This window comes from Chamaea fasciata, unplaced genomic scaffold, assembly GCF_029207755.1.
Source record: "Chamaea fasciata isolate MVZ Bird 193981 ecotype frontalis unplaced genomic scaffold, bChaFas1.0.hap1 SCAF_11, whole genome shotgun sequence".
Classification (NCBI taxonomy): domain Eukaryota; kingdom Metazoa; phylum Chordata; class Aves; order Passeriformes; family Sylviidae; genus Chamaea; species Chamaea fasciata.
The window spans coordinates 16,825,442-17,388,500 of record NW_027094096.1 but is presented as its reverse complement, the minus strand read 5'-3'; the positions used below and the strand labels follow the sequence as shown (position 1 = coordinate 17,388,500).

The 563,059-nt window shown below is 48.4% G+C and overlaps 23 protein-coding genes and 2 non-coding genes across 65 annotated transcripts in view; 11 read left to right on the top strand and 14 right to left on the bottom strand.

Moving 5' to 3' along the window:
- The first annotated feature begins 61,523 nt into the window (after positions 1-61,523).
- On the top strand, positions 61,524-65,748 carry NMUR1 (neuromedin U receptor 1). The gene is made up of 3 exons (XM_066193867.1): positions 61,524-61,757; positions 62,226-63,122; positions 64,368-65,748. Exons 2-3 carry the CDS (start codon positions 62,228-62,230, stop codon positions 64,769-64,771), a joined length of 1,299 nt encoding a protein of 432 aa, XP_066049964.1. The 5' UTR covers positions 61,524-61,757; positions 62,226-62,227; the 3' UTR covers positions 64,772-65,748.
- A 16,536-nt stretch (positions 65,749-82,284) lies between these two features.
- On the top strand, positions 82,285-89,788 carry NCL (nucleolin). Its single transcript, XM_066193430.1, has 15 exons — positions 82,285-82,510; positions 83,136-83,243; positions 83,823-84,108; positions 84,439-84,594; positions 84,977-85,144; positions 85,355-85,438; positions 85,697-85,832; positions 86,076-86,212; positions 86,540-86,666; positions 86,884-87,017; positions 87,367-87,490; positions 87,595-87,746; positions 88,258-88,384; positions 88,828-89,051; positions 89,309-89,788. The coding sequence occupies exons 1-15, from the start codon at positions 82,493-82,495 to the stop codon at positions 89,386-89,388; spliced, it is 2,061 nt and encodes a 686-aa protein (XP_066049527.1). The 5' UTR covers positions 82,285-82,492; the 3' UTR covers positions 89,389-89,788.
- Positions 85,549-85,618, top strand: LOC136295580 (small nucleolar RNA SNORD82). The gene has a single exon (XR_010722704.1). It is a non-coding gene; the product is annotated as a small nucleolar RNA SNORD82 (small nucleolar RNA).
- LOC136295582 (small nucleolar RNA SNORD20) lies at positions 87,878-87,954 on the top strand. The gene has a single exon (XR_010722706.1). It is a non-coding gene; the product is annotated as a small nucleolar RNA SNORD20 (small nucleolar RNA).
- A 1,958-nt stretch (positions 89,789-91,746) lies between the features above and the next one.
- On the bottom strand, positions 91,747-101,907 carry B3GNT7 (UDP-GlcNAc:betaGal beta-1,3-N-acetylglucosaminyltransferase 7). Of its 2 annotated transcripts, none has more exons than XM_066193429.1 (3): positions 101,851-101,907; positions 99,676-99,840; positions 91,747-95,205 (listed from the first exon to the last, which is right to left on the bottom strand). In XM_066193429.1, exons 2-3 carry the CDS (start codon positions 99,684-99,686, stop codon positions 94,005-94,007), a joined length of 1,212 nt encoding a protein of 403 aa, XP_066049526.1. In that variant the 5' UTR covers positions 99,687-99,840; positions 101,851-101,907; the 3' UTR covers positions 91,747-94,004. The 2 variants fall into 2 exon arrangements, with proteins under 2 accessions (XP_066049526.1, XP_066049525.1); XM_066193428.1 differs by lacking the exon at positions 101,851-101,907 and adding an exon at positions 100,237-100,359.
- Positions 101,908-120,149: 18,242 nt separating this feature from the next.
- On the bottom strand, positions 120,150-178,409 carry ARMC9 (armadillo repeat containing 9). Its single transcript, XM_066193427.1, is given in 27 exon segments — positions 120,150-120,885; positions 124,204-124,254; positions 124,257-124,375; positions 128,992-129,121; positions 132,165-132,289; positions 137,335-137,450; positions 138,506-138,610; positions 142,651-142,712; positions 144,026-144,116; positions 145,170-145,244; positions 147,271-147,347; positions 148,154-148,293; positions 149,799-149,922; positions 150,789-150,879; positions 152,151-152,243; positions 153,183-153,294; positions 154,023-154,057; positions 159,095-159,130; positions 165,553-165,651; positions 167,527-167,684; positions 172,692-172,716; positions 173,305-173,397; positions 175,307-175,462; positions 176,489-176,659; positions 177,186-177,305; positions 177,894-177,981; positions 178,340-178,409. Coding segments are annotated over 26 exon segments (2,478 nt in total). The 5' UTR covers positions 177,945-177,981; positions 178,340-178,409; the 3' UTR covers positions 120,150-120,862.
- Positions 178,410-185,291: 6,882 nt separating this feature from the next.
- On the bottom strand, positions 185,292-252,212 carry PSMD1 (proteasome 26S subunit, non-ATPase 1). The gene is made up of 25 exons (XM_066193425.1): positions 252,127-252,212; positions 249,998-250,041; positions 248,875-248,948; positions 248,460-248,629; positions 247,418-247,623; positions 246,030-246,173; positions 245,061-245,287; positions 243,621-243,684; positions 241,800-241,928; positions 240,695-240,783; positions 240,002-240,080; positions 239,302-239,475; positions 238,231-238,342; positions 237,420-237,616; positions 236,701-236,796; positions 236,165-236,229; positions 207,317-207,431; positions 205,344-205,460; positions 197,721-197,823; positions 193,603-193,772; positions 192,369-192,461; positions 191,263-191,355; positions 188,268-188,414; positions 186,328-186,482; positions 185,292-185,511 (listed from the first exon to the last, which is right to left on the bottom strand). Exons 1-24 carry the CDS (start codon positions 252,140-252,142, stop codon positions 186,336-186,338), a joined length of 2,871 nt encoding a protein of 956 aa, XP_066049522.1. The 5' UTR covers positions 252,143-252,212; the 3' UTR covers positions 185,292-185,511; positions 186,328-186,335.
- Positions 215,259-226,715, top strand: HTR2B (5-hydroxytryptamine receptor 2B). Of its 2 annotated transcripts, XM_066193424.1 has the most exons (4): positions 215,259-215,337; positions 216,250-216,654; positions 223,383-223,583; positions 225,614-226,715. In XM_066193424.1, exons 2-4 carry the CDS (start codon positions 216,345-216,347, stop codon positions 226,492-226,494), a joined length of 1,392 nt encoding a protein of 463 aa, XP_066049521.1. In that variant the 5' UTR covers positions 215,259-215,337; positions 216,250-216,344; the 3' UTR covers positions 226,495-226,715. The 2 variants fall into 2 exon arrangements, with proteins under 2 accessions (XP_066049521.1, XP_066049520.1); XM_066193423.1 differs by lacking the exon at positions 215,259-215,337 and having other exon boundaries at positions 215,562-216,654.
- A 1,455-nt stretch (positions 252,213-253,667) lies between the features above and the next one.
- Positions 253,668-259,646, bottom strand: CUNH2orf72 (chromosome unknown C2orf72 homolog). The gene is made up of 3 exons (XM_066193866.1): positions 259,076-259,646; positions 256,522-256,638; positions 253,668-255,269 (listed from the first exon to the last, which is right to left on the bottom strand). The coding sequence occupies exons 1-3, from the start codon at positions 259,644-259,646 to the stop codon at positions 255,178-255,180; spliced, it is 780 nt and encodes a 259-aa protein (XP_066049963.1). The 3' UTR covers positions 253,668-255,177.
- Positions 259,647-268,407: 8,761 nt separating this feature from the next.
- RPL35A (ribosomal protein L35a) lies at positions 268,408-272,155 on the bottom strand. The gene is made up of 5 exons (XM_066193422.1): positions 272,093-272,155; positions 271,720-271,762; positions 270,314-270,466; positions 269,317-269,461; positions 268,408-268,466 (listed from the first exon to the last, which is right to left on the bottom strand). Exons 2-5 carry the CDS (start codon positions 271,728-271,730, stop codon positions 268,443-268,445), a joined length of 333 nt encoding a protein of 110 aa, XP_066049519.1. The 5' UTR covers positions 271,731-271,762; positions 272,093-272,155; the 3' UTR covers positions 268,408-268,442.
- A 483-nt stretch (positions 272,156-272,638) lies between these two features.
- IQCG (IQ motif containing G) lies at positions 272,639-295,265 on the top strand. Its single transcript, XM_066193864.1, has 11 exons — positions 272,639-272,677; positions 274,393-274,427; positions 276,266-276,413; positions 279,912-280,138; positions 281,199-281,327; positions 283,224-283,305; positions 289,332-289,493; positions 290,091-290,165; positions 291,674-291,805; positions 293,000-293,101; positions 293,586-295,265. The coding sequence occupies exons 3-11, from the start codon at positions 276,288-276,290 to the stop codon at positions 293,715-293,717; spliced, it is 1,167 nt and encodes a 388-aa protein (XP_066049961.1). The 5' UTR covers positions 272,639-272,677; positions 274,393-274,427; positions 276,266-276,287; the 3' UTR covers positions 293,718-295,265.
- Positions 295,266-296,457: 1,192 nt separating this feature from the next.
- Positions 296,458-358,761, bottom strand: LRCH3 (leucine rich repeats and calponin homology domain containing 3). 17 transcript variants are annotated; one of them, XM_066193421.1, is made up of 23 exons: positions 358,539-358,761; positions 334,131-334,275; positions 332,900-333,026; positions 332,255-332,360; positions 331,952-332,088; positions 330,878-330,987; positions 326,658-326,751; positions 325,692-325,812; positions 323,066-323,214; positions 321,642-321,718; positions 318,866-318,961; positions 318,399-318,450; positions 318,122-318,259; positions 316,840-316,887; positions 315,679-315,732; positions 312,600-312,680; positions 311,200-311,271; positions 310,316-310,364; positions 309,705-309,818; positions 309,009-309,127; positions 307,365-307,502; positions 305,229-305,306; positions 302,004-302,947 (listed from the first exon to the last, which is right to left on the bottom strand). In XM_066193421.1, exons 1-23 carry the CDS (start codon positions 358,747-358,749, stop codon positions 302,747-302,749), a joined length of 2,517 nt encoding a protein of 838 aa, XP_066049518.1. In that variant the 5' UTR covers positions 358,750-358,761; the 3' UTR covers positions 302,004-302,746. The 17 variants fall into 17 exon arrangements, with proteins under 17 accessions (XP_066049505.1, XP_066049518.1, XP_066049501.1 ...); XM_066193408.1 differs by lacking the exons at positions 302,004-302,947; positions 312,600-312,680 and adding an exon at positions 296,458-299,965; XM_066193404.1 differs by lacking the exon at positions 312,600-312,680.
- Positions 358,762-359,795: 1,034 nt separating this feature from the next.
- FYTTD1 (forty-two-three domain containing 1) lies at positions 359,796-373,982 on the bottom strand. The gene is made up of 9 exons (XM_066193403.1): positions 373,835-373,982; positions 370,697-370,828; positions 367,533-367,678; positions 366,684-366,796; positions 365,634-365,730; positions 364,682-364,743; positions 363,760-363,834; positions 362,816-362,942; positions 359,796-361,746 (listed from the first exon to the last, which is right to left on the bottom strand). Exons 1-9 carry the CDS (start codon positions 373,980-373,982, stop codon positions 361,651-361,653), a joined length of 996 nt encoding a protein of 331 aa, XP_066049500.1. The 3' UTR covers positions 359,796-361,650.
- A 4,593-nt stretch (positions 373,983-378,575) lies between these two features.
- Positions 378,576-404,635, top strand: RUBCN (rubicon autophagy regulator). 9 transcript variants are annotated; one of them, XR_010722594.1, is made up of 24 exons: positions 378,792-379,488; positions 384,811-384,964; positions 386,765-386,848; positions 387,796-387,955; positions 388,132-388,238; positions 388,805-388,945; positions 389,115-389,313; positions 389,551-390,099; positions 390,651-390,695; positions 392,565-392,660; positions 392,834-392,949; positions 393,450-393,651; positions 394,007-394,108; positions 394,892-394,966; positions 397,635-397,695; positions 398,206-398,338; positions 398,697-398,842; positions 399,161-399,225; positions 399,764-400,002; positions 400,402-400,463; positions 400,650-400,803; positions 401,181-401,274; positions 402,049-402,408; positions 403,000-404,635. XR_010722594.1 is itself a non-coding variant. In XM_066193399.1 (23 exons), the coding sequence occupies exons 1-23, from the start codon at positions 378,609-378,611 to the stop codon at positions 402,210-402,212; spliced, it is 3,144 nt and encodes a 1,047-aa protein (XP_066049496.1). In that variant the 5' UTR covers positions 378,576-378,608; the 3' UTR covers positions 402,213-404,635. The 9 variants fall into 9 exon arrangements, 8 of the variants coding, with proteins under 8 accessions (XP_066049496.1, XP_066049495.1, XP_066049497.1 ...); XM_066193399.1 differs by lacking the exon at positions 378,792-379,488 and adding an exon at positions 378,576-378,646 and having other exon boundaries at positions 389,157-389,313; positions 402,049-404,635; XM_066193398.1 differs by lacking the exon at positions 378,792-379,488 and adding an exon at positions 378,576-378,646 and having other exon boundaries at positions 402,049-404,635.
- Positions 404,636-405,048: 413 nt separating this feature from the next.
- On the bottom strand, positions 405,049-408,663 carry LOC136295100 (deoxyribodipyrimidine photo-lyase-like). The gene is made up of 10 exons (XM_066193401.1): positions 408,579-408,663; positions 408,138-408,408; positions 407,812-407,957; positions 407,488-407,670; positions 407,170-407,328; positions 406,633-406,831; positions 406,391-406,543; positions 406,041-406,162; positions 405,781-405,940; positions 405,049-405,615 (listed from the first exon to the last, which is right to left on the bottom strand). The coding sequence occupies exons 2-10, from the start codon at positions 408,367-408,369 to the stop codon at positions 405,464-405,466; spliced, it is 1,506 nt and encodes a 501-aa protein (XP_066049498.1). The 5' UTR covers positions 408,370-408,408; positions 408,579-408,663; the 3' UTR covers positions 405,049-405,463.
- Positions 408,664-408,878: 215 nt separating this feature from the next.
- LOC136295098 (uncharacterized) lies at positions 408,879-416,036 on the top strand. Of its 3 annotated transcripts, XM_066193390.1 has the most exons (6): positions 408,879-409,050; positions 410,203-410,967; positions 413,588-413,959; positions 414,172-414,291; positions 414,516-414,601; positions 414,826-416,032. In XM_066193390.1, the coding sequence occupies exons 1-6, from the start codon at positions 408,984-408,986 to the stop codon at positions 414,898-414,900; spliced, it is 1,485 nt and encodes a 494-aa protein (XP_066049487.1). In that variant the 5' UTR covers positions 408,879-408,983; the 3' UTR covers positions 414,901-416,032. The 3 variants fall into 3 exon arrangements, with proteins under 3 accessions (XP_066049487.1, XP_066049488.1, XP_066049486.1); XM_066193389.1 differs by lacking the exon at positions 408,879-409,050 and having other exon boundaries at positions 410,052-410,967; positions 414,826-416,033; XM_066193391.1 differs by lacking the exons at positions 408,879-409,050; positions 414,172-414,291 and having other exon boundaries at positions 410,034-410,967; positions 414,826-416,036.
- A 3,234-nt stretch (positions 416,037-419,270) lies between these two features.
- On the top strand, positions 419,271-432,203 carry LOC136295094 (mucin-4-like). Its single transcript, XM_066193387.1, has 12 exons — positions 419,271-419,437; positions 421,326-426,362; positions 426,995-427,134; positions 427,424-427,588; positions 427,862-428,017; positions 428,487-428,617; positions 429,461-429,549; positions 429,959-430,142; positions 430,557-430,705; positions 430,916-431,035; positions 431,342-431,383; positions 431,506-432,203. Exons 1-12 carry the CDS (start codon positions 419,377-419,379, stop codon positions 431,520-431,522), a joined length of 6,291 nt encoding a protein of 2,096 aa, XP_066049484.1. The 5' UTR covers positions 419,271-419,376; the 3' UTR covers positions 431,523-432,203.
- Positions 432,166-444,674, bottom strand: MUC4 (mucin 4, cell surface associated). Its single transcript, XM_066193388.1, has 27 exons — positions 442,652-444,674; positions 442,197-442,336; positions 441,814-441,978; positions 441,577-441,732; positions 441,314-441,444; positions 440,986-441,074; positions 440,499-440,675; positions 440,261-440,404; positions 440,044-440,163; positions 439,639-439,841; positions 438,856-438,934; positions 438,445-438,615; positions 438,154-438,255; positions 437,749-437,985; positions 437,228-437,362; positions 436,960-437,138; positions 436,673-436,832; positions 436,495-436,593; positions 435,742-435,924; positions 435,577-435,650; positions 435,204-435,268; positions 434,714-434,913; positions 434,339-434,507; positions 434,080-434,253; positions 433,513-433,550; positions 433,333-433,430; positions 432,166-433,115 (listed from the first exon to the last, which is right to left on the bottom strand). Exons 1-27 carry the CDS (start codon positions 444,606-444,608, stop codon positions 433,059-433,061), a joined length of 5,502 nt encoding a protein of 1,833 aa, XP_066049485.1. The 5' UTR covers positions 444,609-444,674; the 3' UTR covers positions 432,166-433,058.
- A 4,253-nt stretch (positions 444,675-448,927) lies between these two features.
- Positions 448,928-474,551, bottom strand: TNK2 (tyrosine kinase non receptor 2). Of its 9 annotated transcripts, XM_066193373.1 has the most exons (17): positions 464,014-464,197; positions 463,591-463,882; positions 459,866-460,043; positions 459,651-459,721; positions 458,231-458,443; positions 457,988-458,140; positions 457,512-457,789; positions 457,309-457,435; positions 457,071-457,217; positions 456,623-456,717; positions 453,660-453,854; positions 452,160-452,251; positions 451,608-451,652; positions 450,076-451,391; positions 449,531-449,626; positions 449,321-449,448; positions 449,128-449,215 (listed from the first exon to the last, which is right to left on the bottom strand). In XM_066193373.1, exons 2-17 carry the CDS (start codon positions 463,765-463,767, stop codon positions 449,209-449,211), a joined length of 3,318 nt encoding a protein of 1,105 aa, XP_066049470.1. In that variant the 5' UTR covers positions 463,768-463,882; positions 464,014-464,197; the 3' UTR covers positions 449,128-449,208. The 9 variants fall into 9 exon arrangements, with proteins under 9 accessions (XP_066049471.1, XP_066049473.1, XP_066049470.1 ...); XM_066193374.1 differs by lacking the exon at positions 449,321-449,448 and having other exon boundaries at positions 448,928-449,215; XM_066193382.1 differs by lacking the exons at positions 463,591-463,882; positions 464,014-464,197 and adding an exon at positions 474,536-474,551.
- TFRC (transferrin receptor) lies at positions 471,524-487,836 on the bottom strand. Of its 4 annotated transcripts, none has more exons than XM_066193383.1 (19): positions 487,768-487,836; positions 486,179-486,249; positions 484,012-484,225; positions 483,202-483,421; positions 482,863-483,006; positions 482,052-482,145; positions 481,554-481,676; positions 480,260-480,355; positions 479,964-480,103; positions 479,409-479,578; positions 478,980-479,099; positions 478,308-478,393; positions 478,128-478,191; positions 477,734-477,801; positions 477,291-477,358; positions 476,836-476,917; positions 475,687-475,911; positions 475,085-475,225; positions 471,524-474,809 (listed from the first exon to the last, which is right to left on the bottom strand). In XM_066193383.1, the coding sequence occupies exons 2-19, from the start codon at positions 486,209-486,211 to the stop codon at positions 474,567-474,569; spliced, it is 2,331 nt and encodes a 776-aa protein (XP_066049480.1). In that variant the 5' UTR covers positions 486,212-486,249; positions 487,768-487,836; the 3' UTR covers positions 471,524-474,566. The 4 variants fall into 4 exon arrangements, with proteins under 4 accessions (XP_066049480.1, XP_066049482.1, XP_066049481.1 ...); XM_066193385.1 differs by lacking the exon at positions 487,768-487,836 and adding an exon at positions 487,310-487,371; XM_066193384.1 differs by lacking the exon at positions 487,768-487,836 and adding an exon at positions 487,123-487,225.
- A 14,165-nt stretch (positions 487,837-502,001) lies between these two features.
- On the top strand, positions 502,002-504,819 carry SLC51A (solute carrier family 51 member A). Its single transcript, XM_066193372.1, has 9 exons — positions 502,002-502,280; positions 502,485-502,579; positions 502,953-503,107; positions 503,228-503,301; positions 503,375-503,533; positions 503,665-503,776; positions 503,878-504,024; positions 504,221-504,326; positions 504,435-504,819. Exons 1-9 carry the CDS (start codon positions 502,246-502,248, stop codon positions 504,569-504,571), a joined length of 1,020 nt encoding a protein of 339 aa, XP_066049469.1. The 5' UTR covers positions 502,002-502,245; the 3' UTR covers positions 504,572-504,819.
- A 1,022-nt stretch (positions 504,820-505,841) lies between these two features.
- On the bottom strand, positions 505,842-525,950 carry PCYT1A (phosphate cytidylyltransferase 1A, choline). Its single transcript, XM_066193371.1, has 9 exons — positions 525,868-525,950; positions 519,034-519,174; positions 516,195-516,294; positions 513,949-514,065; positions 511,861-512,012; positions 510,983-511,061; positions 510,143-510,285; positions 508,933-509,121; positions 505,842-508,356 (listed from the first exon to the last, which is right to left on the bottom strand). The coding sequence occupies exons 2-9, from the start codon at positions 519,148-519,150 to the stop codon at positions 508,150-508,152; spliced, it is 1,104 nt and encodes a 367-aa protein (XP_066049468.1). The 5' UTR covers positions 519,151-519,174; positions 525,868-525,950; the 3' UTR covers positions 505,842-508,149.
- A 2,532-nt stretch (positions 525,951-528,482) lies between these two features.
- On the bottom strand, positions 528,483-533,729 carry DYNLT2B (dynein light chain Tctex-type 2B). The gene is made up of 5 exons (XM_066193863.1): positions 533,574-533,729; positions 532,978-533,111; positions 531,314-531,383; positions 529,630-529,693; positions 528,483-528,946 (listed from the first exon to the last, which is right to left on the bottom strand). Exons 1-5 carry the CDS (start codon positions 533,639-533,641, stop codon positions 528,899-528,901), a joined length of 384 nt encoding a protein of 127 aa, XP_066049960.1. The 5' UTR covers positions 533,642-533,729; the 3' UTR covers positions 528,483-528,898.
- Positions 533,730-538,299: 4,570 nt separating this feature from the next.
- On the top strand, positions 538,300-543,494 carry PDCD1 (programmed cell death 1). 2 transcript variants are annotated; one of them, XM_066193862.1, is made up of 5 exons: positions 538,300-538,503; positions 540,478-540,810; positions 541,110-541,262; positions 541,813-541,847; positions 542,657-543,494. In XM_066193862.1, exons 1-5 carry the CDS (start codon positions 538,395-538,397, stop codon positions 542,873-542,875), a joined length of 849 nt encoding a protein of 282 aa, XP_066049959.1. In that variant the 5' UTR covers positions 538,300-538,394; the 3' UTR covers positions 542,876-543,494. The 2 variants fall into 2 exon arrangements, with proteins under 2 accessions (XP_066049959.1, XP_066049958.1); XM_066193861.1 differs by lacking the exon at positions 538,300-538,503 and having other exon boundaries at positions 539,416-540,810; positions 541,813-541,907.
- A 13,354-nt stretch (positions 543,495-556,848) lies between these two features.
- The window catches only part of MASP1 (MBL associated serine protease 1), a 23,045-nt gene continuing 16,834 nt past the window's right edge, over positions 556,849-563,059 (bottom strand). Inside the window, exons 9-11 of the mRNA XM_066193370.1 lie at positions 562,967-563,059; positions 561,882-561,956; positions 556,849-559,415 (exon numbers count right to left, since the gene is read on the bottom strand). The exon at positions 562,967-563,059 is cut by the window's right edge and continues 45 nt beyond it. Of these exons, the coding sequence (XP_066049467.1) occupies positions 558,520-559,415; positions 561,882-561,956; positions 562,967-563,059 (1,064 nt within the window). The 3' untranslated portion in view covers positions 556,849-558,519. The remainder of the gene's footprint in view (positions 559,416-561,881; positions 561,957-562,966) is intronic.

Genomic DNA, 563,059 nt, shown 5'->3' with positions numbered 1-563,059 from the left:
CGTTATATACGGACCGTGCCCCTCGCACTGCGCACCCGGGCACCGGGGCCACATCTGTCCTCCCTCACGCCGCGGGGTAACGGCCACCGACGCAGGGAGTGAGGGGGATCTGCCGCACTCAAGATGGCGCTGAGAGCCCTTCGCGGGGCAACCACACGGTGTTACCATTCCCTGGAAGCCGCTCCACCGCCCACAACGGCCCCGGGGGCAAGAGAGCGCTGCGCGTGAACGACCCCAGGTGCGGAAAGCGCGAAGCAAGGGGTGAAGGGTAGGAAAAACGCCCTTCCAGACGAAGTAGCGCTTACTGCCACACTCAACATGGCCGCCGGACCGCAGCAGAACTTGTCCTCGGAGGGCGGGATATAGGGATCGAGCGATGTGGATTGGTCGGCAGTGCCAGGCGAACGCTGTGCTGACGCTTTGCGACGTTTTATTGGCTGAGCCGTCTGTCTGTCTACGGCCAAGTGGTTTTGAAAACCCGGAGGCGGCTCGGGGCGGAACTATGGAGCGGAATTGGGGCCGGTTGGCATGGGGGGGCTGCTGCGGGCGGGGGACGCTGCTCCTGGCTACTGGGAGCCGCGCTGACCGGGCGTTGTTCCCTCTACGGCTTCAGGAGAGTTGCGGAGAAGCCATAGTCGTCCCCACACCGCCTGGCACCAGGCGTCGCGATATGAGGCGTCATGGCGCCGGCGTCCCTTGCCCCATCCCCACACGCTCTGGGTGGCTGGACACAGAGACAGGGCCCCGTTTTCAGGACAAAATATCCCTCCCACTCAGCGCAGTAGCACAGCAAACGGGCAGGTCTGTGCCTGGGCGCACCATGCAGAGCTTTTCTCCTCAGCCTCTGTGTCTTGCCCCTCGTGGGAGCAGCACTGGGGAGATGGCGGTGTGGGGATGGGGATTAGGGCCGCAGGGCTGCCGCCGGAGCGGGAAGCACCGGGGCAACCGAGACCTCACGGCGGCCGCTGACCCTTGGACTGGCCTCGTGCTAGGGCCAGTCACCCCCTGCCCTGGCCGTCCCCTGGCCCCGGGGGCTGCCACCCCATGAGCTCGTTGGATCACAGGCTCTGTCAACACAGCGATGTCCCGCTCACGACAGTCGGGCACTTCTGGGGCTTTGTCAAGGAGGGACCTTTTGGGACGATGGATTTCCCGCGTTGGGACCTTTTGGGGATGAAGGATTTCTGACGTCGGATGTCCCGCTCTGACCTGGTGGCAGGACTGGGCGGGAGCAGGGCGAGAACTTCTCCATGCACTCAGGGAACGAGAGGGCCGTGGAAACCGGGATTTCTGGTCGCTGCTGGCTACGCCTCTCGCTTGGAGTGTTCGAGACAAGGGCAGCTGCTATTCCCGGAGACAGGACTCAGTGGGTTTGGGGCAGGTTGCTCGCAGTGCTGGAGGCAGGAGCGCCCTCTGCCACAGCCCAGCCGGGAGCGGGCTGCCGACGAGTCTCGAAATGTGTCCGAAAGAGGAAAGAAAAAAACCAAACCAAAACAAAACAACCCAAAAACCCCCAAAACAACAACAACAACAACAAAACCACCCAAGCCCAGCCCCCCTCAAAAAATCACTTCTGCTATAACTTGTCTTTCATGCGTGCCTTCTCCTCAAACTAGGGATGTTCCTTTGGGCTTGGGGTTCCCACGTTTCAGGGAGAGTTAAAAAAAGAACATGAGATGGATATTTCAGGAAGAAAATTCGGAATCTAGGAATCCTCAAGAGATGGTCACACCAGGATCTCACAGAGGACAGGGGGCGGGAGGGTGGTGGTGGGAGGGTTGGAGATAAAAAAAAAGCAACCAAGCCTGCAGTGGAAGCAAAACTGCCTTAAACCACTCCGCGACGGAAATCCATGAGTAGCCCTTGCAGCCGTCCCTCCGTGCAGCGGGATAACCGGCTGCCGAGTGCCTGTGCGCGTACGGCAGGGAAAAGCAGGCTCCGCTCGGCGCTTTATGCCTCAGCAGTCCAAAAAGAAACAACAGAAACTGTTGCCTGTAAAAGGCAGCTGCTTCTTTACCTCTTCTCCACTCCTCCCGACTGCCGGGGCTGGGGAGCGGCTCCTCAGGGAGCAGAGAGAGAAGGAGGGTGGAAGGGGACTTTGCAAAAGTGCCCGAGCATCGGGGACAGAAGTTTCCAGGGCTGAGCTCTCTGCCTGGGACCTCGCTCCGTCTGCGGCAGGCGATTGCTTTGGCAAAGGAGCCGGGGTGCCGGAGGAGGAGGTAGGACTTTTCCCTCCTCACCGGCCGTTTCCCTAGCTCAGCAAGTAGCAGCCTCTCTAATCCCCGGCGAAGATCATGCTGCTCGGGCGATTATTTCATCGCGGCAAGCTGCTCCTCGGAGGATATTCTCATTACGCTCTTCGGAGAGGCAAGGGAGGGGCGACTGTCACTCAGCTGCTCTGGAAAAACAGAGGGATGAGCCTGCAGCATCCCCGGGCTCCGGCGCACGAGACGTGGTAGTGTTTCTAGGTCAGGCTGGTGATGCAGGACGTGAAGCCGGCAGAGATGACATCCTGGCTGTGTCACCTTCTGTTCCTCGATGGGCAAGGGTTGCACACGGGGGCCAGGGCTTGGTGGAGGTTTTCTCTGGAGGATCAATGCTTGGGGGGGGGGCCGCGGGGGAGGGCGGGTTGGAGGGCAATGGGGAGGTGGGAAGGAGTTTCATGTGTGCTCACAGGATGGAGGGGAAGTGTGTAGAGAACTGAAGTTGGCTCATGGGTCCAAAACGTGTCTTTGAGAGACTGTGGGGCCAAGACTGAGACCTGGCTGCAGGAGCCAGAGACTGCTTTCGAGAGCACCGCCTGCCCCAGCCCAGGGAAGGGCTGATGAGGCCACTCTCCTCCCCATGTCCCGGGCTGCTGCTCCTCTGTCCATCCCCATGAACCATGTAAACAGGCAGGAGCGAGGCCCTGTGGCACAGTTTAATTAAGGGATGGAGACACTGACTTCGCCTTTCCCCAGAGGATTGCAAAAGGCCCAGGCGGGCCCCACACTGCAGCTCACGGCCATCCCTGCTCCAACACGCGCTCTGCCCCCCCACGTTACAACACAGGGCTCTGACTCACCAGCCGTTCCCAGCCCGCTGCTTCCCAAGCCTGTAGACATTGCAGGGATCCCTCAGATGGATGTAGGGAGTCTGTCTCCTCTGCACTCCACTGGATGGAGCTGGGTGTGGTAGGCAGGACATGGCACAGTCCTTGGGCCTCTGCCTAGAGCCCCAGAGTGAGGACAGTGTTCTGGAGGAGTTATCCCCTGTGACTGAAGGGTGTGGGAAAAGGAGTGTGACCTCTCCAGATCCTCTGACCCCAGTAGGCCATGGTCCTTTGATGCTCACTGGCTTCTCTGTGGCTCTGGCAAGCCATGGCCCTATCTGGGTGAGATGTGGTCCCAAGGCAGTCCCTTTTCTGCTGCATGTAGGTGCTGTCAGGAGCCAGGGTCAGGTGGAAGGGAGCAATATACCCCAGCACTGCTGCTAATCCTGCTCCTAGCTACAGGCAGAGTGGGGACATGATGCGGGGACAAGGGAAGCCTCCAGTTTGGGATGCTGGATGTTCCAGGGAGCCCACAACATCAGGAGTGGATCCAGCATCTCCTCCTGGCTGCCAAGGGCCAGCACTGCTGATGCCATGACCCAGGTGCCCATACTCACATCCCTGTCCTTCCTTGCCTGTGTGTTGGAACAATCTCAGCTCATCCCTGAGAGATGGCTGGAGCCACATGGCAAGGTTTAAAGGCAGGAAAGTGGATTATTGCCTTTCTTTCAAGGGAAGGGTGAGGAGGCCATTGGGGCAACAGGCTCCTGAGGCCAGGGGAAGAGACCTGTATTCTAGGGTGTGGGCTCTGTGAAACTGGAAAACAGTTGTTTCTCTCTTATTAATGTTTTCTGGTTTTCCCCTGGTTTGAAGGCTGGCTGTGACTACAAGCTGTAGATCAGACCCAGAGTAAGGGGTCTGGTGTTTACACACCCACATCCTGCCCCAGGCCTGGGCCTTCAGCCAGAGACAGGGTTTTGCTCCTCAAGGCTCCCATCCCACTGCTCAAATGATGCATGGAAGAAATTTAAAAGGAGAGAGGAAGGTGGGAGGGAAGAGGCGAGTCCAGATTTTCTTCCCTCCCTCCCTCCCTCCCTCCCTCCCTCCCTCCCTCCCTCCCTCCCTCCCTCCCTCCCTCCCTCCCTCCCTCCCTCCCTCCCTCCCTCTTCTCAGCACTTTGCAAACATGGTATCTTTGCAATGTCTGCTGGAGGAGGGAAAACACCTCCTGCACGTGCCCAAAGCTGGATGTGTGTTTGGGCAGGGATTGCCCCAAGCACATGACCTTGATTGTGCCCTATTCTGTGTCCCCCTTCCTCATGCTGGCCCCAGCAGGACACCACCCAGAGCCACCCCACAGGAGTTCCTACCCAACTAGGGCCACCTGTCTGCCCCAAGCTGGCCCTGAAGTGTCAATGGCTGTCATACTGCAAGGACAACTGTGGAGAGCCTCCACTCCTTCGTCTCATCCCTCTTTGGTGCCTTGGCACACCTGGGAGAAGACGGACACAAAACGCGCACGCACACACTCGCAAAACCAATCCCAAATCTGGATCAGTATCAGAGAGAATTAATTACTGGCTCATGCATATTCAGATGAGAAACTCAGCTGAACCTGGCGGCGCCTTGGGCGGCCCTGCAAAGGAGAATTCCTCTGGAGAGATATAAATCACTGCTCCCCTCTATCGCTTTCCCCATGGAGTGCTACCTCCTGGGGAAGAACTGAACCTTGATTTCCTTTTTTCCCCTCCTTCTTCTTCGTTTTCAATCTGCGCGGGGCCCCTGTAATTACAATGGGCTGCTTTAGGGCTTGAGTTATTTATTGGGTAACAGGGACACACCTACCCGGCTCCATCCGCCTGCCTGCTCGCGTGTCGGGGCTTGTCCTGCCTACCCAGCAGCACCTGCCGTGCCATGCCGTGCCGTGCCGTGCCGTGCCGTGCTGCTTTAGCTCCAGACAGCATGGGCAGCAGCAGCAAATGGGGAGCACAGCCTTACCTGATCCACTGAAGGCACATCCATGGTGGTGAAACCCCTGCGAGCAGGGGTGAGAGTCACTCTCTCACTTATTGCAAAACACTTTCTTGCACATAGGTTAGGGATGCCACTGGAGCTCACACCACTTGTGAAATCCTTGGCCCCATTTTATAGGTGGGTAAAGTGAGGCATGGAGCAGGGAGGTGATTTCCTCAGGGTCATTCCCAGAGATCGGAAGAAGAACTCACCCTTCCAACCAATGTGTGTCTGGGAAAGAAGGTGCCGGCCCAAGTGCTCAGCTCAAGACTGCAACTGGTAGGACCTGCTCCCTGTGTCTCTGCTTTGCTTCCCAGTGGGAATCCTCTGCCCAACCCCAGCTCTGCATCCCCCTACCCAACCCCTCTCCCCCCACAGGCAGGCCTGTGCACTCAGAGGAGATGAGCACTCGGGGCTGGAGACCACATGGCTGGAGGGAATTAAATAATTGATGGACCAGAAGTCTCAAGCAGATACCAAATCTCCAGGGGCAGCATTCAAGAGGCAAAGCAGAGCCCTGGACAAGACCCTTCTCTCTGATATGATGCCAACATATCTCATTCCTGCCTGGGGCTTCTGGTGGGCTGGAGATGTGGGATGCCGGGAATAGGAGTGCTCCTCCACTCGTCTCCCAGCTTGCCCTCTGAGCTGCTGGGGCTCTGGAGGGACTGGACACCTTCCAGCCCTGCAGGGAGGAGCCAGGAAAAGGAGGGCGCTGCTTCCAGGCTGAAACCCTCCTGCTTTGGGTGGTTATCACTGAACAGCACCTTTGGAAAGAGTGGGCTGAGCAGGGAAGAAGAAAGAAGTCTACGAAAGCAAGGTGGGTGCTTGGCTCTTCCCTGTACAAGAACGTGGGGCCAACAGAAAGCAGCAAGCTCCACTCCAGTGAAAGGGATCCATTCTCCTGCCACAGCTGAGCTGTGAGAGCATGGAAAATGGCTTAAAAATTTATAGGCAAAAAAGCAACTGGATAAATTCAGCAGAGAAATTGGAAGAAGTTAAATCCACTGGTCCCACTCCCAGTTCTGGAGGTGCCTCAGTTCCAAAGCCTCAGTGGCTGGAAGAGCATCATTGCCTAACAGTCCCTCTCCTGCTTCCTGCTCTCAGCATCATGGCAGGGGTGCTGGTCACCCACTGCTGGCCCAGCCACAATGGACATCAGCAGGTCACAAGCTGAAAGGACCCCCCATGCAAAGGCCATGGATCCCAGGCATCAGCCTTGCAGAGTTGCAGTGCCGAGAGGAACAGGTTTTCCCACCCAAAGCACTGATCAAAGCTGTGATGGGATTTGCCAGGGTGCAGCGTGAAGCATCTCTCTGCATTAGGCATATCTGTCGATATTTAATCCACCAATAAAAGCAGTGCATGACCAAATTGAATATTTAATTTAATATATGCTAACCAGGAGCCGGTTGGCATTGCACCCAATGGAAAATGTTTGCTGCCCTCTCTTTCTCTTTTTAGCAGATTTTTCATGAAAAGTTGTTGATTTTTTTTCTTGAGATTTATTCATATCTTTTTTTTTTCCTTTAGGTAATAACAATATGATTCAAAAATGACAATTTTAATTTACCAACTCAGGATTTTAATGAACAAGCTGTTTGAATAACCATTTGGACAACTATTGAAAAAAAAAAAAAAGGGGGAGAGAAGAATGCATTTGAAATCCCCAAAATAGCTCCCCCCTCCACCAACTTCAGTAATTTGCAGAAGAGCAGTTCCTTCATTTTTTTCCCCCAGCATACTAGATGAAACATTTGAGAGTGTTTGAAGCTGGCAAGAACTGCATTTCTAGCTACTGATGTCATGAAAATATAAATTGGCAGATTTTTCACGCTGGGTCAACGTGTAGCGATAAGCACAATGCCATACCTTTAGGAGCAGTATTTGTTGGTAAACAGATGGGGAGCAGCCTGTAATGCCCATAGTCAATAATACACAGTCAACGTGCAGTGCCGGGGTGGCTGTCAGAGCAATAAAACAAGGATCTTCCTGGTGGAGCCTGGGCCATCCTGGGCTGTCACTGTTGAGCCTTTTGTGGGGAAAATACAGAATGTGGAGAATCACAATGAATAATTTAGAGAGCGTCCTTGTTGAACATTCTTCAACTGCCCATTGACTCATTTCTGCTGCTCCCGTTTCAAGCAACTGGAGGAATCCTTCCTATTTTCCATGCCAAATATAGCAGTTTTTCCAGAAATGCTCAAACACACAAGCCAGGAAGTTTCCCTTCTCTGGGTGAGTCACTGGAAGTTCAGGCTGCATTTTCATGATTGCTTCAAGCCGATCGAAATCTGTGCCGCTGCCAAAGGAGCCGTCCAGCTCTGCCGGTGTGCGGCCTCTCTCACTGCTTGTGCAACGAAAGGGAATTAGGGAATGGACTCCGCCTTTCTTCCTTTTTTCTTTTTTTTCTTTTTTTTTTTTTTTAATTTTCAACCAGTTTATTTGGACAACTTGTCTCATGGCTGTGCAGGCTTTAGGGGAACTCATCTGGTCTGGAGATGTGTTATAAGGGTGCTGCTTACATCAGTGGCTAAAAGCAAAGGCGATATGGGGGAAATGCCATCCCCGTGGGGTCACAGTGTCACTCAGCTCAGCTGCAGAGCTTATGAGGTCTGTGTTCACACTCCTAGCCCCAGGACAGGAACACAGGGAAGATCCCTGCCAAGAGATTTTCTTGAGTGACATTTCTGAGATTCTGGACAAGGACTGGGGACACTGCGACCAATCTGGATCTCAGGACTGTCTCAGGACATCAGTTGTTAAGGATGCTCAAGAATCCTACTTCAGTGGAGACACCTGTGATAGCCAGGATATTGCAGAGAAGAGTTATTTTAGCAGGATCGTTCTCTTCCTACTTCTTTCCTTTACACCTTTCCACATCCTGCATCTACTGTCCACAGTAGCTTTGGTTTCCAAAGAAAAGGAGCACTTCTCCCATTTTTGCTACTTATTGCTTTGTAATTGCTGCAAACCCATGGGACCAATTTTAAACTAATTTGGTAGTGATGTAAAGGGGAGATCCTAGATCTTCTTGCAATGTCCTGGAAACAAGTGGCTCAGCATATGGAGGACACTCACTAGCACCCACCCAAGAGACCTGCCACTGCAGATGAACTGTCTTCTATTAGTCACCAGAGAATCCACACCAAGCACCATGTCTGAAGCATGGCTTTGAAACTGCAATGCCCCCAGTGCTCCCTATGGGTGCACCTCAGCTTTTCCCAACTTCACGGGGTGCCCTCCTGCTCCTTCCTTACAGGGTGTGGGACAAGCATTGCTCTTGCAACACCGTGCCCTGGGGTTTTGGGGTTGCAATCCATTTCATGGGGCTCCTGTGAGGGTAAACAAGCCTGATTTGTGTTTCCAGTGCTCTCGGGAACTGCAGCTTTTGCGGCTGGGGGATTCCCATGGCTCCGCGGCTGCTTTTAAGGAAGAGTAACTGAGGCCAGGAAGCGTTTTGCCAGGTGGTGTGGGTTTGCTACAAAGGAACTTGCATCTCTGGTGGGATATTTTTGGAGATCAGCAAAGCAGAACAGGTTGAAAATCCCTGCTCTAGAAACCAGCATTATTTTTTTCTTCCTCACAATGTTTGTTTTGTTGTTTTTCAGAGATGGTGCTCACCTCTTTACAGAGAAGCCTTGCTGACAGGCAATTCCTCTGCCTGCTTTGGAAAGGCATCTCTGCTTCCCTCTGGTCTCTCCCTCCCTCCTCTGATGGAGCCTCATGGCCGGAGTTTGCTCTCACTGGCCCTGATCCAGGCAGGCACTTACACAGGTCACTGCTCCAACTCGAAAGCCAGTGGATCACTCCAAGGCTGCCCTGGGGACTAACAGGTTTTCCTGATCTATCTCCTGAAGAAGCTGGGGAAGGGAGGGAGTGTTCAAGCTAGGCCAGAGCTGGCTCTGGTGCGTGTCTCTGGGTGAGCTTTGGAAGTGCTGGGGTAGTTACTGCCTATCTTATGTGGCACTGCTGTCCCCAGGCACTGGCACTGCAGGGTAGCATAGCCACCAGAGTGGGACATGGCAGCTCCTGGGCAGTCCAGGCTGGGAGGGTGCCCACAGACAGCAGCAGAAAACTGGGAAGAACCAGTGTTGGATGTCACAGCTCCATCATGGACTGCTGGCTGCCACTGAGGAAAGTTCTTACTTCTAAGGGCTTTGCTTCCTATCTCCAGTATTTGCCATCTGCCAGGGAAGACAGGAGTCAGGACTTACCCTTGCTATGAAAGCCTCCAGGCAAGACATGCCACCACCCCTGCTTGCCCTCCACCTCTCCAGGGTCCTGAGGGGATATGATAAGGAACAGCCACCATTAAACTGTGACTCCCTTGGGTCCCTACAGCTACTGCCCCACCTTGCCTGTATCTCCTGACACAGAGCCAGGTGGGCTTTGGGACATTGACAGTCCCTCCCCATATCCAGGTGACTCAGGGTCTGAGGACAGAGTTTGAGGAGGACATCCCACAGTGCTCCCTTCTCCATTGCTCACCTGCAGCAGCTCAGCTGAAGCACTTTGGCCGCCCTGGTGCAATGGGGACCCCAGCTTCTTCTGCTCCACAATGAGGGCCTGGGTGACATGCATGAAGCACTCAGACTGGACACCCAAAATCCACAGCTGAAAGCCATCACAGTCTGGGCAGTGGGTGCTGCAGGATGCAGCAGACATGAGGCAGCCAAGCCCCTGTGGATCTGCTGTTTATCTCCACTCACCTGCCCTTGGTCAGGCTCTGGAAGTGTAAGCCACCCTGGCCTTCCCCAGCGATGCCATGTCCATGCTGACTGGGACAATGGGGTCCCCACCAGTGCTTTCTGCACCCCACACATCCTGCAGCAAGCATGCCCTGGCTGAGATCTTCTCCTTTAGCACAGCCAGGACTCTACTCCCATTCCCCAGCTGAACTGCACGGGCTTTGCCCCAGGATGTGAATTTGGGTGCTGGAATTTATCCGCGGCTGTTTTGGCTGTGGCTGAACTCCACCTCCAGGCAATGACATGTTGTTTCCATAGTAGCTAATGGACTGGAGAGGGAAGGGGGAAACACATAGCCGCGCTAAAAAGGGACTCGTGAGTAATGTGGTTTCTCCCAGTGCAGAGTAGGAACAACTTTCTAGCACTCGAGGAGCCCCTCCTTCGCCCCTCCTTCGCCCGGCGCCTGTGAAGTGTCAAGAGGAGAGCGTGTGTGTGTGCAGAGCTGTGGACGGGGCAGGAGGACAAGGGGTTTTGTGTGGAGGCTTGGGGGGCTTGGGGGGCCACGTGGCGGCTGTGCAGGGGCAGCCTGTGTGAGGAGAGGGAACACATGGCAAGCATGAGAGTCTGTGGGGAGGGTGCAGCACAAATGCTGGGGACACATATGGGAGGCACGTGTCTGTGGGGGTGTCCACACCCTTTTGTGTGCAGAGGGCAGTTCCCGGAGGAAGGCAGGAGCAGCCTGGGGCAGCCTGGCATTGTGGTGATCTGCTGGAGCTGAGGCTGTCACAGGCAGCAGTGTGGCTGGGGTGAGCCAGGCCGTGAGTGTCTCAGGGCTCTGCTCACCCATGGGATAAAGGGTGACAAGGACAAAATCTGGACGATGCAAAGGACTCTTTGTCTTTGCTGCACCCCTTATGCAGACACTGGTGGGTCTTGGTGCAGAGCAGGGGGTCATTTCTGGCTCTGCTACCAACCCACTCACAGCCTTCCTACCATCCCTGAGTCCAATACCTCTCCAGGAGCAGGGAGAACTGGATTTTCCTCTGTGCCACAGCCCTGGGCTTCCCCCTGGCCAGTCAGGCACAGAAACGTGGGGCCTCCACCCCTTGCCGGGAACAGCTCCATGTGCAAACTGAGGGCAGATCCTGGGGACATCCTTGTGCCCATCTGTGGCTGGCAGCCCTGGCCGGATCCCTGCACCCTGGCTGCTGTTACAGCATTTTTCTTCCACTTGCACGTTCCCCAGCTTGTTCGGTTGTGTAGCTCCCGCCGTGTCCGGCTCTTTGTGTTGTTTGCTGTTAAGTAAATCACTGGCAGCTCCCCAGAGCACTGGGTAATGGCAGGATAATTCCCAGCAAGACCCTGGTAATTCACTTGAAGGAAAGCAGAGCAGAGGAAAACAGCACTATTAGCCATTATCCTGGCCTCTCAAAGGCCTCCTCGCCTGCAGAAACGCCGCATGGTGCGGGCAGGCATGCCTGCCACAGCACCCAGACACTGTGGGCCATGGGAGGGCCAGGAGCAGCAGAGGAGGCCAGGATTCAGCTTTCTCTTGCCATCCTGGACTAGCAGATGAAATGTGGTTGAGTGCCTCCACCTGCCATGGGCACAAGCAGGTTGATGTCAGTCCTGGGTGAGGCATCCTGAGGACAGGAGTCAGGAGATGCAGAAGTGCCCATTGGATGATGCAGACCACAGGATGCTCCAGCTTTAGGTCTCCCGCCAAGAGCACGGGATGCATGGCTTAGCTAAGGTCTCAAGCTGCAGGAGTGACCCTTCAGCCAGGAGATGCCAGGCACCTGGCCTTCTGCCCTGGTAGCCAGAATATGGAGAAGGACAGTCACAATACCATGGCTTCCATGGCTCCTGGCAGCTCCTCTGGAGCTGGGGGAGTTTGCAACCTGCATCAGCAAAAATCATGCTCCCTCCAGATGGCCTCAGCACCTTTCATACCCCCCTGTTGTTGCAAGCCCCCAAACCTGTCTGGGGCTCAGTGGAAACCAAGAGCATGGTTTCTGCTGGAGCCTTGCCAGTCAGTAGCTCAAGCACCAACCCTGCCCCACTCTGTACCTGCAGGATCCACATCCATGTGACATGTTCACCAGGGCTCTCCAAAAAAGCTCCAGCAGTGCTTCTGAGTTGCACAGACAGGTGTGTGGCGCAGTGGGGGCAGACCCTCCAAAGAGCCTGGAGGAGGCCTTGAGGTGACAGGCTCCCTGTTGAAGCCACTTGCTTCCTTCCAGCTCTGCAAAGGGGCCCTGAGCTCCTCTGCAAACCTACCCCTGAAGTGGCTGTTGGTATTTCTGAGAGAGGCCTCTGTTTGCAGAACTGCTGAACTTCCCCCCTGAGCCTCCCAGCAGCAGGAGGGTGCCTGGAGCTGCTGGCTGCCCCCTGCCTGGCTCCCCACAGCAGCAGCCAGGAGGGCGAGGTGAGCTCCCGCCCCACCCGAGCCCACGCTCAGAGCCCTTGGCATGCGCACACAGGCGGGCACCCACACACCGAGGAATGCACACAAAGGTGCACCAGGCTTTTATACATGGATGCAGGTTTTCTGATGCTTCTCATTGGCTGGCTCAAGAGCAAAGTCCCGGCTTTGCCGGCAGCAATAAAGGCTTCCAGGCCAGGCTAGTAGTAAAAGTAATAAACTTTAAGGGGAAAAGCTTTTCTGACTGTTTCCGCAGTGGTAGTTGCCGCTATTGCCTGACACAGGCTTTTCCTCTGTTCACTTTATGCACATTTGGTGCTCATTAAGTGTGTGGGGCTGCAGCTCCAAGCACATGGGGCAGCTCTGCTCCCAAGCACTACAGACTGACCCACCCCCACCTTGCTCTCCTGATCCCATCCAGGTTGCCCTGCCTGGCAGCCAAGTGGGATCTGGGAGACCTCCCCCAAAGTGCTATGGCTTTGGTTTCATTTCCATGTGCTCCCCAGGAGTGGCAAGTCCATGGAGTCATGTTTGGATAGTCTACATCTACCCATGTTTCCCAGCAATGCCCCTTGCTCTGTGCATGTACAGCAGGAAATGAATGACCACAGAAACAAAGAGGGTTTCAGGGAGATTGGGAGCAGCCTGGCCCTCTGGAGGAAGTTGGTTGCACCATTTGGGCTGTCTCCTGAAGAGGTCCCAGAAGAGGCATTAGGGTTGTTCTCAAATGTTTTGAGTCAAAGGAAGGAATAACAGTCCTAACTTTGGCTTTCAGGCTCTACCACAGCCTTGGACCACAGAGCACCCACAGACAAGGAGAGCTTAAACTCATCTCTGTAAAGATATCAAAAATCCATCCTGTTAAAAGTCAAGGGCTTGCATCCATTTCAAAGATTCAACAATCATTTCCGGAACAGCCTCATGGGCAAAACATTCACCCTCATCAGCCCCTGCAACCTCCAACCCAGAGATGCTGTTTGGAAAGCATGGGACATACTTGGAATAAGTCACTGGAGATAAATTTGGCAAAACTGTGTGCTGTCTCCTCAGAGCAAAAGTCTTCATGCCCAGGATGCTGTGCTGCTGGGGCAGCCAGAAATGGTGGTGGGAAATGGAGGAGATCCTAGAGATGTGGCCATGCCCAGAAGGGCAAGATGAAGTCTTCCAGCTGGAGCAAAGCTGTATGAGGTATGCATCAAGGTGACAACAGAAGATGAGATTTTACTACCCCTAAGACACCCATCCATTACTGGGATCCCTTCTATCATCAAGCAGGAGGGAGAACCACCTTCAGTCCACAGTTCATCCTCCCACCTTTTACTCATCTCATCAGGTTAGTGACGTTACACCAAGTAACAAGGAAAAGGAGGTTCTCTGTGTCGAGAGGTACCTCTCAGTTAATAAGATATCTCAAGACAACCTCTTGGGTCGTGTCTGAGAGGACAGTGATATAGCTGCCATAAGGCACCAGAACAGCACCAATCTAATGGGACTTCCCTGGTGCACCATGATCAGCCTCTGGCTGGGGTTGAGGATTTTGATTGGGAACAAGTTCTCCAAGTTGTAACCTCCAAGGAAGGCTCTGTTTGGTCTTTTGGGTTGTTGACAGTTCCAGACACGTGTCAAAGATTTATGTATCAGAGAGGCTCCCAGGCCTATGGTGACTCTGGGCTGGGGTTAGCCACACTTTGGCTCTCTGCCCTTTTCTGCTTTACACTATGTATCAAGGGATCCCTTGAAGGCAGAGAGGAGGGCAGGCTGGATGAGCTGTCTCCCCAACCTTGATATCAGGGAGTCAATTTGATCACCTCTGGGTCTTGGTGAAGCAGGTGGAGGTGCAGTGCTTTGGAGAGGATCAGACCAGAAAAAATGGCCACCCCTCACATGTGGCTTCCTTTACACTGAAGGCCATTGTATTTTGCCCACTTACTGCTTCAATGGATGCCAAAGCAAACACCTCTTCTGGGAGGGAACCAAGTCTTGATCTGAAGATAAACCCATAGAGTCTCTCATTAGCTGGTTGGTTCTGGTGATTAATCATGCTTCTTGTGGAGGATGCCTGATCATTTCTCATGTGGGTTTACCCTGGCTTTGGAATTTGGCCTTTGGTTTGTTGCCTGTATGAAAGCATTTAGCATTGAAATAGAGGTAATTAAGCTCCTGAGAGAGTTTTAATTTAAAAATTTTTAACTCCTAGTTAAGGGTTTTGTCAGCACAAAGAAAAGGGTCATAGGACCTCAGATGAAGACGATGGTGGACAATTTTGTTAATGGAGCAATAAAATGATAAATCTCTCAAGGTGCAAAGGTGCTAGATTAAAATGGGTGTAGAAGGAGCAATAAGGATGTTTTAGCATTGCCTATTCTCATAGGATGTTAACAAAGTCAGACTGTATGAGCACCACCTTCCTTAAGACACTTGTGATATCAAGCACCGATAACGATACGCAAAGTGGCCCTAATGCTTCGACTAATGCGGAACTGATAGGAGTGTGAAGTTAGGCAGCAGAGCTAAGTATCCTAGGTATGTGCTGTGGGATACCTGCTTGGAGTATGTTGAGATGAATATGTACGTTTGGATTGCTTTAGGGGATCAAAGGGCGTGTCTGAGGGTTTTGTTTCCCAGGGTGAGGTCTCCAACACCTGTGGTGGATCTTTCCTCTGCCAAGCCAGAGAGATTGGGAACGTGATGAGAAAAGGCTGGAGGTTTAACTTTGTTAGAACGCACCCCTCATGTCAGCAGCAGGCTGAGGAGTTTGTCTTGTTGCTTTCTCCTCTGTAAATATTCGGTGTTGTCTACAACAACTGAAATTAGTTTTCCCGTGGCCTTAGGAAAGCACTCATACACCTCCTAATCTCTTTTTCATTTAGATAACCAGACTAGGCATGTGTGTTCTCATTCTCTCCCATGCTTGGGCTTCCTTGCAGTGATTCTTTTCTGCCTCTTCTCCCATGTTTCATCTCCATTAAAAACAAAACAAGACAAGACAAAACAAAACAAAACAAAACAAAACTTAACTGAACTGAAAATCATAGGCAGGACTTGCATCAGCCATGTCATTACTCTCCATTCAAACATCCAAAACCTGTGCTATTCCTTGCACTCCCGTATCACAGTAGGAGCTCTGGTTGAGTTGTTTGCTCTGACCATTTCCATCTTCCCGCTTGGTAACTGAAGTCCACAGTTTTCTCCTTCCTCCTTGCATTTTACTTGCTAAGATGTTTTGTTTGAATGGGTTGAGTTCACCAAAGTAACAAACCACTGAGCAGGACTGTGATGTCCTTATCTCACTACCGGTCCTTCTGCCATGCGCCGGCATTATCAGCTGTGAGAAGGATTCAGGAGCATCCACCTTTCTGTGGGGAAGATTGCTGTGTTTCAGCAGAAGTCATCTATTCCTGAGGCTCACCTGTAGCGTACTCCTGTAGGAAATACTTTATTCTATTGTATCTCGGAGTTCTCAGTCAAAATATTCAGAAGAACAATGTTGTGGTCATGCAGTGACCTTTGTGCACCAAACCCAAACATCATTGCCACAAAAACCGGGCAATTCATTATTTATGTTCTGTTAGCTCCGTGTTGGTTAACGCTCAGATTCTCTTCCACAATTTTGCATGATGCTAGGTTAACAGGTCTGATTTATCCAGTGATCTCATTTGCCTTTTTTAGAAATTCTGGCAAAACATTAGCATTTCTCTGATCTTCTTGCAAATAAGGATTAGTAGGGCAGGACACCTCTGCCAGCTCTCCAAGGACTCTTCTGGGCTTGTGAGTTTACTCCTGTATGTGCTCTAATATCTCTAAGCCCTAAGATTCCAGTGGTCTATATGATATCTCATCTGATACAAGTATATCCCCTTCTGGAACTACTTACTGAGCACACCAGCTTTTATATATCACTGTCAGTTTTACCATCTCCATGATGTTAGGTGGAGACTCTATCAATGCTGTCACTTCTTCTCCATCTACCTACGCTTCTCTTCTGTTGTCCTCACCCCAGCCCGGTATGGACTTTTTTGTTTGGTTTCTTTTTTTTTTTTTTTTTTTGGGGGGGGGGGGTTGGGTTTTTTTTAGCATTTGTAATCAATATACTGAATTTCCATTTTATTGGCTGATTTTTAGTCTGTCCTCCTTCCCTTCCAGTTGTCATCTGTAGCTCTTTGGTTTCCAATTTGCCACTGAATCAGAATGGGCTTGTAGCCAAACCCATTTCCTCTCTGTTTGCACTGTGACCTGCCACCTATGAAAAACTCTTTCTGAAGAGCTCACAATATTTTCTCACATGTTTTCTAAATTATTCCTTCCAATCTGAATTCCTCTTCTACTTTCACCTTTGGAAAAATTAACCCTATGGAGCACCACAGTTAAATGAACCAGAACAGTGGTTTTTTTGCCCAGAACAAGCAGAATCAGGTCAACCAATCAGGACAACCCTTGCCTTCCAGCCCAGCAATTAATTCATCTGTATCTGTCATAAGGAGGTCCAAAGTCACGTTATTTTGTGTCCTGTGTGGTTCCTTTCATGTCAGATTACTACCTACCGTTTCAGCAACCTTCATTCTTTGTTTTTTTAACTAACGGATGTGCCAGACCTTCAGGATGATCTTCACCCTGGTGTAATTTCTCTGAACAATCCAGTAGGTTGTTCACCATTCTGCTGTGTGTTAACATCAACAAAGACTTACCAGACAACTTTAAAATTCCACCTGTCCTCACAATTACATCCTTTCTTCCAGGAAGAAACCACAGCATGTCCTATAGCTCTTGGGCTTTTTAAGCATCTCTGCTTAGTTTTTAGCTCTCAGCCCCAGACTTTAATTCTCCTATAAAGTATAATCTTTCTTCTCCAAGTGCCTGTGGCATGACTTGTCTGAGTGCCCGAAGGGTCTCAAATCTATGAGGTCCCCAGGGTGTCTCAGTGCTGGACAAGACGCCCTGGGCACCTTGTGGCACAGGGAGCAGGAAGTGTGTGTGGTGTTTAACACCCACCTGGCCAGACTGTGGGGCAAGAAAAGGGACAAAGAAAAGGTGTCATTTCCAGGAGAAATCACTCAGCTGGCAAAGCACGTGTGGGAACCTCATAGCCCTGCAGCCAAGGGGCCAAGGTGATGGGCTCTCACCTGGAGCAACAGGCAGTCAGCTGGGGTGATAAAGACTAGGGAGAGGAAAAGCCCAGAGCATCTCCTGGCAGCTCAGGGAGACCAGGGGAGCACAGAGAGGAGTGAAGCAGCATCCTCCACTCTTTCCTTGTGTGCAGGCAGTTGGGAAGTTGTTGTGATTTAGATTCCAGCCTCATTAGGCTTGGTGAGCCTTGGCTTGTCAGGAAAGGCTGGCAGCCCAGGGCTGAGGGTTGTCTTCTGCAAACAGAGATGGCAGTTTGGGGCTCCAGAGCCCACATGTGGGACAGTCTGCTTGTCCTTCTATGAGATCCTTCTGCTTTGGGGTCTAACAGCCCTCCAGTGTGTGTCCCCAAGGATTTTTGCAAAGTTCCTGTACGGAAAAATTTTCTGCCAGCAGTAGTGAAAGGAAAAACGCAATGAATATTTTCTGTGTCCCAGCCCTTGGAGGGGGACAGGAGGATGAAGAGGATCACAGAGGTGAGAGGGGTCTTGTTTGGGGGGACACATAACCTGCATTCGAGTGTGCCACTCCCTCGCTGTGACACCAATCCTTGTCCTCCCAAGTGCTGCCTTCTGTAAAGTGACTTTTCCCATAGTGTCCTCTCTCACCCCAGTGCTGTCCTCAGGAGACCTTTCTCTCTCCTGAGCAATGCTGGTAACTCCTGGCCTTCAGGCTGCCAGCCAAAGGCTAGCCAGGCTGCCTGGGCATTCAGGTGAGGGTGGCTTAGTATGAAGCTTTCTCTCTCCCTGCCCAAGCACTTCATTGCTGAGGAAGGTGAGAAACACAATGCAGAGCCAGCAAAGCCAGGCTGGAAACAACTGCATCCATAAAAGCTGGTAGCCAGGTGTACCAGCTCCCCCCGGGGCAGCCCTGCACGGGCACCAGGCTGTGGCATTAGAGGAGAGATCAAGCTGCTGGTAATCAGCTCAGGGCTCAGACCATCAGGATCAGGACAGAGTCTGAGGGCACTGTGCCAGCTCCTCATCTGCTTGTTTTAGTTCCTTCCCCAGTGTTTCCTTCCCGTAGGCTGCAGGGACTGATGGCATCAGACAGCACCAGGAGCAGCTCTGAGGGACTGCCAGAGGGTACCATGCCATGATGCCAATCCATCCCACTACAATCTGCAGCTAATTTTTGATCTGACGATGAGCTTAGGGGACTTCCCAGTGCTGACACACTCTACAATTGCAGGAGCATCTGAATTACTGCACCGATCATTCCTCTGCACGAACACAGCCTCTGTCCCTGCAGCAGAAGGAGGTGGTTTATAGCCTAGATCCTGTGTCACTGGCCTCCCCTAAATCCACCTCCTTTGTGTATCCCAGCTTCCCAGAGAGGTTCAGCTGTAGGCAGTTATTTTTATGGTCTATTTCTTGGTCCTTTGCTCATGCAGTGAAAATGAGCAACTCAGAAGCCAGATGGGACAGGTATTCCTGGGTAGGAGGAACGACTCTCTTTTAGGAACAAAACAAAACACAAAACAATTCATATTAGCTTTTAATTTTTCTTGCTCCGGGAAAGGAACCAGGACAGCCCAGAGGTCTGTCTCCACCACTACCCCCTGGTTGCCAGCCTGGATGTTTCTCAGATGTGCAGAGAGCAGTGCAGGAGCAGCAACCACAGGATGGACGATGGTATTCTCATCTCTGACCACTGTCAGCACAGGGATGTCTGAGCTTTTGCATCTAACACACTTCCATGGATTTTTTTTTCTTGCAGTGGGGAGTCCTGCAGGCAGTCCTTGAGTGACCCACACCACTGATTTTGCTTCTCCACCTTCAGTCTTCATTTGCTGCCCCAATTGCTTTTCTCTTGGAGGCAGCAGGAACTGTCACCCCTCCTCACCTTTTCCCTGACACCTGGGATAGTAGTTTAACCTTCTATCATCTCCCCTTGGTGTCTCTTCACCATGTGGACATCACAGCTGTTCCCTCCACAGAACATCCTTGAAGTGCCACTCTGAGCCTCCTCCAGCTCTCGAGGATCCTTAGGAAATATGAAGGCTGAAGTGGCAGGGGCAGGACCTGCCAAGGGCAGGGATGCAAGCTGCAAACTACCTTGTCCTTCATGGGACAGGGATGCAGGGAAGCAAGGATGCAAGCTGGCAGCCACCTCACCGTTTACGGGGCAGGGATGCAGGGATGAAGGGATGCAGGGATGCAGGGATGCAGGGATGCAGGGATGCACACCACCTCACCCTCTGCGGGGCAGTGGCAGGGCTCCGGTTTCGGGAGACAGTGGGGTTTGCTCTAGGCTTTGAGAACCGACTCCCCTGTCCCTTGTCCCCTGTCCCCTGTCCCCTGTCCCCTGTCGCCCCCGCCCCATGCCGCTGGTCGCAAGCGTGGAGCAGGGCGCCCTCTGCCGCGAGAGAGCGGCACTGCCGGGAGCGGGCGGGCGGGGAGGGGGCGAGGCGGCCAGCCGGGAACCTCTCGGCAGCCCCGTTTCGACAGCAAGGCAGAACCCCCCCTTCCCTCCACTTGGAAAGTCTGGATCCCACTTCTCATGCTCACCCCCAGCCCCCCATTCCCAAACGCGGATGCTGTGACAAGCCCCTCCAACTGGTGTCCTACTCCATGTAGGGTGCAGCACCCTGCTGTGGAGCGGGAGCTTTCCCTCCAGGGGAAGGAGGAGAAACGTGTTCGTGCTCCCCAGCTTTTCCTCAAAGGCTCTTTTCAAGCAGCGGCTCCCAAGTGAGAAGTGCTTTGCGGCGTGTCTGGGCTCGTAGGTTTGGCTGCCGAGGACTTTTCCAAGTGCTTTTTGTCTTTGTGGCTCCTTCCCCTGCACCCCGCTGCCTCCCGACTCACCTGCAGTCCCTGTCTCTTTCTGCTCCTTTCTCAGATGAAATCGTGCCTCCTTCCAAGCATTCCCAAGCCGCTTTATGCACCCTGTTTTGGCAAACTGGCTCCAGCAAAGCTGGCAGTGGTGAGCTGAAACATCACAGCATCCAGCTGGCTGCTCTCCTCTGCTGCCGGAGGGTCCGGCATGTCCCTTGTGTGTCCCTGATGCCTTTTTTGAACCTGAACGTGGCCATGGATTTGTACTCAGGCCCCAAGCTCCAAACCGGGCTCGAAGAAACATCCCCTGCGGCTGCCTCCGCTTCCCCAGGGGAACGTCTGGCAGAGCCCGACACCAGCCATGGGCTGATTTATGCCGCCGCCTGAAATAAAGCGTTGCCCGTCCTGCTCTTCACGCTGGGTGAGCCGAGCCCGTTCAAAAACCAGTTTCAGGATGAAACTTCTGTGATCCCTTGGTGTGAACCAGGCCTAGGCAGACAGGTACGGGGGAATGCTGCACCCCTGGGCAGGGCATGGGAGAGGTGTTCACAGCGCGGGCACAACAAGGATGGGGACAGCTGTGGGGGCAGACAGATGCCCTGATTGTGCAAGGGACCATGGCCCTGTGACTGGCTTAGAAGAAGGGGAGCAAAGGGGTTTTTAGTAAGTCCTCACCACCTGGGCAGATCTGGGATCACCACTCCAGGGGTGCAGCACCCCATGGCACCTGGTGGGAAGCAGCACAGAGCAGCAACTCTCCTGTGTTCATGCCACACACTGGGTGCTTGGAGCGGGCACCCATCTGCCCCAAACCGCAGCCAGGACTTGTATGTCTGCTCTCTTTGTGCTCACAGCCCCAGAGCGATGCCCACAGCCCCCCGCAGCAATCGCCTGCCCTTTCCCCCACACCCCACCCCAGCTCCAAAACGCCCTTTGGGGAAGGAGGCGGTGGTCTTTGTGTCCCTTTAAGACGCGACGATGCTTTGCCAACGCCAGCTGCTCCCCAGCCACACACGCTCCCCTACAATGCCCTTTTCATGCGCAGCGGCCGTCTGAGCAGTGAAATGCCCCTTCAGAGCCACGCCGTGCCCGTGCCAGCTGTGACTCTCGCAATGCGGGTGCTCTCTCAGCATGGCACAGCGTCCTTGCCAGCCGCGGCGAGAGCGATGCCAGCGAATGCCCCCGGACCGCTGGAGCTCTCCCTCGGGGCAAACGCGGCATCGGCAAAAGTCGCCGGGCAGCGCAGCTGTCTCGGCCCTCCCGGCATCCCCCAGGGATACGGGTGCTGGTCTCTTTTCCCTGGCACTGAATGCCCTCTCCTACTCCAGGTCACCCGGCAGCGCTGCAGTCATAAATCCTGGCCACCTGCCCTCAAGGGCCAGCACAAATGCTGCCTCGTTAGGTTTAGCTAATAAAGCAATAACAACACGAGAAAAAAAACGAGCTAATCCCTGAGTGCTGGCGCTGGGCTTTGAGGTGCCATATTGCACCAGGGAGAAGCGGCGAGGCAGCCGGGCTGGGCAGGCTGCGAGCCGGGCAGCGGGGAGCCCACAGCCATATGGAACCAACCTTGGATCTGCTGGGAATTACAGCAGTGATATTTCCAGTGTCCCAGGCCTGGCTGGTTTATTTGCAGCCTCCAAAGAGGCAAGGCAGCACCTCCCTGAGAGCAGGGAAGGGGAAGAAATGGGTTCAGGAAGAGAAGCAGCATCACAGAGGATGCTTGTGGGGTTGGAGGAGTGGGTATGAGCCCCACCCTCCCCGTCTCATGGACCTGCTGCTGTGGGCAGAAGGGTGTAAAACCCAGAGCCAGGCATCTCTAAGAGCACCTCTCTAACGTAGAGTGTGCTTGTCCTTAATGCCTCACTACCTAACTTTTCCCCATTAGAACCCCTCCCTAGCCCAAATGCCAGAGCACTTCCAGCCTGACACACCCCACCCCAGCACTCTTCCCAGCCACAGTCCCTCCAGTGCAGTGTGGTGGCATCATGCCAAGTGCCACAGTGAGTGGATTGTCCCATGGAACACACAACTGCCTTGCTTCCCAAGGGATTCTTGCAGTGGTGGGGAGCAGGTTCCATGGGTGATGCTGCTGTCACACCACTGTGCCTTGCTGCCCTGACCATTGCTCCCCTGGACAGCTGGGCTGAAGTCCAAGTTGCACCCCACTGGAACAGGATCAGGTTCCCAGAGAAACCCCAGCTGACCAGGGATGGGTTCTCCAGGTGCATTGGTTGCTTGGACATTTTGGGAGGAAGGTCCCATCCTTAGTATCCTCTCCAAAGTCTTCCAGATGTGATCAGCCCTGGGACTGCACCCATCCAGGCTGGGACTTCTGCACTGAATGACACCTGACATGAAGCCATGTCCTCATTGTGTGCCCCTGCCTTCCTCTCTGTCACCATTATGTCACCCTGGGGAAGTATGATGGGGTCCACACCCATTTTTGCTGAGTGCTGTGCTCATGTCAAGGCTAGGAAACAGAACATCCTTAATGTGCTGGTCAAGGCGGAGTTGCATGGGTTTGTGAAAAGGACTGGGGTGTCCCAGCAAAGAAAAGAGAGGCCAGTCCTGGATAGGAACACTCCATGGTACAATGTGACAGTGGGTGCTGGGACTCACTGGACAGTCTTTGGTGCCATGAGCACCAGTGGATGTGGGCACAGAAAGCCAAAAGGAGGCTGGTGTGTCGTGACTGCCTAACAGGATGTTTGATGAGCTGGAGCCCAGGGCTCTCCATCTCTCACGGGCATATTTCCCGAGGAGAAGTGCGTGCTCACCACTTTCTCCTGAGCTGCAGCCCAGGTTGGTTATGAATAATGTATCAGATAACAGGCGATCGATGTGTCTCACCCGGGTGGACTCCTCTCCTCCAGCCTTCCCCCAGTGCCTCTCTCATTCTGCATGGCTGGACCCGTGCCCCTTGTCACTCATTTGCTGGTGGCATCACGCACGGACAGCTGGGACTCAGCCCAGCGGATGAGTGGAGTCAGAGGCGCCAGCAGTGATAGCCAGGCACAGGACCAGTTCTGTGGATCATTTCATATCGCATTTCCAGGGAAAAATTTGGCAGGTACAGGATTTTCCACCCCACAAGGGGCTCCCTTGTGCTGCTCAACAGCAGCAATCAGTAACTCTCCCATGCACACCAGCAGGGATGGAAGTCTCATATTCAGTGACCTCAGCTGAAGGGAATATGGACCTGGGGATGCACAATCAGTTCAGGAGAAAGAGAAGGCAGGGTCTGCCCATGAGAAGCTGCATGTGATCTGTGGGTGGGAAAGCAGTTTCTTGCCACTGCCAGGCCATTTGCTGTAGGGACAAAAGAGTGATTTTTATTGCATGCACTCCTTGAATGCTGTGTTACTTGCCAGAGCCCTCCAGCTGAGTGGAAATGGGGCATAACCCTTCTCAAAAGCCCCCTGAGAGGATGCCACTGAGGCCTAATGGAATTTGAAGCTAAGGGAGCCGAGCCAGGAGCAGGAGTAAGGGCTGAGACAACCTTGAGCAAAGGGGGATTGGCAGAGGTGGATGCAGATAAGGAATGGCTGCTCTTGGTGGGGTGTGTCTGAGCACACATGCCTGGTGTTTTCAAATCCAGACTGATTTATCCTGCCTCCAGGACTTTGGCCAAATAACATTTTGGCAGGAATTTCTTGGTAAGACATAGAGACAGCTCTGGCCTTGGCAAGGCCAACACTGAACCTTTCAGAGAGACCAGGACCAAGAAAGTCTCTGATCTTCTCTTAGACTTCAGTGGGGTGCAGGTACAAGGGCTCCAAGTATTCTCCTCCTCTCCTGCAGCAGCCCATTTGTGGAGCTCCTGCAACACCTCTCGGGTAGCTCCCAGCCAGTGAGGAGACCAGCTGGATGCTCCCAAAGCCTTAGACTGCTGCACTTCAGCTGGTTCCCACTGCATTTCCAGGTCGCTTTGGGGCAGTGTCACCTCTGTGTATCATCCACACAGCCTTCACTGAATCACAGACTCACCTGGATGCAGCCAGATCCCCCACCCCTTTTGTCTTCTCCAGGAGCTCAGCATCTGGCTCAGCATCTCAAGTTTTCTGCTCCTGAAATGTTTTGGGATCACACCATTACCAGCAGGGCCAAGACTTGATCTCTTGGCGACGCTGGAGATTAGCTCCAAAGCCTTGAATTGGCAACAGAAAGAGAGTCAGAGGCTGTTCGGAACTCTTTCCAACTGGGCCAGGCACACAGTCGGCAGAGGATGAAATCCCTCCCCAGGGATGCCACTGTGATCACAGAACAATTATGAACAGACAAACCTCACAAGCTCCAAGGGTGAGAGCCAGTTCTCGAGACATCACAGCCACATAAGCTGACCATGCCAGTGACCAGAGACCACGGAGCCAAGTTTGGGCAGCCACAGTGACCTGTCACTCCTGAGCACTTCCCGTGTAAAAAATGTTGCATGAGGACATTTCCTCCATCCAGATGCCCAATGACAATCCCATAACCCCACTGATTCAGTGCAAGGATCAGAACCCATTGCCTCACTCCTTCCCAGGGCCTCTCCCACCTCATCCCATCATGCCTGCACAATTTAACCTACTGCCTTCTCTTCCCAGCTGATGCTGCTTTGCTCTATCTTCCTGAGAGCCTTGGCTCCCTCCTTCTCCTTCTCCTTCTCCTGTCTTGGGGAAAAGTAGTTCCCAAGGTGCTCAGAGCAGTGAGGCCAGAAAACCAGGGCACTTCTCCAGCTCACCTAATTGTTGGTTACTGTCCCTCTCCCTCGGTGCCTAATTAAGTGGAGCAGGAGGAAAGCCCGGGAGAAGCTGCTGAAGGCACAGGAACACGTGTGCACATTACGGAGACGCTGGTGAGTGTCCTCATCCACACTGCTTCAAAAACAACAGGAGGAGAGTGATGCCAGGGAACAAGCAGGAGCAGTGACTGGACCTCATGTCTAGACCTGGATGCACACCTGCAATGTGACAAATGTTTCACACATGCTTGTTGCTAAGTGATCTGCAAGACAGTTGTCAGGTTTAGAGCGGAGTAGAGAGCTCATCCCAGAGGGGCTGCACTAGGGATGAACAGGACCAGGGCTGGTGGCCAGGCTCTTTCCTGGCCCCCAGCTCTTGCTTATCTCCCACCACAAACTTCAAACCACCCCCTTTCTATTGAATTTTTGTCATGGCTTCTGGAACCGAGTCCCAGGAGTGCATGGGACGTGAAAGACCATCTTGAAACTGATTTCCTGGCTGCCTCAGGCTTGTAATCCCCTAGAACAGTGGGTGGAGTTGGATGCTGGTCCAGGGTCTGACTGAAAATCCCTGAGCAGGCCTGACTCTTTCTCACATACTTTAGGGAGGATTTCAGAAGAGCTATTTCAGCTTTGAATATTTGCTTCAAATTTATTGCAAGCCAGGGCTGCCTGAAAAAGCACCTGGCTGCAGCGTGTTGAAGGGGAGGAATCCCACTCCATCAGTGCAACATCTGCGAAGCTGCAGTCCCTGGGAAGACATCACTGCAGGCAGAGAAGAGCTGAGCTGGTACTATAGAGAAGCCTGTCCCAAACATGCCAGCCCAGCTCCTTGCTGCATCACCACATTCCCATGGTCCAACAGCTCTGGTTTAGCTCCTGCTCTCAGCTGGGGACAAGCAGCCACACGGCAGGATTCACCCGTGGTGCCCCCACGGAGGCAGGACACATGTGTGTGTGGCACTGTGTGTAGGCAGAGCCTTGCCTGACACATGCCCAAGCCCACGAGGGCAGCGAAGGCAGGACCCTGAGCACTGGCAGCACGTGGTGCTGGGATGCTGGAGCCATGTCTGCCTCATGCTTTGCTGTAGCCTTTGGCTCTCCTCCTGCCGCCTGCCAGTGCATTTCTCCTGATGACAAACAGTCCCTCGATGTCACCAAGGATCATGATGCTGTTACACTTGCTGAAAGAAGCAATAAGGGCTGGGATGGGGTCAGGATGTTCTGGCTCCACATTTCCCTCTGGCAGCCAGCCTGGCCCTGCAGGGCTGCTCCGATGGGCGGTGAGGCAAATTCGCCAGGACCCTGTTTAATAAAACAGGGGGCTACACAGGAAAACTGGAACAAACACTAGCGGGAGCATTTGCTTTGCCAGGATGCTCCAGCCAGCTCCAGGCAAAAAGTTTGAGCAGCCAAACTTTCCTGTCTCAATATTTGTGTTTGTTTTGTGTTTAGGGTGTTGCTTGGGCTGTAGTGAGAGATTTATCTCCAGGAGAGAAAAGGCAGCTGGATTTGGTGGCATATGTCTCCTTTGGGATCCAGCCCATTTTGGGCCATGCATGGCTAAGGGTGAACTTAATGTGCATGGCCTGAGTTGAGCGGTGACTTCCAACAGCCTTGGGAAGATTTAACCAGCAAGGTGAGCCCTGGGGATGGACAGGGCATCCCAAAGCAACATGCCATCCTTCCCTGCCTGCATCCCTACCCAAGCAGAGCCCAGGACCCTTCAAACACCCAGTACCCGCCACGCCTTGTCCCACTTATGCCAGTGCTGGCAGCCTGGAGACCTGTGTAGCCTGGACAAGTTCTCAGATGCACTTCTGAGCAGGTCTGGTTCCACACGTGGGCACTGTGATAGGGCTGCATGGGTTTAAATACACAGAGATCTCGTTAAAGTCTGGGTTTTAACAAGTCGTGAGCACAATGCTGTGTGATCATTAGCACTGTCTGTTGAGGAGCCCCAAACACTGCTAACCCAGACTGTTCAGCTCTGGGGTTAATTCCAAAGCCAGCCTGATCACAATCCCCTCTATGGTTTTACCTACCTGCAAAGGAACAGCAGAAATCCAGAGTCAGGTCAGGTTCCGTATAAGAAAAGAAAAGAGAAATCAAAAAACTGTGCCTGGATACAGTCTGTGCATGATGCAGCCTTATTTTTTTTTTTCTATATACCCACTGATCTTCAAGATGGACTTGCCACAGCTGGGTCTGCCCCTCTATGAACAGCCTCAGGAGCCAGCTTGCCCTTGGTGTGGGTCCCTCCCAGTGTGCAGATGAGCCCTTTGGAAACCAGTACTGGGATTGGAGGGCAAGAGCAGTGCTGAGGCCTCCTGGATCCCAGCTTTGAATAAGAACTTTTTTTTGTAGGTGCGCAGTCTTGACACAGGTGCCAGCCTGATTTCTGTGCCTCAGTTTTTCCTTCCCTGACTGCCAGAGGATACCAGCTGCCCAGGCAGAGTCAGAAAATTCCAACAGAAGCTGTCTGTAGAGGGGAAGAGGCCACAGCATCCAACTCCATATCCATTGGCATTGCCAGGGGAAATTCTTCCTGAGGACATGAGACGGCAGCCACACAGCACGGTATTGAGAGTGGAGTCACCGAGTTAATTTGGCTTTCCAATTAACAACAAGGGAGGTCATTACTGAACTGCTCATGGCTCTCTGTCCTGACACCTTGCTGCCCAGGGCCTGGAGCTTGGCAGTGGAGCAAAGTGGATGGGCCGGGGGCCCTGGTGAGGCATTTGCCCCCTGCCCTGTGAACAAAGCCCAGTGCAAGCAGAAATTCACAGCAAATGAGGGGATTTGGATTAGTGTTCCCAGAGGCACTCACCCTCTTGCCTGTGCCAGGACCCCTCACTTCCCCACTGAGTCCTCCCCTTCCTACAGCCATCCCCAGATCATCCAGGACCTTGGAGCTGCCCTGCCCTGCATGTACCTGCACAATTCCCAGCTGCACACGGAGACTGCTTGCTGTCCTACCCCTGTAGCTTTGCTCCTGACAGAAGGTGTACCCAGCACTGCGGGGTGATGCTTCACATGCAAACCCCAGAAATTATTAAGAGAAAACTGGTCAGGAACACTTTGGACTCAGGAGTGGGACAACAAAGTGCCAAGGCTGAACCATGATGAGATTGGAAATTTTTCCCATCAGGGTAGGATTTACCAAGGTTTTTTCTCTCTGTAGCTGGGTGAATCACATGTTCACAGCCTGTGAAGGCAAGATAACCCTGGGCCAAATATGCAGCTACTGCAAAGGTGTGACACACTACTGTGGGCATCCCTGGCCATACCAGGGCTGTCCTGACACCGTAAATGTGTTCCATCAGAGTCACTGGGTGCCAGAATATCCCCCTCCTGCCAGTGCTCTTTAAAGCAGCTTTGGTGGGGCTGGAAACACCTTCCAACAAGTGGGACAGGGTGAAGAAAGTTGTTCTTTCACCCATCACCCCATGGGGTGCACCCAACAGCAGCTCCCTCTGCCGTGCCAGGGCTGGTGTCAGCAAACGCAGGTTCTCCGCCGGCCTCGGGGTCTGGCAACTCGCGGGGGCCCTGCCTGTCTGCACCCCGAGCAGGAACGGGGATGGGGACAGGGGCCCGCATCCCGGACAAAAGAGCTGGATTATTCGGTACAAGCATACCCCCTGCCGACGAGCTGGAAAAACACAGCTCTCCGGACAACACGCCCTCCCCCCGGAAAAAAAATCCAAGCAAACGCAAACCAGCTACAACCATGGGATAGAACTGGGGGGGAAGGGGGGGAGGGCGCCGGGGCGGCCCCGAGGCGAAGGCCGGCGGTTGGATAGGGGCCGGGTACCGGCAGGAATTAGAGCCCGGAGTCGCCCACTACACGCGTGAAACACCCGCCCACCCCGTCTCGCCAGGCCCGGCATTTACAAGTTTTTTCCTCAAGAGGTTTGCGGTTTCCAGCCTTTCCCGCCCGGCCTCTCCGCGCAGCACCCGGGACCCCTCTGAGCCCCCACAGCCCCGCAGGCGGGAGGAGCCGGGGCATCCCCGGGGCTGTTTTGTCCCATGTTTGCGGCTAGATTGCACTTTTCTCCCCGTTGTTTGCTCTTCTTTTTCTCCTTTTTCTGTTTAATTCTTCTCGCCCCGCTGCGCGGCTCCCCCCGCAGCGCTGCCCGCCCCGCCAATCGGGGCCCTGCGGGGCTGGGGGGCTCCGGCAGCGGCTTTAAAAGCGGAGCCCTTTGTGCGCTGGAGCCGCGCACCGGCAGCTGCCGGGGCTGGACCGGGATGTGCCGTGCCGGGATGTGCCGTGCCGGGATGTGCCGTGCCGTGCCGCCGGCAGCCGCCGCCGCCGCCGCCGGGAGGAGCCCTGGACCACGCTGCACCGGCAGCCCCGGGACCCGAGCATCCCCCTCGGCAGGTATTTAATCCTCCATCCCTGCACCCCAATAAACGTGCCCGGCTCGCCCCTCTCGCCGTTTTGCCGGATCTGGGTTGGTCGGCATTTTTTTTTTTTTTTTTTTTTTTTTTTTTTTTTTTTTTTTTTTTCCCTTCCCTCTGCCAGTCTTCCTTCTTCCCTCCCTCGCACCCGCTGGTTTGGGATGGTGGGGCTGAAGGTGTTGTGCTGGTGGCACTGAAGCAGGCTGAGGTGACAGGGCTGCTGGAGCCGGGTGCTGCCCACTGGTGGATATATCGGGGCTCGTTGGGGACAGCTCAGTGTCACTGCTGCTGAGGGTGGGGTGAGCACAGAGCGGCTCCGTGGAGTCTGTTCCTGTACGGTCTCTCGAGGGGGTGGGATCAGCACTACGGTTTGCGGCTGCTCCACCCTGGGTGCTCTATGGCACCTCCAGACTCTCTTCGCAGTGCTTATGGGCAGACCTTTCCCAAACCCCTTGAAATTTGGCCCTAAAGAGTCTTACAGCTCAGCTACCAGCTTTAGGGGGACGCCAAACTGGCCTGGGATGTCTCTACAGCTGCCTTGTCACCAAGTAGTACCAGGAGCAGTGGCCCCAGGCAGCAACTGCAACCCTGCTCTGTCCCCAGCCAGCCCTGCTGAGGTGGGACCTGCCTGCATCCCTCCAGCCCCCAGCTCAGCCCTGCCCCACCTCTGCATTTTGGCCAAAGCTCTGCTGCAATCCCAAAGCTGTGCCGTGTCCTTGGAAGGAGAAAGGTTCTCTCCTGGGGTAAGCAGTGGTGGCTGGAGCCAGCTAACAGCACCACAGGCACTGGATCTGGGCTGTCATTTTCTGTCCTTGTCCCCGACTCCCTGGCCCCTGGGCTGGGCTGGGAGGGAATACGCTGGAGGCTCAGGCTGGAGCTGGGAGACTGGGGAGTGGGTTCAGGTATGTGGTGGTTGGCTGTCCCACCAGGGCTTGCTCTTTGCTCCTGGTGGGTTTGCAGGAGTGCTGAGGAAACATCAGGCTTGACTGGGAAGAACGAGGGGCCTCGACCTTTGCCCCGTGGGAAGTCACCCAGTGAACCGTTGGTGAACTTGGATGCCATGGCGGCACTTCTGTGCCAAAGCCACCAGCCCTGTGTGAGCAGAGGATGGAGGAAACATCGGTCACAGCCACCCACGCAGCCACCATTCCTCACCCCCTGTTGTTAGAGGGGTGCTACTCCCCTGATTTCTGCCTGGAGCGTGACTGAGCAGCCACGCAGCGCAAGGCGCTCTGGCTGGGCTTGAAGTCCCCCGTGGCACTTGGGATGGGGACAAGCCCTGGCTGGGGACCAATGGCGGGCAGTTGCCAGCCCCCACTTGCAAGGGAGAGAGCCGTTGGTGCAGTTGTTTGCATGAGCAAGAGCGAGAGCTGGGGCTGACCGCAGGAACCTGCGGCTGCCGCAGGGGGCCCGGCTGCTACAGGGGTCCCATTGGCCCCAGGGAACAGCTGAGGGGCTGTTATGCAAATTTAGAGGAGCCAGGAAACCAGTCGGAGTGCAGAGGAGTCTGAATTTCTCCTCTCTCTTCTGAGTCACCAGGGCTGACTTCCCTGGCTCCAAGATGCTGTGGTGGTGCCTGATGAGAGCCTTGGCTGGGATCCTTCCAACACGGCATTGCTCTGGCACCTGGGCACTGGCTGGTCCTGGTCCCCGTATCTGGACAGGGCTGGGCACTGAGTGTCCCCCTGCTCCCAAGCTTGCCCTCCAGGAATGGCACAGCCTCATGGTCTCCACACAGATTCTGCAACCTCTGTCAGCACAGCCAGGACCTACAGCTGATCTGGGAAGGGGCTGGGAGCAATGTGCAGCGGTGACTGGTGGGGCTGGTGGTGGGACACAGTAGGTGCAGTTCTGGGAAAGGACCAATACTGGCTGTTCTAAGCTCAATCTCTGTTCCCAGGGTCCTTCCATGTATGGCTTCATAACAGCCTCCAGGGACAGTGGGACTGCTGCAGGGCCCAGATGGAAGGGACTCACCTTTGCCCTGGAAAAGCAGCACTGTGGCTGCAAGCATGAAATGTCTAAGGATGTGGCCCTGGTATGGTCTCCTGAAAGTCATCCTGGTATCTTCCTTTTGGCACATGCCTGGGGTACTGGGGGTTAGCAGTGGGTTTGGGGACACTGCCATCGCTCAGGAGGGCAGGGGCTGGTTCCCTCTGCTCTGCCCCCTGACAGTCCTCTTGCACACTGCCCTTTGTCACAGCCCTCTTTGCAGCAGCAGAGGATGATGTCCTTGCCTGCCCAGGTGTGCCAGAGAAAACACCACAGCCCCACACATCCCTCAGGTACCATCACAGCCACACTCTGCCCTGCTCTTTGCACCCTGGTGACCCAAGCAATGGCCACAGGCAGTGACTGTCCCCTGGGAATCAGGTTCCATGGACCCTCTGATTTCATGCGCCAGTGGCCAGGCTGGAGGCAGCAGCCTCCTGTCAGATACAAAAGGAGGAATATGTGTGCGTGTGAGCAAGAGAGGCCAGTACCCATGGCAAAGCACACCCAAGCTTCTGCCACTTCCTCACTCCACAGGAGGGACATGGGGAGTGACAGCTGAGTGACAGCCACCACCAAGCACAGCAGTGTGGCCAGCACAGCAGCATGCCTCCTTCCTGCAGACCAAGACACAGGGGAGTGGGATGTCACCTGCCTAACACAGAGGAGCAGAGCCCAGTCCTCAGAGCAGTCTCTGGAATGGTGGGAGGGGACAAGCCCGGCCTGGCATAGGGAAGAAAATTAGTCACAGCAGCTGAAGGTCCCCATCACCACACACTCTGCCCCAGTGCCTGCTGGAAGTGCCTTGATTTGCTCTGGCACAAGGGAACCACCAGGGGGTAATGCCCTTGTGCCAGGAAGATGGGAATCCCAGCAGGATGGGATGTGCACAGCCCCCAGGCTGTTCTCTGCAGGAGAAATGCCCTGTAATGATCCTGAAAGCACATTTGGGTGACAGAGGCCAGGTGCCTGTGACACCGACTGGCAAAACGTTGCTCCAGTGGGACACAGTGACTGTGTTTGCTCCTCCAGTATGGTGCAAAGGCTGATTCCCTCTGCTGCTCTCTGGGCCCTGGATCCTGCTGCCACCATTTGTCCCTGTGCCCTCCTTCCTAGCTGCCTTCCAATGCTGCAGGGAGGCATAGCACAGCTGAAAATACACCTACTGCGTCCCCCCTTCCTGCCTGTTTGCTTCCTCCCCTCCTGGCTTTGCCTTTCAGCACAGCTTCCCATGAAAACAAAGGTCATGCTGTCACGCTTTGCCTATACATACACACACAAACACACACACACACACATGTGGCTGTTGTCCTTCTAATAAATTTTGACCACATTTCCATCCCTGTGGACAGAGGGGTGGCAACCTGCAAATATGCTGAGGTCAATGGGGCTGGCAAAAATGTGCAGCTGGGGGAGGGAGAGTGAGGCTTTCCCTTCCTTTAGCACAGAGGTGGGCTGCTCCACAGCTCAGCCCCTTATTAGACAGGGGAGAAGCCACATGTGGTGCACTCAGCACACCCCACCTGCAGGAAGGGCTTTGATCTGGGTTCACACCTAAGCTGTGCTGCTGTGGGAGCTCCCTGGGGACCCAGGCCATGACTGCCAGACCCCTCACCTGGGATGGGCCCTGACAGACTAATTCCACAGCTGTGGGGCTCCGAGTGCTGTGCCTATGCCACAGGCTGGCCCCTGAACCCCTGTCAGCCACAGCCTGCACTCCACACACCCCAGAGAAGCCAAGTTTCACCAACCCAGAGGCAGCAAGGTGACATCAAATGTGCTCATCCCACAGCTCCTCCACTCCATTTTCCCTCCAAAAAAGCCACAACTGCCCAAAACTCCCAGCAGAATCCACCCATCAGTATTTAGGTTGAGAACACAGGGGTTGCAGTGACTTATCTGAACAGTTTTCAAGAAACTTCCCCTCTGGCCTTGGTGTTATCGCTGTGTTTCCATGCTCTCTCAGCACTGGGGTGCCTGGGGTGATGGGGGCTCCAGCCTGTACTGCTGGAGCTGCCCATGGGCAGGGGACAATGAGTGGGAACCTCACAATGCCCCGTGGGACACTCTTCCTTCACTTTGCTCGGTCTAAAATACAGTTAAATTATTAAAATACACTTCAGGAAGAGCTTCAGGTTGAGCAGGCCAAGGACAAAACCCTCCCTGACTCTATGACAGTGGTGAGTCGGGGGACTCAAAGCACCTTCACTGTCTGGTGAAGGCGTGACTCCCGGACACGGCTTGGGACAAGTGTCCCATTCTGTCCCCAGGATACAGGCAGTGCTCTGGGGGGAGCACAGAGGCACTCGATGGGGGTCAAGCTCACCTTCCTGGGATGTGACTTCTCTGGGGCAGTGGCGTCCACTCCTGGGCAAGCAAGGGCTGAGGGCACGGGGAGTCGGCCCCCCAAACACGCCACTGCCCAGGGCAGGCACGCTGCCCGCAGCAGCCACCCAGCACGAGCCAGCCATCCCTCCGCCCTTCCCGACTGTCACTCGGGCTCCAAATGGGGTTTTATTGCATCCTGTTTTGCAACGGCAGCAGGGACGGGCCGGTGGCAGGGCTCTGGCAGGTCGTGTCCCCCCAGCGCCGGCAGCCGGGCTGAGCCGGGGCGGGGGGCAGCTCTCTCTGCCCGCCCCCAGCTTTGGCCGCCGGCCGTTAACGCTGCCTTTTTTATGCTCTGTATCACCAGGACGTGGTTTATTCCCAGGAAGGAAGCCAGGCAAAAGCACGCTATTAAAATGCTCCGGTGGCCTTTGCAACGGGAAGCCCTCGGGCTTTGCCAAGCAGATGCCTCAAATTAGGGTAGGGGGATGCAAGGAACGGCCTTTGAGCGCCAGGAGGCTGCCCCAGTGCCCCACATCGCCTCCCCCCTGACTCACACACCCCGGAGGGGTCCCCTGGGCTGAGCAGAGGGGAGCGCAGTGCCCCCCCGTAGCGTGGAGGAGGCAGGAGGGGCAGATTGAGTTCTCTCCTGTGCCGGGGGGCTGAGGGCGGGCGCTGCGCTGGCACCCAGCCCGGCGGCAATTACTCCAGCGGCAATTACTCCAGCGGCGTCGTGCGCAGCGATGATGCCACGCCGCAGGAATGGCAGGGGTGTCTCGCCTCTCTTCCTGGGGCTCCTGCGAGCCGCCAGGCTGCCACTGGGCTCATTCAGCCGTGCCCCGCGTCCGGTTCTCCCAGCCCTTGTGGGGGGTCCCGAATCTTCCCGGCTGTGCACCCCAGGGTGGTGCCGCTCTGGATGTTTCCCCTCCCGGCTGCGGACAGGGAACTTCTGCCTTGCAGTAAGCGTGGGGACATTCCTGTGACCTGATGTCCTGGTCCCCTGAATGCTTTGTGCTCGTGAGTGGGATTCGAGCTCTCATTTCCACCACACACTGCACATTCCTGGTCTTCGCGGTCGCAGAGGGAAGCCTGAAAACGGACCTGAAGGTGAAAGGAAAATGAATCCCTTGTCAACCCCCTCCCAGGGGACTGTAGACAGCTACGCTGGTGGGATGTGGTGTGGCACTTTCCAGCCTCGCCTCAACCAAAATTCACTTCTCTTTCCCCAGCTACAATATTTATTTCTCTCTGAAAAATAGCCCTCCTGCCATTGTCCTGCCCTGTGATACGCAGGCAGCAGAACACAGCCCCTGACATGCTGTGACAGCTGTTTCTTCCCACTGCCCTCACTCTGTCCTGCCACCCAGTTGCCCTGGGCTCCCAGTTGCCCTGGTGGATACTGGGATTGCAGCTTTTGGTGAGCTTCCCTCCCTCCCAGCTCAGGGTGTTGGCTTGGACTCCCAATGCTGGGGTACTCACACATCTGTCACCAGCTCTGTTTCTCTTCTCCAGCCTTGGCTCTGGGTCAGGGTTTGCTGTTACTCTGCTTCACCCTTAAGCCTCAAGGCAGGAAGGACCCTCAAGCCCCAGCATTTGTCTAGCACTCAGGGGCCTCACCTCCAGTCATATTTCTCTCCTTGCAGACCCCCATTAGCTCTGCTGCCTGTGCCTGCTGACCATCCCATGGGATTTCCTCCACATGAGGACGGCCACCCGCCTCCCAGCCTGCTCCTGCTGCAGCACGCAGGGAGCTCCCACTGCCCTCAAGTGACCTTGTTTGGGGCCTGATGGGTATTAATCTGTGCTCAACAGGCCACTGGGTGAACAGGCCAGCTGGTACTTGAGGGGTGGAGAGGCTTGAGGGTAGCAAAGACAGAGCTTCTCCTGGGCAGATCCAAAGCAGTGACAGAGATGCAGGGAGAACTGTATTGCAGCAGGCGGACGCATAGAAGAGCAGCTGGTGAGGGGGGAAGGTGACCCTGGTCCCCAGGGCCACCACCCGACCGTGTGCTGGGGGATGGGGCTGTCCTCTCCTGTGCTCCCAGGCGCTGCTGCAGGAGGCTGGCATGCAGCATCCACCCAGACGCATGCCGGCGGCGCAGGGCACGGGCAGGCCAGCGGGTTCATTGCGATGCTGAACTCCTTCGCAGGGAGGGGATGGAGAACGGAACTGAATATTTAATGCCGACAAAGTGCCTTGATGCTGGTGGCTGGAAGGCGCCAGGGAGGGACGGGAACCGTGATCAGGGTACTGCTCACTGTGCACAGCTCATGCTGGGCAGAGTGGCACCAGCGCAGCTGCCATGTCCTCTGCCCTGGTGTTTTGTACCCTCAGCTGATGAAGGCGGATTTATGGGTCAACAGCCCTGATTGACACCCAGCAAGAGCACCATGGGGTAGAGTAGTGGGGCACAAAAGGGGCTGGGGGCTCATGCATGCAAAAGTGGGGGCTGTGAGGCTGAGGATGGCACCAGGCTGGTGCCAGCCCCTTTGCAGGTGAGCTGTGCACTGCACTGCTGCTTGGATTGATTTCTTCTTGGAAGGATATGGGGTTGGGGGGGGCAGAGAGAGGCAATACAAGCCCTTTGCAAGGGGAGATGTTCTGGTTGCCCCTGGCTTAAAGAATGAGTGGTGCCCAAAGCCAGGGTGAGCTGGGAACAACTGGTCTGTAGTGAGAGGTGGAAGAGACAGGGCTGTCATTGCCAGGACAAGATAAATCTGAAAGTGGGGACAGAATAAAAACCAGGTGGAATATGAGGGAAGGAGTCAGGAATACCATTGGCCTCAGAGGACAGCACGAGGCCCTTGCAAGGGGTCCATGGCAAGCAGGGCTGGGCAGAGCCAGGGAGCAGCATCCCAGCTGCCTCCTGCATTCCTAGCCGCATGTGCCTTCCAGTGCTACCCTTCCCATTCCCCCTTCCTGGGGCACCTGGGGCCATACCCATGGGTACAGGGGGCAGGACAGGGCAGCGGGGACCCCAGGCTCTCCTCACAGCCCTGATGTTGGTTACAGTGTGACCAGAGACTGGAGCATGACTGCGACTGAACTGTTGCGGAGAGGAAGAGGAAGAAGAGCAGAACCACTCTGTCTGGGGATCCTGCTGCTAGTGCCCATGGTGGGTCTGGTCTGTGGGCCGGGGCTGTGCCCCCTGCTGTGCACTGCAGACCTCTCTGGTTGCCCCCAGACTCACCCACGTGCCCTCACACCGAGGGAAGAAATGGGGGACACAGCCTGGATGTATAAACACGGGTGCCAGATATGTGTGCCCCCTCATGAACATTCACACTCCCCTGATCCACACACAGGCTTCCATGTACACCCCTCCGGTGCTGATGTGCACGTGAGCACGCTTGCACACACTCCTGCTGTAATACCCCCACAGCCTAGCACACTCTGAGCCATGCCAGCACACACGGTGCCATGTGTGCAGAGACACACCTGCACTGAAACACCCGAGCACATGGCCACCTGTGCCACCTGTCGTGTCATCACTCACCCACACGCCCATCGCATGTGCTATGTGCTCTCCCGTGGGCAGACTGTCACACCAGTGCCCCACTCGTGTGCATTCGTGGTCACACCCGCACACACGGGCGCACACACAGCCCCCCTCCGAGCCTCCCTTACACAGGTGCCTTGGGGGCCACTGCAGGCCGGCTGACCCCCGGTACACGGGAAGTGCTGCTTCTACCGGGCTGAGACCGCCACAAACTCATCACATGTGGATTCGGGACAGGTCTGAAATGACGCCCCTCGTCAGAGACAGCCCGGGCACAGCGGGGGATGCCCGTGGGGCCGGGGGGCGCGGGGAACACGCGCGCTCGGCGCGGGGCAGAGGCGGACGGGGGCTCTTTGTTCCTGCCTCCGCCGGTCCTCCATGATGTGGAGCAGCCGCGGGTGAGGCCGGCGCTGCGAAATGGCGGCCGGGGGGCGGGATCGGGGGAGGAGGAGGAGGAGGGGGAAGGGGAAGGCCGGGCGCCCTCCCCGCGCTCGGCGCCGCGCACACAAAAGGCTGCAGGGAAAACACGGAGGGCAGCGGGGGGTGCGGAGTGGCCTCGCCGGGGACCTCGTGCCCGCCCCTGCCCTCACAGCTCTGTGTGACCCGCTAGCCGCACACGCTCGGCGGGTCCCCGTGTCCCGCACCGCATCCCCGTGTCCTGCACACCCCCCGCCCGCGGGCCCGTCCCAGTTTGGGGGGAGTCGGGGGTGCGCGCCCAGTGCCGGCGCGTCGGGACGGTTCAGTTGTGCTCGGCACAGCCCAGCTCTCGCACAGCCGAGCGCAGCCGTCGACAGGGTGCAGCCGGTACCGGGACTCCCGGCCGTACGTGTCCCGGGATCTCCCGGCAGAGCTGTGCTGCGGCGGGCGGGGACGCGCGGTGAGTCCGGGCACAGGGCGGTGTTGTGCCGGGCTCTTTGTGGGAAGGGGTGACACGGCCAAACACTGGCACCCCGCGGCTGGTACCTCCCGGGCGGCCAGAACCTTTCCCAGCCGCGTGTCAGGAGGACGCGTGGCATGGCTGCGCCTGGTCCCTTTGCCCGTGGGGATGGGGCCGTTCCTGGAGCAGAGGAAGGCGGTTGGGACGGGATGTACAGCCTGCCGGGGTTCCCCAACAGGTCTGGGCTCCTCGGCAGGTAGAGCCGGTTTGCAGGAGCTGCGGGGCCGGGGAGGCACCCGAGCCCGCCGCCCGGCCCGGTGGCAGCTCCCCGGGGCACACAGCGCCCACAGGAAACTGGTGGGGAGCTTGGGAGTGACCCATGCACGTGGGGCAGACAGGCAGGGGTGTGGGGATAGAAGCCCATAGAGCTGGGAGAAGGATGGACCAGAAATTGCGGCTCTCCCCGTCTTCAGTCTTCCCTCTCATCTCTGCCGCGTCTGCGTGTGGTGAGTTTGTTCAGGTCTCAGCCTCATGAAGTGAGGATGGGGACACGCTGCAGCCCACACCCCTTACCTGCAGGTGTGAGTAGAGCATCTCCCATTCTGGGCAGGTTTATGGTTGCTGCAGGCGGAGGACCATTGACACCCAAAAATGTGTGGACACAATAAGGGGAGGGGGGAGCTGCCCGCCCACCCAATCATACACAGACCCTGCAGCTTCCCCGAGTTCTGCCTGTTTCCCTGCCACCAGCCCACCCCCTGCAGCAAACCCCCCTCCTGCAGTGCCGCCAAGGTGCTGATCCACCCCCTTGATCTTCTCCAAAAAAGCGTCGGCACAGGCAGGTGTCACCGTGGCTGTCACTATCCCCTGGCTATGGTGGGGGGGCTCTGCCTGGCACAGAGGGCGGTGTCCCCTCGTGAACCCCCCCCATGTCCCTGTGCAGGGAGCAGATTTGTGTCCCCAAAAGATGACACGGAGGCAGGGCACCATCTGGTGGTGCCTGGGCACAGCACACGCCAGCCCACATGCGTGCTGCCCACCCACACGCACTCCCAGTGAGGCCCCATGCGCTGTGCACACACGTGTGTGCACCCCAGTGCCCAGAACGCGTGTGTGTGCGCGCACACACGTGCACAGAGCGCACACACGTACGCACGGCCCCACGTGTTAACACACACCTCCACGGCTGCACGTGCGCTCGCCCAGGCATGGCTGCAGGCACTCGCAGGTGGGCGTCCAGCTGAGCCACGGGTGCCCAGGTGAGCCCACAGGTGCTCTCTCAGCCATGGGGTGAGCGTGAGGCTCGGTTGGACACCTGTGCCACGGGTGTGTCATGTCTGAGCACACGCACACAGGTAGGTGACGTGTGTGTGCGCAGGTAAGTGGCACTGCGCCCTCTGAGTTTGAGCCGGGCAGGCAGCACTGGGAGGGTGAGCACAGGGCACGCCTGCTGGATTCCCTGCTCCTCTGGGGTAGCATAGCTGGATTGACTTTTATTGCTAACAGGGATTTCCCTCCTTGAGCCTGGGGAGTAATTTTCAGCTCTGCCCCAAATTCCCTGGAAGGACATTGGGCTTATGAACCCTTCCCACTTGCCCAGGGCATGGGCTGAGGTCACTACAGGTGTGAGACATCATGGTCCATGGGGAGCGACGACAGGGCACTTCCTGGGGCTCTGAAGCCCGCCAAGGCAGGCTGCTGCTCTCCAAGGGGTGTGTACGGCTGCAGAGGTTTTGGCCGCCAGCCTGGCTCGCACAGCTGGAGAGGGAAGAGCTAAATTTAAAGGTGTTGGGGGGGGGGGGGGGCTGGGTGAGGCTGGCTGGCGCGGGGCTTCTCCCTGGCCGCCTGCACAGGAGGCACGGGCATGTTTTCAGCCGCCACACCCTTTCTTTCACTGGGGAGGTAGAGGCCTGACTGGGAGAAGCACCGGTTTCATCAGCGGGAAATGAGGCTGAGGACTGAGCTTGAGCAATGCCATGTGCCTCAGCGGGGACATCCCTGCCCCAGCACAGCTCTGAGCTGTTCAATGCAGACACCCCCAGACCCCCACACTATCTGGCAGCTGTACTCCTCACACCCAGCCAGACACATGCGTTTGCACAGCTGGACACACTGACACCCCCCAGACTCCTTCACCTGGGGCCAGCCCCTCACACATGTAACCCAAAGCCCCGATCCTTCGTCCCCACACCATTTTGGTGTAATAAAAGTACTATTTCAGGTTGTTTATAACTTTTATTTAAAAATCCCTTTCCCAGATAATTTTCAGGGCTGCAAGCCAGGAACACTGAGCATGTGTGAGCCTCTTGCAGGCAGGATAGGGAGTTAAGAAAACCCACAGCAGGAAAGTAGGGGCTCCATCAGGCCCTGAAAAGTGCTTTTGACTGCACTGGCCCCTGGGGTCAGGGAGAGCTCCCAAATTTTGGGGAGCAAGGAGGTATCGAGCTAGTAGAGTGCCCACGATGCCACCCCAGCACCTGCAGGTACTTAGGCAGCTACATGGGTGCTCCTACCCCCCAACCACCAGACTCAGGACCCGGCAGGCGCCAAGCTGACTTGGGAGTTTGCTAAAATGAAAATAGAAAAAAAAAAAAAGCCTGGGACATCATCCAAAACTGCCGAGTGTTAATTAATTCGTCCCTGTGATGTGATCTGTCCTCGGCCCCAGAACATCCTAACATAGTCACAGCCGTGGCCGCCCACCCCAGCCTCCCTGCTGGCCATGGCCTTATTTTAGGGAAGAGGTGGTACAGCTGCTCTCCCAGCCCTTGAACAGCCGTGGGTGCTGAGGGTCTTTGAAATGTGGGTCGTGGAAGGAGAGCAGCCATGGCAGTGTATGTGGCCTTGACTATGGGGCTGCAGCCCCATGTGCCCTACAGCAGCCTGCCAGCTCCGCAAAAAGCAGCCCAAAATTCCCATGGGGGCTGGGACAGCACAGCAGTGGGACACCCTATCACCCCTGGGAAGTTGGATGGGGTCCCACTCATCCCTTGTTCCTCCCCAAGGTGAAATGAGAGTATCAATACGCTGGGTCTGGCAGGAGTCAGGTGCTGACACCTCCCCTGAGGCTCAAGCAGAGCTGCCTTGTTCCCCCATATCCCACCACCACTGTGACCCCAAAACTCCTCCTGCTCCTGCACCCCATTCTCCTTCAATGGGACAAGGGGGTCAGGCACAGCACCCCAGCCTGGCCCTTGACACAGAGCGCAAAGCAGCTCCTTCTGCCTCTGTCTGTTCCTGTCTAACCTTTTATCCTTGAGGTCTGGTGTAAGGGCTGGGGTCATGCTGGCAAGCTGGGCACCACTCAGAGTCTGACTTTCTTCACTGGGGCCATCCCAGTGTCATGGGGTTGGGGACTCTGATGCCACCTTGCAGAGTTTTCTCCATAAATCCCCATCTCTTGAAGTCCTGAGATGGGAGAAAGTGAAGCCAGCCCCAAGCTTTGCCCTGGAAGAGGCAATACCCCATAAGTGAGAGTGGGGCTGGCTTGGGGGGCACCAGCTACTGCTTTTGGGGCTGGGGGTGGGCAGGAGGGAGGGGGGAGCAGGGGCGAGGGGAGCAGGCAGTGCCGTGACTCAGCCGGGGGTGGCAGCGGGTGAGGTGTTTGTGTTTAGTTTCTAAGTTACAGTTTCCACAGCACCGGGAAGCAGCCCTGGGGGGCCAGGGGGGCCCGGCGACACTGAGGGCGGGATGGGGCAGCAGCTGGACCGGAGAAGCTGTTCTGTCGCTAAGGCCACAACAGCTAAAAATACTGCGGGCCATTGTCACCAGCAACAAAGCCCCTGGCCTATTTTCAGCATTATCTTGGTCGCCATCAGCTCTGCTGCTCTCCCGGGAAGTGCTGTGCCCACTCCACCCGGGCACTGTTCTCCAAAGAGTTGGACAGGGCCTCCCACCCGCCCCTGGGTGCAGCCACTGTGCCTCAGTTTCCCTCCTGCACACTGTGCTGTGGTGCCACCCCCCATCCCACTGCTGTCATCCAACTCCTTTCACCCCACAAAGAGCCCTGAGATGCTGCACTCATCCCCTTCACATCCATGGTGTCCCCTGCCCCTAATGAGTGCCTGAGGACACATGGCTCGCTGAACAGCCATCTCCATCCAGGCAGCTCCAGTCCTGCCCAGGCAGCTGGAAGGGAACAGCAGAGACTGGAAGCAATGAGTTGGCCAAGTGTCACCAGGAGATTGGTGACAGCCCCTCCTCCCTGCTGGGGCACCAGCCCTCCTCCTCAGCTCATTCCAGCAGGCGAAGCCAACAAGGCTGCAAAGCTGCCTGGTCCAGCCATGCTCAGCAGGGAGCTGTCATTGTTCACCCTGGGTGAAGCGAGTTGGCGCGGTCTCGGCACAGCGACCGGGTGGCCAGGGAGGGCTGTGCCAGGCTGTGCAGGCACTGCCAGCAGCTGGGCACTGCCCCAACCCCAAAGCACCAGGATAACACTGGATTTGTGCAGATTTCCCCACTAAAACAGAGTGAAGGGGGTTTAACTTGCCTTTCCCTTGCCAAAGCAGCTCGGCTTTCCTTCCGCCGAGTAGTTCTCCACCACGGAGAGAGCAGATCAGCATCAGCTCGTCTGCAGCAGCTTGGGGCAGGGACAGGCTGGTGGCAGTGACCCAGAACCGGGCTCAGGAGGTGGGTGGCCAGAGACAGGTTGGATCTATGGGTGGCCTGTGGCTGCCCACAGGCACTTTGCCGGGTGGGGGGCACAGCCAAGGCAAGCAAAGAGTCCGTCTGGTGGCGCTTGAATTTCTCAGCACGGCCCGAAGCTGGGACTGCTGTGGCTCTGCTGGCATCCCTCCCCAGCCAGTTGGCTGTGTCCCTCCATCGTTCTTTGGGAAGCTCAGGACCAGGGCCAAGCAGGAGGGACTAGTCACCCCTTCCCTGTGCTCCTCAAGTACCTGCTGAACCTCCCTGTCCTCATAACAGCCCCAACATGTCCCTTAGCACACACTGGGAGACTCTTCTGGTTTGCACGGGGGGGGTGGTGGCTCTGCACCTCTCTCCCCTGCCCCACTCCCCTCTGACATCCTGCCTCACTCTCATCTTGGGGTCTTGCTTGCTCCAGCTGCAGATCCTTGAGCAGAGCAACTTCCTCCCACAGCACAGATGGTCCCTATGGCAAGGGGAAAGGGAGGTGAAACCTGCTTTGTGAGAGGCAGAGAGCCCCACTTCCCTGGTGGAAGACACACGGATAGGGCCGTATCCGTGGTGGGACTGAATGCTGCTGGGCCCTCTGTGGCTGGCAGGGGAGGTGTCATCTACACCCCAGAAATGTGAGAGCTGTGGGCCACCCCACCAGCAGCACCCCTGGAAGCAGAGATTGAAGAGTGGGTGGAAGAAAGGGGTCTGGTACGAGCAGAACTCTTCACGTAGGTAGAGGGAGATGGTGTGGAACAGAGACCAGGAATACGGGAGATGGCATTTTTGTGGGGGGCGGTGTGGAGGTCAGGCAGACCTTGCAGGAGCGGATATTTGGGGCGGGGATGAGGGGAGACCTGCAGCGAAGTGGGGTGTGTGAGACCAGAACCGCCACTGCAGTGGGGATTGAAGGGCGGGGGGGAATCAGGGTCCTTGCTCAGCCTTAGTCCTGGTCCCCATTCCCCGGCAGCGGGGCGGGGAGCACGCAGCCCCCCCGGCCGGGCCCCGCGGTGGCGGCCCGGGGGAGCGGGAGGCAACGGCGCGGGGCGGGGAGGAGCGGAGGAGAGCGGCGGCACCGAGACCGGTCTCGGCGGCCAGGGCACCGCGGTGGGTCGGTACCCGGCGGGCTCCGGCGACCCCGGCTCCGCGGTGGCTCCGGTACCTTTGGGCGGCTCCGCACCCGGGCAGCTCGGCACCTCCCGTACTCGCGGGCGGCTCCGGTACTCCTGGCAGGCTCCGGTGCCCCGGGTGGCTCCGGTACCATTGGAAGGCTCCGCTGCCCCGTGGCGGCTGCGCACCCCGGCGGCTCCGGTGTCCCGTCTCCGGGCAGAGGCGAAGGAGGCAGCGGCCGCAGCCCGGCGAGCGGGCGGAGGCGGCCGGGCCGGAGCTCAGCTCCCCGAGTCCCGGGACCCTCGCCCGCGCCCCCTCCGAGGGCAGCGGGGCCCCCAGGGGGGGATTCGCTGGAGGGTGAATCCGGGGAGGGCAGGGGGTATATACAACCCCCGTGCCGAGAGCGGGCCGGATCCGGGATCTGCACAGAACAAAGGACCATGGAGGGTGTGTATGGAAAAGTACCGGCGGGAGGGGATCGTTTTTCGTCTGCAAACCGGGCTGGGGGCGACGGTGCGTGGTGCGAGGGCTGGGTGTGCCAGGGCAGCATTGCCCACCTCCCCGGGCTGGGGGCTGCTCAGGGCTGGGGGCTCGGCAGGGAACAGGGATTGCAGCCATCCCCACGTCTTGAGGGGTCTCTGCCCCTCCAGTCACCATACCGCAGGTTTAATGGTACAGAGGTGCTGCAGGATTTGTATGTGGGCCAGGGGGTGCAGAGTGCCCAGAGTGCAGCAGGAAGGGGTGAAGGTGCAGGGGGGCGTGGGGGTCTCATGCAGGGCATTTGTGGTACTGTACGAGGTGGGCTTAGGGGCATTGTGCTTGTAAAGGAGGGCTGGGGGTGGCTGAGGGGCAGACGGTGGGGGATCCATGCTGGCATTTGCCACTCTCTGTGCTGGTGGCAGAAATGTCGCCTGTGCTTGCCCTCATAATCCACCCACCGCTGTGCCAGCCACCTCTGGGCTCTGCACCCCAGTGCCCTGGCCATGAACCGGGACATGGGGGGACTCTGGGCGACAGGGCTGTGCTGCGCAGGCACCGAGGCTCGGAGACCTGCAGGAGGGCAGCGCTTCCCCTTACGTGATCTCGGCTGCATGACCGGGTCTCGCAAGGGGAGATATTTATAGCACTGCTCCACTAGCCCGAGGTTTGCACGGCCTGGAACAGGGCTGGCAGCTGCTGCCCCCCCATCCAGAAGCCTCTGGATGCAGCTGAGCCGTTTCCCCGGCGGGGCTGGGGGTGGGTGGGAGCCCACAAGGCTGAACGGGCTGCATGGAGCATGCTGGGGCTCGCTGCCAGATTACAGGCTCCTGCGTGCTCTGCTGCCTGCAATGCTGCCTGCAATGCTGCCTGCAATGCTACCTGCATGCTGGCTGCTGCTGCGGCCTCACAGGGAGGGTGCAGGGAGCAGCTTTTGCTTTGCCTTGGGCCAGCCAGACTCTGGCAAAGGAGTACACCGCTGTGCAAGGATGGGAACAAGAGGGAGAGTTCATGTTTTGACTTTGCCGTGAGACAGAGATTGGCCAGAGCTGTTGTGGAGGAAGGTGAGAAGACAGGTGGGACAGCATATCCGGGAGTGTTTTCCACATGCTGTGGTTCCAGTCACCACGTGTTCCCAGACCCCAGCAAAGGTATCAGAGAGGTCTCAGGACTGCCCCGAGTCAATCCATGCTGCTCCATACCCTGTGCATGGAGCAGCCTTCTCTTGTGTCCTGCTGGAGCCACCAGCATGTGGTGACAGCCAGTGCCGGAGCCATGTTCCCTCTTTGTGTCAGATGGTCCCACAGACGTGGTTTTCTCCTGACCAGACATCTGCTCTGCTGATGTCTCCAGGCTCTTGCTTCCCTGGCACAAAGCCTCGCAGTGTGTGGGGACGGCTCTGTGCGTGCCCCGGCTCCTCTCCCATTCTCTTGATCCTCACAGTTTGCACGTGCCAGCCAGATGCCATTGCTGTGCTGCTGTCACCACCCCATTCCAGACCCCCTCTCCATCTTTTTTACCCCCTCCACTCAGAAATGCCAGTACCAGGCCAGCAGCTGTGTTATGCCCTCCTGCCATGCTCACTGGGTGCATGGCATCTGCTCGCCTTTGGGTGGGGGGAAGGAGCAGGGCAGGGAGAGGCAGGAGTTGGAGATCAGGGTGAGGGATAAAGCCAGGCCTATTTTTATACTGCAAAGTAATTACCAGAGCTTTCCAATCCTTAATCTGCCGAGAGCACCCTGGTGTGATTGGATCCTTTCCCCAAGCCTGGCAACAATTCCCCCATCACACATCTCCTGCGTCAAAGCCCCGTAAACTCCCACACTTGGGCTCACACTGGGATACATGTGCTGCAGAGCTGCCAGCACGTCTGCCCCCCACTTCCAGCAGCCCCTGGCCCAGGAACAGGGATGGAGACCCTGGCTGGGACCCTGGTTTACAGCTGGGAGCATCTCACCGCCAAACCAGTGGAGTAGAATGCAGCCTTGACCACCTGGCTTAGCTGCTGGCTAGATTTGGGTCCCAGCACTGTCAACACACTAAATCCATGTTTTCCCCATCAGCTGCCTCCCAAGGGGTTTTGGCCGAGATTAGTGGCCCACACAGCACCGTCCAGCACCCACCCAGCTTGGCTTCCCACTGGCACAGACAGGGTTTGGGGTGCGTCTTTCCCGACGGTGCACAGGGTGGTTCTGGGTGGCAGTGCCAAGTCTCGGCTGGCTCCTTTCCCGGCCTCTCCCTGTCCTGTCGCTGAGCCAGGGGGTTGCTGAAGAACCTGTTCCATAGCTCCTGCCATGGAGGAGGAAATGACGGCTGATGTTTGCGGGAACACCTTTCATCCTGGGGCTGGGGGACTGCTTTGCTTCTGTCTCTGTGCAGCTGGCTCCAGGGTAGAGCAATGGGATCTCAACAGCCCGGGGATGAAGGTGAGGACTCACCTTCCTCCACCCACCCTGTGCCCACCAGCTCTCTGACACCTCACCCCTCTGACTGGGCTGTTCAGCTCTATTCCATGGAAGGAAAGGGGCTTTTTGTGCCACAATTACTCTACTGTGGAGTTTGCCACACCCTTGCCAAATAATTGGGACTAGCTCTTGATCTGCCTCAGTGCACGGCAGCAGGCACAAAGTAAACTTAGAAGTGTACAGGATACAGTGCCCCCACAAACGCTGCTGTTCTACAGAAGGACCTGGTGCCACGGATTGCAGAGGGTGAGCCCCCTTCAGGGCATCCCCAGGTGACCCTACCAGTGTCCCTTCCCCCTGCCTGGCAGGGAATCAGCGCCCTTCCTGAGGCAATGGCCATAAAAGGCCTTGAAATGGAGAAGATGGGCGGGGGGGGGGGGGGGGGGGGCGGGCTAGCTGCTTCTCGAGCCTGAATGGGATCTTCCCGTCTGCCCACGCAGGTCAGGCTTGCCAGGAAGTGGGAATGGGAGGCTGGATGGAGGAGAGCAGCCCTAGCAGCCTGAAGCGGGTTCAGGAGGCTGGGGCACACGGTGCTCCCCTCCAGCTCCCCCTGCTTCCCTAGGGTGCACGTTTGGCCCGGGATGCTGGGGATCTGCATCACCTCCCACGAAGGGCTCAGGGGGATAAAGCTGCCTTTTCATCGGCACCTGAGCTGTGGGGGCTGGGGGGCGAGGGGCACTCAGCGGGCTCCCCCGCCGACCCCCCAGTGCCTCTCCCCAGACAATGGCCGCCCTTTGTTGGGGTTTTGCGCGTCCGGCCCCCTTCCCCGCGGCCCAGCTGGTGACATTTTACCACCTCCACATTCTCATGGGGATTCAAAGGGCACAGATGCACCGTGAAACCACAAAGCGCAGCCTCCCCCCTCAACGCTCCCCCTCCCCTGTGCCTCAGCATCCCCAGGGGAGCAGAGCCGGGATGCACAGAGGGGATACTCACACTGGGAATCTTCCTTTGGAGCTATTTCAAGGGTGACCTGCCAGCCCTTGGGAGCTCCCTTACATCTTCCTGCCCTTCCCTTGTCATCAGCCCTTCATTCCTTTGTGACTCTGTTTAGAGCTTTCCCTTCATCCCTGTCCCAAGAGGGCTTTGGCATGCCCGATCCCCACCGATGGGAGATGAAGGGAGGCGGCGTAGGCGCCATTTCCAGGCTGGTGACACTTGACCTTTTGGAGCTAGAGCCGTGTGTGTGGTACCCACCCCTGCCCTGCAGGCACCCGGCTGCCAGGGCAATGCCAGACGAGGCTGGTGGTGCCAGATCCCGCGTTGCCCTGGGCTCCTGGGTGTAACCAGTTCGTGGGTGTAGCCAGGCTGTGGGATACACAATGGCCTCTGTCCCTTCTAGAGAGGTCCCAGCGTGCAGGCGTTCAGCCCCTGCCCCTTCCCTCCTGCTCCCAGACTTCTGGGGGCTTTCCCTCAAGGATCTGGGCAAATAGCCCAGTTCCTCCCAACCAGTCGTTGCCTCCGCAGGGACCTTGGGAAAACAGCCTGTAAACAGGCAGATGGAGAGCGTGAGTCACAGTGACCGAGAGGGAAATAAATGCATGAGGGGAATTTGCAGCATGCACTGGGTCATGGGGATGAATCCAGCCTCTCCCAGTGATGGTGAGTGGCTGGCACGTAGGTGCTCTCCTGTGGAGCCAGCTGTCCCAGGAAGGGGTGTTTATCCCACTGACGGGAATGTGTCCAGACAAGCTGCAAAACAGATCCAGTCCTCTTCCCCCACCAAAAGCGTCCCCTGATCCTTGCCACTTTCATCCCAAAGGATGAGCAGTCGCTGCCCTGGAGGCAGCAGCATTTCAGCACGCAGCACCCTGCCCGCAGAGCCATGCAGATCATTTCCACGCTGAAAGTCACCCCGCCGTGGTTATTTTTGGCTGCCGGCGGGGCCGGAGGAGCTGGCTCTCTCCCAGCCGCTGCAGCGCGTCCCGTTTGGAATTGCGTCTTGCGTGGTGGGTAGCGCTTGGGTGAACAGGCTGCCTCCAGCATCCCGCTCCCTGCTGCCAAGTACCTGCCAGCTCCCTCGCCCGTGCGCAAAGCAAGAGTGCAATCTAGTGGCTAATCCCACTGGGGACACCGGTACGCTGGGGATTAATTCTGCAAAAGCCTCCAGGTGACACCGGGCACCTCTCTGGGCGTCACTTTACCATTCCAGCTCGGGCAGTGGTAGCCCAGGGTGGTGAGACGTTTGTCGAAGGTCCTAAAACGCAGTCCTTTGAGGCTGGACGGACATCCAGGGCTGGGAGCCGCGGCAGAGTGTGTGCAGGGCCTGGGAGTGTGTTTGCCAAGGTGAGATGTGCCCTCAGCGGGGAGGAAAGGATGAAGCTCCCGGGGATGAAGGGTACACCCGGGTTTGCCTGGGGGCAGGAAGCAGCTCACTTCAGGTGCTTCGACCGGGCTGCACCGCAGGAGGAGCACCCAGCCCAAACCTTTCCGTGCTTCTCCATCAACCGCTGTTGCCGTGTCCCCCACAGTACATCAGGTCCGTCCCCTGCCCAGAAAGGGGGGGACCCGGGGTGGGGCTGGTGCTCCCGGGGGGGGTTGAGGTGCTGCTGATCGACGCTGAGAGTTTCGGGGGTGTACGATACCTCTTTTGGCCCCCCGAGGCCCTCGTGAGGTCCGGCTGGGGCTCATTTCCCGCTCTGCCCCCCCCACGCCGTTGGCTGCCCCGGGTTGACGTCCCTAAGATATGCTGATTTATTCACATTAACCTTTTTTCTGCGGGGCTCGAGGGATCTCGGGGAGGCGGGTGCCCAGTGGATCGGGGGGACCCCTTCGCTGCCCCGGCCCCTCCGGCCCGGGGTCCCCCCGCGAACGGCCCCTGCCTCCCTCCCTGCCCCGCGGGTTGCCGTGGGAACCGCACCGGGCTTCTGATGTCACCGGGGCTGTTGCTACGCGACCGGCCCGCTCGCCCATCCCCGTGTGAGGTCACTGTCGCCATGGCGACGGCCGGTGCGGCGGGGGGGATGCGGGGCCTCCCCCGGGGCCGGGGGGCGGTCCCGGGGCTGGAGCCGCGGAGCTCCCCCTATGTACCCCCGGGCGGGAGGCGGGCACGAAGGCGGGGAGGGTGGTGTCCTCCCAGGGGAGCAGCAAAAGCTTCGCATTAAAAGAGTGAAAAAAAGGAAAATAAAGCTTTTTTTTTTTTTTTTTTGGCTTGTCCCGAGCTATTATTTTTAGAAGTCCTGGCGGAAAAGCTGCCCACGTCGGGAACGTCCTCTCGTTCCACGGGAAACGCGCTGCCCCGTGGAAACAGGCAGCAGTGGGGCTGGGCTCCGTGGGGAGTGGGCACGGGAGGGATGGGGGCGATCGGGGGGCTCAGCCACGTCCCGGTGCTGAAGCCCATTTTCTGCTCTGGTCCCAGGCCCCGCGGCGACTGGGAGACCATGGGGTTTACATCTCCTCAGCTTGCATTCCTGCTGGATGTCATTTATTCCTAAACCCTGATATCTGCTCCATGGAAATCGATGGAGCTGCTCTTTCCAAGGCACAAATCCCTGCTCCGGTGCTGCCACTGGCTCTGGGACCCCGGCCATGCTAGGCACCATCACAGCCAGTGGCTTTGCTCATGCTCCTATGGACTTGCCCACTCACTGCCCCTTTTCTCTGGGGACCTGCCCCATCCCTCCACCCTGCCACCCCCAAGGCTGCTGCCCACTCCTGTGATCCTGCTGGTCATGAAGCCATGGGGATTAGCAGCTTCCTCTGGACAGGGATTTAGCCAAAGCTACTTAGAGCCACAGCAGGCAGGAAGCAGCCAGCTTGGTTGGAGAGCAGGAAACGGGGAAAGCCAGGACATGTGGCCTGAGGCCTCCTAAGGATGCTGAGTAGGAAAGGGGTTTCCCGGGGTTAATAGCTCAGCATCTCTTGGTGACACCCTGGGTTTGGCCAAACCACGTATCCTGCAGTGTCTTCCCTTGCCCGGTGAGCCCTCAGCCTCTGTGTTATTTCCAAAGCTTTGTGGAGACCTTTGAGCCAAATGTCCATCCTGTGCAGGGGGGCTGGAGAGGACAGAGGGACGGGAAGGGGCAGACGCTGCTCATATGGTGCTGCCAGCCAAGATGCAGGACAAGAGCTGGCAGATGGAGGCGGGCAGACAGAGGAGTGGGAGGCTGCACCGAGACGCTCTTTGGTGTGACGGGATCTTGGCTCACTGCTGTTCAACAGCTGCTGAGCTTCCCGGGGCTGGGGAGCTGCGGGGCTCTGCAAGGACAGAGGACATGGGGATGGGGAGCTCGAGTGACTCCCCAGGGAAAGGGGCAGCTGGGGAAAGAGCAGGCAAAGGCTTTCTGTTGAAGTTGTGGAGATGAGGAGCCTGGCTGGAGCTGTGGCTGGGGGATGGAGCCGGGTGGGGGGAGGGGGCTCACATCCCCATCTAGGACACATTCCTGTCCCCCTGATGACATGTGCACTGCTGCTCTGTCGGACCTCCTGGATCACTGCAGAGACCACAAGGAAAACTCCACACCAAGCCTGTGCAAACTTTGCAGCAGGTGAAGCTGAGACTAGTGGAAAGCCCCCACCCACCCTGCCATAGCACATGGGCAAAGCAGGAGCTCCATCCCAGGGACCCTGGGCCAACTCTGGACTCTTCAAAGTCCCCTCTGGGGGCCTTATCCTCCGTTAATAGGATCCTCTGCTACGTTACGGGGAGAGGCCCAGGGGAAAATCTGGCTGCAATGAAGGGACGGGAAGGATATCCTGTTTCCCTAGGGAAGAGGTCATCAGGTAAAGTAACCAAGGGAATCCTGTCCTGCAGCAGCCAGACGAGAGCAAAGGGCTGCAGTGGGAATTGAGGAGAGCCTGACTGCCCTCTGAGAGGTTTGGGGGTTAGTCCTGCTGGCACTGAGCCTGTGCAGAACCTACTGGAACCCTGTGGTTTAACCCAGTTATTTGCAGGGTCACCATTTTCGCAGTCCTTACACTCCCAAGCCCTCTGTGATGGCTCCAGCCTGGCTCCTGTTCCTCACTCAGACTATTATGGGACAGGACAGGATAGTCAAAGCCCTCATATGCCAGACCCCAAGCAAGGAATCCTGGTCTTCACTGAGCAGCCCCCAGGTGTTCTGTCAGCTGCTGGAGGACAAGGCAGGACCCCCAAGCTCCAGCTCCCCTGCATCCACATCTTCCACCCACTGCCTCCCTCTTTCCCAGGGGAGGGGGCTGTGGTTTGTCTGGAGGGTAGAGAGGTGGGAGGCTCTGGCCCTGGCAGAGGGATTCACAGCGAGGCAGGGCAACTCTGTGCACACCTGAGCCAGGTGAGGCTTTTAGAGAGGAGGCAGAAGATGAAACTGGAGGATGAGGCAGAGAAACTAGGATCAAGTTTTAGACACCTCTCCCGGTTTTACACTTGGAGCAAAAGCAGGAACATCCAGAGCTGGAGGGATGCTGAGAAGAGCTGCTGGCAGGGAGCTGTTGCACAGCTCTTACCCTCGAGTGAGGCACAGCCAAAAAAGCCATCATCGCTCCCCAGATGCAGGATCACGAAGCTCTAAGGCTCGGGGACGGGGTCCTGCCATGCCACCATGGCTGGGGACGCTGCTCCGGGTCTGGTGCCATCGTGTGGACACACGACACTTGCAGGAGCCGCTTCTCCCCTTCCCTGGTGGAGAGACCAAGCTTGGCGGCATTGCTCCCCCAGGCTGTACCGAACACCAAAGGGGTTTTTTGTCCCACTCCCACCACCCCAAGTCTCCCAAAATCTTGCTCACTGTCTGATCTCTCAGTCAGCCGTCAGTGCTGCGCCTTCCCTCCCCAACCCATCAACCCGATTGCTGTACCCCACTTGCTCTGGCCACCCCCAAATTGTGACTACATTGAGGGGTCAAGTACCTGCTGATCTGGGGAGGAATCCTCCAAACCCCCTGGGCAAGGGAAAGGGGGAAAATAAATGATCACAAGTGGCCAGACATGGAAAGATATGATGGGACTGGGGGGAATCTTCTCTGCCCGTAGAGTCTCAAGAGAGGCTCTCTGCCACATGCAAACTTTCTCTCCAGATTTTACATCCCTCCTCCCCCCATTTAATATTCCTTCTTGCCCATTTTCCGGGAAATCCTGCACACCTCTCCATGGACAAGCCCAGATATGCTCCAGGCCCCTTTTTTCCCCGGGGGTCACCATGCCGGCACATCCCCAGGGTGCCCCATCACCGCGCCCAGCCTTGGGGGTCCCGGGGGCTGCAGTGAGGGGACACAGCGCGATCCCCCGCTCCAGCCCAGCACGGGGGTGCGGGGGAATGCCTGCCCTGCCCGGGAGCCCCATCCCGGCGGGGCCTGCGGGCGGCCCGCCGTGGCCCCGCGGCTCCCGGAGCTCCCCACGAGTTCCCAGCAGAGGGAGCCCAAAGGACGCGGATCGTGGGCGCCCGGACACGCCACAACCCGGGGAGGCAAACGGGGACTGTCACCCCTCCGTGCGGTTTGCAAATGCCCCGAAACCTCCTTCCGGCCGCCACACAGCCCGGGGAGAAATCCCGCGGGTCTGTCCCTCCGTGAGCCGTCCCTGTCCCGGGGGGCTGCACCCCCTGCCAGAGCTCTCCTCCAACCCAGGCGCCTGTGCAGACCGGACACATGGGAAAACAGCGGCTGTGGCAGCGAAGAGGGTGTTCCCAGACCCCGGGGTAGCCCCGAATCATCGCTCTGACAAGTGGATTTCCCCCAATTCAAACCATCACCCGACATCATCAGAACACGGTGAAGCATCTCTGCTCTGATCACTTTGTGGTGGATGTAGTTAGCCTAAATTAATGCAGACACAAAGCACCAGAAAGGGAGGGTTTGAAATGATGGTCCTGGTGCTTTTGGAATGTCGGTTCGTGGCATTGCACCAGAAGATTTCCCGTTCACACCTCGTCATTCCACAGGTTTGGGTACTGTTGGACACATTGTTGGTGGGAAAAGGGAGCAGGATGGAAATAACCTGCCAGATGGGGATGGGAGATGGGTGGAGAGGGAGTCAGAGAAGAAATATCGAAGGCAGTGCTTCATGATGTCAGAGGAAAGTCCCTCCCATTTGCCCAGCATTTGTTCGTTTATTTAAAGCCCATCCTCAGTGGCAGCCATGTGGAAGGGGATTTAAACCAGCCCTGGCCCTGAGTGAATTAGCTGCTACGTTTTGACTACGTGTCTAATCTACCAAAGTCCTCTCCAATTCCTGCTTTCCACTGAAACGTGCTGCTTTCTTCAGCAGCCAGGAGATCTGGGGGCTCCAGCCCTTCCCCTGCATGAGGGAAATTTTGGGCACATTAGAGGCTGGGTCTGAAAGCAGGAGCCTGCCACAGTGTCAACAAGAACTAGAGAGGCTGTGGGCCAGGGAAAATCATGGAATAAATGGGATCTGGGCCAAATCCAGGCAGACAGTGCCAAGCTGCTACTCAGCCCTGCTGCCAGAGCAGTCTGGCACAGACAAGGAGAGGAAATCCCAGCCAGACCTGGCATTTAATCCTGACTTCCTGGTGAAGTGGCTGAAAATGTTCAGCTCTTGGGGACTTTGGGGAACAGAAGCAATCAGTGGCCAAGACACTTGTGGAAGGCTGTCAGGCCTGGCTGGGAAACCCCAACATGGCCATCGGGAAGAAAACACTTCCAGGTTGAGTTTGTGCCCCGGATTCTTCACAGCAGTCCCAGAGAAGCTGGAAGCAGGGTGTGCATGTCCCAAGCCTTGTGGTGATGTGGGAAAAGCTGCCTGTCCATCTGGGAAACACCTCAAGGAGGGAAGAGAGGAGAAAACAGGAATTCCCTCAGAGCTGCTATGGCAGGCAGGAACACAAAGGAGAACTGAGGCATGGGAGAGTGGACTGCTGGGATGGGGTGGGACAGGGCAGTTGAAACGTGTGGATGCAGAGCTGTCCCCTACCCTCTCCTGCAGAGCTGCTGGTGAGGGTGGCACTAGGTGGCTGGCAAGTGTAGGGTTAACCCAGCCCATCCCTCTCCAGGTACTGCCCAGCCTGGCCCAGGTTCGGGTGGTGCCAGGACCATAAAAGGGCTGGGGGAAGCCTGGATGAAGGGCTGATGGGGTGGAAGGGAGGTGTTGCTTTCTTCAGGCTTGAAAGGTGGTGGCAGCAGAGCTGTGCTGCCACACTAGAGCCTGTTCCGTGGGTTGAGAGTGTGTTGTCCTGAACAGCACTGGGAATTTTCCTATGGCATGACTATGCCTGATGGCTTTCACCCACTCACCACCATCCTGCTGGAGAGGAGAACTGGACTCACTGGACCTGTTGTGCTTGTGAGATGTGGGTTTGGGAGTATCCTTAGTGGGTGCAGGTGGGATGTTTAATTATTCCTTCCAGTCTCCTTCAGAGTGTGAAAATCAGGCTGAGATTCTCTCCACTTAGAGAAAAATGTCATCCCTTTTTGTCTTCCATCCCCTGGTCTCAATAAAGGGCAGGATGACTCTGGCATCCTGCTGTGGTCCCCTGGGGTGGGTGTCATTTGGACCTGCCACCCTGTATCTCTCTGTTTAACCTGTCAGTGCCTGTGTCCCCATTTCTGCTTCACTCCACCACTGTGCATGTCACACCATAACTAGGCTGATGTAACTTGGCTTCTTGTTCAGCCCATTCTGAGCCACACTGAGTGACCTCTGCTCACTGCTGGAGGGGGTGAGGTGATGCTGACAGCCCTGAGAGGTGCAGGTGAGCCCTCTGGAAAGTCCAGGCCATGGTATTTCTTCCATTTCTGCTTCTTGCCCATCCTGGTGTCAAATATCTGATCCATCCCAGGGCAAAAATCAGACTCCTGGATGCTTCAGTGTCCCTGGCCTCTGAGATGATCTCTTCTCCCTGAACCAAAGGGATGTTCGGGCAGGTTACACAAAGAGCTGGGAGCTCACTGTGAAGCTCTCCCCATATCCAGCTCAAATTTGCTGGCACCAAAACACTACAAGTTTCTGAAGGGGCTGGATCCACTGGAGCCTGAGCATGTCCTGTTCTCTGGCACAGCAGCACTGCTGGCAGCTGTCTCAGAAATTCAGGTGCTATTTGCTGCCTGTGCTTGGAGTTGAACCTTGCCACCAATTTGCTAGATTTCTTCTCTCAGTGCACAGAGTGTTTCAGGCTGTTTATTCACATTTGTGGCATGTTTTCTTCCTCCTGGGGCTCAGGAAACTTTCATTCATGCTGAAGTTTCCATATTACTATCTCTGAGGGTTCATGATGTTCGAGTTTTAATTCTCTCTATATGCAGCATAAACTTTCTGATGGAAAAAATGAACGTCAGCACGTGTCCCACATTTTTTTAGTTGAATTTCTTTTGGATGCAAAACAAGAGTGGAAAAATACAGCCCTGAAGTTTATTGGTACCTGGAAATTGAGTCTCGGAGTTAAGTCTTGTCACAGGACACAGAGCAGAGTGTGGCATTTTTGCATAGGGAAGGTGCACCCCAGCCTTTTTTCCTTCCACTGCAGCAGCAGAAGTGCCAACAACCAGTGTAAGATGCTCCCACCCGCCCAAGTTGCCAGCTGTTGCACTGCAAAGAACAAAGCAATAAGGAAAATGGTGGTGTCATTAATGTGATGAGTAAATTGGCATCTGGGGATGTCAGCATGAAGAGCAATGCTCTCACGTCCTTGTCCCTGCCACCCCCATGGTCCTGCCCCTCAGCCCTGTCCCATGCCAGACTTGGGAGATGCTCATTTGCAAATAAATTCATGTGAAAGTGCTGCAGGTCCTGTGATGAATTTCCCTCTCTGTCCTGCATCTCTGTTTGCTGCCATGCTTGTGTTTCACTGGGATGTTGTTGTAGCTGATTGGGGTTTCTTTATGAGTGGAGGTTTTGATCTTGACTTGGAGAGTGAGTCACTAGATGGCAAATGGGATCCCATCCCAGAGATGTCATTTCCTCACCCGGTGTTCTTTGCAAATGAGGTTTTGCAGAGCTTGAGCAGCTGTTTTTCCTTCCAGCTGAAAGCTTCTTCCCAGGCACAATTAAAGACATGAATTGGGTGCTGAGAGCTGTGCATAGGCAGGGAATTAATATCTACCATGGCCCAGTGGGAGATGTAACAAGTCCTGGCAATCAATCCTGGGAGGCCTGGGGGCCACCATAAATCAATCTGTGAGTGCCAAGTGGTTGTGAACCGAGGGGAGGGGAGGGGAGAGAGGCCATCCCTTTGCTGTGCTATGTAGTTACATATTTTTGGTAACTCAAAAAGGAGGAGACTTGGAAAGTAACATATAAAGCCATCAAGTGACTTCTTGGTGCCTGGTCAAATGCCCTAGACCCTGCTCCATGTAAATGTATTTTGGACATGGACTCGCTATAGATGAGGTGGTCCCAAGCTCATTATGTGTTGGCCAGGATGTTTTCAGCTGGCAAAATTCTCCTTTGGTTGTCCCCTGGCTTGGCTCTGCTGCTGAGGAAAGGCAGGGCTGCTTTAGCCAGTGCCCAGTCCCTCCTGCCCACCGAGTGTGCCACAGCTTTGTCATAGAGCAGGTTTCAGCCAGGATGAGGGATTTCCATCACAGCTTGCTTGCTGCTTCTGGGGCTGGAGAGCACCCTGCTGGCAGCCCTGGGACCTGCCGTGGGCTACCTCTCACCCTCCCCAAGCTTGGTTTTTTCGGGTTAAGGAAAATGTGGTGGTAGGTCTGCCCTTAGTGTGGGATGGAGGCCCACAAGACAACCCCTTCTTGCAGCTGCATCTGTCATCTCCAGGTAGAAAATGCTATCTCCATTACTGGTTGCATCCCAGTGTTGGCTCTGCCACCTCTGATGACCCTGCACCATGGAGCAGCATCAAACAGGAGCCAAGAGAGGTGGCAAGGGAGAGACAGCAAAGCCCTGGCCAACAGACACATCCACAGTTTGGGATGAAATAATCTGATCCTTTTTTGATCTTGGGTGATTCATTCTGACCTCAGTGAAAAAAACGTGGTCCCCAGCCTCGTGATGGATGGAGGGCACAGAGCTGGGACTGTGCAGATTCCTGTCAGGATACCTTGCCCTGCAGCCAGCCCTGATCCAATTCTATCACTGCCCAGGGGCCACGGCCAAGGCATCGCCCCGGGGTAACTCAGCCTAATGGCAAAAGCCCCGTGCTCCTGCCAGGTGAAAAAGCACTTCAAGTCTGTGCCGGCCCTGATTAGCAAAACTATGGTTGCCATGGAGCCTGAATACCTGCTCATAGAGTGCCTGCCTTCGCTGTCCCTCAGCAGACCCAGGGGACACAAGCCATGGAGCAGAGGCCAATTCTGCTGTTCCTTACAAAGCTGATTGCTTTTATCCCAGTGAATATTGAAATGGTCTTTTTTGGGAGTTTGTTTTTAGTTTGGTTTTTTTTTTTCTTTTTTCAGCCTCGTTTGGGGTAGAGGAGAAACGTCCCTCTCCAGCTATTCCTCAGATGAGCTGTGGGGCTCTGTGTGCAGAAGTTGCTGCCGGGAGAAACGCCAGGCTGTGAGTCTGGCACCAGCCCTGCATCCCATAGGAACATGGCTAACTGTCCCAGGGGAGCAAAGGCTCCGTGCTGTTCCTTTACCAAATGCCTGCACTCTGGAAAAGGTGCTGGCCAGTTTATGAGCAGCTCAGAAAAGGGGATTTGGAGATCTAGAAACAACTGCCACTATTGTGAGAGGTTAAGATGTCACCTGGTTAGGGTGTGTGAGAGGGGAAGAGAAGGTAAAAATGCTGAGGTGAGATTTTTGAGAGCGGGTACAGCTGTTACACAGTGTAAAAGGCCTCTGGAGAGTTAATGAGTAGAAATGCACAGGATAGTGATGGCTAAAAAATTATTACAGGAGGGTGTCCCACACAGACAAGGATGGGTGGGTGGGCTCTGCTGGGTAAAACACAGCAGGGCTGTTTGAAAAGGCCACCCCACTGACCTTTCTGTGCAAAATTATCCAGATCTGAGCCTGTTTTATGCCCTGTAGGTCTGTGTGGCCCTTCCTGGCCTTGATGTCTAAAAAAAGCATCCTCCTGCTCTCTGAAATGCATCCTCTAGCCTTGTCATCTCCAGGTGATCAGAGGGGCAACTTTGAGGAGGCAGCCCTCAGCAAAGAGAGAAGCCCTTTTTATACCCCCATGGCCAAAAGATCTGCTTACTTTTCAAGGGGAGAGGGTTCATTTTTCCCCCAAAGCTTCATGACCCTGATCTGTCTGTGCTGGCTATCTCTGCCCTGGAAAATTTGCTGCAGCAATAGCCTGAGAAGGAGCTGCTCATCTGCTTCCTTCTGTGGCAGCAGAATGCAACCCAGGGGCTCTTGCCTGTTTCAGGATAGCACAGAGGGGACAAGGGAGTGTCTGTGCCTCGGTTTCCCTCTTGGGTGCAGTGTCACTCTGAGGCTCAGTGGCTTTTCATGTTCAAAACCAAAGGGTGTTAATTAAATCTGCAAATGGGACAGAGAGATCTGCTACCACCTGGAATTCTGGATCTGACAGCCTGAAGGGACTTGTGATTCATTTTGGAGTGAACCAAGTTTTGTCTCGTCCTTGCTCCTTGCAAATCATCCTTCCTCTACACACCTGTTGTCCTCAGGAAGGAAAGGAGGCTTTAGGGAAACAGATGTTGAAGTTTGTCAAGAGCTCAGCAACATCTCCACTGCTTTGTTCCAATCCAAGCAGCCTCCAAACACCCCAGTCCCAGGAGACATCCCCTCATCCTCCTGGGAGTACAGGACACACAAGCCATGAGAGTTCCTGTTGGGACAAGGACAGAGGGGCAGAGCTCAGGGGGTTCCTCTGTGGCTGCATGCAGGGAACAGCCTCTGCCCCCAGGATGGGGAGATGGCTGTGTAACAGTGCACAGAGCTCAGGGAGCACCTGGGACTGTGCTGGGAGCTGATTGCCTGTGACTGTGCTCACCAGGGCAGTCAGAAAACAGAGGGAGACAGATGAGGAATGGAAGGGAGCAAGATTTCCTGGAATGTTTCTTTCCATGCTGCAGTCCCTGAAGTGGGCTCATGCTGAGGCTCCTTGTGCCTCTGCACTGGCACAGATCTGTTCCCTGCCTTGGGCATCCCCCAGGGAAAACAGCCTGTGCACAATCTGGAGGCAGGGAAAGAAATCCCTGCCTCATCACTTACTGTTTGTAGCTCTGCCACCCAGGGGGTGTGACCTGCAACGTGCCAGTTCCCTGGCACTGTCACGCATCCTGGCATCTGCCGAAACAGCCCTGCTGAGCCCTTGCCAGCATCATCCGGCTGCTGTCCCTGTGTCCTGTCCCAGCTGTCACCAGCACTATGCTATAACCCCGTTTTACTGTGTCTCCATCCCCGGAGGGGATGAAGTTTCATTTCCTCACTTCCATAAGAGCAGGCAGCAACTCTTTTCCTTCTCCCTCCCAGTTTCAGACACTGTTTCCAGCTTGTTGATTTCTTCCCTTGAGGAATGTCTTGTTTATACTCATTTACCCTCCAGGCCTTTGGCTTCAGCAATTCCTCTCCTCTGGGGGAAAAGACGATTTCCTGAGGAAAGTCAAGGTTCAGGGCAGCCATAGACCCTTCCTGCCCTTGGCATGTTTGCTCTGCCAGCTCCACTCTGCTTGATGCTTTTTTGCTGCAGGAGCAGAGGTAGGGCCAGGTCACGGCTACCAAGACAGCCCAGGCTTTGCTGGTCTTATCCTGTCATTCCTCGCCTGTTCTGGAATTTGTTTGACCAAAATCAACAAGGAGCAAGCGGTACATCTCCATCAGCTGTGTGCTCTGGCATCAGGAGGAGGATTGGGCCATGCAGGACCCCAGAGGCTGTGTCCTGGTGCTGGAGGCCACCACATCCAGGTAGCTCCTCACATCCTGGCCACCAGCACCAGGCTTGGCAGTGCAGTGAGCTGTGCTGGGGCTCAGCCCGCGCGGGAGGGGGGCGTGGGGCTCGCAGCAGGTCTCTCGTGGCAGGTCTCTCCACGTTCCTTCCCCACGATCCCTGTCCTGCCTGCTCCAATTCAGCCCTGCTGGGGCTCTTTCAGCTCAGCCTCTGTGCAGGGTGGGATGGTGCTGGGACGGGCAGAAGGAGGTAACTCCCGAGATGCCAGAGCCCTTCAAGGCGTCATCCGTGGGGAGACCGGGTCCACCTGCGCCCTGCCACCCTCGGAGGGGATGAAGGGACCGGCGCGTGTCCCTGTGCCCTGGCCGTCCCGCGGGGTGGCAGTGCCCGGGACCGTCTCACGGAGCGGTGGAACGCCGACCGCCATCCCCCGCCCCCTCCTCCCCACCTGCGGGGCCGGGGCGGGCTGCAGGGCCCGGAGCCCCCACCCGCAGCCGTCAGCCCTTGGCCGCCGCAGGCGGAGCGGGTGCCCCTGGGCTTCTCCGGCTCCGGACGGCTCTCGGACCGTCCGACACGTGGAGGAGAGAGGAGCCGCGGGCGGAGCGGCGACACGCAGCCCTGACACGCGTCCGTGGGGCTCAGGAACCGTGAGTGGGTCTGTCCATGTGTGTGCGCGGGTCTGCGCCACGGCAGAGCAGGGGTGTTCCCGGGCACGGGGGGTGAGCACGGAGGACGGGCGGGAGCGCGGACACACCGGGCGCGGGGAGGGAGCTGAGCCGGACGCCGTGCACGGGGCGATGCTGCGAGTGCAGCAACTTCCTAGCACCCAAGTGTGACGGGAGCCGGCTGGAGCCACCTGCTTCACGGGGGAGTGATTCGGGTGACCCAGGGAGTGCACATCTGGAAGTGGGAGACCTCAGGAAGCCTCTGGGTCCATCTGCATTTCCCCGAGATGAGGCCGGACAAGCGGGTGCTGCACAGGCTCCCGCGCCGGACGGTGCCAGGGCGGCCGCGGGGCTGATCGATGCTTTACTCACCACCGAGGCCACGCAAATAATAAATGCCGGCGTGGCGAAGGCTGCCGGAGGGGCAGGAGACGCCTGTGGCCGCCCTCCCCGGGACTCTCAGAGTCGATGGAGTTTATTACCTTAACGTTATTTCCTCTCTCTGAAGGGCAGCTTTTTGGCAGTGCTGCTTTGCAGATAAGGAGCCAGCCCCTGGCAGGGGCAGGGTCTCGGCACTGCGATTTGTTTGGCCAGCGGTGGGAAGGGAAGACCCTGGCACAGCCCCCAGCCTCTCAGCTGACAGCGGACAAGAAGGAGAAGGTGGATAAGGGCAGGCGGCTTCTCCGAGCTGAGCTCCGAGGGGAAAGCAGCGGCAGGATTTCATTTGCCTGCCACTTAAGGCAGTGAAGTCTGCATCCCCTCCCACACTCCCTCCCCAGACCTGACCCTGTCCGGCGCAGGGGTGGTGGGACCTCAGCATTCATCTGGAGTTTCCCAACAAGCCGTAAGTCTTTATCTCGTTGGAAAATCAATTTTCCCTCTGGCTGTTTTATTGGTTGGTTGCCCTGCCAGCCGTTCTACATATCCGGTAGAACAGCGACCAGGAGAGATTTTTGGGGCTAGCTTTTTGGCGCTGTATCCTGCTCTGCTTACAGAGCAGGAAAACAGGACAGCCTTGCTGACATTCCCTGATGGGGCAAAGGGGCTGAGGTAGACTGGGGAGATGCCAGGGTTGTTCACAGATGGGAAATGGGGCAGGAAGCACTTGGGAAGCCTTTGGGAGTTTAGATGGAAGTTTTGTGTGGTTTCCCAAAGGAAAGGCTGTGTCTGGGGCAGGATGGGTATGAGAGTGCAGAGCCCTGGTGGTCGGCAGAATCCCGTCACCCTGACACCAGTGGGGAGAGGGACAGTGGGAGCAGGGGGAGCAGATAAGTTGGGAAAGCATTCTGCAAACCTCTCCATCTCTCCACAGCCATGAATCCCTATGTCAACTGCTCCAGTTCCGAGTTCCCCCTGCCCCAGCAGGACTTCCCTGTGGAGCCCATCAGCCCCGATCTCAGCAACAGGACTCACCCAGAGACCTTGTTCGACCCTAAGGATGCCAACCTGACAGAGGAGCAGCTGCGGGATAAGTACCTGGGACCTCGACGGTCCAACTTCTTTGTCCCAGTCTGTGTCATTTACCTGCTGATCTTCTTGGTGGGGGCTGTGGGCAACACGCTCACCTGCATCGTCATCCTCCGGCACCGGTTCATGAGGACCCCCACCAACTACTACCTGTTCAGCCTGGCCGTGTCTGACCTGCTGGTGCTGCTGCTGGGGATGCCACTGGAGCTGTATGACATGTGGAGCAACTACCCCTTCCTGCTGGGGGCCAGCGGCTGCTATTTCAAGACGCTGCTCTTCGAGGCCGTCTGCTTTGCCTCCATCCTCAACGTCACAGCCCTGAGTGTGGAGCGCTACATCGCTGTGGTGCACCCCCTCAAAGCCAAGTACGTCGTAACCAGGAACCACGCCAAGAGGGTCATTGTCACTATCTGGGTCTTTTCGGTCATCTGCTCCATCCCCAATACCAGTGTTCATGGGTTGCAGCCTCTCTACGTGCCAGGACGGGGGCGGGTGCCCGATTCAGAGATCTGCACCCTGGTGAAACCACGCTTGACCTACAATCTCATCATCCAGGTCACCACCATCGTCTTCTTCTTCCTGCCTATGGGGACCATCAGTGTCCTCTACCTTCTTATTGGCCTGCAGCTCAAGAAAGAAAAGATGCTGGAAGCCTTGGGAGCCAAGACTGGCAACAGCCGCAACTGCCACAACACTCAGGGGCAGAAGAAAGTCAAGAGGAGACAGGTCACAAAGATGCTCTGTGAGTCAGTGCTGGGGATGGCAGAGCCAGGGAGTATCTCCCAAGGCTGTGTTGGGAGGGTGCTGGGGTGAAACTGAGTCATGGACAGTCCAGAGCACTGAGGCTGGGTCATCCCAGATGAAGGTCGTGGGTCTGGCTTGCAGAGTGTTGGGGCAAAGGCAGATCTGGTGATTCTAGTGCAGCAGTAAGGATTGCTTGGGCCAGCTCCCTCCAAGCCATACTATATCCTCTCCTCGAGGGAAATGCAGGGTGAGAAAGAGAAAGGAGGTGGGTTGGGATGGGGTAACCCACTCCCCCATCCCTCCACCCAGACCTCAAATCCTAGTGGCAGTGTGGGATTTCCCAGAAGGGCAGCACTTCTGCCCAGCCCCACAGCCTCTGTAACTCTAATGGGGCAATGACCCAAGGCTGGATTGAACCATCCTCTTTCCCACTGCTCTTCACTCTTGCTCCCCTCCCCAGCATGGTTCCCAGAGCCTCTGGCCCCCTTCCCAGGAGTGGGAGCTGGCTGCCCTTGGGTAGCTGCCTCTCCCTGGCATGCTGACCTCCACACGCTCCCAGTCCCGTGATGGCACAGCCATGGCAGACTGCCCAGCCCAGCAGCAGGGCGAGGGCTGCTTCTCCGCCACCTCCCAGACAAGTGGTAACTCTGGTTTCCAAGGCACTTGGGCTGGGCTGGGGACAAAGATGGACCTGTCTCCACATGCCAGAGAGATGCATTGTGGCATGGGAATGGCAAAGGACCCCAGGACTACCTGTACACATACATACCTACACCCTTTCCTTTCCATCAGCAGAGCTGGGTTATAAAACAACAAAAAAACAAAACCAAAACCAGAGCACAAGGAAAGGTCTCAAATAGCTCGTGCTTCTTGGACTTTGCTGGTGAAGGTGGCAGGTTTCTGGAGGCTGGATGCCAGTAGGGGCGTGAGTCCCCCAGCTGTGCTGCATGGCTGTGACAGGGCCAGCTGCCTGCCAATGAGGAGTGCAGAAGTGTAGCACAGAAGGGCCTGAAGTAGCACTGGCCGGAGATGGAGGGAGGAGATCCTGTCCAGACTTCCGGCCTTGCCATGACAAGTCCAGAAGGCACTGACGGGACCTTTCCCCTCTCCTTCTTCCTCTCTCTTGTGCTTCTTTGCTATGGCCAAGGCTGAAATGGGGCAGTGCTTGGCCAGGGACTGGATCTCTCTGTGGGGTTGGTGATCCCCATGCCCCCAGTAATACCGGCTCCTTGTCTCCCCACAGTCGTGCTGGTGGTGGTGTTTGGGATCTGCTGGGCTCCCTTCCACACCGACCGCCTCGTCTGGAGTTTTGTCTCCACCTGGACCAGCGGCATGCTCCACATGTTCCAGTACATCCACATCATCTCAGGTGTCTTCTTCTACCTGAGCTCGGCTGCCAACCCCATCCTCTACAACCTGATGTCCACGCGCTTCCGGGAGATGTTCAAGGAGGTGATGTGCCGCTCCGGCCAGCGCCTGCCCTGGGCACGGGGGTACTCGCCCAGCGTCACCCGCACCACCACCCGCAGCACCGAGTGCGAGGCCCTGCCCAGCACCAACGGGCTGCCCCTCTCTGACCCCGAGGAGTACGAGCTGGAGGACATGGAGAGGGGCCAGGACACCTCCCACGACACGTCCCTCTGCTGAAGAGTGGGAGGATAGGGAAGGATTGCGGGACCAGATTTCCTCACCACCAGCATCCATCTGACTGTGGCACTCATCCTGTGGTGGGGAGAGGGGCAGGGGTGATGGAGGGATCCCAGCCTCTCTGTGCTGTCCCACGAGGATGGAAAGGCTGGTTGTATCAGCAGCACTGCTCCAGGGACATGGTGGCAGTGGGCTTGCTGTGCCCTGGATGCATTGCAGTGCATCCCACTGTCCTCAGCACCAGGCCTGGCCAAGGCCAAGGCATCCCTTGTAGTGTGGGGACAGCTGACTTCTACATCAGGGATACGTCAGCAATCCCTAAAAATATTCCATCCCTCCTGGCCCAGTGGGATGAACTCGCAGGTACTGGAGCTGGGGACATAGGCATCCCAGGCTGTTTTGGGACACAGGGATGGATGGGTGCCCCCAGAGGTGCTTGCACCTGGGCTGAGACCCAGGGGGGGTGTGAGAGGTTTGCATGTGATTGTGGACAAATCCCATGGGGAAAAATGGTCTGTGGGTGCCTTCTCCCTTGAGACCTCCTCAGAGCTGTCTGGCACCAATGTGACTCAGATTTTCTGGCACATGTCTTCAGTGGTGCCAGCTGGTGCCTGGCTGCAGGGTGCTGGTACAGCTCCTTGCTTCCAGCCTTTCTCATGGCCTGCACTCCCAGCCCTTTGAGGGCAAGGGAAGGAGCACGGCTGCTCCCTCCAGAGTTGGAGTCCATGGGGGAAAAATATGGGACAAAGGGATCTCCAGGCTGTTTGTAGTGCCAAGGCAGAGCTTCATGACTGTCTGTGTCACATGAATATGTTCCCCTCTCCCCTCTCTGACCAGCATGTGGTGGGTGCTAATCTCTTCTTCCTCTGCCCACTGTGGTCACCTGAACTTGTGGGGAATGTGGGGAGCCCTCCTCCATCCCTGCCCTGCATGGGCTTAGCCTCATTGAGAATTAAAAAAAGCCACTGACCTCATTTGTGCCCTGCTTGTGTCCCCCAGCACCCAGCTCTGCTCCTAGCATGGGACTGAACCCAGGCCCTGCTCCTGGGGAGGGTGACAGATGGGCCACGTGCCAGGGTGATGGACACCAGGGGTGTTTCACCTGATCTCCCTGGGGCCTCTGCTGCTGTGGTGGGTCTGCAGGTCCAGGGACACTGAGGGTATGGCAGGGAGGGCACAAGTGGGATGCCTGCACCCTTCCTGGTCTCTCAGGCTGAGCTGGGGCTTAGGACCTTTGCAGAGGGACAGCTGCCTCTGGAGCAGTGGCCATCAGTCCTTCCCCAGACACACAGCTTGGAAAATGTCACGAAAATGCCAGGGAGCGTGGGCTGGCTGGTCATGCTCTCCCAGGCTGGAAGGACCCATCGATTTCCTGTCTGAGATCAATGCTGCTACCTTCCCTATGTACACCAGGTCCTGCAGGATGAAATATTGAGGAACTGAAATAGAAGCTGAGGGACTGCCCAAGCAGTTTGAGTTCTGGTTTTGCACTATTTACTAAACCCCAACTCCCTCACAGCTCACTCTGGAGGCTCCCCTGGCTCAGCATCACATGGCCTTGCCTCTGGTCAGTGTGGGCTAGCCTGGGGCTTGCTTGAGCAGAACTGGGTGAGCAAGCCCCAGGCGGAGCACTGGCAGCTGCTGTTCTGCTCCCAGCCCCTCCTAGGCACATTCCATGGGACCACAGCCAGGCCAGTGACCAAGAAGAGGCAGGGTTTGGGGCTTGCACACTCCCTCCAGCCCTCATCTACCCAGTCCTGAGTTCAGAGGCAGTGCAGCTGGCTTCCCCTGCTCCCCATTCCACAGCCAGATCTGCCATGGGCAAAGCCCTTGAGGGGGTCCTGATGGGTGCTGCTGGGTGAGGGTGGGCATTGGGCTGCAGTGACTTTGCCTTTCAGGGTCCTGCTGACTGTTTGCAGCTTCTCTCTGGAGGATGTCAGTGTGGTCGAGGGCACTGAGATCCATCTGTTTCATCCTTTCTCTCCTGTTGGTGATGGTCCTGGCAGGGGACAGCACCCTGGCAGCCATGTGGGGCCCCTTGTTGCTGCTGCGTGGGTGGATGTGACTGATGCCTCCTTGATGGCCATTATTGCCCCATCTCACTTCACCCAGCTGCTTCCTCAGCCACAGATCTCCAGGGAATGGCTTTTTAATAGGCAGTCAATAGTATTTTATAATGTAGTGACAGACCTCTGCCTGGAGCTTTGGGGTCCCTCGTGCTGCACCCCGGGCAAACTTGTCCTGCTGCTCCTGAGCAGCCAGGCTGTGCAGGGATACAGCTGTGGCTGCTGCAGCTCAAGTTCCTTGGTCAGTGTCAGAGTGTGTGTTTCCAGGGTTTTTTTACAGGATCCTTGGTTGCAGCATGGCTGGGATGGAGTTCAGAGCAGTCAGAAAGGTGAGGCACTGGCTTTGCCTTTTTCCAGCCTTGTGTTCCCAGCTGCCCAGACATCTCCTGACCTGGGACTCCCCATCCTCCTTGGTGATCCCAGATTCTCCTCTCTGAGATGCACGAGGGGAATATGCAGCTGAAGCCCTGATATTTTGGGTGATGATGCTGGGACTGCCCCACCACCTGCTCCACATGCACAGCTGGGCCAGGATCACCCTGGAAAGCATCCCAAAAGCTTGGCAGAGATGTAGCTGCAGCATGGCTGGTGGCAATTCCTGGGTGGAGATATATGAGCAAACTTTGCTCGCCTGGCTGAGTTTTGATGGTGAGGAGATTTCCTGGGTACCACATGCCAGCTGGACTCCCAAGAGATGCTGGAATCAAAGGCTGCTGGGCAAGTCCTTTAATCCTATAATTAATAGTAAAATCTGCATGAAACCTAATAAAAAAGGAACTGATCTCCTCAAGGAGAATGGTATCATGAAGTGCATTTTACATCTCTCCACCACTGGGAAGGCAGTGGTTGATGACTCCTTCCTGCCTCAGGCTCATTGCAGCCCCCAGGAAGGGAATTTCAGAGCTGTTTGCTCCAAGAACGATACTCCCCACTGCCCTGAGAGAGGTGTTTGCTCCAAGAACGATATTCCCCACTGCCCTGAGCCCTGAGGATCAGCCTGGCCCCTGCCACCTTCCCAGTATAAATTGGAAGGATTATTCCTGCCAGGGAGGTGGTACAGAAACAAAGGGACCTAAGGAAATGCAGAAGGCGAGGATGGGCAAGTTGTTCCCACTGCTCCCACCCGTGGCCAGGGGAATGACTGGTGCGCCTCAGGATGGTTGGGAAGAAGGAGCATTCCAAAACACTGCCTGGGAGTCAAATAAATATGACCCAGATGGGTCAGACTAGAGGTTAATTGAGGGGCCAGGAGATGCAGGGAATGTGTGGATGCAGTTGCTCCATGTTTTGGCTCGGAGCTGGGAGAAGCATCTCTCTGTCCCTGCAATATGGAGCACGTGGTCAGGTTGGGCTCCATGCCACCATCTCCTCTCCAAACACTTTGTTTCTGAAGAGCTGTTCCCCAAAACTTGTCCATCTGACCTCCCAGACTTACAGCAGCTTCTGTCCCACTGCCAGCTCCTGCCTAATCACCTGCTCCTGGCTGCAGGAGAACCCTCCTGCCCCCCCAGCCCCATGCCTGCTCAGCTCCTGGAACTCTTTCCCCTGCATGCCCTGAGTGACAGAGTGTCTCCAGAGCCTCCAGTGAAAAGATTTATCACCATAGCTTTGGGGATTAAAAAGCAATCCATCTATGAGGCTGCTCCAGCCTTGTAAGGCTTTTTTTCTTTGTGCTGTGATTGTTTGCAACAAGCATGGGGTGGGGTTTTTTCCTTTATGGAGCCAAACTCAAGTTTTACAGCAATTGCCTTGTATATTTGTAGCCATGATAAATGGTTCCAGAGTGTGCCAGCGGATTTTTTGCTGCCCCTTTTCAAGGCAAAATGGTTTCAAGGGAAGGGTTGTTTTTCCCTTCCTTTACACGGCCAAGGGATGGGGAAAACTCGTACAGTGTGAGTTTGGCAAAGCCCTTGTGAGCCTGGGAATGAGCAGTGCCTGTCTAGGGCTGCCATGGATGCAGCACAGCAGCCTTTCCCACCAAGACCCCAGCCTTTGTTAGGGGAGGAGGGAAGCAGGAAAATGTAGAGGTCAAGAAACTGTGCTGGGTTTGAGCTTAGGCTGCTTTTTGAACCATATTTCATTTATTCCCCTTATTCCAGGCTAGTGGCAGTGGTGAAAAGCCAACACATAGTCCCTACAGATGGTGATGGGCAGCACAAGATAGGCAGAGGGGCAAACAGAAATGCAAGAAATCTCAGAATGATGGAATAGTTCAGGTTGGAAGGGACCTTTGAATGTTTTCTTGTCCAGTCCCTAGTGTATATATGTAGAATTTGATTCTGCTCCTCAGGGACTCCTCTAGGCTCAGTTTTTTGGCCCATACCAGAGGCAGCCCGTGTTCCTGCCTGGCTCCTCAGTGGCTTCCCCAAGAGCCAGGGTTCTCAGAGAAATCAGCTTCCAGGCAGCCACACACTGCAGGGAGGCAGCGTGGGGAGCACAGCCCAGCCAAGGGCCTGCATGGAGGAGCTCAGGTGAAGCTCCAGATGCTCAGGCTGACTCAGCAGTGGAGCACTGTGACTGTCACCTGCACTAGGGACAGTCTCCTCTGTGTCACAGCAAACCCAACAGCCCTAGAGGGATGAGGCCATGTGCAGGGAAGTGATGGGGTCCTTGTACCCCACCTCTCCTCACCTTAGGGCACACAGGAAGAGAAAACACTAGACCTAGAGGGACAAAGGGCATCTCTAAGAAGTGAAGGCATGTGTGTTGTTCCGTGTCTGAAATCCCACCGTCCTGCTAGCAGGGTGAGGGGAAGGACAGAGGTGCAATGCACAGTGCCCTTCCCCACAGCCCAGCAGGGACAAACCATTAAAGCCACTGGGCACCTTCACAGGCATCAGCTGGGGCAGGGTTAAAACCCCACTACAGTGGATTAGGAGAGACTGCTTAGCCCGCACCTTCTCCTGTAGCAATTCTGTGGTTGCTAAAGATGGCAGAATTTATGTCAGAGAAGTCTGTGTGATGCTTAAATTGGTTCATGGGGACACTTCGGTTAAGAAATGAAAGTGAAGAAAGATAATTAGCACTGCAATAAGTGGATTAAAGTCGGCTGGATGGCTGAGCTCTGAGGCAAGTGGGGACTGCTAACAACTGGCTGTGATTGCTGGCAGTCTGACTGGGGGATTGGGCTCAGGGCCCTGAGACTGACCTGGAGAACAACAGTCTGCAAAGGGCTTTCCTACAGCCCCACAAGCTGTACTTAGGGTCTCCAGCACACATGTCCCAGGGTCTGCCCTGGTCCCTGGGTGGGATGTGGTGGATGAGGGGGCACCAGTCCTCTGGGTCTCATTGAGGTGGAGCAAATTCCAGCATGAAGGGGAAGGCTGGGAAGACCAGACTGCAAAAAGCTAACTTTTATCTGGTGTTATATATATATACAGGACCAGTGAAACTGGTCCCCGACTAGTCCCTATTGTCCCTGACCAGGCTCCTAAGGGCAATGGTGTAGTACCTCAAGGGGGAATGTCTCCTTATGGACCATGTGCTTTTCTATAAGGTCAGCTCCTCTTCAAATATGGTTCTGAGGGTATTTGCTTCTGCTAAGGACTTCCCTGTGTTACAGCCAGGAAGGGAACAACAGCCCTTGCTCCTCCACCATGCCCATATGGCATTTTCCCCTCCCTCCTGGCACCTGGCAGTGCTTGGGCTGAATCTCTCCAAAATAAGTTTGAATGAAAATAAGTAAAACCTAAGGTATGGACCCAGGCTCAGGGCTAGACTCCAGCTGTCTCTGCTGCAAGGTTATTACAGAGGCAGACTTTAATTACATGGGTTTATCACTCTTTGTGCTTATCATGGCAGCCAGGGCAAGTTTGTCTTCTCAGTTCAGGACTATTTAATGTGGCACATTGGAGAAAACTGTCTGAGAGGATTCAGAGGCCAAATTCATCTTTCTTGTTATCTTTCCTGGGCGGGTGGAGTGACTGTGACGCATTAATGACCATCTCACATTAACGATGCTGAGACTGAGCATGAGACATCCTCTCCTGCTCGCCCCCGGAGCTCACATCAGGCACAGGATGGTTCCAGCTGGCCCTGGGGCTACAAGCCAGGTCAAAAGCTGTGTATTTCACACAGAAATCAGCCTGGGGCTGCCAGGATGGGAGGACACAGGTTCCCAGCAGGTATTTGGCAGAGACTGATGGATGGGTTCTCCAAGACCGCGTCTCCATGACCTGGCAGGGCAGGCAGTGCCTCAGGGGCAAGAGCTGCCAACAAGCGGCAGAAAATGGAGACACGGACATAGATCTGGTTTTCCTCAGTTCCTGTGCCTGGCCTCTTCCAGGACAGCTGATAAAAACTCCTTGCTGCCTGACACTTGCTTGTACTGGCTTGCAAAGAAGCTCAGCAGCACTGCCCTCCTTCATCCCCAGGCAGGGAATGTTTCTCGGAGCGGGAAATCCCTGAGGCGTTTCCGTGTGTCCTCTTGCACGGCAAGAGCCTCAGCACACACAGGGCTGTCCCCTCCCCAGACAGACCTCACTGTGGCAGGCACCTGATTTTCAGTGTCCTGCTTGCAGGGAGAAGCATGAGCCTTGAGCCCATTCCTCCCTTCCTGGCATTTTCCACCACCCCTATGACAGCATCCCATCCCATCCCATCCCATCCCATCCCATCCCATCCCATCCCATCCCATCCCATCCCATCCCATCCCATCCCATCCCATCCCATCCCATCCCATCCCATCCCATCCCATCCCCCCTCCTTGGCCATCTCTGGCACCCCCTCCCCTGCACACCAACCCCTCCAGCACTTGGCTTGTTTAATTCCTTTTAATTTGTCATCCCTTGCTCAGAACAGCTGGGACCAATTTGCTGCTGCTGTCACCAGAAAGAAATCAAGTTAATGACAAGAAAGACATTATAATTTAGGAGACCCATCAAGCCTCACCGCTGTATTAATAAGGAGCAGGGAGGATATTGCTGCTGCCTGCTCTGTTCTTCTCTCCCACACCTACAGCCCCAAGCCATCCTGGGAGCCTGTTAGCAATGCCAGGCTCAAGCTGACTTATTGCATCATGGTTTGCAAGCTCTTCATTCCTCTGGTGTTTTCCAGTGATTTCTGCTCTGGCTAAAGGAAGATCCACATCTCTCTGCAGATCTTCACTTCTCCAAACTTACCCTGGCGTCAGCTCCAAACGTCTCTACCAGCACTGATTTAAACAACCGCCTTGCACAGATGGAAAAGCAAATGGTTTGAGCTGGATTTCGTTCCTATTTTTCTGTGGCAATCCCGACTGACAGGCGGTGAGTCCATCTGGCAGGAACCTGAAACACAGCAGCAAGTGCTGTGCTCAAGCATCATCTGCAAGATGAGGGCTGGGTGAGGACTCCTTCAGGCCCTTCTCATGGATGAAGGGAGATAGATAAGATGCATTTCTGCTGATTCAGTTAAGGATGGTCGAATTAGATATACAGCAGCAAAAAGCTGAAAGAAAGAAAACACAGTAAGTGTTGATAATTGGGCTGAAAAGCACCCATTTGCATTTATTCTGCAGGTCTGTGTTGGGAGAGGCTGGGGCCAGCAGTGAGGCACCCTCTGCATTGTCCATGGTTTCCTCTCCAAACCTACTAGAAACAGGTTTGGGGATCTTCAGCCCCATTCAGGATGTCCCAACACTCAGCTTTTCTGTCACAGTGATGATTTTGGTCACCATGCTCGAGCCAGGAATTGGGAGAACAATTTAAAACAACAGGAAAGATCAAGCCAAGCAATCTGATATCCTTTCAATTCAAGACCCAGAGGGAGCCAGAGCATCTCCAAGCACAGACTGCAGGGAGACATGGTCCCACTGCAGTCCTGCTCTGGCAAGGGACTTGCCTCAGCTGTGTCCCCTCCTTGCTGGTGAGGGCAGGTCCCCTCCTGCTGCAGCACCAGACAGTGTGAATTCACAGGTCACCCCACAATAACTGCTTTTGGCAGCTGGGACACTCATGAGTTTGATGTGGCCAGAGGGCACTTGTTGGCATCTTCAGGACCTTCTGCTCTAATTTTTCCTCCTCCAAGAGGCTGCTCTGTGTCCCACAAAACCAGGCTTATCCCACAAGAGAAGGATTTAACTTTTTTTCCCAGAAAATAACGAGGCATTTTGCTGTGAGCCCCCAGGCTGCTGCTGTACCTCTGAGCCCCCCTGTTCACTGCCTTCACTCCAGACTCTGTGGCAAGAGCAGGATCTCCTTTCTATAGATGAGAGCAAGGGCAGCAGAGGTAGAAAAATGGGTCCTGATTTGTGCCCCTTTGGTCTGAGGCACTGGACAAAAGAGAGATGGCTCAATAAGAGTAAGCCAAGTGACTATTCCTGCTTGGTGCATTTCTGCACCCTCCAGCCATTTCTGTGCTAAATGCACCGTTCAATACCAAGAGGGTGAAGCTCAGGCTGTGGAGCACTGCCCTAATCCTGCAGTCATGATAGTGCAAGGATAGCTCAGTGCTCTTTTAGACTCACCTAGGTTTGCCTTTAGCTGCTTTTCCAGCAAAGCTGGTGTCAGAGCAGGCACCTGAGGATGCACTCATCCCCCCCTTTCTGTGTTAGAAGTGGGAACAGCTCTTGGTTCCCCACACTTGGCCAGTCGGCAGGACCTTTTCAATTGTCCCAGCCTGGTCTTTTGGCCAAGGCTTTGGCAGGAGATGGTTGGTGAGACCAAGCTCTGTGTTAAGCCCTGCACTGCTGCCGGTGTTCATGAGGGCCTAGGGCAGCCCTGGACAGAAACTGCCTTTCTCCTTTCTGCACAGGCAGCCTTCGCCCACAGTGTGATGGGGCCAAAGACAACCCATTAAAATAGAGAAATGTGGCACCATTGTGGCTGGAAATGTTTAGACTTTCCCTTAAATTTCCTCTTTTTCTTCTGGACTTTTCTCCCAGTCAGATCTCTTTTGCAAACAGGTTTGCTCCCTCCCAGGCTGTGGCTCATCCACTGGGGATCTTTTATCGCCTTCGCCTGGGTGATGCTGGCCCTGCAGCAGGAAGCACTTTGTGTGGAGGAGCTGTTTCTCTGGAGTGATACCTGGAGCCAGGGTGAGGATGCAGGCACAGGATGAGCCCCAGGAGGGCGGCAGGACCGGTTTGGGCACTCCTCAGCCCAAAGGCACAGGGTGATGCCACCTGCACCAATTTCAGCAAGTTTAGGCACGAGGCTATGAGGCTCCCAGCCCGGAGGGTGCAGGGTTTGGCACCCATAGTGGTGATGATTCATTCTGCTCCTGAAAAAGGGTGCAGAGCAAGCACTGCTCCACAGCACAGTCCCCCAGCCTCTGCCCATCACTGCACGGGCACACTCCCAAGCCTCAGAGCAAAGGAGTGTGGAGACACAGCAACGTGTTCCCTTACCCTCACAGCATCCTCAGGAAATGTTTCTTTCCTAATAACCCAGCAAACCCTTACTGAGGCTGTTATACACATATATGTACCAACACAGGTGTGTGTTCTAAGCCTCAGAAAGGCTTTTTTAGTGTAAATGCTCACCCAGTCAGGGCTGCCTTTCCTGGGGAGGTGGGACACTGGGAGTACCAGTGCTCCTTCTCCCCTGGCTCAATATTCCCCTTCAGGTATATCCAAAGCACCAGAGGCACCTTCTTCCTCATCCCTGGGTCTGTAAGCAAGCACCTTCCCTTCTCTTTCTTTCCAGGCTTATTTCTTTTTAAAGACTCCGTTAAGAAATATACTTAAAGAGGTTCAATTTCAAGCCATGAATCAAATGTTTGGGAGAATTGCAACCTCACAAAGATGAATCAAACTGCAAACAGTGCTCAGAGGTTATTTACCCCACTGAGAATGACTGTAAAATCCACACTTTTTCCAATTGGCAGTGTACCCAGGGAGACTGCCATCCCAGACAAGGCATAAGGTGCCAACGACTTGTAAATTATATTCATGGACCTTTGATTGGGCAGATGCTGCATTATTGGACTGTGGCATAGGGCAGAGAAAGTAATGAAGGCAAACAGTGGCAGAGCCACCAGAAAAACAAATCAAATAAGGGTTTGACTGCTTGATCTTTACTTGGATTTGCTCAGAGAAAATCGCAAGTGCTTTTGGTTTTCATGCTGGAGGTCAGGAAGGGCTGTGTGGGCTACCCTTATCCTTGGGCAGGGGGTTGCTGATGTGGGTTTGAAAGCTTAGGTGGAAATTTTGCCTCTCGTGGCTTTTTAGCCCATATCTGTTCTGTCCCTGAAGTGGTTGCAGGTGGGGTAACCCAGCGTGCCATGGCTGGAGGGGCAACGCCTCAATCCTGGGGAGGTGGAAAAGAACTCAGCACAGGATGGTCTTGAAAAGGGTTGCTCTGCCTGCATGATGCTGCAGGTCCTTCCTTCCTCCATCTTCTAGAAATGGCCCTTGAGCATCCCCCCCTGTCCAGGGGACATGGGATTCCTGCCACGTGCTGGGCTCTGAGGTCCCTGCAGGTGGGAGGCAGTGCAGCCTCCATCCTTCACTGGGTGAGAGCCCCCTGAGGAAGTGTGCAGTAGCCACCAGCACATCACGTTCTGAGGGTAGACTCTGCTTCTCCCAGCAAGCAAATTGGCCTCTCCAGCTTGGAGCAGTGCTCACTCAGCTCACTCTTATGTGCTTAATCCCAGGCAATGTGTAGGCTCTGCCCTGTGCTCCACATCATGTGCATAATAAATATGCTAAAGCAGACAGCTAATTATTGGGAATGTAAAGCCCGGCAGGAGGTGGGCTGACATTCTCATGCCTTTGCCATGGTTTGTTATAAAAGGGTTGTACAGCTCAGATTCATCTTCCTGATCCCATGGCTGACAACATCCTAGAGCTGTGCTAGGGGCAGCACTGATGCTCAGAGCCCAGACTCCCCTCTCACGGCCAGGGGGGCTTCCCTGGGGTAAGGGCAGCCCCCTCCTCCGTGGTCCTTGTAGCCCCTCCCTGTTCCCCTGCTCCCTGGGCAAAGCTCTCCCTCCTGCAGGTTGTCACAATTAATGTTGTGACAACCTGCAGGAGTTGAGGTTTTTCACTACGTGCTCCCATCCCACGTAACTATCGTGTTCCTCAGGAGCAGCTCATGCCGCTTCCTTGCCATGATATGAGCGATTATTAATGCATTAGTGTTGGGCTGCTGGACCATAATGTCTTTATAGTCAATAGCATTAAGCATTTAATTACCCAGCGGGATGAATCGATGGGCTTCTTTCTTTGCTCTACAATTAAAACCGAACAGGAGAGATGCAGTGTAATTTTCAGTGCAATTTTCAGAGTTCTTTAAGCTTCCTCTGCCATTTGGTACAGATGGAGATGAGCTGATGGCTTGTACAAGATGGGAAGGAGAGGACTTTTCCCCAAGAAACCATGTTCTCGCCTCCCTCCCAAGATGCAGACATCATGATCGCAGCTTGCCCAGCTAAATGAGACACCACTGGGTCATTCAGGAGTAGGTTTTTCAGGTCTGAGGCACCAACAGTGGGGAAATTATTGCTCTGAGTCTTATTTTTAACTATGGTCCTGGGAAGTTTCAAAGCAGTGGTTTCATCTCACATCCTGCAAGTGGGAATTTCTGTGGTGAGAGCTGGTAAGTGAAACAGTCCAGTATGCTGTTGGGATGAGGCACAAACAGGCTGAGAATGGGCTGGGCTGGAAAAGTACCTTCAGCTCTTACTTTTAACCTCCTTTTCACAGAGCTTGCTGCAGGGGGGCAGATGGATGGTGAAATCTGGATGGGCTCAGTCTCCCTGATGCCCTAGCTCTGACCTTTCCCAGGTTCACAGGTGGTCAGTACACCTTGACACCTGCCCAGGCCACTTCAGCTCTGCAGGAACAGTCAAGTGCAAAGTAACCCCTTCCAAAAAACTCAGCCCATGGCTGGACCCTGCAACCATGACAGCCCTTGGAGTGGCTGTTCCCTCACAGAAGCAAGTTGGGACAGGGGCTTTGCAAACTGCATGGATGGGGCTCAGTGGGCAACTTTAGCTGGGAGAACACAGGACAAAAGCTCTCCGGGGAAATGATGGAACATTTCCCACCGAGCTTAAGAAGCCAGCCAGCACTTCCCACTGGCACTGATGCCTGTTTCCTAGAGCAGCTTTGGCTCTTGCTCCTTGGCAGAGGCTGGGACCTGTTATACTGGGGACGTGTGTGTGTGTGTGTGTGGCTCTGCTCTCCCTGACGTTACTTGGCTCTGTTCTGCTCCTAGAGGTAAGGACACAGGGCATGCTGCTCACTGCCCTTTCTGAGTGATGGGTGCATGTGGCTCCCAAGCAGGGATGAGCTCACCCCCTCACTCAGACACAAACACAAAAGTAAACTTTGATATCACAGAATCTTCTGAGTTGGAAAGGACCCACAAAGATCATTGAGTTCAATTCTTAAGTGAATGGTCCAAATGGGGATCAAACTGGTGACCTCAGCAGGGGAGTTGAGAGAGACTCCTGCTTTTCCAGTTTAAACTCAACAAAGATTTAATTTTTTTTTTTTAATTGAGAAGGAAAAGAAGAAAAAAAAAATCCCTGGTTTGGGTTTGTTCCAGGCAGAGCGTCTGCCTTCCCCTGGCCGTGTGCCCAGGAGCTGCCGGGAAATGGAAATAGCCCAACACAGGCCTGGGAGCACAGGGAGCTTCCAGCAGGTAAAACGTGAACAGACAGATACAAAGGCCCAGGTCACTGCTCCGTGGGGCTGTACCAAGGGGCAGATGTGCTGAGCCACAAGAGTGTGCAGATGTTTTACTTGGATGTCTTCACAGCCATCCCTGGAGACCCAGTGCTTGTCTGGATCTTATTCCCTATTGCCCCAGCTCTGGGAGGTGAGTAGGATGCAGAGAAATGCCCATGCAAAGAGGAGCTTCCCCCTCCGGGCTGTCTCCACAAAGGTCCCTAAAAGCCTTCCCAAAATGTTGCAGGGCAATGCAGGAAGATGTGCAGTTGTATGGGACTGTGACGTGCTCTGGCTGCTGGCCTGGCATTGCTAAACTGGGATCACCTGTAGCTTCTCTCCAGACTGACTTCCCCTGGGTTATGAAGGATTTGCATGCATTGCTTCAAAATGCCTGCCTATTCCCATCTCACTGACTTCCTCCACTTGGAGTTTCTCTACTCCAATGGAGAGAGAAACGTGCTCCCAAGGTCTCCTCTCACCACCCAAATTGCTCCACATCTCCCAATCTTGGTTTGTCTTTATCTTACACCTACTGCACTTTTCTCTCACACATCCTTTTTTACTGGGGCTGCACTTGTTCTCCTGCTGAGCAGATCCAGAGGGGAGTGCACCTGGCTGGGAGGCTGTGTGGGCTTGCTGGGGTCTCACAGGCAGACCACAAGATCCTGGCGCCAGCTCCAGGCAAGGGGCGTTGGGGAGAGGAACTGGCCTGCCAGAAAGGACATCTTAGGGGAATTGGCTCCTTCTGGGAAAAGAAACCCTCTTTTTCTGTGCAGTGTACCAGAAATGATCACTACAAGGAATACTTGGAGGTCATGTGGAGACTAAATCCGCATGTACAAAACTCCCTGTGAGAGTCACACCTAGGTTTCCTTGTCTGTGAACCCCAGGAAATGGCACAAGGATGTCCTGGGTTACAGCATCTGCCAGAGTATGGGTATGCCTGGCTCCAGGGCCCCATGCAAATTCTTGCAGCATCCCACCTCAAGAAAGGATGCTTCCCAGAGAAGAAATCCCGGACTCTGCCAGGCGCTGCTGACTTTCATCTCTGCAGGCCAGTGTGTCCCAAGCTGCCCATTTCAAGGCAGAGGATGTGCACTTTTCTGTGGCTACTTGAATTAAGTGCCATTTGTCACAGCAAGCCCTGCACCCTCTTCATACTCATCACCCTTGAGGACTCTCCTCTTGGCACAGACAGGGGGATAATGAAGAAAAGACTTAATTAGACTACTACACAGTCCCATCTCATTTGCTGTCCTTCATTAATCAGGGCCTGGGGAACTGTGCAGTTGGGAAGAGAGAGGACAAGCCCGGAGTGCTTGGTGCTGCTGGGTCACCATCCATCAGCTGTGGAACCTGCTGGCATAGGAGTAGCGTGATGGGGTGAGGTGGGCACCAAGGGGGCAAAAGGATTTTTTCAGTGAGACACAGGGTTGTTCAAAAGGTTTTGAGCAGCACCTAGACCTGGGATTTGTAAATTTGCTTTTATAGTGTTTTTTTGGGGTTTTTTTTCGCTGTCACCTTTACCATGGCACATATTGGGCCACTGCTCAGACCACATACCAGGTGATGTCAGGCTAGGGCACTCAGGGACACGTTTGATTGCTTTTCTAGCACGTTTCCCTCTTCTTTGAGCACCCACGGGGTGTCTGCTGGAGATCCCTGACAAATTTTTTGGCAGCAGACAAATTTTTGGCAGCCTGCACCAGCCACAGGTAAAATTTCTCCTCTTCCGACTCCATTTGGCTGCTGCTTATATCCGGGCGAGTATCAAACGCGTCCCGGGATCTCCTGGGAACTACGCAGCAGGCAGGGCAGGATGTCCCGCTCAGCTGCACCCGGGGAAGCGCTTTCGGGGGAGCCGGGTGTCCCCGCGGGCTCTCGCTGGGGACAGGCAGCCTTTTGTCACCATCTAGTGGAAACACGCAGCCGCGACCGGCCACAGGCTGAACAGGCCGTTTGGGGACACTCACTCACCTCATCTGTGATTCCTGCAGGGTTCCCCCTCGAGCTGGCCACCCAATTTTCCTGGCTTTTGGGCAGCCGCGTTTGCCTCGCAGCCCAGGTCCCCCTCAGCTCTGGGCAGCAGCAGCTGGGTAAGGTGTTCCCAGCGCTGCAAGGCTTGGAAAAAGCACAGGGGTGAGTGTCTGCTATGCCAGGAACTGAGAATCCATGGCAAATCCCTCCTGGGGTCTCCACTGAACCAGCTGAATTCCCTTTATCTGTGAAATTAGATCAACACTCCCAAGTCACAGACTGCTACAACAAGAGACAGCCAGAAAAGGACCTAAAGTATATTTACTGCACAAATAGAGCTGTTAAACCTGCTCTTCTGGCCAAATTACCCTTCTCACTGATGCCTCTCAGTGAGACTTCCCTCGGCCTTGAAATTCCTGGAGCTGCCTGCAGAGGAGCTGGGCTGTGCTATGCCACTGGGACAGACCTGCAATGTGATGTGTCCCAGAAAAAGACTGGCCTTGCTCCACTCTGGCAAGTGTCTGTTCTCCTGCCCACTGCTGGGGCTGAGTGGAAATCCTGGCCACACGTGGGATACCGGGAATAGCCCAGCTTAAACACTGGCATCTGCAATATCCTGGCTACTTTCCTCCCTGCAGCATCCTGGGCCCTTTCTGGCCATAACAGCAGCTGCCAGGGTTGGGCCATATCCAGACCTGCTCAATGGTGCGTGGATAACACAGTATATGGATTGACATGGAACATGGATTAACACAGTGCATAGATTGATACAGGGCATGGATTGACACGGAGCATGGATTTACACAGCCCTGTGGGCAGCACTGGCTCTCACTACTCTGCTCAGGGTGCTGTGCTCCTTCCTCCAAACGCTGGGTTCTGCTGCAGCCTCAGAGGTGCCGGAGGCAAGGACAACCTTCCAACACACTGCTGGGGAAAGAGACAGAACACAGGCCATACTGAGATGTCTTCTGCCAGGGTTGGGAACCAAGACTGGCCAGCTGCCAGCCCAGCCCTTTGCAGATCCCACCGCTGGCACTGTTACTGGACACATGCAGTGTCCCAGCTGCCAAAACTGCCCCTGGCTAAAGCAACAGTTGCATCTTTCTCATGGCAAACCAGCCTCCCACAGCACTGAGAGGAACCAAGGCCAGCCCCAGCACAGGCAGCAGAGCTGTTCAGGCAATCATGGTACACAATTTTATTGCACCACATGCATGGCGAAGAGAGTGCAATCAGCTCTTGCTTCAGACAGTTAAAAATCACTTTCAGGTCTCTCTGTCCTCCATTCCATCATTCTGCATCCCCTTGGGCCACGCTTGGTGTGTGTCACTGTTTCCCCCATGCAGTGTCCCCACTTGGGGACAGCTCCTGCAGCACACAGTGGGACAAGAGCCAGATATTGGTTTTTCACAGTGAGAGTCCAGCTGCCCTACGCAAGGGGTTTTCCCAAGTGGGATCCCCATCTGCCTGCATGTATGTGACTAGGGCTGGGACATGGGCAGTCCCAGCTGTTCCAGTTCCTTCCCTCCCCATTCTGGCTGATGGTGGCAGGCACTCCACAGGCTTGGCTTACTCCTGGAAAGGCTGATAGATCCCATCACCTCCCAGTGAGCACGTTCCCTTAACTATGACTCAGCTTGCCTGGAAACTGCCTCTCCTCACCCAGCAGAGGAGAAAGAGGCACTAGGACAGCCTAGCAGTCAGGGATATTGCCTCACTCACAGGGTGTCCCTTGTTTCAGGTGGCACTGAACAATCCTGTGGTGTCCCCTCAAGGGCATCAGGGCCGTGTAGGACAGCAGTCATTGAGAGTCTGCATTTTTATTCTAGGGCTCACTAGGATCTCGTGTTCCCCAAGTCAGGTGCTTGTCTCAAGTAGGCCTTCAAAGGGCAAACTGCTAGAATCACCCATGCCTGAGTCAGGAGCCCCCAGGAACTGGCTGAATGCCCAGTTTGAAGTGGTAGGGGACATAAAGATGCGGGTAAACCCCAGCACTGGAGGGCACTCTGTGTCAGGCAGGAGTAAGGCAGCACTCAGCCCTTCCAGCAGAGTGACAAGTGAAACAGGGGTGCTGCTTCTACCCTGGGGTAATTTCTACCCCTACTTTATAGCCACCGAAGAAAAACTCCACAGGAAGAAAGGTGGTGTCTTCCTGTTGTGACTGAGTTCAAAAGCATTCGGCAGGCAAGCACAGGCTTATTTTTTTCTTCCACTTTGGGCCTTTTCTCCCAGCCTGATGCACTGGAGGGCGCCAACTGCAGAGTGCTCTTGTGCCAGCTGCAACCTCAGCAGCAGCACACTGACCAGCTCCTACGGCTCCTAAGATGCTTCTTCAAGCTGTCCACGGGTGCTTAGTGCCTCCCGAGGGTAGGGGAGGGGATGCTGGGTGACGGGGAAATGGGGGGCAAAGACAGCGCTGGGGCGAACCCAGTCCCAAAGCCGAAGGCAAAAGCGTGCTCGGGCAGAATTCCACGCCGGGCGCCGAGCTGCCGCAGGACCCAGCCCAGACAGCCGGGATTGCCGGGCAATGGCAGAGCCTTTCCGGCACCGGCGAGGCCCCGGGACCCCCGCCCGGCCCCACCACGTGGCCGCCGCCCGCCACGTGCCTCCCTTGGCCCGGCCCCGCCGCCCAATCAGCGCGCAGGCGCCGAGCTGCCTCCGTCCCATTGGCTAACGCCGAGTCCTCCCGGGCGGGCGGTGCGTCCCCCCGCGCTCGCCCCCCGCCGCACGGCCCCGGGGCTGTAACGCGCCCTCCGGTTGGCTGATGGCAGAGCGCCGGCGATTGGCTCAGCGGCTCGAGGGGCGGGGGCTGCGATTGGTCGGTCGGCGCGGCGAGCGCGGCGATTGGCCGGGGCGGGGGCGGTGGGGGCGGGGCCTGACGCGGGGCTAGGAAAGGGGGCGGAAGGGGCGCGCGCTCGTTCTTTCGTGTCAGTGCCCGGCCCGGCCACCCGCGCGTCCCCGCCGCTCCCGCCGCCCGCCCGCGGCCCGATTCCCCCCGCGCCGCCGCCCCGCCGGACGCGCCCGCCCCACTCCCGACACAGCCCGGCCGCCGCCCCTGCGCCGTCAGGCACCGCCGCCATCATGGTGAAGATCACTAAGGTAAGGGCGTCGGGGCGCAGCCGCCGAGCGGGCAGCGGGCCGATCCCGCCATGACGGGGCGGGTGGGTGCGGATGGCGGAGTATCGGGGAGGGAGCCGGGCCGCCTTCTCTCCGCCGTGAGCTCAGGCCGCGCGGTGGCTCCAGGCCTCCTTTCCCTCGCCGTGAAGATGGCGGCGAGGGGAGGGGCCGCGGGCCCGGAGGCAGCGGTTTCAAGCCCCCCCCGTTCCGCTCCTCTCCGTGTGGCGGCCGCCGGCGGGGGCGCGGGGCGGGAGGGGACAGGGCGGCGGGGTGCCGGGTGCGGGGTCTGTGTGTGTGAGGGGCGCGGGTGGGCCCCGCGTGCGAGCGCGCGCGGGATGGGGGGCGGGGCTACGTCACAGTGCGGCCACGTGGGGCGCGGGGACAGCGAGCACGTGGGGGCGCGCGGCGCTCCCGGGAAGGCCCCGCGGCCCCGGGAAGGCCCCACACACCGGCGGGAGCGACCCCGCAACCCCCGGGCGGCCCCTTGAGCGCCGCGAGGGCCGGAGGGCGGCCACGTGTTGGGGGACAATTGCCTGCCGGAGCGAGCGCTCGCAGGCGACCCGGGTGAGCATGGAAGCTAAACGTGGCTGGTCACACTCTCTTTCAGACCCCGAAGAATCAGGTTAAACAGAAAAAAATGGCTCCTCCCCCGAAAAAGTTCGAGGAAAGTGAGGAAGAGGAGTCCTCTGACCTAGAGGAAAGCAGCGGAGAAGAGGTGATTAATCTAGAGATGGAGTCAAAAGGATGCACGTGTTACAGAAGTGTCATGAGGGTTGTGGGTTACACTGTAACAGGACATTAATAAACTGTCGATGTACCTCACTAAACTGTGGCTAAAGAGTAAACTGGATTTTATAAAGCCGAAACAACGTGGGGAAAAATAGCTCAACTGCTAAGTTTGTACTTCCATGCTTCTGGAAGTACTGCTGGAGTCTTAAAGCTGATAAGCAAGTGGGTACTAAATTACCCTAATAATGAGCAATATGAGATTTGTCACATGCAGATAATGTGCAAGTGTAGGAATTCCAAGATGCTGAATGCTATTAGACATCACTGGACTTGGGTCAGGACCAGAGAATTTAGAGGTGCTTTGATGTTGTATAAGTAGGCTTTTGAAAGCATAAAAAATCTTTGTTGGAGTTTTATTGATTCATCAGCGTGGGTATTTGAGGTAACTTAACAGAAACTGTCAGAAGGATATGCTTTAGATTTCAGTTGCCATATGTTTGTCCGATAGTGAAGTAATGGTAGCTTAAACAGGCCAGGATGAGTCTTACACTAATGTGTCTTTCAGATGATCCCCCAGAAGAAACCACAAAAAGTTGCTGTTACACCAGCCAAGAAGGCTGCAACTCCTGCAAAAAAAGTTGCTACTCCTGCAAAAAAGGCAATTACACCTGCAAAGAAGGTTGTAGCTACTCCACAGCCCAAAAAGGCTGTTGCTCCAACTCCTAAAAAGGCTGCTGTCCCAATCAAAGGAGCAAAAAATGGAAAGAATGCCAAGAAGGAGGAGAGTGAAGAAGACGATGATGAAGATGATGAAGACGATGATGATGAGGAGGATGAGGAAGAAGATTCTGGTAAGTTACTTTTGAAATATGCATAAAGCTGGTTCAATCAAGTCATTAAATATGAGTACCTATGGAATTAAAGTATTTGTTTGATTTTAATATGGGGGGAAATGTTTCATTGATTAAAGAGGGGTTTTGAATGAGTGGTGGGCAGTGGGTGAGGTTTGGACGAGAGCTTGGGCTGTAGCTGCCTTACACACAGCCTGTAAAGCGTCTCCTAGTTTCTTGATCGCTCTTTCCTGAACACTTGGACAAAATTTTGGGAAGCTCTAAGTACTTTTTACCTATACCACTCATTCATTGAACCTTAGTTAATAAAGACTTGTACTGTTGGTGCAGATGAGGAAGAGGAACCACCAATGCCTGTGAAGCCTGCAGCCAAAAAACCTGCTGCAGTACCAGCCAAAAAGCCTGCACCTGTGCCAGCAAAGCAGGAGTCTGAGGAGGAGGATGAGGATGAAGAGGATGATGATGAGGATGAGGAAGAAGACGATGGTATAAGATGTTTATTATTAAACACTTGCAGGGAGCTGGGGGAGGGATGTAACTAAATGGATTGTGGGAGTGAGGCAGTGTGTGCTCAGCTGGTTTTAGCTGATTGCTGTTGTCCATATTGCTGAATGGGTGTTAATTTCGCTATTGTTAGTAAAACTTACTGTTGGCGAACAGGTATTGGTTTGTTTTTTTCTTTTAATGCAGTAAAACTCGAGGGAGAGAGGCAATTTTTGTGAACATTAACTGCATTAAACTTTTTTCCTGAGAACGTAGAAACTTAAGGAGGCATGAGAAACCTTTTGCCTAAGAGCATTTTGGTTTTTTTAGTTTCAAAACAGGCTTAACATGGAACTGTCTGAATACTTTGCTCGTCTTGTTTCAGAGTCTGAAGACGAAGCCATGGACACAGCCCCTGTTCCAGTGAAGAAAACCACTCCAGCCAAGGCTGCACCAGTGAAAGCCAAGGCAGCAGAATCTGAAGATGAGGAAGATGATGAGGAGGATGACGATGAAGAGGAGGAGGATGAAGAGGAAGAAAGTGAGGATGAAAGTGAGTTTCCATGTTTTTGAGACCGTAACTCTAAAAACAGGAAAGATACTTGAGCAAAAATGTGCTATAATGGTCCTTTGTGCTGAGGAGCAGCTGCTGAGTGACAAGAGAAGGTCTTGTGTACGACTGGTGTAAAGATTATTGCTCCTGTGTTGATTCAATGTCGGAAAAGTTCTGTATTTTTCAGCATTGTTTTGTTTTCTGTCGCAGAACCTGTCAAGGAAGCACCTGGAAAGAGGAAGAAAGAAATGGCCAATAAAAGTGCACCAGAGCCCAAGAAAAAGAAAACAGATGGTAAGTGGTGTGGTATCCTCAAATTATGCTTGTTTGTTGGACTGTGATTGGACTCTGTTGCATGAGGAATGTAACTCTGAAGGTCCAGGATGTCAAGGGTGGGGTTTCCCAGCACAAATGATGATTATAAGGGACTTAATACTGAAATATGATGTCACTTTTGAGCAAAAACTGATGTGCTAAAGCTGTCTGGAGTCTGACTCCCAGTTTTAAAAGCTGCTTTAAAAATGTCCCACTTTATTATCTTTTCTTTTAAAGGGCCCAACTCAGCTTTCTCTGTATTTGTTGGAAATTTGGTCAGCACCAAGGAATTTGAAGAACTGAAGACTGGCCTCAGAGAATTCTTTGGGAAGAAGAATATTGAAGTTTTAGATGTCAGAATTGGTGCTTCCAGGTGAGGTCATCAGTAAAATTTTGCTCCTTGTTTCTTATATATGGCACTAATTTTTTCAGAGGGGAGTGCAAGTGTGCTGGTGCTGGTTCCCCATAAGGTGCTGGGGTGGTTGCTTGGTAGTGATGAGGATTTAACATTGCCTGGAACTTGACCAGCAGGGGCCTCTCTGGTGTTGGATTTCTGTTTATGGTCTCTGCTGCCAGAGATGGATCAGCTGAAATCTCAAGGATGCTGTTCTTTCAGGCGTTTTGGCTATGTGGACTTCTCATCTGCTGAGGATCTGGATAAAGCTCTCCAAATGAATGGAAAGAAGTTAATGGGTTTGGAAATAAAACTAGAAAAAGCAAAGAGCAAAGAAACTATGAAAGAAAACAAGAAAGGTACGGCCCAATAAAGAGTTTTGAAAATGCTTACATACAGATATATAAGTTCAGACTGGAATATCTGCAAATGTGATCCCAAGAAATAGTGCATATTGGGAGCACAGAGGAAGAAATGTGTTTCTTTTTAATGCTTTAGAACCTGGTTTTTGAACTTGATGCCCTTAAGAGAAGTACAGTAGTTTCATTAACTTCTGTTACAGTTGCTTTTGCAACTTCTGATAGAATGAATGTTTGCTGGATGAACTTGATAAGTCTCACTGAACTGGCATTGTGGATGAGGAGGGATTTTTAGCTGGTGACCTGAAAGTAACTTTGTCTTTGCAGAGAGAGATGCCAGAACGCTGTTTTTGAAGAACCTGCCCTACCGCATAACCGAGGATGAAATCAAGGAGGTGTTTGAAAATGCGCTGGAAGTCCGGATAGTGATGAACAAGGATGGGACCAGCAAAGGGTGTGTAGCTGAGAGGACTGTGGTGTGTTTGCTGTTGCTTTAGCTGTTGGCATATTCTGATGAGCTTACATGTCCTTTGGCTGCCTTAAGGAGCCTGCTGCTGCATTAGTTGTCCTACTTTTTGCAGCTTTTTTCTTTTACGCCTTTCTCCCCCTCGTTCTCAAACTTTGTCATTCCTGGAAGGAGGTGTTTTCTTACGTTCTCTTTTGTGCTGTAGGATGGCCTACGTTGAATTTAAAACAGAAGCTGAGGCAAACAAAGCTATGGAGGAGAAGCAGGGCACAGAAATTGAGGGTCGTGCAGTGGTCATTGACTTCACTGGCGAAAAGAGCCAGCAAGAACATCAGAAAGGTACTTTCCATGCTGATACCATGGATACAGATGACATTCAGGATTCATTTCCACTTGTTTCAGAAGTTCCTGGGGGTATGGCAACTTAAAATACTGCAAGAAAATTAAGATACCAGACCTTTTGCCTGACTCGTGCTCTGCATCCTATGCATTTTATGTCTCTACTGCATGTTTCAGACAAGGCAGGGCAACTGGTCTCAGTAAATAAAACAAGTTTGGATTTGGCTTTGTGCCTCACCTTGAGGTTAGGAAAGGGCAACAAGTATTACACTTTGGCATAGTGGTAACTAGATGAAGAGAGCTCTCCTTCTTCAAACTTGCACTAAACAGCACTGACTTTTCCCTGTAGGAGAGTCGAAGACCCTAATTGTCAACAACCTGTCATATGCTGCTACAGAAGAGACTCTCCAAGAAGTGTTTAAGAAAGCTTCTTCCATCAAGGTGCCACAGAACAACCAGGGCAGGCCTAAGGGGTATGTTGTGCCTTTCTTTTGACCCCCTGGCTGGCATTGCAAATGACTTGCCTCCAGGAATCCCTTGTTGATCCCAGGCTGACTGGAATCTTCTCTCCACACAGGTATGCATTTGTAGATTTTGCCACAGCTGAGGATGCCAGAGAGGCATTGAATTCCTGTAACAACACAGAGATCGAAGGCAGAACAATCAGACTGGAATTCAGTTCACCATCGTGGCAGAAAGGGAACGCAAACGCACGAGGAGGATTCAGTCGTAAGTGTTTCATGTTTGATCTCCAGCTGTGGCAGGAGGGCACCATCCAGGCAAATCTTGGGCTGAATTTAAAAAAAAAAAAAAAAAAAAAAAACCCAAAAAACCATGCCAAACATTTTAAGCAAGTGTGCTGGATATGATGACTGATTATCTGAAATGCTGATGAAACTGTTGTCAAATTCCTCTAGATAGTCAAGTGCTGATCCGGCAGTGTCTGTACAGTTATTATCAGTGTTAAAAAGGTGCAGGCATCTATTTTAAAAAAGGGAGCAGGGCAAACTTAATTTGGCAGTATCAGGTTGTCTGATGGAAATCCTTTGATGTCAGGCTCTAACTGCAGTCCTGAAAAGGTTTTCATGGATTTCAGGTGCCTCAGTTGTTCCTTAAAAACAACCCGTTTATCCCTGAGAGCTGTTCTGAGAGCCCATAAGGCAAGCTGGATGTGATGTTACGAGGCTGAAGGTTGCCTTGCTCAGTCTGAATGAGTTCTGAATGTGTTCCCTTTTCACAGAGCAAAGCAAAACATTGTTTGTCAGAGGCCTTTCGGAGGACACCACAGAGGAGACGTTAAGAGAATCATTTGAAGGCTCAATAAGTGCAAGAATAGTCACAGACAGAGACACTGGATCATCTAAAGGGTGGGTTAAACATCACCTGAGCTAGGTTCAGGTGCTGCCGAGCACCTCACTTTAGCTGATATCTGCAATGCAGGGTGTTTCTTATGCTCATGTGGGTGGTTCTATGAAACTGCTAAATAGGGTAGGAGCAGAGAACACACAGCTTTGGGTCCACTGGTGGAGGGCAGCATGTGTTTACTTCTCACCTCTTCTCAATGAGCTCCTTCCTGCCGATAAATCTCCGTGGCAGCTGATGGATTCGCACGAGAAGAAAATTAACTGTTCAGTACTGGCAAACTCACAGTGGAGTTCCATCGATTGTGATTGGCCACTGCTGTCCTACAAGTGACACATCCTGTGGGATGCAGAAGTGTTTGATTCCGAAAGCATTTCTGTCGGGAACCTGTAGGTGGTGCTGCAGCTCGTGGAATGTGGCTCACTCGCTCTTGTAACCTGTTTCCTAGATTTGGGTTTGTGGACTTCAGCTCTGCAGAAGATGCCAAAGCAGCTAAAGAAGCCATGGAAGATGGAGAGATAGATGGAAACAAAGTGATCCTCGATTTTGCCAAGCCAAAGGGTGACTTTCAGCGTGGCGGTGGATTTGGTGGTCGTGGTGGCCGAGGAGGTGGCCGAGGAGGAAGAGGAGGCGGCTTTGGTGGCAGAGGTGGTGGCAGAGGTGGATTTGGAGGTAAGAGGAAGCAAACACTGCTGTTGAAAGGGGGGGTGTGCTCAGAGATGAGCCCAAAGCCATTCTTGAGGTTATGGTGTGGAGCTACCACAGAGCATTGGATGTAAATTTATTTTCTGTCCTGTGCCAGGATGGGTTTGGAAGGGCAGTGGTATAGATATACCACTGCAATATATTTGTGTGCATATATATATATGGATATATATAATAAATACTGTAGTGGTAACTCTGGTTTTTTACAATAATTTTCTTTCTAGGTAGAGGAGGTGGCTTCCGAGGAGGCAGAGGAGGAGGTGGAGATCACAAGCCGCAAGGGAAGAAGATCAAATTTGAATAAACTTTCCCTTTCCTTTCCCTTCTCCTGCTCTCCAAGACTATCTGAAAGGACTCCGGGGGTTTTTATTCTCCTTTGATCTTGGCGGAGCCTTCGGAGGACATTCCAAGAAGCGAAGCAGTACTGTGAGCCACTTGGAAGATAAAATTTTCATTTCAAGGAAGAGAGAGCAAGCCATTTTGACTGCTTGCCTGTTCAAATGAACTTTTTAAAACAAAGAGTGGTAGATGTGGGAATTTACCCCTTGTCTGTGAGTTGTCTTGAATTTATAATGTTTTACCCATGTACAAAAAATTTTTTTTTTCCTATAAACTTCTGTAGCATTTTTGCTGTAAAAATGCAGAATGTTTTATCATTTGTGCTTCAGCACCCTGTCCTGGACAGATTAAAGGACCTAAACTGGTTGGTGTTACTTCTCTGCCACTAAATGAAACCAGGGTGTGAGGAGCAGGCTGTATGTAGCTTTCCCTCTTTGGGTTAGAGGTCACTGGTGTCACAGCAGGAGCTTCTGTCCTGCTTTACTCTAGCCTGTGTCACAGCAGGAGCTTCTGTCCTGCTTTACTCTAGCCTGTGTGAGCTCCCAGCAATGTATGTGTGCTGTGTTAGGCAGTAGGGGAGAAGAATATGATGGTCGAGGTAAGCTCTGTAACCACAACCGTATTTTATTATTTTTGTTCAACTGAAGATGCTGTGATGGTGCTTGCTAGCCTATTGCTTTTCTACTTTCTTTTTAAACAAAGTAAATCAGATCTTGTACTAAGGCCCTGCATTTCAGTTGCTCTCTCCTACAGGCATTTTGTCTTGTGCTTCATTCCAAGTGGTCTCCTCTTGCCTCTTAAGTACAAAGCAAATACATAAACTGGAGTTTGGGATAAGTGGCTGGTTTTTTTAATCAAACTCAGGCCTGCTGCCTTTCCTCCCACTGGGTCAGGCCCCATCCTGGGGGTGAAGGGCCTCAGTGGCCACTGTGGCCAGTTTTTCTAGCCAGGCTTGGGCTGCTGCCCTGCAGTGGCAGCTGTTGGAGTACGTGGTTTTGCCAGACCGGTGGGTGCAGAAAACACGGGTACAGAGAGCGGGCTGTGTAGCTGAGCCTTCTGGCACAGGGTCCTGAAGGACTAGTACCCCTGCCCTGCTGAACGGTCCTGCCCTGGCGTTTGGAATTAGGCCCGTGCCGGTGACCTCCAGCTCTGGCTGTGGTCACAGACTGTCCCAGCTTCCTAGGACCCTGCCTGCCCTGCTGAGCCTTCGCAGCTGCTCATGCTGCTGTGGCCACTTCTCCCTGGCTTCCCGCTATCAAGCCGTTTGCCAAAGGTCATTCCCTGTGGCTAGAACTAAACCAGTGGTGTCTGAGGCGGCTTCATCGGGAGGGGTGCGGGCTTCGTGTGCCCTGTGTGGTCGCCATCGGCCATTTTGGAGCCGCACGCGGCGCCCGGCGGCAAATGGTCGGAGGGGGGGCGCGGCCGCCAGGGGGCAGCACTCGCACGCGCGCCGTTCCCGCCACGCCCGGCGGGGCTGTTCCTGAGGGCACGGCCCGCGGAGCGCTCGGCCTGAGCCCTCCGCTGCGGCACACGGCCCCTGTCCCACTCCCGGACACGTGGCACACGGTGGCATGTGACAGTGTGGGGTCGCACCGGAGAGGGAATGGCCAGGAGTATCCATGAGTGCATCCGCTCAGCATTTGCGTTTTGTCCATGTATATGAAACTTCTTGGGCCCTGGAGAAGCCGGCCCCGGTGACAGACGGCCCAGTATGTCCTTCGCTGGTCTCTCTGCTCCCCAGCACTGGGAGTGACCCAGCTGGGTGCCAGCCCTGGAAACTGAGCCCCCTGGTGCCCAAACGCCAAGGTGAGACCCAGCGGTTCACCTGAGGCTTTCCTTCTCTTCACCCCAGCCAGGTTCAAACCTCATGACCAGAGGTTGTGTTAACCCATGGTGGTGCTTTGGCTGTGGAAGTGAGCAAGGTCCTGCTGTGGGGAGGGTAACAGGGACCGGAGGTGCCCATCTCCTTCTGCACAAGGAGAGAGCGCTCAACAAAACCAGTGCGTTTCCAACCCTGCTGAGATGGCTTTTGCCACAGAGGTTGACATGAGAAGCTCTTTCCTGCAGGGCACCACGAGGATGTGGAGCTTAGTTTGAAATTGAGGTGGGGGAGTGCCTGAAAGAGAGAAAATACCCACCAGCCTTGTTACCATTGCAGGCTCCACAAGGAAGTTGTGCCAAACTGGAACAGGGCAGCTACAGTGTCCAGATGCCCACTCCAAGGAGTAGTTTTGTCACTGTAGCCCCATGCCAGGTTTCATTCCCAGCAGAAACTCACTAGCAATTAAACGAGGTGAAGGCTTGTAGGATTTTTTTCTTCTTCTTTTAACCTTTATTTAGAAACTATAATATTGACCAAACTCTCCAAGGTTTCTCTGTACAGGTCCCACCAGGTGAAGAACAACACTGAGAGATGTCTGCACACAGCCCTGGCTCACCATACACATCGCTACTGAGAGCGAGAGCTGACCCTGCATTCAGGATAAATGTACAGCCTAAAGTACTGTACCTGACATAAATTATGGAGGTATCAATTTGGAAAGTGTTTCTAAACTCACTCCTGTTGGAAGGAGGGAGAGGAGGAGAAAAGGAAAGAGTTGTGTGCTGCCTAAGCCCAGTAGGTACCAAAAATGCCCTCAGGACTCTGCCCTGCTGCTCCAGGCACCCGGTGCATTGTACGTCCAGTTTCACAGTGTCACCACCACCTGAGCCTTGGGCAGCACTGGCTCTTTATCTTCCTCTTCTTCAAATCTGCATCTCATCTGAGCAGGGCCATTTTGAGAGTCATGTGGCTTGGCATGTTGGTGCCCTTTTTCACTGGTTTATGCCCTTTTTTAGTTTGTTTTTTTTAACCTGGGGAATACACTTGGAATAAATGAAACAGGTCAGTTTCCGAAACACATTAAGGAAAAGAGAGAAAGGGGAAAAAAAAGGCACTGCACAGGGGGACCTTTGAGGTAGTAAAAAAACCCCTTTTCCTTTTAATGTCTGGCACCAGAGAGGGAGAGGGAGTAAGGGCATATGTGCCCATGTTTCGCTGTGCGTGGTCAGGGCCATGGATGTGGCTGTGTGTGTCCACCCCCTGCAGGGACATCTGGCATGCCAGCCCTACACACAGGGACATCTGTGTGTGCAGACCCTGTGCCTGGGAGCACGTGTGTGAGCGTGTGCGGCTTTACACATTCCTGTGGCTTTGCTCATGCCTGCAGTCAGTGGCTGGAGAGCATCCGTGGCCCTTGTGTGGCCACATGTCTCTCGGTTGGGTGGCTTCCACCAAAGCAGCCAACCCAGGGCTCCCCTCCAGAGCTCGTGGCCCTTTCAGCCCTAAGAAAAAAGGCCGTGTCTTGTGACACCATTCTCTGTCATGCTCCTGCATCTCAGCCTGTAGAATAAACACTGCAACAACCCTGAGAGAAGCAGATATGTGAAACACCAGCTTTCCTACACTTTGTCCCCTTGGACCCTGCTCCTCATGGCAGAGCAGAGCCAATGTTTCCAACTTACCCTGGAGCACTGCAGTTGCTGACAAACAGGGCTCTGAACCCGAATCAGCCACACACAGGGCCTTTGGGGCTGTTGTCCCCTGTAAGGCAAAGCCACGAGGGCAGCTGTGCAGCATGGAGAGCGTGTCCCCACAGCACCCTCTAGGATCCCAGGAAGTAGAGTCCCAGAAGTGACAAATCCCTGGGGCACTCCAAGGAGGGCCACCAGTTTTCTCCACTACTTCACTGGCCACAGGCAAGGGCAGCTGGCCTAGTCTCTTTCCTGCCAGGAGGAACAAATCCCTGAGGAATTTCAGCTGGGTGCATTCCTCTGAGGACACGTGCAGTAAGGCTGCAGAGGGGCTGGGCAGCCAAGCACAGCCCACGCTGGTGCTGGGAGTCACCGTTGCCTGGGACCCTCTGACAGGGACAAGGACTCCAGGCTCCTGACTGCCAGGCTGAAACCCTAATGGGGACTCAGGGCTGTTGAGGGCCAGCCTCGAAGAAGAGCCCCTTTCCCCAGCTGCACATGGGGACACAGAGGACTTTGGTGGGGGTGAACCCGATGTACACAGGGTCAGTGTTACCAAAACCTTGAGTGGAGGAGAAATTTGAGATAACAAATAAAATCCCATGATTTTTGAGTTGGGAGGGGCCAATGCACTTGTAATTGGCTGAACTCCCTTGAAGCAGCTTCCCTGGATAACCAGAGCCTGAACATCTCCAAAAAATGCCAGTGCCACATCCCTCCCTGCCTCCCTCCATCCCTCCACTCATCATGCTGCTGTGGAGGAAGTACCTAAAGCAGAGCACAAACCTCTTTGCCCTCTCTCCATTTTGTGCTAGACTTGTGTTTTGTTGGGTTTTTTTTTCTCATTCTCAGCAACCCCCAACCCAGCTGGAGATACATGAACCACAATACAGTACAGGAACAAACAGTATCGCAAACCCTGTCCATGAACACAGCGTCTCTGCCCTCCTCACCCCAGAGGGCAGTGCCCCTGAAGGACTTGTGTGCCACCAGCAGAGGCTCACCTCATCCCAGAGCTGGGATCAGTTGTCCCAGCTCCTACAGTCCCAGTGCTCCAGAGAGATGGAGCTAAAGGACATTGAGTTTTCTTGAGCATGTCAAGTTACTGTGGACCAAGTCCCACATGCGGAGCAACTCTGGAGGCAGCAGTTTATGAACCACCAACATACTCCGGTAAAAACATGGCTCCTTGTTCATCTTGCTGTTCTTGTTTTTCACAATGCCAAAAGTTTTGAAGCCCTCGTGCCCAACAGGTGACACTCTAAGGACCTCCAAGCACATCCCTAGGAAGACATCATCGATGGGGTACAGCTCCAGTGTCTCTGAGGCCTTATGCAGCCTCTTGGCCAGGGCTCCATCCATAATGAAGCCTCCACCCCCTGCATAGGGTGGGTAGATGTTTTTGTTGTAGAGAGCACTGGGGATGTAGTACTTGTTCTCCTTCTTACGGATCGGCCTGGCCTTGTGAAGGACATCCCCCACAAAGAGGTCTTCTCCCTCCTTCTTGTCCTCCAGGAACTCCAGGATATTGCTGGGACTCACAAACACATCGTCGTCGCCCTTGAAGATGAAGTGGACGTTGTCACAGTAGATGTCGACCCACTTCAGGAAATGGACCTCTTTTAGGGTGAGGTTGAAGAAACTGTCCAGGAAATCCCACTGCAAGATGTCCCCATAGATGTGGTTCTCATAATCTAGCAGTTTCTGGTGGTTGGCTCTCTCCTCCTCCTTGGATGCGGTGCCCAGCAAGAACAGCGTCCTGATCCTCTTGCCCTCCACCTCCTTCTCCTGGCCCCAGGTCCTCCGGATGGCTTCGCGGCGGTCGTGCTGCGTGATGATGGACTTGACCACGATGAGCAGGTAGACATCCCCGCTGCACTTCTCTGGGTGGTTGATCAGCATGGGGAAGTAGCGGCAGTGCCGATAGAGCAGGAACTGCTGGAAGTTGCGCTCCAGCCCTTTGAACCAGTCCACCTTGCTGAAGTTCTGGTTGGCTGAGCAGTTGGTAGTGGTGACATCCCAGGATTTTGTTTGCTTTGCCATCATGCTCTCCTCCCTCACAGGAGCTTTCTCCTTCTTGGTCTTCCAGAAAGTGCTGCTGATGGAGAAGGTGTTGTCTCTCTTCTGTGATTTCAAGGGCTCTGAAAGGGACAGTTCTTTGTGCTGCTGGCCCTGCATGAACTGGTTTGGGGCCATTCCGCGCTGCAGCACTGTCACTGTAATGATCAGCAAGAAGGAGAGACAAACTGTTTTGTAGATATTCTTCTTCCTAAAGGGAAGAGACAAGGAGTTAAGGAGAAGAAACTACAGCTTCAAGAAGCTTGTCTGCAAAAGCACTTCCTTTAGAGGTCATGGGATGCTCATAATCTGTGTTCCATCACCTTTTTAGGAGCAAAAACCTCGTGGGAAGAGCTGTGGGACGCCTCCATGCATACTCTTCCCAGCTGTATCCTGCTTGTGGGGTGGCCCTGGGGCCACTCTTTACTGTAGGGACAGGCACAAGGTATGTGGGGGTGGCTGCAGTGTCATCTGATAACCCACGCCACTGCTAGGTTCAGGGAAGGGTTCACAGGGAAGATGAAAATGGACTGAGAGAGAGAGACAAGTCAGGGTGAGAGTTTCAGCAAGGCAGCTGTTTCAGAAGAAAGTCCCAACGGAAATTGCTGTTTCAGCCATCTGAAAATTGCAGTTTAGGACAAGAAAAAGAGGGAATTACATTTTCCACTGGAGCCTTAGCTCCAAGAGAGACATACTATCTATGGCCTAGACTGGCATTACAGGTAAACACAGCATTGAGAAACCAGAGCTGGGAAGACCACAAGAGTCAACATTGCTGTTTCATTTCAGAATGGCTTATCAGGACAAAAAAAAAAAAAAAAAAAAAAAAAAAAAAAAAAAAAAAAAAAAAAAAAAAAAAAAAAAAAGCCATTTGAGTCAAATTTCACAGTTCAGTGGGAAAAAGACATCCCTAACCCTACAACCACTTTGGGAACCAGTGTTTCTGAGGGCACTGCTGGGTGTTTTGGCAGCTCTTGGGTCCCATTGCTTCCTTTCTGGTGTTAGGGAGCAGCCAATGCAGGGCAGATTGGGTGGGCAGATTTTCTTAGCCTGTGACAGGTCAGGTGTCTGCATGTCCAGGGTGTTCAGGGCATGAGTAGATAAAACCCGTATTTTCCTGGGGCCATCCTGCTGCTTTCCTCTGCTGCAGACCTACAGCCTTGGGAAGCTGCTGGCTCATGGGACAAACCCTGGGTGGAGCTCATGACAGGCTTGAGCTGGATCCTCCTGAGGTCCTTGGCTCTGCGGGAATACTGCACTTGGAGATCACTGATGCGCAGTTCCTCCCCAGCCTGCTTTTCCACAGAGCTAAAGGTGGGTTTCTGATCCCACTGCCACAGAGGAGGGGGACTGCCCTCTCTGCCCAGCTGCACAATGTAGCTCCTGAGCGCTCAGCTTTGCTCTACAGCTTGCACATCTGCACCAGCTCTCTCCTGCCTCAGTCCCGTGTGTTCCCACCACCTTGGGCCATCTCCCTTGTGCAGATGAGCACTGGGCATGGGAGGATGGCAGCTGAGCTCCTCGTCTCCACTCCCAACAGCTTCCCAAGGGCAGCCCCATCTCTGTCTGCTCTGACAGAAGGTGCTTGGTAGTCCCTGAGCCCCTTTTACTTGCCACTGGGTTGTGGAGCTGACAGAAACAGACATAGCACAGGTCTTGGGACACCCCTGAATGTCAGAAGCACATCTCAGCCTAGGTGACACCACTGAGGACAGCCCTCAGCCTCCTGCTCCTGTCAAGAGCCAGAAAGAACCAGAATCATCTCTAGTAGGCAGATGGCACCTTCACTTCAGGACAGTCCAGAGAAGGAGCTTGGGGCTGAAACCTGAAACATTTAACCCAAGTATTTTCCAGATAGACAAGAAAACCAAACCAAACCAAAACAAAACAAAAAAAAACAAAAAAAACCCCAACCCCAAAATCATGAAACTTTCCTAGACCCGGGGACTGGATTGTGATCAGAACCACCGTGAAGCTGCTGGAGTTTTCGGCCTCAGGCTGCACCAAAACACATGCTTGGTGCGACACCACATAGGTCATCAGATTCCCCAGGGCAGGAGACAACAGTGTGATCCAGGATTCCACTCACCCTGAAATGCAGGAATCCCAGACAGAAACCAGGAGCTTTCAGGAGCTCCTCTCTTTGGCTTCACCCTGAAGCACAAAGAACTTTTGAGCCCAACGTTGTCGTGGGAAAACTGTGATCACTAGTGTGGACTGTGGGAGCAAGCGTGGAAATAAGTAATTACGGGTAAATGGATAGATATTCCTCATCCCATTTTATATGTGGCCACTCATCTGAGACTGATGAGGGAGCAGTTCTGATTAGATCTCACCATTCCCTTAACCCTCTCCAGCCCTGCCTGCACAGCTTTGAACTTATACTCACAAACCCTTCAGTTCCAATGCAACTTTGCTCCAAGCACAGCCAAACAATGTTTCAAACCTCTCATCCATACCCAGCACTGCTGCAGAAGTAACTCCTGTCGACCCTGTATAGTAATTTCATTTGCATCAAGCCCATCCCATCCAGTCCTGTCCCACCACTTTCTTACACTCCCTTCCACTGAACAAGCAATAAAATACCCAGCCTGAAGGATGCCTAAAGGTTCCCCAGAAGCCAAATGGCAGGAAATTACTGATAAAAACTAAAAATTTGCTTAGGTAGGGCTCTCACTAACTGGCACAGGTGGTCCCAGCCTTGACAGAATCTGCCTAACTGAGAGGAGCTGCATGGGTGCACTGACCCCCATTACTCTTCTTGGGTCCAGACAGAATGTTCTGACCTAGACCTGAGGGGACAATTCCAGCTTTTATTAAAACATGGAGTGTCGTGTGGCCTGGGTGTGTTTGTCAGTGAGGTGTTGCACAGCCGCACAGAAACTTCCTTCAGTGGACCTTGTTTCCCAGTTCTCACCCGTGTAATTCCTGCTTTGTTACAAGAACCTATTTGGGATTTTTCCTACTGATCTGACTGCAAACCACGGGGTCCCACCAGGTCCAGCAGAAACCAGGAGCCCCACAGTGACCTCTGCCCTGCAGAAACCCTGTCCCTGCACTGCCAGGAAAGCGACAGAGACCAGGAGAACCCTGAGCCACAACTGCAGACAATTCCCATATCAAGCCAAGGATTTGGGAGGCAAAAGAGCAACAGTTGTTTGTGCATCTTTTTGGATCATGAGTCTTTCTGCTCTGTGGTCTCCTCAGATGGGAAGTACTGCTTTCTGGGGATGCATTGGCAAGGGAGGTGCTTTGGGTTTGTTGCTATCGCAGAGAAATCACCCTGCCAAGCCCCAGGACCCTTCTGTGGGGCACAGCCCCCAGCTAGTCCCCACAGTGTCCCCAAGAGCTGAGGACGCCCAGCACTGCAGGGTCCAGGGGTGGCAGCCACAGGGGGGTGCTCCCATCGGTGGCAGCCGGGTATGTCTGCCCCAACTGCTAATGTTGGTACCATCAAGAGAGCTTTGAAAAGGTCTTAACGCGCAATGTCCGCTTCCCTTTTATCCACCAAGGAAACTTCAAAAGCTTCCCCTGTGAGGCGGCTGCGCCACCAGGCAGTTAAACATGAATTTCAAATTAGAGGTGGGCAGTAGCCCTTTCAGGTGTTGATGCTCGAGGGCAGATGAGGCCCCGGGAAACAGGGACTTTCTATCCCTATCCCATTCACTTTAGACTCGCGTGAAAACCTCTTTGAACCGCCAGCGCCATCTATTTTTGTGATATGGTTTTTTTCTGGCCTCTCAATTAGACCCAGTCACTGGAGGCACCGCCAGTACAGAGTCCTGTCTGTTGGCAATGCCAAGGTTTTGGAGAGGGGATCTTATAAAGGGGCAGATGCTGGGCAGAAAGCACCCAAATGTCCCCAGAAATAACCTGTGCAATAGATGGGTGTAAGCACCAAGTGTGGCCGCAGCTCGCCACGGGAGTGCCCGGAGACGGGTCTCCTCCTCATAAAAGTCGTCTGGTTTAAGTACAAGGTGGTAAAAACACGCTTCTGGGGAAGAGGCAAGAGCCGAAACCTCGGGTGTTGCCCCCGGCGAGGGCATCTGCCCCCAAACTGGCGCTGCCGTGGGACAGACACCCCACCGGGCAGGGCTGGAGGCCCTGCTGTCCCCGGCCCCACCGCACAAATCAGCTCTTTTCAGGGAAAAGCTGGGAAAAGCACCCCCAGGGACTGGGGGTACCAACCCGCCGCCCCTGCCCGTTGCCCCCATCCTTCCTCCCGCCGGGCCGGAGCTGCGGTGCCCCGGGATGGAGAGAAATTTGTGTCGGGAGAGGACCCCCAGTGAGCCTTTCCCGGGGTACCGCGGCCAGGGAGACCCCGCCTGGGAGCCCCGCAGAGCCGCGGTGGCGGGAGGGTGGCTCCTGGGATGGGGACAGACGGACAGGGGACAAATCACAAACTCCGTCCTTAGTCGCTTCGCCATGCCCATCCTCCCCACCAGAGCTGCCCTTCCCCGGCCCGCCACCCCCGAGGGGACTCTCGAGAGGGACCCGGTGGGGAGGGGACCTCGGAGTCCCGCAGCTCCGGGCCGGACGCAGCGTCGGGATGGCGGTGCCGGGCAGCGGGAACGGAGGACACGGGACAGCGGAGCTAGGGATACCGGGATTCGGCGCGGGAGCGGGGCGGGAGCGGGGCAGGAGCGGGGCTCGGGCTCCGCGCTCCCTGGAGATCACTCACCACTGGAACATGCTGGGAGTGGGACGGTGCGGCCGCTCCGCTGCTGGCCGGGCTGCCCGCGGTCCGGGCGCTTCTCTCTGCGCTCTTCCTCCTCCGCTTCTTTTTTCTTATTTTTTTCCCCCCTACTTTTTCTCTTTTCCCTCCCCTCTCTCTCCGAGGTGGAGCCTGGAGATGGATGGCAGAGCAGGTAGGTTAACTCTTGCCCTGCCCCTCTGGCCCGCCCCCCCCGCCCGCCCCAGCAGACGGACACCTCCCCAGTGTTCCCAGGGCAAGGAGTAAGGGTGACACCCCACACGTCTCCCTGAAGATCCTGCCCGCTGCTGATGGGACACTCACCAGCATCTGGGAGTGGGGGGTTTAGCACTAGCTCTGTCCCAGAGTCTTTAATGCTCCTCCTGGGATCCCCACCTCTCCTGGGACCCACCCTTCCCCCACGACGCACATCGCATTCAGTTTCCACACCTTATCAAGGGCCAGTACTCTGCCCAGGACCCCAGTCTCACCAGGCATCTACCAGTCCTCTGTCCAGGACTCACACATTTCCTGGGACCCACAGCTCACCTGGGGGTGTAGGGAGTTGAGGGAAGTTGCTGCAGCAGGAAGGTGGCTGCTCGGCATGCTGGGACCTCTCATGGGTCAAATTTCCAATAGCATCACAGGCAGCTGAGGTGTCCTTCCAAACCGTTCCTTCAGCCCTGGTTCGCATACAGTTTCACCAGCGTTCCTGCTACAGCCCTATCAGCACGGGACATCCCATTGCCCATTAAGTAGATTAAAGACCTTCCTTTCCTTTTTAATGTAACATTTCAGTTGTGTTTTTCAGCCATAAAAATCAGTCCCGGTAATTTCTGATATCTCCCTTTTTTGTCACCCTCCCAGTCCCACCAGCTGCTCGTGTCCACCATGAAGCCAGGCTGGGAAACCTGCAGGAAATTTGCAATGTTTCCTTTCCTGTCCAGCAGAGATATCCCAGTCCCTTTCTGAACAGTTCCTCTGCATTTTTCATGAGTGATGAGGGTCAGGGTCTTCCACAGCTCTCACAACCCCCTGTACACACTGAACTTCTCATGGGAAAGGCTCTTCTTTCCAAGACTGGACATAGGGAGGCACCCACACAATCTCTGCTACTCAAAGAGCACCAGGAATACTCCACATCCAGCTCAGTTTGGGGAGGAAGATTGCAGTGTTTTCTCCAGATCTGTTTCTCTTTATCTCAGCTTATCGCTTTCCCAGGTGCCCGGCAGCTCTGTGTCCTGGGGGCTGTGAAAGCTCCCCAGGAAACATTGCCCAAACAGGCTGCACCGGCTGTACAGCATCCCATGTCCTTATCACCACCAAAAGTCCATGCATACCTTCCCTGATTCCTTTTTTGCCTGTTCCCAGTGCCTATAGGAAAGTTTGTATTTGCTGCACTCGTGGCCCCAAGAAAATCATGACCATGAGATTCACTGAGCATCAGCTTGACCAGAACAGGCTGTGAGAAGGACCCACCTCATCCCTGCAGCACAAGGGATGGTAAGTGCACGCCAGCCCATGGCTGGGAATTCACCCCACTCTGCACAGAGGGGCTCACAGTGGAGGAAGACCCCACTGGAGAATGGTCCTTGCACGAAGAGGCACGAAGGGATGTGAACACGAAAGCCCTGAGTGCACAACAACCATTTCATCCTTGCAATTTGTCCTGGGACCGTGATGAGGACAGGGATGGCAGCATCCACTCATGGAGAGCTGCAGTAAATCCCAAACCATACCCCTAGGGTGTCTGCTGCCATTCCAGGGCACCCAGCAGCTGTGGGTGTGTGACAGTCTCTCGGGGCTCTGTGGATGCCCTGGCACCAGCACATCCAGCCAGGCACAGGGCTGGCCGTGGTGCAGCCTGAGGGCTGTGCTGCTCCTTCGTGCAAGTGGTACTGCTGCAGGGTAAGGAGGGCTCCTGGCAGCCTGGGGCAGGGAGCACTGCCAGCCATGCTCCCAGCTTCCCACCCCTCTGTTGGCTGCTTCCCTGCAGGAAAGCTGTAAGGCCGCAAGTACAGGACTTCCCAGACAATTCCATTCAGCTGTGCAGGGTTTTGGCTCAAATAACCCTCTACCTTCCCCTTTGTGGGAAAAAGATGCACATCCCAACTGCATGAGAGCACTGCAGGCCTGGGATGTGATGGCTGCACGAAGCTTTACCTCTGATAATCATTAAAGGCTCAAATCCTGTCAGGTCTGGGGCTTCTGATGCCTGGGATAAACACATCCTGGGCACCAGCTCCTGTTTCAAGGATGAACCTGAAAATGAAGCAGAATTGTTTTTGATTTTTTTTCATCATTACATAGAAAACTTTAGTACAAACCCAAGTTTTCAACTCTTCAGATTCGCCCTGGGAAAGCAGAAAAGCAGCAGGAAGGACAAAATCCATCTGAAAGCATATTTCTTTTAAAAAGTCTTACTCCACACACATTCCCTTTGCCTCTTTCCAGCACCCAGCAAGAACAGGTTTCACGTGAGCAGCCGCAACCACTTTGCTGAGAATGAAACATGAAAAAGAGAAACCTGAATGTTTTTATTCACTCCAGCAGACTCTGCCAGCAGCATATCCCTGCCATCCCTCCCCAGCCCTGCCTCCAGCAAAGCAGATGAATCTGTAGCCCTGCCCCTCCTTCTCTGCAGCACCCATCACCTGTATTTCTTAGGTCTGAGCCATTAGACTGAAATTTGGAGGCACTAGGTGCCTTTTTGGCACTGTGGGCAGAGCTCTGGATTTCTAGATAAGTGCTCTTGGGTGGCAGGTGCTGCTTGGGCATGGAAAAGCCAAGTTCCTCTGCCTTGCACAACACCAGTGACATTTGAGGTGTGCCAGGCCACAGCAGAGCACCTGTGAGGAATAGCATTTGGACATGCTGTTGTTGCATTGGACGAGGCTGTAGAAGGGAAGGCAAGGCACAGATTTTCCTGGGTGACACCTGTGTGACAGCCAGGGTGACACCAGCTCCTGCTGGCAGCAGTCATCTCCATATCTGATGGCTCCTGGGACCCATTTGGAGAGAGCCCAGTCCCAGTGCCACACACTCACCCCCCACCTGAGCATTATCCCAACTGGTGGCACTGCTGGAGATGGGGAGGGGCAACCTGTGGGGACAACAAGGCTTTGGAGTTGGCATCAAACAGGGCTCCAGGACATTGTCTGGGTTAAGGGAAAGAATGAGGACTGGGGTGATGCCCAAGTGGGTCATTTAGATGTTCTCAAAGTGAATCATAATGCTTTTTTTTGTTTGTTTCAAGAATCCTCTTTTAATTTCAAAGTGGACCTGAACTAAAATGTTTCATTAAAAATATAGTACAAAGAAAGAAGTGAGCTTTTTTTATGAAGTTTATGTAATCCCAGAAGACTGGCTAGTGGCAGATTGACCCAGCCAGTGTTTTCCCACTGGTGGTTTGGAATTTGTTTCACTGGGGAAAGCTGCACTGGTTTCTTTGATATGGTTTTTTCTTTGGTGTGTGTGAGTGTTGTTTTCTGATTTATTTTCATTCTAGCAAATTATACATACAGAAAAAACTCTCACTTCTTCTTCCAGGAACTCTCACACCTCCTGACCACTTGTGCCAACACTGTGGTCCCTGGGCTGGGTTTCCCACACAAGCCAAGGTCCCGTTGCCCTGCAGAGGCACACAAACCAGCCCTCTCCTCCCAAACCTCTGAGTGCCTGGAGCAGGACCAAGGGCTCAGCCTGACCCAAGACCAGCTGCACGGAGTGGTCACACTTTTAGGTTATTCTTTGTTAAACCACTCACCTGTGGTGTACCCTGGAGCAGGGAGGGAGGTCAAGGCTGCAGTTTGTTTGGCTGAGCCAGACTCGCACCACATCAAGACTCTGCACACGCTCAGGAGCAAACATCCTGGATGTGATAGGACAGGGAATGTTCCTTTCTTCTTCCATGTTTGTTTTCCAAACTCCTTTCATGATGCTATGGTAAAGAGCAATCCTGTGAGACTCGCCCATCACGGTGGCTCGCACGTGGGATACTGAGAGTTGTGACCCGCCTGGCTCTGCCTTAGTCCCAGGGAAGGTTCCCCAGGCAGTCGGGATTAATTATTAACCTGATTTATTGCTGCATTTTGGAAGGTGGAGCAGACGTCATCAGCCCATGACGTGAGACACCGAAAAGACATCCACCCCCACAGAAATCTCCCTCTGCTTGCCCACACTAACAGGGCCATAAAACAGACCCTGAGCAGGGGTGAGTTATTTTACTCATTAACCCCAGTGCCCCGTGGCTGTTTCCATCCCACCGCCTCTGTCGGAGCAGGACCACGCTGACTCCCAGGATGCAGGAGGAGGTTTTCTGCCTTCCCACAGCCAGCTGCTCCATCCCACTCCATCGGCTTCGGCATCTCACACACTGAAACACTGGGGGCTGCCAAAACACCTTGAGCCACAGCTGAAAGCCACACCCTCTGTCCTGCCTGGAATCAAACACTCCGGGATTTGCATGATTTCTTCCAAAGATAGGGGAGGAGTGTAAATTGCTTTGCAGGGTGATGGCTGGGCCAGCCCCTGGTGCTCCGGGGTCCCCAAGCTGCTGTTGCCCTTTGCAGACCCAACTGTGGGATGCAGCTGGGGCTGGCAGGGAAGTGCTCTCCTGGTCATTGTGGCAGGAGTCACAGGAGCAGGGCAGGGGGAAGCACTCTCCAAACCTGGGTAAGCAAACCCCAGGCCCAGACTCACCCAAGGGTTTGTGTCCTTGAGTTGCCCCTTCCTCATTTCCCCCAATGAAAAGGCCCCCTCCAGCCTCAGGGCTGCTGCCCAGTGGGGCTGCTGCCTTCTCCTCCCGTGGGATTGAAACCCCTGGGACACCTGGGTGTCCTGGGGAGCCCTGTGTGGCTGTGCTGTTGCTTTAAACCAGCAGCTGGATCCAGCTGTGACTGCGAGTAACCCTCACTGCAGCCTTGCCCAAGCCTTTTATGCATTTTCCAGTGGTTCCAGAGGCACTTGGCGGCAGCGCGCAGGGGAAACCGGACTCACTCGCTGCTGGCGAGCAGAATGGGAGGGGAAAGGGAAAACATTTCCCTTCCCAGAGGAGCAGGGGGAGCCCAATGCCGCAGCTTGGGCAGTGGGCACAGAGGGGTCAGGCTCTGGGGCGTGATGCAAACAGCTGAGAGTGGGCACAGTGAGTCACAGGCTTGTCTCTCCCAGCCCAGCATGCCCCAGCAAGAGGTGCTGACCCCAGCGTGCCTCAGTTTCCCTGGTGCAGAAAGCCCCAGGGCCTAGGTTTTTCCTGAGAACCTAGGGTAGGATGGCATCCAGGCACTGAAAAAAACCCATGAGGACATAAGAGGCAGAAATCTTAGGGGATGTAAATGGGGGGTTTGAGGTGGTAGACACTCCCATGCTGCCCAAACCCAGAAAGGAAGGAGGAGAATGGGATGCTCGGCCTTGGGAAGGGAAAGACCTGTCCTGGTGCTGAAGGATAATCATTTCCATCCTGGACCCTCCAAAGAGGTGGAGAAGAGGAAGTCAGGAGTGTTGGGAAAGCAATATCATGCCAGCAGTGAAACCAGGAGCTCTGCCTGTAGAGACGCTCCTGCCCATCGTGGGGACCATGGGCCTGCCCAGCCCTTGGCATCCTGACTGTTCTGCCATGCCAGCTACAGGCACAGCCTGAAGGTAAAGCCCTGGTTGGGCATCCATCCATCCCACAGAGCCGCTCTCCCAGCACCAGCCTGGCAAGAGCTGGGCTCCAGGTGCCAGCACAGCCCTGGGAAGCTGTGCTGCCTGGGGACTGGCATGGGCCCAGAAGCCATGAGCTGCAAGGAGACGGGTTTTCCGTTGGGCAGGAGAGCACTCGTAACGTCTCTCATGAGTCAGATGGAAAGGGCGGCTCAGGAGTCACCTGAGCCCGGCGGCTGCCTGCCCACGGCCCCTCTCCAGCCCAAGTGGAAAAACATACAGCCCCATACATGCCTGCTGAGACCCCGAGCTCTGGCTGGGCCCCCTCCCAGGCTGGCAGATGCAGAAATGCTAACATTAGCCTTTTTTTGCCAAATCGGTTTAGGAGAGAGGCAGAGACAACTCAGACATCGCTGGCTCTGTGGCTCTGCTCAGCATTAATCATCACTCTGCTGCTGCTGCTCATCGCCAAAACCTGGGCTCTACTACAGCCACTGGTGGATCAGTCTCCATCAAGAGATGGAGAGAGGGAAAAAGAGGGCATGTGGAGTGCAGACTTCCCCTCTTTGGCTGGGGCTGCTGGACTCAAGCCATGGCAAAGCTCCCTGCTTCCGCGTGCGCACAAAGGGAGGGCAGCGCCCGCAGTGCCACCCCCGGGCAGGCACCCGCTGGGCACAGAAGATGACCCTGGCATGGCACTGCTCCCCAGGCCAGCTCAGGGAGCTGGTGGGAGAGGTGACAACAGCAATTTGCTAGCCTGGGAGTAGTCGAGACATAAGACAGCCCTCCGGAGAGGAGAAGAGAGTCGGCACACCCAGACGCATTCCTGAGGTTTGGTTTCCATGGTGGGATGTTCACCCGACGGTGAAGTCATTCTGTGCTGTGGGCTGGGATGGCCAGTGAGTTAATGCATGGATCCAGCTCCTTCCCTGATTCACAGCAGGAGCAGCCACAGCCCTGTGCCATCGATGGGCTGACGGTTGTTACAGTTCTTACGTGGCTCTGGCATTTCCAGTGTCTTGGTGCAGGGAGGCTCCAGACACCACTGCTGCCTTGATCCCTGCCTCACCATGGGAAAACAGCTCCTGCACAGGGTGGAGGACAAACTAATGGCTCTCCTGGGTCCTTCCAGCCCATTTATACCATCACTCTGTGCTCCCCATCATGGTTTACTTTACCTTCATCCTCCTGCTGTCACAGGACAGAAATGCACCACCCTAAGAGGTCATTCCTGCAGGGTTAAAGCTTTGAGGGTCTGCCCAACACTAGAGAGAGGTGAGGAAGGACAGAGAACTGGGCATCATGGAAGGAGCAGGATGGAAAGCCCATCAGTCCTTGAGGGGAGGTGGCAGGGACACTCCCTGGCACAAGCAGCTTGTGGTGCCAACACCGAGCACGTGGCTGCAGAGTTCAGCGACGGGGCTCCACAGATCAACAAACCAGAGGTGTGGTGGGTGAACTAGCCCTGAAACGTCAGCCAGTAAATTGATAGGATTATTCCCAGCCTCTGGGGTGGTTTTCTGCAGATCTGGAGGCATAGGGATGTGGCCAGGCTGCCCAGAGCCATCAGCTGCCCTCCCATTTGCTCACCGGTGAGACCCTCTGCTTTTGGGCTGCAGATTTTTGTGCTAAAGGGAAATATCTTAGTCTGAATATTCATCAAAGTTCAACTCCCTCACAGTCCAGTCAGCTAAGTCCCCATTAAAAAGCATATCCCTTTAGGATGCATCTCCTGAACAACGACCACTGCAAGCGCTTTCTGCACACTCTGCACCAGTGGTCCCCTCCTGCTCTCTCCAGCAGCTGTGGGCTCCAGGGCAGGGGCAAGCTGAACCCCAAGGGGCCTCTTCTCTTGCTGGTGTCTTACACAAGCACATGATGCCTCTGGAAGACAGTAGGACATGCCTAATCCTCAGACACATCTCTGGGTGATAGCACCACCATGTGCAGAGCTGTTTGCTTTTGTGATAAAACCAGACCTTCCCATATATGCTTGCATCCAATATAAACTAGAAATCCCTCCCTGCTTCTCATCTCACATGCAGCCAGGCACAGAGGTCCTAACTGGGACCACCAGGAAGCCACCCTCCCTTTGGGACGGCCCAGAGCTATGAGCAATGTTGCTTGCTCCAGGAAGTTACAAGCCACCTCCTGGCTTTGCCACTGCAGATGACATCCCTGGGGACCTGGAGTTGATTCTGGGGATGTGTAAGGTTCTGGCACAGCCTGGCAGCCGCCTGGGTGTGTGTCAGCCAGACTGGGAAGTGCACAGCCAAACTGAGCCAAAGAAAACCAGCAGCTCCAGGGATGTTTTACATCAGCCAGGATAGAGCCCCAGCCCTACAGGCCAGTGCTCGGAGCACCAAAATATGACACAAGATAGCTCCCTATCTCAAGGACCCCAAGGATCTTTCCTGGGCTTTCCCAGCTCTTCCCCAGGCTTTGTTTGACACCCAAAGTCACGTGGAAGTCCAGTGATGGGTGCAGACAGACCCAGCCTCCACTCCCCCCTTCCCGTTCTCATCCCTGACCCCTTGCAGACACCCAGGTGTGATGCAAGGCTCCCTCGAATCCCTCCCCCCTGGAAACACTACCTCCCAGCCTCCCTCCTTCCTCGGGCCCTTCTGCCTCCACTCCAAGCTAATGAGATCCATTTCGCCACCTTTCCCTGGGACGCCGGCCCCTCCTGCGGCAGCTCTCTCTCCGCTGCTCTCCTCGCCGGCTCCCAGCTGCCCTCCGGCCCGGGTGAGTCACGCTCAGCACACACTGAGCCCTTTCAGCAGCCCTCGGCCCCGAACACTGTCCCAGTCTTCCCAGCGCCGGCGAGCCGAGCCCCCCCCAGCCCCCGCTGCCGGCACAGGCTCCTGGCCAAGGGGAGACATCCACGCCCTCCCTGAGAGAGCGGCTTTCATGGCTGGGAAGCCAAAGACCTTCCCGGAGTCATCGGGGCCACGGTGAGGCACAGGCAAGACCGAATGGGATGGACACTCAGACCGTGTCGCTTTGAGCAACAGCCAGCAGTTAAAAAAATAAATAGATGTATTTGAGAAGAAAAAGGTTTACAAGCTTCTAATGGGACCGTTCTTGGCTCGGACAGATGAAACCTGTCAGGAATCTTTTCCTCCTTTCTGCCTTCACCAAACTTCCTCTGACCAACAGCGGGGCTCTGTCTGCTGTGTGGGGATGGGGCCAGAGAAGGGCTTCTCTGTTGCCCAGCTCCCAAACTAGCAGGGGGGTGGGCATCACCATCCAAAACACCCCCTCACGTGAAAACGACGCAAAATCGTCCCTCAGGGGAGCTGCTGGAAAAGCCACTTGCACTTTGTCAGGGCTCGGGCTGTTCAGAGCTTGGGCTGGAGCCACACCGCCTGCAGGGCAGCACCAGCCCCTGCGCTGCCCTGGGCCCTGCTCGTGCAAGGGGACTTGCTGGCCCTCCCCAGGGTCTTGTGTCTAATGGCCAGGGGTGAAGTGCTGGAGGCTGGGAAAGTCCATGCATGGAATTGTAGGGGAGGGTGGTGCTCAGGTGTACCCCAAAAGGAACCCTACCAAGCTGCCACAGCCTAACACCAGGGCTTTTCAGCTGTCCCAGCCTCTCCAGCAAGGCGTGCATTCCTCAGGGGACACAAAGAACAAGGTGAACTCTTGTGACCCTGGCTGACACGGTGGGGATGTGCACGAACGCAGCGGCAACCTCCGGGCACGAGACTGCATGAGTGTTTTCTGCCTCTTTCCTTCCTGCCTCTTGCTGTGTTTTTCACCTGTCATTTTCTGCTCAGTTTGCCAGAATACCTGAAGTCCTTGATAAAACAGATTCCTCTGTCTGTCCAGGGAGATCACCATTACCACAGCTCTCAGCGCAGTCTGGACAACGAGGACAAAGGGGTCTCACTCAGCCTCACACCGTGGGCAGTGTGGCAGCGTCACCAGTGTAGCTGGAGTTGTGCTGATTTACACCTGCAGAGCATTTGGACCCACACCAAGCTCAGCTCTGGGATGGGAACAGGGTTAATGAGAAAAACCTACAACCCTAAGCTACACTGCAAGAGTCAGCTGAACAGGCTCAAGAGGAATCTCCACCAGGGGTTTGCTAATGACTGCCTGACAAACCTCTGCTCTTGCCCAGGCATTTCTCCTTGGAGGGTTTGTTTGTCCTCTTCCACAAGTAGGGCCAGAGAGGGGAAACCTCAAAATCTTGGTGGGAGGAATGCAGTAGCTGAAGGGCTGAGATGTGCATCACAGCCGCCCTCCCCTCTGGGCGCTCGCCAGGTTTCGGTAGCAGTGAAGTCCCTCTTCAACTCCTATCGCAAATGAAACCACCACAACAAATGAGTGCGTTTTATAAGCCTGGAAAAAGGCATGAGGTTTTGCAAGCTGTGCTTAACCCGGGAAAGGTCACCTGAAAACTTCACTCCTGGCGGTGGGGTGAAGCCATGTGTGTGCGGACACCAGCACCAGCCGCCCCAGGGCAAGGACGTGTCTTGTCACCAGACACTGCTGTGGTGAGCACAGCCCACAGACGCCAACTGCCTTGGAGAAGAGAGCAAGTGCTGCTGCATCAGGCTGCAGAAACCTTTTCCACTCCTTCTCTCCTCAGTTTTCCTTCCAACATTGCCTCATTTTGTTAAGGAGCAGGGGGATGGATCCTGTGAACCCTTAGCACAACCCAAGGAGTGTGTGGGGAGGACAAGACCCAGCTTTCAGGGCAATGGTAACTATGCCAGATATTTGATGCTGAAGGAGGGTGGTGGCAGCCACAGAGGGACAGTTCATGGATGAGATTTAAAAATATACAGAGCCCCAAGATTCCTAGAGCCCAGAGGGACCCCATTTCCCAGGCCTGGTGTTACTGAAGTGGAAGAAGGGCCAGTGAACGTTTCCCACGCCCAAGCGCTGCAGGGCACTGTGTGCTGGGGTCAGCAGGGGAGGAGCGGTGCCCTGCCCCTGCAGGCAGCTCTGTTCTGGGCTGGTCCTGAATCCCAGGTGGGTCCCAGTGGAGCAATCTGCTCACAGGGCTGACACAAATATCTCCACTCCTCCCGCTGGCCTTGGGATCACCCATCCAGCAGCAGAGCCTTGGGCCAAGCCGCAGCTCTGCCAGCAACATTATCTTCATTGCTTGCAAAGGGAGAACCGATACATTTCACACCCAGGAAACACAGAGATTCTTTTCTCAATAATCTGGAAAAGCAATTGATATATGTGTGGAGGAAGGGGAGAGGCAGAAGAATGTATTTATGGAGCTTTATTCGTCACTGGTTCCTGCACGGCCAAGCTGGACAGCTCTAACCTGCTCGAACCTGCTCCTTTGTGGCAGAACACATTGTTTGGGTAAAACTCAATACTAGTAAACTCACTGATGCAACAGAAACCTGACCAGAATGCTGCCTACGCAGAACAATACAGCAGGAAAAAGCAAAGTTCAGGTTTAGAGCAAAAGGAACAGTGCATGAGATGTGTAGCACTGGTGCTTTGCACCCCATTAACTGGGGGTGGCACAGCAAAGGAAAATCTGGGCAGGGTGTGCACAGCCCCAGTCTTTGGCGTGGGCTGCATGTTCAGCGGATGTGGAGGAAAAGTCAGATCCCATGTAACAGCTCTTAGCTGATGTGGGCACAGCATGGGATAAGTTTATGTAGAAGCAGGATCAAAACTGTTTCAATTTCACTGTGAAGTTAGTAGTATGTCAGAGCTTCCCTCCTGAACCACACCAGTGGGGGAGACATGTGGTTGTCCGGACAAACACCATCTTTTTCTCACCCTCGGGCTCATGCATGTTAGACTCAAACTGTGCCTGGAAAAGAAAATAAGACGCTAGTACTGATCATGTTGACATTTGAAGCCTCCAGACAATCTCAGCAGCCCCCATAAGCACAACACTGCTGCTGTTCCCCCAGCTGCACCCTCCCTATGCACAGAGCAGTTTCTTGCACCCTCACCCCGCCCAAATAATTTCAGTTTGCTGCAAGAACGCACAAGACAGCACTAAGGGATCATAAGAATCACCCCTACCAACATGAAATGGGACCCCCAGATTAAACAATAAGGATTAAAATAGGATCCCTCCTAAAACTCACTCTCTACCATTTTGGGGTGCTGGTCCCCAGCAGCTTCCCAGCCCTGCTGCCCACACTCCAGTGAGGCTCAGGGGGAAGCCCCATATCTCCCCTGCTTTTCTCTTGCAATCTCCCCATCTCCCCTGAGGCAGGTGCAAAGCTCTCTCGCTTGAAGGAGACACTTTTAAACTATTACATTTGCATTTGAGACAACCATCCACCACAAAGGTATTTCTCAACTTCTTTTTGATGTGCAAGTTCTGAAAGTAGGTGTGATGGTGGTGGTGGTAAAGTTTCCACTCCTGAATCTTTACAGGAACAACTTCAATTTCATATTGATTCAGCCTTCCCTGCGCCACGGCTATTGTATGACCTTCTCCATGGTTAAGCCTAATACAAACGAATTGGTACATACACACCCGACTGCAGGTCGAACTCCAGGTTTGAACTGCTGTAAGAGAATCCTGAATACAAATAGCTCTAAATAACAATCCAGGCTGAAATGTAGCTGCCTTGTTGATTTGGTGCTACTTAAGCAAACCAGAGTTTTTAGCTTCTGTTCTTTCCCCATGCTCTTGTTTCAGAGCCCAAGTCTGCACAGAAAGCCAGCCACAGCAGGAGCCGTTCAGGGCAGTTGCAGATCTATTGCATCAATTCATGATAAGACACAGAATAAAAACTCTTAATGATAAAAAAACTGATAGCCTGATCCATAGGGCTGAAAAGGAGCCTGCAACAGCTCTGGCACAGCCAGGCAGCGACAGCCTGACTTGGAAGAGCTGCTGCGGTAACATGAACATTTCCTGAAGAGGTGAAAAGCAAGCACCATCCTGTTCAGCTGGGGGGTTAAAGATCCCTGCCAGTAACTCCCTGGAGACTGAGCAGACAACCAAGAGTCTTCTCTCCTTTCAGGGTTGTGTGCACATCCTCTCAGATCTCCCCAGAAGTGTTCAGGAAAACCCACATTTTCTACTCACTAACTGGTCTGTGTCCAGTAACTGGGTGCCAGCCCCACACCAGCCCCTGCTGCCACCCACCCAGTTCCTCTGGTGCCCGGCTGGGCTCAGGCGAGCTTTTGCCTCTCCTGAGTTGTACTGTGCTTCTACTCCTCGCAATCTGTGGCCAGTCAACAACAAAAAGACACACCTGCCCTGGCTGGGGCCAGGACAGAGCTCGTTTTCTCTCTCTTAGCTGGTGGTGCCATGTTTTGGATCTGGGACCAAAACAGTGCTGATAAGGCAGGGGTGTTGTAGCTGTTGCTTACACAGCACGAAGGCCAGCTCTGTTTCCCACGCTGCCCCACCAGGGAGCAGGCTGGGGGTGCACAAGACAATGAGAGGGGACAGAGCACACACAGCTGACCCCAGCTGGTCAAAGGGACATCCTAGACTGTGGGCCAAAGTGCTCAGCAATAAAAACTGGGAGAAAGAAGGAGTTATGATGTCTGTCTTCCCAAAGAAGAGTTATACCTGATGAAGTAACTGTTCTGGCTTTCCTGGAAAAGGCTGAACACCTGCCTGCCCGTGGGAAGCAGTAATGAATTCCTTCCTTTGCTTTACTGGTGCACACAGCTTTTGCTGTACCTCCTGAACTATCTTTATCTCAAGCCACGGATTTTCTCACTCTCACCGTTCTGCTTCTCTCCCCCACTGCTCTGTGGGGGGGGAGCAGATGAGGGCTGTGTGGGGCTGAGCTGCCCCCCAGGGTTAACTCACCACACACCCCAAAGGTTTTGCTGATAACACCCCGTCCATCATCTCCTACATGCCAAAGCAAGGACATATTTCCCCAGGAGCTGATTTCCTAGCAAGGACAGGGTATTCCTGGTACAAACTACACTCATGGCCCAGAGAAAATTAATTCAAGGCAGCACGTGGGTCACACCAGTACCTGTGCCAAGCTGCAGGACCAGTCAGCTTTGCACAAGATAAGGCAGCTTGAGAGCTTACTTCTGTGCCCAGGACAACTGTGTGGGAAGAAAGAAGCAAAATATGCCAGATCATCTGTTATCACACTGTCCCATTCCCACTGCCCAGAAACGGTTTGAGGGGTGTCTTATGAAGACCAGAGATCTCACCTCTGGACAGGTAACACTGGAGGGCTGAGCTGCCCTGAACTTTTCTTACTAGGAAATGGCTTTGCATAAAGTACTGACGTTAGAAGGCAGAGGTAATGAGAGATTTTAATCAGCTCCAGCACAAAAGGAAGGGAATTTCTGCGTAATACCAGAGACTCTAATTTGGGATCTCTTTGGGATCAGGTCTGTTTACAGGAAGAGCCTGTGGTACAGGTGAAAGGAAAGTGGCTACAACCAGCAAGCACCAAACATCCAGCCAGTTTTTGCAGAATTCCAGCTTAGGACAAGCATCTTTCAAAGCCTCCTTTGCCTCTGTAATTCATGAACATGATCCAGCCCCACAGAATAATTGCCTTTGCAGGAAAAGATGAGGCAACCCCCCCCCCCACTCCAAACAAAAAGTTAGAGAGAGGGAAGGAAGCAGAGACAGGAAACTACAAGGACACTCTTCAGAGAGGCCACTGCTGCAGGATAAAGGGACGGATTTTTATGAATGTGCTGAGGTTCCCTCTGAAACTTATTTTAGGCGCCTGAACAAAACTTACCAGCTTTGTGCAAAAGTTTAAACAATCCCCTGCTGCCAGCAAGGTGGAAGTGCTTGTAGAAAAGTATGGACTGGGTTGAAATACTGGAGATATTTCCATCTGACTAGGAACAAATAATGAAAATAATGAGATGCAGAGCAAGGAAATATCTTTTTCAGATTGGACTTCACAGATACAAATGTGTTACTGCCACTGGAAAGGTGTCAGATCACCTGGATTGGTTTTGGTTAAGAAGCCTTGGTTTCTGCCCTGTTCATGGACATGACCCAGGAGCCAAATCACTAGAGATGTAATTGGTTCTCACTGCTGCCGTTTCTGGGTGACTTGGGCAGTGACACAATTGCTGACACTGCCTTGGTTGGTGTAAATGTGGTTTCAGAGAGTCTTAAGGGCCCCAGCATGGTCTGAGATTTGTGGAAATTCACAGTGGCTCACACCCACCTTTGTGCAATGCTCAGCACAGCTTTGTGAAAACCTGCACCCTCAACCACCTCAGAGTCATCAGGATAACAAGGGTTAGAAAGGAAACAGCCTTACCATGCTCTCTCCCTGCTCCTGCCCAAAACACGCCAGGGTTCTAAACTATAGCCCAGGAAGGAGCCATTCAGACACTCAAAGTTTTTCATCTATGAGGAAAACAAATCAAAAGTCAGTTATTTCTCTCTGCAATGGCCAGATCCTCAGTTTGAGCAAGATGATGACACTAAATGTCAGGTCAGTTCCAGGCACACATCACTAAGGACTCAACCGAATTTTGGGAGAAGCAAGCCAAATTCTTCTTGCTGATACTGTCTACTGTGTTAGGGGCTAAAAACCTTAATTGTGGGCCAAGCTGCTCAAGGTCACACAAGCACTGAGGCTGACTATGAGCCATGGGACCAGTTTTGATGGCTCAGGATCCATTCTTTTCCCCCAGCTGCAGTGTGGTTACACTAATGCAGCTGCTCTGGACAGACCCAATCCCTTGAACTGGGCACAAACAGGACAGCAATGGCTGCTGTAGCATGGAATGATGGGACCCTTGAGAACTGCTGTTGTGCTTTACCAGGGTTCATCCCCTGAGCTGGTGGCTCATGACTAGGAGCACCCTGGCATGGAGCTTTTGGTACAGTTAGTCAGGGTGGAAATTTTGGCTGTTTCAAACAGCCCAGTTTCCACAGGCCTTGAGGATGGAAGGGGCTTAATTGAAACAGAACTGTTTTCCAAGTCCAGAGCTGCCACATTCCATTGCCCAACTGCTCACTTGTATGTGGAAGAAATAGAAAGGAGCCAGTTTAATGGAAAATCATGGTAGGCCACGATCTGCAGAATTAACAGAAAAAAAATGTCATCTGCTCAACAGGAGCCAGTCCCCTACAATACTGCAAATTTGATCCTGGGGGAAAGCTGCTGGAGAAAAGAGTACAAATTTCAGGGAGACTGTGCTGCTTCACAAAGAATTCATTTGGTGCTAATGGTTCTGCTTCTTGCAACAACATGAAGCACGCTCCCAAAAGGCAGTGCATGAGCAGACACGAACAATAAAGTGATTTGTTCTCAGGAAGGATTCAACCTCTGCCAACAGCCGGATCCAGGCAAGGGCTCGGACAGTGAGACCGGCACACGGCAGCCCAAGTGAGGAACTGTATCACTTGGCACACAGCTGCTATTTCCAGCACTTTCATCCCATCCTCAGTCCAGCTTGACTTTTTCAGTCTTCAGAGGAGGAGCACTAAATCTGTATCTACAAAGGCCAGATTTTTTCCTTGAGATGAGCAGAGGGAGGTGTCCCGAACTCCTAAAATCCCTCTGCAGGTGGTCTGATTTTCAAATGGCCTCAGCATTTGTAGCTGTCAGTTACAGCTACTAATGAAAGGCACCTTAAACATCTACAGAATAAATCTCATTGTTTCAGGTATCCGCTACTTTTTATTTGTCCTATTTATTTGCTTACTCAGAAGAATTAGCTCTCTGCATTATTAAAAGAAAAACAAATAAAACAAAGTAACACTTTAAAAGTCTTTTAAGATGAAAGCCAGCAAGGCATACTTGAAAACTACTTCTGAAATTAAATGCAGTCCTAGGTTACTCACATGCAGAGTGAACAAAATAACTGACATTCCCCAAATCTGTATACTTCAAATTATATCAGAACAGCATTTCCCATATTTGAAGAAGATAAGAACAAAACATTAAAGTCGTCACCTGGATTTCTTACTGCTTATGAGAAGCATTCTCACTTTCACTGCCATCAATTACTGCCCTAGTTTCTTGGAAACTTGGACCATATGCCAAGGAGTGCTGAGAGAACTTGTACTAAAAGGAGGACATGTTCCAGAAAGTTATTAGATGTCCTAGGGTGTGCCACTGAGCCTGTTGTTCAGAGAGCACCAGGTCCTCAAAAAGTGGAAATTTGGATCATGATGCTGTAACTGAATACAATGTCACTGCAGGGTAGAAAGCAGCCTGGAGTTGGGAGGAAACTTGCTTTGAAATATCAGATCCCAACTCCTGACAAGATGTCAGGCTACAGAATTGCTGGTCTGATAACACAGTGAGACAATGTTCCATGTTCTGCACCCAGAAGTTGGTTTCTTTTTCAAGTCCATTAGCAGCAGATTGCCACAGCTTGGCCAGAACAGTCTGGTCTTAGTCTGTTTTGTTTGTCTCGAAACATCTTGTATTTATCACCTGTCAATAAACTCTCAAGAGTCTCCCTCCTTTCACAATTTCTATGAATAGGCTGGGAAAGTGCAGCCTAGCCAAGAGAAGTCCACATGGCTCAGTCACAGAGGGATCTTGGTACTGGCTTCCCACAGGATTGGGGCAGGTTTGCAAGGCTGTAATTATATATATCCACTCTGCTTGCCATGCCCACACACCTCCTCGAGCTCACACACTCCTTCCTTAGATTCAAGCAAGGAGCATCCCCCAACTCTCCCACATTTCCTCTCCTGGGAAAGTGCTTGTTCCAGTATTCAGTCAGACTGCATGCAAGTGTGAGGATGGTCCAAACTGCCAGGATGTTCTGTCTCAAAGACATATTCAAGCCCCCAGCTAACGGTAAGTCTGGATATACTTAAACACCTGTAAGGAAGGCAGCACGTTTGCTTTTCTGCTACCACTATGCCAACACATCCATGAACACCAGGCAGAGCTTTTTATCTCTGCACTGCCATCTCCCCCATGATTTATAAAGATTACTGACACTTTGTTTAAAGGAACAACTCAAAGCCAACCCAAGCAACCACTGTCCCTCCCCATCACGGAAATATTTTCCCTCCAGAGAACATCCTTGCTTGTCTTCCCTTACACACTGAAATTGTACAACAATTTATACTTCTGACACCAAACCCAGTGACGCTGATGGCATCCCACATGCCTGGGCTCTCCTCATGAGAGACGACAAACAATGAGTTGTTCATGCCTGCTTCACAACACTTCTGAGTCAACAACATTACCTCTGCAGAGGGAGGCCAGGGTGAAATGGAGGAAGCCGTGTTTTCCACTTAGATGGAGATAAAAACTGTTGGGGACAGAATTTGTCAATAATAAACCAGAGTGAAATGTAAAGAAATGCACACAAAAAAGTTGTATGACCCCCAAACCAAATATATCAAAAAGATAAGAAAAAAACCCTTAAGGAGCATTTTAATCTAGTCACTGAAAGGTAATTTTAAAGCACTAGTACAGAAAATGAGCCCTCTATGCAAACTTCAACAGACAGTGTCGAATAACCCTCTGCATAAACAAAGTGACACTGAATACAGTAGTTACATCCAAGAGACATGGTAGCACCAGGTAGGACTTTGGTCCCGGAAGAATCTTCCTTGCACATCCGTGTGTTGCTTGCAATAATTTTATTTGCTTTTTGTGAAAGACATTACAGCCATTATCACACTGCTCCCACGGGGGCAGCAATTTCCACTGCTCCTGCTCCCCAGGAGGGTGTTGAATCTAGCAGCTGCCTCTTTGTGGCACATAGAAAAGACACCCAACAACTCTTCAGAGAGAGGTGCTGAATTTGCTATGTGTGTGCTACTGACCTCCATTCAGGGACCTTTCTACCCCAAACAGTGGACTCCTATGAACAAAGGCTGAACTGACATTTTTCATTAGCTTCAAACCTTCTGAAAAGCCATCACAGGGGCTTTTTTGTGAATAAGACAGAGGAACGGAGGACATGTTACTTCCTCAGCCTCTCAAATTACTGTTCAGCTGATAACTTATTTCTAAGCACATCCATAGTTTCTCTCAGGTATCTGGAAAATTAAGATTCTCGGGCATTAATATAAAAATGGTCTTGGATTTCAAACTTCATACTCACACAGCTAAGAGAACACGGCAAAACACACATATAGAGTTCTGCATTGCAACAGGCCTGAGAATTCTCATTCACACAAGCACACACACTTCAGTTTGTTCCTTTCAGTCCAATTCAGCAAGATGCATTTTGGTTTTCATGACTCTTGATCTGCTGGAGCAGCTGTCACACCTACCAGCCACCTCTGGGTGTCTGACAAGGGGTGGTGAAATTTTTACCTCAGTCATAAAATCAGTGAGGTTTTGGGGTTGTTGTTCTACCCCCCTCAAAAAAAAAAAAATTAGTCTCCTCTCAATGCTTTTCAAAAGCTGCTCTCCATCTTACAGAATCACATCTAGCATGAACATAGCATAGATCCAACATGAAACTCAGCACTGCTGTAAGATAAATAAAACTCAGGTACTGGAGCACTCTGTGTTATTCATGTATGCAGATGAACTGCTTAGCACTTCAGTGTTAACAACTTGGCTGTTGATGTTAAGTGCTGGAAAAAAAATGGAATTTCAGAGGAAATTCTGCCTACCCTGGAAAGCCACAAGGTGAACTTTTATGGCTGTTTTCCATTACTGCCTTTTTGTGAACCAGAGGACATTTTTCCATTAGTTGTGTTTATCAGCTCTGAGAGGAGGCAGATGAATCTAAGCACAAGTCAGATTTTCTGTGACTTCTTTGTCTGGCACGGGGATCTATGTGACAGAGGCTATCAAGAGCCTGTAGTCACTTCATGTCTGGTGTAGTTTGTGAGCTAAAGCAACATCCCTACTCTGCCTGCTTGTAACTTCCACATGAAATGACTTGAACTACAGGATTTTAAGCTACAGGAGGTCTTATCCTACAAAACACCCCCATTCCAATTTAAAGTCTATCCAAAGGGGTTTCCTGAACTTGTGTGTGGGAGCCCTTTCTGCAAACATTTGACACAGCATCACTGATCTCAGTGGGTCTCAGGCAATGACATCAGTGGCCTTGGCTCTTCAGTTGCCACCACAGAGCAGGAGGCACAATTCAACATCATGTCAGAGGCACAAAGCTTTCTTCTGACTCAATGGAAATGGCTTTACAACTCTTTACTTTAGGGGAAGGCAATGTCACTATAGCAGTTGCTTTACCTTTCAGGCTGTGTTCCTCTTGTTTGTTTCTCAAGATGAAACTCCAAAACCAAAGCCTTATCTTCCCCGTTTTCATTCTCATTAAATTGTTTCCGAAGTGTGACTATGGCAAATACATTGTCTGCTTTTTGTACATCTCTGCCTCAGCAGCAGCAGCAGCCAAGTTCCAATGTAAACAGCATTTATGCATCCTAACAGCTGTCACATGAGGGGGTGTTACTAAAAAGCCAACCCCCAGTGAAGACTTTAGTGTTTCCTGGTCACTGTTACCGTTGAGAGAAAGAACAACAAACAGCACTAGCTTTGTAATTCACTGGCAGAACTAACTGCTGCTTTTTATTTAGAGGAAGGATTCCTAATCTCTCTTGCCTAGGCAGCACTTCATATGCACCAAAGACCAGCACAAATTCCACAAAGACATAAACAGTCATTGCTCTGAAGAACATTAAAAAAGCAACAAAGACCAAAGAAGATGGAGCACAGTTACATGTAAAGAGAAAGTTGCTTCTGATCTGTTCACATTCTCATGGTTCCTTCTATGAATGAAGAAGCAAAGCTCTTCATTCCAGGGGAAAAAAGGAGATCTTTCATTCCACAAATGTTAAACAGTAGAATAAAAAAACAAAACAAAACGAAACAAAACAAAAAACCCAAAACAAAACAAAAAAACCAAAACCACCCCCCAAAAACCACAACCCCCCCCTAAAAACAAACAAACAAACAAACAAACAAACAAACAAACAAAAACAGAAAGAAGGAATAGGAGTAACTAATGCAGATAAAGACCTCAGAGGTGAGCATGGATGCTGCCTTGGGCACTGTAAGTGTTTTTCATCTGCTACAGGTCAACCAGACGTTGATAAAATATCTCCTCTTCAGCGTCTGGAGGCCATACAGGTCTTGTCCCCACACAGGACTGCTCTGGGCAGGAAGGCTCTGCACATGTGGCAGACACTGTCCCTCTTCACACAGATCCTGTGAACACAGACACCTCCCAACCAGTCATACAGGCAAAATTAAAATTAAAAAACAATTGGCAGGCTGCTTCAGCAAGCAATAAGTAAAAAATACAGTTGCTTGGTCAGACTCCTGGGCTGAGCCTAGATTCTGTTTCCAAAGGCCAGTTACTCTGACACAGAAGGCAGAGAGCAAGAGTTTCTTCTCCAGGTAGCAATGTCACTTTAGAGTAAATTATCAGAGAATATCCATCTCCCATGTCAGTCCTGGGCTGCTGCTGAGACCTCTAATTCTAATAACAAGGCCCTTGTCTTAGCCAGCTTTAGAGACCACAGAGGCATCCCATCAGATAATCCCGAATCCCCGTGCAAGGCCTGCAGTGTCAACAACCTCACTCTCCTCTGCAGGTCACCAGTAAAGCTCATTTCAGGAAGCTGGCTCTGTCCTTCAACAATGTGACAGGTGATTCTTGAGGAAAGGAACTGTTCTCACTTCCTGTAGGACTGGCTGCCTGCAGAAAAACATTGAGAAAGGGTCTGTCAGCTGAAAGTAGGATTTATTACAAGACAGAAGCTGCCGGAGGGCAACACTTGTTCAACTTGTACAGGGACACAAACATCACAAAAAGCATGCAGAAAGGCACTTTAACTCGTGATGCTGCAACTTAAAATGCAGAATGTAATTATGGCAACCCCTTTTCAGGGGATATTGAAAGAACTGAAAGTGCGTCACCAGGGCCCAGCTGCACTCCTGACAAAAAACATTCCCCATTCTTCTGGTAGAGATTTTTGTACTGCCCTAGCTCCAAAGTGCCTTAGACAGAACTTGGTACACTGCAAACAGCTTCAGCACGCCCATGCAGAGTTGCCTGGAGCAGGCAGAGGATAAGGATCAGAGTGGATTAAACCACACAACAATGTCCACATGAAGCACAGTTGAAAAAGTCTAAATCTGGAGGTGCCTATGCTCCCTGTGGAACCCTATCTTCCAGCCATGCTGCCAGTGTCATCCCTGTGCCAGCTTGGAAGTGGAAATCACAGAGGATCCCAGCATGGCTGCTTTTATTTGGAGGAGCTTGCTTTTGCTCTAGAGTTCAGCTAACAGCAGGAGCTGCATCTCAGGCAGGAATCTGGCCCCAGGCCTGTAGCTGCACTAAGTACCTGGGCTTCCTCTGCATTCCTCAGGCATTCCACACACTCCCTGCTCAAAGAGAGGCTGTCCAGCTAGTTCAGGTAGGTTTACATGAAATCAACTTGTTTCCAGAAAATACACCTGTAATAAATACTAAAATCAGGCTAAAAATGTGCCTCTAAAATAAGGGAATGCATCAGGTAAAATCAGAAAGTCATCTTTTCCTCATCATGTCCATCGGCTATAAAAGCCTTCATTTCTCTGGAAATACCAAGAAACCCACAAATTAGTCTTCCACTGGAACAGAATCTCTTGATATGTAAAATCCTACATAACTATGCAGCAGGCAAATGGGAGGCAGCAACTGCTGGAATCTACTGATTGCTGATATCTGTGCATCTGATACCATTTTTGACCTACAGATGAGTCAGCGAGGAAATTAAAGAAGCAGTAAGCACAGAGGTTTACTAGGGAAACATTAGGAGCTCAGACTTGCTTCAGACTCCTTACCTGCATCTTTAAGTAACAGCTGAGAACTACCTTTGAGAATCTCAAGTTTCAGCACAGGTGTTTAAAATACTTTTTAGTCCTTTAAAAATCTGGTCCTTACAACCTTGATGTAACTCTGCCCACCCATAAACACTCGTGTGAAAGCCCCTGCAGGATGAACAAGAACTAATAGGTGCTTTTTGACAGCAGAAAACAAGGCTGGATCCATGTACACAGAGTGAGTGGAGAATTAGTTGTTTTCAGAATAATTTATTTGCTGTTATTAGCAGGAAGAGTTTAACAGTCAATTGCTGACACTGTCTCATGGCACATGTGGACAGATAGAAAATGGTAACCTGGAGTCCCAAGTGAAAAATTGGGAGAAATGGTAAATGGACACATAGCAATTTGGGATGGCTGTTCAGCATTCAGCATACATTCCCAGCAAAGAGAAGAGGTATTGTGTAAAACAAATAAAACAATAAAAGTTAGAAGAGCTCAAGTATCTGGACTAACAGATCACATATACTGAATCCACAGAGAACCCCAAGTGAGATACTTTAAAGCAATTTAAAAATAAAATACATTTAACACTGTGACACTGGAAAAGGATCTTGCTCCAGAGCCTCCTAAAAGCAACATCTTTCCTAGGACACTCTCCCCCAGGAGTGTAAAGCTGCCCTGGAGAAACTAGAACATGCGGAAGATTTTTTTTGTGCATGTACACACGCACATACACACTCTCTCTCTCTCTGCTTTTCCTTTCTTCACTAGGGCTTCTTTTCAATGGGCCAATGCTTTTGGAAATGAACCGAAACAGGAACCAGGGACAGACTCTTGGGTGTTAACACCACATCCAGTCAGGGCAGAACAGTGCTGCTGTCACAGGAAACAGAGAGCACTGATGTCAGAGGTAAAACTCGGGGCACATGCAACAAAGGTAAAGCTGAAAGAGCTGCATTACCTCAGCACAGGAGTGTTGAAGCAAGGAGCCTCCAGGTCAAAACCTCCTTTCACCACCAAGAACATTCCCTTCCAGTGCCTCACCTGTACTCCCTGAACGAAACCACACCACTTCTCTGCACATGCAACCGTGTGGAACAATGAATGAGCAACACAGAAGGCTCAGAATGCTCTTTCCAGCTCTGTTACTGATTTACTGGGTTATTTAAATTCTCTTCATTTCATTTTCCATATCTGTAATGAATAGCTAATGATATACACAGATTTTGAGCTTTTTGAGAAGGTACTGACTTACTATGCTTTTGTCAAATGTTTCAAGATAACAGAGCTAAAGAATAGAGCTGATGTTACATTGTGATCAAATAATCATCACTAAATTTGTTATGATGCATTTGCTCCTGCCATTTTCACTGATGATGGACACAAAGCTGTATTTGAATCCAACTTTTCCTATCCACACGTCTGGGAAAAAGTTTGTTCATTACTGAAGAATGTACTTTTCTTCCCCCTCCACCCCAAAAAAAACTCCACAGCTGACACACCACACATTTACTGATGTGAGAGCATCCAAGATCAAATTTTCCTCTGTATTGAGCTTGTGTTGCCTGGCTCAAAGCAAGTGTCCATCATTTTCCTCCATCCTCAAGTCAAAGCCACCCTCTCTTCTTAACCCCCCCACAAATGAAGTACTTTGTTATAAACTTTTGCAGGCCACAGCATGGCCACATGGTTCTAGAGTACCAGTCTTCAGCAGAAAGGAGACTGCCATAAGCAGCACACTGTGCTTGGCCCTCTGCTTACCAAGCTGCCCTGAGCCACCTCCTGAGCTGCCTGACATCTGCTCTACATTCAGTTGCAGGGTAGACACACCCAGGGATCCGACTTCAAGTTACACAGTGGGATGAGCAAGTGTCTAAAGAAAAGGAAAAACTCTGATGACATCCAGAGAAGGTCTAATCTGAGACTCATATGCTTCCCCAAAAACTTCTGAGAATTTGGGCCACTTTTCTTCACCCAGAGACAGGAAGAAGCATGTCTTTTAACTGCTCACATGACAGTCTGGAAATAGGAGCACTGTGCAGCAGGATATAATTACATGGTTGCACATCCTGCAGATGACAAGTACAATGTCATATACTCCTGGCACATTTGTAGCCTACGAGTTCGTTCCTGAAAAGTTTCTACAATGCTCCCTCCTTTCCCATCCCAAAGAATGACAAACAGAACAATGACATTTTCTACTTACTCTGCCTGCTCCTTGTGGGTGATCCTGAGGAGCTTGGATGGCTTTTTTGTTGGGTCCAGACTGAGAGAACTGGGGGGCAATGGCTGGGACCTTTCCCTTTCTAGGGCTGCTGCTCTGCCCATCAGGAGTGCGAGGGATCTTAGGTTTGCTGGTGAAGGCCAAGGCAAACTCGCTGGAGGAGGAGAGGAAAAGGGTTAGCAATGCATGGAAAAGTTTGTATGCATAGGAAGTCTGCAACCGAGTGAAACCAGCAGTGCTGAGACAGCCTGGCAGGTGCTCGGACCTCAGGGAGACTGCAAATGGAAAGGAACATGGCACCACAGGTAGTGCCTGGGACGTGTGCTCACTGCTCAGCCTCTAACCTGGCTCCATCCACCTGTCCATTCTACTCAAACCTCACTCTGCACACAACAGAAGTGAACAGGTTCAGTTAAATTCCCTGCAAACCAGTAACTGATCTTCAGCTTGTTTTCTGTTGTGTTTATCACATCCAGTGACTCATTCTGGGGTGCAAAAAATGCACAGATACGCCACAGCACAGGAACACATCCTTTTAGGGGACAGACACCACAATTTCTTCCAGGCATAGGTCAGTCTTGGCCAACATAGGCAACCTCCCTGGCTCCTGTCTGAGATAAGATTTGTAGAACTCCTTGAAGGCTTTGTCAAAAGAGCAAAAAGCTGTGATGGCATCTATAAAATAAATTTCCTAAACACACAGGGTCCTTGTTCACACGGAGAACATAAACCAGGTGCTGCTATTTCACAGTCTGCATGTGCTGCAAAAATACCATTCTTTAAAATTTAGTCAATAACTGTGTGAGGATACACTGTCCTTCCTTGCCCCCAGCATAAATACAGTTTTTCCCAGTTACAAAAATGGAGGCTACCAGGAAATAGCAAGTCTCTAAAATAATTCTGAATCTAAATTAATGTTTGCTCTAGTGAATCGATTTTCTCTTCAAAGGTGAAAAGGTTAAACTAAAGTAACAGCTACATGAAAACTTCATCATGGGAAATAAGAGAACCAAAGGCACGACATCGAAAAAAATAGGCGCTGTCTAAAAATCGGCGATTAAAATAGAAAGTCCCCATGTTATTAGCTCCATGAAAAGAACCCTTTGTGACCATCAGAAGGAGTGATTAGGAGGATTTTCAAGATATTTAATCTCCCCTCCTCCCCTGGGAATGCTGCTGAGTCAGTGCTGATTAGCCCTTCCATTGCCCTGCTTCACTTTGCAGGGAGATTTGAGCAAGTGTTCCCTTTGTATTTTAAACAGCATTATTGTCTGCATTTTGCATATGTATATGCTAACTATTAAGGGCAGAGATGTGCTAACTGCTCTGCTAAGAACCATCACTGCAGCCCTCTACCTATGAGTATTACAAACGTTAACACTTGTCTCAGCTTCAAAAGGAGGTGGCAGATGGCAGCAGAAAGAGACTGGTGAAACACCACCAAAAAATAAGACTGGCTAGATAAAACCTCAAGGCGTGGACCACAGAGATACTTAAACGTCTTTATCTCCATATGGCAGTGTAATCGTTATTGCTTTTTTTGTCATTTAAGTCACTTTGGTAGAGTTCAAGTGAATTGGATTTTCAATTCACTAGTGCTCTTCATAGTATTATGTGTACTATGATGTTCTCACGTAGATTAAAAAGAAAGATTCACCAGCCTCAAGGCAGTTTTTGAGCCACAAAAGGGGTGAGGGGCTTTTTCTCCCCTATTCAACAACAGGTAACACAACCTTGGATCTGTACTCCCACACACTAAAAGTGGTTTTATAGCCATTCAACCATCTCCACAGTTTCAGGGCAGTAACCTCGGCAGCCAGACTAGCGACGGAGAAAAGCAATGCAACCAGAGTCACACCACGCTACCAGGGAAAGAGATCTCACACAAAATGGCTCACATCTGTGCAAACTCTTCAGGAAAGGATTATATGAAACAGACTGGTAGCAAAAACTGTCAAGTTGAAAAAATTCTGTTGTTTTTCTGAGAGAATGCAGAGCAGATCTGGCTCTCCATGTGTTCAAGTTACCACCCACAGAACCACTTCATCTTTTACTGCATCAATAAATAGGTGAAGATCAACCTGTCAAGAAAATAACTGATCATCAGGATAACATCTAAAATTCCTATTTGTTATCCTTTAGAAGTTGATGGGTTGAAGAAAGAAGATGCAGAATCTAGTGTGGGAAACGTTCTTCAGCATTTGGTAAAGGAGTCACTGATGACAAGGTGAGCTCAAAGAAAAAACAAAGCAAAACAAAAAACAACCAAACAAAACCACCCAAACCCACAACAATCTCACACAAAATCCTACATTTCCATTGAGAAGAAAGAAAACTGTTTAACTTGGAAAAACTGAAATAATTGTCTATAAAAATGTGCACAACAGACTGACACTGGGATTCGAATAATCAACCAGGAAATTAGACAGGACTTGAACATATAAAGATGAATTAAACCATTTTCTCCAAGAATACACTGGGACTTTTGGCCATTTCTACCAGATTATCAGAAAAGCAAGGCTAATAGAGATATAAGAATGTCCTGCAGAGTTTAAGCTCTTTTTCATCACGATGATACCGGACATATTCACAACACAAAAAATCCCTGCTTTTTCAGCCAGTCACAATTGTAGACTGAAGTCTGTTACAAATTCATCCTTGACTGGCTAAAAAGCACAACACAGCTATATTCTCACATGATCAAAATGCAACAGGGAATATCAATGTAAGACCACCTGCCAGCCTGACCTGCACCAGCTGGAACAATCACTTGTTCCTGTGGAAATAATTGCAACAGAAATGTCACTACTAAGGTCTCATTCTTCTCTCCAATTGACTTGGCATCATTTCACTCGTCTCTGTGCAGTAAAGTTCCCAATTTATACTGCTAAGGAAGGGGGGAAAGAGAAGTGACCACTTCCACAGCTCAACTCAGCCCTCCTTTTCTCATACATACCTCTTCTAGGAAGGTCTTGGTATTTGCCTAATAGGTATTTGCCTCCAGGAAGGAGACATTTCTTACAGTGGACAAAACTATGAGCAAAGCAGTGATTTATTAGTCCTGTTTGTTTTGCAAACAAATTATAGTCTTCATCCAGGAGCGAAAGAATGAAAAGGCAGGTCTAGCTATTGCAACACTAACAAATTAACAAAAGACCCTTGACACAGAAAAACCCTGCTCTCTCTTTGACTGTGAATGGCTGCATTCCTGTATCTGTAACTCGAGGCTGCATTTGGAAATGCAAATTACTGCATGCATGCTGAGAAAACACACAATGAAAAGATATGATCTTCCTCTGCAGAACACTGCACCTGTGCCTTCACTTCTATAAAATCCATCCTGAGATTTAGACATATGCTTGTGAACAAATATTAAAAATTACTGGGGACACGCCTTTTTAATAATAGGTTATGTAGAGAAGCAAAGCATCTCATTAAGGTGGGGGACAAGATGCTGCCAATTTGACTTGCTTCCTGGAAGCAAAGCCTGAAAAATAATATCCCACACAAAGCATAATAATATCTACCACAAAGCAAACAATTTGGCCATAAATTTTTATGGTCTATTTGTATTTCTATTATGTGCTTAGCTACTGTTACAACAGACAACAGAAATAAAACCAGTAATGCTGGGCCAGAGGTATGACTACTAAACACTTCATCTGAAACCAGTGATAATTTGTTGACAATGTATAATTTCTCAGATCTCTCCATGGAAACAGCACAACTGAGGAAAAAGCCTAATCAAACAACCAAAACCACACCAAGGCCCCAAAAAGCCCAAAACCACACACTGATATCTGCAGGCCTGAAGGTAACAAAGTTCCAAACACAGAATCATTCAGAAGCGCTAGAGCTGTAATTGACACAAATAACCAAGCACTTCTGACAAATCAGGTGCATAAAGAGCTGGTAAAACCTTTCCTTTAACACATCTCCACCCATTCTGTGTTTTAGTTCTGGAACATATTTGCTTTTAAAATTTGTCTACACTGTTTAAAACTTGTCCCAATCTAATTAGCTGTAGGAAAAAGCTGTTAATGTCTGAAGGACACATGCAGGCCCTGAAAACTTTGTCAGACTTTGGTCCAATTGCTTATTAATTCCTAGTTCTCATCCAAGATGTAACATCACAGTTGTACACACAACAAAGGCTTCACAGAGGGCTCAAGGTGAAAAGGAAAAGCAAAATAAGGAGAGAAAGACTTTTCATTTTACATGAATAATTTCAAGGAAGAGTTGAAACCCATTGCTGGGTGATCTCATAACTTTGCCTCCTTTGCTATACCCATCTAGTGGATAAAGGAGGGACTCTGGTCAGCAGTGCTAGCAACTCAGCATGTTTAAACACTCTTAACCCACTTAAATGCTTCAATTTTCCTCCTTCTGCATATTAATTCCTGTCCTGTTCCCACAGTCCTACCTATTTCTTTACTAATAAATGATTTTCATGGGCTAGTGTTGAGTCATTTAAGGAAGCAATCAGGAAGTTTTATTTTCAGAAGGCTGCGTTGAGCATACATGTGAAGTTCATTAATAATGTCTTGCTTGAGACTTCTCCCATTCTGAACCAGATGCTCAGAAATTGAACAGCTGCCTCTGGCACAGCAAAGGGTATTTTGTTTGGCAAGTACCACCACAGCTGTCTCAAGCCAGACTACATCATACATCAAATGACTTCACAGATTGTCTTTACAGCAGCATGGAATTAGCTGGTAAATCCTGTCAGACTCCTCTCACAGTTTTAGGCATCCTCTGGATAGATCATACCTATGTGATTGACCATTTACTTTGTCCTCAGTGAAACCAGCAGATCTAGAAGATAAGGTATCACCAGCTGGGATGTGTTGGTCCATTCTGTGGCCTGATGCAAATACTTCAGATGACTTCATTTCAACTGCTGTTTAAAAAAGAAACACAGTTCAGTGAGGAGTTGTCTCCTTACAGTTTTATTAGAAATACAATCAAGTCACAGCTCCTGCTATATGAAGGAAACCTTGAGGTTTTGGCAGGCTCCTGAGTTCGTGTGGCAGTGTGTATTATGGCCCATCACCTCAGCAAAACAGCTGCAAGTGTGATAATTTAAGCACTTTGTAGTTAGAAAATAAAACTGGCTACACTGTCCACTTGCAATGGGATAGGAGCATGTAGACCCCCAGTTAACACACATCAGCTACATCCAATATCACATTAAAGCCACAGGAACACAAGCCCTTGCAGTTGTCTGTACATATCCACAGTGAGAGGGCCACTGCAGACAAAAAAAAGTGTTTCACACTTCTGTCTGACTCAATTTCTGCCTTACACTAATGGGGAAGTGAAGGACACTCAGTTTGCTTAGAATCACAAGGCTAACAAGAGGTGCAGGTTCAATGAAAATTTAGGGAAAACCTCTAGCTTCACTCCTGCCATGCTCAGGACAGGCTGCTGTCCTGGCTTGCTCTCTCATGCTGATAAGAATGCAGATCAGGTCACTCTCAGACAGGCATTTTGCTGCCCAGCACGTGTTCTGTCTGGCATTCCGCATAATAAGTACAGGAGGATGACCAGGGTTCATCTTTGGTCCACAAGTTTTCTGCTCACAGGAGACAAAAAATAAAGGAGTGCAAGAATTATTGATTCTTAACCAAATGATAAAGGGGGAGAAGATGGACCCAGACAAAATCAGACCAATTCAAGAACAACCAAAATATCTCCAGGAGGACATAAGGAACTATGCCCATTTTTAGAAAACAGAAGGGGATCAAGGTTCCTTGGGGCTAAACTCAGCCTCCTTGAGATAGCCCCTTGACGAGGCTAATTGTTCACATGAAGCTTTTATTCTGCTTTTTTTATTCTTTGTCTCTTACTATTCATTTCACAACTTGGCTGCATGAAACTCTGAGTCCCAAGGTACTCATGTGATGCTGGGAAAAAATATTCTGAAATAAGCAGAATATTGTCACTGACATAACAACCAGGGGGTCCAGCAGTGCAGGCTCTCTTTTCTCGTCTCTTATCTTACACATATTTCTAAATCCCAAAAGATAAGAAAGACAAGCACATATGTCACTGTTACTGGCAAAAACCTGAAACAAACAAATCTTTCAAGTAGCTCAATGTTACTTTAAAACCTGGATTAATGCTAGGAAGAATTTCCTCCATCACACACAAAAATTATTTGTCTTTTTACATGTATAATGCATTTAAACTAGCAGTATGTTGTATATCCTGGCCTCAAAGATTTTCCCACAGGAAAAGAATATAATCCAGTAGTTTTATCAGTAGCCACCTGCATATAATTTTGCCTGAAAGCAGCTAACAGACTGTTTTAAACAGGCTACAAGCAAAGGTCTGATGAAATGAAACATTTAAACTGGCAGAAATATCTTCGGCATGAAGGCTTTAAATCAATATGCATCAAAAATTAACAACATTTACTTTGCTGACTGACTCAGGCTGCCTGTTTAAACCTCTTCACAAGTTTCTGGAAAACAGCAAGAGCAGCACAGCAAAAGTGACAGAGGTGAGTGCATGCATCAAAAGATATCAAAATCTGGTTCACTTGGGCTCTGGATGGCTGCATAGTGCCTTACGAATTGCATCCAGTTACACTTTAAAACACCAAATAGGAACAGCTTTGATAACTATTTGCCTTAATTTCCTTCACAAAGCACAGGTATGTCAAAATCCCTTCTTTTTTTTCCTTTTCTACAGGAAAACTGCCCAGTCAGTATGCTTTTGCCTGGTTTACAATCTTTGCTGGTGTGAGTTGCTGCCTTGGCTGGCCAAACCCCTGGAGCTGTACTCGAGTGTTACCGTGCACAGCAAGGCTGAGAAGAGCAGCTCTCAGGGCTACACAACAGCAAGAACACAAGTGCCCATCCTGGACAGGAGCTTCTCCTGCTCCTATCCTTTATCCTTCTCCTTCAGCATGTTACATTTATCAGCTCTAGGCATTACGCAAGCAAATTCCTGTCTGCAAGACCTCGGTTACTTTTCTCAGAATCCTTTTCATTTCCTTTAGGAAATTTAAAAAAATAGAAGAGAAAGTAAAAAGTATGCTATTCCTTTACTGCTTCAAAGCATATTTTTCCAAAAAGAAAAGGCACACTTTGCCTGAACTTATTAATAATTCTGTCCCGGATATGCTGCAAGATCCTTTATCTACGACTGCTGAACACTTTGCCTTAGATCCGTAATTGGAAATGTTAATGAATCCCTGCAGGAAGGTTGAAACTCCCACATCCAAAGTTCCACGATCCCGTGGATATCAGAAGTTCAGCAATTGAGTATTTCAGAAGGCTATAACCTTTTCAATTCCATCACATGTTTCTGAGCTCTCAGGCCCAGCTGAGTTTGCAAGGGCAGAATCTTTAGCAGCATCACTCACAATGCAGGCACACAGCACCGGGCTGCCCATCCTCCACAGCCCTGGATGGTCCAAATGCAGTTGCAAATCTCAGCAGATAACTGCAGCTGCCTTCAGCTCTAACACTGAGATACAGCCAACAGAGCCTGCAGGTGCCAGCAGACAGTGATTCATTTAGATCCAAACAAGGGCACATTTGATCAAGCAAGGGGCTTTGCCTGTTGGGAAGCGCACTGTCTCTGGCTGCAGCTCCTTCCCTGGGCAGAGGATATTGCAGAGTATCCTTCACACATCGGAAGCCCTGGGTTTGATCCTTGGCACTTCCACAGGAAGCAAGATGGAGTGAGGCAAGTGAGACCACTGATGTCTGCTGACCACACATTACCTTCTGTGGCCAGTCATTCAGCTTGAGCCAAAGTCTGCCATGTGGCCCAAGGTCCTGCAGGCTGGCCTGGACTCTATAAACAGAGGGCCATTTCCACACTACACTAAAAAAATCCCCAATTAACAACACACAGTCCAGGCCCCCTACACCTGCCCCAGTCAAGGAAGACATCAGCAATTAAGAACAGCATCCAGAGATCATCCTTACAGGAGGGGGAAATGCAGAAGTCAGAAATGCTGGACTGGCTCCCACCACAAATGGAAGAAGGACCACTCAGTGGAGACTGCAGCTTCTCATCCCTATTGTGACAAGAATTGGTACCGTTTTCTGGCCTGGAGGAGAAAGGAGAATGCAAAGTGAATGCTTATAGTATAAAAAATATAATCAGAGTAAATTTTAATTTCTTCTAATTGCCTGTAATGACATAGCACACATTGAAATTTATTTTATATTTCCTATTGCAAACCAATACTAAGGATGTAATTTAACTGCTTGACTGTAGCTCCCCCAAACCAGCTGACATCAGATGTATTTGAAATTAACATTTTTTCCTACTGCAATAAAAGAGCCAAGGAAACAAAACCATAATTCCCTGCAGTCTGAAGACCCAAAATACCACCATGACACTTAAAGAAAAAGACTGTAGAAATGGGCCTGAGAGGTCTTCAATACTTAAGTTTTTTCAAGGATTTAAGATTTGCTTCTGCATACTACAAGGATTTCACTTTAAAGAGCAATATGCAACACAGACTTAAAGTAGGCAACAAATAGAACTTCTGATTTCACAAGTGAAGTGGATCAATAGGAAACTGAAGCAGCTGAAGGACAGAACAGGGACACAATTGCTTACTACTAAGCCAAAAAAAAAACCCCCAAAAAACCCACAGCAGAAGTGAGAGGGGTGTGAAAAGTGTGTGAAAAAAGTTGGCAGACATGGAAAGTTTCCCTGCCCACTATCAGGTAAAGGTAACTAAACTACTTTTCTAGTAAAAAGGATGCAGTCCAAGGAGGCAGTTAATGATTTCACAGCTAAATCAGTTTCTAAGGAAATAGCTAGCAGAATATTAAGTAGTTTAGGCCCCCTTGAGCGATCTCAGCCAGCGAGTCTTTTAAGAAGGAGGGAAAAATGAAAAAAAGAAAAAGAAGGCAGCTTTCCAGTATTTCCTGACTCCCTCAGCTCCACACAGCAAGAGCTTGTCCATACAGGGCTCCCATGACAATTCATCTAAGTAACTAGAGCCTTGTCTGCACTGGGAAGTCATGTAAAATTAGCATGAAATGGCTGCTACATGTGCAGTGGCTATTCTGCACTAATTTTCTGTGTGAATACTTCTATTCAGCACTAAAGATCTTTACACCCCCCCCCCCCTCCTTTGGAGGTATGAACCAACAACTCAAAGAGATATGTTGTAGTATCTCATCAACTGCTTCCTCTTTCATGATATTTTTAAATGGAATATATTATATTAAGTCCCACATGAAGATCTTCAAGCAAGTTATATTCACTTCAATTTTGAATGGAAGCATTTACAAAAAAATTTAATGTAGTTTAACCACTCTGCTGAATATGAGACTTTAGATAATTTAGATGAACTGTCCTGGATTGCATCCGGTAGACAAGCTGTATCCAGGGCAAAAGTGTCTAACATTTTTCATGAGATTTCATATTATACAAGCCACTTAAATTATTTAAAGAACATCCAGTTCAGATATTGCTTTCAAATTAAGGCAGCTAAGCTTTTATTTTCTTCCTCCTGCAATGATTTCCAAGCGAGTATTTCCTTCTTTTAGTAAATAAATTTGTACTAGAATTAGAACAGCATTAAAGCCATCAAAGCTTGTCCTTTTCTGCAGCAAAATATAGTTCGAGAATGTCTTCATCTACTCACTGCAGTTTCCTGCACACACATTAGTTAGGTACAAACTTCTCATTCAGGGTGGTATTGCTTGTTTTCTGCTTAAAACATGGGAGCAGCAAACAGTCATATTATTTCTACCATTTGGGCAGAGCAGGAGGGAAATTAATTTTCATGTATTTTCACAGTGTTACATTTCTGCTGTTTACATTTCTCCTCTGTAGTTTGCATAGCGAGGTAATCCGTAAAGGCTGCTTCACACCATCAAACTAACACTTCTCTTGGACCAAGAGCTACCAGAACCAGCATGATGGAAATGTGTTTTTAATTTGTATCCAGCAGTGACCTGAAGCCATCTTGGAGAGACACAAGCTGCACAACTGAGAAGATTCAAGTCGTGCCCAAATACAAGACTCATGTCACTCTAGGATCCCCGGATGTTTAACCCTGCCTGGGGAGATGGTGCTAAACAGAGGCAGCAATCACTTCCAGAGATTATTTCTGATGCAAAAATTGCAGTGCAGTACACAACACCAGGAAATAAAAGCCACTCCCATGGGTTTGACACCATTTTCTTGACTTCCCAGAGGAAAGCCATTTAATTTCCACAAGCTTGGTTTTCTCTCCACTTATAAAGCAAGAATGTAATGCTCAGACACTCCAGTGATAACGAGGATTTAATCCTGAAAATATACTTTGTAAACAGGCCATAAGGCTGCCTGTCAGGGACTGAAATGGTTCATGCCTTAAAAATATTGTTAGGAAGGAGTTTTGCCCATTATAGCAAAAACTGTATAAAGAAGCTACAACCACAGACGCCCAGCCCTCCTTGAGGATGCTGGCTGGAACTTAGGACTGTGAGTTAAGCTGCCTAGATAAGATAAAGGGGACATTATGTTCAATCATCTCAGTTCTAGGGAGAAGCAAACAAGGCTGAGAGAAAGGAATGCAGCCACAAGAAAGCCAAATTCTTGTGAATGGGCAGCAGAGAATCATCCCTGGCTGGGTTTGGGGTGAGGGAGACCACAGCCCACAGAGACCAGGTTTACACAGACTACCCTCCAAAACGAGGGGGGGGGGGAGGTGGTTTTGGGTGTAATCTCTCATCAGAGGCATTGAACATCCATCCTCCCTTACACAAACTGGCTCATCTGTGAAACCCCCAACCCCACAGGCCACATCCACAGGACACTGATGTGGGAGGTAGCTGAGGGGGTGACATAAACCAAAGACCCCCAAAGCACTCCTCAGACTCATTCCTAAGGCCTTGTACCACAGGAGTGCACATGTCAAAAAGTGATGCAACAGACCCAGGGTCTGTGTCAAACTGCCCCCTCCCAGGGGGAGGGACCTGGGCATTCCCACCTGGCCTGAGCATGTATTGATCCATTGGATTCTGTGCTTTTTGGGGCACCCTCTCCACCAAGAAGACCAGAGCTGGAGAGGTTCAATAGAACATCCTTGGGGTCCACTGAGTGGTGATACTTTCTTTAATCTGTCTCTGTCACTCTCTTTCTGTACCCCCACCCCTTTTCTATCTCTTTCTCTTCCTTCTTCTCTTTCTCTCTCTCGTATTTATTATCAAATAAAATGCGCACTATTGACTTTGGCATATGATCTCATTTGCACCTTAATTTGGGCAGAGGAATTTCTAATAACTTTAAAAACTGGACTGCAACACTGCCCTAACAGCCAATTCAACAGAATCAGTCCAGCTCTCCAAGCCCACCATGGTAAAATACTGTGCAGGGGAAGTGTGACCTTGAACTCTAACACTGACTCCACAGTAAAGTGGCAATGTATATTTAGGCAGAGATTACCCTGTCTGGATGTTTAAGGCCTGCATCTCTTTTGGAGGACTGCATGAAAATCATTAGATAATCACTATTTTACTAATACAAGCTAATATATTAATTAATTGCTGCTTTCTTCTGACATACACACACACACATTTAATATATATGGGGAGAGGTCCTGCAAAAACTGTGATTGTTGTGATAGTGCAAAAAGTTGACCACTGTAAGAAAGGCCACAGCCAGAACTTCAAAATCCACAATTAGGCTATACCAGGCAGACAAAGTAGCTGCCATGTTCAAACAAATGCCATTTTATCCAGGCCAGTACTCAGAAAAAAAATTAAGATTGCAAGGCAAATTCTGCTACAGGATAGCCAAAAATTCTTCTGCTTTGGAAGTCTGTGTTTCCTTCATCTTGCCTTTTTAAAAAACAAATGTCTTCTGGGGCCTTGTCCACGCCCAGATCTGGTATGTTAACACTTTTTCTGTTCCAAGGTCTAGGTAACCTTATACATATAATCCCACAGGAATGGTACACCTGTCAGAAAGGTATATTTGGATGATGCAGGAGGGCTCCCAGTCAGGTCACCTGCTTGTAGGAATGCTAATGCTAAAATAAAGCTGTGACCACTCCTTGTCCAAAACAACAGACTTCACTCAGAGTCACCCGTACCTGTGCAACTATGGCCCACATCAGTCCTTACAGTTTTCTGTATCCATTTTCCACACTAAAATGAGGATGAAAAGTATTTAAAGAAATAGAAAATATGAACAGGAATACAAAGAGTGGCAGAGGGACATGGGACAATCTTCAGGACTGATGTGTTCGAAGTACCACCTGTAATGTCATTATATTGTTGTGTTTCAGATTACCCATTCATTTTAACATACTTCCGTATACCAATCCTGTGAGTTTTGTTAGCCTTGTAGTCTCTCAGATTAAGTACCCACAGAAATGAAAACATTAAATCCTCACAATAAACATGCCTGTATCATAGTTACCTGGACTTGATCAAATCCAAAACGATGCAACTGAAAGTTAAAGAATCATTTAAATTTGGGAACACATTGGTATTTTACTTCCTCAGTCAGGACAGTGAACAGGACAAATTTCATCTCAGAAATTAAGATATATTTGTTCCAATAGAAGGCAGAGAATATTCAAGGAGCTCTACATGGTAAGACTCCCTTATTCCATTTACAATAAGCCTTCTACTTTGACCCAAAGTGTCACACACATTTTGGATGGAAAATGTATTTCACCCAAAGCAGAGAAACTCAGCACAGCAAGATTTTTATCTTACCCATTTTCTTTTTCATCTGTCCTCTAACAAACCTCCGCAGAGCAATATACTCTGTTGCTCATGAAGTGAAAGATCCCAGGCATTGCAGATGTTTGGTGTAACTTTCCAATGGAATACTTATTAAAATATTATAATATTACAAGAAGATGCAAGAACATGTGGGATATAATGCAAATCTATATCAACCTGATCAGTAAATATTTATTCAACTATGTTAAGAATGTGACCTCAACCAATGGACCTTTCTCTGACTGCAATGTTCCGCCACTTTTTTTAAAATTATCCATAATGAATGACAATGGCAATGCACTTTTAGACAGGGAAGGTTTGGTTATTAGGATTTTTATGGGTTTCTTTGTTGTTGTGATGCTTTTTAAAAGAGCCTAAAAGATCCAACTTGGTCTCATTTGTTTGAACTTACATTAGATATGCAGTTCTGTGATAACCTGGTGTCACAGGTCTCTGGAGAGGCTCATCCATACTCTGATGGACACCAGCAAATTGCTTCTTCTTAGTTTTTGGAGTGTGAGTCATTATCTGATAGGCAGGAAATGAAGAAAAAAAAATGCAGTGGAAAAACAGGTATTTGAAGCCTTAGACAAAATTCTATAGAAACATTGCAGCAGAAACTAAACTACATTCCGGTGTCACTGGATAAAACTGCCTGGAATCACTGAAGACTCTTTCACATCTTCTCTCAGATCAGTCTTCCATCGTCAGGATTCTGGACTCTTGAACCCAGAAGGCATACATTTATAAGAGAATGCGTTGGGTTGGAAAAGTTGATAAAGAGCATCCAGTTCCAAACCCCCTGCCAGGGACAGGGACACCTTTCACTACATAAGATTCCTCAAAGCCACATCCAACCTGGCCTCAAACACTTTTTTTCCTTATATCTAATCTAATCTTCTCTCTTTCAGTTTGAAGACATTTCCCCTTGTCCTAGCACTACATGCTCTTGTGAAAAAGTTCCTCTTCAGCTTTCTTGTAGGACCTTTTAGGACTGAAAGCCCACAATAAGGTCTCCCTGGAGCCTTCTCTTCTCCAGGCTGAATAACTCTAAGCCTGTTTTCATAGGAGAGGTACTCCAGTTCTCTGAACAACTCAAATTAGTCACAGCACACTAAATGGCATTCATAAAAACTTTATGCTTATTTACTTGATAGCTTTTTGCTGCTTGAAGTAAGGCAGACAATACTTGATCCGGCACAGCGCCTGCAGGAGCAGTTGACTTTTCAACTTTTCTTGTTCTAAAATAATTTCAGACCAGCAGAATGTTCCAGTATTAACCTGCTCAGCACTTTGTTTTGTGTGCTCCCAGAGTCACTGGTATATCACTAGAACCCTAAGGCTGCCTGTAGCTTATTATTAAGCCATAGCCTGACCACCCCCTGTGAAAGGGTAGCTCTTTTCTCACACTGGTTCTGGTTCTCCTGAGCAGCAGCTCATATACAGACTGAAAAATTCAGACTGCTCCACAGGTAGCACCTGCCTCTTCAAGCAACAAATTGAAGAAAGTGGTGAAACTACTGAAATAAAAGACTTAACCCAGGAAAGTAATTTATTTCAGGATTCTAAGCAGTGGTACTCACTCCCAAGTACTCGGTTGTTAGCAGCTTCTCTCCTGAAAGCTCCCCGAGCTGAGGCAGTAAAACCTCATCTTTGTCCAGATCAGGCTCCAGGATGTTATTGTCCTCCTGCAAGGCAACAAGAAACTCAGGTGTGCAAGGAAGCTTTAAAAATGGTAATACAGGGCTGGTACAAAAAACTTGGAATCAGTATTTCAGGATAAAAATATCATACAACAAGGCTACAATCCCCTGTTGATTTTATTCCACAAACCCAAATTTAACCAACTTCAAGTAAAAACTACCAAGAATTCACTCTCCTGTGCCTATTTCCAGAATAACTATGGGTGATTAATCTTTGATGGAAGCTCTGCAGCTCTGAAGTTTGAGAGATTCTTCCAGCAAACCAGTAGTACAAGAACTAGGCAGTATTTTTGCTTGTGTTCTGCTACTAAAAAGAATTCTCTTCTGTCCTGTACAAGATAGCCTAAGACAGATCCACTCCAGATGAAGAAAATGTTCTTTACTTTTGAAACCTGTTGTGACAGTAAATGTAAATGACTGTCAAAAACAGTAAGTGAGAAAAAGTAAAGGAATCATTCTAAAAAGGTATATTGCATAGTTATGTAGAGAGCCTGGCATAAACTTCATTAAAAACAATGGTTACCAGACTCTGATGAACTCCAGAGCACAATGAAAATGAAAAGCAGTTTTACTTTAGTGAGACTTAGACTCAGTTTTAAATAGTCACAATCAGCTCTTAATTACCTGGAAAGCTGGGTATGTGTGAAAAATAAGGCAGATGATGGCAAAAGGATAAACACTTGTAGACTAGGCAACAATCATCTGCATCAAGCAAAAAACAACCCACCAAGCAACCACACTCCAAAGTCCACAATATACTGTATTTTGATGGGGAGGTGGGAAAGAAGAAAGATATGGTCTATAAATAGATCCGGGGGGATTTTTTTTTTACATGTCTTGTTAATGCAGCCAATCCTGCTCCCTGATGCTATTTAACCTACCAAGTAACCGAGCCTGAAAGTGTCCCCCCTCTGCCTCCTTGTACAAAGTAAGGACTTTGCCCGATGTGCCATCACTCCACTGCTGAAATAACACAATTGGTGCCCTGTTCCCCACTGCTCACAGGCTGCAGCAGATGCTGGCACCAAAGCCCGTTAATGTAATGGCTTGAAGCCCTGTGATTAAGCTCTTTCTTTTGATGTACTCTGTGGCTGAAGTGTATTTTCACACGGCAGCTCCCTCATTTTATTGCCAGGTGCTGAGTGACAGCGGATCAGAGGGTGTCTGATAAATCACCACTGTGCAGTCACCTCACACAGCTCCAGCTTGTAATTAAACTTTTGAATCAGAGCTACAATATCATACATTCACTTTTACAAGCAGCTTTTCAAGATGGTCCAAGTCCAATAAAAAGCAAACGCAAAGATCAAATACGGAAGATAAATTAAGGTAGTATTTAACAGACCAGTCAGGAGAATATTGAGAACCAGGAAACACACACCATTACCGTGGGTGTCAACACACCCCAGAAGGCTGACATCTCAAGGCTGGCTATGTACTCCAGGAGCCAGTGTATCCTAAGCTCTACACTAGTTAATTTAAAGCTTACCAGACAAACACAAAAGCCAATTTATTTCCGAATAACAGCATACACAGAGACATTTTTATACAGTTATATGCTCCAGAGTGACACAGTACAGAATCTTAAATTTCTGAACATATGATGCCCTTAGAAATCCCAGAATTTTCCTCTAACAAGCTCAACTGCATCTTGGCCACAGTGTTTAGGAGAAAGCTCCACAAGATCTGCTCAAAGCCAGGAGAGAATTCATCAACTCTAAATTAAATACAGATAAAAGAAAAAAAAACCCATGAATGGTAACAGCAACTGCACTGGGAACATTTACATGCCCTTGTAAACAATTAAAGCTGGAGCAAAACCTGCAAATTAAGGCTGCATGAGAGTCTTTTTGGTGTTTCTTAAATTGTAAAGGTATAAATAAAGGTATTGAACAACAAATTCTAGCATCAGTTAGCAGTCTGACAGCATGTCACTAAATTGTCAAAATTGGCAATATATGGACATATCCTGAAATGCACTTAGTCTGTAGTAGTTTAGAAGTTATGTCAAAGCAAGACTTTTGATAAAATTTTCCAAAATTTTCCAAAAATTTGTTGCCAGATCACAACATCAGATGTTAACATAGAACACCATTGAGAACAATAACTCACTGCAATTCCAAAATACAAGAGTTCCAAACATTGAGGTAGTGAGTCAACAAATCTTTGTTTATTTAACAAAGTAACAACATTATGCATTACTGCAATATTTGTAAACTATATTTTCTAAACTGAGGGACTAAGAAACCAGACGTCCTTGTAGCAGAACAGAATTATAGCCCCCAGCAGCAATAAGGATTCAGAGTGCGTTGCAACTAATGTTACACTAAAAAGAGCTTCAAATTTGGCTTTTTTTAAATTATAATGGTGAAGCTAATGAAGAACTGGAATTGGACACTTGTCTGTTTCGAAAGCCTACTGTTATTTTTTGAGTCAAATAATAAGAAATGCCAGAAGTCCACTTTAAACATATGATGGTCCAGTGGCAAAAATACATTTCAAAAGGATCTGACCTAGAGCCTCTGCTACAATTGTAAGGAGCAGCACCTCATCTAGGGGGTAGGAGTAAACCAGAGGATTCACCTTCCTTTCATTCCCAGGAACAGGTAAAGTGATGTAAGTGTTCAACATTTTCATGCAATTCAATGCCACACCTTTCAGGAAGGTGTGGCACTTATCTATGTGTTTTCATAACAAAACATAGTATCCTTTTAAAAAAATATACTGAAGTTCAAGCAAAGGTATTATCACCTTGGATTCTCACATACAACCAAGACACTTAAAGCCTTGAAACGCCAGTTAAAAGGTATTAAGCAGCATTTTAAGCAAAGGGAAGTTTTAATGGTTAATCTCCAGGAAGCCCATCTTGCACCACATGCATTGATTTTTGGTTGGAGGAGTGAAAAGATTATCAAAAACTGACTTCAGGACTCCAGGAGGTGAAACAATGACAATAATCTGATCTTATAAGTAAAAAAAAAGTTTACTGTATTCCCTTAGAATAAAAAGGGGAGAGCTGATTGTTAAACAAAACTGCTTTGTAGCTCTAAACTTAGTATTTCCACATAGCTCTAACTTTAGGCAAATGGATTATTAGTTCACCACCTACTGTGCCACAACACAAAAGGTATACACAGCAGAACACAAAAACTAGATAAATAATGCAACCAGTGCCAGGCTTCCCTGGACACTGCCAGGCAAAGGCTGGATCCTGCATGGGGCTGCACCCCACAGCAGCTGAGAGAACACCACACCTGTTACAGTCAGGATACTTGCATTTTTATCTGTGTTCAAAACAGAAGAAGGTCAACATGCACTAGAAAATGCATTCTGTCACGCTGCAGTAACAGGACAAATTTTAGACTTGGTTTTCTCCAGCCACTGTCATTACCACTAATGTGCAATGAGCATCTAGAACATGGACACAACTGACTAAGTTTTATCTGTCTTATTCTTTGTTGGTTCAGGACAAAAGCTTCTATTTTGTCTAAAAGCATGCTTTTCAGTGAATCTGTTCAGCAGTAACACTTCTAATACAAGAACATTTTGCAGTTCACTCACTCTCCCGTGTCACTGAGTTCTTCAGGGCAAAACACATGCTATGAAAGTTTTTAAACAGCAAAGCAAGTCACACCCTGATCAGATAATGATACCCTAAGAAAATGTGACAACCTGTTTATAAACTATTCTGGTATTATACTTCTTTTTTTTAACTGCACCCAATAGGTCTGCTTGAAAACAAGATTTCTACTGCTACAGTAACTCTTCATCTCTTCACTTATGTCAAGCTATATTCCTTTAATTATCACAGAGGTGGTGAGTTGCCAAAATAAAAGAGTAAGACTTCAAATGAAGAAAAGGTAATGGAAATAGATCAAAATTTCTTGTTCATGCAAGAATAATCAAATAAACATAAAAACCAAAAGCAAAACCCACCAGAAAACCAGTCTGGTTTATTGACACAAATATTTTCTTTATAGAAGGTTAAGGATTTTTCTAAAAGGTGTCAGAAAGTCTTTACTTACTTCCTCATACTCCTCTTCATCATCATCATCATCAGACACAATATTATCATTGAATGGCTCTTCTAGGAAGAAGCAAAACAAAATGGTGTCAGTGAAGATGCACATGTACAACCTAACAGAATCTCATTATTGCTTCACTTTTACAGGAGCAAGATTTAACCTGCTTCTCATACAGACATGTTCTTTTCAGGACAACTATTGGAATAACTACAACTATTGATCCTATAAGCATTCTAGAAATCACTGAAATCAATTCACATTTTGGAAAATGGCAGAAATAGAAACACTTTGGAATAGTTACTTTCTCACAAAATCCACAGTGACATCTTGCTGTGTTTACTGACAAGACTTGAATGAAAGTGTGTACACTTGCAAGTTTGTCTATTTTTCAAATATTTTTTAATAAGAGACTCTACTTCTCCCTAGAAACACTTTAATATTATACTGCTTTTGTACAGAGAAAGTTAGTACTCATACAGAATATTTATTTTAACTTTTGGACAAAATTATTTCCTCAGGAAAAAATTGGCCAGGCTTATGTAGGAAATCTGAAAACACAACTTGTACTCATCAATGACTCAGACAAAAGCTCTTAAAAATGCCATTTTCAGGTAGAAGAAGAGTGGTTCTGTAACCTTGAAGAACAAATATTGCATAGCGGCAATACAAAGTACTTAAAATACTTTATTTGTTCTTTTACAAGTTAGAACTGTAAGACGGGCTGCACTCTCTTTCCGAAAGCCAAAGAGAGCAGTTCAACTTGTTCAATGTTTACTGTACAGAAAGATGCAACCAGAATAAATCTCCTTTTCATTATTTGCTTTCTCTTTCTTCATTCTTTCTTTCAGTCACAGGCAATAGAAAATGGTATAAATATTCCTCCTTCTCAGTCTGTATTAACAGCATCTACAACTCCTATGACCCATCAACATACTCTCCAAAGAGGATGGTCTCTGCTCCCTATTCAGGATAAGCCATTTCACATAAAACTACACCGCACTAGAGCAAGAGATGAGCACAGACAGACCTAGTCCCTAAACCCTGTTTTGCAAATTTCTACTGCATTTTGCAGTTGGGCAGCAGTCTCTCATTACCATCAGACCACTGGCATGCAAGAAAACAGCCAAGGTAATTTTATTTATGGTCCCAAAATTTTGGAATTGTGTCTTACTCAGCCTTTTATTTCTTCTTTATTACTACAACATAAAGGAAATTTTAAAATATATGACTTTCAAATCCTCACATTCACTATTCACCCTCTCTCATACATCACACTATTGTTATTCTTTGAGGGTTCCATTGTCAAGTGAAAACATGAGCTTTTTTATGGCTTTTGTGAAAGATTTAAAGCTCTGATAGCTGCATGTGTTCTGACCTGAATTGAGCTGCTTGATAACAAATTCCATCTGTCGAACCATCTCTTCATTTCTTTCCTTGATAAAGCAGCGCAGAATTTCTTCCATTCCCTGGATGTAGCAGAAAACGTTGGCAGATCAGTGTTTCATGTGACCACAGTGACAGAGATCTGTCAGCTAAAATATCTTTTTTTATTTTTGGTCAGTAAAAACACAGGCAGTGTGAAGCAAACCATGGTGTCCAGCTCCAGGTGTTGCACAGACAAAAGAAATACGCTCTCTAGATTGCTTCGAGGCTTCAACAGAGAGGTGTCCATGTGAACAGCAAGTTTTTACAATAGATCTGTTGTTTTTGCCTTCTGAATTCATCAGAACAGGATAAAATTTGCATCCACAGAGACAACAGTGCAACGTTCAGAGAAGGAAAGCAAAAAGCCTAACCAGCTTTGACCTTAAACCTGGTCTCTATGGCTCCTTATAGCCTTGATGTTGTGTCTTTAAGCATTTAAGATCACTTTCAATCCCCTGTGCTCTGTGAGGTAGAACATCTGCCAACAATTATGTCTCCATAACTCTCTGGGTTAGTTTGTAAGATACAAAGACATGCTGCTATCCCAGGAGCAGCTTCCTCAAACACAGAAGTTGAAACACAGTCCTTACCATTAGATTAACTTTCACGGGAAATCAGTTACTAGGCCTGAAACCTTCCTCCTGCTGCCTCCCCCAAATAACCATGTTTATACCAGTCAGAAGGAAAAGCAGCAAGAACTCCTTTTAGTGGCTACTCACTGGTGCAGAATGAGCCACGTAAGGGGAAGAAGTAGCAGGTGAGATGAAAGCATCTCCTGGGCCACAAGGAATCTACAAAATGCTAGAAGGATACACCATTCTAAAGTAACATCTTTAATTTATAACTCAGACAGATCCTTCACACTACTGGAGCTCCACTCCTGGGAAAAAGACCTAAAAATATAGCAGAAGTGTTTGAGACATATATTCATACTTCCCTGAGGATCAAAGGGGAAGGGCCTCTTGTGGGCTCCCTTCTCAAAACGCCCTGGCTCCCACCTCACAGCCCTGCTGTGCCCTGCTCAGCAGGTCCCTGTCTGGGTCATCTCTGGCAGAGGTGTTGATTTTCATGCTATGCAAAGCAGCACTTCTTACCATTTCTTTGGCTTCTTCTCGGACAGAGGGGATGGCCAGAATACTGTACAGTGCTCCATTCACATATGACTGGACCTAAGAGGAAGAAATAGTCATACCATGAAGAAAAACTCTTACATTCATCCTAGTTGACTATCAGCAAAATGTAAGAGTGAAAATGTAGAATAACTATACTTCAAATAGTTTAACCAGGCTAGACTGGACTTGCAAAAATTCCAACATGGGAAGCAAAGAACTTTTAGCACGCAAATATACTGTGATATGGTTGATCTAAACAAGTATGCTGCATGCCAATTTCCCCAAACAGCCCCCATGCTTCTGATAATGTAATCTTGCAAACTTACCAAGCCATAAAAACTCAAAAAAAAACCCAAAAAGCAGAAGAGAACAGACAGAAAAGCAGAACAAGAATATTTGTTTCTGACAAACAATAATAGCAATACAAAAAACAGGACAAAGAACAAAGAAAAGACCCTGCCAGCATGAACTCAAGACAGGCTTCAAGCATTGTAGCCTTAGGCAGGATGATAAAGCCAAAGCAACTTCAAACATCCTCTCACTCTGCTGCCTCTTACTGTCCCTCAGGAGAGGCAAAAACCTTCCAGCACAAAAGCTCTGAATTATGGCTAGTGAAAGCCAACAGATCTGTCAAACTAGTTTTACCAGCAAAATAGCCACTTACTTTTGAAGCACTAAGATTTTCAGTCATTCTCTGTCTGTACCTTTGGAAAAGTGAACAATTAGCAGGCCTGGGAGCAGAGGAAGCCAGGGAAGTTAAAGGACTGGGATTTACACAAGGATTCCACAGCTTCTCAAAAAGCTCTCCTCACACCCCAGAGCACTGTATTCTACTTTCGATTTCAACAGTAAAACTTCTGCCAAAGTAAGTGCAAAGTACATTGTCAGAATGCACCCTCTGAGAGAAATTTCAAAGTAATTTTAAGGCACAGACTTCAACAACATGGTAGCATTTTCTAAGTATTTCAGTCTAGAGGTTGGTATTTTATCTTGTATTAGTACGTATTTTCTTAAATTTTCATCATTTGAAAACAAAGGCAGTGAAAGGATCCAATAAAGGTATGTCAAAATTAATCAAAACAATGCTAGTGAAGAACTGATCAACATCTCCTAATGAATTCACAACACGTGGACGAAATACTTTGCTGAAGTGTATTTTCCGTTTTCAGTTAAAGTTATAAACAAAACCCCTTCACGATACAGTCATTGCATATAAAAACAAAACCAAAATTTATATTTCATTTTTATTAGAAGTCTCCAAACCCCTTGCACAATCATCATGGAATTATCTAGAATATCCTGGTAAAAATTCTGCCTCCACGAATTCAGCTTTTTACAATATTTGTCTGCATTTCTTTCTACCTTAAATTTTATTGTATGGTTAAAAAAATGCCCCTCTACAGGGACAGCTGAAGCAAGGCTTTATTTATCAGACAGCAATTATCAGAGTGATGTGCTGACAAGTATCAGGTAGAAATAACTATTAATTTTTAGCATTTTCCTCTGAGGTAGTCCGATTTAACATCTAAGATGCAAGTGTACCCTGAGACAGAAAAGAAAGGGACCACAAAAGGTTAAAGTGACAGGTCAAGTGAAGTGGAAGATAAAAAGATATTAGGGCTTGAATATTCCAAGTCTACTACTTTGTTATAGCATTCCTTAAAACTACAGCGGATGTGTTCCCCTGCATCTGATGTTTTGCACAATGGGTTTGCATCACACATTGCTCATCTCACGAACGAGTTAAGCTTGAGGTGATTCAGTGCATGACATTTAAGCAGCATCAGAAATTGCAACCAAGGCACATGGACTGCATGGTAACTGCATCCAAAAGCTTCCATTCTTAGCTGCCAACATTTGTTAAAGCAAGACATGCTTCTGTCTAGAAAAACCTCTGCTCAACAAAATAAAATTTATGCATTTGTGAATTTTAGGACAAAGTCATGCAACTTAATTACATGAGGGTCTAATAAAGGAAACAAAACCAATTTACTTTTCAGATTTTTTAATTTCTTCTTCTTTTTTTTTTTTTTTAATTTTTCTTTCCACCTTTTCATTAACCCAAAGTTTGTTGTACAAATACCTTAGGATTCTCATGGTCAAGAAGACTTGAAAGAACTCTAAGCATGTGGTTAGGGATACTGGCACAGATTTTCTTCCCTGCAAAGGCAGAACACGTAAATATGCTTGATAAATAGAACAGATCAGAGCAAATTTTTTTTCTTACTTTTTAGAATCAGTATTAAATATAATTTGCACAGAGCAATATTGCTTCTTGTTCCTGAGAAATGCTGCTCAGCATAGCTGAGTTGAAATCAAGTGAAGTTACTCTGGATTTATGCAGCTGCAGTCTTGGACAGGATGCAGCACAAAGGGGATTTAAAAATTTAACAAAGTCATTTTTTTGCTAACAAGAAGCAGACGATTTTTTACCCTTACCTTGCTTTCCTTTTTAAAAGGAAATTTAATTTAAGCTCTTTTTAAGTCTCTTGGACACAGACAGGATTTTAATTTCTTGAGGGGAATCTCTGCATTGTAGAAGTGAAGGCAAGGTGAAGGTTAAGCTCCTCACCATTATTCCTCAACCCAGTTCTTTCTGTTTACAAAGAAATCTCTTACACAGAATCTGTAATTGGACACACAGTGTCCTTTGAAAAGTGGGCCTGGAATGTAGCAACAGCAGCCTTCACATACTAATATGAAAAATAATCAAATCTTACAGGGTGCCACTGCTTATCTCTTTGCTTAATTCCTTAAAATTTGGTGAAGCTAACCTCCCATAATTGGAATTCTTGGGAAAAGAGATGTGCGCAAAAGCATTGTTTATAACACTCAAATATCTCTGGTTGTGGTCCCTGTTGCTGATTGTAGTCACTTGAAAGAATTCTGGTAAAACAGGAAAAAAAGATTCACAATCTTCCCTATCTATTTCTTGGAATAAGGTTGTGATTCAAAATGTAAGACACCTGCGCTCCGCAGACAAAGATTCATGAGCAAGGCAGCACAATACTCCAGGTTGTATTCAGACAGGCAATCTGGGTCTATTAGAACATCAACCAGCCAGAAAATGAGCCCATCTTTGATCATTGCCGACTGCAATGTACGCCTAGGATTAAAAAACAAAATCAGATTACAAATCACAAATGCCAGATCACAACAAAAACATCTCTCATATACATTTATAGCCAGTACAAGCACATTTAAAATATACTAGCCTGCCGAAAAAAAAATCGCAAAACTACTCATTTTGGCAGAATCACTAAACTAAGTAATTAACAAAGCCTGAAGAAATTGAAGATGCGGATTCCCATAGGTTAGAGGACTAAAACATTGTTGGATAGATCAGGGGAGGGGGTTGTCTTTCGTTTTATTTTGTTCTTTTTAAACCTGTGAACTGCTGAGGTAAATTTCTTCATTGTTTTCTAAGGCTTCTTACTCCAGCTAAAATGGCATTTTCAATTGTCTTTTAAAATTGGTTTAAAAAACCAGCTACACTCAACAGGTCCATAAAACAAACTAATTACTTCTTCTGTCATAGGTAGCCATAGCCCTGTAGCACTTTTGTACTGCCAATTTGACAATTTAGGTTTTTTGCTTGAATCTATTTGCACTTTTCTCTAGAGATTCTTAAATCTCATGCTCTTTTAACTCAACTTGTAGTTGCCTTAGAAGACTATGCTGAATAAAGTGCCAAGTGGCCAACTGTGATCTACAATAGAAATTCTATATTTTAAAATACAAAAAAAAAGAAGCATGTGCTGGTAGAAAAGTCTTACTGAAGAACGTAATGTTTAATAATATTATTTCCAAGAGGCATTATATTTAAATTGCAAAGATCAAAGCAGGCACTTTCCTGGCTTTGGTCCTGAAAGCTCATCTGTTTCTTAGTGCTGGATATTGCAGCAGGTCTATGGCATGTACTAAGCAAAACAAGGGAGCATCTGACCACATATTAAAAAAGTTACCCTTATGTCAAGTACCTGGAATTAACCTTCTATAAGATTGTTACTTTTTAAAAAATAAAAAACTTCCAAATTTTCAATATTCCTCCAGACTGCTGCGAAAACAGAGCTCCTAAGATCATATTTATATAAAGAGCATGCCCTCTACTGCTTTTGCATATTTCTTTTGTGGTGGGTGCTTGAGTCAGACTGCTAATGCAAAAGTAAGAAACAAGACAGCCCATGCATAGATAGCTCCAGGAAAGAGGGTCAACAGGATAAAGCTGAAATCCCTGAAAAATGTTTGCAGAAAGGAGAATGAAAACCTTATGCTTTGGAATGTAACACAACTCTTTTTTTTCCATGCAGAATTGTCAGAGCTTTCTACATTAAGATTTTCACTTTCTTCAGTTAAGGAACACATACAAAACACACAAGGCTGTGGCAGGAGATGGACATTTACTTGAGGCTTGACAGCTGGTAGGAAGTCAGGTTAATTCAGTCAGCAAAACTGAGTTCTCCTCCATAAGTGACATTGCTTTCATCATCCATCAGGGGTTCTGATGATTGTTATGGGAAAATCAAGTGCTCTTCTTTCCTCCCTGAACAGAGCCTAACTAGCCTGCATTTCCTCTCCTGCTGTCACCACCACACGCTGTGCTTTCATCACCTGAGGCTGAATTTCTGCAGAGCCCCCAGAACATTCTCCCATGTAAGGGAATCCTTGTCTTCAGCTTTCAGTCTGTCCTCCAGCATTTGCAGCAATGTTGGGTTCTGAGAAAGGTAGGCACGACCTGGTGCAAAAAGTGATGAAAGAACAGATGCTGAGATAGCAGCTGTGACAGAAAAGCTCCCTCTCTTTGGAAAAGTAAGCAGGATTGACCTCAGTTCCCTCTTGACAAGCCACAATCTTTTGCCAAGAACCAAACAAACCTGTACAAAGTTGTGTAGCAGACCAGTTGCATTCAATCCAGACACTTGGGGTATTAGAGGGCCACACTTGCCAAATCTATACCACACAGAATCCACTTTGAGTATATGCTTTCTGATCTATCAGTTTTGTACAATCACAAAGAACAAAAATGTCCAAGGAGCTGAGGAAAGTCAGCTGCCCTCCTGCTACTGATTTCAAATGAGATTATAGCGCCTAGCAATACTTAGTTCCAAAAACAGCAGCAAACCAAGAGCTAATTTGGGGCAGGCAGAGACACAAAGCTAGATATATATGCATCTGGATTGTTAGCAGTGATGCACAAAGATTTATTCAGGTGAGGACCAGGAAAATGCAGGAGCCACTGTAGTTACTATTGCACAGCCTGGTAGCAGGTCTGCCCACAGGACCCCTCATTAATGGGGATTTTTCTCTTTAACCCTCATGGAGAGACTGAAGACTATATTAAAGACAGTATCTGAGTAAGTTTCTGTATGGATCACAAATCATCAAAACAAGTCAGAAATCCTGAATATACAGTGTCAAAATGAAAACTTTCCAGATACTGAAAAGCTGTTTTGAATGCATGTAACAAAAGATAGTGAATCCACAGAAAAAGGGTGCAAATAGGGTTCTACATTTCCACATGCACTGACATGCACTTGTGAAGCGTCAATAAGACAGCATCATATGAAAATGCTATCTTATTTCTTGCAGTGAATCCTTTACCTTCTATGAGTGAAGCAAAAGCATTGATGAGCCTTGCCATATACTGTCTGACTACCTCACTCTTAGAATATAATAATTGGAGGACACTTCTCTGAAAAACAGATCAAATGTTAATAAACCACCAAGAAGGAAAACATGAAAATTAATCTTCTATAATGTTTTAAAAGCTTCATTAAACTTACATAGAACAAAAAAAATCCCCTTTGAATGCATATTGATTTGTCAGTATGATGTACAATTTCTTTTTTTATTGGCAGGGGGCTGAAGGAGAGATGGAAAATGAATAAATAGGCAAATTACAGCTTCTCAGCTGAGTGTGTTAAAACACCATTAAACTCTATGGTGTAGAGTGGAAGTTATAATGAGCCAATACAGTTCAGTTAAAGCTAGTACTTAAAATTAATATTCAGTCAGTGACAAAAAAACCCCACAAACCAAACAACTTAGTTTTGTTGATGAACTTAAGTGCAGTAATATTACCTGAATAGGAATGCTTTTCTTTGACAACGAAGAGCGTGGGAAGCAGCTCAGTAACTTACCACCACCATCACCACACTGCAATTATCTCTAATCTGTTTTATTTCAGGCTTTACATATACCTTCCCCTTTAAAGGAATTTAGGGGAAGAAAAACTGATGGTTGATTTATTAATCCTTTACGTTTCCTAGTGGTACAAGTGACTGTTGCAAAGACAATGAAGCCACAATAAACCAAGTAGGCTCATTGCCTTGAACCCCTGGGGAACTCAATTATACACAAAAGTCACTACAACCAATGAAAAAAGTTGTGCTTTTCTTAGCAACAGTACTGGGTTATCAGAGACTGAAACAACTTTTCAAAATCAACACACCAGCAATTCCCCTTTCTAAAGAAAGGTGCCAATCCACCTCAAATTCACAGAACACAGCTGACCATGCTATTGCAGGTGCACAATGACATTCCATAGAGGCACTGGCACTGAAGTCCTAATTTAGCTCTTATCTTGGATCAGTGAAATTAATTGAGTGCATTATTTAACAATACACAATCACTCAAAAAGAGACACAGGATCTGATAAGCAAGCAATAAAGGACCTCAGGCTTCAGTTGAACTCACAGAAGTGAAGCACAGAGAGGTGATAAACTTCCATTTGTTTACAAGAACTGTGTCTACACTAAGAGCTCTTGTAATGGAAAGCTTTGCCATCAACATTTAAAGACTGGGATGCAGCAGCTAAATGTATTACCTGATTTTGGCACTACTACCTTTTTTCCCTTCTCCCCTTCCAGAGGGCAATGAAATTTTATGATCAGCACTTCATAGACACAAATGAACAATATCACACAGAAGTTAGACAACTGACAACTCTCAGTTACAGCTGACCTGACAGTTGCTGTGGCAATCTAGGAGGTCATTACTGATGTAGGCTTGCATGATAGTGTCTCTCTGCTCTCCAGGATATGATGTTGTCAAGCGCTAAAATAAATAACAACATAAATAAAAAAGTTTAAAAACCCACAAAAAGCAGAAACTATGGATTGATGACCCTGGGACATTTTAAAAGTGCTGATACTCTGTAGCTGAGAAACCTCTTTCATGGGGAGCAGTAATTCAACCACAGTAACCTAAGGGAAAGAGATGAAATGAACTGACCTGACCTCAGCTCTGTGACCCATTACAAAACTGTAACTTGGGAGCTGTCATCATTGTCCATACAGGAAGGATACAGAGTTACTTCCCATAAAGTTAAAACAGCCCCTCTAATAGCTACAGATGTGGTGCTTGTCTTAAACATCTGAGGCAGAGCGCTGGGCTAGAAGTACCTCTGGTCAGAACAGATTGTTTTTTATGTGAAAACACACACTGAAACTTGATCAGAATTCCACTATTATCATCTTTCATGACTGTCACTTTGAACCCATCAGTTTCCTTTTCAGCAGGAAAATGTAACTTCCTGTTGTCACCTGTAATTTTTCTGAAATGTCATTGACCCAAGTCAACCAAAAGGTAGTAAGATTCCTGTAAAATACCGTGATTATAAAGGAAAACTGGTGATTAGAGTCAGGTATGTCTTGGACACAGCAGTATTTATATAAATGTAAACCAAAAGGATATTTGGAAAAAAGGAACTGCCTAAAACAATAACTTATTTGAAAGCACATCAGAAATTATTTCCACTGAATATCTTAGAAATATGGGAATTCCTCATGTGAGGAATCTGTTTCTCCTCAGATGAGAAAGACACTGCTACGCTACAAATAGACACCTCCTGCCTGGGCTACCTTCATCATCTGAACAGCTTTAGCAAGATTCACCAATAAGAAGTTGCTGTGATGTTGCATTCATCACCAGAACAACTGTCTTGTTTGCAAACTGGCTCTCAGCTCTGGACGCCACCAGAGGCCCTGTCCTTACCCAGCGCAGAGCCTGCAGTAGGAGGGCCTTGAGACGATCACTCCCTGTAATCAAATCTTTCTTCAGCTTCTCATAATCCAAAGAGGGCAACAATGGCACATCCTGTACCTTCCTAAATGCAAACGGAAAAGACATTCATCAAAACTCTCCTCATTCACTGCAGCTGATGTTACTGAGGTGAGAAGAGACAAAACAGGAAGTCTGCTTCAGGAAAAGAACTTCCACAATTTCACATTTTCATTACTTTTGTTACCATTATAGTGTTAGAACAACAGATCTGTTAAATTTGGGGTTATTTCTTAATTATTCATGCAGCTCACTTACCATCATAACTTGCAGACAGTAAACTGACGATCTGGTATTTTTACTGGCACAAAACAGTACAGTAACATCCTTTTTTCCCCTTCCCCTACTAGACCACAAGGGCATGAGGGTAGCAGCTTATGGCTCTTGACATAGTCAAGACACAAGAAAATTAAAGTTAAGGCACCCAAAACCCCATATTAGTGATTTCCCCTTTTCCTGGATTTGTGAGAATCAAACCAATTACAACAACAGGACTTGAAGTATGTAGAAACACCAAGAATACAGCAACAACCTCATAGGTGTGAAATGACAGATTTACTGGATTAACGACATTCTGCTGAAACTAGAACGTTACTGAAGCTGCTCAGCAGAAGACCACAGATCACAAAGTATTTGCATCAATGTTCACTGAGGTCAGAGGAAGCACAGAGGAGGAGTGAATCCCATTTGCAGAAAACTGGCAGTGTGTACTTCAGTTTACAAACCCCTCCTCTTCTCTACAGACAGAAAAGAAGCTCAGTAACAAATACTTACATGGAAGCTAAAGATGTTCTTAACAGTGTGGAAGCCTGGATCACAGAAATAGAGAAAAAAGGAAATTACAGCATATAAGTCCAAATTTCACATAATGTTACTAATTAGATCCGAAGTGACCTCATTTCACTAAGGTTCTGCAGTTCTTTTCCTCTAAAAAACTGTGTGGTAAACCAGAAACACAGCTAAAGAAAGAGCACTACAGTTTTTATCTTTCTTTTCCCTTAAAGTGTTTCACAGGTGAAAATCTCTTTTGTTATGATCTGGCTATATTATCCTCACCCACATACTCCACAAATTACCTGTGCTTGAAGCATTAAAAAAATTATAATAAAAAATGAATAGAAACTACTATCTGAAGCCCGCTTAGGAAGATGAAGAACTTGCTAAGCACATTCAATGACTTCATAATTTTTCATATCTTTAAAATTGCAATAATATTTCATTGGAGACCCAGCATACATTCCTGCATATAAATTTATTGTATTTCTTTGTTTCAACACTAATGTTAGCAAGTGCCTGCTGCTACCAAAATGTACCCCTATATATAATTATTAATATCTAAAGACAGGACTATGTATTCTGGTATGGATAAAACCATGAAATGACATGCCATTTCTTAGTGCCTGTACATTGCCTGTACAGGCACCACTGTGCAACAAGGAACACCAAAACCATTTAAAAGTTCCACATGAAAGTTGTCTGCCTCACCAAACGTTTTTTGCTAGACTTAATTGTAGATAAGCAAAGAAGCAGCAATTCTGGCATAAGAGTGCTTCATGTCATGCATTCTGATGTCAACTACATGCTGTATTTGCAGAATATTCAATGTCATCTCTTTGTGCTGATCTCTCTGCTAAAAATCTCTCATTACCACTTATGCCTGTAAAATTGGTCTTCTCTCCTAACCGAGCCTCTTTCACTGGGAACTATATAATCAATGTCTATTGTCAGATTTAAAACTGTGGGATTTAGGAGACAAAAAGCTTTAAATACCATAGAGAATATTGAATTACGCCAACTGACATATTCTTGAAAACACAACGTCATGGGTATCCTTGTAATACAAGGAACTGCTCTCTTAGATGTGAAATAAGCTTATGTGCACATTGGAAAGTGTTTTATTTAATGTCAATGAATAACTTGTACACAATAGACAATTAACAGGTCACACACCTCAAAAGTAACCTGTCTGGACCAGCAGTTCTCACATCATAGTTTATCTTACACAACACAAAAGTCTTTTTAAGTATCATTTCTGCCCCTAGACTGTTTTGCCCTCATTCATTTTCCTTAGCATTTTCGGTAAGTATGAAGAGTTAATTTTGTTTAAACAAAACTGTTTTCTCAGTCAAAACCTAAAACCTTGTAGTTGCATGTGCAATGAAACTACAAATCACTTTCGCTGCCTCTGTCAGCACCGTACTCCTTTCTCCATTAGAGGAAATGGAAGAAAGTGACTATAGCACTTGAATGCAAAAAAAATTAGAGCCCTTGGGGATGGAAGGTCAAACAGGGAATAGTAGTGTGAAAAGAAAGAGAGCAGGGCACTAGGGCTATATAGATGTATATAAAGCTTCTCTGCTTCTCAACAAACCTCTTTGCTGTCTTAGAAAGAAACGTGCTCCAACCAAAATCTATCCAGAGGATAACTGGTTAAGATACACATATCACTCTTCTACACAAATAAAACTTTCCAGCAAGTGCAGGATTTTGCAAGCTTTTATAAAATTTCAAACTACAGGAACTTCGACTGGAAAAACATTCAGATCAAATGGGACAAGGTACTATTAATTCCCAAATTACATTTTAAGCCAGCAGATGGAGCACAGCAAGGTATTTAGTATGGTTTCCTTCTGTACTCTTCCTACACCAAAAAGGCACCAGAGAGTGAGGCAGGCCCTGCAATGGGGCTCTGAGGGCAGAACCACTGAGCTGGAAAGACTTCTGGTCACTTTGCTGATCAGAGCCAGTTTATCAGTCTAGAACCTTCACAGGAGGAAGTTCTTTCGGGCTTTTGGCGTTTCTGGGAAAGGAATAAGGATAAAATTTATATTACATCAGGTTCAATCATCAAGGCTAAACAGGAATGGAGAAAGTTTTGCAGGGCTCGTTTGTTCTTCACTGCACTGTCATTTCTCAATCTGATTAGTTAGCATCACTGATAAGCAGAAAGAATGCAACCATGTTACTGGCAGAGGTTTCATTTCTTCCTTTTCATCTGCATTATTGCAATTAGTCATAAGTAAGCTAATCTGTATCTGTGGCATGCTGAGTAAGGCATTGGCTCAGGAGATACACTTCTAGTCCTGATTCAGCCACCATCTGCAGACAGAATCCAAACATGTCATTTCACATCTCTGGGCCTCAACTTTTCTCATCTGAAAAGCAGATACAGGCATCAATCTCTTGAACAAGCTGGGTTTTGAGATCTACCAACGAATGGCAGAAGGCAAGAGCTAAAAATTATTGCGCTATTAAACAATTAAATACTTATTGCACAATCGCCATAAATAGATATGATTTAGTAGCTCCTCTTCTACTAATTTTTCTGAGATTACAAGATTTATTTCCTCAGTATTTTCTTCCAAGCTCTTCCCCAGTCTTTCCTGGAACAGGTTAACCATTATTTTAACCTTTTGAGTAACAGTAGATTGCCTTTTGATTACCTCAGGTTGCCAATGAAAGACCAAGTGAGAAGAACCTGGGGCAAACATGTTCCTATGTCTCAATGCTCATAAACTTCTTCTCGAAAAAGTACATTTCATGCAAAACCTATCTTTTGAGAGGATGGTTTGTCATAACTGAAAGACATGCAGAAGCTCAGTGTCTTAAGGAAAGAAAGAGAAACACAAGGAAAAAACAGCCCAAGCATAGCTCATTCTGGTAGGATCATGGGCTATGACTTATGTTTGTGTTGGTTCGTGCCAAAGCCAAACCAGGTGCCACATTAAGTAAAATAATTCTGTCACAATGCACATTAGCCACAGATGCCATCCTTTTATTTTAAACAAAGACAGGCAGGAATAGCAGCAGGATGGAATAAACCAAAGAAGTTCAAAGGGGAAAAAAAAATAAATCAGTATTTATAAAAGAAAGCAGATGCACTTCATGTGCAAGCCAAAACCACAACTGATTTTATCTAATACTGCAGCTCTATATTCAAGCCATATCCCCTTTGCTGTTTGATGTATATATTCATAATATGCTGAGGGCAAAGCTGAAAGCCAGATTCTGTCCTCAGTTCCCACTCTGAAAATGTGCTGTAAGAATTCAGTGTAAATTCAATGCAGATTTAGAATTAATAATCAAAGATATGTGATGAATATGTGAAGAGTAAAACCAAAATTTCAGCAGATTTCTACAAATTATTAGAACTCACAAATCTATGTTGAGTTCATTTGTTACACACTAATAGCAAGAAGACTGCTCCATGCAGCCTGTGAGGGATTAGACCCTGAGCTTGTGTAATCTGGCAGGTCTACTGGGGCTATGCAAAGTATTATTTCATAAGAAGATCTGCAAATGTTTTTAATTTTTTTTTTCTGCTTATACTAGAGATATGCTGTTATGAAAACTTCCCACTTGCCATATAAAACAGGTTCTCTAAGACATCTGATGTGTACATTAAAAAGTCACACAGTAATACTGTGTGATAATGTAATGACAACACAAATGTCAGAAAGAAGTATAAAACACTATATATAAACAATGAGGGGAGCTGAAAGCTACCCATGTATTCAAGAAATACCTCAGAATCAGAGTCAGACAACTCTACAAAAATTTTACAAACAACTCTGCACAGTGAACTATTACATTCTGCGTTGTATAAAGTTACATTTAACTAAAGCTTTGTACTAACCTGTGTAAGGAAAAAGCTTTTCTTTAACAAAAATAATTTGATTCTTAATTGCTCATCTGTCATCAACCTTTCTCAATCTCAAAACAGAGCATTATATGAAGAAACAAAACGCTTAATGTCAATCAAAAAGTGTCCATCATGAAATTCATGTCACCATTGGGAATAGGTTGATTGAGACAGGAGATCTTTCACCAAAGGTGGATGTGGGTAGTGTTCTCTATATCAAGATAAAAATACGTATGTAAGGAATAGTCCATTGTATTTAATACATCTATGACTATTTCTCAAAATAAAATGCTTTTTTAAGTGCAAAGTTGAATGCCCATAAGGGTTTAATTCCAGGTGATATAGATGTTTGAAATTTAGGCAGCTTTTCTTGAAAGGCAAAATCTTGTTTTACCTAAAGAAAGTGATAAAAATATAAATATGTATTATTTTAAATTGACTGGCATTTTTCAGAATTGGTGTCAATCACTTTTATGAATTGATTACATACTGAGTTACTTAGAGGTAGATTCATTTCCCTTCTTCACAAGGAATGCACTGACTATGGGCAAAATCAGATACTTATGGCGTACTTGTAGTATTGCCAGACTACAAACTTCCATCTGGGTTACAGAAGTCACAGGCACTACAGAGAATATAATTTTGTGTTTTCAGTGAAAGACGATCATTTTATCTGTGTGAAAAAATTTCATATCCTTTGCTACCGAAAGGAAGTTTGACTTCAGGAATGAAAAATACAGATATGTAAACTGCAAAACCCCTCTGAAGAGCACGACTCAACTTGCTGAAATATCTTGTGCAATAGTATTTATTTGCTTTGTCAAAGGTGTTGTGGGGTCAGCTGGTTTTGGTACACTTCAGAGAGATCGTATACTATATACAGATGATCCCATGGAAGAAAGAATTGCTTTCTGCACGCTGTAAGAAGCTGTGTTTCATGTACAAGTTGTGGACAAAGCTGCTCCTATGTTGACATGCTGTGTTATGTGCATTATGAAGCCATAAGGTTACCCAGAACATCTAATCCATTCCCCATGCAGAATTACCAAGCCCTGCACATTTTCTGGCTCTTCATAAACCACACAGTTAATGTCATGACAAGTTAAAATGCAGGGAAAATTGCTGCACATTGTGAAATAAAGAGAAATACAGACTGTGACAGACTGAGCAGGCAATGTGAAAGGAAATAAAGATAGACACTTACATATCCGTCATCACAAGGGCTCATAGAGTAATATCCCTTTATTGGCAAACAGGCACACATTAAAACAAAGAAGATTAAAAAAAATAAGTTAACAGAAATAAATCACAGAGAAATGCACAGTTCTAAAAAACAACCAAGAAATTAGCTAAAAAATAACAGACTATTAGCTTTGAAAAGAAAAGCATAAACATGTTCTCCCAATCCTCATACTTGCACGTCTTAGAACTGAAATTGCTGTGTCTCTCTTGTGATATATTTGGAAGTTCTCCTCTCAACACCTGGCAAACACACCTAGTCTGCACATTGTTCCACACTGTCAGTGTCAGAACAGCCACACACAAAGCACTGACAAATGTCCAGGAATGTATGACCTGTACTGCTCACTCCACGGAGGCACCCAAGACAAATACCCTGAACATGGCCTGGACCAGAAGACCTCAGCCTCTGAGAAAGCACCTGCCACTACTCTCCACACTCGCTTTGACTGGAGTTTCTGATCAGAACACAACAAAGACTAAGAGAGACAATTTAAGGTGTTTCAGCAGTGTTATCATTTCTTCATCACAAAAGGTTCCAGGGATAAACTAAGAAAGCCTCTGAAGGGAAACCTAGGATGTAGTAACTAAAATAAAGAATGGTGCTAATTCATGGTTTGAGTAGTTTAGTACAAAATATGCCATGTTCTCCTTAACTAAACTAAAATACTTAGAACAGCTTTGTATCTAAAAAGAACAGTCTTAATTAAAAATAAAAGTACACAGTTCAACACAATGAAGTAAGACCAACATTAATTATTCTGCTTCCAATCTTTTTGTGCAAACCTGCCAGTACTTACTTTAGAGGACTGATTTGTACAGATGAATAAGCACATAAACACTCTATTTAGCAGGCTGCTCTTTAACAGACATACACAGCCTTACACAGAAGACAAAAGAAACTTGCCACTCTTCACTGTGAGCAGAAAATAAAGTTCTTTCTATTCTTTAACCAATTTGAAAAATCTGACATTCTTCTTTTTCTTACCATGACACTTAGAATTCCCTGATGTGAATGATTACTTTAACATTCATGGTGCTATACACACATACAGACAGTTCCTGGCAAAGACAATTTAAAATTAAATTTAAGACAAAGGATGACATTGATAGAGACCAATAAGTGAGCAAAAGACACCAGAAGATAAACTCCATCACGATGAGAGACATTTCAACACATGCATGACCTGAGCCAGTGAAAACAGATACAGGCATCAAGATAAAAGATGACATTAAAGTAAAGTTTTAACATTAAAGGAAATCACAAAAAGTTGGACCAGACAACCCTTCAAAGTCCCTTCCAAACTGGGCTATTCTATGATTTGAGGACAGTAACAGGAAAAGTTTGTGGAAATCCCTACTGAAGGCAACACCTTACCCTTAAAGAGTTCATGTAAACACAAAACCCTGCAGCAACTTGTGAAAGGGGCATTATATACTCTATCAGCAGGAAAAAATTAACTTCTCCTTGCTTATAAGAAGAGGCAGGCTTGTTTCTTCTTTTCCATACATAAATGGGAACATATAAAAATAATCCCATGGACAGAGATGCAGAAAACTGATTATGTCATCCAAAGAAAAGCTCACTTAGGGTAGACGCTGTTTGCTGCAATGTGCACTTTATTTTTAAATGAAAGAGCAAACATCTGCATAACAATGCCTGGTTAATCCACCCTGAATGGTTTAGAGAGTGATTAAAAAAAACAAACTAAAAACGTTCTGCTACCCTGATCCTGGGTTTCACCTGGTCTGCTGGTACAGAAAATTCATAAGTAAGAAATGGAATACTTGGCACCAACTATAACAGCTTGATGGCAAGTTGCAGTAAAAACCACGTTTGAGGAAAAAAGCACAGAGTACAAGAAAAATAGGAGTCCATAGTAGTCATTACAGCTATCCCCCCGCCCACCCCAAAAATCCTCCTTGTTCACAGTTTGTAAGTGACAGATTAACTTTACAGAGGAGCTGGCAATTTTGTCCAGTGACAGAACTTAAAAAACCCACCCCACTACTTTTCCACAGCTTCAAGAGTGATATCAAAAGAGACCCAAAACTTGCAAGGGACATTAATTCAGCTAATTGTAGCTACAGGTAAATATAACCAGACTGAATAGCAGCAAAAACATAATAGGCATTTATTCTATTCCATGACACAGGTGCAATACATGCAAACAACTTTATAGCTTTCAGGTCACAGAAAGATTCTCCCAAAAACATAATAGGCATTTATTCTATTCCATGACACAGGTGCAATACATGCAAACAACTTTATAGCTTTCAGGTCACAGAAAGATTCTCCAGTGGTGAACACCCACCTCTGCTATTGAAAGAAATTGCACATCTGAAAAAGCAGTTCCTGTTTTGCCTCTAATCCAAATCTTAGAGAACCTTATTACCTTATCCCTAATCCAAAATATTCCAGGAAAGTGTACACCTTACTTCAATCCAAAAAACCTCTTGATGGGTTTCAGATTTGAGCCTGTGCTACTTTTGATGGAATGTACTGTGTTTGCAATAAAAAGCCAGAATCCTCTTGGCTTCATGATGTGTATTGAACAGAAAATTGCAGGCATCAAAAACTACAATCCCTGCTTCTTATCCACCAGACAAATCAAGACTAGAAAAGGAAAATGGTAAAAAAAAAAAGAAGTAAAACTTATCTCAAGAGTTGTAAAAACATGAGCGATATTCCTGTAATAGATTACTGTACTTGAAACTATACTTTTCAAATTTACTATTACCCACATCAGTTCCGTATCAAAAGGAACACTAGAAAGTCAGGAATTGATTAAATCTTCAAATAAATGTTTCCTCAGATGTCAGACCTGCCACTCTGACCTTCTATTCTTAAATCCACACCTTTTGCTCTGACAATTCTCTCAGGTTTCTTATCTCCCAATTCAGGACCACTCATGTCAAACAATGCGATGGAAGGTGGTGATAACATTCAATTGCAGCTAAGAGAAAAACCTTATGGTAAAACAGGGCTTTAGAGAGGCCTTGGAAACATCTCCCAACTGTAACACAGTAGCGCGGCCTCTCGCCCACTGCAGGCAGCAGATGCATCCTGTTAATGGATTGTAGATCAGGCTCACAAGCTGACCCAGGAGGTCGCAGAGCTGGCAAGAGACATGGAGTTGTTCTGCAGAAGAATGAGATCCAATCCAGCTCACCAGGGAACACAAAGCTGACACCAGAAGCCCTTGCTAAGTAAGATTTCGGGGTATGATTACAACGGTAAACTCTTTTGGCTGTCATTGCTCAGGTCTTAAAGGCAGCTCACTAAGACCTGCCTCTGGGATTTGTTCTCCTGATACAAATTCCTTCCAGTTTGAAAGGAGAGGCCTTCAGCCATGGTGGGGGGCAAGCCAGGAAGCTGATGTTTGCACATTAACAACTGACACAGGTCACCTTTATTGTAATTTCAAATCCTGAACACCTCACAACTTTCTATTACACAACACAACTTTCCCCAACAATACATTTACCTTACAGAATGAGGTAAGATGATGGTAAGGCAAGGATGAATAAAGTAGTTGCCCCTCTGCTACTCTCTCCCCTCTGCAATTATGCAGCCCCTTACAGTAGAAGGAGGTTTGTGAAATGGAGTAACTGGAAAGAACACACTCCAGTGCCTCTAAGTAGTTACGGGCAAAAAGTGAAGGAACCTTCCAACACAAATCCAGCACAGATGCTGTGAACTCATGCTACTACTCAGACTGGGTCACGGTGCCTCCAGCTTTATTCCAAAACTTATGCAAAAACCTGAAACCACTTAAGGATAGAACAATAACATCTGAGTGCATAACAATGAAATACTTGAATCCTTAAAGAAGAAGTAATGGCATGCCTGAGTGGCCTAGTGGCAAACAGAATTTTAGTTCATCTCATCTGGCTTCCTGCATCAACAAAGCCTGACAGTGGTTAGAAATATTCTGGGATGAGAAAGGAGTTTTGTTTTTTCTTTTCATATGAAAATATCTATTTTTTCTACAAACATTTATTTGTGTTTCTACATGTTTGCTATTCATGTGTAAAACCAGAACTCTTTACATGGGAAATAAACAAGAAAATATGATCAATCAAGAGGAGACAAAAGGCTAAGATGAAGAAACCTGATTATGATGCAGTTAATGTCTATACGTAAAGACTGTGATTAGGCCTCCAAAACTTGGCTACTGCCTCAGAGAGCTGGTGTGGATCTGCTTATAGAAAACAACAACCCTTAATCTAAACAGTCTCAGGGCTGTAACTGAACTGGTCCTTCATTAGAGAGCTCGGCTGTCACAGCAACTACCTCAAACAGTGTGGATAAATGAGCTACAAAGTCATACAGAAATAGTTCTGCTAGCAAAGCCTAGTATAAAAATACATACAACTGTGCCAGGAGAACACAGCTTTACTCAGGTTAACCTAGTTAAGGGAGACAAAAATTTACTTCCAGCAGGGAAAAAATCCACCACCAACATATCCTCTTTCTCTAATCTATCTGCATAGCTGGAGACTGTGTCAAAGTGGCCATAAGTATAGTGGCAAAGGCGCTTTTGGAGCAGAAATGCTTTTAGACACACTTTTAGGGAAGCAGAAATCAGAACCTTGCATAAGGATGACACTCTTCCCTCTGCCCCTTTCCTAAAAGGGTTCAAGAGACTGGAGGATCAATGTATGATAAGAAGAATAGAAATAATGAGAAAACCCTGGGCAAATGGAGCATCTTGAAAGCACAGGAGAAAAAGAGAAGTCTTGATGCAAGCAGAGTGCAGAAGAGAGAAAAGAGGGCACGTGGCTGTACAGAATGGACGATCTCAGTAAAGGGAAGGAGAAACACACACAACCCCAACATCTGAAGGCAAAAATACAGAATACTACTGCGGTACCTAAACCATTGTCTCAAAAAGCCTCCGGCAAGAAAAGATCTCTAAAAGTTGTTGGTTACTAGGAAGATGGGTGGGAGGAGGGACATTACAGGATGGAAGTTGACATAAGCTATGGATATGATGTAAATCTGAGGAGAGGGGAGCAGCAGACAGCACCTAATATTGAGGTAGCAGACAAACAAATCCTGGTTTCTTCCTGAAACCCTGAAATAGCAGCTTTTGCAGGCTGCATAAGAGTGTACCTCCTAAACTCATGGCAGGTCAGAGAAAGGAATTCTGATCATTAACAGCAAAGTGAGGGCATTTAAAACAGCTTGAAGAGCAATGAGGAATAATACTTATCTCTAAAAAATATTACCACATGGAAAAGAAAAGGAAGCATTTGTATTATCTCCTTATCTTTCTGTAGCAAATTTTCACGAGGAACAAAATGTACCCATAGTATCATTGTTATTAAAAACCTTGGCTAGAATAAGAAGCAGGAATTTTATTTTCTTCTGCTTTTCCTTTGACACTTCACTAAATTCCCCTGCTACAAAGTTAAGTACACATGAATGCTTGCCATGGCAAAAACAATAAGCACACTTCATGATTTTGGCCTGTCTTTGTAAAACACTGGTACACAATATTTTCTTAGTAAAAGGTTTTGATGTAGTTTTATGATTAATGGTTATTTGAAAATCTTGAACAAGCGAGGTATTAAAAGAAGCTGTACCACTGAACAGCTCTCACACTATCATTAAGTCATTTAAAATCTCACAGGAACAGTTTCACAGACAGTAGAAACAATCCTAAGCTGGCTCTGCTGCTGAAAAATAACCCCAAAACTCTCTCCCCACGTAGGCAGAAGAGATTGAACAGAACATAAATGAGCAAGATGTACTGCAGTCAGCTGAAAAGAAACCAGAGAATGTTCAAGTAGGCAAAAACCAACCCTAGGGATCCTGAGCTGCTTATCAATAAGATTAAAGTTTCTTAGATAGGATGTTAAAATACCTCACATGAATCAGTAAGGTAGCTTAGGTGTATCAGCTAACTGCTCATCTAAAACTGGCTCTTCCTCCTCTTTTCCACATTTGTTCTCATGATCCTGTGTGATGCTTCTCCTTCAATTGGCTAAGCCAATTCTCTCTAGAGTTGTAGGAGCAACAGAAATGAACAGAGCATGAATCCAGAGCTGAGCAACACCACTGCCTTTTTTAGCTAAACTAAACTGGCTAAGATGTGCCATCAAATCACACTCAGAACATTTGTTTTATTATTTGGTTTGGGTTTTTTTAAAGCATTTTGTTAGAATTTTACAGATATCAATCTTACTGTCCTCACAGTAACAGAATTAACCATACTTATACAGCTGTAACTACATAGCCATGTCATTGACCAGCATCTGAGATCAACAAAACAACGTATTGCCATATTCTTACACAAGCTTGAACACATTATGTTTTATCTTTCCCTTTACAGAACATTTATGGTTCTATATGTAGCTTAAGTAGTATTGGCTTTTAAGATAGTTACTGTAAAAATCCCAAACATTTATACTTACAGTTCCAGGCCTTGTGAAGTCAATGTTGTGTGCTACGGTTTGTTTCAAATGATTACTAAACAAGCAAGCACAAACACTTTGAAGATACTCTGGTGTAATCTAAAAATTAGGAAACAAAGTGAGAACAGGATTACATAAAACTTACACTTTCTACCAAGACAAGTGTTTCTATATTAAAGGCTGTTTGTTTGGTTATTTAAAGAGTAATTAATCACACACCTGAGGTTCACTGACACAAGCACAAGATATATACTTGTGCTTGTGTCAGTGAACAACTACCATTCTGTACAGAAATTTTAAAAACTGTAAATTCTCTTTATCTGGGAATTGTTATGCTATTCACAAAAGTAGTGCTAAACACTTTAAGAGTCTAGGAGAAAACCAGATTTTGTCACATCTCAATTTGCATAGATTTTTGTGAATCAAAAAGTTTTAAATCAAATCAAATTAAAAAATGAAGCAGTTTTGAGCTTGAAACAATGCTGACGTGCTGTTTACCTGAAGAGTTGATTACACAACCGTCTTGTACAGCAGAGAGAATAAACATGAATTACACAGTACAGCACTTTGTTTTTCAATGCAAAACATCTCAGTGGGTTTAGTTTTTTAGTTTTGGGAAATCTACACCACAACAGAACAGCTTAATTTCGGGAGAGTTAGTACCTTCCCCAGAAGGGAGATGAGTGGACTGAGATTATAGAAATGCAACTGGGGACAGTTCTTATATTCCCAGACCTTCAGCAGGACAATGAACCCCTTCACATTCAGAACGCTGTAACTTCAACGTCACTTTATTCAGTACCTAACTCCACTCTGGATTCAGAAATAACAGAATCCAGGATCCATAACGGAAGAGCACCCTCAGCTGGACACACTTGGGAAGCATCAAACGAGAGCCCCATACAAGGCTCACAAAGGGAACTGAACACCATCTGCAACAGAAGAGAACCGGTGCCCCGTTCCCAGCCACACAGGGTAACTGGATATCTCCTGAAGAGCACAGAGGTGTGAAATGGGAGGCAGCAAATGAATGGCTGTGATTTTATTGTTGAGCAGATACCTTCCCTAATCCGCTGTGAAGTATAATCCACCCTCACAGGCAAATTCTTCCCTGCAGTAATAGCAGCAGTGATCCCAGATGCAGAGTAACAAACCATAAGGTGCTCATGCTGATGACAGGAGGAAGGTACATATTGACTTTTCAGCAGGTGACACAGGAAATGCCAGGTCATTCTCCCTGCTAACAATTCACAGCTCCTTTAAAAGCTCCTAGAGGCCAGTAACATCTGCCATAAGAACAGCCTCCAGGTTATTTCACAGAATTTATGCTCCCAGAGGAGACGTACAGCACATGAAAAAGACAATCAACTTCATATAAAAAATACTCCTAAGAAAGTTCCTTCTCCAGTCACACACACCTGGTCCATTTCACATAATTAATAACTCATTCACTCCTATCTCCCTGTTTCCTTTATCAATTAAATTAACAAGTCCAGTTTAGCAGAACAGAGAGGAAAGCTTTTCCTCACCAAAATTTTGGATAAGATTGTTTCCACTACCGTGGAATTTAAAACAGACCCGACTGAAGTTCTAAATACACAACAATTGTTGATGGGATGGACTGTAGTCAGTAATCACTGAAATGCCCTCTAATCACTGCTGATGCCAAAGCTCAAAAGGGGACTCTCACTAGAGATCTGAGATGTCTTGTGAGATGGTGATAATTTTTTCAAGATTTCTGAGCCAACACAATTCAACCCACTTTTTGCATTTCTTTTATACTCCTTCACTTTGCACTTCTTTTATCCTCCTTCACCAGGGCAATGGGAGAACTGCTGATCCCAAGTGCTGTGTTTCATTAGTAAAGAGCCACAGCTCTAACAGAAATGCTCATAACTATGAAGCTTAATACACCCTTGTGTTTCCATTTATGGGGGGTGTGGAAACAAGTGCACATCTGGGTTCATCTCTTACCATCTTGCCGGTGACTGTGGCCGCCAAAGAATCCACCAGCTCTGCAGTGACTCCAAGGAGATTATAGTAGTCCATCTGCAATTTGTGAAATAGTTTCAGGTTGGTCACATACCTGTGCTCACGCTTCGCTAACTGTTGATGAAGGTGTTGTATCATTTCTGTCAAGAGAATAATAAAAAAGGAAATAGCATCACCTATTCAAACAAAAGGACAAAAGAACCCACAAGCATTTTTACTGCTCTGAAGGGTCAACCTATATTTCTGAGGTGTGGAATTTGTCTACAAGGATAACAACTCTAGCAAGAGTCCATTTCATTGCAACATCTACAAGTATTTATTAAGCCTTAATAGTCCAAAGAACCAACTACTTCACAGTTACAGTTGTAACACAACTATAAGGCAGTAAACATCATTAAATAAATTTGTTTAGAGGATAATCCATTATTTAATGATTGATGGTAAATTATATTGCTTACTTTTAATATCCTCAGTTTCTGAAAATAACTCAAATTTGTCTTTCATTTCTATTTGAATAATAAAAAAGTTACATTTCTGATACATTCTGTTCCTTCAGGTTCAATTACTTTAGAGACAAAAGCAAACTGAGTACCAGAACCTGTGTACTCCACCCCAGTCTCAGACCAAGCCAAACCAGCATTCTGCATGGAACTGGGCAGGAAACCTGGAGCTGTGGTCCACAGTGCACATCTCTGTGACCAGACTAAACCATGAAGGGAGGCACAATAATTCTATTGTTACTGCTGATGTTGTGTATTTTCCTAGAACACTATGTTTTAAATTAGTTTGCTGAGAAGGCAGTACTGCTTTAGTGTTGTGGCAATGGCATAGGGCCCATCTGCAAACAGACACAATATTTACCATAGGATGTTTTATTAAACACTGGGAAGGAATCAGCTTCCTGTGAGTTTCAGACAAAAGCAGGATTCCCTCTCACAGATCTAAATTTTTTTCTGGGTTAAAGTAAAGCATTTAAACAACCCAGTATGACACAGTTTATCTCACTGATATTTAAAGCAGTAGGTGGCAGAACAGTCTATTTCTGCTTTCAGAAAGTATGACAAAGTTATCTTTTTAATGGGATCTTCTAGAGAAAATGTGCAGAGAAAAGACTTCAGGTATAAACCAGCTATAAAATGACAGCCTTAATATAAAACATGGAGTACAAGAAGGTATATCTTCATACTTCTACAAGTTGGGAGGATTAAAAAAAAACCAACAAGACATTTATTTTACTCTCAAAGTGTCCTCCCCTCTAAGGATGACTGCTTTCTGAGAACCATTCATGAACCACAGCATCCTGCACCTGCAGGGCTTGTGACTGACACCTCACACCAGGCTGCAAATCAAGCCACCCCAATGATATTTTTTACACTTCCTAGGAGGGAGCTAAACCTGACATGAAATAACAACAGAAGCTGTGACAAGCCACAGATCCTGTACAAATTCCAGCAAAATGCACTAAAAAACCCCCTAGACCAAAAAACAAAACACCACTAGAATGGTAACATTAAGCAACCCTGCTGAAACTGCGAAGCTTCTTACATTTCTGTAAGCTGTTAAAATTATCTCAACTCCAATCAATATTAACTTAAAAATCAGAAGAGTTAAGATAACTTCCAAAGACAACCAAATTATTCAGCCTTGATGATAATTCAACTTTGATTTTGTTTTTATTTCACAGCCATTACTGTTAAACCGCTACCACAACTTTATTATGATACAGCTTCATAACAAAAACATTTTTCCAAACCAACAAAGATTTTGAGAGCAACCATTGCACAAAACTAGCTACTCCAGCACTTTATTCTGTTGCCCAGATGAGGAAATGGGAACATATTTTTATTTAACTGTGACACAACACATTCAATTCAAAAATTTCCAATGGATGTATCTAGAGCGTGACTTTCACTCAGAAGAAAGTTGGAAGCACCAAATCACAAAGCATAAACCCTCTCAGAGTTTACTTACTTTTCATAGCCCAGTGGGTAAAATTTCTAGTGATGAAAATATGTTTTCCAACTGCAGTCAGCAGGAAAAAACTACATAACCAAAACTCAATGCCGCTCATGAACACTGGTCTTGGAAATTCAGAAACAGGGTCCAATTTTACCCCTTGGCTGTTAAATCTAGGGATTATCAAAAATAAACTGAGAAAAGTGTGTCTGAGAGGAATCTCAAAGTCTTGGCATATCTTGCATTTTTTTATATTGCTATCTTCTCACACATAAGTAATTTACTGAAAAGGGGAAAGTCTTTCATGACAGCTTCTCTTGCTGAAAGAGCAGGAAGCTCTCATCACTGGCAAGCAGCTGTTCCAAATTCAGACAGCTGTTTGGAAGATCTGATCCTCTGCTGCCCCATTCCCTACCTGCATTCCTGACATATCCCCATAACAGCATTCATTTAGACAAATCAGGGAATTACCAGCCCAGGTAAAAATTAGTATTAAATTCCTTGTTTAAAACAGTAAATCATCAACATCCCAGTCCAGGTTTGGTAAAAGGAAATGGTACCTTTCAGAGGCATTTCAGCTGACATTTATGTCACCTTGCAATAGTAATGACACTGCATCATTGCAGGACTCAGAGTAACACTGTGGCTTCTCTCTTTCCCAGACACAACTCCCAGCACTGACAAATGCTTTGCACATATGATAAGCTTACTGAGGAGTAAAAAAACCTCTGGACCAAATACCTACCAGAAACATTATTCATATGAGGAAAAGAGGGAAAAATACAGCACAGAGGACTAACCTCCCGGTGCAGGAAGATACAAGATACAGCAAAGCTTGTGACTCTGCCAAATGAAGATGCTGGCACTAGGCATCATCTGAACTACTGCATGTTTCTACCAGAATTCTTGCCTGCTCTCTTATGTGTGTAATTGTCAAGTCTACTAACTCCAGTTCCTACCAGCAGCCAAAGAGCTACACAAATGCACTTAATTCCATTATCACCTTTTCTCTCTGAGTGAGAGATTGGTTGTTTTCCTTTACAACTTACCTACACCTGGAACCACTTCCTGAACTTGTGCTTGCTCTCTTTCTGTCTACTCTCAGCCCACCTTCACATACTCGTCCAGAAGCACTGACTCCAAGCTGCTGAGTTCCTGCACACAGTGAAGCAGAGCTCTGAGCAGAGGAGCTGCAGATCTCAGGAGCTGCTGTTGGACACCGAATCTTGCTCTTAGGAGAAGCAGGAGTCTCCTTTTTGTTTAAAAATTGCTATCCATATTCTAAACTGACATTTTACCACATAAATAGTCATTTAGACTTTAGCAAATCTTCACAGACAAGTAGGTCACACTCCACCTTCTCTAATGCAGGAACCTGACACACTTCCTCCACCCTCCCCCTCTCCAAAACAGTGGGAGGATGGCTGCGAACTCATCCACAGATTTATAACGAGGCAGTGAAGGGAAGAGCAGCTGAGCACACTTCCAAATACTTCATTCCCTCAGTTCCTGCTAGCAGAGAGGACAGAAAGAAGGTCTGAAGCTCTCTGTGCAAGATACCAACCATTCTGCAATTTTTTCCTTTCCAGCCAAACTGAAAACATATGGGAGAACTGTAAGTTAAGCACAACTGCCACACTAATAGCTTTGGAAGTCATACAGGAACTGAAATTTTTTAGCAAATGGGTAAAAAGGCAAGACTGTAGCAGGTAAATCAGGCAAGGTAAAAACACTGAAAACTCCAGGGCAGCCTCAAAAGCATTTACACCACCCCACCCAAACTTGAAGCACTTCAGCACGTCAGACTGATGACCGGCAACTATTTATAAAAGGCTGTTTGCAGGACTCTGCCATACTGCTCTTCATTCATGTGTTGCCTATAAATTTTCTTTGCATTTTCCCTTCACTGATAAAGCAAATACTCTCCAGCAGTGAGTAAGTGCTGTGGATCCCATGTGATGTGAGCAGGATACTGCAAAAATAACCTCTTGGATCCAAAACCTTCATACGAGACAGTCCTCAAGTAACCTTTATGAAAAATCCAAACTGACTCAACCTCCAAGGCACATAACAGATCTGCAAATTAAGGCTGACCTGCATGAATTGAATTCCATGACAGTCCCTGTAAAAGCACAGAACCCACGCAAATTGAAAATAATTAGGCCCCAAATAAGTCAGGTCCAATTGCGTAGTTATTTTTTTTTTAATAAGAGCATGGGATTATTGCCTTCAGGAAAGTCCTCCACAAGGAAAAAGTGTAACTTCTGGAAAATAAAAATCCAAAAGACCTTTCTATTATTTAGTGAAAGTCTAATGCAATAACACAAAGCACAAAATAACGAAGAAAATACATGGAACTCACACTAGGAGAAAACCTAACTTTCTGCTTAATTCAACCTACAAATTGTAAATCCTCAGGGTAAACCTACCAATTAAAATAACTCAAGAGGAAAGGTAATTTCAAGAATTCAACTGGTCTTACGTAGGTCCCTAACTAGAAAGTGTATACAGAAAGTCAAGTGAAAAAATTAATGCAAGGTAGCTGGAAACCCAAGTTCTGTTTATTGAACTGATTTTTAAAATGCACATATTTCAAGTGCTGAACAGCATCCAACAGGATTCTGTGCTGAAATTATTATTTCTAAAGGGCCCTAAGTCACACACATGCATTAGAGTGTGTATAAGCAGCTTACCTCAAAATGCTACACATCAGCCAGTCACACTTAAATGAACACATTCTTATTCAGGAGATACTAATATGCACTATTTTAGGAGGTACTATTTAAACATGAGTCAATAGGAACAAAAATCAACTTTGTCTAAGATCATCAGACAGTCATCAGAACAACTGAATGGGACATAAAACCTGGAAACAAGGGAAAGGAATTCTTCTTCTGAGGCAACTTATATTTATCAGAACTAGAAAGGAGAGCTGGTATGCACTTTGTATGGAGTTCTCCACTTGATTTTACCATGTTTCAGAATAGATGTTTAATACAAATCCCACTACTAGGCCCTTTGCCATTTCTAGTCCACAGTTACTGATGCTTACTGACTGCTTGAACCTCAGCTCAAAAAGCTATCAACAGTTATCACAAAGCTGGGGTCTGGATTTCCAGGGACTTTCTGCCACTACTTTCACAGCACCTGACAATTTTACCAGAACATCCTTACCACAGCCCAGTATTTACCTTTGTTGCACTGTCCACTCTCCTTCTGTTGCAAGAGTAACAGCAGTTAAGAAAAATGTGCATCTTTTCAGTTTGTTCCAGAGACTCAGAATGAGAAACTCAACCAAGCCAGATACTCCTACTGTCCCAGCCAACAGCCAGTGCCTAATGCTCCTCAGAACACATAAATCAACAATAAATACATAAAAATCTCCTAAGTGCAAAACTCACAATGCTGCGTAGGGACTTGAGGTCTTTTGCTGATCTGTGAGTGAAAATAATTTCTAGAATCCCTAAAAGTCCTGGAAAACTTCCAGCCAACCCCTGAAATAGCTAATTTAAAAGACTAACAGCTTTAGAAATGCTAAGAAAGAAGTCAGGTCAGGTTGGTGCCTTTGGGTATCCTGTATTTATACATGGAAACAAAGAATGATCACATGATAAATATGTAGGTTCATATGGATCTCTACATGGTTTTGATATGACTTTTTCAAAAGTTTATTTTTGAATGTGGAATATAAGCAATGTTTCCTATCATAAAGACACTGAACTGCAACATTACTGCAATTCTGCAATAAATCTGCCTCTTTACAGTATTTCTAATTATCTGCAAAGTGTTTTCTTAGAAGGATACAAATATAGTGAGAAGCCGAGGAGTCTGTCTGGCTTTGAGAGTCAGAGACAGGAACTTTTCCAATCTTGTCCTTAAATCCAATGTCCAAGAATCCTTGAAAAGAAAAACAAATAATGACAGCAGTTCACCAAACATGTAAACTCTGCAGAAAGTACTGCTTGGATCACAGCAACTTCCCACTAGTAAACAAGACAGCCAACATTGGACTGAAAAGATTTTCCCTTCACTGTTACTGAAGTGAATATATTTGCTCACTCCTCATAAAAGCATAGAGAAGTCAGAGGGGAGTTCAGTATTATTCCTAGACAAGAGTTCTAGAAACACAATGTAGCTTCACTTAAAGTATAAAACTATCACAGAGTGTTGATTTCTTGTATGCACATGCAACAGTTGCCCCAGAAACAAAAGCACCTTTAAAATACAAGCAACTTGAAAAAAGGATAAAAAAAATTTTCACATGTATTAAACAGAGTACAAAATCTGTGATTTTGCACTGCTCAGTTCTCATCCCTTGCTCCTAACAAGATCTGGGAATTCTAACTCTTGTCAATAACTACTGCAAGCATCATGACATGACACTGGTGAGTACAATGTTTCTAAAATAAGAATTTGGAGAAAAACAGCTCATGCAGGAAAATCAGACAAGCAGAACAGATCAACAGCACTAACTGGAATGCTGTACTCTGCCTGACGTAGTGTCTCATATGCAGAAGAAAATAACAGTTAAGGACAAAAGTCAAACTACACCTAGGAATCCACCAAATAGTCACATTTTCTATTTCAAGGCTTCAGTGGAGCCGGTTTCTGCTTGAGGAAAAGCCAGCCAACAAAAAAATGCTCTGTCTTCCAACAAGTAGCAGGAGCTCCCTGAATTTACTGCTGTATACATATATGTTGCAAGCTGATCTCACAGCTCAGATTTGCTCTTATTTCACCATGCTGGAGAGTGTACAGAATTTACTTGTTGCATTTATCAACTCAGTAACCAGACAGTGGTGGACCACAGCACGCTGTATATTACCAAAGGAACCTTGTCTCCTACAGAGAGGGGTGCATATGATTTTTCAAGATGTATTACACAAACTGACAGGAACTCCAGCTATATAAAGCATCAGATGCCTGAGAAAAATGTATGCCATAAGAACTCTGCTTAGTAAACTAGTGACTCACTGCTGCTCAAACTTAGAACAGTCTGTGTTTCAACATTAACATGGAATGAGTTGAACAATTCCCACAAGAAAATATGAGTGAGTGAGGACTAAGAGCTGGGACACTGGGTTACTCAGAATAAACGTGAGGATCTTGTCTTAGATAAGGCATTAAAAAAAACACTGCCAAGTATAATCAAAAAAGAGTGGTCATATTCCATCTCTGAGGTCAACCAGTCTATCTCATTATTTATAGCTAGTCCCGAAGGAAAATGGCAGGATATGCCTTTTTTTGGCGTTAAACTGGAGCTCCTCATCAGCTGGTACCTCCAAAGTCAGCCCTAGGGCAAGTATCGCTTAAGCTTTGATTCGGTATCAAAAGCAGCATGGCAGCAATGCAGGCTGAAGACATCTCCTTGCACCAGAGTGGCTGCCCACAACTGCCCAGCCAGGCCAGCACAACTGTCCACATGGTCAGGGAAGCATTCAGAGCAAATAACTCTAAAAAATACTGCACATGCTTTACCAACAAATTTGTGTAAGTACATGTACATGGGAGATGTTAACACACACATTCACAGGCAAGAAAGCAATTCCTTGATCCAGTCCAAGTGCAGCCACACAAACAGACATTTCCAGCATAACAGAGAAGTTGAAGTGCAGTTTTGCACTGCAGGAGCAAGCCACCAGCAGGTAAAATGGTGGCTGTACCTTCCCCACAGGTACTGCCAGCAATACTTTGGAGCATCAAACCACAGCTCTGGAAGTCATCTCCTAACCACCCACCTGCACGGTGTGCAGAGAGTGCTCACTGTAAGTCATCATAAAATCATCTCTGTAACACAGATACTTACCTGAAAAAGTTCTTTAAATGAAGGATGTACCATGGGATTTGGAACAAAAGGCAAAGCATAGAAGGGAAGAAACTCTGTAGTCTGGCTCAGTGCAGCTCCTTTTGTTTCCAGGTATGTCTTGAAATAAGAAATCCTTTCCTCAAATTCAGCTTTGTCCTAGGAAATAAAGCAGCAGATTTAATTTGAAAAACTACCATTCTGAATGCACTGTAAAGCTGGCAAATAAAAGAAGAGACTCAAGTATATCAATACCAAGTTTGAAATTCCAGAATATTTGTTATCTGAAAACCAGTTTTCATTCAACTCGAGAACATACTGTACGTTTTCACCAGTTATAAAGGAAAACATAAACCAATGCTGTTTTTTCTGTCATCCAGGCAGAAAGAAAGAAGAGACAGACAATTGTTTTTTGCATGTAAATTATTCCTGTTCACTTCAGGCTAGATTTTTAAAGAAAAATGCTATTGCTACACTCAGGGCAGAGAGAAAACACCTGCTTTAGACATGCTTTATTTAAGTAGTAAGTGCAGAAACAAAAAATCCCCTTGCACTGCAGTGGGAAGTGGAGATGGCACACAGAATAGAACAAAAGCTCCTTAGAGGCTGGAAAACAGACTGCAGGCATGCAAATACTCCTGCTGTAGCAGCTGACAGGTGAAGGCCAGGAGCTATTAAGCTCTGGCTGATCTGGCTGAGTCCAGGCTACTTAAACATCTCTTCATCACAGAAGTCCCATGTAACAGAGATTTTATTTTATAATATCTTGGGATTTATATTTCTCAGCACGATATATTTTGAGCTGGTCAAAACTGAGCTTTCCCATTTAATCAGAAATTATTATATTTCAACTCACAGCTTCAGTCCAAACTCAGAGCAAAATACGTGTTTTAAGAATCTGCTTTGATCTACAATTACAAATGTCAAAGAATTGCCATTTTGGTATTTTCTGAGCTGAAATACTTCAGGAACTTCGGGATAAGGACAGCTCCAACTTCCATCTCTGTACTCCACAATACAAAGGATCTGGCTGAACGAAAACGCAGACTGTTTTGTGGTCAAAAGTGGATACGTATTCCTGGAATGATTCTTAGAAAATACCCCATCCCCATCCACACTGAAGACAAATAAATGAAGAAAAACAAACAACAGCAATCTGAGATTTGAATTGTGAACTAAACTTACAGGGTTTCCCATAGTTTGTTTCAAGAGGAAGGTGGCAAAGTATATGTGGAGATAGAACTCCAAGTTCTGAGCAACTGGATCACTGTCATGGGCTGAAGAGAAAATATGTTCCTCCCAGAGCTGGAAGAAAACTTTCTGATCACCATCTTCAAATGCTCTAAGCATTCCTTCCTGTGAAAGGGAAAAGCATCAAGCGAAAATCCAAACACAGAAGAGCCAGATTTTCTCAGCAGTAGATTAGTGAATGAAGAATTCCAGTGCCATCTGAACACTTCCAATTAAAGGTTTTATTCAAAAATCTCCCACCATTCAATGACCTCTCAAATATTCTTTCTTTACGTATCTTTAGTATCTTTGAGAGCCTGGATCAACCACCAATACAAGAACCAAAGCCCACATCTTCAAGCATATCAGTAAAAACTTAAAGTAGTGTAAATCAAAACTAGTATCTTGAGCTCAAAATGACTGCAGTTCTGAAAACAAAACAAAACAAAACAAAACAAACAAACAAAAAAAAAACAACCCCAAAAAAACCCCAATCCCAAACTTTAAGGTTCCTGTGCTGGAAGAAGACTGCCAGGAGACTTCCCCAAATAATCAAGAATCTGTGCAGACAGTTCACTGTTGTAATAACTCACAGGGTGGTTAGTGGCCTCTGTTTTCATTATTACTCAAAGTAAATGCAAATGATGATTACCTGAACTGGCAATGAATCTTCTGAGGAAACATCTGCTGGTTTAAGTAGTGGCTTCCCTTTTATTTTACATTCCTTTTTAAGTACTTTCACTGTTTCTTGAAATCCGACAAAATCCAAATACTACAAGATAAAAACATAGAGGAATGACATTTTTTAGACGATTAATGCTTCAATAAACAATTAATCATTTTTAGGTGATTAATGCTTCAATAAATGATTAATCTTTTTTTTAGGTAATTAATGCTTCAATGAATGAGCCATGAAATGCCAAAGTTTCTCTGCAGGAAGGTCCAGAAATGCCAAAGACTGCAAAGTGATAAACCAAGAATTGATACCTCATGGCAGGAAAATACTGCCTCTCAATTTCCTCCTGCAGCCTAGAGACAACTAGTACACCCACTCTGAAAGAATGATACCTCTTGGTTTAGCCAGTAATTTCATTCAACCAAAGAAGAAAATTTACTGCTGCCATTTAATGGACATTGAGCCTTTTGAACCGACAGAGCATGACAGGAGTCAACACGATTTTAGACTGTAGCAACATTTAGCCAGATAAATAACTCCAGAATTTAGATCTCAGTTACAATGTCTGACTCTAAATGCAAACACTGAGAAATCTTGCCTTGCAAGAATCATTTTAACTAAAAAAAAAAAAAAAAAAGAAAGAAAAAAGAAAAAAGAGAAAAGAAATAAAGAGAGAAAACCAACCTCTTTCACCAGCCCAAGTAACTCAGCTTCGTATGCTAAAACATCACCCATTGCTAAGGGCTGCTGCTACTTCTCATCACTGATAAAGCTGGAAAATGGCAAAGAAGGGGGTGTTAGTGCACAGCACAGGGCTCACACAGCTCAGCCCATCAGCCACGGCATCTCCAGGGGCATGAGGAGAGACACAGACAGACAGACACAGAGATACAGACTGGCGCCCACGGTCTACCTGCCCCACATCCCACTGCCTCACATCCTCCCTGTCCCAGTCCCACCTCTCCCACATTCCCACCCACTCCAATCCCTCCGTCCCTCAATTCCCCGTGCCCCAATCCCTCCTCTCCCCTACTTCCCCCACTCCCCTCCCGCCCCCATCACCCCTGTCCCCCATTCCCACGTGTCCCAATCTCCCCCGTCCCCCATTCCCTCTTGTCCCCCATTCCCACCTGTCCCAATCTCCGCTCAGCCGCCGCCGGTGTCGCCCCGGCAACCGCGGCCCCTCCCCCGCGCCGCGTCCCGCGCACGTGACCCCTCTCAGCCAATCGGCACCAGGGACCGGCGGTCACGTGCCGGGGGCGTGCCCGCGGCGGTGGGGCGGACAGCGCCGCCTGTCGTGCGGCGGGAGGAGCTGCGGCGCCGGTCCCGCGGCCCGGGGGGTTCCGGCAGGGTCTGGGGGCAGCTCGGGGCTTTAAGTGACGAGCGCCCTTAACAGGGGCTCTTGTGCCCCCGCCCCGCCTTGGGCAGGGAAAAGCCTTCTCGCTCGGAAGTTTCGTTTGAGAGATGTCGGGCGAGGAGGGCGGAGCCTTGCAGGACCGAGCACGGCGGGAGGAGGCTGAGCCCCGGCCTCGGCATGGTGGGATGAGCCGTGCCAGGACCGCACGTGTCCGACAAATCCTTACCTGATGGAAGCCCCACCAAAGCAAAGGGGAGGATTGGCCGAGGCCCTTATCGAGTCTTTGTCCCTTTTTCAGTTAACCGTGGTAGTGAACTTCTTCCCATGGACATCAGGTTTCCAGCAAACATTAGCTCCACGCTGTAAAACATGGTATGATCAGTTAGGTCCTGCCCAGGGTCTGGCTTCCACTTCCTACAGTCTTGTTTTCCACCGAAAAGACCCATTCTTCTGCATCTCCCACAACCAGCCACAGCACAGCACCATCTTTGTTGCTTTAAAGGTCTCCTAAAGTGGAATTCCTAAGCTGGAATTTACAGGAATTCCAATTTCTAGTGGAATTTCACTTTCCCCTCTGTTACCTCTCACCTGCTTTGTTTTGGTGATGATCAGGCAGTGCTCGTGGCCAAAGAAAGGGATTTAGGGTCTCATTTTTCAGGCTGATGTGCATCCAGCTGGCTTTCTTCTCTGATAAACCAGACAAAACTGACATTGTGCCCTGGGCAGGATGGTGGTAAGGGCTGTGTGCGATCTGGGCTTTGCTTGATCATATTTTTTGGTTCTTTTCCTCCTCACTCTTTTCCTCCTCACATTCTTGCAGAATTTCTACTCCAGTGAGCAGGCAAGGCTGCTATGCCTTGTGTCATGCTCCTGGGCTTCTTGGGGAGGGACACTTTTTCAGGGAGGTGCTGCCCAAGGAAGGGAACATTCATTGCTGGCCAGCACCTGAGCTAAGACCAGGAAAATGCAAGGGTTGTGCCTCAAATCTGAAAAGGAGGACTCCAGTGTCCTGTGTATCCAAAGAAGGACATTCATCATCACCTGGGGCATCACCCCAGCTCCACAGTCTGGATTTTCCTTGGGGCAGGTGTCACTCTCATCTCTGCCAGGGGTTGAGCATTCCTGGGGCTGGGCCACTGACTCTGCCAGCTGCAGGTCCCAGACTGGATCATAACCTGTTACCTATTTTGAAAAGAGAAGGCTGTTCTCTGTGCCCAGGTGGAAGATTTTGCACGAAATTTCTTCTTGCAGTAGCCTTTCCAAGTGGTTGCATTAAAACCAAAAGCAAGCAGGGAAGAGAGGAACGTTTTTCAAAGCTTAAACATCCTGTTATTTTCTGTATCATACTTCAGCTCTTAATTGCCAAAAAATATTTTGGTCTGGATTTTCAATTAATACTTTGAAGGAGCTTTGAAGTAATAAATAAATAGGAAGTTATTTGAGATTTCTGTTGATGACATGTTGTTGTTGGTTGGGTTGGAACACAGGCTGCCTCTTACTGGGACTGGCTGGGGAGCACAGGGGTTTGCTGGGACCAATGTCCTGTGCTGAGGCAGCTGAGATGCTGCTCACACACTGAGTTACACAGCAACACTTCCCCAGGGCCATCTGCACAGAAAACCAAGGCAATGGAATTGCATAACCTCTCTGCTCTCCCCAGCATCAGGCTGCCATAAAGCTGCTTTGTCTCCATTGGATGGATGCTGAGCCTCAGGTTTCAGCTCTCCTCTGTCTCTCCCCAGGAGGATACAGTGAGCTTGTGTCAGATTATTTAGATCACACCGTTCTTCAGTAATTTCCTGTCCAAGTCCTGACCAGGAGAGGCACAACAGAGACTTTGATTTTGTGTCCTGGGTGCATGTAGGAGGTACAGAGTGAACTCAGCTCTCCTTAAAATCCAGAAACCTCTTGGCCTGCTCAATGCAGGGCAGAGAGGGAGGAGGGACTGGCTGGTGGATCCCCAAAAAGGTCCTTTCTGCTCCACTGCTGCAAACAGTGAAGGAGGCTCCCTGGCACCTGCAGTCCAGTGCCGAAGGAGCCAGAGCAAAAAACTGCAAAACCTCCAGGTCTGCAAGAGGAGCAAGCATCAGGTTTTATCTGTGAAGGAGCCCATGAGCTCTGCTGTCTAATGCAGATGTTTCCAGCAAATTATTTTCAGCTGCTTATTGTCCACCCCTGAACCCCAGATTTCATGCTTAAACTAAAAATAAAAAAGATCTTGGTGTGAGGTTAGAGTAAACAGAGAATTTGCCCAGCCCTGCAGGAGCTATCTCAGATCCTCCTCTGAGAGGGCATGGTGGGGAGACAAAAAATTAATCTATCTTGGTTCTCCATGACATGGAATGGAAAAAAACAATGATATGGTAGAGCCACCCTAAAACTGAGAACAAAGACACTGCACCAATATTTCAGGCCCTTTTTCCTTCCCTCTGAAGGGGAAAAATTTGCTCCATGCTTCATCCTTTGCAGGTTATCTTGGGAGGAACAATGTCCCCATAATTTCTGCTGACAATTAACCTCGCCTGTGCAGCCATTCTTCCCTGGGTCACCAGAGCAGCTATTTATACCCTTGGCCAGGGATGCTATTGCCACCAAACCACTGTCCTTCCCCTTGGCCAACCCTGCACCAAGGCAGTGGGCAGTGAGCCCTGCCCTGCTCCCCAGGACCTGCTTCACTTGGACCCTTACTGTGTAGACCCTCCTGTGCCCATTTTCTGCTCATGCTCTGCAAACACAAAGAAAAAACCCAGACATGCACGTTGCTTAACCAAAGCCTGTCAGGCAGCAGGGCCTATCAGACTAAGTGCACAGGGCAGAGATGTCTGGGATTATGTTCTTGAGTGTCCTCTCTGCCATATGTGGGTAACACTGATTCCCCTGTGGCAGAGACACTGATGGCTCACCTGAGCATCTGCACAGGTATTTCTTCTGAACAAAACCTGGAGCTTTAGCTGTACAGCCAATGCCAGGAAGTGGAGAATGGAGCTCAAAACAAAACTCCAGATCCAGGCTGCTGCCAGCTGGAACATTTGCCCACACAGAATAGGATTTCAGAGGCCAAGTGCTGGAGAAACACATTGAACAAGGTCTGCCCAGCCAAGTTACTTTCACTGAGGGACCAAAGAACCTTGCTTCCACATAAAACCACCCTGGATCACCACCCTGGGGTGAAGGCCTTCAGGCCCATTGGTCCCATCAGAGGTTACAAGCAAACAATAGAAGCCTTGGAAAGTCCTGAAATGTCCATGATTACCAACTCTCCCCTCCTGCCACTGCTGCAGGCTCAAAATGGCCCCAAGAGCTGGGCTGAAAAACCAACCCGTCACCAACACCAAGAGCAGCAAGCAAGGGAAGAGCCAGGGGCTGGCTGGCATCTGGCCGGGGTGAGGGTGGAGGGTGCTTCAGCCACCAGGATAGAGGAGATAAATGGCCAACATCATCATCATTATCAGCAGTGCCCACCCTTCACACTGAAAGGCAAGGAGGAAGAGCTTTGCCTGGCCCTGGAAGGAAGGGGAGAGATTGGGAGGGTGATACTGCTGTGATGGGGAGAGGTGAGAGGATGAGGCCTCTGAATGCCTGCAGGGGAGGGACAGCAATGCTGGGGGGCTGTAGGGCTCTCAGCCGCCTGCTTGAAGACCTCTTGCCTTGAGAGCTTTACCTCCAACATCTCCATCACTTCAGTCCCCAGCATGGTGCCAAGCAGGGGCTTGCACCCGAGTTAAGGAGTGGAAAGGGGGGGCTAAGGAAGTGTCCAGGGCCTGGAGGGACTCTGGGATCTGTCAGAGCAGCATGCTTTAGAAGTGATTTAATTCACACAGGGGTTAATTGAGATGAAACCCATTAGTCAGGAGGGATAGAAGCATGCTTCCTGTCACCCTGGCCTCTCCCTCTGGCAAAGTCAGGAGTATTTAGGTCCAATTAGCCCCTGACAAACAATCAGGGTGGGCCCCTCTGCAGCATCCCCAGACAGGCCCAGGAGAGCAGCACTTCCTCAGAAATCAGCACTAATGAGTCACAGAAATTAAATGACATTATTCAAAGCACTGTTCAAAGCCAGTCCTGCAGTTATTGGCTTTATCTGCCCAAGAGAAACTGGTCAGACCCTTTAGCACAGAGGCAGGATCTCACAGGTTTCCAGAGCCTTCTCTGAGGTTTTCCAGCACCTTTCCAGAAGATGTTTGGACATTTCCTCGCCAGTTCCTTGGGGTCTCCTTTCTGGAAGTTTCTTGTTGTATCTCCAGAACATTCCTAGACTCTTTCCTAGAGGTTTACTGGAAGCCTCTTAAGGCTGTATAAGCCTCTTTATCTTGTTTTCAACACGCACAGGTTGGCCATTTCCAAATTTCCCAAGTGGCACCCTGGAAATTGAGCAAAGCTCAGCACCTCAGTCAAGCATCACATGACCTCAAGTAGTCACAGAGCAGCCTGATCAGTAAACTGAGGAATTATGAAGAGATTAGAAAAAAAAAAAATTTGCATGTATGGGATCATTCCATAGTCTGGACATGTTTTGTAACACAAACTCTCAAAAGCACTCTGTAGGAGCATTTCTAGTCCTGTCTGGAGTCTTTTGAGCACTGTCCTGCAAGAAAACAGCCTGAGCCACACATGTGTCTCATGAGACACAGACCACCATCTTCATGTTGAAGGAGAGAAAAAACAGCAGCTGGGGGAGAAGGCCAAAACAGTGGATGCTTTTCTATGAGTGCTCTCAATCCTAAGCCACATTTTCCACGTACATTTATACAGTCGAGGAAAAACACAATGAGTGAGAGACATGGGGAAGTGAGGACAGGCCAATTCCCAGTTCCCTCCTGGTGTCCTCAGCCTGGCACACATGGCCTTTTTTCTTCCAGTCACCAAAATCTCTTCTAAAAATCTGTCTGTTACCTCGTGGCCCCAGAACAGCAGCTCAGAAATCAGTTTGAGACTGAGGTTTTTACATTTGCTTGTGGTAAGGGAACTCTGGGGAAACATCACTGCCAGAGGCAAGTAGGGATCTTACAGGCACAAGAGAATAATTTAGCACAAGAATCAGGAGTCCTCTATGGTGCCCCAGGCAGTACTTAGTGGCTTGGTGGGAGGTGCTCTGCACATACAGATTTACACAGCCTCACTAAGGACCTGCAGCAAGCATCAGGTATGCTTTGATTGCTCTGAAAAATCTGTTGCAGTATGACAAATGCGGCCAAAAGTCTCATGAAAAGCAGCAGAGTGTTCACAGCTTGGCCAAAGCACCACTGTAGGACTTTAGGTCCTTCTGAGCCAGCTGTTCCTAGCATTGCTACTTGGACTTTAGAAATCCTCTAGCAATATCTGGCCTCTGGCAGGGTGCTGAACAACCTGAAATGAGGGTTTTTTCTCCTCCCAGTGTCCTTCCCTCTCCACAGTATTTTAGGACACAAGGCATTAATTACAAATTACCTGATAAACACCAAACACAATATTGGTTGGCACCGGCAGAACACACTGGAGTAAGGGATACAAGTATCCATTGAAAGAGAAGGAATTGCAGCACCAGAAGACTCACCAATGTACATCTGTCCAGCTTCTGTTTCTTGCACCACAATATCAGGTCTTTGACCATGGGATTGGAGCAGTGGTTCCCTCTTTGTTTCCAGCTTTTCTGACAATAACATTATCTGTGGCCATTTCAGGTGCATTCTTGGCTCCACTCCATTGGAGAACAGATCTGGATAATGCTGAGAACTGCAAGCTCTAACCAGCAACCTGAGACATTTCAACTTGAGGGACCTCTGCCTGAAGCCTAGGACTCAAAACTGGCTTTCAGTCCCATCCCTCTGGCCAGTATTCCTTAGCTTTGCTGAGAACAAAGGCAGACTATCCCATTGCTATAGCAACATTAACCAAAATAAACCATCTGCTGGAAAAGTTCCCAGGCACTACATGAAAGATTTGTCTTCCATTACTACCAATGCATGTGAGATTGCGTGTGTTCACATGGATAAAATACTCTCCCCACACACACATACAATAAAAACCTCATTCCATTTAGGTGCTGTTTCAAACTATGGAGCTTCACCCAGCATTTGCTGGCAGCAGACCAGGGCTGTAGTCTCTGACTTGCTGCTGAGACACCCTTTGAAGTGTTACAGCCTGAAAGGTGAAGGGCCAGCTGGATAGTGAATGGTGGAGCACAATTCCTTCCGCCTGCTCCTCATTGCATATCCCTGACTAAAATTACCACTTAGCTAACAATACACATCAGTGTGACAAATTACATGTCTGGGTCCACTCCATCTAGACCTGAAACATAATCTGCTCATACCATCTATTTTGCTCATATTTGGTGAAAGCACACACACAAAAAGAAATGGTTTCTGTGAAACAAGGAGAAACATGCCCCTATTTCCCCATCATTAACACCCAGAGCCCTTCTGTCAGCCCCACACCATCACATGAATACCAGGATAAGCAAGGGGGAAGATCACAGAGGGAATCTGGAAGCAGACTCATCTGTGCAGCTGCTGGCAAGCAGAAACCTGCCCTCTGTGGCATCAGTGCTATGGCTGGGCCAGGCTGCAGCTGTGACCGTGCTCAGCCTCAACAGGTGCAGAGGTGTGCACAGATCCTGATGGTTCTACAGAGGAGCAGTCAATCAAGCCCTGCTGGACAAAGATGCACAACTTGAATCTAGTTTTTAACATCCAGGGAGAAAAAAAGTTGTTAGACTTCCTTTTTGTTTTGTTTTAAGTAGCAAGTTTTTTGCTAAGAGTTTTTAATATATTTATTTGAAAACGAGGTTTTGTGAAAGAGTACACTAAATAGCATATATCTGTTCTTCAGCCATAAAACACAGACTATCAGCTTTAGCTCAGCACAGATTGGGGCTGCATGCACTGAACATCAGATCTCAATAGGAAGGTCTTCATGCCTGTCTTTCTGATATCAAGCATAGTGTCTTCTTTAGATGACATGACCCTGGAAGAGGGAGAGAAAGAAACCAGAAAATCAAATGTATTTAACTAAGGCTTTTTGTGGTTGGCCCCACACACTCACCCAAGCCTGTCACTGACACAACATTTATAGTTTTTAGCAAGGAGTTTGTTTTCCTGCCCATCCACCAATTCAAGTGAAAAATCTCTGCTCATGGGAGCCCTGAGACATGCCAGTCCATATTTGGAAATAAAGCAGCTGGATTTCTGCCTCTCAGTGAGAAACTTGCACATCCATTCAGGCACTTTAACCAAGGAACCAAGGAACCATTTATTTCCTGAAACAGATCTACTACTATCATGATATTGGGCTCAGAGAGCATCACAGAGCCCATGACTGAAGTATCTTTAAATTCTGCTAAGAACTGCTGAAAAGACAACTCCAGGAAGCAGAACAGTAGTTCTGTTTTGACAAATCCTGGCACCCTGAGGTCAAGTAGACAGCAGCTTTGTTATGTAAACTATTGCCCCTCTTTCAGGACCATCTTTCAGGAGCTGACTAGTCCCTGTGAGCCTTGCACTGCACTCTGCCCAGCCAGGCTCTACTCAAAAGAGTAGTTAAGCCTGCCAGATTAGAGCAGATCCAGTACAACTGGGTCAGGCCTGACCCAACAGAGTGAACTTGTGGACTTCTAAGCTGCCAAACTCTTAAAATTAGGGCAGAGCATGTTTGTAAATCTGACACAGAAGCTGTCAAAGAGTTAAACCAAGAGTTCTGGGTACTGGTAACTGCTTCAGTTGGTACAAAGAGGCTTTTCCTTCATTTGGATTAAAAATGGTGACTTTGCACACTTCACTGTACCTCAGGTCTTAATCATCAATGTACTCAAAGGGCTCTGGTGGTTCAGGTTCTTGCTCCTCTTCCTCGATCTTTGGACCATGAGCTGCCACGGGTTCAACCAGCTCCTCCATATCCTCACTGGTATCCTTCAGGATGATGATGCCTCCGATGGAAAGCTGCAAGACAAGCGCCATAAGCATTTAGAGCTGCTTGCTCTATCCTAGGCCATATGAGACTCCTCAGCAGGAATGAGTGTCAGAGAGCAAAGCATCTGACACTCACCTGGATCTCTGCTTGATAAGGGCATAGAACAGGCAGAGTCTATCCAGGCTACTTTTTGTATTTCTTCTGTCTAGGTCTCAGTTCAATGGCAAGCGGCATCTGGATTCACAGCTTTACCCCATTCCCAGTCTGGGGTTTTCCACATGAAAAACTAATTAAACTGTAATTGCTTTAAAAGGCTCATCTTTTCAGGTTTACAATGCTTAGTGAAGCCTCTCTGTATGGCTACCTCCCAGGAGATTCTCTGAAACAGAGACTAATCTGATCACCAGCTTCCACAAAGTGAGGAATCCTATTAGCAGAACCCCACAAAAACAAAGGGGAATTAATTACAAAAATCACAACCAAACATCTTGGCAGGCTGAAGCACCTCCGGGAGTGAAACACGAGGCACAGTGCTGTGTCATGCCTGGCTGGGATCAGGGCTTTGGCCACAGCAGGATTTCAGGCTACAAACAGCATTTCAAAGAGGTCTTTTACTCTGGCATTCCCCAAAGCAGAGCAAAGGTCCAGAACGGCTCCATTCCAAGAGGCTCCTTGGTTACACACTCTAATCCCAGCAAAAACTGCACAGTTCTGTTCTCTTCAAAACCTATTTATGGGGCTTTAAGGCAGGAAACTGAACTCCCCCACCAAGGACTCTGCTTCTTTTGAAGCTGAAGCAAACAGCTGTGTACGTCCACATTTCAGTGAGTGGACACTTACTGGAACACACAGCAGATCTTCCCAATCCAAACAGCAGTTGGGTCACCTAGTTTTAATGAGTAATAACTAAAAAACCCTTCCACTGCTTTGCTGAACGAGTTTCAAAAGGGAACAGTGCACAGAGAATTCCAATGTGCTGATAAAATTCCAGGAAATCCATTTATTAAAAACATAACTATTTTCCAGGAAAAGGTATTACTACTATTGACACCATTTTCCCATGCGTAATTCTGGAAATGGGGTTAAGTCAAGCATGTTAATTCTTGAACAAAAATAAAGGGCAGAAGACTTTGACTCAGAAGATTTACAGTTCAGGAGCCAGCTTATCAGATTTGCAATATTTCTGAGCATCTCAGAGAAGTTAGTTACCCCTTGGGCTGAGTGCTAAAAGACCTTTTTCATTCTCCATCTGACAATCACATGCTCTCTCTTCTCTGTGTTTACAGGAGCTGAAAGAACTTTTCTAAAGCCAGGTGTAACTCAAATGTGTTCAATGAAGAAATCCCTCCATTTAGGTATAAATCCCACTGCAGGGTAATAAAGCTGCAGCACAAGTCTCAGTGTATTTCACTGCTTTGACACTGAACCTGTACAACTTCTCAGCCTATTTTAAAGATCATGGCTCAGTCTTTATGTTCACAGCAATGTCATTAATACATAGAGTATGTCTGATTGGTTTTCATGCTGCACATTTGAGACAGGTACAACAAGAAAGAAAAATAAAGCAGCATTAGCATGGTGAAAAGGTTTGCAGCAGCTCTGACTTCCCCCAACTAGAACTGCATGTGATCATTTGCAGAGAGGGACATTAAAAAAGGAAATATGACAACAGCAAAGCTGCAAATCTCTGCAACACATTCCAGTGCTGCACCAGCTGTGAGTTTTTATGCACACACAGAACTTCTGGGCCTTACACACAAGCCCAGCACTGGGAATGCTCTGCCAAGCTCATGGAGTAGGAAGGTGACCCTTACTGGCTTGAAAGGCTGGTACCGGCAGCTCTCTGTCATAGTGAGAACTTTGAGCTGAGCAGGCATGACTCTGGCGGGGTTGTCCAAAAGCTGGAAGTTGGGTTCAGGCTCTTTTTTCTTTTCTTTTTCATCCTTCTTTTCATTCTCATCCTGTGGAGGGAGAAGATCAACATGATTTTAGCAGTAACCTCTAACTTTTCACAGTTCAGCAGGGTAACGTACAGTCACGCAGCAGTTCCAAAGTGTGGTGAGAAACCATTCTTTTCCTGAGGAATATGCTAATATCTATCAGCTGGCACAGAAAATGCCAGTGTGGATCTAAGAGCTCTTGACAAGGCAATGCCTCACTCTCAGCTGCACATGAAAGCAAGTTCATTGAGAAGTAGCAGTGGAACAGTTTAACCTCTGCTTTCCCTTTCTCCTACCTTTTCTGTAAACTCACTCACCACTTTTTGTCACAACTGAAGATTCTTCAATATCATTACTGAGCATATGAAAATTGCCAAAAGCTGTCCATGTATTTTTGCAGCTATAAAGCTCTCACTGACATTACACACTAGTGCTAGTGACAGCAGTCCACCCAAAATGACTTGACCTCAGCTACTTGCTGGGGAATTACAGTGAATCCCTCCCTTACCCAATGACTCAGCAGCTAGAAATGAAAAGCAGAAGGAAAAAAAACAGTATCCTTTACATACTTAAAAAGTGGGTCACTTTTTCCCTCTTTCTCAGAAACTTTTGAGTAGCAAACAAACAGAAAAAAAAAAAAAGCAGAAAAGATGGGAACAACCATTAGGAAACTATCAGGAACACCACTGAATGCATGGCATGTCCTGTAACAGCAGACAGGACTTTCTCTGGCACAGCAGCTGCTCATTGCTCTGCAGATCCCTTGGAAGCTACGGATTACTAGTCATGTAACAGGTATAAGAGGAAAACAGGAAAGCAATATCTCTAAAACATTAGGACAATGGCAAAATACTCAGTTCAAACACAGCAGGTGGCAGCAAGCTCCCTGTTTATTAGCCTTATTTTTCTGCTCTGTTCAGCCAAGGAAACTTTTCAAAAATCTGGACCCAACATGTGAACCAGTTCTAATATACTGCTTCCTCTCAACACCTGCAATTAAATGTAGGTTGTAGCAATTTTAGAAGAAATATGCATCTGTTCAGCACATTTTCTTCCTACATAGAACTGTAAGAATAATTCAAAAAAGGCAATGTTTGGTGACAAGGAAACTTGACAAAGGAGAAAAAACCCAAACCCCAGAGATTATACCTTGCATGCATGAGATGATTAATTTTCTGGGCCAGCTGCATGAAATTTAGTGCCTACAATGTGGGAACACCTGTGTAAGTCTAGGAAGGTTATTTTACACATCGACCTGTGATCTTGTGCCACATGTGTGGGGTTTGTTAGACTAAAATTTAAATTAAAGAGGCCAAAAGGGAAAGGACGTGGCGGGGCTGGTTGACAGGATTGAACATGAGGCAGCGTGTGCTCAGGTGGCCAAGAAAAGTCAGTGGCATTGTGGGTTGTCTCAGCAGTGCGGTGGACAGCAGGACCAGGGCAGTGACTGTCCCCTGTACTTGGGACTGGTGAGGTCACACCTTGAATCTTGTGTCTGTGTTCAGTTTTGGGCCCCTCACTACAAGACAGACATTGAGGTGCTGGACCACGAGACCTGTGAGGAACAGGTGAAGGAGCTGGAGAGGCTCAGCCTGGAGAAAAAAAGGCTCAATGGGGACCTTATCACTCTCTATAACTCCCTGACAGGGAAGTGGAAATAAGTGGGGGTCATTCTCCCAGGTAACAAGACACAGGACAAGAGGAAACAACCTCAGGTTGTGCCAGGGGAGGTCTAGGTTGGATATTAGAAAAATTCCTTCGTCAAAAAGATTGTCAAGCACTTGGGCTGCCCAGGGGAGTGGTGGAGTCACCATCTCTGATGGTATTTAAAGGATGTGTAGATGTGGCACTCAGGGACATGGTTTGGTGGTGACCTTGGCATTGCTGGGGTTAAGTTGGGCTTAGAGGCCTTTCAAACCTAAAGAATTCTATGGGTCCACAATACACTCTCAGCTTACAGATGTTCTTGGAATATTTGCATTTGTGAGCAGGGCACAAAAGAAAGGGTCTTTTGTCAGTACTGCAAGAATTTTAGCTGCCATATATTTTCCAAATTATAGCAACCATCAAAAATTCATTTCTCCATTACTCAGCTTGCTCCAGGATGACACATTATTCACAGATGAGGATGACAACTTCCAGTGTTAGGTCTATGAGCTGAAAGAAATCATCAGAGAACCAAAGCAATCACCATAACTACTGAGCAGCATATGTAACCTGTGCTCAAACCTCAGCTGGTTCTGAGCTGGGTGTGGATAAATGTTTGGCATTTTGATAGATGGGCAAAGCACATAAGAGACTGCTGCCAAAAAGGTGAACATTTCAGAACAGGAGGTTAAGCATGTGCAAAACCAGGAAGTTTAAGCTCTTCAGTGCCCTCAAGGTGAATCAGACATGGTCAAGCAACTGCTACAACACTTCTTTTTAAAAGGTCAGAGGCCCCTTGGATGTGAAATTACTAAGATTTTTTCTGCATTAGTAAGAAAATTACATGAATAAGAGATAAAATTCCTCTGGGTCTAAAACTAGCAGGTAATGAAATAATACTCATTAAGGTTCATGAAGTTAAAGGCACATAAACCTGTCAAAATGAGCTTTTGCCTTTAAGGAAGTCAGTTACTTAATAACACTGAGGAAGATTTATTTCTCAGAAATAACAGATTCACAATTAATAGCACCTCTTGCTTTTAACAGTGCACACAGGGAGTAAAGGTGCTAACCACTGTCTGCAGCAATGTGTGTCAGTGCTTTGCTCATAACACAGGTGGCAAGAGGACAGAGATAAGTGGGTGCCAATTTTCATGACACACCTTCCACTTTTATAAGGGGGGGGGCAAGAAGACATTTAAGTTTCAATGTGTGCACCCACCACTTCCATCTTTTCCTCTTCCTTCTTCTCTTTCTCCTTTTCCTTTTCCTTCTTCTTGGCTTTTGCAGTGATGGACAGGACAGCAGTGGAAACCTGGATATGGCAACAGATGAGACATTCAGTGTGACCCAACACTGTATACTGAGTTTCAGACCCCCAGGCTGGAGTCTTTTGGGAACAAATAGCAGCAACTTTCTGAGAGGGTCAGGGAACAACAGCATTTGTCATGTTGAGAATAAATGTGGACTCTTGGCACATTTTAACTTTTGTCCAGGGAAATTTAAAGAGAAAAGATTTGTCCAATTCACATCCTATTCAAAGGTAAGAAAACAGCTATAAGCAGTGAGCTTTGCCTTTCATCAGAGTTAATTTCTGGATTCCCCAGTGGCTTGGAAGTCTGTCCTGTCCAGCATTCAATTCTGGTAAAATGTTTTACAGTTTTCACATCATGTCATTCAGCAGCATGACATGCCTGAGGTCCCCAATGCTGCAATTGCTCCCTAAGGGCTGCTCTGCCCACTGCCGTGCTCTACTCAACAGCTTTTGCCATCCTGTGCCAGGAGACTAATTGCTTCCACTATTGTCCCGCTTGTGACCCCACAGGTCTCATCTTCTCCTTTTCAATACCTAGATATTCTCAGTGCCACACTTACCTTTTTGCAATCCATGGAGCTGACAGCTATTATTCTAGCACATGGGCCCACTGCTCCTTCCATATGGGACTATTTGAGAAGTGTCCTAGCTAATATTCTCAACGGTTGCACTGGAGCAGCATTTTGGAGCTCAAGTGATAGAAAAGGACACGGCTGTGCTGGGTGCTGCACATACAAGTCAGTAGGGCATGGAAAGCAGGTTTTTTGTTCAATACTTCTGCTTGACCACTTCAGACAAGGGAGGTTGCAGCAATTCAGTAGCAAAGCACTTGTATGGAATCAGCAACAGACCCAGGCACAGCAGGAAAATTTACCTAGAATTCTCTTTCAGAGACTACAGCACCTGCCAATTTTTCCTTTGCTCTTTAGATTCTCTCATAGTACCACCAAAGTCAATGTTTATACTAGGAGGGAGAAGGCGTTAGTCTTTACACAGAAAGCCAGCTCAAATACCTTTTCTTTCTCCTTTTCCTTTGGTACCTCAAGAGGCGGGGGGTAGGCAAACGTGGATGGCTTACAGTTGGACTTGTACTGGACTTTTGGCATCTAAGACAAAGATTTTAAAACAATGTTAGAAACCAGAAAAGCAGGGGAAAAATCCACAGCAGAATAATTACTTTAGCTTCATTTTCCTTCCAGCAGAGACAAACACAGATCCTCTAAAGAATACAAGCTTCCCCTTCTCCCTCTCCGGAAGCTGAGAAACTGTTATCAGTGGCAGCGGTTCAACTAGAACAATGTTATTTAATTATTCTATAATTTGACTCTGGCAGGCTCTCCTAGCCCTCTCCATACACTCCATCCTATTCACACCATGCTTTGTTTTCTTTGCTTCAAAGCTTTTGTGGTTTTGATGTTGTTGCTGTGTTTGTGTGTATTAACACAAAATTGGTTTAAGATCTAAGTGAAGATCTGCTCTGTCAATACACGCGAGGGCAGACCAAGCACTGACATTCCCTTCCTGCCAAAGGACTGTACATTTGGAGGTGAGTTATCGTGTCACAACATAGGAACTAGGGCATCACACATTCCCTTACTCTTGGCTACTTAAGTAAGGGTAGAAAGCATTTTTTGATAGCCAATCCAAGTTGTTAAACACTCCCTGCTGCCACATCCAGAAGCTTTTTTGTGGAAATTCCTAGCTTAGCTCTTCAGCAGAGGAGACCCAGCATGGTACACAGCTTACAGGGGCTGTACCACAGCTGATAGCTGCAAGAACAGATGCACAAGAAAAGTGCCGTACCCATAGCTGCTCAGTTTAATGTTTACTCCCCAAGGAATCCAAACAAATCCTCTTTTCCCACTGCTAGCTTTCCTAAGGGAGAATATCACATAATTTATCTGGGAGACCAGGGGGGGTAAAACACTTTTTTTTTAAAATAACTCTGACCTTCAAGAGTGATAATGGGGTGACCTCTGCCCAAATACTCTAAATAGAGTTCCTTTCTTTTTAAGCTACTTTGAAGTAAAGAGGTCAGTGTCTGCTCTCTACATTTTTCTTGTTCCCATTCCCACCACCAGGTCCACACTTTAAGCCTGTTTTTCAGATTTCTTCCAGTTAGTACCTTTTCTGGCACAAACAAGTTGGAAATATGCAAAGAAAACCAACAAATCCATGGACATGCCTTGCAGATCACTCGAATACTCCAAGCAACTTTTCAGTCTCTTCTCTCTTCTCATTACATACCTTAAGATCCTTGTTAAGGCCAATGACACAGGTTGGGGTGAACGCCAGTGACAAAAAGTGTGACAGAGGGAACCAGAACCAAAACTGGGTAAAGACCAAAACCCCCACCACAGAAGGCATGTGAGTGTGTCCTGTCCTTGACTGCAGTGAAATGGTTACATTATGGCCCCCTGTAAGGAATCATAAAAGTCAGTGAATTATGCATTCCTGGGTACTCCACAAAGACACTTAAGCAATGAATCCCAAACAGTTGCTGCTAAAGGGCTGCACAGGGCAAGCCAGGCCGCAATGGTGCCAGTTTCCTCCTCAGGAACACACCTCCCTCCTTTACTGTGAACTCAGCTTACTCAGTAAAACAGATGTACAGCACAGCAACCACACTGCTCTACAGTACCCAAACACAATCAGGGAATGCAGCCCTTCTTCCATGCTCGTTTTGCCAGGATACAGGTTAGACAAAAGTACAGGCAGTGAGAGGGGGAGAAAAAGACAAACTTTTGCCATAAACAATTTTAAAGCATGGCATATAAATGCCATGACAAGGCATGGGAGGAGCACAGTACATATACAGCCAAGCATATAGAAACTTCTCTTTCTGTCTGTTTGTGCCTCCCTGAACTATCATTCATTCAGAAGAAATATGCTTAGGTTTTTATCTTACACCACCTTAGTAGAAAAAAAATGTAAACAGCAGCAACTTCAGAAGTTGTTTCTAGACATTATCAATCTAAGCTGCACAGAGACAAGCTCCTGCAGCCTTTGCAGCAAAATTACATCTCTGCCAGACAACCAAGTCTTAGATTTGTACTTGCAAAGCAGAGACCCAAAAAACTCCATATGTTGATGTAGTGCAGAAACATCCAGCTAGAAACAAAATTGACAGAGTGGACTTGCAGACAGTGTGAGAAAGTGTTAATCTGATCTTCTGCTACTGATGAACAGAGTGCATTGAGTTGAAGAGGGCACCAGGCAAGTCCATTACCGCTGACAAGACCCAGTGCAGGGAGGTTAACTTTGTTAAAATACAAACATCAATCCTTGCAAAGTCAGGCCACTCTGTAGCTGAAAATCCCAAACTGGAATAGCTTTTCCCAGCCTCACACAAACAGCCACCTCAGCAGGGCCAGACAGCAATGGAGCTGTCTGAGTTTTAAAGACAAGCAGAATTCTCTTTTGCTGCCAAAACTAATGAAAGTCCTGACTGAAGTAGTACTGTCATCTTGGGTATCTGTCAGGGTTAGTCCCAGAAGAGGCAGTGGAAGGTGGGACATTTTGATGCCCCCCTGTAGGATGCTCTGCCTATATTCTATCTCCTTCCTCTTCCTTTTGTGGTAGTAATAGATCTCCTGCTGTTTGACAGGAAAACTTCCTGCTACATCTTTGATGAAAGACAAAGATACGGTCTTGTCTTTTTCTCCTGCTAAGTCTGCTCTGCTGCTTAGTATTTTCTCTGATAGCAATCTCTTGCCCTTTCACCTGAATTTGCCACAGCTCTGTGGAGGGACTGCCTGAGGTCTTGTGCTATCCTTAAACATGTTGAGCACTGTGCACTCAAATTTCTGGTCTTCTCCCCTGTCTTCACTTTGAACTTTGTTTTACTGCATCACTGTGTTAGGACCAGGTCTTGGTTATCAGCAGATATTCTGAATCAATGAGCCCCCAGTGAATGTTGCACAAGCAGCTTAATTGGACTTTACCAAACTTTTGCACTTTAATTATTGGAATTTTAACCTATAATTCAAATAAAACCTACAATTATCTGATCTCTGGAATTTCGTGAATGAGCAACAGATTTAACATTCAAAAGATGCTGCTATGCTATTTCTTTCTGCTGTTTTATACCCACTAACAGTCCACCCTCGCTCCCAGGATTTTGCAGGGTGCAGGAAAGTGGGGAGACATAATACTGCACAATTTTGATTTATTTTCATGAATAAATAGCAACCCTGTCTGCCTGGAAGAGAACACATTCCAGATCTTTGACTAGATGAATAAAAGCTGTGACATGATGCCTGGAAAAAAAATTTCAAAAAACACTGAAGAAAAAATTTCAGGGATCCTTGGGTAGTACTATAAGGTCCATCTCCCAAAATTCACACTGCCACTGGGGCAAGGGGGTTTTGGGGAAAACCCCCAAACACTAAGTTAAATTTAGTGTCTACTTTTTTCTTATTTTATTAAAGTCAAAATGTTGCTTCTGGGGCTTATCAACTAGGCAATGACCAAATTCTTCATTTCCTCTTCAGTGCTCCCAACGTACCCCACTCCTTCCATTTAACTACCAGCCTAAATGGCTGCCTCATGGTCAGAGCAGAAATCCCACCCCCAGCACATCATTTCCCAGTTGCACACTGGAAATCTTGCACTTCTAATCAAACCCTGTCACTGGAAGAGAATTGGACTTTTCTCCTCGCCCCACAAAAAAAAAGACACAACAAAAAACTAAATTCAATTGCCCCAACTGCTGCAGATAACACAAAGAACCTTTTCTTCCTGGTAGTGATAATTAAATTCTGTAAGTCATTGTATAGGAAGGATAAAAAGAATTTGTTCTTTTAGGAAGCTCTAACAAAAGTGGCAATAGGTTAGGAAAATGAGTTCACAGCCTTCCCTGAGTCTCTCAGCAAGAAAAAATGAGGTTAAAATTGGCACAAATTCCCATAAAGTTTATTAATACAGGGCATTTCTGGTTTCCAAATCATTATAGAATACACGGCTGACACAGGAGGAAAAGAAGGTTTTAGTTATATTTTTATGATTTAATCTTAAGGGTCAGAATTCAAAACAGCTCTGTACTGCTGAGAGAAAAATCCCAGAGCCAGCTAGTCTCTGGCTTCCCAGCAACTGAGTATGAGTATGGGAGTGACCAAAATTATACTAAGAGTCTCGTGCCAAGAACATTGCTCAGTCTGAGCTCCAGGAGGGGCACCCAGGAGGCACGAAGCTGGTGCTTGTTACTGAGCAGGCCTGGTCATCTGTGACAGAGCAGCCTGACAGTCACATGGCCACCAGGAAAGCTTTTTAAACCTGCTTCCATGCAGACAGGTGCAGGCAGCACCAGTTTCTTCTCCCCCACCACACAGCCTGGAGATGCAGAGATTTCACACAGACACTGTATCCACACTGCAAGCGGCTGTGCCTGAGCCACAGCACAGAGACAAATTCTGAGGCTCCTTTGCTTATGGACTTCAGGACTCACCTTGATCTCAAGAGTACAGGAAAAACCGGCTTGTGTGTGCCCATTACAGGGGATAAGGAGGTGCAGGGCAAGAGAAGGCCTCAGCACAAGAGACCAGATGGGAGAAATTGTGTTTGGAAACTTGCAAAAGAGGTGCCACTGACAGACACAGCGCTGTGCAAGTGTTACCTCAGCAGAAGGAAAAATTCAAAACATTGTCTGTCCTCTTTTCTTACAGAAACCTTTCCTAATAGGCCCTGCAACTCAGCCCTTGTGAAATGCTGATGGCTTTAGAGAAACCTATTCCTGACTCAACATTTAATCATTAACATTCATGAAATGATGTTTTCTTTGCTAGAAAAGGTAACAATAGTCTGTGAAACTGAGTCTGCTGAAAAAATACTGATGCAGTTAACTGTGCTTCCTCCTTTGTGCAACCTCTTTTAATAATCATGAAAGTAGAAAAAATTAGTTATTAATGACATATATATATATAAATATAATTTTAAAAACTGGTTATGTAAGAAAAAGAAAAATATGAGGACCAGATATCACATGATTTCCAAATTTCTGGAGCAGGTGATGATTTAGAAAAATAAAGAAGCAACCTATCATGCTATTATAAATCAACATTCAGGGTGACAAAACAGACAGAGAAAAAAATACTGTATTTGTCCAGACTTCCGGACATGAATTCTGCCCCAATGACTGGGCTGAGTCTCTCCTAACAGAAACATGCTGATACAAGCTGAAACTACAAAACTAAAGAAAAATTATTTCTTTAATTAGCTAAAATTCCTCAAAAACTGAGATTTCTTGCTACTATGACATGGCAGACATAAAACCAGCACCTCATCTCCCAAATGAAATTTGCTGCTACAGTGATTACAACCAAACAAGTTTAAGAAAATTTGGCAGCTTTAAATGTTTGGAGAATTACCTGCATCCAAAATGCCTTGTGCCAGGATTGCTCCAAACTTTGCCATAACATCATCATGCTTGTCATTGATCACTTTGGAATAGAGCTGCCTGAACTGGCTAACCTGGTTAAAAATAACAAAAAGGGAAAAAAAAAGAGAGATTATAAAACTGCATGAGTCAAATAGTCCAAGTATTGAAGAGAGAACAGTATCACATCCAACAATACCTAGGGTTCTACCATAAATTAATAACTTACGTCTTTTAATATACGCAATGGAGCAACAATATAGCTCAAGTGTAATTTTTGTAGCTGAAAAAGCAGACCAGAAAACCCCGGTCTGCAATCCAGTCAAAACCTGGGAAGCAGCATCACACCCACAGCATGTCTGGAAGAGTATTTCTTATCTCTTTTTAAAATTAATTTTAATCCAGATACTCATGTGACATTTTGTCTTTTTTTTCCCTCTCTCTCTTTACATACTAAGCCTTCATTTGACATTCTCAATAGCAAAGTAAGTATTTTTAAATAGAATTCTTCCAAGATGTCTTTAACAAGCTTCTCCCCACTACTGGTCCACTTTGTTCCTGGTATTTCAAATTCTCTGCAGCCACAAAGGAGAGGACAAAGTTCTAGCTCAAGGCAGTAAGGCCAGACACTACTACCAGAGACACTGAGCAATTTCTAGAATTGCAAACACAGTTGAAATTTCCAAGCATAAAACCTTAATACCAGATAATCCCCAGGCACTTCTCATATCCAAAGACCTTGTGCTCTCCAGGGACATCAGTGACCTTTGCTCAGTGACAAGTGTCCTACGACACCAAGCTTCAACACTACCACTAGGAAGAGGCTTTGGCACAGCCTCTGATTTGTCCCAGAGCCTAAATGTACCTGGGAAGGAGGCTTAAACACTGACCAACACACTCAGGACAGCACCCAGCAAACTGCTGGTCCCCATCCACGCAGGACACTCTGAGCTCCAGAGCTCTGCCAAGGGTGGCCAGAACAGAGCGCCAGGAGCAGCCTTCAGGCATCACTCCTACCCCACATAGCCTGCTTGGGGAATCTCAAAGCTTTGCAGAAAGCTTTCACACCTGTGAAAAAACATCCATTCATACAACTGAGTCAGTGACATGAGAACTGTGCTGAGAATAACATTTTGTTAAACTGGGATTCATCAAGGTAAAAAGTAAATATTGAAACAGAATGAAGAGCTGTCTGAGGGGATAAATCACTGCAGGGGTTTCTCAGCAAGGCACGAGATCACATTCTCCTGTAAAACATCAGAACCATGAGGTAATCCTGCACCCAAGGCAATGCTAGCAGAGCATTTCACGTGAGAATTTTTCACCAGAGGCAGTAAGAGGTTGAGACTAGACCTTTGAGAGATTATGTCCAATATTTGGGGTGGAAACAAAAGACAGAGACCATCTCTCCAACCAAAGAGCATTATGCCCAAGAGCTGCAGCACTGTTTGGCAGCCCTGCACACCCAGTGACACTTCTTAATAAGACCACACTTTCTGCAAAAAAGTTTTCAGTGCAGGGTAACTCATCATACCACTTAAAACACAGGTGTCCTAAATGAACAGACATTCCCTAGGTGACATTTTTCCTGCTTGCACTCTTTCAGCCAGTAACGCAGTGATACTACTTTGTCACCACAGCTCATTCAGCACTGATGGCAACTAACCTGATTAAGCCACTTTGTGATACCAGAAGACATTACCATTCATACGTGCAAGTCATGTACTGCTAAACAGGACTGCATTAAATGACTCTGCTTCACACCAATGGACTCACTACCATGAAGCACCAGAGCAACCAAACACTTTTAAACAGCAGCAAAGCTGAACAAAACAACAATTCTCTAGAAGAGCAGGATGCTTTTATTAGAACTGTCAAGGGAAAACAGCAGCTATTTCCATTTTTCTGCCAAAATTCAACAATTTGTATGCTAATATTAGTTCTCTACTCACCAATTCCTTTTTGCGTTATAACGTTTTTAGTTATTAGTCCCCCAAAGAAGGTGATTTTGCAATTATTAAAACTAAGAAAAAGGAGCAACGTAAATTATCAGGACAGTCACACAGATGTGTGGCAGGGAGATACTACACACACAATGCAGGGTTTATTCTGGGTATACAGACCAAACTCTGCTCTTCCTTCACTCCATTTATGCTTTTTCAAGCTCTCATGATTTTTATTTATTAAAGTTTACACTGAAGTTTACATGTTCAATCTAAGTGGTTTGCTTGTTACATCTGACCTCTTTGTACACTGAAAAGACACCTTAGTTTGCATTTGCAGCCTGGAATGGGGCCTCAAAGGCAGGCACGTGCAGACCAGAAGAACCAAAGCCTTCAGGTATTATTTGGAACAGACACACTGGGAAACAGAAGTAACATGTGAAACTATTTGCCTGTTGAGCTGAGCAGCAGAATTCCAGTGCCTCTGTTTAGAGCACATCATTCCCTTGACTCTGGGCTCAGCTTCTGGGTTTGGAATATTTATGAAAACAGTCAGATGTTAAAAAACTCATTTGGTGGACTGTAATCCAGAATTTACACTGTAATCAAATCTTCAGAGAACTAAACCCTGCGTGGAGTGAGAAGACATTCAGTAGTGCTGATGTTCACACTGGAATCTGAAGTCTGACGGAGCAGCCCTTGGAACAGAGGGCAGGAACACTTCACTCAGGAAGGTGACGCAGGGCTGAAAAGGGAACTCATCCCCCTCCCTGGTCATGGTGCACTGCCCCTGTGAGCACCCTTTCCCTAATACACCTTCCTCAGCTCCTACTCACATGTACATTAGTCCAGAGCACATGAACAGAACACCCAGGCAACAAGTCCACCAGGAACCTGCCAGCTTTGGCACCAGGACCCTGTGCAGGGCAGTGACGTGTCTGAGACACTGACAACTGCAAGGGACCAAGGACAGAAACCAGGCTGCTCAACCTGAGCAGATCAAATGCCACCTCCCCAGGTGACAGGGACAGGTTACAGCAGATCAGCTGAGGGCAGGCATTCAATGAACAAGCACTGAACAGCTGCAGTAAGAAACAGTCCTTATGCCATCTATTATAAAAATACAAAATATGTAATTCCATCTAAAGAGCATTCTGTGTTCATATAAATTCTGCATACCTGTGCATTGTGAGCCATGGATCACTGCCAGGCCTGGAAAATGCACTTAAGTAAGTGTGCCCTTTCCACAGTTTAAAGTCAATGGAAGCAAAATTGTTCTATGAAAGGATGAGAGACAATTCTGCTTAGCCTTAGGGACCAGGCAAACCCCAACCAAAGGACTCAGACCAAAGGTCTCAACACTCAAATGCATAATAGGTCCACATGCTTGTTCAGGCTGTTTCTACAAAGCAAATGCTTCACAAGAATGTGAATTTTGACTGGATCAGGTCCCAGCTGAAAATATTCCTTGCTGCAGGGGAAAGCCTGCTTTGGCAGCTCTGGCTGCAAGCAGTTCAGGAAGGTATTAACCTCACATGGACCCAATGCTCCACCTCTTGGGAGAAGGTGCTGGGGCACTCACCTCCTACAAAATGGAGCAAGATGTCAACAGCCAACCATTTCTTAAGCTGTTGAAGCAAAACCTGCCAGACTTTGTCCAGTAAAGTCCTTTTATCTGCTATAATTTTTCCTTCAAACCACAGCAACAAGCACAACCGAAACTACTGTGTAAGTTTAATATGCTGTGAAACCCCCAAGCTTTGTTTCTCCCCTGAAATCTTCAAGCACTTCAAAAATTCTACAGCATTTGGAAATGCTACCAAGAAATTTATTTGGGCAACTTCCAGGAGGAACACTAAAATATAGACAATGACTCATTTTATCTTTCTAACAAAACACACACCCCATTCTGATAATTACTGCTGGCCAAAATGACATGACACTGAGTTCAAATGAAGCCAAATACAGAACCTTGGAAACAATGAGGAAACAACAAAGACGTTGAGATATGAGAACGATACAGCACCGTTTTCTACCACAAAGGGTTGTCATTTATCAGGCTATTTACCACTTCTCCCTCCAGCAGTCAATATTCATGCACATGAAGCCCAGGAGTTTGTCAAGAACAAGATTTTATAAACAGTTAATTACAGGAAATATTGGCAGGCGATATGCATGATGCTTCTGGCAAATGCAAGCTCTTAAGAACAAGAGCATTAATAAAATCTAATAAAATAGATTTTAAACTGTTTGCATGTTGTATCTATCTTCTTCAAAAGATGAAGTTATTCTGCATACACTTGCCCTCTTGAAGGTGTGTGCAGAAGCATCTCACAGTAGCAGGCTTTCATTTCAAGTAAAGGTGCTACCAGAAAATTGCAAAATCATTCTTCACCCCAACAAACCTAGCATTTAATGTAAATGGGGGAAAAAAATCCCAACAGCAATCTGGTCCTGGTTTCTTCACATCTTAAAAACAACAGGCCAGTATGATTAAAGGAAGATGAAGAAAAAGGCCATTATGACTGAAGGACGATGGAGGGAAAGGCTTGACCTTGTTTATTTTTCTCATTTTGCCAAGATGACTATCCTAACACAAAACCAGGAATTGAATTTACTTGTAGTTTGTCTCAAAAACTGCTGACTTAATTGCCCTGCAGGTTGCAAACGCATAATGAAGTTGTCATTGATTTCTATTATGATGACCTCATCGTATCTGTAATTTAGGATTCCATTTCACAAAATAAACTTGTTAATATTTTATATCCAGCACTAATATGGTTCTTAAATCTGTCAACAGAGGTCAGGAAAAATCATGTTGGCTGCACATGGAGGAATTGTTTCAACTCCAAAGAGACCAAACCACCTTTACTCAACACCTGCTATCCCTTTTTGTCCCTAAAGCAACTTGCAAGTTCAAGGAGTTCATGTAAGTACAATTACTTATTTCACAATCCTTTATTTAAACTCTTTATTTAAATTTAAAATCTTTGAATTATTCATTTAAACAAAGATTGAGCACAACAAAGAGGAGGACGAACACAAAGGGAAGATCACAATGAAGTTAATTCAAAGGCATACATCTACCCTTTTCTCACAATAAAAATGGCTTTTTTTACACCAAAATACTTTGATTCTTAAATCTCTGTTTATTCCTGGCATTGCAATGCTCAGTTCTCAAAACTCTGACAGCACTGTATTCCCAAAAAAATCTTGAACTATTTAAGGAAGATAGTTTGCTACCATCTTCATCCCAAATGATCAGCAGAGAATTGAAAGTATTTCTAACCCAAAGCTCACCAATAATATGTTAATTAAAAAAATATATAAAATCCCAGAAGAGACAAAACTGAGCAGCAATGACAGGAAGCTGACCAGGCTCTATGACACAGTCTATATTAAAATCACCATCTCTCACACGCAAACCATCACCAAGTATTTAGAAGCAGTGAGATGATGATACCTAAAATTTTGCTTCTCTGTAATCCCATCAAGACCATATAGCTTGTGGAATACAAAAATCATCACACTCCTCTTCCGAGGTGCTTATTCAGCAATGCAAATACCCACATCCATCATGTCGGACCCTTTGGCACACAGTGTCCAGCATGTCACTCAGGAATCTGATCAGCCCAAAATATGTCCTGGCAATCCAAAAATGGCTCCCTTTCTGAACTCCACCCTTTCACATCAGAGTTAAGTAATTTCTTTTCAGATTGGGAGAGAGCTCCAAAAAAAGTTTCCCATGGATAATAAATAACTTAATTGGAAGCATATCCCTCAAAATATTTCTTCTGAGCAAGAAGCGATAATGGTTATAACGAACTTTTGGGGTATTTATAAAAAGTAAAATTTGTATATTCTGTGTTTAGTTCCTGAATTGGCAGAATATTTCAGGTAGTATTATTTTTTAATCTGGAGTTTTGTTTCTGTTTTTTAATATCTGTAGTGCTTCTATGACTAGACAATTAATTGCCTTCTGTATCTATATCAGGTAACAATTTGCCATCAAGATGTTTCAGTTTCTGGCCCCACTGACTCCCAAACTGTACATCTCAGCCTGTATTTGCTGGCCAACTATTTTAACCACCCTTTTATCAAGCAGAAGTATCACACATCACTTGGAAATCAAGGTTTTCAGGCCTCTTTGGGAAAAGAGATCTGCCTTATTACACACCTCAAACAATCTGTGTTTTCACTAGCTATTTTCCTACCCACAGTTTTCTTTAGGACAGAATCTTTCACCTGTCATCTCAAAAGGTCAGAAATTCCAACAGGCAGACTCAGCAAGTGATCCATGGTTTAGGATGGCTGACTGATTCAGAGCAGACTGCAGTTCCCATCCCAAGAGCATTAGGGTGCTTTGCAAACTAAAATAAATCGATTCTCATAATGTCCTTTCATATATAAAAGTATCATCCTTAATCCTTTCTGGTGGGAAACTGAGGCCCAGGAGAGCTATATAATTTGTCCAGTCCTAGAGCAATAGAGAATGATTAAACCTGATCTCCTGTATTGAGGCCTGGCATTCCAACCACCTGACCAAGGAACAAACAATAAAAACAGCAATTAATTTCTTTCCACAGAGAGATAATTCAACTTCACATTACAGAAACTTTGTATCTTGTCAGACAAGGGGATCCAACAGAAGTCCAGTGTTCTCCACTGACTTATTCAAGTGAATTACTATTCTTGGCTTATTCACTTGAACTACAATCCTGATAATATAAACAACATTCCCAGATTCTGCTCAGTGAAAACTAACATTTTTCTTTCTATTTTTTTAAAACGATTCAAAGGAACAAACTGTCTGCCAGCAAATTTTCATGTTCCGTGACTTAGAAATGCCCAAGCACCTGCATTTGTAGATTTCCTTCTCTGACTTTCCCAAGTAAAATTTTCCACTGGACAGACACTTTTTTTCTTCTTCTCATCCAAATGCAGTAAAAAGTGTCTGTTTTTATCACAGTTCAATTTCTAAAATTACATCAATAAAAGCAACCAATATGCAGCAGATGAGTTGCAAAGTACCATCTACTGCTTTGCCTGAGCACTCACCAGAGCAGGTGAAATGTGGAACTTCAGAGCTTCTCCTAATGTGGACTTTTAGTCTGTACAAATGTTTGCATATCATCACCTGTCACACACTTACAGGGAACCTACTTTTAAAAGCTAAACACAGCATATGCAACCCTTTTCACCTTATGAGCAAAAAACTCTATTAAAATCTGGAGTATTTGTTATAAACTCACTAAGCCAGTTCTGACAGTTCTGAAGTTGTTTCACCTGAAAAATGTAAGACTAGCTACAAAGGAAATACTGTTCTAACAGGACCTCTCTGTATGGTGACCACATCCAAAACTAAGCTTATTATCATCAAAACCAATGTCTTTACAGTCACTTTCCCATCATTATAAGAGACCTTTTAAGGAAGAGCATTTATTCTTGTAGTGCCAGGGTTAGAATGCTGCCATCCATCAGGCATGTTCCCCTCATTCAGAGCACATGTTCTGATCCAAGCAGGAGCTTCCCCCTGTACATTCAGCTCTGGCTCTTTACAAGACATGTGCAGTCTCTTGCCAATGCTTACAAGCAGTGCCAAGCACTAAAGATTTGGCATCCAAGACGGTTTTCCCACCTGAGAGGCTGGTATGTGAGGAGTGACACACTACCTTTGGGCAGGTGATCTCAGTCTGCTGGATCATGATAAGGGCAGATGCAATGAGAGCTCCTTGACGCACATAGTTCACGGGATCATTTGTCATTGGCTCAAGCAAATTGATTGCTTCCTAAAAGAAATTGAGAAATACAGAGTCATAGAGTTAATACTACTATTTTTGGTGTGCCAGGATTCAATTCTCCCATGAAAGGTTATCACATTGATGCTATCAGATATACTTTAAAAATGTTTTGCCTGTTTTTGGAAAATGAAGCAGAAATCTGTATTTCTGTAGATTTTAATCTAAAAATTGTGAAGAAAAAGAAAATAAACACTAAAAACAAGTGATGGATGGATGGATGGATGGATGGATGGATGGATGGATGGATGGATGGATGGAACAAGATCTACCTGCAGAAACAGGGCAACAGCTGAACAACATGTATAAGATGTGTTCATCACATGAGATCCCAAATTCTTGGCCTTATACTTTATTGTTAGAACCTGTAGTATTTACCATCATTTAAGTAATCTCTTGTTCAGAGTTCAGCCCTTCTGTCCATTCTTAAACAGAGGACATGAGCAAATGCAGCTGAGTGCAGAGTGCAAGAGACTCCCCTTGGTGTTACTTCTATTAGGGTGAGGCTTTTAAAAACAAGTTCATTTTATACAGAACATTGTTTCAAAGAACCACTTCTAAAATAACATCATGCCTTCACTAAGACTGCTTTTGCCATCTGAGCTGTGTTGGAGGCTGTGCTTCTTCACCTGAAGGTGACTCATTCACTCTTTGGCAAGAATTCAGTACCATGGATGAAACACCCACTTACAAAAAGCTGAACTTTTTGATCTCCAAAATGGAATCTATTTGGGCCTTCAAAACCTACTAACAGAAGCTCTGGAAGACATGTCTCTGTGTAATCAGATGGTTTAGGTCATCACACAGTGTATCTGGAAATAAGACTCATTCTTGCGACTAAGAGCCTTTCCACTTAAATTAACTTGTCAGATACAGCAGGTTAAAAATAACTAACTCCTTGATTCCACCTTCCACTTGAGAATAAAGCAACCTGGATAAAAATAGGACTCTCAGATTTGCTTTCAAATCTGCATGCTTTAGCTACTAAAGATGGCAGGCAGTGCACGTCAGCATTCTGTGCTTTTGGCAGCACAAGTTACACTCGGGAGTGCTCACGCAAGAGCCTCAGACCAAATGTTTAATACAGGAAGAGATGAGACAGATAAGCAAAGATTCATCAAAGACTCAGAAGCATGACATACTACTTTGCCTGTGCACCTGTTCTGAAACTGCAATTCTGTACCACTACAGATTATTACACACATGTGGGAGAAGCAGGGGGAGCTTATTCCCAAGTTTACTTGCTGCTTGTTCCAGTGAGTGCCCACTTCCCACAGCAGAAGGGAGAATTCTACTATAAAAGGTCTTTTACCGTCCATGAGAATTAACCTTCACTGATACTTATAAAGTGAGAATAAAATGTACTCCTGAAACTACAAGAAATTTAATTAAATTTCATTGCACTTGGCTTTACTACATGGATCTTCCATAAATTGTGTATCACAGCAAAGATGAAAAGAGCTAGAAGTTAAGCAAAACACTTGCTGTCTTCCTGTCACTGGCACTCCAAGGGCAAAGAAGTATTGATTTTGGAGCACTGAACACACATTTAAAGTTCAGTGGCAACTTGACAGAAAGAAAACTCTAAGAAAAGTTTTGAAGAGAAAATTCCAAGAATGCAGCAGTAATGTATAAAAACATTCTAATTTATCTATTCTGTACAAGCAGGAAAAGAAACTCCATGCCCAGGAAAGTTAAAGAATTTAAAGTAGTGCTGCACTCCAGCTGGCTGGTAGTGTACAGATGTGAGAAATCCATCAGCATGTGTGATGTTTGTACACAAATGTGTCTGTGGCAGGAGGGAGCAGGAACAGTCTTGGCCACAGATGCTTCTTTCTGGCCCTCACCTTATTTCCAGTGCCTGCACAGCAGATCCCCAGAGCCATGGCAGCCCCATAACGCACATGGGGATTGTAGCTCTCTGACAGCAAAGAAACCACACTCGGACACTGCTCTGGAGTCCTAGAGAAAGGCAAAATAAAAAAAAATTGTTTATTATTAGTGTTGTTCATACATGAAAATTTCAAATTGCTCTTCCACACTGTATGTTTCTTCATTTCTCAAAACTTAACCAGAGGGAAGGAACAAATGGGCTAAGAGAACTGATTAACAAATTATTAAACTTCCCTATCACTGCAGATAATCACACACAGCTCCCACTACTGAAGTCTTCCTTAGTGCTTATTTTCTGCCTTTAAAAGATCACCCAACAGAATGATATATCTATTGAGGCTGAGGTCTTTATCTCCAGAAATCATGCCTTTTTGACAGGTCTTTCACTAGTAGAGGTTTACTCTCCACAAGACACACAGTACTAAATTTCCCATCAGTAGACACAAAACTCACCTCCAGTATTCAATCAGCCTTCAAGGTTGGTGGGTCCCAAACTCCCTTTTGCAATCACAGCTTCTGCCAACTCCTCCACACCCCCACCTACTGCTGTAAATCACAGCACGGGAGGAAATGCTGATACAACACACACTTCCAATCAGTTTATGAGCAATACCTACTGCTGCATCCTTAGTGTCATGCTGGGACGGTTGCTGCCTTTTAAGAGATCTGAAATGGGTGCATATGCTCTGTGCCTCACCAGCTGGGAACCAGTGTCCTGCTGGCCACTACAGCAACAAAACTTCCAGCCCAGTTGGAAGATGAGAGCCTTAATTTCCTACAGGCAGAAGCATACGTTGCTAATACAAACAGCTTTGTAAATATTGAGTATTTCTGAAGTAGTACAGAATTCACAGGTGTTAATATATTGATTTCCTTCCTGTCTTCATGGTCATATTTATTCCTCCTTTAACTTTGCTGCCACACAAACCACTCCATAATATGGAACACTGCCAATTTCAGCATATTGAGTCTCATGGCACGATGGACACAAGAGCAATGCAGGAATGCAGTTGGTAAGCACAAGCTTATGAAGAAGAAAGATGCAAAATTATAAATTGTAAGAGATTTCATTATATCTGTTTACAGAGTGAACATCATCTGGCTCTTCATGCCATCGCACTGTGTCTTGCAGCCCAGACTAGCATTTTAATTGTCACATTCACAATCCTATAAGCAGTCTTGTAAGCATTTACTTCTGCTATAAACTGATTTCATACTAAAATGTACCTAGGAAGAAGCCAAGAGAACTTTAGTTTTAGCTTCCTTTCTTACATTTGCTACACTGAAAGATGGAGGTTGGTGGGTGGCAGCAGTACCTGTTAGTACACAGGAATTATAGCATCAGTAAAATCATTGCCTGTCAAGTACTCAACAACTCAAGAGAGAGAAAAACCACTAAAGAATATACTCCAGCATGGATTTTACTTAAATGAATAGCTGAATCATAGAAAACAGGAAAGAAAAAGACTTTAAGCAATAATCTTGTTCATTCTCTTCTTTCATTGTGACAGGGAACAGAAGACATGTTCATATAATGACACACTCATACTTCAGTTACACTCTACACACATAATCAATTAATTTCTACTCTAGCTATTCCCATTTCAATACTTTCCCACGGTCTCCTCTGACAACTAGTCCTGAACTCCTCTCTGCACTCCACTCTCCTACTCCAGCTGATCACAGACAGGCAGCACCATCCTACAGGCTCCAGTCCTCCTCCAGAACTGATGAAGGGACCCAAAGGCACCCCAGCTGCTCAGTGCCTCAGCAGCAATGGCAGCAAGCACCCACCACTTCCACCTGAGTCTTCCCGAAGCATCCACATAGGGAAAGAATCCCATCTACCAACATCACCTTACAACCACTCCAGCCTTCCACAGCAGAAAAAACACCCACAAGAGAGAAGGAAACACAAAGCTGCTGGAAACTGCTGCGTCTAAGATGCAGCCATGATGACAAATGTTAAGCAAGGGAGAAAAGCTGGGCAACGGAACAATTCTGTTGTACCCTATGAGTGAAGATGACAAACTAAAAGACACATTAAAAACTACCTATCAGTCTCTTGCTCAAATAACAGCTTAGATGCTGACAATGTTTGTTTTTTTTTTTTTTTAAATGAGCTGATGTGGAGACCAGGAGACACAAATCCTATGATAAATGAGGCCAAGCATTCAGCTGCACAGAAGACTTCAGCTCTTGCACAAAGACCTTTAACACCTTTGTGTTTGCTTTACTTCATATGATGTTAAACAGGCAGATTGTGAGCCAAAGAAGAGAAAAACACTTTCTGGCAAAGATGTCATTATGCCCTCTGAAGCATAAATCATTAAATTCCTGTTCAGAAAGCTGGATTTTATAGAATCATTAACTTGGACACATATTTGTGTCTGCAGGCTCAGAAGTTCTGACACAATTTTTATTATAGAATCAGGATTAATGTGCACTAATTGATTTTTGAATTCTTGGCAAGACTTAAATTATTTGTGGCCATTATTTGAAATACTTTTATCTCAAATCTATCCATAAAACAGTCAAACATTTTGACAGGAGGCTTCCATAAATCCACTTTGGGAGTTGCAGCAACCTAACGGGTCCCATCACTTTCCTCAGTTTTCTCAAAACCTTAATCTTCAAAAAACGTCTTCCCACTTAACAGAGATCTAAAAGGCAGATCAAAAATTGGAAAAGAGTCTTGCAAAAGTGTGTATCAGAGGAACAGGACCTCAGTGCACAAGAGCACTGTTGGCATCAATGCTGAAGCAGTAACATTTGCTAACTCCTTTATTGCTGAGATGTTTTACAAAATCCTACACAGTGTTGCCAAAGGTCAGCCCATATAAGCCCAAACCCATGCTCCATAAAATTTGTAAGACTCAAACCAATTCTGTCAAGTGATCAAAAGAAGAGTTAAAAAGTCCTCATAAGCAGTCACAGGCTGCAATTGTGCTCCCATGGCATTACTTCCATCTGGTAATCCACTTGGGGACTATGTTTAAAACATGACCATGTTCTTCCCCTGGCCCTTCACTGAGGGCACAGCCCTTCAAGCTGCTGACGTGACATTCAGCACACTCCAGAGGGACAGTCCTGCCGACGGAAGAAGCTTCTGCTTCACTGGTACCAAGCCCCACACAGGCTCCCAAACCAAGTCCACCCTTCTGGCTCCCTGCTGGAGACCACCACTCTGCTGACTGCTGATGGCTGAATCAATGTGGTTACAGAGTAGAAACCTCTGGTGGGAGATGGAGAGAAATAATGAGGAGTGTGAGGAATCTTATTAACACTACTAAAAAAGAGAAATGGTTTGTCATAAGTCACACTCAGCAACCCACTACTCCTACTCAGTGCTAATACAGATATCTGTCATTACTGCAAGTTAAACACAGAAAATAACATCACATGAAATACCAGAATAACATCTGGAGATTCAGTGGGCAGAAGTTTTATCTCCAGACACAAATTTTTCCTCCCCTCTTTAAAGTCACAGTAAAAATTCTAAGCCTGGAGTAGATTTAATATATTCTGAGGACAGAAGCAATGTACCATAGTCCTCTAGCATGACCTTCCCATAACACAGTCCAGTAATTTCATCTTAAAATTCCTACATTAAGGCCTAAGGCATGTCTCTAAACTGGGCTGTGTAGCTTAGAAAGATAGGCAATGTCTATTTTTGAAAACCAAATTATCTTTAATGCACTGGTTTGCTTCCTTTTTTCCTAACACTGGTTTTACTCAAGCAGTTTGCTTTTGCAATTACATTTTACTACAACAACAAAATGAGGACAAAAAAATGGCCCAATTATTTCCTTCATTTCCATCTGAAAATTGCTCAGCTGCTCCTAGATAAGCCATGAAACCACAGACGTCAGTGAACCCAGACCTGTACACAAAAAAAACCCAATATCATAACTACTTTCAACTTTGTTCTCTTACCAGGGAACTAAATGGATAAAGATGCCAAAAACCTCAAGAAGTTTCTTCCATGGGACTTCAACAGTGTAGTCAGCTACAGCTTTGTTTCCACCCTACATCAGGATAAATTTTACTGTTGTGATAAATGAGCTGCAGATAAAGGACTTCCTCCAAGATCGAGTTTGGTTTGCTTCAAAAGTCAAATAAAATCATAAAGAAAAATAAAGATGCACCAAGGCAGCAATAAGAGGTTCTCAGCAAAACGTAACAGCTGGCATTTTATTAGTTTTACTCAGCAACTGGTTGCTCTTGAAACCTCTGCAAGAAACAAACACCCTACAACTATGGATTTTGAATCTTCCCCAGGAACTAAAACCAGTGAAAACAGAGAAGCTGCCTGACTCATGCCCAACTGCCTTAGCCTCAACTCTGAACTCCTTTCTGGGACTGTTATTTCTTGGATATATATATATAAAGACACACACACACACACGTACATATATATTTATCATATTGTCTCCATAAAAAACTGATACTTAGCTTGTAAGTAGCCTAGAATTTCTGAGAAACCAAAGATAATTTTGAATTCTTCATTACTTCCAAAGAGAGATGAAAGAAAACCTTTCTGAAGTCTTCAGTGCAAAAATTAACAGAATGAAAACCATGATGTTGACTGTTAACACAGACTAATACGAAAAATAACCTGCCCAGGTCAGCTGGACACAGAAGGTGGTCAGATTCCCCTCCTATCCATGGTGCTGACCTAAACTGCTTTTTTTCTGAAAGTCTTTACAATTGCAACTTCTGCAGATATCATAGTTCTCAGGAGGCGTTGCCTGCAAGAGCCTTATTGGGCTACTGAAAGAGTTGAGCATCACAGTTAGGTACATTGGCTGTGAACAATCCACTCTGATCTTTTTTTCCCATGAGGTATGCACCAACATAAACTAAAAACTCAGACTGCCATATCTTGGAGCACATTCCACTTCAAGTGTCTTAGATCACAGACCAGTTTAAAGCACATTCTTTGAGCAGTTTATCTCCAATCCTCTAAGCTGCACATCTTCAAGGTTAATGGATTTCTGCTACTTTTTTTGATATTTCAGCAATTTTAAAACATGAAACCTCACATACATACATATACATATACATATACATATACATATACATATACATATACATATACATATACATATACATATACATATACATATACATATACATATATATAAATAAATATATATATATATATCTGGTAGCATCAGTAAGTAAATATACAGAATACTAAAAAAACCCCATCATACTGGTCTCGTGATTGAGACTAAAAATGGAAGCATTTGAAGCATCACTAACATGCATTTCTTTTTTAGTCTAAATATTTAAGGGCTATACAACTCATTGAAAAATGAAATGTCAGAGAATTGAAGAACAATGTCAAATATATCTCTTAAATTCCTCATTAGGTATCCCCAGTCATATTTCAAAAGGTTCTAAATATTTATAACTTTTATAAACTATTGGTCATGAATTAATCATTTTATACAGAACTATTCCCACATGTTGTTTTAGCGGTGTAGTGGCAATTAAAAAAAATGCTTAACAAGTCTCATTTCATCCATGAATGAGTTAACAAAGGAGAAATGCAGCTATTAACTGCACAGTTTGTGGTCATTTCTGGAGAAGGGAATGTGCAACAGAAAGGGAAATATATAGAAAACAGAAAAACCTGCTGAGAAAAATGCAACAAACTGATATATTCAGTGTAGACTAAACATCCCCGTCTCTCTCTCTGGACAAAAATGATCCTAGTTATTCCCAAATCAGGAATTTCCTGCAACCATCTCACATACAACAGAGCAAGTAAACTTGAGGGATATGTACTGACTGAACAGCACTCACCAGAGACAGCTCATATCTGATGGAGACATGGCTCTATAAAACAACACTGGCAATTTGAAAACAGAAGTAACAGCAAGGGATGGGAAATAAAAATAATATCTATGTATGGCTCAAATATTCCATTTACAGTGGACCAGGAGTGGGGTCTAGCGTGATTTAAGGTTTACCATCTTTAACACAGGAGAAGAGCTGGACACGGACAGGCTTGCAGAAAAAGCCTGGCCAGAAGATACAGTGAAAAATCTGCTGCAGCTCTGTAATAGATATAGAGAAAGATGTGCTTCTCAAATGATTCAGACCCAGTAAAGTTCAGAAAACATCACAAAGGCCAGGTATGTTTTTTATCTCCCTGAAATTAAACAATGCACCAAAGAGGAAAAAATGTTTGCAAGCCAACATATCACTAAACTTGTCTTCTGCAAATTCCTAAGATAATTGGTTTTATCTGTATTTTAAAAATAATTTTCTTTTAAAATGTATTCATTAGCTTTCATCAGAACAATCTGCAGTAAAAACTTCAAGTACAGCTAGATTAACGGCCGGATATCCTTCAAGACTTATAAAATATAAACCAGAAGTTGATTAGACATAGGGGAACTTAAGAAAAACTGAATCCAAATGCTCATTAGCCAAGTAAGGTATTGCTCTGTCTCAATTTCCACTTTTTATATGTTTTCATGTGCTCTGGTCTCTCCGTGCAGTCAGTGGTGACAATGGGGAGGTGGCCAGATAAGGAAACAGTATTACCACAGCTGGATTAATCTTTATTTTTGTAATATATACTTTTCTGATGAATAAAGAAATCAACACTCAATTGTCAATTAACATAGCATGGAATTTTATTGACAGTTTCCTTTAAACAGGAAAAATAAGAAACAAATCAAAACTACTGAAAATTCTATTGTATGAACTCAATTAACCTAAAGTATTTCTGTTAATTTCTTATGGCAGCCTTCTCTCTTTGGCCCCACAATACCTGCATTCTAGAGACAGAATATTTTTCTTTTTTAAAAAATATAAAATGATGTATTGTTCACTGAAGACCTGATTTCCAGCTCAAGGCTGGTGAGCACTAGCAATTCATGGAATGTAATGGTTGGTGTCATACAGAGGGTCAGACCATGATCTCATGGTCTCTTCTGGCCTTTACTCAAGGACTTATTACACAATTTTGCAGCTAATGTCCTTGGAAGTGAACTCTATTTCCATTTTAATGCAGAACTGTAAGATGACGCTGAGGCTATACACACATCTGACTGAAAGTTGGAAGGTAAGAAAAGAAAACAGTCAGGATAATAAAAAGCAGCTGCAGAAGGAAGTTTTAAAGTAACAGTGCACAAACTTAAAATAAATGTGCTAGACAATACTTTTACGAAGTTAGGCAAGAAAAGACCTGGAGTGTTTACAGGGCTGCAGAACTTTTCAGGGTTAACTGTGCTTTGGTCCAGAAAGCAAATGAGCAAGAGAGCCCAGAGAGCGGGCAGCAGACAGACAGACAGACGCGCTAGGGTGCACAGGGACAGAATGTTGTAGTGTGAAGGGTCATTTCCAGGACCTGCACATCCCAATACAGCTACAGTGTGCATACATTATAGTGCTGGAGCAGTGAAACAATTAACCCTCTCTGTCTCATTTCCAGCCAAACTCCCCAGCCACTCACTTCCCTGCTTTTCCAACACTGGAGCTGGATCTGCTCACTGGAAGGAGTCAATCAACAAACAAAGATAGCAGCAAACTGCGAGCTTTGCTTATGAACAAAGAGAGAACTGCACACAGACTCTGCTGACCACCTAAGTAGAATCAACAAAGAATGGAAGGTAAAGGACAGCAAAAGAGAATACAACCTTATTTCTATCCTTTTTTACATGTGGTAAGAATTATTCTTCTCCTCCATTTCAGAGTTGGAGAAAATACCTGGATAAGAAGAAATAGAATTTTCCCAAAACAGAAATTCTTAATCTTCATGATAGAAGAAATGTGCTAAAAAAAAAAGCACACAAAGAGACAAGCTTCAGAAATATTATAAAAGCCAAAAGCAAATGAACAACTTGTTTTCCAGGAAGTACTGAAAAATCTCAACTTTGAACATATGATGAAAAAGAAAATTATAAAGGATCTTCCTGGATGCAAAGTGAACTCTACTAAAATGCAAGAGAAAGAGGTAAGGCTTTCTTCACCTGAAAACTGCAACACATCAAATCTTCTCAGTAACTGACCATTTGTTCAGCTTAATGTCAGGACAGCTGTTTGAGTCTCTGTTTGAAGGGGGAAATGCAAGCCTTAAGTCTTTAGCAGAGTTGACAAAGAAAGAAAGACAAAGGGAGAGAACGGGCTGTGCCTAATAAAAGCCTTGCTCAGATTACAAAAACAAGCATTTTACTCACCCCCACCCCTTCAAGTAATGGGTAAATTTGGATGTCTCAGTTCGATAGATGTCTACAGTCCCCTTGAGACTGTCAGCAGTGGTTTATTGTCTGTAGCTTCCTGACGCTCACCTGATAAATTAGGAAGTGCTGAGATTAAAACGGAAACCTCATACATAATTTCTGAAGATATTTTTGAGGTTTCCCTCTGAGGAGAAATAGGATTCTTAATAAGGGGAAATATGGGAACTGCTGTCTGCCTACGCACATGCTGCTAGAGACTAGACACTCGGGAGAGGAGGAGTTGCACATACACAACTCCAGCATCTGCCTCTGCATCAGTTTGTACTCAGAAGGAGCAAATCTACATAGACTGCACTTAAAGGGAATCGTTCTGCATTCAGATTCATCTATCACTCTTTACTATTGCAGAAAAAAAAAAAAAGGAAGCTAATGCACTGCTTATTTTTGACAGCTATTGATTTTTTCCTTATAACCTTCTGAAACCTGAACGTCACTATAAAGGGGAGACCAGACCCTGAACCCTACCAACCAGAGATGGACACAAGACAGGACGTTCATTTTTAAAACTCTTTTGTGCCCAGCAAGGCACAGAATAAAAAAATTGGATACCAGCTCCGACATGGTTATAGTATCTCAAAACAGCAGATGACCAGCTCACTATACTGACCATGCTGGCCTTTCTTCAGGACCATCCTGGACCAGAGAGGAACAGAGAACTCTTACATCGTACGCAACTCCTGTGCAAAATACAGCTCCTGAAGACATTCTGCTGCACACAAAAATGTCCCATCCTTTACAGTCCTTGAATGGATCTGCAGCTGAAAATGCATCTTTGTCGCCTCTCTCAGTAACAGGAGCACCCAAGCAGGACTACTCAAGTGAGGAACAAGGAAACAAAGTGCATTGGGTAGCATTGCTGATCCTCCTGGTGATAATCCCCACCATTGGGGGAAACATACTTGTCATTCTGGCAGTGTCCTTGGAGAAAAAGTTGCAATATGCTACCAACTACTTTCTGACGTCCTTGGCAGTGGCAGATTTGCTCGTGGGTCTGTTTGTGATGCCAATTGCCCTTCTCATAATATTATTTGGTAAGTGCAGCATGTTTGTTTCATCAGGTTTGCATATGGGGTACAATTTTGGGAGGTCTAAACTAAACAGAAAAGTTGTTTGCTTTCCAGCATTTCAATTTTAAAAATCACTAGGATGAGGTCTGCTAAATCTTCTCTCCCTCTCACCTTAATACAGCCCTAATGTCTTTATGACAAGTACAACTATGTGGATATTCTTTCCTTTGAAACAAGCCATTCAAAAATCATCCAAGACTTAAAAATATTCAAATAGGAGCTAAAGCACAGGGAATTACATTTTGTACAGTGTAATACAATTTTTAACAACATCAGCACAATGCTGGATATTTGTTGTGTTATATTACACTAATTGCAGGCAGTATGCTCTTAAAATTAACTTGAAATCAACACTAGGTATCTATTCAGTACACTGAACAGGTTTTAAACTTTCTGTGAGTAATGTACCTGATTTTACCTGAGTATTGCCTCCATGAGCAGTCATATATTTACATGGTCACTCAGAGTTGGTCCCTGGCACCATCAGTGACAACAAACTTTACCAGTACCGCTTTCAGAGAAACTGATTTTCTCCCACCCTCCCTGGGGAAAGCCACAGGTTCACAAGACATCACAATTAAATCTTCTGTCAAGCCAAGGAAGCCTCTATCCTTGTATCTATTGTTTGAGATACATACTTGTCATTTAGTCAGCTTCATATGAAATAAAATAGGTCTTTTTCACATGAACAACATTGGATATGACATTTTCCTTCTCGTTAGTCCTTACAGAACAAGCATGATTTTTCCACAGTTTCTCACACCAAGCTTTATTTCAGATAGCTCTTCTGACAACTAATTAGAGGCAGCTCCATGGGAGTCTGTCTTACTGCTAATTTTTCTTTAAGAATACATTTTAAATTCTTTATTTTCATATCATAAATGGAAAAAAAATCAATGAGACAGGTTTTTCAATAAACCTAAAGATTTATATAATTACCTTTAAGGTACACTGGGTCATTAGAAAGGGTGCAGGACTTCATTTTTCCTAGGCTAGACTCTAAGAGTTGCCTGAGCAACAACGAAACACAATCATAAACTTTATTTCAGAAAGGCCATCAGTAGCTTCTGTTTGCTATGGAAAACTGGTATCACTTTATTAACAAATGTGTTTATTCATTAAATGCCGTGAGAATTTCTGTGTGTTACAGACTTCTTCTCCCCAAACAGAAGTGTGAACAAGAGATCAGAATTCACTATCGAGACCACAGAATAGGGATTTTTTTTCAAGCAACAGTTTCTTGAAAGAATGTACATAACTGAGACAGTGATTTCTAACTCAAAAAACCAGTCACTTACAGAAAACATTGGTACATCATGTATGCGCATGTGTGTGGGAGGCAAGAAGCAGACAGCATCTCCATACTGACACATGGGGATGCTGTAACTGCTTAGTGCCTGCCAAAGGTCTCATTATTAACAACAATAAAGTTACTAGCCATAAAAGGTAGTAGTATTGACTAGCAATCAATATAAAAGGAAGGCAAATTCTGGATTTTATGGAGTAGGTTTTTGAAAGCAGTGGAGTTTTCGTGTTTTGGATTTTTTAAATTATTATTTTCATTCTGCTAGACTAACAAATCTTTCCTTCATAACTTCATAAGGTCTCTATTGCTCCTTAATCTCTCAATTAATCCACTGCTAAACCCTGGTTACAACAGTTTAAAGCATGCTAGGAATCTTAATTCAAAAGTCACACAAAAACGTCTTTCATGGTGCAGGAAATTTACCAGAAAGTAGTAAAATCAGTTATAATTAATTAAGACCACAACCCGCCTTCCACACAACAGTGATTAAAACTAAAATTTCTTTCATACAAGTAAGTGTCTCTTTGGCAGCCAACCAGAAAAACTGCTTTGCCTCTTCACCAAATGGGAGAAGATGCTGAGGTGTTTATAGAAGCTCAAAGCATGAGTAAAACATGAGAAGTTACTGGAATGAAGACAGAACAGACATTAAATACACAACAAGTCTAAATCCTGAAGCTACATTAGCCAGATAACTACTTGAACAAAGAATAGTCATTGACAGCCAGACAGCAAACTAAATCCAGCCTCCTGGCACCTCCACACAGGAATGTTTCCATAATAATGAAAGCAGCTTCTAGATACAGAGTACAAATATTACGCTTCCGATTTGGGACTGCTATCTAATTATGTGGAGGAGATTTGAAGGAAAAGATGTGAACTAAAGTGTGGTCACATTAAGATCCTGACTGTACAAACTAATTTGTCACAGGGTGTTCAAAACCTGCTACAGACATTGGGTCCACACCCTGACAGAACATTCACCAAAAAATCTGCAGAAATGGACTGTGTCTGTAGTAATGAGCTGCCCCTTTTAAAAGTAAGTAAATAAATGAATCTGTAAACTCACTTGCAGGTGTAGTGCCATGAGCAGCAGGATTTATTCTCAGCAGAGCAACCAAAATGTACTCTGATACAAGCATATACAGAAATTTTGATTTGGGAGTGTGAGTGTCAGAATACGTAAACATTTCATAGCTTTTATACCTTGCTAAATTATTCTTATTTCTTAAAAAAAAAAAAAATCAAGGAGGGCCCACAGGGAGATAACTGCACTCTCTGAATCTAGCTTTCAAAACAGTTATCCCAATTTCTAACGCTGAGAACTACTGAAATTCATTGAATAGTGAAATTAACAAACAAACTTGAGAGATCCTCTCATTTGCAAAGCCTGCAGCAGGAAGAAGTCTGATCTCCACAGCCTGGTGGGCAATGGGCTACTTGAAGACAACACATGTACCATCTTTTAAAATACATTCTTTTCTCCTGATAATCGTCCACTTAAAATCAGAAAGTAATGCTGAACATCCTAGATTGCAAACCATTATTTTAGTCTATCACAAGCAACCAGTCCTAATCTTCGCCCATTACTGATGAGGAACCACAACAAATTTTCCCTTCTTGCTTGTGCAAACTGCCAGAGAAAACTTTAATTGGGGACTACTTTCCAAAATCTCAAATCTAAAGATAAGTAAGAAAACAAGGGCTTAAGAGAAAGTAAGCCTAATTGAAAAAATACTTTGAATAAATTAAAAAAAATAGAGAACAGCCTGGAGACACCAGGCTTTGGCAGCCCATGGAGCAAAGTACTGCCATGAGGGTGAACACCCCACTACAGCTACAGACACACACACCAGTGTGAAGATTGAAGCTTAGCCTTAAAGGAGCTGAAAATACCAATTTCCATCTCAGCAAAAGCATCATTATATGCAACAACAAACCCCTTACAGATAACACTTTTCTGCAGCCCTTACAGCAGAAGAACAACTGGTTTCCAAGTTTATTTAAAGACTTCTCTCAATCATACACGTATACATACATGTACACAAGCAGTGCTTTCTCTCAAGCTTTCAAAAAAATATTTTGGCTTACAGCAAGAGCAGCTCTTCTGTACTGTACTTTAAGGATTACACATTTCCAAGGTATTTCCTATAAATAAAGCTTTTCTTAAATAAAGATTAATCAAGGGTAGACAGTTGCTTTAAAAGCTCGTTTTACTTCTCTTAAGGTGCAAGACAAATCTTAAAGCATGTATTTGGTCCTATTTTGACTCACAATAAGCAAAATATGCAACAGCAGCACTGCTGCAGTGCTGGGAATATCTGAGGCAAGGTTTGTAGGGAGAAGAAATTTCATTTTAACTTATACCACCTGACAGTTGGAGAACCCAGACAAATTTTCAGGGAGGCATCTTTGTCAGGTAACCAAGGCATTAAAAAAAAAAAAAAAACCAACTTAAAAATCCAATCCCTATTAGCTCCAGAGAAAAAGGGGAGTGGAGAATCTCTGCCCTGTAAATTCTCTGGTCTGCTTACACAATGTAGATCTATAGTAGGAGAATCAGAACAGTCCGAACTAAGCATGACCTACTAACGGCTCTGTATCACTACCTGGCAGGACATATTCGTTTTATATTCTGAATTATAAAGCAGGACAACAACCAAGCAGGTCACCATCACCTTCAAGGGTCAGAGATGCTTTATGAGTCATGAAAGAGAATTAATATTCCGTTATGTCCCAACTCCTAATTGAATAGAATAGGTCAACAGTGGTAGACAGCACCACCATCACCAGAAAAGGACAAGAACTCAGCCCAGAGCATTGCCTCAAACAACAGGCACAAAGCTTCTAATGCAGGTGTAACCTACAAATCAAAGTAAGTCATAGCAAAATACACCAAAGAATGAATCCTAGATAACTGTGTGACTCTTCTGGACTTTTAAGTATCAGTTTCATGATTTTTGTTTCATTTAAATAATAATCATCATCTTCAGTCCCTATCAGTTACTGCATTTAAAGTTTATTTTGACTTTGTTTGGACAAAAACTGGCATCTCTTACACAGAAATACAGCATGGCATAATACTATAATCATGAATGTGATAACCTACTAACTTCTGCACCCAGTTCTAAACAAGACAAAAATAAAGAAAATAGAAAGCTTTCTCTGTTCAGTTGCACTTGTCAACTCACAAAAGCTCTTAAAACTCAAAAAATGCACACGATTGCTTTGTATCAGATCACTGTTTAAATGTATCTTTATTTCAAAGAAGCAGAAGGGCCTTTTGTTGCAAAGTATTTTCTTCTGCAAACAGTAAATTAACTAAAAAAGGAAAGACTTGTTACACTGGGATTCTCCCGATCTCAAAGCAGTTATAATCCAGGGAATGGCATGCAAGTTCTATCCAAAAGAAGTATTAGCTGCTCACTTCAAATCCAGCTGCGTTATCTGCCATCCTTCAAGTTGTAGAACACACATTCTATTATTCATGTTTTATCTGAACTAATCCTTTTTAACAAAGTCAAAAGAAGCTGTCAATTTTCTGGAGTGAGCAAAAAAAATTTCAAGCCCATCAAATCAGTTATTTCTTTTAACTCTTTTTTTTTTTTTAATTTCTGCTGGTTACATGACCCACAGTATATTTTGGTTTTTCTTTTTAAAGGAGACCTGTTTCAGAAATCCACCACATCTTACTGCCAGCTGAAAGTCTAGGCATGAAAATTAAGGATGAGTAAATGTTTCATAATTTATTAATTACAACTTTCTCACACCTGCCTGACAGACTAAATTTTTTGAAGCATAATTTCAACCATAGAATCTATTTTAGGAAATAATTATGGTAGATACTAAAATTTTCTGATTACTAAATTGAAAGCAGACTGCCTCTTTCCCATCTGCCCCACTGTCTACATCATCCTCATGTGGAGTCCTCTGCTTTGGGGATGGTTGAGGTTCAGTTCAGGGCTCCATCCATCCATTCTCTTTGTTTAACACAGAAGGTTTCCCAGCATAGGTAAGAGTGTGGACAAGTACTTGCTATGTTTGTCTTCATAAAATTTTCCATCCACTGGAGTTTATCATTCAAGTCAAAGCAGCACCGTTATCATTTCCATCTATCAGTTATGTTACAAAAAAATGTTTTAATCTCAAATGACTGCAATGTTACCACGCTGATAAGACTAAGCATTACAAAAGTCCAGCTCATTTAGTGTTCTCAGCACGCAGGTCTATTTATGGTGACCAAAAAAATTAAAACCAATCTGATTTGTTAGAAATGCAATTTTCCCCCCTGATCGTCATTCAACAAAGAACTGATTTCCCTGGCAATACTATTAATGTGCTTACTGATTGAGTACAGCTGAATTTTATAAGGGAGGAAAATAAACTTAGTAGATCAGCTTCTACCATGAGAAACAGAAAAATCTTCCTAGTTCACACATTCTTTCCTGAGACTACAGAACATCCTTATAGACACACAACACTAAAGTGCACCTCAAACTGAACACTCCTCGCACGGGATTGCAATAGAAGCTACTTCTGAGTGAAAATAGACCAGTTAAAAAAAACCCCCTCAGAGTTCCATTAAAGTTCATTTGGTATTGCAGACATTGATAGGGGAGACACAGCTCTCAAAAATACAAGCCTTTTGGAAATCTGAAAACTTTAAACCTTTATCTTGGACACAGTCCAGTTGACAGACCCTATGTTTGCTATAAAGATTAATATTAAGGACAGGTAAGTACTCTAAGAAACAGGATGCCAAACTTAAAATCCAAACCATGGCTCTTGGGGAAACGAAAAGAAAGGACATGCACAAAAATGTTCAATTTTTATAAAATCATTACTGAGACAGAACAGCCCTACTCTGTCACATTAGTGTTCCAGTGTATCTGGCCAAGTCATTTGACAGCGAAGTCATTTTAAAGACGTGTGAACAAGATTCTTCAATATCACTCCTAAGACCCAACAGTGGTTCTACAATGGCTAACTATTACTTTGGTTATGACCCATTATCTCCTCCATTAAATAATACCTTGATTCACAGGACTATCAAGTGGAAACAGCTGAAAATAATCATTTAACAGCAGGCTCCCAAGAACCAGTCATGGTCCATTTTTCACAAACTTTTTAATCCAGAGTCCTTGCAACAAAAGGACAAGAAGACAGGGAGGGGTTTATAGTACACAGGTAGCCTGATGAATATGATGGCAGCAACCATGGCAGTTAGGAACTAATTAAAATACAAGATAGAACCCATCTGAGGCAGTGATAAAGCTCAGTTCCTGTAGTACTATGAACTTTTCAAAATTACTGATGCCACAGGAAAATGACACACTGGAAGTTCTCAAAATCCTTAGATTCTAATGAGTTTTTTGTTCTCTTTCAGACAATACCTGGCCTTTACCAAGTGTCTTATGTCCTATCTGGCTGTTCCTTGATGTCCTCTTTTCCACAGCTTCCATCATGCACCTCTGTGCCATTTCCCTGGACCGCTACATTGCGATAAAAAAGCCAATCCAGGCCAGCCAGTACAATTCATGGGCTACAACAATCATCAAAATCATCGTGGTTTGGCTCATTTCAATAGGTATGTGAGAGCTGGAGACTGGAAAAGAACACAGAAGCTTTTCATGTCCAAAACAATAGGTGAAATGTGGGGAAAACGGAAAATTTGGCCAAGTACTATTGATTGGAGAACCATAACACTCAGGCTGGCTGAAGTCCACCTCTTGGATCATGCATAGCTACATCATAAAAATCTGCCTGAACCACTGCTCCTTATTAGGCTCACCAGAAAGGCCAAGAATTGAGTCAGAGTATTAATCATCACTCTTCTTCATGGTCCTAAAAGTTCAAAAATCAGAAGACAATTACCTGCATGCACAGCATGTCTCCTGGGAAAGCAAGATTTCATGTTCTGTGGTGCTATGTTTTGTCTCAAACACAATTTTAATCCTTGAATAGATCTTGGTAAAATTCTGTGCCACATAAAGGAAGCACAAAAGGGCTAATTATTTATAACAAAGATATAAATGAGTGGCTAGTAACATCCAGGCTAACAGTGAAGGCTAAGACAGCATATAGAAAGGCTAATGTCTAACAAACCGCGCCCCCCCAAAACAATCTGAACAGCAAACCCTCAACAGTTTATATGAAGAAGTTTATACCAACATAAAAACTTCTGTGATATCAGTGTCTCTGTGATGTGCACGTGGCACCTCATCTGTCTTTAATGTTTAAAAAAATGAATCTGTTAAATGAGCTAAGGAAGTGAAAACATTTAATTCAAATAACTTAATACACATTCCAGACAGTCTTAGTGCTGTATGCTCCGTATGCAAGACCAAACAGAATTATTCTGCATCATTAAGGCAAATGATGCATAGAAGAATGGGTACATCCACCTTCTTGGTTGAGGGAAACCCCAAATTTCTGAGTTGAAAAAAATTCTGGAAAAGCTGTGATGATATAAGAAAAGATGCTATCACCCACTCCTCCCCCCCAAAACACCTTACATGACAAGGCACTCACAAGTTGACCTTTTAATATGTGATTTATTGCCATTAAACAGCATGTACCTTTCAACTTCTTTTTATCTAACATAAAACTACTCTGCAGCTGACCCAAGTTCTCCAAATCAAAGGTTAATTTGGTTCAATCTTCATTTTAAATGCTTGTTGTATCTGAAGGTGTGCTTCTAATTAAGAAAGGGATCAAGTTGCTGAAGGGTAACCCATTTTACTCTTGCTGCTTTCAACCAACTTCAGTAAGCAGAGTAGCAGAGGAATACAGTAAATCCCTATATCTCATTAAGTGGTATCAGAAAACAGCACAAATCAGCTTCACCAGACAGCAAGGAACCTGTTGTTTTTGTTGTAATGTCAGACTGCTGGCAAATGAAGTGCTGACTGTAATTTAGTGGTTATAAAAAATTCATTTAAAGACAAGACAGCTAACATTTTTTTAAAACTAGTGGTGAATTACAGAGCTAGCCAGTCTCATTTAAACACTCCTAAATATGCAGGAGACTTCAAACAACAAATCCATCTCAAACACACACTGCATAATTCTGGCAACTATTTAGCTACTTGTATACATGAAAGAGTCAAGCCGGGTGAAAAAAATCAGCTGTCTGTGTCCAGTCACTTGATGTGGTTAATAGAAGAGGGAAGGACAAGATTTATGTATTTACAAAACTGCCCTTCAAAAAGTGCAAATGTTACCCTAGGGAAGAGAAAAAAAAAGGGGGAGATGGCATTAGGGAAACATATTTCACTGGAAGAAAAGCCATACTAATTCTAATAACCAGAGTCAAAGCAATTCAAGTGTTTTACACTCGAAAAGTTGGCAACTTTATACCGCTTCCTCAATCACTACGAGTTAGGCCCTATCTCCTTAGAAAGGGCACTCTGTTAAAGCTCAGCCTGCCAAGTCTTACAAAGTACTGTTTGCCCAATTACCAACGTGATGCTCTCAACACTTCACGTTGTGTCCATCACCCCGTGCCTGCTCCAGAGCTCAGGAATTGCCTTTCTTTAGAAACCCTGAGGCTTCAGGCCCAGTGAAGCGATTGCAAGCAATTACCCTTTGCTGAAGCACTTGTTTTTTCTCTGACAGGCATTGCAATTCCAGTCCCTATCAGAGGCATTGCGGATGGAAATGGCAACTTTACAAACATCACGTGTGCCCTGACGCCTGATCGTTTTCATTACTTCATTCTGTACGGATCAGTGGCTTCCTTCTTCATTCCCCTGGCTATCATGATCGTCACTTATTTCCTGACAATCCAAGTGCTGCACAAAAAGGCCTATTTGATCAACAAGCCGCCCCCACGCTTCACCTGGTCAACGGTGTCCACAGTCTTTCAGCGTGACACAACACCTGCCTCCTCACCAGAAAAGGTGGCCATGCTAAATGGCTCCAGAAAGGACCAGACTTTGTCCAGTGACATGCCTATCTGCAGGACATGCACAATTGGAAGGAAGTCCATGCAAACGATAACCAATGAACAAAGGGCATCCAAAGTTCTGGGGATCGTATTTTTTCTTTTCTTGCTGATGTGGTGCCCATTCTTCATAACAAACATCAGCTCAGTTCTGTGCAACTCCTGCAACAAGGAGGTTTTTCAAAAGCTTTTGGAGATATTTGTCTGGATAGGGTATGTATCCTCAGGAGTGAACCCTCTTGTATACACACTCTTCAACAAAACATTTAGGGAGGCTTTCAGCAGGTACATCACGTGCAACTACAGGACCACAAAGCCTATCAAGGCCCTCCAGCAGTGCTCCAGCAGGATCTCTTTCAGAAACGCTGTAGCAGAAAATTCCAAGCTCTTTGTCATGAATGGGATGAGAAATGGGATTAACCCCATTATGTACCAGAGCCCAATGAGGCTGAAGAGCTCACCCATCCAAGCATCATCAGCCATTCTACTGGATACATTGCTGCTCACCGAGAATGAGGTTGATAAAACAGAAGAACAAGTCAGCTATGTATAGTGGAATGGCAGCCGTGTCCATACAGCATTACTGTATGTATTATTCTAAATAACTGCGCTGTAAAAGGGTATAAATACTATTGTTTTCTGTTATTTATGTGAGCAATATCTTATAAATTTATATTAATTCCTCTCCTCCAAAGTCTCCTCTACTTTAGCCCCAATCCCATGGTGACAACCACAACTTCATTCCATGACAAATGACTCATGCAGAACTGTAGACTAAGGAAGAAGGAAATAAATAAAAGCTAAATCAGTTTAAGCATCTGACTTCAGCTCTCATCACCTTCACTTTCTTCAATGCACATCTTTATAAGAAAGTGTTTCTCTACAAACACTACTCTAACATTCACTCTGGCAAGGAGGCAGAACTTCATAGGTTGATGCTCTACAATGGAAGTAGCAGAAGGATACAAGCTCACTGGTTTTAATTTGGATCTCTGTAAACAGACCAGCACACAAGCTCACTGCTTTCCCTCCTACAGATACATTCCTCTACTGAGATTGAGTATCCACACAGGAGCTTTCCTTGTTCTCTGAGGGTGTGGAAATCACAAGCAGAATCACTCACTCCGCAGACCAATGTACAAGCCCATTGCATAAGGCATGATTAAAAATTCCATGTATGGAAATTATCCCTTTACTGTAGGGATGGGCAGAATATTTCACCCATCTGAATTTCATCTCCATTACATTCATATATACATAAGCTTAGTGCTGCCAGATTATTTACAGAAAACTGCCTTTTTTCTTTTTATACTAAGAAAATGAATTATTTAATCAAAATAACACAGTACACAATTAATGATCATAAGAAAAACAAGATATACAATGCTTGGAACACCTATAATTTATATGAACAAGCTTCCTTTTTAAAGACCATGGAAACTTCAGTGAAAGCCTCCCCTCATCCAATGTAGCCCACAGAAAGTAGAGAAATCACAGACAGAACAGCTACTTCACAAGAAAATAAGAGCAAATATTTAAGAGACAGCAGAGACAACAGCACTGCCTACACTTGTACATATTCACAGTTAAGCTGAGCTCAAAATGATTTAATTGGACTAATGGCAAATTACAGGTCCCAATTTGCACTCTCTCAAACATGCACATACTCAGGACTTCAGTACAAGCACAAAATTAATAGAAAGAATTGGTCCTCACAATCCATAAATGCTACCAGAGTCTGTTATGTGGGAAATCAGAAAGTTCTGACAGCTCCGGACTCTTTGGGAAAGGAAATCTAATTTCCTAAAAGTACAGGAGTTCTTACAGCAAGCAGCCAGCTCATAATTTTTTCAATAATTTCCATTTACAGTAAAATTTTCAGCTTAGGCTTTGTTTTCATTTTTAATGTTTTCAGCATTCTTCGGTTACACTAAAATTATATACAGCAAAAGGCTTAGGATTTTTTCATCTGCAGAACAGAAAGTACTAAAGATAACATGTCCTTCCAACATTTATTTATATATATCTTGAATTTAAAACACATGCAAGCTCAAAACAGAGTCTACTGTAACAACTGCCAGAGAGTTTCAGGCAAAGGCATTAAAAATACCTCTGGGGTACTTGCAGTAAGTTGTCTCCTTCCTCCCCTTTTTGGTGATAATCACTAGCCACTTAAATCAGAGTAAATTCTAACTGCTCTCCCTTCACTTAATCAAAATTTGTTTAAGAGGATTCTGTAGTTAAAAGTCAGAATGGACGGACTGTGATAGCTGTAAAAGACACCTACACTTAAAAATACTTGAGAATCAAATGCTTTTAATAAGACCTAGATCACTTTGAAGCTCAATCAGGGAGGGAATAGGAATAAAAAAAACCCAAACCCCCTAAAACATCCAGGCATGTCACTGAAAACATCACAGAGCAGTGCCTTATTTAAGCCAGGGCTCTGGAACCAGTTGAAGGTGCAATCACACCCATGCACAGAGTGATCACAGCAAAAATCTTAAAAGCATAATTTGCAGTGCAGGAACTGGCAGCAACACCAAAAGGCAAACACCATTCCTGAGGCGTTATTGCCCAGCAGAGAGAAAGCAAGAAGCAATCATCTTTGAAAACTCTCTTGATACTTAAATAGATCCATATTAATTAAACAAATAAAATGTTCCTATAGCAGGCAGCAATCACCTACTTCCAGCAGCAACTTATATTTTCCCTTTCCAGCAGAAACATTACAGCTGGCTTCACAGCATCTAGAGAGAATGAGAGGTAACTCAGTTCTTTTCTGAATGACCCTGTTGTTGTACAGATGTCAAGTGTGCTTTGCCCTAAATGTCCCACAGAGAAAGATTCCAAGGCCTCTTTGTAATTAGTGCTTAGACCTCCACCAACAGGAAATAATCCTTGAAAAAGTCTCACCCAACAGAGACGTATTTTCTCAAGCTAGTATACAGGTTTCTCAGTTTCAGTAACTGTAAACAGAAGCTCAGCATGTTCCAGTTACTGAGTTCAGTCGGCAACAACAAACCTCAGTCTAAAGGACTAGTGACTAATCAAAATTCCAGTCTTTCCACAGAGAAAGACAATTTCTCCATAGACAGAAACACATCAGCCAAGAAAGCATGCACCTTTCATGCTTTCACTTTGCAAGTGGAAAACATTCCACTTAACATGCTAAGCGCAAGAAGACATTGCTCAGAGCTTGTCCACTTACAAAGCAAACAAGCTGAGAATTCGGGTAACCGTGTTGGAAAGCAGGACAGAGCAAGGAAAAAAGATGAAGATGCAGAACTATGAAATAAGAAAGCATAATGGACAGCAGAGTACTTGTTTTAGCAACTGTATCTACAAGAACAGATCTGAACAAAGACATCACCTTCATTAGTAAGACATGATGAGGGAGTCACTGCAAGCTCCTGCAAGAAAGCACCAGCTTGTTGTATGGTAACTACAGACAACACTGCTTGTGATGCAACAGGCACAACAGGAGGCTCAGGACCACATCCATGAGTACTGTCTTTAGGTAACACAAATTTATAAAATATGTTTTTATATGCCGTCTGCAAAGTGAGAGCATTTTCATAGCATTAGAATATTTTTCAGCTTTTTTTCATAAAGATAGCAGCATAAATAATAACTGATAAAGCTTTGCAGTCATTTGGTTGTGGAACACAAGACATTTTTACAGAAGGAAGGAGTCATGCACTCCCCACTTAACACACACAAACAAAAAAAACGGGATTCCTTTCTGTGAAACAAAATACTGCCAGTTCCTTCTGAATCTGACCCACGCCAAATCAGCCACCTAGCCAGCTGTGTAGTCTCTATACAGTAATAACTTAAAGTTATTATTGTATAGAAACCACAAAATAAAAAAATAATAAAGTTCATAAAATAATAACCTAGTTTAACTTTTCTCATCATCACAAAGACCTTTATCTGGCATATTTAATCTCTTTTTAAACTACTGAAAAACAAGATAAAAGCCAAACTCATCTGCAACATCCAAACACTATGGGAAGAACACTTCAGAAGAACAATGGACAAGTACGGTGGTTGTTCTGTTGTTTAATTATTTAAAATACATTAGGAGATATTTAGTCAATGTTCTGTCTGCCTATCTAATTAAAAATTACAGCACAGACATGGACATAAGGACTCAGCAGTCTTGCAGGGAGGAAAATAATGGAGTTTGAAGCCTAATAGAATAAGTGTCTCGAAATGCAAATAAAGGGATTACCTTTACAAAAAACTAAACAAAACAACAACAAAATACACATGAAATAGACAAAACCAGAAAAATCAACAAAAGAAGTTTTCCCAACATTTAATTTACTCTGAGAAACAGAGAAGCAAGAAATTCAGCTAATCCCAGCTATAGTGATGTGACGTAAAATGCATTTTGTGAAGCCAGTCCTAAATCATCTATAAGCTGCAGGCCTTTAGCTATGAGGAAACTTAGAGCTAGAAAAATGTATTATTCAGTTACCTTGTATCCTACATGTATAAAACTCTTCCTGACTATATCACACTAGGCCATACTAGTATCAATTTTCAAATGCAAATACAGTTAAAATCAAGTGTTAAGCAGAGGCACTGAGAAGAGAGGTGCCTCTGCTTAACTACAAACTGGTGCTGTATCACCTGCACACAAGAGGCACAGGGATTTTTTTATAGTGCTTCACAGAAAGTATTGCTTTTCTACACTGTTTTCATACTGTGGAAACACCCACATCATTGCAAGTTGGTAAACGAAAACAAGAACATAACTCCCCTAAATCTTTTTCTAGGCTGCTGTGTGTAGCATCAGACTTAAAAAGTAAAGCAATATAAGCACAGTAAACCTGGTAAAGGCACACTGAACAACCTGGGACATTGGAGCCCAAAGAGGCAGAACATTTGCCAGAGCTCTTCTGGCTTTTTGCCTTGCAAACTGGAGCCAAGAGCCCCAGAGTTCTGGCCAGTTCTCAGCACTAACTTAATATTACTGTTAGACTTTTTTCTTCATATTGATAAAGATGCCTATGTACAACTGCACAGAAGCCCTCCTTTGCCTCACTTCCCCTTTGGCTCTCTAGGCAACCCTTAAAATGGCAAAAACAATAGTCAGGAGAGAAGTAACTTCCATAATTTTGCCTTGGCATAACAACATGGTGTTTACTATCAGTGTCCATTCCCACGAGAAACAATGTTTTCTCCAGTGGAAAATGAAGAATTTTGCCCTGTAGAGGAGAGGAAGCCATTTCATTTTACACTGGGAAGCTAGGTACAAAAATAGGAAAGATGGCTTGCTAAAAGTGTCCATTTTTATTCTTATTTTTAATAATTCATGTCAGCCCTATCTGTCAAGCCATAGCTGTGATTCCTTGCACCCAGGTATTCAGATTCCTTCCAATCTCTGAAAAACAACATCATGCTCTTAAAAATCAAGAGCTTTTTACTCTCCAAAGGATCCTTTGTCAAGACAAATACTCTACACAGGTAATTGCAACTCATTTTCAAATTCATTAAGCCCTGCACAACTTCAGTGAAAGTCTAAGGCTTCTTCTGATTATAGTAAGATTTCTGCTACTATTTCTTTGAAAAGGACCTTCATTCTCCTATCCCAGGAAGACTGAACATGACAAGATAAAATGTGTTGGACTGTAAACAAAACCCTTTTAATCTTTTGTATGCAAGAATTAACAAGCTGATATGTTTCACTAAATTCCTCTTCACAATTAAAACATTAAAAAGTCACTGGTGCAGATCACATTAGAGTGACTGTCAGCCTCATACTCAATTACCCAGATCATCTGCTTTCTGCTTTCTGGGTAAAGGCAGGTTAAGAGGATATAAAGAAAACAAGCTGTCCAAGTCTTCCTGGAATAAAATCTAAGTATCTGATCTGTTAGCCTTACAACAAATACATAGCCTTAAAATACCAAAGGCTATGTAAACACAAAGAATACAAAAGCAGGAAACATTACTATTTCACTTGCATCATCCTAAAATGAAAAACTGAACAGAAGCCATGCAGAGTTCTTCAAGTTTGGGTAGCCTACACTTATCAGCCAAGACTACATCTTCCTTTTGGGGCTCTCTAGAGGCTGCATTGTTCCCTCTCTTGCCCTCAGCCTTTTCCCAACAGTATTTCATGAAGACAAAAGCAGCATCCTACAACTCAAGTCCCACTTCCCCATGACTCTCATTCCCCTGGATTTAACAACTGCTATGAGAGCATTAAATGTTTTCAGTTCATGCTTGCAAGCACTGCTCCATCCCACACTGAAGGAATACGTCTTTCTCCCAATCAGATTTGTTGTACCCACAAAACATTTACCTCCTCATTTTTTATATAAAGTGTTTAGATGCTCTGCAGCACTGCTCTAACAATGTAAAAAAATGGCTGACTACATAATCCACTCACTCTGCAATACCAACAAAGATCAATTAATGATCTAAAGTGGTAAAAATTATGATAAAAATAAGTCTTTCTATTTTTAAAAAGCAAAACACTTTAAATTTATCATGTTTTCCATCTCATCATAATAGTCTTTAAAAAAAGCCGACCAGAAATAGCAGGTGCTTGAAATGCTATTTTCCAACAGTTGTAAATATTTCATAAACCACTTCACCAGAAAGAACCACCAGTATATAAACATCAACAATAAGGTAAGTTTGCTATCCATGACCATTGGCAAAGGGACCACGACTGGGAAAACAGAGACACCTGACAGTAGCCAAGTCAATATACCATTTCTCTCCTTCCTATTTCACAATACAGCTTCTTGTACAGCCCTGCATCCACACTGCAAGCTCCAAACATCCCAAACTTTATTAGTGCCTCTGTATCACTTTATAATAACATTTTACTTAGAAGTGCTGCCTGTAAAAGGTGGCCATTTTTAAAAAGAGAGAAGATGTAAAGTCTCAGGTTTTTGCACCACATAATTTTTTGACTGTTGCTTTGGATGGGAAAAGAAAGAAAAGAGGAGGCAGTTTTGAAACAATTTTCTTGCACCAGATCATTTTCTGATAATTTAATATAGTGGCATGAAAATGATCTGCTCCAAAATACCTAATTAGAGCCTAATTTTTGTATGGCACTAAGCCAAGGGTGGAAAAAAGCCACACCAAGTCCTATAGCCAGCAAGCTGTGCTTTCCATCCTCAGTCTGAAGCTATGGACTGCTGCTAAACAGTCAGCAAAACCAGAATTAACAGCAGCAATGCTGCTGGTCAAGGTTGAATTCTACATGCAGGGCCCCTGGAAAGGTTTGGGGAGCCCAACAATAGGACAAGGAAGTTATGTGCTATATGAATAAGACCTGCAATGTATTCTGCACTCAAGCAATGTGATTTATACTGCTCTGCTCACTCAGGTGACTTGCCTGCAGACATTTCCAAGCCAGGCAAGAGTGCATCCAATATCCCAGAGTGAAACTGTTACAGCAGCACCAAGCCCTGCTTCCCCAATCCCTCAGGAGGATTGTAACTGAGTGATTTATTATCTTTTGTAACACACTGAAAAATTTAATCTTGCAATCTTAGGTAAAACTTAAGAGCCTAGACTGGAATATTCTATCTAAACCTTGATTCATGAATTCTGAATAATTAAAAAAGCCATATACATTTTTTTGTAGATTTTTCCAGTAATTCAAAAGCCCAATAAAAAAAAAAAGAATTACCATGCTTAAAAAATATAATAGAGGTAATCTTCAAGTTCAAGCAAAAGCTTGTTGCTCTAAAAATTAAATGTCATGTTTTATTACATTATGTTCTATCACATTTTACTTCGTGTTGTTTTCATTACCAACAATAAAAGTCAAGATGGGCTCTTGAGTGAGTGTATGCAGAGTTGTGTGTATGTGATAGCAAAAAAGACTCACAGAGGAAAACAAGGACAGCAAAGCCTTACAGAATGTTCTGCTATGCAGATGCGTTACCTAAAATTAGCAGTTTTGTGACATTTATGACACTTTTAGTTCAAATCCAAGAGGAAGAACATTTATTCACAGATAGTTGTAACAACAGGAGAAAACAAACTGGGTATTTATGACACAATGTGAGTTTGTGGGCTGTAGTTCTGTCATGTTCAAACAATGGTGCTTTTAAGGAAATTATCATCCTCTGTGGAACCTACAACCTTATAGGATTTTACTATTCCTACAAGGAGGAACAGACAGAAGCACAAGTCTGAAGCTGCTAAAGTGTACAATCCAGCAGACAAACTCACACCTCCAGCATACTCAACCTTACATGAATGCATGCCATAGATTCCCCAAGAAAAATGTAGACTGCATTAAACAAATGTATGCTCTTATTTCAATCCTGACTTCACAGTTCCCTTTCTGGAATGCCCTACAAGGAATTCAATGAGAACTCTTTTCAGAGGACCTTCAGTCCTGTTTCCTTCACTTAAAATGAGATTAATTTCTGGGATTTAGCCCAGTGTGTCTGAGACCTGCTCACCTCCCATCACAAAACACTTCATTCAAAAGCTCTGTATACCCAGCAGCTGACAAATCACTGACTCTTGCCAGTATTCAATGCTGTGTTAGTGGCCTTTACAAGCAAATCCAGCTAGACTTCAACAAACAACAGCCCTAAGAAAGAAATGTCATTTTAGCCATGAAGTCTGACAAACTCACAACTCCCTTGGTTATTATGTCTCTGTATGCTGGCATTGTTGAGCTGAGCCAGAGCACACAACTAGTTATCAAGTGAAAAGTGTTGGCAACTACCACAGCCTAACATAAACTTTTTGCCTCCAGGAGCCAGTGATAATCAGCTAAAAAGTTTTACTTCTTGACTGCCAAGTAAGGTGGACACTGGAATTTACAAGGAAATGCTCCTCCTTACTGCACAAGTAGGTTCTGAACTGCAAGTCTCCAGAAAGGGAAGAGGCAGGATAACACCTGAACCACTGTACAGCAGGTGAAAGAGTCAAAGATTATGTCACTCATTTCCTCATTGCTGGATATAGAGAGAACAGGCCTTGAACTATGTTGTTCCAGCAAGATGCCAGCACATGGTAAATGGTTTAGCTCAGAGCCTTGAAAGTTTCTCATTTTGGTAAGAGCTATCCATGTCCAATTGTGTTTTGCATTTGTTGAAAAGAAAAATCACGCTGAAATCTGAGCTCAAAAGGACTTTGTCACAACCTGTTTTGAAAAAAGATGCCTGAAACTATGGAAGGCGTGCATGGAATTTTTGTTCTGTACACAGATACAGAAGTCAGCTAAACAGACCCCTTGGCTTCAGGAGAGGCAGAGATCCCTAAGCAGCATGGAACAAGCTGTGCTGCTTGGAAGTAACAGAGCAGAAGCACTTGAGAGACACCTGCTGCCCACGGAGAGAATCTGTCCTCTTTGCAAACCACATTCAATTATCCTACAGATAGAGCAGAACGGCACAGAGTCACTTCCATTTGAGGAACAACATGGTTACAGAAAAGCCGACTGCTCACATCGGTAACCCAAGTTTTAACCCCATCTGTAAGAACCTCTCATCCTCCTTTCAAGGACAGCTACCAAACCAAAAGAAGATGTGAAGAACTATTTTTAAATTACAGTTATGGACCCAAGTAGGCACCAGCTCCTCTCAGCCGCACTGAAAGGCTGCAGTTTGGCTCAGTGCTCAGATTACACAGATTATTGTATTAACAGATGCACGTGTAGTCCTTAGGGAGCCTTCTAATTCCCCAACCACCCCTTAGCCAAGGACTGAAGGGCACTAGAAAACACCATCTCAGAAATAGTTTAGACAGCAAAGGAAACATTGTGACGATTTTGTGATGGGATCATGTTACATTGTAAGCCCAGGAACTGTTCACAGTTTAACAGTGGATACTTAAGAAAGAGTCCATTTCAAGGTCCTCCTTCACCTTCTTTTAATCAAAGTCACAACATTTTAGATAGCCATTAGGCAGATATATTGGTCTGAGTACTACTGCCCTTAAAAGGCTTGGCACAAGCACAGTATATTTAATTTTTAATTAACTCTCAATCCTGCACTATTAAGCCACAAGCCACAAGTCCGGAAACCCACAGAAACCTCATTAAATGTCTGCTGAACATTAAGGAAGGCTTCTAACTCTAAACCAATCTCTCAGATTTTTAACTTTTCAAAATCCATTCAATTAGCAGTTGAGTCACTTTGTGCAAGCAGTAGCATACTCATTTTCTGAAAAAGTAACAGACATTAAATTCAAGGCTGCAGGAGTGACAGAGGAAGACACTTTACCTGAACAGAATGAAACCAAGTGACTCCACAGCTGCCCGCCTCACATCATCATTCACATCACTTACCTACAGAAGGAAAAACAGGACATTCAGAATACAGTTAAAACACTTGAGAACTCTGCAACATTTCAGGTCAGATGTCAGCTAATCAAGAAGACAGGATTATGGAGAAAGTTAGTTAAAATCATGTTCAACTGCAAGATAATCAAAGAACAGACAAACCTTATCCTTTAGAACTTAATTCATTTTTTCTCCAGCCCATCATCACACAGACTATTCACTGCAAACCTGTTAGCTGGGTAGTTCAGGTTCATGTTTTAATTTTTAACAGGGTCGTTTTCTGTGATACCAGGCTAAAAATCTGAAAATCTACTTACCCTAATGTCAGAAGGCCCTGTTAGTTCTACTCATAATACCAAAGAAAGCTTTCATCACTTCACAATCTCTGATTTGGACCAGAAAATTAACACTGCAGACACAAAGCCCGACCAAGTGATGTGCTTGCTTCCTAAGTGCTCCTAAGGCCACAGTACTTACAGCCACATGCAGCAGGCGCCTGATAGCCTTGTTGTTCCCTGAGCCACAGTACGCCATAGCCACAGTGTACATGCCGGAACGACGGAGAATTGGATCCTGGAAGAGAAAGCATCAATATTTCACATCTATCCAAATGGTGACTCAGTAATTCTAACTTTAAATCTGTTCTGCTCTTGTGTCTTGAGTCTGCAAACAGGTCACAGGTCACCCTTGTTGCTTAATTGTTTATTTGGGACTAGTAACAAGACAATCACCAAAGCAGGGTTGTCATTACTATGTTCAGGGAGCAGAGAGCCTGCTATGCTGCAGGAATAGCAGCATAGCAGTATAGGGCAAAGGTGTCATTTTGTGTACGGTATAGGGCAGAGGTGTCATTCTGCTTCTCACCTGCTATCTGCAATGATCACTATCAGAGCCTTGAGATGATCCACCTGCAGCAAGTTTCATGTGTTCTTAACCACTACATCCTGTTCTACTCCCTGTTGCTGTTCATGTGACTATGAAGCCCACATACAAGGCTAAAGAAACACACAACTAAGCAGCGTTGTTCTTGTATTTTTGATCAGAGTGCAGCAACTTGTGAAACAGTCCTACTTCAGACCTATGAAAGAACTTCTCTGTTTCACAAGAGCCAACCCCCGTAGCTGGAGATTCACAAATGGGCAGGAAGGTCAGCCATGTAATACAAGAGTCAGGGATTAAGTCACAGCTCAATTTACCTTATCTCTGCAGAGGCTCTCAATGAGAGCATCTGCCTCCTCCATCCTCCCATACATGACTAGAGCAATTCCAACTGCGAGGCCTCGAAGGATCTTTTCGTGTTGGGTTTCCTGTGCATAGCCAACCATGTCCTCAATAGCCTGGGCATTTTTAGATCCCAACATAACCAACCCCAGTGCCAGGCCAGCTGCCTCACCTGAAAAGCACAGAAAAGCAAAAAAGTCAACTCTATTCCCAAAAGTAATAAATACTGTATCTAGAGAATCACACCAGATGTAGGCCAATAGATCACTTCTGGACATCACCATGCCAAACAGCTCCATTATTCACAGCAAAAGGTGTTTGTAATCACAACTTAGAACTTTTCTCTACCAAGTTCAATAATTGCTTCCTTGGGCCAAAAGCTGCTGAGATCATTTTCCTATGAGCCCCACCACTGCAGCAGTAACTCCCACAACCATCTCCAGGCCAATTACTCAGTTCAAAAAAGCAAATTACTCTGGAGATCAGCCACACTAAAGAAAAAGCATATGACAAAGAAAAGAGCAGAGCTGTTTAAAGACCTAGCATGTCTTATCAAAACTTGCCACAGTGCCAGTCATGACAGGATCTCTGAACATTACTGACACATAACTAAAGAACCATAATGATCAGGAAAAGGTCAGTAAATAAAACACAGCTAGAAACAATCTATGCTGCTAACAGAAAACCTGGGGGGAAAAAAAAAAAAAAAAAAAAAACCACAACAAAAAAGCCCAGGTGCCTGATAAGGCCTCAGATGATTATTTGCTTTGAAAGCAGAACATTTACCTGTCACTGCATCATCCTGGTATAGATTTGTTTTCAGCAGATCGTACACATCTTGACGTGCTGTCCCCATGGCAGCCAGCCCCAAGCCCAGGCTGCCACCATGTCGCACAATCTAGAGAAGCATATGCAAGATCAGTCAGAAAACAGGGAACAGTATGGCTTCAGCTGAAGTAGACATCTTTCCATCAACATAAACCTGCAACCTTTTAGCCCCAGCCTAACTCAAAATGATCTCTTGACCTGCTAGAAATACCACTTTCACAGTCTCAGGCAGCAGGTCCAGTGAAAGAGGCAGAAAATAGAAGAAAAACAGTTCAAAAGCCCATAAAGAGTGAGTAACAGAAGCTTAACACATAGCACAGAAGTAGTATGTAGTAACTTCAAGATCTTTTGCCCCACTGAGTGATTTATGTAAAACCATAAATCTGTGCCACGTCAAATCTAACAATAGCTTTTAAATAAAAAGGAAAAAAAGGTACCCACTTAAAAACACTCCATAACCTCTTTTATTCTAACAATGTATACATTTGCAGTAAGACTAGTGGGATACGTTCATGGAATTAAAAAAAAAAAAAAAAAAAGTAATTTGAGATTCCACAAGAAGAAATAGGGAACATGCTGGGACAATGATCTATACCCAACTTAAAAAGATATTTTTCTTAGAGGTCTACAAACACTAAGTGCAGAAGTAAAACACTTCTTATTGTGCAAGATGCACTAAAACTACAGGTCAGGTCAGCAGAAACATTTTGTGGCTTATTTTCTTGACAACTAAGCTGTAAATAATAACAGTGCCTGAATGTTGCAGGTCTACTAGAAAAACAAAGCAGATAAAACAAGTAATAAATATGATGAAGCTACAGTCACTGTCAAGTATGTAAGAATTTCCTAAAAATCTTACCTAAACCTTAAGCAACAGGTTGTTAAAACCAACCTTTAACCAATCTTTAAGTTCCAGAGGAGGTCTAAGTACCATGCTGCTGCTTAACTACCTCTCCACTACTGAACCAGCTAGCACCCTCCTGCATATTCCCAACAAAATAAGGGCTCACTGCTGAGCCAAATACACACATCATTACTGGCATTCTTCAGCTGGTTCAGCAAGTAGTCAATGATGTCCCCGCCATGGTTGGCATGGATGAGACCCAAGGCATAGAGGCCTCCTCCCTCCTGGTAGGCTGACCCTGGAGAGGTGTCTTTGGGCAGGTAGGTTGCCATTAGCTGTAATGCTTCTTTCTCGTGACCCTGGATGTCCAGTGTCCAGCAGGAAGGGAAGACAGTGGGAAGTGAAACGTGAAAAAACAGCAAAGTAGTCTTTAAACACGTGTTATAGCCATTACTTTCTCCACTAAAATCCGTATTTCAGTGCCACACATCACCATTCAAACTTAGAGAAAAATTACTACAGTAAGGAACTTTGGTATGTCCCAAAATCACTTAAGAACCACCAGCAATTTTAATACCTAGAATCTATTAAATCTGTTCAACTGACAAAGGAAGAGAAGAGAAAAAAATACTCTCTCCTTAAACCATGTTTTCCTAAGACCTTTCTGATTCTCAGCAAAACATACCATAAATTATATTGGATGTCAAACGAAATAACATAAACACAGCTTTTCAGTGCAAAGACACAAAATATGTTAAGTTATAACTGTGCCAGGTACACTGGAGTGCAGGCACCATTCAGAATCCCCATTTCCACGTTTTCAGTGTTCACAAGTCAAGCATTTACACTGGGCAGAGGGAAATGAATGCCATATGAATGCATTACCTTGTGTATAACACCCAAGCTGGCAGTAGCAGTAAATTTAGCCCAGTTAGTGGCCCTGGCCAGCCACTCCAAATTGTCTCTAGAAGACGAAAAGAGAAAGGTTATACAAAGTTTTTCATCCAGCCTGTTCCTAATCCAGCAAGCAGGATTTAAAAGCACTGAAGATTGCTTTCACACTAAAAAGCAGCTCCAGAAGGGAAGGCAGTTAACTATATTTCCACTTTACATTTCTCTACCCTTCATCAGTCCTGATTTTTGCCTGATTGTAGTCAAGCTTCTAGACATGGGTGATCTCAGTGAAAGACAGAGAACTGCTCAATATGCAGCCCACCAATTGTCTGGGATAAACTTTAGCTGAGTTTCTGCAGCTTTCTTCAAGTCCCTCCTAAGGTCAGCCCTAGCATTTCCCTTACAAGAGTTACTCAGTACTGTCAGTCTGTACTGTAAAAAGATACATCATGTCAGAAACTCTCTAACTGGTAAACAAAGAGAAAAGAAATTCCAGATCTTCACCCTCCATGCTGCTCATATAGTTAGCGGTCAAACAAAGCCAGTTTGTGAGGATATAGAGACGGAAACAATTCTCTAACACCATTAGAGTTCTGCAGTTACCACTCTGGAAGTATCAAGGAGGGCAACAGTGTTGTTCAAACACCTCTAAATGACATTGGAGCTTCCTTGCCATAGATTTACCTAAGGAACTGGTCGCTGGTTGTCCCACAATGCATAAAGGAGTTTGCTATAACAGTTGCTGTATGACACACGGAATTCCTCACTGCATCCTGAAAGAACAAGAACAATCAGTAGCATCACCATCATTCAGCAAAAGATCTGCCCAAGGTCACTTAACAAGCTTGCCAGTACACTAGAAAAATGGACTAGAATGATCCTCAATTTAACCAGCAATTCCCCTGTAATCAGGTAATAGACTGCTAATACACTCTAACATATCCTCAAGCTATCTTTCCCATACAAAATGATTCTTTGTGTGAGTTTCTTTCAGAGATGTGATTACTCCAATTGCCACTTAACTGGAGAACCACACCCCTCCACTTCCCAGAACTGAGCACTGCACAGAGAGTGCTGCTGATGTTTCCAGGCTGTTCCCAGAACTCTACTGCAGAATCACTCCTGAACACTTCACCAGCAGATGGAAAAGATTTTCCAATACATTTGAACTGTCATCTGAAATAGATGAACCTGCTAACAAGCAACCCCTACTACTTTTACTGATGATGTGCATCTTACTTCACAAATAAAAACTTCTCCTATAGTTTCTAGTAAGAATTTAAGAGTATTTACCTGTAAGTTTTCATTTTCCCACCCTTGAGTAACACCTTCTGAAAAAAAACAGTTACTCCACTCACTAACTCTGTCTACATTACAGTATCTGATTGGTTTTGTCTCTTACATGGAAATATTGGTATTTTACTACATACCAGGATTCCCTTGACAAGCTGAAGGTGTGGGCTTACCTAACATCTCAATCAAGATACCAGCATATTGTAACCTATAGTCCTGGCTGACTCCTCCTTTCCCAACCAGCATTTGCAATGGATCTGGCATGGAGCTGAAGGGTAAATTTTGCTCATCTTACTGAACAGATTAAAAAAAAACCCACCAAAAAAAAAAAAAAAAAGGGTAAGAAAAAGATTAGTTTCTATAATCAATCAGAAAAAACCTAAAATATCAACATGCTAATAGCAGCCTATCATTAAAAACAATAGCAGCATGGTCAAAACCACCACAGGATTAATCAGATAAATACAAGACAACCATATTTAACAAAGACTCTTACCTTTGTGTTTTTGAGGATCATGAGGTCTGTATTGTTGTTTCGTATTAAAAACTGCAGATGTAACTCAATGGCCATTTCCCCACTTAAAATTTTAATCATTTTTGAGATCTGGTCCTTAGGCTCTGGGTTCTTCACATACAAGCAGAAAGGAAAAAAAAAATTCAACAAGGACCCAACTACGGTTCTGTTAAAATACAATTCATGAGAAGCAGCTCTGGTGCGTTCCCATCACCATATTCCAAAACCTATCAGGTTTTAGGACTAAAAAGACATTTTTTTTCTGTCCTTGGTGCACAAGCCCAAACCTCCCAGAAATCAAATCTTTTGAGCATAGCAGTGCAGGTGGGAGAAGATACTCATCAAAAAGAAATGTATTATTTCATTGTAAGCAAAAGGATATGGGTGACATCTGACATTCTGCAAGCTGCTGTTTGGCCTTACAGAGACAATAAGTCTCCTGCCAGAGGCAAATCCTTTTATAAACGAACCTGTATAGTCATGGAAGCTTTCACAGACAGGGACACAAAGTTAGAATACTTTGCATGACCCTGTGCTGAGCTGCAGCATCATTCTTGTGAGCTACAAGCTTTATTTAGAACAACAGCTAGTAGAACTAGGAAACTAATACATTCATCTTCAAAAGCCCTTTGAGAAAAGTCTCCTTCCTCATGATGGAACAGCTGAAAACGGATCTGTAGAAACCAGTTTCTTCTGAGCAGGGTGAAAAGTACAGTGCAGCTCTTTGTCCTGACATTGTTAGCTGGTCACAGACCATTCAAGCTTGAGTAGTTCAGCCCTTAAACTAATTCCCTCAATTATTTCTTTGTAGTCAGCATTCTGAATTGTGGAAGATTAAGCTAAAGAACATCTCTGGCCACACGGATTGTCTTTGTGTACTTGGCACAATCAGCAAAGCCAATGTAGCAGAAACTGATTCAGACACCTTTACTGTACAAAAGCATTGTCAAGGTTCCTTGCTAGGGCAAGAAACCCAACCCCTTTTGTTTTCCTTGTGAAATATAACTTGAAGAAAACACTTCTGTTTGCCCCTAATTAATTCTTAAATGACCTGCAAGAATCTTTCAAAGATTCTCAAGTCTTGTTTGCAAACATTTACCATGGGGAAAAAGAAGAAAAAAACCAACTAGTCTTGGGTTTTACCTTCCTCTCTGATAGCACTTCTTCTCTTCAAGAAGTCAAAACTGCATTAACTGTTCTACATGCTGAAATGTAACTGTATGTGCATGTTAGAAGTGAACTGACTTTCTCCAATACTTGGGAAAAGAAACTAAACAAAAAGATTCCAACCAAGTGGCCCAGCGACACAGCATCATATAGGCCCGACGTAACTTTATGCCTTCATTGAAAAGAAACTATGTTACATCAGCATCCCCTTCTGCCATTCCTGTAGAACAGCACCAGTTCCATCCAACCAGAACTACAGCTGGATTCTTGAGAGAGGAAAAAAAATGCATCAAGCTAATTCACTCCCTAAGGTTCTCCACAGCAGTTAAAATTCTTTTGGGATGAGTTAATTTTTTCAATTACAAAAAGCGAACACATGAGCCAGATCCTTCTGTTTCCTTTTTCAGAACTCAGTAATTCCCTACTGAACTCTGACCATCTCCCACTCTCATACAGCTTTCAGTATCTGAACTGCTGGACATTAAGCCAGATATTTGGCCCTCAGAGATCATCTATCACCTTGTCTCCAAGCAAGACAGAAAAGGAATTCCATTCTTTATTAGCCAAACCAATTTAGAAGGCCTAGATATCCAAAGAGAACACCTCAGTAAGGTCTGTTTCAGAAAGAGCACTCACAATTTCTGCAGACCTCCCTGCTGCACAAGTGCTTCCTGGTTTCTCTTCTGCTTCCATAGCATCACTGAAATAAAATAAAAATGAAAAATGCATCACTTGCAAGTCAAGAACTGTAATTATGTCTGAACATTGACCTGAAGGAGTAGCCTGGGATTTGGAGATGATGACTGGAAAAGAGGATTTTGATAAAACAAGTCTGACTATCTGGAGCTTACTGCTGAGCAGAAAACTTCCCCTCCACTCAATATTCAGGGAACTTGAAGACAAGGCCTGGAAAATCCAACTCTCTTATTCCATCTACAGAGGCAACAAAAATAAAGATGCTTGTACAAAATGAACAGACACAGGTGAGAAAACAAGGTCAACAAACAAGGCATTAAGGATAATTATATCCTTCCCTAGAAGCCTTGTGCTTGTCACTATTAGCATGGATTCTAGAGTGTTGACATGGAAATTAAACATATTAAGCAGTTGTTGGCACCTTGTTCTAATGCTTCACAGGCTGACATAAACTATTGTGTGTCTTTCCTTTGATTTCACTGGAAAAGAAGAGAGGAAGAGGAAAATGCTTGCCATGCCTGTGTCACTGATTCACAAGTATTTATACTCAGCTCCACAGCTGGATAAACCCTTATAATTCAACCAGCCTGGATCCACGTGGGATTCTCCACCACACACTATCAAAGAGAGTGCAAGGGAGCAGGTTGTGCACAGACATGAGAGCTCTGGTGAAAGCACCAGTAAGCATTCTATGGTGATTACAGAGCAGATGGGGAAGAAACTTCTTCCATGCTGCCCCTGAACTGGACAGCAACCTTAGCACAGATTGGCCAATTCTCCCATAAGTCACCAAAAGAAGAAATAAAGATGACAGAATAGTTAGTGCCAACTTAGATTTTTCTTAGCAGCAGCTTCCTGCAGTTAAGATCTGTGATCCTGACCACTGAACATGTTTTTAAAAACTCAAAGAAGTTTCGAAGTAGCTCTTCTGAACTGCAAGTACAACAGGGTCTGTTGACACCACAGTATCATCTGAGCTCACTTTTCCCACAAGCTTTTATGTGAAACCAAACTTGCATGCAGCTGTGATGAGTTTTTTCCCTGAACTCCCCCCTTCCTCAGCTCTGCAAGCTGCTGCAAAGATCACACAGAATCAGCATTCCCAAGCAACTCATGCTGTGGCTCAATGAATTACTGCTCATTAGCTGAGCTGCAGTGTAAGTGCTCTGTGCTTATATCAACTGCAAAGAAAAATCCCTTTAAAAACCAGAAGATTTTGATAATACACAGTTTTGTTTTGAGCAAATAGCATGCCTTACCTATTACTTAAATAAAGTGACCTGTTAGCTTGCAAAAGCAATCCATACATGGAGTATGAGGCTGCCTTGGAGCAGGACTGGAGCCAAACAAGTCCCCCACCTCTCAAGTCAATCTCCCCACCTGTCTTTCTCTGACCCAGGGACAGTGCCGGTGTTGGTGGATCCAGGCACAGAAGCGATGGGCGTTCCAACCGTGCGCAGATTCTGGATGACAGAAGACAGGAACTGCTGGCTCGCACTTTCGTACAGGTCAAAGCAAATCTGGTACGCCATGAGAAGGTTATCATCCTTCACCAATTTTTCCAAGATGTCACTCACAGCCTGTGGGTCATCCAGGAATATCAGGCACTGAGCGGGAGAAAGGGAAGAATGGAAAAAAAAAAATAGGAGAAGATATCAGATACTTCAGAATGAGAAAACAACACTACCCAAGGCTGCACTCCAATGCCCTCATCTGCTGCTTCCACAGAACATCCCCTTCAAAGAAAGCTTTTGTGTCTTTCACTGAAGACAATAGAAAACTCAGAAGAGTTTTCATAGAAAAACAAGACTTGTCCTACTAGACACAGAAATTTCAAAAGCACGTTGAAGAAGCACCAGTCATTCTATAGGGATGTCTCAGCTGAAATGAAACAGGCATAATAATGAGTAGAGTGTATGTGGCATACCAAGACTGGCAAAGATCTGAGAATATCTGAGTAACTTCAAAACTGGCTGTCTAAACACTTTCAGACAATGGCTTAACAAAAAAACAAAGTACTGGAAATGTTCTCGTGAGGAATAAATAAAATTCCAAGCTGTGAACCTACCATCTGATACTCCCTACATAGGCTTAAAATATTCTGTCAGAGTTGTCTGTGTCCTCAAACTGCCTTTGAATGGATTTCTCTCTCTATAAATTGACCAAATATGCAATCTTTACATCTCTTTTTCAAGTTGGTCTCAGTCTGATATACGTTGGAAGCATGCAACCAGGAAAAGATATTTCATTTAACTGAACAAAAGACAGAGAACAGGTAGATGTCATGCCAAACATATCTAAAGTAGAGTAACTTCTTATTATCTTTAAACATTACTTTAAGAAGTTTACCTGGCACACATTGATGAAGTCTGGTTTCTCCAGATTCATGTAGATTTTAACTAGAACTCTCAAGACTTTATTACGGAACTGTTTATTCTGCATCAAAGACATACAGAGCTTCAAGCTGTAGGCCAGCATCCCAGGAACATCATTCTGAAATAAAATTCAGGGATATCAAGCATGGGTTTAGACTGACAACAGGATTCAGAGAGGAAAATAAAGTTACCCTTTCCCTATTCAAAAAAGCAGACCAAAAGTGCATGTAAATCTCCACAGTTTCCTTTTCTATTTTCAGAAAAGCTTATATACAGGTGTATTGCAGTTTAAAGAAAAAACACTATTAAAATCATGCAGGACCAATATTTAATTCAGAAGTAAAAATACACAAAATATTAACTTATAAGTACAATACCTATCTTCCCTTCACTCTTCTTGTTTTGAATGCAGTGAAATTCACTACACTAACATAAAATGCCGGCAAAACAAACCATGCACCAAGAAAAGATCAAGCCTGAGAAACTGATTTGGTTACTAGACCTCAGAAAGGTAATTCAGAATGAAGGATTTATAATGGGCAAGTTATTAAATGCATAGGACAACAAACAGAAGAAAGAAAGCATGGATGCCTTATGACTATCACTCATACTGATATTGGAGACATACAGGAGAAGTGGGAGACATCCAAACATACATAAAAGTCGTAAAATTTAAAGGATTCAAGCTATGTGTCTGGCATATGATTGAGATACTACAGCATAACAAGATTGCACACAACTGCTGAGCTGCTGCAGATGACTACAGGCCTGCTTCTCTTACTACCACTAACAGTAACATGACCTACCCTAAACCCTCAGTGAAAGATTTTAAAATCAAGGTGCACCATCTTGGAGTCGGGGTAGGCCAAGACTGCACAAAGTCACTGAAAATCAGAGCAGCTCACCCACACACTGGAGTTTTTTCTTTTGCCTGCCATTAATGAATCACTTACCCAGCTCTAAGGATCCCTTCCCACAGAAGGGATCTGTGAATTACAGCAGATGACAGGCACAACTAAATAAAACGGCTGTTCTTACATGCCAGTATCATATCTCCGCCAGTAGCTGACAGGGAATACCTTATGAAGAGGGCACATAGCCAAGCTTCCTGGGAATATTTTCCCATAAACTTGTATCTCAAGGATTTCCTAAGAGCAGGTGGGATCTTGATAGACTATACTTGATAGTCCTGAGTGGTTCTGCTTTCCACGAACATGCTGAACTGCACACCCCTGAGTTTTATCTTTCGTTCTGTTCACACAAAACAGAGCAAGTTCCACAGCAACACGGATCTTGCACTTGGCTTCTGGATCCATACCTGGAAAAGCCTAGCTACAGGCACCTCCTGTCTCTTGCACATACCGACTCAAGGATGGTCTTCTCAAAGATGTCCAGCCTGCGTGTCTCCAGAGCGATGCCAATGGCCTGCTTGTACTTGTGGTCATCCAAGCACCGCTGGAACATTTTGTTCACTATCCCTTCCAGCCTCTCATCCACAGGCTTCTTCTCCCCTTCCGGCAGCTCCGCGTTCTCCACACATTGCTTGGTATAGTGGTCGATACATTTTGCTGAAGAGAGAATGAATAAATATGGGGGGTGAAAGTCAAGTTGCCAGATTTTTGCGGTTTTGTACAGGTGAAGAGACCAGCATGAGCATGAACATGGTTCTACCAGCAGGTACAGTACAGGAAATTAGACATTCGTGTAGTCATATACAGAAAATAGTGGAAAGCACTTCTATTATCTCCTAAAAAGCTCTGATTTTAGTGCTGGAATCAAGTAGGTATTTTAAAAATTAAACCAAGGATATGATTTTTGTTCCAGTGTCATGTTAGATAAATGAGAAAACAGCAGTAGGAGACTTCTCAGCTCCACTGCAAACACCAGCTAGGGAGACTGAAAGCCAGCCCAGCTCCATCATATCCTGTACAAACCAAGTGACTCCAGCAGATGAGATTTTTAAAAAGCATTAAAATTATACCTCCAGTCAACTGCTGACTTGCCATCTTCTTGTAGCTGGGTTAACACAACTGTCCCTCTCAATTAGGTGTGCAGCTACAGTTACCAGTGAATTATTTCCAGTCATGTTGAAATTGATAACAACGTCAGCACACAAATGAGAGAAAGGACAATAAACAACCAAAGCAATTTTCTTATTAGGAATTCACTACAGAATAAGGGTTAAGAATAGGAAAAAAATTCCAGAACTCCAAAGTCAGTTCCGTTACAGAATTCCAAAATATAAGAAAGTATAAATAAACTGGGTAAAATTAGCTGCAGCATTGGTTTAAATGAACATGAAGACAGGAAGAATACAGAGAAAAAAGCTAACACAAGTAAGATTTCTAAATTACGGCAGCTTTGACAACACAAGAGCTTTTCCTTTGCATCAAAAGTTCTTTACCAATGATCGTCTCCACATATTCGGAGTTGTCGTTGACATTGAAGAGGTCACCAGCTCCCAGAGCATAGTTCAGGGATTCCTCAAAGGCTCCCAGGTGGTAAAAAACTTTAGAAGCAACCAGAGCAGCAAACTGGCGGCTCCGAAAACCTTCATCTTCATAGAGAACCTCACTGCAGAGGAGGGAGAGAAGAGCATCAGCTCTCTATGTTCAGATCTCTTTAAGGCCACATGACTCAAATACAAGCCTGACTGAACTTGCATCTTTGGGACCACAGCTACAACCCCACATCCACACACACAGGAGCTTTCTAGGAAATATGGAGCTATGTGCTGTATTAGCCATTGTCAAGATACCAGAACTACATCCACTTCATTCTCATGTTCTTTTTCAGCAGTATTAAATGTCTTCTCTTACATTTTGTCCACTGACTCAGAGATTTCTGCCCAGAAGTCATTGACAACAGCATTCAACTTGTGAAGAGCAAACTCCTACCAAAGAAAAACAGAAAAACAAACAAACAAACAAAAAGGTTACATTATATTAAAAATGCATTTACCTTTCCCCAGTAAAAATGAAATACATTCTAGGATGAATATCATGAACACTGACCCATTTCAACAGCAAATTCTATTTTAAAAGATCCTTGCAAGCATTCACTAATCTTTGCAAGTCCCTTACAAAAAAAGAGCTGTTCACTTCACAGGTAAGACAACTCCAGCATTCCTTTCCATGGCCTCTCTCTGAGGAATGACTGACTGATGTGTCTGATAGATGAAATTGTGACAACCTTTGTGTAGCACATGGAATCCATCTGTGGCCTACAGCAGCCAACTCTATTTATCTATATGGACACAGTTCTTCAGATGATAAACAAACCACAACCAGCTCACTTGTAATCAGGTCACAGCAAAATCAGGGATCATTCAGATCCATCACTACCTACGTCTGTATCCAAGAAAAACAATTAGGGAATTACAAATACTGAAAAGTGCATGTTCCATCAACACACCATCACTCAAGAGTGTTGGTGTTCTATGGATTCATACCCTCTATACACTGGAAAGTTTCTGTTGCTCTTTTCTTCTTCTCATACTATTACTGTGGGTTTTTGTCACGTGAAAACTGTAAATGTGATTTTGTTCTACATAGGTTAAATTTTTCTAAAAATCTAAAAAGTTCTACATTGGTTAAATTAATCTAAAAATCTGACCTGTTCTTCAGCTTTGAATTTTACATAGTCAAAATGCAGTCTCTGGAATAATTTTAAGTAACAAAGCCCCACTACTACCAGAGAGATGGGAACTTTCATGAACAGAGATTTTTGCATTTGAAGCTCCTGTTTGATCCATGTTCAAAACAAAGAACTTTGCAATCTGTTATCATTTATTTAAACCCTTTCTTTTAGCTTTCAGGCTAGATACAATTTGATGCCCACCTGTTGCTGTCCAACCATAAATTACTGAGATCTACTCTTTTTTTATTTAAGCTCTCCACATAATGCATTTGCTGTTATTTGCTCTCAGATAGAAGAGCTTACCTTGAGCTGTGGCTCTTCTTCATCCAGAAGAGAGATAATTCCAGCTGCAAAACAAAATCATAGTTACTTTTGGTTTCTCTGTATCAGAAGTAAGCTTGTAATTCAGTTCAAAACCAACAGAACAGGAAGGAAAGCTGTCTCTGGAATGCTGATTTTACATCTTCAGTACAAAACTTCAAAGATCAAATTCAAGTTTGTATTAAAAATAATGTTAAATAGTTCCGAATTTATAACTGAAAAGGTACATTATTTATAGAAGGTGATCCTTTCTAGGGGTAAACAAAGAATTTTTCCATGCCAAGGAAACTAGCCTCATGGATAAGAGAAGATGTATCTCACAACTTTATGCTTCTGACTGCTGATCCTGTCCAAGAACATTTGTACAGTTACAGAAATACTATTGAACTGACATGACTAAGATGTTCATACGAGCTTAATCTGAAGAACAGGGATAGGTGGTTTCATTTCATTGTCAGATTGCAAAGATGCAAGGGGAAAGGGCTGGAATATGATCTGATCAAAGTCCAATACAATCCACTGCTTGAAATCTTTTATCTGTTGTACAGCTTGACAGCTTCTTTAAATCTGAAAAAAACACATGAAACTTGAAAGGCCAGCAAGCCTTTGCAGGGCTGAACTGGGCTTCCAAAAGATCTTGACATATCTAAAAGGAGCATGTGCAGGTCCAACCCAAAATGTACAGACGTAGAATCTGAACAGTACAGAGGGTTAAGATGAAATATGATCAACAATATCATTTGGCTGCAGTGGGAGGCAGAGAACCCAAACCTCACACAGAAGCGTGAGAGCAGTTCTTGGCAGACCCATGAGGCACCTTCCCTGCCCTTGGCACCCAGTGGGCAAAGCCCAGGGCTGGGCACCACGTCTGGGTCATGAACAAAGCAGGGTGTTTGGGGCCAGGCAGCTCTGGCAGTCAGGCCCTGAAGGGTGGCTGCAGGCTTATAACTGGTTGGTCTACAGACACCTGGGAAGGGTGCAGAGCTCAGGGCAGCTGCCAGCAGGAAGGGAATAATCTGATCTTTGTATCAGATATTAACAGTAACACCAAACTTTAGTGAAGCCTCAAAGAATGAAGTTTAATGATCTGAAAAGTTTTCTCACATTTATTCCTTTGCCTAATGAAGTTGCAGAATCTCTATTACCAGGTATTGTTTTTAAAAAACAGGTTGGACACACATCCATCAGTAACAGGAACTGAAGGAACACCAACGTGGCTCTCAGGTAAAGAAGGCAGATTCAGTACTCATCACACTTCTAGCTCCTTCCAGCTCTTTCCTGCATCTCTGCAGCAAATGTTTGCTTTCATGTTTTTTGTTGGTTTGTTTTAATTATTATTATTTTAAATAAGTTCCTGAATTTACCTGATCTATCAGAACACAATCTCACTCCTACACACCACCTATGAACCTCACTCCCACATACCATTTTTACATTTTTAAAACGCCTCTAAAATTAACTCCTACCTTTCCTCAATTAAAATAAAGACTTAAACAAAGCAAAGGGTTCAGGAAGAGAAAGCTACCTGGACACTGTCACGCTCTGCACATGTTAAGCCACAACCAGCCACATGTTAATTTCTAGCCTGAGTGTTTCTGGAAATACCTTCCATATTTTTTTACACTTTCAAGTTCCCAACAGATGGACAAACACCGCGTAACATCCAACTCCTCACACGCTTCATTATCCCGCACTCCTTAGACCATCGTTTCTTACGAAAGGCATTTGCGTTTCTGAACGCCAAACTTCTCCTCCTCCCCCTCTCAAGTCCCTGCTGCACCTCCCGAGTGGCCCCCGGTTTGACACCGAAGATGCGCCGTTCCCTCGGAGCAGCCGAACCCTCCCGCTCACACCGCGGGACGCCCGCGCCGCTCCCGGGGACCGCAAAGCCACCGGAGCCCCCGTGAGACACCGGCAGCAGACGGACACGGCTTCGAGGGCCGGTGGTGCCGGACGGCCGGGCACCGGGCTGGGCTCTCTCTGCCGCCCGGGGGTGAGCGGGGCGGCGGAGCCCCGTGACGGGCGGCCCCGCGGAGCCGCGGCTGTGCTCAGTCACGGCCCTGACTCAGCGAAACCCCGGCGGACAACGCCGCCCCGCGCCGCTGCCTCACCGGCCGAGGTGATCATGGTGCCGCCCGGCTGCCCTCGGAGCGGGGCTCGGGGAGGTCCGAAGGGTCCGGGAGGGGTCGGGTCGCGTCCGGTCCGCCCCAGCCGCGGTTCTGCCGCCGCCGCCGCTGCCCGGCCCGGAAGTGCTGCCAAAGGCCTCTTCCGGCGGCTCCGCGCTGCGCCGGGGAAAGGTGCCCGTGTGATCGCCTGCGCGGGACGGCGGAGAAACAGGCAGGCAGGAAGAGGGCAGCCCTGCCGCCAGGGGCCTTGTGCCTTCCGCGGCCCCTCACGGGCACCCGCCACCGCCGCGGGCCTCTCGGGGCTCCCCCAGAGCCCTCACGGCTCCTCATGGCCTCCCCCGCCCGCAAACCCCGCAACACTGCCTGGAACAGCGGGGCCGGAGCTGTGAGCTCCCCACGAGTGACCCCGCCCGTGCCCGCGTTTGTGCCGTGCCCAGAGAAAGGGCTGCTTCCCCTGCCAGGGCAGGCCGCCCGCGGTGCGCGGACATCTTCAGGGGGACGGGGCGTCCATGGCAGTGCGAGGGTCAGCGATTTTCTCCCATGCGTTTGACACCACTTGCCGGCGCCTCTGCTGCGCAAGACAGATGGGGTAACCGGGCTGGTGGATTTGCACCAGGGAAAGCCCAGCTCAGGAGCAACGATGCCACACACAAGAGACCAAAGTGACCAGACCTCGGCAGCATTCATTTATCCTTGTTGTTACTGAATAGGAAGAAATACCCTATGAAGGGCTTGAGTTTCTTGAGGATCCATAATGGTATCATTTAGTGAAAGTTACTAATGAAAGCTTATCAGACTCCTCCCTACAATGGCAAGAGGGGCTGCTCTGCTCCTGGGCAACTAAGGTCTTCAGCCTTCTCCATTGCCCCACCTGGGCTGCTCTCAGTTCTGCTGATCCTCTGCATATCAGACACCGGGGTCACTTCCATTCCATCCCAATATCCAGATTTTTCAAGCCAAGATAAATATGATTTAAGCTATGCATAGTGCTACCTTAAGGATAACACCATGGCAAACAAGCACATTCCAATACAGAAATTAAATGTCTTTATTCAACAAGCACGTAATAGTGCCCTTAAATTATTCAGTCAATTAAACATGGAAAACTATCTGCTTACACCTGCAAGTGCACAGGTAGTGAAAAGAGAAAAGAAAAAAAATCAAGTCACTCACTTTTATTCCTCAGTCAAAGAAAAACAATACTTTTGGTCAAATGTATTCTGAGTCACATCTCCTAAAGCCTGGCAGTTCATCCACTTCCACCACTCTCTTGCAGGGGTAAACTTGTGTGATTTACCTAAAAATTACCAGTAAATAAATCCAGTGGATTTGCAGCACTAAGGGAGGTTTAACTGTGGACCACTTCTTCATTGGAGAATGCCTAGCAGCAAAGGCTAAATGCTGCAAGAGAATAAAGATTCCTGCTGGTGAGTCCTGCTTGAACCACCTAACCAAGGGCTTTACTGGGAAATACAGACCTGCACAGCAACCTGGGCTGTGCAGGGATGGAGCAGGAGGGAACCTTAATCTCACCAAGATGCTCTGAGTGCTCAGTGCTGAGACTCAGGGCCAGTCATACAGACACACACACCAAGTCACTTGGTTACATTTGTGTTTTCCACGGGTCATAAGCACAGAAATCCTACAGAAATCTTGGGGGCTGGAAGGAGAGTGGGTCAATGCCCTCTCTGCAGAGCAGCATGCCTTGCTCCAGGTAAGAGCCAGAGGGATGATAAAGGCAAACTGCTAGGGGAGAGTGCTGGCCAGAGCTGGCAGGACTCCAGACACTTCTGCTGCCAGTGGGGAACAAGGAGCCAGAGAGAGGACAGACATGCACAAAGGATGCACTTTGGCAACTAACCCAAAGTAGAGGTAGGCAGGTTGAAATCTCTGATCTGAGCTGGAGGAAACTCCTAAAGGAAAGCCAGCCTCAAGCTTGTGTTCAAAATAAAACAAGACCTCTTTTATGTTGCATAAAGAATTCAAAAGATATTCTTAGCATTAGAGTAATATTCCTCGTAAACGAAAGATTTCTAGTTTGTTGTGTTGCCCCACAGGCTACAGGCAGCCCTTTGGAACTACTTTAGCAGATAACTTGTATATTTTTGTCTTTATTTATGAAACAGCCACATCTTGTTGTGCTGCAGGCCACCTCCAAGATGTGCCACCATGCCTGTGGAGATATCTCAGGTGAAATGGCCCTCCCCTGTAGCCCCATCCAGCACCAGCCACACCTTAGTGCCCACCTGCCACCCCTCCAATCCAGGCGTCCCTCAGTTTGTCTATGAGCACCAGGACAAGCCCGAGGGACAGATCCTGCTCCCAAACCCCACTCTGATCTAGATGCCAGTACCATCAGTATCTTTCATGTTATTCTTACCACTCAGGCTGGGCTGTTACTGCATTCTTCATGTTACACTGTTACACTCAAGCCTTTTCAGTAGCTGGTAGATCCAAGAGTTGACATTTAGACCCAGTGCAGTCTCCAAGCCACTGTGTTACTTGTCTCTCTTTTTTTTTTTTTCTTTTTTTCTCTTTTTCTTTTCTTTTTTTCTCTTTTTTCTTTTTTTTTTTTTCTCCCCACAAAGAGGGTAGGAACTTCCAAGCACTAATAAAGCAGCAAAACAAGGCAGCAGAGTCAGTCTGCCAGGGAGGCCAGCCCCAGCAACCTCAGCAGGGGGCTTTGCTCAGAGTTAGAAAACATTTCTCATTCTTCAAACAGGTGTCTGCATTTCACACTCGAAGCCTCAACGTCATTTTGTCCAGGATGTGGGGTACATCCTGAAGGGCTTCTTAGAAGTCCAGTGTCCAGCAGCAGCTCCAGGTGCCCCAAGGCAGCAGGGCACAGGAGGGAATGGCTCTGGCACGGACCCTCGGGGCTGGTGGCAGCTACAGAAGACCCTGATGAGTTCAGCCAAGTAGCTTTTCCCTGGAGCTGTGGGTTCTTGGAGGAGAGGGCCTGCACCAGCTCCTCATCCCACTGCTCCAAATACACGGGGCAGGTCTGGGATGTGGACTGTTGGATGCCCAGCAGCTCTAGGTGCCTGCGCCTCCAGCAGCTTCTTCGCAGATTCCATTGGGGGAAAGGCTGGCCAGAGCCACTTCTTCCTCAGGGTCCTGCAGGTCATCTGCAGGGAGCAGAGAGGTCAAGGCAGACCTGAATGGAAAACCCCTCCTCCCAGAAAATGCAGCTTAAAATGAAAAGAAAGCATGGGCTGAAGCTATTGGTGTATACTCACAACCTAAACACAGGTGATTTTCTTTCAAAACTGATTTTCATTTTGTTTCACAAACTCAACATTGCTTCAGCAAATAGAGCAAAGGAGCGCAGGGCACATTTCCTGGCCTCCTGAAGTCTCAGCAATCTTAAAACAAGTTGCATGGCCAACAGGGTATTGCCTGCCTGACACTGACAGCAGGAACAGGCACTTCAGTTTTCTGACCATGGAGAGTGGGTCTCCCAAGCCTCATTTCTCTCACATGTCTCACATGCCTCAAATCTGCATAAATTTGGCATACATGTCAGTTGTATTTTCTTTAAGTATTCTTAAGTATTAAGTTGTATATCTCTTTAAGTACTCTATATATTTAAGAGGTACTTGCACAAGGACCTTAATAACATCCTTTAAAAACTGGTCAGGCCTGAAGTGGTCAGGCAGTTGGACTAGATGATTATTGTAGGTTCCTTTTAAATGGAAATATAACATTCTATTCTATTCTTTTTACAGTGAAGGAGCTTTCCCTTCTCTTTGTGCTTCGTAGTACAGTCTGGATCTCCACACCACACAACTTGTAGCCTCCTGCATGAGGCACTCCTGCAGAAAGAAAGTCACTGCTGGGAAGTGCAAGCCAAAGTTCCAACCATGCACAAAGGCTGAATGCTATGCTATATGTTACCTGAACAATTTTCCTTTAGGAGTGGGGAGCCCATGGCTGACTGCCCTCTCCCTTCTCTCTGCCAGCCCCAAAAGCAAATGGTTTGGGAACACTCCTTCCACCCATGTTTGCAGAAAACATCACATAATATCAGAGTGCTTCCAAGTCTTTCCTTAGACAGAGAGTAGTTCTGCTTCCAGACATTCAAACAAAATGCAGCTGAGTTCAGAAGTGCTTCCAGAGGTATATTTGGGCACCAGACTCAGCATGGTTTCGTTTAGACAAGCAAAAGGTCAGAAAACAAGGAGATGGCAACAAAGGAGACACATGTGCTGGTTGTCTTCAGGTTTGGGCTAAACCACAGCCAGGGAAGCAAGGTCAACTGCAGAGCTGGAAATAGCTGGAAGAGGCTACCAGCAAGGGGTTTGGGCACCAGAACCACCAGGGAATCATGAGGAACTACTGACAATCACAGCAGAGTGCAAGGGAGGGGGCTAGGCATACCTTCATGAATGTTGTTTTCAGCTTTTGCTTCATAATCTTTTCTCCAGCTCCTCTGGTTCCAAGAAATGCACTGCAGAAAGGATGGGAGCCTCCACCTCTCCCTGTCTTTCATGTTTTCTGAATAAACCAGAGAGGATGAGTTCAGACTGGTAGCAGGTCAGCCCTGCTGCTTCTCAACCTCTCCCTCCATGAGCCTTGCAACAAAACACGTCCTAGCGACAAAACCAGGTCCGCTCCACAAAACCCATCAGTGGAAAGCACAGAGCAACTCCTGGCAATTCATATTTTTGGCTGAAATCTCTCTGCTATCCTGGAAAATTGTCCCTGGTGTCAGTTTCTACTTTGCCACCTCACTGCCAAAACCAACCTGGATGTGGCAGCCGAGAGTGAGCAAAAGAAATCTGGCAGGAGCTTGGCTGGCACACGTGGCAAGGCTGGGGACTGACACAGAGAATTCCCACAGAAGAAGGTTTTCCTTTTGCATTGTCACACAGCTTCTACCACGTCAACCTGTTTACTGCTCCCTGCTTAATTAAGCAATTCTTCCCTCCCATGGAGACCTGCGGGACATGCTGTCTTGCAGCAGCACACCAAAAACTGCAGCCGTAACTGCTTGCACATTGCAGAGAGCATGTGGTCAATGCATGGTAATTATTCTAGAAGACAACAAAGTTACTACAGACTTTCAAGCCATTTTAGTAAAACACTGCAGCATCCTGTAAAATACTACAGCAGCGTATTTTACATGGTCTCCAACAGCAGCAGTTCAGCATCCCCACTGAAATATCATCCAGCCTTTCACCTCCTAATCAGATAACAAATGATAAACCACTTCAATGTCCTTCGGTTTATCGAGCCATTGCAACACTAAAGGGCTCAGTGTCTTTCTGGCAGTCAACAAACAAAAAACTCCAGTGCATTGCCTGGGGTGCACTGGCTGAAGTGTTCAACTGCTCTTTGGAGGCACAGCTATGCTTGGGATCCCTCTGTCCAGGTGGAAATTTTGGAAGGTAAAGCTCACAGAAGCATGGAAAGAACTTGTCCCTACCTAAGATTGAACGCTGAAGGTGATGAGTGTCCTCATTACCCACACAGGTCCTGGGACACTTACATGACTCAGAGCAGCAGGCAGAGCATCAGAAGTGAATGAGCACACCCAAACAGGCTGTAACACCCGATCCAACTCCTGCTCCTTGTTCTCCACAGCCAGACACAAAAATACATGTACTGAGTCAAGCACTAGCAAAGTGCCAAGGCAGTAAAAGGTATGCAGGGATGCTTTTCTGCCTCTGCAGCTGCTGTCCCACCAGACTGCTGCAACCAGAACTGAAGGATTCACGGGTGTCTGGTGGGAGTGCACCAGAAATTCTTGCAGCAGGAACAATGTGAGGAAGACAAAAGCATGTGAAAGGAGAGAAGCTGGAAAGAGGACTGTGTGTGCCTCAGTAGAGAGGTGGCAGAAGACAGCCCTGTGCCCTCGCCACCAGCCACCTCAAAACTCCTCAACATTCAGATCCAAGATTCTGGGCTGAGCTGACAGAAAGAAGCACCTGAACTGCAGCAAATTATCCCCATGTCCCAGGGATCCCAGGAAACCCTGTGGTGCTGAAGGCAAGTGGCAGGATCCCTTGAGGTAAAGCCAGCAAGACAGCAAAACACCCAAGCCCCTGGAAATGCTGGGGAGCAAGATAAAAGTGGGGAAATATGAAAGGGAGGAGGACAGGGAGACAGCCCAAGACAAGCAGTGGCAAAGATTAAAGTGTTTTATGTGGCAGCTGTGAGAGCAGAGCCTGCCCAACTGCCCATCACCCTGTGTTGACACAAACCCGACTCCCCTTTCACCCCAGGGCAAATGTTCCTCAGGCCTGGCTGACACTCAGCTTTCATCCTGCCATCCTCACCCTGACATACAGTTTTACGCTCAAACAAAAACTTGCTGTTGTTACTTATTTATTATGCAAAATCAGCACAAGCATCTTCCTCTTGCAGGAAGGTCAGGTCCTGCCTGCACCCTACAGCACAGGCCACATCACTGTCCAGCTTCCCCTAAAAACACACGTGCAATATGCATGGAAGGCCACCGTGTCATGGATGGCCACAATGTCACTGCTGTCAGCTGCCACATCCCTGTCATCCATGAGCTACTCTAGTGTTTCCCAAACTGCTGGGAAGTTTGTCCACCCGGGCTGCCACGTCTGGGAACCTTACCCAGGCAGATCCCATTGGAAAGGCTCTGATCCACCAGCATGAAAGATTTCATTGAGGAAAGGCAGATTGGATTGTGCATGTGTAAAGATCCCACCAGTAGTGAGTGATCCAATCGCAGTGGGAAAAGCCCGATCCTATTGGGTGGGGAGAAGATCCCATCAGGAATAGTGGGATCCTAATGGGAAAAGCCTGACCCCATTGTAGGGGAGATCCCATGAGGAGAAATCAGAACCCATTATGATGGGGTAGATCCCACTGAGAAGGGGATGATCCCACAGGAAAACGGAGCAAATCCCACTGTAAAAACCGGGCCCCGAGGGAGGGAGGGGTCCCCCGACCCTCGTACCTGCGGGGTGCTGCAGGGCGGCCCGCAGGGCGCGGCAGGCTGCGCCGCGGCAATCGCCGGGGCTGCCCGGGCTGTACCGGGCCGCCTGCACCGTGCCGGGAGCCGGGAAGTGCTGCCGCAGCGCCGCGTCCAGCACCGCCGCGTCCTCTCCGTCCCCGCCGGGCAGCAGGACGCCCACGACGGCGGGCGGCGGCCCCGCGGGCAGGCGGCCTCGCACGTCCCGCACCACCTCCCGCAGGCGGGTACGCGCCCCGCGGCCCCGCGCCGCCCCGCCGCCGCACAGCACCAGCAGCAGCCGCGCTGCCAGCGCCCGCCGCCCGCTGCCCGCCGCCCGCCGCGCCCGGTACCCCGGCACCGGCACCGGCCCCGGGCACGGTGCGAGCGGCGTCTCGTCGCCCAGGAGGTCGCGGGCGAAGGCGGCGAGCGCGGGCGCCGCCGGGGCCCCCTCCACCACCTCGGCCACCAGCAGTACTGCCCGCCGGCCGCCGGCCCGCTCCACTAGCGCCCGCAGCTCCTGCAGGTCCGCCGCCGCCATTCCCCGCCGTGCTCCCTGTCCGGCCCGCACCCGCATGTTCCCTGGCCCCAGCCCCGGCTCCGCACCGCCCCCTGGCCCGCACCCGCCCCGCCACCCGGCACCAACACCGGGCATCAGCCCCGACCCCGCGCAAAGCAACACCCCAGGGCAGCGGGGAGAGAGGGTGTCAAGGATCCTCTCCGCATCCAGCCCCCTCCAGGGACCCGCACAACCCCGCGGTGAACAGTCCCCTGCCTGCTGCCGGGTGGGCACGGCAGAGAGGGTAGTAAAGAGCCCCCGGGTCTGCCACACGACCAGACTCAGAGCCCTCGCACGGGCTGGTCTTGTTGCCAATGAGGAGTTGATAAAATTCAGGTAAAAAACTGCACTGTGGAGCGGCTCAGAAGGAGCCCCCTATGGTGTGGCATCTCATACCCCAGGGCAGCAGTTGAGTGGCCTCTCTGGCATCATGTGTGCCATGCTGCTGCACAGCATGGCCAGGCTATAGCCACCCCTGGAAACAATTCCACTTTGGGAAACAATTACACCCTCAAAGGACATACCCACCCCACCGGTCACAAGCTCTCAGCTGAGCTGCAGCCCCCACACCACATGCTGCATCTCTGAGTCCCTTCCCAAGTCAGTGACCCTTGACTTCCCCTCTGCCACCTCCACGCAAAACACAGCCTGCAGTCACAGGCCCATGAGCATCAACATCACTACATCCCATCAAAGCACAAATGTTTTCAGGGATAAGTACAGAGCTTTAGTCAGGGCTTCAGTGCTGGCACTTGTTACACATATCTCTGCCAGCCGACAGTGAATGAAAGGAACTGTGCCCAGCCCTGACACTTGCATGGGGAAGTTCCAATCCATGGCAGGCAGTAAATACTTCCCCTATGCCGTATCAGAACAGGTTATGTCTTATCGCAAGAACCTGGGAAGGGATAAACAGCTCAAAGGTGTAAACGGCCAGAGTCACCTTGGCCAACTGCTCTCTGAGGATTTTTGGAGCCAAACCATCTCTTGTGGGATGGGTGGAGGAGTCTCTGAGTGTACTGGGGGTGAAAGCAGAACCAAAATCCACGTCTGTTGTGGATGAGTGATTCCCAACACGTGTGTTCAGGTACACTCGTGCCACAAATGTGGCTGAGGTCTTGTGCCTGCTGCCTGTCCATACTCACGGCCACCTGTCGCCAGAGCCCAGCAGATCAGCAGCCACAGCAGAAGGGATGTGCCACAGGCTGATCCCCAGGCACAACAGTGGTGTGGCAGCTTGGCAAAGTCAGAGTGTGACACCAATTTTAATCCAAGGAAATTATTTCCCCCAGTATGGCAGGCTCAGCAAACACTGCCCCAGGCTAGCATCATGGATGAGGGCTTCAAGAGGAACTTTCTGCCCTGGGTCCTAGCAAAAGGAATTTACTCATGGACAAGTGCTGATAAGCAAATGGGACAGAGCAAAAAGGGGAAGATAAACCAGGAAGACTAGGCTCCAATTCCAAAAATCAGGGTTTGCAAGAGCCCATGCTTCCATGCCAGTGTGGTAGCCCTGAGAGTAGCTGTCAACATGGGAGGGCTACAAAGTCAGACATAATTCAGCAGCCAGGTCTGGCCTTAGTGTTGCCCAGATTTTGTATTTACAAGGGTTTTCTTCTCATCTGTTCAGAATCCTGTTCATGGTCCTATGGACAAAAGCCCAGGGTGTAATCAGCATCATGAGTTGTGTCAGCAGCAGGAGAGGACAGGAACATGTGCTGGTCCCAAGAAACCCTCATCTCTCTGGAAAACTGCCACAAGATCCACAGAGTGTTTAAACTCCTCATGAGCTGCCAGCACAGCCTGTGGTGTGGTAGTACTGGTTAAAGCCTGGCTGACGTGCAGACCGTTACAGCACGGCTCTCACGGAGCTCTCCCAGAGCAGCACAATGCCAGTGACTTGCCTAGAGATGCCAAGAAGCCTCACACACTGGGAAGTTGGCTTTCTAGCTGGAAATTCCCCAGATTTATGAAGAAAATTCCTGCAGAGAAGGTATAGAAAAAATTGGAGTTTTCTTCCTAACTCAGGTACTCCACTGGCTACTTCTCTGCAGTGGCCTCAATGTTCAAACTGCCAGTACAGCCACTAAAAACTAATATTTGGGGCCACGTAGAGCTGTTCTTCATGACCACTGCAATTCTTTCGTTTATTTTGGGTTACACATGTAACTCTGCCAGCAGAGGCTGATTGGAAAGGTGAAGTCACCCACAATACCCAAACAACCTTGTTTACATTTCTTTACTCATTAACAGGGGTAAGATCTAACACATACAACTCCCTTTGTGTTACTTAAAGAGGTACAACTCAAACAGTTCGGAGGCAGTCATGAGCTCAGCAGCATTTGTAGTCCCCCACAAAATGCTTTCAGAGCCCCGAGTCAGGAATCTGAGCAAAAACACAGATGTACTTAGAAGACTTGGCTCCATCAAACATCCATCTGACAGTCACAGTTGTTAAGAATCACTATGGACAGCCCCAAATGAGGGTCATCACATGCCTTACATATGCCCATAGCTGTCCTGAGCAGACAAAACGTCTGTTCATTTTTTACTTCAAAAGGAGTGAAAATGCATTGTTCAGTGAAACAAATTTGGTATATGTATTAGTAGTGCCTTGAAGCCTAAACAAAAAAAAAAAGGTCCGCTGCATTAGAGCCAGCATTTACCAAGATTAACCTTTCTTCTGAAGAGAGCAAAAAGAGGACAGGGAAAAAGGACTCATATACCAGTTTCGTTGACAGAAGAGCAGAGAGACTGAATGAGCAAGAAAGAATCTGTAGGAGCTGTTCTGAGCTCAGTTCCAATGACCCAGCCTAGCTCAATAAATTCTACCTTTCAGTAGCTTTGATGCTCATGGGGACACTTGGAAAAACCTCTGAGCCAAGTAGGAGCTGAAACTGGCTGCAGACAAGCTAAGCCTCAGCAAACTTTGCACATTTGGTCCTCCACTGATCTGTTCTCCATACTTGCTTCAATTATTACTTTGAAAAACACATCCTTACTAGATGCTGGAAAGCATGTGCTTTACTTGTGTAGCGCTACCAGCTGCTACCAGGGCACTGCTGCAGGGCACCAGCACTCACTGAGCTCTTCATCCATGGAGACCTCCTTGGGTCCCCCAAAGAAGTAGCAGAGGAGGTAATTGCAAGAGAGGAAAATACCCCAAACCCCACTCCTGCTCCCAACATCCAGTGCCACTGATTCCCTTCTGGCCTGCCTCCTGTTCACTCCTCCACAGCTCTTCCTATTCCCTCCACTAACCTTCCCCAACTTCCCCTCAATCTTTTGGCCCCTGAACCCAAACTCCTTCCCACTTTTCACCCGCTGTAGCTTGAACTTTGTATCAAACCAGACATGAACCCTTTCTGTGATGAGTTCAGTCACAACTGAATCCAAACTGGATGGTCACATTGTTCTGACCCAGGTCCCCTCATCCCAGCCAGCTCCAGGGCCAGCTGAGGCAGCCTGTAGCAGCTCAGCCCTGGTCTGGATCCATCCAAGTCATCACAGCCCTCTGGGCTCCACTCGGCAGAGGTTACACACCATAAGCAAATAAAGTTGGGAAATCCCTGGCACCCCATGGCTGGGACACAGCCTGGCTTCCTGGTGGGGAACCTCAAACATTTTCTTGTCTCTTTTCTCCAAAATTCTGTTCCCTCTAAAAGTTGCCCATCTCTATCGTTGTCCTAAGTTTCCTCATGTTTCCTTGAGTCACCATCCCCTTCTGGATGGCAGAGGGGCGTAGGATAGTATGGCTGAAGAGGAGGATGGAAACGTGGCACAGGGCCACGCACAGAGAGCCCAAAGTGTTGGTCAGTCCTGGTCACACAATAGGAGGGATGTCCTTCCCTGCCCTCTTAGAGACAGATGGAGGCAGCCTCTAAGACTATTCCACACTTGGATCCTCCACTGGAAGATGTTGAAGAAGTGGCATTGAGTATGAAATCAGACCCAAGGACCAAGCTGCCTCTTCTGGCCTTTTTTCTGGCTTTCCTCAGCTGGATCCTTGCCTTTGGTTTAGAAACAGGACCCAAGACTAGCTTGGGAATATTCACATGAATAGAATGTTCACAGCCACCAGTCTCCATTCTTTCCCAGTACACACATACCTTCGATACCAACAGTCTAACTTTTCTGCACTTACCTTTAGCAGTACCTCTTAAAAATCACCTCAGACCTCACCAAGCTGGGGGCCAATAATTGGGACCTCTGGACACAGACACAGCCCCTCCTGCCTCCTTAACCCTCCCTCATGCATCCTCCTACTTCCTTCTCACAAAGTCCCTTGGCAAGGCCAAGCTCCCAAGTTCTCAGAACTTCTCTCTTTTATAAGGCAAAGGGCAGATCCATCAGCTACCCTGGAGTTGCTGAATGAGCAGATTAGGTCAGTGTGGATCTGCCTGGTTTGCCAGGCCTGAAGGAGGCCACAAAGGGGCCCTTCTGGTACACTACAGGGCACTCTAAGACTTCTCTGTATCCACCCAGGATTAGGTGGAGAATGCAGCAAGGGTGCAGATTGAGAGCACCCATGGACGGCCTCCTGCCTCCTCTCCTCCTCAGCTCTCTGGGTGACCACACTCCTCATTATCCCAGCCACACATGCCAGTGGCTACATCATTTGCCCTTGCAGGGCATTCCTGTGCTTCCAAGCTCTGGCCAGAATTTCAGCCACATCTCAGAGTTTCTTCCCCCTTTCATCTTGACAGTGCCCCACATCACCCTGCACAGAAGTGCCTGGACACAGTACAAACATGTTGCCAGAGGAGAAACTTGAGAGCTGCATGGACTATGCCTGGACTTGGGTGTTTATCTGTGTGTTCCAGATGGTACAAGAAATAATAGGGACACAGGACCTCATTGTGGCTTCTTGCTTTAAGGATGTCCTAATATGTTGATCTTTTAAAGCCAAAATTTCTTCACTCACAAACAGCCTGAACGTGTACATGTCTTGCTTTGACTCAAGGGAGTTTCTTCATTAGCTTGACCAAAATCCAGTGTCCTCAGTAATGAAAGGCCGAATTCATCTTGTGGAAATGCTCGTGGAAAGTCTCTTCCAGAACAGAGCAATTGGGTCACCTCATGCAAAAGTCTGCCAAGCACCAGCACCACCCAAACACTTACAGCAAGGTTGTTTTGCTTTGTAAAGCCACATCCTTAATTGGATTTGGAAAGAATCCATATTTGAAAAATAACCTGCACAATCCTTTCTCTGACAAACATTGGTTTACAGGATCTGTACCACCCTCGAATCCCACCCCTTCTGTACCAAACTGCACAAACCTGCAGCTTCACCAAGATTTTCAGTCTTGGATATAAGCTTTAAAGCTTATAGATACACAGAAACAGAGATATGAGATAAATATCAGGTTTTTAATCCTTCTTTTGATGATAATGAAGATCTTAGGATGACAGAAGACCTACAAAAAACACCAGAAAAAATACATATAAACTCCTAATGCAAGAAAGTGTGGTTACCTATAGTGCTTTGCCATGTCCAGAAAGGATGGGAAATGAGGTCAGCTATTATGTAATTTGACTTAAAAATATTTTACTGTTCCCACAGTTCCTCCCATCCAAAATAACCCATCCTAGAAACTCAATCTGCTGGATGCATATCCACTTGTATGTAAGGTCAACTCCCTGCTACAAAGAACACTGGGGAATTTCAGGAGCTTTGTTCCTGATGAGAACCATGTACCAAAGGCTCCGGCATTCAGGTTTTCCTCAGAGAGCATGGTCTGAGGCCTTAGTCTTGAGTTTCTCTCACTGTTTCCCTTTTGGGTCAGTTTAAAATCTAGAGGCTTGTGGCCTGCTCTGATTCCTTCTCTGCTGGCAGTTTTCTTAGGGACATTTTGATAATCAAGCATGGCATTTAATGCAAGGCAGAAACTGTGATTTTTGATAAAACTTTCCCAGGGCAGATTGTTCAGCCAATGCAGCAAAGATCTCCAAGCTTTGTGGCAAGGACAGTGCAATGCTGAGGGTGCAGTGTCCCCTTCTGGCAGCAGCCACACACTGAATCTCATCCATGCAGAAGGCCCAGGCAGACAAGCAAGTAACCAGGAAGGAAGTGTTCTGCAAAGGGACATCCAGCAGGACAGCGGTAAAACCAACCTGACAGATTCTGCTGCCCAAGGGAATTCATTCTCTCTCTGTCTTTGATACCTTCTCTTGCCTACATTCAGGCAGAACTCGGCAGTATCTGAGCTCCGGGAGCGAAATAACAAATGGCTCCTGGGAGTCGACTTCTAAGGGAAGAAACACAAATGATAGCAGAACACCTGGCATCATCCTTTTAGAGCTAAGGCCTGTGGCCACCCAAAAATGTTGGCACATCCCTCCAGTGAAGAACTCAGTGAGGCTGTGGAGTAGTTAACATCATTACAGAAAGCTCCAGCAGGGAGTCAGAACTGCAGCTGTTACACTGAGGAGTGTTTCCACTGCCATGTGTGTTTTGGGGCAAGGAAGAGCCAACACCATCTGACTTAGAAGAGGGAACACACTTGGCTTGGACACATTGTCCATCCCCATCCCAGTATGTAAACCCTCATTCTCATTTCTGGCTCATATTGGCTGCAAGGTCCAGCTTTGTCTTCCCTCTTCTATCTGAATCCAGGTGAAAAGCACCACTTCCGTCTACACCGTCCCTCAGACTGCCCTGGGCATGCTTTTGTGTCCCTCACCCCTCTGTTCAGCTGGGTTACTCAGTTACATTCATGGCAGTTCAAGGCTTCTCTCAGGGCCCTACAGGCAGCTCTCTTTGCCTCCAGGACACCTCCAGGCTGGCCTGGGCTGTAAATTGCAGTCTCCACAGTCACTTGCAGGGCCCCATCCAGCACGCACTGCATTCTCCTCAGTGCTCTCGCTGCCTGGTCCAGCTGCTCCTGGGACTCAGGACGGATCATAACAAGCACCAGCACATTCGGCAGGCAGGGGAGGAGGTTCCTCACATCCCGGACAGCCTCCTCCAGGTGATCCCACTGCATGAGCCTTTTCAACACACTGGCTTGCCATAGCGTAAAAATCAGATGTGGGGGAACCAGGTTCTCTTCTTTCTTTCCCTCATTCTCTGCCTGCTGTGGTTTGTGCTTGATGTCCCCTGTGCCACACAGGTCCCGGGTAAAATCCACCAGCAGTGAAGGAGCTCGAGTCAGCATGGTCCACCTCCATCACAGCCACCCGTCCATTCTAGCTCCCCAGCATGTCCAATAGGTTGAGGAAATCCCAGGTGGTTCTGTCCACAAAAGAGGCCGGCTCCTTGGATGCCATAGCTTCCTCTCACACGTCAGTTTACTGTGCTGCTGGGGAAAGGAATGGAAGTAACAAAGGCAATTGCACAGCACAGGCTCAAAACAGGCAACACCTGCTGCTCTGAGCAGCCGACACTGGGTTGGGTATGACCAAATGAATGTGAAAATAGCAGTTTTGATACTAAGATTCACAAATGGCAGCCATGTGCTAGTTGGGGTTGGACCTTCCAGAAAAAGGCTTTGTACCTTGGCAGTCAGGTACAATAGAAATGAAAGGGGAGAGAGAAGGGACGATTACATATTTTTGGGCATCTTGTATTAAACTCAAAAGGACTCACTACCTTCTCATCAGCAAAATCCAACTATATGGTAGTGACTACAGGCCTACCAACCTGTTTTTACAGGCTACTTTGCTCACTGTATTTCCTCCTCCTTCCTCTGTAATGTTTAAATGCTGGAAATCCCATCCATCCTTCCTTGAATCCAATGTGTCCAGCCTGTTGGTAGCTGTGGAAGACTAAAAGCCCTACCTGACCTGGCCCAATATCCCACAAGGTGCATTTTCTCTCCACATGCTAAAAAATTGCAGTTTTCCATGGCAAAGGTTCTCCTGCTGTGAAGCACAGCAGTGGCAGCAGGCTTAGGTGTTTCAGTCCAGCAAAATAATTTCCATTCTAGAGCTAAATAGTTGGGTCATTTTTAAATTCCAATTCAAAATGAAGTTTTGATTTACCCAACAATGTATTCTGCACACACAACTACCCCACCTCTTTCAGAAGAGGATTAGCCATGAAATACCAGCCCACTGCAGATGAGCAAAGCCAACAGCTCAGAGGGCTCCCCAACACACCCTGGCAGCAGGGCCAGGCAGGGAGAAGAAAGCTAGCTGTCATACCCTGAGGAGGAGGGACTGCACTGGAATGGGCTCGAGGTGTGGTTGAGCCAACAGACTCACCTGCCTGACCAACTAGGGATGCACTAAAAATGATGGAACTACTTGTGGAACTGCCCTCACAAAGGTATCCACAAATCATTTTAGGACTGTGACATCAGCAGCAACCATGACAACCTGTACCCGCCTCAAACTTCCTTTTAAACTACCCAGTATTTTGTGGGGATTTTCAGAGATAAGAAACTCTGAGCCTTGAACTTCAAGACTAAATTCATTTTTCACCACCTGATTGTTCAGCAAATCTAAAAGAACTACGGAAGGGCTGTGAAGATGCTCAGTGCCCTACATGATGTGCTGAGATAAGGCTGGCTGAGAAAACAGTGTTACCACTTGGACACCACAGAGCCATGAAAATCTATTTAATTTTTACAAAGCAGACACTATGGGCACACGTGCTGCCCAGGTACTCAAGAGGTCATTTTCTGGGATTCTACCAGAACTACTATTGTGAAATATGAGAGAGGCTTTGCACCTGCCAGGACATAGTGTTTCTGTCTGTGCTGTCAATTTTGATATGTTACTGAGAAAGAGGTCTCTCAAAATTGGTGGAGGCAATAAAACCAGAAATATACAAAAGTTAAACAGATTCTCCATTTTATTTTCAATAAAAATTTAGATCCTTGATGGATACAGCATCTGTAAAACACAAAACCAGACAGAATTACATTAGAAATCTTGTATTCAAACATGAGTTTTGCAGTTACAATCTAGACCATGAACCTCTTCAAATGCTATAAAAGCAACCCCCAGTTTATACAGAAGAGGTGTGAGAATGGAAAAGCCCAACAGCTGGTTCACTGACTTGCAGAAGCACTGCACTGGTGGCACAGACTCTGTGGCAACCAGCCCTTGGGTGCACCAACAACAAGACTTCCCATGGCTCTGGATTTCAGGAATTACTTGTGCTGCTCCTACAATGCTTTTTCTAAGGTACAGGAGAAAGACAGAAAGAAAGGACTGTAACCCTCTTGTACTTATTTTGACACCACCACTAAGAAAATATTACATCACAACTCTGGGTGAGAGACCTAAAGGCAGAGTCACACTGAAGCCCTATGGCTTAAATGCCAACTGTGGGAGCAGGTGGGAGTGGCCATGACAGGACAGCACCACCCTCAGTTAAAACATTTGAAAAATCAAACAGGTAGAGGAGTAGAAGGGTGCAAAAAATACACAAAACAGATTGGTGGAAAAGAAATCAAGGCAGCTTTAGAAAGGAGCTGAGTCCTAGAACTTGAAGAGCCTTTCCAGGCAACCTGAGCAAGCACACAAACCCCTGCCAATGACACAAATCCTCTCAGCACAGGAAGCCAGGAAAAAGCCTCTCTAGGCTCCAAAAGGAACAGTCACTGAGCCATGCTGAACACCCAACAGCAATAGAACAAAACCAGGGTTCAAATGTTCCCTCATACTAAGTGCAATTAAAAGGCACCCCAAAAACTGCCGATAAATATCTCATTGCTAAAACACATCTGGATTAACTTACCACTCGGATTCTGTGTCCAATGGCCTTGGCAGGAAGGTTGGAGCGGAACTTGGCCCGAACCATGCCACTGTTGCCATGGGCGCGCGTCACCTTCCCCCAGATCACGCGTGTCCTGTTGGGTTTGCCCCCGGGGGTTACCGTGTTGCTGTGGAAAAGGAGGCAAAGAGCAGCTGAGCAGGGCAGTCACAGCCCTGCTGCCACCACCAGTGACAATGTCAACTCTCTAAGGCACCTCAATAATTTAGCTCCATAGCCACCTTTAACTAGACCCATGTCCACTTTTATTTACTTGTGAAAATTTCCAGGCCTGGGATTTTCACTGTACCTTTCAAACTGGTAATATTAACTTGTAATTTATCAGAGGTTCCACCAGACAAACTATTAACAGCAAAAAAAGCTCAAAAATTTGGAAAACACTTTTGCTAATATGATTAAACTGAAAAATCAACAATATGAAATTGCCAACCTTATTTCCCCAAACATACCAAAGGCAGGAGAAGAATAGGCCACTGGGATAAATGGCAGAAATTGCCTTAAATGAAGAGCCATATGCCATGTTGGAAATTATGGTGGTCAAGTTATCAGTCTGGTCAATTTTATTCAAGGCAATTCTGAACTCTAACAACAGCACTCAAGGAAAAAAAAAAAGAAGTGGAAATAATAAGCAGCTGTTCCCAAGGTATCTACCAATGGCAGCTGAGCAGAAGCGACAGACAGCACTCAGACACGGGCACACAAAAGTCAGGATACAAATTCATCCAGGCTTCATAAAATCACTTGACTGTTTAAGTAACTCAACAGTTCACAGCATTTAACATAAATTCACCCACCTCAATTTACTCCACCAGCCCACCTTCAGTTTTTGTCAATCTTAGGCAAAACTTGTTTCCCATCCCACTTGCTCTCTAACATATCAAATAATATCATTATCTCCTAGCATTTGCAAAGGCCAGTACAGGAATTGGCTAATTTAGCACAAGAATAAAACATTACTTACTTTTTAGCTTTGTACACATAGGCACACCTCTTGCCCAGGTAGAAGTCTGTCTCCTGACGGGCATAAACACCTTCAATTTTCAGAAGGGCCGTGTGCTCCCGCTGGTTTCGGAGGCCACGTTTGTAGCCAGCAAAAATGGCCTTGCACCACAGCCTAAAGACATGGAAAACTGAAAATTATAATTCACTCCAAAGTAACAAATGTAAAAACAACTCACAGACTGTTTCAGCAGAAACTAATTCCACACCTGTAGAAATTAGCAGAGGAAATAGCTGACTTTTAAAAATCACTGCAAACACTTATGTTCAATGAACAGAGGAAAGCTGAGTATGAGCAACGTGAAGTATTTATGAGAACACTGCATTTTTTGCTTGTCATAAACTCCTGGCTCTACAGTACAGGCTTCATACTAAGTTTCAAATGCTTCAGCATTAATAGATATTGCTTCTAATTGTCTACTAACACTGATGAGTAAACATTGCTTTTTTTCTCCTGTGCTGCTACTGAAGGTATGAACTGCCCCTGACTTGGAGCCTCAAACGAGTTAACAGCCAGAGCAACAGCCTGACATCCACTGCACACAGACATCAGACTAACTCCCCAGCAATTCTTCAGGACAAAGTCCTGCCTGCACTGCCCATGTAAAGTCATTATAAGACTTGTCCCACACGAATAGACAGCACATGTGGTCCAAGGGGATCCAGCATCTGCCCTGGGATCTGCAGGATCAAACTGAGATATCCAGTTCTACCTGCCACACGTGTAACAGTACATTAACTCCAAAGATAAACAGTAAGACATAAAGCTGTAATTCACAGAACCACAGAATGGTTTGGGTTTGAAGGGACGTTAAAGACCATCCAGTTCTGACTCCCCTGCCATGAGCAGGGACGCCTCGCACTAGATCAGGTTGCTCAGAGCCCATCCAGCTCGGCCTTGAACACTTCCAGGGAAGGGGCAGGCACAGCATCTCCGGGCAACTCCACAGTATTCAGATTTAATCCCTCCACGTACAAACTCAATCCTTACACCCTTAAGAAAATTCGGTGGCACAACTGGAAATTTACCCATGGGAAAACCACGTTGCTTCCTTTACTCAAGGAAAACAGTGTATGTCAAAGCTCCACTGTACACCGGAGAATCACAAACATTATCCTAAGAAACCCCTAAATTTTACATTGATATTTACTGACAGGCCCGGGAGAACGTGGCACATCCTAACAGCAACTACAACCAGCTCAAGAGACATCAGAATAGGCACACACAGCTGTGGGCATTCAACAGGGCCCAGCAGGACACTGGGCAGAGGAACACTGCTCATTGCCTACTGCTTCAACAAACACTCTCAGGAATGTTTCAACAACGTTACAGCACCGAGCCGAGATCCACCTCGGGCACTCACTCACCTCCCGGTCATGGCGTCCTCTCGCAGACCCGGTCCCGGCAGGCCTGGAAACGACACACAGCCATGAGCCTGGGGCCGGCATCTCTGCCCGGCCGGGCGAGAGGGACCCCGAACACCCGGGGGCTGCCCGGGAGCCACCCAGAGCTCCGGGACCCTCCGCTCCCCCACAGCGCAGCCGCCTCAGCCCCGCTCCGGCCGAGGGCCCCGACCAGCCACTGGGACCATCCGCCGCGCATCGGCGCCATCCCGCCATGTCCCCGCCCCAGACCGCGCAATCCGCCGCGCCCCAGGAGCCCCGCGCCCGCCGGCAACCCCACAGCGGGGACGGCCCCCCCCGGGCCCCGCTCCCGGCCCGCGGCCCCGCTCCGCCTCACCCCCGGCGCCCCAAGATGGCGGCGAAAGAGACCCGCGCCTCGCTGACTTCCGGGAAACGCGCCGCCAGGACCCGAGCGGGCGACCGAGCGCTGCCTGAGCGAGCAGCCCTGAGGTGATGAAGGCGGTCCAGCCGCCTCGCCCCGCGCCGCCCGTCCCGTGCCCCGCGTCCCGCGTTCCTTCCCCGCGTTCCCCAGGGGCGATCCCCGCAAGAGCGATCCCGGCAGGGACGGCCCCAGCCCCGCTGCACAGGCACCCACCCGACAGCCCCGCGAGGCCCCCGAGCGTGGTGGTTGCCGTGGAGACGGGCGGCGCGTCCCGGTGAAGGCGGGGGGCGGCCGGGACCGGGACCGGGATCGGGATCGGGACCGGGATCGGGATCGGGAGTGGGAGCGGGGGAAATGAGGGCAGATACCGGCGAGAGGTTATGGGGAGCCCGGGCAGGTCTGGGCAGGGCGAATGGAAACGGGCTGCGGCGGTGGAACGAGCCGAGGAGCCCGAAGAGAGGCAGCGCGGAGGGAGAGAGCAGCCCTTGGTGTTCGGGGTGGGCTCCGGGCCCTGCCCGTCGTCCTCTCTTCTCATCCTGAGTCAGTGAATCATCTCGACATTTATTTTACTCCCGACAGCGCCTTGGAGGCAAACCCCCCATATTTCGACACTGAAATCCCTGTAACCAAGTCTCACATTTCTTTATTCTCCTAAATAAGATCTGGAAGCATGTACTTACCCATTTGCTCACGTCACGGTTATTCACTCCCGATTTCTGTCACTTCCCTCACACTCCTAGGGAAAACCTTGAAGAACCCTAATAGTCCCTTTCCCTCCCTCCCTTCCCTTTCCCCTTTCCTCTTCCTCTTTCTCCCTCCATTCCTCCCCTTTCCTCTCCTTTCTTTGCCCTTCCCCCCGCCCAACTTTTTTTTTTTTTTTTTTCAAAATAAGCACCTTGCTGTCTTAATATTTCTAGCAGTAGGCAGAGCTGTGTAAGGTAAGGCCACACCTATTTTGCTTTCCAAGAGACTTTTTTTTTTTTTGGCAAAAATGAAGTTACTTGTGATTTCTGGCTCAGCTGCTGCTCCTGTGGATATTCAGAATCCCTCCTTGCCAATCATTTGTCAAACAGAGCTAAAGGAGATGTGACATTCTCAGCTATGCACTTTCTCACTGGAATTCACTGGAATCTCTTTGCTTGACTACAAGGAATGCTGCACGAAATGCTGCTCTTAAATCCATTTTCATTTATCAGGGGGCAGGGTGGGAGAAATGTACATCCAGGACTCTCACACAGCAGAGGGAGTTGCAATCCCCAAAGGAAAAGGAGGCCAGACCTTTTATACAGTTGTTTTAAAAATTATTACTTGATATGTTTTTCTTTCCCTTTAGATCAGCAGGGAAAGAATGTCATCCAAAACTCATGGGGAAAGCTGAATCCTTCACATACATATTTTTTTTTCTTTTTAAAAAAATATTATTAATAGAGTTTAATCAGGGAGTTCAGCAAACACAGCAATGCTGTGGATGGTCTGAGGGCACTGTGTTGACACTAAAATCCAGAGCAAGCAGCTCATATCTGCAGTGTTTGATAATGCCCCAGACAGTGGTTTCCTTCTCAATTCCAACTCAGACCCTACTGGCTTGGCACATGGATCTCCTGAGCAAGGATATGGATGTAAGAGAAGATATGCAGGAGAAGCAAAGCAGCAAAGGGGCTTTAGAGAAACATTCCAGCTGCCAGCTTTCTTAAAACATATTAATATCCTGAGTTAATTCTCTCCTGGTCAGAAGCTGCTGATGGAAAAGAGGAAAAGCTGTTGCATCCTCATTTGTTTCCAAATAAGTCCCTTTTTCCTATGAGAGCTGCATGTGTTACTTCTTCTTCCAAAAATGCTGCTGTAATCATCTGTCACAGCTATCTCTCAACACATCTTTTTTCACCATATTTTTAGCATCAGGACTCCACATGTAATAGATTATTCTTAGGTTGTTTAGACTCAAAATATGGACCATGGATTTCTGAAAAAGATAAAAATGAGTAAAGCGTTGAAAAATATTTTATTAGTGCCTGTTGACTGGAGACACTGCCTTTCTTGATGTAAAAATACTGCATCTCCACTTCTATAATTTATTCCAAGGTTGAAAAGAAAAGTGGTGGGTTTAGTGTATTATACAGATCATTTGCCTTTTTTTGTTATTGCTATTATGAGAATACTATCTCACGTTGTTACATTTTTTAAATAATTAAGATAAAAGAGAGAAAAAAAATCTCAGAAGCAAAGGTATGAAATCAGTTCCTTCTTTATCCTAGGTGACCATCAAAAGCTCTCCTCAGAGGACTTAGAGGTAAGTGGGTACAAACAATACAAGTATAGTGAACATATTGATAATGCTCAGAAGCACTACTTTCCTGTTATCTTTTCCTGCCATGATTTAAACAAGCTTCTTGAAATGAATCAGAGTGTCACTATCATTACCTTGTCTAAAAGGCTGTTCTGTATTTTAATTTCCCATTCAGAAATTAGAAACCTTATCATAATTGCCTGGCTTAGGATGAATTATTCTCCTTTGACCCAGAGCAGTATTATCCTTTAACTTAAATACCTCTGTGTCTCCCTGGTATCTGCCCTTCCTATGGATTTACTGAGAGCAATCCCAGTCACTGCCCTGTGCACTCTTTCTAATCTTATCCTCAGGGAGAGCCATGTCCTCTTCCAGCACATTTCAACATGTGTTGCATTAAACAACTTCCTGCAACAGACAGGGACATCAGGAAATAAATGTGTGAAATCTGAGTTACTTTTGTTCATTTTACCTCTTCTGTACTAGCAGACATCAAATAGACCTGCACTGAAAAGTGGCCCTTCTTTTCTGCCAAGTGAAAGTAACTTCATGGTCCAACTGTAAATTACATATTTTCTTCAACAACAACAACAAAAACCAACGAAACAAAAAAAACCAAAAAAAACAAACAAACAAAAAAGGAGGAGGACAAATGATAACAGTTTCAGAGCAAGTATTAACATTTTTAAACACTTGCTTCTGAAATATCACTGATTTCCAGTGATGCAGAGCACAGCTGCATCCAAACCCCTTTAATTTTCATAGAATATGGCCATGTCTTATGCTAACAGGGACTGCCTGATGTGTTTCCTTGGCATGCTTAGAGTTTGGGCTGTAATATTTTGCAGGCTTAGGATATGTTTATGCAAGGGTTTTACAGATGGCACAAATCCAGTTGTAGATAGAGCAGCCAAATGAAAATTTTGTCAGTGGCTGTTGATACTTCCATTGCAGTGACACGCAGGATCTCAGACACCTCAGACTGCAGCTGTGCTACGTGTTGTACAAGAAATATCTGGTTTGTAGGTACAGGCATTAGAGGGATTGTCCAATGGTATATCAAAACATCAAAATTCTCAGAGAATATTTCCCCTGTTGTGCAGGTTTTTTCTTAGATAGTTTTGGATTAATAGTGAATTTTCACTTTTCCTTAGGTATGCTTTCACAATATTCCGTCTGTATGCAAGGCAAAGGGTGCTTAAGTGTACGTCAGAGCAGTTTCATGTTTGAAGTGCAAGTTAAAATAAAATAATACAGAAAGTTAAAGATTGTTTACTCAGTCCAGGTATTGGTTCTTGTTTAACTTTAAGCATCTTAAGATGGTAACAGTTCCTGCGAGAGGGGACTGGGATCATAAAAGTGTGAAGGCTACACAGTAATACTGAGGAATAATTAAACCATGAAAGTTCACCATCAGAGACTTTATAGGACGTGGATTTATTTTTTTTTTCTTTTAAAAAGGTATCTTTTTCTGTTGTTTCCCAAAGTCCACCATGAACCAGTGATCCCCCCTGAACTGAATAATGAGGCACCTCACCCAGTTTGTGCCCTCCACACCCATTCACTTCTCAGCCTGTCTGCCCAGATCTGCTGTAGGAGGGACCAGGACCTCTTTGTTTTGTGAAAGCTAAACATTCCCACTGTTCCTGAATGCAGCCATTACCAGAGCAGAGCTCCTCTTATAAACAGTGTATGGAAGGTTATAAACAAAGCCAGGGAAGTATATGTAAGGCTGCAAATAAGGCTATTTCGGGTCTACCTTTAGTTTAAACTACTGTTACTGGCATTACTAACACCATAGCTTTTTTCTGATTGGTATCTTTTATCTTTGTTCCTCCTAGCAAGAACACAGAGACTAAACAAATGGAAAAAATCACTCATCTGGAAGCTCTGATGTTTAGTGCTGTGCTGGAGAACTGTGTGGATCAACTTGCAATTCTTGGATATATCATGCCAGTTCCACATGAGGACAAGACAGACATCAGCCATGTATGTGCCACTGCTTAAAAAGATCTATATAATATCTTCTTTTTTTTTTCTTTGTCTTGGTTTTATATATTTTACCAGCATTTTTTAAAAGTTAACTCAAATATATTTTCTGTGATTCTATGACTCATGGGTGAAGAAACACAATAAAAGTGACCTAATTTTAATATTTATACTGCAGCATCACTGAGAAGCCTTGGTCAAGAATTTGTGCAAAGGACCCTACTGATCCAAGATGAGGTTCCTGAGATTACAATTTTTAAATCTCAGTGGTTAGACAACAAGCAAACAATCGGAGAAGAGGAAGCAAAACATGCCTAGGTCCTTTGGTAGATACAGAGCTATTTTAAAAGTAGAAACATATAGGTTATTTCAAAGTACTCAGAACCAGGGTAATTCTATTTCTCTCTAAGTCTATGCCAAAGTTCCTTTTGTTCCCACATCCCACAAGAAAGACCCACTTCAAAATATATTAGTAACTATCCTTTCTCAGTGATCATTAGTTGATTTCCAATAGGTATCATAGCTAAGACGGTTGGTCAGAGATATGGAGAAGAGAGGATTCCTAATGCTCAGGCAGGGGTTTCTTGCTGTGGAGAAAGGTGCTGTGACATTTCTGGTAGCTGTTAGACAAAGGAATCAGGGTGGGACCATCCTGAGGGGTAAATGGCTCTAGTTTCTGTGGTCTGTAAGTGACACAGCAGGCTCTTTCCAGTTTTAGCAGGCTTGAAACCTTTTTAAGATGAACTCAAGAAAAAAGTTCACGACCAGGATGAAAATAAAACCTGGGATCTGAGTTTTGACATCTAATGATGTTCACTCTGTCTTATGTACCACTTAAGAATGCCAGAGGAAGTTAAATCATGTTTTTCTAGGTGCTTCCTTTCCATATTACCTTTTCAAAAAGCCCATAGCAAAGCCGCAGCAGCAGCTGGAATTACGGTGAATTTCAGGGCGGGAGCGATGCAGAGACTGTGCCATAGAGGGCACTGCTCCCCTGGAAGACTCCTGGGAGCCGGCCTCATCTGCTCCCACGGGATGCTTCTCCCTCTCTTAGGTGCCAGCAGCAAAACACAAAGAGCATATTTCTGGGACAGCAGGAGTTGTCCTCTTCAGACACACAGAGTCAGGTTGATAGACCTACTGAAGGTACACATAGATTATAGAGAAAACACCTTTGCTTTTCTCTTCAATCACAGATGCTCATTTTCACCAAGTTGCTTCTTAGAACACAACTTTCTCACAGGTTATAAACCATACTTGTGTTCTTAAAGATGTCAAAACAAATCGAGGAGGAAACAATTTAGAAACAAGAAAATGGCTTAGGGGAGCTACTTGCTAACTTTGGTGCTCTGTAATTTGCTAACCCTCCCTGTTTCTCAGTTTACATTTGGCTGTTTTCCTTGTATTTGCAAAGTACCCTAGAGTTCTATCCGGCAGACAAATCAATGGTATCTTCAAAGACTGACATCTAAATTTCAGTTGATGACATTTTTGAGAGGATTATTCACAGTGTTGGGCAGCACCTCACTGATTTTCCAGATCGGATGCTCTTGCACATTGCTTCACACAGTGCATGCCCCGGAGGGAGGCAGCCTTTCTATTTGCTGAATTTTGGGCAACAGACAAGCACTTAGCAGATTACACAGATGGTAACACATGCAGTTTACAAATTTCTTGCTTTTTACATAGTTATTTGTTGATTATTAGTTGATTTATTTTGAATGGAGTGTAAGTCCCTACTGTTTACAGATGACCCAGTTATTGCCTGTCTTGAACTTTCCCAGACATTAAAAAAGATCTATCAGTTCATAAAATCTACATGATATTAAAGCAGTTTGTTTGCCAAAATTAGTTCTTTCTGAAGTACAGTTGTCACCCTACCTGCTATTAAAATCCTTTTTTTACTAATTAACAATGCAATTTTCACTGGTCTCTGTATGCTTTGCATGTGATTCATTGAATGTAAATTTTACAGTCCAAAAATTAAGCACATAGTCACTTAGCCTCCTTCTCTAGTCACTGATGAGTAAGGCACTGCCAGAGGCTGATCCATCCCAATCCAGAGCTGTCCAAAACACTTAGCATGAAACAGTCCTTGCTGTGCCCTCACAGACTGCAGCAGCACCTCAGCCCTTTGACAGAGCCTTGCTTGACTTGTCTGACAAGTAAATTTTTGGAAGTACTCCCGGCATCCACAGCTGCTGCCCTGACCACTTGTTTTAACTCTGTCTCCTCTGCCCTGCTGGCACAAATGTGTGTGTGATTGTGGAAGGATCTGGACTGAGAACTGGTGCTACTAAAAATAACTTTTTTTTCCTCCTTTTTGCTGGAAAATGTTTCATCACAGTGAGTTCTCTGTCCACTTCCCCAGGCAGCTGGGGTGGGGAGCAGGCAGCTGCGGACAGGGATGGGGCTGGCAGTGACTGTGTTAGCTGCAGTCAGCAGGGCTGTTATGAAGTATTCAGCCACAGAAATGCTGGTAGGCAGGCAAGAAAATAATCTCTTTTAATGTTCCAGTGCATACACCTGCATTTTATCCATAACACATAAAGCAGAGAATTTCCTAGAAGCAAGAGCTTAGCTGATTTTATAGTGTGCTTTTGCACTTTGGGGGGCTTTTGTTTTTTGAATGAAATTGTACTGAATCACTTTTCCATGAAGGAGAGAGCTGCCAATATTTTGAATTTATCCTTTGAATTCATGTTATATTTCCTCTGCTGTTACTCTCTCAAAAAACGTGCTAAGCAGATAGCAGACAATAAATCTGCTTTTATTTAAAAACGATTTTAAATTAATATTTTAATATTAAATTAATATCTTTAATATTTTTATTACCTTTCTTTTCACACAGCTCTAGTTATAACAGTAATATTGTAGGGAAAGGTTGTGGTGACAGGCAGTGGGAAATGTCTAAGGTGGATAGAAGGAGGAGAAACAGGCTAACAGTCTTCCAGTTTGTAAAAACTGCTGCAAAAAAGGTGGGAACGACTTGTTCTCTGTGCCTACAGAGACCAGGACAACAAGCCAGGGGTTCAAATGCTATTGAGGAGAAAAAACTTTCTTATGGTAAAAAAAGTTGTGAGGTGCTGGCACTGACAGGAGGGTGTGTAGTCTCCACTGCTGGAGACCATTAAGAACATGTCAGATTAAGAACAGTCTGAACTACCATCTCTTGGAGTGGATAATTTCACCTTTTTAGGCCTTTTCTAGTCCTGTCACTTAGGACTTTTGAGCCCATAAACTTCAGTGAGCTACACTGTGTGTTCAAAACTAACCAACATAAATGTTTCTGATCTTCCACTCACTGTAGAATGTAACATGGACTATCAGCTGCTATCAGTATAGCTTCATTCTAGTTTATTACTAATTTTCCTTCCTCTCACATAATGTTGCAGAGGGCTTAGTTCTGCTGTGCAATGTGCAAGCAGGTCTCTCTTACTGCCTTTTCCCTCTTCCCTTATTCTCTTATTTTCCTTATCCCCTTTCATTCCCATCCAGGAAATGAACGAAATGCCCCAGGAGGATCTGGATATTAACTCCCCAGAGCTTATGTCAGTAAAGCAAGAGAGTGGGGAAACAGCTACCTCCACAACCCTGCAAAACACTAAACACAAGCAGCAGCAGGGGAAAACTGAAGATGAAAAAAGCACCCACCATTCTTCCAAAAGCTCCAAGAAATGCACCACTCGCGCTGCATGGAAGCTCAAAAAAATTTATGCTGACAGGTGAGTGAAGCACCTATGAGGGATGCTCAGAGCTTTAAAGTTCTCAGTCTATCTCTTGAAAGCAAAAATACAAATTCCTCACTCTGTGACTGCCAGAGTACATCAATCTCTGTCTGGAAGGAGTTCCTCTAAGGATAGCAGTGGTATCCTTCATAGACCATTTGGTTCTGGCCTTTGCTTGCCTCTGGGACTACCCAATGCAGCAGTTTATTTTGAATGGAGCTGTAAAACATTTGACCCTTGATAATGGTTGACTGGCTAGAAATCATGCCAGGCACCAATCAGTGCTCATGTTCTGGTACCTGGAGTCAGGTTCCTTTAGCAGATCCCACATGCTAAAGGAGATCTGAGCCTTGTTTTTAAACTCAGTCATTCTGCAAGGCACCTAGAGCTTCTGTGGTAGTTACAGGCAATATAGAAAAGGTAATGTATATAACAACTAAAGATTTTCTTTCTTTTTTAAAACAAACTTTATTCTGGCACCCAAATCAGTGCCCTGATTTGCAGAAATACCAGCAGCCTTTGGTTTGAAAGAGATTATAGAGCTGAGTGCTTAGCATGCATTTTTCTGCATCCTGGCTTCTGTCATTTAATGTCATTTCAACAATAGGTTTAAAGAAGATTCTAACACATATGAGGGAAAGGCAGCTAAAATGTAAATGCCATTTGCATCATGACATTCAATAAACTGGACTAGCCCATGTACTGCATTTCCAGGTCTCATTTTCCAAGATCCACTTGTCATCACTACTGCAGGCCAGCAGCCTTCTTAATGGCAACACAGCATGGATATGTTTGTGCCTCTTTGTGATTTCCCAGGATAGCATGCAGGGCAGCATTTTTAAATTACAAACTTCAACCAACTCCTCCTACTGATTTCTCCAGATGTACAATAAGCAGATACCATGGGTGAAGCACTCCTGGCTTTGATAGGATGAAAGACCAGAAAAGGGACCTTTTATTTTCTTACATCTTACTGTAAACAGTAATGGATAAAAGTGCCAGACACTGTACTATCAGCACCTGTAAGTTATTGTTGTGTTTCTTTTCTTCCTGGCAGGCAGTATGCTAGTGATGTAATTACAGTCACTATTAAAAAGATGGAGGAATTGGGAACTTTTAGTAGCCTAACAGATGCTAATGAGAGAGAGAAGGCAAAAAAGAACAAGTTTTTTGACATCCTCATCAGGTCAGTGTTGTGTTCAGTTCTTCCCTGTTGAATGCTGAAAGCCATTCCCACTCAGTACATGCTGAAAAGGAAATAAAACCCAGTAAAACCAAAATACAGAAGGGATACTTTTTAAAATTGAATTATTCTGTTTGTTGTGCAAACTGCAATTTTCCCCCTTTGGAAAGAAACAGTGGATGGGTCTGATACTGATCTCGGCCAGGAATTGCCTGAGCTTTGACCACGGTGGGCACCAGTGGCTGAATTAGTGCAAATGCCTCATTTCAATTAAAGCATAATGTGATGTAGGAGCTCCTTGATCTTTAATTCCTGTCCTCAGTGAAGCCAGAGCAGCAGAGAATCTGTTCAAATCAGGGCCAGCAACATATGGCCTTTAGGTTGTCTGATGCCCAGGAGAATTTGCTCTGACCCATATGCTAATAGGCTCCCTTTTCCCAGTAGCAGTAGCAGCAGTGTGGGGTTTAGCACAGATGGTGACAGAGGTGTCTTTAAGGCTAATCTGCCAGCCACTGTGCTGTGATTCTCTTCTGTCCCAGATCTTTCAGGGTAGACATTTGTTATCATCTCAGCTCAAACTGGTGATTTCTTGGCTCAAACTTTTGAGCTCTAGAGGTTTGGGGTGATTTTTTGGTATGCAGCATTCTGGTTCAATCCCAAAACTGTCAGAATTGCAGTCATCACACAAATATTTGACCACTTTAAAGCTACCTCAGTTTAGCAGCTTGGGCCCATCATTGAGGGTGCTCAGCAAAGCTGCTCTCAGTCATGATTTGTCAGGAGTCCAACCTACTGGAATAGCTCTTGTGGTGGCTCAGGGATCTGCCTCCAGGGCAAATCCTCAGCTTCAGTGGAATGTGTGACTTCAAGCATGAAACCCAACTCTTCCACTGCCTAAAATCAAGGGATTTATTGTTTATCCATGGAAGGGACAGAAAGCAGGAATGAGATTAGCAATTGGCTGTGGAGTAACTATCCAATACTGAAAGGTAGAAAAGAGCAGACAAATTATGATCAGAAAGGACATAATCCTTTTTATCCCCTTCTGTCAATCATGTCTAGCCATGTTGTACTATACATTCTTTTCATGGAATGAACTTGATCTGTCTTTCAAGATAATAAATACTTGCCTGGTTTTGTGTAAATACACTGTTCTGAAAGCCATCTGCAGTGAGACCATGGGGACTCCTTATCAGGAGCTTTTGTTCATCAGTCACCCAGATAAGGACTCCGAAAATGAAATGCATGTGTGATTGTAAGATTGGAATAGGATACAATGTTTCAGGGGCCAACTGTAGTATTTACTGGTTTTAAAGCTAATAAGCATAAAAGCTTAGAGAAGCACTTTGAGTGAAATAAGATAATAATACCTGGAATATTTACTGCATCTGTTTTGTTTTAGACAGATGAACACTTCTCTAACTTTTGGTCTTCACTCAGATCCCTTCATGGATCTCAGAACCTGGGGCAGTGTTCTTTGGAAGATTTTAGGTCTGATATGAAAGAAACAACATTCTCATACACATAATAACACAGTTTGACACTCTGCTGCTCTGGCTTGCCTCTGCATAGAATCGTGGGCATTTCTGCCTAAATGTAGAAACTGTGACTCAATGACAGGCATTGTCCCTCTCCACTATAGTAATTACATCATCCTCAAATACATTCCAGGCTTTCAACCAGAGAATCCCGTTTTTTTGGCTTGTTCTCCCTTCTGTTGCCATCTGCCTTGCACAGTCTGTGCACCTTTTCTTTCAGGATTTACTGACCAAATCAGTAGTTTTGGTGAGAAGTTTCTGTTTATCTTACCACAATATATCAGGAGACAGGAAGTTCCCTCTAGGTAAACAGCTCTTGTCCTTTTTGATATATTCAAGTGATTGTATTTTCCCACTTTAGGGAGGAAAAAGGAAAGAATGAGATAAAGGCACTCCAGAAACAGCTGCAAGATGTCAAGACACAAGCTGATAAAGACCTTCAGGTGAGAACACTTAGCACTGGGCATCTTGCCAGGGGGAAGCCTGTTAGGAAGCTGGCCTCTGCTGCCCAGGAACTTGGAGAGGCCATGGCCATACACAATGAGCCACCACTTAAGAGTATAGAAGTAGAATAACTACAGTAAAGATTTGTATTTGGAATAAGCCCATAATGACATCAAGAGCAGTGTCTGATGGTTTTCAAATGGGAGCTCAAAATGGTCATAATCACGAGAGGCCGTGGTCAAATTAGAGTATCCCAAAAACTCTGCCGTGAGTGACAAAGCACAGATACCTGCAATCAGTAAGAAAGAGGTTATCTGTAGATAAGAGTATCTAAGGTTCTGTCATATTCAGTCATGGCAGGTCATTTGGCACAGAAGGAAAAGACAGACGCCTATCACAGGGGCAGGCCATTTTTCTACCTACATTTTCATCTGGGGGAAGTGTCATTCTATTCATCTAGTTTTCTAGGCTGCCAGACATCAGAAAATCCCAAACATGCCTACCCAAGGGCAGACCAATGTTATTGCACATATGCTGTCAACTTAATCTTTCTGGAAAGCTTCAGCCCTTCTGTCTGCATCATGCAAAGGGTGTGTACATGCACAGTAAATATGGGGCATTCTGGAAATGTCAGACTTGCTACACAAGTGCAGATCAATTGAATGGCTTATCACTGGTCACTTTGATGCTCACCAGACAGCTCAGACTTGATGCTCATTCAACACGGAAATGTAGCCTGGCCCTGCTGAGGCAGATGTGTGATAGCAAAGAAGCAGAAAGCAAGCTGGGGTAGAGCTGTACATGGGCTGGGGGAAGAAACAAGAGTCTGACACTTGGTTCAGTAGTGAGCAAGAGGACAGCAAGGGCATCTGAGGAAGGAGTTGGTGTCACTGAGTTTTGTCTTTGAACAAAAGTGTGGTTAGTAATCAAGCCAGGATACAGTTGATTACAGAGAGGAATTTTAAGCCCCAGACATGCTGGTGAAGTTTGGTTCGTAGAACACAAAGGTTTTGTGTTGGCAGCCTGGATGCATGTGCAGAGGAATGTTTAATTGCAAATACAGGACAGTTGTAAAAATATGAGGGACCTATTTGCTTCTCACACTGTCCCTTCTCATTCAGTCTCTGATGGCTCCTAGGAAGTTCTTACTCTCCCAGTCCCCAGGCTGGTGAACAATGAGTCTGACAGTTCTCCATCTGTGTAGTTCTTCAAATCTCACCATATCCATGCACACAATACATGTACCCAGTCCTGGTTTAATGCCTTCCCAGGGGCTGTAATCATCCTGTCTTGTACCAGCAGCAATGTCCTGGCATTCTGCAGCCAGGGGTCCACTTCTCTGTGTCCTGCCCTGCACATCTCCTACCTCCTGCAGTCATAAAAATGTGTTTAGCTCCTGTACTGAGGGGGGGGGGCTCTTCTTTTCATCCTTTCAGTGCTAATTAAATTCTTGGGTTTTGCCTCATCAAGTGGGATTTGCACTCATCTGTTTGTTTGGTTTTTTTTTAATATTTCAAGCTTAAAAGTCCTTTTCTGAGCTTCCTTATAGTTTCAGCTTTGATAACAAATCAAAGACAAGACTACTTTAAAGTACTGCTTTCCTCCTGTGCCAAAAATAATGGTGTCTCACTCTGTCTCTTAAGGGAGAATAATTTCTATTTGCTTCATATGGGATTTTCCCATAAGCAGTTTTACAGACACTTGCATGATTTGTCACCTTGCCAACTAATTATAAATAAAAATACAGCTTTGCTGACTTTGGAGTACTTTGAACAACAATAATAATGCACAGACCTGTATACAAAAGCCTACATGGCTGAGAAAACAAAAGTGAGCAAATCTAATCCTGGAACCAGAAAAACACGCCCTTTGTCTCACTCATGTTGCTGTGAATTTGTATTTTCAGCCTTTCTATCTCTTAATGAGATGCTAATTAGTGCTGTATTAGCCTGCTGAACTCATTTTTCTTTTTAATGGAACACAAATCAAATGTTAAATGTTCCTCTTTATTTTGTTTTCTCTTGGAAAGCGCTGATATCTCTAAAGGAGTTGAAATGGTGCATCGGGTTTTGCTCTTACCCCTCTGTGCAGGAGCAGCACTGGTAGCTTGGGTTTGGTTGCAGGGGGTCTGTTTGTTCATTTTCTAGTTTCTATAAAAATACTCACTTTCTTTGGTTTCCTGGACAAGTAACAGCAGTCTGTGCATGTTTTGAAGCAGATTAATATCATATAAGGTTATACTACTTAACATAAAATTTAGGAATGTAAAAGTTTAGCATTCCTGCATTGCTCTTCATCCAAAGACTTTTCATGTCCTGTAGGTTTTGGGGTGTATTCATGTCATACATGTGTGCAGGTAGTAGTGTCATTTTATAAGCAGCAGTAATATTACAGCTACCAAACAGACAGAAATCCAAGCCACTGCACCACAGTACCAGTGAAAACAGGTCTGTAACTTTAATTCTTTGCCAGTTGTCATAACACTACCAGATCTGCTGTATCAGTGCATCACTCAGTCATGCTTTTAGTACTAAGATTAACACCCATCATGTTTTATCCCTTCTCCTCTCCCAGGAGGACAAATGCATCAATGGAGTGTTCTGTGGAATGTTTTAAACACACATACACACCCACTGGTGCATGTTTCTACTGAAGATAGGCACAGCATGATTACAGTGGAAGGCACAACGTTTGTGATGGTCCTGAGCTTCCCTGCTGGCAGAGCCCTAAGGAGCACTGTAGGATCTGGAGCTGGTGCAGTAGATCCAAACCTGGCTCCAGAGGGGCAGGATTTTCCACAGGAGTGCTGCTGCCAACAGGTCTGCTCCCTCTACCAGCACACTGCCCCTCCTGGGGCTCTCCCACAGCTGCTGGCATCGGCACTGAGCTGGCCAAGGGCTGCAGAAGCTGTTCTGTCAATGCCAGGTGACAACCAGCCCTGCTGTCCTTTGGGCATAGACATTCCCTGAGGGTGTTCTGGAGCTGGGACAGTGATGCAGGCAAAGTCTTGTTGAAGTGCCTGCAGGGCTGCCTGTTGTGGTTTCAGGGGAGGCTGCAGCAAGTGTGTGGATCCAAGCACATCTCCAGGCTCTGCAAACTGAGATGCTGCAGCTGCCAGGAAGAGCCTTGAGCTCTGAGCATTCGGTGTGGGAGCAAGGCAGAGCAGGGCTCTCTATCAGCCCAGAGCACAGCACTCCTTCCCCTGCCAAATGGGCAATTGGGCTGCTGGAGAATTCCTCAGACTTTACTCCTGTGGCCTATTTTTATAACCAGCTGTATTTTATGACTGTAAACACTAATTGCTGTGGAAGAGCTGGGAGATCTCGGTGGCTCTTACAAGAAAGATAAATCAAAGTAAATGGAAACACAGGAGTGTGGATAAGGTTTCCAACCAAGTGCAGCTGCTTTTGCAGCCAAACAGCATCTGTGGGGAAGACTCCTGTGGCACCGAGTGACAGCAGACAGGCCCCTGAGCTGATGTCTGTGAGCTGAGAGATCAGAGAAAATCAGCTTGTTTACCTGCTTGTGAAGCAGACTGGCTCCTGACAACTATTTCCTGGGTTTTGATCTTGGTCTCCGCCAGTTTTCTGATACTTTTGGACACAAAGGATGATTTAGTTTGGCAGATTCAGCGCTGAAGTCATCCCAAAAAAGCAGCCCAGAGATTTACTGCATCAGCTATGAAAGCGTTCCGTGTCCTGGCGTGGACCTTTGCTATGATAAACCAGAATGAATAGATACGAACTCATTTTCCCAGTTACTGTCCCTGAAGTTCAGGGAACAGCACACTCTGCAGATGGTACCCACAGCTTGTGGGCATTTACAGCTGCATTTACTACCTTTAGCTAAATCCCAAATGTTCCCCAGCTCTGCAGCACCAGGTCCTGCAGCAGGAGGTGCCCTCATGCCTGCAGCTGGCTTTCCCTGGCCAGGCAGACGCTGCTATAAACCACCAGTGGGTTTTGCATTTCACTTCCCGTCTGCTTTGGATTGTGTAACCAAGCCCCCAGACTCCTCACCTCTAACCAGGATGTTTTACAACACCACAGACCAAATCCAAACCACAGACATGCCATTCAACAGGGAAAACAACAGAGCAGATGGGCCCCCATCCCGGCTGAGGCCTGGGCACAAGAATCAAAAGCACTTTTTTCTTTACTAAAATGTGAAATGGAAAAGAAAATAACCTGGTGAGAAGTTCATGCTTTACCCCAACTCTCTGAGTATTTTGTAACCTAGGCCGAACCCTTATTTTCTGGCCAGTTTGCAGTTTTTGAGGAGACAGCAGTAACACACTGACAGCAGGAGTGCTTGACTTCCCCAAGCCTCAGGCCCACAAAGTTGTGGGTTTGCTTTCTTTTAATTAGTGTGTCCTCAGTCTCTCTGCTGGTTCTTCAATTTAGACACAATTTCACTATGACCCAGGAAGACAATCTCAAAATAGAGTGGTACATTCATGTCCTCTGTCTACTGACCAGGAACACAACTCCTCCCAATGGCCACCAAAATTCCGTGCCAAGGAAAATAAAGACCATGACCAGAAACCTTAATAAGGCACAAACAGCTCATGTCTGTAGCTGCCTGCAGTCATGTGATGATATGGCCATAAAAATAGTATCTGGTGTTTGAAACCTTCAAAAACATGTGAACACCTTTGAACCCACAAAACAGCATCAGCTAAGGTCCCAATTATCCTAAGCCTCATAAATGTACTCTACTGTTCCTATATGTGACAAGCGGTGCAGAAGGAAGGACTTTCCTTTTAACTGTTCCCAACTCTTCTTATAAGGAGACTTTTTTCCAAATGAGTCATGCTGCAAGGGCTTTCAAACATTTGAAACTATTGAGCTGGCTTCTTCCTGTGCCATTTTTCCATGTTTACACAGCTAAGGAATGTGAGGTGTTTCAGAGACAAGATATGTGGGCTTCAAAAAATGCCAGCACTTTGGTATTTCATCTTCATCTTCAGCTGCGGAGGTTTGGCTGAAGAATATCAAACCCACCACAGCATGGCAGGGAAGCAAAGAGAAAGGCTGTAATGGAGCAGTTGGGTGCTTTCACATTGATCTTGCATAATTATACAGGAAGCTTTGGTGACCTTTTTAACTCAATAAAAAGATCTTCATTTTACAGGCATTTGTCCCAAGTTCCAATCCCAGGGTAATGAACCTTTATCTGTTATTCAAATAAATTAATTAAGAAAGGAGTAAACACAGCAATCCCAAATCAAGCAAATGCACTTTTCTTCCTGAGCATGCTCTAAAAGCTGGACAAACCAATCGGGATTCTGGCCTGTGGGAGAACTCTAGGGGACAGAAATCTGAGCTTTCTGCCCCAGGAAAGCTCAGCTCCACTACAAGGAGAGGCATGGGGAGATGCTGGGACCTCATAGCCAGCTTTTCCTTGACACTGCTGCCTTGCCCTGGGTGTATGTTTCCATAACAAAGTGGGCACCATCTACCTGGTAAGATTTCAAGAAAGAACTGTTTGAAAATATGAGCAAGTCAGGATTGGATGTCCACCTGTTCTTGAGGCTGTGTTTAAACAGTTGCTGCATAACTAGGAAAAAAAATTCCAAGGAACACAGTATACTTTAGGATAACAAACTTTGGCTTTTGTGGGGCTGAGATATTATCCTCCTCTTACAGATGCTCACTCTCTGAGATGGTCTAATGCGAGATGTTAGTAAAAGTAAAGCCTAACTTTAAGTGGTTAAAATTCCTTGGCTTTTTTTCATATTTATCCTAAGCATGACTGAACTGATTTCCTGACCAGAGAGCAGGTCTGCTTTCTTGTCCCACTCTGTTCCTCACTCCACCCTCTCCAGGGGCAGTCACTCCTTGCTGATGGGTTTATTGCTGTCTATATGGGTTACAGATCAAACCAACCTTTGAAATGCTCCTTGAAATGGAGCAACATTTAGGGAAAGTGAAGCCTACAGCTTTGTCTCTTCTGACCTTATCAGGAGTGGGTGAGCTGACCTCAGTCTCCAGGCTTGCTTTTGTGCTGCTTTTGTCTCCTCTAGAACAGAGATAAGGTTATTGATTGCCTCAAAGATAAGCTTCAAGAGAGGATGGCCAAACTGAACACAGAGAGCTACTACATGAAGAAAAACATGGATCTCCAGACCCAAGTGACCCAGAAAAAGTGCAGCAGTGCAGAGAATGCCCTGGAGAAGGAAATCCAGGTAAGCCCTTCCCCATGGCCCATACTGGAAGGCATTTCCATCTAGTATGGGAAGAGCCCTCCCTCACTCCCCAGATGCCCTCTCTGTTCTCCATTATAGTCAGCAGCACAGCTGTTTGAACTGGATCAGGAAACTCATTGGGGTTAGACACCTTTATATCTTCTACTGTTTGTCTGTATGATGTTCAAATAGCAACAACAAGGATGGCATGGCTTTAGGAGACAGGGAATGCTTGTCAGACCCAGACCCAGAAGTACATCCAAAGGGGTGGTTACAAAGGTATTAGCAACCTGAGCTCCCAGCAGTGCCCCCAGCAGATTATACAGATAGAGCTTCTTGTGTGGCCATAAGGGGAACTGGACTAGAAAACTGTTCTGGTTTTGCAAGCATCTTCTTTTGACTGATCAAGGTCTTTCAATTGTCCCTTTTTCATGGATGACTCAGGAGCAGGGAGTGCCTCGGCTGATTTTATCACTGGAAAAAATATCTGTGGACTATACAGAACTCCAGCACTTTTACTCAGCTCTCAGCAGCAGCGTGTGCACACACATACACACCAACATTGTCTCACATGTGTTCTGTCTGCTCTGATCACAGAATTTGCAGAGCAAAACTGATGAGGAGATTCAACTCCACATGGAGACTGAAAATTTCCTCATGGAACAATATCAGGTATGTGTGACTGTCAGCTAATGCTTAAAACAGCAACCTATAAACACAGTATCATCGATTAGTGCCTAAAGGAAACCAGTTATTGCTCCATAAAATGTACCAGGTTCATGACTGCTGCAGTTTGAATGGTTACTTGTCCTCAAGTCTTAATTAACTCAGCTCTCCCACGTTTGGGATTTGCTACATATAGATATATTTCCTTAAAATTAGTGTTAATGTAATGAATTACATTGTTTATTCAGGTGTTATGGATTTTTTTCTCTCTCAGATAGTTGTATTTGACTAATTGGAATTTTATTTAGACCCTCCTTGGCAGTCACTGGGGCTCCCAGCACCCCAGTGAAGGGCCCAAAGTAAGGGCAGCAGCTTCAGTGACCCAAGGGCTGCACAGAGGGGAGGGACACTGAGGAGGGAATGACACAAACTGCCTGTCCATTTGGCCAAAAGGCCAGTCCAGCCTTATCTGAGGAAGAACTGGGGTTGGATCACTGCTACACACGTTGCCACAACTATTGTTCACATTTTCAGTAGCATGAATGTCCTTGTGGTGTTGATTCAGAGGTTCAGAGCATTCCTATCATTAACAGTGAATAACTTTACAGTGAATAATGCTGCAAAGCCTCTCATAAATGGCATGATGGGAAGAAAACCTGGACTACTGCAGGGTACCTGACGTCACTGCCAGTACAGAATTTAATAGGAGATAATAGGTTTTTAAAAATGTAATTTGAGTGCAAACCAGTTCTGTATCTTGTGAGCAATTGAACAGTGTGCTCTGCACCCCAGAGCTTTGGTCTGATCAATGCTCCCAGCCAGGGGACTGCCCAAGTACATGCTGAGCCTGGCTGACCTCCAGCAGCCAGCCCAGCAGCAGCCCCTCAGTGCTCAGACAGCAGCTGGTGGCTTTGCAGGGGCCTGCAGACAGGAGGGTGACCGTGCCCTCCATCCCCCTTGTGTGTCCAGCTGTGATGGCATAATGAGATTGATGCTTTTCCTCAGATTATTTTTCCATGGAAGCAATCACGGTGGTTGCTATGGAGAAGTTATTGGTGAATAGAAGGAAGTCATCTGGCTGACTGTTTCAGAAACACCTGCCCTATTCACGAACACAAAGCCAAGTTCACAACCTGAAACAGTGTGAAGTGCTGTCCCCTGGGACCTTATTCTTGGTGTGCTGAGCTTAATCCAGAAAGTGGGTACGGAGTCAGGCAGAGAATAAAAGCTCTCCCACTGACAAATTGTGCTTTTTAACACCCCCTCCTTCTGTATACACACAAAGAATGGCTTCTGGCTGTCAGTTACTTCATCAGCGCTGACTGCACAAAACTAGCCCTGCAGTAATTTATGAATAGTCTTAGGGGTTTGATCCTTTCAAGATGAGAAGGAAACACTGACCATGCACAATTTACAGGACTATCACCACCATCCTGAAAGCAGGCCATGTAATAGTAAACCTCTTACCTGTGCACTCCTTGCACCACGCTGAGCACCACTCTCTCCCCATGCAGAAGGTGAAAGAGAAGCTGGAATACTGGATGGAGAAGTATAATAATGACACTGCTGCAAAAGATGAAGAACTGGATGATCTAAGAGCGTTAAAGGCAGAGAACTTGGAAACGATGCAGAGATTTGCCAAGGAGGTAAGACATCAGCAGCATCTCAATGTTCAGCCATGCAAAATTGCACTGGGCTTTTTCCTACAGTCATTTGGGTAAGGAACCAGGACCATGGAAAAAAATCAGTAATTTCGTGGTATAGGCTGTGATTATAGCACTTGTCTTGGGAAGACAATGCCTGAGATGTCATCTTTTATTTGCCACCTGTGACATCAAGGAAGGATGATGATGTTTCCCTATTTTCAAATACCAGCAAGTAATGAGAGAGCTACTGACAGCCTTTGTGAGGGGCAGAGGTACTGTCCCATCCCATCAGTATGCCTCACCTTACTTTGCCGCCGGAGTCTGAACAAACCTGCTCCTTCTGGGAAGATCAGGGTAAGACAGGCTGAGACTGGAAAAGGCAGCTCAGTCCTCCCTGCAGACACACATTCCCAGCTGCACAGAGCTCTGCTATCAGGGAGGTGATTCTGGGTAGAACCATGCCCCACTGGGTTCTTGGTTAACTGCTGGGCTCTGGTCACAGCAGAACAACAGCACAGAACAGAAAGAAGCATCTAGAAAAATGCGTGTTGTAAAACCAGAAGGAATTTACTTGTAAACATTCCTTACCGTCTGTGGATTGGAGATGATGGGACAGAGCTGGATGTTTCCCTGCTTGTGGGCTCATTTTTCACTCTGTACACTGTCATCTCAGTGTCCCAAGTGTGTTTGTACATCATCTGCTGCTTAGCCTGGGGGACTAAGTGTCCTCCCCACCACCAGCTGTTGCCTGGGAAGTCGTCAGCCAGCCATTTTACAGCACAGGATCAGGGGGTTAATTACACCCAGGCCGTGAGAGGTTTCACTTTGGCAGCAGCTCCAAGTGCCTGAGGACTGGCGGTGGTAATGAGCAACATTTGCCATCTGGATTTAGGAAAGATCAAATAATGGAGGTGGGGGAGGAAAGCCCCCACTCACACATTATCCCTGGGCTGCCCTGGAGCTCCCTGGTGCAGAGGCACACCACAACCCACGGGCCTGAGCAGTCCTGGCAGGGCTGTGGGAAGTGTGTAGCAGGGATGAGACCTGTAGGCAGCAGAGGGAAAGAATCCTTGCACCAGCGTCCAGGTGAGCCCTGCCCCGGCAAATGGCTGGGCACAGTGGGCTCTGAAGTCTGGCCTTGCGTATTAGATGATGTGTTTGTCATGGCTTTTCCACCCCTGTGCTTCCTTGCAGTGCCTGACATTCCAGGCAACCATCATCATTGACCGGACAGACAAGGAGCACAAGAGAAAACAAAGAGAGCAGGAAGCCCTGGAGCTGAAGAGTGCCATAAAGGTAAAGGGGAGCAAAGCTGAGGCAGTGTTGCTCCAGCAGCAGCTGGGAGTTAATAATCTGTGCCACAGGCTTTGTCCAGGCAGAAAACAGCCCAAGAAATCGGGCTGGTGTGCGGTGGCACAAGCAAAGGACAAAGCCTCTTCCTTTTGCTGGGGCACACTCAGAGCCAGCAGCTGGCTGCAGGTTTGAGATGGGAAATGAAAGGGGAGCAGCCAGTCTCCTGCAAATATCACTACACAGGTGATGTAGGGAGGGTCATGGGGTAGTGCCCCTGCTTGTCCCTTGCCACCAGCAACAGGTGCCCTCAGCCCAGCTGTGGATTCCTTTGGCACAACCAGTGCAGGCCCAAAGGCTGCTGCATGGGCTGGGGGTTCCCTTCTGTGGCTGGGGAGCACAGGAAAGACTCTCCAGGCATTGAGCTGTACCAGGCACCCCAGCAAGTGATTTCCCCTCAGGCCTCTCTCTCTCTGTCTCTCACTTCCAGGTGCAGGCCTGGTGGAAAGGTACAATGGTCCGCAGATTCCTTGGCCCATACCAGGAGCTTGAGAAGTATCTGAAGGAACAGTCAGCAGAGAAAGGAAAAGGCAAGGAAAAGTCTAGAAAAAAGAAAAAGTGACCACAAATGTGCTCCAGGACTGTTGCTGGGCAGGGCACTGTGGTATGTCTGATAGGACAAAATAAACCATGTAATAGAGCTTGGGCAATTCTGAAGAACGCAGTTCCTGCAGACAGAGTTATGGTGAAGCTGCACTAAAGATCTAAAAGCTGCCCTTGTACAGCCTTTTTACCCAGCAGAAAGGGGATTTGCATCAAAGCAGTCAGAAACACCATATCCCCTGCAAAGTGCTTTATGGAAACAAGACAGTGGGAGGTAATCCTGTGACCAGCCCAGTAACTGACCAGCATGGGAGGCTCTGCACCCAGAACCTCCTCTGCCACCCTCAAAGCATCTGGGCGTGGCTCTGGGTCAGGCAGGGAGGCCGAGGCACCGCCAGCTGGGCTCCCGCTGTGCTCTCCATGCCTCCAGTGCTGGCATCAGGTCAGCAGGGGAGAACACGGGCAGTGTGCAGCGTAAACACAAGTGCAGTCAGAGCTGCAGGTTTCCATTCCCACACTCCTGCACAGTGTCAGTGCACAGACAGAACAGCTCCACATACCTTCTGACCAAGGGGAGGACCAAAGGGAAAGGCAGTCAGCCATGCTGCCTACAGGAGCTGGTCTGTCACAGCTGTCCCCACCACCATGGCCAGCACCACTGCACAGTGGGATAGGGCTGAAGGCAGGGAGCAGAGCTGCTTTTTAACCAAAAGGGAATCCCTGCTCCTGACACCACTGTCAGTCCACGTGCAGGTCTGTGCACAGAGCCCTGTGGCTGAGCTGCCTGGTTCCAGACTCTCTCACATGGGAGATGATCTCAAGCCATAGATTCTGCTCTGCTCTTTGTGACCAGCCCCTGCTGGCCCCATCCAAACCTCCTCATGTCCAACCTGAACTGGGCCAAAAGCTCTGAAGTTCACGTGAGATGCTGAAACCATGAGCAGAGAGCCTGTGGCTCAGAACTCTCAACAGAAGGCGCTGATGCCTTATCAGGCAGACTTGGTTGTCAGGGGCATGCTGGTTTCAGATGCTCCAGATAAACTGCATTAGAAGTGCCAGTGTTCCCACTGGAGCATGGATGCTTGTTTGAAACCTGAACAAATTCCCTCTCTTCCCGTGCTCCCCATGCAGCGCTAAGAGCAGGGATTGCTCCAGTTTGGTGCTGGCAGGAACTGAGCCAGGACTGTGCTTACACCCCCCTGCAGGAAGGGCCTCAGTGCAAACCTGGGACTTAAATTCCTAATTTTAACTCTTCATGTGCCGCTGACTCAGTACATTTCACCACAGACCGGTGTCTTCTGTGTGATGGGGGTGTTAACAGGTGACCTGCTTGGGTGGAAGGGATGAAATTGATCATAGAACTCTCCAGAGGCTTTGAGCTAAGGAAAGCAGGATGAGATGGAGGGCAGCAAATCTCTGCTGTTTATGTCAAACTCCAGGCACACTTTATTAATGCAACCAAACAACTGAAATCTGACGCTGGGCTGCACTTGCTTCTCAGCAGAGAATGAAGCAGCTCTGGAAACCAAAACAAAGAGGCAACAGTGGAACAGTGTTTTCCCATGAAGCTGGGGTGCTGAACTGCAGGTTCCCACACGAGGCCACTGCAGGTAGTGAGGGGGCACAGGTGTGTCACCTGACTGAGCCCTGTGCCCTGCCACATACTCTGGGCTGGGCACTGTGGCCACAGTGCCACCCATCCAGCTCCCCCCAGCCTCCCTGGCTGCACCAGCTCATCCCAGTGCGCTGCTCTGCGTATGAGCCTCCCCTCAACTCCGTGGAAACCACAGCAGAGTTTGTGTCTGGGCCATGCAGCTGCCAAGCAAACAGGCTGGCACATCCAGGGATGGGAGCAGAGCCCCAAACCCGGCGCTGGCGAGGAACTGTGCCACAGTTGGTACTGCTCCATTTTTCCAGCGGTGGAGATGGGATCAAAATGCACATACAGAGAATTTTCTGCAGGGAAATCATGTGCCCTTTTGGAGAGGGTTTTCCTGGGAATTAAATGCAGAATAAAGGCTGGAGATTGGGATGCAGGTTAGGAGGAAGCTTTAGATTGAGGGGGAGAAATAAATACCTGAAGAGAGCTGGGCAGCCTTGAGAGAGGCAGGAATGGAGCTGTCCCCAGGGCCTGACAGAGTAACCAGGTCAGACACAGATGCTGAAGTAGCCTGGTAAGCAGGGAAGAGCATCACAAGGGTAACACAAGCAGGGCGGTTTGTGGATCTCTGGCAATTTCTAGGCTTTGCATTTTTGTATTTAAAAAACAAACAAACTAGTGATGAGGAGGGCTGAAAAGAGGACTAAACATTCTGTCAAAGAGTAAACCTTTCAAATGCAGCAGTGTCAGGAAGCAGGGGTGAGAGTTTTACACTTCAAACCCAAGACAGGCCAAAAGCAAAGAACGAGAACAAGGAGTAATGGGACGGGCAGCAGGAAACCCCATATCCAGAATGTACAATTTACGCAGAGAAGGAAAAAACAAGAAACTGTGGAGGGATGAGCAAAGGATTCTGTACAAAATCAGTACCTGGGAAGGTTAAAAATACTCCCAAGAAAAAGCCTCTGATGTGGCTGCAAAATATGTGTAAAAATACAGGGATTTTCCTGTCCTGGTTAACGATGAGAAGTAGAAAATCAAAGTAGGTCCATCAAATGCCAACTGGGATGATGTGGAATGGGAACAAACACCTGACACAGAGGATGTGACATTCATTGGTGCAACAGAAAAACAGCAGGAAGAAATACTGCACTTCATGTAAGTTTTAAAACTTTATTTCAAATACCCATGGTTTCCTTTTATATTATCAATGTGCTAGAAGTTCACACTACTGGCAGAATACAGGCGATTTAAAATATACAATATTCAGACACATTTATATGTAACAGAAATGATGGAGTGTATTTACAGACATACAGCATGGGATGAAGCTTTAAAATCCTTTATTACTTACACGTTTACACTGTTTTCAGAAATAACAAAATTAGATCACTTTGTAAAACATCACAATATCTATACAAAAGAATTTTTTGATGTCTAAATTCACCTTTTAAATCCTCTGTTTCTAAAACAGTTTTTCAAAGAACCATTTATAGTCATAAAGAGGTATGAATACCATTTGCCATCCTGCTGCTACCAAGAACAAGAGGTGCTCTGGTGCTGTCAAGAGTTGTCCCTGGTGGATTTTAAGCAGGCGGGGCCTTTACAAAAGCCCCTCCTTCAAAGGAGGGACCCCCAGCTCCTCTGCCCGGGCCCCCAGTGCCATGAGGGGCTCCCGCATGCCTGGGCCGCTCCACCCGGAGCGTGTGACCTGGCGGAGCCTCAGACACTGCTCAGGGCTCGCCAGGTTTGACGATGGAATGTGACACCATGGAGCCACTGAACACCAGCAGCATCCAACACCGAGATGGATCCCTCCCCCATTCTCCAACACAAATGCCTCGAAGAGGACAGACTGTCTCTGCTTTGACACACAGAATAGAACCTTATACGTTTTCTTTCAAATACTCTTTTCATGGGATACAACAAAAATTGCACATAACTACACTGAAAAATCCCAACCCATTTTGCAAGGAAACTGAAGTGGGTTTGGTGCAACACATTAGATAAACCGTAAGATGAAACTTCAGGTTTGGATTTTTGTCCTAAGCATCTAGACAAGATTTAGTGCTTGCCAGCCTGAAAACATAAGATTACAAATGTCAAACTAACACAATTAACCTACATTGAAACTGCCAGAGGGAATGTTGCTCACAACAAAGTACCTGGTGCCAGGGACCCTCTGCCTGCCTGGCCTCCAGCCACACATGGCAACAGGAAATGGCAGGCCAGACTTGAGCCCCCACCCCATTAAAAACTACTGTTAATTAAATAACGAAATTTCCACCAACCTGAATACTGCTAAGTTTCATTCTCCTTAAGTGCTGGAGCAATCACCACACCCTCACAATTCCATGAAGGGAATGGTTTTCTTCAAACAGGGGTATTTAAATAGCCCATGATGGGTGTGCTGCTAAATGCAACCATCCCTGTAACAACTGGTGACCTAATGTTGGAACCCAAGATGAATCAGTGCCTCCCTCTCTCGTATAAATAACGTGCAGAGACAAACACACCAGGAACACTCTGTGTCCGTGGTGCTGCCTGTGAGTGGCAGCACCTTCCCCTCAGCAAACTGCAGCAGACACTTCAGACACCTCTGTGTAACCCTGTGGGAATGACCACTGCTCCTCACCAACAGCATTAAGTGAAACACCAAAAATAGTTAAGGGGGCGAGAATGCCTCTGTGGAGCTGCTCTTCCTGTGGGTCCTGTGAGTCCCTGGCACTTCCATTCCCTGCAGGGCTCAGGGCACTGCACTTCCCCAGCATGAGGAGGTTTCTCTTTGCAGCTGGGCACTCTGAACACCTTCCAAGTGTTCTTCACTTGGAATATGACCAACCAATGCCCATAGGAAACAACTGGAATAATTATGAGAAACAAGGGATTCAACAATCACCATAATGGCCCTTGAAAAAGACACATGAAGCAAAACAAAACAGAAACAAAACTGCAAATCAAAAGGGGGAAATACAGCTAAGACCAATCCTTGGCAGCTCCCACAGCAGGTTTTACTTCTGCAAAAATGACTTTTAGCTAATTTGTTCCCATTTCTTCTTCCTTTATCTGCATAAAATCCTCTCCGTGTATTCTGCTTCAAATATACCCCAGACAGAATATGGCTGATGCCTGCAGTTGCTTTCAGAACCACGTGTGCCATGTATTAGTAGCATAATGTTCAGGGATGCTTTAAATTGGGCAACACCTGACAAAGGAACCGCAGGGTGGAAAGCTGGATTTTGTGAGGCCTTTTTGTGGGGGAAAGAAAAGAAATTCCGTTAACTGATCTGGTAGTGAGCTTGGCCTTGTCACTAGGACCAGAGCATGTATCTCTGTCTTTATTTTGCATATCAGCTTTCCAGGAAAATGCAAAACTTGTCAGCTGCTTCTCCCACTTCTGTACAGTGAAATTCCATTCTTACCTTCAGGAAGAGGAATAAAGTAATAGCCGTTCTGTAAAACCAGCACATCTCTCTACATAAACTCCAACTAATAAAGGGCTTTATTCAAAGCCTTGTCTAACCCTTCAGAGCTGCCTTAGCACAGACGCTGCTCTGACAACACCCAGCCCACCTGGGGAACTTGAGAACTGTGCTCTTAACATGATCCGTTCTGTGCCTGCAGGGGATGCCTCAGCCCCCCATAAATGTGTTAGCTGGGAGGGCTGACCAGCAGGGCAGCCTGGCACTGTTCCCACTGCAGGGAAACGCACGGGATTCTGGTGACCCCACAAAACCACCAGAAGGGGATGTGAGGACAGGGGCAATCTCCCTCCACTGCTGTTGGAAAAGTGTTCAGATAAAGACATGTTAAAACCCAAACTGAAAATGAACCCAGCAAGAATGCTGATGGGATTAATCCCATTTGAACAGATCTGACTTAGCATCTTTTACTAAGGTGTTCCTGGCAGAGAAAACATGCAGTAATATTTCCATTGGGAAAAAAAAAAAAAAAGTGTTTTTTTTCTTTGACTTTTAGTACTGAAGACCTGCCAAGGCAAGTGACGGCTGTGCAAGGTTCGACCCTCGTATCAAATACTGCAGGCTAAGATTGTGTGATGCAATTCTTAAAATATTATAATAGAAATAGCCATTCTTTGGAGGCAAAGAAACTCCATTTCTTTGCACCCTGTGGGTAAGGAAAGAAATTTAATTCCCTGTGTGCCACTGCAGCAACACCCTTTTTTTTTTACAAATTCCCCTGGGAATTGCTTTTCAACCTCTAAACCCATTTCTTCATCCTGCAAGGTCAGTTTCTACAGCTGGCTCCAACAGCCAGCCACTGGAATTCCCTGCCCTCCTCCCAATGAACTCTCGATTTTTTTAAATAAGGGGCAAAAATATTTGTAGTAAAAAATGTTACTGGAAACTGTTGTGATCTCCAAAAAAATGGAGAAATGAAGTAAAACATTCCTGTCAGGAATCACGGAAACTCATTTCCTTAGAACAGAGCTCTGAGTGTTTGGATGCACTGCATGGGCAGTAAAGTCTTCAGGTCCTTCTGCTTAGCCAAGGTAACCCAAAAGGTCCCGGAGGTCTTTACACAGCAGACAAGTGGTGAAGTGGCTGCTGCTTTGGGGGTGCCAGCTCCAGGAGCGCCTGGACAGTCACAGCTACCTGTGTCAAACCCTTCTCTTCTAAAATATGCAGAGGCAAACATAATTGCTCCTGAATGGGGAACAAAACAAAGACAAAAACAAAATGGATGAAAACCACTCAACTGAAAAGAAAAAAAAATTAAGCAAAAGGTGACTGAAATATGAAATGTTATGGACAGGCAGCACACACACATAGGGGTAGGACATGAGATTTCTGCTTGTCACAAAGGAACCACGACCTTAACTACTCAAGAAAGGTGGCCTTGGGCTAATCTCTTGTGTTCTTTTAATAGAAAACTCTACAAATAAGAATTTGAAAAATGATTGTGGGAGAAAAGGGGAATAGCAAATTGTCCTCTATCTCTGCCCACAGTGAGATGGCAGCAGTGTATGAAACCTACATAGATGAAGAGGGGGAAGCTTTGCTTCAACACGATCAATGTGCTACAATACAGCAGGAGAGGAACCACAGCTTCCTCTCCAAATCACACCCTTTGGAGAGGGTCTCCTGGGACAAGCCTGTTCAGCTACAGCTGTGAGGGAAGCCCTGCTGGGGAGCAGGGAATGAGTCACTACCACTCACTCACCTCCCCAAAGTGCCCCCACTTAGTGGGCAGCCCCCAAAATCATCCTGAGGAGTAACAGTAATACGCAACATGCAAAAAGAGGTTTCAAAGTGTTTATTAATAGTTGTGCTATTCTCAGTCTAAGATGTATTTAAAACCTCATCCTACAGAAGTCCTTGGCACCTCCTGGCCATCCTCACTCCACAACAGTCAGGATACATGTCCAACAGTTCTCTGTGTCTGCAGAAAATAACCCAAGCGTCTCCTTCCTATAGAGCTACAGAGACTATTTTTCATGTTTAATTTTCACATCAACTGGCATTTCTCCACTCCTTGAGTCTTTACTGATTTTTGAGGTTAAAGAAATCCTTCAGCACAAACAGTGGCAGCCAACATTCCTCCCCGGCAAAGCTCCAAGCAGAGAGAAAACAAGTGAGCCCCGACTGCAATTCTCATAGAAAGCCATATGCTCAGGCTAAAATACATTTTTCTTCCAGCAAATGTATATTACTTTGAAAAAAAGTGTGCTTTTTGAGAAAATACTTGTAAACTTGAGTAAATATGCCTTATCTTTTTTCTTCTGTATGCAAACAGGATAAGGGGGAAAGGCTTTGGAATGACTCCATACCACAGACAGTAATGACAAACAAAATTTAAAAACTGGAAGGCACTGTTAGTGTAAAACCCCTTGCAGCTTTTATCACAGTGTTCATTAGAAGTTAAGAAACAGAGGAACCGAGTTCATTTTAGTTCATACCAGTAAGCAGTGCAAAAATAGCTTACTCAAAAATAAAACAATCTCCTCCTGTCAAAGGTCCCTTCTTTACTCAGTGATGTTTGGCTTGGACAGAACACTTTGTGTGACTTGGACAGAAGGCAGCAGCTCTTACTTGCTCCTTTGATAAACACTCACTTCACAGTACAAGACCTTGTGAGACCCACATACACATAACACATTTTTACTGCTAGTGACCACAGTTGCAACTGAACTGCTGTGTACCTTAAACTGTGCTTCAGAGGTGTTCCAGGTTATGGCTGGAATGCCAACACCACCTGCACTGGGCTTCCAAGCCATTTACTGCACTTGCAGATACAACAGGAATTTATTGAAGACACATTTGGAGCAGCCATTTCCTGAACACTTACCTGTCACTGGTCTCTGAGCAGAGCTCCCTGAATGGATCTCCACTCTGAGGAGACATGGTCTGTTACACACATGGGGAGTGACCTGAAGTTCTGAGGTGTCCCTGAGAGATTACAGCATTAAAGCACCAGGATGCTTTCCCTGGGGAGGGAAAGGCTGTGAAGCTTTATGGAAGACTACCTGAGTTTTGTAAAACAGTGAAGAGTGCTTGTGCAGCTGGGACTTACAGTTGTGCAATTGCATGATACAAGTGTTTCTGAAAATGTCAGGATAAGAGGAAGAAGGGAATAAGCATGGAACAAGCTTGAGGTGGGGTGCTCAAGATCAAGTAACAATTCAACAAGTTTTTGGTAAGTCTTTTCCAGATCACAGTAAAATGCTATGACATTCTGTAGCACCTGACAGGATCATAAAGATTTTCCTTTCTGTGCCAGAAATTTTTTCCCTTAAAAGCTGTTGAAGAGCTTAATTTCTCTGATTTTTTTTTGCTTGAACATTTATAAAGTTCAAGTAGCTCAGGATTCACTGACAATTGTTTTAAAAATCCTGACTCAAAGTAATACCACAGAGTCTATAAATTTGAGAAATCAAACGCTCTCAGAAGCAGGATAAAGGACTGGGGGTAAAAAACCAAACCAGTTAGAAAGTTCTGTGGACAGCACCAGACCGTGTCTCCTAAGACTGTGAGATCGCATCAAAAACATTGACATTGAAAAAATACTTCACATTGTTTAACATTTTTTATCAGATGATCCTCAAGCAATTTACCAAAGTGGTTGCATTTCCCATTATCCAAATGGGAGAACAGAGGCACAAACTGACACTGCAGTTTTCACTACACCACCGGTCAGCAGACTAGAGCATGCACCACGTGTCCTGACCTCAGCCCTCACTCGAGCCCAGGGACAGCACCTCCTCCCTTGGAAAGCATTTCATCTGCTCAATGTGACACAGCAAATACAAATGGGAATTGGGGCACGGATGGTGCTGTGGGTGCACCAATGTGTTTGCACTTCATACTTGTCACCTCTGTCCCATCCGTGGGAAACAAAGCACTTCATACACACAGTCTTGGCAAAGCCCAGAATCTGTTCCCAAGCACTGGAGTGACGGAGGGAGGAAGCAGCACCACTATCCTTCACTAGAGAAAAAAGACCCAGCGATAGAACATACAGAGCGTTAGCATTAGAGTACAGTAAAACACCACAAAGCCCCAGAGCTGAACGGAAAGGGACACAAGACTGGATTCTTCTGAATCTGTCCCCAGGGAAAGAAGAGTCTCAACTGTTCTTTTAACGCTGAGGTTTAGCTGGAGAATGTCAGAAGGGGAACAAAGATTGTCCTGTCCAGAGTGTGTGAGCAGGAAGGGAAAACAGACAGAAAAAAAAGGTCAGTCAGTTAGCCATAGCAACATCCACGAAGCAGTTATCAGACATCTCAGATACGACCTACACATTTGAGAAGCACATCACACCTGGTTAATTCTCACATAGAAATCTCCAAGACTCCCATTGCAAAGAACTCAATGTCAGTGTTTAGTGTTCAGTGAGGTTCCCGTCACCTCTCCAGCTCCAACATGTAACTATTTCTTGTTGTTAAAAACAGCAATTTACACAAGCCTTAATGAAACCCGTTTTTCTCCAGAAGTGAAGAGGTTACAGGTACCTGAGATGCTGTTCACATTGAGTACTCAACAAAGTTCAGCCTCCACATGTAACTTAATGAAAACAGCGGGACAAGGAATTATTTATGTGCAACTGATGCTTGAATGCAGCATCCTGCAGAAATATCTATTACTAATTAGAGTTTAAGAGTTCTATAATATTCCCATTGTGTGTCTCTTGTCTCCCTTTCCCACAGATAACTGCTAATAATCAGTGAAATCTAGATGCATGGATCAACCTGTTCAGCTGAGGGTTTCCTTGGATCCAAGGGCTTTAAAACCACCAAAGTCCTACAGAAATTGCTGCTCTGCTGTGGTGCCTGTAATTAGCCCTTTCTGAAAGTAGCCTTCCCCTTAAAAGGCAAGTATTCCTACATGGATCCATGCTTTCAGAAAGCCTATTAGTTTTGTAATTAGAATGGAAATGAAATGAAAAACCTGCAGGCAACTTTTAAAGAAAAACATACTAGGCTGCCATGCCATTCTTACATACAGGTACCTTATGTTCACATCTCCGTAGAGAGGTAATGCAGACATGTGAGAGCAGCTTTGGAGTTCAGGGGGGTATTTTACTACGTTTTCCCAGAGAGACCCTCCTTGAACTCTTTCACATTAAAAAAAGATACATGAGAAAAATAGGAGGGCCCTACACAGTAGGGGTAGCAGAATGAGCAGCCTGGGGTTCCAGGGGACTTCTTGATTGGACTTTGTGTTTGTTTGGTTTTGACTGTGAGTCATTCCAGTGATCTTCTTGGTACTGCAATCCCATAAAAACTGTATCTTCATACTTGAGGGAGCTATAAATAGGGAAGCTGGGATGGAATTGCACAATGCCCCAGATGAATTTATATTGTGCAGTTCTGCCGGGACTGAAAGCCCAAAGGTTTTTAGGGGACCAAAGCAGTGCAGGATCAGGATGACCCAGCATTAACGATCACTAACAGCTCCCTAGCCCCTTCCAACACACTTCACCACTGAGCCATGTGAAATAGCCAGGCAGCTCAATAAATAAGTCATCCTAAAATCCCAGTGGCTCAAATGTCTGCAAGTGGCCTGAAAACACCAGAAAATCCTGCATGACTGACTCAAGAACTGCCTTTAGATGCAGCTGGGAAATGAGTCACGGGGTCTAATTCTCCCTTTCAGAATAAAAAAGAAACCAGCACCTACAAAGGAAACGCCAATGCTCAGCAATGTAAAAACCCAAATCAATTAGTGCACTGGAAGGGAAATTAGGAAAAATATAATGTATTAAAACTATTCATACTGAGACAGCTGCTGAATAAGACAAAGTGCAAAGGACAGAACAGCATAAAACAGGATAACTGGACCAACAGGATAAGATGGACTATTTAATATGTGTCCACCTCCTAGACCTTAAAAGTTTCAAAAGGGGACAAGGAAAGACAGATTTCTATCACTGGTACATAACAAAAGAAGTAGGAACTTTACGAAGACAGCTACCATCAAAGAAAGGGCCAATAATTCTGTGACTTGTTGGTAAGACAGTAAAGACATTCATGTAAGAGAATTATTATGAAGAATATCAAAAGCTTTGGGATAAAAAACCCACATGCAAACCATCATCCAGATTTTATCCCACTTTTAAGCTGTCACATACCTAATACTGAGAAAATGTAACTGGTTTTATAGAACCTGTCAGTTCTAAAGGCAGACTTGAAGTCCATCAGCTATTATGAATTTGATGCACAGTATTTAAGTGAATCTGTACTAAAATATAAAATCTATATACTATACTGATAAACTGTATCTGGCTTCATTTTGCTTGGGAAGACCATGCAAGGTAAGTCTGATCTATACTGCAGGATAACTTGTACCTGAACCTTCTAAACTTTTAATCATTTTGTTTTAATCCAATATTCCAGAAAATGTTTTATTTTCTGAAGCACAAAGCAAAACTGCATCTGAAACATTGTATCAGGACAGAAGAAATACATACCTGAGGCACTCCAATCCTTCTGCAAGCTTCCAAGAAATTCTCCACGTTTCGTCTGCACTTTGCCATTGTAAGTTTAGGCTGCAAAGAAGCAAAGGCATACAGTGTTCTTAACTGGCAAGGTTTTAAAAGATTTTTATTTTTTATTTAAATAAAACTCTTAGTAAATCTCTGCCAAAAACACTGCGCTGACATAAGCTCGTCTAATTCAAAGCAGGCTCTGCTAAAGTTTGCTCTTCTTAGAAAACCATCCCAGTTTTCAAAGCTGTTTTATGAAAGCTAACTTATGAATTCTGGATGATTTTTAAAAAGGACAGTTCTAAGCTGTGCAATATTTATATACACAGTGTTATATAAAACTGGCTAACACTTTTAGTGAGTACAGTATAATCATTTTAAAAATGTCTTTTGATGAAATACAAATCTATGGGTTCCATGCTGTGATTTCAAAGAAATTTCATGACATAAAGAAATCTAGAGTCTGTTCTGGATTACTATAATGCAAAACTATATAAATATCAAACCATACTTCAATTAACAAAGAGGTAAAAAAACAAAGGCAAGATGAAACTAAAAAATAACGTCAGAAAACTGGAAGTGAAGCATGCTGCTTGTCAGCCTCTTGTAGATGTGTTTAAGAGAGTTGGCATTTTTTCAACTGCGGCTTTTTTCTGCAGTCAGTTTTCACACCTCTTCAGACATACCACAGCACAGGCTCTGTCATGTTCCTGCTCTCAGAGCTTATTCTCCTCTGGTTCAAGAGACACAAACTCCCTGCTCCTATGAACACACTTTGGAGCAGCAGGCAACACCTCCAGGTGTTCAACAGTTCCAGAAGTGATGGGGTTTCTTCTGTTCCCTTCACGTGCTGTGTTTCCCCACCAAGGAGGCAGGTTAAAGTCCTTCCTCCAGAAGGACCAAGGGGGTACAAAGACCACACTGTGCCTGGGGCATGACGTGATGCCTCTTCTGCTCCTGGAGTCACACGACTCCAGGCTGCCTCTTCCTTGGGATTCACATGACAAAGCCATGATTTAATTTCTAACACAACATTCAGCTGCACATCAAACCAGGCCATTGAAAAGATCCCACTGATGCAAGTCTCTGAGCAGTGGCTCCCTGCCTTTGCTTGGAACGATCGCACAATCTGCCTAAAATGTTGGTGTGTCCAGTTCAGTTGTTCTCAAAATAACGGGGCCATCTGCCTGGTCACATCACCTCCCAGGGACACAACAACGACACACTTGGCAGCCCTGGAAGTGCCAGTTCAGATTCCAATCAACATGAAGACTCACTCCAAAAGAAGGATAAGTGAAGACTACGTGCATGTTTCAACTTCTTCCCCAAGGAACAATCTCTGATTTTTTCCTTACTCGTACAATTTAAAGGTGCATAACAAGCAATCGGCCTGTCCACATTATTTTCAAGTAGCTGACCCTAAATATTTTCACTGAACTTTCTGACTTCCATAAACACAAACTGGATAAATAATCGGTTATCTCATAGATTTTGGCCTTTATCTAATTCTGTGCTTTCCCTACAAAATAGACTGCAATACTTCCCTGCTCTCAACAGTCCCCTGACACAGCCACCTTTTTTTCCCGTTATCACAAAGGTATGACGACATTTGGTTTGTTCCATGAGATGCTGATCTCCAAGTATCTTGAGTGTGTTCTGCTAAAATTCCTAAGCATAGGAATTTGTAGTGCTGTGGACACAGAAATCAACTTGGTCTCTGCCTGGTTTCACTATCCTGTGTGGTGGAATCCTATTGTTGTAATTCCCTACTATGTTTTCCCGAACTTCTCAGACATTTTGATCTTTTAAAATATCCTATTTCACTTTTCATGCTGAACTGTCTCATATTTCACTAGTTTTGAAGTTAATGAGCTTAGGGAGGACATGAAAACGTTAACATTTGCTTACAAGCTGTAAGAAGTAACTTCCTTTAAATGAAACAAACCCAAACAGAATTTCATTTAGTGACACTACAGACCTTTTTCAAACAGCACAGATGGCTATTTTTTGTCACATGCATTCACTGAGGAGAATGCTGAGTTTAGTGTCTGTCTGGATTACAGGACTTTGTAGGATGTCACTCTGGACAGCTCTGAAGCAGTGTCAGTATAACACACTTACAACAGCAGGTGAGGGCACGTGGATGCTGGGGACAGAGCGGGGCCGCACGTGGTTGGCCAAGTGGCACAGCACGACGCCATCCGTGAGAGCCGCCCCGAGGTCGCTGGGCAGCGACACCTTCAACCGCGACTCGATGTTCTGTGGGAAACCAACAGGGACACACACTGAGCTGAGAGCTGCACTCTTCCACGTGGGTCATCCTGCACAAGCTTGCACGAGGCAGAGTTCCTGCATTACAACTGTCCGTGCTCACGGCATTTCCAAGCAGCTTTCTGAATAACCCCAAGGAAAGCCCTGCGCATTACTGTGGCCCAGGGCTGGCCACAGTCTGGGAGCAACTGAGTTCAACGAAAAACAGTTTTCATTGTACAGCACAGTGGACTAATACAGCCATTATTCAAAAATAATGGACATCAAGATCTAGGAACAGTATTCCTAACCCTGCATGTCCTCAGAGAATGGTTCTGCTGAGAGCAGTAAAAATAATTGTCTTTGTGGGTTCAAGAACAACACAATAAACAAAAGTCAAGACAATACTTTTGCCTCTAAATAAAAACTGAATTATTTGACATAAGCAGTCTTTTAAAAAGAAGGTAGTTAGCATTTGTTTAAGAGAATGAATAAAATTCAATTCAGGCTTTCAAACTAATTTAAAATGCTGTGTGAATGTCACTGAGTTTTAATACTGTATCTAAATTGTTAAGTATTAAAAAAAAATGAAGCTTACCTGGGAGCAGAACAAGAGACAGACTACATAGAAAGCAATCTGATATAACATGAGAGGGTCTGCAAACACCACCTTTGTTTTATCTAAGGTAGCCTTTCTCCTTTAGAGAAAGGAGACTGTCCTTACTTCAACACTTCCCCCCAAAGAGAGGGATTTTTTTCTATCTGGGATGCTTATGGCTTTTAAGATTAGCTTCAATAAGGATATTCTTTTTTATTGGAAAAATTCAATTACAGCATCTCAAGAAATCCCTTCATGCTCCGCAGAAATAAGTCTGGGGCAAAGCGGAGCAGTACCTTAATGCCATGTGGCATTTCCAATATTCCTGTTAATTGTCATTGTACTTGGGCACAAACCAAGAGTGTGGTGCCCCTGGGCAGACAAAAAGCATAAATATTAGAAACTTTTGTGGCTCAAATGTTCTGCACTTAACTAAGGATAAGACAAGAATCAACAGACAGATCTAGAGCACACAAGGAAACCATGATGGCAGCATGACTGGCAGCAGTCTCTGCACTCCATCTGCTTTTTTGTCAGCTTTAGAAAAAAAAGAATTTTAAAAAAAGACATTAAAAGGGGACAGTAATGGCAACTTTCCAGGGAGCTCCTCACAAGTGTGAAAGCTGATAAGGAAGAAAGGAAGCACACATAAAAGCAGAGTTCACCACACATTTATGAGCAGGAGCCAACATAGTTTATTATACAGAGTTTGAAGCTGACTATCTACCACAAACAATCAAGTGGACACCATTGCACCCATCTGAAAGAAGTACATAGATGGTACCACACCATTTAATTTTGGTCAACTGTTCCCCATATTGGTTCAGTGAAACTAGGCCATAAGACAAAGGCAGATTTAGCAGGGTCACGAAACACTTTTCCTGCTGTGTCCACATTCTGGCTCCTGGAGCACTTACCTTGCGTAGCTGCTCTATCAGCTCCAGCTCCTCCTCCCGCTGTTTGGAGTTTTGTCTCACTCGAGGGTCTGCAGAATCATTAGCAGAAGACAAGGCACAGGTAGAGGATGAAGCAACAGCTAAAACAGCAGCATGAAGGAAAGAAAATCACTAAGCACAGTTTGGCTCTGTGTTGTTTGCTACCGCACTGCACACCAAGTTCCAGAATGGTTACATTACATTCCTTTTCACAATTTTCTTTCTTACTTTTGATTATTAATCAAACTAATGGTCTACCAACCTAAATGAGATGTCAATACAATTACCTCATTGTTTAGATTCTGATCTTTCTGTTGGATAATAGTCATGCACAAATGATGACAAATTTTGCCACATGGAGTGTGTAGAAACAGTTCCGTCTTTCTCCAAAAATTGCAATTCTGTTACAGGCTATTGGGCAATGCAAGAATTATCAAGTTGTGAAAGCTTGCGTGGCAAAGGATGAGCAAATTCTCACACTTCCACAGATATGATAAAAGAATATTGGACAGCTCCAAATAAAACCCTGTTTGTTCACAACGTGAGTGATGTCATCTGTCTACAAATGAAATTCTAAAAGTAGTTTGATGATAAAAAACACTGCAAGTGTTACCCCAGCTAATGCAGATGTCAATATAATGTAGCAAAACTAGCTGATTTCTGAGCTATATAACCTACCTTTCTTGGCTTCATCCCTGACAGCTGTTCGGAAAAGGAAACTCTCAGGTCGCTGGGAAGGGTTTCTATAGGAAGGCGGGGCTGCATGGCCAGGATATGGAGGGGAAAGGTGGACTAAACAAATGTGGAAAGGCACAGGAAAGGAAGGAGGAAGAAGGAAATGGTTAGAGTTTAAATAGGAAATGGGTACAGCAATGTGGTAATTAAAAAGAAAAAACCAAAAATTTTAATGTAATGATGACAAAATAAATTACAGCCATGCATGATAAAAGTAAAGCAGGAAAAGGCACTTCCAAGGACACTTGCATGCAAAGCACATTCCACATACCAATTCCAACAACTGTTCTCACTCTTGCTGAATGCATCTGTTTGCCAAAGCCTCTATGAAGGCCTAAACCAGCCAAAAGCTGTGCTCTGCCTAAGGACATGCTTCATCCCTGTTGTCTCTTCCCTTGTGTTTTTCCAAGGAGACCCAAGAAATTGGGTAAATTCTCACACACAGCAGTGCAACAGGCAGAGGTGGGAACAGATGTTCCCCTCTCTTCATTTGACAAATAAGCAAGCAGGCATTTTGATTTTATTTTTCAGAATTTTTTTCCAGTCCCTGTTACCTGTCTGAGCGGTAGGTGAGCCAGGGGAGATGGTAGATCTGTCATCACTCTGTGAACAAAAAAGCAGAAGAGTATGAATGGTCCTAATCTGGAAAAGCTTTAACTGCATTTTAATTTGCTGTGTTTTAAGAAAAGCTCCATCCATCTAAATGTGTGATAAATAACCAGAAATAAGAAAAACCACTGTATGTTGCTTCCCAAGTCTTATCTCTGCAGACAGTTTTTTTATTTTACAGAAATGACACAACTGCTTTTTCTTTCCTTGGGAAAAAAAAATGATGAAACAGCACTGACTATGAAATGACAGACCATTGTTAACTCTTCCAACCCAAAGTGAAAAGTTGAGGAGGGGACACCAAAAAACAGGTATTAAGCAGCGTGCAGATTTGGCAATACAGCAGCCCCAACATGGATACTTCTCTTTGACACCTTTGCTAATGCAGAACTGCTGAACATCTGTCCCCAGTGAAACACACTGTGGTTTCATCACAGTGCTTACACAGACTAACGATTTCTTGTGAGGAATGCATTCAGCACAGCAGTTGCCACAGGAAAGAAAGAAACAGGCCAAGAATACAAGTGCACTTTTGATGAACTCAACTTGATCAAGAATAAATCATCTTGTACAGAAAAAGCAATATCAAAGACAACCAAGAACCCCGTGGAGCAGAGACTGGTTACCATGTTTTATAGATCAGGCCTCCTGTAGACACAGCCTAAAGCTAAGATGAGGTAATACCTACTACAGTTTAATCAGGTGAATCAGGTTCATACCCTACCTGAACTTTTGATCAAATGCTGACAGACTAACACCTGTTAAAACCCATGTTTGGATCCAAGATTTTTTTGTTGGCTCTAGTGCTGAATGATAATACAAGAGATACCTTGACAGGACTGAAGGTAGAGGCACTAGGCAGGGTAGTAGCACAGCTTTCTTGGTTCAACCCTGAGAGTGACTGAATGCAGAAAGAAAGAGAAGGCAGTGGCAGAGTTAGTGAGTAGCTGACAGGTCATACACAAAGGTGGAATGCAGCAAAGTTAAAAATGAAGAGGTGATCACGATCACATTCTCAGAAACACTCAACAGGCAACACATAAATACTTGCTGAACTATAGTTAAAGCCTTCCTACCCTCCTGAACTTTCTGGGATACACAGTGCTTCTTTTACATATATAATACAGTGACATTAAAAACAGAATTAAGAACAGTAAGTGAGGCAAAAGCTTCTTTAGTAATACCTATGTCGTCAGAAAAAAAGAACTTTTACCCTACAACAGTCCATTCTAGGCCACCACTAAAAATAAATAGCTTTACTTTTAATGGTTTGGAGATGTTATGCATGTCTGAAAAATCAGGGAACCCATATACAAGTGGCTCAGTAATACACACTTTGTATCTGCCACAAAGACTAAAAACTGGTCCTTGTGATTACACACAAAGTAAATGAGATTTTGTGGGTAGAATCTCACTCTTCAGGAAGTGAGATCAATGCCAGGATTTACAGTGTTGCCACAAATAAAGTACAGTCACATTTCACTTATGACCAATATCAAAACCAGCCAAATAAACAACTTTTCCTGTTTATAAAACAGAGGCTGTAGTTGTGCCCATCTGTCACTGACAAGTGGATCTAGAAGGCCAGATCCTGTGTCCTATTGAAAGCACCATCAAACACTTTAATATGTGAGGACTGAATGGCTCACTATGCTTTCTGAAACAACATTCAAATAGCAAAGTGACAGTTCAGCAGAGGAAAGAACATCAAATGACACCTAGAAATTCTACAGGTAGGGAAAGACACATCTGGGAGTTAGTTTTTAAAACATTTGCAACTATTCTGCCACTTCAGAACAGCACAGCCAGAGGGACTAGAAGGAAAGGTTTACACTCAGGGCAAGCCTTAAACACAAATGTTTTTAGGCCCTGTACAGACTTAGAGCTGATCCTCAAGACTGCTTCTTTCTCCAGAGCAGGACAAAGCCAAAATGGTGTGTTTTTTTGGTTTTGTTTTTGTTTTTTTTTTTTTTTTTTTAAACGAGTTTCAAATATTAGTTGATTTAGACAACACATTAGGTTGCACATGAGAACAGTAAAATAAACCAGAACTAGGTGGGCTGTAATATCAATGTATCTGCTTATTCCTGTATGAAAAGAGCAGGGCAAGCTTGACACAGACTAACAAGAAGTGGTCACTATGCACACATCCAACAGTGGGCAGGGAAAGGGACACTGCACAGCACAGGGAGGGACAATCACAACACCAACACACCGCATGCTCTTCACCTGTTTGCGAGTGCCTGGCCTCCTTTTAATGGTATTGGTGTTATTGTCAATCTCAAACACAAAGACAGGCTCAAAGCCATTCTGTCAGGGACAGCAAGGAAAGAAAGAGAGGTAAGAAAGGAAGAAGTGAGGCAAAGAACGACTGTGAGAAAAGGCAGCCACAACACCAAAGGAGCCAGGATGCTGCAATTCAGACTTACACCACCCTCTGCACATGCTGCACGCAGTGTTTAGGTCTAGCACTCAAGTCACAAAAATTTCCCTGTGCCAGAAACAACTGCAGATACAGGGAGTGCCAAGGGAGAGCCCAACCAGAACTCTGCATGAACCAAATAAGGATATTTTAAAGGAATTCGGTTGTTAAACAAACATTTGAATACACAAATGAATGCCAAGGGTCTGAGAGAAAACTCTAGGGTTAGAAGTTTGCATAAGTCAAGCCCGGCTTACTTTACCCATACCATTATTATTTGTAACACTCTGGTGCTTAACCCAAACTTAGTCTTAACTTAAAATGTTTCAGAGATCCTATGTGCTAGCACTAATATGACTCAGGCCACATTGGAGACCACAACAAGAAAACAACACAAGGAAGGGAGCACAAGGCAGCAATGACACAAAGATTGCGAGAGAAAGAGGTCACAGCAGCTGCCTGATGCTTCTGAAGTATCTTGTGGGCTTCCCAACAGAGAAACCGAGCAGCAGTTAGAGAGGATGTTTTGGTTTTTTCCCCCCTTTGATAGTACTGACCTTGTAAGGGACAGTATTGGAGAAAAGGAGAAGGTATTCGGAGAAAAATGAGGTTTAGAAGCAATGAAGGCTGAAATCATTAGCCAAGTCTGAAAGCTTGGGATCAGCTCTACAAGTAATCTCCATTGTAACAAATGGAACTATCCTCGTGAGAACAGCAAAAGGTTCTGACTAACATAAAACTTACTTTCTAAGACAGGCCAGTGATTTCATTTCTTCAAAAACATTTTAGCCTAGTTATCTATCACAGATCAACCCAAAGAAATCCACCACAGTGTGCAATGAAGTTCTACATCCAGACTCCACTTCAAATTACAGGTATGCAGGAGGAACTACAATTAAACTGAACCATTAACATTCACAGAAGGTATGGGCAATCATTCTGGGACTTCAAACCAGCAGTCCTGATGTTGTTTATAAACAGAAGGAAATGGTCAGAGTAACCTGTGCAACATGAATACATTTTAATTCTTATTAGTGATTAAAGACAACAGGATGACCAAAAGAAAAACTAAAGATTTTTAAAAGGAGATTCACAACTTAAATCTTTTGTTAAAGCAGTAACAATGCAAGAAGAGCAAAGCAGTAAAATAAAAGCTCACTTGTTTTCTAACTACATATTAGATTCAGTACTTTAAAAAGCTTTTCCTTATGTCCTCAGAAATTAGGCCGAGCTAAATTTCAAACCCATAAGGATAGGGAAAATGTCAAATGAAATGCAATAGAATATAAAAAAGATAAAAGCAATGTAAACTCTTACAGTATTTTTAAAGCAAACTGATGACCATTTCCTTAACGCTGAACAAGTTTTTACTTGTTTACTTGTAAAATACATTTGTGTAAACAAAAAATTGAACAAATTCATGAGCTAGTATGGGCCTAATGTTCCAGTTACAGTAATTGCTAGAAACAGCTGCCCTGGCATAAGTGATCATTAGGCACACTGTGGATTTCCACCACAGAAGAGAGCTGCAGATCACAAACCCCAGCATTTCATATGCTATTATAATTTAAGTGCTGCTGAAAAATGTGAGGAACCAGAAGAAAAATGAACAGAGAAATTATTGCTTTCAATCCTTCCCTGACAGCCTGCTCACTCTTTTTGTGAAAGAAAAGGATGTTACTCGGTTAAAGACAAAAAAGGAGACAAATAACAATGGAAGACAGTTTCAAAGTAATTTCTGAAAATTCTATATCCTACTTTGCAACAAAAGTCATGTGATCAATCAAATAGAAATGGAGTTCTTACAGGTGTCTTTAAAATACATTCCAAAGATGAATTCACTGACAACAGGGAATTATCCCAAACCAAACTACTGCTGTTCTCCTGCTTTTTATGACCTAACTATAAAAGCACATTTTAATATGCTCATTGATAGTGATTTCTCTAAACAGCCACATGATTATTAAATCTCTCTAACATTTTAAGCTTTCTTTCTCACCCAAAGAGTCTTATGAAAGCAGGAAACCCAAAAAGTCTGAATAAAGACACAATAAATATCGTGAACAACACATTCAGGAGAGAGACACACTAATCAAGAGCACTGCCTAAAGAAAATTTAGGCAGATAATGGAAGCACACAAATCAAGAAAACAAATTCTAGGCATGCAGTCATGCAACAGCAGGCAAATCAGGTGTATTTTTAATCTTCTAGACATGGATTGTGACACTAATTAGATTTTTTAGTTATGCTACATTGCTAAGACGCCACAAAGGAAGAAATAGCATAAAACATGAATTATGTGCATACATGTTTTTATTTTTGGTAAGTGTTCAAAATAGATGATTTTTAAGACTATAAACAATAAAACTGTATGAGGAGTATTTCATGATTTGTAGCATTCGTAAGTAGAACACTTTTTTTTTGTGCCAAGAATTTCTAACCCCCATGTGCAGGACACAGACAAGTTAAAGTAGAAGGGTGTACTAAGCATTTAAATTGCTTACTTGACACTGAAGAGCACATCAGTTATGAAGCAAGCTGAATGGAGAAGAAATCAAACCAGAACAACTAGAGGTGAATTTTTCATTTTAGAAACTGTTCTTTACTATCAGTAATTTTCTTCTGGTCTCAAAAAAAATACAAGCTTTAATTATTTTGTGGAAGAACATCATTGTATTATTAGCAAATGTCTGTCAGCAAAAGTGTCAACATATTCATAACATCATAGTTCATAGCTAAGCTACTTTTCAAAGGAGATGGTCATGTTTTATGCTATTTAGATTAGCTGTAAAACAGTTGGTGTAAGCTGAGACAATCATAACATGTTGTCATTTCTATGCTCTAGAATCTGCCACAGACAAAGGTCATTACATGCAGGATCTTACCACTAACAAGGCACTATCATCAGTATGCTGAGACCTTCTGGATGGAAAGGGACACTGGGAGGTGGGAGAGATGGAGCAATGTCAGAAACACACACAATGCCAGAAACACACGGTATGTGAACAGACAGACATTTTGGAACATGGACTGCTTGCTTGTAGCACTGTGAGGCTCTTTAAAACAATCCATCTGTAACTCTGCAGGAATACACAGCCACATGACCCAGGAATGACAGTGCAGTCATATCACTTAAGGAATCGATTATTCTGCTTTCTGGGAAAAATACAAAACACTATGCATTCATAGTGCTTACTCTGGTCGAACAAAGAACCTTTTAGAAGAATAAATTAAGAACAGAAAAACATTAAAAAGAAAAAGGAGCAAAAACTATTTCAATTACCCCATGTTTTGGTAATTTTCTAACAGGAAGAGTCAGTTGGAAAATGCTGCTAAAGAACTATCATATTTGTTACAATATTAAAAATTTTGATCTGATTAACACTACCAAGTGAATTATCTTTCTCTGAACAAAAGTGGGGATGGGAAGCAGTGGAAAAGCTGTCACTATGCAGAAATCTGATGCAGAGAGTGAACAGATGTTATTGGCTCAGCACTGTATATTCTAGAAGACTGAGCTTTGTATGATTTGTGCTCCTGGTTTTGATTATAAAAACTATATTATTATAAAACTATAGTAGAAAAAACTTAAAAATAATAGTTATTCCTTTTTCTGACAGCCCTCAAAATTCTAAAGTTTAGTATTTCTGGGACAACTGGTGATCTAATAACCAGGAAACTGAGAGAAAACTGATCAGTGAAGGATGACTGTGATACAAACTTGACTGAACATTCCTGTTAGAATATAAACAGTACTGCTCACAAGGAGCAGGTTAAAATGGAATATAAAATGTATTTTCTGCAGAGAACATAGAAAACGTACAAAAACAATAAAACATCACACTTTGACAGACAATCTATGCGAACAGAAGAAAATACTAGACTGACCCCATTAAAAAAACCCCAACCCAAGGCTTAATAACATCTGAAAAAACTATGCTATAACCCAGTTTTGAGGTGTTTTCCACAATGAGAAAAATAACTCTGATGGAGAGCTAAGAATTTAAGTGCTGACATCCCGACTAATGCTCTTATTGGACTCTTACCTCACTATCCATTGGACTTTGTTTCTGAGGACTTAAGGAGGCTTTTTGCTACACAGGAAAAGAAAAAATTAAATTCAAAATAACGTCACAGAGAAACAGAAGCTCAGAACAAACCAGCATAGTTTTAAAGTGTTTTAAATCAGAAGGCTTAGCTTTTAAATAGAACATGCATTGGGGAAATCGCAAATTTCCCTGAGCTGAAACTTCCGTAACATTGGTAAAAAAAAATCAGCCTTTATTCTGCAATCAAACAAACAAAAATTTCAAATTATCCATATGGAAGATGCATAATAAATCCAAAATATAACCGAAGGCAGGAATTTAACTGCTGAGAAAAAAGTGGTCATGAATAACAAAGGAAACAGAAGAAAAATACCCCAAAATCAATCCCAAACCAAAAAACCCAGGAGACTCATCAATGAACAACATGTGTCCTATAAGCTTAATCTTTAACTAAAAGACTCCACTGAATCTTCAATGAGCAGCTTTACTACAAAATAGTGCCAGAGGCCCAAGAACAGTTATTGTTAATGAAAAGCCTAGTTTCAGGCAGCTAAGACCTTTTTTTCTAAACTAACTTTATACATTAAATGTAAGCAATAAACCATTCTTTGCAGACCACCCTAAACCCAAAATAAATATTAACCATAACATTTCTTATGAAATGACCAGGTGAGATTCATGTAAGTGACCAGAGCAACAATCAGTAAAACAAATTTAAATCAACTATCATAAAAATAGACTGGCATGTTAAGCAGAAAACTTCATACTGAGTGCAGAGACAGAGAAGACTCAGTGTTCAGAGTGAGTGCCTGATGTACCATAGGTCTGCATCCATGCTTTACCCAGAACTAACTTATTTTAATATCACAAAATAGCAAAATATATCAGGCAGCATAATATTTTTTTGTGTATTATTATTTCCTCCCTGCCAAATTTGTCTTCAAAACTAAACTGCCTCTATGTCTGCTCAGACAGAGGCCTCTTTCTTAAACCACTCCTGTCATGTCTATGCAAATAGAGAAAATGAGGTGAAATATGCAAAAATCAAAATTCTTTGTAACAATCATATTTGGGGTAAATCTTCCATCTTCCTCCCCAGTTCTAGCTTTGCCTGTGTTAAGCTACAACACCAACACTTAATGGACTAAAATGCTATTTGTCCAAATTCTTTATAAAGTGCTAGGAGTGTAACATACAAGCAGTAATTACCATGGCAGTTAGTTCTAATTAAGGGATTTAGAAAAGATAAAAGTATAGAGTAGGTAGTAAAAGGAGGCACCTTAAAGTCAAAGACAGCTTCTCTCTGAATCTGCTTAGTTCTCATCCTCTCCTCCTCATACTGAAGTGCTGCCAGCTGGGCCTCCCGACGAGTACGCTCAATGTGCCGGCGGTGCAGCTCAGAATCCGTGTTAGGCACCTGCAGTCAAACAGGGCATCAGGCTGTGAGGTCAGAGCTGCAGATGGGTTATGGAGAAACAGCAGGCCACGTCTTATAGATAACATCAGTTTGGTTTTGCACCAAACTTATTCAAAACTGTTCGAAATCTATGTGTTACCTGGGTGTGGTGACTTGATAGCGAGAGAAAATAAGGTGAATCAGGCAGGGGTCTAACAAATGCAAAAACAGAGAGTAAGTAGATTTTTAATCTTAAATCTAAACATTTTGCATACATGAACTATCAGTGACACTCAAGTATCCGATCAAATCAGAAGAGTAACTGTCTATTAAGAGCTGTGATGATGATTTAACTCACTGTGAATGACAGATTTTGTGAAGTCATTTCTATTTCTTCTCCTGAGTTGTAATAACATTTTTTTGCAGCACATGATGTACCAGTGGGATTGTACATTTGGCCTACTACACTGAGACACTCAGTACTTCATACCCATTCTCTAAGACTAACCAGACCAGGAATTTTTCACATGATCCTCATTTAGAGGAACAACTGGATAGTATGGTTATTTGAAGGAGGGGAAAACAATAAAATGAATCAGCAGAAACACTCAGTTTCTTTTTCCCTACCTCTCTGTCCTGTCCACAAAACTCCTTAGTACTTGGTGATGCTCTCTGTCCTGCATCAAATTTAGAGTTTCAGGTCTTCGTAATTCATCTGTATCCCTGCAGGTAAGACACCAGGTGGAAGGGGGTTTGGCCACTGATGCATATAGACTACTGTCAATTTAATTCTACTCTAGATTACAACTGTTTTTGTGAGAGAAATGCCCAAACAATTAGCTTCAGATAATCACAAAAGTGAAACCTGGACTAAAGAAATCACACTGAGATACCAAGTCAGTTTACAAGTATTGCAGTTTGTAATTAAACATAACTTGCTTAATTAACAATGGCTTCAAAATACACAAAGATGGATTCTCTCTTTTAAGACAATATTTGGGTTATTGCAGGCCTTATTCTGCTCTGGAAAGAGCAGAATTATTTTTAAACATCAGGATCCTTTGGTATTTTCAGCACAAACCTGCTCACCCCAGCAATCAGGTGACTGTCAGTGACACAAGCCCTCAAAGTCACAAGGTAAATAAGAAACCATCTGGCTCTTATCTATCACATCAACCATAAGAGAGAAATTCTGCCGTCACTTCTTTGCTAGAAGGCAGCTGTTAGCACTGAAACAATTCCCAAGGTCCACAGTCTACAGCATGTACCCTGACATGTTGCTGCTTAGAAAAAAAGCTGATGGAAATCAAGGAGCTCACTCTTGACAGCCTAAACTCTGCGACCTTCGCTCCTGGGGCAGCCATGGAACACAGGCACACTTAACCATGCATTTCCAAAAAATGTCAGTCCAGCCGGCTGTGTGCACACTTAGGGCCTTTTCCTCATGGAGATGAGATGTGGAAGGCCCATATGTCACAGGTCTCTTCTGTAACTTAAATTAGCACTGAAGCACATGACAGACCCCATTACTTAGAGCTGTTTTGAACCGACAGGACTGGGTTCAGCCCAGCGCCAAGAAGTGTGTTCAGAGCACAGTACACACAGCTTTGTTGCATCAGGAATGCACCACAGTCTGTCCAGAGGCATAAACTGTATTTATTTAATTGAATCAACTAATGTAAGTACTCTTGAGATGAGGTCTGTGTTACATCCAACTTTCAGAGTTTTAATGGCTCCAGCATGCTAAAAAAAAAAAAAAAAGAGGCTGCCTGCCAAGGCATTCGCAGAGAATTACTGTGGAAGCATTTTAGAGCTTGTGGTTGCCACAAAATAAAATATTTGACTAATACAAGCTTAAAATACAAAAAATTACTCATTGTCACATGGCTGTTTCTACACAATTTTGAAGGCAATAACAACATGATCTGGTCTTAGTGCCTTAATAATTTCACTCTGCCCCAGCACAGTAAGTTAAAATTCATTCAGATCGCTGATTAACTACTTCTGCATGAAGATCTGCTGCTATCCTTAAGTGAAATTTTGAAATCACTGGATACCTTACTGAACTTCAACCTCCTTTATCATTAACATCTGTCTGTGTAAACAGCAGCTCTCCCCAGCTAACCAGCCTTCTCCTATTTCCTTCAGATTTATCATGGAAACCAGTATTTGTAAAGTCTAATTACTTCCATGTTGACCACAAATGCTCAAATAAAAAAATAAGTAAACAAACAAGCAAAAAATGAATTTTTCAAACCAAGAGCACTCACTTTTTTGGCCGAGAACCTGTAAAACTGCTATACCACTTTATACCTGACTCATGGACAGGGTAAGGAATACTGACATAGGCTGAAATAGTTACCCTCCCTTGCATCAGTACAGCTACTGTATCTGCACATATTCCCACATTTCAGAAGGCCTATTTAAATGTTGCCAAAACTCTGGAAAAATTTACACGCTAATCTTGGTTTCATTTGCTCTTTCAATACCATTTTAGAATCCATTAAAAATTGGTTTCTACTGACAGCATAAGTAATGACATACGTAGAACTAGCAGTTGTCTTTTCCACTACTCCCCTGCCCCCCAAACATTCCAAGTAAAACTGGGCTGGTTTTCTGCACAGAAATACTGTGCATACTCCACAGAATACTGAAATGCTTCAAAAGTATAATAAAGGCTCTATCAATTTTCATTTGCAAGAATTGGCTTGTTTTTCATCTTGTATTTGCTTATCTTCTTTTCTTTTAAATAGACACCCAAAATTCTTTTCAGAAACCTAACCACCCCTTATTGATACTCTGTCCAAATCTGACCTTTATTTTACAGATAGGTATTCTCTCCAATAAGTCAAGTAATCATTAAAGAACATGGGCATACTCCATCAAAATAAGCAACTTGTTTTCAGAATTGATTCCCATTCTATCCCTTATGGCCCAGAAAGGTACTTTTTAAAAGAAATTTATCGCCTACAATACCAAAACCAGTCAACCAAGAATGTGTCCTTATGGCACATCAGTTATACCATAGTATCTCTATCCTTCCTGCAAATACCTTTATCCCTTTTGTTCACTCTGTAATACAGCTTAAATCAACTATTTAATCAAAGCACAAATTAAATCACAAAAAGTAGATATTAAATCAGTTTAAAATATGCATTTTAATTATGCAGATTTATTTAACAAACTGATTTTAAGTTAAGTATTGGCATAGAATAGTTATGCCTTTTGCCACTCACTGCCATTTTTAGAATTCCAATTCCTAATTTGGAGCAAAAAAAAGCCATGCACACTTCTGACAAAGCAACAGAAAACAATGCCATTTTCTAAACATGTTCAGTAAATACATGCTCTGCATTTATCGCAAAATTCTGGATAAAATTATTGTTACCTCAGTAAACCTTACCTGTTTTGATGTAAATGTCGTCTTGTATCCTCTGTTCTCTGAAATTCCCTGATGGATACAGGCTTTACTGGTGAGCTCTAAGCAAAAAACCAGAAAATACTCAGCTAGCAATTTATTCAGAAAACTGTACATTAATGCCAAACAATCTCTTTGTCGAGCTTCATTTGTAACTACTGGTGTTTAAAACACCTGACAAAGAAGCACAAAACACAAGACAGGGATGTTCATTTCCAACCAAGCAAGCTCACTCTTATTTTTTTCTCCAATTTAAGTAAGCAATAGTTTCAAGGTTAAATATGCCTGCTGATAACTTCAGGAGTTTAAAACCACCAGTATTAAGAATCATGCAGAGAAGTTCATGAAGGAATAAAATCTGTATTGAAATGTAAATACATTCTTTGGAGTTTAACTCTACAAGTGTACAGCAGTGAAGACTGAATTTTCAGAACTGCAGAATAAAGAAGCTGATGGTTTTATGACGTTCTAAAGGCAGGTCCCAGAAGGACTAAGAAAGCAAAACATGGGATTAATAAGAACACTTTAGGTTTAATTTGAGCAATGAAATAATTTACCCTATTGGGTACAGAGACATATTGCCTTTGGTGTTATTTAAAAACTTCCACTGACACTCATTAACACGGGAAAATAGAAACTTTTCAAGACTAAGTTGCCAATTTCCACTCATGCCTGCATGCATGATGCTATATTGCAGTCAGGCTTCCTAACTAGTAGAGTATTCTGGACTGTCTTTAGAGAAACCACTCCTTCAGTTAAAAGCAGCTTAATTCTTATGACAAGACAGACCCCAAGGAGTAGCTGTTGTGATGCTGACCAATGCCTTTTCCCTATCTACAGCAAGGAGTCCTTGGGTTGCATTGCCTACAGTGGATTTTTCTGAGTTTCGCTGTCTGTGTTTCAGCTTCTGTGATCTGACACTGAATTTATGAGCTTCGCAAAATGAATGCATTTCTCATATCTGTGTGACTGATTTTAAACACAGTAATATAAAGTTAACAAGTTAGGGACCAAGCTCCTACATGAAAGCTAAAGATCCACTTTATTTTTCTTACTTCAAATAGCAAATATCTTTATGCTTCAAAACACATAGAACTTTGAAAGGACACACCTGAATCACAGCACCACAATTACTGTTCAAGCAGAGCATCCACAAAGATTTTTTCAGTCAAGTTACTCATGTAGTCTGTACAGTGAGCCATTGAACTGTGTAAATGTCTACCTAGGTATTAAATTAAGACTGACAAAACACAGAAGGAAACACGATGTGGCAAAAAATCTGTTTCTATAGGTTCACTTTCCAAGGACTCTCTCTGGAAGTGTAACATCCAAATGACTTAACAGGCAAGAGTTTTCCCGAGGGTTTTGCAGGGGTGGATGAATTGAATGAATGGGAGTAAAAGCACCACCTCATTGGAGATCCGCCGCTGGTCAATGTATGCCATGAACTGGGAGCTGAGGCTGTCTGGGTCCAGGCACTTGGGCTGCCTCACCTCCTCCTCCTCCTCCTCTGTGGCACAGCTGTCAATGTAGTCAATCTGATCCAGATCGTGTTCCACTTGACAAACATACACAGAGAAAACATTCAGTTAGATAACCCACAAGAGAGGGAAAAACCCAACAAGACAGCAAGGTCAGGAACTAAGGCCTTGCTTTTTCTGTCATCTGGGAAAGCTCAGCCTGAAAGCTCTTGGATTTTGCCAGACCCACTAATGTTAGATAAAAAAATTTTGAAATAATGATAAAATTTATGCCTTTTAAAAAGCAACAAGGAACATGTATCAAGCAGGTAGTTTTATACTGCTGGCTGCAGGTATTTTTGCAGTGACTGAAAAAGTAACTACTGTGATTTCCTTTTCAAAACTGAAAACTATGTATCAAAATTTTCAGCTAGTATCAGGACTGTAAAATGACCTGCATACACTTTTGAATATTTTCTCTTTGTTTCTCTGTCAGAAAAATTAGAATGGATATGACAGATCCTTCTACTAGAATTACTACTACAAGAAAATAGAGAGCAGCATATCTAAGTTTTCTGGATGCAAATACAATAAATATAAGAAGTCTATGTGTAGATAATGAACAACACTACAGACAACAACAAAATCCCTCTAAAACAATACATGGCACCTGCAATTTTATTTTAAAATAAGAATGAAAAAAGAAATTAGGAATCACTGAAATGAGAGCAAGAAACAGCACAGTTTGGCTGGTATTGATTGTCCTTTGTGTGGGAGATATTATGTAGGGCAATTTTTTCACTTGTCACTGCTTTTCCACATTCTGCCCAGGGATTCTGAGAGTCATGACATTGAGCAAATGCCCCTGGTGAAAAATACGGCACTGGGGATGCAGCGGAAAGCAGAAGTTCCCTTTCAGAGCACTAGAGCTTTTTTTTTTCTTGACACTCTCCTCAAACTTGCTCCAGACTCTTGCAGACATTCTTCTTTACTCCCCCGTCCCTTTCCTGCTTGTCTAAAACAGACTTCTCTTTGCCTCACCACACAATCTAGCAACTGTTACAGCCAAAGCCACCCCCTCTACTACTACAACCATCCAAAACTACATTCCTATATACTGTGGCTTCATTAAATCTCCATCTAAGTTTCAAATCTTAAAAACCCCCCAAAACTCCAAACTCCCCTCTTTCCAGGCTTACTTATTAAATAATGATAATCACAACAATAATACAGAAAAAGGTGAAAGATATTAGTATCTGTGTTAGTTCCACAAAACTGCAAAGCATCTGGATCTCTGACAGCCACATGCTATGGTTTGTGCCCCTCTCAGATACACCTACTCATAAACTGATCATGCTCTAGCTTAAAAGTCTGTGAGGCATTTTGAAATCCCTGGTGTACAAAACTCAAACAACAAAATGAAGTTAGTCTTGGAGGCAGAGCTGGCAACACTACCTGTTATTAAGTCTGCCCAGAGTCCCCCATGACACCATATCTTCAATTCTTCTAACTGCCAGAATTTAACTGTTTGAACTGAATTTTTCCCCATTGATGTGTGAAAGAGTGTGAGTCAACTAAAAAGTTTCAGGTATTTCTAGAAGGTGAGAGAGAAAACAAAAACTTGTGGCACAGAAGACTAAGAGCAAGAAAAGAAGATGGCAACAGATAAAGATGGGGAGGAGGAAGGAAGAAAGAAGAAAAAGTGGGAGCTGGGCACAGGACATTAGTTGTAGCTGAGAAGAGTGACACTTAGAAAAAATGAACTGCAGCCATCAGGGAAAACGGAAAACAGGGAGCAGCTGAGAAAGAAGAAGAATCAATAGAAGTATATGCAGATGAGATCTAATAAGTAGTGCAGAACAATGGAGAAGGAATGACTGAGAAAACAAACCAGAAAGACTGTCAAAATTAAGGCATATAAACAAAAGGAGACACTGGTAGCTGCCGATCACTAGAAATTAAACTGAAGGAGGGCTGCAGAGATCAAAGAAACATGGAAAGCACAATCACCTCTTGAACCTTGAGGGTGATCCTGTAAGACTGCAGACAACAACTGAGAAAGTGCAACAAAATACTGCCACTCACAAACACCAGCCCCTCCTGGATGATATTAAAGTTTGGATAAAAATCCAAAACTGGAATGAGTCACTTGTACTAGTCGGAAATATAAAATTCCCTGACAAAATTGCTCATTATGTTCTGACAGCAGTCAGCACAGAGCACTAGCAATTTACTACTGCAGTAAATTTTCCCCAGAAGCTCAAACAGCAAAACTCCATGCACTGAAATTCAGTATTCCAAAATACCATTTGAAGCAGTTGGAGACTTTAACATAGGACACAGGCAAAAGCTGACAAATTTTTCAAGAAAATACCAATTCTGCTGCTATTTGATTTTGCCTTTAACATCCTTAAAACAAGAGTATTTTTACAGTTTCCACAACATTTTTTTTGTGTAATTCCACCTAGACCCTTCTGGTTTTTTTCCTCTTTAAACAAGCTACTATCTATAGGAAACATTCTGGGACTTTAATAATGATGACAATTAATACTGCTAGCCAAAGGTCACTACTTACCTCCACCATTAGTTACAACTGCACTCCCTCTGTTTTCTTGGTACTGACTTTCTCTTTTCAGCCTCTGCTCTTTGGTGATCTCTGCCACACGTAGTGGGAGATCTGAGAACTCATCTGTTGGCTTTGGAAAACAAACAGTGAAGTCGGGAAACATTTTTCTTCAGAATCATAATTTTGTAATCTACTACTTCTTGATTTGTCCTTGATTTGTACTTCAATTGCCCTGTTTTACAACCACAAAACACTAATTTAAAGCAAAAGACAGCTATAATGTATTTAAAAAAAAATATATATATATAGTTGAGCTTTCTTTAGAAATGAGCTACCTACAGTTTTGATTGCAGTATCTGCACGTATCCCAGGATGGAAAATCCTAGCACCTTCTCCAAAATCAATCCAGGAGTACAGCTCACTGTGATACTTTTGGTCTTGGCTATTTTCTAGCTGCCTCAAGAGGAAGAGGGAACTTCTTCATGACAATAATAATCGACAATCTGTTTGCAAAGAGATCCTATTTTTCCTCTTCTAAATAGCAAACAGACTTTAACATTTTAAACATAGGAAGAAGACAAAATTTCCAGCTGATTTCCAAAGCTGAATTTTCATGTTCAGATTTATTTTACTGAAACAACTTTTCATGAATAATTACAGTTGACTCAGCATTGTACTATGATACTGTTACAAAGTTTTTATAAGGAGGATCCCTATTTTTCTCATTTTTTATGCTCCAGTAAATTAACCTCTCATGCACTGTTTTATAAGTTTCTGTTAATACCTCCAACTTGGGGGTCTCTCCCCTACAAAATTAACCTTGTTTTTTCTCCAATAAAACAAGCAATATTGGCTCAAGGCAACCCGCACACCAGCACATGGATATTATCTATGGAACGTGCTTCTAGATGCATACATTTAGTTCTCTTTCCTGTACAATACTCCACTCAACACAAATAAAGCTGCACCACTTACTTCATTCCCTGACCATCTCTTGTCTCCGCTGTCCACACTATTGAAGCCGGAATCGAGTGCTCCATATGGACGACTGGAATAGAGATCCTCGTGGCTGTCAAACACACAGCTTTAGTTACTGTGATATAAACACACCAAAAGCTTCTCATCTATTACAGAACAAAAGCAGAATAAGCCACCAAGCACACTTGAAGCATGTTCACAAGCTCAGCAAGTCTGAAAACCTCACATTGCACTTGCTACAATAGAGCAGGAGGTAGGTGCTGACAGCTCACCATCCTTGTCAGTCAGCTGTCACCTGCCACTGCCTGGCCCTCAAAGTTAAGCTGATTCAAAGCACAGATGCAATCTTCAAATGTTTCCCAAAGAGAAATTAAGACAAAGCAAACTGCAAAGTGGTCTCATATTTCTCTGTTTAGCAAGTTAAACTTTCATTTTCTACTAATTTATATGTTTTGGTTGAAAAACACCGTCAAACTTTTACATAAATAAGCATAAATATAGACAAAATCACTAAAAGCACAGAATATACTACTTCTAGGCAAAAGTGTGCAGCATGACATGAATGTCTTCTGTGTCATAATTACATAAGAAACTGCAGTAAGTTGAACAGTATTTCAGATACATCATAATATAATAACTGTAGAAGCAGAGTTTTCATTTACAGATCTTTGTCAATGACACGTCTAGACAAAGGAATTAGACGTGCCCAAGTGTTACAATACATATAACCAAACAGCCATACAGTTCTTTAAATTTCTGGGCTTAGAAACTATGTAATTCAGCAGTATAGCCATCACAGATGTCAACTCTGGCAACTGCTGCAGATAGCTACAGTAAAAGAGACAATGGGACTTGTCTGATCCACTGCAGATGGCATTTCACAATGGCTCAACTGTCCTACTGGCATTCTATGCCCCAGGGAGAAATGCAGCAGTAATTACTACATAATGCACAAGGAAGAATGAATTTCAGGAAGCTAATTGCTTCACCCCATCGTAACTAAATTGCAGGTCATTTTCTCACTGGCACTGCTCTTAAGTTGCTGCTCCCTCTGAAATTCCACTTTCAGGAAATACTCATTTTCAAATTATGATTATTATAGTTATTATTATCATCATCTTCGTAGAAGACTGACGGACTACTATCAAGGCCTATTTTAGTTTTCAGATAGACATGAAATAACAAAGAAGTACCAGGAGGGATGGAGGCTACAGATGAAAAACATTAAGCTATGCATCTGTTTCTATGCAGAAGACAAGCTCTTGCATCTGCATGGAGTTTTGATTAACTCAAGAGAAGTCCCACTTTTACGGCCCTGTATTTGAACGGGAAGATCATCTGCATAACAAAACATCAGAAAGAAAAAAAACCAACTCCCTTCTGGGTGGGGAAAAAAAAAAAAAGAATGACCATGAAGTCACCCAGTGTAGTTAAAGAGCTACTAATTTGAATAACTGACAACAGAACCATAATTATACTTACAGTTCACAGAACTTACATATATTTTTAAAACATGAGTCAAAGAAAAATCCATCTGCACTATAATTCCGTTTTAAATGAATCAATATTTTCAGCATCTCCTGAGCACCCTGTTGTAAATTGAACAATTACTGCAAATTAAGGAGCTCAAAAATGAGGAAGTGTTTTGATACAAATTTTCTTTTAGCTTCCCTTTTCCACTGGAGAATTTGAAAAGCTTTACATCTAACACTAATGTTAGCTGGAAGCTCAAAAATACGTAAAAGCTGTGCCCAGGACTTCTTTTTTTTAACAAGAAAGCTGCTTTCTGTCTGCCCAACTCTCACAACTAAACCCATCAATCCAATGCTTTACACATTTACAATTACAAATACTTTACACATTTATAATCATACAGCAGCCATCCTAAAATCAGCTGAGACAAAATTTTTATTCCTCCCTGACCAACAAGCCACAAGGAACAACCATTAGGCATTTACACAGATCAGAGCATTTGGGGCAACTACAGCTTACAGGAAGCTGTATAACATAAGCTTGAAATCAAAGGTTGAGAAGCCAAATTCCTGCTAAGACCAAAAATGAAAGACAATACTTGCTGCCATTTCCAAGTCACACTAAGACCTGTATCTTTACCTCCTGTAAGCAAGAACAGTTGCCCAAGTTTCAGAATATTCACCACACTGGTTCACCTGTGAGTACTTTAAACCTTCTAGCTCCAGACTATGCCAGTCTGCCAACAACTGCTACACAGCTTTGACAGTTCTGCCTCCTCTCAGTCTCACTCCCTCCAGCACCAACCTGAGATACTCTGAGTTTCATTGCTGCAAATGAGACTGGCTTGATGCAGCTGAACAAAACTTGCTGCAAGATAAATTTCACATAACTTATGTTCAGAAAAGGACTGAATGATACAGAGTTTCACTCCGGTTGAACAGTTTGATGTAATTTGACAAGGCTAAAACAACCAATTAGAACCTCCAACCCACACTCCCTGCCATGATGTTTCAGAATTATCTTGTTTCATTAGCAGCATCAACAACCTTACTATTAAAAATGTTTGAGCAAGAGTGAACTGACAGCATGACACAAACTTCCTTACACTTTAAGAGTCTCTACCACTCAGACTCTCAACCTGCATAGTATTACACCAAGCTGATCAGATAAATCAGCAACAAAGTCTAGGTGGACTGACTGATACCTTATTTCTATTGGTCACCTTTGAAGGTAACAAACAACACAAAGCTCTTGTGCCTTGCTTGGAAATATTAGCTGTAACATAGCTGAAGGATTTTATTTCTTTCATCTCAACTTACATAAAAGTATAATAACTGGGGATTCCCTTCTTCACTGGATCATTCTACTATTTTCTTCTAATATGTGCTCTGCTCCATGTACAGTTCTTCCATAGGAAGGAATCACCTGCAACACTGAATGCCCTAAACAGCACAGGAACAACAAGTAATTCTCTCACCAACTCTTATCTCCTCTTAGGTACAGAAATAAAGCTAAAGCAAAGCCAGTTGAAGCTCATTTCATACTGCTGAGTCTGCTAAAAATTCTAGAGAAAGCATCCTCAACTAGTTTGGCCCTCATTTTAACATTTACAATTCCAAGCTATGAATAAAATACATTCATTATTCTGTTCATTTCACTAAAGCAATTTATGAAAATTTCCAGAGCAATATACAGTTAGAGACAACAATAAATCACTAAGCACACAGTCCACTCGATTTTGAATTCCTCTTAAAAATAAACAAACTATGTTAGAGCTAAACAGATCATGACATTTTCTCATATAGAGCCTCTTCCTTCCAGAAAAAGGACAGTATCATCAGTATTATGCAGAAACCATCTGCAACAGCTTGTACTGGAAACTGATTAACCCTCAATATTCTCATATGTTGACTTCATCTAGAACAATAATTTATGACATTCAGTACTGATGAGGAACCACTCTGTCAGTCCCTCCTACAAATTCTTCTTCATAAATCTGACTCATGATGATTTATTGTGAAACTCCCCGATCTGTGTTCTATTGCAGCTAAGGCAGCAGTACATCCTTCAGCAACTTACTCCTCCACACGTTATTACAACCTTCCAAGATGGCTGAAGTAATTTTTGTATATATTCAGTTTCATACTTCACTGATTCCCTTTCTTCTGTATCACATAACAGAAATAAATCTTAACTCCTGCTTTTTGCTAGACATCTTAATTTAGCAGCTGATATGGCTGACTGTTCCAATATTTGTGTTACAATGCCAAGCAGCAGTGCCAAGTGAAAGCTTGCCAAAAATAACAGTTTACAAATAGGGTGGAGATCAGCATTTACACCTGCGGTTTGAGCACAGCCATTATAAAATTCTGTACAAAAGGTTAAAAATCACAGCTGGGATATGATCCATGAAGTCTGTGGAAAATATTAAGATCTTGTAAACTAAATATACATGTTAACAACACGAGAGCATATTCCCTCTATTGTTTATTATTACTCTCTTCTTACTGCATACCAGCTCTGACACTGCCCAGGTCATCTCCGGAACCACTTCTCACCTGTTACACACTGGCATCTTGCTAGAATGCACCATGAAATACCATAAACAACATTTTTCAAAGCTACCTCAATACACTTGCCAAAGAACAATCCTTGATCTGTTTTTTTTTAATAAACTCAAGGTGGACTGACAGAATTTTCCTGAATGCCATTAAAACTGAGAATGTAGCTTGTGTAAAACTTACCACGATCCAAATCCCATGGGTCTCCTGTCATAATCAGGCAAGTCTGGAGCTATCTTGCATGCTTCTATGTTCAGGTATTTAAATATATGAATTTTTCCTTTTATACATATCTTTAAAAAGTAAAAAAAAAAAAAAAAAGAAGTAAGTATATCATTCGACAATACATTTTGAAAGTACACTGCAAACATTCAAGATGCAGTTGAGAATAATAATGAGCACATTTACATCAGCCAATGTATCTTTTATTCTAATCTCACTGCATTTTAGAGGAACAGCTATGGTGGAGCATCATGGGATGCCTGTAATAGACAAATGAAAGCTGTTCTCCAAGTACATCTGGTCTGCAGGCAACTCTGTCAGCTGGATGCTGAAATTTCATCATGAAAAGAAGACATGAGCATTTACATCTACTAGAATTTATACCCTTGGCATCAGAACAGATGCATCCCACCCATGCCCAGATTTGAATGGCAGTGGCAGACTGCCAAAGCCAGCTCAAATTTATAGTCAATGAAGGCAGTAACAGCTGTCTCTGGTTTCACAAGGGAAGCAAAACCCCACTGAAACTACAAGTTTCAGCAAGTGCCCCTCTTGACTCTGATGCAGCAGCTCACAGTAGAACCTGTAACACTCAGGGGCCTGTATACCCACATTGAAAATCAAATTAGTCACTAACAATACTGCAGTTTCTAGCTCAAAGGCCAATTTAAGTACTCTGCTGCAAAGTGGACCAGCAACCTGCAGCACTGAGGCCTCAGTCAAAATTTTGAATTTGAGTGGCAGAAATCAGTCTTGCCTAACAGAGTTTCCTCTCTCCTGTGCTGGGAAGCAGAAATATTCAAGCCAACATTAGTGGAATTTTTGTAATATTCCACAGCAGAGACTATTAATACAGATAAGAGAATAAAAGGGAGTTTTCAAGCTTGCTGCTTATTTAACAATTTTAGACAACACAATTTATTTAAACATCTCTTGTTCTTAAATAACAAATATGTAATATAATCCTTCAGTTTATAACTTAGTTCTGCCCTTGGTTAGCTGAACTAGTCATCTGATTTTGTAGCCGCAGTTTACCTGTGCAGGGGGGGACTGGAGAGGGTTGTTTTCTAACATGATGGTCTGAAGATGTCTGAGGTTCCTATAACAAACTGGTATTGTTGTTATTTTATTGCAGGAGAAATCTAATCGAATCAAAGGCAACTCAGCAAGTTCTGGAGATAGAAAACAAAGATACAATTCAGAAGATTAAAAGAGTGTGAGAAAAAGCAAAAGTATAAAAAAATGTGTTTCACAAAACAATTAAGCAGCTTTTAGCTCTCAGGAGAAAAAAAGGGATTGAAAACAGAGCAGTGTTTGAAGTTTCTGCTGCTTTCTCACCTTCAGGTAAACGCACCAAATTATTTCTTCTGACATTTAGGTCTCGCAAGGATTCCAAATGGCCAATCTGTGGAGGTATTGTCTGTATTTCATTACAGCTCACATCCTACAAAGAAGAGCAAAGAATGAGTTACCACTGTCCAAGTCTCTGTTAACTCAAATATGCAGCTCTATTTAGGGACTGAAAGAAAAAGACAGCTATTTACATTACACCTTAGATCCATATACTCATTCAATCTCACTGCTGCTATGAAGCATTGTTCCCATTTTAAAGAAACGGGGAAATAAAAGCTTTAAAAGATTAAGCATTCAGCTGTAGAAATTTATTTGAAGTTCCTCCATAGTATTTCAGACAGCACAACTTGCTATATTAAAAGCTTTCTGCCAGAAACAAACATAGCAAGAACTCTTAACTTCACCAGGCTTCCTTCCTAGAATAGAGAAGACATTTAAATTGACATGGATCATTTGCTCTCCAGGGCATCCTTCCCTCACATAAAATTCTTTTAAAATTTCAGAATATTTAAAAATCTTTTCTAACACCTCTATACAAAACCAAACACAGTTAGAGACACTGTGACAGACACAGATCATCCTTAGGCCAAGAGCAGAATAGCAATAGTTGGAAAGCAAGTTCATACTCACAAGCTCTGTCAGCTGTCTGAGATGTCCAATTTCTTCAGGTATTGAAACCAACTTATTATTACTTGCTATCAAAACTTTTAGTGGTAGACTACAAAGGTGTACTGGCAATGTTGAAAGCTGGTTTCGACTTTTGGACAGAAAGAAAACAAAATAATCAGAAGTCTAATGAGAAATATTCATGCAATGAAAGACACAGAAAAAGCACACTCCATTTAGATGATCAAATCAGTTTATATGCAATTACTACAAAAGCAGCTCCATGAGACTGTTCTTCATTACTTGCTTTATCTAGCTATGTGTGAACAAACGCTGACTATCAAATATCAAGGCTGATCAGAGGCTTCTGAACTCTGTGGAGGAATGTGATGTTTTTGGGCCCATCCAGGTGCCTCTGATATCTAGCCATGCTCTGTCACAAAGGAACACATTTGGGCTGAGAGCAAAAGATTTCCTCATAGGTAGCACTGCAGGTCAGCACACATGAAATGCCACACAGAAAGTCATGAGACACTGAATATATAAAGTGTATTTCTGATTGAGCAAGGATAATAATGGTACTGCACCTACTAGAGATACAGCATTAGGAAATCCATCTCCTATTCAATTTTCACATCAACAGAAAAAAAGAAAATAAAGAAATATACTTTTGTCAAATTAGCGTGCTTATAACACCAGAAAGAAATAGCCTGAGACTTCTTTTATTAGTATCTGTGCCAATTTCTGAAAAGAAACTTTCCACATCTACTAAAAGACCCTCTACAAATGGAAGATGCTGTACACATTTAGATTTCATCAAGAGGCCAAGTTGCAGCAATTTGCCTGTAACGCTGGCAGAGAAGTCTTAATGCTTGAGAAAGATCTTCCAAAGCCGCCAGTACAGTGAAGGTAAAGGGGTATTGCATAAGCCTTACTCAGCTGCTGATAGCTGCTTTGAAAAGACTATGTAAAAGCTCTACCACCTCTTTTCAGTCTGCATGGTGATATTTCACATGGAAACTACTGGAATTTATTTATTCCTTCAAGCTGGAATTAGCTTTCTTCTTCATACTTGTCTTCTACAAGCTGCTGCTTAATCCTCATGTTCCCTGATCCACCTAAGTGGGTAAGACTGGTTCAGGTTGTTTTCATCAAATTATATACAACATAACAAGTTAGCATTACTTCTGGATGCGCCAAAATACATAAACCTAGACTACTCATGCTAGAGCAAAATTTGTAAGACAACTGTTACCTGATATTTAGAAATGTCAAAGACTGTAAGTTCAAAACAGCCTCTGGGATATATCGAATGCAGTTCTGGTACAGATTAAGAGTCTCGAGGGACACAAAGTGACAGGCCTCTGCTGGGAGCTCCGACAGTCTGTTCCGTGACAAGTCTGAAGGGAGGGAAGAAAGGAAGATTCAGTAAAGCTGCCTTAGAACTTCACTAAGTTCCTTGCCTGGCAAGGTTGTTCTAGTTAAAGAAGTTTAACCAAAACACCTACCAAATGTTTATACTTGAAGAATCAATATTTTTCCTTGGACAGTTCCAATTACCAGTGTATGGACACGAAATATCCACAAGCATTACTCTCCTTCACAAGCTGCACTGTGATAAACAATGCAGTTGCAAAGGGTTCTTTTTTCTTTAATGATCAAGGAAAGCTGCTGCTTATAAATGCCAAAGTTCTGAGTTCTGATAGAAGCATTACCCAACCTCCAGGTATGACAAAAGCTCACTACAACAGGGGCTATAATGGATATAAAGTTCAGCAGGGTGCACACAGGTAAGAAAGCATGAAAGTCATGGAGACTTCTAATCCACCAATACAAAACGTTAATGGGGAACATAACAAAACCCTTGTCTGTTCACCAATAAAAATTTTTACTAAGAAATAAATTTAAAATTACCCCCTCCTACACAAACATCAAGTGCTTCTTTCCAGCAGGTATCAGAATCAAACATGACCTCAGCTTCAACTTGTCCAAACTCGATTTTGAAAAAACAACACTTTAAATGAATGTTTCCGACACCTCTAATAGTGGGAGTTAAAACTACAAAATGACAGAAGGCAGCAAGAAGTCTGCACTGCATATTTAGAATAGTTTTATTATTTTATGACAGAAAGCAGTTAGAGATCTTTGCCCTACTTTTCTACCTTTTGTGGAAAAGAAAACATTTTTCCCTTCCCCCCCAGCCCTTTTCTTCCAGGAGTGAAGAAAAACCTGCACTTACAGACTGCTAAAGACAGGCTCTATAAACATCCTGATCTTACCCTTTGCTAATCCAGATAAAACATCAGATAAATGCATCAATGCAAAGAAAGATCATTGTGATGGATCCTGCTTCTGGCTACAGCTAAAGCATAATTTTCCTACCCCTACAGCTTGTCCCAGGTGCTTTGCACTGCCAGAGTGTGTGGGAGAAACTGATCAGAAATACCGCGGTTTTCTGATCACCTCTCCCACAAACCCTATGCCAGAACCAGGGAAAAATGTTGGTGCAGGCAGAATCCCTGTTTTGGTGGCAGAGAATATTCTTGGCATTTTAAAGCATTCACTGAACTCCAGCTTAAGTGGAAGCTGCAGATTAAGTGGACTGATCAGAAGCTGCTTAAGAACCTGTAGGTAACACAGGAGTCAATAAAGTAATGGTATGTATCCTGCAGAACACAGCATACACTTTCAAGAATTTATGCAATGGACACTTATTTTGCACTAGCCATCTCCCAGAGTGCTCTAGTGTGTCCTAAGGGCCCTTCTGCTTTACCTCCATAGTTTAATTCTAATTCACCATCTTGGGAAAACGACAGCACACTCCAGCCCTCCTCTCCAAGTTGCAGAGCTGCAGCAGATTTAAAGCAGAGTTTTACTGCTGTGCTACAGTGTGGTATCCAAAATTGTGACATTCCTAGAAGGAGCTCTCTGCCAACATTGTTGAAAATGTTAACAGGAGAAGAGAGGGTTCAATCATACTGTCCCAACATAAGTCATGTATCCTGAAACATTTCTGGCAAGTGCAGCTAATCACACTGGAATTACCTGCCATCCACACAACTTGCTAAGGTTTCACAATACAATTGTGCGTCACCATGCAAGAAAGAGAGAAGAATGCAAATTATTTCAGAGAAGACAAGAAACAAGCAAGAGTAATTTAGAAAAGATTCTTATTTCCCACATTGACTGGATGTCTAACGACCTATTTAAAGAATTATTACAACACTGTTTTATGTATAAGGTGTAAAAGTTTCTGAATTCCACAACATACAAGCATCCTTCAGCTCACAGCTTTACCCCTCCTTCACACAGCTGTGCTGGCAAAGGGAGTTTGAATTGTACCCATTTTAACAGAGAAACAGGCTTCCTAAGTAGTGAGCCCTATTTTTTGGCAGAAAAGTGGCAAAAAGTTTCTTTCTACTCTGTTTTGCAAAGGGTTTAACCACAAATTTGAGAATTCTCATTTGCTTTTTGTTTCACTTTACCTTACCAAAGAACATTTTTAAACTATTTTTTTTACCTTGTGCAGACCATAAGGCATGAATTAGTCACGAACTTCACATACTCTGAACTATGATTTAGTATTGCTATAGATATAACTCCCTGCAAAAATAACATTAGGTATGAAGAAATGAAAATACACTTTTTTTAAAACAACAAATGAGCCGAGTATGATAGAAAAGGGACACCTAAGCTGGTTAGCACCATTGAATAGGTTTTTGCAGACAGTGATTTTTAGAAGTTGGCATTCCTATTTAGCAGTAGACATTCAGTGGAAAACAGATTAAATCAGCTGCATTTTGATGCTGCAGTATAGTCTCTTAAATAATTCAAAATGGGTCTAACCAGTTGCAAATTTTGTTAAAAAGTTTAGAGCATTTTTACTCATGATGACCACAAGAATGCTGCCTTATACACAGCATCTGTGATTTCATGCACCCAAACAGGGAGCCAAGAGGGAGGGTCGGCCAGGACCACAAAAACAGGCAAGCACTAGGAAAAGAACAACTAAGCTAAAACAAGAATTGAGAATTAGATGGAAGCAACATATGACAAAATACAGTGTGAATTCTGAATCTGCAAATTCAAGAACTGCTTTTGGTTATTTGCAATTCCCTCTCTTGTCCCCCCAAACCTTCAGTAAGTATTTAAATTTCCTGAAGTCCAGAACACAGCATCCCTAAGATTGTATGACAATTTTTTTATTTTGTTCAATTTCTCTAGAATCCTCTCCCATTCCAGAAAAGTAGACCTTAAATGTGACCAGAAATAGGGCAGGGTACAGTGGTCACTGCAGGAAGCAATTCAGAAATTCCATCCTCTCTCCCATCATCTTCCTCAAAATACCTGAACCAGAGGGACAGCTATAACAAAACCAGAAGATAATAAAACCATCCCAGTGATTGGTTATTTATTCACATATTTGCTGCCCAGCAGCACAGCACTAGCTGGTGTTTTTCAAAAGAGAAAGTGGAAGTGAGGTAAAGGAAAAAACGAAGGTATTTTATTTAAAATACCCAATTAATACCCTGCCAATTAAGACTTGTTTTGGTCATATTCTTCTGCTACTGTATGCATGAACTTCAACAACCCAAAAATAGAAAGGTATTACAGTACAAATTATTGCGCAAACTAAAATTTCTGCAAGGATTTCTATTTCTCAGAGAAAATAACAGATGCTATAGCAAGGTATTATTTAAATTTTCATATTTTTTAACAAGCAAGAAGTAATTGATGTGATGCAGGTTATTTTCCTTAACATGCAGGTGCACACCCTTGCTGCTTTTCATACCTTAAACTGCAAAAAACAAATTACTAATTCCCCTCTAAAAGCACAGATACTGAATTGCACTATGAATAATCATATGAATGAAATATAGCTGTTATAAGATGAACTAGGATTAACTCATTAGTGTCCACATTTCATTGGTTAAAATCACTGTTACCAGAAATCATCTTTAAAAAAAGAGGCTCTTCTAGTTTACTAAAAATGGATGTGTTTCCTTGAAGGCAAGATCATGTGGAATTTTGGCAAAGGGGAAGCATTCTTTGAAACTAAGGTCTTTGTGAAAGATAAAAAAGCCAACAGTACAGACACAAAATGAAATCTCTGAGCAGAATCAGATCACTGACCTTTTCCATCTTAATTGGGATTCTGTGGAGAAAGCCAGCAAATCCAATGTTAAATGTGACTGGAGATACACTGTGCTTCAATTGCATCATTTGGCATTAAATGCAAACCCCTTCTGCTCAAAGAAGAATGTTCCTCTAACATCAAACATTAGCAGGGCTGCATTCACACATTTTTAACTTCAGCTGTAATATAAATTTTGTCTCCAAAGGACAATCAGTGATGCACAAAGATACACTGTGCAAGGTACGAGGCAGCCACTGCATACACTACAAAAAGAGGGAGCTGCAGCTCAATTGTTGCTGGCACTCACACCAGCTGGGTGATGGTGAATTCCAATTCACCCCGAGATGCTAATGGCATCGGCCCACTAATCCTGCTGTGATGGGAATATGGCTTCTGCTCTCATTCCAATTATCTACAACAAAAATGAAAAGCTCTAGACCCGGGCTTTGATATAAAATTTTGTTGATAAAAATCTGCCTTCTCTAATCAGAGATCTGCACGTGCTCCCCACACACTCTGAATTTTTATTTTTTTATGTTTAAACCAGCAAAGCCCAGATTTTGGCTGTCAATTCAAAACCAAATGTCTGCAACCACCACAATACCCGCTGGCAGCACTGATGAAAGAGATATTGTGACACTGTCAGCTGTGGGCGCCCACCCATGATGTAACACGGCTCCAGAATAACCCCCTTGCAGCTGAGCGATGTCAGCCAGGAACTTGCTGCAGTGATGCAACAGCCCCGGTATCTGTGAATTGATCTGAATCCCAATGGTGACACTGGTGGCTACAGACTGCCCTCAGCTAGGATGACTTCACTTGTATGGCAAGCAAATGTTCTGTTTTCCCAAAACCTATGAGATGTATTGTAGCTTGAAAGCACACTCATGGTTTTCCTTCAGTATCAGACAAATCTAAGACATATGAGCTTGCAGCTGACAGAGGAAAATATATTTTCTTATGAATAATTAAAGAAGCCAATCAATGACCAGGAGGTTGACAGCCAATATAGTGACAGAAGGCAAAAGGCAGCATGAACTGCTTTAGGAGGAGAAGGTACAGCTGTTTAAGAATACATACCAGAATCTGGAACTGTGTAAACAGCCTTTTTTTTTTTTTTTTTTACATACACAACTTAAAGACCAGAAGCAAACTCCACAGTTTCACACTGATAACAACTAAACCACCACGGCACTGAAGAATATCCTTGAATTGGGTGATGTAGGCTTGATGACATGGGAAGCAGCTCATAGGACAGTGCATTCACAGCTCCCTGAAAAGTGACTGCTCAGGTACAGACACCTCCCAGATAATGTCACTAAAACCCTCTTTTGAGGAACTTGATGCCATCTGATTGCTCAATTCTGACAGTTAGAACCAACTTGATTAGAACAACAACATTTCCAAATGGATTTGAGGCCCATTGTTATACAAACTTCAGCTCCATCTTTAGCCTGTCACTCATTCTATTAGCGAAATAAATGCATGCATATTTATCCTGGTTTTATGAATTGGTTTTTTTCACTTCTCAAACACTTCAGAACTTGATAACCTAAGAACAACAATCCCTGTGATTCTGCTGACTTTTAGGAAACATTCCCATAAAGCTCCTAAGAGAAAATTAATACATTGAAAGCATGGCCCCAGGCAGATGAGCTATTGGTATCGCACTGGCTTTTCTTGCACAAGGAAACCAGAAATCATCAGAAGAGAATACCTCTGTCATTTACTTCTGATGCCGTTGGTCCCTGTACTCAGTTACTGGGAGCGTTTTTCTTTCTAAACACTGAAAATGTTGGCATCCTTAGAGCTTCATTTCACATCTGGAGGATTTCCTGACACAGGAGCAGAGACTTTACCTCTTCCTGCCTGCTGCGATATAAGACTACCACTTCTGCCATACCCTAATTAAAACAAACCTCAATAATGTCATCTCCTGACTCACCTTCTACCTGCCAGCCCTGTCAAACTTGAACTTTTCCCAGGCATCAAGATACCCTTTGTGTAAAACTATTAAGTTAAGGCGTCATTTACTGAACCAAAACGCATTTGTTCCTTCTGTGTTTTCTCCAGGTAAACTGCCAAGAACAGCCCCACTGCCCAAGCCAGAATACCCACAGAACAGATTTAATGAAGACTGTTTTCATCAGCATTATTTCTGTAGCCCTGTAATGAAATATAGAATTTCCAGTTCCAATTTCCAGCATTACATGAAGGAAGATTAGGTTCAGACGTGATCCATCCTTGACACACTTAGCACATTTCAATTCTCAGCAGATCCATGCTTGATATGCATGATCACATTCCTACTTAGCAGCAGCACCAGCAGCATAAATTGCACTTTAATAATTTCCATGAACTAACAGTTTGTAACCAAGAATCTCCAACCTGCTGGTTTGGGTACCATGCACAGGCTGTGATTTCTGCAGTTCCAGACAACAGGGCAAAGGTTGCTGGTTTCTTCCAAATGTTGACTTGGCGATGCCACATCTGGAATGCAGAGTGACCACCAAAACTTGCTCCACCAACCTGAGAACTCATTGCATGACACGAAACACGAATGGAAGATCACACATCACACTGAAATGGGCCCTCTGGATTTCCTGCCTTGAGTGTCAAAGACAAGGTTTGTAGCTTTTAACCAAGGTTGATCAACTGTCCTTTATAAAACCTGCTTCAAATCACTGCCAAGTCATTGTCAAGTTTCACATGTGTGAATCAAGGTTTCACAGATGCTATTTCCTCTGGCTACATTTTTATTTTGGAACATTCAATACAAATAACAAAGCTTCTTGCCAAAGCTTTCAAAAAACAAGAAAACCCCTCACTTCTCTGAAGAACTCCCACAAATCCCTTGCTTGAAGCAGTTTTAATGAAGTAAGAACTATGGCAAAAGCCTTTATCTTTACTTTTCCTTCAACACCTAGATAACCAGATGAAACCTGGCTGGCTTCTTTATTTTCTAACTAAGGAGCATCTTAAGAACAGTCACACAAGGGAGATTTGCAGAATCTGGCTTCCAAGTTACTTGAACTACACTAGGGTTTTTTAGCAACTCTTCTCTGTTAAACACACCACATAAAACCAAAAAAAATTAAAGACGTATATCTCTCTTACCTTGCCTAGTGTCTGCAACATTGACCATTTGCTCTTAGGACTACAAAAAATCTATATACAAAGATCTGCAACAACTTTCATCATACTAAATAAGAAAACTCAATCATACCTGGGATCAAAGAGGAAAACAAGATTCTAAACACCACTTCCACTCCAACACCAAATCCCTTTTTTTTATCTCCACATGATTTTAATGCATATTTGCTGTAGTTCAGCTTTCTCTTTCACACATGAAGGAAAACCTCAGAGGTGCCACCATAAAAACACTGACTAAACACAAACACATATTTTACAGTCCTGCCCCTAATGTAAGCTGCTGTATGACCACTGACAAGAAAAGCACCTTTCCAAGGAAAGCATGATGTCTTGCTGGAGCAGAACCACCTGAGTACTGCAAGAAGAGGATAAACAGTCTGATGAGAGTAACAACTGGAATACAATGCCATGTCCTCTGCAAAACTATTTTCCTTTTGCAAGGAAGAATATTGTTTGTTTATTAAAAACAAACAGTGACAACTAGAGAACACTATTACATAGTTGTTCTTGTTTGGTTAATGGAGAGCAGGCAAGAATGACAAGCTCCAGTCCCTGCAAGGAACTGAAAACTCTTCATATTTCAACAACTCCAGTTGCTTTTCCTCTAGTTGGCTCCAGAGCAGAAAAATCTGTAGCCTGAATGGATCAAACTGTTAGGTCAACTATTATTTATTCATTATTCAGTGTAGACCCTGGCTTCACAGTCAGCCACTCCAACCCACGGAGCAATTCCTTACTGGCTATGTGTTACCATCCTCTCCTTTGCACCAGCACTCCCAACGTGCAGCCACACTGCCAGTTTGGTCTCATTACTGAGTATCCTGAAAAAAACCAACGCCACAAATAGTTTTCAGCCCTTCTGAGACATGATCCAGTTCCTGCTGCATTTGAGTAATCTCTAACATCAACACAAGGGAGAGGATGAGAATGTGGCTTTACAACTACTGAAGAATAAGACCAGGACTTCTGGCAGTAGCTGGGATTTGGACTAACTGGTTAATAACAAGCACGAAACTGTTTTGCTTTTTTAGTTCTTTAACTCACAAACACTTCTAATAAAACAGGTCTTTTCAAAGTAGCAAATACAGGGCTGTCATCAGGGATTTATTCTCAAATTTTGCTCATTTATGGATATGTACCTCACTACAAAGCATGGTATGTCCTTGTGTGCACACCACGGTGTTTTAAGGATGGCACACAGTGGAACAAAGCAAACACTTTGGGAGTGAGATGAAACCACTTTTCAGAGGAGCAGGGAGAGATTTTCAGTAGCTTTAAAAGGGAGGCAGCAGGAAGTCAGGTGACCTGCCAGCTGGGCCTTATGACTGGCCAGTAAACAACAGGACAGATTACAGACAGAATACAAACTGCAACTCATGTACTGCTACAGCAGAGATGATGCAAAGTGGAACTGTTTATCCATGTCTGAAAACAGGAATTAATTCTAACCCCTTCACATGGGTTTTGCAGTTAAAGAAGTTTTTACATGTGCTCTGCTTCCAACTTCCCAGAGACACCCCCCAATCTTCTATCTTCTAGCAATTTCATTGCCTTTCCTCACTAAACTTGGCACCCACACAACAGCACAATTATGCTTCTCTTTCAAACAGCTCTAAAACTTAAAGCCAAACAAACTAAACTAAGTGAAAGTTGGAGAATCAACTTTGCAAAAGATCTATCAGTGAGTAAATGAACTGGAGTCTCCAGCTCACCAAGGCTGGTTAAATGGGGGAAGCTCAGTTCCTCATTGTGCAGCTGTGTTGCAGGCCCCTCTGCTTTTTTAATGCAGAAATACAGACACAGTATTTATCTCCAAGGAAAGCAGCCTTTGGACTACACCTACAAAGTGGTGTGGCAGTATACATCCTTTCACTGATAAAACTGCTTCAAAAAGAAGGTGTTTAGGTTTGACCCAAACCTACTCCTTGCTGATTTAAAATTAAAAAAGAGAAAAAAAAGTCAAATCATAGCAGGAAACCCTCCTGTCTAGCCTTTCATACAGTGCAACAAGGACAGTTTAATGATATGTGAAAGCCTTGGAGATCCCCACCCTCTGGGATCTAACTTTACTGGTTTAAAATTATCCCCTCTCTTGGGTCCTCCCTACTGGTTCATTGCTGTAAGCTACTGATTCTGCAATGCTTGTGTGAGCATTTCCCAATTCATATCAGGCAGAAAAACCGTCAAGTTAGTTCACATGATTTTTGAAGTTGTTTAAACTACTCTTGCAAATTTTGCCTGAAGCTAAATTGGGGAGGACTTACATGAACTGTCTCTCTAGTGGATATATGAGGGCAGTGACTTCCTTTGGCAGCACAATTTCCTTAAATTAGCTGTTATCAGCACTTTGACAAATAAGTTGAAGTCTTGCCTTAACAAAGAGTTGAGAAAAGAAGAAGTAAGAAAACAACTTTTGAAAGAAAGTCTTTCATCAGGATATTCTAAGCAGATATTACTTTGAATTGAATCAGATCAAAGTCTTTATTACTTAAGCATTCCATTTTCTTGTAGCATTATGCAACCATCTTGGCTAAAAACAAAGGAGACTAAGCTCATTTTGTAAATGTCTCACTGCAACATAATCACTTAAAATCATTACATGGTTCAGATTTGCTGCTTTGATTCCCAGCACACAAAAACCAAAATTTACCTCTTCTGTATTTCTTCATCATCTATTTTTATCTAAGACATCTGCTTTTCTCAGTTCTCACACTCAGGACCATGGAGAATAAAAATAAATAAAAAAATAAATAGATATGGACATACTCCCTCCGAAAACAACAACGTCTCCCCTTCTATGGACTCTCCCAATCACGAACAATTCCTCATATTCTCAGACACCTCTTCACTTTCCCATGAACACTTCAAGACAACTGATGGCTCAAGACTTCAGTATAATCTGTCATGTCCACAGGGGCAGAACTAACCTGGCTGTCAGTTCATAACTTACAGCAACTTATTCTCAGTGATGTGGTTTGCAGTGCAGAGGGGAGCTGAGCTGCTGTGCAGAAACAGGAACAAATGTGGCAAAGGGCTGCAAAAAAGTTCAGTTGAAGAATCCTTTTGCAGGCTCAAGCTGGAATGCTGAATTTGAAAGGCAAGTCACTTAATACATATTTTTTATCTTGTTTTTAATTAAAAACTTGCTAATGTTGTTCTGCTTGTCCTCACACCATGGTAAGTTCTATTCAAAAAATAAACTTCAGTACAGGACATGGTGCAAGCTGCCACCTCCAGAGGAGGGGCTGAACCAGCAGAACAGGGAGATGTCTGCTCCCAGCAAGAGGAGAGAAGGCTCTGTGATCTATGGGGCAACTTTACATTTCCTTACTTCTACAAGTTAAAAGTACCATATTTTTCTCCTGGTCCAGAGACTGGTCAATAAGCAGTCAGAGGGCTTCAAGGTCTTCACACACATTATCATCTCCTCAAACCCATTTCTCTCTCTTTTCCAATTTACATGGAAAAACATGGGGCACTCAGTATGAACGAAAGGCAATGCACAGAAGCAGGTATAAAAAATATAAAGGACTCCTGCCAAGAAACTATGCTGCACATACAGCTCCTCAAAAAAAAGACAGGAAATCAAGAATATGATAAATATTAGTTCCTCCATTCCACGATAAAGACTTTCAGATATTAAGCTAGATACCATAGTCTGTAGTTTAAAATCCATAGCCACCTTCAGTTATTCATAAAAGGGAGGGGAAGGAAGGGTCAGATAAGCAGGACAAACCAATACCACAGGTTAATATAAAACCTAATGCAGAGAGTGTACAGTCATATGAAATGACACTGCTGACAGAAGAGTGTCAAGGACCTCCAGAAAGGATTGAGCCAGACTAGAAAAACCCTGCAAGGCAGCACAGTGCCTTCTGAATACATTTACACTGTCCAAGGTGGTCCTTCCACACCCAGCTTAGGCATCCCAGGTACATCAACTACATTGATAAATGACCCTCAACAAGCTGTTCATGGCTATCAGAGTCACACCTGAAGAGATCATGAGTGAGGAAGAATGTGTGGTGCTGCCACTTTGCTGAATTTTCTACCCTGACTTTCATCTCAATATTCAGCCATTCTAATGGCTCTGTGAGCAAACTGTAACTTGGGGAAGGACAACCTGGCATGGAATAAAAGCAGGAGGAATGTGTCAGTCAGGAGGACTGGAAACATAAAATGCAGCTAACAAAGACTGCTTATTTCTACCATTCATCTATTTATTTTACTAAAAAAGATTCAATTCATCTTAATACTGGACATAAAATTCTCCATCTACAAGCATTTTCACATATAAATATGTCAGCTAATATAACAGCTGGTATTTACCTATTGTCACATTAAGTCTGCATATTCCCCCAATCAGTTCAAAATGTATCACTATAGTCCTTTTTTTCCACAACAGTTTAAACAGAATGATAGAATAAAGTCTGCAGTAGATGGACAGACAATAAAGGAAAAAAAAATGCTAGCTGTGAATGCATTTCAAAATGTCTTAAGGGAAGAGTTAGAAACAAACCAGAGCTGAAAATTCAAAGGTCCCAAAAAGCAAAGTGAGTAATTTCACATAAAAAGGCCAATTACTTTCAGAGAAAGGCAAGCATTTCTATAAAATTTTATGCCTGTTATTACTGCATTTCTCTGACACTCTTAATAGAGTGCCTCTGTATTTATGGCACTGAGATATAGCTTCAGACTGCACAGTAAAGTCACCAAATATGTCTCATACCACTGCAGACACTGATCCGTCTTCTGCAGAATTGTGTTTTACTGAGGAGAAAAGTCAATGAAGTCCAACAGTCAAAAGTCCTATGTTCTTTTAATGGCTCCTTGAGGCCATCTCTCATGCTGACATCATCTCTAACAAAAAAAGCCTGTTACACTTCACACAACCAGTGTTTCAATTTCAAAAGGACAATTATTGCCAGAATTCTAGAAAGAGAGCTGGAGTCTTACAAGGTCATCTCTGCAGTACAAGCCATTTTAGTGTCAAGAAATAAAACAACAGGTTAGGATATGCATGGAAAATATCCCAGATCAGAGGGAACAGCCAAACGAGGAGGTAAATGGCAGCAATTGCCAAAACATATGTTTAAAATATAAAATAAATTTTGAATCTGGAAATCATAAAAGTCACCTTCAGTCAAAAACACACCATGCAGACATTACCAGGATCAAGGGCTATAGGACTGGTGGGCACCATGTCATATATCTTTGCTTCTTTAAAAAAAAAAAGCTAAGCTTGCTAAGAACTAGTAGCAAGGCTATCAAAATGATTCTTACATTCTCCAGTTAGTATCTGAGGTGAATTGTATGCATTTCTTTTCACAAAATAAAATTAACATTATGAATGCTGAAAGCAAACACATTTTATAAAACAAAATCCAAACTCATCTGACCACAAAGAAATTTATTTTTTTTCAAATCCAAACCAAACTGATTCCTCTTCAGGGAAATGCTTAAGTTGAGGTTTAACAGTAAACATTGCTCTTAAGAAGCTGTGATGAAAATTAATCTCAAACTGCTGTAGTCAATTTGAAAATTTTTGGCTAGTTGGTTCTCCTCCAACCCTCCAGCTCCTTCAGTGAAACAGTTTTCTGAAACAGTATTCTGTGACAACTTTTATCTATGCCAACTCAGTGCAAACTGATGAAAATGAAAGCTTTTTGCCTTGCTAGGAAAATTCTTGACAAACACTGAGCCACAGAAGAGAAGCTGTGCAGCCACTGCCCACACTGCACAACAACGATGAGAATGCCACTTGTAGAGATCTCCATTATTCCATCTCATAAAGACTATTTCAACTGCTGGTATTAGTAGCTCTACATGTACATAAAACGGTAATTAAAAAAGTGTTCATTTGACAGCATGTAAGAATTTCAAGTGGAAAAATCTCCCAAGTTAGAGAGAAACTGCCTCAGCCCTGCTACCACAGGGCCACAGGCAAGACACTCGAGATGTGTGAGAGCATTCACGGCTCCTCGGCAACACGACACCGCCTTCTGCCCGCTGCTCCTCAAATACTTGACTGAGTTCCAGCAGAGCAGGGTTTCATTTTCCAAGGCTGCTTCACAAAGTTTGCAGTGAGGGAGAGTGTGCAGTAAATGAACTCATCCCCCCAGCCCCTCAGATAAAGTCCCTTCAGGTACAAAAGGAATTACCCGACTGAAAAAAAAAATCAACTTTAAAAACCATCAATTTAAAGCAAAATACACTAAAAAAACCCTTGAAAATGGAGATAAAACTATTGCCAGATTGTAAGACCATGTGCAAACCTATGGATCCATCTATTATTTTTTCCTATCAAAAATTATGAGTATTGTTAAAACACACATTTGTTATTTATTCAATCTACTTACCTTTCCCAAAACCCCACTTGGATAACAGGCGGCAAATTAATAGTCAGAGACTACACAAAAATCCCAAAGAAATCTAACCCCAAACAACAGCCCAATGCAAAAATCACTCCCTGGATTTTAGTCAATAGATTTAATAGAAATAACTCAGCTTTAACAATTTCCTTAAGTCTGCACAGGGGGAAGATGAGACAGGGAAGGGCTTTGATGTAGCAAGGGTACTGGAAAACTTTAGTCTTGAAATTACAGATTTGATACTCACTGAATAGCAAAGAAGCCATTGAACCACACACAGCAAACTGGAAGGGCTGGTTATACACTGAAAATATTGGCCCTGATATGCAATATTTGAACTACATCATAAAAATGGCACAGTATTAAAAGATTCATCTAACTTCAGTATAAATATGGAGGTGATCAGAAAAAAAAAAAGAAATAAGGGTAGGAAAATGTGAGTCAAGCAGGATATTTGAAGTTATATAAAAAAAAATTATGATAAAGCACTAACAATAGTGGCAGCACAGAGTATTTCTCTTGCCCTGAAAGTAATATTGAGTTCATTACTGTAAGCACAACATGATGAAGAAAATCTATCCTGAGATCAGCAGAGGCACAGAAATGCATCTCTGCTTCTAACAGAAGTAAAATAAAACTCCCTGTCTACTACAAAGAAAGAGAAACCTGTGAAAAGTTTCACCACAAACTGTATTTGAAAATAAAACTATTTTAGTTTGTATTTCTCCTGATACTATTTAACAAACAAGAATTTTTTTATTTAAACAGCACCTACAGCCGAGGAAAAACAACTCTTGTAACTGTAACAAGAAATGCTAAGTGAAAGAGAGAGTGCTGCATTTCACTGATGCAGAGTAAGATAGCAAGAGTGGCAGGATCCTACGACAAGGTGCCATAAACTGACAAAAAAAATTTGGTAATGAAAGTTTGCCACTGGAGTCTGACATCACCTGAAAAAATTAATATCAACATTACACCCTGAATGGCTCTTCTGCACAATGTACAATTTTATTATATTATGTAATGTAGTCACACAGCTTCAAATCATCTGGCATGGAAACAAAACACAAAGGCATATGAAAAACTTGCGTTAATGAATTCACTTATATGCAGTATAAAACCTGAAATGAGATTTTAAAAAAAGTTCCCCACATAAGGTGGATGGCTTAAAATTTCTTTTTCTCTCCTCTCTTCATGGAGCACAAACTGCTTTCCAGCTTTAAAATTATAAGCTTTTGCCTGAGAAGTAAAACAATACACCAAACAAGGTCTTCTCTAAATGCCTCTGACATAAGTATGTGTCACGGTACACACAAAGGAAGGAAGCAGAATGTGCCACACAAAATAGAGAAAGTAGCACACAAAGAGTTGGGAAATGCAGTATAGAAGGATTTCTTTATGGTCCAAACCAGAATGGAAATAGAAAAGGCAAATCTAAAAAGCATACTGTAAGTATGAACACGCTTTCTTCTAAGATGATTAAAACACACACACCAGTGTTCAGCAGATTGAACTCCAGCTGAGGAAAGCAGAAGTATAAAGTGCTTCTCCAAGGGTGAAGTGGCAGCCAGCCCAGACTGGAGAACAGAAAATCTCAGGGTTATACTCAAGTCTTTTTGTTTGTTTGTTTGCTTCTGTTATCCCTAACAACTGTCAGGTACCAGACACATTTCTCTTTACTATACTGAGAAAGCCCCAGGGACAAGTACTGCAGACATTCATTAGAAGAGGAAACCCCTTCCCCAAAACAGAGAGAACAGCACCTCAGTTGAATTATCCCAGAATCTGCTCATTTTAGAAGCAATGCATGCTTCTATATATAACATTTTCAGCATGGTCAAGAATTGAAAAGAACTTTTATCATATAGCAAGGATAAAGTTGAAGTTAGTTTGGTTTTTTTTGAATCACAGTTCTGTCTGAAAATCTAATTTGAAACAATAACAGTCATTATTAAAACTGTTAAAATTCTTCTTCCATTTATATACTGCAAATCTTGGCAGCACTGGGGCAACAACTACATTATTGATGAAAATCTGTATTTTTTTGCTTTTGTTTTATGCATCCAAAGAGGAAAAACATGTTTTAAGTGAAAGGAATATGAACTGAATAGTATTTGATTTTATTTATATGCGGACAGCTACTTAAGCAGTCTGGTTTCAAACTGATAACATGTTTTTCAAATGGAATTTCCAGAGACTTATTTCTTAACCACTACAGGGCAACAGAGGGGCTTTGAACAGAACCTGCAGTGCAATAATGTTGATAAAAGAACCTACCAGATGGGTTTCTCATTTTACCGCATTTGTGAAAGCAGAGATGGCAGATGTTTAAAATATCACATCTGCATTACTCAGTTACATAATTCACAGCCAGACCATGAGCATCAGAAATGTGTGTGTGTGTGATTTCCTTCACCATGCTCAGAACACAAAGCCAGCTCTGAGCTAATCACCAATGAAGGTTTGACGACTGTTACCAACACTGAAGCTCCTGGGATTTCCACACTAACTTTTAATGGTAATTATAACAATCTTCTGACACACAGCCATCCCTGAATGATGTGACACAATTTGCACCCAGCAGAACAGAGCCATGAAATATCTAACATCTGAACATTTGCAGGAAGTTTACAGCTCCAATGGCTGACCTGCTGTTTTAGCAGAGATGGCTTCAAAGATAATTTTTTTACCTTGCTAAGCACAAATCTCCCCAGTCCTTTGCAAGCCAGCAGAATGAAAGGAAGTAGCAGATATTTTATGGCTCATAACCACATTCAGTCGTGGCCCTCTACAAAAACATTTATTCCATAGCTGAGCTTGGGACCAATGTAATGACAAGCTCCTAACTGTCCTACTATTACTGTGCTCAAGTGACTCGGTCCCTGAGAACAGCGTGACTGACACCAGCTCAAAGACCAGTGGAAGCCTTGGTCTATGACTGAACTAAAGGGTAATATATGTGATCATAAATAATAGTAATCGTGAATTAAGCACGTTCAAATTCTTACTTGGCTCGTCAGCATCCTAAAATTATTTTTCTCCTTGGCTTTAAAAGGTATTTTTCATCTTTTTATCATGCTGACAACTTGGATGAGAAGACTAGAGTTGGTGATGAGAGAGGCACTTGAGACCAGGCAAGATTAACAAGTAAAGAACAAAGTGTTAAGACATGGAAGTTGGGATAAAGGAGATGAAAAAAAATGTGGGCAGAAGAGACAGAACTGAGATAACAAACACTGCTGGGAACAAGACACGTGACATGAACACAGGGAGGAACCTGTGTAGAACATAATAACCTCCAGAACACCCAAACACAGAACCTAAGATCTGCTCAAACCATCACCTCTGCCCTCAAACATCTGAACAACTTGGAAGTGCAGCATCCCACCCTACAAACAGGTTCCAGGGAATGACAACCTCCTGCTATCTTGCTGGTTCACATAAGAGAAACGTAAAGGTTTGAACTGTCCTGATGAGCCACCCAGATGCCAGCTTTATTCCACCTAACCGTTCTAAAAAATTCAGACTGCATCTCTGACTAAAACTCAGCCTGAATTTAGAATTCAGCATAAGGAAAGCAACCTGGGAAACATGCTGATAAAAAAAAAACAAACAACTAAGTTAAAAACTTATGTAACGCTGCTAAATCAGGCACAAGGATGACAAAGTCTATCATCAGAGGTGCCCACAGAACTTTAATTGCTTGTTTCCTGTGCATATCTACTGTCCACATCTTTAATTAAAAACCACAAACCACTTTTCATTCTTCGTCAAATTTTTTCTGTTCAAATAGACCTTTTCGGACAAGATAAAATTACTGTAAGAATCAGGACTGAATCACAGTCGAAGTCTTATAAAAGAGAGTGTTGTTGAAAAACCATTAGGGAAAAAACCCAGGAAGTTACACAAAGAAAAAGGGCTGGTTAACCTGAATGCAGCGAACATTGCTTTGGAAAAACAGATTGCACACTGTCATTACCATATATTTCTTTCATAATACTAGGCAAATTTTCTAAACTAATCTTTCAAAAATATAGTAATTAATCACATTTTTTCTAGTTGTTGGGCTTGAGTCCCAGCATTTCTGATGAGGCACCAAAGCATCTGAAGGTATTAAAAGCTACATTTAAAAATAATGCCTATAAGTTCAGGCACTAAGTATTTTAAATGTTGGTACCCCAAATCAGCAGATGCTTTCCAACTTTGTACCATTCATTCCAAGCTTCATACATATAATCCACAGTAACATTACCATGCTTCACTGCCCAGAGATTACACGAAAAATAGTGTTTGAAAACTTTTCAATAGTCTGGAGCACTACCCAAAAGCCCAAGGCAACAATAACACGTTTCTGTATTCAAAGCTAAGTTTCAACAATAAGCTGAATAAAGAAACTAAAATTCACATGGGTCACTGAACAATGTGGGGGTGGTGGGTGGAACTGAATAGATGATCCCTAATCCTTCTGCCCTCTGCACAGAGCACTTTATGGTTACAAACCATACGTTCCAGCAGCCAACACCTGGGCTGCAAAGCAAGTTTGGGGTTTTTGGCATATCCTCATTTTGGAGTGCCTGAAGCTCATTGGGAGAAGGTTATGAGTGTGAATACTTTAACTTTCCAACCAGTAACATTATCAGCTGAAGAGAACAAAGACTCCTCACTGTCAGTGGAAGGAGTAGTGTAGAATTTTAAGTGAGGCTGAAGTCAAGGACTACTGGGACAGTTCTGGGGACTTCAAGCTGAAACATTAAACCCTCTTCCTGCACATATACTGAAGTACTAACTTAGGCACAACAGCCCTACAAAGAAAAGACCATAATGTTGTACCCTTTGCATCTTCCCTGAGCATCTGTAATTCAGAGAATTAAGGCAATACTTTTAACTCTGATGCACTGATAAATCAAACCACAAGACATTTCTAACATGAATGGATTTCCACCCCTCCACTTTGGAGAGAGGGACACAGCAGATGAAGAAGAAAGCACCCTGCACAGCCCATGGCTTCAGATAAATACACAACTGCAATTCATTCAAGCTGTTTGGCCAACATCAGAAATCATGAGATCCAAGCCTGATTTGTTATTACAGAGAGAAGAACCCTTGAATTGAGTTATAGCATTTTTGTTAGCTACCATGTAATTTTATTTTTAACACATGCTACATAATTTGCAGGGTTTGTTGTTACTAATTCTTTACTGCTGGTTCTTCTACTGAATAAACTAATTACATCTACTGCATTCTAAACCTGAACCATCAGTTTAAAACTACTTACATAAAATAATGTGTTTTGCCAAATGAATGCATGAGAGCCAAACCTATCAGTAGTAAAGTTTCACTGAATGAAATTAAATTCTTTAGTCATATTGTAGAATAAAAAAATCTTATGCTCATTGAGTCAAAGGTCAGCACATTGTTTGACAGGAAATGATTACCAAATTTACAGCAGGTCAGTGGTAAAAGGTTACAAACCAGAGTTAAGGTGTGATTTCACAATTGGCCCAAGTCAATTTAATTGAACACATCTGCCAAAACAGACCCTCTCTTTCCCACCATCCATGCAGCGTTTCCATCCTTCCATGCTGGCATTCACACACCTGGAAACGTAGCGAGCTCTCCAAGGATTTGATACAAGTAGTTATTGGCTGGATTTTCAGCCAGACAAGTCTGAAACAGCTTGCTGGAAGGCACTAGGATTGCTGGTGTACACTGTGTAGCAGTGACAGAACTTTCCCTTTTGGCATCAGCATAGAACTTGGATCACATTAGGTTGTATATTTATGATGGTCTTCAGGGAGTATTTAACCAGGATAAATTTTCTACCTCCAAGCACAGGTACAACCACAGAAGAACAGGGCTGGAAACACCATGAAAGAAACAAAGATAATTCCTTTTTCCCCTTAAATTCTAATTTGTCCTTCATGTGACTGCAGGGCACAATATATTCAACTATGAATCCCTACTCCCGTTGTGTTTTACGTAGTTACAGTTATCTCAAAAAATATAACTCCAAGGGCATATGCAGACAGGGCAGTATTAAAAAAAAAATTAAATCTGATCATGATGGAGTCAAGGAAGGGGAAGAGTCGGGAAGTAACTAGAAACACATGCAACACCACTGAACACTACTTACAAGAGCTCACTGGTAGTAAAATTTAATGGTGGAACTTTATCATTTGTTTTAAAAGATAAACTCACTAAACAAATGCATTCTGAATGTCACGGATTGCTTTTATTGCCACAAGGATTAGAAACTACAAGCTCAGACTGCATTTTCCCGATTGCCATAAAACATTAGGCAAAAAGACTTCCTGTGCGCCAAGAACAGTTGAGCACTACTGCAGTCCTCAGGTCTCCATCCAAACCCAACACATTCAACAAAAATGAACTATAAACTACCACAGTCTACTGCTCTCGGTGTTTTCAGGGTGACACCAAAAAAAAAAAAAAAAAAAAAAAAAAAAAAAAAAAAAAAAAAAAAAAAGCGCCAGAGAATTGGCCTCAATTTAGCAATTTACCAAAGCACCACACTCAGATGACTCCACTAAACCAAGAATTGCCAGTATTTATATGCAGACCACACAAGATCAAGACTTCTCAATAACAGGAACACAACAAGAACAAAAACAAAAGGGAGCAATAATCACATTAGGCAAAAACTGACACAAGTAAGAGCTAAGACAAAAAAATGCAGCTGAATGGAACAAGCTGGATTACTGCCCAAAGTCAGGGGAAGGGTTGTCATTCTCCCTCCTTCTCACTCCTAAAGCTACTGGAACCTCTGGACAAGGCATTTCCCTTTGGGTTTGGTAAGGGCACAGACAAGGACACAAACGCAATCACAGAACTCTGAATGACCCTATTGACCTATAAGGGTTTGGGGTTTAATATTGAAACTTTAGATAATCTAAGTATCTGTAAAACTGTAAAATCTGCTGACAAATAGTCTGAGATTTGAGCAAACAATAATCCCAATTCCTTCCAAGTTACCTTAAAGATCACAGTAAGTTTACATTCAAAATACAGTAACCCAAAGAGATTAAAAAACAATTACTTTTAGGCTGGTTTTGACTGCGCTGTTGTGGCTTTAAGAACAAATGTTTGGGTAACAGGGTCACTGCTATCTGAGCCACACTGTGCTTCTCAAGCCATTTTACATTTCATTAGGCAGAATCAGCTGAACTCTGGCAGGAATGAAAAACACCAGTGAGACCCTTTACTGCAGAACACTCACATACTCACTGCAGCCCTTCTAGATGCATGCAAGCACTTGGCATATAGAAATTTTGGTGACACTATGGTCAGATTTAGATTTTACCATTTCTATGGAGAGGTAGTAAGAACCAAACTACAGAGATGCCATATTGGCAAAACCATTGAAAAGGCACAGACAAAGACCATTTTATTCTTCCCGTTCGGAGTCCTTCTATCCCTTTTTACTACTAATATATTCCAGAACCAAGACATAGGGAGCTGCGTGTAATTATCTTACTCAATTTCCATACAACAGACATTTCTTTTATTGCGTAAACCCACATATTCCCATCTTCTCCTTTAAAAAAGGAGACAGTGAGTGGTTGAAGTAATTACAGCTGTCATGGAGGGTTTGACAAATGACTTTTCTGCTCAATGTATGCTTTAGGCCACTGGGAAAGCTGTCAAATAATGACATCAGAATCTACATTAACGCTGGCAAAATGCAACTGTGCTTCCTTTCACATTTAACTCAGGTGGTTCATAGCCCTTCCTTTTCCTATTCCATGGTCAAGAACATGAGTGGAATGAACAAATGGGTTGTAATTCAGATAAAATGGGGAGAAAGAATGAATGCTATATGAAAGCATGAAAGAAAACAAAATGAAAAAGTATGAAAGCATATCCTTCATTTGATAATGAAGAAGCTTGCTCATTCTTCACCATCCTGAGTCACTTCCTAAAAATCCAATTAAGCTGTAAGGGAGGAATATGAATGAATGAGATACTTTTTCAGCATCTAAGTTATTAGTTGTTACTACTCTGCATTTCTTACACGTGCACCATCCCTCACATATGAGAACATGAGACAGACAACTGCATCACACACTGTGGGAAGTTACCTTCCTGCTAATCCAGGCCAAAGCTTTCCAGCACAGACTGTCTCATCTTCAAATCGATTCTGTACGTGATCTCAATTCCAGTCAAAGTACAAAACAACTAGAAACTCACTACTGCTTTACTGCATGCTGAAGCTATATGCTCAGTTCTGAGAGTAACCTTGAGCATTGATCTTGGTTTAAAAAGTCACATGTGGGTTTTCATCACCTGGAAGACAGCAGTGCCCAGAAGCAGCCAAGGCTCTGACATGACTACAGAATCCACTTTCAATGAAAAGTTTAGGGACTGAAGAAAATGATTAATGAGGAACTTAATTTTTCCACCTAAAAGAAATACTGTATTAAGTTCAAAAATAAAGTGCAGCAAACCTGACCTAGTTTTGCTGCTCTGGTGACTGTTTAGTGAGTGGTTAAGAATGGTACCTAGAAGCTATTACAGCTTGAGCACCAGGGTTAGTATTAGTCAAATCTGAACCCATACAAGGTCCAAAAAAATGTGATCGTCCCACTGATTTAACATCTGAAAATGCACCTTATGGCTGACATCACCCACCATCAACCTCAAAATCCGCACAGAGCAGCCAACTAAACCTGATCAAACTTCTGATCCCTAACACCCTGTTCCTACTGACCCTCTTTGCTGGTTCACCTGCACTGAGAGCAGCTTCCAGGCAAGGCCAGTGGCTCTGCTGGGGCTGCAGGCAGTGTGAAATCCTGGTTTTCCAGCGGGGTAGTTACCTTAATGAGGGATGTGATTCATTCCCACCTGGTAAGCATCAGTGTGGTTACACTGACATGCAGTTACTTTTATTGCTACAAGAAGGGGAATGAGCTGTATCAGGAGATGATTCACACTGGAGAGGTGTCTGTTCAGGCACATGAGGAAGAAGGTTTGTACATCGTTGTTTCATCTTCAGTTTTGTAACTGAATCTGTCGGTTGTGAGCAATTCCAGTCATTTTTATGGAAGAGAGACATGCAGCACCTCATGTGCTTGGAGCCTGTGGCACAGCATATAGGAAGGTTCTTGGGAGTCTACAGTGCGCGGGTGTTGTTTAAAGTGTTTACAACACAAATACATTGTATCACATTATCTGTGGCTAGTCCCATAGAACGAATTGTAAGCCTCCTATGAACAAAACAGTGCCCAGCGTTATTTAAAACAAAAAAGTTCACAGAACAGACCACGCTAAAAAAAAAAAAAGCACATGATGAAGTTATTCACAGCAGCCTTCAAAACAGAGAATTTAAACATAATGTGTGTCCCCACACACACTCAATAAGCTTTGCTTTTTACAACTTAAGAACAGTTCTAGCTTTTTTCTAAGGTTCATTGTGATGATAAATGCACAAAAGTGTATGGCATGCACTGCTGCTTATTAGCATTTAATGCTTCTTGAACAACTACAATGCAAATATTCATCACAATAGGTGGGAACCTTGGTGGGAACAAGAATTCCCACAAATTGTTTAAGAGTACAGTAAATGAATAGTGCCATAAACAAAAAGCCCAAACCCCTCACAAATGTGTATGCTGCATTTGCTTACACATTAGTTCCCTATACATTCATTGTGCAACTGCACTTGTACAAATGAAACAAAAAACACCCCCAAAAATTATATCCCAACAAGAAGTGTTTTCTATGTATAGATGTGTTCAAGACAAGCAAACCACTGTTGTCTCAAGGTCTGCCTGTGTTTTCATGAGTGTTTCTTTTGTTAGTGACAGATTTTTGCATAAGTAGGACAGAATACGAAGTCAAGACAATTTCAAAGAAGGTTCCATTTTGAATTACTTAACTGACAGTGTAGCCAACACACTTGCTAACAAACATGGTAACTTGAAAGAAAAAAGTGATGAAGGAAGCTTATTTCTAAGCTTTCAAGCTACAACACAATACTGAAAACTCTAAATGACTAGATATCAAAGCTACAAACAGATGGCATGTTTTAAAGTTACCGTGACACCTTTTTAAGTTACTTTGACTTCACTTATCCAACTGTACAATCAAAATAAACTAAATCTGATCTATATCATGTATTAAGAAGATCTCTACATTCTGCACAAACTCATTTCCCAAGTCTCACCTCTCTATTTAGTACAGTAGCATACAAACACAAATGTGTTTTCACTTCTGATCAAGGTAATTACAGTCAAAGCACACGTTTTTTAGTCTATTCTTATGAATACATTTAAGGAACAGAGAGGAGAAAAGCCCTACTGCTTACTGTATCCTGTAAAGTAATTAATAACCTTTAATATCCTTAAATCCATGTTATACAGGAGAAAAAAAGTAAAGGGCTCTAATTATATTCACAGTATCTTTCATAGCTTCTTATGGCTGTTTGAAATTACAATAATAGAAGCATAGAAACTTATAAGAAATTGTTTCTTCAGCATACACACACCTGACAGCCCTTCTTGGAAAGTTATTTCCCCGTGTCAGCAGGACGAGATGAGAGATTATGAGGGTGCATACGTATGTGCATATACACACATTCACATACAGATGTATCAGAGCAAGAACAAGACTGGCTAAAACCACAGCAGCGAACAGCAATACTGAGAAAAACCTCACAACGCCCTTTAAAACAGTTCCCCATCAGGGAAACATTTAACAGCAGAGATGATAAAGCAAAAACCCCCTGCAAATGGGAGAGATCTCATCAGAGGGGCAGAGGAAGAACCCTGCCAGAGCTCCTCCATCCTGCCTCAGCCGAGGAGAGGAAGGGCGGAGAGCGAAGGAAGGAGGCGAAACCAGCTTCAGTTTAACGAAGAGACAGCAAATTGGTCACCTCAGACTCAGTCCTGAGCAGGGGGCTGGTTGGGCAGCCAGGACCCCCAGACCCTCTCGGAGAGCCCCGCTCCCGTTCCCCGCCGCCTCGCCCCCCGCACGCCCCGTCCCTCACCAGCCTGGGTGGTGTCGCTGAGATCGTGGTTGGCGGCGCTGGCTCGCGGATAGTCCCGGAGCTTCCTGCCGCTCAAACTGAGGGTCCCGCTGACGGCCGCTTCTTCTAGGGCTCGGTCCAAGGAGCGGCTCCAGGAGCCGGGAGCCGAGGGACCAGGCGGAGCGGGACAAGCCGCGGGCATCGCGGCAGAGCCGCCCTCCGGCGCCGCCATTTCCCCGCCACAGCCCGGCCGGACGGCGCATGCCAGAGCGCGCGGCAGCGGCGCATGCGCGGCCGCCGCCCGGCGGCCCCAGGACCGCGCGGGCTCCGCGTCCGTCCCAGCCGGGCCGAGCCGGGCCGGGCTCCCCTCAGCGCCTCATCTTCCCGCCCGCCTCGGGACAGCCGACGTACAAAGAGGCCGCCACCCCGGACACCTGCTGAAACTGTTAAAAATGATCGTTTTCCCGCCAAAGCGGGATGTCACGGGTTGGTTTTTGGGTGAGCCTCGCTCACAGCTGCTGGCTGTGAGTCCGGCCCGTTCTAGCCGCAAAACAAGGGTAGAGCGCACAGATCTCCGCTAAGTGGGAAATGTAACAACTGCTTCACGTTTTTAAACTTAAGGATTGATGACATTAAAAGGCCACACCCTTTGCGACATCTTAATAAATGCCGTCTTGCCCAGCTGCTTCCTCAGAACCCACGTGATGCTGCAGCCAACACCTGAGCTGATGATGAAGAACAAAAGCTGTCAATAATCAAGCAGCAAGACAATCACAACATTTAACACCTTATCAAATATATTTACAAGCAATATTTTGTCCTGCACTGACAATTAATAGCAGCATTTCCACTGCTTTGTGCCTCCTGCTGGTACCGGGCGCCGGGGAAGCTGCTCGGGCTGTTCCTGCAGCACAAGGTGTTGATGACAGAGGTTCTCGCTGTCAACACATGTCCCAGCAACAATCGGTGCTTGGGCTGACACAGCTGGTACTCTCACCACACCAAACCACTAAATTAGCCAGTGCTACTGAAACATTAATTAGTAGGTGACACATTCAAACGCAAGTGAGCCTCTACAGTGCCACTCCAAGAAGTGCTCCCTTGTAAGGGTATAAAACTGGGCAAGGTGTGTGAACCCTCTTTTCGGTTAGGTTGCTTTCTGCTGTGTTCTTCAGAATATTTAATAAGAATTTGATCAATGAGAACCCCTTGCAGGCTATGAGAAAATTCACATAGCAAGTATATTGCCCAGGTGGTTATAACAGGAACAAGACAATATGAAACCTGTAACTTTTTATTTAAAAAAAATTAACAGCTTCAGAATAGATCAAATGTAGTAACTTCTCCAAAAAATACCAAAAGGTACAGTGTAAAGCATCTTCTCATTAAATACAAACTAGCATTTTTGATGCACTGCATCAATGTTTTGCATCTAGGCTGATGCAAAAGAATTTTTTTTTGTTACATCCTGGCATATGGAAAACGTATACACTGAAACAGGATGACTGACTACACTTTATCTACTCAAATCCTAACAGTGGGACATTTATTTTGAAAAAAGAAATCCTACTAGTAATTGAGAAAGAAACCTTAACACCATTACATTTATTTTTCTTCTGCTAAGGTATATTTTTCAACATTAAAAATAAGGGTTTAAGTCCTATTTAGCATCAGAGTGCACTCTGACTTCAAAACTATACAAAAAAAAAGCCCTTCTGCTGTCAAGTGCTCTTCAAGATTGAAATTGCCACTATATGCTAGTTAATTTGGAATTTGAGATAAAAATGCAAGGAAACCAACTCTGTCAAATGTAAATTCTTCAAGAATGTGAAAAGGAGTTAAACCTGTTTCAAACACCATAAACACTCCTGGATGCAGCAAACCAGGCAGGCACTCCCCTACCTGAGTGTACCTAACCCTCCTCGCCAAAAAGCAGTACCAAGATCATCAGTGCCTGGTCTGGAAGCGATTCTGAAGAGCTGCCTCAGTTTTGGAGATTATATAAATATAGATTGAGGATGCCCCAGTTGTTACTGTCCTGCAGATTCTGATGTACAGAGCTATGCTTAAAGCAGGTGGCTACATGTTCCTGCCTGATGCTTTACACATCCTGGCAAACTGAGGGCTTTCCTCCAGCAATTTTCCTCAGTTTCAGACAATTTCCAGATGTCTGACCACTTCGGATCAGTTTCACATCTTACCTCTCTTTGGTAAAAACAAACAAGTGCTGTGAGATTGCTTGCCTCCAGCTATTTTTAAAAGTTAGAGCAAACCCTCTGCGGCAAGGCATGCAGGATGAGAATCCTGTATCTGAGAGGGTAAGAAACTCTACCATACTGCTGACTTCCTTGTGAACTGCTATATCTTTTCTGATCACACTATTAAAAACGTGAAGTTATTGCATTAAGTTTGTGAAAAACATTTCAAAAAGAAATAAAAATCAAAAGTTTAAGAAGAAAAGGAGACAGATAAACTTCATTTACAAAGGAGGATAATGAAGTTGAGCTATTTGGAATATAAATGACTCTCACGCTGCCTCTGCAGTATTCCTCCAATGATCTGGACCACTTTTAAGGATAAGAGTAGAATAGTCTCCATCCCAGTTACAAGTTTTGGGTCTCAGCTAACAGCTTTATTTGTGAATGTGAGGATGCAAAACAGTTTTCAAGAAAGGAAAGGAATGGAACTTTAAAAGCACAAAGAAGTACAGAACCAATGCTCCCATGAAAAATGCCGCTACATCGCTACCAAAGTATCCATGGACTGAGGCTCTGTGCTAAACTGGAGTCTTAAAGAGAGCTCAAAGGCAGTCCCTAAAAAAACCCTAGAACTGGGTTTGTAATTAAACACTTAATCTTTACCATAACAGAGGGGTCAAAGAACTCAGCTGGGCAACAGAATCTTTTCCAACCAGGTGATGGTGCCACTTCATTGGATCAGTTTCTCTCCACTTTTTCTCTCTCAGGGCACCAAGCCTTTTACCATTCCAAGTAAAAGTAATGAAGAGAGATAGTTCTGCCACCATCTTAGCGAGATGTCTGGAGAATTCTAGTGACAAATGCTGTATTCTTCTGCCCACTTTTGTCTCGGGGTCTTAGGTAGGTGGGCTCAGTGCCCAAGTCCATCTGCCAGGTTAGCCCACTGTTACAAAACGGCTTCCTTTGTTCTGAGACAGTGCTGTCCTCTGCTCCTTCAGGATCCCAAATCGTTCATTCAATGTCATCCCTGTCTGAAAAATAAAGTAATTTAACCACAACTTTAAATGTGTTTGGTTAATTTAATCAAAGTAATGGAGACAGAATACTTTTTTCTTCAGTCTGTATCATCACTTGACTCTTTAGTTGCCTCACTTGGATTTTTTTTTGTCACTTCCCACACCATTTAAAAATCAGACTGGACTACACATCAAGAGCTTGCATTTTCAGAACTCATTAAGAACACATGCTATATAATGTTAATACTCAAAGTCTACTCAGAATATTTTAAGTTCAACTGAGGACAGACAGACTGAAAAATGGAACTTCAGTACACATTTCCCCACACAGATTCTCTGCAACTTCAACAAATGCAACATGTTCACCATTTCAATACAGGTTGCTTTCCAGTTCACTCTGCTAAGGCAGCAAGCTAGAGTCTAATCCTGGAGTTCAATTAATTTTACAGTACAGCAGTAGATTATTTTTGACATAGTTCTTATTCCTGGATGGAACAAATGCAGATCAATGCCTTGACTCCATGCAGTTTTCTACAGCTGGCACTAAGGAGCTGATTACAAGAACAGCATCTGTCACCCTGTAAGAATTCCTTCAATGACAGCATTAGGATTGCTGCACCAAATCATCTGTCTTCATGAAACTTGTGAAAAACTGCTCATCTTCCAAGCCTTTACATGATCACATTTAATTTTTTTCCTAGATGGATAGCAAAAGTTGCCTTACAAATCTGGCTGCCAGGGTTGCAGGCAGGTCACACAGCTGAAAGCAGCACATCTCTGAATTATTCACAGCTGCTGATGCAAGCACAGCAGAAACACCAGAAGCCTTTTAGAAATATTCAAAATTTTAAATCCCATTTAAATCATGTGGGCATGCAAGGCATGAACTAGAAGAACAGGAACAGTGAGTTTAGCTACTTGCTTGAAGTTACACAGTGAGTTAGAAGAAAAACTGGAAATGGAAACAAGAAGCAGTCACTAGTTCTCCCTTTCTGTTACTTGCGAGTCTAGGAGGAAAGTGCCTCACTGGCTTTTATTGTTCTTGAAACCACTTCCACAGTTACGAGAAGAAAGTTGCATTTACCTGTTTCCCAACACTATTTATATCAAACTGCAATGGAACCCCTTTTGGAATCTTCTTCTCTTCAGATTGGTCCCTCTTCATCAAAAACGGTGGCACAGGACTACGAGTTAATCGTAATTTCTGGGAACTGTGAAAGAAGAATGTTACAAAGGACATGATGAACATGTGTTTTATGCAAGAAAGCCTTAATGCGGATAGAGGTATGAATTTTTCATCAAGCCATTTGACCAGGCTGGCTGAAGAGCTGGAGGGCACAAATTCAAGAAGAAAAGTCAGGCAGAACTAAAAAAGGGACCATTTGTTGTTGTTATCAGACAGGAAGAGTCCCAGCAGGAAACCACCTTATTTTTTATCTGCAATTCTACTGACAAATGTGTCATTTGCGGTTAATCAATCCTGTAAATAAATAAAAAAAAAAAAGTTACAGTCTTCCTTACTGATAAAATGCTACCAATGAAATGCTACTCAAGACATTTTTAAAATATACCACCTAAAAACAACAGTACCATCAACTCCCCAAACACAAATACAGCAATGCTCTCTTTAAGCGTAAGTCCAGCAGTACTTTTATGAATCAGGTAGGAACTGTTAGCATCACTCATCAAGTAGGTGCTCATTCATTTCCACACAGATAGAGGTAGAAAGCAGCTGTGACATGGCCTGATTTGAAAGGGACAGGCAGGATGAAAATCTACTAGCCCACCACTCTTCCATTCCATACACCACATCAAGCTCCTAAGTGGGAGATGATGTGTGAGAGCCAGCTGTGATATTATTCAAACACTGCTCAGAAACACTGAGAAAAGAGCCAGACTTAAAAGCCTTCACAAGAAGCTGTAACTTTGAGGTCACCTGAAACACTACCTGCAGGGAAGGTACTAAACGGTTCAAAACAGCAATTTCATTTATGTTCAGAACATTTCAGAACTTAATTGAAAACTCACATTGGGCTTATGATTGCTCCTGGGTTGTCAATAGACACAGTCAGGATCCCTCCACTCGTGGTAGAAGTTCGCCATCTAGTTTGAAAACACAAAAATCACTTACAAAAATTGTGCAGAGATTTCAGTCAGGGTATCTTTAAAGGTATGTCCAAAATATTGGCCAGCAAAGAATATGCAACCTTTGGGAATGTTGGCCAGTATGAAGATATCATGCTATTGACACTTGGCTATTGATTCTTGTACCTTTTACATTACCTACACCTATTCAGAAGAGCACTACATCACACACTGTCGAGGTACACCACAACTACAGCACTGACCTAAGAGTTCACTTTTTTAAAACATTCAGTTTCCTTGCCACAGATGGGGCCAAAATGGCCCACACAGCAAATTCAAGATGGGACAGACTGCACTCTGTGACACCTGCTGCTTTCCTCAGCCTGTTGTGCTACCAGGAAACACCCAGCAAAGAGCCCAACAGGCACAGAACGATATGGGCAGAGTATGTGGGGGAAGAGCCAAGTGGCCTGATTGGGCTCTGCCTTTTTCATTTCTAAACTACTTCACAGGCTTATATCCAAATTAAATAAAAGGAAAATTACAACAAGAGCTCAGGAGAACACTGACATTTGAATTTTTCTTCTAGTCTATGCAGTATTCATGAGTGCTAGAGATTAGTCTGATCCTCTTACCACCTTCCCCCTCATTTCTGCAAATGTCTTATGCAAACCAATTCCTCCTGGTTAAATTAGAAGATAATTTAGGAAATAACTGAGAACAGGGGGAGGATCACTGTCACTCTAGTTGATGTGCCTAGAGGGGAAAAAATCCACCCTCCTTCTATTATCATAGCCAGGAAGTCTGAGCTAAAATTACAATCTTATGTGTTACAAAACTGAAGTTTTCCAAATTAGGTACTTACTGACGAGTTCTCTTTACTGTCTGATTATCAAGATCATCTGTTGGCTGCACTTGGGCCTGCACCTGAAAACACATCAATACAGACACCAGATTTGAATACTGTTTCAATTCGTATTGTAGCAGCTGGAAATACAGAAGTTCAAAACCAGAAGTTTAAAGTTGTTTGCACACTCTGCACAAACAGGGTTGTACTTTCAGATGGACTTCAAAGATAAGAGTCCTACTACCTTCATAAGACATTTCAAAGAAATGACTTTAAGAACACAAAGTGATTTAAACAAAACCGCCAACAGAGCAATGGCAACATTTTGGAGGACACATCAAAATGTTACTACACGAGCAAGAAAAGTCTGTCTAGTTCCTGATGCTGTCTGTAATTTTGCAATCCATCTGGAAGGGAGACAACAGCTACCTACAGTCACGATGGCAGATGTAGAATGAGGGCAGAAATAAAAACCAAAACCACCACTTTTCATTCACTGTGCACTCTCTAATCTCTCCATACTACTAAAAATAACTGAAAAATCCTTAACTAATAGAACTGAAATAAGTAACCACAAGATAACTAAAAAAGCAAACCAAGCCATAATCAGATTCTAAAATGTGTTTCTGCTCTATTATTCACCTGAAGGTAACTTCTGAAAGCTGGACAATGCTTTCTAACGTTAACTTTTAAAAGAAATAATTAATACCTTGCAACTACCCTCAAATACTGACAAGATCCATGCCCCTCAGAATTGCTCAATTACACTGGAATGTGAAGCAAGACTCAATGGATTACAGTAACTAAAGAGAACGAGTGCACTTCCCTAAAAAACCCTGTGGCTATTTCCCAGTGCACCTGAAGTTTCTGCTCAGATCTGATATTTGAACTTGATTCACTACTATCAGTGTCACAGGTTAGCTCAGAACCTGTGGCCCAACAGCCTTGTTCTGTTCAAAATTTTTATTACCTTCAGGCCTCTTCTAAACAGGAAAGTTGCTTGACGAGTATCTTTCTGCTGATTCAGTTTGTTTCCGATTCTGACAAAAGTGGATGGCATGCTATTCCTGTAATATTTATTAAAAAATATAGTTATAAAAGGCTCCACAGGGAACACCTTAGAGAGACTACTATGGAAGTCAAAAAAGTGCCCAATCATCCATAAGGACATCCATAATGCTGCCTCTTTGAGGCTGAACGCTTCAGTTGGGATAAACTCCTCATCCATTAGGAATGAAACACATTACTCATAAATGGACAAATCACTGCTGGTATATAGAAGCCTAATGTTCATACATCACAGGACAATATGGCCATTAATTTTGCTTTCCACTTTGCTCAGTATCCTCCAGCACTTTAAACACTGCTGGTTAGATGAAAGAAATTAAAATTGATCCATATTAAGGAAGTTTGCTTACAGTTTTCACAATATAGTCACATAGTGAAACCTTTTATCATGGAGACCATTTCAGCTGTAGTTTATAATGTGTTAATTCCAGCACAAACAAAACATGCGATGGCTTCCCTGAAGCTGCAGATGGCACCAGCTTCCATAAAACGCATTTAGAAAGTTCACTAAACCATGGCTGACACTTCTGAGCTACCAAAAGCTGCAGCAGCCATTTCCATATTGAATCACAAAACACAGAATGGTTTGGGTTGGAAAGAATCTTAAAGATCCCCTAGAATCAACCCCCCTGCCATGGGCACAGACACCTCCCACAAGATCAGGTTGCTCCAATATAAGCTGCCTGTGATTTAACTGAAGGCAGAATACCAGGTGCTCACAAATAGAGGTACCTCCTGAGTGCCCTACATCATAACACACAGCTGGCTTTGTTTTGAGACCATGTTTGTCACATTCTTGGCTTCCAGATTTATAGAACCTCACACACAAGGGGGTCTTGACTATATTGCGACTGCCAGTACCTACTGTCTTCTCTTAGGCTCAGTCCTGTCAAACAAGATTCACTATGGAAAGTTGCCAAGTAGTGTTCAGAAAACAGACTTGGTATTTTACCTCCTGTTTAGCAGGGTAGGCCTCCTGAGGGCAGAAGCTTGTTTTCTCTGCATTTCAGATTGTCTCTGCAGGTTTGTTTTCCTTTTCAAAACCTGGTAATTCCGCTGTGCATTCTTAAAAAACAATAAATATATACAGCATAATGTATATGTGCACACACAAATATTTTCTTTCAGTTTCCATTTACAAACTGTGATTAGAATACACTTGGCTTTGCCTACCTTTCACAATCTAGTCTAATTTGAAAATACCTTCTACAATTTCATGAATTCTACATGCTCCACATCTTCAGGAGAAAATAAAAAGCAGCAGAGCTTAGCAGTCATTTTTTCATTATCATATCACCCATAACTGACAAAAATACATACTTCACGTCTTAAAATTAGTCTTCATAAATCCAAAGGCAATCCTCATTCTACAATACTGAATGAGATGAAGCAGGCAACAATGCATTGGAGCAGTGCAGAGAAATGAGTTTACTGATGGAGTTTAGTATTCTGCAAAAATTTTCATTTTTGTAACAGCACATGCTTAGCACCTGCAGGTTGACTGAATCATTGGTGTGCAAGAAAACAAATTTTCCTTGTAAAAATACAGTAACTCCCTCCATACTTGCACAGAATATACTTCTGTACCTCAACTCTTGTGCCTTGCAACCCAACTAAGTGTTAAAAACTATTTTCACACCTACTCATCCAGCCCACTCAAAACTCAGCTAACACATTCCCAATTTGATAAAAGCTTGTACCATTTGTGACCATTTTATATTTCAGTAGCACTCTTCCAAAGCACTCGTGTTTCATTTTTTTAACCTGTTCTGACATGAATCACCAGGGTTGCATTAATTACCTTCTCACTCAGTGGCTGTCTGTTCAGAGGACTGATTCCTTTGTGTGAACCCACAGCCTTCTTGGCTGCCAGGCCAGTTATAACTCCGTACGAACGCTTCTTCCCTGCTATCTTCCTCCTGCGCCCCAAACGATTCTTACCATAACCTGCAATAAGCACAGAAAGCTCAACAGCTCTTCCTGAAAGAAAAAGATCAATGCTTTAAGATGCCTTGCAGGCAGCACAAGTTATTTGGCTGCACACTTCAAGCCTCAGGGCAGAGGCTACCACTACACTTGAAGTCAATTTGGTCACTCAGCTGTTTAGCAGGTCTGGCCCAAGCCCCAGCACAGCAAAGTTCAGCTTCTCATACAGAGCAGAGTTTTGCTCTAGTTCATTGCATTCATTTCTGTTGAAAATTTCTTATTTGGCATGTCTTCAGGGAGAACTTAAAGAATCTTCTAGCACAGAAAACTACCGAAATACGCTGAAATTGAACTTCATCAAGCACTGAACAACATAAAACCAAACCAAAGAGTCCCTCAGCTTCCTACCCATTCAGCAAACTTCAAATTACCCGTTTAATTTAAAAATAAAGAAACCCCAAAACAGCTTCAAAGATTATTTATTGAAATCAGTGGATCCCAAGACATGACTTAAGAGGAAAGAACATAGCAATTGCCCCACAAAAGCACATTAAACAGCACATGAATTATATCACATTTGAAGTGTTTTCAATTAGAAGTCTGCATGGCAGTGCAACCAAACTGAGGACTGAAAGCAGCTTTTGAATATAAAAGGCTTGTAAGTCTAAAGTCTGTAGTATCTCCAGTTACCAGGGTTTGATTAACCATGTCTGGAGTCATTTAGCTTCATGCTATGAATACAGACCATGCTCCAATTTTGATCCCAAGCACCCTTCCCTCTAGAATCTCAGACTGCAAAACAAATTTAAGACTGAAGAGTCAGTTCTCCAGCAACAGACACATTTAGTATTAACATATCTGACTTAACAGCATTGATAATAAATCTGTGTTTCCTCACGAGACAGGAGCCATGACATGAGGTAAGCCACTGGTCAGAACCCAATTCAGATCAATTTGCCATGGAAAACTGCTGGGTACACACATTTTGTGTCTGGTTAGCAAATGCTCTTCCAAGAGAAAAGCTGAGAAATGGGGTTGCTTAGGCTGAAAGGGACCTCCCGAGCTGTATAAACCAACGTCTGCTCAAATAAATGAAAACCTCCAAGTTAGCTCATGCTGCACAGGCCTTGGTGCAGCTGCATTCTGTGTATCACCAAGGACAACTTTTATTTCAATGAACAATGGTCATCTCTCTGTTTTTACCTCCAAAAGCTGAACAGAATTCTAGCTCAAGTTCCTCACTTCTTTCCAGAAAGTTTGGCAGCCACTTCTAAAATCCCAAGGAACTGAACACTATTGATCATTTGTGGTTTCTGCAGTTGTCCACAGAGGATTTGCTACTTATCAGAGTAACTTCAATAGCAACAGAGTAGCAACAAATCTACTGGTAACCCCCTAATAACTAGAATGCTCACAATTATTTCATGACACCTTCTCCTTAAAAACAAGGTAAGAGATTTGTTTTCAATGGGAGAAAATATGCCAGTATATATGGGCGGGAGCAGTTGAAACTACTTACAATGTTTCAAAATGTCATGAATCAGGCAATTTTGTAAAGAAATTGTTTGCTTTTTCCTAGGACACAGGCAAGCAAGCTGGTATGGTTCCAGCAGAGAAAAGTAACTGCCCAAAACAGTAGCATTTTGTGTTTCACATTTACAGATCGAGTTTTTCCTAAAATTCTAAATCCCAATATTTGTTTCTTTTGTGCTATTTTGATGATAAACAATTGCACTTGACAACTGCAGTTATAAACAGAGCCTACATGTTTGATAATCCACAACTTAAATTCACCTCCTCTTCACCCACACAAATACTCTCACACTTGGGCTGAGAGACATAAATTTTTTCCAGCCCTGTCACCAATTTATTAGCGTCATACAAGTAACACAGTTGTGTGGGCCTGCACAGAAACCAAAACTCCTCTGAGCCCTGACTAACACAACATTCCACTGATCCCTAAAGACATTTGTGTTTAAGACACAAAGGAGGAGCTGCTGCTACAACAAACGCTAAGCAAGACAAAGATAACACAGGGATCATTGTGAGTACACCAGACAGATGTGTCCTTGTTTTAAAGGAATGTTACTAAACAAGAAATTACATGTATTAACCTAAACACCTAATTAGCTCATACTGAGGTGGTAAGCTTTCTTATCAGACAGTATTCTTTCATATTTTGATCATCCTGTACTAAATAGATACTTTTCAAAACTAATTGCAAGCAAAACCAGTCTGCACTTCAAGCAAGAGCTATCCATGTACTGAACTAAAGCCTGGGAATAATTTTAAAATGTCTCCTGTTTATCAAAAAAGCTGTGAGTTACTCAGGGGAACCTACAGCAAAGCTCCCATTGCACACTTTTCCTCTCCTCACTCCCTGCCTATACGATTTTTTCCCCTTTTTGTATTCCACTGTTAAAACACTGGCTTCCCCTTTCTGTATTTCACTGTAAAAACATTGGCTTAAGAAGGCTGACACAGTACTTCCTCTGCATCTCAAGCTCTTACCAAGAAAAGCCAACTCACACTCTGCACTATCCATTTAAATCTTTCTGAGCTAGGATCACAGTCTGCAGTAACAGATACTTTGGGGAGGCCTATAAAGAGAATTCTAACCAGCAAATATTCTTTTCTTTTGCACAAAGCTCTGAGCTCTGGCAAGGCCTTCACATCTCCCAATACACAGACTTTGGCATAAGCACTTGTTCTGTCCATCTCTGAGAAGGGGCAAGGTTATCATCACAATTTCCAAAATTAAAATTAATCTGAAGAATCAGAAAGCAAGCCAATTCTTCCTCGAGTTAAAGACAGTCCCGCAAGCATCTAAGCTCCTAGGTGGCCAAACACGTCAATTTTTTTCTCACACAGAATCAGAAACAAAACCAAGTATAAATAGGTTAAAAATACCCCTGAATTATAAACAAAAGACACTGCTTGAAAGACACGTGAACTGACCATGTCAATCCACAAATTGCATTATTCTGCCTTTCAGCTCAACAAAGATAATGTGGAATGTGTGTTATGTTTGGCACACACCTTTCTGTTGTTGGATTCCCCACTTGGATCCTTGTGAACTGAACTGTTGAGCTCGATTCTGCTGAAGCCCTCTTTTCATTTTGGGAGAATATTGCTTTCTCTCTTCTTTCTTGTTCAGCTTGATTATATCATCTACAAGAAGAAAAAGGAAAAACTGACATACTCTATGAAACCTGACATACTAAATAAAAACCCCAAACAGCCTGGAGTCACAGGAGACAGACCAATCAATCCTGCAAAGGCAGCACGTACAAGTTAAGGTTCCAGAAACGTTAGCACTATAAACATCCAGCCCCTGTTAAGTCTTACTTTATAATACAATGCCCCAGCAAAAGGGAAGCAGTTGCATATATCCAGAAAATGCAAGACACATGTAAGATCATGGCATTCAGCCCAGAATTAAATTTTAATTTGAATGACTCCATTAGTTTTTGTATACTGTTGAAGAAAACATAGATCCAATCTCATGCCCAGACTTTGCAGAGTTCAGAAAAAATGTCAATTCCAGCCTTAGTTCTTTCATCTTAAGCTACTTAAAAAAGATCACACAGAGACAACTCAGGCCCTCAGTTATCTTCAGATGTTCACCAAGACTGAAATGATGGGGAAAAAGGCAAGCAAGACATCTCTCCCCAGGAATCTACAATCCAAGGAAACAATCTCAGACAAGTTATTAATCAGTTCAAAAATACGTGTAAGAAACAAGCTGTGAAGAGCAGGTCTGTCTAGTGCAAATTATGCTACACCAGTTTGATTTCCTTCACTGACCTGGCAGCCAGCTCAGGAGAGAAGAGCAAAGCAAGAGGTGTGGCAGCCTTTATCTGACTGTCAGCTTGTTTACAAAAACATCTTAAAGGAAACTGTCAAACTGTGCTTACTGCATCTTTATCATAAGAGCAGAACTGACTAAAAATGTCATGTTTCAATAGGGAGCCTACCTAAATATGTGGAAAGTCTCTTTTCAGTCAAGGAAGGATGGAAATGGGGTTACTGTGTTTGTGGCTGAGTTCAAATGGACTCAAAAGAGGTAGAACAGAAAAAACTGCACAAAACCCACAAACAACAAAAATGCAACACTGTTATCCAACGGTTTGCATGCTGTCAAAGGAAAGCTGAGAGAAAATGAATTCACTTTGCTGCAAAAATCTGCTAGGACAAGAATACTGGTACAGGTCACTCAGGGTTTGCTATCTAAACAATCTTCTTTACTAAAGGGATTGTCCCTGGAACAAGGATTCCAAACTATCTTTATACACAAAGGAAACCAAAGCCACTTCAAACATGGATTCATGCTTCACACTTCATCTGCTTAATCTTAAATCTAATTTTTACAAGTTGCTACACCCAAGGTTACAAGTTTTTAAGCAAAAGGACTTAAGTTTCAGCTATTGTCTTATTTGGGTAAATGAAGAACATTTGGGACTTCAAGCATTTGTTAGAGGAGCCACAGTGAAGCAGTCTTCTATCTTATGTGAGATCAGAGACCACAGCTACAGCTACAACAGCAGAATTATCTGGGAACACTATCAAACTGGAAGCTCAGCTGCACATGAGCTGCACATAACACAACCAAAACATGTTTAATCATTATTACTATATAAGAATTTACTTAACATCATGATCTCAGTCTTAAGATTTCCTAGATTAAGGTCATGTCACTTTCTTTGGTAACACACTCTGATGTGGGACTGCATCTTCTCCTTGGTTATATGTGACATAGAGCTTTCACTTGGGGACAGCAGCTGGGGTGAAAACATTCTTATACACCCAAAGAAGCTGAGGGATGCACCCACTTCACAACACCACTCTAAAACGACATTCTCATGACACGACAACAGTCCTTTGCAGTCTGCTATCAGTTAATGGCCAGGAAATGTAGCAATTACTGACTGGAAGGTTAACTTAGCCAGGAAACATTAGAATATATGAAAATACAAGCTGGGATCAATAACTCTATTAGCAACCCTGAAAACAAAGACTGTGTACAATAGGTAAAAACAGATTTAGTTTACAATGAATGCTGTAGCACTACTCTACATTCAGATAAACTCTAAACATCATTTCACAAGTTACCTCCACTGCCCAACAAAGAACTCCACTGAATTACAGAAATTGTACAAACCCTCTTATTTTATGGTGGCCGACAAAGAAGCCAAGCCCACCATTAATAATTTCAGTTCACACTGTGATTCTGCTTTTTGAACAGTCTCCTGATAGCACCAATCTATCATGCTTTGGTAGTATCACAGAGCAGTCTTGAAGTGTACAAAAGCAATTAAAAGGTTGTGTTTTTTTTTTTTTTTTCTAGTAGAAGTAAACTGGAAGATGCAGTCCATGAACACACCAAATTGTCCCTGACTGTTAAGGGGACTCAGTACACAGCACCAGAACAGAACTTCTCTGAGATACCTCACTGAAGTATCTACAGTGTGGATGTCAGTTTCCCGGACATGCTGGGGAGACACAGCTCTGCAGGTTTGTAATGAATCTGTGCAACTTCCTAACACACACCCCCCGCAATAGGAGGACAGGGGACAACGGGGTAGATTGCCACAGGAAACTACGCAGTAGAGGCGACGTCATGCTTGGTGTGACTGGTCTTATACTGCAAAGAGGTTAGACGGGCGACTTGCCACTGCCGACTTCAACACCTGAGAAGAATAAAAAGGCCAGGCCAGCTGAGAGACCACCAAATCTCACTCATCCCTGTAGTTACGGGCGCCAGGCGAGGCCCTGGGACGCTCCTCGAGGGCCACCCAGCCTAAGGCCCGAGTACTGAGGGCCTCACCGGGCCGAACGCAGGCAGTGCCCCCGTCTGCGGCCTGCTCAGACCGCCAAGCGACACAAAGGGGCCCCGGCTCTTCCCCGCCAAGGATCGCGACCCCCGGATTCCCGCTGCTCCCGGTGACACTCCCGGAACTCGCCCCCGCGCCCAGCCCCCAGCGCCACCCTCGCCGCTCTCGCTGTGGGAGGGTCCGTCCTTTCCCCTCCCCACCCCCCCGCCTCGTTGGTTCCGCCCGCGCCGGTGCCCGGCTCAGCCCCGTTGGTTCGTTCCGCCCCTCCCCGTCCCCGGCGCTTGGTTCAGCCCGAGCCCCCCGCCCTGTTGCCCACAGCGGCCGCCCCAGCCCCGCTCCTCACCCAGGGACATGTCGATCTTCTCCAGGCTCTCGCCGCCGCCGTGCCGGGTCCCCGCCGCGGCCGAGGAGCCCGGGAGCGGTGCCGCAGCCCCGAACGCGTTCATGGCCGCCTCCCTCAGACCGGACCGCCCCCAGCCGGGCCCGCGCATGAGCAGCAGCTCCGCCCAGCCCAGGGCACAGACGGCGGCGCCGGGGAGCGGCGCTGCGCCCGTCTGGCACCGCGCCTCCTGGCGGCCGGGAGGAGCAGGTACAGCGGGAGGGGGCGATGGCGGGGGGCGATGGCGGGGCCGTGGGGACCCGCTGGGTGCCGGCGGCCGCTTTCCAGAAGCGGCTTCTCCGGGGACAGTGTCCTTGGGAGGCACGAGCGGCACATCGGCCTGGGCTCGGGGAGTGGCGGGGGGCGCTGGGAAGCAGAGCTGCAGGCGGGGTGCAGGGGCTGGGGGACGGGGCAGTTGTGTCGTAGGGCACGGAATGCCGCGCTGGCTGCACACCTGATGGGCGCTGAGAGGGCCGCGGAGGTGACTGGAAGCATAGAGCACCTCTCCTGTGAAGACAGGCTGAGAGATTTGGGGGTTTTCAGCCTGGAGAAGAGAAGGCTCCGGGAGATTTCATGACAGACTTCAGTACGTGAAGGGGCCTCTAGGAAAGATGGAGACAGATCGATTTAGACTGGATATAAGGAAGAATTTTTTTTATAATGAGAGTGGTAGAACACTGGCAGAGATCACCCAGGGAGGTGCTGGATGCCCTATCCCTGGAAACACTCAAGGTCAGGTTGGATGGGGCTCTGAGCAGCCTGATCTATTTGAAAATTTCCCTGCTCATGGCACGGGGGTCGGACCACATGACCTCTAAATGTCCCCTCCAATCCAATCCTATGTTGCAGGGTAGGGACAGGTGTTCAGCTGAGAAGCTGACTATGAGATACCTTTGCCTGTAACCCCTGTGCAACTGAGAGAAATAATCTGTTCTGTGAGCAACAAAACCAATGCAGGGTGATTTTGAGCAGAATTATGTTTTCAAATGTTAAACAGCAGAGGTCAAACTAGGTTCCTATTTCAAAATACCCTGTAAGACTTAAAACTACTACTTTAACCCAGAACAGTGTGTCCATAGAGACTTTGTTATCTTTGGGGTTTTTTTTCAGAGTTGTTATCTTTGCCAGTTTTTGGTTAGAATCATGTGAGAAATTCAGAAGTGAAATTGTTTTTTTAAACATGGAATCTAGCAAAGCCTTTCCCTCGTCCCTGTGTATTTGCGTTCTTTGGAGCTGTGGGTATTACTGGGGTGGGTCAGCAGTACACAGTAGTGGGCAGCTGACTGCTGCTAAACAGGTTACCTGAACAGGGCTTTTTTTCACAACAGCACTTCCTTCATTTGATACTCCATTAGAGTTAAGGGATAGTAATTATTTCTGAAATCTCTACATCTTGCTCGTGGTTGGTTGAAATTGGTCCCTGAGTTCCAGAGACAGAAAAGGAAGGAGCAGATGGACTGACAAGGTGATCACAGAGGACGAACTTCTTTCAGAAGCCAGGCAGTAAATGCTGATAGGAAAACCCACATCCATTTCCCCTGCTCACAACAGTCACCTGGCGTTACTGTCCACATCTCCCCAAGTTTTCTCTGGGAGTTTTGCTGTGGCTGCCATCCTAAAGGTGCCTTCCTCTGCCATGACCAAAGGATACCTTGTTTTAGGGTCTGCCTGCTTGCCTCCAGAGGGGGAGCTCCATATGAGACTGCAGGAACTGTATTGCAAATGTCCATGGGTAGGGATAATTATTTCCATGCATGGCCTTGCACACACCTCCTTCCAGCAGACACAGTCCCACATTTCTTTAATTGCCCACATGTTCCATATGCACAATTGCTAAAATAAACACTCTGTGGCAAGAGCAATGTCCCGACTACCTGACACACAATGAGCTCTGGTGCTTGTACTCCTTGTCACAGCTCTGTCCTGCTGTGCTGGAAGCTACCTGCACTGAAATAACTATGCAGGCCTTAAGAATGGGAGGTATTTCTAGGAGTGTTACCATGAAAGGCAAGAATAAGAGGAGTGAGTTGAGGCTTTCTGTCCTCAGCTGTTTCCTGTACTACAGACTGTAGACAAGGCCTTGCTCTCTCCATTTACATTCTTTATCCATCTCTTTTTAAATAAGGCAAAAAAAGTGTTTCTGGATGTTCCTCTTGGTGCTTCCTACTGTGTAGAGGAGAATGGCTCAGTTACTGTCACAGGACACCTCCAGCTAGTGAGAGATTTTCCCTTCAGGCAGCAGAAACTCGTGACCACAGTGCTGGAGGCTGACAGTTCCACCCTGTTTTCTTCTCTGTGTTCTCCATGGGCAGCAGAAGTTCAGACATGGAGTTTTGAACCCACAGATTCGAAAACTTTTGCTAACATTTTCCCCCAGGTGAGATTGGATGACAAGCGATTGATGATGAATGAGTGGGAGGTTCTTATAATCAGGCGATGTTTCTAAAGCAAATATGCTATTGCCAGATTACCAAGAGCTACTAAAAATAGAGGTGCCAAAAGATGCATTTTTAAAAAAGCATTATGTCAAATTCCCATGAGGCTGTAGGGTCCAGCTCCATCTGTGACTGCGTCACACTAATAAACAAATGTTCTGTTTACCCCAAACAAACACATGAACTGCAAAGGTGGCAGATGCTACCTGTTCTGTGACAAGTTGAAATCAGACAAAATCCAGATTTTACCACATCCATGAGTTGTGTTTATTATACAAACAGGATGTCTGCTGCTCAGCACAACAGAAAACCAGGCACAAGTTGTGATCCTGAAGAGCATTTTCTTTCTGTGTTCAGAACGATTGGGGATCATGAAGGCAACCATGCAAACATCAGCCCTTGGTGTCCTGTGTGGCTCTCGGAGTGTGTCAGCATCCAGACAAGTGACAAAGCTTCCACGTGGCACTGAGAGCTACAAAGAACCAATATTTTAACTGTATAAAGTCCAGTATGACTCACCTGTGCTGTGTAACACTGTGTGTCTAAAGCACCCACAGGCTGTGGTAAATTTTGGGGCTGGTTCTTTCCCGGGCTTTTTCCACACCTTTTCTGAGCACTAGTTGTCTCCTCACAAAAATGAGACCTCATGGCTTGTCTGCCCAGTAATCTCTGCTGTTTCAGTAAGAGGAATTGCAGAGTAGATTTCACCTGCTGAACATGCAGAAATTCCCGGGAATTAAAATTACCAAGCAGAAACAACACCCAAAGGATCAAATGCTAAGTGTACTCAAAGATTTAAAGCCAGAGGGGACTGTCTAGTCCAAGCTGAATGCTGTGAGCTGAGGAATATCACACCTGCTTTGATCCCGTATTTATAGATAGATATAACATACCTTTACAGTTGTTGACATCTATTGGCACTCCTTAAATTTTACACTGGAGGATTAATGCTCAGTTTAACCTCAGTGCAGACCCAGAAGCTCACGTGTCCGTGTGTGACCACAAGCTTTTTATTGATTTTTTTAATAGGCTCTCTAAATTGATGTGGGCATTGACAATAGTTAAGTAACAATGACTATAAGTAACGTATGCAAAACAACATTAATAAAGCAGGGGAAATGGAGAATTTTCTTCTTGAAGAAATTTAAAAAGTTGCTTCTGAGCAACATCCAGGCTATTTCTAACTTGGGGAGCTAGAAGAATCGTGCAATTCCTGATGGAGGAGGTAAATTGGATCTGTTAGCTTTATCTGCATGCTCCATTTCACCAGACATGATCATCTAACAATCACAATAGTCTGGATGACTTGATTTCCTCCAATATGTTTACTGTGAGAGTCAACACAGTCTGATGCCCTGAGACCTAACATGCCACGTACAGGCAGTGTTTTTAATCAGTGCAGGAGGCTCTATGAAAGGAAATTTCTGCCTGATGACTGGATTCAAGTTGTTCCACACTTGAATACAATTATGATGCATGAGGAGTCCTGATCTTTTCATTAAGCACCTTCTGAAAATTACGTTATTGTTGTTATCAAGAACAGCAGTATAGAACTGTGTACCCCCACGTTCTGCAGAAGTACTGTACTGGTAAAATAAACCACATAGAAAATGTCACGTCAAGGGGTGCTTTTTCATGTATGCTGCACATAGTTATCATTTCAAATAACAGCTCTAGGGAATTTCCATTGTACAAATGCTTGGCTTTGGTTTCTGAGGCGTCAGGCAACTCCAGAACATATCTAGGTTTTATCTTCGATAATAATTTGTCATTGACTATTCTCAGTCGAAAGACAGCAGCATCACTTTTTCCTTTTTGAAGTTTCATTTCACTGCATTTAGGTGAAAGGCACATCTTATGCTGCTGTATTTTTCACACCCTCCTTACAGTGGGCGGTGGAACAGAACCCTCTTTCCGTTTCTCTGTCTCTGCAGGTGTGATCCGTTTGATCCGTTGTTTGTTCGGTTTTTTCCCCTTGCCGCCGCATTTTCCTCATCACGTCCAAGGCAGGATTTGGTGAGGGTTATCTCAGCAATCATTGTGGTTTTTACCAGCGCTTTCAAGTCGGGGGCACACCGAAAGCTCCAGGCGGGGGGAGGCTGCAGCGGACCGCCCGTCATGGCGCCCGAACGCCGCGGTGCACGCTAGGAGCTGTAGTCCGCCGCGGCGCGGGGTGCGCCGGGGAGGCGCGCTGCACGCCGGGAGCTGTAGTCCGCGGGTGCGGCGGGGCGGGGCGGGGCGGGCGCTCGCCCCTCCCGCGTGACGCTGTCGCGGTGGCGGCGGCGGGGCCGCGCGCGCCCGGGATGGAGATCGGGCCCCACGCGGGGCACGCGGAGAGCAGGTGGGGCCGCGCGCGGCGGGACATGCGGGGGGGGCGGGTGCCGGTGTCCCGGGGGCGCGGCCCGCGGGGGCGCCCGTTGGGGGCGGGACACGGGGCGCGGGTGCGGGTGCGGTGCGCGGCGGCCGTGCCGGGCTGTGGGGCGGCGGGTGCGCGCCTGGGGGCGGCAGCGTCCTGCGTGTGCACGCGTGGGGTGTCGCACACTCGCGCGCGCGTGTGCGTGTGTGTGTGTGTGTGAGTGTATCTGGGACGCGGCGCGGGGTGTGCGTGCAGGAACGCGGGCGGCAGCAGTGCCAGCACGCCCGTGGTGCCTGGGCAGCAGTAGGGATGCACGGGGGATGCTCCTGGAGAGATCACGTCCTGCGTGGGTGTGTGGGAGTGTGTGCACAGCCAGCGCCTGGGCACAAGTGTGGGGGTACTTGGGGACGAGCAGGGAGTGAACAGACCCCTCGTGAGTGGGATCACCGCTTGCAGAGCGTGACACTGCCCCCGGCTCGGTCCCTCGTGGGAGGAGGCGCACAGTGGCCGGGCTATCAGAGCCATCGCCCACCCGGGGCCAGCACACCGCTCTGTTCCATGCCCTGGGGAGGAGTCTTGGCCACCGGAGGGGCAGTGACAGCCACGGGTGTGTATCCTCCGTATCTGATGCTCTGCCCCACTCTTATCTCCCATCAGCCACGGCCAGCACAGCAGGTGCCAGGCCTCTACTTCATACACCTTGATCATAAGGGCGAAACCACCCGCCCTAACGCTGTGCTGTCTCCATTCCAGTGGCTCTGCAGCTTGCTGCTCTGGGATTCTTATCTCCTGTCCTTCCTGGCAGTCATCTGCATCCCCTCTTCTAGGTGCTGAACAGAAATTTCTTTATTTATCTCTTTGTTTCTGAAGGCGAGGCCCTGCGTCTGCACATGGGTGGTGGTGAGTGTGTTGACCTGAGCTGCGTGGTCTTCGGATGTGCTTCAGGCCTGGATTTTCTTGTTAGCATTTATGAGCAGCAGAGGCTGTTTCCCGGAGGTGTTTTGATGGCGAGTCCTATTTACTTCAGGTTTTTACATGTGCGTTGGTTTTGCCCTGGTGCTCACAAACGCAAGATGAATATTGGATGGAAATTGGAAGTGTTGGCTGGGGAGCAAGGAGCAGCTGAAACTTGATATGGGAGAGAGGCATTCCTTATCTGAGGGGTTCAGCGAGTCGCTCTATTCCTGCTTGCCATATCAGCTGGGAAAATGCTACCGGTGCTTTTAAAGCTATAGCACAGGTTTGGGGTGCCTTCTGATATGCATGGTTCGAGCTGTTCTCCCTCTTTACTAATGTTTCAGACACAGCAGGTTCCAAAAGGTCAAAGGAATTGATTGCATTCACTGGTTTGTCTTTCCAGGCTCATGTTTGTGCATTTTCTTGCCTTTGCAAGCACAAGTCCTGCTCTACCACACTCTGCCATCGTGTGACTAATACGGCTGGGGTGGTGCCACCCCCAGCACTCCACCAGGGATAAGGAAGGCATCATCCCCCACCATGTGGCCCCTGGCACATGCAGGGGCCTGCTTGTTCTCCTGGCTGGCACAGATGCCTTGGGGAAGATCCTGCATGGGCCTTACACTGCCTTGTCCTTTGTGTGGTGTGGTTAGCATTTTTATTCCCAGTGAGGTGCCGTTTCACACTGGATTGTGGCAGTTACCGATAGTGATAAGATAGAGATCACTGGATCCGTCTTCCTGTGGATTACAGAAAATGCAGAAGCAAAATTTATTTTGCTGAAGTCCATCCTTCTTCCAGCACAGGAAAGGAAAATGAGGCTCTTATGCTGGATTTTTCCTCCTAACAGCAGGTTTGAAATGCATTGAGTGGCAGGGCTGTAATGCCAATGTCCAGGGAGGACATTGTCCTTGACGGCAGGAGGAATAGTGCTGTCTTGCTGGGCAGAGAGCAGGGCTCTTGGGGTGGTGCAGAGGACACAGCAGTCCTAGGGGGAGCAGATGGGCCAGTGGTCAGCTGGGCAGGTTAGCAAAGAACTGCCACCTTTGTCTCTGGCACCAGCAAGACCGTCACAGACAACAGGGCCAGAGGAGAGGGTTCCTAAAGGGAACCTGTGCTGTGAGCAGTGGAGGGATGCGAGCAGCGGCTCTTACGGAGGTGGGCTGCTGTGGGAATCTGCTCTGCCTGTCACTGCCTCTTGCTGCCTGCATGCTTGTCACAGGAAGGTCTTGTGCAGTTTGAAGCCAAATGGACGGAACCCTGGGTCCACAGGTTGTGGTCATCTGCTTGTGAGAGACTTAGCCAGATGAGCAGGTAAAGCTATCTGCCATGGGAAGGTTAAAAAACACCTTTAATCCCTATTTTCTTCCCTCATCCTTTGCCGGTGCAAAGCAAGAATGCGTCAGCAAGCAGCATCTCTGGGCTGTGTTTGCTGGGGGCGCCTTTTGTGGTTGTGTCCCCATTTTATTTCAGTGCCAGCTTTTGGCATGGATGCGAGTTACCCTGTGTGTCCTTTTTCCAGACAGCCTGCTCAGCTATTCCTGCCCATCCCTGCTGGGCTGGCAGAGCTCTTCTGGCTTCCTCTGCCTCGTCAGCCACTCCCTGTGACTGCAGATGAATTGCACGAAGCCTGGCTTTCTTTAATCCCTTTTCCCAGCAGTGCTGAGCCTGCCGGAGGAGGAGCAGGCGGGGGAGTCCAGGGAAGGGGCTGCTGGTTGTCTGGGAGATGTGGGGACAACGAGGCAGGAGCAGGCTCTGTGCAGGGCAGGTTACGTGACATCTTCGCTTTCTGCAGGAGGAACTGACAGCCAGCACAGGAGTGAGTGTTCTTGGAGTTTTGTCAGAAGTCCCTCCATAACCTCAGCATCCTTAGCCCAACCTCTTTAGTGTTCTAAGAAGGATCAAGAGAGTCTTCCAGGTGGAGGTCAGGATTCGAGCAGCCGTTGCTGAGTGCCTCCTGCAGAGCACAGGAGATACACAGCAGATGATGTTTCTGGCAAGAAAGATGGGCTTCATTTTTATTTTTCATTTCTGAACGCTGGCTACCTGTTTGATTCTGTTTCAGAAAGTAATCAAGATTTGGTTTTATTTTAAATTAAGAAGTCAGCAGCATGGCTTCCTGCCTCTGCTGTGAGTCACATTTGCTGACTTGGACCAAAAGAAGTTCCTACCCTTGCTGGCATGGAGGGGCTGAGAGAGCCTTGGAAGAGCAAGCAGCATTCCTTGTTGTCAGTAGTGGCAGCATTAAGCCACTTTTTTTGCAAGGCTGGATTCTGTCTTTTATCACTCCAGTGCAAAAGGTTCAGTTATGTTTGGGACAGTTCCCAATGGCAGGTTGATGTTGCTGTACTTGAAGATGGAGTTTGTTGTGGTAAAGAAAGGAGATCCAGTGCCAAGTTTGTGGAACTGGTGGTTAAAATTGGAGGCTGGATCAGAGGTTTTCTTTAAGGCAGGAGAGGGATGCAGCTGAGATCTCACTGCTGCTCCATGGCCCCTGCAAGCAACCTTGGCCCTTCTGGCTGGGGGAACCAAGTTCTGCTAGATCAGGAGAGTAGAAGCACGTGTGGTTCTTGCAGGGGAAGCTCTGGTCTTGTTCTGTGGCCCTCAGGGGTATTACTCACTTTGCCCTTATTGTAAATTGGGGTGTTTTTGTAATGTTATATGAATTGGCCTTACTTTGCCAGGCTTTCTATAGCACTGGCAAAGGAGAATTCTCTTTATTCAGGGAAAAAAAAAAAAAGAAAAAAAAGCAGATTTCTTAATAATGCTCTGAACACCAGCAGAAAAGGGAACTTGGGCTTTCTCCATCCCTCCTGGCAGCTGAAACCCAGGCTCTCAGTGGGAGGGGAGCAAACCCTGCTGCTAATTCAGGGTTGCCCCAGAGTCCAGTCAAAGCTGAAATGTGGTTAGCTGAGCTCTCTCAATTTCCCTGCCACCTGCAGCCAACTATATGGGTTGTCAGTTCTTCAGCCTTGTGTCACTGTGTGCTTTTCAGCATGTTCCAGCCCAAAAACAACTGGGGTTTGGGTATCAGAAAGGTCTTGTGTGTCCAACTTGTGAACTGCTTTAGGCCAACAAGTTCCGTAGGATACTTACTGTCCTACCAGGATTTAATTCACTTTTGGTGGGTTCAAGATCATCTCGGCAAAGGTGCTTTAATTATGTGGCTTATTCTCTATGTGCTTCTGTGTTCAATGTTTTAACATTTTGAGTTTATTTTGTTCAAGGATTGCTTACCCTTAGTTTTGCTGTGCTAGGAAAGAGCCATGGATCCTGGTTTCCTACCTCTTGAGATGCACAAGTCCTTTAATGAGACCATTCATTTGGAAAGGCATATCTCTGCATGTGCTACCCTCACATCCTTGTGTGCATCACCTGCTTTTTACAGCATGAAATAACATGGGAGTGAGTTCCCCTGACTCACTGACTTGGAATATCAGTGGCGTGGCTGAGCTTTCACTTGCATTTCCTAACTCTTGAGTGTTAGGAGTATCTTAGGGAGGAGCTGCTGATGTTTTGAGCTCAGTGGCTGCAGGTGCTCTTTGACCAGGGACTGCCAGTTCCTCTCTGGGCATCCACAGACAATGAATATCTGCATCGTTCAGAGCAGGGATGGGAAAAGCCCATAAATTCAGCAGAGCTGGATCATTTTTTTATGTGTCCCCAAGCTGTATCTCCTTCAGGAAGCTGTCTTTTATTTATATCTGTGCATTTTTTTTCAGTCTCTTCTGAGATAAAGCCCTGTGCCTATTAGTCTAAGTGCAACATAAACATACACATGCTGCCACATGCACTGCAGGTCTGGTTTAGAGCTCTGGTACTGTCAGAATGGCAGGCTTTGCTGGTGGGATGGGTTGGCTTCTGTGTGGTTTAAGCTTAGGTGGGCACTGAAAGTGGTGATGTTTCCCTCATGAGGAAGGGAAGTGAATGGGGAGCTTAAAGCAGAGCCAATACTTAATGATCTGCTTGTTCAACTAATCAGTTTGGCAGTAGTCTCAAAAAGAGAATATTGGTGAGAAAAGCTTTGTTTTAATTACCAGAAGTATGTGGCCCGCACTTTGATCCCCAAGGGATGAGAATGGGAACAGTTTTAAATAGTATTATTTATTTTGAGTTTTTTTCCTTCTTTTTCCCCTTGTGTTTTGGAAATCCAGTTTGGTTTTGGCTGTGGAAGGGACTAACTGCTGAAACGCCATCTCCTTTCTTGCCAGTTGAAAACCTGAACTTTCACTCTAAGGTGGCAATTAGGGTGCTTCTGTTACAAACCCTGCAGAGACATGTTTTTTTTTTTGTTATTTACACTCCTAACTGTACCTTGCAATGTTCCTGTTCTTCTGAAAGAGTGTCTCCTATTTGAATATGTGTTTTTGACAGCTGCTGTTTATCTGGTGACATTGTCAAGCAGCTTGAGTGGGAACCTCAGTCATCCAAAGCTCCCTTCCCCAAAGCTGCTTTTGCATAGTCAAATGATGTTACCTCTCTGCACCATCTCTCCTGCTTTGTGGTAGATAATGGTGGTTTCTTGCTGTGTGCAGGGCAGCCAAAGGGGATGGTACTGATGAACTGTTGTGCATACTCTAGAGTTAACCAGCAGTTTGCTAATCTGTCCATAACATGGTATTGTTCTTGCAAGTTGTGCCTACAGCAGGTCCGGGCCCAGAGAGCAGCTGTAGAGCTGGACATGCAGATAGAGTGTCACCTCCCTGGGAGAGGAGCATCTCTGCATCCTGACAGGGCTGGAGCTCTCCATGTGATGTGCATTGCTCAGGGAGTGCTGCTCTGTAAACACAGGGTCTGCTCCATGTGGTAGCCCTCACACCCTTCCACACAGCTGCTGTGCTCCTGAGGGGCTGCCGCTCTCTTAGAGAGAACGTGTCAATGAAGCAGGAGGCTGCTAGAAAGTTAATCCCCAGCTTTTTGGGCCAGACAGGGCATGTAGTACATTGCAGGAGCCATCAGTCTGTTCTGTCTGTCTCCTGGTGGTGGCTGCCACTCATCAGAAGAACCATTACAATACGGCCTGTTGTCCACAAACCATGTATGGGAGACCACAGGGATGTGCAAAGTGCTAAATTCTGGACCACCACAGGTTTCAGGCTGAACAGAGTTTCCTTTGAGAGAGTGCAATACCATGTTCCTGTTGTGAAGCTCCTTGCTGTATGTCTGATATATCTTGCTGTGTTCCTCTGCAGGCAGGAGCACTGGAAGCTCCTTGGCAACCTGAAGACCACAGTGGAAGGTTTGGTGTCCATAAGCAACCCGAATGTCTGGTCCAAGTATGGCGGCTTGGAACGGCTCTGCAGAGACATGCACAGCATCCTCTACCATGGGCTCATCCATGACAAGGTATGGCTCTGTCCTGCCAGCACAACTCTCTGTCTGTCTGTCTGTCTGTCTGTCTGTCACAGCCTCAGTTCATGTCACACGGAGGTGCTGCAGCTCACTTCTGTGCTCATAGCAGTGTGGGCACAGCACTTGTAAACAGGGTGGGAAGTGATTCAAGCAGGGACTGAGTTTGCCTGGTAAATCCTGTGGTTGTCAGAGGGACCTGGGTGTACATTCTTTCTATCTCATCTACTTTCAGTATGGTTTTCCTAAGTACTTGTGCCTCTTTTGCTGAGGCCAGCCCCTCTCTCCTTTCTTTCTGCTGCAGCCAAGCGATTAAATTGCATGTGCAGTGAGTCAGCCCCATATCATCTGCACTTGGACAAGTCCCCAGCAAGGCCTGGCAAGAGAAACCTCGCATCTTTACTGTTTCTGGTTAGCTGTGTTAGTAACAGGAGCTGGCAGCCAACCCTGCGCTCTGCGTGAATGGGATCACTCTTTCCAGGCTCTTGTTGTGCCTGCAGTTGCTCACCCAGCCTTCCCCGCTTCCACGGCTGCCTGGAAGAATTTCTTTTTCCCACTTGTGTGCAGAGGCTTGAAAATCTCCCCTTCAGCTTGCAATTACCAGCACAATTAATTTACAGTGGAAAGCTGAAACAAGGCTGCAGGGCTTCCCTGGGGACAGGCTTCCCATCAGTGGCTCTGCCACCCAGAGAGAAGAGAACGGCACAGAAGAGCCCCAGGCAGCTTACACAGGCCCTGATCTGGGTTCCAGATCAGGAAAACTGCACCTGTGCAATGCTGCACCCAAGCTAATAAACCTCCAGGAAGTGCCAGACTGGCAGGTTTTCTGAGCAGGGAGCTTTGCTCCATGGATTTATCTAGTTTGCAGACAGCATTAGTTGAGGTGCTGCCCTGTTAGTCCCCAGCTGCATGAACCAGGGACCTTCTCTGGGAGATCGACAGAGAGAGGAGCTGCCTTTTCCATGTGAGGTGTGCAGTGTTCCTTCTGACAGACCTGCTATTCACAGGCTTCAGGAAGTGAGGTTTAAATGCTTTATACTCATCTGTCTGTTGGTACCAGTTCATGCCAGACCTGCAAAGCAGGATGGTGTGTTACCTTCCTCAGTGCTTTTACTATAGGCACAGACAGCTCTTCCACTCAGGAATGTCTCCTCTGATCAGGCATGTGTGGCACCAATCAAGCAGTAGGAGTTGTAAAAAGAGGCCCATGAAAATACAGCTTCCAAACAGCAGTTGGTTCATAGCTGCTCCAGCAAAACATTTCCGTTTACTTTTTATTTTCTTGGCAACATTTTTGCCTACAGTTGGGGATTTAAAAAAAAAGGTGAAAAAATCCATATGTACACATTAAGAAAACTAGGGTAAGAGGTTTTCAGACTCTAGAATTGATTTTGTTTGTCCAGAAAACCGATTTCAGTCTACAAAACTAAAATTGCCATGTTAGTTTTCTAGTCTTATAAAACAAAATACTCCCCTGCCAAACCAACTAAACCACCAAAACAGAAGCCATTCTTCTGTCGCTTGTGAAAGAGGAAATAGAGATGGAAGTAAAAATAATCAGCTTTTTGGTGAAGAGACACTTTTTGGGTCTGTGTTTACAACCAATAGGGTAGAGAGGAAAACAGAAACTCCATTGCAGTTCCTCTCTGACGAGAAGAGTAACTAAGAAAACCCCTCATTGTCTGAATAAAGCTGAGGCAAACAGCGTGGCCTCTTATGGCAGCAAGGGACTAATGGGGATGTGCTCATTTAACTGGCACCTGGGAGGTGGTACCTGACTATGCCTGTCCTGGGCAGGTGTGCTGCAGACAGAAGGATTACTGGCAGTTTGTGAAGGACATTCGCTGGCTGAGTCCGGGCTCTGCTCATCACCTGGAGAAGGTGAGTTCTGGTGGGGTGGCCTTATGTGCCCAGTGGGAGGGGAGAGGGCAGCTGGGCTGGAGCCTCACCCATGGGACAATGGTGCCTGGGCTGTTGTGAGTAAAGTGGCTCCATGGCTTGTGGAGGCTGACGCAGGGTTTTTGGGTACAAGCCATGTCCTGGGAACTCAGTGTGGCTTGGGCTGAGACAATTGGTTGCTTATTTCTCCCAGCCCAGTCTCCAGTTCTGCTGGGCTGGGTGCAGCAGGCATCACAAAGGGAACTGGCAGAAGCAGTGCCTGTGTGTGTGCAGGGGCAATTCATGTGTCTGTGCAGATCTCTAAGGGTCTGGGCTGTCCCCTTTCTGGGTTGTGACTTCACCATGCATTTATTCTCCCATTACTGACTTGTGCCAGCCACTGGCATGTGGGGATGCTCCTGGTTCTCGGCTATGCTGTACTGATATCCATGGTTCCTGCTGTGGATGGGCACAAAGGGCTGGCCACTGGTGGTTCCTGTGTTGTTCAGCCTGCTGCTGGGGGAACAGGGGTGTAACTCCAGTCCAGCTCTGCAAGCTGCAGCAGCTCAGGCTTTGCCATAGCCTTTCCCAGTTAATTTGTCAGCAAGAAAATGACCATCGCCACTGGGGTCAGATTGGATTTGGGAGCATGGGGTCCCTCCAGGTTAGAGGCAAGGCTCATGGGTGGGAGAGTGTGCATGAGAAATTTGTTGTGCTGGTGGCTGGCAGAGGACTTTGGTCACTGGCTGACCTTTGAAGCATTGTTCCTGCCTGGTGCTTTTGCTTCCCTGGTGGCTGGGAAGCTGCTGGGACATGCCCTGTTTCCTGCTGACGGTGACTGGCATGGGAAAACTGCTGTTATCAAGGGGACCAAAGCCATGCAGTGAAACAAGCCCTGCTCCCCTTGTTGCCTCTGCCTGCCTTAACCTGTGCCTGACGTCCCTTTCCAGTTCATCAGCCTGCAGGAGAGTGGCCAGCGTGACCCTGAGGGCCCAGGGGACCAGGCCATTGCACAGCTGTGGCTGCAGCACAGCCTGCAGTGCCACTGCCTTTCAGCACAGCTGAGGCCGCTCCTGGGGAACCGCCAGTACATCAGGAAGTTCTACACAGGTAAAGAGCAATGGGCCTTTTCCTTCTTACTAGGAAAATATATAGCTGGTGGCATTTCCAAGCTGTGTGGGAGTGAGGGAGGACAGCAAAAAAGTTGGTTTCAGTGTTAGGAACCGATGTGTCAAAGTGTGCGGGTGAAAGGGACTCCCTTGAGCAGCATTTTTTTTTCTCCCCAGATACTGCCTTCCTGCTCAGTGACGCCCACGTCACGGCCATGCTGCAGTGCCTGGAAGCTGTTGAGCAGAACAACCCCAGGCTTCTGGCTCAGATTGACACCTCCATGGTGAGTTGAGGTCCCAGATTTTACATCTGGCTCTCCCCAGATGCCAACTGACTGTGGCTGCTCCCTCAAGGTCACATTCAGGGCAGAACTCTTGGACCAGAGGCTGGACTTGGAACTAGTAAAAGTTGCTCCAAGAGGGAAGAGAGTGGGGAACTGGTCCTTGTCCTTTCTGTGTGACCTGTAAGGGGTCAGGGTGGGGGAGATGGCTGTGTGGAGCCTGTAGTGGGGCACCTTGGTTCAGGCTTGCACCAAGGATTTGAGTAGGGGACCTGAGGACCAGTTCCTTGTAAGACGCACCTTTAAAGCCCTCTCCAACAGTCCCAGGCTTCAGGGCTGGCACACAGAGCTGCCTGGTCATAAGGAACAGTCACCCTCTTGAGGGGATGGGCAACACCCCAGGACACCTGCATGCCAACTCCTGCTCATTATACCAGTGACCCCCTGTGCAGCCCTGTGCCAGCTGCACCCTCTCCAGAGGAGGGAAACAGCAGCTGCCTTCTTTGCACAAAGTCCCCAGAGGAGAGCAATTAGTGAGGCTTCGTTAAATGGGGGCTGTGTTCTTTCAGCTGGCCGGCACGTCACTGCCATCCCTGTGCGCGTCAGATCCTTCTGCTGGGACAAGAGACTTGTGTGATCACAGTGGTGAGGGACACAAGGGCCATCTGCCGGGAGCACTGGGCTGCCTGGATCATTTCACTGAGAGCCTGGTAATTTCCCAATGGGAATCTGTCCTGTGGACAAAGAGCTGCTTCCCTTCTGTGCTGCCCTGTTTTTCCCTCCCCACCCTCGCATTCCCAGGGCTGCCTCATCGTCTGTGGTTGGTGACCAGGCATTTGCATGTTGATCCCTTTCTGTTGCTGCTCTTTTGTCATGTAGCCCCATAGATGCTGGTTTATTGATGATGCCACCTCTCTTCAGCTTACCAGGAAGAGTGACAATCCATCTCCAGTGACCAAGAGTCAGAGCCTGACTGCCCTCCCTGCATCCCCGTGTGTCGCTGCTGCCACCTGCACACAGCAACGCTGCTTTGGGTCTTTCTCCAGCCTCCAACATCCAGCATCCTCTGGCCTCTCAGGTATCAAGGGTAGGCTGGGGAGCTTAGGGTAGACTCAGAAAAGACTTTACCTTTTTATCTGCCTATGTATTTGTTGGGGTGAATGAGTATGGAAGATTTCTGCCCATGATGGGAGGGAGGGATTTGCCTGTGGTGGGTGGGCATGTTGGTGTGAAGCCACAAGCTTATTGCTACAGGATATGTCTCCTTGTCTCCTTGTGCCAGAGTGTGTGAAATCATGCTCCTGCCTCTGTCCAGACAGGAGACCAGTGAGTTCCTGTGGCAGCTCCAACTCTGGCCAGCCCCAGGAGCGCTGCCCGTCCACCCGGTCCTCCTCCTTCAGCGAGGGCAGGTCCCCTCTGGAGCAGCCCAGCTCTGTCACCCGCTTCCACGTCCCCTCACCCAAAGACCCCTTCTCTCCAGCCAGCGAGATGAGCTCCAGCACCACCAGCCAGAGCGAGGATACTTGGACAGGGAGTCAGGATGATGCACAGAGTGATGTTAATGACGGGCCAGAGTACCTGGCCATTGGGAACTTGGGACGCCGGGGCCGGGCATGCAGCAGCACCAGCACCAGCAGCACCAAGAGCAGTAGCTCCAAACTCTTCTCCTCCAGCAGCTCCCAGAAACTGGACTCAGTATCATCCCTGGGGGAGCAGGGGGCAAGTGGAGGTGGCAGCAGGGGCCTGAGCCTGTTGCGCCGGTCCAGCTTCTCAGAGGGACAGTCTTCAGCTCCACAGGGCATCCTCAAGAAGAGCCACGTGCGCTCACACTCTGACACCAATGTGACTTCTGGGAAGTTGCACGGTAATGGGAGAGCTTTTCTGGGACGGCTTTTGGGCGTGGGAGTCTCTGGTACCAGAAGGCTGATGCTGGCCACCCCCTTGATTCCATGGATCACACTGGAGAGAGGGACAGTGGGCAAGTGGTTGGTCTTTTCCTTTAGCTTTTCAGCTCCACACTGGAATGATGGGATGACATCTTGCTTCCCAGAATGCCCTGTGCTGGACTGATACTGGTATTGCCAGCTTTTACTAAAATCTTAGAAAATGGCAGCAATGCTGTGGCATCAGCTGTTCTTCTCCACTGGCCTTGCTTGCCTGGGATAAGGGACTGGGGTCTGAGCTCCTCCAACTGGTAGGATGTCATCCCACTGGTAACCTGCTGGGTTCTCCTGTGGTCTTGAGTAAGTGAATACATGGGGATGGGGAGAGTGGGGTGTGAGAGGACAACCAGTTTGTGGGAGTTTGCCCTGATGCTGCCTTCACTGGAGAAGTGGAAGTCCTTGCTGAGTAGTAACTAGTCTGTCTCTGTTTTCTCTCCCTTAACGCTGCCCTTCTCCTCCTCTGTCTGCCTAGGAGGCCTCAGGGATATCACCATTATAATAGAAGATCCAGTGGCAGGTTTGGGAGCCAGTATAACAGCCCTTCATCAGTGATCATTGCATCAAGTTCAGGATTGCCATCAATCCATTAGTGTTCATTTAGAAAACCAAAAAAAAAAAAAGATCTTCGCTGTGTCCCAGCTGATGCTTTGAACTGTGGCCTGGTTTATGCATGTGACTTGAGCAAAATCCCAGCTTGGTTTGTGGAAGCAGTGGACCAGAGCCAGAAGTGTGTCCAGCTCCCCTGCATGGCATTAGGGAGTGCTGGCCATCAAGTCTCTGAGCTGCATCCCCTGCCCTTCCCTCCACCCACTGCCTTGAAAGCCAGGAGAGGTTTCATCTCCTACCTAGTGAATATGGGCTGGCAGCTAACCAGGCATGGGCTTGAACATCTAATTTTTCCTTTTATTTTGCGGATCTGTGGTACAGGGAGGTTTGAAGTTGGCTGATTTCCAGTGTATGTACCCTCAGCTGAGGCTCCTGGATGCTCTTTTGGGCTCAAGGCAGGCTTTACCCCAAGCAGAAATGCTGGGGTGCTGCCATCCCTTTTCCCCACGTGCAGAAAAAGTCAGCAGCTCAAAAATAAGAGGGCTGTTTTGTTTTGCATCCACTGAACAGTGGCACTGGGTTTGTCGAGCTCACATCTGCGTGCTGAGGGTTCTGTGTCTGGGAAGGCTTCTCCCTGGGGGTGATGGGTATTCAGAGCGATATGTCCAGCCCTGTGTCCTGCTCCAGCGGATGATGCTGAGTACTGCCTTGCTTTACCTTTCAGCAGTAGGCTCTGTTGTATGTGGAATCCCCAGGCATCCACCCCATAAGGTGGTTTCTATGTTGAGGTGGCTGCCAGACACACTGTCAGGCTGCAGTGAGTAGCTGTGAGAGTTTCCTACCCTGACAAGTCTCTTGTCTTCCAGCCTGTGGGGTGGGTTGATCCCAGGCCCCATCCTGGTGACTGCTGCTTCATGGCCTTGACAGGGAGAGGCTGTTATTGATGGGCTCAGGAGCCTCCAGCCACATCAGAGTTATGGCACAAAGCTGGGAACAAAAGTGAGTAGAGGTTGAGAGGACAGGGTTGCTCTTCTGTTATGGCTCAGGATCGTCAGCTGGCACCTGCCCGGTATCCAGAACTGTATGCTCCTGTCCCACTCCAGGCAGGGTGTTTTCAGTCTCCTTCAGCAGTCCTCTGTCACCCAGCCACTCCATCCAGGTGCTCCCTGGGGCCATGGCTCTCTGTAGAGCACCACCTGTTCTTGGTCTCCAGTCAGGCCAGCTCCTGGCAGTCTCCACTGGCTCAGTCTGGCAGGGAATTGCACCAGGACAGAGCCCTGCCCACAGCCCGTGTAGGTCACCTTGAGCACTGCACCCAGGCTCCAGTGCTGTGTGTGGGGAGGCCTGACTTACAGTGCAGCAGGAGCATGTCCTTCAGATGCATCCTTACACTGGTGGCCAGGCTGCTTTGCAGGGCAGGGACCTGCACAGATCCTTTGGCAGCTCATGATTCCCTGTGTCTCCTGTTCTCTGTTCTGGGAGATAACTCTGCCCTTGGAATGCTCCCTCAGGAAGAAAGGGCTGGCAGGAGGTGCTTGCTGGAGCCTGTTGTGTCCCCCAGCTCTCTCTGGGGTAAACAGAGGAAGGCTCAGGATGTGACTGTTCCTTTTTTCTCATCATCTTCACTCCTTCATTCCCCTTCTCCTGCCTGAAATGCCTTTCTAGTTTTGTCTCCTCCTGGGCTTGCCCTCAGCTGTGGCATGGAGCAGGAAGATGTCTCTCTTTATTTCCATCCATTTGTGCCTGTGTGTGTGATGCCAAGCCCCTTTCATTTCATCCTGTGCAGTGGCAGGGCGCCTCTGAGGTACTGGGGTGTGTCTGATGTCATCTTCCCTTCCAGAGTCCCATGGCGATCCAAGTGGAGGGAGAGGGCCGGTCTCTGCTTCCACACAGAGCAGTGAACTGAGCACACCCAGCTCCCTCTACATGGAGTATGGTGAGTACAGCCAGCCTCAGTGGGGATACTCAATCCTGGTCAGGTTCCTCCATAGGCTGCAGTGGCCTCAAGTGCTGGCACCTGCTTGTGGGATGCTGTCTGGGCGCTGGCAGGGCTTGGTGGCATGGAGATAGCAGGTCCTTCCCTCATACCCGTGTCTCTTGCTTTTCTAGACTCTGGGCAGTACCTGAGCTCGGGGGAAGGGATGTTCAGGAGACCTTCGGAAGGGCAGTCCCTCATCAGCTACCTCTCTGAGCAGGACTTTGGCAGCTGTGCAGACCTGGAGAAGGTGAGGGAAGCAGCAGCAGCCTGTGTGCTTTGGGGAATGTATCTTACTGCAGGCTCAGTATCATACTTCCTGCCGGCTCAGTATCATACTTCCTGCCATGTGGAGGATAATGCTATGGTATTGCCTGGTGCAGAGCTGTGCACAGAGCTCCAAGACTGAGCTCCTTGGTGATGTCTGGTAGCTGGGATTTGTCCATCTCTCATATACGTGTCAGCTTTGCAACATGTTAGAGCCCCTCAGGGCTGTGTGCTGACCTCCCAGAGTGAATGTGTTGCACATCCTCTTTGTAGGATGCCTCTTGTGTTTTGTGAGTGTTCTGATGCCCAAGAAGGCTTTGTTTTCTAGGTCCTCATAGAAGAGTCATATTTTGACAGAGATTAACATCTTTTTGCCACCATTCATGAGTAATAAGCTCTTTCCTGGCATAGGTGGGGAACAAAATTTTACCAAGTCTTCCTAGTTTGTCCAAGGCATAGCTTTGAATACTTTTGCTCTTGCAGGAGAACGCCCACTTCAGCATCTCAGAGTCCCTGATCGCTGCCATTGAGCTGATGAAATGCAACATGATGAGCAGGCAGCTGGAGGAGGAGGAAGAAGACAGTGACAAGGAGATCCAGGAGCTTAAACAAAAGATTCGCATTCGACGTCAGCAGATCCGCACCAGGCACCTGTTCCCTACCTGCCAGGAGATGGGCTCAGACAGTGGGTGATGTGTTTTGGGCTCATCAGCTAGTGGGATGTGGGTTTTCTATCCATTGCCTATCCTATAGCTGCCTGCCTTCCTGCCTGTTCCTTGGAAACAGTTTAATTGCTACCGAGGTGGTGCCAAGATTTGTGAAACTGCTGCTATTGAAGACCATAATGTGACAGATACCATCCATTGATAACACTGCTGGCACTGAGTTATGGAATTTCATTTTGAACCCATAGTGTTTTCCATCCTTGAGCTCCATCTCTCCTTTCCCTGGCCATACCTAGCTATTCCCATCTCCCATAGCTGTGAGTGACCATTTGGAGCACTTCCACTGATGACCTGGCTGTGATGTCTTTCTCCCAGGTCTCCTGGCAACAGACAGTGGGTCCCAGTTCAGCTCCCATGGCTCCATGCGGCTCTCTGACTCTGGCTCTGCGGAGGATGTGGAAGAGTATGAGATCCGAGGTAGGAGGGAATGGCTGTGTTGGCTTCTGTCATAGAAACAGACTTCCTGGTGTGGTTGTGTTGGAGTCAGTCCTGCTGAAGAAGACCCTGTCCCTCTGGCCTTCAGGATGGCTTTTCCCAAACAAATGGCTGAATTCTGAGTATAAGCAGAGCAATCAGTTTCCCTCATATGGTAGCATGACTTTCCTTCAAAATCTTTTGTAACTCAGTTACATTCTGTGCCTCTGGCTGGTGGATGGTTTCCATTTCATTGCCTGGTACACGTGGCTGCTGTCACAGCTAGAGAGGTGGGAGAGCTGCCATCCTCTCTTCTCCTCCCCAGGCAGAAGGAGCCATAGCTCTCACCATTTACCTCTTGTATGGTGGGAATTGGTCACATCCTGACCTGCAATACCTGTAATCTTGGCTCCTGACAGCTTAGGTAGCTGAGCTTATTACCCACAGGAGACCAGCCCAAGTCCCTGGGTATTCATTTCCTTCAGAGCCTTGTTCATCCTCTGAAGTGGATGACTTCTCAGCAGTACCTCCATCTCTCTTACTTTAAAAAGAAGATGGAGTTGTCCAGTCTTCAGCTTTAAACTTCTTGTCTCCTGACTATTGCCATCAACCTCTCCTTTCAGTCCATGAGGGTGAGGTTTTGTGTCAGTTTTGTAGCCCATGGAGGAGTGTGTGAATTCAGTTCTGGGCTCTCCTTGTGTGAGTGCTGCTCTTGTTTTATGCCCTTTCTCTCTGGCCTGGCTGAAGCACTGAAGTCACCTGTTTTGTCATCACCATGTCATACAGATGGTAACGATGGATCTAACCTGATTCAAATGTCCAAGAACGGCCTCTCAGTGTCAATGGCTTCCTTGTTCTCAGGTACCCTGCAGTGCTCCCTGGGCACGCGCGCGTGTGTGCAAGGTGTGTGTGTGTGTGCACGGGCACACTCCTTTGAAATCTGCCTGGCTTCAGAACTGGGAATTAGTTCCTGTATCATCCAGATGTCAGCAAGAAAAGCTGTGGCAGGATGATGTGGCAGGATTGAGTAGAGCAGAGGAGTTCTGCTGTAGGCTCCATCCCCCAGTGCGTTTTGCCATGCAGTATTTTGGATGTATCAAAAGTGCCTGCTGTGGTGAAGACCTGTCTTGTCTGGGGTAGGACTTCACAGGACAGTGAAGCTCTGTAGGTGTTGAAGGCTGAACCTGGGCTGAATGAGAGCAGAGTCCTTTTCGATGTGGGACCAGGTCTCCATCCCAAGTGCCTTGGAGAGCATTATCCTGCTTGACGTGGCAGAGCTGGTGTGCCATAGCTTTGATCTGAGCCACAGCATTCCTATTTTGCTTAGACTCAACTCGGAGTGGAATCCTTCTAGAAAGAAGTTCTGGAGGGAGAAGTAATGAGATCAGACAGGGCACAGGCTGTCTGTGCCTTTGTTTGTTCATGCTGGAGGTCCTAATCACTGGGATCACATGCAGCTTAGTGTTTTTATTGTTTACAGTAGTACTAAGTAATCCTTCTGGTCTTCTGGCCGTGTTTAAATAACCTTCATGTGCTCCCTGTTTGCTTTAGCAAGGGAACAGCCTGCTGGGCTGCTGCTGATCTCTCCTGTCAGGTGTTCAGCACCAGCACGTTGCTCCTGCTGGGTTTACTGGTGCTCAGATCTTTCTTGTCAGCCTTGTTGTGTTCACAGACCAGGCTGTGATCCCGGCTAAAGCTGGCACATGGGGTGCGGGGTGTTGTCCTTAGATTTGGGGGCTGTTCACAAACTTCCTGGGGACTATCCCACTTGACAGCATTGGCAGCAGAGATGTTTTGGGTAGCTGATGAGGATTTGGGGTGTGTTTGCAGTTAATGTTGGGAAGCGAGCGGTGTCAGGATCCCAGTGTTAGCTCCTTTGGAAGCCTAGGGTCAGACCTGGCTCCCTCTGCCACCTCTGAGACCATGTCAATGCCTGAGTGTGCTCCCCATAGCACCTGGCCCACTCTGTGCTGTGTGTGCCTCTGTTTGTTCATGTTCATGGTAGTCTAGGACCATGTGGGACCTTCCTGTGCAGAGAGGAAGGCACCAGAGCATGGCAGGTGTGTCTGGCTGGTGCCCTACAAGGTCATGAGGCTGTTTGCCTGAATTTCCTGTTTTCTGCAGCTAGAATTCAGTTTGCATGATGTAGATATGTGGATTCTTTAACATTAGGATGCTGTCCTGTGCCTGTTTTAGCAATGGATGTCAAAATCAAGTGTCTGAGCCAGATTCCAGTCTTGTGAGTCTGTAAATTTGCAGGACTTGCTCCCTTTCTTGCTAGGGTAGTCCTGCTCTCTGTAGAAAAGCTTGGGGCAGGGGACATTATTTTCTCTGCCTGTGATTTCCTTGCATCATAGGCTGTGATTCCCTTGGCCTCAGTGTGCAGTTGGTGCCTGGCTGGGATCATGTGGACTCTCTGCAGATTTGTGTCAGTCAACCTGCTTGGGGTACAGGAGCAGGAACCCTGAGCTGTGCCTCCCCATGCCAGGCACTGGGGCAGGGGAAGCTACAGGCTTTTGTTTGGGGGTGGTGTGGTCACTGCAGACCATTCCTAGAGCTCCCCAGAGGTACAAAACAGCAGACCTACTGGGATGAAGGTTGTGACTTTGCAACTCTTCTGTCCTGACTTGTAGTACTTTCCCCTTGCATACCTCTTTCCCTTTTCTGGGAGCCTTATCTGCCACGAAGCAGGTTTCTGCCTGCATCTGTCTGTGTTGTACAACTGGAATTGTCCTGACGTAGGAGTCTTCTACTGTTGAGATGGATTTCCTGTTAGGGTTTAACCTGCTGGAGTGAAAGAAGGATGAGCGGTGAATGTACCACTGGGTACTGCCTGGTACCCGAGCTGCAGGGCAGCCCAGGGCTCTTTGGGAGATGATGGGGAGGTGTAGGGAGCAGGACTGCAGTGTTCTGCACCTTGTCTTGGACCCCTCTGTCCTCAGGAGATGAGTCTGTGACCTCTGCAGAGGGCTGGCCTCATGGCTGCTGGCCCTTTCTCTGCCGGGATGCTGATGTGCCTGGGCAGTGCTGGGCACAGGCTGCCAGCCCTGGCTCTGCAGTCACTGACAAGCTGTGGCATGGCCAGTGTCTGATCTTACAGGTTACAGTCAAGTAGAGAGAAGGGCTCTGCATCCCATTGCTAATCCCTTCCAGCATCTATACTGTGTGTAGAGAGCTACTAAACCTTCTTGCTAACCCTGTAGTCCTGCTCTTCAGTCTCCTGTGTGTGTTCTATTTCAGGCCATATTACTGCTAGGACTTGGTGTGTGACTTGTACCAGTGGCCACTTGTCTCCCCTAGACTTCAGGCTGGCTGTTCACAGCATCCCACCATGCCCTTCCCTTGTAGTTCTGACAGTCAGCTGATTAGACTGCACCCCTTCTGCTGCTCAGTGCCACTGGTAGAAGTTGATGCTGTAGTTCACATGGTTTTGAATAGCTTGATGAGTTTTACCTCGAAGCTTTGGTTTGAAATGAGTGTATCCCCCTGCCCTGTCCCATCTGTTCAACCTTGTCTGTTTGTGATTCAGATGCAGACATCAAGAGGAACCCAGACTCCAGCAGGAAGTCCTTTCTCTCCTCAGACTCCATGTATGTCTTCAACCTCATGGTGACACATCTTGGTACCACGTTCTCTCTCCTACCCAACTCTGCTCTTCCATGTGCATCAGTTTCTGTTTTGCACTGGAGTTGGTATCCCTCCCTCCCTCCCTCCCTGTGGACCCCATTGCTTTGTGTGGTGAAATACAAAGCTGTGTCCATGGTTGGTAGCTGCTTGTGTAGGTTCATGCTGGGAGAGCAGTTGTTTCTGACTTACACAGGCACTGGCTGTCACTTTGCAGCTTCCCCCACAAACAGGCACAAGTTTTGCCAAGTGAGTTAAGTTTTGCAAGCTCTTCTGAAAAGTTATTGTGTTGCCATTAGCCAGCTTTTCTTGGGGACAGCTGCAAAGACAGAAATCAACCACGTATATTAATTTTAAGCCTGTGTAGCAGTGCAGAATTAAGGTACCAGAGTTAGAGGGAGGATCTGGGACTAGCATGGGTCTGCAGGGAGGACACAGCTGTGAGATCCAGTACTAACAATTCCTTTCCTGTCTAGATCCCACTCCTTCCTCAATTCAAACTCAGCAGAGGCAGTGGCCATGGGCTTGCTGAAGCAGTTTGAGGGCATGCAGCTCCCAGCTGCCTCTGAATTGGAGTGGCTGGTCCCTGAGCATGATGCCCCACAGAAGGTAAGGCTGTCAGTTCCTGTCACTGATTGCATTTGATCTTCCCTGAGCCCCTGGCTTCAGGACACTGCTGAGGAGGATTTGCTTGTCTCAGTGCTCCCTTTGTAGAGCTTGAGCAGGGGGTTTATCTGGGCTTTGGAGATGGATGCAACCAAGCAGTGTTGTGCCACTGCAGCCTCCTACAAGCAGTGTCCAGATCCGTGGGGACAGCCCTTCTTCAGCCCCCAATTCATCTGGAGGGGCGACTTGGTGCCTGGCAGTTTTCTGGAGGGCTGCAGTTGCAGGTTTCTGGCAGTCCAGCCAGGTACACTGCTTTTGCAGTGCAAGATAGGGATCTGACCCTCTTGCCTGCCTCTCCCAGCTCCTGCCCATCCCTGACTCTCTGCCTATCTCTCCCGACGATGGAGAGCACGCCGATATCTACAAGCTGAGGATTCGAGTGCGCGGAAACCTGGAGTGGGCCCCGCCGCGACCGCAGATCATCTTCAATGTTCACTCAGCCCCAGCGTAAGGACCCGTGTGCCTGGGAGCTCTCAGGGGACCTGCCCTTTCCATCCCTTTTCCATCAACACCAAGGTTGCTTATCTCCTGGTAGCTGGTGTTTCCCTACTCCGAGCCTAGTAAATCCACGGTGATCACCACTGTGAGATGGTGAGATGGCCAGTGCCTGGGGTTTGTGCCTTTGGTGTGACCCAGGACACAACAGGGCTTTTTCCCTTGCATGTGTTGTCCACATAAACCTCCCAGGCCTGTACTGGTACCCATCTTCTGGTGCCAGGCACCATCAGGGCTGGGTCATACATGTTGTCTTCTGTCTCTGGGCAGGAGGAAGGTGGCTGTGGCCAAGCAGAATTACCGGTGTGCAGGCTGTGGCATCCGGACTGATCCTGGTGAGTGTTGGGAGCCTGACCTGTAGCTGGACAGTGGTGGGGAAGAACCTGCAAACAAGTGGGAAGATGCTGAATGAGTGGGTGGTGGTAGAGCTCAGCACAAGATCGCTGGAGCAGTGCTACACTGCCATTGCCAGCTCTGTCTGCACATTGGTGTGCACCATCCACAGAGGAACCTCCTCTTCTAGGAGGTCACAGAGCTGGTGGAGGTAAAGAGCAGCCAGCCTGTCCTTTAGAGGGCATTTCAGATCTTGACTCTTGTAAGGCAAAGTCTTCTGTTGGGTCCTCAAGCTCGCAGCAGGTTCTGCAGCTACAGAGCTCTTCTCTGAATATGTAGGTAGATGTGGCTGCATGAGGCTGGACTATTGGTCCCAAAGGCTTTTGCAGTCAGAGGGTGCGTGCAGACCCCAGTGCTGAGCATTCTGGGCTGGCAGAGATGCCAGCAAGGCAGAGTTCCTTGCTTGTTGGAAATGCTGAACATATTTGGGAGTGCAGCAGAGTCCGTGCCTGGGCTGACCCTGCCTGTCTGCCTGGCCAGATTACATCAAGCGGATGCGGTACTGCGAGTACCTGGGCAAGTATTTCTGCCAGTGCTGCCATGAGAACGCCCAGACCATCATCCCCAGCCACATTCTGCGCAAGTGGGACTTCAGCAAGTACTATGTGAGCAACTTCTCCAAAGACCTGCTGAGCAAGATCTGGAGTGACCCACTCTTCAATGTGCAAGCTATCAATCCTGCCCTGTACCAGAAAGTGAAGGCTCTCAACCAAGTGCGGGTAAGACACTTTCCATGCCTTCATGAGTGGAGTTCGGGTGAGGTGGATGGCTGCCAACTGTAAACCATATTTCAGGGAAGCTGGGGAGAAGCAGATATTTCAGTTTTGGAGGCTTAAAACCTCATCACTGTGTCTTTCCATTCACCTCTTCTGATTTCTTCAGTGGCATAGGTATGTCAAAAGGAATTTCTGTCTGGTATCCAGCTGTGCTTCAGTTTATCTCCTGGAGCACATGACAATGATTGTGCTCACCTTACCCTGTGTGATGTAAACACTTTGGAAACAGGAGAGCAGCAGCTGAGGAGCAGCAGTTTTTTCAGCAGCATGGGGAATGGGGCAGACCTGCTTAGCTGAGGTCCATGGCACTGTTGACTGATTTCTTTGTCCCCCCTTCTCCAGCTGCTGCGAATCCAGCTTTTCCACATGAAGAACATGTTCAAAACGTGCCGGCTAGCTAAAGAGTGAGTCCTGGGATGTTTTGCTGTCCTGGTTCTGTCCCCTGGCAATTTGCACTGGGAATCTGTACAGCTTGTGCATTGAGCTCTGGGGAGAGAGGGGGCTGGAGTGGGAGAGAAAGCACAAGGAGTGAAGGGAAGGTTCTTAGTAGAGTCACTTTGCTCTGAGCTCTGGTTTCTCTGTTCTTGCAGCCTCCTGGACTCCTTTGACACAGTGCCTGGCCACTTGACAGAAGATTTGCACCTCTACTCGCTGAGTGACTTCAGTGCCATCAAGAAAGGGGACCTGATGCCTCGCCTGACGGAGCTCCTGAAGGCAGGCAGCCTGCACATTGACAAATGCATGGTAAGGCCTGCTCTCCTGCCTCCGGCACGGCTCTGAACCCTTGGGAGCGGCTCTGGACCCTTGGGAGCAGGCTTTGCTGCAAAGATAACTGAGGGGGAGGCTTTGGTGTGCAGGGCAGCCACCAAATTACCTGATTCAATGCTAACTGTTCCTGCCTGCTTCACAGAGCTCCTACCTGGCACAGATGGGATATTTGCTACCCCATGTTGGCTCTCCCCTGCCCCTGACACAGATTGATTCAGCCTTCCTGTGCTCCATGCTGGGGAAGGGCCAGAGCAGGGCACTGTGGCCTGCTGTCCTGCTCTGCTCTACCTTCTGCCCTACTTTCCAGGGAGATGAGCATTTAGCTGCTTTTTCCTTATCTTTTCTCCTTCCAGCTGTGCCAAGCCAAAGGCTTCATCTGTGAGTTCTGCCAGAATGAGGATGACATCATCTTCCCCTTTGAGCTCCACAAGTGCAAAACATGTGAAGGTGAGATACTAGGGAAAAGCAGAGAGGGGGCAGACCCTGGGGCCACCAGGGTCTGCTTCCACTTTGAGTGGCATTTGTGCTAGCAAGAGGTACAGAACCCTAACTAGCCAGACCACAGTGTCCCTGCGCATGGCCTGTGTCTGCAAAATGTTACAACAGCAGCAAATCATAATTGTTACAGTGTTTGCTGGTGTGGTAAACTGTGTAGGTCCCTTCCTGACCACGCTGTGTGCTGGCTGCTCTGGCAGCTGTGGGCAGTCAGGCTGTCACTGCAGTGAGCGAGTGTCTGGGAGCCCTGGCTTCCCTCCTGCTGCGATTACAGGACAGGCTGCAGCCTGCACACAGCTCCCCTGCCCCTGCTTGGATGGCTGGAGCTGACCTTGCAGAGCAGAGAGAGCCTGAAGGCTTTATCTCTGTGCCCTTCCTGCCTGCTAAGAAATCCCCAGGCCCCTTCAGGAGACATCCTCGATAATGCCCAGTATTAATGGCTGAGTAGAGCTTGGCCCTACGTCTTGGGACCAGCCTCTGAACTGGCATGAAATGGCTCCTGACAACATGCAAGCCTTGGTTTGGCAGGTGCAGTGCCAGAGAAAATTTGGAGCAAACTCACTGTTTCCTTGGAGTATCAGGAAAGCTTGGGGAGGGACCTTGTGGGGAGCAGAAATCCTCCCTCTGTGCTTCTAAAGCTTCATGAGCTAGTGCAGGGACCTGGGGTGTGGAGTGTCAGGCAGTCTGTCAGCCTGTACCAGCACTCAGCCATGCTCTCCCTCACAGAGTGCAAAGCCTGCTACCACAAATCCTGCTTCAAATCCACCCACTGTCCTCGGTGCGAGCGTCTTCAAGCGCGGAGAGAGCTGATGGACAGGCAGAGTGCCGAGTCCTACATCTCGGACTGCGAGGATGAAGTGGAGCAGCCGGAGGCGGTGGCAGCCACATGAGCATGTTGCAGCCAAGGAGCAGATTGTGGGTTTATTTATGTGCATGGCCTTCATCACCAGAGACTGAGCCACGCAGACTGGGGATGAGGAGGACTGTTGGGAGGCCTGGAGCACTGCCTTGAAGGGATCTCTTTTCCCTCATGCAGTAGTGTTGGGCTGGGAAGGGAGCATATTCCACCCTGTCGATCTGCTCCAGGTACCACTCCCACTCCCTGATGCCTTTGCTTGGGGGGAGGCAGCTGCTCCTGCCTTTCCTGCAGGTACAGCAGGGACCTTTTCTGAGCAGCTGCTCATGCTGGACCTGGCAGGGTTGTGCTGGCTAACCCTGTGCCCTGCTCCAAGCCAAGCAGGGTCTCCTGAAGGGTCAGCACTTCTGCTCATCAGCTGTATACTAGGAAGCTCTGGTCTCATCTGCTCCTTGGAGGAGGGAATCAGGTGTCAGTCCTCTGATCCTCCATTCTGCTGCTGGGGGTTGTGTGCATGGAGGGAGGGTGGGGTTTGGGGTTGGTTGTATATTTAATAGCTCCCTTTCTCAAATGTGCTGTGGGACATTGCTGGAGAGCAGTTGCTGTCACTCCAGAATCAAAGCAGAGGAGCTGACAATGGTGAAAATGCCAGATTTCCCTGTGCTGCAGAGGGACATTGCCCCCGGAGCAGCTGCACAAGTGGACATGCTGACGCACTTTTGGCAAGCAGATCCCCATGGCTCCGTGGAAATCTGCCTCCACAGGACACGGTGAGGCTTGTGACCCTACTTCCTCCTCATGCTGCCAATCTATCCTACCAGGAAGATATGTCCTTTAAGGATGATATGGGACCTCACTCTGGTGGCACCAGGACCTGCCTTTTGTGGAGCTGCCTCTCTACCTGAGACCTGTCAGGATGCAGGTGAAGGCTCATCCCTCCAGCTGCATCCCCAAGCCTCTGTCTTGGTTTGTTGTTTTAGGTTGTGGTTTGTTTTTTGGGGGGGGGGGGGGTTTGTTTGTTTTTTTTTAATCTGCTGGACTTGGTTTTATTTTTTTAATGTACTTGTTTGTATTTTTAACTGTGTGTTCCCTCTCAAGGAGGTGCTGCTTGAAATGCCTTCTTAGGGGGCATGGGATCTGCTTGGGGCTCACAGGTATAAAATCTCCAAGGCTGTCTTGCTCCTGGTTCCTCACCCCTGGATGGAACTGGTCCCCTCTCCCCTCCTCCTGCTTCCCTTGGCGGTGGAAGGGTCCCTGAGCCAGGCAAAGCCTTGAAGCTTCCCAGCTGTGCTGTGGTGGGATGGTCAGGCAGCCTGCTTGCTGTGGGGATACCTGGAGGGGAGGGGTGCTGCCAAGGACTGGTTCCTCACTTGTGCAGAGTCACCTGCCACAAGTGACAGCTGTGCAGGGTCAGGGTCAGACCCAGTGGGACAAGGTTGAGCTCTGTGCCCAGTCGAGGAAGTGGCTCTGCATCTTGTGGATGCTTTAGCCAGGGCATGTCCAACACCACCTCAGCACAGGTGGACTGTGGGGTGTTAGGAAGGATGGAGTGGCCTGTGTATGTGCAAGGAGGGTGTTGAGGGACCAGAGAGCAGTGCACTGGCAGGAGGCCTCAAGGGGCAGTGGCTGATGCCCTGATTGGAGGCTAGGATGTGACCCCTCATGGGCTTTCCCTGTGGGGGTGGCAGGGCTGGGGAGAGGGGAAGAGGCTGGGACCAGGAGAGATGGCTGCAGGGCTGGGTCATGGAGGGTGGCTGCAAGCCTTGCTGCTGGGGGCCAGGCTGCTGCACAGCACCATCTCTCCCCTGCCTGCAGCATCCTGACCAAGTCCTGGAAGCAGGTTTCACTTCTCCAGTTGCTCTCCTGGGGTTTGTGCTGCCTTGTGTCTTGCTTCTGCTTGTTTTCCCCAGCAGAGCAGCTGCTCTTCTGACTCTTGTCTCTGCCAGCCCTGGGGCTACCAGATGCTGGTCTGCCTCGGTCTTGTCTGTCCCCAGGCCCAAGCCAAGCCCTCCTGCTGCTGCTCAGACCTGGGACCCCCTTCCCTGGAGTTGCCTCAGCAGCACACCTCCATCCACCCTATTTTGTTTGAAGCACTTTAATGTCATGGGACAGCAGCTGAGAGGCTGCCCAGATCCCTTTCTAGAAGCACTGAGTACTTTTTGAGAAGAGGGAAGGAATTCTGGCTTAGTTATGGTTTCCATCCTCCGCCATGGACTGTGTGTGGAAGCAGCAGGACTCACAAACCTGGCAGAGGTCTCCAGGGCAAGATTGTGCCCAGCACTGACACTGCTGCCCAGCACTGACTGCTACAACTAACACTGGAACTGGCCAAGACAGAGGGAGCTCTTTGGGAGGGAGAGCTGGGGGCTGCCCTAGCCGTGAACTGGAGCCCTCACAACAGGATGATTATTGCACAGCAATTAAAATGCCGTCCTTAATAAACTAAGTTAATAAGGAGTCTGGTTGTGTTGTGACATTGTTTCAGGTGGGGTAGTGGTATGTATTGCACCTTGAGGTGATGGGGCAGGCAGGGTGTGCTGCTCATGGCAAGGAGCATTGGAGGGACAGCTTGTGCAGCTGGTGATGCAGTCACTGGGAGGGGGTTATTGTCACTACCCCTTGACTAATTATTCTGGTTTGTGGCTCCCCCTGCAAACTGCCCACTGGACTTAGAGCATGAGGTACAAGCCAATGAGTGAGGGGCTCTCTGTAATGCCTGTCCCCTTCCAGAGCCTGCCTTTGCTGCTGGCAGGGGGGTCCAGGGGCCTGGCCTTGGCTGCCCTGTCCGTGCTTGCATCCCCATTCCATGTCACCCGGCTCTCCCTTCACAGCAGTGTTGTGCATCTCCCCATAAACACCAATAACACAGGTGATAGAAACTGTAAACTTTAAAATAACTGCTAAAAGATATGTCTGACAGCCCAGCACTGGCTCCACAAAGAGCCTCTTCCTGGGGACTTTTCCTTAGAAACACCCTGCTCAGCCCAAATCTCAGCTGTGGTTACCAGAAGCAATGGTGATCTGGGCTACTCCTGAGGACAGTGGTTGTAGAAAAGGTTTCTGGCAGGCACAGGTGTGCTGAGGATGGGCTCTCACAACTGCCAGCAAACCTGGCAGCACAGCGTCTCCAGCAGCTGCCCCAGTGTGGCAATTCGAGCACTGGGTGATGGGAAAGACCTGCAAAACCCTGGAGCTTGCTGCTGTTACAGAGAGCCCTTCAGCATCCCAGGGTGATCCCTGCAAGCTGGCAACTTGGCAAAGGCACATCTGCCCCAGCACAGAGGGTCACTGGGAGTGTGTGGGGGCGTAACGACGCTCAAACTGGTCGACATCAAACTTGCGCTTGCAGCCGGCGTAGTTCATGTAGCGAATCTTCCCAAAGACGGGCCGCTCCGCCCAGCCCTGGTCGTGAATGCCACAGATGGACCACAGGCAGCCTGCCAGGCACAGGGACACAAGTGTCAGCTTTCCCCCTTGCTCAGAGGCACCCAGAGAACTAGTGGGATGTGGGTGCGGCTGTACTTGCCTGCAGAGAGCCCCCACTGCAGCCTTGGCCATCACAGCCAAGGCCTCCCACCCCGTGCCCTGACCCTGCAGCTTACCTACATAACCATTGGGGTCCCTCCCGTCCAGCTCGTAGCGGTCGTTGAGGTAGATGGCAAACTGCAGGGCCTCCTCAGGGGAGCGTGTCCACTCCAGGATCTTCTTGGCCCAGTACATCCGCAGGAAGCCGTGCATCTTGCCCTCCCGGACCATTTGCAGCTGTGGGGACAGAGACAGCCATAAGGGTCAGCCCATGGCAGGTCACCTCTGCACCTCGAAAAAAAGCTCAGCATTTTGTGGGGAAGATGTAGGGCAGTACCTGGGCAGCGTTCCAGAGTGGGTCATGTGTGGTGCCCTGCTCCAGCTCCTGCAGACTGTACAGATAAGGCCTCTTGTCTTTGGCGTGGAGCTTCAGGGTGGTTTGGGCCCAGTCATAGGCACCTGTGAGCAAGAGATGAGGAGCAACACTGAGCAACCTGTTCTGCAGGGTCCTGAGAACCGGGCTACTGAGGGCACTGTGCCCTGGAGGCACCAGTCTTGAAGAGGGCACTCACCAGCTTCTGTCCTAGCTCCAGAAGAGACCAAATGATGGCACATGAGTGCCCCCACAGCCCTTCTCCTAGCAAAACTGGGATTGCCAGGGTACCCAGCATTGACCCAGGATGTTACCCTGCACACTGTCGTAGTTCTCATTGTAGTAGCAGAAGTTTTCAGCCAGCTCCCGCCGCACCACAGCCTCCTCCACGAATGCATCCACCGAGTCCTTGTAATTGCGCCGGTGCTTCTTCACCTCCAGGATGGCTCTTTGGGTGGAAACCTGGCCTGGGGACATGGGGAAGGAGCAAGTCAGGCTGCTGGTCCAAGCCACAATGCTCAGTCCTGCTGCAGACTGGGAAGCCTGGGATACTCACCGAAGTGAAGCCACGGGGACAGGTTGCTGAGAGCCGCCTTGTTGGGATCATTCCTGTGGGTGCTGAAGGATTTCAGCCGCTCTGCAATGAAGGACTTCAGCACAGCCATCCCTGCAGCTGTGCCAGGGGTTGCCCACTCCACCTCCTTCACAGTGTGGTCCACTTGCAAGCTGGAATAACAGGCCTCCCAAGCAATGGGCTGGGCGGCAATCAAGCAGTGAGTGCATCTGCAGAATCTTTTCAGCGAGGGTTGCCCTGAGTGTTATGTCCCCAACCAGCCAAGTCCCCAGTCTATGCCAGCCTCCTCCTCTTAACTAGCCCTCTGCATGGCAGAGTTGTGGGAAACGAATGAATGAGGTGGGAACCTCCCTTTCCCCAGGGCATCCTCATCTCCACACCATCTATGTGTAACCTCAGGCAGGTCACTGTCCTCATTCCTTGCCAACCCCTCCCAGGATCACAAACATTCTGTGAAACACTCTGTGAAACACTCTAAGACCTGCCCATGAATGGGCTTGCAGTGTCTACTGCTGGTACCTCTGCTGGGCAGGAGGGTGGATGTGGGTGACGAACAACAGGGGGAAACTCGGTGAGGAACTCGGGGAGCTGAGCGTGGATCTTTCCCCGGATGGTCCTGGCGCTGTACTCCTGCTTGGGGGAGGCAACCCAGCAGGGCACAATGTTGTGGGCATCAACCTGGGAAGTAAAGCCGTGGAGAAGGGTGTGAGAAGCCAGCAATCCTGACAACATGACAGGCATGCTCTCTGCTCGTCAATCCAGTGCATAAGACACAGGAGACAAGTTTGTCTCACGTTTCACCAGTCAGTTTTCCATTCCTAGAGTGCTGGCACCCACCTGTGCAAATGGCACATCCTCTGGCAACCGTTCCCTGATGTCCTCTACCCACTGCCGGGGGAGGCGGAGGGGACTGAAGTCTGTCACCAGCCCACCCACGCCATGTTCCACCACAAACTTGGGCAGCACATCCTTGGCATAGCCCAGCAGCAAGTGGAAGGAGATGTTCAGCTCTGCACACTCCTGCAGTGACAAGGAAATGGCTGTGGGACAGTTCATGGCTCTGCAAACCCCACCCAACCATCATCTGCTGAAGGGATGGATCTGCCTCCCCCCTTCTTCAAGAGCCCTGTCCCCCCCAGCACGGACATCCCCTGGCGGTACCTCTGCTACCTCCTGCAGGCCCCTCAGCATGAACCTGTAGTGGCGGATGGTGGCCTCCAGAAATTTGGGCACCAAGCAGAAGCAGACATGCAGAGGCAGCTCCTGTTTGAGGGCCAGGCGCTGGGCGTAGAGGAAAGCCCAGTTATCTGGGGGGAAAGTACACAGGGCAGCGTCAGGAGAGTGCTTCACTGACAGAACAGGGACGGGGTTTCACAGGTTTCCCTCCAGATCCCCCCGTAGAGAGTGGGGCCAGCACCAAAGTTACCGAGAGAGAGGACCAGCGCTTTTACCACCCATGGGAGCCCCTTCCACCAGCTGGTTCGCACCTTGCACTCGCTGATCCCGGCACATCCAGTAAAGGATGCACCGAGCATCATCCTTCAGGTCCGGGCCCTGCGAGACAAGGCGAACCCGCTTTTTGTTGTACTTGAACTCTCGAACGGACGGGGCCGCCCTCCGACGAGCCTGCTGTATCGCCTCCTCTTCCTCCGTCCTCCTCCGAGACACTCGCGGCACCTCCGTGACCTCGGCCTTTCGCTTCCCTTGGCCCCGCCGCATCCTCAGCGCCGCCCGCAGCAGCGTGGTTGCGCGCGGCCGCTGCCAGAGGAAAACAGGCCGTACTGAGCTCCCGCGCTTCCCGGCGAATCCCGGGCCCCGGTCCGCCCCCTGCGCCCGCGGGATGCTGGTCCCCTGCCCATCTCGGTCCTCGGGAGCCCGGGAATAACGGTGTTACGGTCCCTGGCCCGATCCGCTCCTGCTCTCGATACCTGGGGTGCCGGTGCCGGTGCCGGTGCCGGTGCCGGTGCCGATCGCGATCCCTACCCCGCAGCCACGCGGCCCTCGAGTGTTACACAAGCCGTGGGCGTGTGCGAAGGGCGTGCCCACGGGCGTGGCCGTGTCCCGAGGGGCGCGGCTCCGCGACCGGGACCGCCCCCCGCACACGGGCGCAGGTGCTGCACCGATGTCCCCGGCGCGCCCAAGGCGCTGCCCCTGCCCCGGGAGGGGTGTCATTGCCCGCTGTTGTCACTCCCCTCCCTGCGCCCGGGAACAAGGAAGCAGCTCCAACTACCTTCAGCCATCACTCGGCAGCGTAGCTCCCTGCTGGCACCTTCTCCACGCCTTGTGTCCTCAGGTCCCCCACCTTGCAAGGCGCTGGGGTGCTGGTTTTGGACATGACTCGGGGCACGGGAGGGCTGTCCCTGCTCCTGCTGAGCCTTGCTGTGCTGGATCTCCCACTGGGTAAGGGCTGAGCGGTATGTGGAGCTACCCATGGGGTGGGGGGTGAGTGAGGAGCATTGTTACCCAGGGTGGTAGGTGGCCCTGGGGTGACTTCACCCACAGAGGTGAAACACTTCGGGTGTTTGCTCTCCAACATCTCAGCCCTGTCCTAGTGAGCAAACAGGGCAGTGCTTTTTGGAGTACAAGCAACAAGCTCCATTTCTTTTGCCTCTGGTATGGGTCTCTGCCTGGGGAGAGAAGACCTTAGGCCCAGCTGGACCCCCTTGGTCCTTGCTGGGCTCATTGCCTTTGCTGCAACCTGCCCAGTAGCACCAAATGGCCCTGCCCAGCTGGCAACATCACTGGGATGTACTCGGCCTGGTAAATTTCAAATGCCATCCCAACATTTGCACTTGATGCAAAGTAAGAGCAGTCTTGAGTGGAGCACTGGGAATAGATCTGCAGCTTATGCCTCCTGAGAGCCTTGAACTACAGCTTTAGGTCCCTTCCTGCTGCACCCCTCAACCCCCTCCCAGAACTTTTGTGGGTTCCAACAGGTCTCTCATGGACTTGCCCTGAACTGCAAGCTGGGATTTGTTCCTTTGTGGGGCTAGTTCCACAAAGCATTCCCCCGTTGTCATTATTTACACCCACCGCTATCAGTTCCTGACTATCTGCAGCACAGAGGGTTTGTTTAAACTGCTGCTACTGCATTTCCAGACCGTCTCACGGTCACCAGTTCCTGCTCGGCTCTTCCTGTCAGACGGGTTTGTCTGACTTCCTCCAGGGATGGGTGAAGATGGTGGAATGGGTCTTAGGACTGGCGCCGAGAGGAGTTTCTGCCCTGAAACCAGCAATGGCCATGGCTTGTTCCTGCTTTGCCAGGCTGGGGATTTACGTGGTCTGCCTGGCTGATTGTCGTGTTGCTATTCAGGCAATCCACATGCTCGATCCATGCAGGACAGGGAATCCCCACTCCCGATGATCCATGGCTGATGCAAGACTTGGACAGTTCATGGTGATGGTAATATTGCACCATGCCCAGCACAGCTGTGGTCCCAGCCTTTCACTGCCAGCCCTTGTGTGCTGTCTCCCGCCTCTTTGCAGGGACCATTGTCAAAGATATGACAAACCCTGCATCCCTGACTCTCCCAACCTCCTTGACACCCACAGAGACCATGGCACTGCTGCCCAACACCAGCTCAAGCACTGCAGCCACCTTCCCTTCCTCTCGTCCTGCAACCTCCACCCCAGAGATGCCAATGGATGCCTTCACATCCAGTGCTTCTACAGCTCAGCGGAGCAGCCTGGCAGCCTCCAACATCACCACACCACAGGAAAGGGGCAACACAGCTCATAGCACTCCTGTGTCACCTGGGCTGGGACCCACCACCACCAGCAGTACACCAGCAGGGCTAGAACCCACCAGCACCACCTCAGCACAGCTGGGACCCACCACCAGCACCACCCCAGCACAGCTGGGACCCACCACCAGCACGGCAACTCTGACCTCCATGGCCATGACACCCGACTGTGACAAGACTACCACTTTCACGTCAGTGGAGACCAGCACGGCCCTGACTCTCAGCTCATTTGGAGTTGAAATGAGCACGCTGCCTCCCCTCACCTCTACTCTTCTCTCCTCCACCGGGGTGCGCACCACACTTGGCACCAGCCCCCACCAAGGGCCAGCCATGACCACACTGCTTGGCAGCACATCCCCAGGGACCAGCACCACCTCTTCTTCCACCACCCTGGAAGTGACAGACACTTCAGATGGGCCCTTGACGACCCCATCAGACACCATGGTCTCCCTTGTTACCACCACAGAGGTCCCTGGGAGCACCCCTGTCCCCAGCCAGCCAGCTGGGACCACACCTGGAACCACCTCTGGTACCTCCACCCCACCAGAACCAGAGACCTCCAGTGACACTGCAGGTGAGTACAGGTACAGGGCACCCGGAGGGCAGGATCAGGGTGGTAAATCCCCATGGGATCTCCCATCTTGCTCAGCCAGGCACTTGGCTTCTTCCCCCCGGGGCCACCCCATCTCCAGGCTCTGCAGGCCAGTGGGTGGGCCCCAGGCTGAGGAACTGTCCTGTGGTGTGACAACACTGCCGTGTGACTGTGCCCACAGCACTGAGCCTGTGTGTACACACCCCCTGGAGAATCTATGTACCCTGTACCCCCAAGGAGTGTGACTGTACCCCAGCAGTCCCCCCAGGCAGCTGTCCCCTGGCAGTGCTGCTTACTGGGCACCCGTGTCCTGTCGGTGTGGCTGTATCCTGGTGGCCGTTGCAGGAGCCTTAATCCTGGGACTGCAGATGTACCCTGGTGACAGCCCACTCCCTGCACCTCAGCCAGGACAGGGAGACTGTACCCTGCCCCAGCACCCCTGGCCAGGCACATGTTGCTGGTGTCCCTGTACCCCAGCAGAGCTACTGTATTGTCACAGAGTATCTGCACGCTGGCCCAGTGCCTACAGTGTGAAAGCACCTCATCAGAGTGCCAGTACCCTGGTGATGGCCTCTGTGTGCCTGTGCCCTGGCAGTGCCCCCATGCAGCTGTTCAGCAGCAGGGTGGCTATGCCCCGACAATGTCCAGCGTGCCTGCCTGCCTGCAGAACTCCAATACCTGGCCCAGTGCCTGCAGGCGCCTCTGAGTGCCCGTGTCCCTGACCCCGAGAAGAAGGAAGCAGCCCCAGCTGTCAGCAGTGCACTTGGGCTGTGATACGCTGTGACACGGGGAAGTGATGCCTGTACAGACAGCCCAGGGGACAAACCCTCAGCCTGGAGCACGCCCTTCCTGAGCGCCGCCTGTTCTCTTGGCCAGTTCCTCGCGCTCAGACAGAGCTGCCTGTTGTCTCCTGAGGGTGTTGGTGCTGGGAGCCACCACCAAACATCACCCCTGCGGTGAAGTGCGGGGTTCCAGGCAGCCTGGCTCATCCCTGGGCTTTTTTCCGTTGTCACGCTCCCCACAGCAGGCAGAGGACGGCCACAGGAGCCAGGTCTGTGGTAGTGGTGGCCTTGGTGGCCTGCCCTGCCCACTTTTTGTGGCTGTTCTGGGTCCAGCTGTGCAGTTGATGTTTGCTGGGCATCCACCAGTCCCTGGGAGTGTCCGTGTCAGGTGGAACCCACTGCCTCACTGCCAGCACCTGGAGGGTAAAAGGACCCACCTGGATGCTCCTCCTCTGCTGGGTGAAGGAGAGGTGGACACCCCAGTGCAGGGGCTGTGGGGAGCTCTCAGAGTGGTGCCTGCGGGGGTTTGTCAGCTCCTGCTCACCTGGACATGGCTGGGCAGAGAGGAGGGCAGTCCCTGCCCCTGACCTGGTCCCTGCTGCTGCTGCTGCTGCTGAGCCTCACCTGCCTCGCTGTGCTGCACCTGGCTCTGGGTAAGGGCTGAGTGGGATGCAATGGTCTCCACAAGGTGGGTGGTGAGCGGGGAGCATCATTTCCCAGGGTGGACGGGTGGCACCTGTGGGGTGCAGGGGGGTGGAATGCTGTGTTTCCTGCTCCTTAAATGGGAAGCAGAGGTGGACTTGCTGCTTCTTCTTTTGTGAGGATGAGGCCCTTCTGTGCAGGCACTCACCTGGCAAGGGCTGGGGTCAGACCTTTGCCCTTCTCTGTATTTTTATTTAACCAGCTGCTGTGTGCAGGGAGAGCATGGCTGCCAGTGGCTTTGGAAGTTTCTGGCTGGGTTGGCTGAAAGCAGATGGCAGCTTGCGGTTCAGTTTCCCATCCTCATGTGAGCAGAGCCCTAGACTGACTGGGTTTGTGCTGGATCGCTGGGGAATCCACTCTGGTATCCCAAATCCACCACCTCACAGACAGCCCTTGACAAAGGTCTGGGCAGCCAGGCTGCCCTACCTATCCTTTGGAGAGGGTTACAGATCCCTGGGCTTTCCTGGGGACAGCACAGCACACTGTTCTGGTACAGTCCACAGTGAAAGAGAGGGCAGCCCTCCTGTGTCTGACCCCCTCCCCCCAGAGCTTTTGTGGGTCACAGCACGTCTCTAACGGCTCATCCTGAGCTGCAAGCTGGGATTTGTTCCTTTGTGGGGCTGCTTCCCCCGTTGTCATTATTTACACCCACCGCTATCAGTTCCTGACTATCTGCAGCACAGAGGGTTTGTTTAAACTGCTGCTACTGCATTTCCAGACCGTCTCACGGTCACCAGTTCCTGCTCGGCTCTTCCTGTCAGACGGGTTTGTCTGACTTCCTCCAGGGATGGGTGAAGATGGTGGAATGGGTCTTAGGACTGGCGCCGAGAGGAGTTTCTGCCCTGAAACCAGCAATGGCCATGGCTTGTTCCTGCTTTGCCAGGCTGGGGATTTACGTGGTCTGCCTGGCTGATTGTCGTGTTGCTATTCAGGCAATCCACATGCTCGATCCATGCAGGACAGGGAATCCCCACTCCCAATGCTCCATGGCTGATGTGCAGCTCTGAGTTCCTCGGGGAGCTCACTGTGGTGGTGATGCTGCACCCTCCCCAGCATAGCCATGGACTCAGCCTTTCACCACCAACCCTTGTGCATCTCATTGTCCCAACTCTTTGCAGAGACCGCTCCCATGGGTGTGACAGCAACTTTGTCCCCAGCTCTCCCTACCTCCTCAACACCTATGGAGAGCTCAACACTGCTGCCTACCACTGACTCCACCAGCACAGCCACCCTCCTTTCCTCCAACCCTGAAACAGAAGCCTCCACCTCAGAGGAGTCCAGCACATTCGCAGAGACTGGCAACACCTCACCTCCCACTGAGCCTCCTCTCACCAGAACAACAGAAGATTCAGTGGAGTCCTTGGCAACCCTGGCAGACACCACAGCCAGCCCTGTAATCAGCACATCTGACCCCAAGAGCACCCCCTCTTCTGTCTACCCAGACAGGACCACTCCTGACATCTTCCCCTCAACTATGGACTCGACTCCAGGTACCCTGACAGCATCTGGGACCCCTGGTGGTCCATGGCGGCAGCCATGGGTGGGTTCAGCCAGGGGGCATCTGGAAGGCAGGGACATGGTCAGGGTGACAAATCCCCATAGGAATCCCATGTACTTGGGTGGCTTCACTTAGGCCTGTCCCCAGTTGCAGGAGCACCTTGTACCTCTGCAGACAGCACTAACCCAACATTGCTTTGCGCAGGCACTGAGCCCTCTTCCCCTGCCACCAGCTCAGCCCAGACCTCAGAGGCCACTAGCCTCAGCACGCCTACAGACCTGCCAACGCTGCCACCCGTCTGCCCCTCTGGCTCGTCCAACACCAGTAAGTGCCGTGCCCGTGGGCAGCACCACCCCCAGCATCAGTGCTTGGGGCCAGTGCAGGGGGTCCTGGAGCCCCACTCCTCTTGCTGTGCTCTCAGTGTGGAGGTGCTGATGCTTTGGGGTACATGTGGTTTGCAGTACAGTGAGAGGCTTCTTACCCCCAGGTCCTCTGGCACAGCCCAGGGTTCAAGGGCAATAATCAGAGTTCCTTTTTTTAATCCCTAGGTGCATCTCACCTTTTCCTGTCACTGAGGCTAACCACCCCTCTGGACCTGGGGAACACCACGGTGCAGGAGCTGGTGCTGTCCAAGGTGAGGTGTGCAGGAGGAGACCCCACTCTGCATCTGCCAGCTGTGGTTCACTCAGTCAGGGAGGGGAATGGCTGCTTCTTGCATTGAATGTCATCCAGAGCCCTTTCAGATGAAGGGGAGACCCTCCTTTGGCTGCCATAGTGCAGGACCAGGCCACTTCTGTGTGGGCACAGTGGGTAGGAAACCCCCTCTGGCAGAGTCTGATGGCTGTTCTTTCCCCCCAGCTCCATGAGGACCTGCAGACAGCGTTCCCGTGTGCTGGCCTGTCACTGGTGTGGCGAGGGAAGAGGAGGACTTGACTGCTGCCCCTCGCCCAGCCTGCTCCCACCTGGACTGCCAAGGCAACTGCTCCCAGCTCCTCACTCCGTGGTGGTGAAGGCCCCTGGGGAATCCCATACAGCTCCTCTTCAACCTGGGGCTTCCTGTCCTTCACTCTGTCCCCCAGGGCCCCTCCTGCCCCTTCCCACAACCTGTCTGAAGAGCCCGAGCCCTCCCACTACCCTGCTCCAGACCTGATTCCTGTGGTGGGACGCCCTGCAGCTCTGCTGGGGGGCTGGGAGAAGGGAGCCCCACGGGACTGGGCTTTAAAATCTGGGACTGTGCTGGCTCAACTATCAAAGCCACCCTGGGGACAGAGGAATGAGAGGAAGGAGACCTGAAGCCCCCAGTACTGCTGTGCCCAAGGCTCACCTGTGGTATTGCTGACAGAGGAGAACACCCATGCCGGGCAGTAAACAGAAATTCCATGTTTTCTGTGTTGAAGTGATGACTTCTTTATTTTCCAAGTTGCCTTTCCCAGTTTTCAGCTTTGCCATCTATTGGAAGTACCGGCGAGGAAAACTGAGTCCCAAGATCTTTGCGTGGAGAGACGGGCTCAGTGCTGTCCCCTCCCACCAGGGGCTGCTGCAGACATTCCCAAGGATGGCTCGGCACCCCGGCACACTGATGGTCTCTGCTTTGGAGCTCTCTGCCCCATGACACCCCACAGCTGCGGGGCAGCCCTGTGCACTGTGGGGCTGTGGAAATCCCGTGGGCTGTGCTCCTTCCCTGTTTTTTCCAGTCCCCAACTAAGGAGACGGCTGCAGCATCTGTCCCCCTGCAGCAAAGTCATTTATTAACTGATTAATTAGCCTGATAAAATCCAACTGAAGCAATTATTAGCCTAAGCAAGCCACCTCGTCTGGAGATTGAAAACTGAAATAATTAGCAAAATAGCCTTGTTGCGTGTCAGGGGTTGTTTTTGGCTGATCCCTGCTTCTCACTGGCAGCCCTCACTGCCCCTGCACAGGGAGGGCTGGGAGGGGGTGTGTGGAGTTGTAGGATTCCTAACCTGGGGACTTCTCTCAGGCTGCCTGGATTGTCAGCCGGCTGGGAAGGAGCCAGCAGCTGGACAGGATGGGGAGAGACACTGTGGGATCACCCAGCTGCCTGCCACTTCACAGGGCCTGGGAGAGGCTGGGCTGGGGCTGGAGGCTGTGCCCGGGCAGCTTGTCAGGATGCTCCCATTTGGGGTGCCCCGTGCATTCCAGGGTGGCCCCTTTCCTCTTTAGGATGCTGCCTGGCTTTTGTGGGCTTGTTGGACCCACTGAGACTGAGAGAGGTCCCTTAGCAGCTGGGCAAGGGGCTGGGGAGCAGGGCAAAGGTTGTTGGAAGGGGTCCTTGTGCTGGCTGCCTGGTGGGATGCTGGGAAAGAAATCCTTGTGGTCTGCCTACGCCTTGGAGCTGGGCCAAGAGTCCTCCCACGTCGCATCCCACTGGGCTGTTTTCTCCGGCTGTTGAATCCATAACTTCAGACCCCGGGACATGGCTGGGTGCCAAGGCTGGGGTAATGGAGCCAAACTGCGTCACAAAGGGAGGAAAAGGTCCTGAAGTGCTGGGATGAAAAGGTGACCAGGGTACTCACTGTTCTTTGCTGGCACAGCCGCCTTCCACTGTTGTTGGGGGGCCGTGGGGGGAAGAGATGCTCCGGTCCCCTCTGCCACCAGCCTGGGAGAGAGCAGAGGGGCACAGTGGGAGGATGTGGCTCCCATGGGAGTGGTGTCACTGCCCAGGAAATGGTGGCACAGAGCTCTGACAAGCCCCCAACACTGCCCATACTCTCCGTCCCTGCTGTCCTTGAGGTGCCACCTTCCCCCCATGGCTGCTTGCCTGCCACAGACCGCTGACCAGAGGGGCTTGGGAGGCTGGATCCAAGTCCTGCTTCTTTCCCAGTCCACAAAAGAGTTCTCAGCCTCTTTGCTGTCATACACTCCAGTCACTCAGCATTGTCCAAAGGAACAGATCTTGTGCCCAATATCACTGTCACCTTCGGAGGACCTGGCAGCATCACGGAGTGTGTCTCAAGTCCCTTGTGACTCAGGTGTCCCTTGCAGTGTCCCCCTTCCCTTCACCCCTGCTGATGGCTACAGCCCAGCTCCCATTCTTTGGCAGGAGGGTGTTGCAACACACCCAGGATGCCCAGTCATCCAGAACCTGTGGGGTTGATGGATAACCTGGTTTCCCCCATTGCTACCCCTGAGCCCTCTCCAAATGCCCTTGCCAGGAGGCTGGAGGGGAGCCAGTAGGAGATGCAGTGTTCTCCACAGGACTGGAACAACCAGCCCATTAATTCCAGGAAAGCTGATAAGGCAGTGTGCTGGGCCATGCTCTGCCATGCTGGATGGTGTAGAGCCCCTGGATGCTGGGATTCACGGAATTGCCCCCTGGCTACAGGCTCCTGAAGGGCTCCAGTGCCCACATGATGCTTTGGCCTTTGGTAACAGCAGATTAATGGCTCTTACAGAAACCAGTGCTTTGCCAGGACCTTGGTTTCAGACATAGCAAAAAGATCACTGAAAAGCCCCTTCCCAGAGTGGTAAAAGGGTACTGCCCTCAAGATGAGCCATCACTTGGTGGCACTGGGCTTTCTTGGGAGGGTGTGCCAATGCCTGAGCAAAGGGATGGGTTTGGTTTGTCTGCTGTGTGACTCTGCTGGGAGATAGGCATTTCTGTGGGACAGCATGGGCAGGAGTTGCTGGCACAAGGGTCTCCAGACAGTGCTGGCCTCTGTGGAGCACAGACAGGAGCTCACAGGCAGGCTGGGGCCAGCATCTTACTTCAGCTGTGTTGTTTGCCTCTATGCTGAGCAGCATGTTTGCAACAATCCCTGTGGTTCTCACCACATTTTGCACCTCAAACACCATCTGGAGCAACACTCTCCAGCGTCAGCATGTATTCCCTGTTGGGGTTGCTTTCCAAAGTGATACAGCATTGTCAGCATGGGCAGGAACCACTCTCCCACGGCAGGTTTACATCTCTCAAATCCTCCATCAGCCCTGGTATGGTCACTGCTCAGGTGTTCACTGATGGGCCAGTCACTCCATGATCTGCAGTGCTGGTTGCAAGACCCCCCGTGCACTGTCCCCCCGCAGCTTTACACCCACAGTGGCATTTCTGGTGGGCAGGAGTTTAGTTCCAGGTGAGCGAGGCTCCCCCTGCCCCGGTTTATCGTCTGTGCCCTGTTCCCACTGCCTGGGGTAATGCGTGGGTTTTACAGGATGGTGTTTGGTCAGCCGTGACTGGCATTTCCCCATGCACACCGCCCCGTGGTGGGTCGGGGTGTCACTTGATGTGCTGCCTGCCTGCCTCCAGTGGGACACTGTGTACTCCCTAACACCCCTCAAAACACTTTGCAGGAGTTGCCTGGGGGCATTTCTGGTTAAGGAGTGTTTAATTGACTACAAAACCATGTAGTGGTGGGAGTTTGCATAATGCTGTTCACAGGGGAGCTGGCAGGAGTTTTCAAGGGGGGGTGCAGGAGTTGCTGCTCCAGGAGGAGGAGGGCGGTGAGACATAGGGGTGAAGCGACTCAGGGGATCCCCACAGCAGGGAAGGGGGTCTGGACCTGTTGCTTTTCCTGCTCCAGCCTCAGGGGATGCTGGTCCAACCTTGCAAAGAAGCTTCCCTGGACTATTTACCCCCTCCCAGCACCCCGGCACTGCTGTGCCCAGACTGAGGTGCAGGTTTCAAACCCCACTGGCGTGTGCTGGGGCTCTGAAGAGGGATCCCCAGTACTTCAGGTTGCAGCTGTGCACTGTGGAGCTCAACTGACACCCCAGGGCCTGACCCCAGCCATGCTTCTGCCTGCTTTATAACCTGCCTCTGCTCCCGGGCACCCAAGGGGAGACTTGTGTCCCGCCTTGCTCTGGGCTGAGACACCGCTCAGCTGGCGATTTTAGTGTCCATGATGCCCTCACAGGTGACATCAGCTGGTGACACCAGCTGGCATTGCCCTGTCACCACCACACACTGCTCAGTGGCCCCATACCCTGCATCTGGAGCGGGTTCTGTGGGTTCTGTGGGGTGACTGCCATGCCACTGTTGGCAATGCCACACAATGCTCTGGGCTCAGCTTCACCTTCTGGCGCTGGCAGCCCAGGGAGCTGCACCAGGCTGAGCCCAGGTCCCTGGGGAGAACGTGGGTCCCTGCAGGGTGGGCTTTGGGTACACCCCAGCCCATGCCCCAGCTGAACAGGGCACCCGGCCCTTGGGAAGGGGAGGGCTCGACCGGAAGGGAAGGGTGACAGGGACATTGGAGGGAAGGGACCGGGGGCGGGAGAGGACGTCGGCAACCTCCTTCTGCCATCCCTATAAATAGGAGGGAGCAGGAGCAGGAGCACCTGTGGGACTCCAGCTCTGCAGGAGAGGCAGGCAGGGAGGGACGGAGGGAGCTGCTCCTTGCTGCTCTCTCCTCCCTTTGAGCTTCCTAGTGCTCTGCCTGTGTGGAGGCCTGAGGCATGGGGACCGGGCGATGGACGCTCTCCACCTTCCTGGGATGCTGCGCATGGATTCTGCACGGTATGTCCTATATTTTTCTGCTAGCCCATGTGCTACCCGAGCCCTGTTGGGGTGCATCAGGTACACTGTGAGATGCTTTTCACTCCTGGCTGTACTGGAAACTCCTCTTATGACCAGTCCTTGCAAGGCATTGCAGCCAAAGAGCTGGAAAAGCATTTTACATGGCAGGCATCACCCCGAGGGGCTGGTTGCAGGCGTGGAGCCGTGGGAGAGATGGGAGCCCAGCCCGGAAGCCTGCAGGCAGCTTGTACCCCTCCTGCAAAGGAGCCAAGGGAAGCCAGCTGGCAGAGCCGGACCCAGGGATGCTTCCATCCCTCCCACATCCCAGGGAAAAGCAAATGCTGGTGCTCCATGCTGGGGCCCCCCTTGCACAAACTTCCCATGAATGGGTGTGTGGGGTAGATGGTGTTTCCTGCTCCACATTGAAGAATTTAGATGAAACTGGGATTTACCAGGGTGAGTGGGCCATGCTAAACTGGGGTGACTTGACTGGTGTACTTTGTTTTCCCTGAGATGTGGATGGAAGTTGCTGAGCTCCTTTGGCTGAGGGGGCTGGTACAAAGAGCCTTTTCCAGCCAGGGAAGATGACACTGAAGCAGCCTGCCATGAAGGGGAATGTGGGTCTAGCAGAAGATGGACCCCTCAAGGACTGGTCTGGCACAGGAGCTAATATTCATTAATGACCCTGCACAAGCTAGCTGGGAGCTAACGAGCTGAGCCGGCGGTGAGGTTGGAGGCACCTCTGCTGCAGGGAGATCTGGCTGCCTGGCAGGGGGAACCTGACGAACTGGAGCACCAGGATTGGGAACAGGCTGGGGCTGTCAGGCTGCGGCAAAGCCCTGCTGGATCTTGCCATCGGGGTGCCCTTCGTCTCCCCTAATTGGAGCTCCCTAAAGCCAAGCGTCAGCAGATCCACCCGGCTCCTCACGGAGCCGACGGCGGCAGCTCGGTCACCCCAGAGCCTGCGTCCCTGTCCTAAAAATAAGACCGTGTGAAACGTCACCCATGGGTGCCAGTAGGTTCTGGGAGACACACCTGAGATGTGGGCAGGTGTCTCCTCCTTTCAGCAGAGCTCCTGGATGTGGGTTAGGATTTTGGCAGCAAGAGGAGAGAACTGTAAGCAGGGCTTGGTCCTGGGAGGTTGCAAATATTTCCTCCATGGGTGGGGAACCCCTGGTGCATTCAGCCAGCTGGAGGAAAGAGGGATGGGGACAGGAGCAAGCAGGTGCCCAGCCATGGAGAGTTTTATTGAACCTGCTTTGAGTGCAGTAGATCAGAATCCATCTGCAGTCAGGGAAGGCTTCCCTAAGCCTTGGTTTTCCTGTCTGACAAAGTGCTTTGGGTAAAGTTATTTAAATGTCCCTCAGACACCTGAAAGGTGAAAAAAACACAGAATCCCCCCAGGCTCTGCAGAAGCGACTGTGCTCACAGCTGTCCCTGCAGTGATGGAAAGAGGGCTGAGGGTTGCCCTGAGGTGGCAGAGCTCCACAGACACCCCCAGGGCTATGAAGTAGACTTAATGGGCTCTAGCTCTACCCGGTGGCTAGGCATCCCAGTACCATCCCCAGCACGACTGGACTGGGTTTCAGCAGCTGCTTTTGCCTCTATGCTTGCACCAGTGTCTCTCTCTGAGCGGTGATGAGTTGTGTCCTGTCTCACCTGCCAGCTGCTGATGCTGAGGATGCAAGAGGTGCTGTGCAGTGCTATACCCAAGGCAGCCCAGACTGCACTCCTTGGCTTTTAAATCAGGGCCTTGTAAGGCTGTGGGATGAGGCAGAAAGGGTTTAAGAAGTGGTGGGACCTTCGTGACTCACTGAGAGGTGTCTGACCCTGGCAGGCTGCCAGCTCCAGCTCCCACCCTAACACTCCACTTTGTGCTTCTCTGCAGGGCTAGGGGCTGTTGCTGCCGTCCCTGTCACTACCGATGGGTCCCTTACTGTGGGGACAGCTTTCCCCTTGACAGCAGAGAACGACCTCACTACAGAGGTGAGCACCAGAGCAGCTGATGCTGAGACCTTCCCTCCCTGGACTGAGACAGACCCACTGACGGTGACAAGTGAATATGGCTCCTCAGTGACAGCTTTGGTGAATGGGACCAAGGCTCCTAACACAACTCAGAGTACTGAGAGAAATTCAGCTGCTCTCAGTACAGCCACGACTGCTTCTGCCATCACCGCACAGCACCCCACTGTCACCCCAGAAGCAGTGCAGGATGAACTAGAGGTCACTCCTGATGTCCCCCTGGGAACCACCCCTGTCTTTGAGGATGTGAAGGAGGACATCCTTGCAAACAGAGGAGAAGACACAGAGCTCAGTACTGGCACTACATCCTTCCACACCACCTCTCCATTGGCAGTCACCTGGGTGCCAGAGCCAACTGCTGGTGTCACTGTGCTGCCGAGCCGAGGGCTGACCACAGCCAAGGGAGCAGTTGAGGAAGGCATAATCCTGCCTGAAGCTATTCAAAGCGAAGCCAGTGCCAACTCCTCGGGCCCCAGACCTGATGCCGAGGAGCTGCTGCCAACCCAGCAGGATGGAGCAGTGGGTGGGGTTGAGGGCATTAATCCAGAGCCGGCAGGAGAAATGGCCCCAGCTGGTGAGAAAAGTCCTTTGGCTGAGGGATCTGGAGATGCAGGAGATGCAATAAATGGTGAATTCAGCACAGCCAGCTCATCCCCTCTACCTCCGGAGAGCCCAGTGATGTCAGGAACAGTGGAAAACCCTGGGAAGTCCTCCCTCCTCCCCGGCCAGGCACTGAGCCCAGACATTTCACTGACACCATCCAGCAGTGGGGATGGGGATGGGCAGGGAGTTCCCAGGGTGTCACCAGAGGCTTCGGGTTCAGCCTTGTCACCTGAAGACAGCAGGGCAACAGTGGCACCTGGGGAAACAGAGGACACTGCAACCTCACTGCTGGCCCCAGGGGTTCCCACTGATGCACAGAGTGACACAAATCTCCCAGTCTCAGCCACTGCACTGCCTGCAGAGGATGTGGGAGCTGTGGATCAGGCCAGTCCATCCCTCCAACCTGCCCCAAGGCAGACCTCCACTGGAGAACAGCCACGGCTGCTTCCTGATGCTTTGGCATCCCCCACAGACACCCCCAGTGCTACCGGGGCTGCTTACCCAGCCCCAGAGGCTGGAGCCAGCACACTGCCTGAAGCGGATGGTGCAGCAGAGACACCAGCAAGTCCTGACCTCGCTACTGGCCCAGAAGCAGACGTGTCTCAACCTCTTGCAGAGTCACAGCCAGTGGGGATGCCAGCTGGAGCTTCCCAGGAAGCTGATGGACTTGGCACTGGCTTGAGTTCAGATTCAGATGCCCCCAGCCCAGCACCTTTTGTACCAGATGGACTGGCATGGCCCACTGCTGGGATCCAGGGCCAGGGAGCTGAGAGTGTAGGGGACATGGCACAGGCAGAAGGTCCAGGGGATGCCAGTCCGTATGAAGATACCCAGAGTGACATGAGTCCTTCTGCCCTTCAGCCCTCAGTATCTCCTAATGGAGATAATGGAGATCTGCTGACTGGAGGAACAGAAGACTTGGCAAATGCTGAATTGTCCCCTTCATCAGCACTTGGGGATGGAACAGAAGAAGAAGGAGCCCCAGCACAGGAACAAGTGTCCTTGCCTAGTCCTGCACCTCCCAGCAATGCTGGAATGAAGCCTGATTTCTTGGGAGCTGAAGGACCAGAAGCCCTGCCTGGTGAATCTGCCAGTGCTCCTGGGGCTGTTTTCCCACCCCCGGGATCTGTGGCTGGCCCCGTGTCTGAGGCAGAGACACCAGTGAGCCCTGACCTCAGTGCTGCCCAGGGAGCACCTGGGTCTCCATCCTTTGATGGGTCACAGCCATGGGGAGCAGCAGATGGTGCTCCTGTGGGAGCAGGTCTCCCTGGGTCCCAAGGGCCAGGCACCGACTCAACTTCAGCTTGGGATACGCCCAGCTCAGCAGCTCAGGAACCAGTAGGACCCCCATCACCTGGCCTTGGGGACCAGCTTGGCACAAATGTGGGGCTGCCAGCAGCAGAAGGGCAAGGAGACAGCACAGCAGAGCAAGCACTGGAAGGAGCAGGCAGTGGGACTGAGTCTGAGCCATCCCTGAGCTCCACTGCAGGGAATGGAATAGCAGCTGGGATGGATCAACTGCCCAGTGCTGCTTCCCCATCTGGTGTTGTCTCTCCCGGTGATGTGGCAGCACCTTCTGTGTCAAGGGGTGATGAAGCAGGACCCATCTCATCTGCAGCCCTTGGCCCTGACAGTCTGTCCCCAACCTCTCCAGAGGGTGAAACTGGCCCGGGATTTGGTCTGGTGCAGGGACCTGAGAGTGCAGGGGATGTGGCACAGGCAGGAAACCCGGAGAGTGAAAATGCCAACGTGGAGACAAGTCCTTCAGCTGTCAGCCCTCAGCAGGACCTCACTAATACTGGAGAGCTGCCAGCAGAAGAAACAGGGGATATGGTGCATACTGAACTTTTCCCTCCATCAGTACTTGGGGATGGAACAGGAACAGGAGGAGCCCCAGCACAGGAACAAGTGTCCTTGCCTAGTCCTGCACCTCCCAGCAATGCTGGAATGAAGCCTGATCTCTTAGGAGCTGAAGGACCAGAAGTCCTACCCGGTGAATCTGCCAGTGCTCCTGGGGCTGTTTTCCCACTCCCGGGATCTGTGGCTGGCCCCGTGTCTGAGGCAGAGACACCAGTGAGCCCTGACCTCAGTGCTGCCCAGGGAGCACCTGGGTCTCCATCCTTTGATGGGTCACAGCCATGGGGAGCAGCAGATGGTGCTCCTGTGGGAGCAGGTCTCCCTGGGTCCCAAGGGCCAGGCACCGACTCAACTTCAGCTTGGGATACGCCCAGCTCAGCAGCTCAGGAACCAGTAGGACCCCCATCACCTGGCCTTGGGGACCAGCTTGGCACAAATGTGGGGCTGCCAGCAGCAGAAGGGCAAGGAGACAGCACAGCAGAGCAAGCACTGGAAGGAGCAGGCAGTGGGACTGAGTCTGAGCCATCCCTGAGCTCCACTGCAGGGAATGGAATAGCAGCTGGGATGGATCAACTGCCCAGCGCTGCTTCCCCATCTGGTATTTTCTCTCCCGGTGATGTGGCAGCACCTTCTGTGTCAAGGGGTGATGAAGCAGGACTCATCTCATCTGCAGCCCTTGGCCCTGACAGTCTGTCCCCGACCTCTCCAGAGGGTGAAACTGGCCCGGGATTTGGTCTGGTGCAGGGACCTGAAAGTGCAGGGGATGTGGCACAGGCAGGAAACCCAGAGAGTGAAAATGCCAACATGGGGACAAGTCCTTCTGCTGTCAGCCCTCAGCAGGGTGAACTGCCTGCTGCAGGTTCCTCATCTGGTTCAGCCTCTCCCAGTGGTGATGTTGCAGCATCCTCTGTTTCAGATCCATCCAGCCTGGGTGCACTGAAAGGAGCAGGCAGTGCTGCTGAAGGTCTACAGCCCTCCCTGGGTGCTGGCACTGGGATCCTTCCTGCTGCAGGAGAAGGGGCAAGTGAAGGAGCTGGTGATGGAGGGTCCACAGGGCAGTCCCAGGCTCCTACTGGGATGGGACCAGCTGGTTCAGAACCCCTGGATGGAGAAACGGGAGGTGTGATGCAGTCTGCATCTTCTTCCTTGTCTGCAGAGGGGTCTTCACTACCTGGGAGGATAGGCGAGGCTGCTGATGAAACAAGCCTTCCTGGAGCTGCTGCAGCTGGTGGTGGCTTGAACACAGGCTTGGAGGCTGCTGGCCCTGAAGAAGACTCTGTGTCTGCCCCTGGCACCCAAAGTGGTGCCAATACTGAACTTTCTGATGGAAAACTGAGCGAAGTCAGTGCGGTGGTGCCTGGAGGAGACTCAGTGAATGGGGGGCCTTCCTCTGGTGCCAGCCTGGTCCCAGTGGCTCCAGCCAACAGTGGTGTTTCCAACGGCATGACCACCTCGGTGGCTGCTTCTCTGCTTCTCCCTGGACATGGGCTGAGCTCAGGGCTGGCACCCAATGGGGACCCTGACGCTGCACCAAGCACCCAGAGTGGAAGCAGCCCCCTGCTGCCAGGGTCACCAGGTGGGCTGTCAGAAGAAGCTGGAGGTGCTCAGTCGTGGTCTATTGAAGATGAGGTGGCCTCAGGCATACCAGCACCTTTGGGAGAAGTGTCCCCTCAGGCTCCCATTTCCCCCAACGCTGCCCCGGTGCTGCCTCCTGCTCCACAAAGAGGAAATTCTGCAGAGGGGTTGTCTGCCAGCCCTGGGCTTTCGGCACATGAGTCAATAGTGGGGTCCTCTGCAGGGGGAAAGGGGGAGCTGGGGGCTGCTGTGCCAGGGGAGCCTGCCTTGCTCCTGCCTCCCCGCCAGCCGGGAAGCCCCGGAGCCCCGTCTGGGGATGCTGACAGCCCTGTTCCTGGAGAAGGGAGTGCTGTGCTCCATGGAACCGTGACAGGGCAAGGGGATGTAACCCATCTCCTTCCCAGTGCCGCTGGATCCGGGGCACATGAGGAGACTCAGTCCCCACCTGGGGGGAGCCAAGGGCTCCCTGGCCTTCCTTCTGCTGGGATCCCTGCTGGCAGTCCCGGAGCAAAACCCCTGGGGCCAGGACCTGCTGGTGGCTCATCACTCGCTGCCCTGCAGCCGGTCCCGGGCAGGGAGCTGGCCACCAGCCTGGCAAACAGAGCCCCGGGCACCTCTGGGTCGAGCCTTCCGGGAGCCTTCCCAGGCCGGGGGGTATCTCAGGGCGGGTCCCCAGCCACTGCACGCCCAGCCACATCCTGCAGCCCGGCCCCCGCCGGCCCAGCCCCCCCAGCACCCCTGCCCAGGGGCAGGGAGGTGCTTCCCAGGCCAGGAGCAGCCACTGTCACCTCCCGCGCATCGTCTCCCGTGGTTCCAGCTCCACCAGGAGTGCCAGCAGCTGCCCCAACCCTGCTGCCCAGTCCCACAGGTACGTGATGCTCGCAGAACAGCCTGGGGGGGACTAACACATCCAGTTTCCTGATGGACCATCCTCAGGGACATTCAGTGCCCAGGAAACAGGGGATCTATTTGAAGGCAGGATCCTGGGGGAGACAGGGCACGAGGAGCCCCTGCACATGAGCTTACAATGTTGGCAGGCTGAGCCTGCCTTCAGTACAGTCCCATCAGCTGGAAAAGCCATACCCTCCAAATGTTTTTTTTTAACAGACATAAATAGGGAACTGGAGGCTGTTAATAGTCTCTAGAAAGAGCTGTGGGTGTTTAAGTCTGCGCTGTTCCCTGCCACAGTCCTTGTACAATGTTCTTCTAATGGCAGTCATTCAGTGCAGAGTCCCAACAGGGCTGGTTGAAACAGGGGACAGTGACCACAAAGGCCGTCATAGCAGGTTTAGGACAGCTGTGTTTGTGTAAGGCAGTGAAAGGCAGGGGGACAAGCTCCTGCATGGGAAGGTGACATGCAGAGTGTCCCTGCTGCCCAGGCTCTGTCCCAGTAGAAGCAAGATAATTTCAGCCCTTTAAAATTTTTGATACAGACCAAAAACTTTGGTGTAAATGTGGTTTGGTTTTATTTTTTGTTTGTTTGTTTGTTTTCTTTTCCAGTTCCAGCTGTGCCCCTCTATGGGTATGGAGCAAGGGAAAATGATCAGGAGTACGTGGAAAGGAGAGTGGATTTCAGTTCTCCACTTTTCAAGCCTGAGACTGGATTCCCATTTGGGAAAACCCTGCGCAGCTCTCTCTATGTGAGTCTGCTTGGGCTTGACTTGTTGGGCAAGCAGCCATCACTCAAAAGCCTGGGAGAGGCACCATGGACCAGGTGCCTGGGGTGGGCCTCTTGCAGGCCAAAGCTATTGGCATGCTGCTGTGGTCTGTTTGCAGCAGGAGGTGACTTTGTGGCCATTTCAGCAGTGGCAGGTGGTGACTTTCTTTGGGTGTTGCTCAAAATGGACTTAGTAATGGGAGGGCTGCCACCCCACACCAGGGAGTGCTGCTGGTCCTTATCTCACCTGATGGAGGGATCCCTCTGCTCAGTTTACAGACAATGGACAGATCATTTTCCCAGCCTCGGACAACAGCGTCCTCACGTACCCCAACCCTCCTCCCAATGGCTTCAATGGCCGTGAAGAGGTCCCTATGATCGCTGTATTTTGGGACAACGCTGACTTCTCCAGAGGTGTTGGCACCACCTTTTACCAGGTGAGTGAAGCCACCTGGGAGCATGATTGCACAAAACGCCTTCTGATTATAAACTCATCATCTATTCTGTGGATGCCTCTTGAGATGTGTAATCAGGAGAGCCCATGAATGGTTTTTCCCTTTTCTGAGCCAAATCTAAGAGCTTTTGATGCTGTGTCACCTCTTGAACCATCCGGACCCCATCCAGCACTTTGGTCACTGGGCGTGACCCCAGTCTAGGCCTGTTTTGTCCCACTGGGAGCTAATGCAGACATGTATGTTCCCAACCCACAGGAGTTCTCCACTCTCAACACGGTCAAGCCACCGTTTGTCCGTGATGTGGAAGCAAAGGTCCGGCGATACATGAGATCCTCCTACTCTGCAGCCTGGACCCTGAAAATCACCTGGGAGAAGGCACCTGTCTTTGCAGCATGGACTGACACCCGGAAGGTAAGGGACTGATGGAACACAGGCGCTGTTGAGTTGTCAAAAAACCCCAAGACCCACAGGCACTGACCTTCTCTGTGCCTGAAAATAAGAACCAGTTTTGTGACAAATCCCAGTCTTGAAGAATCTTGCCAAAAAGGACTGCGCTGTGCCCATGTTTTGGTGGTTTTCAGGTTTTTTGAGGGACACCTTTAGTTGAACTTCCCCTGTTCCATAAACCCTTTCTCTTTAAGGTGGTGGGAGTTTATTGCGCACCAGAAATGCTGCTTTTCAGAGGCATAAAATTGGGTGAATTGGAAGCTTGTCATGGAACAGTTTCAAAGTAAAACCATCACATTTTCCATATGAAATGTGAACCAGGCCTGGCTGTGTCTGCCTTGTTTCCCTCCAGACCTCAGTCCGGCCATTCCCCAGCAAGTGCTGCCCCACATCTTCACTCGCTTTCTTACCTGTCTGCAATGCTTCTCCCCAGACAATCACATACCAGGCTGTCCTGACCACTGATGGCTTCAGGTCCTACATCCTGATGCTGTACCAGGACGGAGGTATGCAGTGGGATTACACCAGGCTCACTTCCACCAATGTCCTCATCGGCTACACCAGGTACAGCAGCTCAGCACCCCATCCCTGCCTCCTCTGAGCACTGGGATACATCCCACCCACAGCTCCCTCTGGGGGAATCCTTCCCCCATGTCCCAGAGAATGCCCTACAAGGGTGAGGACAGCCCAGATGAGGTCTGCATGCCCATATATCCTAGCATATAGGGGCCTCACAAACAAATCTGCCCCATTAGGGACTGGATCATGCTACAGCATGCTGTCTTGCTGGGCTGTGCTTGCTGTAAAATCCACAAATCCCTCTGGAGTCCTGGGCCCCCAGCATCCTGGCGGTTTGGGTGGAAGGAGTGGGAAATAGGGGATGTTTGCTGAACTTTGCACCAGTCGAGGGAAGGGATTTCCGTGCTTGGCCGGAGCAGTTGTTTCCTGCCTCCTCGCATTACGTCTTGCCCTGCACACGCTGTCTCCAGGGTTTTCTCATTAGCTGCTTGTGCAGCTGGGCAAGGAAAAGGTGGCCTGGATGGGGAGTGTGGGCAGCATAGGCGTGTGTGTGTGACCACTTGTGGGTTTCTGCTCCAAATTGCATGGCAAAATGCTGGAAACCATGGAAGCTGCTCATGGGGGTCTTCAGATGCCTGTGGGCTCAGCCCCTGATGCAGCAGGAGTGCTTGCAGCGCCCAAAAAGAGCTGTACCCTACACAGAGGAGGAAGCAGGCTGGGGCAGCTCATGCCTTTGCCCTCCTGTCCCCAGAGCTGCTGTGTGGGTGCTGCAATTCCACTGGCATGGGATCAGGATGGCTGGAGGGCAAGCTGGGGTTGGGGCTGGGGCTGGGATAATCCCACCCAGGAAGAGCAACCCCTGATTTTTCCTCTTTCCTCTTCACTCAGTGGGGATGGCTTTTACTACAACGATGACCTGACTAAGAGACCTCCAGCTGCTAAATATCGCCCTGACCAGTTCAGGGGCCACAACACAGGTAGTGCCACACAGCTGGGGTGGGTTCCCAAGGAGGGGAATAGTCCCAGGGAATGAAATCCAGCCTGCCACTGTGGTGAGGCTCTCACTGAGTTCTCAAGGCGAGGCTTTCCCCCTCAAGCACATTTTCCCTGGGTACCAGCTATGCCCTGAGGCTGAAACATCCCTGCTGTGCCCATGGTCACTTTTTGTGCCAATGGCTCTGTCCCAAGGCTTTCTTCTTTAACAAGAGCCTCTCGCCCTGTTTCCCTTCTGTTGTGTGGCTGTTGAACATGGGGTCCCATGGCCGGAGGTCAACGTGGGCTTAGCTTCCAGCATCAGCACCACATGACTCTCGCCTTGAGAGACAAAACAGCCCCTGTGGTCCCCTTGGCCAAAGGTGACAGCTCATGGTTTCTCTCCCTGCTCAGACCTCCGTGGGTTGTGGATTTACAAGCTGGAGAGCCGCGTGGGCAACAACTACTGGCTGAAGTGCCTGGCGTGGACGGGGCAGCAGCAGGAGCCCAGGGCATGGAGCCAGGGCCTGCCCACCTGCCCCTGCTCCCTGCAGCAAGGGCAGCGGGATCCACGCTTCAAGAGCAGCCGTGGAGGCAAGTGGACATGCTGCTTCCTCACCCTCCTCACCCCCAAGCTATCCTTCCCCGCCTTTCCAGCAAGGGTGGTTGGGGCCCCAGCTGGCAGGGTGGGCAGGTGACCCTAAGGAAAAGGAGAGGGGGACTGGCCTACCCTTCAGAGACAGGAAAAGCAAGCAGGATTGAGGGCTTACCTCCTCTGATTAGACTGGCCAGAGTTGGTCTGACCTGCATGGGGATGCTGGTGACCAGGGTCTCACCCTGGAGGACCACTTGGATGGTCTCCATCAGTTCCTCCAAACCCCTATAGCACTGTGGGTGATGTGATGGGAGTGGTGGATAATGAGGAGCCAGCTCTGGCCCGATCCTTGCCCCGAGGCAGGTGTACTGGCTGGGCAGAGCTGTCCCAGGCTCACTGCTGCCCCATTTCAGGCAGGTGGGGTGCCCGTGTCTCCATGCTGCACTCGGCCTCTCCCAACCAGCATGGCGCCGGCGTCCGCTGCCTGTACGACAGCCAGAACCAGCTCATCGAGGGCCGGCAGGAGAGGTACTGGAGGTCCTCCAGGCAGGCCTCACCCTATCGTGGTAAGCACAGCCAGCCTTGGCATCCCCTGGCTGAGGCTAGCATTGTTGTAGCCTGTAAATAATTTTAATCTCTGTGCCAACCTGTTTCCTGACATGCTGTTTCCCTTGGGAGGGAGTGTGGAGCTGCCAAAAGCCGAGGAAAACCTCGCTTGGAACTGGCCCATCTCCCTCCTCTTCCCTTCATCCCCTTACTCTCCTTTTTGCCTCCAGACCAGGAGCTGAAGCTGTACGACTGGTGCTGTAATCGGGCGGGCAGTGCCCACCTCTGCGCCCGCTACAGCGAGAAGAGGCCCAAGATTGGCTGTGATGGATACCAGTCACCCAGCATGGGTGGGTTTGCAGCTCATGTGCGCTGGGGTGATGCTGTCTTGGTGCCCGCGGCTGGGAGGGGAGTGGGAATGTCCCAGCCTCCCTGTGGTTAAGGCTGCAAGAGCCCTGAGCAAATGGGGGAAGGGTTTTGGGGTGCTCATGTGCAGGTTGTACCATGCTCTGGGCTCTGTGGGGTTGTGGGGGGATCTCCCTCAGCACATAACCACCAGCACAGTCTGGAGGTAATGGTGCTGGGAGGTGAGGAGGACCACAGCAAATGTGGTTGTGGTCTAAGCTGATGTGGGGCTTTCTTGCAACCCTCAACAGATTCCTCGGAGGAGGCAGAGAATGACTCAGATGAGCAGATAGGTGAGCAGGATTGTGGAGTCTCCCTCTGTCCCTGTGCCCCTGCAAGAAAATGCCCTGGGGCTCCCAGCTTGCCCCACAGGGAGAAAGAAGGTGGCTGAGCAAATCTCATTTCTTCCTTGCAGATGGAGAGGACAAGTAACTGGGAGGTTGCACACCTGTAGCACATTCTGGGCCATGGCTGATCCTCCAAGTCCTTTGATCTGCTCTTCCCCTCTGTCCCCCCACAGAACCCATCACCCCTGCCCACCACACAGGGCAGCTCACTTGGCCAGTGCCTGCACAGTTGCTTGCCCTGGCACAAGTTCACATTTCTAAGACAGACTTGTCCCAAGAATTCAGTTGCTTTAGTTGCCCTTTCCCAGCTGCAGCTGGGGGGCAGAGCTGGTGGGGAGGTGGGCAGGTAACTCTCACTGCACACACCACCCTTGTCCTTCCTACATCCCACTGTGCTCCCATGCTGCCGGGTGAGACTGGACCCCTGGCACCCAGAGAAAGGGCTAAACACCACATGTGGGTTGGCTGTGGCCAAGCCCTTACATACCAGGGTGCACCAGGCTTGTCCTGTGAGCCAGTCCTGTCTTGTCCCCTACTTCTGTTTTCCAGCCAACCCTCCCTGAGCGGTCCCTGGGCCCTATGCTCAGGAGAAGGGACGATTCTCCAGATCAAGCCAGAATCAGATCAATACATCTGCTGGGTGTGTGAGGGCAAAATGCAACCCCATGATCAGAAATGCTGGAAGAAAAATAATATTTTGTGTGTAAGAGAGCATCTTCCTTTCTTAAAAAAAATAAATCATTGTCAAATCTTGTTTGTTCAATAAGACCTTGGAAGGGTTTGAGTATCACTCATCCTGCAGCAGCCATGTCCTCTGCCAAACTGGGGTGGGAAGCAGTGTCAGGGCAGGCTTGGAGCAGCAGGATTACAGGATATTTCTGTTCTTGGCTTTAGTGCTGGAGATACAGCTAAGCCAGGGTCTAGGGCAGTGAATGGGGTGGGATTTGGGGGCCTGATGGGGTCTGATATACCCTCCTTGGATCAGCATCTCCTGATCACCAGGGTTGAAGGGCTGTGAGATGTTTGTGGGGACCAAAGCCTGACCTGTGTGATTTAAGCCACTGTAAGCAGTGTCCATGAAAGCAGTGTGAGGAGACTTTCAGGTGTGTAGGGAAAATGAGGGGATGAAACCACCAGAAAATTTACATCCATATTCACTTTAGCTGTATGGATGGGACCAGCAGAAAGCAGGGACTTGAGGGCTCAACGACAGCGAAGCAGGCCTGGTGCAGGGACCCTTGAGGTGCAGACAATTTAACAGCAAGCCAACATTTTTGGTTTATTCTATTTGTTTCCTAAGGCATTACAATCACTGCATTGGTCCACCTGACCCTGCTCTCAGGGGCTCTGCAGAGTCTGGTTATATTGCAGTAGCACATACTCTGGTGCAGACACATTCAAGGATGATCCCAAATCCTCCTGCTTTGGTCACCCAACACAAACACACAATCAAAAAAGCACCTCCTCTAGAGAGAATCCTCCCAGAACCCAAAAGGTAGCTGCCTGTCCCCTGCTTCCATGTGTTGCTGCTGCTGGAGACCTTGAGAGCAAGTGGCAGAGCAGGCAGGAGTGTCTGGCTCCTCCATGAGCTTTGAGGTGCCAGAAAAGGACCAGAGGCAGGTTAGGGCTCCTGGGGGGACTGGCTTGGATGCAAAACGTGGGGTCTCTGGATTGTTATCTGTTAAGGAGGAACAGGCCACGTGTCAATGTGACGTTGGCTCTGTGCTTTGCAGAGCTCAGACAGAGGTGCAGATCCCAGTGCCGCCCAAAGCATCGGTGATACTTCAGGATGAGGCACAGTTTTGAGCACCTCTGGGGCACAGGGCCAGGATTCAGAGCCCAGCCCAAAGTTCCCCACCCCAACACCCCATGGAAACAGTAACCCCAGGGCAGACCTGGGCTGAAGGGTCAATGGCCTGGAGCTGCAGTTTCCAATGCCTTTCCAGGGAGTGGGAGATGGTGGGCTCTTCTTGTTCTCCTGCCATTGTTAAAGCTGGAGCAGGGAAGATGAGCAGAGTTGAGGACTGGGGTGAAACAGAGCCTTAGTGGGGGAAGTTTTACAGGCATGTACTCACACGAGAAGGGCCGTGTCCTCCACAAGGTCTCCTTGGCCCTGAGAGGGGGTAACAGAATAGGGAGAACAGGTCAGCAGAGGCTGGCAGAACCCCTGCACGATGCTGGTGACTGGGTCAGATGGCAAAGGGGAGCAGTGACTGACTGTAGGGGTGAAATGGGGCTGTAAGAGGAGGAAAAGCCCCAGTTGTGCACACACAATTTCTTGCCTTGCCACAAGTGTAAATGGACTGAGGAACTTCCCAGAGATCCCTGGCTCCAGGGCTGGGAGGGAGCTGGGAGCAGGGGCAGGACACAGCTCTGACCAGAGCCAGGGGGAAAAAGGAAAGCTAACATTCAAGCCACTGATGCTACTGCACCCCTGAGCAGCAGATGTCTGGAAAAAGGGCTGGATGATATTAAAAGGTCACCCAACCCCTCTTCCAGGGCAGGGTTCCCCTGCCCAAACCAGATGAGCTCTACCAGCGTTGTATCTTTCAAATTAAGACTTTTGATCAGTTTTTCTCTCTGACACCCAACCTGCCAGGTGCCCAGCACCCACCCCTGTGCAGGCCCAGCCCGTGGCTCACCCCTGGCGCTGGCGACGGTGCTGGCGGCAGAGGCGCAGGGCCAGGCAGCCCATGGCAAACAGGAGGCAGAGCAGAGCCAGGGCTCCCAGCAGGATACCGAGGAAGGCAGCCAGGCTGATGGCCAGCCACTCACACTGGAGTCCAGCCGGGGAGTAGATGGAGAAGGGCAGGCAGCTGTGGATGGGGAGGGAGGAGCCGTGATGCCGTGGGAGAAGCAGCTGTGCAGGGGGGGCCGTGTCCACCCCGGGGCTGCTGCTACCTGCACGTGGGCCCCTCGGGCAGGTGCTGGCACTGGCCACCGTGCTGGCAGTAGCCCATCTTGCAAGGGGAGATGCAGATGAAGCCGATGGTCCCCATGTAGTGGAGCTGGTAGCCTTTGTAGCCATACAGAGAGCAGGGGAAATAGTCCCTCAGCTCATCCACTGTCACTGGGGAGGGAAAGCATGTGGGTTCAGCCTTCCAGCGACACCCCTTGATGCCTACCCAAGCTGGATCTATGCCTGGGGTTGGGAGGTGGCCCACCCATCTCCCCCATGGGTGTGACCCAATCCCTGGGGCACACAGGGTTATGGGGACAATGGGGACAGGGGGTACTCCTCTCACACTCCCCAGCTCAGTGCCAGGAGCAACTCACGCTTCACCAGGTCGGTGATGTTGTCCTGGTGCAGGGGCTGGAAGAAGAGCCCCGTGCCCGCCTCCCGCTGACCCCGGCGGCCGTTGAAGGCGCCGGTGATGGCTGCGGGCAGCTCCTCGTTCAGGAAGCGGATGACAGTGCCGCGGCTGTCATAGGCAAACTCGGACACCACCACAAAGGTGAAGCCAACGCTGTCTGTCCTGCAGGGAAAAGAGAGGGTTGCTGGCAGAGCTGCTTCTGCTGCCTCTTGGAGTGACTGCGCCTCACCGTGCCTCTGTATTCCCATTTGGGCCATGGTAAAGAAGGGATGAGGCAGGAGTAGAAGTGCCAACTGGCTTGTGTCTCCAAGGGCTCACCAGCATCAGCGCTGGAAAAACAGACTCTGGGCTGGGGGAAAATGCCCTTTGTGCACTGAACTCTCTGGCCCCACACTCAGCCCTGCCCCACCAGATCCTTGGAGTGGGCACGGGCAGCTTCACATCTGACTCACATCTCGGTGATGTTGGTGTTGCTCTGGAAAGCTTTTACCTTCAGGGAGTCCAGGATGGCTGAGACCTGCAGTGGGGGGAGCAGGAAGGCATTAGAGGAAGGCAGAATGACACCAGCACGGGAAAAGGTTGAAAAGTGATGCAGGCACTGTGGCCAAGCCCCAAGAATTGCTCTGGCCTTTGGTTCATTTGCACAGGGCCAGGGCTGCAGCCATCATCATGCAATTGGTGCTTCCTCCCTCTGGGCTTGTGGATGTGTTGGACCCCCAGAGATCCCATGGGAGGGCGTACAGAGGCATGGGCACCCCCAGCTGCCATGCTGCCCAGTATGCCAGTGTGTCCCCTGCTCTCAGCCCACCCACTCCAGTGACATACAGTGCTGTTGACTTCCTCAACAGTGGTGTTTTGGAGTGTCTTGATCCTCATCTGGATGCTTCTCCGAGGGAGATCTGCTGGGGGAAAGCCACAGTGGTGGCTCTGGCATCCAGGACCAGGGTGAGTGGGGTTGGGTTTCACCCCGCCCTGGGCACAGGTACCCACCTGTGCTGGGCAGCGGCTGAAAATCCCCTCCTGCCACCAGGCAGTGCTGGTCAGTGAAAGCTGGGGGGCAGGTGCAGCTGGGGGTGCAGGTGATGGGGTGAAGGTGGCAGCGTCCCCCATTGCTGCAGTAGCCCTCAGGGCAGGAGTGGTAGCCGCAGGCTAAGCCACAGCCTGGCCTCTCACCTGTGCAATGGAGAGCATGGCAGAGGCATGAGCCTGGCTGCAGGGCAGAGCCCCAGCTCTCTGAGCCATCCTCAGCTGCTCCATAAGGCATTTCTTCCAAGTTTTGTTTTTCTTTTATGTGTTAGGAGTTTTAGTAAAAATTCAATTAAAAGCCCCAGTCCCCCTCCTTCCAGCTGAGCCATTTGCCCTTCTTAAATCCCAGCATTAGAAAAAGAGCAAAAGCTATCAACTCAACCCTACCAAAGCAATCTGAAAACAGGGCTTGATTTAGCCCCCAACCTCCACACGTGCATTTGAACTTTGCTGGGATGAGAATTTTTTTCTCAAGGAGTAAAATTGCATGGGAAAAATTTCCCTTCCCAGCGGATTAGTGAGATCGACAGCCTGGGAACACAAGTGGTGGCTGGACTCTGGTCCCTTCTGCTAATGACAGCAAGGGCTTGGGCACAGAGCTCAGCCAGCTCCCCCTTCTCTCCTCTCCAGCCAGCCTGGGGCCCTCAGGAATTCTCTTCCACAGAGCCTGGGGGTAATGAGGACGAGGACCACGCCTGCCAGGGACCCCGTACTCACCCTGCTCACTGGCCAGGCAGGAGCAGACATAGCTGCCCACAGTGTTGGTGCAGGTGCTGTTCCCTGGGCACTCCATTCCCTGGGCACACTCATCGATATCTGCCGGGGCAATGCACCATGGCACCGGGACAAACACCTTGCCTGGGGTCCCAGTGGCCATGGGGTGAGCCCCTGTCACCTGAGCAGTGCTGTCCATCCCCTGTCAGGCCAGCTGGGCAGGGGCCACAGCCACTGAACGGGTCACATCCCACACCAGGAAAGCATCCCTGGGAGCAGGGGTCCGGAGGGTCCTGGCAGAAGGCACCCAAGTAGCCGCTCTCACATCTGCAGGCTGCCAGCTGGGAAAGGGGACAGTGACACTGGCTTAAGGAAGGTGAGGAGGATGGGTGGACAGAGAAGACACCCAGCACAGCTGGCATGGGGACAGGCACAGTGTGTCACCAGAGGAGCTTTCTGGCACACTACCTGCAAGGAAGACTCCTTGATAATGACAGTGTTGCTATAGTCACACTCCTGGCTCCTGCTGCATCTGCAAAGGGTGAAGCGGAGCTGGAGGAGTGCAGAGATATTGTTGGACCCAACAGCCTCCAGGTTGATGGTGAATGGGGCTATCCTGCGGGGCTCCCAGATCACCGTGCCATTCTCTGCCAGGAGGAGGGGTGGGAGTTAGAGGTGGCAGAGGAATTCCATCCCATTCCTTCCCATCCCAGCTGCTCCACCTCCCCTTCCTTACCCGATATGTTGAGTTCTGGTGAGAGATGGGGAATGAAGTGTGCACCTTCCCCCAAAGCATGGAACTGCCTTCTGACCTTCTCTGTCCTGAAGGCTGTGATTGATGTGTCACCGGTGATGATGGGAGGGAAGGCATCTGAGGAAAGAGGAGCCCAGCACATATGTGGCCTTGTGACCCCTTGACTGTGAGTCCCTCCTGGTGAGGATGGGACCCCAGGCAGATGCTGTCATAGCTGCCCACCAACAAGGCCCTTATGTTACACAGCATGGTGGGATCTCCCAGGTTTGGAGTGAAGCCAGAAATGCAGTTCCAGGAAATGCAGTTCCAAAACCTTGGTGGCAACTGTCCTGCTGGTGGCATCTCCCAGGACTGGAGACAAGCCAGCTGGGCAGTGCAAATCCAAGACCTTGGTGACTTCTCTTCTGTCTCATATGAAGCAAGAGAGCCCAGGAAAGGAGAAGGGCACTGCCCAGTTACATCCAAGCCATGCCCTCTCAGAGGTGAGGATGTGCTCCACTTACTGAGTGCTGTCTTCCTCTGCTGGAAGTCGGCTGCAAGGTTCTGGGTAGCCAGGCCCAGGGCCAAGTTCCCTGTGCTCAGTGAATCATAGATGCACTCCTTGCTGCTGTGACACTGCAAGGCTGCCAGCCGGTACTGGCTTTCATTCTCCTGCCGCAGCTGAGACAAGAAGAAGGGTGTGAAGTTCAGCGCTGGTGAGTCCAGAGGCTGAGTGAACAGGCAGTGCTCCTCAACAGCCCCTGCAAGAGAGCACGCCGTGGGTACAGGCCATTTTAAGGTTTGTTGTATTTTAGTGTTCCTTTTCACGGAGCAGTGAGGACACCAAACACCTTCCCCTGGCATTGCTTTTGCTCAGGCAAATGCAGGAAGGAGAGGATCATCAAGGAGGGTCCTAAGCCTGGACTTACAGGTCATCCCATAGCTGTAGATCTCCTCCTCACTGCTGTTCACAGGGATGCTGGTACCATTTGGCATCTGGAAGTCATCTGCAGGGTCATGGTCCCACACACCTGGTGGAGCATCACCAGAGCACTGGAATCCCCCATGCCAGGGTAGACCTCCTCTCTGGTGCTGGCCAGTGTTTAGCCTATACCCAGGTGTCCCTGCCCTCACAAGCACCATTCCCCAGTTTTCCAGTCTACTTTAGAGTGGGAAGGGAATTTGCACCCTGGCTGTGCGGCGGTGCCAGGAGCCCTCACCCAGGAGGCCCCTGGTGCTGTTGCGGTACCAGTCAGGCAGGCTGCAGACCACGCTGAGCATCCCGGAGGTGGCCGAGACAGAGACAGCGATGGTCCCATCGAAGACGGCCGTGACAGAGGAGGCATTGACAAGCAGGACACCAGGGCTGTAGTAGACCTCGTCACCCAGGTCTGCAAGAGAAGGAGAGCACAGAGGGAGAGTCCATGCAAGGCTGGGATCTGAAATGACAACCAGGGATTCCTGGAGGGGAGTGCTCCCCATCCACCCCACCCAAGTCAGAGACAGGTGCAGGTGAGAGATGTACTGGATCTCAGGATGGTTGCCCTTGCACTGGCAGGGCTGGTCCCAGGGAATGGGGACACCTCTGACCCCCCACATACATTTAGCATTCAATGGCAGATCCTGCTCACCTTGGGAATAGGAAAACAGGATGGTTTCATTGTTCAGGAGGACTTGGATGTCATCCTGGCTCCCCAAGGTCCACTCAACCTGAAAATTGTGGTGGGTGTCTCAATCAGCCCCTCTGCTTGTCCTTTCCTGCTGTCCCTCCATGCTGAGGACAATTACTAACTCTGTCCTCCTCCAGCCCAGGAAGAGAGGCTCATCCCCGGGGCCCGTGTTGGTGTGTTCTTCATCCCAGCAGACACACAATACAGCAGCTTTGATGTTTGCACAGAGGAGGACAGCCAGCTGCCTGTCACTGCTGGCAAGGGGCCCACCCAGGCCACACCACCACTGCCCAGTTGACCTTGACAGCATCGTGAGCTGTGCTGGGGGCCTTCCAGCTCTGAGCTCCCTCCTCATGCTATTCAATGCCTGTTTCTGGTGACACCAGGACATTCTGCTTAATAAAGCTAAATGGGTATAGGGAGCAATTCTGCAAAGTCAGGGACAGCAGTCACTTGTGTTAAAGTGTCAGGAAAAAGAATGTGCAATGAAAAATGTGAAGCAGACCATGTTCCTCCAACCCTTGCTGGCCTATTTGCAGGAGGTGTTAGACCTGTGCCTGGTGAATATTAGTCCATCCCACCACTAAAAGTACTTTGCTGGAGTGGTGGGAGTTGGTAGGAAAAGGAGAAGGGAAACCTCTGGGGTCCCACCCACTTGTAGGTGATGCAGAGGTGATGCCCAACTTGTCAGAGAGGTCTCTCCCATGAGAGACTCAAACTCATACTCAGGGCACTCCTACTCACTGTTGTGGTGGTGGTGGAGATGTATTGGGCAGCAAAGGCCACAAAGTTGGTGGCCTGGGCCGTGCCAGTCTGTGCTGTGCGCCCCTGCAAAACGAAGCTGGTCTGGACATCACTGGCCAGCAGCAGGACAAAGTCCCCAAGCCCATTGAAGGTGTAGGCGAGCCCATCCAGAGTGGTGATGTGAGGGTCCCCGAAGGCACCAGCTGGGGTCCAAAGGAGATGGAGACGTTTTGGGCAAAGCAAGAAGAGCAAATGCTGGTGTCATTTCAGGGAGGAGAGCAGCCCCAGAGCTGCTCAGTGGTGGCTCAGCAGTCCCCACTGGCATATTGCAAAGTGGGGCAAATGCATGGGATCCATGCACAGCTCAGTGCCCTGGCACAGCAGAGGTAGAGCCTGGGGACTCACCGGGGGTGGGTGGCACGTATCCTTCACAGCCAACCCTCGGTCTCTTCTCAGCAAACCTGGCACAGAACAGGGGCTTCCCCACACGTCGGCAGCACCAGTCAAATGCTTCCAGCTCCTTGTCTGCAGAAGAATGTGATGGGGTGTGTCAGGGCCCTTGGTCTGCCTGTGCCGGATGCTTGGGGTATTTTAGGGTGAGGGAATGCCAGTTACTACTTACCAGTGGCAGCGTGGAAGGGGAGGCTCCATGCTCTCTCCTGCCAGCCTTCGAGCAAGCTTCCACCTTGGTACAGACATCGTACCCCAGCTCCAGCTGGGCTGGGGGACACAGTGCGCAGCATCCTCACGGAGGTGTCTGCTGGGCCTGAAATAGTGGGGGGGGGATTACAGCCACTGCCAGAGCAGGAGGGGACCATCCCCCCACCCTGCAGCTGGTCCTGGGGGACTGTCTTTGGCACCTCTACTCCAGTGGTAGCGAGGATCCAGCTCTGCCTGGGGCCAGGAGCAGGGGCATGGTGGCAGCTGGCTGTTCCAGGTGGCCGGCGCTGGCTCTGTGTCCAGCCACGCCAGGCACTGCAGCCTGTAATTCACCCGGGAGCGACTGTCCAGTCTGTAAATCCACAGCCCGCGCATATCTGGGGAGCAACCAGACAACAACACCGACTGCTCAGCCAGGGTCTCGCCTTGTGCTGAGGGATCCCGTGGGACAGCTGTCCCTGGCCACTGACCTCACACGAGGTCTCCAGGCTCCCTCTAGAGCCAGCAGGGCTGTGGCAAGCCACAGGAGGACATGGGACACCCACAGTCTGCTATTGGTGGCCAGCTCTTGCCCAGTGGCTTCGCTGGCCCATCACCTCCCAGGGGTGGGTGCTGGGGACATGCTCCTGGCACAGAGCACACAGCTCCTTCCATGCCCACCCACCCCAAAGACCCCCAGTGCCATACCAAAGCCAGTGCTGCTGTGCTGGTCTGGTCGGTACTTGACAGCTGCTGGCTTCTGAGTCAGCTCGTTGTTTTGGGCATAGCCATTGCCACTGTGTGGAGAGAGGAGAGAGGAGGTTTGAGGTCATCTTTCCAACACAACCCTCCTCCTCTCCCCATAGAGCAGCTGGGGTGGGAACTGCTGCAGTTTGCCGGAGAAAGGGTTTGAATGGGGCAGGGTTGCTCCAGGAGTGGGAGCTGGACTCTCCTGGGGGTAATGCTTCTGACAGTCTCAACAGAATGCAGGAACAAATCTCTGCTGTCCCAAAACCCAGTGACACTTGTGCAGCACCTGGAGAAGCCAATCAGCACGTTGGCTGCAGCCAGCCTGGTGTAGTCCCAGCGCATCCCACCATCCTGGTAGAGCAGCAGGGCGAAGGAGCGGATCCCGTCCGTGGTGAGCACTGCCTGGTAGGTGCTCGTCTGGAGAGACCCAAGGCACCCCCTTAGCACTCCCTGAGCCTCCCCTGTTCTCTCTGCTGCACAGACTGAGGCACTGAGACTTGAAACAGCCATCATCAGTCCTCTCTGTCACCTGCGTCGCCCACTGCTCACCTGAGTGTCATCCCTCTGGGATGGGTATGCTGGAGCTTTCTCCCACGTCACTTTCAAGGTCCATTTTGCTACATAGGGGATTTTCAGGTATTTCTCAATCTTTGCTTCCACATCTTGGACAACAGCGTCATGGGTAGAGCTGAGTGTGGAGTACTCCTGCCAAATGGCAAGAGAGAGAATTAAATGAGTGAGCTGGGAACTGGATTCTCCCAGGAGAACACCTCTTGTGGCCCTCACCTGGTACCAGGTGGTGCCAACACCCTTGGAAAAGTCTGCATCATCCCAAAAGGCAGCCACCATTGGCAAGGTCTCCCGGCCAGTGAAGCCCCGGGGAGGGGGTTTGGGGTTGGATGGGACATAGTTGTCCGTGGGTGGAAAAATGATCTGTCCGTTATCTGTAAACTAAACAAAAGAACTTGTTATTTACTGACTAGGATAGCTTTTAGCCTCCCTCGGTGAGCAGAAACCAACCATTTTTAATGCAAAGAAAAAAGATATTCAGATGAAATTTGGTTTCTGCTCCATTTGCATGGTTTTGTTTTTTGTTTTTTGTTTGTTTTTTTTTTTTTTAACTAAAAAGGCAGCACATCCATTATGTGCTCACCAAGGGGGGCACTCACATAGAGAGTATCTCGCAGTGACTTCCCAAAGGGAAATCCAATTTCTGGCTTGAACAGGGTTGAGTTAAAATCCACCATCCTCTGGACGTACTCTTGGTCCCCTCCTTCCACGCCAAAGGGGTAGAGTGAGGTCGCTGGCTCTGCCATGGGCAGGAGATCAATGAAAAAGGTGTAAAATCATTAATATCTACTTTATTCATCCTGCAGCCAGGGCAAACCAACCTGCTTTCTGCCAGGATGCTGTGCATGTGCTCTGATGCATTGTAACCCAATTTTCAACCCACTTTTGGGATGCTCTCAAATGTCCTATTTGGCCTTTTCCCATGAATCTGGCAGCCCAATGTGAAATCCAGATGAGACACCCTGGACCAGCTATACCCTCATCCATCACAGTGCTTGACTGGCTGAAAACCCCTTTCCTAGTCTTGTCTTTGGGAAAAAGATAATCTACTTACTGATAAGCTCATGGGTGGGTTGGAGCTCAGGTGCAGGAGTTCTGTGCCCAGTGGTGGTGTGGGCAGATGTGCTCAGTACGGTGGATGGTCCTCTGTGTGTCCCAAAGGCAAGAGACAGGGAGGTGGCAGGGCTGGTGGTGGCTGGTGGTCTCACTTGTGCCGTGGTGCCTGGGGCTGGGAGACCTTCTGACTCCTTGCCTGGGCTCACTGGGACTGTGGATGCAATAGGCATGGTGCCTCCTGCAGGGATGGCTTTGGTGCTGCTGCCTGCAGTGGTGGCAGTGATGGCAGTGGTGCTGCCTGCAGTAGTGGCAGTGGTGTTCCCTGCAGTGGTGGCAGTGGTGCTGCCTGCAGTTGTGGCAGTGGTGGCAGTAGTGCTGCCTGCAGTGGTGACAATAGTGTTCCCTGCAGTGGTGGCAGTGGTGCTGCCTGCAGTGGTGGCAGAGGTGGCAGTGGTGATCCCTGCAGTGGTGGCAGTAGTGCTGCCTGCAGTGGTGGCAGTGGTGTTCCCTGCAGTTGTGGCAGTGGTGGCAGTAGTGCTGCCTGCAGTGGTGACAATAGTGTTCCCTGCAGTGGTGGCAGTGGTGTTCCTTGCAGTGGTGGCAGTGGTGGCAGTAGTGCTGCCTGCAGTGGTGGCAGTGGTGTTCCTTGTAGTGGTGGTAGTGGTGGCAGTAGTGCTGCCTGCAGTGGTGGCAGAGGTGGCAGTGGTGTTCCCTGCAGTGGTGGCAGTGGTGTTCCCTGCAGTGGTGGCAGTGGTGCTGCCTGCAGTGGTGGCACTGGTGGCAGTGGTGTTCCCTGCAGTTGTGGCAGTGGTGGCAGTAGTGCTGCCTGCAGTGGTGACAATGGTGTTCCCTGCAGTGGTGGCAGTGGTGGCAGTAGTGCTGCCTGCAGTGGTGGCAGTGGTGTTCCTTGCAGTGGTGGCAGTGGTGGCAGTAGTGCTGCCTGCAGTGGTGGCAGTGGTGTTCCTTGTAGTGGTGGTAGTGGTGGCAGTAGTGCTGCCTGCAGTGGTGGCAGAGGTGGCAGTGGTGTTCCCTGCAGTGGTGGCAGTGGCGCTGCCTGCAGTGGTGGCACTGGTGGCAGTGGTGTTCCCTGCAGCAGTGGCTGTGGTGCTGCCTGTGCTGACGGCTGTTTCCTCCTTCCAGGCAGGTGCCCCTGGAGATGTCTGGAAGGCAGGAGGAGACGTGCTTGCTGCTTGTCTCATCTCGTGGTAGCTGATGGATGTAGGAGAAGTGGTGCCTGTTGCTGATTTGGTGGGATTCTCTCCAGCTGCTGTCACCCCAGTTGCACCAACACCAAGCAGGGACAAGGGGCTTGTTGTTGCCTCCTCTGTTGGGCTGTGCAGACTGGGGTGGGGAGAACCAGACACTGCAACTGCAGTGCCGGGACCAAGGACGCCCCAGGATCCAAGAGTTGTCTCCACCAAGGGGTTATGTGCTGCTGGGGATGGGACAGGCTGCGCATCTCTGCTTGTCTCGCTGTGTGTTACAGCAAGGGATGGGGCACTGCTGGCGCTGGTGGCCCGTGCTGTGGCAGGTGGCATGGCTGTGGTGACCCTGGTCACAAAAGTCTCCCAGCCTGTCGAGGTGGTTGGCAGGTTAGCGCTGCTGGGGAATGTGCTGGTGGATGGTGTGGTGGCCAGCACGGTGGCCAGGCCTGTGCCAGTGGCGTTGGGGTCAGGGACATCGGTACTGCTGGTGGTGGCTGAAGGTGCTGCACTCTCAGTGGCACTCTTGGCATGGGGGGTGTCCACATGGGCAGTGGTACCTGTGGCACCTGTCCTGAATGCAGCTGTAGCCTCCCACACATTTATGTGACCAACAGCTAGTGAGGTGATCCCAGCTGTGGGCTTGTCCTCAGTGGCAGGTGGCTCTGGTGATGGCCTGGCAGTGACAACCACATGGCTGGGAGCTGGCTCTGCTGCACTGGCACCTGGGTTCTCCTCCGTGCTCACCTCCATTGCTAGCCTTGTGGTGCTGCCATCAGGCTGGGGGTCACCTGAAACCCCCATTGCTTGCAGTGGGGCAGCCATGGATGGTGGGGACATGGCTGTTGCCATCTCTTGGGGGATGCTGGATGGGGACACCTCCAGAGCCATCCCCACATTGGCTCTGCCTTCCAGGAGAGGGGGGACGTCTGCTTGTGATGCCATGGGGACAGTGACTGCTCTGGGTCCCCCAGGGGTATCTGATACAGCTCTGCCAATGCCTGGTGCAGCGTTAGGTGGTGGCATCTCTGTCCCTGGAACTTCCACAATTTGGGGCCCAGCCCAGAGCACTGGGGTTAGTGCAGATCTGGGTGTGACATCAGGCACGGTGGCTTGAGTGTCCCCTGGCATTGTGGTGGCAGTGCCACTGGCCAGTGATGCTGATCCCATCCCTGCTTCACTAATTGGAGTGCTGCTAACAAAGGGCGATGGATGGGTAGCTGGCACAGTCCCGATGCCAAACGTAGTGATGGGAGGTGGTGGAGGTGGTGCAGCAGCAGCTCGAGGGGCCCTGTCTGGCTTTGCTCCACTGGGGCCTGTGAGGGACAAAGGCATGGCCCTGCTGGGAGTGGCTGGAGGAGATCCACCTGCAGCTGCCTCTGCTGTGGTTGTCCCAAGGCCTGTTGAGAGGGACTGAGGGAGCAGAGAGTCCATGGAGCATGGAGAGGGCCTTGGAGAGGGACCATCAGGGTCATTGAGAGCTGCATGGGGGAACAGACTCATGCTGAGCCCCCCTGGTGTGTTCTTGGTCTCCAGGATGGCAGTGCCTGCTGTGGCTTTGGTACTGGCCTCATTCCTGATGGACACTAACTCAGCACTGGTGCTTCCAAGAGGTGGGATGTGCTCTCCAGCTATGGCATCCATCACTGCAGCCAGTGTGCGTGCAGCTTGTGTGGTGGCCTGGGGTTGGATGACAGCGTGGTCTCCAGGCAGCCCATATCCAGCAATGCCTGGGGCTGTGCTGTAGCTGGGGGGAAGCGTCTCCCCTGTGCCCAGCACAGCATTGTCAGGCAAGAGGGCTGGAGGAAGCTGAGAGGGAGGCCCAGGATGGTCCTGTGAGGCCTTGTGGTCAGCGCTGGGTAAGGTCTGTGTCCCTGGCTCTGTAGCCTTGCTGGTGCCAAAGGTGGTAGAAGAAAAGGTTGCCTTTGCCAAGGATGCACTCAGGGGGTCTGCGGACAGTGGGGCTGCCGTGCTGGCTCCCTCTGCGGCTGTGTTGGGGGGACCGGCTGCAGCTGCTGCCATCTTCATGGGGCTGGCCCTGTCCTGAGAGATGCTGGCAGCTGTGGCCAAAGGTGAGGTGGGCTCATCCAGCCCCAGTATGACCTCCTGGGACACGAGCATGGCAGTACTACGTGGCTCAGCAGAGCTCCTGCTTATGCTGGGGAATGATGTGGCTGTGCTGTGTTCATCCCGGGGGAGCAATGGCTCTGTGGTCCATGCTGTCACTGGCATCTGCTCCACGGTGACAGCACTCAGGGCCAGACCCACTGTGGGCCCCGTTGGCTTGAAGGACAGAGGCTGCATGTGCCAAGTGGCAGTGGGAGCTGGAGTGAGGCTGTTTGGGTGGCTGACAGCACCTGGAGAGGAGACCCCAGCCCCTGCCTGGGGGCTGCCTTGCATTGCTGGACTCCCAAGGAGAGTTGCCGGGCTGGGAGGCTCCTCCTGCTCACCACTACTTCCAGCTGGGACCAGCCCTCTCGCTGTTGCCTGTGGCACCAGGATGCCTGTGGTGCGAGACAAGGCAGCTCCAGCTGGATCAATCCCACCACGGCCCCAGCAGGCAGGAACCTGCCCGCGGCCAGCTGCCTGCCGGCCTTACCTGAGCTCTGGCTGCCCGCGGAGGCGGTGGTCGGGCCGGAGGGAGAGGGAAGCTCTGCCCGTGCGGCTGCGGCTGTGGGGAGCTCCTGGCACATGCCCAGGTCTGAAGGCAGCTCGGAGCTGGTGCTATCGGCCACATGGGAGATGCTGCCCGACTCGGATGGGTCCAGCGTGGGGACAAGGGGCTGTCCCTTCATCTCCCCGGCTTGTACAGAAGGTGGGTGAGGGCAGGATGAGGGAAAAACCAGCCCGGAGTCGCCATCACCCACACCCCTCCTCCCTTCTGCGGGAGGACCAACACCGAGAACAGGGCAGGCACCTTCCCCCAGGGTGAGTCTCTCCACCTGATCCACAATTCCCGCCACCTTCCCCTGCTGCAACTGGGGACTATGACAAAGCTTTGGCACCCGCGGACAGAGACGGGGCAAACCCCGGCTGGGCACTCGGGCTCGACCTCGCAGCGTTGTAGCAGCCCGAGGGTTGTTGGCAGCCCATCACCCGCATGGCATCAGCCATCCGATCAGCCCTGCAGCGGTGCGAGACAGCTTGCACTTACCTGTCAGCACCCAGAACCCCCACAGCGCCCATCTCCAGAGCGGCCACGGGCCCCGGCACCCCATAGTGCTGCTTCGGTGTCAGGGAGGAAGGCGACAGGGCTGCAGCTCTCCCTCTCCCAAAGGAGCGCGCAACGGGTGGCTCCACCGGTGAGCACTCCCCCAGGTGGGGGGGACAGGGACACCACGTGCCCCGCCTGGGGCACTGACGTCTCTGCGTCCTCGCAGCGTGCGCTGTGGTGGCAGCGTCCCAATTCTGAGGACCCACTGCTGCGGGGGCCCACACCCATTCTGCCATGGGAAGCTTTAAGGTCCTTCCCAGTCTGACCCCACTGTTGAGAGCCCACGGCTGGGGTCCCCAACTCCTGGGGAGCAACCTGGCAGGTTCAAAGTCACTTGGCCTAAAGGCACTGGGATGGCAGGTGGGGACAGGGATCCCAAACATCCCTGTGAAGGATGGATCAGTCTTGGGCTCTGCATCCCCATCCACTCTCCTGGTTGCTGTCAGGTCCCTCCACACTTGGCTGCATGGCCGATAACCCCTGGCAGGGGTTGGCTCGTCCCCAAGGAGGAAGAAGGAAGAAGCAGCTACCACTGGTGCCTTGGGGTCCCACGTACTGACCCTGCCCTCCGGCACGGCCGGTCCCAGGCGGTATCTGCACATCGCAGCAAACGCCCACACAAACCCGGATGGCGTGAGGGGGGTTGTTCCCACAGAAGTGGCAGGGCCAGGCATTGCCCTGGGTTGCAGGTCACCTTCCACCAGGGACAGAGGCTGGATGGACCCAGCTGCGTGAACGGACCCAGTGAGTCCACTGCAGCAAATGTGTTTGCTTCTTCACAGGGTCTCATCCAGCTCCAGGATCCCTTAAGGAGAGGGAAGTAAGACAAGATGGTGTTGTGCTTTCCTCGCTTCACTGACAGCCCTGCCATGGTGGCTGCACCTCACATAGGAAAACAGAAGCAGAGAGTCCCAAGCAGCGACGTGTGACCGTGCTCACAGCGGCACCAGCTCCCTGTCCCCACACTCAGGGAGGGCCAGGAAACCAGACCTGAGGGAGCTGTGGGTGCACACGATGTGGCCAGGTACCATCTGCCACAGGGATGGGTCCACGGTCATGCCAAGGCAGCCCTTCCTCACTGAGTATGGCAGGGTCTCTCCTCTGAAGCCACCAGCTCTGGAGCAGAGTATCCTGGGGAGCAGGTACCACCACTACCAATGGAGATGGTGGGTCTGGGCACCAAGATCCTCCTCCATCTTATCCTAAGATCCCCTCCTGATGCTGCTAGAAGGCAGCACTGCAGGAAACCCAGCTTAAAGGGGCTCTGATACCCACGTGGAGGGGGGAGTGAGCACTGACACCGGCTCTGACCCCTGAGGAGCCACCCCTCCACTCCCGCACCTGCTCCCGGCTCTGTCTGCGGCGGAGGCACCCGGTTGCACAATACCCCTCGCGTGGGTGGGGGCGACGCCGGTCCTGCCACTCCCTGCCCGGGCATGAGTCAGGCGGCAGCCGGGAGCCGCGAGGCAGCGGGCAAGGGGGGGCCCGGCAGCGGGGGGCTCCCCTGCAGGCAAGCACTGCTCACTCAGAGCACGAAAAACCGTGCCCAGCCTTCAAGCATTGGGCCTGGGGGTGGGATATACTGTGACTAACTTCACCAGCCCGGTATGGGGAGAACTTTGTGCCCTAACGCAGCCTGGGAAAACTCAGCAGGAGGTTTTATAGGTGCACATGTCACACAGCTTCCTGGGGATCCCCAGAGTCTGTGGATCCCCTCCTGAGCTTCATCCCACAGTGGATCCCAAGGGTCATAGTCCCAGCTGCCTGCGGGAAGGAACCAGCACCCATAGAGATGTGGCTTGTCCCTGTGTGTTGGCAGGGACAAACCTGGGAGACGGCCATAGGCACCCTCCTCCTCTCCATAGAATATTTTTATATATATACATAATATATATATTAAAATTACATTTCTCTTTACAAAATCAATTCAACAAGGGGCGAGGGGATGCAGCCAAGGCCAGGGCACAAGCACCCTGGAAAGTCTGTGGCGCTAGGCAGGGTGTCTTTTGGGGTGTCTCCACCCTCAAGTGGGGGCTCAGTCCAGAGTCCTGCAGCACGTTGTGTGGGTGGAGGCAGCAGGACTGTCACCATGGCGAGATGCCTGCTCCGGATCCAACGCAGCTCGCCCCGTCCCCGCTGTCACCACCTGTAAGGAGAGGACAGGACATGAACTCAGGAGGGGTGATAGTGCCAGTCTGCCCACAGCAGTGTGGCATAGAGAACTGCCCCCCCAAACCATCGAAGTCCCTACTTCTGGCGGGTGGCACTGCAGGGATCGAGGAGGTGGGAGCTGGCCTGTGCCAGGTTCCAGTCGAACATCTCCAGCACCCGCTGGCACTCACCACGGGACTTCAGCCCCAGGCAGAAGAGCTGCTCCACCTGCAAGGGGACAGGGCATGGCCAGAGGGGTGAGAGGGGTGTCACCACTCTTGCTGGACAAGGGAACAAGGGTGTGCTGTACCTTCAGGTACTGGATAGCCCGTTGGATGCTCCAGCCATGCTTCTGCAGGGCTGCCTGGCACTCCTCGGTGGTCACACCATGCACCGTGTCCTGAACCTGGGGGGGGGGGAGCTTGTGGTCACTGTCTGCTGCCACCCCTGGGCAGCAAGAAGCCTGAGACTGAAGCAGGAGACCACCGGGGCTGCCCCCCCATCCCTGGTTCTGTCTTCAGGGAGGACTATCAACCTGGAGCTGGGATCATTCTCATCCCTGGGATCCCAAATCTCTCCTGGGCTTTGGTGGGCCACAGTATCTCCAGCCTAGAGAGACCAAGGGGATCATAGCAGCAGCCACCTTCCCCCTCCCCAGGGCCTTCAATTCCCATTTTGGCATTGCAGTGACACTTATGTCACCCTGCACATCTGGGGCTTTCTTGTAGCCAATCCCCTGGGGCAGAACTTGCGGAAACTCAGGCACAAGGTGGGGAAAGCTCTTGCCCAAGTGAGCAATGGCTACTCTTGCCCACGTGAGCCCACTCCTCATGGATGCTGGGGGATGATACTTACCAGCCGGATCTTTTCAGCAGCACGGCAAACATCTGGCCCGTCATAAACGATCTTCTGGAGGCTGCAGGAGGCTTTCACCAAGCACTTGGGGCCAGGGTTGCTGTTGTTGGATGAAAAATTGGCCTTGCAGTCTGCCAGTGGCTGCTGCACCATGGGACGGACGGTGGCTGTGGTGACCTGGCGGGATGTTGGCACCTCCTCGGGGCTTTTAGCCTCCTTGAAAAACTTCTCATACTTGTCCAGGTAGGCAGGGCGCTCAGGCAGCAGGTAGTAGTGGGTGCTGCTGACCTTCTGCCCATCCTTCACGATGGGCAGGATGCAGGGTCCCTTGGAGCAGTCCTTGCCCTGTGCCTGGATGACCTTGGGGGTGGCGTACTTAGGGTCGAGGGCGAAGCTCTGTGTGGTGGGCATGGGCTTCCCTGGTGAAGTGGAGAGGCAGGAACAGAGGGCGGCACGTTGCTGGGGGGAGCCCACCTGCAGAGCCATGGGGCTGGGTGTCCGGGAGGTGGGCTGGGACAGTGGGTCCCGTGGGGGGATCTGGGGCGGCCGGTCTTCCTCGCCCCCCGAAGCTGGGGAAAGGTCCCCTGACCAGCGCCCAGGCTCATTGCGGCGAAGGGGCCGGGGCGGGATTGGGACACGGGGAGGGATCTGGGGCTTGTCGTCAGCTGGCGCAGCCGGTCCCAGAGGGACGTTGAGCCTCTTCATGCACTCCTGCTGCAGCTCCTCGAAGAGCTCGGTGGTCTGCGTCATGCTGGGTTGTTTGGTCTCCTTGGGGGGCAGGAAGAGGTTGTCCTCCAGTGCTGGTCCCCGTTCACCCTCATCCACAAAGCCATAGTTGGTCTTGCCCCGCCGGCTCGGGGGGCTGGTGATAGAGCAGACCTCAATATCGTCCTCATCCTGTGCCACATCATCATAGGCAGGTGGTGGGGGCAAGGGTCGGGCATCCCAGTCCACCACCGGCGTGGGGTGGAGAGGCCGAGGTAGAGCCCGTGTGGGGCTCTGCGGTGGGGTCTTGTCCAGCAAAGAGCAGGCCTCCATGGCCAGCTTGGCTAGTGAGGGGGCTGTCAGCTCCCCCACTGGAGAGGGGCTACCCTGGGGCACTTCCTCCCCAAAGTCAATGAGGGTCACCTCGCTGCTTGCCGGCCCCTCGCTTGCCAGCCGTCCGGGCTGCCGCTCGCCCACCTTGGTGCCCGGTACTCGTGCTGATGGCTTGATCGGTCGCAGACCCTTCCCTGTGCCTGGCTTCTTCAGGCAGAGCTTCCGCAGACCCCCTGGCAGACCCTCCTCCTCCTCACTAACTGGGTCGTAGCAAGGCTCTAGAAGGGGACAAAGAGGGACAGTGAGGGTCCCAGCACCCATCCCTAGGCTGCAGGAAGGGATATCTGCATCTCCAAGCCCCCAAACTACCCCATAGTTTCAGCCCTCTTTGCTCCCAAGGCATACCAGGGCACCTGCCCCAGGCCACCCAGGTAAGAGAGAAAAGAAAGAGGGTGTGAAGAAGGGAGAGCAGCACCCAAAGAAGCCCAACTTACTGGTGAGCAGGACGGTAGGCTGAGGTGGGCGTGGAGGAGGCTGCCCTGCAGAAGAGAGAACCCAAGAGAAGGGGAAGCATAGGGTGAACACAGAAGCAGCAGCCAGGGTGCCTGTTAATGGGGGGCATGTTTTGTTGTGTCCCCCTTCACTGGTGGGGCATGGGAAGGATGCTGGTGGGAAGCCCCCCCAAGGAAAACCTGTAGGTTTATAAGGACTGGGGCATATGCGCAGCATCCGAGTTCCCTCTCCGTGGCACCTCTGCTGAGATCCCCCACACTAGGAGCCCAGCCATGGGAGGCTGGGAGGGGACAAGGGACTTGGACGAAGGGCAGCAGGGCAGAGTCCAGCCAGGCAGAGCCACCAGCCACCCACGCTGCTGGCAGTGGCATACAGCCAGGTGACAACATGCCCCATCACCCCCCGCTCTGCAAAAAACAAGTGCCAGCAGAGAGACAGAAAGGAGAGGGTCCAGCCCATCACCCCAGCAGCAAAGTACAGGGATGGAGGCTTTGCACAGCTGATGGGCAGGAGGAAGGAGAAAAACCACTCACTTTTAGCCCTCCCTGGAAGCTGTGTAGGTCTGGCGGCACTTGGGTCCACACCTAAAATGTCAGGAGGGTCCATGGGATTTCCCAGGTACAGCCTGTGGGGAGAAAAGAGAGTGCCTGGAAGTCAGCAGGGGCCATGTGGGACCCCTTGCTCCTCAGGCGTGTGCCTTGGGACACCTCACAGCTCCTCCACCACACAACCACGCCCGGCAAGTACCGTTCCTGTGAGGGCTGGGGCAACACACCCCAGAGGCTTTCAGTGCTACGGCACAGAGCCTGATGCCATCCCAGTATCATCCCACCCATCTCTGGCTCCGTGTGCCTCTGTGGCTGCCTGTGCTGTGCCCAGGGGACTGCAAGCAGGGCACTGTGTCCAGGATACTTGTGCAGCGTGCCCAGGACACCCCTGCAGCACCCGGGCGATGCTGTGCCCAAGGCAGGATGCCCCGGTGCCGGGGGGTGCCAGGAGGCCCGGGCGAGCCATCGCAAGCCAGGGAGCCGGCGGGAGCTGGCGCAGCCCGAAGGCCTGGGCGTGTGCCGAGCTCGGTGCGTTCTCGGCAGCCCGGGCAGCACGTACCCAGCGCCTGTGCCCACGCAGCGGGGCGCGGGGAGGCCTGCCGGGGCACGAGCCAGATCCGCGTGCCTCGGTTCAGCCCTCCGAGGGCCGCCGGCACAGCCCGTGACACGGGGTGCTGTGGAGGGGTCAGGCTGGGACTGAGGGCACCGGCAGAGCTGTCCCAGGCCTGGGATAACAAACAGCAGTCGGGATTATGATCCCAGGGCATGGACTGAGCCTAGTGCAGGAGCTGGCCCTGCCCATCAGGAGCTTTCCAGTTTCTGAAGTCCTGTTTTGGCCCCCACCACACGGACCTCCCACATCCCTCCAGCCCAGTGCTGGTAGAGATCCCCACATGCTCCTGCCAAGGCACTCCTGCTCACTGTTGCACACCTTGAGATGGGCAGAGAGTATGTGGGACACTGGAGCACAAGCACCCAGCCCCCCTTCCCCCCATCACAGTCCAGCCAGGTGTCTTCTGATAGAGCAGGGTGGAGAAAAAAATCATTTTGGTAGATTTTTTTCATGTTTTGCTTTTCAGAAAGACTCATGCTGTTAGAAGCGTGGGGACAGGCTGCAAGCCGCGCACATTTAGCAGCCCTGGGACACCCCAAAAGTGTTTTGGGGTAATGTGGCCACCTCTGGGGTGGTGCTTACTGATGCCTCCCTGCCCCAGGACAGCCACAAAGGTCTCCCCGCTGGGACAGCCACAAGCACAGCAGCCCCCCACGTCCCTAAGCCCATTAGTAGGAAGAGGCAAGGAAATTAGTCCAGCTGCAGGGACCCTACCCAGAGCCACCATTCCCAATACAGCGGGGGCAGAAAGAGATGGGTCATGGGGGGAAAGGGGGGGCAATAGCCAAGCCGCGTCTTGCTCCCGAGCCCAGTGGGCAGCGGGGAAGGGAGGGAGCAGGCAGAGGATGCAGAGAAGACAAAAAGTTTCTTACTCATCAATTTTATCGGGAAACCCCCAGCAGTGCTGTGGGTTGGTGTCTCCATGGCCTGTGTGGATGAAGCTGTTTTTAAGCGGCTGGCTGATGTCGTGGGCTGACAGCCCTGCCACCGAGGTCACCGTGTTTCGGGGAAATTGGCCCACTTTTAGGGTCCGTTTATTCTGACCCCGCCACCAGTAATTCTCGGCCCTAAGGAATAAAAAGGACCTCGTTACTGATGAGGGGATGGGAGGTTGACACATGCCTGCCCCAGTGATGGGGAGGAGGCAAGGTGACTTGTCCGAGTGCACGAAGGCATAGGGTGACAATTGGGAAGGGACCCTGGGTGCCCAGGATCCCAACCCGACACCGGCAGTATGCTCTGGCTCACACCCCACCTGGTCCCCGCACCTGGTGGTGCTGGGAATGCAAGTAGTGGGGAACAAAGCTCCATGCTTGTGTCCCAAAAGATATGCTGCTTCCTCCTCCCTGCTGTCTCAAGTTATGCAGGAGCCTAGGGGTGATGCCTGCACCAAGCTCTTTGTCACCAATCCCTCTGTGCCCCACGCACTAAAGGATGGCACAGAGAACACGCATGGCATCTGATGGGGGCCCATATGGGGGACAGTCATCTGTGGGCTCTTCCTCACTCCCTTCCTACATTATCAATGAGCCCTGTGCAGGCTTGTGCAGGCAGGGGGAGATGGGCAGAAAGGCAGGTGGTGGGCTTAGGCTGTCAATCTTCCTGGAGCCACCTGAGTAGCCCATGCCATCCTGGGGTACTGGTCCCCAGTTGTCTCCGAGGAGTTTCCCAGGACGCAGCCACTTCTGGGGGAGATGAGGTGATCATCTAGCCCAGAGGGACTGGCGGAGTGAATAGGGATGGGGCAGGGAAAGGCATCCCAAGTGGGGTACCCCACACAGCACTGTGCCAAATAAATGGTGGGGGGGCTCCGACCCTAAGCTACCCCCCTGCCTGTCAGGCCCTCCACTCCCCATGGGCAGGGTGTGCTGTGGGCAGGGGGCAGTGGCAGTGTAGGTGCCAGCCTAGCAAGGCTGGCACGGGCCCCACAGTTTCCTGGAGTCACCTGTGAGTCACCCCCGGCCACCAGCTCAGCCCTTTTCCTGTTTACCTTCCCGCTGCCGCCAGCCAGCCGCCTTACTCAGCGTCGGGACCCCTCGGCAGAGCCCCAGCAGAGCCCAGCCGGTACCGGGCATCCTCCCTCACCCGCGGCAGCCTGGGGGAAGTGGGGGAACAGCTCCCCTCCCCGGGAGGTCCCCCCCAAGCGCCCTCCCTGCGCCCCTCATCACCACATCCCGACGAAGCGATGCTGCAGCCGGGCCATCCCTCCACTCTCCCTGCTCCCAAGCCTCGGTCCCACCGAACCCGCGCTCGGACCTCCGGCACAAACCCGCTCCGGTGCTGCCCTGGCTTCTCTCCCCGTGACAGCCCCCTCCTACGAGCGGCTGGTCCCCGGGGGGCTTTCAGGGAGGTCCCTGCCCCTGCCCACACACACGTACGCACACCCGGCGCCCGCCGAACGACAGGCAGGGGCTTGAAAAGGGGTGGGGGGGGGGGGTGTTTACGGTGCCCCGGGCGGCCTCGGCAGGGCCGGATGCGGCCCCCGGCAGGAGCCCCCGCCTTCCCCCCGCCAGCTCTGCCCGGGCATCCCCACAAGCAGCGCGGTGAGGGGAGGCTGCTGCCGGGGAAACTGAGGCACAGAGAGGGGGCTGTCCCCTGGGAGTACCGGCAGTCGGTGGAGCTTCTGCCATTCAACTCCCCCCCCCCCCCCCGACGCGCTGCTGAACCCACCGCGTGTGCCCTAAGTCCGCACCCCCAAAACCCACCCACCGGGGGTCACCAAGGACCGGCGTCCCTCGGGGAAACGGAGGCAGGGGAAGCTGCGCCCCGGCTCTGCTCCACTCCCGGCAATTCCCGACCAACGGGCAACCTCCAGCCCCTCTTCCCGCTCCATCCTTCCCTCCGCGGCTCACCTGGGGCCGGCGGTGGGGCGGGGGGCGCGGACCCGCAGCCCGGCCGCGATGCGGCGGCAAGGGACGATGTAGGCGCTCTGGCGCGGCCGCACCGCCCTCCGCCGCTCCTTCCCTCCCTCCGCCGACGCTGCTTCCCCTCCCCTCCCCTCCCTGCAATTAAACCGCCAGACCCTGGGCAAGAGTCATCCCCGCGGCGGCGGACCGGGAGCAGCCGGTCCCTGCAGACACACAAACCCGGCCTGATTCACGCCGGGTTGTGACTAACCGCGGGGAGCCAGCCCGGGGCGGGGGACAGGGAGGGACGGGGACAGAGCCCTCCTCCTCTTCCCCTCGGGGTTGGGAGGCCGGCTCTAGTGCGGGCACACCGAACTCCTTTGGGAGGTCCCCACTCTCCCTCAGCTGGGAGGTGACAAGCACCTCCTGGGATAGGGATGCAGGGACAAAAGGGCCCCCTACTCCAGTCCCAGGTCCCTTGGGCGGGGGAGGGGGTGGCTATGCCCTGGCGTGGTCAGCAGGGACCAAGGAGCTCACAGCCCAGCGAGTTCTGCCAGCATGGTACCAAGCCCCACGGTGCCTCTCCCAGCCCGATGACAGCAGCACGTCTCTGGGTGCTGGCGGCACGTCCCCACCACTATCAGCAGGGAGCGGCCCTGGGGCGTGCAGTTTCCCGGGGCAAACCCACGGGTGCAGTGGGGTGAGTCAGCAGGGCTGGTGCGGGCAGGGCTGTGGCCAGTGTGGGCAGGGCTGCGCCCCCCACACCCGGGTGGCCCCACGATCCTGTGCTGCCTGGGAGACCACAAACATACCAGCTCTGCCCACCCACAGGGTACACGGCCAAGTGTGCTGGGGGCAGAGCCATCCCTTCCCCTCCCTGCTTCCCATAGCTCTGCCAGTGCCCACAGTCTCCCCATTCCCTATCCCGATGCAGGCTGGCAAGCAGTGCATTTGCCCTCTACAATACCTGCCACCCTCCCATGCAGTACCTGCCCTCAATGACCGTGATGATGTCGTTCATCTGGATGTGCAGCTTGTCTGGTTCCTCAAAGTCCTGCAGCGCTCTCATGTCAGTGGGCTGAGCCTGGGGGAGAGGTGAGTGAGGATAGGGAATGCAGCCCCCCATGTCCATTCTTTTTTGAGGCCAGGCCCAGGCCCAAGGAAGGCAGGGAGGCCCCAAAAATGGACCAAGAGACAGCACCACCACTAGCCCCTACTCCGCTGTCACATCCCTGGGGTGTGTGATGGCAAGGCAGTGACCAAGTGCTCCCTGCTGTGACCATGTCACCACCCTCCACCTCCCAGCCTGCAGGGCTGCCTGGCCTGAGCCCCCCTATATCACCTCCCACCTCATCAATATCCTTAGCTCTATCCATGCTTGAGCAGAGCTGGCAGGACAGGGTGCTGGGCTCCTGTCCCCCATCCCCGTTCACCCACCTCCACCAAGAAGTCTCTCAAGGCCACAAAGGTGGGTCTGTCCTCAGGCTTGTGTGCCCAGCACTGCAGCATAACGTTGTAGATGTCCTGGGGACAGTCCTCAGGCCGCGGCAGCCGCTCACCCTCCTTGTCTATCTTGTGCAGGATCTGTTGGACAGCGTGTACTGTCAGGGTGTCCCAGATCCCCCTCAGCACCAACAGGGTGAGGTGAGGGGGCAGACCCCTCCTGTACACCTACCTGGCTGCCATTGAGGCCAATCCAAGGCTCCTGACCATAGGTGAACATCTCCCAGAGGGTCACTCCAAACATCCAGGTGTCACTGGCGTGGGAGAAGGTGCGTGTCTTCAGGCTCTCAGGAGCACACCTACAGGGGGAAGGATGTGAGCATCAAGAAGGCCATGGGTGCTGCACCTCCAGATTTCCCCCTCCCCAAGGCTCACCAGGCAAAGGGGACCTTGCGGTGCTCCTGCATCACGTAGTGATCATCGTTTTTGGGCAGTGCCCGCATCAGTCCAAAGTCCCCAATCTTGACGAGCTCATTGGAGGCCAGCAGGATGTTGCGGGCAGCCAGGTCGCGGTGGATGAAGCGCTTGGACTCCAGGTAGGCCATGCCCTTGGCCACCTGGATGGCATACTGGCACAGGGTGGAGATGAGGAAATGGCCCTGGTTCTTCCGCAGGCGGTCCAGGAGGGAGCCCAGCGGGGCCAGCTCTGTCACCTGGGTCATGGGATGAGGACAGCAAGCAGGTCAGTCCAGGGCCACCCTGGTTGGGCTGATTTCCAGCCTTCTTATGCCTCGCTGGGAATGCCAGCAGAGGACTTGGCATACAGACCCAGCCTGGCTTTGCTCATGCCATCATGTGGGACCCCCCCCATGGGGGTGTCATTGGGGTGGGCCCCATCGCCCCACACTCACCATCTTCATGGGGTGGGAGAGCACCACACCATACAGGCGGATGAGGTTCCTGTGGTCCAGGGAGTGCATGGCATTCACCTCTCGGATGAAGTCATCCAGTGCCTCCGGCTGGCTCAGCACATCTGTCTTGAGGCACTTCACTGCCACATTCAGCTATGGCCAAAGTAGGGATGAGCTCCAAAGTGTCTTCCCCTGTGCATGGTCCCACTGCCTGGCTCCCCACCCCCCAGGGCAGCCCCTCACCGTCTTGCCAGCAGGTGTGCACCACTCTCCGCGACGCACGACACCAAAGGAGCCGTCACCCAGCTTCTCAAAGATTGAGAGGTCCCGCTCCCGCACGAGGCAGGTGAGGGAGTGCTGGCCCCCAGCTTCAGGGGGAGGTGGTGTGGGAGGCTTGCGGAAGGTACTCTGGGGCTGGGGCGGCAGCTCTGACTCTGGGCGCTTCCCACTGAACACCTGTGGGACATGGAGGAAGGTGAAACGTGGGCATGGAAACACCCTACCTTTAAGTGAAAAGTGCTGGCACAACCCCTTGCCTCAGCTGTACACACTGGAACCTAGTGATGACCTCTAACTGGTGATGACCCAGGGAAGACTGGTTGAGGGAGAAGGCTCCATTCCTCCTGCTGCCAGCACACTGAGCTGTGACTCCCGTGGAGGAAAGGGGTTGTTCCTCTTGCTACAGCTCTGCAGCAGTTCCCCGGCAGCCACAGCAAACCAGGCCAGTAGCCAGAGGGCCCTGGGCACTCCTTGGCCAGGCTGAGGCCACACAATGTGCTTGGGCACAAAGCCAAGGGAAACCTTCAGCTTGGGCTGAGTGTGGTGACACATCCCTGCAGCAACGTGGGCTTTGCAGTGCATGCTGGCTACCACCACTCAGAAGGGATGGGCTCTCCTTCCATCTCCCTCAGCTGGGATGGATGATGTGCCCCATGGGACAGGGTCCATCCCAGTCTTGACGCAGGGTGCATGGGGGCTGGGCCCAGCATGTGTCTGGGGTGGGAGGTGGCATTTTTGTTATTTGTTCTTTAATAGAAGTAGCCTTCTATTAAAAGCCCATCCTCAACATGTCCCAGCACAGACAAGTCACTCAGGGGAGAAACTATGGCCCAGTGCCCAGCTGGCAAACTCTGCTCTGCCAAACTCTGCTCTTCTAGGGTGCCAGCTGCCATAAGATGTCAGCAGTACCAGCTTTGGATGGGATGGTATCAGGGCATCCGTGAGCATCCCAAGGTCCCCTGTCACAGTGTGTCCCAGCCTGCAGGTACAAGGCTTTGTCCCCTTGCTGTGGGGTAGCAGGGCAGGCAGCAACCTGGGCACCACTGCTGCCCACAGGGCTGTCTGGGGCAAGGCCCTCTGGTTCACTTGCTGCAAACAAGTTTCCTGACTAAGAGGCAAATAACCTGAGGGGAATGAATCTTTCACGTGCTGGGGTAGCAGGGCTATCCTTTGCTGCAAAGTGACCCAGGAGCCTGAGGGGGACTGGGGCGCACACTGCAAGGTCACACCACAGGTGGGGCGTGGATGGCAGAGGCTTCGGCCCATTTCCCTCCAGCCTCCCTGTCGTGGGGGAGCCAGGCATCCTGAAAGGGTACAGGGAGGGGTCCAGCTCTTCCTGTCTACCTGAGTTTCTCTGCCACACCTGTCCCTCTCTCATCCCTACCTTGCTCATCCAGGATTTCCGCTTGCACATGGCTTTCCTCCGCTTCACTGCCTCCCACAGCCGCCGCTGGCCTGCAGGACACAGGAACACAGTGACTGTCACAAGCCAGTCGGGGTAGGGGTCCCCTCCAGCCCCATATGCTCCCGTGGGCTTCTCAAAAGATGCTGCACATGCAGCCAAGGGTAAGGGAAGAGGCTGGGGGGGGATGTACACACCAGGGCGTCCCATGCCGATCTTCTCCAGATCCTCATTTTTGACGTACTCGAAGTGGGAGAGGCGTGTGACGTTGAGCTCGTCTCGGATGCGCAGGAAGTACTGCTGCAGCTGCAGCTCGGTGAGCAGCTCCAGCAGCCAGTCCGTGCCCTCCTCTGCCTGCATGCTACAGCTCAGCCTCTGCTGGGACACAGTATTGCGTTAGGGGAAACCCTGCTCTGCTCTCCTCTGCCCTATCCCCACTGGGGAGTCACCCAGAGGAGCTCAGAACCAAGGCTGGGGTGCTGCTGTGAGGGATACTAGTGGAGTCATCTCCTGAGCCTGACACCACTTCTCTGGGCGAGGCCAGGATAGGCACCCCAACCAGCAGGACCCCCAGAGATAGGAAGGGTCCCCCAGTCTGCCCTGTCCTGCCCACAGAAATGCCAGCCCATCCCTGCATTCCAGCACAGGCTATCCCCTGGTCAGGACTGCCAAGGACACAGGAGGCAGAAGCTCAGGACAGATGTGCCCACCCAATTCCCTCTGCTCAGCTGGAAGGGCTGAGCAGGGAGGTGACAGCTGTCCCCAGCAGGGAGAGCCACCTTGACCCCCTGGCATGCCCGCACACTTGGCTGAGTTGTACAGACTCACAGTGGGTCTCCTCTCCCTTGGGTGGTGGCACCTCATTGGGCAGACACAGGGAGGGGGCCGACAGGAACATCTGGGCCTCTGGAGGGTCCTGTTGCTCCAGCGCTGAGGTACAGAGTACCCCAGTACTGCTGGCATCAACCCCCAGCTGTGCCAGGACACAGAGAGGAAGGGCTGGAGCCCCACGCTACCCCCCACTCCCCATCCGTGCTTATTGTCCCTGCTCTCCCTCACTTTAACCACCACCTTTCTGGAAAGGGATATGGCTCTGCCTCCTCCTGCTGAGAGCGAACGGGAGATCGGGACCCGCCATCCCAGCTCCACAGCGCGGCAGCCCCCTCCATCCTCTCCTCTTCCCTGGGAGACGACATGGCCCCCGGCGTCTTCACCCGCTGCGCTCGGCTCCCCCGGCCGCGTCACCGCAATTACAGTCCTCGGCACTGGGCTAAAAATACGGCGGGCGCGGCGAGCAGCTGGGCACGGGGGCGCATGGGGGCATGCAGGGCCACACGGGGCGAAGGCAGCCGCGGCTCCCCTGCCCGCAGGCGACGGGGACAGGGCCGGGTGACGGCCAGCGTGGGGTCTGCCCGGGACGAGGGTCGGCACTTACTCGGTAGAGGCGGAAGCGGGTGAGGAAGGGGAAGGATCGGTGCAAAGCCTGGAAGCGTCGCATCCTGCCTGGCTGCCAGCCCCTGGCACCGCTGATGTCCCTTCCCCGGCGCCGGCGTCCCACGGCGGAGCCCGCTCACTGCAGCCGGGGCACCGGCAGTCCCTTCATTTGCGCTACAGAGATGTCGCCTGGGCTCGACCGCCCCATAGACCTCCCTGGAGCGGGCAGGGGGTTCGGGCTGTCCGTCGGCCGGACGCGGGCTGTGGCTCTGCCCCTCCTTCCATCCGGCTCTCGATCCTCTGGCCGGCCGGCCCTCCCCTTCCCCAACGCAACGGGGCCGGGGCGGGGGGTGGCGGCAGGCAGGGCTGGGGGTCACTCCCCTGGCTGGAGCCGCTTCCTGGGGACCCCTCGCTGGCAGCGGGGTTCGGTCCCGGCCGCCTGCCCGCAGCGCTGCCCAGGAGGGTTATTTTCAGCCGGGCTGGGACGCGCGCCCAAGGGGCCGGGCTCCCATCAATGTCCCGCTTTCTCCCTTGTTCGGCGGTCGCCGGCAGCTGGGAGCCCGGACCCCCGCTCCCATTGCCATGGAAACTCGCCCCGGCCTTGGGAAAAGCTCCCAGGCCTCAGTTTCCCCCCCAGGAAGCAGGGAGGGAGGGAGGCAGAAGAGACATCCGGCTCTCTGCTCCCCAACCGAGGCCACAGGCATGATGCCAGGGCGATGGGCACTGCGGGGGGAGTTTCTGGCTCGGCAAACATATCCGCTGCCCAGCTGCCAGCCCCCACGGGGGCACCACCAGCACGCTGGGGCTCGCTCCCCTTCCCTGGTGGGGCTGGCACCCAACCCCAGCAGTTCTGTCCGCCCGCGGGCTCCCCAGGGAGAACAGCTGGCCACTCTGGCAGCCACAGCGTGAGAGAGGAAAGACCCACAGCAACCTCTTGCCACTGCCCCCGCCTGCCTCGCCCCCCAGACCGTGGCCATTGCTGTGCCACGGGGGCAGCTGAGAGGGAGCTAAATGCATCCCCAAGAGGAGTCTCCACTGCGGCTTCCACTGCTACTGGGATCCCAGCTGGCACCCGGCAGCAGAAACACCGGGGACAACAAGCCCATTGACTGGGGACAACTGGGCACAGTGCCCTCGGCACCAACCTCTGCCACGCGCCAGCTTCCCCCGTCCCAGCTCAGGGGACACCGGGGGTGGGGGGGTACCCTGCCTTGACAGAGCATCACCCTCATCACACAGAAATGGCACCCACTGGACTGGCACCGAGTGCACTGCCTCCTGCACCCCCAAATCCCAGGTAAGGCTACCCAGTTCAGTGCTCACATTGGGAGTACAGGTTTCCAAAAGGGAGTGGGGAACCCAGCTTTGCCCACCACGCCAGGGGAGGTTCCGTGCCTCAGTTTCCCTCTCAGCAATAGACCCACGGGCACAGGGAGTAATCCTGCAACCTCGACTCTGAGTTGGGCGAGGAGTCCTGCCAGCAAACTCCCATCCTGAGGTGGGAAGTCACAAATCTCCTAGACCCGCTTCACAGGTGCCGCTCGGCCCTTGCTGCCCTGCACGCCCCTGCCATGCACACCCATCCCTGCAGCGCCAGGGATGCACCCTACGTGCACCCAGGCTCATGCACGGTGCTTGGTGAGGATGCTCACGTGCACCCCAGGACCACACAGGAGCAATCCCCCCGCGTGCCTCCCGCCACCTGCACAACCGCAGCCGCCCCCCACGCACGTCCCCTCCGCGCAGCCCCGGCTGCCGCCCTGCCCGGCCGCACGTGCGCAAACACCGCGGCGCCGCCGGCACCGTCCTGCTCCCGCCTCCGCCCGACGCGCACCTGGAGCCGCCGGCCCCGTGCGCGCCCACGGGTGCCCACCCCCGCCGTGGCATGTTCGTCCCCTCCCCGCTTGCCTGGCCGCTCACACGCCCGTCCGAGCTGGCATGTACGGGAGGTCAGTCCTCCGACTTCTCCCCCTTCCTTCCCCCCCCTTTACATCTATCCCTAATGACACCGCAATACCTGTCCTACACCTCAAGTCTGCTGCACCTACACATTCCCCGCATCCATGCAAAGCCTGACATCCCCAAGGGACACCCCCACGTAGGGATGGCAGCCTGCAGGGCCACCGTCTGGTTACAGTGCCGCAGCTGGGGGACAGCATCCTGTGCTGGGCATCGTGCCCCCCCTCCACGAGCTGTGCCAGGCTTGGCTGAGCCTGGTTGCCTCACATCATTCCCCCATGCCTCAGTTTCCCCAGCAAGAAGCAGCAGGCAGGCCCCTCCCGTGGGTCAGGATGGAAGCACAGCCGAGCAAGGCGGGGGGTGTCATGCTGCCCCGGATGCTGTGGGGTATGGCACATTCCAGAGGGGAGATGCCATGCAGGGACCCCCTATTCTCCGGGTCAGCTGCCAAGCCATGCCCATCCCGGGGCCATCAAGCTCAGCCAGGTGCCCCCCCCTATTCCCCTCTACCGATTCCTGCCCCACTGACCCGCCGGCACGGCATGCCCGGGGCGATGTCCTGTCGGGGGGGCGGCGTGGGGCGCCTGCTGCCCAACCGCAGGGCCCGCTGCCCGGTGCTGTCCGAGAAGCTGTGGGGCAAGGGGCCGTGCATTTCCTCCTCCTCCTCGGCGCTGCTCAAGCGCTGGTAGTCGCATCTCTCGCCCATGGCTGAGGCGGCGGCTGCGGCGCAGCGGCGAGTGGGGGGCTCTGCGGAGACGCCCGCGTCTGCCTGGGGGCGGCGAGGGCTGGAGCCGGGTTTGGGATCACATGGCAGAAAGTTGCTGCAGTTCCGGAAAACAGCGAGAGGGTGAAGGTGACCGCGGCGGCAATGGTGGGGGTTGGGGGGGGGAGGATGGATGGAAGGATGTAGACGAAAACGGAAAAGAGAAGCCCCTCGAGCGCTTGTCCTCACCCCAATCCCAGCCTGGCACCACTGTCTTCCTCCCGGCGCGGCAGCCCAACCGCCCACCTTCTGTCCCTGCTCCGGCTCCTGAGTGGAGAGGTGGTGGCATCGCCACCAGCGCCAGCCCCGCGCTCGCTGCCCCCTTCTCCCCGCACCCCGGCGCGGTGCACCAGGCAGCCAGGCGGAGGAGGAGGATGAGGGGGGACCATCGTCAAGCAGCCGGGGCTCTATGGCAGGCAGGATAGGTAGGGAGGCACCTGCAGAGGGATGGGGGTGTCTGGCGCTGGCAGTATCCCCAGCATCCCTCCCGTTTCCCTGCGCAGGCAGAGGGGGATGGGATGCACCGGGAAGATGGCTGCTCCGCAGCGACCGGCAGCGTTGGCGCAAGCACGGCAGGGCTGGGACAGCAGCCAGGCCCCGGGGGGTGCCGCTGAGATGGGGGTCCGAAGGCCACGCCAGGATCAATCCTCTCCCCCCACCCCCTCGCAGGGGGCTGGGGGTCTCCTACACCTCTGCCAGGCGCCGCTGCAACTGGCACAGCCTCCAGCAGGAAGCCACCCCCCTGGATGGGGAACCCCCACACGTGCACATCGGGACTGGCCTGTACCCCCACGCTGACCAGCCACAGTCCCTCTCCCAGGCTCCAGACCAGAGCTGCAAGCAGGTTGAAGTCGGGGGGGGGGGGGGGCGGAGGGGGCTGCAGTCCCCTCAAAGACCCCTGTAACCTGCCTGTCCTTTGGGGCACAGCAGAGTCCCCAGGGACCAATTTACTCTTCATGCCAACACCACACGGCATGATGCCCCACCCTGACCCCCAGAAGCACCCTCACGACCCATCACTGTTCTCCCCACAGAGCCCTGAGAGCCTGGTGTAGCCAAAGGAGTGACACCAGGCTGTCAACGTGCCAAGGCAGGAGGCAAGAGCGTGTCCTGCCTCCCCTTCCCCTCTCCCTGCTCCAGAGAAAAAAACACCCTCAATCCCGGTGGGCATCTGCCGTGTCTGAGGGGCCGGGCGGGGACAGCCCCTTGGCGACTCCTCCTGCCATACCACGGAGGTGAGCTCAGCCGTGGAGCCGAGGCGGGCCGAGCCTGCGGCGTGGGAGCAGCGAGCCGCCCCCGCGCACGGCCCGCCGGCGTCACCGCGCTGGCACGCCACAGGACGGTGACTGATGCACGTGCTATGCCACCTTCCCTCCGGACCCAGCCGCCCTGTGCTACCCCAAAACCCTCACCAGCCTGCCCAGTGAAGGCGATGCTGTGGGGACGAGTAGGGACAGCCTCTGTCCCCACAGCCCTGGGCATGGATTTGGGTCACACACCCACACGTCGGGTCCTTCTGGCCTGCCCAGGCTTAACTGACACCAAAATGATTAGGTACCCTACAAGGGGACAAATGGCAGCGTGCCCTGCCAGCCTTGACTCACCTGCCAGCAATTCCCACCCCGCGGGGGGTCCCACCACAACGACAACCACTGGATGGAGAGCACTGTCTTCTACCCTCCAGGGTGCGACAGTCACACTGAACACAAGGTGTCCCTCCCCTCTGTGGGAACACTGGCATTCCCCAGCCCTCTGGGACACCACACTTGGCCCCACATCCCTGGGACCAGTGCCACAGCATCCCCCCCGCCCACCACCCCGCACAGAGCTCCCCAGAAACTGGTGGGTCCTCAAAACGAGCTCCCAGAGGGGGATGGGGTCCCCCACTCACCTCCATCACATCACCCTGCTCACTGTCACAGCCCGCCTGCCACCTTCCTGCCACCTTCCTGGCAGCTGTGTCGCCTGGAAGTGATCTCACTGACTGCGGCGGCAGCAGGGCAGTCGCGCCGTCACCCCGGGCTGGCTTGTTCAGCCCTGGCAGGGCCCCGAGGGCGGCCCCAAATTGTGGTGACACACTCCCCGGCCCGGCTGCCACGGCGCAGGTGTGCAGACACGCACATATCCACGCATACGAACACACCCCGCTCTCAGCAGAGGCACGGCTGCCGCCTGCATCCTGCCGACCTGTGGGATGCCGCTGCCACCCAGCTCCCCAGGGACCGTCCCCAGCCCCTCCCTGGGCTGTGCCACCCCATGTACCCCCATAGCAGTGGGTGCTTTACCTCCCTTGGTGCTGGCCCCTGAAGATGCTTGGTTGGCTGGATGGAGCAAGCAGGAGGTCTCGCGGGGGCAGTACGGAGGACTGGTGACCCCCGCGGCAGGGGTGGCCGGGGAGGCCGAGGTGCCAGGTTCCTCCTCACTGCCATCTCTGGGCTCCCAGAGCCTGGCCCCATGGCCTGATCCTGCTGCCCAGCACAGAGCATCCCCTGCTCTGAGCCCCTGCCTGCAGCAGTGGCTGTGAGGGAAGGAAAGACACAGGCATGTGGGGGGGCCCCCCCATCCTGACACAACCCAATCCCCTCCCTAAGCCTCTTTCCTCTGCTAAATCCGCTCCACAGGTCGAGCTGGGGCGGGCTTAGCTTGTCTTGCACCTCCCAGCTCGCTGGCATGGGCAGCAATTGCTGACCCCATAACTGATCCTCACCTCAGCCCCAAGCTCTCCCACCAAGGCAGGGTCACAGTGCAGTGTTTTGGGGGACACACGTGCAAAGCAACAGTCCCTGGCATCCTCATTGCTGGGGAGGTGGAGGGGGCAGCAGGCTTGGCATCACCGAATCCTGGTGTCACTGCCACAGTAAGGACCCTGTCACCTTGCCCCAAGGCAAGGCTGCTTTGTGCCTGCCAGCCCCCTACACTGATCTCACCTGGACCACAGGGACATCACTGTGGGGGTCCCTTAGCAGTGCCAGCCCCAATGTCACAGCAAAATGGGCAGTGTGTGAGGGGGCAAACCATCAGGGCTCAGGTGACACCAGTCACAGGGTCCCCCTGGGGTGAAGTGGGAGACCTCATAATGGGCCTCCCTGCCTGGCACTCCCATCTCTCCACCCCAGACACTCCAGATTTCCAGGTAAAGGTTAAGGAAGTCTCTCTGCATCCAGAGTCATGACCTGCTCTGCCAAGGCAGTTGGAAGAGCCTTTGTGGACTCGCCCCCCAGGTGAGCTTTGCCACCAGTCCTGCCAGAGAAGGGGGCACCAGGATGCACCCTGAGCCCTGGGTCCAGGTGGCCTCTCCACCCTGGGGGTGCTGCCAGCAGTTACCCCCATCTCTACCCCGGGGGTGCTGCCAGCAGTTACCCCCATCCCTACCCCAGTACAGGATGTGTTCTTGGGCCAGGCTGCAGCTGGCACAAAACGAGTTTGTCAGGTCTCAGGCCAGATTGGCACAAAGCCACATGCACACAGCAGCATCTCCCCTTCGCACTGGGAGCAGGCGGGACCCCTAGAGCTGGAAGAGGGAATGAAGGCTCAAACCCCGCAGTTCCTCAGCACCAGAGCAGCACAGCATCCTGGCCAGACCATTCAGTCTTTGCCAGTCATTAGCACTAACTGACAGCACCCTAATTAGCTAGGCTGCAGCTGGAGCAGTGGCCCTCCTCCAGGGCTGCTCAGCAAAAGGATGGAACAAGACTTTCTCTTAAGTCTTCCTGTCCTGGCAGAGACTGTGCATGAGGCAGAGCTTCCTGCTGTCCCCCAAAACCCATACAAGCGGGCAATGCCCCCCAGGGTACTTTGACAGCTACCATCCCTTTCATGGACACAACTGAAGTCAAAGCCCAGGTGGCTCCAGGGGCAGGGTGGGACCTCTCAGGGGGAAACTGAGGCACAGTATCAAGTCTAGCCTGCAGTTGGGTTAGGACAGGGCTTGGCTACAAGCTCACGGTAGTTCATGGTCCTGTGGGGGCTCTGCTTATGAGGGCCCCCCTTGCCCCGGGGAGGCTGAGTCACAGTGGGACAGCAGGCTGGCAGCTGCCCGAGGAGGAGGAAGGCATTGCCAGCCCCCCCAGCCATACCCACTACACCCCACCCTGCACTAACAAATACCTGGCTAACGAGGCTCCGGTAGCTCCAGGGGTTGGTAACAGGTTGCACAGCCTGCACAGCCCCCACCCTGCACCCCTAGGCCTCGGCGCGGCCCGACGGGGGATGCGGAAGCTGCTTCTACCATCCCACTCCCTGCGGGGACTAGGGAGCTCGGGGCTGGCAGTGGGAGCAGGGCTGCAGCTGAGGATGGGTGGGCAGCACCCGGGGTCCGTCCTGGACCCTCGCCCTAAAGAGGGTCCTGGTAGCACAGACCTGCTCAAAAGACACCCCACGAGGCAGGTCCTGTTTTTAGAAGACTTTTGTAAAGCCCAGAGCCAAAAAACTTTGTTCAAAGCTTTGCCCTGAGCCCGCTCAGTGAACGGCTGAGTAAGAGGGGGGAATGCACAACCTCCAGAGCCCACGGCACCAGGCAAGATGGACACCCTTTGAACAGTTTTGAGCCGGTGTCGAAGCCTAGCAGCACCGGGACACCTCGGTGCTCCCGCTGCACCAAGCGGCCCCAGGGAGGTGAGGGTGTGGGGAAGTGCCAGGGCCAGGCTCTGCCCCAGCCTGTCCTGCCCAGACAGCCCAGCCCCAGCACTGCCGCCAGAGACACTGTCCCTGCCTGGGCTTCTCTGGCCACCTCCAAACCTCCTCCCCAGCTGCTGCTTCAGAGTGGGCAAGGGGTCTGATCACGCTGGGAGAAACTGAGCAGGGTTTGCCTGGCACGGTGGGATCCTTGTCTGGACTGTCAGCACCACCTTACCAAGTTTAACTTAAAACTTTTATTTAAAAAAGCAAAACCAACAAAGACCAAATGTACCCAACAGTCCTGGACTGTTCAGAGAAAAATTGCCACATCACAGCTGGACACAGCCACGGTGCTGCATGCTGGGCCGGTGGTCAGAGGCTCCCTGCACCTCACGGCTGCTCGGGGTTTCGGCCGCAGTACAACACCCCGAGGCACAGGGCTGGCCCCGGAGGACAAGGATCCTCTGTTCAGTGCCACAGCTCCCACGAGCCCAGGGAAGAGGAAGAGCAAAGCTGCCTTTTCTCCGGGAAAAAAAAAAAAAAAATAACCTTCCCCCAGCTTCCGCTGTGGTTTAGGAGAGTTCAAGGGCACCAGGCACCCACTCACACCAGACCCTGCTGCCTGCTCTGCCCTGGCAGCTGGAGCAGGAGGTCGGGCATGCTGCCGGCCGGGACTGAGCAGTCCCGCAGTGCCTGGGCACGAGGGCAGCACCGCAGCTCGCAGTACTGCGGGGCACGGTGCCAACAAACCGGCACGCTTAGATGTCGACCGGGCAGCAACACAGGACCAAGCCCTGAACCCCCCTGCCCCTCGCAGCACCCTCAACCATGGGGTCGCGCCTCGTTCCTTACCTCTGCGCTCACCGCCACCGCATCCTGCGCCGGGTCTGCACCGTCACCGGAGGGCGAGGACGGGCACGGCGGCACTCCAGACAGCCGGCATACCAGGCGGGACGAGCCCGCACACCTGCCGGGGCGGGGTGCGACGATCGACGCCGGGGAGGTCCGGGACGCGGCTGGGATCACCCCCGGGGCAGCGGGCACCGGGCACGGGGTGCGGCCTCACACCCGGGCGGACCTCCTGCGGCTCGGGCGGTGCGCCGGGGTCCGCGTGCCGGGGTTGCCGCCCGGGTGCTCCTGCTCCCCCGGGTAGAGCTCGCCCTCCTCCTGCACTCCGCCCCGGGCCTCTCCCTCCTCCTGCCGGCCCCGCCGCACCCACCAGCGGGCGCGGGCCGGGGGGCTCGCCGCGTCCCGCCGCCCCCCGCCGCGCTCCTGCTGCGCCCGCCGGGCCAGGCCCTGCTCCTGCCGGACCTTGGGGCCGTGCTCCTGCACCCCCCGCACCGCGCCCCGCGCCCGCCGCGCCCCGGGGCTGCCGCCCGCCGCCGCCTCCTCCGCGCCCCGCGCCCGCCGCCGCGCCCGCGCCGCCCCCCGCTCCCGGGGCCGCCGCGGCTCCGCGCCCGGCTTGGGGCTGCCGAGGGCGGTGACGGGCCCGGGCCGCTCGCCCCACTCCTGCAGGCTCGTCCGCTCGCCCAGCGGCACCCAGTGCCACCGGCCCGCCCCCCCCGCCGCCCCTCGGTTCCCCGCCGCCGGCCACCAGCTCCTGGCCGCGGGGCAGCGCCCCCAGCCCCGCCTCCTGCACGCCGCGAGTGAAGCCCCCCTGCTCCTGCACCCCCGGGGCCACCCCGCCGCCCTCCGGCACCGCCGGGCTCAAGCCCCCGCCCTCCGGCACCCCCGGCGCCCCGCTCGCCCCCCTGCCCCCGGATGGTGCACGCGGTGCGGGCCCCGCCCCGGCCCCGCACGCTGGGGAAGCCCCCCCGCGCCGCGTCCCCGGAGCTCCGGAGCTCCGGCTCCGCCGCCCCTTCCTCCCCTCCTGCCCCCCCGCCCGCTCCTGCCGCCGCCGCCGGGAGCCCGGACGGCCCCCGACCCGCCCCCGGCCCCGCTCTTAAAGGCGCCGCCCCGCCGCTTTACGTAACGGCGGGGGTGAGGACGGACAGACGGACGAGCGGATGGATGAGCACGGGGGACAGGCAGACTCACCGCGGAGCAGCGCCAGGCCCCGGGACCGATCCGCTGCACCGGGGACGCGGGCTGCCCTGCGCTGCCAAAATCCCTGCTCCCAGGTGAGTTGGAAGGGGCTGTTCCCCGTTCCCTCTGCCCCGGCAGGGCTGGCGCAGCCCGGCCGCAGCAGGGCTCCCACAGCCCCGGCCCGGCCTCTTGGGACACTTTGCACAGTTATCGCAGGAAGAGAGCCCTGCCAGGCGCGGGCAGGAGCTGCGGAAAACGACGTCTTTCCAACAAGTAAATCATCCCCGGGGGAAGAGGAGGGACCAGAGCTATGCCGGGACGGCCCATAAAGTGCGAGCTGGGATCCTGGAGAACCTGCCACTCATTCAAATAATACGACTTATCGGGATGTGGTGTTAGTAAAGCAGAAAGCGAGACCGGCATGAGGGAGGGGGGAGGAGAGGAGAGAGAAACTGAACATATTTAAATGCAGAGCCCCAAACCCGTGCAGTCTCACCTGAGCAGGCCTCTAGGGCTGAGGAGGCAGCTCCTGACCTCCCAGAGCTGCCACGTCTGCCCACGGGACCTCCAGGATGATGAGGGGCAGGGACAAGGCAGGAGCAAGTGCTGGCTTCCTGGGACACAGCCACCCACAGGCCTGTCCAGCCACCTCCTCAACAGCAGAGACCTGCAGGGCCACAGCCAGGGGGAAATCTGACATTTCATCCTTCTCCCATCCTTCACCCGTACATCCCAGGCTTTTCAGAGTCAATGCTGTGACGGAGAGGCAGGAAGTAGGACATGAAAGGAGAGGGAAGTCCGAGGGCTTGCATACAGTTGTGCTCCTCCACCTCATTACCAGAGTCCTTATTCCAGTTGTCTATGGGAAGGCAGGACTCAGCAGCACGGTGAAGTTCAAATTTGCTACTGCACATCAGCTAAGTGGTACTGGAGCTGCTGCATACCAGCCCTGATGGAAAAAGGACAACAGCCTCCCTCCAGCTGCCCAAGCTCACCCATGGCCACAGTGCCACAACAGCATCATGGCTTTGCAAGAAGTCACAAGAGAAGGTGAGTGTTCAAGCTTCAAAATCTTTATTAAAGCAGACAGCAGGTAATCCAGAACTCCATAAAAGAAGCTGAGTGTTCAAGCTTCAAAAACACTTTATTCCAGCAAACAGCAGATAATCCAGAAACAGTTTAGCACCCCACAGCAGTCAGATGCCAGCACTGAGGAAGGCATCCCAACATCCCAGTAGTCACAGCTGTGCTGCCTAGCCAGGAGACAAGCTTTGTCTTTTGTCTCTCTCTGCTGGCTATAAAGCACAAGATTAAGTCTCACATCAAGATGCATGCAAACACCACAGTGAGGACTCCCAGACAGCAGCACTTGGATGCCATCCAGAGAAATGTCACTAGGAAACACTAACACAGACAGGGCTGTAGGAAGTTAAAGAGTTAAGAAAAGTTAAGGAAGAGCAACAAGTTGCACAAGCCTGGGCATCAGGTTTCTAGGGACAGACGAAAATCCAGCCCTCCAAGCTCGTGAGCACTGAGCTCAGTAACTAGGCTGGGGGCCAGTTCCTGCCCACTCCTTGCGGAGCTCCAGCTGAACAGTGTTCTTTCCCTCAAGGATTACTGCTGGGGCTCAGGTCACTTGCTCAGGTTAGGTTTAAATGCCAGATCAAACTGCAGAGTTTGGGTTAAAACTAAGCTGCAGGTTAGGTTTAAATGCCAGATCAAACTGCAAAGTACAGGGCTGGTAACAGCCGCTGGGAACAGGCAGCACAGTTTAGCAGGTGTCACACATCAGCAGTGCTCAGCTTCAGGTCACACACCAGAGCGGCACCATTAGAAAGCTGCCACTGACTTCCTTCCCTCCATGCAACACCCAAGGGAGCAATGTTGGAATTTCCAGTGAGAACTGGAGAGTGCACACAAACCAGCACCCTCCCAGTGCCACAGCAGGCCGGCCTCTCAAAGTGTTACAGGCACCCATCCAGAGCAGTGACCACAGCCCTCCGGACAGCTGTCAGCCCCAAGCCCTACATTCACCTTTAACTCCTCAGGTCTTTGTAACTGATTTGAAGGAAGTTTACTACACCACAGAGCACACAGTCTAACTAGCCTATTTTCCACTAAACACTCAAGCACCGCTCTCCGTGACTGGAGGCAGGAAGCCAGTTTAAGACAGCACAGCTATTTGAAACGGTTCAGCCTATGGAGAAGGGAGAGTAAGGATGTACATAACAGACTGAAGTTTGTATCTGCATCACCACAGGAGAGTGGAAAAATAGGACTGCAGGAAATTAATCCATGTTAGATACTAACCATCAAGCTTCGCAGATGACATTGCGTGATAAGCATAGAACAATTATGGGAAACACTGTCCCCGATAATTACGTACACCCATAGTGCAACATATGGAGGTCACTGCCTCCGATATAACACTGTGGTAGGCAAAAACTACCTTGTTCTTTACACATTATGGGAGACACTGCCCCCGATAATGTCAGTTAGGTTTCATGATACATAAGGTACTGGAAGTTTGCAGGAAGCTGCCATTTAAAAATCGTGCCAATGCCTAATCTGAGTACAGGGAGTTTTTGTGTGTTGCCACAGGTGGAACTAGGGCTACACAGTAAGGCCCTCTGCTGGGACGAGGGCCAGGAAGGAAGCTGTGCTCCCTGTGAGAGCACATAGCATCCAGAAAGGGGAGCAGGAAGAAGTCTGAAGCCCACAGAGGGGCACAGACCCTGCAAGGAAGACAAATTTTCTAGTATTGGAATTTCCACACAGGTTTTCAGCATTTCAAGGATTATTTTGGAGTGCAACCTGGAGACACTACCAGGTTTGCCAGTTTCTTCCAGAGGGGTGTTTTTGCCACATAAAGCTTAATTGCTAGTTTTCCAAAACTTTTTAAGGGGCTTGTTTTGATTCTTTTAAATGCAAAGTTCCAGTATCATGTTTGATTGTAATAGCAGATGCTGCTTTATTCAAAAACGACAGTATAACTGTCATAATTATGGAAGGCACTGCTTCCGATAATTATCTTCTATAAAAAAACACACCATTTATAGTGAACACTGTCACTGATAAATAAATAAAGAAATAAATATCTCAGTGCCAAACAAGAGCCAACCTGCAAAGTGACATCAGTCAAACAGGGTTTGGCCAGCAAGAGACTTGATTTCACACAAGGCCCCTGAGCAGCAAGGTCTGAAGTGCCAGTCTAAAGCCAATTCTCAATGCTGCAGGACTCGCTGAGGTGCCAGCCGAGGGTATCAAGGGGACTTTGGATAATCTTTGGGTCATTTTCTGTGGGTGTTGATATCTGCCTTGGCAGAAGCATGCCTGCAAGATGTCACTGGAACCCTGCTGTGAAGTAAAGGCAGGCTGGGCACTTCAGAGCTTGCTGATAATCCAGCACTTGCGGGCTATTACTACATTGTTTAATTTTTGAACTGCAGCTCTCTGCAGCTTCCTGCCAGAGAAGGGATCCTCATTACAAGTGTTCAGAGGAATCCATTCCCTGTTTTGTCACTAGGTTTAGGTGGCCAACAATTAAAAGCCTGAATAGATGAGGTACCTCCCCACTCAAGGTACCAGTTAAGGAAACACCTGAGCTCTTAGTTTTTAAGTACACTGGAGGCAGGAAGCCCCATAAGCAGCTGTACATGACTGGTTTGGACTGTGGTTAGATGGGAGCCTGGTCAGAAGAGACTTCATGGTAATCTTAGTACTGCTTTAAAACTGCCTCCTGTGAATTTGTCAAGGTGAAATTTGAATTTTATGCTCAACTTTGGTCAAAAACGTTTTGTTGCCAGAGTATCTACGGGAAAAGTAATGCTATGTTAGGGAGTGGGTTTCACTTAGATTTCAGGGGGTTTTGGTTAGGTTTCACAATATATAAGGTACTGGAAGTCTGCAAGAAGCTGCCATTTAAAAATCATGCCAATGCCTAATCTGAGGTACAGGGGGTTTGTGTGTGTTGCTACAGGTGGAACTAGATCTACACAGCAAGGCCCTCTGCTGGGGCTGGGGCCAGGAAGGACACTGCTCCCCATGAGAGCACACAGTTCTCCTGTACCTTAGATGGGTAATCCAGGTGTTTGCTGTGTCTAGATTTCGTTGTCTGTATTCCAGATATCGCCCACTAAAGCATTGGCAGCCCCTTTAATGGTCCAGGTGGCCAGGGCCAGCTGCTCTTTCAGCTCGTTCACATCCACGCTGGTCTTGTCGGCTCCCAGCCGCTCCAGGTTCTCCAGCAGACTCTGCAGGGTGTGGCTGCCTTTGCCGAAGAAGATGTGGCGGAAGGGAGCATCTTTTGGTGACAGGTACGGGGAGAGGAAGTCATATTCCACCTGAGTAGGGGTGCAAATTCAGGGTTATAGTCTCACCTCCCAAATTTTTCTTTCCTTATCTGCCCCAACACAAGCTGCCAGCCTCTGATCCCCACTCAGCCCTTTCCCACAGCAGCTCTGCAAGGGCCAGACCCTTTCTTGTGAGCAAGCCATCATGTTGCCACTAAGCAAGTGGAACAGACGCCAGTCTGCATAGTGGCCCCTTAGGGAAAGGCCCATCCCAGCCAGCACTCTCTTCCTTTGTGAAGGAAGAAAAACCAGTTGAAGATACCCACCTTCATCATCCTGTCATTCAGGGCTCTGCGGACAATCCTGTTTTCCCTGTCACTGTTTGAGATGTCTCTTCTCAGTGTATCTACAGCTCGCTGGAAGTCTCCACGGGCAAAATACAGCCAGTTCAAGGTCAGCCCCAGCGCCTGCAAGGGAGGAGCTGTTAGCAAACCTGATTTTCTTCTTTTGCTGCTCTCTTAGCAAAAGAAAGTGGTGTGTTTTTTGGGTTTTTTTTTGGCAGTTTAGCCAAGTAGCAGAACAAGTTCCTGGCAGGCCCTTCTGAGGTCACTCCCTACCCACAGTTTCTTGTTGATTTTCACCAGAGGTTTAAATGAGATTCAAAGCTGCACTATACTGTGAATGATAACCAGAGAAGAAACTGTTCCATATCCTCAAGAGCTCACAACATCCAGATCAGCTAAATCTGTCTGCCACAGCTACTCTGCCTGCACTGCTCCATAAGGAACATCAATTCTGGTCTTACTTTGCTACCCTTTTATGTCTGAAGGGGAAAGGTGTCCATCCTGCTGTATCCACTGGCACGGGGCCTTATTAGCACATGGCCCCATCATCATCAGGGATTTAGTGAAATCAGAGTCCTTCTAACCTTCACATTGGGTTCGAAGTGCCAGATCTTCTCCTGGAATGAGAGCAATTCATCACTGTATCTATCCAAGTCCAGGAAGAGCTCATGGTCATGGGTCAGCCTGAGAGCTATTTGTCCTGCAACTTCTGCAGCAGCATGCATGAGAAGATACAACACGTCAGTCTTCTCTTTCAGGTTAGCCAAAGTGTCCTCAGTAGTGCCCAAAAAGGAATATTCATCATCTTCCTGCAGGAAAGAAGGTATTGAAGTTAGCAAAGAATGCTTTTTCAGTTAGACTTTTTTCCCCCGCCACAGGTTACTCGTTACCTCCACCACATCCCATCTCCCCGTGCTGCTAAGGAGCAAAGACTGAAGTGCCAAAACTCCAAAGCACTGGGAAGGGAATGGAGCTCTTGTAGGTCATCTGACAGCTTCCAGTGACCAGCAGGATGTTCTGCTTGCTACCTAGACCTGAAGACATACAGACCTTTATTCCCTCAGAATTCCCAAAATTCCTCACTGCAGAAGTGCAGGTGGGCAAACCTGACCACCCAGTCTGGTATGTGCTTGCAGCACCCCTCAACCCTTCCTGTCAGGATAACTCAAGTATTTTTGTGAAACAAGTCTGACACTAACAAACCTCAAGCATTCCTAAGAGAGGGAGCCGCTATCACCAAGGCTCCCAGCTGCACACCTGCAGTAACATGGCAGGCTGTTGGGCTGGTGTTACCCCCAGGCTGTGGCAGCAGACCAGAACAGTTTGAGCTAAGTACTTGCTCTGGGCAATGATACTGCTTTCACAATGCCCTCTGCTTGCTGACCAGCAGGCTATAAAACAGTCTTTCACTGATGCAGCAACAGCTTAACATCTTTCTGTTGCTTTTAGCTTCCGATTCATTGACATCTGAGCCTCTAGAAAAGAAAGTGACCCCTCTCCCCAAAAACCTGCAAGTATTCAGTACTTTAGAACAGAGACTGTAGGCCAGCCTTGGAGCAGCCTTGACAGCAAGTACTGCCGCAGCTACCAGGTCCAGAGGCTGCACCTCCTCCCTCTGAAAGGCTCTTGCAAGGAACATTGAGCTCGGATAGCAGCTTTTGCTCTGCCATCCTGGAGAGCAGATGTCCTTACAGCACTCTGCATGGAATGAGCACACCACATGCATTACTTACATCGTAGAAACCAAAGGAAACCACCGGGATTCCTGAGTAGGCCAGAAAAGGGAACGCTGCATTATCCAGATCAAGGGGAACACTGCAGAAGATAAGCACTGAGTTACCAACTGGTTTGGGCACCCAGGAGAAAAGCTACAAGCTCTACAATTGAAGCTCTGAGCCAACAGAACTCTAGACAAGACTGAAGGAGTCCTAATGAAATCCCTGGTCCTACTTGTCCATTCCCTGCCACTGGACTTGTTACAAGGCTGTTCCTGTCCTGCAGGAAGGTGTCAGGGCACTCTCAGCCAGCTTGGGGCAGCACAGTCAGTCCTGTACTGTTCACGCTTGCCTGACCCCATGTCAGAAGGTAGAGCCCATCACAGACAGCAGGATGGCACTCCAGCAAAAACCCTATTGTTTGCTCCTTTATGGAGACCTGCTTTCCCAAAGAGATGGATAACAATACTTACACTCTCTTTATCCAGTCAGAGCCAACTCTCCTGTCCAGGTATTCTGAACTCTTTATGGGGTCCTTTACCTGCACAGAGATGACAGTCACTGCACTTGTTCTGACCTCTGCTTGGGCTTCCAGGGCCATCCTGGAGCTTACACATGCCACTGCTGTGCACATGCCAGAGTCAGGTGTGCTCTCCTGACCTTTCTCCACACTGGCACATCTGCCACTGAACTGTGGCATTGGCTGATTTTAGATTCTGCATGAGTGAACTGTAATTCCCAGAGCCCAGCTGATTTCAGACAGGGCCTTTCAGAATATCCCAGGTTTTTGTCCTAAATGGGTCCTTCTCCTCAGAAGGAGGCAAGGGGGGTAAAGTGACCCAGCACAGCTCTGTCTGCCTTCAGTTCCTCCTTAAAACCACAGTCGCCTTGATCAGACCAAGGCCCTTCAACTCACCCTCTTCACAGTTGCCTCCAGCAATGAGTACAGCAACGGGCTAGCAGAAATCTTCACTTGTCTGGAGCCTGCAGAAAATGAAAGGGTATTTGACATACCGAAACAATTAACCACTACTGCTAGAGCTGCCCACCCCTGATCTACAGCTACAGTTGCCAAAGAACCTTCAACAGACACAGGACTACTGGGATTTAGCAGAGCTGACTCCTCATGGCTTAGGTATCAGCCTCCCAGCTTCAATGACAGCAGGAGAGTAAATGGAGTCATGCCAGTCTTGAGCCAAACACCCACCAGCCACCTCTGGCACAGCTCCCATTCCTAGAGGTTAAGGGATGTCTGTTCAAGCTGTTCTAGTCCCACCCAATTTCAAGAAACTCAAAGAGTAGCAGGTTACCCAAGACTGCAGTATCCAAGTTGATGTAAGTGAAGGCTTTGGCATGCAGTGTGGTGGAGTACCCCTAGAACAAAACAAGTGTTTTAATAATGAGCAGTAGCAGTCCAACACCAGGATGTTTAATGCACAGGAACAACTGCACAGCCATCCTGCAGAACTCTAATATTAAACAACCAGTACCTCCAGCCACTCGGTAGCCCCCACAGCTCCGTACTCTCCTGCACTCCAGCTAGCAAAGATAATGCTGCGCCGTGGTCTGTAGTCATCTGTGAAGAGAGAGACACTGAGATGTCTGCCCTTCCCCCATGGAGATGCAGATCAGCACTGCGGGCCTGGGATGATGAATTGCCCGCTCCTCAGACAGCGCTGCTGCAGAGAAATGTGCACGTTGCACTCTACCCTGCCCCCACATGCTGCAGAGCTGTGCAGGAGAACAATGCTGTCTGCATTTCCACTCTGTTTTGTTTAGCTGCCGGAGCCCAAAATTAACCCTGGAGACAAGTGTTCTCACACTAATGCCACCATGCAGTCCCCACTGCTCCAGACACTTCAGAATTCTCCAACTTCGAGCCTGGCTGTCCAACAGACAGCTCAAGTTTAAGGTTTGCACCCTGTGTTATCCAAGGACACTCTTGCATTTGAGGCATACCAGATACAGGCAGGCAGTCCCTTGGAAATGAATGCTCACTGCAGACAAGCTGTATTGGACAAGTAACAGCTTCTCAGGAAGCTTTGTCAGATTCCCTACACCTTCTAAAGGACTGCTTTGTAACTGGGCTCTCCAGTGTTAGCACACAGAGAGCTAGACCTGCATCACCCCCCACCCTCGTGCTTTGGTTCACACATATTTACCATTTTTCACCATGTCCGAGATCACACGGGCAAGTTCCAACAAGATGGCAGTGCCAACACCAGCCTTGGCTGCTCCTGGCCCCCAGGAGTCTCTCTGGGCTCCGAGCACAACGTACCGATCTGTAAAGGAGACAAGAGCAACACTGAGCTGCAAGCCTCAGATTGCAAATACCATTTATGAGAAGAGCAGTTTTCAGCTTCTGTACTAGGAAGAGAGTCTGCAGTCTGATCCCTGAATCTGGCACACCGAGTGCTTTCATTTAGCCTTTCCCTGGCAGCACGGTTCAGATTTCTCTTTGATCCTCAGGGGAAGGCCTTGGTTCTGCTGAGAAAGAACTGGCGTCTGTCTGGGAGCAGCTGTCACATTCCAGTGACCACAGAAGAGGAAGGGTTCCTCTCAAGGCTGAGCCACAATGCAGCTGCTATTACCTGGTTCTTCAAATCCTTTGATAACACCAAAGATGTTCAGAATCTTCCTATCCACCATAACGTTGTTCACTGTCAGTTTCACTGTCATCTTGCTGCTGCTGCTCACTGTCACCTTACATCCCATGATACCAGATGTCCACTCTGGAAGGCATTTTTCTCCATCCATTTTTCTGAGAGAGAAAGGAAGAGCCTTTGAACTCATTATCCAGCTCTGACCTCGTTTAGCTATTGTGTGAAAAATGCACACCTGCAACTGCAGGTGCAGGGCCTGCCTAGGAGTGAGTTTGCAGTTCTGTACCACTAATTATGCAGGGAGGGGTAGAATGCAGAGGTTAAGAGGAATCCAACACTAGATTAACAGATCCATTAACTAGATCCAACACAAGACATGAGACATGGACACAAGTGACTCTTCTCCAGCCAGCTCCAGAACATGCTCCCTGCCACACACAGCAGAGAGCAGCAGAGAGCTCTCTGTCTCACAGCATCTCACACCATCCTCACTCCTGCAAGAGGCCACAGCACCTCAGCCTACAAGACAGGAGAAACACTTACCCAAACAGTCTGGCTGCTGCTTCTCTAGAGATAGTTTGGACAGGAATGTCAGGTAGTCCAGAAGATTCCACTGGTGGGAACTGTGTGTGGTTGAAAGAAGGGAAGCCTGGGGTGAAAGGGTCTCCAGTTCCAAGGTGGGCCTGTGAAAAGCAAGAGGAGTCCTCAAGTCTCACCAGAGTCCAATAGTTTGCATCTACACAAGGGCACTGCTGAGCCAGAGGCCTGCAGGACTGCCCCAGGCTGCAGCCAACAGCCAGAGAGGTTCTCAAGAACGGGAGAACCAGTTACATACTCACATGTCCAAAGGGGACACATGCATCTGCCTTCTTGTTATTTGAGGAGCTCAGGTACATCAGGGCACCAACGGCTCCTTCCTTTCTGGCATTTGCAACCTGCAGCAAAGAGAAACATTAACTGTACATCTGCACTCCAGGCAAGAATACGGAGTAATGCTGTAAAGGGTTGTGCTTCTCAGTGCCCAACTCCACAACAGATTTTAACAGCTACCTGACAGATACACAAGGCAGCTAAATCCTAGCAGCTGAGCCCTACTCCAGGTAAACTGTGTCTAACATTTTTTTGAGCAGTTAGGACACACTGTAGTGTCTCAGTCTGTGATTTTTTCAGCTCATACTTGCTCCTTGGAGCAGCTTAAAATTTAATACTATTTAATTTTGATTATGCTCCATCTGTCTTGTCAAGATAAGGTTAGTCTCAAGATGAGTAACCACTGGAGGCTCATCTTCACATGGAAAATGGAGGCAGCGTGGGCCAGCCAGGTCCCTATTTAACACATCTACAACCCAGCTCTGGTATGCCTCTGCTACAAACAATCTTGTAAGGCTAGACACCAGTTTGAAAGTGGGAATGGGATTGAAATACCAGTGACCACATGTTTTGGAAGCACTTTCCAGCACTGCCTATGTCAGATGCCTGTAGACAGGCTGAGTGCAACTGCAAAGGGTCCTGTGCCCCAGCCCCCCTAGGAGCACCCATCCGAGGACAGCTCTGGGTCAGATATGGAACAGGCTTGCATAGAGAAACACTTGGATCCTTCAGGCTGCTTGGCTGTTTGGTTCTGTTCTCTACAGAGGGAACTCTACAGCAACATGCAAGGCCACCAGCTAGACACATGGTGCCAGCACTGCCACGTGGTCCAAGGGAACAGTCAGCAAGGGTCCAAGTGACACTGCAGCTGAGCTTTGAAAGTATCTGGCTACAGCAGCAAGAGGTGTCCTGGAGGCAAGGCTGTCCTGCTTCTAGCAGTCTTAGGGCTGTATCTAGTGATATTAGCCAGCTCTGCTCCCAGGCTGCCTCCCAGCCCCACCATTCCAGAGGCCTGGTTGTTCCAGCACACCGCCTGAGGCCAAGAAGAATGGCACCATGAACAGTAGCAAGCTCTGCTCAGCCTCAGTGTCCAGACCTGCACGTGGAGCCTTAGTGCAAACAAGCAAGACCAGGCTTGCAGAACAATCCTACATACGTGAGTTCTGCAGACCTGAAGAAAAACATACCTCTGTGCCTCAAAGAGTAGGAAGCATAGCTTCCCATTGCCAAGTCTAGCCAGGCTTTGGGGCAGACACTGCCTACCTTCTCAGCAAGGGTTATTTTTCCAGCTCTGAAGATGATTATAGATCCATTCATTGGAACGTGCATATTTCGTATAGTCTGAAAATCCTCTTTCCGTCCATAGTTCACATAGATGGGTTTGCCCTACAATAGAAACACTGGTTATGAGTGCAGCAGTCTTAAGTCAGTAAGATACCTTAAACAGCCTAGAGTCACTGTAACAGTGACTCCTGTTAACAGTAGGGAGCTGAAGCTCAGCAAGGTAAACTGATCCAGTGCAAGATGCCTGTTGAAGCAGCACTTCTGCCAAGGTTCCTGTATGGATTCCAGCAGGGAAGTTTAAAGTTACTCCTGCATCTTGCTCCAGTAAGAATACTGTGTGGGCCCGTTCCTCTCCCCACTCTGACCACCCCACCCAGGTCTCTTAATTGGGGAAGGCTTTATACACTCCATATCGCAAAGGGACTTATTTTTTTTTATGTTCAGACACATTTCCAGGATCCTCCTGGAGTCACTTACAGTAACTGTACCACTCTTGCTGTATGCCACATATGCATCAGGACTCTCCAGCTCTTCTTCAACATCTCCTATAATGAACACTTGGTTCTTGCTACTGTTAAACATAGAGAGAACAGCATTATACTTTTTCAAACAGGAATTTAACTAGCTCAGTGTTCTGAGTCAGTATTGACTGTATTCAGGCTGTGCTCTAACAATTCTGATCAAGTCAATGGAGCCTGAAACAGGCAGATTCATCCCAGTACTTCCATGCAAAAATCTCTGGAGTTGGTCAGAGACATTAATGAAGGCTGGTTTCTAGGACAAGCAGCAGAAAGAATCTCTGCCTCCTAAGAGAGGCTAAGCAAACTCATTTCCCCTGACAAAAAGGAACAAGTAAGACACGAAGGTGTGAGCTGGATGACAACACAATGCCTGTTGACACCCTCCTGAGCTACTGGAGGAGCCACTGCCAGGTGTGCAGCCCTGTCTGGGTGACAAGACAGAGTTACTTGTGATAGCAGTTTAAGACACAGGGAATCTGCCTTTCAGCTGAATTTTCACTCAAGTTTGTTTTCTCTCCACTTATTAAGCATACTTGGAAGAAATAGCTGCCCCAGAAAACATCCAGAGGGCCCCTACCAGACCCTCTGGATTTAGAAAGCCTGAGAAGAGGCGGGAACAGTTATTGCTTGGCTAGATTGAGGTTGACTTTGGAGAGTGGTAACTGCCTCACAATCTTCGCATCATTTTAAGCAGATATTACACGTTTGCTCAAGACTACAGGCATCCATGCTATATGGAGGAGATGTGCATTCCCTCATTAACGTACCTGCCTTTATCCTGCAGCCTGACATAGTGCTCATCGTTCCACACGTCATCCAAGCGGAAGCTGGTGAACTGGTCATGAACATAGCTGGCAGTGTCCACATCTTCAGTCTTGCCAGCTTCAAAAGAACTCTTACCTTCTCTTTGCCTGTAGGTGACAGGTATACATATAGCTTAGGCTACCAGCACCAGGTTGCACTGCACCCTGCAAAGCCATTTAAGCCTGAGTTAAAACATGCCACCCTACATCGCCTGTAAGGCCCTTATTCTCCAAATGAGCTCAAGTTCTGCTCACAGACTGTGCCTCTCTCAAAGCTCTAGATAAACTTTCTGGAACTGTTACCTCAGGTTGCTCTCAAGACGTGTAACTGACAGTTTATCTGAAAACATCTTTCTGAGGTCAGGCCAGTATAAGATACGTGGTCCAGGAACCTCTTCTTCCTCTGTTCCATCATCAGAGAAGTAAGATGCCGTAGGAGTCATCTCGCAGTTGCCACTTCCATCCAGACACCTGTTAACTCTCTGCATTCGTCCACGATAACTCAAGTAGCCGATCAGAAACCCTGTGGACAGAACAGGTATTTCTTTGTGCTGCAGAAAGATGACTGAACCCCACCACACAGCTTCAGACTTAAGATGCATCTCTGCTCTCACCATTTTTGATGAGCTGGCTTACCCAAGGACAGGCAGAAATATGCAGCCTGACATTTTGCCTGAGCTGGCATGTTTTAAGGGGCACTGTAAATCTGATCTTGCACTTGGCAGAGTCCCTTCAATACCACTTGGGAAGGAGAATGCTCACTTTAGGCCAATGGCATTGTTAAAACCTTAACAGACAAGTACCAAAGGCTTTACTCATCTGTTGACGCACATCTCTACAGAAGTGTTAGGAGTTAATGGAGGGAAAACCAAAACTTTGACATGGACCAGTTTTTCCTTTAGCTGAGTCACAGTTACACTGTCTAACTCCACAGTTCTTTGTGCCAATGATGTACCATAAGTCTGAGCTTGACATACTTAGTGACAAGAGGCTGTGGCCTGGATCCCAGTTGTTGAATTATCTCCCAAAACAATACAGATTCAAATTTAACAACCTCGCGTCACATTCAATACTGGAGTCCACTTCATGCAGTTGCCTCCCACCCTTCCTTACCAATCAAAAGGAGGAGGACAGCTGCTATGATTATGAAGCAGAGGTTCTTGCCATTCCTCCGTGGAGGAGCCATGCTGGCATGCAGGTGCTCTGGTCTCCCAATTTCCCCTCCTTCCTCCTCATCAGCAGCCAGCTTCATCTCCACGTGGCTGTTGTCTCCATCCATTTGCCGGGCAATGCTGAAGCGTGTGTATGACGTTGGCTCCCCACCAAACTGTGTGGAAAGGCAGTCAGTCACTCGATGGAAGAGTTGGCTATGCCAGCCTACAGTCCTTGCAGCCAGCTGCACCTGTGCTCCAACCCAAACACTGCTGGTCCATCTGCAGCTGCTCCAGTGCAGCAAGCGTTTGGTCTGTCAGTGAGTCAAGCTGGAGGCTTTAAACACAGTTACGACTCAGACCCACTCAGGGTCTCCAGAGTCTATTTAGGTTTCATTTACCCTGCACAAATTTGGAGCCACACTGATCTGAGTCTAGCCTGGAGTCTGTTACAGATATGATGGATCAAACGGCATCAGCATTTTCCACGTGACCCCATGGCTGAGGCTGATTCAAGCAGAAACTCCTGCTCTTAATCAGCAGAGCACAGATCGGGCTTGAATATGTACAATTTACACTCTGATGAAGACAGAGGAAAGGGAAAACAACCGTCCGTGGCTGTGCCTTTGAGCTACATCCACTTTGATGTAAATACGCTCATCCAGCACCTGGATAATTTTGTATTAAACTGCCTTAAGGCTACCCTTAAATGACACTATTACACATATGGTAGTATTACAAAGCAGCCAGGTTGAAGAGAGTTGACCCATGGGCATTATGCTACCTCAGCTAACATGAAAGCTGAGGCTACACCTCTTGTACCCACCAACAACTGGCACTGTTTGACGGGTTTTTACCAGTGCCCAAGCAGAGCTTCCAGTCTGGAGCCCACTTTTCTAAACAGATGCAAAGCACAACCCAGCCCCCCACAGAACAGCAGTCCGTGCACAAGGCAGCTGCTCAGATTAACTCAATTCCAGGCATAGCCAGGCACTGGCTGAACAATTCAGCTTCCATTAGAGACGCTGAGATTGCCTGCAGCCGTGGTTGTGCTGGGGAGTAGAGTGAGACTGGCCAAAAGGCCAAAGGAATAGCTATGGAAGCAGCACTCTCCTCTGTACTGGAGAAGCAGCTGGTACCAAGCACCCAAACCCTGTTACAACTTCAACAGCTCATCCACAGTTCTCAGCTCACTCTCAAACTACATGTCAGAGCTAGCTAGAAAACAATGTCATTTCAGACCTGCAGTTTCACTCTGACCCACAGTACTCACAATGAAGTGGCTGCCTCATATTTCGGAAAGGGCAACACTGCAGTCTGTTCTAACACTCTCCCTGCTCAGCTGCTCCACAGCTTGGCTTCCCTCACACTTGAGGCATGTCCTAACAGAGGACATGCCCCAACCCCACATATCCTCCATTCTTGTTCAGAGACCAAACCACCACACTTGCAGTCCTAGCCTCAGGTCATTTCACAATCCAAACTCTCTAGGACTGGCAGGCTTGGTTGAACAAGTTCAGAAGTACCTCCTCCTGCACCTTTGTTTCAAGCACAGGTTGCTTTCAAAAGCTGGACTTGTGGCTAAATTCCCACTCCCCAAATAACAATAGAACACATGTTGATTGTCCCAGTAGGCATTTGAACAGCTTCCTCAGCAGCACTTCCTTCTACAACTTTGTTCAAGGCCCAGCCCCCCTTTCTTACCAGCTCTCAGAGATCCAAAACATGATAGCAGTTAGTGACAACTCCACCAGCACTGAACTGCTTGAGATACCTCCTTATCATGGTCAGCTACTTCCAGTGACATTTGGAAGCAGCACACAGCAGCACCGCACGCTGCTTTGGATTCATCATCTTCTCCAATACTGATAAATAATGATATTTTTTTGAATAAATATAGCTCACAACTCATCAAATATCTTTCATACTGTTCCATCAGCACAGCCACCTGTAGCACAGGATAGCTATACTCAATTCTACAGTCCATGTGTGTTCAAATAGATAACAAACTACATGAAAAAATATAAAAAGAATATGATACAATCTCATACACAGATGCTATTGAACCTTTCTTCTGCAGTATCTCCAGCCCACCAAGAGACCATCAGCATTGAGGTACTGTGTCTTACCAAGTTAGAGATTGCTGCTCTGGCATGATCCATTGCCTTCTGGACAAATGCAAACCAACTTCACCAAAGCCCTAGAAGTTCAGAACATAACAAGTCAGGTTAGGCTGTTCCTCTGCCACTACATCACCTGAGGTCAGTTACTGCCACTGGTGCACTGCTTGCCCATGGATTTTCTGTGCACACTTCTACGTAAGTCACTGCATTAGTGAACCTATACAAACCTTGAATGCAACCTAAAAGTCTCCATGGCAATTATAAACTCCAATGAACACATCAACTCTTTCTGCTGAAATTTGGGCATAGTGACAGGTGTATAAAGGAATATAGTTTCCAATGGCTAAGTTCAGCTAAGGGTCTTATTAATGGTGGGGACATCTCCATTCAGGGAGTGCTGGCAAGAGGCATTTACTCAACTGTGACAATGGACTCTAGATATCTAAGGTTCCTGGGGTCTGTCTCAATGACAGGAAGAGTCCAGCTGGAAGGGAGAAGTGGCACAAGGCCATAAGGCAAAGCAGCACGAACTCCAACCTTGACAAAACACTTTTAATACGAACATACCTCCTAGAAGGCTATGTTATCTACAACTTTGTGAAAGCAATTTCTGTTTTGAAAAGTCTCTGGAAACCGCTAAGAGCCTCTCTCCAAAATCACTCCAGCAACTTTTAAAATTCAAAGTTCTCTATAAACAGCAAACATATCTAAAACATATCAGTAAATTGTAACCGATTTACTTCTCCATTTCTTCTTGAAAAAGGTTTGCAATTTAGTGAGTGACTAGATGGGCGTTAAGGTTGGGAGCAAGCAACCTGAGTATGCCCTCAAGCAGGGCTTCTAAGAAGTGACTCTGGTCTTCAGGTGCACGTGGATTAGCTCTACACCTGGGAGCTCTGCAAGGTTTTATTTGGAGATCAAAGGTTAATAGTGGCCGTTGCTTATTTCACCTTTTATTTAGGGCAAGAACACATGGAGATGAAACCCCGACAGATCTGAGAAGCCTTTCCCAAGTGACAACCTGAGGCCGCAGGCTCACACCAGGGCACGGGTGGACTGAGCACGTGGGAGGGTCTGCTAAAAGGAAAGCCAGGAAGAAGAAGGGAAGGAAGCACAAAGGGTCTGCGGGCATCGCACCTGGTAGGGATGCTGGCCGGGTGCGCGATGCCTCCCCGAGCCCCTCCAGCCAAGCCCCAATCTTTCAGAAATAAGGCAAAAAGAAGAAAAGAGAGCAGAGCGAGCACGTTTGAGCAGCCGCCCCACGGGGCTGGGCGGCCGCGCTATCGCCCACAAGGCCCAGCTGCGGACAGCCTGATAAGCGGCGCGGGCGATACGCCGCCGGCCCCGGGCACGTCCGCCCCGTGCCGGCCGCGGGAGACGCGCGGGGCCGCGGCGGGGCCGCGCTTCCCATCCAAGGTCATTGCCGCATGCGGAGCGGCCGCGTGTGCCGCCAGGGCCCCGGCGCCTGCCGCCGCTCCCCGCGCCGCCGCCGCGCCTCCCGCGCCGCCTCCCTCCGTCCTCGCCTCCCTCCCGCCCGTCCCTCCCCGCTCCCGGCCTTCCGCGCCCGCCCGTGCCGCGGCCCTGCGCCCGCTCACCCGCAGCCGCTGCGCACCCGCGCCGGGCTCCACTGCGGCGCCCGTAGCTATTAGTGGTCCAATACAACTCCGCGGCCGGCCCCGGCCCGGCCCATCGGGAACGCCCCACCCCCGTCGCAGAGCCGGCCCCGCCTCTCCCTGCTCTCTCCGATAAAGTCCGCCACTTGGAGCGCGGTGCCGGGCACGTCTCGGCTGCGCGTCTGTGCCTGCTGCGGGTCCCTGTGCCTGCTGCGGAGAGGGAACGTAAAGAAGCACAGAATCACAGAATCACAGAAGAGACCTCCAAGATCATCCAGTCCATCCATCAACCCAGCCCCACCACTGTAACCACTAAACCGTGGGACCCAGCGCCAGATCCAGGCACCTTTTAAGGACTTCCGCGGGTCATGACTCCATCACCTCTCTAGGAAACCTGTTTCAGTACCTGACCACCCTAACAGCGAAAAACAGTTTTCTAACACCTAATCTGAATCTCCCATCTCAGCTAAAGGCCCTTGCAGCTAATCCTCTCCTGTAGGCATGGTAGAAGACACTGGTCCCTTCCTCACTAGACCTACTTCCTTTATAAAGAATAAAGCTGCGTGCTTTGTAAATTGCCTTTAGGTGCCCTTGGTACGATGGAGGAGCCACTTGCCAAGGGGCATGTGTTTCACTGGGTGCACACCAAGTCCCTTCTTCCCCACAGTAAGGGCTGGAAGTGGGGCAGGGAGATGAGGTTAACAACACTTTGTGGGAAAGCATGCTTGTACTGCAGTAGGAGTGGGTCACAGATTCAGCATTCCCACCCTCTCAGCATTTTGAGGGATGAGGGTAGGGAAAATACTTTCCTCCCTGGGTGGTGCAAACAAGACACAGGACTTAATGTAGCTTGGGAAGCTCTCAGCATCCTCAGGTCCCGGGAAGCCACACATGCTCAGGTGCCTTTTTAGATATGAATGGGCAGAGATACCCGAGGTGCCTTTCTTTTGTGTTGGGCTTCACAGATTGCTATTTTATTTGTATGATGGGAAGTGTGACTTCCAGCTCCCACAGACATGAAGTATGGATAGCCCACACCAGGACACAGGCTGCCTGTGGCCCACCGTGAGAGAAGGTCACTGCTTCCAGCCTCAGTCCTTCAGCTCAGGGCATCCCTCAAAAGCATGTCACAGTTAGGGAATGCTTCAAGGTTCGTGTATGCGCGTGTTCTGCAGTACTGTGCTCATTTGTCCCTTGCTCATTAGAAAAATAAATCAGTAGACCCGGATTATTGCCTCAAATCCTCTCCCAGGAAAGAAGGATGGGAGCAGAAAGTTTGTAGTTTGGCAGAACACATGATTGCAAAGAGGATTATGTTGGGTGAAAAGCAATACATTCCTGTGCTGATAAAAGGGGGATTAACTAGACCTGAAATTCGGCACAGATGTCTGGAGACAAGTCTGTAAAGCATCTCTCAGGCCAGATGTACTGGCAGACCTGCCAGTTCTGTTTACCAGAGGAGGTCTAAGCCAGGCTCCAGTGCCCAGGCTCTCTGTTCTCCAGATTGATCCCTCACCAGCTGTGGTGGTGCCAGTCATGGGAGGGAAAACTATTGTCATTTGGCGTGTGACTGACCCGTGGGAGGTGGCGCTGGCTGGTGCCTTGGTGGAAGCCCAGGGTGTAAGAGGGTTCAGAAAAAGTTTAGATCAGTCCTGCAGGCCGGATGCTCTGGTTGTTTCTCACCACAACAGCCTGGATGCAGCCTGCTGCTCGGGAAAGTGTCACCTGGGGAAAGCATTTGCAGCTTTGCCCTGTTTTTTATGTTCCTCCTTGGCTCACCCCACCAAGCCCTCGCCTTCCTTTATCTGTGCACACCGTGCCAGGCACAGGGCAGCGATTCCACACCGAGGTCCTGCCAAAGGAGGGACACCTGCAGGAGAGCTCAGGTTCGGGACGTTCCCTGCAGCAATGCTGCAATGCAAGCAAGGAAGGCGGCAATCGGATTTATTCCTCCCTGTGGCCTCGGTTGGCTGTGCCTCCCTTCTGGCTATAGCAGGGGAGGTGCTGCACCATGCCGTGCCAGCCCCGACCTGCCCTGGCAGAGACTTGCTGCAGGTGTTTTCCATTCCCAATCACAACATGCGTGTGCTGAGCACTCAGTTCCCCATTTCTACACGTGCCAGGAAAAAGAGAAGAAAGCTGACGTTCTAGAAACTCAGACTTTTTTGTGCCTCAGCTGGTGTTGGCAGTGAAATACCTTAAAATGAGGTTTCTTCAAAGTCAATGTTGTGTACCCGTGAGCAGTGGAGCGCCCTTCACCCTGCAAGCTACTGGGAGGTGGCTGGCTATCGGTGCTTGGTGGCTGTGCCGCCTCTCTCAGGGACACCTGCTGTTCACACAGCAGTGCCTGTACTGCTGGTGATGCTGAGCCCAGGTGCTCAGGCTGCCCAGCCCAACCAAAAATCTCTCCAAGGAGCAGAGAGCAAAAACTGGGAAATAGATGAAGAAGAAAGAGGATGTAGGGTTGGTTACTGCTGACTTCTGATCTGTCTTCTGAGCATCAGGGTGTTCCTCCTCATTGTGGCTTGGCTATTTTAGGAGATGTCTTCTGTCCTCTGAACTCCTGGGGGGCTTGTGAGTCCTCTGACTTGACTCAAATGACTCCACATGCTTTTGTAAAATATCTCATGATGTGCCAGGGTTCCTTCCTCTGTTTTTTTTAAAAACACATGCAGCTCTGATGTCTGCTGCTTAGACCATGGTTCTAGTAATGCCAGGGTGTGAGTTTGATCCCTGCAAAGGTCATTCACTTAAGGATTGGATTTGGTGATCCTTGTTCGTCTCTTCCAGCTCAGAATATTCTCTGAAAAGTTGCTTTTCCAACAGCTTATCACAAACAGTGTTGTGAGGTGACTTGAACACTTTTATGGCAAGAAATACTGTGACTAACATGGCTCTCCAGTCTGTAAGGGATGGAAAAGCCTAGAACCAAGTTCTGGAGTGTGGTGCTAAATTGAATCTACTGTTGGGCTGAGGCCAAGGGTTGGGGGACATGCAGTGGTCTATGGAGTGGGAAGTGGTTATAGGGGTCCCATTGGCTGTGCACTCCGTGGAACAGGGCCTGTGGAGCACTCCAGGAACCCCAGGGTGCAGGGCCAGAGAGGTAACGAGCATCTGGGGACAAAACAGACTTTGAACGTCTGCCCTGAATGGCAACTGCTTTCTCTGGATCCCAGCCACTCAGAGGAGTGTCAGTGCCAGCTCCTGCCTTCCTGGGAGCAGGTTTGAGGCATACACTGTCTGTGCTCTCTGGTCACCTCATGGGTTGCACCTCATGGGTGCAGTCAGCTATTACCGGTCCCAGGAAGCTGAGAACTCTAGGGGTTTTTTTTCCAGTGTGAGAATCATACTCTAGTAATCTACCCTACTAATCTGATCTACCCTCTACTACCATAACCTTCCAGGTTAGGGCTGGCAGGCATGGCTCCCAGGAGAGCCTGCCCTCTCTGCTCCTGTCTCACCAAGCCAAGAGTGCAATAGCCAAGAATTTCACAACGCCATGAGTACCCCCATCCTCCAGAAGACCATGTGTTTTGGCCTTTGCTGCTGCATTTTTCAATTGCCCTGACAAAAAGTGGGTGAAGTAGTTGGGTATGACCCTTTCAGGAAAAGCCATCATGCTCTCTCCCAGCAATCCAGGCACACACAGCCATGCTCGAGAGCTGTTGTTCCTTGGCCACGGCTCTGACATGTGCTGCCATGCAGGCTGAGGAAGGAGAGGGATTGTGACAGGCACTGGCATCTGGGAGAGGATCTGCTGCCTCTTGTCCTGTAGCAAAGAGGCTGTGGAGGAGGTGAGGGAAAAGGCACTTGAGAGAATGAAAATGCAGTGGGTAAAGCCGACAGCTGGCCACAGCTTTGTTGTCCCTTCAAAATATCACCTGTCTTTGCATCCTTCCTGGGGAAGCACCTGGGGCTGGCCTGGCTCTCCACATTTTCCTCAGCTGGCCTGGTACTCCTGCCAGTTAGCTGGAGAGAAGACAGAGCACCAAGCACCTGGGGGAGAGATGTGGAGCTGAGGACAGTGTGTTCCCTTGCTCCTGTAAAGATGCTGACCTGGGGTATCCCATGGACCACCCCCTCAAAGTCCTCTGGGACTTTTTTTTGCCTTCCTGCAATGTGGAGGCTCATCTCCCCGTCTCTCCCGTCACACAAGGAGGGGTGTGGATGCAGTGCTGCTCTGCTTGCCAGGGGCTGGCATGGAGGCCCAGCAGAGAGGCTCATGCTTGGACACTGCCCCAGCGGGACTAAAACAGTCTAGCTCTTTTAACGGGGCTTCCTTGCTTGCAAAGACTGGGTTTCACTGGGATTTCAACCACTGAGTCCTGGGGACCTCTCTGTGCCCCTTGCATGACCCTACCTTACCTACAGGGAGGAGGGTGGACGGTTATCCCACTTTGTGCCTGCCCAGAGGGCACGGAGCCATGAGGCAATGATCAAAGAGCAACACTTCAGCAGTTGCTTCCCACATGGCAGTTACCTCTTTTGGCAAGATGCTGACCCTCCGCAGATGCAGCTGAGGGGGAGAGCAGCAGCACAAGGACATCCCTTGGCGTGTGTGGCACTGATACTGCTCCTTCCAACAGCCCGAGTGCCCTGTGGCAGCAGCCGCAGTCGGTGCCGATCTCTGGGGCTGGGTTGTTGACCTGGAGCCTTCACCCCTGTGGGGTCGACCCGGCTGAGCTCCCTATCTTGGCAGCTGCACCTCGGCCGGTGCCGTTTGCCCCTGCTCTGATAGCAGCTCTGCCCCGTGAGCCTGGCTGCTTTTATCTGGGGGTCACGGCAGCTGCCACTGCGGCTGTGGCAGGGGGGCTGCGGGGCTGGGCCCCCCCAGCAAGTGTACAAACAAGCTCAGGATGTGAAAACAATGGCCAAGGACCTGCCTTTGAAAAGCAGAGGGATGCAGCGTGGCCACCCTGAGGCGCATCAAAGGCCCGTCACACGCTGCAGTGCCGAAAAAGCCCGTGCGTTTGATGGCTACCCACGGACTGGCCCCAGCACTAGGGGCCAAGGGTTTGAGTGAGGGGAACTGGAAAGAGAAAAGAAAGCAGTGGGGAGAGAACACAGGAGCTGGGACACAGTCATGTGGGTCTCTTCCTTGAAAACCTGGGCCTCTCGTGAATTCCCTTGGTCCGCTTTGTTCTGGCTCTTGCTGATCTGTATCTGGAGTGCAGAACACAGCCCCTCTTTCTCCTTCTTCTGTGCTCCTCCAGGCAGGCATTCCTGGTCACTGCTGTAAAGTGCTTCATGTGCAATTTTGCAAGCACTTCTCTTGAATCAACATTTGCCACGGCTGAGGCCTGTTCGGGTTTTTCCCTTCCGGACTTGGTGGTTGGAATCTTAGAAAGCCAGACATCCATCCACAGCTTGTGGTGTTTTGCTCAAGAAGCATATGTGGCCAGAAGGAAAGTTACTGTTACTTAACAGCCTTGGAAATAGCTCCATGCAATGCCTGGACAGAGCCATGAAAGGACATGGAGATAGGTGGGAGTGATCTGCTTCATATGCTGGACATGTATCTGCCTGGCTGGGTCCCGCAGTACCTGCTGTACCTCTCTAGCATGTCCTGGTCCTACAAGAGTCCCTGGCTGCTCACTCCTGTGCTCCCAAAAGGGCCTGGAAAGCCCGGGAAAGCCCGGGAAAGTTTTGTCTCTGATTTGCTCTGCAGCGTGTGCACACGCTGCTGCTTCTGGATGAAAGACAGCCCTGAGCCTGCTCAGTGGGAACCACCCTCTATGATAAGGGCACATGTTGACTTAGAGATTAGAACTGTCCACTGCTTTGTTTTTTCATAATGTGCATTTATTGGCATCAGAGCAGTGCAAAGGACAAAGGGAAAGCACTACATAAAAAAGCCTGCAGAGTACCCTATGCAGCATTGCAGTCTCTGAGAGGAAAAAGGTGTTCCTAGGAGGGCTGGATGATAGTTTTGGTTTTGGGAAGGGGCTGCAGCCTGCAGGTGCTGGCCCCAGGCATGTGGAAGCAGCAGGAAATGCGGTGCCTCCTCTGTGGATTTGTGATTGAGGGATCTCATGGCCCTTCTTCTCTTGATGCCATTGTCAGGGTAATTAAATGCTCCCAGGCAGGTGCTAGAGCCTTTTGCAAACTGAGAATTGGCTTTGTCTTGTTGACTTGCTGGAAATACCTTGTTTTAGGGTGGATTAATCTCTCATAGCAATATCTGAAAGCAAAGAGGGGGTTTTAATTGGGGTGGGATTAGCACAATGGGGCTGAACAAGGAGAGCAGGAGCTTTCTCACTACCTGCTAATTGCCTCTTCTCTGCACTGGTGGCAGCTGCAACACCTGCCCCCAGCTGCTGTGTGCCTTGTAGGTTTATTTATGGAGCAGTGAGATGTGATGCTCAAACCGGGGTACCTGAATTTGTCTCTGGCAGCCAGGGATGGGATGCTTTCATCACTCAGGTGCTTGACACGGCTCTGGGGGGCTCATGCCTTTCTCTTGGGCTGTTGTGGGGTCCCAGGGGCTGAGCTGAAACCCATGGGCTGCAGTTTGCAGCTAGCCCCCACTGCCAGGCACGGGCAGGCAACAGACATGGCAGATATAAATATGACCATGGAATTGTTTTCCCTGGGACAAGAGAAGCAGATCAGTGCCTCAAGGGCAAATCCGCGGGGAGGTGTGTGCTTGACATTCCCAGCTCTTGTAACGAGATAAGCAGCCCGTGCCTCAGCCAAATTGCTGACCTTCCCAGCCTGCTGGTCTGCCCTGCAACAGCCTCCTGTCCCTGGCAGGCACTGTCCCCCCAGGTCCCCTTCAAGGGCAAATTTCCACGGTGGGCTATGAGGAGGAAAAACTTTGCCTGTCCGCCTCTGTCTTGGCTCAGTGGGAAAAGCTAGTTTTACCCTAGGGGAAAGAAAAATCAGTTTGTGTTTTTGTCTTGATGTGGCCTGAGAGTCAAAGTCTTTCCTGCAGCTAGAAAAACTCTCTGGTCCAACTAATGAAAACAACTTCCCCTGCTCTCTTCCCTACACCTCCAGTGAGCAGTGGGCTGTATTTGGTTTTAGCTCCTGACTTTTAGTCATCTGTGGTCTGTGAAGGAATGGTCAGCAGGGACTGTTTCCAGCACCGGCCTCTCCTTTAGCTCTGCTTGGCTCAGTATGTCCACGAGAACTGCCCCGGGGGCTGCTGAACCCTCTGTGCCAGTGCAGCCAGCCTCTGTGGCTCCCTCATTACCTTCATGCCATCGCAGAATTTGCTTGGTGTCATTACTCTTCTCTGGAGAAAGCACCTTTCTTTGCCTGAGCATGTCCCGGTGGCTTTCATGGCAGATGTCAATTTGGAGGTTTTATTTATTACTCAGTGATACAAAAATGGCAAAGGGGCCCAGGGTGATGTGCACCTCTCCCAGTGCTGCTCCAGTCCTCCCTTTTCTTCCTCACCATTGGAAACTGGGACTGAAAGACCTTGGCTCTTTGCTTTATCCCACAGCAGGGACTTCGGGAAGAAGTACACCCAGGAGAGAGGCTTGTCCAGGGCTGAGTATTGCGTGGCTGTCAGCAAGAGCTGGTGATGCCAGGCCCCCACCACCTTCTGCCTCAGCTCCCTGCACCCTATAGGGTGCTGTGCTCACAGGTGTGGATGCCAGCCAGGTGCACAAACCCATGTGTCCCACACATGTACATCACAAGTTTGGGCACACACACGTGTACATGCACATGTCTGCCCCTACCCACACATGCACCCAACATGAGTGTGCCCACACCGCTCCAGGCATGTCCCTCTCATCCCTCTGCCTCCTTGCCTGCCAAAGCAGGCGGGAGCAGGCAGCAGGTGGGAGTGCTTGCCCAGCATCCTGCTGTGGACCTGGCACTGGCAGAGGTGACAGGAAGGAAAGGTGTTTTTCTTGCTTCCCACTGAGCTGCACTTGGGATGCTTTCCCACCTGCACTGGGAGGCAGAATCACTCAGGGACAGCTGAAGAAGTCCCACTGAGGGCTGAAGGCTTTCCCTGAGCAGGTGGGACTATTCCTTATGCCTGACTCGAGTGGTTGTGGGTGACCCCATGGTGTGGCCAGGGCTGGTGGGTGGGGTCATGGAGCTGGGAAGGCTCAGGGTCATCCCTTCCACAAACACACCATGTCTCTCCTGGCTCTCTGGGAAAATATTTGTCCATCTGACTTTTTAAAGCCTCAGCATTTTCACCTGCGAGCTTCTTGCAACCCAGACGAGTATGAAAATAAAGTTCCTGACCAAAGCAAACGCTCACAGCCCACTCAGAGGGTGTGTTAACCTCGTCATTTACCAAAAGCAAACATCAGCAGTGACGTGGCTATTTTAGGTAGCTGTGGCAGAAAAAGGCCCCTCTGTTTTTCAAACAAGGTGCCTTTTCATTCAGAGGTTGGGGGCGGCTCTAAGAAACCGGTGGCATGTCACTGGGACACCCACTGGGAATGCAGATGTTACCTTACGGCAGGAAAATACTTCTTTGCATCCAAAGCCCTGGAGCAGGCAGGAAGCAGCTCCCAGGAGTGTTGACCGTGGTATTTCCGCAGGATCCCCCCAGCTGGGATGGGACCGCTGGCCGTTTGTTCATCCCCTTTGAAGGACACAAAGCCCTCACCACGCTGAGCCCCACAGCTTGGTCACTTCCCTTCTGGCCCAGTGCAACGCCATCAGACGTGGAGCTGCTGGGAGGAAAAGCAAACAGAAAGGGGGCCAGAAGAGCTGGACAGAAGATGGGGGTGTTATCAGGTACCCCATCTGTGAGACTCTGTTGAAATGGGAGGAGAAGGCTGGGGTCATCAAAGCTGCTCTGATGGCCTCGATCCAGATCATAGGAAGGTTTCATCCAGCTTCTGTTGGGCTTCCTTCATCTCATGGTGGGCTCCCCTTCCTCCCAAAATCAGGGACAGGCCCCTCCATCCTCTTCTCTGTCTGGTGGATGACCTGCAGAATACTGGGCATTGCAAAGGGCAGCCCCCTTCCCTGAGGAGCCCCTTTGGCCATCTGTGGGGCCAGTGGGCCCTTGGGTGGGCCAGTACCCCAGGAATGGTTTTAAGTGTGGTTGAGGCTACGGCACGGGCGATAAGCCAGCCTGTGGGGAAGAGCTGTTCCACTCTTGGGGGCACACCCATCCCAGCTCATCGCAGCTTTTATGCACTCTACAAGATCCTAGATAGTATAGAAAGTCACATACATATTTATAGATGTGTGTGCATATGTTATGTGTGGTTTTTCTATGAATATATGCACTTTGTCAAATGATCTCAGCAGTTTTGGGAAGAGGTGTCTTGCTGACCTGAACTGCAGCTGGGCTGCTGAGGGTTCACAAGCCAGTTCCCTGTGGCATGACCCCTTTAGGTGCTGTGGGACAGACACAGTGATGTCCTGGTTTTGTCAATGTCTCACTTCTCTTCCCAGCCTGGCAGCATGGGAACCTAGTCCGGGTGGCACCCAGACCTGTACAGGAGGGGACAGGAGAGTTCCTCGGGATGTTGCCAGGGCTGTGCACAGGAGCTGGTCCCTCAGCTATGGCTGAGCAGCGTTTCTGAGAGCTGTAGCATGGAGCGATTTTGCCCACTCACTCTCTGCAGCACTTCTGCTTCTTGAGGTTAGACATCCGGGGCTGGCTTTTCTGTGAAACAGTGAGCTGTTCTGGTTAGCAAAAATCCCCAGCTCTGCCCTGTGCTTCCCCCAAGTGCCGCAGTCTGCTGCTCTCACCCCACCATTGCTGTCCCACGGCCTCCTCCTGCGAGTGTCCCATCACCCATGCCGGGCAGGAGACTTGGGGGCTGGGGTCTCTAACAGGAATGATTCTTATGGCCTCGTGCTGGGAAAAGGGGATTTTCCCTGCCCAGAAGGGGAAGCTGTGGCTGGAAGGACTCCTACCTGAAACCTCTCTCAGGCCAGCATTTTTCCTGGTGACCTTGAGGCAGAGATTGGAGGCATCCAGCTGGCTCCCAGGGCAGTATCCCCGCCATCTGAAAGGGCATCTTGGTCTGTAAAGAACACCTGGCATGGATCTTTCCCCAGGCACCACAGCATTGAGAGACTAAGCCCTCTACACCCTGATGCTGCAGGACTCATGCCCATTTTACAGCTGAGGAAGCTGAGGTGTGGTGGGGTCCCTGTCTCTGCCTTGCAGCAAGCTCGTGATGCAGCCCTGTGGATTTGCAGGGCACTGGGAACTGTTTTCCAGTGGCAGAGGACTGGAAAGGGGAAGATTTGTGGAGGGTTGTTGCTCTGCCAGGGGGCCCACACTTTCTCCCACCCAGCTGTGCTGTCGGGGCAGCCAGGGAACCTTCACCTGCCCAGAGAAGGGACCCAGTAGGGACTCACACCCCTGCAGTAGCCCCCCTGCCCTCATCACCCACTGCTCCCTTCTGCCCATGTCTCCCAGGAACTGTGGCTCCCACCCCTCCAGCTACCTCCTAGGGCAATCAGTGGGCAACACATGGGCCTTATCTGTGGGCCAGCTGTGGGAAGGGCTCCCTGCCAGCCCTATTAGTGGGGTGGCTCCAGACCTGGGGCTGAGGGGAGCCAGCCCCATGCCTGCTGTGCTGGGGCCAGGGATGGGGACACTGTCACTGCCCCACACTGACCATTGCAGGAGGATGCTCAAGGTTCTGGGGCCCCTCTCCAGCCTGGTGGCCAGTGTTGCTGTGACACTGATAGATTTGCAGGGCTCCAGCCAAGGCCGTTGAGCTGGGCAGTTGTGGATTGTGTTGGAATGCTGAAGGCAGATGGTGGCAGGAGCGTCACTACTGCCAGTGGGACCCACACTCCTCATCCACTTCCACCAAACTCTCAGCAGCAATTTCCTCACCAGGGAGATGCCTGCAGGGCTCAGGGGGTTCAAAAGGGCCAGCACCCTGGAAAAAGCTTTCCTGCCCCATCACAAGTGTAACAGACCTTTGTGTTTTATTTATTTCTCAAGTTGTGTCCACCTTCCTGTTCCCAGTAGCTCGGCAGGATGCTGCTGGAAAAGTGGGGATTCTCTCTCCTAAACCCCAGGAATGTGGGGAACAGGGTCATCTGTGGCCATGCAGAGCATGGGCACCCCTTTGAAGAGGTGCCTGTGGAGTGTAATTTTCCCCAGAGGTGGATCCAGACATCCCCCATGCTATGGGGTGCCAATGCTCTCAGGGGGCTGGTCCTGTCTGGCACAGGGACTGGGCAGAGCATGGGAGGTCCCCCGGGAGAGGGAGCATCCTGACTGCTCTGTCCCACTGAGCAGGGTCTGTCCCTTTGTGTCCTGGGACAGCAGTGACCATGAATCACCAAAAGCTCAGGGTGCAGATCTTTGTTCTCCACTTGTCTGGCTGGACCACAGCCTGAACTGGGTGTGGGGTTCTCACTCCCCAGTATCCCAATCATCCACCATGGCCTCAGGCTCTGGGTGGGAAAGGAGAGTATGAGAAGGAATGTGTCTTGGTCTCCTACCAGCTCCTACCAAGGATATAAATGAGGAGTTTTCTTCCCTGCCATGTCCTGGCCATAAGGAGGCTGGTGATGGTCAGCTGGGAGCCTGCTGTGCCCACTGAGGTCAGCCCCTCTGGCCATAGCCACAGGGAATTAGAGATGGGTGGAAAACTGTCTAAACCCCATACAAATATTTGCATTTTAAGGGCTTTTCCAAGTATTGGGGAATGCTGACACAGCAGCAGTGTGGGTGATGCTGGCATGCTGAGAGGGTCTGCTTGGCTTTTTTTTTTTTTTTTTTTTTTTTTTTGGGGGGGGGGCAGGGGGCAGGATTTCCATGGTCAAAAGTTTTGTTTAAAATTAAAAAAAAAAAAAAAAGCTAAATGAGCAAATGGGGAGAATTTCCAGCACTGCTGCAGGTTTCTCTGCCAGCTCCTTGTGGCCACCCTGATGCTGAGTGGACCACAAACCTTCAAACCACCCCTTGCCCAGGGCTGGTGGGTGTATGGCTCCCATCTCGGTGTTCCTTTTTCCTTCTCTGCTGAAAGGATTTTTGGCAGGAAAGGGAATCCCTGTGGCTGCTCTGCCCTGGAGTATCCTGAAGGTCTGGGGCTGAGGTAGAACTGGTGGGAGCTTGACCCATCTGTTGCCTGCCAAGGCCATGCCAGGGGATGCTCACCTGCCAGCTCTGGCCATGGTAGCAGCCTGTGTGGAGAAGGCTGACTGGGGGACAAGAGTGCCTGTGAACCGTGATGGCTTCAGGACCATACATCCCAGATATAGATAGGGGCTGGAATAAGGGAGAAGGTGGAGGGACTCTGGGCTATTCCATCCCACTGCATTCCCCCTCTCCACACCCATTTCTACCATCTCCTGGGGCAGGTTGAAGCAAGCAAGTCACAGGCACGTCCTGTCCTGCTGGTGCAGGGAGGGCTCAGCACCTTGGGCTACAGGGGCAAGAGCCCTCCATGTCCCCAGGGGACAGCTCTGGGGTGACACTCAGACCCCCAGTACACTGTCCCCAGCAGAGCCGTGTGTGGGTGTGTCCTGGCCCCATGCAGGGTGGTCTTGGGCAGGGTGATGGGGCTGGGGGCTTGATGCAGGTAGGTCAGTGCTGTGGGTGTCACTGGCGCCTCCAGCCCCAGTGGGGATGCAGAGGGGAGTGTGTGCAGCAGTGGAGCCCTCCTTGCACATGTGTGCACGTGTGCTGGGACTCATGCAGAGCATCAATGTGTGGGGCTGCCCTCTGCTCTGGGCTTGGGGCTCACCCACGTTCTCCATCCCCCTCATGGGCTGGCAGGTTGCTCCATGCCCCACAGTTGTGCCTTGCACCTCGGGGTGTGCTGTGCTTGGGGAATGCAGGGGACCAGGGCTCATTCAGGCTCAGGTACTACCTGAGTAGCAAGAAGGATCAGCATGGTGCTGCCGCAGAGAGTCAGGGACAACCAGGCACAGGTGTGGCATCAGCATGTGCCCCCGTGCAGTGGGCACCCATGGGTGGTGCTGGCCCTGGGGCGACACCAGGCAGGGGAAGAGGCTCCTGCACATGCATGGGCAGTGCAGCACGTGTGACTGTGTGCTGGGGCTGGGCTCTGCTTCCCTGGGCTCTGCTTCCCCTGCCAGGGATACGTGCAGATCATCCCAGTGCTGATGCACAGGGGGCTGAGCACCCGGTGGATGAGCAGGACAGCAGGACTGCCATCACATATTCTGCAGTGACCATCACATAAAGGCCTGCACAGCACATGTCACAGGAGCTGATGTGTTTCTTCAGCCATAGGCAAAGCTGGTGATACAGGTGTGCTGGGGGGGGACCCCCCATCGGTCCCATGCACGCCGTGGGGCCAGGAGCTTGTGCAAGGTGTGGGTAAGTGTGTGTGTGAGTGTGAGTGCAGAGGGCTGGGTGTGAAGCATGCAGCGTGCCAGGTCAGGTTACAGCATATAGGGCAGAAAAAGGGCATGTACGGTGTGTAGGGACAGGGATATGGGGCTTGGTTAATGGGGCTGAGAGAAGGGGAGGGACAAGTGTGCACAGCACCTTGGATATCACAGAGTCCTCACAGGACTCCCTCCTCGGCCATCCCATTCCCACACAACTGAAGCATGCACGCCCATTCCCTCCCCCCAGCCCCTCCCCACCATCCCATTCTCGTGACAACAGCAGCATCCTGCTCCTAGGGCAAGGTGCAGAGCACCTGTCTGGGGTCCTGGTGCCACTCGGGCTGCAGCAGAAGCCCCCTACCAGAGGGGCAAAGGGTGGCGGTTCCAAGGAGACCCAGTATAGACCAGAACTCATTTTCCTTGAAGGGTTGGGAGAACACCCGGAGCCGTGGACACCCCTGGGACCCATGAGGATTCCGGGATCCATAAGACAAGGGTACACTGCTCCTCCTGCCTAAGCCCCCAGCTCCCCACTCAGATTGTTCCCTCCAGCCCTCTCTTCCCCTCCCCAGGCCGGGGGGCCGCTGCTGTCCCGAGGCCGGCTCTGAGCGCTGGACCAGCCCTGCCCTCTAGTGCCGTGGGAGCTGCTCCGTGCGGCGCTCAGCCCCGGGCTCCTCGGAGCTGAGCCACCCAAAGTCCTCCCAGAGCCCGCAGAGCAGGGCAGGAGCTGACAGGCTTCCCACCGCCCGCGGCACCGCCTCCCACCCCGACACTGCTGCTGAGGGGACATGAGGACACGTCGCGACCCTCCATGGCACCACCAGCGCACGTCCGGGCTAGCCGAGGGCGCAGCCGCTGTGTCACCCCAGCACAGGTGCCCTGCGCCGCAGGCCTTGGGGACGCGCAGGCGTGCCGGTACGGGTGACAGCTGCCTTCCCCGGCACGCCGGGTCGATAACCTGGTGGCCAAAGCACTCGGTGGGCCGGGACGGCGTGGGGCCACGCCAATGGGTGCCCGCAGCTGCGGGAGAGGGAGGGAAGCTCTGGAAGCTCTGGTTAAACTGGAACGAGGCGCGGCATCGTCCCGCGGTCCCTGCCCTGGGGACTCTGACCCCGTGGGCCGGCGAGGGGAGCCGAGGCGGGCGGTGACGAGCGGCCTCACAGCCACTGGGACGGAGCCAGCGAGGAGCCGAACGGGATGGATCCCACTTTGGAGCTGGCAGATGACCCCAGGTGAGTGCTGGAGACCCCCGTGCCGCTTTGCAGCCGGGCAAATCCAACCTGTAGGATCTGAACTTTGGATGATGCATTCCCTCTGTAAAGGAAGGGAGGCGCTTGGTGGTGAGGGAAGCCAGCCAGGGGACTGCTCGGACCCTGCGGGGCTGCGTGTCCCCGTGTCCCTGCGGCCCTGTGCAGCACTCCCGTTCTGCTCCGCAGGTTCTCCCGCCCTTTGGTGGAGATGCTGATCAGGAATTTCAGCGTGCCGGCAGCCTGCTTCTCCCTGCCGCCCACCTCCCGGCAGCTGCTGCACCGTAGGTGGGGGGACAGGGTGGGGAGGATCCTATTGTCGCTGGCGGGAGCAGGACAGGGATGAAGGTGGTAGGGTGGCAAGTGCAGGTATGGAGCAGCCCCGCATGTCAGAAACTGGGCTGCTGCCAGGGGTCTTAGCCTCCCATTTCATAGTCCTACCTGCAGGGACAGGGACAGCCCAGGAAGGGCCAGCACTCGGGCAGGTGTCATGGGAGCAGTGGCACAGAAGGGTCAGCTGTGGCACAGACTGGCATGTACAGGGCGTGGCACAGGGTTTCCTAAACCTGTGGAGTGGTGGGTCGTGGGGCAGCTTGCTGCAGTAGGGGCCCAGGGGGGACTGGACAGGGTGCAGACAGCTTCTCACCCCCCCGGCAGAGCTGGACATGGCCCAACTCATCATCCTGGGCCTCTGCACCATCATGACCCTGCTGTCGGTTGTGATCTACGTGGAAGAGGTTTCATATCTCTTCCGCAAGGTCCGCTGCCCTATCAAGATGAAGACCCTCTGCTGGAGCAGCTCAGCCCCTACGGTGAGCTGGGCTGTGGGGGTGCTGGGGGGCAGCACCCTGGGGGGCCAGGGCCACCCCAGGGGTGCCAGCCCACAGGAGGAGGGATTGTCAGGGTGCCAAGCTCACGTGTCTGTCCCCCAGGTTGTGTCAGTGGTCAGCTGCTTTGGCCTGTGGTTCCCGCGCTCCATGATGGTGGTGGAGATGGCTACCACGGCGTGAGTATCACCCCCCCGGGACAGAGCACCGTGGAGCCCACAGGGCTTGACCTGCCTTCCTCCTCCTCCCCAGGTACTTTGCTGTCTGCTTCTACCTGCTGATGCTGGTCATGGTGGAGGGCTTTGGGGGGAAGGAGGCGCTGCTCAGCACCCTGAAGGATGTGCCCATGGTGGTCAGCACTGGGCCCTGCTGCTGCTGCTGCCCCTGCCTACCCCGAATCACCATGAGCAGGTGAGGGGGAGCTGGGATAAACCTCTACCCCTGGAGGGCTTTCACCCCCTGCTTCCACTGGACTGGAAGAAAAGTCCCTGGGAAGGGACTTGGGGACCTCAGAGTGCTACCAGTTTCTCTCACTATGCCAGGAAAAAGCTTAAATTGATGATCCTGGGGACTGTCCAGTATACCTTCTTCAGGGCAGTCGCTGTCTTCCTGGGGCTGATCCTGGCTGCCGATGGGAATTACAACCCTGCTGACGTGAGTGCCAGAGCACAGGGATGGGCAGGTTGATGACCTAGACAGGAAGCCTCCACCTGAGCTTTTTCAGCCCAGTAATGTTTTCTGTGCGTGTCTCTCAGATTTCAGAACACAGCGTGGCCCTCTGGATCAACACCTTGGTTGGTGTCTCCACCCTCTTTGGGCTGTGGGCCCTGGGCATCCTCTTCCGGCAGGCCCGGCTGCACCTGGCTGAGCAGAACATGCAGGCCAAGTTCACCTGTTTCCAGGTGAGCCCCTGTCCTGCCCACCTCCCTCCCAGGTGAGGGGCTCCTGCAGCACAGATGGGGTGAGGCAGGATGAGGGAAGATGAGGCAGGAGCCACTGCTGGGCGAGAGCCCCGCTGGCTGCAGGACAGTGGGGAAGGTGAAGGCCGGGAGCCAGGCATTGGCACAGCCCTCACCACTGGGGTGTTGGTGCTCGCAGATCCTGCTCCTCCTGACGGCGCTCCAGCCTGCCATCTTCAGCATCCTGGCCAACAACGGCAGCATCGCCTGCTCACCGCCCTTCTCCTCCAAGGCCCGGTCACAGCGTAAGTCGGGAGATGAGAGAGCAGCCCCTCCATCACGTGGCATGGCATGGCATGGGGGGTGGGCATGGTGGGTGAAGGCAGCTTCAAATGACCCTTCTCCTATTCCAGAGATGCACGTGCAGCTGTTGATCCCACAGACCTTCATCCTGGTGGTCCTGACACGGATGTACTACCGCAAGCAGGATGACAAGCCGGGCTACCAGCCCGTCAGCTTTGGACCGGCAGGCACCAATGCCACAGAGTGAGCAGGAGGGAGAAACTGGGGTGCCCAGGGGCAGAGTGGGGTGAGGGGCTGGTCTACCCTACACAACCTTCTCCTCCTCCCCTGACCCTGGGGAGCTGCTGGCTGCAGAAGAGGCAGAAGGGGAAAGATCATCTTGGGACAGAACAAAAAGGTCTGAAAGCTAAAGGCCACAAGCCAAGGAGGTCCATGGAGCCACCTCCAGCCCAGAGGCTCTTGTCTAGCACTGAGTAAAGATAATTTTTTACTGGAGTCTTGGATTGGTGACTGGGTTCATATTATCTCTGCCTAGGCTGGGTGGGAGATTACTCCATTCAGGGGGAGAAGGATGGAGGCCAGACTAACACAGCCATGGCATGGACTGTCACAAGATGCCCAACATCCAGCTGTGACACTGAGCTCTGGGTGCTGCTGGCTGGGGTCCCACAGCCAAGGCAAGCCCAGGCCAATGGGGATTTCTCCCAAGGCGTCAGGATGCCTTGTCCCCTGTCCCTGGGGCTTGTTCTCCATGGCACGGGCTGCTCCTGAAAGCACACAGGGAGCATCTACACCTGGCAGTCAGGTGCCAGGCAAAGGAAGTAGCCTTGAAGCACCTTTGTAACACTGGCAATTAGTTAATGCTGCCTTAACCAGCCTTGGTCCAGTACCAGTATCTGCTCTAGACATGGGGATGGACATCTGGAGCAATGACAATTTGCAGAAACCACTGGGTAATCTTTCGACCCCAAGTGTTCATTACAGACATCAGAAGCACAATGCAGACCATGGTTTCAAATGAGCAGATAAAATGTTAAAAAGTTGCAGCACTCTCCAATGCTCTTCCTTCTACCACCATCCCTGGTACCTCTCAGTTCTGTCCTGTTGCTGCTGTTCTCTGCCATCTGAAAATCCTTTCCCAGGGGCTCACACCTGAGATCTACAGAAGAAGTGAAATAGACCTGTTTCACATGAGTAGATGCCTCTAGAGGAGGACTCCAGAGAGTCCTCACTGCATACTAGTAATGTTTTGTTTTTGCACTGCACCTTTTACTTCATGTCTCTTCTGGATGCTTCTTTTGAAGAGTGAGGGATGGCTTAGAGGTATGAAGGACAGCCCTGAAGCAGCAGCACTGGGTGTATGTGTGGGAATGAGATGATCCTGGGCAACTTGGTGTTTTGCTGAAAGATCAAGCTCTTTACCTATTCCTGATAAAACATGACAGTGCTGGAGAAGACTGGTTCAGCAATCCAGGGGAAAACAAAACAAAGGAAAAAAATAAAAGACTAGACTGGGATTTCAGTGTCCAATTTAATTTCAGTGCAAGGAGGAAGCAGAGATTATTGGTTACAAGAAACAGCTCTGTTATTCCAAGCTACATGTAAAACCATGGCTGGCTTCTTACCAAGCACCCCAGACTTTGCAGAGAGACCAAGTGTGTTAAGGTCTCTGCAGAACAAGCCATCATCCAAAACACCACGGTTACCCAAACTTACAGAACACTGTGGCATAACTTGTGTTTAAAACAGTAGTAAGGCTCTAAAGCAGCCTGGCCTTTGTGATCTGGCTCAGGGAAGCAACCGCAACATCCATACTGAGGGAAGGGTGACGAAAGGAAGATGAGGGAAGGGACAATGTGGGTGATACAAAGTAAGTGTTCTACCACTCGTAAACCAGAGGATTAACAACTGGCTTCTACCATGTGACTGTTATTTGCTCCTTACAGTTTAAAATCCACAGCAGCCAGCCATGCTCTCACAGCTGTGCACATCCCTGCTGAAAAAGGTCCAAGTGGCAGATTAGTGATCCCCAAAATACCCTTTCCCATACAGGTTCTGGCCTCAAGAGAAGCACAGAACCTCTGTCATGCCCTTTGGGCAGCGTGACAAAAGACCATCAAGAAAGAAGCTGCAGCCTGTTCCTACCACAGAGTCACCACGTGCTCTGGAAGCATTACAGCGTGCAGAGCTTGTGGCAGCACTTGATGAGTTTCCTCCTTGCATGTGCTGCTCCCCAAGCCTCACATCCTGCTCTGGAGACCTCCCTGCAGCATTGCTAACAGGGCTCTGAGCTGTCCTCTGTTCCCAGCACCACAGGATACAGGCAACTCAGCCCAGCAGCTCCACCCAGAGACAGTGGGTATTAGAGGCAAACCCTGGCAGAAAAGCTCCACAGCTACATGACAGCAAGGCCAGTTTCTCCAGTGCTGGCTGCAGGACAGGGCGCACCAACCTGCCCAGCTCAGCCATGGGGACAGCAAGTCCCCTTGGGGAGCCACAGGCCACAAAACTCAGCGTGTATCACAGACACGACAGCAGGCACGACTTGGACCATGGACTCAAACGAGCATTATGTGTTTAAATAACCTTAAAAAGCTGCAGCACTCTGATGCTCCTTCCATCCTGCCTCATGGAGCAGAGTGAGCAGGCATGGGTTTGTGCATGCACTGCACAAGCCAGGTAACTGTCACACAGGACTGGGGCCCTTCATCTGTCCAGCTGCACACACTGACACAGGCGGCAAACTTGGCTGCCTTGCCCTCAGAGCAGCGACTTCACGGCACCAGCATGAAGGACTCCTCCAGCCCCTAGAGCACAGCAACTGAAACACAAACACACACAGAGCACAGTGCTGAGGGACTGTTTGGACAGACACTAAAACGTGTAACACACCACAGACTGGAACAAGGAACTTCTCAAAAGACTACACACATTCATTTCCTACTTGGGCTCTCACACACCCAAGGAAATGCACGACAGCAAGTGCCCTGAAGCAAAGATTCATTCTCTTCTCTCTAACAGCAACTGAGGGCTCAATTTTAGCTCAGGATTTAGCAGTCTTGTTAAGATTAGCTGGAAAGGCCTTTCCCCTGCAGCCCCTCTACTGTTTGGAGCTGTGAATGCTGTGCACTTTATGGGGTGTGCCACTCTACAGTGCTGCAAGTCCTTCCCAGGTGTAACTCCTGCGTGCCAGGCTGGTACCCCTGCCCAGCACGTCCTCACTGCCACACGCTGGGAAGCTCAGTTAAGAGGCATGCAAGCACTACAGGGTCTGCTGGATAGATTCCTACTGGCTCCAGCCCAGCAGGGATGTTTCTATTTCCTAGAAGCCTCATTACACCACTGCTTCGTGTGTGCTCTCGAGGTCATGCCGGTTGAGGAACTGAGGGGTCTTTCATTTGGCAGTGGCACAGATACTGCCTGGGGTGGGGGGGATAAGACAGAGGAGCTGAAGGAAAGAAGAGACAGATGGGTCTTCCCACTTTCCCTCTTGCCTGGAGGCTTAACAAGGGAAAAGAAACTAAAAGCCACTCGAGTGCTATTCTTTGCCCTTTTAACAAATATTTTCTTAAAATATAAAAACCATCTTCACCCTGGAAACCGCTAGAACGTAAACAATAAAAAGGGGATTTAAGGAGAAGAAGGAAGAGGAGGTTTGAATGTGCTTCCAGGCAGTAGCCCTTGCTAAGAGCATCGGGTGCCTCCAAGGCCCTGTGCTCACCATCAGCCCTGTTCCTATGGCTCTCTAGCTCATTTAGAGTTCCCCAGTGGGTCTGGACTTATGATTCAGCGATTAGCAGTCCGCGGCAAATCCTGGCAGGTAGGTTAATCCTCTTCATCCTCACTGATGTCGTAGGTGACTGCAGACTCGTTCCTGGACCGGTTGGCAGGTGAGGAAGGAGGAGTCTTGGTGGAAAAGGGCCAGCGGAAGGAGGGAGATGGGGAGCGGTCGTGTGTGGGGCTGCTGCTGGGACTCTGCTTTGGGCTGATGGCCTGCAGCATCCGGCCCTTGCCCTCCTTCAGCATATGTTTCTGGTGAGAGAAGCAGGAGGACAGTTAGCATGGATTCCACAGTCATGGAAATGGACACTGCTTAGAGCCTCTGCAGCATTTTGGGTTGTGTCCCTTCAGAACTTCATGCTATTTAAGAGCAGGAAAAGCCCCAGCATCACTGCAGGCTTTGGAAACTGCACGCTGTGTAATCACTGCTCATTTTCAAGCACTTCTAACATGGAATGCCTGTGATATTCACCCAACTGCAGGAAGCCTGGCATAAACAAGTAGCTTCAAACTAGGCCAATGACAAAGTGACCACCATCCTCTTGGCAGCTCAGTGGTCAGCAGGGCACAAACTGGAGTTTTCAGGCCAGCTTGTGGGACAGGGGAGTTTTTCATTCTACAATGTAACTGGCACTATCTCCTTGGCAATGGTGAGTACTCCCTGAGAACTGGCGGCCCAACCCTGGGACAACTCGTCTGGAGACTGGCAGCACACTGAGCACTGCAACAAACGCCAAAGTTTTCCTCTGCAGACTCCGTAGAAGCCCTAAAACATCTGTTAATGTCTCCAAAATTCCCTTTTCCCCTTTTACCACAGCAACTCCTTACCAATGCCCCTTCTGGGCCAAACATCTCCAGGAAATTGCCGATGAACTCCCGGGACTTCTCTTCCCACTTCTGAATGAGATCAATACTCTTCTCTTCCACTTTCTGGACAAATTCCTTTGACTTCTCCTCTACATCCTTCACCCTCTTTTTCACCTTATCCACGCGTTCCTGGAGGTGGTATTTTTTCTCCTGCACAGAGAGTGGTGGATCAGAATACAGCTCACCAGATTTAAGTGGAGACCATCTCTGCTCTGTGTTACTACACTGAACTTCTGCTTGAGACTCAGCATTTCCAATAGTCTGGTGACACTTCTCCTTCACTTCCATGACACTTCTTTCCTAGACTATGTGGCAGACACAGTGGGGCTGTGAGACACTCTGTGGCAGGCACTGGCACAGTGCACAAAGCAAGACAAAAGGCAGAGATAAGCACTATCTAATAGGAGTGCATGGAAAAGGGAAATATTTATACAGCACACAGATTAGATTCGAGTGACTTGCTGTAGGTCTCTCTGCATATCACAACAGCACCAGTCCTTCTGCTGGGTGTTTTTAAACAGAGGCAGAGTTATGTGCCAAAGAGAGGCCAAGCAGCCGTTACCTCTCCTGTTTCATTGTTGTTCACAGGCACAGTATCTGAGTGATAAAAAAAATGTTTACAACTTTGCTTCCAACATCAAAAATGTCTCTGCCATGTATTCTTTCTGATGGTTAGAGCTGCTCAGCACAGAATCAGGGCATGTTTTTCTGTACTACCCAAGCACTGCTGCTCCTGCGGCTCCAGGAAGGGAACAGTACAGTGGAAACAGCATCAGATTTTATCCTAACAAATGATTCCACCCTAAGGAGGTGTCTGGGGGAGGAGGAGAGAGATGAGACAGCAGCTGCTGTCAAGAACAACTCACTCTTCATTCAAGAAAACATGCATTTTGCCACACACCCTCTCTCCAGCTCTTTCAATAGGTAAGACATCATAAAGACATCTCTGACAAGAGAGCAGCATTAGCAACCCCCCAGTTCCTCTGAGTGGGTCCTTGAGGCGATTTCAGGGGCGGAAGTCTAATTTCTACTCCAAGGACACTGGTTTGGTGCCAGTGCTTAGCTCTTCAGACAGGCCTTCACTGGCACGTGGCAGGACTGTGCTATCACTAGACAAGTCTTCCTTCAAACTTTGCAAGGCTCCTGTGTGGTGAGAGCCACTCCAACTCACGTTGATGAAGCTGACGTTGAGCTCCTTGGCGGTGTAGCCGCGCTGCAGGTTCCGCCGGGCGTAGACGTCGTAGTCCCGCACGATGCGCGTGATGATGTCGGACGTGGAGATGCCCTCGGTCCTCTGGGTCGGTGCAAACATGCCTGAAGTTGGGGAAAAGGACCCAGGACACCTTGAGCAAGACACATGGCAAAAAGCTGCTGCCACTTCTATTAGGAAACAATTTCTCCTGTCAAGAGCTCACTTTCCAACTCTTCTCACATCTTTGTCCTGAAATGTACAATACCAGAGCCATCCTTCTGGGATGCCTAACTAAGACCAAAGCATTTCAAACCCCTGTCAAAATACCAGGCATTATAATGAAAAGGTCTTCACTTTAGCTCTAAATATTGACTGCATACAAAATAGTGTGGGAACAAGGACAGGACATGGGGTCCTGCATTTTACTGGATGGAATATAACACTCTGATGACTGAGCTTGGATAGACATCAAAAAGCTGCACCCCCAGTTAATTTTACAGCAAACAGCTAGAGGTGCCCCTCTGCTAAGTTCATGAGACTCCCCATCTGTGAGAATCTCTAAGCCAAACTGTAGTGTGTTTTCAAGAGGTTGCTGTTAATAAAATTAAACTAGACTGAAATTAGGAATTAATGCTGGGCCATGCTTGGGCTGGGACATGGAACAGTCCTAGTGTTATGAAGCTGGGCCCAGAGCTGCTTCTTCCTGCCACCAGAGGCTCCTGGGCAGACCTTGCTCCCAGAGGAGCATAATCGTGCATTACAGGAGAAACTAGAGAAGATTTTGGACGGGAAGCCCTGGAGAATTTGATGGGGACCCACCTGCTTCTTTTATATGCTTATAGACATCATCACTGCCAGCAGAAGAGTAGGGGATGTCATCATGTGCAACAAAGTCGATCTGAAAATTAAAAAAGCAAGTCAACATTTTATCTGGAATGTGCAGATCTCCTGTTGTTGTTGAAAGATGGTAACTTTCAGCTCAACACCTCCACTCAGAGGTGTGAGAGAGAACAGCAAGATACTTCCCACTGTTGCAGCACAACACAGAGTAGTCCCAAGTTCTCATTGGCAATTGCCTGTGAATTGTAAGCACATGACAGAGAGGAAAGAAAAGGCTGGGCCTAAGGACACAGCTGCTTCAAGCTCCACAGAGAAATGGCTTGTTAATGGCAACAACGGTAAACTAAGCAAGCTCCCCTGGAGACTCCTTCACCTCCCAAAGCTGTTCAACAGATGTTAGAGATTCCTTTCACTTTATCTCACCAACTAGATAAAGGGCTTTCAAGACAGCTTGTCTGGTCTCCTCCCGCAGGGGAGCTGATGTATATCTAAGCTGCTCCTGCTGTAAGCAGGGAGTTGGGCCAGACACCCCCCAGAAATCGTTTCCAAACTATGTAATCATCTCCCTACTGCATTTCACACCTATCTGTAACCAGCACCAACTTCTTCTGAGAACCCTCTCAGGCTTTTTCACTATGTCACAATCTCTACCTTATTTTAACATTACATGCCAGCTCAGCAAATGCTTCTACACTCCCAAGAAACCCACTCAATTCCCATAACCCAGTTCTTTCTATATTTAAGGAGCTTCAACAGAAACAGTTTGCTCAGGCAGAGGTCACCCCCAAGGATGAATTCTTGCTGTAAACAGAGAGAGGCTAATCGAAATTCCAAACAGAGCAGATGTCACAAATTACCCTGTGCTCTGCCAGGAACTCGGGTGTGAGGGTCCAGGGTGCATTTCTCACCACCTCATCCACATAGCGGCAGTGCTGCACGGCATCGTAGCGCTCGTTCTCGTTCATTACCGTGAAACCCTTGAAGTTGTGGGTCAGTTCATCGCTGCAGACTGCAGAAACAGACAGGGAAAACTGAGTCTGAGGCACTTACCCCAATAGTTTACAATAAAAGGCCCACACCCTGCTGAACCAGACAATGCCAGCTGCAGAGGATGGTGTTTCAAACCCAGCTCTTCCAGCCACAAAATATCAGGAAAAGGGAGTGCTGCAGGGCACTAAACTCCTGAGCAGTTCCGGGCAGGCTGTTTGGGGAATTTCTGCCCAAGCCGGGGACCCACATCCCAATCCTTTTCAGGTCTCCAGAGCCTACAACACTTATCAAGAAAACCAGCCAACACAGAAGACCACTCTTCTATAAGAAATGGCACCTGAGGGTCTGCTGGGCAGAAATCTACGTTTAAAGCAAGGCTTTTTCTCAGGCTTGGAATCTGAAAAAAACTTATTGCTTGAACTTCTGATTTCATAAAACGCCATACCACAGTCTAGTTCTTGGAAACTTGCGTTGAAACAAAGGGGGAGTTCATAGGAAATCAAGCTTAATTACTGTGTTCTATGAGAAAGTAAATTAACAACTCTTCATAATCTGCAATGTAAGATATTGAGGAAGGAGTTCTATTTGATTTACAGACTCAAAAGTAAACAAGGCATTACCAGTCTCACTGGTATTGGATGTATTTATGTTCTAGACAAACAAATGATAAGGAGTGGGGGAGATTGTTCTCTGCTTGGAGCTCATGTTCTCATGGGATGTGGCCCCTTCTCTCAGTCCTGGTGAAAGGGGAACAGTTCATTGTCCTCCTCCTCAGCAGTCTCCCAGAGGCACAGAACGTGGTCACACTCCTTGCTACTTTAACATGTTAATAGCTTGACCTGAAGTTATTTTCCTGTTTGTTGTAGTGTTTATGTACACGGGGATGTCTTTCAGCCTTTAAGATTTTTAAGCTCAGGGCAGTTTGTAGGTTGGAGCAACTGTTGCAGTTCTCTCTCCCTTTCCCTTCCAGACAGAACTGCAGCACACAAGAAGGCATACCACTATTAAAGTGCTCTCAGCAATGACTGAAACTGTGATAAGGAAACAAACCTCCCATGGATGTTATAATCATTCTGTGGCAGGGTCAGAATTTATTTTTGCTTCACAATGACACTGGGGGTTGAGAAAACTAGTTAAAGGTATTTTCAGTTCCCATACTTCAGTATTACGCAGCCTGACCAGGAGTCAGCTCCTGATGAACATCATCCTCAGCCTGATGTGTCCTTAGTGTAGGCGGAGGGACGAGCAGAGCCACTGCCTGCACAGAGGCCCATGTGCTGCAGCAGCCAGAAAAGGGGTATTTTTTTTTCTTGTTACATTCTTGAAGGAGCCTGGCTGAAACACCTCTGCTAGATGCCTTCAGGCACTCAGCAGGACATTCCTGGCATCATCTAAAGACTTATGACCTAACAGACAAAATGGGAACTTCTATTTGGAGAAGGAAGGCTTCATCGACTTCCAGGTGTCCTGGCACATGCCCAAGAAACTACTGTGATCTACATGCTCCCAGTGGGATCTGTTTGGCACTAAGCAATCTCCAGCAGGAAACTGGAGCTGGGGAGTGACTTGCAGGGCAATACAGGTGAATGAAGCAGCTATGGAGAGACTCACACTTTAGCTGTCTCATTTATGAGTCAAAAGTAGATGCTCAACTATCCCTAATATATTTTGATACTCAGATGTGCAACTCACCTGTACCTGAACCAAAATAGAAGGATCAAATTAAAAGAGCACAATCAAAAATTCTTTTCCTTAAGCACTCATTTGGTACAGGATATCTTTCTGCAGACATATCCAACCCTCACCGTTTTGCAATAAGACTCCAGCAACGTTTGGGACAAGTGTCTGCGGTGACAGTCACTGAGGCCACAAAGACAAAAACCCTGTATGCACAACCAGAGACAGAGCTGAACTGTACTCCTTCAACAGTCAAAGTCAACAAGGTCACTCCTTACCTCCAACAATGAGGTATGTGTTTGGGAAGAGGTTCTTTGCTTGCATCAAGGCCCGGGCATGTCCAGAATGGAACAAGTCGAATATTCCATCGGCATAAACTCTGACAGGGCGATCCACTGTGCCAAAGGGACAGAGAGACAGCTGTGAATATGCCTTCCTGGAGAAGCAGCTGCTGCTCATGCTCACATTGAGGGCCTTCTGAAAGTCATGGAGGTGTTACAGAATGCAGCACCATAATCAGGACAGAACTGTGAAAATAAATGCCTGGCCTTCCCATGTAGAAACAAATGCATCTGAGCACAGAGCTAAAATACAACCCCATTTAAAGGCAGACTGAAAGCCTACCATGTATCACCCAAAAAAAGTAAAGGGGAGAGCAAGGGAAAAGCAAACCCTGAACACTTCCCTTCTATGGAAATTCAAATGCAGAATTAACTTTTTGCACAACAGTGAGATAGCAGAGGGGAACTAGCCCAAATGTTTCACAGGTGCCTGATTTCCTCCTGCCCGCCAGGATGACATCTCAAGACCTTTACAGCATCCCCCTCTTCAGCCTGCTGCTGCTTGAGGGACCAGCATCATCAGCTCCCCCAGACACATGCAGTGTATGGCTTTATTTAAAAACACAGCTGAGCTACTCAAAGAAAAGCTGACACAATTCTGCCGAATCACTGGCATTATCAGCTAAACCCATAGATAATAATAATAATAATAATAATAATAATAATAATAATAATGAACAAAACTTCCGTCAGGCCACCTCTGCCAGGGGAAATTGTAGGTCAGTTTTTAAGGTCGGCACAGAGGTAAAGTGACATAGTCTAGCACTGCCATGTAATAGTGGGAGGCTATTACTGAGCTCCACACAGGACCACAGTACTCTTGCTGCTGATAACCAAAAGCCACAGTCTTTGTTGTGACACACTTGGTAACAGCCTGCTGCTCTCTTAGCTCAGCTCACACAGACAGGCTCAGAGGAGTGGTGAGCAGAGGTACACCAAAGCTGCAGTGAAGACAGGGCAGAGAGAAGACCTATCAGGAAGCTGAGACCCCATAGGTCTGGGCAGAGCCCTGGAGGTACCCAGAGACAGCTTGGGAGGCAGCAAGAAGAGGAGCTGATGCAAAGGTGAGGGTTGTTAAGTTCAAGCTAAGCAGAGGAGTCAGCTTGAGGACAGTCTTTTACAATCATTTTAGTGGTTCTAAGACCTCAGTCTGAAGATGCCAGGAGGCACTGAAGAACCAAGGATTTGGAGATCTGCAACTGTAAAAGCTTTCTGTACGCCAGAAGAGGACTGGTCCTAGCTGACCTTTATGAATATTCTTTCACATTCTGGAAAGTGGCTGGGACATCCTTATCTTTCCTCTGTACCTGCAGCAGCTACAGTTCCTGAGCACAGCACAAACAGCAACAAGGAAGTGTGCACTGTATTTTAGTCTTGGTAGGCAGGAGAGCCACCACTGTTGAAATCAGAGACCTCTGTGCAGACTCTGGAGATTTTCAGCTGGGAAGTTAATGCACACTGTGATATACATTGGATTTGCAGAACCTGTGGCAGGAAACCACAGCCAGGTCTCAATCTGAGCTGGCTCATCTTTCAGCAGCAGTCAAGTAGATAGAAGTGCAGCATTTTTATTGTCTGTAGCCACAACAGAGAGGCCAGGTAAGACAGCACAGTCTGCACACTGTGTTTGGCAGGAGAGGGCTGTCATCCTTCAGGAGTCAGTTGTGCCTCTGCCTCCCCTTTGGACTTGCAAAGAGAGCAGTGTTTATCCCAGCCCGGTTTAGAGAATAAAAGGACACATCCTTGTTGTGGGGCTAGCCTGTGGTATTTAATGACTCTGACTTTAATTCAAATCCAGGCTCGAATGGGACATTCTGGACAAAGACGTAAATTGGTTTTACTTGTCCGTTTCAAGTTTCAGAAAATATGACTTTTAAAGTGCTTAACTTTAAGCTGACCAAGTCGTACAGAAAGCGTGCAGTTCTATGGCTGTCAGTGGCTCAGCTAGAGTTTAAAACGAGTATCTGTAGTCTCCTCACACATACAAACTCAAATTTCAGGTGTACTGACAGGCCAAATTTCCCATGGGAACAGGTGTCTAATCACCAAGGCACTCAGTCATTGAATGTAAACCTGGTCCAACACACAAGGTTGGTTTGGTCTCAGAGATACCTCAATCATACCCACACTCCCCAACCACCAAACATTTATACAATCCCCTTCCAGTCTGTGTTTTTACTTACAAGGGGTCCCTCTCATGGCTTCTTCATATGTCACTCTGATGTATGGCTTGCTGTAGTCGATCTCCACTTCATCTGAGAATGGGGCTGGTTCCCTCAGTCCCTAAACAGCCAGGAAAGTTTCACTGTGAGAGTGCAAAAGTGAGGGCAGTTCATAGTGGCAGCACTGCCATCACAGTGTCCTAGTCACCGGGTGACTCACTGTGCCTCTGCACAATTCAGACATGAGTACTAAAAGACTAATTAGTGTAAAACCTCAAAACAGCCTTGCAGGCTGATTAGCCTGAGAGAGGAAGAGAGAGAGAGAAAAGAGCTTAGAAGACAGTATTGTGGACCAAGAAAATCAGAGGGTCAGAGCTGCAGCTGCTAAACTCAGACTTTTGACAAACAGCAGATCACAGCAGCATACGCCAAGCTTTAAACCTCACTGTCTCAGCTCCAGCTGTGCCCACTCTGCCAAGGCCACCACTCTGCTGTGCCTGAGTGTTGTGCTGTGATGTACAAACTGTAACAGCTCCTTGATTTGAGTATATGAACGAGCAGAAGAGCAGTACCAACCGCAGCATGAACTCCCAGGGCATGTGTGTATTGTCATCATTTCTGAGCCATACAAGTGAGAGACTGACCTTGATCTGTGGCAGAAAAACTCCAGCTGCTGCAAGAAAACCCCTCTAGCCTGCTAGCTTGACCACAGCAGTACATTTAATCAACAGCTGAATCCCAGGCATCATTTCTGGCCTGCTCTGAATGGAAATGAAACATCTGCCCTTTCCATTACAAAACAAACAGCTCAATTTCTTTCTAGCTGGAAGGTGTAGGGCTGCGATGGACATCTTGTTCCCGAGTCAGAACACTAGGAAACAAGCTTGCAAATCATGACAATAATACCTTCAAGCTGAAAAAGGCTAATCTGCAGTTTCCTCTCTGGCTTCCTGTCCCACTGCAGAATCCTGGCAGTGTACAGCACCACTGCAACCAGAAAAACCACTGCTATTCTGGCAGTGTCATTCCTTATTAGAGTGCTTATGGTGAAATGCACAGGGAAACAACCACTGACCACTACATTCAACCAAACTGCTGCTGCTGAACACCTCCTTGAAGTTACGGAGGGCTCCACATTTCACACAGCACCTCCTCTACCAGGATCCTTAACGTCAGGTAAGGCCTGCAGGTCTCTCCTCTCATCACTGCCATTAAGTCAAGGACTTCCCTATAAAACCAGATTCTTGGCAGTTTAGTTGGCATATACCTGATATGAAGTTAGGAATAAAAACACAAAAAAAGCCCTATCAAAATTATCAGAGGAACACAGAGACATGTCCTCAAAAGGTCCTGCCATAGTCTTGCCCTTCCGCTGCAGGACCAGTGAGGGTCAAAACTCGACCTGATGTGTACAACAGGCTTATGTGTCAGCAGGTTTGTTACCACCATCTGCTGCTGAGCCCTGCTGCTTCAGGGGAACATTCTGCCAACAGCTGCTTAGTTGGGAGTGGAGGTTGCAAGATAATCTTCGAGTTAGGCAACACTATTACTCTTGCAATAATAAATAAAACTTTTGCAAAAGGAAGAAAAATAGAATCACCAGAACTGTGTTTGCCCTGTGGCTAAAAAACAGGCAGGAAGCTTAGAAAGTGACTAGACATTACTTGTCTTGTGCTGTTCACAGATGCTTTATTTGTTACAGAGGACAGACAGCAACTTGAAGAGCAAGTGACTCCCACAGAATAATAAATAACCTGCACACCTCTCTTTCCTTTTTGAAAATCTTGACATAGGATCTTTAAGAGGGACAGGTTGGGTTTTGACAACAGTGAAGGACATAAAGGTTCTGTGGGATAAGTCACACAACAGCTCAATCCTCCATCCCCAGTGCCTGTCTCCCCAGTTCTGACTGCTGGTGCTGCTCTTACTTCATTTCCACTGTCAGTGCTCTGTGACAGGGCTGAAGCCCTCCTGAAGAGCAAATTGTTGTCATCGAGGAGGCAAGTTGCAACACATCACCACATTTTGCCAAAGACCATGACCCTGGTATGATGTGGCAGGGATGGTAGCTGGATTTTGACAGAGATAAGAAAAGAACAACTAGAGCACACGTGATGCACAGGACAGCTCCAGGAAGAGGGCAGAGAAGAACTATAAAAAGCCAACTGTCACAATATTGTAGCAAGGACAAATTAAAGACAGCCCTTTTCAGTAGCATTAACTGGATCAGACCCCCTACAGAAAAGAACCCCCTGGCTTTAGCTAGTTAAAGCCAACCCAAGGTTGATTTAGAAAAGAAATCCTTTTGGTTGTTTGTTGTGTTTTTTTTTTCTGGACACTCCCAAAGTACCAGCAACATAAATGTGGTCTCTCTCCAGATCAAGAAAATCGAATGAACAGTGATCTTCCAGTGCATCAGAGCACGGACTCAACAGATCACTTCTGCAGGTGCTTACAGGCCTCAGACCCTCCTGCAGTTATGTGCTTCTCTAAAGTATTTCCTCTTCCCAGTGGGTCGCTTAAAACCCACCTGTGAGAAATGCCTACTTCTCCATGGCTCTCTAAATGCATGCCTCTTTGGCTCAGCTTAAGTGACAAGCCGGACACATCACAAAAGCAGCTTAGCAATGCTTGCCTCAGACCTAATTTAGGCCCACGTTGTAAGTATGTTATTAGTATGAACAAAGGAAGATTCCAAACTGGATTTGCAAGAAGGAGAGCTACTGTCACTTGGTTCTTATCCCCTGCCCCCGCCTTGTTTTCTCTGTCCACAGACAAACCACCACCTGTAACTTTCTGCTTTTACAGCTCAGTGTTCTCATCTCACAGGCTCCCAAAATTCTTATCTCTGCTTACTTACGAGTGAGCGTCGGGACATTTTTGGAGGGATTCCATCCAGCTCTGTTGCCCCATTAGGGCCTGATCCATCTTTTCTTCTCTTTCGGGAATTCAGCCTGGAGGAGGTCGGCGGCTCCATCTTGCCAAGCACGTCCAGAAAGAACTGGAACAAAATGAAGGAGAGAGAAAAAAAAAAAAAAAAAGAAAAAAAAAAAAAGAAAAAAAAGAAAAGAGATATTTCTCAGTTCTTCCAAAACAGAATCAGTCAACAGCAGGCACAGTGTACAGAAGGTCAGTGCAAAGACACAGCCACCTCACGAGGGGCTTAGCCAGTTGTATTTGGCATCAGCTGCCAAGGCTTGACAAACAGTGCCTGGTGGGAATACTGAATCATTTAATGCAACTCAGAGCTGCTCTGCAGAGAGAAGCGTGCAGCAGTCAGCTGGCTGGGGACACTGAAACAAGAGTTGCAATGCAAATTATAAATCATTACCACGAGGTTAATAATGCTATTTTCACATCCAAACGGCAACCTAAGGACTATGGCATGCCCAGTTCACATTCAGCCCCCGTCCAGCTCTCATTTGGATTTTTTACCCTTCACACTCCCCAGGGCAGCTGGTGGGTGTGCCGCATCCCTGTACAGTCCTGAAGAGAGGAAGGAAGGTCTATGCCAAAGGATAAGGGTGAAGGAAGGGCTCATAACTTAAATGAGTTCAAACAGGCTTGCTGTTTGCTTTGTCCTTTGTGTAGGACCAAGCTGCAGCCCCCCAGTGGGGACAGCCCAGCTGGGGATGGCTGCCACCATGCTCCCCTCCTGTCCCTTGTTCCCACCGCAGTGGTGACTCAGCAGATGGTGAAGCAGCTGCTGACACCACATTAGGCCACACTGACTTCTGGCACTTTATGTACCAGTTTGCAATTAGTGGTGGTTCAGCTGAACTGCTTCTCTGATGAAAAGACAGACATACCACCAATTTGGGACAGAAATTTTGACAGTTATAAGGAAGGAAGTTATCTGTGATTTGGGTTGGAGTCACTGTACCTTTCCAAAAGGGCCTGGAGCATTAGTAACTCCAGCTTCACACAGCAGAAGCAAAAATAGGGACTTATAGGAAGACATGGCAGTGAATATTCCCTTTCCAGCTGCTGCAGGAGTTAGAAATCGGTGCTAGATTTGCAAAGACTAAAAAGCAGCATCATCTCCCTTGTTGACTTGAAGTGCACACGTCTCCAGTGCAGCACTGCTGTTCCCGAGAGCAGCATGACCCCTCCACCCAGCAACGATTCTTAACGACCCTTAGGTGCGTGCCTCAACTCCCTAATAATAAGAGTGGTGTGGCATTTAAAACGTCTCCGCACCCACATGGAGTGGGTGTGCTGGAATGTTAGGTGGGGCAAGTGCAAGGTGTGACAAAGAGCAGATGTCCCTCTGAATACCACCTTTTTCCGTAACAGAGGGGCTCTGCTGAGTGTTCGACTTGGGATGAGCTGGGACTGTCCTCACCAAGGGTCACTGGCAAAGCTCTGCTGTTCGGCAGCCGAGAAGGGTGTGGTTTGTGAAAGAGCTGTTAAGTAGCAGATTTAGTGATCGGACTTACTCAGGCACACATGACTCAAGTTTTAGGAATGCTCCGGAGTAACAAGTCAAATGCAGTTTAAGGAGATGCAAATATCTCTCCCTCCCCGTTGAGCATCAGCATGATGATATCTTATGGACAGTTTTAGGGTCAGACACAGCTGAACTGGTTTGGGGTACATACATGTAAGAATCCCTGGCTGCTCTGCTAGACCTACCACAGAACCAGGAAAGAGAATCTTAGGTCAGTAGGGAGCCAAAAAAGTACTGTTTCAAAGAGAGAAGTGAGAGTGAAGAGCAGCCACAAGGACATTCCAGAACTGCGTGACCCATCTACCACTCACTCCATAATGCCTGTGAGTCAAAGCTTGCCGTTCCCCCCCCCCCCCCCGCCCCGTTCCAGTAATTAAATTTCTGTTTCCTGAGAACAAACATATGGGAGGGTGCAAACACAACCTCAGGCAAAAAAAAGTTTGGAACCCTCAGGTCCAAGTCTTCAAACATTTAAAGCAAACATTTAAGCAAACATTTAACTTTCAGGTAAGAACTGTGCTATAAACGCAGCAGCTTCCAGAGTGCCGCTGTGAAAACACAGGGTATGACACAAGTCATTCTTACATTTTGCAAGGTGTCATCTTGCAAGTACACTCTGCATCAGTCATTTACCACCGTGGGCCTAGCAGAATCCATGAAGTTCCAAAAACACAGCAAGCATTTGTCTCTGGTTCAAATAACCCCAGAATTCATGGAAACACTGGAGGGAAACAGCAGCCGATTTTCTTGTTATTTGGTTAAAATAATCTCCCTGTGCTTCAAGTCACCTGTTGGTCTCTGACCACTTTCTTCCCTTCCCTTGGGAGAGAATTAAAAGGTCTGTTAATGTGCTGAATGCAGGCATTCCGAACCGCTGCCCAGCAAAACATCAAATGCAGAGGCTTTGGCACTGAAGCACAGACATAGCAGCCCCACACACAACCAGGTGAAGCTCTTCCCACATCAGTGTGGCCCATCAGAGCAACCAGACTCCACTGCACACAAGTACAGTCTCTGCTGAACTATCACCAGCCCCTCGCTGCTGGGTGCAGATCTCATGGCCAGCCAAAGAACTGCAAGTTACAGTACAGGGCAGCACTGTCCCCGCTCAGGAGCAAACTCCAACAGCTTCTTCCAGCTCCTCCCACACCCAACCATCCACTCTCCTCCACCCTAACTTTTCCATTTCTCAGGGTATACGTAGTTAAACGATGGCAAACAACTTAAGAGAATGGATTCCAACTTGAGAGATTCTATTATGCGCTGTGCATTAAATTAGCAGCAGCGGTGAGACAGCATCAGCCACCCAGCAGCAGCTCTACCCAATGTACCAAGTGAGAAACCAGCTTCAAGGGTGGGATAAAATGCTCTGTCTGCTCTGACCTTACAGGTGAGATGTTGGTGAAGCAGCCTCTGCAGTGTGCGGACAGCTGGGCTGGGCACCTCATGAGTGACGCAGCTCCATTAATTGCTCAAATTATTGCAGAAACAAAACAATAATTTTATCACTATTCAGAACTTTAAAACCTCTGTCCTGTGGTTAGTGCATTTCTGGGAAGTCGTCCCATCACGAGGCTTGTCTTCGTTAAAAAGTGGAACACACTACACCTTACTGCAACAAACCTACTAATCTTAGAATGCTTCATTTTGACTCAAGTGACTAAAATAGCATCCCAAACAATTATTTAACAACAGTGGGATCCAGCATCTGTAGCTGAGTTTAACACATGAGGACATGGCTTTGCTTCCCCAAATGCATAAAACACTGCCTGTTCTAAAATTAATTACATTTGCAGCAGATGGGGAAGAGGAAAGAGAGGATAACTCTTAAAGCTCATTCTGAACACTCCAAGATAGAAACCAAGCATAACCAGAAGAAAGAGCCTTGCTGTAAAATATTAACACTGTTCTATTTTAAGGTGTCACCCTACTGCATTATTGAGTTCTTGGCTGAATAGGAGAAACTGCTCGAAAGGAGCAAAGCTGGAAGTGCCGTTTGGAAAAGCCACGGGCACATCACAGTCTCTGCACCACTACACAAAACACTCAGGGCTTTTCTTCTTAAACTTATTTCTCCGGTGCATCCTGTATCAAAGCAGGGCCTTGCATCACCTGCCAGCTACCTCAGTGAGAGAGAGAGAGAGAGACCTGCACGGGCTCTGTGAGGAGCAGTTGACTGCAGGATGGGGAAAGAGTTACTTTTACTGTCAGGGAATCACTGAATCCCGCTGAAACACAGCCACTTCTGGGAGGAGAAAAAGGACAAGCATTGATTACCAGAAAGGAAAAAAAATATATAGGCAGGGAAGGAATTTAAGACTTCTTCCTTAATGTCAGTTAACTACACCATCATCAGAGCTGGAATTTAACCACAACACCAAAGTTCACACCTCTGGCAGGTGGAAGAGGTCAGAATAGCCCCAGCAAATCTCCCTGCTTAGCCAAAGCTTTACCTCACTGTCTGCATCTTTAGGGACAGTGCTGCTGTTTTTTAGTCTCAGTGGTGTCAGACAACTCCAGCATGACGCTACACAGGAGAAGCAGATCAGATCTTTCTGCACTCTAAAAACACTGATGGCATGAGGACCTAGCCCATCTGCCTTTTGTTTTGATGTCCTGAAGAACTTCCTGGAGAATATTAACTGCAAACCTACATCAGAAGCAGGATTTCTTCTGCCACTTCTGCTGCATTTCACTTGTAGATTTACCTGTGAAGCAAAATAAATGCTGCTACTTAAACTGAAAATGAGCTTGCTGCAACAACTCAGTAAATGCTCCAGCCCAAGGCTGCTGCAGTTCCCACCAGGGACCCAAAGCACAAGCTGGCAGCTGGACCAGCAAGGCCCTGGGACACACACAGCTCCTGGGTGGCACCACCTGCTCCAAGGCTGTCCTATCGTCCCTCTGAACCTGGGAGGCGTTGGCACAGTCAGATGTGACTGTCATGTGCTGCTTTGCCTACAAGACCATTGCACTTCACAGGAACAAGATATTTCTCTTCTGCTGACTCATCTGCAGGCAACACTACTAAACTTTGCACTCTGCCAGCTGTCTGCAGAGAATTGCCTTGACACATGGACAGCATGTAAGCAAGAGCCTCAGGGAAAAGGGAAAAGTCCTGTCACTTCAGATAAGTCCCCTTGCCAGGCTATGAAGTACCAAAGTGACCCTACATTCCTCTGCATCCCTTGACCATAGATCGAAGAGGATCCTTTTCCCCCTGTTCTCCCTCATCTGCAGCCCCCAGTCTTCAATTAACCTTACTGGTGTGCATCCCCGTGGAGATCTGTGGAGACACAAAGATCTGGGAGAAGTTAATGACGGAAGTCTCATCACGGATCTCTCTTCTATCAGTGCTTAAAAAACTTGCCCAGTCTCCAAGGCAACTTCATGCCCAGCCTAGGCTTGCCAGGCCCAGCTCTGTCCCAGTCTCCAGACTCAGAGCATCTGCCTGGAATCAGAGTGCTGCTGGCTATGACCCAGCCTGCTCCCCTCCAGACAGACTGCGACACTCCCCACAGTCAGCATCTGCTCTACCTGGATGGTCAAGCCCTTGAGCCCCTCAAAAAGGTTACTGCACTCCACTTGTAAAACACAGGCTGCATCAGCTGCTTTGGATCAAGATCAACAAAAGCAGCTGTCCCACAGTGTGTTAAAAGCCACACAAACATATAAAAGGGATTCCTGTTCAGCCAGTGCCACACATCGGTCCAACAGCATCCACACCTTTGCTATATCTGCCAAAACAACCCCCACAGGCCTTGCATCCCCCACTGGTCCAGGCAGGCCGGTAACATTTTCTCAAGCAGAGCCTGAGCATGCACATGCTCTGGTACCCATGTCCTGCAATCAAGGGAAAGATGCTGCTTCTCACCAAAGTCCCAAATGGCTTAATATAACTGCCTAACCACAACTGAAAACAGTTCAATGCAGTCACCGAGATAGTGTTGATAAGTAATACACACACAAAAAAGAAAAACTGCTGTCAAGACCTTTGTGAATTCACAGCCCTTCTGGGTATACCATAACCTCCAGACACTGTCTTGACATGAGACGGCCTCTGCTGGGTGAGTGAAGCAGCAGAAAGAGGGTTTATGCAAAATACCAGAAAAGATACTGTCAGGGACAATAATGTGTGAGAATAGGTGGCCATTCTAATCTGACTTCTGCACGGTTTCATTTTTAGGGATTAGCAAGAGAGCTTTTTGAGACTGCAGTTGTGAACCTCTAGTAGGTTTACACACCAACACCAGTTCCTTACAGTTATTGCTTATGGCTCTTGGTACAGTGATTTCAAGAGTGCTACAACCCAGAACTCGCAGCGAGAAACTTCAAAATCAGGAATTTTAATAATTGTGTATATTTGGCAATTTTTTGGGGGAAATAATGCCTGGGTATTTGCAATCTGAATTTCAAAACCAAATACAGTGGCTGTCCCCAGACCCTAGGGTCCTGCAGATGGAAATGCAGCATCACCTGTTTCTGAGCACCCCAGCCTTTGACAGGGTCAGGTGCGGCAGCATCACAGGGTGGGGACAGAGAGAACATCCTGCACCTCCCTCCACAGCGAGTGAGGACTACAGAGGAGCATCACGGCTCTCAGAATTCCTGAGGACTTTAAGCCCAATTACAAAACCATTAATCAGCGCAGCCAGGACTTCGGTGGACACAAAAAGCGGGTTAGAGAGGACATGTGCCTACGCATCAGCTGGGTCACACCTTCCTTCGCCGCGGCCAGGGCCACCTCCTCGCTGTCCTCCCTAGGCCTTGACTGTGTCCCCCGGGTGGGGGGATGTCCCCCGGAGCCCCCACGCTCCAAGCGCTGAGGGTGCACTACAAAAGTTTCCCACTGGCCTGCCTCTATCCTCTCTCAGCTGCCAGTCCTGCCGTCGGGGAGGATCACGCCCGAGCCCCGGCCCCTGCCCAAGCCCCCACAAAGGGGACGCAGCGCATCACGACCACCCCAGCGGACGCTGCCCTCCTGTCCAAAGCCAGCGCTCCACGTCCCGACCGGCCAGCACCTCCCGGAGCCCCCAGCCAGCGTGTTCCAGGGCCACCACGCCGGGAGAGCGGCCCGGGGAGGGACCCCCGGCCGGCCCCGCAGGGGGAGCGTACGGTGTCCCCAAGTGCCGCCAGTCCAAACCCACCCAACAGCCTCCGGTCCCGTGACAGGCACCGCTCCGCTCCCGGTCCCCCACAGCCCCCTCAGTGCCGGCCCCCCGCTCCCGCCGGACGCCCTCGTACCAGCGCGCCGCCGCCGCTCCGCAGCCCAGCCCGGCGAGTCCGGCCCCGCCGCCGCTCCCGGCCCCGCCCCGCTCCCGCCGACGCCAGCGGGGCGCGGGCGGAGCCGCTGCGTGTCCGCCCGGAACCACGGGAAGGGACCGGCCCGCCCCGGGGAAGCCGCGTCCCGGGAATCCGCGCCCGGAACCTCCGTTCCGGCTCGCGACGGTCCTGCCCCTCGGCTCTTCCCGTCGCAGAATACCCTGAGCTGGAAGGGACCCACAAGGGTCATCGAGTCCACTTCCTGGCCCTGCACAGCACCATCCCCGAGACTCGCACCAAGTGCCTGAGAGCCTTATCCAAACCCTTTTTGAGCTCTGCCAGGCTCGGTGCCATAATCCCTTCCCTGGGGAGCCTGGTCAGTGCCTCACCATCCTCTGGGGGAAAGAACCTTTTCCTGATACCCAACTTACACCCCCACGACACAGCTTCAGGCCATACTCTTGGGCCCTGTCACTGGTCAGCACAGAAAAGAAATCAGTGCCTGCTCCTCTGCGTCCTGTCGTGAGGAGGGGAAGCTGTGATGAAGTCTCTCCTCCATCCATCCAATGGATGGATGTATCCGGTGTAAACTCCAGAGGTTCTGGAGGGAGGGAGCTGCCCTGCATGTCCACCCCGACGTGCAGTGCTTCAGTAGTGGCTCAGTCTTTCTCCAGGGAAAATACAGCACCCCTCACCCGTCCCACGCCACAGCCAAGGGTGGTGAGGCTGAGTGATTGATTACGGGCTCACTTTTGTGAAGAAGCCATTGAACCCCTCCAAAGGAGCAAGTGCAAGCCGAAACATTGTGATTTAACAGCCATGACTTTTAAAAAGCTTCAAAACGAGTCTGAGGTCATATGTACCATCCCGTGGGAAATGTTATGTGGAGGGTTTTGCTGTTCCCCGAAAGTCACACTCCAGGTCGTGCACAAATTGAGCAGTGCTGTCGCATCCCTCTGCAGGCTCCTTAATGGGTGACAGCCACAGGCAGCAACAAAGCAGTCAGGCAAGTCACCATCTATTTCCCACCAGAGGAAAAGGAGAGGAAGACTCATAATCAAAATATTTCAAATGAATATAACAGAGAATCAGCAGTGTGATGCCTCCAGCAGCCAAAGAAAGATTCTAGAAAATGCGTCGTGATTTTTTACATCCCTGGTGTCCTGGTTTGGAAAGACAGGTAACTGCTAAGGAAGGCAGGAGCCTCCCTCCGAATTATGATGATTTTGAAATTAAGGGGCTCTCAGGCAAAGATGTGAAAATAGGAATAACAGTTCTTTACTAGGAAAATGAAAATAAAAATGTAGTGGTACAAAAAAGCAAACAAACAAAGAAAACACTGACGGAGTCAGAATACAACCTGCACCTTGTTGGTAGGGTATTGGTAGCAGTCCAGTTAAGTCCTCCTGGAATGACAGATGTGGTTCTGTTGAAGCAATGATTCTTTAGAAGGGAGTAGTTTTCTCTGAAGGTCCAGTGGTGGTGAGATGGGTCCAGCCTTCCTCTGGGAATCCAGTGGAAACAGGCTGCCTAGGTGTTCTGACTTTCAGATTTTTATGCTTGACTCCTCCCGCTGTGTGGAGCATCTCACAATGGGATGATGTAATTTTATCAGTTATGCAGTGAGAGCAATGGTCCATTAACAGAAGATATCTCCCTGGGCGGAGGATGGGTTGTGGAAGAGATAAAGAACACTGCCCCACTTGGTTTTAACAGCTGGCCCATTATCAAAAGATCCCCCCTGGAGTTATGAGCCATTGGGTCATGGAAGAGATAAAGAACACTGCCCCGCCTGGTTTTAACAGAGGGTAATAGAAGATATACTTTTGGTTACATCTTGCATTGCAACCGGCTTCCAAGGGCTGCACAGAGTGGGCGTGTTCTGATGTAACAGTTTTGAGGGTGGGTTTTAGGGTTCACCTCAAGCCACTTGGGCACTCTAAAAGCCATTCATCCCACTGGAATGGCTCAGCTGTGCTTGCTCAGAGAACAGGCATCACCACAGAGCATCCCATCTTCCAATGGGCACGCTAAGATGTACTCTGTTAGCACCCACTCTCTCAGGAACCCACCTGGTACTCTAACTCTTGGGGAGATTAGAAGCTTTAGCACTCTTCCGCAGATCTACTGCAGCCTTTCTGAGGCTGGAGTCTTAGCAAAGTAGGAATCCAAACATCCACCCTCATATTCCAAAACAATTACAGAGAGATTGAGAAATCAGTGCAGTATCTGCTGAAGAGTGTGAGGAGCAATGATCACTCACAGCATCCATGGGTGCCAAATTGCACCAAACCAAGGAGCAGTTACTGCAGGGAGGAGTTCTGGCAGTCATGGGGTGTGTGGGCTGCTGGCCTGACCTAATGTCCTAAATACCTTGACTTTCCATCAATTAATACCATCTCATGTGACACAGCTGGGATTCATAGCCCAATTGTTGTGGGAGTCATAGGAACAAATCTGGATAACCAGAAGCAGAAATCAGCTTTATGGATTAATTTACAAAGAATTGTCAAAATGCTCACCTGAGAAATGCAGACAAGCTATCCAGGATAGTGCACCTTGTTGAGCAGAAGAAAATGCCACAGGAGGAAGAAATATTAAATACATAGATTTATTATGTTTTTTTATATAAATATTTCATTAATTTCACAGAAATAAAAATAAAAATAACAGAACCATTTCAAGACAGAAGCTGAGCCTTAGAAGTCTGCCTTAGAAGCAATGGCTATTGGCAATACAGTTTTAGGACCAAACCAAAATTATATAAAAAACAAAGGGCAATTTAAATAACAGACATAATAATAATAATAAGAATATTGTGCCTAAAGCTATACCAGCATCCACAAGGAAGAGGGAATGTTGTAATGTGTGGAACACGTGTAGACTGTGCTTTGTAGAGCTGTTAATTTTGTTATGTACTAAAGGAAGAATATGATGCTTTTGTGCACTTAAATAAAAAATACTCCAAAGCATTCTCCCCAGTGTCCATCCTTCTGTGGAATGTTTGTCACCTTCAATAGTAGAAGCAGCCAAATGCAGCCACCACACAAAACAGGCTGTCCTGGGGAAAACAGAGAAAGGCTCTGTGTTAGTCAAGAAAAGCTTTTTGCTAGTCTAGTGGAACAGGCAACCCTCAGAGAACATTTAGACCAGAGCCTGACTGTATGGTAATACATTGCAATTTTCTGTCTTTCTTTTTCACCTCACTTGTGGTGTAGTCCAGGTCAGTGCATCTGAATGCCAGAAGTGCCTCAATTTCCTCCATCCACACACCCACAGGTGTCTAGGTGTCAGAATAAAATAAAATAAAATAAAATAAAATAAAATAAAATAAAATAAAATAAAATAAAATAAAATAAAATAAAATAAAATAAAATAAAATAAAATTTAAATAAAACCTTGACTTTGGCTCCTGGGTTTCAGCCATGCTCCATGAGTGCAGTTCAGCAAAGGATGTAAGAAAAGACTTTGTCTCTTGTGCTTTCTCTCCCCACCACTAACATGGTGTGACTACAATGACTTTTGTCCTGTACTGTGTCACATACTCAGGAGAGAACTTTTACTATGTTGGTTGTTATATCTAAGTATGTTTTGTAAATAAGGATGTAAATTGGGCTGTTTCAATAATCTTGATTCCTTCCTTCTAGCAGTTGTTTCTTTTCTGCTCCATATTTAAGGTCAGTCTGCCTCTCATACAAAAGCAAGTAACCTTGCACTTCCCATGGGAATCCAGCCCATACTCACGTTCATGAACACGTCGTGAGCACAGCTGTCAGTGTCAGCGTCCCAGAAACATCGTGCAGCCATGCTAGACAAAGGAGCCAGACAGGGACATTACCCAGAGTTCATGTGTAATGACCTAAGTGACCACAGACACTCCCCTTGAAAACCAAACAGAGCTTGCTTTAAAGGTAATGGAATTGGAAAGTGTGCTCCTGAATCCCAAGCCTAGTTTTCTACGGCTGAATTCTACCACATGCTGTAATCCCCTCAGTATGTGCTCCACCTTCAAACTCATCAGCTGTCAAGCCTGCCACGTTCACAGTGCAGCAGGACTTGAAACCTCATTGCTATGATGCTTAAGAATCTTTGACTTCTGGCCTATGCATATCAGGGGCTAATTTAGCTTATCTGTTCTTGTGCTTCACCTCCTGCACCCTCATGGAACACACTCACAACTTATTTATAGGGAGCTATCGCATTCCTTGGCAGATGCCGTGCTACGAAACCACGACCTCTTCAAGTCTTTTTGTATCTATGCCCTCTGTTCCCTGACCATCCTGATGGACTTCTACACCCAAGCCCTATCCTGAGGACAAACAACTAGACTGTAACAGGATATTGCATATGAGACCTTGCTTCTGCTTTGTCTAAAGGCACTGACATTCCCTTTTCTCTGCTGCAAGTGTCCCACTCCCTGCCTGGCCCAGTCAGCCTCAGCTGACAGGATTCCTTTTGGGGCACAGTCCTGTAATGTATTACTAACTGTGCTAAGGTGTATTTTGCATTAAGGATGTACTTCAATCTTGCCTCCTGTCTGTTGCAAACTGGAAAATTTCCCCAACTGCTCTGTCAGCCTGTGTGGCTGGACCTCACATTTCTGATCAGGTCACCTGAACATTGAACTGTTCACCTTGGTACAGTGCTTCTGGAGTGTCTGCTACAGACAGACATTCCTGACAAAAGCCTGAGCAGCAGGTACAGATATTCCTCTCTGACCTCCAGAACAGGGAGGCAGCAGATCTGATTACAGCTCTGCTGGACTTATCTTCTGCTGGAGTACCAGGCACAATAATAAAGATAAGCCCAGCAGATCAAGCACATAAACCTTGTGAGCTGTTCCCTTTTGTCTTCTCCCTACCCACTAGTAAAGGAAATCTACAGCCCACTATTGCAGCCAAGAGGAATTCTTTTGTCTGACTGCAGGCATCTGGAGCTGACTGCAAGTGCTTAGCACCCACATGGGAATCTAGGCTTGGTTCCCATGACAGTATTGCAGGGGGATTATAGAAATTGAAACTTCTGAAAAATGTAAATGAAGTGCTTATGGAAGCTTTCTGACTTTAGACAAAAGTGAGTTACCATGGCTTTTGTGCTCCAAAAGGGCCTTGGGAATGGATGGGGGGTGTACCCTAATTCATCATGAATACAACACAAAATGCCTCTGCCACATTCTTCAAAAACGATTTTCAGCATTTCAGCTTGCTAAGAACCACCATAGGGTAAATTATCACTGGCTAATTCAAGCAGTCACAACCTAAGCACTCAAGTTGCCATTAAAAGAGAAAAGAAAGTGATTTACACTTTGTCATCTGCAGACAGATCTTTGTAGCTAGGGAAGTTGGAAGCAGCTTCCAAAGAAAAAAAAAAACATACCTTAACCCCCAAAAAACATGATAGAAATACAATTAGAAGATGCAAAACTTACTTCACTCCTTCTCCTCTCTGCTCTCCAATGACAACCTGCACCACCATCTTGTACCTGTCAAATCCCTCCTCTGGAAAGAGAAAAAAAAAATAGTGAGAGAAATAACTTTTTAAAAAAATGAGTCCAAAACACGACCCTGAAAGCTAAAGATTTCTGGCTACAAAGCAAGTGGCTGTACAAACCTATGCAAGTGGCCAAGTGGACAGACTGCCTTGCAAAGCCTAATTTTCCTACTGTGGAGTACCATGGTTTTGCTGGAGTTGAAGGGTGAACAGGGTAGTTGGCATCCATTAAAAGATGCATCTAAGGCACAAGACAGGCCTGAGCAGCCACACTGTGTGTCAGCATTCTGCTTTGACAACTTTCAAGAACTGGCTACATGGAGAGAACTTAAATAAGGCTGTGGGTGGACAAAATGGAATTTGAAAAAAACCTGTCTTATTTTAAAACTGTTTTGATGCAAAGGTATTGTGAGATTCTTCTGCCACACAGATGCTTCCTATGCTTCTGAGTGGTATAAAAGGCCACATAATAGCTGTGTTATTTGTGTCTTCAGAAACATGCTATTGTTTCACAACAGTAAAGAAGTACCTCTGGGGCACAGGCCCGATCTAATCAGGCCATGGCAATGTTCCAGGAGCCAAATCAGAACAAGCACGTTTAAAATCAAATATAGATCCCAATGCCTGTCTTCAACAAAGCAGTGTCCCGGGACGACTCCAGTGCCCTGTTTCCACTGGAGGATTGAACACACCACGTTGGCTCTGTTAACATCCAACACGTCAATGCTTATCAGAGATGCCAGCTGATAAGAGTGGCCACCCCGGGCCAGCCTCCCTTCAGGCTGCTGCCACTGTGGTTACAAGTTACTGAAGCCAAGCCCTGTGCAGAGGAGCTCAGCACGAACACGTGCAGGGACTACAGCTGCTGCTGGCTTTAAAGCATATGTGTAATTCTGGGAGAAGCACAAATCCACGGCTCCTGCCGAGGGGGACTGTGTGGCTGTGCCACCACGTCAGGCCAGCCCAGCAGATGGAGCACCAGCCTGTACCCGGGAGGAAGGGAAAAAAGCGTGTCCCTGCCAGCACACACACCCATATACTTGCTCCAGCACTGAACTCAGGAAACACCTGCTGGTGCCTGCACTTTTCTTCTTGAACTCAAAAATGTTGGAGGGCATCCTGTGCAGCACAACCTTTTTCCAGTGCTGTAAGGCTGTAGTCACACCCCTCCTTGGCTGACTGCTCCTCTCTCCCCCTTCCCTGTGCCCCCTAAGCCTTGTTCTGATCTCCACTGCTATTCCAACTCTGATCTAACTCACAGCAGAAAAGGAGGGGAACTGGCTCTGTTTATAGAAGCAAGAAGCAATGAAGCATCACTTCTTTCTCCTCTCTAATGCAGCTTCTTTCCCCCTGCAGACCCTCCAAAGCTGACAGCACACACCTGCCAAGCTATACAGAAACAAATCTTGCCTGCTTGAATTAGGTCTCCAGTTCTGCAGGCAAGCAATGTACATATATAGGACAGATTGCTGCATACCAGCAGACTCGAGTCAGTCAATGGGGAAGAAATCAGTTTCAAGAATAAAGGAAGAAAGAGGGATGTTGTCAAAAGGGAGAGGACATGGCAAGAAAATAAATTACATCCCCAGCAAACCTCCTTACCTTTCAGTCTGTCTTTTATTGTCTCTGATAAAGACTTTGTAAGCTCAGGCATTTCTTCTGGGATGTACTGTACGTTGGCCAGCTTCTCCTTCAGTATAGCACGGATACATTCTTTTACTGTGGACGACTTAAATCTATAGTGAAAAAAAAAAAAAAAAAAAAAAGAAGGATGCAGTAGAGAGCCCAGAAAGTTCACACAGTTCTTAGAAACATACACAATGCCACTTGGGAAGATGTAGCTTTCACGTATTAGAGAAAAATAACAGATGAAAAGCCACGTGGGAAAAAGAGCCCCGCTAAAATGGAGATGTTGCCAAACACCGATCAAGAGGGGTGAAACCAGCCCCACTAGAAGTTGTCCCTCCAGCAGCATCCCCCACTTAAGTGGGTGTCAAAGCTGGTCTGGGAGCCCGGTGCCCTCCAACCCCCAAACCCTCGGCGTTCCCCCTCCCCACACCCCCACGGCCTCACGCCGGCCCCTCACGCCCAGGGGCGCCCTCCCCGACATTCCCACCGCAGCTCCCGCATTCCCGGGGCTCCAACGCCCCATCCATGGCGCCGGCCCGCATCCCCCCCTCTTTCCGCGGCGGCCTCACCGGTGCTGGAGGCCGGGCCGCAGGCTGTAGGTGTTCTCGGCCCCCTCGTCCGGGCCCAGCTCGCCCATGGCCCCCGCAGGCCCCGGCGTTGGTTACCGGGACAACCGCGGCCGCTTCCGCCGCCCGCCCCGCGCGTCACCGCGGCCCGCCCCGGGCCCGGGCCCGGCCGCTTCTTGCTGCGTGTGTTACTGGATGTTGTGTTTTCTGTTCCTGCAGCCTATGGTGTTATTTTGAAAAAAAAAAAAAAAAAAAGTCAAAAAAATTTTTTTTTGCAATAAAAAGACTTGTGCAATGAAGTAGTTGGTAAATAAGTGCTAAACAATTGCGGTAATAATTGCGGGGTATTTTAATAATTGTAGTAATTGTAAAATTTTACAGCGGCTTGTAGAAGACGCCGAGGTGCTGGAGCAAGTCCAGAGGAGGGCGGTGGAGCTGGGGAAGGGCCTGGAGCACAGATCCTCTGAGGAGCAGCTGAGGGAGCTGGAGTTGTTTAGTCTGGAGAAAAGGAGGCTCAGGAGGGACCTTATCCCTCTTACAGCTCCCTGAGAGGAGGGTGCAGCCAGGTGGGGCTCAGCCCCTTCTCCCAGGCAACCAGCAACAGGATGAGAGGGCACAGCTGTTCCATTGGAGCTTTAGGTTGGACAGTAGGAGGAATTTCTTAATCATAGAAAGGGTGATTAATATCGGAATGGACTGCCTAGGGAGGTGATTGGAGTCACTGTCTGGAGGTGTTTAAAGAAAGACTAGATGTGGCACTTAGTGCCATGCTGTAGTTGTCCTGGTGGTGTTCAGTCACAGGTTCCATGTGATGATCTCAGAGGTCTTCCCCAGCCTCACTGACTCTGTGATTCTGTAACTAAAACGTTTGAAGAGGTTGCTGCCTGGGCTGCGGCTGGGGTTATGACGGGGAGAGAGTGGGATAAGACAGCCTGGCCTCACTGGGTGCTTCCTCCTGCCCCAAACCAGCTGGCGGCCACAGCTCCTGCACTCAGCCCAGGGCTTGGAGGGCTCCCTTCCTGCCTCCCTACCACACATCCCAGACATCAGGGAGGAGATCCCAACCTTGCTCCTTTCATCCAACAACTTCTTAAATCCTCCATAAAGGCCTAAAATTCTTGCTCCCCCAAATCCTACCCCTTGCGCCCTTTCCCCTTCCCATAGCTGCTGTGTGTCCCAGGGAAGGCTGCCTGTGCCGCAGCCCCTGCTGAGAAGCTGACACTCTGTTTCCTCCGCAGTTTATCTTGAAGCAGCGATCTTTGTGATCGATTGTGCTTCCCACGTGCAGCGGATGACACGGCTGAGAAAGGTCCCTGTGTGCCTCACCCAGCTCCGAATGGAAACAGTGTGAAGGCACAGCCAGTGCTGCTGTGGAGTGGTGCTGCTGCCGCAGAGGAGAGGCTGGAGGGGGTCATGAACTGTGACAGGGCTGGGTGTGCCTGAAGGTGCCCCTTGGGTACAGGAGGTTTGAGGTTGCACCAGGAGGGAAGTGTTTGCTTGGGATGCACAGGCATATCCCAGCTGGTGCCAGATCATGCCCCAACCTGCTCTGAGCATGGATGGGTTGCTGAGACCCTGAGCAGCAGCAGCTCCTAATTTCCACAGACCTTACCAACACTTCCTCACTTCTTGCTAGAGATGGACTGTCAGACTCCTTAGTACCACTGGGCTGGGTGCCAGCTCTGCTCGCCAGCAGCAGCACTCACTGCCATGCTGGAGGTGACATTGGTCCCTTGCCCTACCCATGTGGCACCTTCCCATCATAGTTACCATTACTCTGTCCAGGCCCTGCAGGTTTCTGCTTGTTAAAGGAACAGTTTTGTGTCTCTGCTCCATCCCTGTTCTTACTCACTGCTTACCGCTGCTTACTCACACCCACAGGACGCTGCCTGTCCCCACAGGGTCAGATGTTGCTGCTCATGCAAATCGTTTGCGGAGACCTTCATAATTTCTGAGAAGTATCTGAAAGACCTCAAGACACTCTGTGATTATTTGCAAACACTATTAACCATTTCCTCTTCTCACCCCAGGCACTTGGCTCCCGCCTGGGTCAGACCCACAGATGTGAATTCAGTTAAACCGTTGGGGGAAGGATCTTCGGAACGTGTGGGCTTCTCTCCCTCAGCATCTTTTTGTGGCAGTTTGTGTTTCCTCTTTCACTTGGGAAGCTATGCTTTCCCTGGACTTCAATGTCATGTAGCTCTGGGTTTCAGTCAGCTCCATCAGAGGTGTTTGATCACAGCTTTCTTTTTCTTCTTCAAAATTTTCAGTGCTCCTTAAATACCCCAGATCCTTTTAGACCATTTTGGGGCTGATGCTCAACCCTTTGAGGTGAGTGTTCAGGTGATAACTGTGTGCCCCAACAGGGATGACTCAGAAGACTGGGCCTTCCTTTGGGTCACAGCTGTGTTGATAGAACTCACCAGCTTCTGGTTGGAGAAAAACCATGACATTTGTTCTCCAATGAAGTGGTGTGACATGTGCTTGCTGAAGTTGCTGTTTCTTAGTTTTCAAGAACAAACTGTCTTCTCACTTATTTCTGTTTATCTGTCCTTTTTAGACTTTGTTTTCATCTGTTGGTGGCCAAATAGGAGAGGACTGCAATTTGCCACGCTCCAGCTCACAGAAAGAATTTCTATTTTTTTAAGCACCAAAGGACCTTTTTATGACCATGTCAGCAAACCCCAAGATGTACCATCCACCCCACCGGGCTGGAGGAGATTTATCAGCATGAGCAGGGAGCTGCATCATGGTTGGAGCCCGGCTGTTTTCCTTCGTGCACCAGGAGAACTTGGTGGAGGAGCCAGGGTGAGCTGTGCTGGTCTGACAGAGCGCAGGCAGGGTTCAAAGCCTGCCTGAAGCCCCAGGGCTGCTGTGGGGCTGGGGTTGGGCTCCTCTGCAATGCTGACACCTGAGGCTAACATTGCTGCTCACCTCGCTTTCCTCCATAGCAGCTTCCTAGCAGCTTGATCTTTTCTTTTATTCTTTTCACCACTGTGGTTTGCTTTCTTTTGAGAAAAGAGCATCTTGCCGTTGTTGGTTTCTCATGGACACGGCAGCCTTCCCGCCCTGGGTACCAGTTTATACCTATTTCATGTGTGCATTGGAAAGTTTGAGCAATTCATGCTATGATGCTAATCAGCCCTCTGCTGTTGCTGCATGGGGTGGGGAGGATGAGCCAGTTTTTCCTGCCTATCCCTGGCTTGCTGAGTTGTGATCTTGGTAATAATACCCATCACATCTTCCACCTATAGAAACCAAAACATGTGGCAAGTGCCAAACAACCCTGCCCATACCTGGCCCGAGTGCCTGGTGACACCATTTGGTGACATAAAGCCTCAAGGTGGAAAGGCCTCCTTGCTGTCAGCTTCCTCGTTTCCTGGAGTTTAGTTTAGTTTAGTTTAGTTTAGTTTTGTTTAGTCATGGGTTTTTTTAGTGGGAATCCAGGAAATTATGAAAGAAGAGGTGATGTCCAAGTCAAAACCCACATGCACCCTTGCAGGTGGTAGAGAGCACTCCCTTTGCCACCCTTCCAGGCAGCATGGTGGCCTCTGGCCAGGTGGCATAGAGAGGTGACACGGTGGACATGGCAGCCAGCCTTGCTCTGCAGCTCAAGGAGTTCCAGCAGCTTATGAGAAAGGAGTGATGCTGCAATGCCAGGATGAGACTGGAAAAGAGGACCAAGGCAGGCTGGACTGAGCCACCCTCCCAGGGTGAGCCCTGTCTGCCCCAGCTCAGTACCCCCTCCTTGGCCATCCCAGTTTGGCCATCCTGGTCGTATTGGGTTAATGGCTGAACTGGATGCTCTTGGAGGTATTTTCCAATCTCAATGATTCTATGATTTCATGATTCTATGAAATCAGGAGTGGCTGCCCCAGCCCACTCACCTGCCAGGGACACATTTGAAAGTGAGAGTTGAGCAAGCCCCAGCCCCACAGCTTGTTTCTGAAAGCTTGGAAAAATAATGAAGTCATCATTAGAATCACATCCTTCTCCCCAGTTATTAATTTTCCCCTGACACTTTCCAAAACTGCAGGGCACCGGGACTGTGTTCTAGAGAAGCAGAGGAGCGTGCTTTCACCGCTGGTTATTTCCTATGCCAGTATTAGTTAATGTGGTGAGTGGGGACCATGGATGGCAAAAAATTACAGAAGTCTTTTGCAAATGTCACCCCAATAACAGCACCCTGGCCATGGGCACTTGCCCTTGCTCTCTTCAAATCTGAGAAGAAACACACCTAAGGAGGCAAAACTCATCCTCCTCTCACTCCTCCTCATCTCCCATCCCATCCCATCCTGGTGGGAGCAGCCTACCAATAGGTGCCCCATGGCTGCTCAGACCCTCTTTACCCAGCACTGCATGTCCCCCAACCCCACTGCCTTGGGCACTCACTGGGAGCTCCTGTGGATGCCTGGGAACCCAACACTGCTTTTACTTGTGGGCCAGGCTTGGAACTGAGGACATGTCCCTTGTGGTCCCTGCCTCCTCCACCCCTGGAAGCTTTCCCCAAAAAGGGTGCAGGCTCAGAGGTGCCTGTCCCCACTGCTTGGCAGCTGGGTACCTGCGTGGGAACATGCCAGGAGCACGCAGGGAGGGGAAGGGGCCATGTCTGGCTCAGCTGATCCTTGCCTCGGTGGGGAGGAAGCTGGGGGCGGGAGGCAGCCCGGGTTTCCCTCTGGGGCAGAGATGGGCACGTTTCATTTCCACCCAGCCCTTGCTGTGTACGACAGAGAACAAGCTACCGCTGTGGGGAAGAAAGCACCGAGAGAGCACACACAGCACAGCCGCTCCCGCCTGCCTGGGCTGGGCACAGAGCGGCTCACCATGGCTCCAGGTGCCTCAAAGAAGACTTGGGGCAGCGTGGAGGTGGCCCTGGCTGACCTCTGTGCCATCCTGCTCTGCTGTGGGCCCATGCTGACCTGCTGCCGCCGGGGTAGGTACAGGAGTGTGGTATGCTCACTGACATGGCCATGTCATTTGCAGCTGGTGGGAAATATCTAAGGGCTGAGAGCTTTGTTGTTAAAAATTAGCTCTGGCATCAAGAAGTCAGAAACCCCAAAGCTTTTGGGTATATGCAGCTGAAGCAAAGGACTTGGGGGTTCTTGGGGCAGAAATGGGATTAAAGGATGGAGAAGGGGATAGGTCCCCAGCCCACAGTGCTGACACCTGAGCTGTGTTCTGACACAGTGACAGTGGCTGGAGTTTGGTGTTGAGCTTGTGGGTTTGCCAGTGGGGTGTGGGGGCTTCTTGCTAGCTCTTATGGCTTCAGTCTGTGCCCTTGGGCTGCAACTCCTGGTTTGGATTTGATCCTGAGGGATCCAGGGTCCTTGCTCTGGGTGAACTTTGTGGGAGAAGGAGAGGTTGAAGGGAAGGTGTGAGTCTGGGCAGGATGAGTGAGAGCTCTGGTGAAGCTGTGTCTCCCCTTCTTCCCAGCCCACTGTTTCTTTGGTGGATTCATGTATTTTTTGCCTTGAGGTTGGGCAGATGGCTAGGTGTCCCTTGGAGCAGATGTTACCTCTGAAGCTGGGAAGATACAGGAAAACATGCAAACCCAACATCTACTTTCAGAAGCGCTCTGAGCGCTTCATTCATTGGTGGCAGTAACACTAGTAGGGAATATAGTGCTGAACCTGCCAAATATTTTCTATTCAACACAAGAAATCCAAAACACGGCAAAAATTCCATCTCTTGGTGTGGACGCTGCCACAACCAGTGCTGACTGTGGGAACTGAGGCACTTTCCTGCCTCCTTCCTCCTATTTGGTCTCATCCCCCATTTCTCAGCCAGGTTTTCCATCAGATTTTGTATTTATTCACGGAATTTCCAGGTTCATTTTCTGGTTGGTGATGCTGGGGTTATGGTCCTATGGTCTCAGGCCAGAGTTGGAGGGATGAGAAGGATATTCTGACTCTGCCTGCAAGCCTGGGGCTGCTATTGGTGGTGATTTCTGAAAAGGGAAGGTACATTTCCATTAACAGGGACTTTTCAAAGCCATGGTGGTTTGAATACTTGGTTGGGTGACTGATGTGAAAAATGCTTCTTCCCATTTTTCATTGCTCTGAACAGAAATTAATGCAACAGCTTCCATGTTCTGCTCTGTGGAACTGGTTGAAGCAGGACATTGTGTGTGCCTGGCCCATGTTCGCAGCATTCCCACCATGCAGGATGGATGAACACACTGGAATAATGGGCAGGGAAATGAGGTGAAGCAGCAGGGCTGGTGCTAAAGCAGAGGAGCCTGTGGCTGACTGGATTCTGTGTTGGGAACAGCCTGGCAAGCCCAGCTGGAACCCCAGGTCCTGGCTGCCCACGCAGACATAAAGAGTGGACAGATCCCTGGAAAGGGATGGCACTGCAAGCTCCAGGTTGTTCTGCCCTGTCTGGTGGTCTCAGGCTGGAGATGACAAATACTTTGCCATGGGCAGCCCCTGCCTGCCCTGAGCTCCCAGCATGGTGTAGTGGGGAGAGCCCGAGCATTCCACCAGGCAGCCAGGCATTTGATGGGCTGCACCACAGAGCACTGCCCTGACCTGGGACTCTGTCCCTCTGCTCACTTTCAGAGTCAGCCTCAGCTGGAGAGAGGATGACTCAGATATTAAAAATAATACAACTCCCAAAGTCTGTTTTGCCTGGTACAGGTGTTCAGTGTTAATTTTAGGCAGCCCTGAGCACCATTTGGTCTGCTGAAACCATTTCACAGTACAGTTACTACCTCTGAGAGTCCCTTCTCTCCAGCCAGCAGGCACACATGGAATGGGAGAGACATGGGCTGATATACCTGCCCATGTCCCAGAGTGATGATGTGGTCTGGGCTTGCATCCCTGGCTCCCACACAGGGGTATGGCTGTTTCTGAGACCTGTGCCTTCTGTAACCATGCCTGCTCCTTGTTTCCTCTCTCCCAAAAAGTGATCATCTCCCCAGCAGTGTTAACTGCCCCTGAAGGTGCCAAAGCCACCTTCTTCTGCAATATCTCCATGGAGAACGACTCTGGCTCAGAGTACAGCCTCAACTGGTACAAGGAGACTAACCACAGCCAAGCCCAAAAAACTGCTGAGATCAGCCGATACAAACCCATGACGGAGACAGAGAAGTACCGGCTCATCAACCACACTCCTGTCTTTGAGATTGAGATCCTAAACCTCCACCAGAATGACTCAGGCTCCTACTACTGTGGATTGATCACCTTCTTTGAGCCCGATAAAGTAATGGAGAGCAGTCGGTCCCAGCTGATAGTCACAGGTCAGCCTGAGGGGCTGAGCTGATGGGGATGGGTCCCAAACCCATGGTAGCTCCAGGACTTAAGGCAGGCAGTAACCTGCTGGCAGAGGACCTGACATGGGTCAGGAAAGCACAACTCTGCCCTGTCCCCTCTCCTTTGCACCCTGGAGAGGCAATGGGACTATGACAGCCTATCTGGCACTGAGCCCTTTCTGAGAACAGCCCCCATGTTCCCCTGCTGTCTTTCACAAGTGCTGTAGAGGCCATGTTACACTCCTGACCTGCTGTTTTGTTCCCCCTTTTTTTAATGGCTATTGCAGCCGCCCCCCAGATTAATGCCACTGACGAGCCGGAGATGGAGGAAGGCAACCCCTCAGAGCACGTCAAGGCCATGCTCCTGGGCATCCTCCTGCTGGCTGGAGTGGCTGTGCTGCTGATCTTCGGCTACCTCACCTTAATGTACAGGAGAGGAGGTATGACTCCCCTGGAGGCCATGCAAACACAGTTTGGGGTCAGGCAGGTGTCTGCAGCTGCCTGGGGTACATGGATTGGTTCAATGTGCTGTGGCATACCCCTGTGGGACAGATGGAGATCCATGCCTGGGGGAGAGCAGTGCCTTGAGCCCTGCTTGCCCTTTGTAGAACTCCCAAATCATGTGCAGTGGCTCTACACCACTCGTTAGTGTGGTGCCTTAATGGTGCACTTGAATCCCTCCCGTGCCCCTTGCCCAGGTACCTTTGGAGCACCTCACCCTGCTGCAGCACAGGGCATTGCCTCAGACATGCCACAGGCACCCAAGGACTCTCACAGAGAATTCTGCTGCACTCCACTAATCCAAATTAAACCCCAGACTGCGGGCTGGTGTCTCACTTGTCCTTGTAATGCTCAGGGTGTTAGACCCTGTGGACAAGGAGGATGTGTGGTGAAAAGGTTGTGGTGTTCAGTGCTCTTTAGGACAAGGGTGAGGCTGGGCCAGCTTATGTGACACACAAATCTCCTCTAACCAAGTGTGTTACATTGCAGATGTGCAGAAACCACTGAGTGAAAACATGCCAGCGGTGAGTTTTCTGCCTCTGTCACCCCGCTGTGCTGCAGGAGAGCACCATGGCATTGCTGGGGTGAGGAGGGTGCTGGGCCTTCCTTTATCAACTCTTCACAAGCATCTCGCTGCTTCTGTCTTCTCTGCTGCTGCTGCTTGATCTTTTCTGCATAGCTACAACTGCTTTTCTGCACCTGCAGAAGCAAAGCCCCATCACAAAATCAAAATAAAACTACCCAATATAGGATGGGACTCTAGTCCAATTCTTCTTCAAAGCAGGCTTATCTTTGACAGTGGATTGTGTTGCTGTAGAAAATGGGAGGATGTTTCCCTCCAGTATATCAAGCTAAAATTTATTTTGTTGAAGCTGGTACCTATTTTCCCCTCTCTTTAGCCAGCCACCTCTAGAAGGGTTCTGTCTCCATCTTCTCTCCAACCCCATTCATTAGGTGGCTAAAGGCAGTGAGGGCCCTTTGCCCTCTCCTCTCTGGGCTGAGCAAACTCAGCCCTTGGCTCTTCTCCTGTACCCTGGAGCCCAATGGAGAGGTGGGAAAAGGGCTCCTAGCACAGCCCTGCCTTCCATGGCTGGACAGGCAGGGAGTCCAGCCTGCCTGCAGAGGCAGAGGCAGAGAGCTGAGACCCCAGGACTCATGATGTGATTCCTCTGTGCGTGTTCTACCCCAGGTCTGTGCATCTTTTTGCTGTGTATCACTCTCACCCTCCTAGGATGCTTCAGAGCTGATTTTGGCACTTGCTGTAGAAGGGGCTTGTGCTGGGGAAGCTGGGTACTTCTGTATGTTGAACCACCACGACGGGGTTACCTTACAGAAAGAAGAGAAGCCCCCTGTGGTGTCCATATCCACTGTGGACTATGGTGTGCTGGAGTTTCAGAGGGACCTGCACAGCCCGGTGCCCCCCAGGAGTTGGCCTGTTGAGCAGACTGAATACGCCACCATCGTCTTCCCTGAGGAGAAACCTGTCACGCCAGAGCGTGGCAAGAAATACCTGGATGAGAGGACTCGACAGCTGCCCTCACAGCCCTGCTGAGCTCAGGGCTCCTCCTCACCAGGGTGTGGGCATGAACAGGCTGCCCCAGACCCTCACTCTGGGAAAAATCCAGTGGGTCAGGACTAGAGCAACAGAGATGCTGCTGCTGGAGTTGATATTGAACAGTCCTGGTCACAGAGTTATTGTGGCCGTGGGGTGGCTACCACAGGATGAGGAAGGTCCCTGCTGTGCGCCATGTGCTGCCTCTTCACTCAGGGCAGGGAAGATGGGCTGGGGCAGAGCAGTGATGCCAACAGGTCTGTCCCAAAGGTGATTTACATTATGCCTCGGGTTTCTACCCAGTGCTCTCTGGAGTGGCCTTGCTGCTTCCCTGCCCCAGGTCTGAACCAACTATCAAAGTATGACTGTCGAAGAAAATGCTGGAGGTCAGAACAGGAGCGAATCCTGTGATATGCTACTCATGGGAGCCCAAGGCTTTTTGCAAGCTTCTCCTTGCTCAGAGCAGAGGCTGCCCTATGTACCCCTATTCAGAAATCCCTGGGAAGCAGGCAGCTGGTCTTCCGCCTGTCTCCAGGCATTTTCCTCCTCTACATGAGGGGTAATCTACCCCTGTGTCCCTCCCTCCCCAAGTGGGAGTCAGATATGGCCGTGGGGGTGAATAAAGGGTTTTGCATCTGAGGAGTTTGTTGACTCGTGATGGTAAGTGCGTGGGCAGGCAAATAACGGCTCTTGCAGTGCAGGGCAGAGCTGGGAGGTGGCAGCATCTGTTGTGGTTCCCGGGCCTCTCTGTGAGATATGCAAGCTGCTCTTCCACAAAGCTGCTCTTTAGAATTTAGAGAGGTTGATGCTCATTTTCTCCTTGCCCCTGTCTGAGCTGGTCACCCAGGCATGGCTGCAAACCAAAACTTAAGCCTTAATCAGACTTGTCTTGAGGCACTCACCCACTCCATGGGGATGAGCATCTCTGCAGTGCCAGGGGTCTGGCTGCCATCAGTCAGGGCAAAGCTCACAGTGTGGTGCTCAGTGCAGCTTTTTTGGCTTCAAATTTCCACTTTCTCTCTTGAAAGAGATGTGCTACCTGCCAGAAACCAGAGCGGAAAGAAGTGACAGCTGCTCGAGAGAGGAGAAACCCCAGTAAGGAGTGGCTTTGGAGGCAGAAGAGGCTTGCCAGGAGAGTGTGAAACTCAGTGAAAACTGAAAAGAGTCACTTACATCTCACACTTTGGCAGACTGTCAGCAGGTTTCTTCCTCCCTTACCCCCAGTAAAACCAGCGTGGTCTTGTGGCAGCCAACCTGGGCGCTGGGGGAAGGGATGAGGCAAGCCAGGCACTATATCTTGTACTCTGTGGGGACTGGAAAGTCCGTGAGAAACTTCCAGAGGGGACTAGATGGGATAAATATCCATTTGGGATAGCTTACACCTTTCTCCAGGGTAGGACAGTGGGTGTGGTGCCTCCTTTGGCCCCCAGTGCTGCTGAAGGCTCCCAGTAACCTCCACGGGCAGTGCTGTAACTCCCAAGCCATTCACTCACACCAGTTATGGTTCAGCCCGTTGGGGCTTTTTGTCAGCAGCAGGCCTGCTCCTTGCCCCAGCAGCTCTGTCAGAGACCTGCTGTGACCAGCAGGGCCCAGAAAACTGAGGCAAGAGGCAGCTGCAGTGGGAAAGTGGGAGCTCAGTCAGCAGTTTTGTGTTTTGCTTTCCCGTCAGACACGACACTGACATCATTGAGAGGGTGGACCCTGCTTCATATTTTCCATCCTACCTCTCAGGCAGCAGAGGTGCCAGACCTTCAGCACTTCCTGCACCCCTTGGCTGCAGCTATGACTCCTCCAGGTGTGGTTGGGGCTGAGTCTTTTTCTCTCTGGTTGGATGGTGGTCTGCAGCTGACCAGAGGCTCCCAAGCAATCCAGTGTGGTTGGAAGTGTAGCAAAAGCATCTCCCACTGCCATTCGGGATGGGAGAGCATCCAGACTGCAGCAGTGCCTGTGCCCCTCCAATCCCCATCAGCCTGGCTGCAATCCTGCCCCTTGTAGGGAGGAAGGCTGGGACCTCAAGATGCATGGGGTGAGTGGTGGGGATGCTCCAGGCTGCCAGACACCATCTCCCATCCCTGCTTGGAGCTCAGGATGCCCAGCACTAACAGACATGAGCTGTGCTCTCCTGCACCTGGAATAGCACTGGATATGCTGGCTGAGCATCCCCAAACCAAGCAGTGCCCTGAGATGGGTGTCAGGCCCCACACCCCAGCATCCCTCTTGGGAATGGGGAGTCAAGTGTGTTTGTGTGCAGGAGCTCTTCGTGCATATGTGTGCAAGCACACACCAATGCTCATGAATACACAGATGTGCAAAGAACTCACCAGGCAAATTTGTGTGCACACCCCCAGATTTGTGCAGCTACTGTACCAAATACCAGCCCCCCCCCCCGCAGACACACATCCCCTCAGGCCCCCCAGCCATGTGCTTCAGCTTCTGCTGAGCTGGGACCCAGGAGCAGCCAAGGGGGAGGCTGTGGGTGCTGGAGCTCCGGCATTTCCTGCACAGTGTGGTCTGGCAGTTAAAGTAACTGCTTCCGACCGCGGACACCCAGCGCTCCCCCGAGGAGTGGCTGCCACCACCTCAGTGCCAAAATGCTTCGTCAGCCCCCTGACACACCTCTGGAGGGCCTCACCCTGGTCCCACACTAGGGTCTTGATGATGGGGACTGGCCAGAACCCTCTGGGAGACCTCTGAGAGCCGGGACTGATCCCTGTCAGCATCTGCAAAACCTGGATGTGTGACAACATGCCTGGGCTATATCTAAGCAAGCAAAACCCTCCTACATGATGCTTGAGAGTCAGCCTAGCTCCTTATACACCTCAGCCTTGATTAAAGATGGTTGGGAACAACACGTGAGCAAGCATATCTTCAAGAAACCTGAACTCATAAACCATACCTTGGGAAAACTGGGCAGGCAGATGAAGATGGAAAGCAATCCTTTTCTGCACTTTGCAGCCATGTCTTTGAGGAGAGCCATGCCATGGAGCAGCAAGGCACTGTTTCTGAACACCAGGGCATTGCAGACGCCAGGAGGAGAAGAGGTGGTCAGGGTGTAGGACAGTAGGGTCAGTTTCAAGTGAGCACTCTCCTGATCACTGGGATGTCTCAGAGGTTTTTGGTTAGGAGAGGTTGGACCAGAGGTGATGCATCAGGCATGTGGGTTACTTGTCCCCCGGGTTAATGGGATGGCTTGTGGGTGGGACTGGTCTGTCAGGAACTGTGGTGTGGGAGCATTGCCATAGCCTTGGCTGTCTGGGAAAGTGTCTGTTGTTCCTGCAAGAGAAAGGCTGGAGGGAGATGGTGGGTGCTGTGGTTGGGGGGGGGGGGGGGGTAGGCTGCTGCACAGGCTGCCTGGACCCCTAATCATGGCCAGGCTGCACAGCTCTGGTGTGTTCTGAGGGGTCTGGGTCCACAACATCTCCTCCGTCCTGTCCCACCAAGAGTCTCACCCAACCTGTCACTGAGCAGTTGTAGCCTTACAGAGTATCTGTGTTTCCTCCTACCGCCCTTGTTCTGCTTTCTCTAGTTTTGCTTTGAGTTGTCTCCAGAGTTTCTTCTCCTCTCTATTCTTCCCTTTGGTAGGATGTGATGCTCATTGAAGGAGCTGGCAGTCTAGATCCTGGTGCATGGGGCTTGGAGGGCCAGGCAGGAGCTCTGTGCCCACCTGCTCCTCTGTCCCAAGACCAAACCCACTGCCCATGGCACTGGAGCAGAGCCTTTTTGGAGGGGATAGAGCTTGCTCTTTATGCCTGGAGGGACCATCATGAGGCTCACCAGGTGAACAAGGAGCCTAAACCCATGTGGGGTGATACCTGCCAAATCCGTTTGTCCCCTTAAATCGCTCTCCATTGCTCAGCATCCCTCTCCATCCCAGAAGTCCAGAATGATGGGGCAATGTGCCCTCTCTACAGTCCAGCTTGGGCATAGCCCCATTTCCAGAGGAACTGATCCTCCTTCCCTCAAATCCACCCTTAGATAGGTGAACCCTTCTGCTCCAAGGGCTCACCTGTGCAGACAGTCCACCATGGAAGGGAACCTATAGCCATTTCTTGTCCCTAGAGCTGGTAGGTTTCACCACGATGGGGTGACAGCCATTCACTGTTAACTGCATCAAGGTTGGAGGGGGACTGAGGCACAGAGAGCTGTCATGGAGCCATGTCCCAGGAGGATGTGAATGCCCAATTCACCATCTGCTTCATGGACGCAGAAAAGAGAGGATCTGGGAAATTCTAGATGAGTCATCCTGTCTCAGTACCCAGAAAACTGCTGGAACAAATTACCACCAAGTGGCAAACACTGTCAGGGCAGTACTGGGGCTGAGAACACAGATTTAGCAGGAACCTGTGTCAAACCATCCTCATTTTCTCTTCATTAGGGTGACAGACTGGATACCACAGGGAAAGCGGGAGTGATGCTATCTTTGTGCTGCCTTACATTACATTCTCATAAGCAAATGAGGAAATGGGAAATTCTGTCAGTGTGGGTGGATGGATTCTCAAGAAGCTCTATCCCATGAACAGTTTTCAATAGCTCATGCAGCAGACACATCCAACAGAGATTTTCTGGGGAAGCCTGATTCACATGAAAGCAAGAGGCTATTGAATGAGGATATAGGGACTGTTTGGGTGGGGGGTTAGAAATTGAATTCATTCTGATGACCTGGAGAAGAGAGCAAAAATTTCCTGAAAGAATGACTGATGGAAAAGAACTGGGTGTGTTCAGCACAGGAAAAAATGAGGGAAGTCTTCAGAGTGGGAAAAAGCCTCAGTATGAAGCAAGCAGTGAGAAGTGTTTAGGGTTCCACCCTAAATGTCAGTTGCTCTGTCCTGCAAACCTTGATGTGCCCATGACACAGCATCCCCACTGCTGAGGGGATGTTCCTCTCTTCAGTCCTGCATGGGGTTTGGGGTTGAATGTCCATTTCTGCCCCTTCCAGGGACTGCTGGCAGGATGGAGCCACCAGGGTAAGGGATGACCCACGTCAAAGGAAGGGATGGATATCCCAGCAGGAATGGGGCACATGTGGGCCAAGGAGGGTCCTTATGGGCAATGTGTGCACTTTGTCCCTTGGCTGGAAGGGTGGGGAATGTGGAGGCTGACACATAGTGAGAGATGAAGAGGAGGAGAAAGAACTTCGAGAAATCTTCCTGCTCACACAGAGGCGGCTCACCCAGGGGTGGGAGCTCCAGTCAAAAATAATTTCGTGCTGTGCGAAAACAGCAGGGAAATTACCACCCGGGCTTCACCTTGTGTGCTTCCTTCGCCCATCCCACGGAGAAGCCATGACCAGCGTGCTGGAATGAAGAGGATTGGCAGGGTCTGACCCTGGCAAGGGCTGCCAGCCCAAGGATGTCATTCTGTGTGCAGGACAGAGTTTGTCCCCACTCCCTGCTGAGGCCAGGCTGTGGGGAGATCCTGTAGGAACAGCTTTTGTTTCCAGGCAGGTACTGATAATTAGCAAGGTGCTTGGGCAGAGCCAGGAGGTGTGTGTGAAATGGAACAGGATGTCAAAGCAATTTCATCTCTGTGGGTTGTTCTAGGAAAGTCCCTCTAGTAAAAGCAAGTCAAAAACTTTAATAGAGGGACCAGCACTTGGCTATGTCAGAGATGACTGTGAGGGCTCAGCACATTGTGGGTCATGATTTGAGTTGTGTTGCCATGACATAAGAGGGCACTGGTTTCCATCACAGCCATGTTTTGAAGGCAAGAACCCGTTCCTGCACCAGGTATGACACTGTATCCCCACTGAGCAGTGTGCCAGAGGGGCTGTGTTTTGGCCCCTGGGGTGGGAAGTGTAGGGAGTGGTGCCTGTCCTGTGGGGAAGATCCCTCTGCCCTGTGTCAGCAGCCTTGAGGAGGAAGAGCTGGGTTCAAACCACAGATCCCCCAGATTAAGTGATTGGTTTGTTTGGGTGAATATAAGAGTGGCAGGAGACAGGACTGTGTCCCTGGGGGGCTCCTCCTCCTCAAAATAACTGGAGGTGTTTAACCACAGGCATGCCCTAGATGTAAAGGGAAGGTGCCAAGACCTTTAGGTTTTTCCTGCATTCAACCCCCTCCAGGGTAAATCTTGGACAATAACACAGACGGGGTCAAGGGGACAGGCAGATGTTGCAGGGTGGGGGCTCCATCCTAGTCACCCTGGTGCTGGCTGGGTCCCTATGCCATGCTGGGCCATAGTGCCAGATGTGAGGCCAACCCTTTCCCTACTTAGCTCCCACTTTCTGCACGATGACATTTGCAGCCCTGAAGACCCCTCTGTGGCAGGGTACATGAAGGGGTCTTCTGTAATGAACCTACAGATATGGGGGCCCCAGGGAAAGGAATGAGAGGAGGCCGGGAAGATCTGCTGCTTCTTCTCTTCCTCCTCATGAACCAGCCCTGTACCAGGGATGTCCTCCAGCTCCCATCTGTGAACATTGAAAACACTGGTGGCATCATCCCTCCTTCACTGCCCTGCTTGTAGTTGACTGCCCCAGCACAAGCAGGACCCAATGAACCCATGACAGGGGTCTTGGCAAGGGGGTCTATCTGTAGGTTAGGACTTTCTAACTCTTCATAAGCCTCCTGAAGACCTTGGCTTCTCTGCTCCCAAGCACTTTCTTTCCTTCCTGTCCTGCTCCAGATGATGGTATAAGGTGTAATTGAGAGTGGAAGGAACCTCAGAGAAGGAAAATGTGGAAGCTGAAGGTTTGCTCTGCCCTGGAATTTCATCACCTGCCTTTGCTGTCACAGGAGGGGCAGCACATATTGTGAAGGTGTTACCGGGCTCTTGGTACTAATGACTCCTGGCTTTTCACTTCCAGCAGCAAAGATCAGAGCCTCTCTGCCAGGCTGTGGTTCCTGGGATTTACCTACATGGACTGCCTGGAGCTAAACTTGTCTTATCAAGATCTTTCTCAAACTCAAGACCTGTTATCATTTGGCATCTTAGTTAACCTGCTCTCCATCCAGCATTGCTCTCCATAGGATTTTCTGGGGGACCTGTGCACCCCGGAGAGGGGTGAGGTGGGAGGCAGAGGGCTGCAGGTGGCCCCAGCCCTGCTGTTTACACCTTGCCTGGGTGCTCTCAGCTCAGAGCACGCCTCATCTCTTGATTTTACATACCATGCTGTCCTCCCCAAGTTTCCACCCTGCAGTTTCATGTTAGGCCTTTTTCTGCTCAAATTGGCTGAAAGTTGGTAAAAATAGCCCATGGTTGGTGGCAGCTATTGAGGGAGATAAGGTTATCTGGGTCTTTATCAGCTGCTGAGTCCTGCATTTTCAATGGGTTTCACTTTCATTATTCCTAAGCTGGGCAAATCTAAGTTCTCCCCGCTGTCATGAATGTGATGGGCATGGGGTTTTGTTTCCAGTCTTTTCTGCCTATGGACAGAGCAGCGGTGTGGCTTTCCATGGTCAGGGGCTCGTGTATACATATTGAGGAAACCCACCTTGTCCTTGCTTTAGGGGACGTTTCATCTGGCCAGGACCTGGTGCAGCGTCAGCAGAGACTGTTGACGCAGAGACTGGGATGGGGCGGTGCTGCTCGTGCAGGAGCAAAGGTTCCCCTCTCGAAGCACAAAAACATTGTACAAAGAGGAAATGTATAGGGAAAAGGCAGTTGCACATGTGTATTAGCATTCAGAAGCTGCAAGCTTGACTTACAGGCCTCATCGCTACCGCTTCCTCAGCTTCAAGTGGAACTATGGGCACGTGGCAGAATATTTTTGCAGTGAAGATTGAAGAAATGCACGTAACAGATCCGTGGAACCTTCTGGAGGATGATGCCCTGCAGGTGCAGGCCTGCAAGCCTGGCTGGAAGGAGTTTGTGCAGCACCGTGCTCTTGGGAGGTAGGGGGCTGCTAAGTCCCTGTTGGAGTGGGGTCAGGGTTGATGGGTTGCCATGTAGACCTTTTCCTTTTTCAAAATTTGCTTGCAGGAAACAGGTTTTTGAGCAAAAGGGGGAATTTGGAGGTGGATGAGGCTGTGAAGGGTTTCTTCATTTTTGTTTGAATCTCAGTGGGTTATTGCCAAACTGGAAAACATGATAATTGGAGGGGAGAAGAGTTCAGCAGCTCCATAGGGCCAAAGGGCAGCTGTTATTTGGCCAGAATTTCTCCATGTTGTTGTGAAGATGAAAAGAGCTCCTTCAGCAAGTAGGGGGAGTTATACCTCACTAGAACCAAATCTTCTGGGTTTGCACCCAGAGGATGAGGAGAGGGAGAACCACTGTGTGCTGGGACATGGGGCAATGCCTCAGCAGCCCCTGCACCTGCACCAGGCTGCAGGGCCTTGGGCAGAGAGAGGCTGTGGCTCTGCATTGCTGATGAGAAGCCCCATCCCAAACATTTCCACCCTGGACATTGTTCAGACACCCTGCCTGAGTGGCTGCAAATGGAGACCTTGGTTGCCAGCCCCCATGTAGATTGTGCAAGGTGAAGAGCTGTGGGCTGCACACTTTTTGGCTCCTCAAGATATTTCTTCACCTGCCCTGCACTCTCCACCCACACCTTCCTTCTATTTAGCTTCTTTTTATTGTCTTACTCAGTTTTGGGCTTGATGCTGGCTTTCTGCTGAGTTGTGATGAGCTGGCACAGGTGAGGGCCTGGAATCCCAAATAGGGACCTGATACTTCCCACCCCAAGGGTCCCTGCTTTTGGCAGTGGGGCCAGGATCCCAGCAGACAGCCTGACTTCTGAAATTTATAATGTTGGGGCCAGCCCCCTCAGCTCACATCTGTGGTGAACTTCCCAGACTGGCACCATGCTGTTAGGGGGAGGACAGTTTGCTGTAAAGCTTGCACGATGAAGTTAGTCCATAGTCTGTGTTAACCCTCGTCCCTACTGATTGTGCTGAAAGGCTCTGGCTCAGCATGGGGCACCTGCAATGAGCTGGTCTCCTCTTTGCCCTGACAGGTTTCAGTGCTCCCAGTGCTTTCATGAGTGGTCTTCTGCCAAAGTGCACATCCTGTTCCACATGTGCCACTGCCAAGGCTGGGGCATGGTACAGATGCGAATCTTTCGCCAGAAATGCAGGCGCTGCCCCAACCCCCGGCTGGAGGATCCTGAGTTCAGCCTGGAGACTATAGAGACAATTCTGCACAACCTGGTGATAAAGATCCTCCAGTATTTCTACAAGAAGCCTGTCCAGCCCTCTGACCTCCTGGAAGTCGTGGTAGATACACCGGTGACGGGGCCACACGACCGTGCCCACTGCGAGGCCTGCCAGCTCGGCGTTTGCAACAGGTCACAGAAGGCCCCGGGACCGGATGCCTGGAAGCCCTTGATGGATGGGGACAAGGCCAGGAGGCAAAGCACTGAGTCACAACTGGCCTGGGCATCAGATGTCTGGAAGTCCTTGACAAACATGAGGGAGAACAGGACCCATCGCATTGGGTCGTGGTCATCCCTGGGATCAATTGACTGTAAGCCCTTGACTGGTGTGGGCAAGGCCAGGACCCATCACACTAAATTGCAGCCAGCCCCAGTACGGGTTGCCTGGAATGCAAATATGTCCAGGACCTCTCAGACCCTGGAATACCAGGGCTTAAGGCCCCATGCAGCCTCGACCCACCACCCCTCACCCTCCAACTGCAACTTCTCCTGGAAATGGTGCTGCTGCATCAGCAGCTCTTTTCTCTGTGTTTTGGCACTGATCACCTTCCTTGTGTTTTATTTTACCATGATGTAGAGGGACCTGGGGATTGCAAAGAGGAGCTGTGGTGATGGCTAGGGAAGCTGATGAACTGCCTGGAAAATTGGGTACCCAAGGTCAGCCCTTGCTCTTGGCTCAGCAAGCTCCCTAGCTCCTGGTGCCATGGGAACACATTGGGATGCCTCAGCCAGGGACCTTGTCCCCCAGCCTCTGGAAGACTGATGGGTCTGATGGATTCTTATGGGACATGTTCTGTATGAGGATGAATTTCCCAACTACCCCATGCACAAAATGAGGTTTATTACTTGCAAGAACAAAACAAACCCCTTCTCCTCAGCCCAAGGATGCATTTGTACTTTTTAATTTCTCAAAAGACTTTTCTAGGTGTGTGTGGGGATCTCGGAGGGCAGCTGGAATATACACTGTTGTTTTAGTTGTTGCAAGTAGTGCTTACTCTAAGTCAAGGACTTCGCTGTTTCCTGTGCTCTGCCAGTGGAGCAGGTGTACAAGGAGCTGGGGGGGGGGGGGGGAGCATGGCCAGGACAGCTGACCAGAACTGGCCAAAGGGACCTTCCAAACCATAGATCATCCTGCTCACTGGATAAACTGGAGGAGTTGGCCAGGAGGGACTGATTGCTCCAGGGGATAGGCTGGACATCGGTCAGAGGGTGGTGAACAACTGTAGTGTGCAAGTCTTGTCTTTATTATGTCTCCCTTTATCTCTCTGTTCATGATTGTTATTATTATTAATACTTACTTTGTTTCAATTATTGAACTGTTCTTATCTCAACTCACAGACTTTACCCTTTTCCAAGTCTCCTCCCTATCCCACTGGGGCAGGGTGGATCGACTGAGTGAGAGGCTGTACTGTACTTAGTTGTTGGCTGGGCTTAAACCACAGCAACTTGAATAAACTTTAGAAATAGCTTGTAGCCATCACAAGCCTCAAACACAACCATGGTTACCGAAGTCTGTCTTCTCTGGGATCCTAGGGTGAACGAGTGGTGGTGGTGGTGGGGGGCATGGTGTGCCCTGTAAGAGAGACCATTGTGAGGGCTGGCACCTGGGAATGCACTGGGGGACGCACTAGGGACACCAGGGATGCTATGGAAATCCACCTCCGTGGGGCCACAGGAGAATCCAGGAGATGCAGCCATTCTCTGGGGAAGCAAGGTGCCAGGGGTGAGCAGTCAGTCACCAGCTCACTGCTGAGCCCTGGATGGGTTTAGGAGCAATTTAGGAGACAGCACCCATTGGTGATCTTGCACCATTCTCATAATAATTTTTGTTTGCACTTGATGCCTCTCAGAGAGGCTGGCCAGTGATCTTGGCTGGTGAATTACTTCTATTAACTCCATCAACTTCCTGGCTTACTCTGCTTCAGTGGCCCCAGGCACCTGCTGTGCTAGGATGCTGATCACTGGGGTTAAGTGGGGGTTTCTAACACATTCATGGGTCCCTCTTCTCTGCTGTTTTTTCTGGGATTCATGCATTGCCTGTGTGGTGGAGGAGCTGAAACAAAGACACCAGGGGACCTGCTGCTTACCTGAGTAGCAAGAGCTGAACTGAACAACTCTCAAACTACTTTGGGTACTGAAATTGGTTTTAGGCCTGCCTGTCAAATTAGTCAAACGAGGAGCAGAACTGCAGAACCACTGAGGCAGCTGTATCCATCCTCTCCTGGCTTTGCAAATAGTTTGATGCTGAAGATGGGTATGATATCAAAGGTTTTGTGACTGAATTAGTGGAAGAATGATGGGCCGAAGGAAAAAAAATAACCAAACTCAGTGTGGCTCACACAGCATCAGTCACTGGCTGTGCAGCTTCCCAGGTGCTGTCCTCTCCTCCCTGCTGTATCCTGAAAGGTCCTTTCTGCTGCTTTTTCTGCTACTCTAAGATTCGTCTGTATTCTCAGATAGGCAACCTGCAGGCTATTGGTTTAAAAAATGAATATAACAAGAAAACACTGTGTGGTCCAGACTCCCGGAGAATCTGGTTTCTTAACTGCTCTGACCGGCTTTTATCCCACCAACTCTTCCCTCCAGCAGCGCCTTCTCTCTGCAGCCTCAGCGGCCCTGAAGCCACCAGATGGAGCTGCAGATCTCCGGCACTGCGCTGGGAACCACCGGGACCCACCACACTGGGACGGGGCAGCATTCCTCACATGGCGGTTGCCTTCCCTCCTGTTTCTGTGACCAGCTGCTTCCCTGTAGCATGGTTCCCCAAAGCCCATCCTGCGTGGGTACAGGGTTGGTCTGTGCACGAGTGGCTCTGGTGAGCGCCTGTGCCGCGGCTCTGCGGGGCTGTGCTCTGATGAGGCTGATCCTGCAGCCTGGACCAGCTTCCTTCCCTCCTGCGCTGGGAGCAGCCCGCAGGCGTTGTGCCATGAAGCAAAGATATGGTCAAGTTTCTTGCTGCCATTGCCCATAAGCCCTCTTCTCTCTACACTGAGGTTTTCCCAGCCCCAGTTACTGTGTGTGGGCTGTCTGCAGCCTCCCCAGCCACCCCGCTGCTGAGTGGGAACTCCCTCGCCTCTGCCTGAGATGCCAGCTCTGGTGAAGATTACATCCCTGCAGGGGCTGTATTATTCTCCTGCATGAGTCTGCTCTTTTACAAGGGCAGACCCACCTCTTGCTCCCCTGCAAGTCTTTTACACACCCGCCGTGCTCCCCCATCCATGGTCTTGTGTGAATATGATCCTTTTTCCCCAGCCCCCTCCTCACTGCTGCCTTCTTGCCTCCCTGTGTCCTCATCCGGTGCAAGCATGTCCCCTCCCTCATGCAGCCCCTTCATCTCCTCCCCAGTACTCAGAGCCACCTGTGCATACATGGGCTTCTCAGCCACGGCCTCATTTTTGGGGTCCTTTCCAGGATACCCCTTTCCAGCATGCAGTTACGCCCATTACTAGTTTCTTAGCAAACCACCTTCAAAATTCTGTTTTCTGTGGCTCTTGGCACTTTTGGGGTTCAGAGCAAACACTTCTGGCCTGGTCAGCCCCCCAGCTGTTATGAGGATAGCAAGCCCATCCCAGGGGATGAGGGAAGAAGGATGCTCTCTCTGTGGGTTCTGTGCAGGTCCTGTCTGTCCCCCCGGTCTGTATGAGATTGGGCTCTGCTACAACCAACTCTCAGCTCACGCCTGCCACTCGCAGCCAGGGACAGCAAAAAACTTCACCCAGGGATGTTTTGCTGGCTTTTCACCGCAGCCAGACTGATAAATAGCTGTCTCCTCGCCTGTCTCCCTGGAGAGAAGCTCTTACCACTCTGGCAGGTTGCGAGGTGCCAGAAAATGCAGAGCCCATTGTTGGTCTCACTTTTCCCCTGTTCCCAGCCCACCCTGCAGCCACCGCAGAGCCCGTGGGGCGCTCGGGGCTGGCACTCGGCAGCCGCAGCTCCGTGAGCAGGGGGCGAGGGCTGGGCTGGGGATTTCCCGGCAAAGCTATTGACGGGAGGCGGGGAGAGTCTGTATTTACCAGTGATCTGTTAAAGGGCAGCGATATTTTTTGATGTGCCCCAGGGCTGTCTAGGCTCAGAGCCTCCAGATGATGGTTTAATGCTCAGGGGACCATGCCTTTATTTTGCTTTTCCTCCCGCCTTTACTCCCGTGATGTCTCTGGATGTGTTAGCAGACCTGTGAGCGAGCCAGACCCACCGCCCTCCTCCCTGCCATCAATGCAGAGGAGCCTGGTGCTGTTTTTCAGTCCTGTGGCATAGGAAAATAGGGATCAATAACCCGACTCCCAGCCCTGGATACAGGCACGTGGGAGGAAACAGTCCCCATTATTTTAAGCTCTCTCCAAAGTGTAAATTCTCACATTCTCTGATGAAGAGATGTCCGGCAGAGTTTTGTCCCTGCCTCAGCTCACATCTGAGCTCACTGCAGGTCCTCTAGCTGTGAGGATGTTCTCTCTCAGTTCAACAGCTAGTGAGAATGGGCTGATTTTTCACACCTTTTAAAGCAAAAGTCACCTACCTCATATTTTTTTTCCTCATGTGAATTCAAACTTAATTGCTATTCTAAACAAACAGGTTTCTGCCCTCTGCTCCTGCCACTACCCCCATCCTCAGTGATGTGCTAAGGCTATAAATAATTGAAGGCAGGATCTCCTCTGTTGCCCTTTTTTGTGATTTGTATTCAGGGTCTGCTCAGGGTCTGTCTCAGCCCAAGAAGCTGCACAAGCCAAGGCTGAGCAGCCACGGAGTGAGGGATGGTGTGAGGATTCTCCTGGGAGTGCAGGCATACATGGCAGACATCAACAACCAGCCTTGACCATGTTCCTCTTGGAATAAAAGCCACAGGGCACAAGCTCAGTACATACAAAAGTTTTATTTTGTTCTCAGGAGGAGGACTGAGAGAACCATCCTTACCTGCTTTCAGATATTTTACAGTATGTAATATATATATATATATATATATATATATAAAGCAATACATATATATTAAAAAATATCTTGCAGTTACATGACATAGCCAAGAGTACAGTTCAACGTGTATCTGCAAGTTCAACCTTCCTTAGGCCTCCTGCTCCTCTACAAGTTCTACTAATGGCTTTTTGAATGATAGCAAAATGTCAGAGTGGCTCATCCGCTGTTGGCTTCTTCCTTTCATGGAGAAACCAAAGGACAAGGAGGAGAAAGAGAGGCCTGAGGGAGGCTAAAGGCAGGCAGCAAGCACATCAGGCAATTTTTGCATGTTGCTTACAGTTACAGGAGGGCTTTGCTGGCAAATGAAGGAGTCCCTTCAGAAGGTGTCCCTGCTGAAGGAAGGACAGCTCAACTGACCTTGTTTCTTGTTGGGACTTGTCTGCATGGGCCATGGAGGGAAGCTGGGGAGATATGCATACTTCTGGTGTGTTAGGTGGGTTTCAGTCAGTCTAGAAGGACTTGGACACCTGCAATAGGCCACAAGAGCCACGAACAAACACTGAATACCACTGGTAACCTGTAAATCAGCTAAGTCACTGGCCTCGAAAGCAGTTAAAGAGGACTAGGTTCTTGCCAGCATGAACAAACTCTCATGCAGGACTAACCTAGCCCCTGAGAAAGAGATGAAAGCCAAGAAAGGGTGTTTTATATGAAATGATTCTGCTGAAAATAAGTATTGCTTAGATACAGCCAGCGTGAAGCTGTCTTGTAGTGGAAAACTTTCCTTGGGAGGTCCGCTGTGGCTGGAAACCACAGAGCAAAACTTGGGGTGGGACTGGAGATTGCTTCAGGTGATAGAAGACTGGAGAAATTTTTGTGACTGGAGGTCAGGGTGATGCTGAGTCCAAACGCTGCTCTGTGTCCTTATGTCCTCTGTGGATGACTCATCCTACATGGTGGGGTACAGGTATCCTGTTTGGGCTGGTGCTGTCTTGGCAGCCATGGCTGAAGTTTAGGGCAAAATGTGGATGCATCCTCACAGCCTTGGGGGCAGGTGGGTATCACCTGAGCTGCCACCAAGAAGGGATGTGTATTTGCATATAAAAATAATGGCAGACTCCCAGGACTCTCTCACTACTCCTTGCACAGAAGAGGGATTCACCAGTGTGGGGAACCTGTGAGGCCCAGGCCTGCCCACATGGGTTTCCTGCACTGTCCATAGGCTCTGAAGCTCTGTAGTTGCATCTCCTGATGGAGAGGTCTGGCCGGAGAGTCCTGGGGATGAGTTCAATTCCCTGTGCACGGCACAAAGCTTTGGTGTCAGGGAAATGCTGCCTCAATCGCTGTGCCTTTTTCCTGGCTTGGAGGGAACTTCCCTGGAGTGTGGGTGAGGTTTGCAGATGGGCAGCACATGCGGAGGACACCAGCCGCGATCTTCTCCTTCGCCCCCTCCCTCCAGCTCCCCAGCAATCATTTCCTAAGGACGCAAGTGAAGAGATGGGGGACCAAGCGAAACAAATGACCTGGCAAGGGCTTGGCGTGCGTGGAGTGTTGTGGCTATTGCTTGCGAAAGACCCGAGTCTGGAGCACATTAAACAATAATGAGAAGAAAGGGAGCTGCGGTGGCAGCAGGCTGCTTAGTCACTCATCTCTCCAGCTCTGGGTCCAGAAATGTCCATCTCTCTGAGGAGCCTGTTTTCTGCTCCACCCAGTCCACGTAGTTAGAGACCTTGGTATACACACCATACACCTGCTTGCTGCCGCACTCTTCTGGGCCACCCCATGAGACCAGCCCTTGGGCCACCCACCTCCGTGTTCCTGGGTCCTGGATGACGAAGGCTCCCCCGCTGTCTCCCAGACAAGTGTCCTTCCCCCCCTCATAGTAGCCGGCACAGAACATGTTCTCAGTCACGCTGTAGTTGCCCGAGCGTGACTCGTAGCTGGTCTTGCACTCGGCGTGCAGCACCACGGGCAGCTTGACATACTGCAGGATATCAGACAGGGTCCTCATGCCTGAGCTGATGATCTCGTCCACAGTGATGTTGGGGTTGGAGATTCCCCAGCCAGCCACCAGCCCCAGCGTGTTGGGGTGAGGCCCCTCCAACTCGTGCTCAAACTGGGGCAGGCAGACAGGCATGACATACTTCCCCATGGTCACCTTCTCCTTCAGCTTGACCAGCGCGATGTCATGGTTGTAGTTCTGGATGTCAAACTCCTCATGGAGGATGATCCTCTCCACTGTCCTGTTGACAGCTTCCATCTTGTTCCTCACATCGTGGAGGGCCAGATAGACGGTGACGTGCTCCTTGGAGACGGGGATGACGGTCTTGTCCCGCCGCTGGGACCGGAGCACGTGGGCGGCTGTCAGCACCCAGGACTCGGAGAGCAGGGCCCCGCTGCCGAACCATTTGTCGTTGGGCACCCGGGACATGTCCTCCACCACAATCAGGGCCTGCCAGGGGAAGAAGCCGGGCTCTGCGTTCCGCCCGCCGATGATGCGCTTGATGATGCCAGGCAGGGGACGAGTGGGCCGGCCACACACTGGAGACGGAAGGGACAAAACAGTTACTTCCAGCTTATTGATCTAGTGAACAAATGAAAAGGGGTATCCCTGTAGGTTATGCCATGTGGCTGGTTGTCTCCAAACCAAACACTCTCTTTTGTCTTTTTTGGTTTTGTTTTTCTTTCCATTTTCAGTTTCTGGAGTGATTTGGCTAGATTCACACTACTTCAGAAGCAGAAAGGCCAAATGAGTAATCTTATAGCCTCACTGTGACCTGTGAGCACACCCAGCCCTTCCCAGACCTTTCAGGCACTTGCCTGGCTCCTGCTCAGTGTGCCACGAGACCCAGGGGAGGGATGGTGGGAGGACTGGAGCTCGACATCAACCCAATCTCACCCCTCACTCTGAGACCTGTCATGAGGTCTGTGTTCTCATAGCCATGGTATTTGCCCTCCTGGAGCTGCTGTGGCTGGAGAAGGCTTGGCCACGGAATGTTGCCTAGCACCATGGGCTTTAGTCCTGCGTCTCATCACCCACAATTCTGGCAGCCAAACCAGAACCTCTCTGCTCAGCTCTTCAACAGACCCAGAATTAATGCCTGAAGAGCCCTGACATGGTGCCTGCTCTACTTCCAGGAGCTTTATCTAGGCACAATTTTAGGAAGATGAGGGAATCAGGATGCTGAAGGTGTCTCTGAGAGATTGGACAGGGTGGGGAGGGACAATCCTGTCCCTAGGGATTTTAAGCCTTTGGACATGGATATTGGTGATGGGGCTGATTCCTGCCTGTGGCAGCACTGTGAAGGGGGACTCTCAGGTGGTTTGGGGATGCTGATGTCTCTGGGAGGTTGTGGGAGCCTATTTGGGCATGTTCTGCATCTGGAAGAATCCTGAATCACAGCAACTCACGTGCTGGTCTCATCCCTCTCGGTCTGCGAAAAAACCCCCAGATCCTCCATGGAAGGTGCTGGGACTCTGCCTCAATGCCACCTGTGCTGTGAGGGGACAATGCAAAGCCTCACAAACAGAGGGTCTGACCCCTCAGGGTGGTGGGGTCAGGGTGAGAATCAGTCTTGGAACCAGGGCAGGAGTACTGTAAGCTGCTAATGTGGATTTGTTGAGGCTGGGGTCTGTCTCTAGGAAAAATGTAACTCTGTCAGGGACGGAACATGGTGAATGTGTCTCTGCATGTGCTCTGCACCCCTGTTTTTCCCAGTGCTAAGAGGAATAGAAAACATGCTCACGAAAAGAATTCCTGTGTCCCAGCCCAGCTGCTCTGCTGCACCAAAGCCGACGGCTGTCCCAGGGAGATGCTTTTAGAGGAAGTACATCCAGCCAAATATTTATTCTATTAAATTACATATCAAAAATGCTGACCAGGCTGCAAATGCTCCCACTAATGGCAGAGGCAGGCATGGAACAGCCTGGAACAGAGGTTCCTCTTGATGGGGAGGTGCGTGAGACACAGGGGAAGATCTGAAGAGCAGCTGGCCAGCTGCTGTCTGCAGATGCTGATCTCAGGAGAGCATCACCCTCTCTCTGGGATTTTCCATTTTCCTGAAGTCTCTCTGACTCCTGTCACTAATCACAAGGCCTGGAAATGGCCCATGAAAGCAACTATGGCTCCAAAGCTGTCCCCGTATGCTCCCAGCTCAAATTAGTTCAGGCTGAAACATCAAGCAGAGATGCAGAGAGCAGCTGCCACAACAAGAGCAGCCACAGCCCTGGTCTTGGAGTTTTGTGGGATGCAGGGAATCTTAGGAGTCCTTCCTCTAGTCCTTCCTCTCAGCATGGCTGGAGAGCAGATACCCTCCACGGAGCTGGGCCAGTGTCTGAGCCCCAGGGTGGTTGCAGTTGCAACAGCTGCATGGCAGCCGGATGCCTGTGCCTCTCTGGAGAGCCATCCCCGCATATCCCACTACAATCCACACCCAAGCTGCCTCCAGGCCCCTGACGTGCCAGCCAGCCTGGCACCATGCTTGGCTACAGCCAGAAACTGTCCCAGAGACTTTTCTTTAATCCCAAGCAGGTGCCTGGCCTGGAAACTTGCTGGCTGCAAACATTTCTGCCACTGCTCAAAGACTTGGGACTTTTCCTTCGCTGTAAAGCAGTTTGTTTTTTTCTGGAAGGCTTGAAGAGGTGATAATTGCTACTGGATGTGTACACAATGCCAACAGGAGCTCACAGCCAGGTAATGCTCTGCTCTTGGGTAAAACCATTTCCAGGGATGCTGGGGGCTGAACACGGCCAGTGGGCTGTTGGTTTCCTTGTGTGCTGGAGTGGGGAGCTTGGGGAGCCCTGGCGGCTGGCGTGGCTGTGACCCCAGTGCCACCGCTGCACCCTGAACATCTGGGCCTGCTGGAACAGCAGGAAGCCTCTGTCCCCACCACCCTCCTGGCAACGCATCGTGGCACTTGGGTGTGTATATACAGCTGGCACTGTCACCAGGAGCAGCACCTGCTCTGCACGCCTCACTGTGGGAACCAGCCACCTCAGCAGCAGTACCTGGTTGGCAGGATGGCAGCTTGGTGCCCAGCTCCTCACTCCTCCACTGCCCCAATGCATCACACGTGTAGGTGGCTGCAAGAGAGCAAAGTGTTAGCTGGGCTCTGGCCCTGGCATGAGGGATTGTCCTTTCTAGTGAGGAGACCTTGCCCCAGGTCTGTCAGGGCCTTTTGAACCTTTTTTCAGAGCAGAAAGTGACCTCCCTTTTAGTGTCCTCCGTGCCCCATTCCCAGGGGGCCATGGTGGCCCTGGCCCCATGCAGGGACATGTCTCCATCCTCAGTTTCATTGCCCTGAGCTGTCTGGAGAGCTGTGCTATAGCCTCAGTCTCAGCTGGCAGCTGCTTCCACATAAAAATGCTGCCAATGTCCATTCTGCTAATTCATATGTGATGCTGGGACCATATGCAGGGAGATAAAAGCAGAGACACAAGAATGTGAGGAATTCTTTTGGCTTTGCTCACTGAGGGAGGAGAAGGGAGAAGGGCTGGGCTGTGTCTGCACCCTTTCTACTGTTCAGAACTGGGTCTGAAGGGTACAGAGAACTGTGGTGCTTGATTTGACAAGGCACAAAACCTTGCAGTTTTTCTGTGGTTGTGGACTAAGGGGGGTGGCAGGGAAAACTCAGTCTGATATGATCCCACTGCCATCTGTTGAGCTTTGTATGTGCTGAACATTTGGGTGCTGGGATGAGGAGCCTTGCAGAGCCCTTCCAGAGGCTGCTGGACCTGGTGCTCTCTCCAGCAGCAGCTCCTTTCACAGAGACACCAAAAATTTCATAGTCTGCAGGGAGCAGATGGCAGGGTGAAAGGCACAACACAGAACACTCACACTGCTCTGCTGAGGCTGTGAAACACTCAAGACAAAGCAGCTGGCAGGGCCAGCTCCATCCTACCTCATTGTGGGGCAGGATTTGTCCAGTCTGATGGTCCAGGCAGGGCAAGACAGGGTTTGGTATGTGTAGGCTACATCCATGGCCTGCTGTTTGCAGAGCACCCTAGAGTTGCCATCCCAAGCTCCCCCCACTTGCATCCCGTGTGCCCAGCCTCACTGTGCCGTGGGGATGTGGCCTGGCCCCACTGCTCACCGGTGCTGTTGGGGGCCATGTGGTAGTAGGGGTGCTGGCAGTGGTACTGGATGGCTGCTTGGTAGGTGGTCAGGTTGTTCCTGGTGGAGAAGG

Excerpts from the sequence above, each read along its gene's own strand:
- NMUR1 (XM_066193867.1), top strand. The coding sequence starts at position 62,228 with ATGAATCCCTATGTCAACTGCTCCAGTTCCGAGTTCCCCCTGCCCCAG. Across the intron at positions 63,123-64,367 it reads ACAGGTCACAAAGATGCTCT|TCGTGCTGGTGGTGGTGTTT; the intron begins GTGAGTCAGTGC and ends GTCTCCCCACAG.
- NCL (XM_066193430.1), top strand. Across the intron at positions 85,439-85,696 it reads CAAGAAAAAGAAAACAGATG|GGCCCAACTCAGCTTTCTCT; the intron begins GTAAGTGGTGTG and ends TTTCTTTTAAAG. Across the intron at positions 86,213-86,539 it reads TATGAAAGAAAACAAGAAAG|AGAGAGATGCCAGAACGCTG; the intron begins GTACGGCCCAAT and ends TTGTCTTTGCAG.
- HTR2B (XM_066193424.1), top strand. The coding sequence starts at position 216,345 with ATGTCCCATCCTTTACAGTCCTTGAATGGATCTGCAGCTGAAAATGCA. Across the intron at positions 216,655-223,382 it reads CCTTCTCATAATATTATTTG|ACAATACCTGGCCTTTACCA; the intron begins GTAAGTGCAGCA and ends GTTCTCTTTCAG. Across the intron at positions 223,584-225,613 it reads GGTTTGGCTCATTTCAATAG|GCATTGCAATTCCAGTCCCT; the intron begins GTATGTGAGAGC and ends TTTCTCTGACAG.
- PSMD1 (XM_066193425.1), bottom strand. Across the intron at positions 243,685-245,060 it reads CCTGGGTCAGAGAAAGACAG|TGATGCTATGGAAGCAGAAG; the intron begins GTGGGGAGATTG and ends ATTTTATTTCAG. Across the intron at positions 193,773-197,720 it reads ACAAGGCATTTTGGATGCAG|GGGGCCATAATGTAACCATT; the intron begins GTAATTCTCCAA and ends GATTCCTTACAG.
- CUNH2orf72 (XM_066193866.1), bottom strand. The coding sequence starts at position 259,646 with ATGCGGGTGCGGGCCGGACAGGGAGCACGGCGGGGAATGGCGGCGGCG. Across the intron at positions 256,639-259,075 it reads CGCCCTGCAGCACCCCGCAG|AAAACATGAAAGACAGGGAG; the intron begins GTACGAGGGTCG and ends TGGTTTATTCAG. Across the intron at positions 255,270-256,521 it reads TGAAAACAACATTCATGAAG|ATGACCTGCAGGACCCTGAG; the intron begins GTATGCCTAGCC and ends TGCTCCCTGCAG.
- RPL35A (XM_066193422.1), bottom strand. Across the intron at positions 269,462-270,313 it reads TATGTGTACAAAGCTAAAAA|CAACACGGTAACCCCCGGGG; the intron begins GTAAGTAATGTT and ends CCTTTTCCACAG. Across the intron at positions 268,467-269,316 it reads TTGGACACAGAATCCGAGTG|ATGCTGTATCCATCAAGGAT; the intron begins GTAAGTTAATCC and ends TGTGTTTTACAG.
- IQCG (XM_066193864.1), top strand. The coding sequence starts at position 276,288 with ATGGAAAAAATCACTCATCTGGAAGCTCTGATGTTTAGTGCTGTGCTG. Across the intron at positions 281,328-283,223 it reads TTTTTTGACATCCTCATCAG|GGAGGAAAAAGGAAAGAATG; the intron begins GTCAGTGTTGTG and ends TTCCCACTTTAG. Across the intron at positions 290,166-291,673 it reads TCCTCATGGAACAATATCAG|AAGGTGAAAGAGAAGCTGGA; the intron begins GTATGTGTGACT and ends CTCCCCATGCAG.
- LRCH3 (XM_066193421.1), bottom strand. The coding sequence starts at position 358,749 with ATGGCGGCGCCGGAGGGCGGCTCTGCCGCGATGCCCGCGGCTTGTCCC. Across the intron at positions 318,962-321,641 it reads CGACATTTACATCAAAACAG|GGATACAGATGAATTACGAA; the intron begins GTAAGGTTTACT and ends TCTTACCTGCAG. Across the intron at positions 316,888-318,121 it reads AAGCTGTCTTTGACTTTAAG|CAAAAAGCCTCCTTAAGTCC; the intron begins GTGCCTCCTTTT and ends TTTCCTGTGTAG.
- FYTTD1 (XM_066193403.1), bottom strand. The coding sequence starts at position 373,982 with ATGCGCGGGCCCGGCTGGGGGCGGTCCGGTCTGAGGGAGGCGGCCATG. Across the intron at positions 366,797-367,532 it reads GACAGCCACTGAGTGAGAAG|AATGCACAGCGGAATTACCA; the intron begins GTAATTAATGCA and ends TTGTTTTTTAAG. Across the intron at positions 361,747-362,815 it reads TAAATAGTGTTGGGAAACAG|ACAGGGATGACATTGAATGA; the intron begins GTAAATGCAACT and ends TTTATTTTTCAG.
- RUBCN (XM_066193393.1), top strand. The coding sequence starts at position 378,971 with ATGCACGGGGGATGCTCCTGGAGAGATCACGTCCTGCGTGGGTGTGTG. Across the intron at positions 389,314-389,550 it reads AGCATCCTCTGGCCTCTCAG|ACAGGAGACCAGTGAGTTCC; the intron begins GTATCAAGGGTA and ends GCCTCTGTCCAG. Across the intron at positions 399,226-399,763 it reads TGGCATCCGGACTGATCCTG|ATTACATCAAGCGGATGCGG; the intron begins GTGAGTGTTGGG and ends CTGCCTGGCCAG.
- LOC136295100 (XM_066193401.1), bottom strand. The coding sequence starts at position 408,369 with ATGCGGCGGGGCCAAGGGAAGCGAAAGGCCGAGGTCACGGAGGTGCCG. Across the intron at positions 407,329-407,487 it reads AGGATGTGCCATTTGCACAG|GTTGATGCCCACAACATTGT; the intron begins GTGGGTGCCAGC and ends TTTACTTCCCAG. Across the intron at positions 406,832-407,169 it reads CACCCTCCTGCCCAGCAGAG|CCCATTGCTTGGGAGGCCTG; the intron begins GTACCAGCAGTA and ends ATTGCCGCCCAG.
- LOC136295098 (XM_066193389.1), top strand. The coding sequence starts at position 410,067 with ATGCCCAGCACAGCTGTGGTCCCAGCCTTTCACTGCCAGCCCTTGTGT. Across the intron at positions 413,960-414,171 it reads AACTATGGACTCGACTCCAG|GCACTGAGCCCTCTTCCCCT; the intron begins GTACCCTGACAG and ends TGCTTTGCGCAG. Across the intron at positions 414,292-414,515 it reads CTCTGGCTCGTCCAACACCA|GTGCATCTCACCTTTTCCTG; the intron begins GTAAGTGCCGTG and ends TTTAATCCCTAG.
- LOC136295094 (XM_066193387.1), top strand. The coding sequence starts at position 419,377 with ATGGGGACCGGGCGATGGACGCTCTCCACCTTCCTGGGATGCTGCGCA. Across the intron at positions 428,018-428,486 it reads CATGGACTGACACCCGGAAG|ACAATCACATACCAGGCTGT; the intron begins GTAAGGGACTGA and ends GCTTCTCCCCAG. Across the intron at positions 429,550-429,958 it reads GTTCAGGGGCCACAACACAG|ACCTCCGTGGGTTGTGGATT; the intron begins GTAGTGCCACAC and ends CTCCCTGCTCAG.
- MUC4 (XM_066193388.1), bottom strand. The coding sequence starts at position 444,608 with ATGGAGGTGAGCACGGAGGAGAACCCAGGTGCCAGTGCAGCAGAGCCA. Across the intron at positions 440,405-440,498 it reads TCGCTACCACTGGAGTAGAG|GCCCAGCAGACACCTCCGTG; the intron begins GTGCCAAAGACA and ends CCACTATTTCAG. Across the intron at positions 437,363-437,748 it reads GCAGAGGAAGACAGCACTCA|ATGCCTTCCCTCCCATCATC; the intron begins GTAAGTGGAGCA and ends CTCTTTCCTCAG.
- TNK2 (XM_066193373.1), bottom strand. The coding sequence starts at position 463,767 with ATGGGCGAGAGATGCGACTACCAGCGCTTGAGCAGCGCCGAGGAGGAG. Across the intron at positions 457,436-457,511 it reads CGCAAGGTCCCCTTTGCCTG|GTGTGCTCCTGAGAGCCTGA; the intron begins GTGAGCCTTGGG and ends TTCCCCCTGTAG. Across the intron at positions 452,252-453,659 it reads TTTCCCGATAAAATTGATGA|GCTGTACCTGGGAAATCCCA; the intron begins GTAAGAAACTTT and ends TTCTCCCCACAG.
- TFRC (XM_066193383.1), bottom strand. The coding sequence starts at position 486,211 with ATGGATCATGCCAGAGCAGCAATCTCTAACTTG. Across the intron at positions 482,146-482,862 it reads AGGCTGCAGGATAAAGGCAG|TAGCAAGAACCAAGTGTTCA; the intron begins GTACGTTAATGA and ends TATGTTTAACAG. Across the intron at positions 479,100-479,408 it reads CAAAGGATTTGAAGAACCAG|ATCGGTACGTTGTGCTCGGA; the intron begins GTAATAGCAGCT and ends TCTCCTTTACAG.
- SLC51A (XM_066193372.1), top strand. The coding sequence starts at position 502,246 with ATGGATCCCACTTTGGAGCTGGCAGATGACCCCAG. Across the intron at positions 502,580-502,952 it reads CTCCCGGCAGCTGCTGCACC|AGCTGGACATGGCCCAACTC; the intron begins GTAGGTGGGGGG and ends CCCCCCCGGCAG. Across the intron at positions 503,302-503,374 it reads GTGGAGATGGCTACCACGGC|GTACTTTGCTGTCTGCTTCT; the intron begins GTGAGTATCACC and ends CCTCCTCCCCAG.
- PCYT1A (XM_066193371.1), bottom strand. The coding sequence starts at position 519,150 with ATGGAGCCGCCGACCTCCTCCAGGCTGAATTCCCGAAAGAGAAGAAAA. Across the intron at positions 516,295-519,033 it reads AAATGTCCCGACGCTCACTC|GGACTGAGGGAACCAGCCCC; the intron begins GTAAGTAAGCAG and ends CTGGCTGTTTAG. Across the intron at positions 508,357-508,932 it reads TTGGCCCAGAAGGGGCATTG|AAACATATGCTGAAGGAGGG; the intron begins GTAAGGAGTTGC and ends TTCTCTCACCAG.
- DYNLT2B (XM_066193863.1), bottom strand. The coding sequence starts at position 533,641 with ATGGGCGAGCTGGGCCCGGACGAGGGGGCCGAGAACACCTACAGCCTG. Across the intron at positions 531,384-532,977 it reads AATAAAAGACAGACTGAAAG|AGGAGGGATTTGACAGGTAC; the intron begins GTAAGGAGGTTT and ends TTCTCTTTCCAG. Across the intron at positions 529,694-531,313 it reads CAGAGAGGAGAAGGAGTGAA|CATGGCTGCACGATGTTTCT; the intron begins GTAAGTTTTGCA and ends TCCTTTGTCTAG.
- PDCD1 (XM_066193861.1), top strand. The coding sequence starts at position 540,411 with ATGGCTGTTTCTGAGACCTGTGCCTTCTGTAACCATGCCTGCTCCTTG. Across the intron at positions 540,811-541,109 it reads GTCCCAGCTGATAGTCACAG|CCGCCCCCCAGATTAATGCC; the intron begins GTCAGCCTGAGG and ends TGGCTATTGCAG. Across the intron at positions 541,908-542,656 it reads AGCACCATGGCATTGCTGGG|AAAGAAGAGAAGCCCCCTGT; the intron begins GTGAGGAGGGTG and ends GTTACCTTACAG.